At 30.0% G+C, this 561,894-nt stretch overlaps 9 protein-coding genes and 3 non-coding genes across 21 annotated transcripts; 7 read left to right on the top strand and 5 right to left on the bottom strand.

Annotated features, from left to right (window-relative positions):
- The first annotated feature begins 11,968 nt into the window (after nt 1-11,968).
- Nucleotides 11,969-20,822, top strand: Ip259 (NSA2 ribosome biogenesis factor-like IP259). Its single transcript, XM_075370724.1, has 2 exons — nt 11,969-12,128; nt 20,016-20,822. The coding sequence occupies exon 2, from the start codon at nt 20,017-20,019 to the stop codon at nt 20,794-20,796; it is 780 nt and encodes a 259-aa protein (XP_075226839.1). The 5' UTR covers nt 11,969-12,128; nt 20,016; the 3' UTR covers nt 20,797-20,822.
- Nucleotides 20,823-31,627: 10,805 nt separating this feature from the next.
- On the bottom strand, nt 31,628-81,808 carry Rga (CCR4-NOT transcription complex subunit regena). The gene is made up of 7 exons (XM_075371760.1): nt 81,652-81,808; nt 62,342-62,612; nt 54,869-55,098; nt 43,356-43,643; nt 42,945-43,206; nt 38,242-38,349; nt 31,628-32,652 (listed from the first exon to the last, which is right to left on the bottom strand). Exons 2-7 carry the CDS (start codon nt 62,593-62,595, stop codon nt 32,427-32,429), a joined length of 1,368 nt encoding a protein of 455 aa, XP_075227875.1. The 5' UTR covers nt 62,596-62,612; nt 81,652-81,808; the 3' UTR covers nt 31,628-32,426.
- Nucleotides 81,809-81,906: 98 nt separating this feature from the next.
- Vha26 (V-type proton ATPase subunit Vha26) lies at nt 81,907-97,212 on the top strand. Its single transcript, XM_075371762.1, has 4 exons — nt 81,907-82,062; nt 85,078-85,253; nt 89,436-89,604; nt 94,574-97,212. The coding sequence occupies exons 1-4, from the start codon at nt 82,030-82,032 to the stop codon at nt 94,874-94,876; spliced, it is 681 nt and encodes a 226-aa protein (XP_075227877.1). The 5' UTR covers nt 81,907-82,029; the 3' UTR covers nt 94,877-97,212.
- Nucleotides 97,213-111,732: 14,520 nt separating this feature from the next.
- Nucleotides 111,733-111,805, bottom strand: TRNAK-CUU (transfer RNA lysine (anticodon CUU)). The gene has a single exon. It is a non-coding gene; the product is annotated as a tRNA-Lys (tRNA).
- Nucleotides 111,806-112,556: 751 nt separating this feature from the next.
- On the top strand, nt 112,557-112,628 carry TRNAW-CCA (transfer RNA tryptophan (anticodon CCA)). The gene has a single exon. It is a non-coding gene; the product is annotated as a tRNA-Trp (tRNA).
- Nucleotides 112,629-112,783: 155 nt separating this feature from the next.
- TRNAT-AGU (transfer RNA threonine (anticodon AGU)) lies at nt 112,784-112,857 on the top strand. The gene has a single exon. It is a non-coding gene; the product is annotated as a tRNA-Thr (tRNA).
- A 52,369-nt stretch (nt 112,858-165,226) lies between these two features.
- On the bottom strand, nt 165,227-335,542 carry LOC142327516 (single-minded homolog 1-like). Of its 2 annotated transcripts, none has more exons than XM_075370643.1 (11): nt 335,492-335,542; nt 220,627-220,803; nt 214,868-214,953; nt 209,744-209,833; nt 206,614-206,728; nt 194,502-194,587; nt 178,614-178,816; nt 176,182-176,288; nt 174,518-174,665; nt 169,086-169,278; nt 165,227-165,745 (listed from the first exon to the last, which is right to left on the bottom strand). In XM_075370643.1, the coding sequence occupies exons 2-11, from the start codon at nt 220,799-220,801 to the stop codon at nt 165,434-165,436; spliced, it is 1,515 nt and encodes a 504-aa protein (XP_075226758.1). In that variant the 5' UTR covers nt 220,802-220,803; nt 335,492-335,542; the 3' UTR covers nt 165,227-165,433. The 2 variants fall into 2 exon arrangements, with proteins under 2 accessions (XP_075226758.1, XP_075226757.1); XM_075370642.1 differs by lacking the exon at nt 335,492-335,542 and adding an exon at nt 335,214-335,372.
- A 7,360-nt stretch (nt 335,543-342,902) lies between these two features.
- LOC142327917 (transmembrane protein 267) lies at nt 342,903-370,474 on the bottom strand. 5 transcript variants are annotated; one of them, XM_075371288.1, is made up of 4 exons: nt 369,965-370,459; nt 350,798-350,901; nt 345,557-345,709; nt 342,903-343,423 (listed from the first exon to the last, which is right to left on the bottom strand). In XM_075371288.1, exons 1-4 carry the CDS (start codon nt 370,256-370,258, stop codon nt 343,351-343,353), a joined length of 624 nt encoding a protein of 207 aa, XP_075227403.1. In that variant the 5' UTR covers nt 370,259-370,459; the 3' UTR covers nt 342,903-343,350. The 5 variants fall into 5 exon arrangements, 4 of the variants coding, with proteins under 4 accessions (XP_075227403.1, XP_075227405.1, XP_075227404.1 ...); XM_075371290.1 differs by lacking the exon at nt 369,965-370,459 and adding an exon at nt 365,614-365,752; XM_075371289.1 differs by lacking the exon at nt 369,965-370,459 and adding an exon at nt 356,482-356,726.
- A 14,121-nt stretch (nt 370,475-384,595) lies between these two features.
- BckdhA (Branched chain keto acid dehydrogenase E1 subunit alpha) lies at nt 384,596-426,974 on the bottom strand. The gene is made up of 10 exons (XM_075371565.1): nt 426,705-426,974; nt 422,508-422,675; nt 417,351-417,546; nt 410,842-411,003; nt 406,594-406,738; nt 405,434-405,637; nt 405,120-405,291; nt 398,454-398,548; nt 390,852-390,999; nt 384,596-386,159 (listed from the first exon to the last, which is right to left on the bottom strand). Exons 1-9 carry the CDS (start codon nt 426,780-426,782, stop codon nt 390,918-390,920), a joined length of 1,302 nt encoding a protein of 433 aa, XP_075227680.1. The 5' UTR covers nt 426,783-426,974; the 3' UTR covers nt 384,596-386,159; nt 390,852-390,917.
- Nucleotides 426,975-427,022: 48 nt separating this feature from the next.
- LOC142328079 (uncharacterized) lies at nt 427,023-490,968 on the top strand. Of its 5 annotated transcripts, XM_075371562.1 has the most exons (10): nt 427,023-427,276; nt 430,463-430,593; nt 434,009-434,117; nt 451,897-452,715; nt 460,176-460,747; nt 467,033-467,238; nt 467,937-468,091; nt 475,414-475,581; nt 480,720-481,247; nt 488,797-490,968. In XM_075371562.1, the coding sequence occupies exons 4-10, from the start codon at nt 451,908-451,910 to the stop codon at nt 489,090-489,092; spliced, it is 2,733 nt and encodes a 910-aa protein (XP_075227677.1). In that variant the 5' UTR covers nt 427,023-427,276; nt 430,463-430,593; nt 434,009-434,117; nt 451,897-451,907; the 3' UTR covers nt 489,093-490,968. The 5 variants fall into 5 exon arrangements, with proteins under 5 accessions (XP_075227677.1, XP_075227676.1, XP_075227678.1 ...); XM_075371561.1 differs by lacking the exon at nt 430,463-430,593; XM_075371563.1 differs by lacking the exon at nt 434,009-434,117.
- Nucleotides 490,969-502,486: 11,518 nt separating this feature from the next.
- LOC142327675 (protein-lysine N-methyltransferase SMYD4-like) lies at nt 502,487-516,378 on the top strand. The gene is made up of 6 exons (XM_075370913.1): nt 502,487-503,264; nt 504,069-504,375; nt 508,373-508,494; nt 512,096-512,830; nt 515,591-515,754; nt 516,092-516,378. The coding sequence occupies exons 1-6, from the start codon at nt 502,773-502,775 to the stop codon at nt 516,318-516,320; spliced, it is 2,049 nt and encodes a 682-aa protein (XP_075227028.1). The 5' UTR covers nt 502,487-502,772; the 3' UTR covers nt 516,321-516,378.
- A 7,340-nt stretch (nt 516,379-523,718) lies between these two features.
- Cdc37 (cell division cycle protein 37) lies at nt 523,719-544,841 on the top strand. Its single transcript, XM_075370186.1, has 7 exons — nt 523,719-523,878; nt 526,133-526,266; nt 529,900-530,053; nt 531,695-531,970; nt 535,528-535,643; nt 540,759-540,948; nt 544,077-544,841. Exons 1-7 carry the CDS (start codon nt 523,846-523,848, stop codon nt 544,314-544,316), a joined length of 1,143 nt encoding a protein of 380 aa, XP_075226301.1. The 5' UTR covers nt 523,719-523,845; the 3' UTR covers nt 544,317-544,841.
- Nucleotides 544,842-561,894: the final 17,053 nt, after the last annotated feature.

Raw genomic sequence — 561,894 nt, 5'->3', positions numbered from 1 at the left:
AAAAGTAATGAGATTGGTAACACTGCGAGCGATCTGGCAACGCTGTCTACCGATTTGTGCTAGACCGGTTTGTTCATCCCTTCCACATGCTCAGTACGAGTTTCAACTCCGTTCAGCCAACACATTATTTTTGACAGCGCCATCAGTGAAGTTGTGTTTTTGTTGTGTGTTACGAAAATGGAGCATCGGAAATTAGATCAACGTTGTGCAATCAAGTTTTGTGTTAAACTTGGGGAATCCGCGAGTGTGACCTTTGAAGAGTTGAAAAAGGCCTATGGGGAACATTGCTTATCAAGAGCACAGGTTTTCCGCTGGCACAAATCATTTTTGGAAGGCCGAGAACACTTTGAAGATCAATCTCGCTCAGGGAGACCTTCAGCTTCAAAATCTACGTAAACGTTGAGCGTATGAGGGTTCTTGTGAGATCAGACCATCGTTTAACAATAAGGATGATGAGTGAACAATTAAATTTAAACACTTTCATCGTATATCAAATTTAGACAGATGATTTGGACATGCAAAAGGTTTGTGCGAAATTGGTGCCGAAAAACCTCACAACGGAACAGAAGGACAATCGAAGAAACGTGTTTGTTGATCTTTTTTGAGGATTGACAATGACCAAGAATTCTTCAATCGTGTGATCACAGGTGATAAATCCTGGATATTTGAGTACGATCCTGAATCAAAGCGGCAAAGCGAAAAGTGCCACTCTCCGTCATCCCCTCGACCGAAAAAATGTCGAATGAGCAAATCAAAACCATGTTGATTTGTTTTTTTGACAGTAGGGATATCGTGCATAAAGAATTTGTTCCTCCAGGACAAACTGTCAACCAAGTGTTTTACAAAGGTGTCCTTGAAAGGCTCAGGAAAAGAGTGATTCGTGTGAGACCAGACATTGCAGACAAGTGGATGCTTCATCATGACAATGCCCCGTGTCGCTCGGCCATTTTCATCACGGAATTTTTGACCTCAAAAGACATTCCTACGGTTCCTCAACCCCCCTATTCACCTGATCTGAGTCCTTGTGACTTTTCCCTTTTCCCGAAATTTAAACATATCTTAAAAGGACGTCATTTTGGAAGTCTGGAGAACATTCAAAAGACTGTGACCGACCAGTTAAAAGCCCTACCAGTTGAAGCCTTCCAGCGCTGCTACCAAGAGTGGGAACAACGACTCTGCCTGTGTATAGCTGCCCAAGGAAACTACTTTGAAGGGGATAATAGCGTTGTTTGAAAAAAATAAAAACTTTGGTAAGTAAAACGTCAGTCTCATTACTTTTCTCACACACCTCGGATATCAGTATCGGGTAATTAATTTATGTATGTTTCTGATTGACTCATCTTTGTTTTGAAACAAAGCTCTACACTGATGAATTATAAGTAAAATAAACAATTTTCAAATAATAAGTAACATAAACAAAACACCTCATGCCAAATACTACTTCCGCTACCACATATCCACAGATGATATTACTTTCAACCTGATTTTCTTGAAGATCTTTAAGAGAATGGCTAAATAAATACCCATTAATATGCTTCTTCATAACTGTATTACATTTGTGTCTGACAGACACATGAAGCGAAGAAGTGGAGCAAAGAGGATAAGGATTAAGGATATATATATATTTCTTTTTGGATTACAGACAATAAGCAACTTTCTAGGAAATTAGTAGCCCAACAACCTACCGGACAAACCACACATACAAAATGTGATATTCTTCTACAGATACACTCTTATTCTCCTTATCCAACACTCCAAACATATAAATAGCAGTTCCAACCAACAGAAATCATTAGTAAACAGCATGATCAATGAGCAAGTCATAGACTGTCTAATACACACAGGTTGCAAACACGACAAAATACAGAGTGATTGTATATATTGTAGCAATCTGGATCAACAGTGCACAGGTTGGATCTAATAGTTGGATCAACTATTAGACAAAAGGGATTACAAAAAGGACTTCGTTGAAAACTTCTGGAATCACCTCATTTATATGAGGAGTATGAAGATGGACTCTACAATACATACAAAGAAGAACTACAAGAACAGGAACGACAGCTCGCTGAATAAACATGTAATCTTCAACAGATTAATAAAACAGATGGAAAAACTGACAAACTTCATGATGGCATGGACATGGCTGAATCAAATAACGACAATAACGATCAAATATGGTATGACCATCTACACTGCATCGAGAGATTACACGACACTACTGACCCTGCAAAAGAATGAGATAACGCTAACAAACAACCAACTAAAAGACATAAAGGAGGTGATTGCTAACACTCACCCTCACAAATTTGCTCTGGATCCACTACAGAATCTGGATTCCACTTTCCAACTCCTGGTGTGAGGGAGTGGAAGGCTTATATACTTGGTCTTAATGAATACAACCAATCATATTATATGACAGATGATTTGGTCAAGTACATCAATGATTACAGACCAAAACTACAAACCACAGATAACATGGGTCCAATTGGGCCACAACACATTATCAATACCATTGCTACCTTCATACATTATTGCTGGCTGAAAATACCTTACTACATTGCTGCTGACATGGAATTCAAGAAAGGTAAATAATTAAATCATTGGGCAGATCAGTTGCATATCAAACCAGAAATACAAGATTCCACTCGAATAAAATCAGTCTTTATTAATAATCTTAGAAACTGGCTTCTATACAAAGATATTACCACAAAACTAAAATTTTACACATATACATAAATACTACCAACTCCAAAGACCTTAAAAATCTAATTTGATAATGCAGCAAATTACAAAAACTGACACTAAATGAATAAATTTAACACAGATAAAATGTATTATTCGGTCACATCCTAATGTGATGATGATCATATTCGTACGGCCACTGTCAAAAAGAATGCGACTTTTACGCAACTGACAAAAGAGCTACATATTAGCCTCTTCTCTAACTGCATTTTTTTGAATTTAGAAACAGATTAATTATTTATTTTTCAATTGTTTTAAAATTTTAATTACATTTCATCCTATTCATCAGTGGATATAGTTAATGTTGTAAGTTCATCATTTACAGAAATGTTTATTGTGATTTTCCTAGTACGATTATTGCTGTTAACAGGTTATTCCAGAATAATATTGTTAATTTCTCTAAAACTGAATATATATATATATATTTCTCTAAACTATATACAATATATTTTTCATATCTGACATACACTTTAGTAAATTTACCTCAAGAGTATTCCTCAATGCACATTTATTTACATTAAAAATGTATGATGTCATATAACTTAAACCCAGTGATAAATACAACTTACTAATTATATAGTTTAATAAAATTTCACAAAAATTTGGTCTTAGCTGTCTGCTTGTAATGTTAAGAAGAGATTAAATGCCATACCCTCATTATCTCAATCCAAATCACTTTAAAAAGACAATAAATAATATTATTCAAAAAAAAGAGTAATTCAGTTAAGTACTTCTATTATGTTTTGCGACAAAATCAGTCAAGTTACTGTCAGTAGTTTTTGGTGTTCAGGCAGCAGTGCTGTCTGGCACCATGTGATGTTAAATATTAGTTTTTCCTTCCTTTCAATATAATTTGTTTGTATTTTATTAAACTCTGCGATGGAGCTGAGTGGGAGTAGGAGGTCTGTCCTCCTCTCCCTGGTAAACAAGACCGGAGTCCATAGTTGCAATAAATTAAGGGTTTAATTATCAAGTTAAGTTTCACTAAGAGAACTAGGTATAAATTCAGTTGTTGCAAACAACATTTCTTGTGGTATGTTATTTACTGAAATTGCCTTCAATATTATGAGACATTTACTTGCTATTTGCTATAATTTAAAATGTAGAATTAGGCACAGGGTTCGTGCTTCTGTGAACTCTGTTAGCTAGTTCAGAAGACAACGAAGTAGTACAGTCTGAAAGAAGCTTACAGCGATGGCGAAGGCTGAGTCAAAATTCACTGATGTAAATGTCTTCGAGACATTTACATTAGTGGCATCCCAACAAGATGTGGCTAATTACTGTGAGATGTAATCAGTTAGAGGGTCAAAAGACGACCTCCATTAAAGCCCATCAGGCAGTCTCATCTCGTCTAGTCTAGTCTCGATCTATCATTTGAATACTCATACAATAGACATGTGCATGCTTTAAATTATATATATTTTTCAACAATGTAATATAAATTAAATCATGACAATAGTACCATCATATACAATTGTTAATTAAAATCAGTATTTGTTTATCTACAGTCCACTTAACATAAACAAAACATAATTTTTATATATTTCAGTTTTGTTGTTATGAGTAAGTAAAAACTATGTAATAAATTCCAAATATCCGGCCTGGAGGACCAAATTATGTTTTGTTTATGTTAAATTGACTGTAAATAAGCAAATACTGATTTAAATTAACAATTGTGTATTAGCGTGTTCATGATTTAATTTAATTTGTATTACATTGTTTAAAAATATATAATTTAATGTATGTACATGTCTACTGTATGATGGTAGATCAAGACAAGACTGGCAGATTCTAGTGCTGAGCTGGCATATATAGTGTAGATGGAGCTGAGTGAATCACCAGGAGCTGTGTAAATTGTCAGGAGCTGTGTCTCAACATACTGCCCGCCATAATTTAACACATCTTACAATAATATAATAAGATTGAATCCAACAAGCTTGGCGAGTAGGCCGTATCGTATGGTTGCGTGTTATGCACTAACAATTAATGAATAAAAAGACATGTCTTTTAATAAAATACAAACAAATTATGTTGAATGGAAGGAAAAACTAATATTTAACATCACATGGTGTCAGACAGCAGTGCTGCCTGAACATACCATCCACCAGAAATTGGTATGATTTCTTAAAGTTCAAATACAGGAAACTAAATTTAAAAAATAACAAACAAGAATAATTAATAAATTAAACAATAATAAAAAATGTCTCAGTCATTGGTGAGTAATGGACATATCTAAGTTGCAGATCTTTTACAAGTCCCTGTTGGTGTTCAGATTGTAACTATTCGAATGAGGTTGTCTGGTCCAGGACGTATATCATCAATAATGTCTAGTTTCCACTGCAGTGGTAGCATGTTATTCTCTTTTAATAAAACTAGAGTTCTAGTTTGAAACGATGGATCCTTAGCTTTCCATTTGAAATGTTGTTGAAGTTGATATAGGTAATCGGAAGACCATTGGTGCCAAGTGGTCTGAATACTTCGCTGAACTAGCTGCCACCTGTTAAGCCTGTTTAAAGGTACACCAGTTACATTAAGATTAGGTAAAGAAGTAAGAGGACTATCAAGAAGTGTACTGGTTAAAGGTTGGGAATCAGAGGAATTTGAAGATAATGTACAAAGGGGCCAAGTATCAAGACAAGCTTCTACTTGGGTTAATATAGTAATGAGCTCCTCAAAGATTCTTTTTCCTGTTTAGCCTCCGGTAACTACCGTTTAGATAATTCTTCAGAGGATGAATGAGGATAATATGTATGAGTGTAAATGAAGTGTAGTCTTGTACATTCTCAGTTCGACCATTCCTGAGATGTATGGTTAATTGAAAACCCAACCACGAAAGAACACCAGTATCCACGATCTAGTATTCAAATCCGTGTAAAAATAACTGGCTTTACTAGGACTTGAATGCTGTAACTCTCGACTTCCAAATCAGCTGATTTGTGAAGACGCGTTAACCACTACACCAACCCGGTGGGTTCCTCAAAGGTTAAAGCTAAATTTCCTACCACACATCTTAAATGATATTTCATTGACTAAACTATAGCTTCCCATAAGCCTCTGAAATGTGATGAATTTGGCGGAATAAAGTGCCATTGAATCCCCTTTTTGGATGAAAAGTTTGCCATTTTTCTTCTTATGTTCTCATTATTTAAAAATTTATATATTAAGTAAAGTGAATTATTGGCTCTGATGAAATTCATCCCATTATCACTGTATATGCTAAAACACAGTCTCTTCTTGAGACAAATCTTCTTAATGCAGCTATAAATGCATCGGTTAATAGGTCGTTGACTAATTCTAAATGTATAACATTGGTAGACAGGCAAACAAATAATGCAACATAACATTTTATCCTAATGTTTGAGTGCCACCCACCTTGATGTGATAACAAAGGTCCTGCATAGTCTATTCTGCAGTTAGTGAATGGCTTGTAATAAAATTTTGGTGTGGTATTTTGGCAGTTGTCCCATTAATTGCTGTGATTCCCTTACCTTGAATCGAAAACATGTAGAACATTTGTGTAGAATTGATCTGATTATGCTTTTACCATTGATTATCCATACTAAACAATTCCATAAACTTTTTGATTCGCATGGTGGAATCCTTAAGTGTACCCCTTCGATGATTTTTTTGTTTAATTTGAAGCATGTCTGTTGCACATTCACCTTCACTTGCTCCCTCATCCATATCAGACATTTTGCATAATTATAAAAATAAAAGAGTTAATTAAGATTAGATTTTCAAAAGGACACATTTCAAAGAACAAAGCTGAAGGACATAACATGAGTGAAAAAAATACTATCTAAGTTATAATATTAGACTTGAATTATGAAATGATAATCTGTGCGTAGGATACTAGTCAATAACTGGGTAATTAAGGCCAAAATATTGAAAGAGATAAACAGGTATTAACAATATAAGTATTATTACTTTAGATAGGCACTAGTTTACCACTTTGGAATCGAAGATGTCAAGCAATAATGAAGAAACATATTTTACTTACGAATTGCAGTCAGCATACAGCCAATTAATTGTTAGCGTACAAATTAAACACACATTTCTGTTCAGTTGTTATGAATAAGTAGAATGATATACATTTGATTGCTTCTGACACCATGATGCTTAAACAATGTTACATTACATTTACAAATATAAATTTAGTTGATTTCACTTTCATTATGTAATAAGTTCCAAATATCCAGCCTGGAGAACAAAATTATGTTTCGTTTATGTTAAGTGGACTGTAAATAAACAAAACAAAATTTGGTTCTCCAGGCCAGATGTTTGGAATTTATTACATAGTGAAATCAACTAAATTTATATCTGGGAGTGTAATGTAACATTGTTTAAGCATCTTAGCGTCAGAAGTAATCAAATGTATACGATTCTACTTACTCATAACTCAATCCAAATCCCCTTAAAAAGACAATAATATTCTTTAAAAAAAAGTGATTCAGTTAAATACTTACTTCCATTATGTTTTGCAATAAAACCAGTCAAGTACTGTGGTGTTATTTATGGTAAAATAACATTACATTAGATAGTTAGGTGCACCAAACACATTCAAGAATTTTCATCTGTGGGATACTCATCAGTTTATGATACTTTAAAGACTATTCATGAGCTGCACTGGGACTTCAAACAAATCAGTGGTCTATAAAGGTCTGTCTAACTTCAGTCTACCTTAATTATGGCTTCTGCCTCATTGCGAATGAACTTACACTTTGCCTTGCAAGCTTGATGCCATTTGATAATTGTTGCAAGAATAGATTGGTGATTGTTTTGTACTATACATGTGATGGAGCTATAAAATAAATTAATTCTAATTTTTGTTTTACAGTATAGACAATTTTTGTTAGAAAAAGATTAATCTCTTTTCTTGCATTTTCAACTTACCTCGTTAATTATGGTATAAGGCATTATGAAAAACATGATTGATATTTAGAAACTACTGCCATCTCACCAACTACTTGCTGCTAATCACCAATCATGCAGCTATAATTCAGGTAGGAATATAACAACAAAATGCAGTTAGTAAAAACAAATGTTTGACAGATATTTTTCTTTTTATGGAATATCTTAAATGTAAAGATTATTTTAATCTTTACAAATAAAGATATTTATTTATTCATTATAGCAATATTTATTTATTCGTTGTTTATCATATAGGTTTACAAACAATTACCAGTGACATTGAATTGTTAAAAATGAAAAACTTACAAGTAGTCATATTATATAGTTATAAATAATAAATTTTGAAAAGCATTTGCAATCTAAATTGCAATAAGGCAAGGTAAAAAGATAAAACTTTATCAAAGTTGAGCTGTTATACCAAAGGCTATGATTGTTCATTTCAGATTTTTTTTAATAGAAATATCTACTTCATAACAAATAGCAATAATTGTAGATGATGAACAACTGGTAAATCCTTCCAATTTTGTCTCTCTTAAATTCTTCACAACACTGAAGTTAAGTAACACAATAATTTATTGGTAAGTGCCTGTATCATAAATGAAACAAATACCTATTCTATAAAAGTTCATTAGATAACATGCCACCTCCTAACCCTTAATAGTAACACTACTATCATCAACCTACCACTGTGTGCAGAACCCTGTATTTCCCTTCTAGCAGTATCAAACCTAACATATGTAACATCAAAGTTAATTCTCCAGCCAAGACAGTCACATGTTTTGAAACCAAAGAACAAGATTAAGTAGTATTCACTAACTAGTAAATTACAAATCAAATGTAGTACATAATCAGTGTGCCTAACCTAAGAAGATGTGATGCAACCATCCACCATTCATCAAAGGCAAACAATTTATTATTTTATACCATAAACATGTTATTAACCATTCTGCAGACTCCTCCCAATAAGCTGAGCTATGTGATAGGATTTATTGTTTCTTCACTTACTACACTAACTATAAATACGATAGCTAGTGAATATCTCTTAACTCTTTATTAGTTTGACTATCCATTCACCACCTAATCTGCCAGTAACTTTCAGTATTATCATCCAGTAACTTGAATGTTTTCTTTAAACATTTATTTTCAAATGAACAGCCTCTTTCTACCTGTTAGTGACTTCAGCCAGGTTTAAAAGCTTTATAACATCATAACTTTATTATAACTGTTACAAATTTTCAACTCTAGTTTGCCAGACAAATATTTACTCTACATTATTATTTCTTGAACCCTGAAGACCCTGTTACTAAACATTGTTTTCACTCAAACATCAGGTGTCACATCATTGGCATGAGATAATATAACATTTATATTTAATGCTGCACTTTGCCAAATTCCTCTTCCTCTACCTCAAAAAAGGCACCATGACAAAGGTAACATTACTTCTCGCAATAACCACATATTTGGTTTTATTATTATTATTTACAATTAAGCTACAACCCTTCCATCTCCTCCGCCACTTACATATTTCTTACAAAACACTTTTACTTCAGCATAAGGCAGTTACTTTTATATGGATTTGAATACTAGATCATGGTTACTGGTGTTTTTGGTGGTTGGGATTCAATTAACCATCACAGAAATGGCCAACCTTAGATGGTACACTTCATTTATACTCATGCATATCATTCTCATTCGTCCTCTAAAGTAATCCACATTGGGACAAGTCATTGAACAGTGCAGTTTATTAGCCTTTTGTAATGTATGGATACGTTGTATTTAATGGTTATAAGTATTTCTGACACCAGTCACAAAAATCATGAAACAATTCCAAAGAATAAAATTATACTCATGCAAGGCTTACTAAGGAAAGTGAGAAGTAGTTTTCTGTTGTCTTCGATGTTGTAAATTAACATCCTGGGCATGGGAAAGAAAGTGTAGTATCCTATTCAGATACATTTCATGTGCAAAGTCACTGTCCTCTTTCCTTACCTTTCATATCTTCTTCTTTGGAGGTTAATATGGAATTACAATCCATTGCCCTAACTGCATTTGTGGCTCTGTGCTCTAGAAGCCAGTTGTTCTTTGTTGGGGCTCAGTGGGAGGTGTCTAGTCTATAGTACAATTATGGAATTTGTGTCATATCTAAAGAGAGACCCGAAAGTCTGATTTGTGTCATATCTAAAGAGAGACCCCAAAGTCTGTTTCCATTAAAAGAAATAAAAATGAATTGTTCATTATGTATTTTTTTTTTTGCATAAAGCTTACTTTAAACTATATCAATGTATGCTTCTCCATTGTCCATGTGCTGCTTTATTAGTTTCCAATGTAATGGACAGTCTCTTCCATGTTGAAGAATAAACATTTAAAAAATAGTTTCTAATGCATTTTTCAGCTCAATATTTCTTAGTCACAAATGGGAGATTTTTTCTTCGACTATGCCCAAAGCAAATTGTCACAGAATTTTAAGTCTGGGTTCTAGTTGTTCACTAAACTTCAAAGCTTCTGACAATCCACCACCCTTCAAAATGTTCTTTTAAAAAGTTCCTTGATTTTTTTAATTGAGATCACAATGAACCGGAGCTCCAGCTCACTGTAAAATGGTAGTTAAATCTATACCAATCTATTAAAGCTGAGGAATAAAATAGTTTTCAAGTGTGTTAAGAAATGAAATGCTATTAAACTTCCTTCTGAAAAGTATGGTCCTATCAGATGCATTTCAGGTAATCTGTATGTTATATCAAGGTAAGTGATCACTCTATAGAGATTGCAAGAAAGCCAAGTTAGGGGTTAAGATGATACAGTGGTTGAATGATAGGATACAGATGAGCATGTTTCTAAAATTTCAATCATTACTATATCAGTAGCTAACGCATTTTAAATATTGGTATCTAAAATTATATTTGTTCTTTCAACTGGTACAGTGTCTGAATTACTTAGAATTTGTAAAAAATATAATTTTAAGTAGTCAAATTACTCATACACATTTTAACTAAATATTTGGTTCATTCAAGCGCATGCAAAAATTTGATTGATAGTTGTGCTGCTATGTGTACGTTTCAACAGCAATAGCGTTTGGTAGGGGGTAATATATTCGTTATGGTGAGTAACATGTTGGTTAGGTACTTGAAAATGTTAACTGCCTTATATTATAGTTCGTTCCACGTTGTTCACTTAATTTATTTTTATTTCCTTTCATGTCAGTTCAACAACAAAAGCTTTAGCACGTTTAGTATTAATGTAATCTAGAATGCATACATCAACCCACCGGGTTGGTCTAGTGGTGAACGAGTCTTCCCAAATCGCTTATTTCGAAGTCGAAAGTTCCAACGTTCAAATCCTAGCAAAGGCAGTTACTTGTATACGGATTTGAATACTAGATCGTGGACACCGGTGTTCTTCGGTTGTTGGGTTTCAATTAACCACACATCTCAGAAATGGTCGACCTGAGCCTGTACAAAACTACAACTTCACTTACAATCATAGATATCATCCTCTGAAATAATTCCTGACAGTGATTCCCGGAAGCTAAAAATAGGATCCAAATATCGAGTAATAAATAATATTAAGTATAACTTCCACAAGAGGATGTAACGATTGAAAAACGTTGACGTCTAGAAATGGTACTTAATTGCTGTTATTCATAATTAGGCGTTGATCTAGATTACAAAATTTCATTAGTTTATAATCCATTCCTCAACGTAACCTTTGTTACCATAAATATATCTTTTTGAATAAAAAGATATATTTATTGGTAATCTGTTGGTGTATTTAACAACAAATTATATAGATCACGTCAGGAATGTGTAAAATTAATTATGAAATTAAAAAAAATAGACGTGGCTAAACTTCATATAACTATTTAAAATAAAAACTCATAAATAATGCTAAAATAAATACATGAATACACTAAATAAAAAAAAATACTAAATAATACAATATATGCAATACAAAAAAAAAATAAATAAAGGGTAGTAATATTTGATAAGCTGAATATATGTTCATCATTACGACCATTGTAGTAAAAACAACTGTTGAAGAACACATTCTTCGATCTTTGTAAAATATTTTTATTCGGTTAATTAATTAATAGAGGATTAAGAAATATGTTTTTTTTACGATTGATGTAAATGTAGTATAATCGATACAAGTTTAAATATTTCAAAAATTTTAGCACGTACATCTGTCCTATTAATTTACACGTTATTTGAAAGGAACAGATTAATTTTTATTAAATTATTAATTTACAGGGAAGTTGTATCATACTTCTGGTGCTGGCCGTTAATTACTCGCACAAGTTACAAAAATCAAAGGATCAAGTAACACGTGCTGTTATACTCAGTGGTTATACTACTCGTGGAGCCGTTGTTCTAAAGCAAGAACAAGATCGGATTTTTTAAATTCATTCTTAGTTCAGCGAGGTTTACAGTGGAAGGTTAAATTTCACCTGTAATCATTTAAGGTTGTGTATTCATCAGGTATGTTACTTACTAATTCATATTGAAATTTTATTTATAATATAAAGTATTATGTTCTTCTTTGCAACTTTATATTGAGATTAAAGTATTTTATTATAAATAAATTGTTTTATAAGTCTGTTAGGAATGGGTTGGCACATTTATCAGTTGCATTACGAAATAAACCTCGCTGAGAGTTTTGTTTTAATTAACTAACTAATTTCAAGTTCCTTCCCTGGAACATTACATTTATTAATATTTCCTACCTCAAAATTTCTATTCTAGATTTTTTGTATTTATTTGAGGTTATGTTTTATTCATATTCCTCTCTTTCGTTTATGTTATTAATTTTTTGACTGTTTTTAGTGTTGTTTCTACTATTGTACATGAATATGATTAACTGCTCAGAAAAATTGAAGTAGAATTATCTTGCCACCGATTGATAAAGATGCTGTTTTTTAATGTTGTAATTGCATAATGCTGATATATATTTCATTTACAAACTAGCAGTAAGTTTTCATCAGTTAAATTAATGGAATAAAAGTAAATGCCTAAATAGAAAAAATGTACATGCATAATTACCAGTTTATAGTTCCAGTGTTTGAGTTATAATGCTCAAAAGACACTGTTTATAATGCTTGAAAAGATGTACTAGCTGGAAATAGAAGCAATATTTTATTTCAGAAACTACATGTAACATAGTTAATCTTTTTAATATGAAACCATTGATACATTAAACTTTGATATGTTTCCAATTAAAGAGGAACAAGTTTTGTATAGTTGGGAATTTAAAACCATAAATTAGTTTGTTCTAGAATTAAGGTATTTTAAAAACTATAATAATTTTAAAAGTAGCATAAATTTCAACAAATACAGTAAGTAAACTACTATTAAATTATCTATTACATAATCACAATTTTCAGCCAAAGTTTTTTTTTTGTGTTTATGATTAATTTACTTCATACTTTAAGTAAGAAGTATACATTTGGACAGCAGTAATCTTAAGAAATAAGTTTTACACTAAATGTATTTCACACTATTTCTTAGACGAACAAAAATAACTTGCATAGCAAGTTTATAGATTTATAGTTACTTGAGATTGTATTGTTAGTAATCTCAAAAATGAACCATTTTCATTGGCTGTGTGTATTGTTGCTTGGTAGGTGAAACCTATTAAAAAAAATTTTATAGAAACAAAAACAATTAACAATGTTAATAACTAATAGTACAATATACATGTTTTGAAGTGTGATTTTATGGGACTGTAAACATTTTAAATATGTTTTTTACTTCTAACTTCTTAAGAAATAAATTTGTAAATATATAATATGTAAATATATATTATGTAAATAATTTGGCTTGTAAATTCATTTTTTTTGTCACATTGTTAAATTTGCTCTTATTCTGAACATCATGTAGCAGGTATTGCTGAGTATAATTAATTCATATCTTAATACTATTTTTAATTTATTTAAAACAATGCATACAAACATACAATAAACATTAAAAAAATTTTGAAAAAATTAAAAATTAGGAAAAAAGATATTAAATAAGAAAATCAAATTATTTTTTTTAAACACAATTTCCATCTTACATTGATTAAACATTATTAAATTTAATAATTCCCTTATTCCATACAACTTTTCATCTTACATGTTTCATTAGACTCCCAACTAAGATTGTTGTAAAGTGAATGGTGATCCTTTTCTTACTTATACTGATGAACTCTGAACTGGTGAACTCAAATAAAACCTTTTAATATTTTGTGTTGTCTTAAGGTTAGGTTTTTGTTGTGGATTATATTCCATTCATCTTTAAAATTATCTTTGTAATATGCATTACTATCTGAGTTCCTTTAGTTTGAACATGTCATAAACAGTTAAGTCATCTGATTTTCTTCTTTGTCTGATCGATATAAAGTAAGATTTTGCCCATCATATTAATTAAAGTACTTATGATCAACTATATTTACAGTGTACAGATTTTGCTGTATTGTTGATTTAATGGGTTTATGTGTGGGTGATGGTCATATACAATCGTGCATTGTAATCAGGTGATACATTGATTGGAAGCTTGAAAAAAAGTTCAAAAATACTTTCAACACTGTCTGCTACCATCATCATGTGTCCTTTCAGTAAAAACAATTGTTCACTGTAACAGAATGACTTTATAGAAAGATCACATAAGGCACTTGCCAAGGATTTATCCTGTTTTGATTCATCTGATGTCAAAACAAAATTTAAAATTATTGTTTAATATAATCTACTACACATGGGATGACTTTGTTGCACAATACACTGCCATTACCTTCATTCCACACATGCAAATTTTAATATTTTTTTAAGTTTTATATATTGTAAAGTTGTGGACTTGTAATTTTTGTTATAATACATTGATGGACAGATCATAATACTTTGCAGATATATTGTAGAGCTAATCCCTGTAGACCCAAGTTTTAAATTTTCCCAAATATTGCATTGATCTTTTTCTGGTAAAAGTAGCTATCGTTTCCTTTTATAAAAAACTTTTAAACATTTTTTCATGGTTTGTTTTTTTTTCTCTTCCACTATTCTCAGAAGACTCTAAGCATATGCATTACTGATAGAAAAATAAATTCACTTCATAGCCCCTTGATTATTTTCGCAGTAGTAAGTTGTCACTATTTGTATACTATTCAGCCTTTCTTTCAGAATGTTTTCAGATAAACTATTTTTACTGTTCATAAGAGGAATATTAATTGGGTTTTTTGTACCATAACCTTTATTTTCTTTACTTTCCTTTGGAACTTGAGACATCTTAACCCAACACTTAAATGAATTTTCTCTCAAATTTAATCAGTTCAGGAGAAATCTTTGACAAACTGCTTTTTAACCATTACTTTTATCCAGAAAAGTATTGTGACCTTCTTTTATTACAGATAGTTTTGTATTCTGGTTTGTTTCATCTTCAACAGTCTCTAGTTCATATTTTCTTTGCCTTTAATTCTAAATGTGGCACAAGTCCCTTAATATTTGTAGTGACAAAAAAAAATTAATAAATAAAAAAATTTAAAGCTTTCTTGATTTTTATTAAGAATCTGACAATATAAAAATTCCCTTCACTTTTTTTGCTTCAACATTGCAATTGTATCTCATTTAAATTCTTATTGCCTCTTTAGAAATGGTGTGATTGATAACTGAGATTGTTCCACTTATAAAGAAGTAAATATGCACTAATGCAAAAATTATCTGTGGATAATTTTGATGTCCAGATGGAAAAAGTTTTTGAACAAATTAATTTAAAAGAATTAATGAAAGTATAAATAGAAATTTGAGTGAGAAATAATGTGGCAGTCAGTCAACTTAATCTATGCCACATGAAAGGATGTAAAGATATGGTAACAAACTAATCTGATTTATCAATGAGAAGGTTATGATTTAATGAAAAAGAGGCCATATAGGAGAGTCTGGCAGAAGTAGGTTGGAAGAGGAGTATATAAATTGCAAGAGATATGCTGGATTCAGAAACAGAGGAAATACTGACTAATTTGATGTGAAGAATGAATTGAAACAAGAAAATGTTTTCTCTTCCATATTAATTAATACATTAATGAAAATAGTTAATCAGAGATTGGATGAAGACATTGAACAGTGATTTTATTAGATGTTATGGTTATATAGGGAATCAATGAAAATTGAGGAGTGGGACAAGAGTTGAAAATGCATGGGTTAAAGATTAGTAAAAACAGACATTCTGTTAGTGGCAAGGAAAAGAAACTGGAGAGGTATGTGTTGAAGAGAAGATTGCTAAATGTTGCTGACAATTTTAAGTGTTTGGGTTCTAGTCTGAAAGCAGATGGAGAATAGAAAGTGAGATAACCACCTGATTGCAGAAAGGAGGAGACTTCTACAAAACTATTAAACAGTTGGTTTGGGATAGAAATGTACCATGGAAGGTGAAGTTAATCTATAAATTATATTATGACCCTACAATTACATTTTTATATGAAATATAGATAGTGACAGAAAAGGATTGGGAGTTGTCTATAGTCAGGGGAAATGAAATTTGTAAGAGACATAATGGGAATAACAAGAAGAGAAAAAATAAGTAATTGGTTTTTTGCCTGTCAGTCTCCCAGTTTGTTCTGAATGTAGAATGTTTTTATTATTCTTACATTTTGTAACTTTGATTTAAAATCAGGCCTTGTCTTAAAATTACTCTCATGATATTGCCTGTGTTAAATGAGTTTTTTCTTCCTGCGAAAAATATTGTAATGAAGAAGAATTTTGAGGGCAAAAGTGGTTGTAAATCAAACTTAGAGTATTAATCAATTTTTTTGTGTAGGACAAATTTTTTTTTTAAATTGTAGAGTTATATTAAAAATTAATCAGGGTTATTTCTAAATATTTTCTGAAAATTTGAACAAAGATCTGCCTCTTTGTTAGTAGGGATTACCATTTTTCTTCTCTTAATTTATAAATTTCATATTTTTTTCATGTCTCAATTCACTTTCCTAATTTTTTACTGGGAAAAATAGCAAAGAGTTAGACAAATTTTAATGAAATAAGTCTTAGGAATATTCTTTTCTCTTACGTGTGGTACAATGATCCAAAAAAAATTATAGACCGAAAATAATGTATGATAATCACAGTCTCTGTTTTTTCCTTCCTCCGGGCACCACCGTTCAGAGGGTAAGATGAATGACAAGTAGTGTGAAAATGACATGCCTGACCGGGATTCGAATCCAGGAACTCTGGATGAAAGGCCGAGATGCTAGTGCCATAGAGGCCGGCTCTGTACAGTATCTAACTTATGTTAAGTTACATTAATAATTGCCGGTAATTCAAATGTTCATTAAATACATTTTATTCACTTAAGTGTTATGTCTCCTTATTAACTTTATTACATTTACTTTTATATTATTTCATATTAATTGAGGTTAGTTAAGTTTAAAATTATATTAATATTACATAATTTAGAAGTTTGTGTAGCTATACATGTTTATATGTATAGATTAGTAACGAAAGTAAAAATGAATAATGCATTTAAGTTAAATAGAATAATATGTAACATCAGCTGGTTTAATAAGATAACATAACATGACAGTTGTTTATTTACATTAACTAAATGAAAAAAAAATGAATCTTAATATATATTGTCTGTCAAAAAAAAAGTTTTTTTTAATAATAATTAAATTATTTTACAATAAGTTACATAAATTTTATAATAGTTGACAATATGAAAATAAATTATACAAATAATATAACCTAATATAATATCTTAAGGTATAAAAAACATAGTTTAATCAGGTATATAATTGAACACATAAAACATTTATTTTGCATTTAATATCAATTATTTATACAATTATACAATGAATAATAATCATAAATTAATAATGATAATGTAATATAATAATAACAATACTGATAATGCTCATAGTCAAATCAACTTGGTTATCAAGTACGGTTTTATGAGTAAATCATAAAACCGATTTAATCCTAAATCGTATAGATTTAGGATTTCTTTAAAATAATATATGCTGTTCGTGGGGATACTTCGTACTGAGAAGGTGTATCCAATGGCCAGAATTATCGTGATGCAAATTGTGTAAATAATAATCTTGTATAATTGATGACTTATTGCACATATTTTACCATAACTTAGGTACTACACCGAGGCTGTGATTATTTTTTATTTTTTCCACCCCAAAAAAGAAACATTATAGAAAAATAATAAAACGAATTGTATATTTTTTCTCTTATCTTGGAATATCATTTTTTTATTAGTTTCTTAAACAATTTATTTACTTATTTATTTTGTGAGATACAATTTTATACCTATATTTTAACAAGAAAGTTTTAAATGGTATAAGTTTAGATTGAACAAAAATGTGAATAACTGAACATGCATTATATATTATATTTAAAAAAAAAATTATTTCTTTTAGCTTAATGAGACAATATTGTTCATTATATTATATTAATATACTTTAGGTATAAAAAAAATATAATTATTAACATTTAGATGTGGGCTTACATCAATATTCATAATACAACATATATATTTTTATTTTTACTGCATAGTAATTTACAGAGTCGTGATTTAAAGAGATCACCCACAAACCAATCCTAGGATTGACAACAAAAGAAGATTTTATCAGAATGATGTGTAAATTCCTGTCAAATTAAAAAAAAGATAAACAGTTATGTATTAATTTCCTGGTTATATGAGTGCATGCAGCTGTAATTAAAGGAAAGTATGGTGATCCATATAAAAAGACCCTTCCATTAATTTGGAAATGTCAATGGTTAACACCCTAAGGAGTTTATTAAAACTAAAAAAAAAAACACCTACATTTTCTAGATAGATGTCTGCATGTATGAATGTCTGTGCTTTTCACTAAATAGATTGAATGAACCTGTTCTTTTTTTCAAAGTTGAGTTAGTAGGCATCACTACATATGAGAGCAATTATCATGTTAAAATTTTCTGAGGAAGTGGGAGAAATTTTGCACATTTTATTTTTGACTTTTAGTTTGGTGACTAGACAAATACCTTGCAAAAGATACCTTAATTATTCTTTTGTTTATTTTTAATTTATTACATTATTTTAAGTAATTTTTTACAAAATAAATTTTGGATTTATTTTGTTTAAATAACAGTTCAGTGAAAACATTTGTGATGAAAAATCTTGAAATCATCCAAAAATAAGTTTTCAAGATACAGCTTCAATTTCTCATTGATGAAAAAATTGTAGCAAATTCAATTTCCAGTTTGTTTACTACTTTATTCCAAAGTTGTATGCATCTTTTAAAATGTTGTAATACATTTTCTGTCCTACAATTTGAAAATTATGTACAGTAAATGTCGCTATCAATCTCAGACTTAAGCAAACAACACATTAAATCATTAAAATAATTTAAAGTTATCAGATATGATATTGATTTTATGGTGATTTCTCCATTTTTCAATTTAAATGTTCAAGTTCTGATGATGAAGTAAGTCGATTATTTTTTAATAAAATTAAATGGCAGCAAGATCTAGTGGTGAGCTCTCTGGATAATATTACTGAAATGAGAGTAAAGTATTTAGGGAAACATCTTGCACAAGTTTCAAGTCTATCATTACAGTTACAACTCCAAAGTTTTTTCACCCTCTTAAATTATATTTAAAAATAACATTTCAACAAAAATCACAGACTGGCTATTTGGAATTTTGAAACTTCAATATAGTGAGGTACTAATATAGTACTATATATGGTACTATAGTGAGCTATACTTGCCTAAGGTATAGTGGGGTGCATGGGTGTTTGTGTTTTCATACTATACCCTTTAGTAATTGAATATCTTATGATGAATCTGTTGCCCAGTATCAATATTTTGATTGCTGATATCACCTTTAACATAAAATTAGAGAAGCTGGCCTCCTCCTGTCATAAAGTTTTGTTTGTGGTTGTCTTAATTTGAGTGTTCTAATTTTGTTAAAGATTTAAACATTGCAAATATCTTACATGATTATTATTTTCTGTGAGTGTGGTTCAATCCATGCAGTATACAGATAATATTAGGTGCTAATAATACAAAAGCCTACATAAATTTTTAACTTAGAAGTGAACAACCAATTTTTGTGTATTTTGCCACTTGACGGAAATCTTACAGATATAGATTTTTAAATTAATTCTTGAGATCTAAATATGTTCCTTTACGTAAAATTATATCTGTGCGTTTCAAATTATTTAAATGCAAATAAAAAATCTGAACTTGTGGCACACATTGTTTACTTATCAGTTCTACCTATGTTAAAAAAAAATTGGTCTAAAATCAATTGTCATTAAGATGATTAAGTAAGTATATAATCATTCAGAAACATACCTATATTTTTTGTTTGGAATAAATTTTATTATTTTCCTACTTTTGGTTTGTTACAGAATGCCACAGAACGAATATATTGAGCGGCACCAAAAGCTGTATGGTCGCCGATTAGATTATGAAGAGCGTAAAAGAAAAAGAGAGGCTCGTGAGCCTCATAAACGAGCAGAAATGGCCAAAAAATTGAGAGGTCTTAAAGCTAAAATATTCAACAAGCAAAGACGTTTAGAAAAAGTTCAAATGAAAAAGAAAATCAAAGCACATGAAGAGAAACAAGTTAAAAAAACACATGAAGAAGCAAAAGAAGGCGCATTACCTGTTTACCTCTTGGACAGAAATGTACAGTCTAGAGCTAAAGTACTTTCAAATATGATTAAACAGAAAAGAAAAGAAAAGGCAGGTAAATGGGATGTACCAATACCCAAAGTAAGAGCGCAAGCTGATGCAGAAGTGTTTAAAGTAGTTCGTAGTGGCAAAACTAAACGAAAAGCTTGGAAAAGAATGGTGACAAAAGTTTGTTATGTCGGTGAAGGATTTACACGTAAACCACCAAAATTTGAAAGATTTATTCGTCCAATGGCACTTAGATTTAATAAAGCACATGTCACGCATCCTGAATTAAAAGCAACATTTTATCTCCCAATTATTGGTGTAAAAAAGAATCCTAGTTCCGCAATGTATACACAGCTCGGTGTTATTACAAAAGGTACAGTTATTGAAGTTAACATCAGTGAGCTGGGTTTGGTAACACAAGCCGGTAAAGTTGTATGGGGAAAGTATGCGCAGGTTACAAATAATCCTGAAAATGATGGCTGTATCAATGCTGTATTACTTGTTTAATAAATGTATGTTTTCAGAGTAATAAAGTGCAAGTTTTTTATTTAACATTTAATTTTAAAATACAGTCTATTTTACATTCCTTATTAATCTTCCTTTTACAATATTCGATCAGATTTAGGTTTAATAATATTCTCTGTATTTATACCAGTTCCAAAGTATTAGGTATCTAAGTGAGTAAGATCAAAAAGGCTGTAGTCATTGGTTCGATCCACCTCTTGATTTATTGTTGTGGAAATATATCGTTTATGAAATCACAAATACAGTTTGCATAGTGTGGAGAAGTACTGTTCTGTTGTTAAAAGTTAACATCAACATCTTCTGTTTGAGAGTACACAAACGGTTCGTTTTGTCCAAATAATTATGAAATGTATGATATTGCATAGAAAAAAGTGGTTGATTATTTGGTGCTGTCTAACCAGATAATTTTTTAAAAATTAAACATGTATCACAAAAAATGGCTTGTTACTGAAAATTATTCAGTAGAAAAGATTTTGTTGTTAATCTCTTGAGAATATTGTTAGCAAATTTATACTTTCCTAGGTTTTTGCTTGGATTTAACTTCTGTCCAATAATCCTGTAATAAATAAAATATGTTACACTGGTAATATTCTGTTTGTTAAATCCGAAGCTACCCACCGGTTTGGTCTAGTGGTCTTCGGGAATCAGCTGATTTGGAATCGAGAGTTCCAGCGTTAAAGTCCTAGTAAAGGCAATTTACTTTTATACAGATTTGAATACTAGATCGTGGATTCCGGTGTTCTTTGGTGGTTGGATTTCAAATAACCATACATCTCATTAATGGTCGATCTGAGACTGTACAAGACTTGCACTCGTATATATCATGCTCCGAATTAATACCTGACTAATTCCCGGAGGCTAAACAGGAAAAGGAAATTAAATCGTCAGCTAATAAAACATGAAATGACATCTAACTTATATTTTTTGTATAACATTAGTTCACACTTTTTTACATTAACGTAACAAATAAAGATAAAATGAATAACTAAAATGTTAACAGTTTAATTAGGTTTCTCGTAATCTATGTATTTAATTATAATAAAGAACAATGATGTTTTTGGCGGTCGTGTTTTTAATCTTTATAACGTGTGTATATTATATAATATTTTATTTATATATATATTTTGTTTAATTTAAACACGTGTGTGTGTGTGTATATATTATATAGCCTATGATACTCCCGGTAATGTAAGGATTCCAAAGCGGGGTCATACATCTAAATCGGTAAAACTACTATGATGGAACAAACATACGAGTATCAAATCAGAATAAGAAAATAAAGAATGATAACCACATTAAATTTTCAGTACCGCAAATTACTGTTAACATTCATTGCCCTCACAGATTACTTCTAGAACTACCTAATCAGAATTTAAAAATAAACCAATAACACACATTCACTTTTCAGTACTGCAGATTACTGTAACATTCATTGCCCTAAGTGATTATTTCCGTAACTACCTAATCAGAAAAGGAAAATAAATCAATGACAACACACATTCACTTTTCACTACCGCAAATTACTCTTTGTCACCTGCTGGTATGATCGGAGCATGCTCCGATCACACCAGAGTACTGAAGAGGAGTTATGTTTATTATCACTGGTTTATTTTAGATAGTTACGGCAGTTATCTGTGAGGGCGATGAATGTTAGAGTAATCTGCGGTACAGAAGAGTGAATGTGTGTTTCATGGGTTTATTCTATAAACCCATATTCTATTCTGATTAGGTAGTTACGGATGTTATCCTTGAAAGCGGAAAACTGTAAGAATAATCTTCGATACTGAAAAGTGAATGTGTGTTAATGGTTTGTTTTCCTATTCTGATTAGATTGTTACGGAAGTAATCTATGAGGGCGGTGAATAAAAGATTTGCAGAAAAGTTAATGTGAAACCACAAAAAGTAGTTTCTGAACAGTGAATGTGTGTTGTTATTGGTTTATTTTCCTATTCTGATTAGATAGTTGCGGGTGTAATCCTTGAGCGCGGCGAATGTTAAGAGTAATCTGCAGTAATGAGAAGTGAATGTGCTATGTCATTGGTATATTTTTCTCTTCTGAATAGATAGTTACGGAGTAATCTGTGAGGGCTATGAATGTTAACAGTAATCTGCGGTACTGAAAAAAGATAGAATGTTGTCATTGGTTTATTTTAATATTATGTTTTGGTCTTTATCTATTCTTCAATCATCTTATTACAAAGTTAAGTGGATTTTCATTAATAAAACGTTTTAATGTAATTTTAAATATATTCTTTGTTAGTTTACTTTATTATTTTACAGATGTCACAAGACGTGTTCATTTCTGATGAGCAATTAAGGGATACTGTTGAAGCCGTCCTCCTCGATACTGATTTCTCCAACAAATTGGAATCTACTCCAGATTTTCAAAATCAACAACCATCAGCACTAACTAGTTATCAGCCTCGATGTCTACCCTCTTATAGAAGACTAGTTTTTGAATCTGATAATAGTGAGGATAGCGACGATGATGACATCAATTACTACAGTATCCTCGGGGGTAGCTTTTCGTTCAATTAGGACAGTGATGGCTGAAACTAATAGTATTTTGGAATCCAGTAGCAATAATGATCCCCATTGGGCTGAAGATGGATGGAATCAGTTGTTAAACACTACGACAGAACAAGAATTAGCAAATGCATCATCTCTGGCAGAAGAAACAGTACCTCTCCTGGAAAATGAAGCTTCTGTAGAGAGCACCATTAGAATGAAATTTAGTGTTAAGAGCACCGTTAATAATTCGGAAACTATTTTAAAAATAGTTTCTACATTTATTTTCAACTAAAGTTTAAGTTAAGATTTTTTATTTTTATTTTGCAGTTGGAGGATTATTATAATAATTACGCATCTGCTGCACATGCATTTAATACTAATGTAAATAAAATAAAGAATGTAACAATGAAGTTAACTTGTTTTCAATGAAGGTAAACAAAACCAAGATGTTTTTTGTTATTTTGAAAGATAATGTTGTCTCCTCGTTTTTAGGATATTCATTTACAGCGAAACGCAATTCAGTTTTGAATCTAATAGTAAGAGCAGGTTATAAAAATGAAGTAAAAGAAAGACCAGCTTAGAGTGAATTTAACGCGTTGAATTTTTTGTAAGATTAACTGTGGAAAATTTATTACATATACTTGTGGACATCCGATTTGTATTTCATGTAAAAAAAAATTGTTCCACCAATTAGATATTCGGTATGCGGGGACACAATTTTATTATTTAATAATTTTTTTTTTAAAGGAATATGTGTTTTATTGTACCATTTTTATGGTAGAATAAAACAGCATGGTTGTGGAATATCAAATGATCTATATAAAATTTATCCTCGTGTAAAAATAAATGAGCGAATAGCTTTTATGCTAAAAAATGAAGAAACAGGAATAGAAATTGATGAAGATGAAAGGTTCATTGATCTTCGATGAAGACATTAATAGAAGAATCCTATGTAAAATTTGTCTTATCGAAGATGCCTGCCTAATGTTTATGCCGTCTGGTCATAACTCATGTAAGAAATGTGCTGAAAACTTATTTACGGATGAACTAAGTAGAAAAGGTAATCGGTGTCCTTTCTGTAGGGAGCAAGTTATATTAACAAATAGAATTCACGAATAAATGAAAATTTAATTCGAATAGTTACTGAATGCGATTAGTATATCTTGATAGTATTTACTCATATATAAATATTTAATTTACTGTTATAGGTTGTTTGAGATCAATGTCAGAAACAGAATTACAATTAAGCAGCAGATTGCAAACATTTAAGCAGGAATTGGAAAAATATGAGTTTGACTTAAAACTTGAGATTAGTAAGCGACTCGACAATATTAATCTGAAAAATTTTTATCCCGTTTGCGGCGCTAAGCTAAAGGTCGGACGCACTTCCCATCAAACTAAATAAGGGCGGATTAATTCGCTGTGAAGGTGGAGGATACATATTATGTTAGGGTGAGTGGACCATATCATCTGAAACTAATTTATTACATTGTGCAATTAATCATAAAATATCCAATCAAACATGTAAAATAGCCGATAAATTATATAATTGGAAATTTTTTGAAGAGAGTATAGTCTATGAAGAATTAGCAGATTCGTTCTATAACTGGAATAGACATCTTCCAAAAGAGGAATCGATAGTGAAAACAGGTTTTTATTTTATAGGTGTATTAGATAGTGTTGCATGTCCTGATTGTTATGTACAGATTTTTGAGTGGGAAGAGGATGAAATTTCGTTGGGCGAGCATAAACGATTATCTCCAAATTGTCCATTAGTGAATGAGCGATTACACGGTAAAAGGTGGGTAAGGGGTGTGATTTATTGAGTTGTATATAAAGTAATATGTGAATATATACTCTTCTTAAACTTATACATTTCATTTTACTGCTTCATGTCTTGTCGTACGGTGGGTGAAGTTCACTAGATGTCACTGTTCGGAGTCGGATCTTCTTCCGCCGAAGAAGAAATGAATACGTCGTCTTCAGAAGAACAACTTGTGACATCGTCAAATGGTGAACTCACTACCTGCAATGAAGAGGACCTGATTAGTTACATTAAGGATGTAAGAATCGTTTCACTCATCATCTAATCACCATTCTTAAGAAGAAATTTCCAAGATTAAAATTAATGATGTTAAACAGGAGAACATACTTTGGCGTTGGGAAAACGGCGTAGTAGAGAACACAATTTCATATAATGAATTGTGTTCTGAATTAATCGAATGGCAGTTTTATTTAGTTTTATATCTTTAAATAAAAATATATGTATAACCTAAATAATATGATTGTTAGAAATAAAATATTGTATTAGAATTCATTTCTTTTTTTTATTTTCTACCTTTCACTTCTTTTATATTTATATCATATACAAAATGCTTAATATGCTAGTTCACATTCTAAAATGAGTGTGAAACGAGGTATTGCAAAAGAGCTTCACAAACAAGCTCGTAGAAACTATCTAACAAGATCTATTGAGCTGAAGGGATTTAGTTGATTTGTACCAAGCTGATCTGGTAGAGATGATACAATATTCTAGGATAAATAGAGGGTGTAAATATATTCTCACACATATAAATTGTTTTTCTAAATTTGCTTTTGCTTTCCTATTAAAGAGGGAAAAAGCTGATGATGTAAAAGTCCTTGACCTATATTTCAAAAATACAAAATGAAAAATTTTCAAACATGATGGTAGTGAGTGGTTTAACTCAAATATGAAAGCAGTACTTTTTAAGTTTGATATCAATCATTATTCAACATGTTCTGATAAAAAAGATTAAATTGTTGAGCGGTTCAATAGAATCCTCAACTCTAACATGTAGCGTAAATTTGCTGAGAAAAAGTTTTACCGATGAGTAACTATATTAGATGAATTGGTCAACAATTATAACAGGGTGCACAGGTCTAGGTTTTAAACCGAAATATTTTTATATAAAAACGAACACGAAGTGTTGCTAAATATACCAAAAAACGCCTGCAGCATACGGTTGTGAATAAATTTGATGTACGTGATCAGATAAAAATAAGTAACTATAAAAAGACATTTACGAAAGGATATCTTCCGAACGACGAATTTCTCCTTACCATCTTTAAGAATATGGTAAGGAGAAAGTATTACAGGGAAGTTTTTATACTGAAGAAATTAGTAAAACTAAGAATGGTAATGCGTACTTGGTGGAAAAATTATTAAAGAAAAGCATTAAAAAACTGCTCGTCCATTGGTTGGGATTTGATAAGAAGAGCATTCATGGATAGAAAAGAAAAACCTTTCAAAATAAATTACACTTAAAATATGTTCAGCAGTAGAGATGAATGTCGAAGAACAACATCGGAAGTTAACGGTAATTAATTTTGACCGTTTAATAGGAAATGTAGTCGAATTCAATTCGAAAAAGACGAAGAGCGATTACAAAAAAAATGTAATCTGCAGTAATGAGAAGTGAATGTGCTTTGTCATTGGTATATTTTTCTCTTCTGAATAGATAGTTACGGAATTTTTTATTTATTGCTGGAATTAATCACAGAAAAAATATATTTTAAAGTGCGTAATTATTCTATATGTTACATTTAAGGTCTCTTCCGAACAATATCAGATGTTTGGTTGCAGGTCCTTCAAATTCTGTTAAGTCTAATACGGTTTTCAACCTTTTGTTTGACCCTAGTGGGTTGAGGTTCAGTAATATATGTGTTTTCTAAATCTTTGTATCAACCTAAATATTTATTCTGAAAACGTTTTCTAGCCTGTTGAAGGAATAGGCTATTATTACAGCGATAATGATGTTATTGTAGCACCTGAAGAAACAGGGCCAAGTTCGGTAATGATATTTGATGAATGTGAAAAGCAAAATAACATAAAATATTTTATTATGGGACGGTACAATAACATCGATGTATTTTATGTGTCAGACCTATAGCAAAATCCCTAAAAAATTGGTCCGTGACGATGCGAATTTTCATATGGTCTTTCGATAGGACGATAGAAACCTAAGACATATATCACGATCATGTAACACCTCATGACATTTGAAAAGTTTAAAGGAATATGAAACGGTGCTTGGAACCGAGCAAAAAATGGATTTTTAATAACTGATTAGGAAAGAGATATCTATAAAGGACGGTACAGATTTAATTTCGATACCTTTATCGGAAAGTCAGAAAAAAGCTTGAAAAACCAAAAAAGTTTGCAAGCTGGCGTGCAGGCTTTCCAAAGCGTACTTAAATCGAATCTGATGGTAAGTGCTTTCAGTAAAAGGTCGAATGAATGCCTTGGAGGATCACGAGTGAATCATCACTGAGATTGAAGAGATTCGCAGAAGTATTAAAAGAAAACATACAGAATTGATAGAAGAAGGATAGAATCACCTGAAGCCGCAACAAGACTTCAAACCTCTGATAAAGAGGTTACTGAACCTCTGATTAAGCTCGCCGAACAGATCGGTTCTGAAGAGGGTGAGACAAAGCGTTTGAAAAATGAAATATACCTAAAGGTTCGTCCGCCACTCAAGGAGTCTGCTGAAGAGTTGAGGGAAAAAGATGAACGGGAATATCGCGAATTCGAAAAGACTCGACATGAGAGCGCTATTTTCGATCAACTAACAAAAGAAGTTAGAATGAAGTATGGTAAACGTTCTTTCACAGACGACGGTTCGCAGAGCATGTGCTAGTTTGGTGAGGTCGGACAAGGAGATAAACGACCGTTTAGCGAATTTCACCGGAAGATGGATACTTCTGGCTTGCCCGCTCCCCTAGAATTGGTCCACCACCCGATGATGAGATGAGATGAGTGGTGTAAGACATCGACATAACTCTAAGAGGCTTATTCCTCATGCGGCTCGTCATCAGGGTGAAAATGTTGAAGACTGAGCTGCGAACAAGAGACAAACACGAAGAGTCTTTCGAGTCTGAACCAACCATCAAACGGTTGCTAAATACACCCGACGGAAAGATGAGAGCGAGCAGTGGTCTTCGGGAAAGGTTGGTGTAAGAGTTCATGCTTGACGCCATCAGGAACACAGAAAACATGGATAGCATTTACTTTGATGGAAACAACCTAAGAATCGGCGATTAGTATTCGAATTAAAAATATGCACAGCACATATGTTTTTAATAAAAAAAAATATTTATATAACTATTTAAACGAGACAATTAAATGAATGCAAATAATTTATTAAGTTTAAAACATGTTCATTTAAACAGATGTCAGTTTAACCATATAAATTGTATGCATAAAGAGAAAACATTAATCTCGTCCAGCGACGATGGGTGACCTACATACTGTCCTTATTCATTCATGTAACATTACTGCATAATTCTATCAACATTAAACTATTAGGGCTATAAACAAATCCATTTACTCCTTTATTAATATTAATTTTATTTACTAATGTGATAAACTAGACTTAAAAACTAAAATGTTAATTTTACAACTTAGATAATTATTTAATATATATTACAAGTGCATATAATTTTTTTATTTATTGCTGGAATTAAACACAGAAAAAATATATTTTAAAGTGAGTAATTATTCTATATGTTACATTTAATGTATTTTATTTCCAAATTGTATAATTTCATACATAATTCATTATTTGTGGAATTACACAGATATATGTTTATAATAATTTAATAATTATTTATTGAAAATGTTTCACTTACCAGTAATAATAAAGATTATGAAAATTAAAGATAGTGAATATAAAATAGTAGAGTAACACAGTATAGACTGGCACAGTAAGTATGCAATTTGAACGTGTGAAAATTTGGCGGGGTTTATACAACCGTTAGCCTTGTCATTGAGATAAATTTGAAATAAGCTAGTAAATAAGTATGACGCAAATGAATTATAACCAGATAACTTTCAATTTTGTAAACAAGGTTAAATCAAACTGAGCAAGTATATGTGAAACACAACACGAGGAATTTTTTAAACATCGATGCGTGTGTACCTTTCTTTTTTATTTCTTAACTTTTTTTATTATATTTTTTAATTCTTATTTTATTATTGTTTTTTATGACGTCAGAGGGGAAGGAGTGACATCGGAGGGGAAAGGAATGAAATCAAAGAATAGAGAAGTAACATCTCGGGGGAGGAGTGACATCGTAAAGGGAGAGTGAGGTCAGAGGAGGTAGGACTGACATTACAAAGGGAAAGAGTGACTTCAGAAGGGGGAGAAATGAAGTCAGAAGAAGGCTTATGACGTCATTGATAACGCATGTCCTAGAACCGGCATTTTTCACACTACTAGTTTATTTTCCGAATCTGATTAGATAGTTACAGATGTGATGGGGTGAATGTTAAGAGTAATTTGCAGTACTGAAAAGTGACTGTGTGTTGTCAATCTTTCTTCTTCTATTACTGTTAACATTCATTGCTTTCAGATTACTTCCATAACTATCTTTGTTTAACTATATTTAGGTTTTTGGTGCTCTAAAGGCTGCAGAGGGTATTTTGTTTAGAATAGTGGCCTAGGTGGCTAGGGACCTGTTTGACTGCTTTTCTGACTTTAGCAACTGTGCCCGGTTGTTGTTTGGTATGTTTGTGTGTGTATTTTTATGTAATTTTGGTTACTTATGTATGGTAGATGAAAAGTGCGATGTTGTAAAAAAATTTCTGAAGGTGTGATATATAAATATACTTTAAGCTTAATTTATAAATTTTATTGGTTATCAGTTTTTTAATTTTGGATGACTTTGAAAGATATATTTTGTTAGCTGATGGATTTTAACACTGACGGAAATGTCTTTTGTGAAATTTGTGTTCTGTTGTTAATCAGGTTTGGAAATATCATATAGGCGCGTTAAATGTTTCCCGTCCTTTATATATATAAAACTACCTCCATTCTTCAGTCAACAATATTTAGCAGGAAACTAAAAATCATGGTGGTCTTCTCAGGGCTACATACCATTTTATGTTGTATATTCCACAAGCTTGAGTTGCCCGGAATTTTACCTTGTTCTACAAGACTCTTTTGACCAGAAGCCTCCTTCAAAGTGTAATCAGCATAAGTGAGATGATACACTCTCCACTGGGAAACCTCTAGCGCATGAGAGAATCAAACTTCACAACGCACACTGCTTTGGGGACACCCTTTGGATGGCATCTTATTTACCTCAGTGCCATCATCATTAACATACCAGTTACAAAAGTAACTTTGTAGCACCCTGATATCATCATGCATACATGCCTGCCATTGTAACTGACACAAGGCAGAGGGCCACCACAAGTTATTAAATGCCCCGGACCTGTCAATCACTCTGAATTGCATCCTCTGTACCTTTCCCTGGTTGAAAACCACACAGGTCCTCCTTCAAGACATTTTGCGAGACCAACCTTCCATTAATTCGCAAACACAGTACTTTCTCCAAACACCTTACTACAAGCACTGACAGAAGTGTCAACCTGTACAGCAACTCATAGTAGTATATCCTTGTCACCACCTTTAAAAATTCTTAATCACACCACTTTTCCAACAAACTGGAAAATAGCCAGCAAAATGTATTCTGTTCAGAACCTTCCTTATTGCACCTGCGCTTACGCCTAACGAGCAAACAAGGAGGAAAGCTAGCTATTGACGTTGGGTTAACCTTTCCAGGGGCAGGAACAAGTTCCAATCAGCTCATCCCTAAACAGATGTTTTGAAGTCATTATTTATTTTTGAATGTATGAGAGGATGGGATGTCAAGATAACTCCTAGGCCAAAGGGTTTAAATAGTGCCACAGATCAGAAAATTATGAAAGTGATAACAGAATATTAATGATGATTTCTTGTGCAGGAACATTACATTAAAAATTGCTAATATTGAAGAATTTAACCAGAAGTTAAGTGGAATAAGTAATCCTTAATTTTAATGATAAACTGATTTGTGTTCTTCATGTTTTCAAGTGTTAATTATGACCTAACTTTCCATACATCTGGCTAGTTACAGAAGATGCAGTATAGTTAACACTTACTCAAGAAACATACTCATTAGGTAAGTTTCTTGTTAATGGTTTTAAAAAATTCCAAAATATGACTGTCACTCTGCAGCTATTGCACATAAAAAAGGTTGACTTGTGGATAAAACCAGAAGTACAAAGGTAATGAGAATAAACTGCCAAAGTATTTGTTCATATCCATTAAACTAATTTCTACAAGCATCAAATTTATGTGAAATAATGAATGATTGATTGACAACGATTGTTCAACTGCATGTTGCAACCAGCAGGTTTGTGAAAGAAAACTGGGCCATAAAAATCCAAGCCCACTTATACAAAAAAAAAAAAAAATAATAATGAGAATAACCTAAGGAAAATAAATAAAATATATCAACTTACAAGTGCTTTATTTTATAATATTTTTAATTTTCTTTTTTTTTAATTTAATTAACTTAAAATAACAACATACTCTAAAAAAAATACAATACAATACAATAATAATAGAATATTAATTAGTCTTATTACAAATGATGGATCGGCTCACAGCAGTATTCAATACAATTTTAAATTTGAAAATAATTATAATAATAATACATTTATGCATAAGTAATTATATTACCAACATTATTATTACACAGTAAAATTTTAACAACTTTTAAATTCAATTTTCTGCAAAAGGGAGAACACAGTTTGTTTTTTGTTGAAAACAACAAAAAGGAATGAAATACTGTTTGCTCAATGTAAAAAAAACAAAGATATCTACATCAGCACAATTATTATACTAACCAACAATTTTGTATTAACTAAAAAAGATTTTTTTACAGATATTTTTGCTTTTTATTACACTGACTTACCTATCCAATGATTGATTTATTAAAAAAAAATATATATAATTTAAATAATAGAAATAAAATGAAGTAGGAAAAAGAGAACAAAAATTATCTTAAACGACAACAAAAAACCTGAGAAGAACATGTGAACCGGTTACAGAACCAAAACTGTTACAGTCCTGATCATTACAATAATAATAGTAACAATAGTCATCAAAATTATCATTACTATCAGCAACAGCAGTAGTAGACACATCAGTGGATGAAGACAACCTATTTAGCATCACCATCATTATATTTATATCACCACAATCAACATCATATTTTTTGTAGCAGCAGTCATCGTTATAGTCGGTATGTCATACTGGTTGCAGCGGTAGGTAAGACGACTGCGGCAGGATAGGTCGGTTTTCTAATTTACTGTAATCGAGATGAAATTCTTTCGGAACTTTTCTCCAATTCTGTGCATCAAAGAAATAATATGTACCTCTTTCATACGTGGAAGTCTTTTCAACTACACCCAAACCGGGCGCCTGAGTAATCCAAACTTTCTCTTCCATATGATACCGCCACTCTCTAGTGTACCTGATTAAAAGAAAAATAATACTACAAGTTAATTATTTATATACAAAATATAAAAATATACGATTAAAAAAAGTAAATTAATTTAATAAAATAAAATTATATAGCTTATTAAATTTTACACATATTCTGTACGAAGGCTACTTATAAATTAACCTCTGGTCAGGCATTACAAACAAACTGGTTTCCATGCATTTGAATGCATGCACAGTAAACATCAATAGCGCTTGAATTGGGTAGGGCTGTGTTGAGAAGTAGTATACATATGTAATTTTTATAAATAGTAAATTTTTTCAATTCTGTTTATTTTTGTTAGTCGACCAGAGGTTAATTTATAAATAGTTCTCGTAAAATTATATATATGAAGGAAACATTAAAAAAATACTTTTACAGAGAAAAATTCTTACCAGAGGCAAAAATAATGTAAACTGTGATATTATTTGTTTTAACAGAGCACATTCATTTTAATATTTAGAAAATCTTACTACATCTTTTTTAATGCAAAAAATAAAACGTTTTCTTATTGGTCAAGGAAAAGGGACCTTATTCCTTGTAATGTATTAGCCAACAACCTCTGGCAGAGCGGTAAAGATTTCATCTTTCACTGGGAGGTTGTACAATTGAATAAAAGTTCACCAGTAGCTATACCAGTACGCTGACACATGGAAAATAATCCAGCTATAAAAATCGCACCCAATCTCTCACGTAATCTCCCAAAATGAATACAAATGTAAAAATGGCAATATTTTCTTACTCTTGAAAATATTATTTATTTATTTGAATAGAAGACTGCTATGTCTTAACAAAAAGACCAACAGAAGGTTAAAAAAAAATTATTTTGTTGGTCTTTATAAATTTTTAAGCTAGCTACAGTACATCATAGGTGGTAGTTCCTTAAATGTTCCAGTGATTACTCTTATCACAGAAACAGTATACTCTCCTTTTTTAATGGAGAAAAGTTTTGGAATTTATTTTATGCTATTAAAAATTAATTTTTTTTTAGGATAATGATCAAGTAAAAAGTGGTTTTTACCAATCAAGAGAATAAAATACAGGTCTATAGTTACACTTACATATCTATTACAGAAAAATAATTATGTAATATGTGTGGTTACCATAAAGTAAATCTGAACATGTAATTTTATTCAATGAATTTTATGTATACCAAGCATGAGCATATATGATGTAAGTAAAAATGTGTATCTTTTTCACACAAATGCATTTTTTTATCATAAGAATTAATAAATATCTGCATTAAAAGGTTATCTGAACTTTAAAATAGAATTTAAAAGAATTAAGCATTATTTTAATTACTATTTTTTATTTTAAAAATTAAGCAATAAATAGAATGGTTGACGTCTTAAACTTACATGTTTTAAGTACATGTCTTAAATTAATCTGAAATAAACTGACATAAAAGCCAACTTAACAAAAATTAATTTAAAGGACTTGTTCCAATATAAAGAATAATTCACAAAAAATGTAACAAACTTTCAGGACATATCCCACCAGTGAAAATAAACAGGAAAGTTCATATAAATATAGGTTCGAAAACACTTTTTAGCGAGTGTTGGCTGGCGAAAGATTTTATCATAATTTTTTGAATCATTAGTATATGAACAGAAGAAGAAGAGTTAGTTATTTGAATTCTCAGTATGATACAACTAACACAAAAAAGCTCTGTTGAAATACAGAAAGCCACCAAAAAAAAATATTGTTTGTCAAGCAGTGTTGGATCCAATATGGCAGAGAACATTTTCAGCAGTTTAATTGTTTGCAAGTGGTTTTATTGTTTTTATCTTTGTAATTGTTTCTTTTTCTGAAGTATTTAATTGTTTTGTTTTATAATATTGGAAATCTTTCGTTTAATACGTAGTTAAAAATCTGCCATGCGTTGATATGTTCTCTATAAGTTTTTTTTATAACTTCTGTGTTTATTACCCTTTTAACAACGTTATTTTACACTGAACATGAAATAGTGTCTTTTTCTACCCTCATTTTTGTATTTTACCATAGATTTCACAAAAATGCAGTTTTTTATTTTTCAGGTCAGATTTCATATATAAAACCACTAAATTTATACCTTAACTTGGGTTCCAAGAATTATAGTCTAGTTTAATTTTACCAAAAGTGCAGAAATCAAAATGAAATCTTTTTTTTTGTTTTCAATCATTTGACTGGTCTGATGCAGCTCTCCATGATTTCCTATCTAGTGCCAGTTGTTTCATTTTGGTATACATCCTATATCCCTAACAATTTGTTTTACATATTCCAAATGTACCTGCCTGCACAATTTTTACGATCTTCATGTTCCTCCAATATTACAATGACTACGCCAGGATGCCTTACTGTGTGGCCTATGAGTCTGTCTCTTCTTTTAACTATATTTTTTCAAATGCTTCTTTCTTCATCAACTTGCTGCAACACCTCTTTATTTGTCACGTTATCCACCCATCTGATTTTTAACATTATCCTATAGCACCACATTTCAAAAGCTTCTAATCTTTTCTTCTCAGGTACTCTGATCGTCCAAGTTTCACTTTCATATAAAGCTACAATCCAAACATCTATTTTCAAAAATATTTTCCTGATGTTTAAATTAATTTTTGATGTGAGCAAATTATATTTCTGACTGAAAGCTCATTTTACCTGTGCTATTCGGCATTTTATATCCCTCCTGCTTTGCCCAACTTTAGTAATTCTACTTCCCAAATAATAAAATTCTTCTACCTGTATAATCTTTTCTCTTCCTATTTTTATATGTCCATCTACATTATTTCTATTACACTTCATTCATTTTGTTCTTGTTTATTTTCATGCGGTAGTTCTTGTGTATGACTTCATCCATGCCATTCATTGTTTCCTCTAAATCTTTTTTACTCTCAGCTAGAATTACTATATCATCAGGAAATCATAGCATCTTTAACTTTTTACTTGTACTGTTACTCCGGATCTAAATTGTACTTTACATCATTAACTGTTTGTTCTACATATATTAAAAAGTAACAGGGATAGGAAATACCCTCTTGTTGGACTCCCTTTTTTATTACAGCATCTTTCTTATGTTCTTCAATTATTACTGTTGCTGTTTGGTCCCGGTAAATGTTAGCAATTGTTCTTCTATCTCTGTACTTGAACCCTAATTTTTTTAAAATGTTTTATTCCAGTTTATGTTATCGAATGCCTTTTCTAGATCTGTAAATGCAAGTATGTTGGTTTGTTTTTCTTTAATCTTCGTTCTACTATTAATCTGAGTGCTAAAATTGCTTCCCTTGTCCCTATACTTTTCCTGAAACCAAATTGGTCTTCTCCTACTAATACTTCTTCCACTCTCCTCTCAATTCTTCTGTACAGGATTCTAGTTAATATTTTTGATGCATGAGTAGTTGTTAAGCTTATTGTTCTAAATTCTTCACATTTACCTGCTCCTACTTTCTTTGGTATCATGATAATAAAACTCTTTTTGAACTCTGATGGAACTTCCCCTTTTTCGTAATGTTACACACCAGTTTGTATAATTTATCTATCACTTCCTCACCCGCATTGCACAGTAATTCTACAGGTATCCCATCTATCCCAGGAGCCTTTTGGCTATTCAAATCTTTTAATGCTCTCTTAAATTCAGACTTCAGTATTCTATTTCCCTTTTCATCCTCTTTGACTTCCTCTTCTTCCTCTATAACTCCAGTTTCTAATTCATTTCCTCTGTATGACTCTTCAATATATTCCACCCACCTATTGACCTTTTCTTTTGTATTATAAATCAGTGTTCCATCTTTGTTTAACATATTATTAGATTTAATTTATGTATGATAAAATTCTCCTTAACTTTCCTGTATGCTCAGTCTATTTTACCAATGATCATTTTTCTTTCCATTCCTGAACACTTTTCTTTTATCCACTCTGCTTTTACTAATCTGCACTTCCTGTTTATAGCATTTCTTAATTGTCAATAGTTTCTTTTATCTTCTTCATCACTAGCGTTCTTATACTTTCTATGTTCATCCATCAGCTGCAATATATTCACTGACATCCAAGGTTTCAACCCGTTCTCTTTGTTTCGCCTAAGTTCGCTTCTGCTGATTTAAGAATTTTCTTTTTACCATTCTCCCATTCTTCTTCTTTATTTTCTACCTTTCTTTTTTACTCAGATCTCTTGTGATGTCCTCCTCAAAAATCTTTTTTTACCTCCTCTTCCTCAAGCTTTTCTAAATTCCACCAATTCATCTGACATCTTTTCTTCAGGTTTTTAAACCCCAATCTACTTTTCATTATCACTAAATTATGGTCGCTATCAATGTTTTCTCCAGGAAAAGCTTTGCAGTCGATGAGTTGATTTCTAAATCTGTTTTAACCATGATATAATCTATCTGATACCTTGCATGCGTACATTCCATGTGTACATTCTTCTATTATGATTTTTAAACTGGGTGTTGGCAATTACTAAATTATACTTTGTGCAAAACTCAATAAGTCGGTCCCCTCTTTCATTTCTTTTGCCAGCCCATATTCAGCCACAATATTTCCTTCCTTGCCTTTTCTAATGTCTGCATTTCACTCTCCAACTATTATTAAATTTTCATCCTCTTTTATATGTTTTGATCAATTTCTTCATATACACACTCTACTTCATCATCATCATCATGAGCACTTGTAGGTATATAGACGTTAACAATTGCTATCAGCTTAGGTTTTGATTTTATTCATATTATAATGATTCTATCAGTATGCATTTTGAAATACTCTATTCTCTTCCATATTTTCTTGTTCATTATGAAACCTACTCCTGCCTGCCCTTTGTTTGATGCTGAGTTAATTATTCTAAAATCACCTGACAAAAACTCATTTTCCTCTTTCTACCAAACCTCGCTAACTCCTACTACATCTACATTTAACCTATCCATTTCCCTCTTTAAATTTTCTAACCTACCAACCCTTTTTAGACTTCTAACATTCCACGCTCCAACTCGTAGAATGTTATTTTCTAATTTTCTGGTGATCCCTTCCTTAGTAGTCCCAACCCAGAGATCTGAACAGGGGAATAGTAAAATATACTGGAGGTAAATTTTACCAAGGAAGGTGCCTCCATCTTTGTTACATGAAAGTGCAGAGAGCTACATTTTCTTGGAAAGAAAAAACAGCTTAGTTTTCCATTGCTTTCAGCTACACAGTACTCAGAAGACCAAGTAATGTTGGTATGGCCATTTAAGTCCTCCTGACCTAAGCCCTTGACAACTACTGAAAGAGCTGCTTCCTTCTTTCAGGAATCATCCCTTACTCTGGCTCTTTAACAGATACGTCTCTGATATGGTTGCACCTTCGGTCCAGCTACTCTGAGATTGAGTGACACTGCTTATTTCACTCACTGTTTAGATAAATAGTCTGTTTTATAGACTTGTCTCTATTCAATAAAACAGGTAAGTAAATGTTTTCATTTGAAAAGTAAACTGTATATGACAATGTAATTACTGCATATTAACAATAAACTAATTTCTGAACAATATGAACTAATGTTCTTGAAACACTAATAATATTAAAAACAACAGAACTAGTAAATTAGTTTCCACACTACACACACAAAATATTACTTACAGTTCGTTAGCTGCAGCCAACTGCAGAATATCACCAACATTCGTGTAAAACATATAAAAGAGTACATCATCCTTATAACGACATAACTTTATTTGTGCCAGTTTATCCCTGTAATATAACATACAATACAAAATATAAATATAAGTGACAAAAAATGAAATACAATTCTGACATTTTTTATTTTACACAGTTAATACAATTCATACAACACCATTTGTATGGGTAATAATTGTAACAATGGAGCAAATAGTTATTCCTGTCTAACAATATTGCTGATAATTTATATTATTATATTGACATGCTAAACATAAACTTTAATAAGGAAGATGAAATGACTGGTGAAAAAATGCTAGATCTTTGCCAAGAACCAAACTTAAAACTAACTGATCTAGAAATCATCATATGAAACAGAGAGTTTTACTCATATATGAATATAAAGCCCAATTTTTTCAAAATTATAGTCTTTTATCTAATAATATAAACATTTGATAGAAAACTACTCTCTAGCAATTCATGATAAAGTCCATTGATTCAGTGCTATTAATGCTTTGTATAAGAGATGAAAGCATAAAGGAGGTAGGCATTGTACTTGCTTTCAAACTGAATGTACATTTCTTTCAACAAAAATACACTATTTCATGTTGTTTTGACTGTTAATTAAAAATGTTACTAAGTTAATTTGTTACTAGCTGTTAACCAAATACTAATGGTTATTTAAACTTATAGATAACATAATAATTGCAAAATACAGCATTAAACAACTACATCAAAATTTGACTGAGATGAAATACAACCGCATAAAACTGATATTAAACCTTTTTTATTTGAACAAAATGGCATTTTATTTTTTTAAATCGGTTAAAAAATAGCCGAGTTACAGCAGTTATGTCTTCCACTTTACATTCAATTCGATTAAATATTAATTGTTTTTATTTATCGATAATGCTAATAATGTAAATTAGTATCAAATTAAGTAATAATTTTCTCACAAAAAAATTTAACATTACATAATAAAAAAATGTATATTAATTTTACACAGCGACTATTACTGCTGATCATGTTAACAAAATAAAAATGAAGCTTCTTTCAACAGGAATGGTGTTCAAAACTATCACAACCAGCAAAACTGGAGCAACGAGAATCCTCATGGTACCTTCAAAAGTAGCCATCAACAAAGATCTTTCCTGAACATACAGACAGGTATTTTTTAATCACTATCTTTTGTGTTTTGTCATGCTACCAAATCATTTAAATGGAGAAAATTATCTTGCTTTTTTGCAGAAAATCTTCTACATTTTTTGGAACCTCTATAATTAGGAGGAAATATGTAGTTTCACCATGATGGAGATCCAGCACATTTCAATCAATTGGTATCAGATTTTCTGGATGGAAATTTCCATGAAAAAATGGATAGTCCATGGAGGGCTAGTGCCCTGGCCTGCCCAATCACCTGACTTAAACCCTCTTGACTTCTACCTGTGAAGCAATTTGAAACATAATGTTTATTCAACTCCAATACTCAACATTGAGGATCTTCAACAGAGGGTCAAAAATGAATTTCAAGAAAAATACTCCCGGAATTTTTGAATGGTTAAGACAATCTCTCAGAAAAAGACTGGAGACTTGTGTAATCACTAATGGTGGACCCTTTGAACATTCTTATAACTTTTAACAACTGTTAACTGTTTATTAAAAAAAAATATATACCTAATGTTCTAATTAACGTAAGATTATCAAAGGTAGTTTTATTTTTTTAATTATTAGGTCTATTATTGTGAGAAAATTATTATTTAATTTGATACTAATTTACAATATTAGAATTAACAACAAATGAAAACAATATTTAATCGAATTCAATGTAAAGAGGAGGACATGAAAACAGACACAAAATTACAACATCAATTTTTTCTATCATAACTCACAGCTATTTGTTAACAGATTTTAAAAAATACAATGTAATTTTGTTCAAAATAAAAGGCTTAATACTTTAGCAAGATAGATTTTAATAAAACGTATATTTATGGAGATATAACAGATTGATAAATAAAAATGGCCGTCATTTTGTAATTTGCTAAGGTATTTAAGTCCTGATGTTTTGCTAATTTTAAAACTTTGTTACAAAGACACTTACCAAATAAATGTTAATATGACTCCTCTATCTGAACTTGAAATATTAATTTTTATATAAAAATAACAAAATGGGGAACAGGGGGAGAACGAAGGAGAAATTGCCACCTAAGGATATTTTTTGTTTAGTTTACAAGTAGAATTCAAAGAAGTATTGCCAGCCCACAATTTTAGAAACACTCTGTATAAATGTTCAATGTGTACATTGTTTGTAACACTACAGATATCAACATGGTAGTCAAATTCATCCCAAGCATAGGAAAGCATATGCCAATCGACAGTAGCAACAGCATTTCTGATGCATTGTTTTAACTTGCTGATTATCAACAGGAAGGGGCAGCATAAAACCTTCTCTTTTACATGACCTCATAAAAAGTAGTCGCAAGACGTTTAGTCTGGATTATGTGGTGGCCAACACTTAAACACTATGTTTTCCTCAATTGCACGGCCAATTCATCATCTAGGAAGGTGTTCATCCAAATAATCTCTGACCTGTAAGTGCCAGTTAAGCAGAGCTCCATACAAAAACAAATTTGTTTTTGTATAAGAAAACCTTCCTTGAGTTGAGGCATTAGCCATTCACTTAACATGTATAGATAAATTACTCTGGTTACTGTCATTTCATGAAAAAAGAATGGTCCGTACACCCTATCATGATATACACACACCACAAAACATTTTCACTTTAGGCATTAGGGGAATCACATATATGTTGTAAACTTTCTCTTGAGTTTTCTGTACCCCATATTCTTACATTATGTCTATTAACTGTTCCAGTAACATGTAACATAGATTAATCATTGAAAATTATGCGATGAAAACAGCCATCATCACTTTCAACACATTCCAGCCACTCCACATAAAAATGTTTACTTAAGACTTTATCGTCAACATTTAAACTTTGTACTAACAGTAATTTATAAGGTGTCATTTTCAAATGTTTCCGCAGAATTTTTCACACAGTTGGTTGAAGAATTTCCATTTCAAAACTTGCTGATCAAGTCAATTTGCTTGGGCTATGTTGACACAAATCACAAACACGATCAATTTATTCTCAAACAGGATGTCTTTCAGCGCTTTTCTTTTTAAACAGACACTGTTTTTTTAAACTGTTTATTCCAGTCATATATTGATTTTCTTGTTGGTGGTAATTTAATATATTTTGTTCTGAAACGTCGCTGCACAATACTAACCGAGTTTGTTTTGGCTAATCCGAACACACAAAAAGCTTTCTCTACTGCAGTAGCAGTACCAGTCTTCCCAGACTGGTAAACACGACACATCAATCAGTGACATTAGCAGCAGAGCAGATGTAGCAAGATAAACTTTAAAAAGTTTTCTGAATACCATATCATTTACTGTATTCATATACACAAAGTTTAATTTTTTGTAAACTGTCAAAAGTGAATATTTAATTTGTAATCATCCTGCAATTCAAACTACGGAAATAGTGGCTATTATCACAGACTGACATCTTGATGGTTTGAAAAGTAAAGCAAAAGCAAACATGACTGCAGAATCCAATTTTACATTTTTGTGAAGGCAGCTGGTTTTTTTTTTAATAAGTTGAGTTATTTAAAAAAAAAAAATAAATAAATGTATTTCTGAAATCTATACATAAAATAGGTTATGTATTAAATAACCCAAAATTGAATTACATTCTAATTGAAATATTAAAATATCATAGAAATATTAAATTTTTCAAAAATGTGTCAATCAGAATGTATGTGTGGATTGATAATAATATTATATCATACGCAGCATTGTTGTTAATGGTATTTCTTTGGTAATGACTAATCTACCATTAGTTATTTGTAACTAAATAACAAAACCAAACAGTATCCTATTTAAAGAGTGTACACACCAAAAATTATTCTAGTTCAGTGAACTATTATTGGTCTAAACACATTTCAGGTAATTAGCATTTTATCCTTACTCCCAGAGTCCCATATGAAGAAGACTCACTTTAACACTTTGCCTAGAACCTTAACTAGGTTCTTATTAAAATGTTTTTATCATAATTTTTCATACCAATTATTAATGCACACTTTATTTGAATTTCAAAATGAAAATCATCTTTATATGACAAAATAAAATGAATCTACTAAGATAAATTGTAGATGTAATATAAATCACATGTGACAATCACTCTAAAGAGTAAAAAATCATAAATACAAGAAAAGAATACAATATGTATAGAAAAATATAAAAATAATCGCAATTGAAAAAAAAATGAAATTCAATCAAATTTTTAAAATATATCAACACACACAAAATCACAGCCTCTAGCAGTAGAAATGACAGTAATGATACCCAACCAATGCCCAAATATTTAAATCTTATATATACTCAAAGCAAAGGTATTAACATTAAATATAAACTAAATAATATGAGATTCAAAACAGAAAATTCTAATTTAATTAGAAAATAATACTGCAACCAAAAATTGTTTAATAACTGTATAATTAAAAAAAAATTATGTAGCTTTAATGAAAAGTGTTATTTAACTACTGTGCTGCAAGGTATTCATACAAAATTAAATAACGTAATTTGATAAGATATAAAAAGCAGATTACCTGATTCCATGGTTAATGAGATATTCAGGAGGTACATGGTAGTCAATATCTTGAGGTCTACATGGCATCTCAGCCCACGGCCCACCGAACGTCGGATATAAATTATCTGGCGAATTTAAATTGAGACCAAGTGCAGTTAAATCCTGCCCTAACGCCAAAGATACAAGATTTGGATCAGTCTCTGCCGCTCTAATGAAAGTCAGTAGTCCAACCATACCGAATTGATCTTTAACCATACTAGCTGGTATATTTGTCACCTTACCTGTAAAACGCAACAAAAACTTATTTTACAAAAAAAGAATATTATGAATATTTCATCTGTAAATATTCATTACAAACATTAAAGAAAAATGTTTAAAAACTACTTTAATTTTTCTATTGAACATAAATTAATCATGAATTTGTACTAACCATCAGGAGACGTTTGTATTCCTCTTTTACTGCTCTGAATTTTACTGTCATTGTTCATAACAACCCTGTTAGATGGTGCTACTGTCCCTCCTGTTCCGTCTTGGGTCTGGTTCTGCTGTGGTACATCACCAGTGGTTGATTTATCGGCACCACTACTGCTACCTGCCGATGTTAAGTTATTGGCAGGCGATGGGCCATCGGTGTTCGTCGTGCCAGGTAAAGCGGGAAAATCTTCACTGCTCATCGTGAACTCACTCGATTCTGATGTAGGTTGTTTAACCATTCCAACTGCAAAGAACAATATCAATATAAAATGGTAACAATCAAAACTGATCAAAATATAAAGGAGAAAGTGACTTAAATATAAACTGATTTATCAACAAACAAGTAGCATTCTGATTATCAAAAAAATCCTAAAATGAAACCTTACATTTAACTGCACAGCAATTTGGGAAATACTAACTTCTTTCATAGTTGAAAATATTTGTAACAGTTCCAGTTTTAAGAATAGTAGCAGTTTCAGACTACCAAACATTACTGCTACTACTTTACATGTAATCCACAATAAAATGAAACATAATTATAATAAAAAACACAATAAAGAAATAAAAAATAATTAATGCCTAGACATACTATTAACATTTTAACACTATTAATTACTTGATTTTGTCTTTCACTATTTGTTATTCAATTCTAATTATCAATATATCTAGGATGAAAACCTGTGGTGTAATAACAAAAATGTGCATTATCCCTTTATTTACATCATTTCACTTCATGTTGTTTAATGAAACAAACAACATTATATTAATATGCAAAAATCAATGATCATTTGCCAATAAAATTCAATGTACTTTGCTATAACAATATTTTTACTGACGTCAGTTTACCTAAATACGAGGTGCACAGTAAAGTAAAGAGACTGATTTTTTGAGTAAAATGTGAAAACCTTGCAGCTTTCATAGACACTCCATCTTTGACCTTGAACTTCCTGCCATTAAGAGTCCAAGTGACACATCCATATAACCTCAATCTTGAGTAGTGTGTAATAAGTGAACATGTGTTTTGGTCTCTCGTCACGAAAATAGAATTACAAAATATTGCACAACGTTATTTCATTTCTTTTTGCTTTAACTCTAAGAGAATGTGACGACAATCTACAATAAGCTTCAGAAGGCTTTTGGAAATGAAGTTATATCAAGAATTTAAGTTTTTTGTTGGCATAAAATGTTATATGAAGGCAGAAAGAATGTTGAAGACAAAGACCGAAGTGGACAACCATAAACCTCATGGAAAATGTCAACACGACCAGGGTTCATTAAATCATATGATCTGATTGAAGATTATCTGTGGAAATGATTGTAGAAGTGAATATCAACTGGGAAACTGTTCACCAAATAATAACAGAAAATTTGGGCATGTAAAAGATTTGTGTGAAAATGGTCCTGAAAAACCTCATGAGCAACAGCGAGTTGCACGAGAAAATGTGACAGCTGATCTGTTGGAACAAGTACAAATCAACCCAGAGTTACTGAACCGTGTTATCACTGGTGATAAGAGTTGGTTCTTCCATTATGATTCAGAAACAAAATATCAAAGTTTGCAACGGTGTTGTCGAAGTCAAAAGTGAACTGCATGTTTGTGTGCTTTATATTCCAAAGGCATTCTTCATAAAGAATGGTTGCCTCTTGGACAAACAATCAATATTTCTACATTCTGACACCCCCATCGGGGAAGACACCCTCCATGTGGCAGTTTTGGTTGCCACACCACCTCCTCCAACACAAAAACACTAACAAAACATAACAATAAATAATGTAACTTAACAGTAACATAAAACAAAATTAATGAAAACCACACAGGAACAAAAACAGCAACAGTTTAGCAAACCATAAAAACAGTAAAACCAAAGATAAACACAAAGAAAGAAAGTCCAAAAGGAACATCACACACTTTCAGCAATCCTTTCTTTCAACAAATATGTGATAAAACTTTCTACAATCATCCATTCAGCCTGGCTTTTCCAATTAACAAGGAGATCAAATGTCAACCTGATAATATCAAGCCGACAAATGGTCTCCATGTGCATTAAGTCATACCTCTCTCTTTTTTCTGTTTAGCCTCCAGAACCACTGTAAGGTATTCCTTCAGAGGATGATATGTATGAATGTAAATAAAGTGTAGTCTTGTACAGTTTCAGGTTGACCATTCCTGAGATGGATGGTTAACTGAAACCGACCAAAGAATAGCGATATCTGTGATCTAGTATTCAAATCCATATAAAAGTAGCTGCCTTTAGCAGGATTTGAACCTTAGAACTCTCAACTTCAAAATCAGCTGATTTACATACCAGAGTCCACCAGGCTGAATTTCTGTAGTCTGTCCCGAAAAGCACCATGCCCTGAAAGAAATTGCATCACATACTTGTTCGAGTGTGCCAAAAGGTGTCCTGCAAATCAAAAACATTAGGGAAAAGACCATGCTTATAACACCCACACTCTGTATGATCCCATCTGGTCTGCCACAGGGCGACACCATGCCATTATATCTCCTTTAGTTTCTTCAAACTCAATTTACCTGACTTCTTAGCGACATAACACTGTCTCAGATGCAATCAAGTCGTCGTGATCGGTTTCACACCTGCGATCACCAAGATCGCCTCCTGTGAAGTTATACTACCACCTTTTTCCGTTAGCAATATAAGGAGTTGATTTCATAACAAAATATCCCGATACCTTTAAAATTTTAGCCTATCTGCCCAAACAGGCACCATATAATTGCCTTGCATATAACTTTAAGAAACTCATAGTCTTAAAATTAAGACCCAAATCAGGACTGTTCACATGTCAAATTCCAAAGAAGGCATTACAGGTCTTCTTCCCTGTGACAAGTTGAAGGTGCTTCTTAAACTGCAATTACTCATCAAGAAAAACCCTGAGGTACTTTTGAACCTGAACATATCTAATATGTTGGCCTGACATTGATATGTGGACTAGCCACCTCACAGCCAAATGGCCTTTGAGGAGCATCATCGCGATCTTCTCTGGGCTAAATATCAACTTATGTTGATGACCCCACATCCTGCATGTTTTAGTGGTTTGAAATTCAACCTCCCTCAACCAGCAGGAGTCCATCGTCAACATAAGCCATGATGCAACACCCGCTTGGCAACCTAAGCCGCAGAAGTGAATCAAACTCCACCAACCAAAATAAAGGACCCAACACACTGCCCTGTGAACAACTTTTGGACAGTGTCTTCCCCAATAATGGCTGCCCTCGCGGAGCAGCACAACCCAGTGAAAGAAGTAACTGCATAACCTGCAACTCACAGTGCAATCTCTCTTCTGTAATTGGTATATAGCAGGCCGCCAGAAGTTATCAAATACCCAGAAAAATTCAAAGGACATATTCCTCCTGACTAGAGGTTACCACACCCATCACATGAAATATGGCGTCCTCAGTACCCTTTCTATGATGAAATCCATAGTGATTATCCATTAGTAAACTACGCGAGGTCAACCCCTCATTTATGTAAAAGTAAGAACCTTTTAAAAGACCTTACCAATAATAACTGGCAGTAACGTCAAGGGCATATATGACAAATTAACAGCAGGATCCTTGTCCCCATCTTTAAACAATAATTTCACAATCCCCTTCTTCCAACACACTGAGAAGTATCCTAAAAATTAGAATTTATTAAAAACCTATGTGATAATTCTATAATTCTCACACTTACCCCTACTGAGCGAACAAGGGGCTCTGCTGTTATCCCAATGAAGCCAGGCGCCTTACATCTACCTAGACTACAGATAGCTTGATGCATCTCGACCGTGAAACTGTGAAACTGAGCAACCTCAAGCCTCACTCACTGATGGTATGCAGTCTCACCTACTTCAGTATCAGTAGGCAGTAAATCGTCAAGTAGTCTGTGCAAAATTTCAGATATGTTTGAAATTACACTGAGTGGGGTTGAGACAGTGGACAGAAGAATTTTCTTTCTTTGTTTGTGTCCCAAGGCCCTATACTACTACCCAGGGATCCTTATCTCCTGTTCAAGCACAAAGCAATGCCAGGAATCCCTCTTCGCTGTCCGAACTTTGTGAAAATATTGCGATCTATGATTTCTATATTTGCCAACAAGGACCACCTGCTCTGTTCCAGATCATTCTCATACTGAGATCCTCTCCATGAACAGACAGCCTGTTTCAAAACAATCAATTCTCTGCTCCACCATGTAGTGAGCCTCTCACAACCAGAACTACAAGGAACTGAACATTCAGCAGTATCAATGAATGCCACTGACAAACCTTCTTCCAGGTCTTCCAAATCCAGAACATCCAGACTCCAATCCAAAACACGAAGTTTGGCTGAAAGAAATTCAATAAATTTTTTCCAGTTTGCATGCCTGTGCAGAAAACGATCCTGCTGAACTGGGACGTTACATCGGTAGTGCTCACTCAAATCACCAGCAATCTCATACACAATCAATCAATGATGCCTTAGCTATTGTCAATCACCTTCCAGTTACAAACATTGGCAGTGATAAAGCTACTAATGGTAATATCGATGTTCAATCAACAAAAAAGCTGATGCCCATCTACCATACCTCTATATGTGGGCAACTCACCATGTACATTATATACCTGCAGACCATGTTGGGCTAAAAAGCCCTCAATTAATTCACTGATATCATAGATGAAGTCGTTACGCCACAAAAGTGACTTAGTGTTCACATCCACACCAATAAGGATTGGACTGGTACCATAGAAATGTAGGATTTAATCCCACACCTCAAGTTGACGATCAGCAGGATCTCTATATTGAAAATATGATCTTGCAACATACAGATGCAAGTTCTGAACATCTACACAGACAACATGATGATAGTTAGAGGGCTGTCGAAGAGCCAGTCAAGTTCCCTTCTGCACAGTAAACCAAACGTGCTATCAGAACCAAAATAAAATCTTTTCCAACGAGAAAAACCTGGCAGAGTTCACCAGACACAACATACAGATGCTGAAACAAGACATCCAACCCCCTACGTATGGCAATCTCGCCAAATTCAAGCTGTAAAATGTATGCACCCTGTGCAATTTTGCCCAATTTTAACCATCTAATGATATTGAATTGCAATACATTGTGACAGCTCTATGACAACAATCACAATCCTTACTACTTATTACACAGAATGCTTATGGTCCTTCCAAAGATATCTGCAATTAACACAAGTTGGGCTCTCTGACTTCTTTGGACACTCCTCTTGTTTGTGTCCCTTATCCCCTCAGTGGCACACTACCACCATATATTTACACAGTTTAGCTGTATCCAAACTGGCAACACTTAACACAACGTTCAACATCTACATGTTCTTTGACCTGACATGAAGGAAAGTCAATAAACAACCTGCCCTGATATGAAGCCTTTAAATAGTTCAGGACTCACCTTGAAGACATTGTGGTAACGCTCTGCCTCACGCCCAATTGACAATCAACCTTGAAGGGCACTTCAGCCAACTTAGTATTCTGCTCCCATACAAGTGTCATTAACACCTTCTCAGAAAGACATTGACAAACATCATGAACAATAACCTTAGGACCACTCATCTCTCATGTTGGTTTTACTGCCCTTGAGGGAGTCAGAAATGACTTAATTGTCTCTTTGTCCTTGGCAACAATAACTAGCCCCTTATTCGTCTCACGTATATTTTGAATTCTCAGGCTCAACCTCTTTGTCAAATCACTGCCTGAAATTCGTCCTTCATTTGCTTGCTAGATTTCGCCGATACCCCTTTCTTTAAATTAACGAAAACAGCCTCAGGCTACTTTCAAGACAGACTGGCCTCCCATTTCTCCTTCAATACCTGAGAATAAGGCTTACATTAAGGCACCACAATTGGAACAGAGACCTTTTTCTTTTCAATCACCTCACGCACTTCTGGAGGGCTCTTATCCAATTTATCATACCCTTCCACGATGGCAGAAATAACCGACTTGAATTCTCTCATTCTGAGGGTAACCTTTTCGCATACCTTTGCTGAACTACTCCTGGGACTCTCTAAGAACTGTATAAGTGTTTCATATTGCTCATTAAATTCCCTCACAAGCGGAACAGAATTCCCCACAGGCCCTGTCACTTGAACAAAATCCTGCACTAAATCCTTAACCTGGGTAGAGATACCAGATACTCCCAGCCCTTAGCTTATCATCTCCTGATGAGGAGGAATATTCAAGCAGCACTTCAGCTATTACTTCACCAGGAGCGCATTTTGCCCACCTGGACTTACCCTTTTTACTCCCTTTATCAGACACACTCAATATTAATAAAAACAAAGACTATTAGATTAATTTAAAGTTGTTCATTGTCAACAAGTCCAATAAATCAGATGGCAATATAAACAAAGGAAAGAACAATCAGATGAATGGAAGATGGCCACTGTCAAACACAACAGTCAATCACAAAGAATCAATGTGGCTGTTACCAATGTAAACAAAATCACAAGTGATTAATTACCAAATTTATTTGAATTATATTAAATTCAAACAAACTGCTAAAACAAAAAGAAAACCACCCAACTATCTTACAGTTCAGATAACCTAAAGACTATCCAAACAACAGAAATTTGAAATAATCAATTATAAACAAAATAATGACTAAACAAGCAATTACATTACTAATAAGCAAAGAACAAAATTCTTCATCACAATAATACCCCCATCATTTTATGCAACATTACCTATACAGCAATTTTTAATTCAAAACGCATTTTGGTACTACCACAGCCACCTTATTCACTAGATACTGCCCCGATTGACTTTTTTTATACCCAAGTCAAACTGGTGGTCAAGGGACACCATTTTCAAAGAACAGATGTCCAAAATGCTGTGACAAGGCTCTCAGACAACATTCCAAAAGAAAAATACCAGAAATGTTACCAGCAGTGGCAGAAGTATTGCATTTTGTGCAAGCAGAAGAGAACCACTTTAAAGGAGGCTACACTACAGCTGACTAAAAACATAAGTAAAAATTTTTACCACATCAGTCTCATTACTTAATTGTTGCAACTCATATATTGTTCCAAGATTTGATAGGGTTATGAAACAGAGATTCACAACTACCAAAGATGTAAAAGAGATGTAACTCTAAATGTAAAAGAGAATAATATATAATAATGTGTTAGAGGTAATGGATGGTTACATGTTAACACTGATTAACCTTTGATCATCATGGATTCGAAGAGCTCTTTGTATAAATTTTCTTATAATGGTTATTTTCTTTTAAGCTTGCTATTTTGATATGTCTGTTGCTGAATTTATTTGTAAGAATAACTTTTGTTTACATAGCATAGTTGGTAATGTTTGCATACAGTATCAATAATACACAGAAAGGGTGATAAATTGGTGTGTGAATTTAAATATATAAAGGAAAATTTGGGGAAAAAATTCATACCAGCGTTAATTTACATTAAAAAGAAGGGTAATTATTTCTAAGAGAAAAATAAAATGATTATTTTTTAAGATTAGTGGGTTTTCAAAGAAAACAGTTTCTGATTTATATATCAAGAAAATATTAAAGTTCTTTATATATTATAATTTGACTATTGTATTTTTCTAGCATTTGAAAGAAATTTTTTTTGGCCTTCATCCACTTCTATGATTATCTGATTTTCTTGGTCACAATATTTTTTGTTTAATATAAAAAAAATTAATACAGTACAGAAATATTACAAGTAGAAACACAAATAAAAATCTCAGCAAGAGGGATATATATATATATACATTAATAATTCCACAATAGGAAATGTTACCATTGCTATACCGAATGAAAAATTTGCCAATTTTTACTTAATAACGTCAACTCTGAGTAGATATTTTCAGCTAAGAGATTTTATAATATATCTTTTATGAATTAATGTTATACTCATACCCTACTCTACAGAATGTAAGATATTGGAAGTTATATACTTCCATAAAAGAAACAAATTATGAGATAATTAAAAACTATGATAGCATTCTTAATCCAGCAACCTACTGTCTGTATGAAATGAAGTAATTCAAATAATGGAAATATGTAAGAGTTTACCCACTAAAACATGTCAAATATTGTTTAGTAATTTACACTTGAAATAAAAGAAAGAAACTGGGCACTACTCCTCACTGATTTAACTTAGTACACCACTCAGGTGCACTGAATATAGCAGCATTATTTTCAACCTGCCTACATTAAATATATATAATAAATATCTATATAGTTTATTACATTTCTACACTATGAAAGACAGATTTCTTAACAAGTATTAGATAAACTTAACTGCATAAGTGAATGACAATTCAAATCCTCAAACTGGCCATACATTTACACCAAAGTAATAATTCATCAGTAAAAAAAAAAAAACAAATTTTATTTTTAAGTCATGTCATAAATGGTAAATTAAAAAAAAAACTAAAAAAATTTGAAAATAATTATTAAATAAATTTTATTTATTTTTAAGTTGCAGGTCTTAGAATAGAATTAGCTATTGGATGCTCTTCAAATTATCCTTTGTTGAGTATTTAAATACACATCTATTACATACATGTTGGCATAATAGGTTATGATGAATCTGAATTGTCATTTGAGAATGTATGAGATATAGTGAAAAAACAAGTACATCATGGAAAGCAGCCGTCAGTTTTGCATTTTATTATGATAGTTTTCTGTATTCAATATGACATACTGGTCGATGGGAGTGTCACACTTTTGCTACGCAAAGGTTTGTAGAGTGTAAAAGTGTAATGCAACTATTGGGTTGTTTTGATTACATTTTCAGGTTGTTAGCATGGTTCTATCCCTTCAAGGAATACCATATTAAAATAGGTTAAACATTTTGATGCTATTGGGTGTATTACTAATCAATTTGTTGGCATTAAGTGCATTTAACTACTCCAGAAACAGTGAAGTGACTGAGAACAGCAGTGGTAATGAGTCCAACTGCACTGCCCTGCAACAGTAATGTTTTGAAATCTTTTGGCAAGTCCTTCCTATTTATCGCACATTGACTTTTAACTGTAATCATCCAAAATTCTGATCATGTAATTATTAAAATCAAAGTATATCCTCATTATATAGTTTTGTAACATAATGTAGACATTTAAAATTATGATCAAACAGTTATGAAATGGCTTATTATGTCTGATGAAATTTAGTTTCAGGATACATGGATACATCAAGTCATTATAATAATGATAGGAAATCCGAACAGGTGTTTGTGAAACCGTTTTGTAGCAATAAGATAACAATAGTTAGATATGGAGTGTTAGATTTTAGCATTATAAGGACACTTTTTTGAGTAGAACAATTGAACTTTTGACAGTAAACAGGAACTTTTTACCACAAGATTTTATATAGGACGGAAGAATGGCACAAACAACTTGGGATTCAATGGAGATAGTGGAACAGCTTTTCCAGGGCCTGCAATTAATTACAAGATTTGAACACATCAATTTCCCAGTGAGGTCTTTGAACCTAACAGCACCATAATTATTTTTGAAAATAGTTAAAGTCAAAAGTTAATGCTACCAATCTACGAAATGTCCAGCAGCTAGAGGAATGGGTTACTGGTGAGGAAATAAGCATTAACTTACTAGAGCACATCATGGATTTGTGTTTGTTGCTTCAATAGCCATTTAGTTAATGTCATTATCAAAAAAGTGAAACTAAACAATTTTTAACATCACTTTTTTTTCAATGTAATCTAATGTCACATTAAATATGTTTAAAAATTGTCACATTCTACTGAGGCAACTATATAAACACTACTAATGTTGTATTAATATTCATGTCAAAATAAAAAAACATTTTGAGAACAAAATCCATTAAATTGCGTGTAGAAATATAAAACTTAAAAAGAAAAAACTGATTTCAAAATCAGAGCCCTCATAATCATTTTCCAAAAAAAATTTCATAATGAGAATGTATATTTGAAACTTAAATAAATTTGAAAATTAAAATATTTTAAATAGTTATAAACATGAACTATACCACAAACTAACCTAGCAGAAACTTCACTTGCACTGAATTTTTTTGCAAAGGGTACAGGAGAAAACAGATAAAAACTATTTTGATGTATATAAAATATACAAATAGTTTATAAAAATATTGTACAAACAAGTACCACGATATTCATAAAAAATTATTAAAATTATAATACTATAATGTAAAATGACAAATCTGAATTAACAAAGATGCCAATTGAAATAAAAAACATCCACCATTGTAAAATTTAGAATTGCTGATTTGAGTCTAAATAAAAGAGGATTGTACTTAAAAGGTAAATATAATAAATTTCTGATTGTTTTAAGCTAACACAGAATTAATAAAACAATTCAAATCTAAGACAACCGAAAAGAAAAATGTAACATTATAAGCAAAAATTATCAAGAAAGCTAGATATCAAGAAACAGTAACTACACAAAATTAGTTAAAATCAAACAATTTCATAAAAAAAAAATTATCTCATAGATGATTAGTGTACATTAATGATGTGAGAGCGTAAGGTAATGGTAGTGTATAAAATTTCACAAAAACTTCTTAGAAATTTAATAATACATCTATAAGTTTCATATAACTTGGCTAGTTATTTTGCTGTTTACTATATCAAAAAGAAAAAAATAATTACATCATTAGAATTTTTAAGCATTTCTGCATGTTTATTTAAAACATTATTTGCATGCTGTTAGCCATATTCTTTTTATTGGCATGAAAACAGAAAAACACGGTTTTTCTGGTGACTTTTGGAAATGTAAAATTCGGTTAGCTACAAAAAAAATAAAGGACAGCAATAAAAATTTTATATTCTAATATGCAGTTCATCTAACCCTTATTTACCACTCTGCCAAGTATCAGTTTGATTAAACAATTTTTAAAATGCCTGTACTTTTTTGCAAAAGAAGAGCATTTCAAGGTTTGACGAGCATTTTGAGATAGATTTGGTATCACTGAAATTGTCTAAACAATAGGGATTCAACTGTAATAGTTGAAATTGAAATAAAATAATGGAGATGAGTGATTACTGGTTGCTAACAATTTTTGTGACATCTTTGTAAGAATTTTATATTAGCACTGTCATTTTGGGTGGTGTAGAACATATATTTTTAATCTTATTTATTTAATTTAAATTTTGATTTGATGTGAATTAAAAAAAAATTACACTAAATCAATTTATTGTCATGTGGTTTAAACACTAAGATTTAATGTCCAACCCACAATAGTTACATCATCAAAAATTAACATAATAAATGTGTTATAATAAAAATATGAAGAACTAGTGAAAACTAATAGCAATTTTAAAACAACGCAAAAAAACCAACAAAGAAAACTAAATTTTACAATGATGATGCGAATAAAACATAACCGTAATAACAAATAATATAAAGGATATACACAATGCATTTGGTTATTAGCATTAATTAAATGAGATGTATAAAAAATATATATATTTATTAGTTATACATCCATTAATTAATTAATTGAATTACCATAAGGCTGTTTTCCAGGCATTGTGCTTGGTTGAGGCATTGCATCACCCTGACCTCTATTGGTAAGCGATGGGAACTCGGAAAGGTCAAGAAGTGGCGGTGTACTCGTATCACCGCCCCCACCACCACCAAACACAGAATGGAAATTACTCATCGCACCTTGCGAATTGCCATACGTCCGGCTCGGCGGCATTCCGAATGTACCCATGTTACCCATGGGATTTGAACTCCTGAAATATTAACAATGAAAATTAACAAAATATAAACATTTGTCTATTCTCATTAAAGAGAACTTAATAAATCAAATCCATAAAAACAAAAATTTAATTTCTCTCCACAAATTTCTCTTTGTGAAATTTTTTAATTTGATAAAGAACTACAGTTTATTTTACCTAAGTATTCAATTTGTAATTTGTTAGATGCAAGCAGATACTACAATTTTTATAAAACTCCAAGTATAAATTCCAACTTCAAATGAAATGCTACATCAAAGTAAAATTTCAAGTAAAAACCTTCTTAAGAGGTCCCACCCCTTTCTAGAGATTTTATTCCTTAGTGGGGATAAAATTTTCTAAAGTAAATTAAGAAAAAAATCCATAAAATTTCAAATAATCATTGAGAATAAGTTTGACATATCCTACACGACAATCTGCGGCTACCTAATAGCACTAATATGTACTACCTAATAGCACTAGACAGGTATCCTTAGGCAAGTTATAATATAGTGGTCAGTTCCTTTTCACCTTAAAACCATATACTGTTTGGTGAAAACTTAGAAATAAATGTAAACTACAAAATTATATTTGTCATTAAAGGAAAGTTTTTCTTTGAAGGGTTTATAACATCATTTCATGAACCACTTAATGGAAAAAGAGTATAGTATGGTTTATTGTATCTATTGTAATAGAGAGGTGTAATTTATTTGTTGAAACCTGCAAAAATTATGGAAAATTATCTATAAAAAAAAGTAATCCATTTTTGCTTCTTTTCTCAGTAGTTAATTTCAATATTCTACAGCTTTGTTGTAATTCTATATATATATATATATAAATAAATGTTTGTTTGTCCCGTATGCATTCCTATACCATTCATTCCATTGCGATGAAACTTTGGTGAGTTGTTGTGCCCATGCCTGTGAAGGTTTCTGAATTAGTTTGGACCCACTAGATGGTGCTGGGGTTGAGATATTTAGAAAAATTGTATTTATGGACCGATTTGGCTCATATTCAGAATATATATTAGTTAGGTGAGAAGAATTTTTGCAAAAACTATACCCGCTAGGGGGCGACAGTGTCAAAATATTTATGAAACAAACAAACAAACAAATATACAAACAGACTTTCTTCTTCTATATATATAAAAGGCAATGTTCATATGGATGTCCGCTATGGACAAAAAACTATTGAACCGATTTGCACATGGGGAAAAAGGGAAAAAATAAAAAGGAAAATAGGGAAAACTGGAAATGGGAAAGGCAGAAAAGGGGAAAGGGAAAAGTGAAAAGGAAAATGGAAAGAGAAAAAGGAAGAAAGGAAAAAGGGAAACAGAGGAAAAGAAAAGGGAAAATAGGGTTGAAATGGAAAATATAGAAAAGGGAAAAAGGAAAGAGGGATAAGTGAAAGGTTAAATTTTGTGAAGTTCTGTACTGTTCACTTTTTAATGTTTCATCAATCTTTCAGTTGTGTTCTTTAAATCTACATACATACTCAAATCTAGCAATAGTGAAGCATTGCCGGGGCTGCTAGTATTATATAAAAAGATTAACATTTAAAATATATATTTAACAGCTTTATCTGTCATTTAAGTTTTTTCTCAGTTGATTCCTATACGACTAATTTAAAGCAAAAATTACCGCATTTTTTTTATAATTACACTTTTTTTCATAATTTTAAGGAAAAAATTTTCATATTTTTAAAAATCTTTTTTAAGAGAAATGATTTTAATTATGTAGATGGGAAGGTACAAACTCAGCTATGCCTACAGTTACTTCATGATGAGTAAAAATACTTTATGGACTTCATACTTGTCCAACCATATTTATTATCTACATTTTCTTGAAGGACTGTGAAACAACTTTATTCTTCACTAACAGACAGCAAAATTCCCATCTGTTTTAATTTAAATCTTTTTTTACATGTTGAAATTATGAAACTGTCCAAATGCCATAATTTTGTTATTAAAAATTATGGTTCAGTAGGGAAAAAATTATCTTTACTATCAAAAAAGAAAACTAAAAAAAAAAAAAAAAAACAACTTTTAATAACATATAAGGATTTTGTTCTTAAACATTAATTAAATCTTCATTTTTTTACACAATACCTTAATGAAGTTATACGATGTAGAAATTGTACGTTAGGAAAACTGTTAAAAAATTGATTACTTTTTATAAACAATTTTCTATTAAATCTTATAGGTTTCTTTAAATAAAGTACAACTTAAATAATACAGAAACGAGTAAACATAGTGTAAAATTTAATTTTTTAATCTAATGGTTTTTAAGAAATAAATTATCAAAGACAAAATTTTTAATTTGATGTGTACCATATGTATTAATAAATTTTGAGTCAGTTAATATGTTTCAAGGCCAAACAAACTTTTAAATAATATGTTCATGGAAAATGTGAATCAGGCTCTGATTTAGAACGAATTCTTTATTACCTATTTCAGATTATTCAGTTTAACAAAAAAATTGACTTGTCATCTTTTAATGATGTTTATTTTTTATTTTTCTCAATTCTGAACAGGGATTACCTAATGTGGATAAAATGGTTACACAAGACTTGCTTGCTGAATTTCATAACGGTTTTAATTTTAGAAGTAATAAATTAATTCACCTATAAATACTTAAATGACACATATTTATTAATCTTATTATTTGAATTAACAGGTAATTTTCAATTTAAAAAATATAAAATAAACATTATGCAACGCAAGGGACCTAGTATAATAAGGATAATATAAAAAATTGTTTAATTCTTTATTACATTATCTAGACATACATGTAATATTTGAAATAAAAAACAGTTTTTTTAATTGGGCATCACTATTCAAATATTCACTTTGAAGAAAGGTTGCAATTTTGTAATATCATAATGCAGATTAAATATTTTTAGATTTAGTACACAAATGAAGAAGATTAAAAAAAAATTTTAATCACTGACTGAAATCAGTAATCCTCAATCCTTCCTCAACTAAGAGTAAATCAAATCCTCTCATAAATGGATAACTCCAAAGAGCAGTGAAATTCAGTGGAATAGAATGATATTCTATTTATTATATAATCAGAATTATTAATTATTTTTCAATTTTTATATTTATGTTGGTATGACTAATTTTATTTTAATCATGGGAATAATTTTCTCACAAACTGTTATAATTGCACTTGAATAATTGCTGAATAATAACTGTACATTCATGTTTCATTGCCTTTAGTGTTCCAAAAAAAAAAATTAGTAATTGTTAGATTGATTTAAAATCTACTATCTAATAATAAAGTATTTTTCTTTACTGATCAGCAACTGTAGGATAAATTCTGCTGTAATGTTATGCATATTCAGTTTTTGATGATGAAAGGAGAAATAAAATGATTACATAGTGCAAAATAGCAAAGGAAAATTAGTTGATGCAGAATTGCAATGAAGTAGAGAAAAATAACTCAGGAAAAGTAAACGTAGCATACAGAAAAATAAGAGAAAACTTAGGAGAAATAAAAGCTAAAATGTGTTACTACCAGTCGTATGGTAGAAACCTACTGATAAGGAGATAAGAATGACAAATAGGTGGCAAAAATATATAGAACTAATCAGAGAAAAAATTATTAGACAAGTTACGAAGAAAGAAAATGAAATTCACGTTAAATGAGACTATTTTAAAATTATAATTTGATTAAGAGTTCTTAGGACTAAATAGAATTAAGGCAGAAGGAAAGTTGATATTTCATTTATTTTATTTTTTAGCAGAAGTAGGACTGAATAGATTTACACATTAGTATGTAAGATTTATGAGACCGGAGAATATCCATATTTTATAGAAAATTGTTACCATATCAAAGAAAGAAGGAACAGATGTGTGAGAATAATGCACAGTGTGAGAACAATCAGTCTATCACCTTATGCATTAAAAATAATTAATAAGATAGTTAATAGGCTAGTTAATATATATATATATATATATATATATATATATATACATATATATATAGTTAATAGGATAGTTAATAAGAAAGGTTATTAGATGAAGTATAATTTAGTTTCAGATAAGAGAGAAACCATTCTCATCCTCCATCTAATTTTAAAAGACTGGCTTAAAAAGACTATGCCCACCTTTATGGGATCTATAGACCTGGAGAAGGAATTTGGTAAAAATAAGGCATGACCTAAAAAGTTTAAATGCTCTACCATTTAAACTTTTAAATAATATCAGGCTGAAGAAAGTACACTTACACAATATATACAAAAATCAGATGACTGATAAGAGTAAAAGATGACCTAAGGTAAACTCTAATTCAGAAAGGACTGGGGCAACGATATAGTTTGTCCCTATTACTTTTTAACTTGTGAATAAAAGCGATATAGGAATAAAGACAAATTTAAGTGGAGTAACTATTGAATGCAAAAGGATAAATATACTGAGATTTCCAGGTGAAGGTGTTCTTTTACGACAGACAAAAAATGAGTTAGAAGAGATTTCGAACATCATGGATTAATTGACAGGGTAGAAATTCACTTTGAAAACAAAAAAGGGTAAAAGAAAGGTGCTGTGAATGATGTGTAACAGAAAGGAGGATAATGAGGAATTAAATATTACAATAGAGACAGGGATCATAGAATACCATAAGTTGAAGAGAATTCTATTATCTAAGTTGTAAGCCAAAGGATGATGAAGCACGGAAGAGCACGATAAAAGCAAACCAGTAGAAATAATAAAAAAAAAAATTGATGGTAACTGTTACAGCTACTGACTAAGGAACAAAATTAAAAATATTCTGTTATTTATATGGAGTGATGAAAACTTTTGTAATACATCATGAGACATAGATGAATGGTTATGATATAGAAACTAGTGCAAATTATATAAGTGGGAAAAATCTTTGAACAAAAAATGCTTGAAAAAATTGCTCTAACATTAAGGTCATGTTAATATTCTTTTCTGAATGAAAGATTTTTCATTTATCAATAAATTCATCCTGTGAGGTCAAAATGCAGTAAAAAATTTGGACAGTGAGGCAGAGTTTGAGAAAGGCAGTGAAAAAGTTTGAGAAAATAGTGAGAAAGAAGCTGAGACATTAACTAATAATTAGTGGACGATGCACCATGAAAATTCACCCACATATATATCATCATTCCTAGTCAATGAGTTTTTGAAAATTGCAAATTGAGACTGTTGTTCCTGAGCCTCCTTTCTCTCCCAACTTGGGCCCTGCAGACCATTTCTGGTTCAGAAAACTTTCATGGTTTTGTAGCATGACGCCTTCTTGGTTTCAGAAGTAAATCATACACATAAAAATATATATAATCATTAATTATAAAAACCATAATATATTTGTAGAAATAAATTCAATCATATATATATATGTATTCAATCATATATATGTAGAACAATATATATGGTAAATAATTTTAGCACTTCTAGTTCTGGTGTACTGAATTCTTCATTAAGAAAATCAATAGTTCTGACACAGTTTAGTTATAGTTTTAAGATTATATTACAAAAATAAATGCATACTTTTTTCTATAAAAAAGAAGTAACATTCATGAAACATCTTTCATATAATGCAAGAAAAATTATTAATAAAAAATTCAGTATTAAGTATTTTAAAAAAATACAATATCTCGCCAGGGAAAATTCCATAAGGTGGAGGAAAATCAAAAACAGTTTACGGCTGCAAGAAAAAAATTTGAGGAAAATCAATACAGTTTTCTAAATTTGATAAAAAGTTAGTTATAATTTTATTACAATTTGTTATGGTTTTATTTTATTAGAATATTTGGTGACAATTTATTTGTGTTGTAACCACAGAACTGTGCAGAAAAACCTATAGAATAAAAGAACTCTGCAGAAATGTAGAAAGTCCATTGAAATTAGCTTTAGAATCTTCTCCCAATTTAATTTTACTATACAAAAAATATATTAGCATAAAAACATTACACCAATATGTCATAAAAAAACCCATTATAAACTTTAAAATGCAGTTAATGCTGTTCAAGCTCCTAAAAGATTTGAAATACTTCATCATACAATAGTTAATAAAAATAAAATTAATTGTAATTATGTTACGGAAAAATAAAAAAAAAAGAGTTGCAATGTTTTATGTGAATGCAGAAAGAAAATGTCTTACATGATTTTAAAGCAGAAAACTTTCCTGAAGTTGACATAAAGGTGCAATTGTTTCAGAACATGATAAGGATGGGATTGACTTCAGTCTTACTGAGGACTGGGAAAAGTCTGTAAGGCATTGACAACTGTGGAATTTTGAAAAAAAAATTGATTTCCTTTAGAGTTTGAGACCAAACAAGAGAAGAGACAAAATATTTCTTGAGGGTAAAACTGATTTATATATATATTGGATAAATAATAAAAACCAAAATTTAATGTTATATCGGCTTTCAATTTAATTTGTCCTTTGATGAAAACATTAGAATTAATGTTTAAACAAAAGAATTAATTATTAAGTTTTATGCAGCGCAGCGTATCGTATCAAATAATTTGGATGTCACTGAAGACTTCATTATAATATTGGAATTGACTAGTTCAAATTCAAACAATGGGGATGGAGATGAGATGAATCTGAAGACAATTAAAAATGATGGAAAAATTTTCGTAACAGATTTTCAAATTTTTAATTAGTAAATAATAACTAATCTTAATGACAAAATATACTCATATTTATTGTATGTGTTTTGTACGTGAATATATTTTTTAATAAAATTTAAAATAAGATATTAATTTTTTTAGATACCTAACTAATGCAGCACTCACATTACAAAATAATATTCACATTATGATAAATACATTTAACTAATAATAGTTTTTTTGTCAGATCTTATCACCCATTACATTTGATTTTATTATTTATTTTCATTTTAATATTAAAAAATAGCAATTTTGTAAAAATCATGAGTATATACAAATTTTTAAAAGGCTGTAATCAGTAAAAAAAAAAATGTATAGTGGAACATACAGATGAGCAAGATTAGACAATAGGTTCATTCAATTCATAATAAACACACATAAGAAGAGTGTTGGGTCAACTAATTTTTTTGATTAGAGAATATGTATAGTGGAATTGTAAACCCTCTAAAGTTTTCTTTTTAAATACCTTTTTTCAACTTTCCCTACTCTAATAACCACTTTTTTTTTTAATTAAATGCAACTACTAAGATATACTATTCGACAACAAATGGAAAAAAGAATGACTCATCACAGCAATACAAACTAAAAAAAAAAAACAATTATAATAGAAATACTGATTACCAATCTTGTACAACAGATCCGAGACCAGGAACAGGCCTCCGCTCAGAGAACGCCCTCTGCGTGAACAACCCTCTATTACCGCTACCCATAGGTGCCAAATTTCTATTTGGTGAAAGCTGCTGTGGTGTTGATCCAGGAAACATTCCTGAAGTTGGAGTAACATGACCGGATAATGAATTTGAACTGAAACCTCCTCTTGTCAAGCCCTGATTTGCTATGCTACGAGGTGGTTGCTGGAAGTTAAGATTGGCCATAGCCAATTATATCATGACTGTAATAAATAAAAGTAATAAATAGATAAACAGTCTATAACAGCAATAATAATCAAATACACATAATATTTTGGAAAACATCGCTATAATAGTTTTCTTACATATTTACAACTGATAAGATCTTTCACAAATGTTCAACGGAAAGATTATCTTCATTATCTTTTCTTCATTAATTGTTTGTTTAAATTAGATAATGACCAGATTTACATTTCTGTTTCTACTTAATATAAAGTTTTAAATAATAATATAGCAATTAAACATACAGAATCAACAAACAATATAATTTTTAATTTGATACCAGAGGAAATAATCAATCATTTTAATCTTAGAACCAGCAAGGCAACAGCACCTTTATCATTTTTAAAAAAACCCTATTTTTTATTTTAAGTTTATACACATCTTAAAATATCAGGTCAATCCATATGAGTTCATATCAACGAACTCACACCCATATGAGTTCAAATAAACAAACAGTTAAAAAACATTCATCCATGGTCACCTTCAAAAAAAATGCTTACATTTTACACAAATGTTATCACAATTTTTTAACTCAACTGTTTCTCATTATACAATTATTTAAAGTGTAGATAAAATTAATATATATTTTTCACAATAATCAATCAATCTTAATTAAAACTTCCAGTATTACCAATTAAAAGTATGAAGATTACAGGGAAAAGACCCCTGAAAATTCAAGGATTATCATATGTTAACAAAATGTTTTTTATTTATTCTGCTGCTTTTATTGAGGGGAAAAAAGGGTTTGTACCAACTAAATTCTCTTTATGGGCAACAGGAATAATCTACTAAATATTTTCCCTAACAATCCTTAAGTTGCATTGTCTCTAAATATAGCATTTATAGCTTTTTCTCATTGCTTCCTAGAAAAATACTGATTTTTTTTTATCAACAATTACAGATAAATTTCTTCTGTAGTGCTAATTTTTTTTCTACAAATATAAAATATTTACTAATCAGTCATGGTAAAACTTTTGGAATTTGTAATATTGAAGATGTTTGCTTTTCGTAATTATTTTACACATCCTATTAGTACCTTTATCTTTTAGAATTTATCACTATATTTTATTATTCTTCTTCAAGTGGCATCTCCTTTCAGGAGGTTTGCAATCATCATCGCTATTTTGACCTTTGAGTAGACAGCTCAGTGGTCGTTGTGCCGAACCATTCCCTCAGATTGCGCAACCATGAAATTCTGCGCCTCCCAACATTACATCTGCCCACTATCTTCCTCTGCATGATCAACTGGAGCAACTCGACTTCTCTCCCCTCGTTATGTGACCTAGATACTGTAATTTCCCTGCTTGTACTGTAGACGTAATCTTAAGTTGTTTATTCATACTCTCTAGTACCTTGATGTTTGACACCTTATCCTTCAAAGATACCCTTAGCATGCGTCTATAACACCACATTTCAAAGGCCACTAACTTTTTCATGTGTAGTTTTTTCAATGTCCATGCCTCCATTCCATACAGTAGCACAGAAAACACATAACATTTTACCATTCTAGCCCGCAGATATAATCTGACCTGCCGATCACACAAGAAAGTACACATTTTGAGGAACACGCTTCTAGCCATTTCTATCCAGGTTTTAATTTCCAGTGTTTGGTCCATGTTGTAGGTTATTGTCAAGTTGTGGTCAAAGTACCACAATATTTGTACTTTGTTGTTTTTTTTTTTTCAATTATCTCAGTGTCATTGTCTCTGGGCCTGTCACTTGTAATCCAGTTATCACCATGTAATTTGTCTTCTTGAAGTTGATTCTAAGGCCATACTGTATACTAACATCTTTAATCTTTTGAACTGCTCTCTGATCACTCAAAGTCTCCGTTATGATGACAGTGTCATCCACATACCTCAAATTACTAACTGGCTGACCACTGACTACAACTTCAGCTTCATCTTCATTTAGAACCTCCTTGAATATCGCTTTGTAATGCAGATTAAATAGCATGGGGGACAAAATGCATCCTTGCCTTACTCCTTTGTATTTGTATTTCCTCTGTAACGTCATTACCTGCTTGAATGGTAGCTGTTTGATACCAGTATAACGTTTCAATAATCTGTATATTTCGTGAGTCGATATTCCGCTGTCTAAGTAAGCTTATTAGATTATCATGGTGAAATTTATCAACCAACAGTAAGAAGTGGATGATGAAATATTCATTTAGCTACATAATTTGACCAAAAAAAAAATATAAAAAATTCTACTTCATTCCGCAATCTTATGTGATAAAATTTCAATTTTTTTTTATAAATCAGAAAGAAAACCTACAGAAAATTTGCAATAGTTTCAAAGAACTTTAATAAGAATCATTCCTTTACATTACATGAAGAAGGTCAGGGATACCAAATTGCAGTTCAAATTCATCATTTATACCGTAAAAATACTGTTATTCAAAACCGTTTCATTACTTTGTAAGATAATATCTGATAATTTGAAACACGACCTATGATTTACAAAACTAAGAAAATTGTTACTGCATTCCTAAAAGAAAATCTTTTTATCAAGGAAATTCACTACCTTACAGATGATTGTGTTCCACAACATAAGAACTAATTCAAATTTCTCTACTTGTATTTTCACGAGAAAAACGGTCATTTGATCATTTAAATACTGTAAGCTAAGATAAATCACATTATGATGGGGTTTAGGGGGAGAGAGTTAAGGTGACTAGTTCATAAGGAGATTTTTTAAAAACCATCAGTATTAAGAAGATAACAGTAACTGATTTTTTTTTAAATAGTTTTGAACTAAATTTACAATCACTTTGGTACAAGAAAGATGCACAACTTTAAACTTATAAAATTATTCCAAACTAAATAGATGAAAAGTATCAATGTTGATGACAAGATTGATCTAATAAAAAATTAAAGAATTAAAGTATGTTATACTAGCGTATCACGTCGCGACTTCGCCCAAAATATAGATACAGCTTCACTCGCAATGATTTTTAATTTAAACAATTTAATATAAACAAAAAATATATAACAACCCCAAATCTAGCATCCCCATTGCGGCTTCGCCCGTGCTCTATGGTTACTTGCGCTTCCCGTCACGATCAGAGGGTCACGGCTCGCTTCGCTCACCCATCCCGTTTCCCTTTCCTTCTCCCTTTCCCCCTTCCTCTTTTATTTGTTCTCTTTTTTCTTTTTTCAATTTTCCCCCTCTTCCCTTTTACCTTTTTCGATTTTTCCCTTTCTCCCTTCTTTCCCGGTTTTTGATGCATCTCAGTTAGGTTCATTTTGCCGCTAAGCAGAAATCATGTTAAAATTCTTTGTTATACCTAATTTAAAAACAAAGCCTTTTCCGGGCACATGTTTATTATGAACCTTTTTCATTATTTTAAACACAGAAATACAGCTGTAAAATTTAACGGCATTCTTCTGGAACACTAACCCACTCATTCTGTCGCTCTGCGCGCGCACACAATGTATTAATATTACTTATTTGACAGATGCAATGAATTACTTCATTTCCATGCTTTACCATGCTTTTAATCTCAACCAATTTTTTTGCATCTGATATCTTCAATTATTTGCTTTACATATTCTGATTTTTTAATTTCATTTTAATTTAATTTAATATTATTTTATTTAATTTTAATTAAATTTATTTAATCCCCTTGCTCTTCCTCCATTTCCCTTTCACCCTTCGTCTTTCCTCTTTTCCCTTTCTATTTCCTTTTACCCGTTTCCCCTTTTTCTTTTTCCATTTTCCCCTTCTTCCCTTTGATCTCTTCCGATTTTCCCTTTCTCCCTTCTTTCCCGCGCGTAAATCGGCCCAGTAGTTTTTTAGTCTATAGTGGACACACATATCGGAAACATTGCAATGGAATCGTAAAATATGTAGTACAGCGTATGTTGCTTTTACGTCCAACAGATGTTAACGAGAAATTTAGTTTTTTATCGATTTGAACACCTTAAAATCAAAATTTCGCAAAAACCTTTCTAGTGCACGCCTACTTAAAGATACGAAGGTACCCTGAAAAGTTCAAGTCTACCTATAATAGTTTTAGTTGTATGTTGATTATGAGTCGGTGAATCAGTCAGAACATTCTCTTTTATAGATATCTAAATACGTGCTTGTCACAAAATGCTTTCATGAAATTTTAAAATGGCAACTGAAATGAACAAAGATGTTACTACCAAGTTTCACCTTAATGAGCAAGCACAATTATCTTCCTGGTAAAGAGAAGAAAAATTTTGCCTTGAAACAACTCTACATATGCTTGCTAATTTTGATACTCCTAAAGATACAATGAAAGAATGTAGCATTACCCAAAGGAATGCCACAAAAGACATCATAGCAAATAAGTATACAGGTGTATTATGAAGTTCTCCTGGGACTTTCATAACATATCTTAGTCGTGAAAATAATGAAAAACGTTTATATAAACATGTGTCCTAAAACGCTTCATTTGCGAATTACAGCTAGTAAATAGATTTTGTTCAGATTTCAGTTACCCTGGAAAAATGAGGTCATACTGAAATTTCTAGCATGTAATCAAGGGGAAAATTTAGTGATTTCTTATGGATTTTACCTGAAAAATAAAATAAAACAAGGGTCCAGACTGTATTTGCAGTAGTTTTTAAGAAATCTGGGGGAAAAAAAAAATTAAAACAGTAGTTTTTAAGAAATCTGGGGGTAAAAAACACTGTTTTTTATGGTTGACACAATAACTTTGTTAAATCGGTAATAAACACATAAAACTTTTAAACAAAACTTATAGAGAATTTAATTCTGAACGAAATGGTGTTAAGATAAAGTGAATAAACACAAAAAGGTTAGAAAAATTTGAATTTTATTTATAAAGTACGAGTACGTACATTACTACATTTGTCAGAAAAATACTTATTCAATATAAACAAAAAACAGATTCTTTTTTTGAGAAGTGAACAATTAACAAAAAACCAAAATTTACAGTTAAAAAAAACAAAAAAAACTGTAAATTACACAAAACTTACAAAATTAAAATGAATAAATAAAAAATTACTTAAATAATAACTTTTACTTTCCCATATAGCGCTATAGCACACTACATAGCTTTAGAAGGGAAAATATTGTAATCAGTCCAATCTGGCATATGCGATTTTCACCGGATTTTGACGTTTTGACAACTAAGGAACCCAAAAAACCGAATAGAAATTTTGTGTGTGTGTGTTCGGTCTTGCACTCATTATAACTCCAGAACTACTGGGGCAATTTTGACCAAACTTGATCAGATTCCTTCTATATATGGAGCACTGATGCCATTAAATTTTCAACTGAAAAGGTGGAAGGAGTAAGGCTGTACTGCAGGTCACCCTCAGTATCTCGAGATTTCGCCTAATTAAGGTTTTATTTTTCTTACGCACATTTGTTAACAATTAAAAAGTAATATTTGCGAAAAAGATTTTTGCAAAATCGCACCCCCACCGCAAAAAATTATCTAAATAAACTGGCAGCCAAATGAATGTACCGCCTCAATAGTGGTACCCCCTCTCACCATAAGAAGCGCTAGTGTAATACTGATGTACAGCTGTTATAGTCGTTTGCTATGTTGTGACATCACAGGTGAGCGGCATTAAATAAATGAATAATATTTAAAGGGTAAAAAAGTATATAAGTAGTCGCTAGTACCGCCACACCCGCGCGAATGAAATATGGTATGCGCACGCGCTTTAGTTAGAATCATTGAATAAAATAAACAATTAAAATTATAAATATTTTTAATTAAGTCGTGTTAAGCCGTGCATCAGAAAAGAGGTGCGTGACGGGAAGACTGTGTTGTCAGCTTTTTTTTTTATTAATGACAGAAGTAGAATAAATTGGCAAAATTATTATTTCAAAGTTGGCAATAAAATATTAACAGTTGATCAACAATGCACAATATTGTATTAGTGTTTAAAAATCAATCATTGTATAAGGTACATTAATTAAATTGGTACTGTGAACTGTGCTGTCATTAGCGAAGGTTTTCTGCAAATTGTAGTTCGAACGTGATCGGTTTGCCACTGAAGTAATGCCGAACTTATTTACAATAGAGGAATACGCTGATATGATTTTCATCTTGGGTGTGCGTATTGGTAATACTACAACTGCTGCTGTAGAATATGAAATACATTTTTCGAATCCCAGGATCTCAGATCCCAAAACAATTAGCGCGACGTTTTGCAATCTTCGACAAATAGGTTCACTATCTAGTATTCGTACCAGCTACGAACGATCTCTGCATCACGACGCTGTTATTGATAAAATTATTCTCAATGCAGTTCAGCGCAGTCCAGGCGCCAGTACACGTCTTTCCATGCGGATAGAAGTTTCGCATTTCACGGTTTAGAGGACACTTAAAATACAGATTTTATCCTACCATAAACGGTCAGTTCAACATCTACATCCAAGGGAAAGTTCGCTTCGCTCGGAGTTCTGCAACTGGTAGAATACAGATCGACAACTCTATAAAAGTATGTTTTGTTTACCGACGAGGCAAATTTCACTCGAGATGACATCAACAAATTATGCAATGATCATGCACGAACAGAAGTAAATCCTCATTAAACGGCGGAAGGTAATTTTTAACACCGATTTAGTTCAACATTTGGTTAGTTTTATACGAATTTGAATACTAGATCGTGGATACCGATGTTGTTTGGTGGTTGGGCTTCAATTAATCACACATCTCAGGAATGATCAACCTGAGACTGCACAAGACTACACTTCATTTGCATTCATACATATCATTCTCTAAAGTAATGCCTTACGGTGATTCCAGAGACTAAACAGAAAAAGAAGAAAGCTCAGTGTGTGGTGCGGTCTTCTTCACAATCAGTTGTTTGGACCATTCATATTACCTGGCCGAAATATTAAATGTTGAGGTCTACTTGCACTTTCTTCAAGAATTAACGCAACTGCTTGAAGATGTTCCTCTAGCACTGACAGCAAAGTATACTTGCTATTGTATCGTTTGCTATCACTTACATCATCAGTCCCCTGAGAAACGGATCGGTCGTGGAGGTCCACATTCCTGGCCACAAAGATCGCCTAATCTAACACCTTTAGAGTTTTGCGTCTGGGGATGGACGAAAAATATTGCAGACAAAACAAAAATATATTCTCAAGGAATTAATTGTCCGCATTATGAATGCGGCTAAGCAACTTGAGGACAGCCCTGAAGAACTAAAAAGAGCAACAAAAAAGCATTACAGAAGGATGCCAAAAAATGTGTTGAAAATGGCGGGCTCATTTTTTGAACATTTATTATAAACTGGTACGTACAATGCAATGTAAACTGGTGGTACTTTGTTGTCTAGTGTACTATTTCTAAATAAAATTCGAATTCTTCTAATCTTTCTTTGTTTTATTCAATTTATCTTGCATAATTTTGTTCAGAATTAAATTATCTATAAGTTTTGTTTAAGAGTTTTACGTGTTTATTACCCACTTAACAAAGAGTTATTGTATGTCAACCATAAAAAATAGGGGTTTTTACCCAATTTATTGGGTTACACCTCAGATTTCTAAAAACTATTGCAGATAAGATCTGGGATCTATTTTATTCGACTTTTCAGGTCAAAAACCATAAGATATCACTAAATCTGCCCCTTAATTAACGTACTAAAAATTTCAGTATAAACTCATTTCACCGGGAAAACTGAAATCTGGGTGAAATCTTTTACAAGCGTTAGCTCACAAACGAAGCATTTTATGACGTATGTTTATATGAACGTTTCCCATTATTTTCACGAGTAGAATGGGTTATGAAGTATCCCGGGAGAACTTCGTGATACACACTGTGTAATGGAATTTATGTGATAAATTTTTTTTTATGAAGTTGACGAAGTTAATATACGCAGAATTAAATTCAAATATATCGATTTTTCCCAACACGCAAGGTTTCCGAGAGAAGGCATTTATAATTTCAAACATTTTAATACTTTCTGCATTCTTAACTACACAATATTCAAACATTTCACTCACCTAGAAAGTAAGAAATGACGATTTTCTGCTATATTTCGCCTGTGGAGCATCCACCTCTCTTGATGGTACAACAATAATCGGCCAACACATTAGGATTCCATTTACTTTTATACCTCTTTTCCATAGCTGAAATCTCCTGATGAAAGTGTTCCCCGTGTTCATCGCTCACTGCGCCAAGATTTTCCGGGATGAAATTTAGGTGCGAGTGCAGGAAGTGTACTTTTAAGGACATATTACAACCCAAATTTTTATAAGATCGTTGACAATATTACGGTAATTTTCCGCCTTTCGATTTCCCAAAATACTCTGAATAACATTTTTGAATGCTTGCCAAGCTGCTTCTTCAGTGGATTCAATAATTCCTCAAACTTTTCATCATGCATTAGTGATTGATTGTATTTGTGGACCCAAAAATAGTCCTTTAATTTTTGCATCACTAATTTTAGGAAACTCTTGTTTTAAGTACATGAAACGAAGAGTATTGTCCATAGTCTTGATGATTCTTCATTAATCCTAGTCTGATATGTATCGGAGGTATATACATATTTTTAGGATTACACCATTGTGTAATCCAATGACCCATTGGTCATGTTTCACATTTTTCTGTTCAGGAATGAATGATTCGCGTATAGGCCATTCTTTTCTAATGAAATGGTTTTTTCTGTCCCTACTATCCCACTCACACAAAAGTTTGTTTAACCAAGATGCAGACCGTGAATAAGTGCAATTACCTTCAAATCACCACAAACATTCCATCCATACACTGCATATTGAAGCTTTTCCAAAATAAATTTAATGTTTTCATATTTTTCTTTCATACTAGCAGAGTGAGCCACAGGTAATGATGGGAATTTATTGCCATTATGCAGAAGCACAGTTTTTACACTAACTTTAGAGGAATCAATGAACAAGCGCCATTCTGTTGGATATGTTCATTACAATGTAACTTCATAAGAGAAGAAATGTCATTACAAAACACTAAGCCATTTTCTTCAAAAAATACTCTTTAAATTCAGAATGACGATTACGTAATTACATATCTTTGTATTCTTTTGAAGAAGTTCCATCCTTTTAGCCGGGAAGCAAGCATTTCAGACTGTTTTTTTGGATAACTTTAAATCTCGTATGAGATCGTTAAGATTTTCTTGAGTCAGTAAATAAGGCTCATATCTCAGATGAGTTGCTTTGTTCAAAATCAGTATCACCAGAATCTGTTTCTTTTTCTTCCTTATTTTCATCAGCTCTTTTCATCTTTTGTCACATGTTCTGGAGGCTTTGGTATGGGCAATTCACGTTTTGATTTTGACGTAATCCCTTTAATGTTTGTTAAGCAAAAATGACAGTCAGAAGAGTGATCTTTGGGTTTCCTCCAAATCATAGAGATAGCAAATGGCATGTGGCGTGTGCCATTTTTCCATTCAATGAGAAGACTAGAACACGATAAAAGAACAGATATATGGGGCCCAGACCCTTGTTTGGTCCCCGATTTTACACCCATAATAAAGTTCATAACACTTTTTTATTAATGAAGTAAGGTTTCGCCTTTGGGACTTGAGCGTCACTTCACAAATATAACAAAATTTGTTAGGGTAATTTAAACAAACTCTGGGTATTTTATAACTAACGACTAATTAAAATAAATAAAGTTGTAAATATGTAATACAAAATTATTCAGACACATAAAGCACTCACAATAACGTGTTTGCTGTTTCACTACTATCTCACAACTGGCATCATTCTGATGAATGTGTGCTACACTAGATAACGTTTGTATATGTCTATACGCGTCTGAACCTGCACAACAGTAGCAACGCTACCCTTTAAGTTAGCTCATTTGATTCCATCATATTTACAATGCTCTAAGAGCTTTTACTTGACAATGGACAAATGGACGAAAAAACTTTTTTTAAATATTTAAAAAAATTAAAATTACAAAACAAAAACTGTGGGTGATGGAGAAATTCCGAATGCATATTGAAAAACAGGATAAAAAACTGCATCACAAGTACACCTATTGGTACTCGTGAGACAAAAATCATGTTGATCAGTGTTATCTATACATTAATGTTTTTACAAGATTTATTTTCTTAACATATAGTCTTGTTTTAAAAAATTATAAAACGATTAACACAGTTATAATATTATGTTTTAAGTTAAAATATAAACGTGTAAAATTATTAACTTATAAAAAAAATTTATTTTATATTTTAATAGATGATTATCATTTTTTTTAAAAAACATAATAACGCACGTTTGTCATTTGATGAACATTTTATTGGGACCAAATAGCACAGCCCATACAAGTATTACATTTTTTAGTATAAGTTTCCCCCCCCCCCCTGTGCACAAACCTATATTAAAAACAAAAAAAAACTCCAAAAACTAAATGACTAAATTAAGACTAGGTTTTGGATTGTCAGTGACCTAATATAATTTTATACTTAAGTAACGAAAACAAATATTATTACAGACCCTCCAGGAGAGATTTTTCTACAATTGTAAATAGAGGTCAACATGTTTCTGTGTTAAATACCTATATACTTGCAAATGATATTTTCTTTGAGAAGATCCACTGAAAAGACAATTCAGTTGGTACGGGGGCGTATCAAATAAAAAAGAGACTTTATTAAAGGTTTTATTTGGTGTAATCAAACAGCCATGCATACGTTATTTTTCAAAGTAATCTCCTTCCTACTTTGGAAATGCATTTTTCCCAGCGGATTGGGAAGTTTTTTATTCTGGCATCGTAAAATGAAGAGGATTGTGTCAAGAGCAAATTATGCACAAAGGCCACCACCAACGCATCGTCTTGGAATCGTTGTCCTCCTGTGCTTCTTTAAGCGGCCCAAAGATATGAAAATCGCAGGGCGATAGACAGTATGGTCAAGTGGAGTTCATCACATTTCCTCTAATTTTCTGCACGTTAACTGCAGTACGGGACCTGCAGGAGCTGCAGTACGGGACCGAGCATTGTCGTGAAGGAGAATACCATCTGGAATCGGTTGGTCACATCTTTTGAAACGATAAGCAGCAACTTTTACCTCATTCAAAAGCTTACAATAATAAGCAGTATTGTGCGAAGCTCATGGAAGAAGCCTCGCTGGTCGAAAAAAACAGTTTCAAGCACCTTGCCAGCTGACAGCCGAGTCTTGACTTTCACAGCTGCCTCCCCCTTCCACCGACACTCCATGCTAGCTCGTTTGGATTCGGGTGTGTAATGATACATCCAAGTTTCGTAGCCGGTAACGATTCGATTCAAAAATGCATTCTCTTCTTCAGCAAACCGTGCTGAATGCAGAACTAGTGTTCTGCTGTCAAAAGGTAACGGACCCGCACACACTTTACGGAATCCTAGGTATTTTGTCATGATTGTTTGACAGCTTCCATTGCTTATTCCAAGCTGTGATGTAATTTCGGAAACTATCAAACGTCGATGGCCTTCAATAAGGTTACGAATCGTGCGAATGTACTCCCCTCTATAATGCTGGTCCAAGGACGGCGATTATTTTCCTCATTTTAAATCCGCTGACATCCTTCCTTGAATTCCTTATGGCCAGGCAAACACACGAGCCCTTGAAAGTGTTTCATCCCCGAACTGCTAGTCGATCTTTGCAGAATTTGCACTGGTCTTACGCCTTCATAAGCTGGAAAATTTAATGATAATGCGCTCCGCAGAGGAAGGATGCGACTGTTGCTCTGACATCGCAAGCGCTAGCCAAACTGGTCTGAACCGAACACCACCTGGTCTCCTCACTCCTAACATCCCCACCAATGCACTCTAGAAACGGCCGCCCGCTACCTTCAAACTTACGCGCTCACAATGAAAAGTTTCCATTATATCTGATCCTTCTTTCTTTTTCTGTTTAGCCTCCGGAACCACCGTAAGGTATTACTTCAGAGAATGATATGTATTAATGTAAATGAATTGTGGTCTTGTACAGTCTAAGGTCGACCATTCCTGAGATATGTGGTTAATTGAAACCCAACCACCACATAACACCGATATACACTATCTACTATTCAAATCCGTTTAAAAGTAACTGCCTTTACTAGGATTTGAACCTTAGAACTCTCAACTTCGATATCAGCTGATTTGCGATGATGAATTAACCCCGCTGGGTGGGCTATTATATTTGATCCACCCTCGTACAAACCCTGTTTGTAATAAAAACAGCAGAATTAATTATACAAATTCTTTTTGTTTACTTATGATAATCCTTGAGCTTTCAGGTGTTTATTTTCCTGAAATTCTTATACTTTTAAATCCTAATATTAAAAATCTTTTTTAAAAAATATTAATTCATTATTATGAAAGACACATTTTTTCTTAAGAAAGACAGTGCAAATGAGCTAGTCCTACGTAGACCTTGGAAAATGAAAAAAATAAAATAAACCAACTTTTAACTAAACTTTAAACCGGTATGAGAACAAGGCAAGTGAGAGAAAAAACTTGGTATGAAAAAACATAATCTTTACCTAAGCTTTAAATACCTGTAATATAAAAAACGAATGAGTTAGTGAAAATAGTTCAGAGTAGTTATGTTATCTATGTGAAAGAATTAAACATTTGAATGAACCAAGGTTCATCAAAATCTGAAATGCTGGATGTCATAGCTTGGATGAGCTAATGTAGAATGACCTAACCAGAAAACTTATAAGTTGATTATTATTATTATATATTGCTGCTTAACTTATTTATTTTGAAGTAGCAGACATTAGAAAACAATAAGACAATTGTTTTTATAAATTCTTAAATAAACCACCCTTGTTATTTGTGTAATATTTGAATAAAAATACATTTTATAAAAATTACTATTAATACTGCTTACTTCAAAATATAAAAAAACAAAACAGGTTTATGAAGAAATAATTAGTAAAATTATATTTTTTTAAAACTTGTTTAAAAAAGCCACAATGTAATCTTTTTTTTATTTAAAAAAACCTTAAATATGGCAACAATCTTCTAAATGTTGAGTTATATTTAAAAACTAAATATGTTTAAGGAATAAAAATACTTTTAAAAAACCTTCAAACACAAAATAATACAACAAAACATAACCAAGAAGAAACTGCTCTCGGATAATCCATTCAAGATAAATAAAATCTAATAAAACTACTACATTAACAAGAAGTGCTGCTACATAAGAAAAATCTCTAAAATAGTAATATTAAAATTCTGACTAGAGATACTTTCAGCTGAACAAGGAACACAGTTGCAAAACAACAACTATCAATCCAAGAGTTAATTGTAGGAGTGAGCAAAGCAAGTAAAAAAAGTCTATGGAAAATTACAATCGGCTCATAATAGCTTAAAGACTTGATAAAATTTATATAAATTTCAGGTTATCTAACAACATGATAATGCTGATGTATTTACTATAATGTAAATATTTTATGTATCTACTAAAACAGATAATTTAGCGGTAAAGTATGAATAAGTAACGACAAATAGATATATGGTACACGTACAAAGTAGGATAATATGACACTATTATCCAGATCAAATGTGAAATTAATAAAAGGAAAATTAATTTAAGGACATTGTTTAATATGTTTCCATGCAAAAAACAAATGTACAAAGTATTATATTTTTTATTTTTATGTAAAACTTACTGATCTATATGACCGACATATTAATCTGGGATTTTTTTTTAAAATAAAAATTATTAAGATTCCTAATCTAATTAAAAAGACATTAATTGATTTTTGGTATTTATACATATACCAATCACGTAAAAATCCATAATCTCTTAAAATAAAAGGTAAATTATATTATTCATTATAACAAATTTATAGAAAGTTAATTTTCTTAGTGGATAAGTTTTATTTACACTGACAATTTACACAGTGTTCAACTTTATCAATTTTAACATTACAATTTACACTAAATAAGTTACACTACTTTTGTTAGGCACAATATAATATATTTTTTAAGCTGTATATAAAAAAAAAGTTATTCTATATGCTTAAATCCAATTAAATATTTAATTGTATATATACATAATTTCACTATATTATATATATATATATATTTATACAAACACACAAAAAAAATCCCTACCCTTTTATTATTGGTAATATATCATTACTAGTTTCTTAAAAAAATGTGTGTACAATATAGAAAAAAATATATATCAATTATATTATTTAATAATTACTTTATTAAAAGTTATCATCAGTATACACATTATGCCTAAATAAGAGTTTCAGAGCATATTTATTAAACAATAACTACACATTTTCCACGGTTTGCCAATACAGTAACTATGATGTACGGGGAAAATACAAGTGTATTATAAGATATAATACACTGTTATTACTATTCAATTTAAGTGAAAAACATAATAAAGACGCGTTCCACATAAATGATATTTTCCAGCATTTAAATGGTACTTTCAATAATTTTAGTAATAATGTTGTCTTTAAATACCCTCCCTCCACCATTAGAGATTCATGAAAGAAGGTGATCCTGAAGTGCTAGATGGAGGAGTCAGTGCTAGATGGAAAATGTTGGCCTATAAAAATATTCAATTTATTTTTCAATTACCATACACAGTACATGTAAAATTTAAAGGTAAAATATTGGTAATGACAACCCATACTATAATAAATTAGTTCTTAAGATTTAAAAGGCTGAACCTCCTAACACAAATTGAACGTAGTCAGAAAAAAAATTCAGATTCAAAGAAATTATAAATATTACAAATGTACCAAAGGACTGTATGAGGTCTGTTCAGAAAATAACCAAACATTTTTAATTACGAGCCAACGAAGATATTCAGTGAGATGTGGTTGGCAGCATTGTGTTTCACATGTTCTTGGCTTGTTGATATCTCGTTTAGTTTTCGTGTTATTTGAGTGCAACGTGTTTGTGAGTAGTGATTTTTTAATGTGCAATTTTTTGAAGATCGAACATTTCTCTCAGTGTTGTAAACCCGGCTATCATCTCCTGTTATGATCCTTTACGTGTATGTTTCATCATCATCGGCTTGTTCAGGAAGTTACTGACAAACATCCACTATATGTTCTTTCTGTTGTTCGGTCATCAAACAAGAAACAATTTTGCTAAGACTCGATGCACGTTCAATTTTTTAGTCTAAATGTCACGGTATGATCTGATTGAGATACTAACCCTCTTATCTGCAAGTTATCTGACAGTCAATCGTTTATTTTCCGAAAGTGGGTGTAATCAGTTGAAGTGAAAGGCCTTCCTGGTCGAGGATCTTCTTCAATTGACTGACGACTACTTTTAAATCAAGAAAACCATTCATAACATTGCATACAACCCAGGGCATCATCTTCATAAGCTTGTTTCAAAAGGTGAAATGTTTCTGTGAAAGTTTTCCCCAGTTTCATGTAAAATTTTATGTTGTATTGCTCCCGAAAATCATACATTACAAAAATTGTTACTAACACTTAAACACATTGCACTCAAATAACATACAAAAACTAAATGAAATATCAACAATCCAAGAATATGTAGATACAGAGGAGGTTATGTGGAACACAATTCTACCAACAGCAAGTAACTTTGATTTGCAAATGCAAATCAGAGCAGTACGTTAAAACTACAGTATAATGATCTATGGTCTGCAAGAATGCTACAATTTTATAAATTCCTATAATATAGCACATAAGAAATATAAATTAAGCAGTGAGCTCTGCAATCAGTTTTTGTTCCAGTACAACACTCTCTCTTTCAAGTCGCAATATACAGCACTCAACTTTGATGCCTCACAAATTCAAATCAAACATACACCGGGCATCACTACTATTTACTACCTAATCTTATATGTACGTAAAGAAAGCAACTCACAAACTTTGTATTTAGTTAATCATTTTGGTAAAACATATTCTTATTTATAAATACATATTCCATTTTTTTTTCACCCACAGCTACAACAATAATCCTACAGGCCAAAAATCATTCAAATCTGGGTTGAAGCAGTTACTCCAGCAGAATAGTATTAAATTATTGCTACTTTTTACTCATTATTCCCCCAACACTGCTTCACTAAACAAGCAACCAGGCATATTGTTAATCCCTTATCTTAATTTTTTAGGTTAGGTATTTGGTCACATAATTAGAGACCACCATTCTCAATAACACAAGAAAAATCTCTAAACATAGACAATAAAAGTTATTAAAATTGACAGATTGAAAAATTTAGTGAAAAGATTTGGAGTAATAAACAAGTTACAATATTTAAAATAAACAAAAGGCAAAACAGTTAATCGACCTAAATAATTTTTTATAAGTAAAAGAGCTAAATAGTGTATAAAGTAATGAAAGTAATAACATAAGCTAAAATGAAATATTATTTTTTAACTACATAAATGAGCTGATGGAAGCCTATTGGGTAATTATAAACAATTATGGATTTAGTTCCAATGTTTATCATATTAAGATGTTACTAAAAATAGTGTATATTTTATAGAATGACTAGTTAGTTGAGTCAAAAATATGAAAAATGCATTATTTTTCTTCAAAAGTTGTCTTTGGAAACATCATTAACCTGGATTTGAGGGTCAGTGTCAAGAGCTTCTAGTCGTTTTTCACTGTTGAATATGTGATTTATATTTAGATGCATCCTGATAAAGATGAATATGACATGTACATGTTACACGTTACTGTTATCTTAACACAGTTCCACATACCTCTCGCCATGTTCTTTCAATGGTTTGTATATATGCCCCTGAATCAGGATGGATAAAGTTTATGTAATGATTGACCAATAAATTAATATATATTTCATGCTGTAAACAACTGTAAGATTTCTAAGTCACTAATTATTGTTGTGCCAGGCAAAATATATTTCTTAATAATGTTTAGTAATGTTTTACTACCACAAGGGGCACTGGAAGAAAAAACACTTTTGTTGTCATACTCAATCCCACCAAAAATCTAATTACTGTCAATTCTCCCATGGTTGTATTGGTGGTGGCCAATTTTAGATTCATCAATTTCTACAATTTTTTGAGCACCACGTATGAAATCTGATATCTTCTAAATTACTTCCATGCACATTTAACATAAGTAAGAGCTTCAGTCTACACAGGTTTGCAGAGTGATGTTTATTTCATTACAAATAAAACCTTATCTTGGAGGCTTAATTTAAAACCAAAAAGCTGCAAATTGGCAAATTTGTTTTGTTAGATTGCGATTTTCAAACGAAATGTTTATTATAATTAACCTTTTTTGATATTGTTTGGACAATTTTTGCTTATGACTAACAAATGTTAGAATATATTTTACACAACAAAAAAGACCAATATCTTCATTAACGATCATTTGATTTTCACAGTTGGAACATTCTTTGGGACAGAGCAAAACATTGTGGTCATACAAAAAAACTTCTTAAAGTATCACCATTTTCTGATATTACTAAAAATTCACAACCAGCACATAAAAACATTAATACATGGTGCCAATTATATGCTGTAACTAATGATTCTGTGTATTGAAATTCATCTTTGATAGCAAACATAACCTAACATTCGCTTCGCTCACTAAATTTGCCTAGTTAACCTTAACTATTAAATTGGCTGATTGTTAGACCATTGTTTATGTTTCCAACCTTCAATATTTGTTTCTATCTTGTACTTATAATCCTCTAATTAACATGTAGAGCAATGTCCATAATTGTATACAATAACTAAATATACCAAAATGCATTAATTACCTCAAAATTGTACAAAAACAGAAAAGTACAATTTTATAATAATTTATCATGAATTCTAAACAAAAAAACTTCTTGCCCATAAAATTAATACAGTGGACAAAACCAGATATCAAATTTACATTATTATCAAAACAGATATCATTTTTTGATTATATAAATGTATGAATACCTTCAAAATAGGTCAAAGTCATTAGACAATTTAATATTAAGGGTTTTTAGTAAATTTAATCCAAGAAAAGTGTCATTAAGATACTAACACAAAATTCCACTGTTTTTAACTACTCATATCTAAACAGAAAAACAAATTTCAATAAATGTAATTAGTAAAAAAAAAAGAAAAATTATAATAAAGTATGTTAACTGATATAAAAAAATTAATTCAAAACTTTTTTGTCTTGTGAAAGTTTTTTAATATAACATGTTGTGAGTACTTCGAAGATATTTAAAATGCAATCATTATATCAAACTACATCACTAAAAATCACAATAATAGCAATTAATAGTTATCATTAATCAAACTGATAAAAACTAGGTAAAATTTAAAATACATGAACTGATTGTTTACATCCCCTTGTCTCATGGCACAAACATGAAGTTAGGTTAGGTTTAACTTTACACCAAATGAAATTATGAAATAAAGAGAATGATAACATTTACAAAGTTACGGGAGAGGATATATTATGTTTTTCATTGGTAATGGCTTTTACAATAAATTTTCATGAAATGAAAGAAAATATAATGAGGCCAAAATAATTGAATGTGAATAATACTTAATCTAGTGTACATAGTATCAAAGCAGAAAGACTATCTAGGTAAAATATAATCATAAAATTTTCCGGTATATTTATTCTTAACCACAAATGTTTACCATAAAATCAAATGTTTGATAATCATCAAAAGTCCAGTAAACATTAGGAAGTGTCATTCTCGGAACAACACATTTAATAATTCACATCGAGATACGAATTTAAAGAAAGCAAGTTTTTTTAACTGACAGCAACATTCTAATAAATATCAAATTACTAAGAACTTTATAAAACAACTTCACCATTTATAAATAACAATCTGAAAACTGGCCTAGCCTTGAATTGTTTACCAGAAGTGCTTAAACATACAAAACGGTCATAGTAATACTCTTCGATTAAATAAATAAACGAGTGGAATTGTACTATCCTAAAAAGACCAGTAATTTTCCAGAAACTGTCGTTTCTATCAACCTAGATTAGGCTATGATTTCCAGCTCCAGTCGAAGAGTGGAAGTAGCAATAGTAAGCACTTTTAGAAATTTACAAAACACATCGGAACAAAATTAAAAAGACAGTATTTTAACATTTTAAAAGTTTTAAAGTAAAATATGTCTAACAAATACACTTACAGAGGTATTCCAATGAAATATTATGTTTTAAGTCTTCTTAAACAACAATAAACTGAGAAATCTGCCATATTTAACTTCAGCCTATTCACTTTTCTGTTATATCAAGTCAGTGTCTGAAAGAATTAAACACAAATAAATAATCTGGATACCTTCACACTAAAAATTAATAAAATTACTATAATTTATTTTTTAACGTACATAATGATATTTTAAAAATAATTAATACGGGTCACGTTATTTAATACGTGGTATCACTAGTGTATTACTAAGATCATATGATCGGTGTCCAGAGATTCATACGGTGTGTGCAGGGTCGTTGAGAAATTCTTATTCTCTTGTTTTACAGTTTTCGAAAAAGTATATTAAAACACACAAAAAATGGCTCTAAGCGATGCCGATGTTCAAAAACAAGTAAGTAATATAGATTCTGTAAAGAATGCTACAATTTTAATATGTTTGAAGTGAAACGGCTCGTCCAAACTTTTGGGCGTATCTGGACTAGAAGAAAGTGTTTCATCTAGATTCAGTTTTTTAATTTTATATTCTGTAATATTCTTCAGAGAATTTGATGATATAAGAAGTGAGCCCCAAGTATTGTTAACGAATATATGTTTATTAATCAGCCTAGTAATAATTATTTCTGGATAAAACAGAGAACTACTTTTGAGTCAGATGATTTTAGATCAGTTCTCTTGATTTAATTTAGAGTATGGTAATTTTTTTCATAAAATTCTTATTAGTAAAAAAATGAACCCCTATTCAGTTTGTTTAAAGTGATAATAAACTTTGTGTTCATGATTATCAGAATTTAAGCAGCTAAGATAATAAACTTATTGATTGATAATGTATTTTTATTATATTAATTCAGTTCCTTTTATACTTGGAAGAATAGTGCTCACTATAATTTTACACTGGATCTGTGTGCCATTGGTTTATATTATATCGTTGGCAATTTGCTAGGTAACGTGCGTACTATTTACAGCATGAAAGTTGCTATTGGTTTGTAAAGTGCTGTAGCATTTTTTTTTACGTCCAATGTGTTAAGTTTGAAATAAATCTTAGCTGCTAATAGTCATTGTGATGTGGGTGTGGTTAAACATTCTGTAAGAGGTCAGGTGTTCATATACTTTTTGATGAATTATTTTAATAAAAAAATGTATCATTAACTGTCTACCCAAAAACTCCTACTAGAACTTCTGTACTAGTAAATAATTTCTCGTAATGGTATTTATATTAATGTAGTTCAATACTCTACGATGCACTTGTGAAAAATATATTTGTAAGTTTGAAAAATTTACAAGTATACTTATTTCTGAAGTGCTAAGGGAAAGTTTTTTTCTAAATAATAGAAACAGTAGAGGAGTAAGAACTGTTTAATCAGTCCATACTGTTACTATATAGTGTAAGGTCACAACATACTACCGTATTAAGGTTGTGTTTTATGTATTGAAGATAGACTGTTATATTATCTATTCAGCTATTGTGCAAAAGTCACAATTTTCTTTTATTACTCTGCTAGATTGTACCTCTAGCATTTTGTCAAATTTTAATGTTTCTGTTACTTAAAGCAAAGTTGTAATACCAGCCTTTATCATATATCTGACCCAAAATTTTGATGAAGATAGTTCCCATTACTTTAACACATTTATTCTTAAATGTGCTTATTTTATAGGTAGAAAAGAAGTCATGTTGCCAACAGTAGTTTTATATGTGAATGTATCTGTGTCGTAAAGAACAAGTTGTATTATATATAAATAATTCATCACAAGCATGAAGCTTGTGCCTTGGTAATATGAGATAGAAATTTTGTAGAATATGATAAATCATTTATCCGACCCAGGACCTCCAGCTGAAAGGCTGAGATGCTACCACTCAGATCACAGAGATAGGCGTATTTGATAATACTAATTACCTTAGAAGCTGCATTAGAAAATATTGAGATTTTTCTGTTAGATATTAATATGATGAAGGATACAGTCTTGTCTTAAACATTTTAATTTGTTAATGCTTCCTATTACCTTTTCTGGATTTATTTTGTATTTCATGGCCTGTAACATGTAGATTGATATTAATGGCTCAATATTTATTCGTCTTGCCTCTTATTCTCAGTTATTCATGTAAGCTTACCCTAATATTTTTGTATAAACCTACCCCATTATTAAAAGAATTATTTTCCTAGCCCTCAGTGGTGTTCAATGGTAATTCTTTAGTACAGAAGAAATTTCTGGTACTTACGTATTAACGTAAGCAGCTACAGCTTTATTTAAAAACAAAGTAGTCAATCGGATTTCGGTGGAAAATGAACAGTCTCTTTATTAATTTTAATAAATGGTTATTTATATTTATTTATTTTATAAATATAATTTAACCAAACTTAACCTACGCTCGCTTCGCTCGCTAACATTGACTAATTAACACTGTAATTTTTTGAGTATTTATTTAATAAATTCAGTAATTATTGCAATTATTTATTATTTAAATAATCAAAGCACTCCTGTTAATTAGTCAAGGTTAGCGAGCGTAGGTTAAGTTTGGTTAACTTGTATTTATAAAATAAATAAATATAAATAGCCATTTATTAAAATTAATAAAGAGACTGTTTTGAATCTATGTTAAACTCCTCTATATCGTTCCATTTTTCACCGAAATCCGATTGACTACTTTGTTTTTAAATAAAGCTGTAGCTGCGGTGGCATTAATACGTAAGTACCAAATTTCTTTGTTTTTGTCATTGACAACCATCAGTAAATAAAACTAAGGCAACTAATTCTCAGCAAGTTTGTCTATTGTGAGAAAAGAAGAGCATAGAGCTTTTTTTCATTTTAATACACGTAAATAATTTTGTTAATGTTGTTTGTGAGAAAAATATTTGCTGTATTATTTTATTTGTAATTTAATAGGATAATTTATATGCCTCAAGTCTTTTTGCCCATTTTAAATTCTCTTTTGTTTTTTTTCCTAAAATTAACTAAGGCTCATCTCAAAATAATATATTGTGTTATTAAAATGTAATATTATTTTACATATAAATATTTTTAGATGAAATTGCTGAGATACAAGGATCACTAGTTTAGATAAAGTTTTTCTATTTGTAATGACGTTTCGTGTACACTCAGTAGCAGCTTGGTAAATGAATTAAATGTATCTCTTGAAGATGCCACCTGTATGTAGATTTGGCATGTTGATATGCTACAATATGTTTAGCTTTGTAAAGAAAGCAATGTGAATACAGTTTATTTCAGACCTTCCCTATGGTTACTTATGTCTCTTATCCATTTGCCAACAACCATTATGGTTGATATGTGATAAATATACTTATTTCTTACAAATGGAGATACATTTGTAGGAAATTAATGAAATATCTGGTAATTAAAAATTAAGTGTTATTTTTCTAATATGTTATATTATTTTTTAATTGTCATTTAGATTAAACATATGATGGCCTTCATAGAACAAGAGGCTAATGAAAAAGCTGAAGAAATAGATGCAAAAGCTGAAGAAGAATTTAACATTGAAAAGGGGCGTCTTGTACAGCATCAGAGATTGAAAATCATGGAATTCTTTGAAAGAAAAGAAAAACAAGTTGAATTGCAAAAGAAAATGTAATTTTGAATTCTATTATTTCTAAAAAAAAAAAAAAATTAAAATTTATTATCAAAACTTGTAGAAAATTTAATTCTGAGAAAATTGATATAAAATAGCCCAATAAAAAACAAAATACAAGTTCAAGAAATCTGATTTTATTACTAACTTAACGTGTAAAAATTTTAAATGTTGTTAACTACAGAAAATGAAGTTAACATACATTGATACAGTGTTAAAAAAATAAAAATTTAATTAATACATTTAATAAAGTTTACAGTAAATTTTAGAAAATCTGCTCTTCTACTTCAATACATTTGACTGGATGTTTCTGGTGGATTTCTAGCATTACTGTGCAATTCTGCACAAATTTCCTTAATTTGTACAGTGGCATCTATAATACAAGGAACCAACTCTTCTCACATATGAACTTTTCTCTTTTACACGATATTTTTCATCCAACTCCAGATGTAAAAATCTAATATTATTAGATAAGGTGATCTTGGTGGCCAGGAGTGTGGTCCGCCATGACCAGTTGCTCTGGAAATTGCTCATTTAAATATGCCAATGCTGCACTTGAGAAATGAGAGGTGCACTATCGTGCTTAAAATACATGCAGCCCTGTCTTGATGCTAAGGGACATCTAATAGCAGCAGCAATTTTTCCTTAAAGAATTCCAAGTAAATGTCAGAATTTAGATGTCCTGGGAGAATGAGTGGTCCAGTTAGCTGATCGTAAACTAGACCACACTACACATTGACGTTAAATTGATGTATGTTCTACCGTCATATATGGATTGACTTCTGCCCAAGTGTGGTTGCTGCAAAGTTTATTGATGCCTTCTCAAATAAACTGAGCCTCATCAGTAAGTAAAATGAAACTGTGCAATCAGCGGTTCATATTCAACCAGTTGCAATATTGCAATCGATGAGGGACCTCTTGGTTGAAGGTTTTGTACTCTTGATTATGGTAAGGGTGTATAGCTTGTTACGAAGTGCCCTGCACACTATTGACTTGAAAAATCTGAACTGCTGCATAAGGTGTCGTGTATTAACACCCAGAATGTGTTGAGCAGCCTCTATAATGGTTTTATTAATGTCTGCATCATAATGGGTAGAACGTATAAGTGAATGATCTAATGCTGGGAAGTGTACCCGTTTCTTCGTAGCATATGGAATGTTCCATTACATATGCTATGTAGGTAATGTTTTAGGATTTAGAACTCTTGGTTAGGAAACTTTTTTTTGATATTCCGCAGCATTTCCATTTCCATCATACACTCCCAAGATAAATAACATGTTGGCATCTTCTGCAATCGTAAATAAATACTGCAGTATGGCACTAATTAAAACTAACACACACTTAATTAAACTACACTGTACTGGCAACAATTTACAGTAGTAATACAGAACACACAATATACTGATAACACGACATAAAATGCATTGTTGGCCAATTGATTTCTGTTACCAACTTATGAAATCCTAATTTCTCAAATGTTCAATTTGACGTGATTTCGAGAAAGATACATAAACTTTATTGTCGGAGTAATGTTAGTACTGGTTTTATAATTTTATCTTTAATGTAGCACTATTTTTTGTATTGTTGCACTTTGCAGAAAAGCAAAATGCTTTGTACATGTAATCTCTTCGTTTTCGTACGGTAAGTGTTAATAATAAAATCAGAGCTTTTGAACATGTATTTATTTTTTATTGGGCTATTTTACATCAGTTTTCTCAAAATTAAATTCACTACTAGCTTTGGTTATAGTTTTTATGGTTATGGTTTAGTTATAGTTTTATGGTTATGCATTTAACAAAGTTTTTTTATTACAAATTAAACTGTTTTTTAACAACAAATTTTTCTGTTTTATGTCCGATATTATGAAAAGTACTAGATAAATGGTTCTGAAACCTGTTTTTTTATTCAATTTGTCAGGTCAATAAACCATAATAAACCATTAAGTTTACTCCTTAATTTGGGTTCCTAAAATTTCAGTATGGTTTTATTTCACTCTTTGCCTAGGAATAGCAGTGAAATCTTTTGTTAGCTGTAACTCACTAACAGAGCATTTTTGGACCCATGTTTATATGAGCTTTTTTCATTATTTTCGCTAGTAGAATGAGCTCAGAAAGCCTTGGTACTCTATGTAAATCACCCATATACATTTTTCTATTCACTCATTTTATGATATTTTTAAAAAAATAATACCTTTATCTTGAAATATTAATTTAAAGGTGCTTGCTTTCTTTTATGATGTAAACTACATTTTTTTTCATAATTCTGTTTTCTTATTATTTAATTTTTATGATCTTTTTCTACATGCTCCACGTTCATCCCACTTATGTTTTAATATCTATCGCCTTATTGTCCAGTCATTCTAATTACTACTGTCTCGAGTACATCATATTTTCTCTTCTTATTAGATAATATTTTTACGTCTTTAGGGATTCTTTAAATCAATATTATCTTTTTAAGGTAATTTCTTTCTCTTTTTATTTTTCTTTCTTTCTATAAAATGAATGAATTTTATTATCAGCCTCTGATATAATTACCTCCATAAAGGATGATGTGACATGGTCCCAACTTCTTGTTAGGAAGTTTTTGGTCTTTATCACTTCATCTAGTTAGTTGCATTTAATAAGTTGCCTCTGCATCTTTGGGGCAAAGGAGAAAAATATTCCAACTTATAAAATCTGTAATAAATACGGAGATATTAGTTGATTTTTTGATTATATGTATATTTTTTTTATGCGAGTGGCTTTTTTTACAAAAAGAGTATATTATTGCCAAACATGTTGACTCTTTCCCAGCTTGTTTTATTGTCTGATCTCAGATTAAGTTTTATTTAAAATAGCTTCCTTTTTTTATAACCTCTAATCCAGGAAGGACTTTTCCTGTCTGACCAAAGTTTGAAGATGCAATATGCTAGTTCTTCATATGCCCTGTAGTGTATACTTTTTAAAGAGCATCTCAGATGAATGAAGTAGTATAATGAATATTAAAATGTAATATTTTTATGATTGGTTGTTAATTTAATTATTGTTTTGCAGTAAAATAAGAAAAACTATTTTGTAATTTTCTCAGGTCACATGAGTGCTTGAATTTTTTGTCAATTCATCATTAATAGTTTTTAGTCGCAGATGTGAATTAATAATTATGTTGATGGTTGACATATTTTTTATATTAGTATAATTCAATTAGAACAACTCAATAAATGGAAAACGCAATGGTAATTATATAGAAAGATGATGATGTGCATTCAAAAGTCAGTAATCTTGGCATATGTTGTTATAGTCATCGTGTTATCAATAAACAAGAAAAAAGTGTCGCTTTACTATAATTTTTAAATTTTACCATCTTTTGTTATAATAATAATAATGAATTGTTTTTACTTTTTCTTCATGTAAGAGAAAGGAATAAGAGTCAATTATAACACAGTCATTAATATTCACATAACTATTCTAATAGAAATGATTCAGATATATCATCAAAAAGTCTATGCTTTTCACCCGATTTACATTCTGTGTAAATTAAAAATACCATCACCAAAAGTTATGTAATTCAGTAATGTAGTAGTGTAATATACATTATTTTCTAACTAAGTGATTGGTTATTATATACAATTATTGACTCAATCCATCAATTAACCAATTTAATATTTATGGTTAATTAGATGAGGATGGCAAAGAAAGCGAGTGTTAGGTCGTGTTTGCTGTTATCATATGAAATTCAGAAACTGGTTTAATTTCATTCTTTTAATAGTGTTAGACTTTCATTACTGTAATTAATTGACACAAATTGCAGTGAAGTATATTTAAGAATGAATAATAAACATTCATTATGGATTATACAAAAAATAAAGATTGTAAACAAGATATTGATACAAACTCAAAACATTACCGTCGCCACTTCATGAATATATAATTTATATAATTTTTTTTATTTTTCATTTTAAAATCTTTATAAGTCAAAAGCTACAATAAAACAACACTTTTTGTATATTTACAATCAGTGCAGCGAAAACAACACATGCCAAGATTATTGACCTTTGAATGTGCGTCATCTTTAAAATAATTAACTAGTAATTGGATGCATGAACTGATTTTTGTGTATGAAGTACAAAGTATCAGAGGTAACTGTTGTTTAGAATTGTAACTATTACTGTTTATTATGATAATCATTTCTCTTTTAAATTTCAGTCAGTCATCAAACATGTTAAACCAAGCTCGCTTAAAAGCACTTAAGGTTCGTGAAGATCATGTCAAGACTGTGTTAGAAGATGCACGAAGAAGATTAGGTGAAGTAACACGTGACCCAACTAAATATAAAAAAGTCCTCCAAGCACTTATTGTTCAAGGATTGTTGCAGGTAATTTTTAATAATAGATTATTTCTTTAATGTTAAATCTATAATTTTCTGTTACTTGAGTAACACTTGGCATTTGGATCTTAATATTAAACTTAATTTAAAAAAATAACTTCAGTATATTAGTGTTAATTTAACTTATTTGCAGTATGTGTGTTTATTATAATTTTTCCAAACAGTAAGGGTTGTGGCTATTGAAAAGTATCCTTTTTGAATAATCTTTTAATAAGGTTTACACAAATATTGTGATTTCTAGTTCATATTTTTATATTCATATTTTTAATTCATGCCATGATCAATAAAAAACATATTTTTAAACGTAAACTAAATAAAGAGATAAAACTGAATACAAGATGAAGTGGCAGATAAAGCTGTGAAATCCTGTCTATAAATTTTGATAAAAAAATTAACCAATAGCTTTGATGACCTCATGTGATGTTTTAGTAGATTCCCAGGGTGCTACAAAATTTTGTAATCGTGATTTAGAGTAGTAAAAAAGTAAGTTTATTTTGTATTGAGTCATTACATGCAAGTTACCAGCAATATTAGCATCATAAGGGAAAAAATTTATCCAGGATGCCAATGGAAGGTGTTTCATGCTTTCTTAAGAGATTAATGGTATTATTGACATGTAAAAAAGGAATTAGTTTACTTTCAAAACATTCACCACTCCATGATCTATCCTCTTTCTTTTTACCTCATTTTCTTTGCTATGAACAAATAACTATTTCACTGTAATCTAATTGTTTAGAAATTGTCTAATTATTATTTATTATCAAGTGCTGAACAAAGAAAATGCTCATACCCTATCATTTTGGTAGTTGAATCTGTGAATTGTCCACACAAAGAATTCTTGGATTGAAGATACTACAATAACAACTTTGCTGCAATATCAAAGTCAATCAGAAAGTCAAATCCAAGGCTCAAGATACAACACTGATTTTTAGGTTTCATCTTGCTAAATGTTATCATTTGCTACTAATGTTATCCTTTTTCCATTTCTGGAAATTTTCATTCTTAGACAGATTGTTTCAGTGATGTTTATTAGTGCTACTTTCAAATTTTTATTTTGCTCTCCTAGCTTTCCATACATCCTTCACTGAGTTCTGTTTTGTAGTTTTCATAACTCTTTTTAAATATCCAGTTACCCATCAAAAGCTTCTGAACCTTTCAGCAAAATATTTGTAGTCATTGAATATTGTTTAATAGCTTGTATTTAATCAGCAAAGCATTGGTTCTCACCTTTATTCAATACTCTTCCTATGGTTTAAGAGTTAAAAAGAATCCTACACTCCAGAATAATTTCATGTATAATGCACATCCAACGCTCTTCTCCAAATTTCTAGATAAAATTTATTTACATCTGTAAGTCTAAAAATATTAAAAATGCCTTGCAGTATTTTGTTTATCAACATAAACCTACTTTTAAATCTTAAAACAGGGATGGTGTAAATTCATCCTTCAGGTTTTATTTGAATGCATATGCTCTTTTACCAAGGATGGTAATCAGTTAGATTAGTTTTTTCCAATATTTTATAATGTGCATGTATATATAAGGGGCAGTAGATATTTAATTTACACTGAAATGTAATGGTAAAATAAGATAAGTATAAAGCAACAAGTGCTCCCATCTCCCTACTACTAACATTCCAAAACTTGATCCACTCCTCATTTTCTGTCAGTTGCCATTGCTATAGAGTCGACTATACCTGCTATGTCAGTGCATCTAAAACATTTTAACAACAGAAAAAGCGAATGCATATGATTTTTCGTCGTTGTCTGAAGCCCTTTATAGTGATGAAAAAGTTGATTGAAATTACTGTAAGTGGTGGGCATAAAAATTTCAAGCATCCTGAAGTTGGTAAAGCAAATACTGAGGATGAACCTTGCAGGGATCAACCAATTTCTGTAACTGATGAAAATCACCATTAGGAGGTGGGTGAATTGATTTAAAATGATTGTTGGATCACATAATGTATTACTGCCACTTAGGTAGGTAGGTCAAAAGAATAAGTAGGACACATAATTAAAAAACTGGGCTATTGCAAAATCTGTTAACAGTGGGTGCCATGCAAACACAGAAAAGAACAAGCAACAATTAAGAAAATGTTGTGAACAACTTCTGAAATATTATCATGAATACGGAGATGACTTCCTTTTCAGTATTTGATGGGAGACTTAAAGTGAATCATTACAATCCAGAAGAAAAATGGTCAAGCGTAATAAATCAATTATTTAAAACACAAAAAAGGATTAAAGAAAATAAAAATAAACTTTAACATAGACAATCTATCTAAATAATCGGTACTGTGGTTCACCATAATCAAAAAAGGTCAAAACACAACCCTCTATAAAAAAAATTCTCTTGAAAATGTTCTACGGATTACACTTGTACGTGATAACTACTTGGAAGCTGAGTTGACTGTAAATGCTATGCGATTTGTAGAGATGTTAAAACACCTTAGATTTGTGTGTCATGTTCAACAATACATGCGGTTAATAATTAATGGCTGAGCATAATAAAACTCAGCCACACACATGTTTCGTGCAACCATCAAGATTCATGTTAAGTTTAAATTAGAATTTATTACACACCTTCCGTACCCATCAGATTTGGTGCCAATTTTCACTTCTTTTTGCAATTAAAGGGATGGTATTCATCTAACCACAGATGAGGAACTGAAGTGCAGTTCATGTATGCAGTGAGGTCATGGATCAACGAAGACTGCCACATTCTTCATTGACAGAATGAGAAAATCACCATTGGGAGAATGTGTAGCTGATAAAATAGTGACTACATGAAAAGATAAATCTTTGTAATAAATTTTTTTTAAATTTGATGCCGTATTTGTTTCATTTGAGTATCTCATCTGTGATTTATTAGCGAATGTGCGTTACATTTCAGCAATCCCTTGTAATTTCAAAATTCTTGTTTTGATCAGCACAGAATAAAAAAATTTATTGTATGTGAAGATTAAAATATTAACCAAAGTTATGGTTATAATACAATAAGTATGATAAGTTAATTGATTTCTCACTGTACAGTCAATGGTCATCATTTGAGTGTACTTCTCTTATAAATTATTTTATTTATTTATATAATTTAAAGTGTAGTGTAAAGTATTCAAATAATAAAATTAACTTCAGTTTTATACTCATAAATAAATGAAATTGTGAAATAAAATGAATATAGGTATTGCATTATTATTTATGTTGGTACAATGATTTCTTAAAGAATTAAGTTACCTTAATTAGTTGCATTATGTAATAGAAATACGATTATATTGCATTTACCTTTGTATTTATTTATATGCATGAAGAATTCTGGTTGGTATTACCACATGCACCTCATTTATTGGCTGTGTCAGATGTCCTTCTTTGCCTTCCTTTTCCTGTCTGTACCTGATGGCTGAAATAAGAATATATGAATAAAATTAATAAGTTGTCTTCCTTTTTAAATATTAATGTTATTATCAATTGTAAGTACTATGTTATTTTTAACGATTTTATTTGATTTTTGTTTTATTTTAAGATTTCTGTTTATATATTAATGTGTATATATATTCCACTATAATAGTAAAATACAAGCATTTTGACTTAGCCTATTATGAGTGTTAATATCAGAAAACTGACCCTTTTGCATGTATGTGTGTCTAATTGTTTGATATTGTAATTACACTAAGAATTTCATGCAATAAATAACACTGTTTTCTCATTAAATCACACAATAATGAAAAGTGTTTTTAACTATAAAGTAATTATTAAAATGATAGCACGTTTCTAAATTTTGAGACGAGTATGATTTTATTCCAAGCAGCATTATTCTTTAGGCAAGATCTATATTTAAAAAATGAATTTAATTAATCAAAGTGTAAGATTAAACAATATTATTTTTTACTTCATTAAATTTTACACAAAATCCACTACATTTCTTCATTGACGTTAAAACCTTGTTATCAGGAATAGAATAGCTTGTATTGAAATATCATTTCCAATATGAATAGCAACTTAATTTCGTTATACTGTAATGGATTACAGTGCCATCAACCATGCGTTTTGCCTAAATTGGGTATAAAGCCAAAGTAATTAATGTAATTTTTATTTTAAGTATTTTGTTTTTATTTGCAATGTGGCAATGTTATATTAATATTTTATTTTTATATGTATTTTAAATAAGGAACAAATATAGACTGATTTGAAAATAGATGGACTTTTTTTTTATTATTGAAAATTCAGTTTCTTTACTTAGATCAGCTGATTACTGATCCAGAGGAATTTCTTTTGTTGCAATAATTAGTTGACAGTAAATTTAAGGAGTATTACGTAAAAAATAAATTATGGCAAAAAAATAAAATTATTAAACATGAGTGAATTGAAAAACTAAACTGAAATCAGTTGACTGTAAACAGACAGTAGTTGTATGTTAGTGCAGTTTAGACTGTAATCACATTCTACCAAAGTTTGATGTACTCGTTAAATGCATGAAAATATGTACACTAATCACAAATACTGAAACTAACATACTTTTGTGATAAAGTTATAAACCATCAACTTAATCAATTCTGAGAGGGCCAAATTAAGATATACTATGATTTTTTAGTAATAAGTTTAATTATCAAAAAATTTTCTTGGTTCCAGAATTGACTGTATGAAATTTTTTTAGACTGGGCCTTAACATGCAATCAAGTGATGGAATATAGATTTTGTTGTTAGATTTAACAAGGTACACGTGTTAATTTAAAATTCTGAAGAAATATAATTTTTAATGAGGAAGAAATTTAGAAGGAAATTGTAAATGTTTTTATTTTGTGTACAATTTTAGGTAAACAGTCATGTTTTGGCCATGAAAGTTTTCTTTCAGTGCAGATTGATTAATTTTATGTGATTATATACTACATTTACATTGAGATGTGATGAATATTTTCTGTTTATTAATATTAATAATATTATGTCTGATTTTTTTTTAATGCAGATTCTTGAACCTCATGTTACATTAAAAGCAAAAGAAGTTGATTATAGCCTCGTTGAAAGTGTTATACCTGCATGTGTTGAACAATATAAACAAATGTCTGGCAAGGATGTCAATATTAAAGTAGATAGCGAGTCATTTTTGCCAGTGGATACAACAGGAGGTGTTGAACTTTCAACTCAAAGGGGAAAGATTAAAATCATTAACACTCTTGAAAATCGTCTTGATTTAATCGCACAAAAACTTATACCGCAGATAAGAGTTTCACTTTTTGGGCGTAATGCTAACCGTAAATTTACAGATTAAAATATCTGTAGGTATTATATTGTTTTATTTGTTTCTTGTATCAGATTTTACTGCCTGTTATCTCCGTAGCACTGCCCCTCTTTCACCCAAACTGTTAGAAAATGAAAAGTATAGTAGATGTAAGAGGGTCATATTCTCCATGTAATCCCACTGTCTTTTTCTCTAAATACATTCCAAAATTGGCATTACTGTTTTTTCTTTTGTTTTTACCCCTTCCTTTCTGCTAGTTGATAGTTCTAATGTTATAGTATTTTTAAAATGTTTTATTTCTGTACAAACATATCTTCTAATGTATGTTATAAATTTATTTTTTCTTTTTATTGTGTTTGATTTTCTTTGAAAAAATAGAAGTTTGTTCATATAATTATTAATTTTGTCATTGTATATGACAATCTTACTTTATCCCCTTACTTTCATGTTATCAATTATAGTAAAACCTTGTTTACTTAGGTAAAAATTTATAAGTTTTTTTTTAATAATCTGGTCAAGACTATAAATAAAAAAAATGCATTGAATTATGATACGTTATTTGTTCACCACTTTTTTTTTGTAAGCTCTTTGCAATCTTTTTTTATGTGAGATTTGATATTGTTGAAATTGAAAAATATATCCACTTAATTAAAAAATAATAATCCAACCAATTCTTTTTTAAATATATTCATAGACACATAATCAGCAAGTTATGTTACTAGTATCCTATTATGTAATTATTTGTAAGATTGACATAATTTCATTTAATTATTTTTTTATTGATCATATTAATGGTCCTGGTAAGTTACTAATATATATAAAATGTTTATTACTACTGTAAAAGGAAAACAATTTTTTTAAAACATAGTATCAGTATTTCAATATTTCAGTATCATCAATATTTCCACCTTTTATCGATAAAATTGATAATTTTAAGTATCCATTCCAATCAAATAGAAAAATAAAGATATATTAATATATCTTAATTTTTAAAATTGTTAGGTGATTTATTTATCTATTATACTTATTATTACAAAATTGCACTTAATGTTGCCATTCTATTTTTTTTTTTTTTTTTAAGGAGAGGTAATTCATTTTTCTTTTTAATGTTTGAAAAATTCCAAGTCTTATAAAATTCAGATCCAGAGTGGTAATAATAATAAACAATAAAGTCATAAAATTGAAATGGAAATATTAATTGTACCAATGTTTGTTATGTTTTCATTATTGCATTGATAAAAAGTAAATAATAAAAATGATACTGATCATATAAATTATTAGCACAAACACCCACCCTCAAAGTAAAGTTCAGACACCTGCTTTTTCTGAGGAAATTAACACTATTATTTTGGTTTATGTATGTATAATTTCATTTTTTAAATAGTTTTATCAGTTATTAAAAAATAAAAGATTTACTAAATGTACCATACATTGCCAGTAGATTGTTATTTTTTCAACTATTTTCATTTATGTGGATTGTTTGTTAGGATAACTGAATTCAATAGAATTCTTTGTTTTAATACTGGTAAATTTCACATTATGTAATTTTAAGGAAAATTTTTGTTTTATCATTTCTTGTTTAAATCATTTACATTTATCAAACTGGATGTAAAAAAAAAATCTGAATGAAGAGGCTTGTACTGTAATTTATAATTGTGTACATAAAAATAAAGGCTTATTTCATTCTTTGATGAAGGTTTGAGAAAATTGGCTAATGTACCCATTGAAGATTTTAAAAAAGTGTCCAATTTATTCAGTTTGCTTATTTTTTACTAAGCAGACTAATTTTTAAAATAATATTCACATTGTTGATTACCACATATTACATGTTATGAATGATTAAGTAAATGTGTGCTTTTTATTGGGGTTTTCTCTACATTTACTGTAAAGTATTATTAATTATTTATATGTACTGGTTTTAATTATTATTATAATTATAACAAATATTACTTTTTTTTTTAACTGAATGTGTAGATTTAAGTTCATTACTTTTAGATTCTATTTTGCTTATTCTTTGATTTCTTTTTTAAGCAGGCTCAGTAATACTTGGTGTTGGAATTTTGCGATAATTAGTATAATATATAAAAATATTTATTTATTTTTTTTTAGAGTTTTTCTTTTTTTTCTGTTGTATTTATAATCTGTGAACTTAAAAGGAGACAATGGAACATTAAAAAGGATATTCTTTGTTATTTCATAAAATATATTGTAGTCAGGTTTATTTTTAAATTTTAAAATAATTGTATTGTATAAAATATACTGTATACAAATACTTGTTCTATTGTAAATACATTATTTAATATTGTATTATAAGTATACAAGTTTAATTAGTAGATTAAATAAATATATTAATATTTTGCTGTTAACTGGTTGTTTTATTTTTATTTATATGTTTTATCTTTTCCTTGAACTTAAGGATGGTTGAAGTTTTAGAATGTGTTTTAACACATGAAAATACTAAACTTTTCTCTCGCTACGTACTAAGTGACTGATTGTCTTTTAAAAAAACTTCTAATGTTGTCTGCATTATAACTCATGGAAATTATTGTCTTTTTTGTTACATAAACTAAAGTTATGAAATGGACAGTATTGTGATAAGTACAATTGATGAAATTTTCTTAAGATTAGCTAGCAAAATGGTGGTGTAGGTTTCAGTCGGAGCACCTAAATGATTTTTTTTACTTCATCTTGTACTAAACCTACAAGCTCAACTACACATCTTTAAAGCATAAGCACAATCAACACCAGTAAAATAGAAGACTTAAAGACTGATTTTTTAATCGACTGCAATTTATACAGTCGTCAGTTTTGAAATGAATCCTGTAAATTATTCGTACAGTAAGAAAACTAATAATTTTGCCTATAGAGTTGGCTGTAAGTTAAAAAGATCTCTTCAAGGTGGATGTGAAAAGATTACTGGATTTGAAACTTGTGAATTATAAATTGGATAAGAAATCTGTTTCACTGTTAAGTTAATCCCTTAAACTGGTTGAAGAAGTTAACTTAAACTGGTACGTATGAAGTTATTATTCCCTTGACCAGAAAGTCAATCCTCAAATTACTCTCGACCGATTTTAATGAACTAAATCCAATTATTGAGGAATGAAACATCTAAAAATATTTAATAACATTCACAGATCAAGAAAGAATTAAACTGGCTGAAAGTGTTATGTTTATTCAATGTTCATTTTTCTAGCTGAAAACCAAATTCCATGACTTTTCTTCAAGTTTAAGAAATTCATCATGAATATGGTGATATCAAACTGAAGTATGATATAGGCTTCTCTATTTCTAGGGCTTGAAATTTAGACTTTATTTTCATACAGTCTTGATTTTTCTGTAACAACTACCAAGCGGATTTGTTATGATTATGGTCAACTTTTGTTTCTTTTAGAAAGATTCAATCTACATGAAATAGATTTTCTATAAAAAAGAAAAGAAGTGTTTCTCCTTTATGACTGTTCTGTTACATGATGACTGTTTTATTTCAGATTAAAATATTTTTAAAAGATTTGCCTATTTTATAGCCAAGATAAGGGAATAAATCTATATTAGTTATTGGAAACTATTTACTTGCAAATTGGGGTTCTAATGAGTTTGTTATCAAAGCAATTTGTAGTTTTTCTTTTAAATGTATGTAATCTTAGATGCTTATACCATATATGGAAAACACTTGATTTAATTATTAGCAGTTTAAATACAATTAATATTTTTGCAAAAGAGATCCATTAAGTTAATAATCATCCTGCTATTATTTGAGAATTATAGTTTTAAACAAAATTACTATAATAGAAATTTATTGTTAAATAGGTTATTATTATCTACCTTTACTAATGTCTAGATTTATATAACATTTTTGAAATAAAGTAGCAATCATTTTTATTAAAAATTCTGGAATATATATATTTTATCCAAAATGTTCTAAAATTATTCAATTTATTATAGTAAAACGATAACACATTCAGTTAAAAAAATGCAGATAAAAGCTGAGAAGAGGTACAAGGATTTGACTTGACCTAATTTATACTGAATGCAATTTTATACATAAGCTTTTCACAGATATTTTAAAGGTTTACCTCGGTTATAATACTGTACCTATGATTGAAATTGTTTTATATCTTCTTTTCTGCTGATTATTGCATCCAATTATGGATGCATTAATGAAACATTCTGCTGATCCAGTCTTGATCCTTTTTTTATATATTTATGAACAGTGAAATCTATGTTTCATAATTACCATGATTTCTTGCTTTTGGAAGACTACTCAAATTTTTATTTTCTTTAAAAATGGTAACCCGTGATTAGCTGTGATGTTCATCATGAAGCAGTAAAAACATTTTAACCTTTACAGATCATGTAGCCTTGGAACTGGTTATGTACGGCGTCAGTTTTAAAATGCTGTTACAAAATCATTTTATATGGCATCTAAGTCGGTTATTTTTTTTTATATTCACAAAGAAATCAGTTTTATTACACATTTGAACAACGTTTATACGATGTAAAATGTTTTATTTAGACTAGAAAGATTATGACCATTTTTTCTCAGAAGTGTGACTTGTGTGTATTATAATTGCTATGAGGATTACGGATTTATTTATTATTTACAAAAATAGCTTATCTTACTAGCAACATATAGATGTATTGAAACACATAATAAATTATGATATACGGCACACAAAAAAAAAGAAGGAATTTGTGGTCATAAATACGTCACTTTTACTTGAGGTCTATAATATGAGGATATAATATCTTTTCAGACAAATGATATTGGTAAACATGTAGCACATATCGATTCGTAATGAATAACAGTATACAGTAAAAATTGTTTTTTGTCAATCTGAGTAGCCTTTTGAGTGGTCGGGATTTTTATAAAATGTAGTTTTCTGAATCTACTTTCACTTATACTAACATATGTTACTAATCTGTGATTTATGACATGGGTTTTTCATTATATTTTGCGCAATTTTCAACCGATTTGCTTGAAAGTATTGTTTTTAAAATCAGCAAACTATGTTTCATAAACAAAGCAAAAAAAAAAAATTTTGCTAATAAAAAACGCGGTAGAAATGCGCAAAAAAAATTCTGCAATTAAATTATTGTAATTTTTGTACTGTGTCAATTTTTTTTTTGTTACAGGCACAAAAAATATCCAATCGTAACAGTTTTTTTTTCTCATAATCTGTTAAATCTCTTTAATATATGTAATTTTTTGAAATTTTTTTCACAAGAGGGTAGCATAAGACTATGAAGGGAGGCAATCAGATACCAACATATTTTCGCGGAGCGCTAATCAACTGCGGATCATTGTGATGGGAAAAGGTTAAAAACCATTTCATATAAGAGGATTCTTTTTGTTTTTAAGGGTGGAAAACATTTTCATGTTATCATTGCCCAAACACAGTGTATTTGACACCTAGTTTTTTTTTTTTTAAATCTAAGTGTTAAAAATAAATTAACAATAAAAACCATTAAAATCTATCTTAAAATGAAAAAACCTATGGCATATGCTAAAGATAATAAAATTATCATCTGCTTTATGGCAAATGGCATAAATAAATAGTTGAAGCAAAGTAATTTAAATATTTGAATATAAACAGACGGCCATGAGCAATGGTAAAACATAAGATAATTTTGTTTCATTATCCCCTAGAATATTTTGCATGTTAACCTCTAGTTTAAATTTGTGACAATATCGCATAACAAGATACAATCCTTAAGGTTGTGTGTACTGTTAGTTGGCAGTCACAGCAAGCACAAAGGGGTGCATCTGTTTGTGTCATCAGATATCCATGAGTGAGCCTAGTCTGCCCTATTCACAAATAGCAGATAATAACCTCCCCTTGATGGTTACTTCTGCATGAGGAGCTTCATGCAGTGTTCTTAATTGGGCGAAGTTTATGCTCTTCAGGAAACAGAGATCATTAGAAGCAACACAACTGGTAAAAGGAGGCTGAAAACAAGCCTCTTTTGCCGCACTGTCTGCTTGCTCATTGCCTGAAATTTCTATATGGCTGTGGAGCCAGCAGAAGCTCACTGATGTAATACATCTAGTCATTTTAAAATTACACACTGAATCTCACAAACAGGATGTGTGGAGTATATGTCACTAATTGCCTGTAAGGTACTCATGGAATCTGAGCAAATAAGAATATATCAAAAATTTGGGTTAACCAAATGTAAGATCTTATTGATGGCATACAATTCTGCAACAAAATGCTGGTGATGCTGGGAAGGTCAAACATGTATGTTCCATTGTCAACCACAACCAACTGAATTAATGTTCCTAGAGCTGTCCATGTAAACTGTAATATCAGGATTATTATAATAGTAAAAAATTCATTTTGCAAGATAATCGAATTTGTGTTCTTATACTGACAAAAGATCAAAGTAGTAATTAACAAGAGAAGGCTGCTAAGGAGGGTAATAACATGAAGCAAAATTTTTTTTTTTGTGAGGCCAAAAGATTTTCTTCACCAAGTTGAGCACTTTACAAGTTTGTTCACTATTTCTAATCTGTGAATTTTTCTTAAGACCTTAAAATTTTAGAGGGGTTTTCAGGCTGATAGTTTATACATACTTTTCTGAAGCTTTTAACGAAGTTAATCACCAAGTTTTATTAAATAATTTGAATCGGTTTGATTTATTTAATAATCTTGGTTGTTTATTTCATTGTTATTAAATTAACAGTTTATTAAAAAAGATCTTCGGAAGCTTTAATTCATTCAGGTGCACACAAGCATTAAATCTCTGAACTTTTTATTTTATTTATTAATGATGGACATGAAACATTAAGAAACTCTTAGATAATAAAATGTTTTTCTTTCTTGCCTTTGAGCTAATTATAAACTCCTGCCTCAGTGGAGTATATTAGCATTGTTGTTAGACTTTTACTAAAAGTTAGGAAAACCCTTAAGTTTGTCATATATTCAATCTATTTTGTATTTGTTGTTTCTATCAAATTTTATGTTTGTAAATTTCACTTTAAATATGTTGATAGCTTAGTTTATGTGTTAAATGTAAAAAGAAGTATATCTGTTTGTCCTGTTTCTATGAGGTGATTTTTAAAGGTTGATTTTGTGAGTATATGTCCAGAATGCTGAATGTAGCATTTAGTGTATTCAGTGCAGTTTGATATATATATATATATATATATATATATATTCCTGGGTTGCGTTGTTTATTGTACGGGTTTTGTTTGATCTTGTATATTTTGTTTATTGTTGTGAAAGCAAAACAGCAATCTTCTTTCCTCAATATGAGGTGTAATTGTAAAGTTTTAAGACTGAGCATGTAATTTCAAAATGGCAGTATTTACAGGCTGCTGTGATGGATCTCCCCTTCTATTGAACGCACTGACTCTGATGCTTCCACTTTTAGAAGCATTTCTGAATTTTTTTTTCTAAAGGTGTTAAGAACCTTTTCCGTGTTTACCTGGATGTCTTATGTAAGTCAAATTGGTTCCCTTTCAATGAAAATTTTCATTTACGCAAAAGGCAGCAGGGGATAGGGCATTGTGAAAGCACAGAAATTTTGAATTTAGCCAAAAATGTTGTAATCAAGAATGCACAATGAGCCAGTACATTTTTTGTAGTAGAGGACCTAATTCTTGCCTCGCCAGAGGTGCCTGATTTTCTTCCACATATTTTCATGCAAATGCAGAAGGGCACTTTTATAGTATACCTGGTTGACTGTCTACTCCTTAGGGGCAAATTCATAATGCACAACACCCATATAATCGAAGAAAACACATGTTTATTTTCACATTCAACCAACTTTGTCAAGATTTTTTAGTCGTGGCAAAATTGGACCCTTCCACTGTGATGATTGTGCCTTTGTTTCTGGGTCATACCCATAAACCCATGATTTGTTGCCTGTAATTACCTTATTTAACAAATCTGGGTCAATTTTGTCCTGATTAATCAGCTCTTAGGACTTCCAAGTTTGTGTTGTTTCTGCTGGTCTGACAACAATTTCTGAATGAATTTCACGAACACTCAACACATGTTCAAATCTTCATTAAAATTGACAACAACATAAAAACTTAAATTCAGTTCAACAGCAATCTCCCTAATTATAAATCTGTAGTCAGTACACATAAAATCACAAACTTTCACGATTTTTTTGTTGGTTTTTAAAGTGGAAAGCCAGTCAGACTGGGAGTCATCCTCGACTCATTTGCAACCACCTTTGAATCCATTGAACTAGATAAAAACATTTGATCAATTCAGATATTTATTTCACCCCTGAGAGCTGCTTTTAAGAGTTTATAAGTGTCCGAAGCTGATTTCCTGATTTTAAAATAAAATTTAACACAAACTCATTCCATATTGCAAAATCAGTAATCCATTGAAAATACGTCTTCATTAACTGGTATATTACTTTTTACTGCACAAAGATATCATGGTGATCTTTTCAGAATGTTTCAAAGACAAAAGATTCCCCTTTCATACCCACAGGCATCCACCCCCTCCTTTTGAGCAGTGGTGGCTCCTGTCTTAAAATTTTCCAATCACATCTCATACGTTTGTAATTTGAATGACTGTTAGATGTATATATATTCTCTATCATTAAGTGTGGTTTTGTTCCATATTTTATATAGTTCATTAATGAGAGTAGGTATTTATTAAACTGTACCAAATATTTTATTGTATTAAGTTGTTCTATATAGTTTTTTGGTTGACAAAGAAGTGTGCACAGCTGATACAGATTGTTAAAAAGTTAGATATTTTACCTGTCTGGAGGGATACATGTTTTGTGGATAAGTGTGTCAACAGTAGTGCCTTATATGAAGGTTTCATCTAATTAGCATGCGGTGGAGACAAAGTTAAACAATTTTTTGTGTTCAGAACTAAGGATAAAATGTAAATTAAGGTGATATTTGTTGATGGATGTGAAAGGTGTGACATTATCTTCTGTTAAGAAGAAAAAAAATTGTTAATTTGTAAGTGACAATTTAATACTGTCATGATGTTCAATGTATTATCTGAAATATTGTATGTGTATGTGTGTGTGTTGAATGTGTAATTTATTGAGAACCTAAGAATATACACAACACACACATTCACTAGTTTTTGGTTTTAAATCCTTATTTCAACTTCAATGCAAGAAAAATAAATATAAATTGATGATAAATTAGATACCTAGAAATTCAGTTACTCATGTGTTTAATATGGCCAGTACTGCAGCTGGCTACTTTTTTTAATATCATTCATCACTTGACACATATCCTCACTAGAGACTTTAACAGTATTTTCAGTTCCATTACTGATTATGGCTTTTTCAGGATCTTTTCCTTAAGAAATCCTCAAAGAAAATTATTTCAGTGAACTATTATGGGCCAGTTCTATCTATGTAGATAGAACTGGCCCATAATATTAAATCATTTTCCACATGGAAAATGATAAAACTAAATGATTAGTTTGTTAAAATTTGATGCAGAAAGTCCAACATAATGTTTGCCCTATATGATTTGATTTCATCACATTTTGGGTTTATAACAGAGTGAACCTCTAGCAAGAAGCTGAAGCAGAAAAAATTGTGAAACATACTTAAAATTGACTGTTTAAAAACATTGGTCTTTTTAGTCCATGATTTGAGATGCCAACTCATAGCTAATTCTTAGTGCATATTGCAACTTCTCATGAAGCATAAATGAATTTTGTAAAAACCAAAATTCACATTTTATTATATTAACTGAATTATCAGATGAAGATAATTCAGTTAATGAACAGAAATGAAGATGTCCTTCATTTCTGTTCAATGAAACCTCTTTATTTGTAGCTTATTCAGCATATGCCATTCTATGATGTTTGTTTTAAACTATAAATTTAGACAAACTATTTTAAATGGGTAAAAATTCAAATTGTTCTTCAAAATTGTTCACCAAGGTCATCTTTTATTTCTTTTTCCTGTTTAGCCTCTGAGAATTACCGTCAGGTATTACTTAAGAGGATAAATGAGGATGACATGTATGAGTAGTCTTGCTATATATAAATGAAGTGTAGTCTTGTACAGCCTCAGTTCGACCATTCCTGAGATGTGTGGTTAATTGAAACCCAACCACCAAAGAATACCGATATCTACGATGTAGTATTCAAATCTGTATGAAAGTAACTGCGTTAACTAGGATTTGAATGCTGGAACTCTCAACTTCCAAATCAGCTGATTTGGGCAGATGCGTTCACCACTAGACCAACCTGGTGGGTTTCACCCAGGTCATCTTTCTTTTGTTTTCCTGTTTAGCTCCGGTAATTACCTTTCAGATAATACTTCACCAGTAGAACAACTCGGTGGGTTTCACCCAGGTCATCTGGATACCTTTAATTTTACTGCAGCTGATTATGATTCCTTTTCAAATCTAAACTTAAACTTTTCATTTCATGGAAAGAATAATGGTATTCAATTGTTTGTTTTGTTGTTTTTTTTTCATTTGGATAACTGGTATGTACACAGAAATAGCACAACACTAACATGCTTCAGGAAAGTACTAACTAATCTCCATGATCTATGACTACTTTTGCTTGGTAATAGCGCTTTGTTCATTACATTATCGACTATTTAATATTAAAACATATACTGGATCATATCATGCACCACCTGTATATACAATTTTTTTATCTGAGAGTACAAGTGCTATTTTTCAAGGCTGATAATTAAAATTAGCTTTGGGCTACCCATTTATACACCTAAATATCACTTTGCAGGGACTAAGTTTGGCAAAATATCAGATTTTTTTTACATCAGTTTAATCATTACTTCCTTCATGTTAATTGTGACTAAAGGTTTTAAAAATTTAAATCCCTATACCCTGAAGTCAGACTTAATTTAGTATCCTATTTTATACGAAATAATGACCTTCATTTAAGGTAATCCTTTTCCCAAAGTCCAAAACAAAGTATTGAATTCACTTAGGTATCATCCTTGCTGCAGATAAAATGAAATAGTTAAATGGAGTCTCAAAGTGTCTCATGAACAACAACTGGTAAGTTTTAAAAGCTCCAAAAACAAAAAGGTACAGTTCGCTGACACCTGCTCCTCAAGTACGTATCTCTATAGGCCTGCTAACATTTTTCTGGGTATCTATCACTTGTTTGGCTTCCTTTCACTAATGATTCATTTCTAGCTTTAGACCAGCAAAAGTTTCTGTTTTGAAATAGCATTATTTTTGCATTTCAGAAATGCCAAGATAGCTGAAATGCAGGGAGCATGTATTTATCACCAAAAACAGTACTAACTAAATTTCTACTGTAATTCAATTCTGTAAACACAAGGATGAGTCACATCTGCTTATACGAAGTGCTACCCAAAAGTTCGGGGAATTTTACCATAAAAATAAAATAGCTTACCATAACTTATAATTTCCACTGTCTCCTTCAAAGTAATCCCCTTGGGCATTGATACAGTGATCCCAGCATTTTTCCCATGATTCCATGCATCCCTGGAAGTCTGCAGGTGTAAGTGTTCGAAGCACGTTCTGTGTTTCTTCCTGAATCTCCTCAATTGTGTTAAAACGACGGCCTTTCAATTGAAATTTTATTTTCGAAAAGAGAAAAAAGTCGCACGGGGCAAGGTGTCACCGTCTTTTTGGAAGCCAAGAAATTCCGAACGGCTAGCGATGTGTGCGCGGGCGCGTTGTCATGGTGCAGAACCCAGCTGTTGTTACCCCACAGATCTGAACGTTTGCGCCTAATGCATTCACGTAACCGCTTCAAAACTTCACAATCGAATATTCCATTGACAGTTTGACCAAGAGAAACAAATTCCTTATGGATAATGCCTTTGATGTCGAAAAAATCAATCATCATGAAGTTCACGTTGCTGCAAACTTGGCGTGCTTTTTTTGGCCGTGGTGTACTTGGTGACTTCCACTGCGACGACTGCTGCTTAGTTTCAGGGTCATACCCGTACACCAATGTCTCATCACCGGTTATGATGTTGGAGATGAAGTTAGAGTCATCTCTTGCTGAATTTTTCAATTCACTACAGACAGCTACGCGATTTTGTTTCTGGCCGCTGTTCAACAGTCTCGGTACGAATTTTGCATCAATGCGTCTCATGTTCAAATTGTCCTACAAGATGCGCTGCACGGACCCATATGACAATTTGTACGATTGCACAAACATCATGGATTGTTGTCTACGATCTGCAACAATAACCTCTCGCACTTTCGCGATGTTTTCCGGTGTTGCGCTTGTTGATAGTCTTCCTGAATGTTCATCGTCATCGACTGTCGTTCGTCCATCTTTGAATCGTTTGTACCACAAAAAAGTTTTACTTTTACTCATAGCATTGTCACTAATTGCTTCCCCAAGCATGCGATGGGTTTCTGCACCAGTTTTTTTAAGCGTGAAGCAACATTTGATGCAGGTTCTTTGCTATTTAAAATCTGCCATTTAGAACTTCGCCGAAGCAGTAAAACACAACCGCATGAAAGTCAACAATGCAGCCTCTCACCGTCACAGCTGTTGGAACACTGATTCACAAAGAGTACTGTTAGCCACATCTAGCAGCAGCAGGTCGTACCAGCAATGGTTCGCGCGCGAAATTCAAATTCCCCGAACTTTTGGGTAGCACCTCGTAAATTGTATTCGATTACTAATGAATTTACTTTTAAAAAAAATTTTACAGGCAGATAAAAATTTTTTCAGTGGTATTATTTTTGATATCAAAAAAATTATGAAACACATTTTGTCATTAAAAACTTATTTTGAGATATATCACCCCCTCATCAGCAAATATATACAATTTTTAAACAGATTTTGTTATATTTAAATCAAAGACCTCAAAACAATCAATAATTAAAAAAAATTTCTGTGTTCATTATCTGACTGAGATTTTCCTTTTATTACATACTATAAAAGTCAGGAAGGCAATGTAAGAGTGGCGTTTTTATTGATTAAAAAAAGTCTGTTTAGATACTGGAGTAAAATATTTTTTTTAGAAGAGTTAAATTTTCTCACTAAAGATAACATTAATTAAATTATCGTAGTATTTTAATAGGAGTAAAATCTGTTTTTTACCTGTTTTTTGAATGGTATTGTAATAACAAAAAATATGTTGCTGCAACATTTAATAATTTCATTATGCGTTTTAAATAATAGTTTAATACATTTTTGGATCTTTTCTAATATGGCTTTGAAACATGTTTAATGTACTGAACATAAAAAAAAATTCTATTAAACTTTTCAAGTGATGATAACATCACTTGAAAAGTTTCTTAATTTATTAATATTCAACATTTGGAATCCCACTTATTCATTAGTTAAACTTAAACTTTATTCCCTCCTCTATGAATCATGAGACCTTGCCGTTGGTGAGGGGGCTTGAGTGCTCAGGGATACAGAGTAGCTGGACCGAAGGTGCAACCATATCGGAGAGGTATCTGTTGAGAGCCAGACTAGGGAATGATTCCTGAAAGAGGGCAGCAGCTCTTTCAGTAGTTGTTAGGGGCGTAAGTCACAATGACTTAAACGGCCATATCAACATCACTCAGTCCTCTGAGTACTGCGCAGCTGAAAGCAATGGAAAACTACAGCTGTTTTTTTTTTCCAAGAAAATGTGGCTCTGCATTTTCAAAAGTAATAATGGAGGCGCCTTCCTTGGTAAAATATTCCGGAGGTAAAATAGTCCCCCGTTCGGATCTCCGGGTGGGGACTACTAAGGAAGGGGTCACCAGAAAAGTAAAAAATAACATTCTACGAGTCGGAGCGTGGAATGTTAGAAGCTTAAAAATGGTTGGTAGGCTAGAGAATTTAAAAAGGGAAATGGATAGGGTAAACGTGGATATAGTAGGAATTAGTGAGGTTCGGTGGGAAGAGGAAGGCGACTTTTGGTCGGGTGACTTTAGAGTAATTAACTCAGCGTCAAATAATGGGCAGGCAGGAGTAGGTTTCGTGATGAACAAGAAAATAGGGAGGAGAGTGGAGTATTTCAAGACGCATAGCGATAGAGTCATTGTAATAAGGATAAATTCAAAACCTAAACCGACAACGATTGTTAACGTCTATATGCCTACAAGCGCCCATGATGATGATGAGGTAGAATGTGTATACGAAGAGATTGATGAAGCAATTAAACACGTAAAAGGAGATGAAAATTTAATAATAGTTGGAGATTGGAATGCAAGCATTGGAAAAGGCAAGGAAGGAAATATAGTGGGTGAATACGGGCTGGGCAAAAGGAATGAAAGAGGGGACCGACTTATAGAGTTTTGCGCGAAGTATAATTTAGTAATTGCCAACACCCAATTTAAAAATCATAATAGAAGAATATACACTTGGAAAAAGCCAGGCGATACTGCAAGGTATCAGATAGATTATATCATGGTTAAGCAAAGATTTAGAAATCAACTCGTGGACTGCAAAACTTACCCTGGAGCAGACATTGATAGCGACCATAATTTGGTGATAATGAAATGTAGATTGGGGTTTAAAAACCTGAAGAAAAGGTGTCAGATGAATCGGTGGAATTTAGAGAAGCTTGAGGAAGAGGAGGTAAAGAAGATTTTTGAGGAGGACATCGCAAGAGGTCTGAGTAAAAAAGATAAGATAGAAAATGTAGAAGAAGAATGGGAGAATATTAAAAAGGAAATTCTTAAATCAGCAGAAGCAAACTTAGGCGGAATAAAGAGAACTGGTAGAAAACCTTGGGTTTCAGACGATATATTGCAGCTGATGGATGAACGTAGAAAATATAAGAATGCTAGTGATGAAGAAAGTAAAAGGAACTATCGGCAATTAAGAAATGCTATAAACAGGAAGTGTAAACTGGCGAAAGAAGAGTGGATTAAAGAAAAGTGTTCAGAAGTGGAAAGAGAAATGAACATTGGTAAAATAGACGGAGCATACAGGAAAGTTAAGGAAAATTTTGGGGTACATAAATTAAAATGTAATAATGTGTTAAACAAAGATGGTACACCTATATATAATACGAAAGGTAAAGTCGATAGATGGGTGGAATATATTGAAGAGTTATACGGAGGAAATGAATTAGAAAATGGTTTTATAGAGGAAGAAGAGGAAGTTGAGGAGGATGAAATGGGAGAAACAATACTGAGATCTGAATTTAAGAGAGCATTAAAAGATTTAAATGGAGGAAAGGCTCCTGGAATAGACGGAATACCTGTAGAATTACTGCGCAGTGCAGGGGAGGAGGCGATTGATAGATTATACAAACTGGTATGTAATATTTATGAAAAAGGGGAATTTCCGTCAGACTTCAAAAAAAGTGTTATAGTAATGATACCAAAGAAATCAGGGGCAGATAAATGTGAAGAATACAGAACAATTAGTTTAACTAGTCATGCATCAAAAATCTTAACTAGAATTCTATACAGAAGAATTGAGAGGAGAGTGGAGGAAGTGTTAGGAGAAGACCAATTTGGTTTCAGGAAAAGTATAGGGACAAGGGAAGCAATCTTATGCCTCAGATTAATAGTAGAAGGAAGATTAAAGAAAAACAAACCAACATACTTGGCGTTTATAGACCTAGAAAAGGCATTCGATAACGTAGACTGGAATAAAATGTTCAGCATTTTAAAAAAATTAGGGTTCAAATACAGAGATAGAAGAACAATTGCTAACATGTACAGGAACCAAACAGCAACAGTAGCAATTGAAGAACATAAGAAAGAAGCCATAATAAGAAAGGGAGTCCGACAAGGATGTTCTCTATCTCCGTTACTTTTTAATCTTTACATGGAACTAGCAGTTAATGATGTTAAAGAACAATTTAGATTCGGAGTAACAGTACAAGGTGAAAAGATAAAGATGCTACGATTTGCTGATGATATAGTAATTCTAACCGAGAGTAAAAAGGATTTAGAAGAAACAATGAACGGCATAGATGAAGTCCTACGCAAGAACTATCGCGTGAAAATAAACAAGAACAAAACAAAAGTAATGAAATGTAGTAGAAAAACAAAGATGGACCACTGAATGTGAAAATAGGAGGAGAAAAGATTATGGAGGTAGAAGAATTTTGTTACTTGGGAAGTAGAATTACTAAAGATGGACGAAGCAGGAGCGATATAAAATGCCGAATAGCACAAGCTAAACGAGCCTTCAGTAAGAAATATAATTTGTTTACGTCAAAAATTAATTTAAATGTCAGGAAAAGATTTTTGAAAATATATGTTTGGAGTGTCGCTTTATATGGAAGTGAAACTTGGACAATCGGAGTATCTGAGAAGAAAAGATTAGAAGCTTTTGAAATGTGGTGCTATATGAGAATGTTAAAAATCAGATGGGTGGATAAAGTGACAAATGAAGAGGTATTGCGACAAATAGATGAAGAAAGAGAAGCATTTGGAAAAATATAGTTAAAAGAAGAGACAGACTTATAGGCCACATACTAAGGCATCCTGGAATAGTCGCTTTAATACTGGAAGGACAGGTAGAAGGAAAAAATTGTGTAGGCAGGCCACGTTTGGAATATGTAAAACAAATTGTTAGGGATGTAGGATGTAGAGGGTATACTGAAATGAAACGACTAGCACTAGATAGGGAATCTTGGAGAGCTGCATCAAACCAGTCAAATGACTGAAGACAAAAAAAAAAAAAAAAAAAACCTTTATTCTATGTACTTAAATTTTTGCACTTAAATATTGTTCTGAATTTTATTCAAGTGAACAAAAAACTACCAACTTTTCTTGTTTATACATTTATGTGTTTTGTATATAAATTGTGTTATTGTTTATAGTGCAAGTCACATTTCAAATATTTTATATTTTCAAAAATTTGTTAGCTAGTCATTCACACTAATATAATTAAATGCTAATAATATTGGATAATCATAACAAAAAAAAAAACGATATTTTATCAAACAAATTGATTAAAGCATTAAATAGAAAATATATAATTATATTTTCTAAACCATTAAAAAAAATCCGCCCAACGTGGGGCTCGAACCCACGACCCTGAGATTAAGAGTCTCATGCTCTACCGACTGAGCTAGCCGGGCGACGGCTGTGTCACCTAAAATATTTATATAAAAATTAAAAAAACCATACAAGTATTATCACGAATATCATGATTGAATTATTAATCTAAAATCCTAATCACTCGTTAAGAATTATTTTTTTAAGTAGAATTTAGAATTATTAGATTATTTATTACAGTAATTCTAAATGAAATAGCTAACCTAATGTGTCGAACACTGCGAACTCTTGAATTTTATTGATAAAAAAATTACAATTTTGTAAAATTTTACTTTGGAAAAAAATACTTAAAATTTGACGTAACTAATTTTACGTGTAAGAAATCCAGATATTAAGAAATATATATATATATATATTATATTACGTAAGTGTTACCTAACTGAACATCTATGTGTACTTGACTTCGACTTGTCCACACACAGCACTAAAACCGAAAATATATAATCTAATCAAGACTTAATTACATTTTTATTTAAAGTCAGGCGATTAAATGGTTTTCTCTATTCCTAAAATGTTTTACTTTCCATGGCAGATTAGGAAGAAAATAATTATCCCGTAGAGAATGAGCATTTTTTCAAATTATTACTAAGGCGTAGGTAGAATGAATGAAATACGGAAAATATTCTAAAGGCGATAACTAACAAACCAATGAAAAAGCGGTAACATTATGTTACGTTTACATAATCAACGATTTAATCAATAAAGTTTATTGTGCGACTAAGTATACGAAAATTGTTATACTTATATACAGAAATTTTTCGTCATCTTGAACAAGACCTCGTGGCGCAACGGTAGCGCGTCTGACTCCAGATCAGAAGGTTGCGTGTTCAAATCACGTCGGGGTCAATTTTTTTTCACCGTCAATAATTTTTGGAAGAAAATTCTAGTAACTTTTTTCTTTAATAAAATTATTTTAGTCAATCAAATTCTAATTCATTTTAATTTTCAAGACATTTAAGCGGTAAACTTATGTAGAGAAATTTTCGACGCCCACAGGCATCGGCGCCGTGGCTTAGTTGGTTAAAGCGCCTGTCTAGTAAACAGGAGATCGAGGGTTCGAGTCCCTCCGGTGCCTCATGGCCGTTTGTTTTTATGCAGCAAATTTTTATGATGCAATATTAAAGAAAAAAACTTAATAGTATTACTTTTTTAGCTGTTGTTAGGTATTGTGATTACATGGTTATTTTAAATATGTCAGCCCAACTTAAATTTTCATTAATAGTTACGGTCAGTCAAAATACCTACTTTTATGATAATTACCATCACAAGATGGGTTTAATGTAGTTTAAAAAAAACTCAACTTTATATTTTAATTAATTAAATTTATGTACTACAGAATCAAATCGAACTCAATATAGAAAAGTTATTAGGAAATATCAAGGTGAATTTAGGAAGTCCTGATCTTGTACGAGCAAATTCTTTCTGTTAAACTTCTTAACCACAAAGCACCAGAAAGACCTAAAACTATGTATTAGTGTTTATTGACTTTAAATGCAAACTTTGCTAACTTCAGTAATATTTTTTCCTTATTTCAAAAGAAAGAAATAAGTTTTATTTTATATATAGTAAATTCGTATCACATATATGTATATATATATATACATGCAAGTAATTAAATTATACTATATAAGTTAATATGCTACTGAAATTATGAAATTCAGTAGAACTGGTCTAACTATTGTTTTTTGCAGTTTTCCCATACTACAAAAACATTTGAATTATATATGCAGAAGTACATAAGGTGATCATCATTCACTCACTCTATATCAGTTTTAACTTAGACAATATCATTTAAGTTAAAAATACCTAATGTTTGATAAGCATTGTTATTCTGGATCTCATTTCTTTGTACTATTCATAAGGCGAATCTCATAAATCTCAATTCCAAATCTTAAAATCATCTTCTGTGTTCGGTATTGTAGTTATTGTAGTTTATTTTATATTCTTCTGGATTGATATGTTCACCTTGTACATTATTATGTTTTATTATGTCATGTTTTTGTGTTTTATTTATTTTTTTTGTTTTACAAATGATCTTGTGTTTTGTTTGTTGTTTTAAAGGTAAAATGGGCTTCATTGAAAATTATGTATTTTCTCCTATTAGATATGTTATTAATTTTTTCTTCATTTTATGTATGTATTGTTTTTAAATGTTGATAAGTTACTATAATTTGTGTTCAGTAATTTATTATGTTGAATTGTTTGTTGCAGTTATCAGATGATAAGAATCTATGTAACAGCCAATGTAAAAATAACACTACCATAACTATAAATATTATCAACTAATAATTAAACAGATTTTAATAGCTGTGTTGTGGATTTAATTTTTTTGACAGGATTCTGTTAATGCAATACCCTAGAAATCATTGGATAAATACTGGATAAGACCAACAGTTTAACAGTTATTAGGCTTGTGGTCTGTTTTCGAGGCAGGATTATTTTAAAACAAAGTAAAAATATTAGAAATTAATTCTCATATGGCTAAATTTGCTTTAGATATAAAATGTGTCACTTTCTTAAAAACTGAACTAATATTGTCTTGTAAGACAATATTAGTTCATTCTTATTCTTTTTCATATAATGCTTAAATTCCACCTTAATAACCTAGAAAATATATTAAATTCCTTAAAAAAATTGTAATATATATATTTAAATTCTGTTAAATAAACAGAATTTATTTATCCTATTAAAGAATATTGAGATAAGACATATCTTATCTTAATTTTTCATGAAAGTTCTCAGATCTTGCAAAAGTAGATGGTTTATTTAATAGAATTTAAGAGCACAGAGGAATAATACGAATCATAAAAAGAATATATATATGAAAACTACCATTTATTTTTCATTTTTTTAATTTTTTGTTGGTAACTTGATTATATATGAAGCAATAATCCATTTTAAAAAAGCCATTTACAAAATGAATATCAGGTGCAACCTATGATTTCTATTTTTTATAATTTTGGGTTTGAATCCCAGCTAGGCTTGGAATTTCATAATATAATTTCATATTACAGAAATTGTTTCTTATTGTCATCCTTAATACAATAAACTTAAGTTTTTTAAGCATAATTTTTGTGCAGATTGGATGAAGTATTTTAGATGTAGTTGAGGGTATTTTACTATTGTAGATGCCAGAGTGAAGCAAAATACATACATGTGATTGATCGAAGGCAACATTGTCTTGCATCAGATAATGGTTCTTTCCTCTCTTCATCCTATATTCTCATAGTATACCTGTTCACCAACACCAGCACATACCCAAAACCAACTATGCTTACAAAACTTAAACTTCCTGTACCTGACATGGTAACGGCAATTATACTTATTTTTAGTGTAGTACACAAAGTAACTTAAAGAATCAAATAGATAAGTAATCAAATATATATATATCTACTTCATTTTTTGACTTATCTTTATTTTTTACTTGAATCTATGGAAAGCTAGATTAATAAATTAGTATATACTCTACCATTTCTTTTACATGTTGTAAATAACTTATTTTCTCACCTTGTGCTGTGTAAGCACAAAAAATATATCTGTAGATAATTACATAATTCTTTTTATAACAATTTTTTTTAGAAAATTCATTAGTAATTATAGCATGTATTGACAGTTATTCTGCCAATAAATTGACAGAATAGTACGGCCTGGCTTTCATTCACAAGGCTATGGGTTAAAATCCTGCCTAGAATTGATATTTTTTCACGTATAAAAAAATTTGTGTCATCCTTTGTAATTAAAGAATAAAAATAAATTAATTTAAAAAAATAAAGCGTTTATTAGGAATGGTCCTGTAGCCTCTAAAAACATACATAAATTACTAATAGTTAGCATTTGATAAATGAATGTAAATTAATTAATTATTTAATATAAGTAATATTTGGATTTATTACAGTTCAACTACAACATTTTCTAATGTTTCTACCCCTGATCATGAAACACAAACGTTGAACTATTTAGGATAAGTGTCCATATCAAATAATAACTATAATAAAATACACACAGCTATTAAGTATGTAGTAGATTTTAATGGATCCAAATGAATGTATTTATAAATTCAGTTATATTAAATTCAGTTCATCAAGGATATGAGCATTGTTCTTGTAAACACAGATTTTTCAATGTTTCTCATTAAATGAAAATTTGTAGATGTAAGATTTTTTTTATAGATGTAGATTTAAGAATCTCAGTAGTCAGATATGCTTTGAAAGGAGCCTATCACTAAAAATTTCATACAGTAAATTTAGGGAAATATTGGCAGTGTGTGCCAATGAATGAATAAATGATTTCATTGTAGTAAAGTTCTGAGTTTACTGTGTTCTGGAAAACTGAATGATTATCAACTTATGTGATAAGTACTAAATTCCAATTTTTTTGTCATATTAAGACGCATAGTTTCATTTGGAACACCCATTATAATCTAATTTTGATTTGATTTAAAAAAAAAAAAAAGATTACAAGGTCACATAATTTATTTACTGGTACTTATTTATTCTCAAAGTAACAATAGAGTAATGCCTAATTATAATTACTTTGTGACAGATAAATTTTGTAGCATATAAGAATTTTAATCCTGACTAGATTCAAACTAAGAACCTTCTGAATGAGTTGTGATGCTACCATACCTCTGTGGAGGTCGAAAACAATAATAACAAAGCACTCTTCAATGCAATGAACGTACTAACCCAGGATTAAACTGCAGTGACAGCAAAAAATCTACAAATCACACACACACATATATTATATATATATATATATATATATATATATATATATTCACTTGCATTAAAAAGAAAAGATATTAGAACTGCAGACATCAGAATCAATATTTACAAATCATTTCATATAAATTACATTCAATTAATGAAGATATAAACTTCATACATTTAAGTGATGAAGGCTCCATAAACAATTCAAATTGGGCAGTCAACATCAACAACAAAACAATACACCACTTATTTGGTTTTGGCAAATACCTCCCGAAAAACTTTCTAAGAGCACACTTAATTATTACAAAAGTGGGTACTAAATAATAATAATAATAAATTACACTTATGTAAGACTGGAGATATTGTAAGCAAATTGTTTTTGATTGTAGGTTTAAATACTTTTATGTCATCTCTATGTCACAGAAAAAGCATGCAGTATACTAACCTCCTACAAAATTCCTATTATCGCAGCTCAAAAGAATTTGCAGGAAAAGTGGACTAAAAGAACTCTTATTACAGTAATTTGTTGCTGAACTGATACAATGTAATATGTGATTTCATTACAGTATTACACATACAACATTTATTGTGTACATAAAAATAAAATATTCATATATTAAACACAGTATTCCTCAGGAATAGTTTTGGAATTTTCAATAATAATTTACTTTTATACAGAGTTTTACAAATTCCCTGAAACCTAATTTTAATGCTAAAAATTAGTTTGAGATGTTAACATGGAAATTACGCTTTCAAGTACATTAAGACATACGAAAGTATCTACAAACGGAGTAGGTGAGCTGTTAGTAACTGCAGCGATCTGGTAGCTAGACAACAAATGCAAAGATTCCACTAAAAACAGTACTTTTGTAATTTATATAGTTTTTAAAATGATGTTACAAATTTTTTTAAAAATTTACTAACTCTTTCATGCCTTTCAAACGTTATAACTTAGTTAATTATATATTTACAGTTCGTTAGAAATAAGAGAAATTTTAAAAATAATTTGGCGGGATTATCTTTTTTCCAGAATGTATAAGAAAATGATTCAAATGATTGTTTTAACGAAAACCGTTGAATTAAAAAGAATATTCAAAACTACATAAAACATAATTTTCTCTACTTCTTTTACAAGAAAATCTATTATACTGTTTTGTTTATTATTAATATTATTATTTTTTTTTAGATGTTTATTTTCTTTCCATCTGTTTGCTTTGTTGATTCCGGGTTGGACATTCATTCACTTTTCGGTTCAATTTTGTCGTACAAAACGTTTTCTAAAAGAGAATGAGAACACTCTCCTTTCCAAGAGTGAGACGAGATTCCTGATTAAATTTCAGAAATAAATATTTGTAGCGTTTATATTTTAAAACATTTTTTTCATAATTATCAGTACAATTGGACTGCCTCTAATGTCAAGGTCTCGGCACCCAGCGTGAAAATTTTCATCTGACCCTGGAGGTATCAGACCTTACCCACAAAGTTAATAATAGGGAAGAAGTAATCAAGAATTAGGAAAAGACGTGGGTGGTGATAAAGGACGGTTTGGGAACCATCTTACTCAGGATCCAAAATAGTACCAGATGATAGATTATTGTAAGATGATCGAATTTATACTGTTTTCGCAATACACTCACAAAGTAAACATGATAATTTCTTAGTTGTTCTTAAAGGGGTTATTTCGAATTTTACGCCGTCTAATTTATACAAAATTCTTTATTTCGATTTTAACTTATCATTTTATAATGCATGAAAAACAAATTAAATGCTATTTCATAGACAACTGTAACTGTCGACTGAAGAAAATGGATCAACCGGATTTAACGTAGCATGGGCAAGGAAAACCTACAAGTTTAATCGAAACTAGTAGTTTAAACGAAAAAGTTTAATAAAATTGGATAATAGATTTTCCGGTGAAAAATAAGTAAGAGAGGAAATTATGTTTCATTTAATTCTTCATTTTCTCTTTAATTACACTACCTTCATTAAAACAATTATTTGAATAATTTTCTTTTACGTATATACTGTGGAAAAGAATATTATAAAATTATAACTTCCTAGATTTTTTTTACATCTCTTATTTTTTTATAACTAACAATAAATTTATATTTAATTAAGTAATAATTTGTGAAAGTCATTAAGGCCTTTTAGTAAATTAAAAAAGAAAAATCTGAAGCATTTTCTTTTTATGATGTAAATTACAAAGTACTATCTTTAGTTAATTCTTAAAATGTTTAGTTTAGCCACCAGATCGCTGAAGTAACTAATCTTATCAAAATTCCATTTCATTTACAGTATAATCATCTATAAGATATAGTTTTGATGTTGATAAATAACCAAATTCTCATTTAAATATTGTTATTAAAATTAGGTTTAAGGGAATATAAAATTAAATATAAAGTTTTAATATAAAACTAAATTTGAAGTGAAAATTCCAAAAACAATGAAATCGTTCCTTCAGTTCAGTAACATTTCACCCAATTTTTTTTTTTTTTGTTAAAGCAACGGGAATTTTGTTAAATGTCTATATTTTTAGCATGCTCTTCTCGTCATAGTAAAGATTATGACAAAAGTATTTAATCAATAATCAAGATTAATTTACTTACCTGAATAATTTTTTTTTTTTTGTTAACCTCCGAGTCCGCAGTTAAGCAATTTTTTCCCGCACAGGAAGAGATGAATGCTTTGTAGCGTGTGTGAAAAATGCCATGCCTGACCGGGATTCAAACCCAGAACCTCCGGGTGAAAGACCGAGACGCTACCACTCGCGCCACGGAGGCCATCTACCTGAATAATTAAGCACCGTTTAGCTGTACATATTAATTACGTATATCAACACAACTGATGCCATAACTTACATTAAAGTTGTTTAAATTTTATTATTTTTAAATACGTAGAATGTTATCGGGAAGGGAATAAATTTAACATTTTTTCAGAGTATAATATTTTTTTTATAAATAAATCTTTTGCTCAAATAATAAAAAATAGTAAGATTTATATTAGAAATATTGTAATATTATTTTTATGATACCTTAAGTCAACTTACGTTAACATAAGACTGAATTTTTAATACTAAAATTTACAGCATATTGTTTAAACATGTTTAATAACTAAATGTAAGTAAAACATTAGTTATTTTACAGCTAATGTACTTGTAGGTTTTAAGGATTTTTTCAAGATTGTCAATACAATTGGATTGACTCTAATATCAAGGTCTCGGCACTCTCAGTGCGAATAAAATGAATCCTCAGCCCTGACCCTGGGGATATCAGGCCCCAAAATAGTACTGGATGAGAGATTATCGAATTTATGAAGATTTTGCAAACCACTCGCAAGTAAACATGATAGTTTCTTAGTTGTACTTAAAGGAGTAATTTCGAATTTTATCGAAATTTTTTTATCTAATTCATATAAAAATTCTTTATTTTGCTTTTAAGTTATCATTTTACAAAATATTAAATATTTAATTAATTATTGTGGTTTTTAAAATTACTTTTCTTGGTTAAATAAATATGAAACATGTACGGTCGCAAGTATAATAATAATTTTTAGCTTTAAAGAGAAAGAAGGGTTAAATTTTAAACTCTATTCAAATGTCGAGAAATTCAACACCATCGTTTCCGCGTATTTTTTTTTTTTAATTTCCCTTTTCTAGATATATACATGTTTCGGCACGTTGGTTTTCAATTTATTTTGTTTTTATATGAAAAAAATTGATATTTCTCTATCAGAACAAATATTCAGTAATTTCGTTAGAGTTAACTGTACTCAATACCAGACTCAAGGAAATTATTTATTATTATTCCTGGTACAGTTAAACATATCTTCATTTTTTCCTTCCCTCAGAAACAAAAGAATCTTAAGAATGAGAGTATCATTGGAGAATGGTTGGTGGATGAACAATGAATGGGAGAGTGGTAGGTGCCCCTTAAAAGTTTGGAGTGGGGTCGATAATTGGTACCAAATCGTTGAACAAACATATCAGATCTCTTGCCGGGTGAAAAAAACAGATGCTGGAGTGTGCCGTTACTATGACTACCGGCCGCAAGTGTTACAATCTGACGGTTTTGTATGTATGCGTGTGCGCGCGGGTTTGCAACTACACTCTTCCTTCGTGTAATAATAATAATAATAATAATAATAATAATAATAATAATAATAATAATAATACCTTCAGTCATACTATACAGCATTTACAGTTCGCACTATCATCTGAATGTATCTTTCCTGGTATAATCTAATTACCATTGCATTGACTTTTCGGTCAGACTTTGACTCAGTTAGACTTTGCAGTCTAACAAACAACCTCGCCATTCTTCAATTATTAGTCATCAGTTAAATTAAAATACTAATTTTGAGATTATGTCAATATCTTATAAATGCGTATAGATTATTAATAATTTCTTAAAATAATATATTTCCTTACGAGGAACATATGTATTGGGCTATTCGAATTTACCCTGTAATCACTTCGGCCTTGGCTGGACTTCTTATACATCTACTGGATAGGAAAAAATCCAGCCATTCCCGAATATAGATCTTTAACAAACTAAATAAATACAATACATGCTGTAATTTTAAAGGTATTTCAATTTTTTCCGATGAACCTTTGCCCATAACCTACTGATAATTACCAGGTAAGAAAGGGTTACCCCACCGGGTTGGTCTAGTGGTGAACGCGTCTTCCCAAATCAGCTGATTTGGAAGTCGAGGGTTCCATCGTTCTAGCATTACTAGACAGTAATGTCCATTATTTTAGGCTCGTTGCATAATTTATTATTTTGAGCAAAGGTAGTTTTTTATCTCACTTCTCGGTCCTTGTGTAAGTAAATCTTCTTCTTCTTAGGACCTACCCCTTCCAAAATACCGTTAACCCTTTCCTACTTTCCTACTTTTCTTTCTTTTTCCTGTTTAGCCTCCGGTAACTATCGTTCAGATAATACTTCAGAGGATGATATGTATGAATGTAAATGAAGTATAGTCCTGTATAGTTCCAGGTCGACCATTCCTGAGATGTGTGGTTAATTGAAACCCAACCACCAAAGAACACCGGTATCCACGATTCACTATTCAAATCCGTATAAAAGTAACTGCCTTTACTAGGATTTGATCCTTAGAATACTCGACTTCGAAATTTGTTTTCCAACTACTAAATCAGATTAAAATGAAATTAAAAAAACAGCCGATACATTAAACAATACCCGCTTCTGATTGGCCAGTGGTTGAAAAGAGTAGACTTTCGATCGATTGAATACCTGTACCATAATGTAAATCTGTTTCATAATGACCTTTTTATGATACAGATTTCAGCCGTGTAATTCAAACATTTAGTACAACCGCAGAAAAGAGTGCTTTAAGGTCCATTTGTAAGAAATGGATGATCCAAATAAACACAATACTTTAGGAACCCAAAGTCCGTCTGGAGATCAAAATACCTTTACTCAGAATCGGAACAGAACAATACTGATCAATGATTTTGAATTAAGCAGCTTAAATATATACCTCAAAAAATACGATAGATTTTCAAAATGGTTAGCACCTAATTTACAATACACTCAGGCTTTTTTAAGAAAAACTCTCCTCTATTTCTAGAATTACGGGTATGTGTAAAAAATTTAACACCTTCTGGTATTAATGATTAAGTTGATTCGATTTCAATACCTGTTAGTTTTCAACTAAATATTCTTATATGTAAAGTATTGAATACGTAAATTCCATCACTGAATTCTCGATGTTCTTTCAAGAAACGTCGTATCTTAACTTATAGGATCAAGGCATTATTTTTCTTTTTTGAGCATTGCTGTAAACATGTACTTACTTCATTTCGTCTTGGTACCACTTCATTTACTTGAATCGGAAAAAAATTATCAAAATAGCAGATACACAAACAGAATAGTTTCACCTAGGATAAGGAGTAAGACAAGGACGCTGTTTATTTACAACTTCATTTAATAATATAAAATAATATATATATATATATATATATATTTAATAATATAATATATCGTGTTTAAGATATAATATCGTTAAAGACGATGATAAAGAAGGATTCGGAGCGTTAGAAGGGAAAATAAATTGTATAAAGTTATCAATTACGTGATATTTATAGGAGACAAATTACAATACATTCAATAGATTATTTTAAAATTTGAAGACATGCAAGGATATGGAATAAAAATGGATTTTAAGAATTCCAAAATAATGAATATTGGCGTTAATAAAACAAAAAATTTCTAAATAATGATAAAATATTAAAAAAAAAAAAAACTGTAGATGATTTTAAATAAAATAGGAACTTTTTTTAACCTCCGGGACTGCTTCAGAGGATGAATGATTTGTAGCGTGTATGAAAATGTCATGCCTGACCGGGATTCAAAGCCGGGACCTCCGGATGAAAGGCCGAAACGCTACCACTCGCCCCACGGAGGCCGGTGAAAAAAAAAATAGGAACTCAAAAGTTTACCTGGCATTACAAGATCATTGAGATGGACATGGTGTAATGGAACTGCCTTATGGTAAATAACCTTGCGATTATTCATTAATAATAAATCTATAAAAATTTCAGCATTATCCGGTTGCATAATAAATTAAAAAAATATTTAAATATTTCTGTCTTATATGAATATGATTTTTTTTCGAATAAATAAATACTTTCTTGGCTTGTGCTACAATTTCCATTTTCTCAATTATTTTAGTATACGGAGTGTCCCGGGAAATTGTTGGCTAAACTTAAAAGACTGATTTAGGACATCAAAATAAAATAAGTTTATGTGGACAAATGCTTATCTCGCTTCATTTTCTTTCTGTCCATCATTTTATGTTTACTCAATAAAAATTTATATCTTATAAACGGATTGAGATATTTTAATGAAATCTGCTATATATGTACTCGACACCTTCTAAAAAATAAATAAGTTTGAATATTCTAACTTTAAAAATTTCAAAATGGTGGCCATTAAAATTTTTTAATTATTAACGCCTTCATAAATTCATATGAATATTTATCGAATTATGTTTTTTTTTATATATTAATTTATTTTCTGTGAAAAAAAACGACGCCTCATTTATGTAAATTCATTTATAAATAGCAGAGTTATGACTGGAGTTGTATGATAAAGGGAGCTCGTTTTGAGATTCCTCGAGATAAAAAATAAATATAAAATTTAATAAATATAATACTCTTATACAAAAAGACAATTTTTTGTCCTTCCAATTCTGTCCTTTCGACACATGGAATCGATGGCTCTCGGTTCGAGCTCTCGTGCTCGAAGGCACATCGGTTCGAATCCAACTTCATATACATACATATTTTTTAAACTTTTTTTTTAATTTTAATTTAAATATATTGAATTATTAATAACGATTAACCGCTGATTGTAAAACAAATTTACAATAAATAATAATTCAATAATATAAAAAAAATATGAAAAAAAACCAGAAATTATTAGTAAAATAAAATTTTAAGTACTTTTCATTTTTAATTAAAGATTTTTTACAGAGGTTAATAATTATTTGTTAATCAATATATTTAAATTACAAAAAAGTTAAAAAAAAACATGTATATGAAGTCGAACTCTAACTGATGTGTCCATGGTTACGGGTCCGACTCGTTCTCACTTACACCACGTAACAACTTGAGCAACGTGAAACAAAATTAATATATAAACTAATATAGAATGCTGATACGGACACCACCAAACAATGTGATGTCCACTAACAATGCAATTGTGTAATTGTCTATTTTATTAAAGAATTGGAGGATCGTATCTCACTTTCAAATGAAATAAGGTTAAATGTAATGCAGCAAAAAATGCGTATGTAATTAAAAGGTGTATAAGAAGTCATCTGGTGTCCACACCAGATTTTTTTAATTTAATTTTTAAATTAGTTTTTTTTGAGTATTGCCTATATTCTTAATTTGTAAGGGGACAAAACCAAAAAGTTGCAGACGATCCTGCATGAAAATTGTTATTCCGAAAATTGCATAATTATTCTCAAGCTGATAAGCATCTAATATTAGGTTTATCAAGAAAAATAAAACTTGAAGTGGTTTTCTGTTGTATTCTTTATTGAACTTAAACATTCGGTTGCAAATCGGCCGGCCAGACCTACCAAAATACAGATGTTTAGCCTTGCAAATGGCACCTTAATTCCCTTCACTACGCGGACTGGCTATAGAATGAGCTTCATTACTCTCAAAGAGGGCAGGCTAAAGAACAATGAAGAACGAAAAAGGACCCATTGCTACGGATTGAACCCGGCTCAGCCGAAAAATCCGGTCGAGGCGTAATGGATGAAGACAGCGCGAGTGAAGAAAAGCTTCCTAAATTTGTTTCATCAACCGACAATCCTCCTTTCTTAACTCTTATAATTTTGGTCACTTTTGTCAAAGTTCTGCGATTAGTAGGGAGAAACATAAATCTCCTGCTATCCTTGCATTCCGTTCCGTTCCTCTGAAAGAAAGCAACTCTAACTCGTGTCTCTTGTGTCTTAGTTGTTTTATGTACGTCATAGTTATAAAAAAGACTGGAACAGCAAGTGTAAAACAACAAATTAATTTGAGAAATAATTCCAGATGTTTTTAATTAAGGTTTTTGGTATTACTTAATACCAAATTATTACGTAATACCGGTTACTTGGTATTACTTTAAGATATACTTTAATAAAGTATAATTAAGTATTTTACATTATAATAATTTATAATTTTATCACTAGGGGAAAGGTGAGATAATATGCTCTATGCAAATATCGAGAAAGTTCAAAAACATAATTGGCAGCATTTTTTCCCCTTTAATTAATACATTTGTTCAATTTATTAATAATTCATCTTTTTCATCTTTATTTTATAACCAAATCATCCATCGTAAAAAAATATTTTAAATAAAAATAAATAAATTACAGTTTTATTTTTTCTAATCCTTTAAGCAAGCTTATTATATAAGTCGGTCATTACATTCCATTTATTTTTTTTTATAATTTATTTTTTCTGAAAGACAAGGGGGGGAATGAGTTTAGCGAGTCGGTTTCAGTATTTCTTTTTTTTGAAGAGGAAAACAATTTTCAAGGCTGTTAAGAGGACATCCGTTTCGATTTGCCATTTGACACCTGTGTGCTGTGCAATATGAAGGAACACAGCTTCTAAAAGAACTGAACACTACTTCTAAGCCATGGTTGAAGGTGGGGGGTTAACGCTACCACCATAACCCATCACATTCGACTCTCTCTCGCTCACTCACTCACTCTTTCTCTCTCTCTCTCTCTCTCTCTCTCAGTATATATTTTTTAAATTTTATTGGCCTGGTTCATTGTTCACTTGCGTGTGTGTGTGCGCGCGCGCGCGCACACACACAGAAATTTACGTATGTATGCTCATATAATACTCGTGTATATAAAGTTTAAAAATTGTTAAAGTTTATGTGTTATTATTTTTACTTTGTTGAATTTTATCAATCAGCCTATAATAAATATAAAAAAACCAATAAATTAGAATTACAATAGGTTATATAGAAAAATTTCTCGCTTACTACTTTACTTTTATTACGATTATTATCTACATAAAATAAAGAAAACCTGAATAAATAAACAGAGGAAAGCAAAAGCTGAAACGAAATATAAATGCCGATTTCCATGGCGAAGTGGTAATGTCTCAGCCTTTCATCCGTAAGTCCCAGGTTCGAATCCCGGTCAGGTACGGCATTTTTCATACGCTGTAAATTTCTAGATCCATATTTCCATGTACAAGCTTCTTTGTAAGTTTCTGTGGTAAATTATTTCATAAATAAATTTAAAAAATCTAACAACTAAAGAAGAATTTTTTAGAAGAAACAATTATTATGTTGTAACATAGAGTTACATATAAAGAAGTATCTTGTGAAATGTTGTTTCACTGTACATTTATGTGAATGTGAAAACCCCACGGACAATAAGAAAAAGGGAGCAAAAAGGAAGGTTGTAGATATTAGAACTTTTGGCATAGAGGAATTTGGAAACAACAGTGAATTCCAGTGGTTCCAGAATTATAACCAAATAAAATTTTAATTAATGAAATATTTGGATCTTAGGGGAAGGCATCTCGGTTCGAATCAGACTTCATCTCCTTTTTTTTAACTTTTTTTTTTAATTTAAATATATTGATTTGTTAATTATTAACCTCTCATTGTAAAACAAATTTACGATGAATAATAATTATTCATTAATAATAAAAAAAAAAAAATATTAGAAGTTTATAATGAAATAAAATTTTGTGTACTATATTCATTTTTAAAAAAATGTGTAGTTTAATAGGCGTACAAGGAAGTCATGTTGTTTAACATGTTGTGAAGTTGTTTAACAGCTGATTTTCGAATTCGAAAGTTCTGAGCTTCAAATCTTAGTAAAAGTTAATTGCTTTTATACGGATTTGAATACTAAACAATGTACTTTGGTAGTTGGGGTTCAATTAATCACGCGTATCAGGAATGGCCGGCTTGAGTCTGTAAAAGAGTACAGGTCACACGTACATCCTCATCTTATTGGGCAATTGTGTTGGTTGGGGGGGGGGGGGGGTATTGCTCATTAGTTGAACAGATTGCAACGTACATAGTAGGAAAATAAAAATTAATACAATGTACGGCAAATATAATTAAACTGATATTATGTACCCCATTACCGTAATTTGTAATATTAATTATAACAGTAGTAGATATTTAAGCGGAAGATTACGTAATTGCAGTTGTTATTCTCAAGGGGTAAGGTTGACAATTGGTACGATATTCTGTACAAGAATCCTATTTCCCCGGCACTAAAGTGTGGTTCTCCGATTCCCTTCCTTGCGGACTTAAATAGGCTACAACTTTTGTTCTTGTTAAACTTCCTCATCGTCGAAAAATTTTAATGATCTCGGATCCCCAGTCTCAACTACTTCTACCTTCCTACTGTCAATCATTCACTTTCAACCCTCTTCTATCACAATCGCAGGAACGGGAGCGCGCCCACACATATTTTTTTGCAATCATTCATTGTTATCTGTGATTTTTATCTTACATTTTTTTTTCTTTATATTGTGTAAAATTATAGTCCAAGAAAATTCGTTATTTTTGGAAAAAATAGTTCTAACTATTAGAACTAAAACTATCTTTAATCGTACTCTAGGCTAGTCACTAGGAATTAACAGTGTGTGGTAAATAGAGTGAACTGCAATAGCAATGCGTTCTCTTGATTACCAATTTTTCTTAAGTAAATAATAATAGTAATAATTTAAATTTAATTTAACTAACCTTTGAATTATTTATTTATTTATACAGCAACAACAGACTGATGCTCAATAACAGTTATGAATGTTAATGAATTTTGTAGCATTTGAAAAACGCCATGTCTGATCGGAACTTGAACCCAAGTTGTCTGGATTAAATACAAAAATCTCCGCAAAGTAGAAATCAACTAATATTATTACTCAGGAAATATTTTATCTTATTTTTAAGGAACAAATCTTTACCTATTTTTTTCCGATAAATTTTGTTTAAATAACTACAAATAAAAAAAATCTTACTTTAAATAAATAAATAAATTAATATTCTGTTAACGTCAATGGAAAACCCGGAAAAGGGTTGCATAACATTCCCGTGCCCTCAACAGATTTTTATTTCAAATTTGTCATAAGGTTTGTAAATAAATAAATATTCAATATTTAGAGTACAACTGTCCAAATAAAGTTAAAAAAATACAAGAAAAAGATCAAAATAATCAGTAAAAAAATTTGGGTTCAATTGATCCCCGATCAAACCGATGTGTTTACCTTAAAGATTATGCAGCATTAAAAGTATAAGAGAGAAGAAGATAAAGATTATTAGTAAAGAATCATCATCAACCTTCATCATCTAAAACTACTGCATTTATAAAAATTGTACTATAATTAGAGTATATTGTAAAAAAAACCTAATATAACATTTATAATAATACTCAACTTGAAAAAGAGATAAATATCAGAGATCACAAAAACTCAAAATTTTTTTACCGAATTTTCGAAGAAAAGTATATTACTAAAGAAAGTATATTACTTTCAGCCGTATGGTGGGAGTGGGGGTTGCAGAAGGATTTTCTTTTGAGGAATCAGGTGCATGAAAATACCATTTACTACAAATTGGGTTTCCATATATATGTATATCTGTGTGTAAACCAATGTATAAAATACTGTGGCTCAAAAATTCCAAAACTACTGGATCAATTAAAGTAAAATTTAGATATACTCTAGTAGTGTATCTGAATGTGCATGTGAAAATTTGATGAAGACTGGTTGAGCCGTTCTTGAATTACCCCCAAATTTTTAAATCGAAAAAAGTTGAGGTTATTATAGTGTATTTTTCATATTTGTTTACGCAGTAAACACAATAAGGAGTAAGTTGAAACCTGCTTTTTTTATAATTTTTTTTTATTGTAGTGCTTTTTTAACGTGTAAATATTTTTTATGGATTAAAGGTATTTTTCCTTTTTTTGTGAAATTTGAAAGAATGAGTTGATACTTTTCCAAAAGGAAATAAAATAACGAAAAATCGGTCTTCTTGCGTAGAACTACTAAAGAATTTCTAAAATTCTCAAGTCGGTTCCATGGAACCCGTTTTTTTTTAAAAGTTTCCATGTCGTCTAAATTGATTTTTAATCTTGAAAATTAAATTTAAAAAAAATTTATATTTTTATATCTTTATCCTGAAAGTTACAGTATTCTACCTGGATCGGTTTTAAATTTGAGGGGGTTTCCATACTTTTGATTTACTAATACAAATGGCGAAAACTACCTCAACTCTTTTTTGATTTAGTTGAAAAATTTAATACTATCAGTGCTCCCTCCATATCAATTATTTTTTCGAAGGATTTATGTTAACCAGTCCGGAGATATTAATCAAAATACAGAAAAATAGAGGTACATATTCCAGAAATTTCGGATAACTTTTTATGTTTTCTTTTTTGGACTGAGGAGGACATTTGTAAAAAAAACCCCATACCCTAAGTTTTGACCGAACGTTATACTTTCTCTTTATAGCTATGATGTTGCAGCAGCGTAATAGCGTAAAAAGTAAAAGTAAAATAAAAAAGATTGAATCCGTCTAGGTAGAATTTAAAAACTGTATTTATTTAGACATAACATGAATGATTTGTAACAATGAATAGGTGAACAATGTATTCAGAGAAATCTATATTTTCAAGAAAATATAGTAAAATTTAATGACGGTATTTCTTGACATTAAAGGTGAATATATTGCACGAATGACTGGTAATAACTTGAGGTCTAATCTTTATATATTGTTATTGTATGTAGAAGTATGAAAGCTAGTATCTTTCATATTGTTGTCTGTAATCTGTGACCGTACTTACAATGAGCCTATATGAACGAGTGATGTGTTATGCTGAATGAACAACAACTGTTCTCTCTAAGTAATAAGTCATCATACTATTACTTGTTTTAGTATGACTTCTTAGAACTTGTCATTTATTTAAAATATAATACTCTACTTTTGTCGTATAAAAATATAAATTTATATTTCGCTTAAAAATTGTTTTTTAGTTTAAAAAAACAGAGACATAAGTTATTTAACAATAAATAATTTATTAAGTCATTTTTTTTGTGCTGAAAATCCGTTTAATTAATTAATTTTATTTTTTTTATTCGAAGTAATCCAGATGTTACAGTGCATACAAATAGATAAATCGTTAATTTAGTAGGTAAAAATATATGAAATAATGTAATTGGTTAACAGGGCATGATGAAAATCTTTTTAATGAATCTGATGACAAAAAAAATCGAAAGCGCTAATAATATTTATTTATTTTGTTTAATTTTACTTGTCAGCTGTACATCTGGTTTTGCTTAATTTTTTTCAAAAGTATAGATTTACATATCAGATTATCATTATATAATCGATAGCGTTTCTTACAGCCGCGACCCTACTGTCCTAACAGAAAAAGCGAATCTTAGCGATTACGTTTGGTTGCGGTTAGCGGTAAGAAAAATTTTAGGAAGGTAGGTCAAAACTGTAATGTTAAATTAATTTTTGAGGATATAGTATTATGTTTTCATTTACAAGCTCTTTCTTTCGTCATTCGTAATTAGAGCCTTGATAGTAAATAGATTGGTAGAATGTTATTTTTCGTCAGATGATATAAGTGGGTAAATACACTGTTGGGAATGTCTCTTGAGGCATTTGCATCGGTAGCTTCCTGATAGAGGCCATTTTGATAACTGAAATACATATTCAGGAGTTGAGGTCTTGAAAATGACTTCCGGTAAAGCCATCAGGACTAGGAACGGAGGGGATGGTGTGGCGCCCGGAATTGTCGTCTCAAGGCGGAAGTCTTCCCCTACGGGGTCAGGATGTTCTAACAGAATAAATGTATTTTTATCCAATTTCGGAAATTAGGTGTTATATTTGACAATCTGTTTTATAAACATGTTTGTCTGTATGTATATTAACATTTAATATCCAAAACAACCGGAGGCCAGTGTAAGACATGGCATTTAATCCGGAAATACCGGGTTCGAATCCCGTTTAGGGATTCCAAAAATCTCCATTTCATATTCTCATTCACAAACTTTCAGCCTATTTGGTGAATTAATTATCCCGCCAAAAAAAATAGTTTGATAACAGTAAAAAACCAACTAATATCAAGAAAATTTAATTGGGCATTAACCTGTTATTTGGGTAAATAAATAAACGTTTAAAGTGGGGTATCAAATCAAAGAGTTTGAAGAGAATATTCAAAAAGCACCATAATAATATAAGCAGAATGATTTTAAATTTTCAAAAAAGTTCATTTATTTAAAATAGTTGAAATACGTTTGAAGATTATTAAATAAATTACTGATGTACAAAATTAAACTTTTTTAATGTTTCTCTGCAATGTTGTTTTTTGCGTAGATTACAGATTTATAGATAGAATCTCTTTCTATGGCTCTCATTTTAATAGAAGTGATAGATTACAGGTCTATACAACTTAATAAAACTATATTATGTGATGTCATATTATTTAAATATTTGCATTAACGGCAAATGAAGTGTTAATATGGCATTTGCCTTAACTTCATTTGTAACAGTTTTCCAACATAAAAATTTCTTGGTAGAATCGTTCATTGTGTTCCTCACCTACTGCTCCAACTGTTTGGTGGGAAGAAAACCGGATTTCTTCCCACCAACATTCATATTCGGATATGAATGCAGGAAATGGACTTTTAGTTACATATTAACAACCCATAGCTCTGTTTGAATTTATCAGATTATCTACAATATTCTGGAAATTTTATGATTTATGGACACCCGTAAAATTTTAACAAGTATCTTAAAGTCACAAAAATGTTTTTGAAAAAGTCTTAAAGTTGAATTTTACACCGAACAAAACAGAGTTTAAACATTTCATCTCTGTTCGGTTCCCTTGTTTGTGGGCCAAAAAAATCCTTTCTATAATTTTTGCTTCACTTTTGGGAGTTTCTGGCTTATGTACAAGAATCCTTGACTGTTCTTCATAGCTTTTGCAAAATCTTTTATTAATCCAGAAAGAGAAGTAAAAATATTTTTTTTGATTTAACTACAGGCTCATGAATAATTTATTTTTTTACTAGGAGTTAAGTCCTCACATTTCTTCAAGTGTTTTACTAGATAATACTGATTTCTAGCCCGGCTGTCAAATTCGCAAATAAAACAACAGTATTTTTTATACCGTAACTGCACGCCTAAAAAGAGAGATATTACTTTAAAATTTCCACACATCTTTCAAGTATAGTTTATAATTTACTTTTTCCATAACAATTTTTATAGCGATGATGCTAAGAAACATGTAAATGTTTCTTTCATATTAATTCCATAATCATTGGTACAGAAAGATATTTATTAGCGTTGTAAAGTAGAACCGTTTCTAAGCTCATTAATATTTATAAATTAAGTAATCTTCTTCCGCAAAGATAGTCCTTGAATTTTGTGTTTCAGGTAGATTTCATAAGAAAGCTACGTATTGTAATGGGTACCACGAATCGAATACAAACAGAACTGTTTGTATTCCGTTTCAACTGTTTGTTTCGGGAGCATATATCCATCATCCGACCCATATGCAAAATCATTTTGTGACCACGTTGACATGCATGAGGGTTGTGTACATACCGTGTTTCTGTACGAAGACAATAATATCGTTTCCTTTTATGATTTAAAACTCATTGTCGTACCTTGTTTCTGTTTTATAAACATTATAAACTCTGAAATGAGAACATTAGTTGGTATTTTTTACGTTTAAAAGAAACAAACATAATCACGACAAAAGAAATTAATGAAAATTGATCTCTTGACACTTTAACGAAAAAGATATAAAGTTTTTCTAACGGTTTTTGAGTGGTACCATTTTTTCCAGTTTATTTAAGACTCAAAATTAACAAAATTTTCCGGTAAACGGATCAACATAAACCCCAGTTTTATCAGAAAATGATAAAGATTTTGTTGTAATTCAACCTTTATTCAATTAATAATTAAAAATTAGTATTTTTGAATTTTTATTTGTAAAAAAAAATCTGGAAATCATTTAATATAAACAGTCAACTTTCTAAGAAAGATAAAATATGTAAAGAATTTTTTTTTCTAAAACAAAACTGATTGTAAGCAAAATGAGATCTTGTTTCTGTTAGTTTAGTATTGTGTAGGCAATAGAATTATTATTTTTTCTTAGAAAACAATAATAATAAGAAATATAAAACACAGTAGTAGTAAAACATTGGTTATAATGAACAGCATAATTTGTATCCTTCAACGTAATGTAAAATACTCCTCCGCAAAATCTGTAGTGTATCATGTATAATACGTTATTATACATTTTACTGTAATATAAAACAAGAAAGACATTCCTTTATGTGCATCAATATACTAAGTCAGCGTTAAAATTTATATGAAAAATTAAACCAACATTTAATTGACAACTAATTAAATCTATATGAAAAATTAATTGAATTATCAGATGACATTTCTCCGTTTAATAGTTGGAATTATAAACAATAAAGGATTTTCTTGTCGAAATTAAAAAAAAATTTTATATAAGATATTTTTTGTATTTAATTTACTATAATTATAATTCATACATATTTCTGTTTTATATATTTTCAAAATGATAAATTACAAAAAAAAATGTTAGGCATAGAAGTGGGCAAACCCCGTTCAAAATTAAAAAAAAAACCCTTTCGGCACGCCGGAAGGCGGAGGTAGATTTCACCGGTGCTAAGTAGAAGATAAAAAAGATTTCCACCTTAAAGTTAAGAAAAACTTCGAATTTACTCAATACAACAATGGTAGCAGTGAAAAAAAGTTTCACATGTTTAGCATACGACAAGCCCCATCTTCTTACAATTCCAGTAACATTTTGTGTCATCCCTTGCCGTAAGGGTTGGTCATATCAAAAATTTTTTCAGACAAAAGTTTTAGGTAACGTTTGAAGGACTAGCGACCACTTCAAACCGATTCGATACTTTGCCTACTAAGGGAGGTATGATTTTTTTTTGTCTTCAAAACCCCCACTTTTTCTACTCGCTGGGGCAATGGTTGGTGATATCAAAAACTTTACCTTATCCAAAAAATAGTAGGAATATTGATATTTTACTTAATAAGAAAGTTAAAGAGATTTTTTTTTCGAAACCCCCCCCCCCATTTCCATCCTCATGGTCCTATTTTGCCCATTAATGAACTAGATCGAGATTTTTGTCGTCATATTTTATTATCAATTTGAAAGTGATTGGTGCCAAATTACGTTAGTTATCGTACCCCACAAGAAAGTTAAATATATATATATAAACTTTTAACTCACGGTGCTCTTGGGGTCTGGGGGATGTGAAACGCGAAGGTAGGGCAGAATTTTCCGAAAGTCGAATCATGGAAAAATTAAAATAGGTAGCGTTTTTATGAAATTTACCAAAAAAAACCTCATTTCTCTTGATATTCTCTCTCTCTTGTAGATCTGTCTGATGAAGGTTTCAATTGGATGCTCTCCATTTCTCTCGGTTATGAGCATCATCCTTCATTTCTCTATCTTCTCTTGGGATAGTGCTCCCCCGGAGATCCGATTGTGGGCATATTACTCCGGAAAATTCCTTGTCAGGAACTCCCATACGTAGATCATAATCCAATGGAACTAGGGATACCACAAAGATCTTTAATTCGGTAGTTTCCCCTTGCCTTCCGCATCCTATGCTATTGAACTTTTGATTTCATCTGCCTTAAGGAATGGTTTCCCTTTCAAAGAGCAAGAGGGTACCCTTTTTTTTTCTTTTTTTTTCTCTCAGCTCCCCTGGGCCGGACCGACTTGTTGGTATTACGCCGCCCAGGGGAGTGTCTTTAAACTCAAATAGGCCTCCCCACCTACCGGCTATATACCGGCAAGGCAGGTCGGCCTACCGGTTAGCTCTTTTTGAGAGTTCTTTATCAATATTGGCCCCTTGGGGACCCAAAAGGGCAATACTAATACACCACGCCAGACTCAGTTCGCCGCGACGCGGTTCCGGGTCCCTTCAGTATTCAGTGTGCTCTTGCCTGACTGTTACCCGTGGAGTCCTTGGTGGCTCATCAGTGCCAACACACCGCAGCATGCTGGACCTCACCAGCAAGGCTGTCCACCCAGTCCTATTCTAGCCAACACCTTGTCTTCTCTCATCGGAGTATTTCTGTAGAACAACTTGTCTAACAAAACTAGCAAAATTATTCCAGTTTGACTCGCTTCTTAGCATGTAGTCTATTGTTGTCTCTGGAGTTATACCTGTGAGTGCCTTACTATGTCTAAGTGTGTCCCACCTATTGCACTCAAAAAAGGTGTGCTCAGCATCATCTATCTCGTTGCAGTAGTTGCAAATTGGCTCTTCTCTCTTGCCTATTTTGTGCAGGTAGTTATTGAAGGAACCATGTCCTGTAAAAAACTGCGATAGGTGATGATCAACCTCACCAAATCTTCTCGACAACCATGGCTTGATGTTGGGGATGAGGGTTCTCGTCCATCGACCCACAGCTTCCTGCGACCATCTTTCCTGCCAGATATTATAAACGGCATCCCTGACCTCTTGTTCTGGCTTGCCTTGTGCCCTCTCCACCCTCTTTTTTGCGATTAGGTCAATAGGAGGTGTACCCGATAACACGCACAGGGTGGCATAGGACACTGTCCTGTATGCGGACAAAACACCTAGGAGCACACACCTGTGCGTCCTCGCCAGTCTCTCTTTGTTGCGCCTGATGGCGATAGAGCGCCACCAGGCCGGAACGGCATACATAAGCGAAGACACGACGGTGGTCGCCAGTAAACGGCGCTTTGAGGCCCGAGGGGCATTCTGCGATGACATAATGATGTTTAGACTTTTTATCATCCTTTCTGCCTTGTTGCATACATTGACTATGTGCTCGGTGTATCTACCGTTTTCCTGGAGGATAACTCCTAAGTACTTGATGTTATTCGCTTCTTCTATAGCATGACCGTTGATGGAAATATTGAACGGTTCTAGCACTCTTCTACCCGTAAAGGCAATACCCCGGCATTTTTCCGTAGACAGTTGCAGACCCCTGGATCTCAACCACTCCTGTATAGTGTCGATGGCCGCATACACCCTCTCCCGCACCTCCCGCATACACCCTCTCCCGCAGAGGGTACCCTGCCTTCTACCACTCCAACACTCTTCATAGACGCTGTTGGCATTTGTAGAAGAGCATTTGTTGGCCCTTGACATTATCCCTTGAAAATTTCGCAAACGTTCGTCCAGAGGTAGTAAAAAATAACTTGAAACAAAAATGTTAAATTTTCTAAATATTTATTTACTTAGAGATTTAAATTTAACCATTTACTCGATGATAAAGTTAAAAGTTATAAAATATAAATAATGAAAATGCAACTTAACAGTAACTATAAAATGTTAAATCTATTCAAGCGCTTTTAGACCTTCGTCCGTCATCAGGAATAGTTTTAACTTTAAATTAAAAAAATTCATTGCCATTATATTTTGGTTATTATTCAGGTTAAATTTTAGCATCATGGCACCGTTGGTATTATATATATAAAATACAAATAATGAAAATTCAACTTATCAGCAATTATAAAATGTAAAATTTATTCAAGCGCTTTCGGATCTTCGCCCATCATCAGAAATAGTTTTAACTTTAAATTAAAGAACTTCATTGTTATTGGTATATATCAACAGTGTCATGTTGCTAAAATTTAACCTAAATTATAACCAAAATATAATAGCAAAGAAATTATTTAATTTAAAGTTAAAACTACTCCTGATGATGGACGAAGGTCCGAGAGCGCTTGAATAGATTTAACATTTTATAATTGTTGGTATTTTTATTATTTGTATTTTATATATGAAATACCAACAAGTTGTCATGTTGCTAAAAGTTATTAACACCCTTTTTTATTTTCTAATCAAGAAGAAAAATAATGAACATCCCCAACTAATTAGGACCAATCTGTGTGCAATGAATTGTTTCATAACAGAAAATGATAAATTAATTTATTCCTTTACACTGCCAGTATCAGTCTTTCTTACAGATGTGACTTTTTTTTCTATTTTGAAATACAAAAGGCACTAATCAGAATTACTTTCTTTGAGAGTAATGATGTTCATTACACGGATATTCCCTGTGGTGATCAGAGTAAAAATAAAACTTGTATAGGGTTGAACATATTCATATCGACGGGTTTGCCGTATAGATGTGCAACACCATATTCAACTCGGTGAAAAACTTAACAAGTAAAACCAGTTTACTACTCATCTTTCTTGGTAACCATGTAATATGGGATAGTTGTATTTTGAGAATATTTATGCCAATTTAAGGAGTATTCTATATTTGAGGTCAGATTACTCACAACGTTTTTAATTATGATAGTTAACATACATACGTACAGTAGCCGCCACGTAACGGCGAGCTTGGATGATCAGTCCGCATATCACTGTTATACTATTGTTCTTTGAAACATTGGCAAACAACAATTAGTCATCTCTTATAGCATAAACACGATGCAACTGTTTTTACGAAGTAATATATTTTTGTGTGTTTACAGTATTGAGAAAGTGACATCATACCTCAAACACAATACAATTATTTCTATTTTATTTTATTTTTAATTTTACACTGAGTAATAATTGTCATCACTCCAAGCTCGCCGTTACTTGGCGGCTACTTTACATACCTGAACTTAAGTAGTTATTTATTAAATAAGTTAGTTATAAATTTAGTACAATTAATTTCTATAATGCGGTAAATCGTTTTAAAATGATATAAGTATGGTTAAAATAAATCTCAAAATAAAAAGGGATAGTTAAAAATACCTCAGATCATAATGTATTATGTATTTGAATTTAAAAGTTTTTTAATCATCACTTTATAAACTGGTTTGATGCTACTATCCATTTCTTTCTGTTCTGTATTATCTTTTAAACTCATTGTGTTATATAGATTTTCACAGAACTAAATTCTTTACTAATATTGTTGTAAAATTTTTTTTATTTATTGGCAGTGTTGTGTTACTAACCCAACACTACCAATAAAACACAACACTGCAGTGTTTAGAGGGTCTAAAAGACGACTTCCAGTAATGCCTATCAGGGCTTGGGACGGAAAGGATGGTGTGACAACCGAGATCGTCACAAGTCGGCTGTTTTCCCCTACGAGAGTCAGGATGACAATTTAACAAAGTTATTATAAGTCAAACCTGAAAAATTGTGTTTTTGTGACACAATATTTTTTGTTTTGCAATAATTTCTTAAGTATGTCTAAAGACAATACTGGAACTTGTTTTATTCAATATTCAGATCAAAATCCATACAAAACCATTCAATTTACCTCTTAATTTAAGTTAAAAAACATTAAGCATAGCCAAATTTTACCCTTGGATAAGAAAACAGGGTGAAATCTTTTGCAAGTTAAACTACAAAACGGAACATTTCCAGAACCAGACTACCCTACTAAAGGGTATTTGTATGAATGTCTGTCTGCGTGTGCCTCCCCCTTAGCTTAGAACATGTTTACGTGATCGAACATACTGCCCGTCAAAGAATCATACGATTTTTTCTTAGATGTTTATCAACAATAAATAACAACAGTAATAATAATTATAAAATAAGTTAATAAATTCTACTACCGTAATTCATTCATTCAATATCGTAGGAGATCTTAAAACACAACTATTTTCTATACAAATAAATCGATATTGAAAATACTATCGATTATTCATTGAGAATCGTATATATCTTCTTTTTTTTGCCTTATAGTTACAATTAACATACATATAGGGAAAACGCAAAACACGTTGGTCAAATCAAATCTTAAACAATAAAGGTAAAAATTAGAAGAATTTTGAATCCTACTTATCCTCCTTAGCGATTTATTGATTTTGAAGCCAACTTCTCTTTTATTATTGTGTCAAAAAAGGTTAGTTTCGTATTACAATATAATTTGTGTCGTAAATTGAATAAATAAATAATAAATTAATTAATTTAATTTATATTTAAGCTTCCAGCTCTCGTATTGAGTGAATTTGCATATGCATCTTGATGAAAATATTGAGTGTTCATCTTTAAAAGATGTCTTTTTTCGCTTTTCCTTGAACAATTTTCATCATTCAAAAAAAAATTTTTACACAAGAGTCAATCAATTTTGGACACATAATAATCCCAATCCGAGACGCCGCCCGCTAGGGCGATCCGTCCTGCAGCTAGTATTTATATAAAAATATTTTCTTTGTTTCTATTGGTAGAACATTCGAAATTCTTTGTGTTTCTTTGTGTAATAATTCCTATTTTTGTATTTTCAACAATTTTCACCTTCTTCGTATCCTTTTACAAAGTTAAAATTCCTGGAATACCCATCACAAACTAGTTCGTCGCAAACCAATTTTGGTATAAATTTTGTGTCTCATATTCATGTTAAGACCTCTTCTTTTCGAATTTTATCAAACCACCAAATTTTCAATCTTTTTATGTACCACATATTTTTATGATTAATCTTTCTGCATATTCATGACTATGTTTACAATTATAGCAATAGATATTGCGATAAATAGATTATAGATTGTGTGGAAACGTAGAATAAAAATTAAAACATACGTAAGTGTAATTCAAATCCAGGTTCTTCCGGATGGAAGACAGACTATTACTTAGGACAAAAAGGTTTTTTTTTTATTAAAAGGTATTTAAAATTTAATGGGCTTTAATTTTTATCTAAATTTTTTGGATTTAAAATACATTCTGAGCGATTATGAAGAAAAACAATATTTCAACTAGGAAACGTTGGAGTTGCTTAAATAATTTTAAGTTATCGCATGGTTTAGATTTCTATCAATTTATTAATGATTAACAAACGTAATACTTAATTCTATAAATAGAATTTTAATTCCGTGTTAACCCCTAAGTCATTAATATCCCACACGCATGTATAATTATTGTTTTCATAAAAAAATGTTTAAATTTGTGAGTCATGACCCTTTTTGAATTTTGATGGTTTTTATCCCACGGTAAAAAGTCATGTTTTCTAATTTTTTTTCTCTCAATTTAGTTAGTGAGCTCTATTTATCACGTCTCTAAACAACAACAATTGATAAAACAAATAAAATGCTGGGGGATCATACATTTGTCTATCATTTACATAGATAGAGTGTGGGATAACAGAAAACAATACAATAATGCACACATACACACATTTACATTATCTGTACTGAATACAAAAGAGTTTAAGGAAGGGAGTTTTTTAACTGATCACGTCTATTAAATTTAGACATTATATATTGATGATGACAAATAATAACGAAAGACACGCACGTAGTTTCCTTATTTTAAAATCATCCCCCGTCACTAGTTTGGTGGTAAAAGTAGTCGTACGTGCATAAAAAAGCAAAAACCGTCTGTAATACGCATTGTATTTTATTGAACTGCCTTGCATTGTATTAATATAATGAGCGAAATGATGCGTGTGTCTGCCGTCAATCAGTAGTAGTGAACTAGTGCGCTGCGTTCAATTATACATCACCACCCGCTGTGGATCGCAGGATCAAGGGGAATAGGGCACAAGCCGTTCGGTGTCAGTCCAGTAATTGCATCCTAAATGCAACTAACTGGACAAGTAGGAGAAATATAAATTTGAGAGGAAGGACACACCAATAAGAGGGGGTACAAATGAATATTTCCATCCCCCTTATCCTAAAATGTTCTAGTCCACTCACCAACTCATCAAAATAATCAAATGCCTTTACTTTTTCAAAGTAATTTATTTTAATTATTTGTTATCCATTACTCCATACCAAACGGTAGGATAATAATAATAACGCGTAATATTTTTTTTAATCCTAAATTTTCAATGCCAAGAATGAATAATTCTGGGAATTTTGGTATGGATCATTCTCCTTTGGTTATTAATTTTACTAATAAATAGTTGTGTAATAAACTTGTAATAAAACTAAAATAAACTTAATTAAACTTAAATAAACTTAAACTAAAGTTGTAATAAACTGTTTTTCCAACAGTACTAATGTAACTCTTCCGCTGAGAAAAAATGAACTATTTACATTGTTTCTACTTAATAGGAGATAAAACAAGTATTGAGTCTCTGTTATAACGTAATTACTTTTCTTTCAGCAGTACTAATCATTTTAAATAGTTTTTTTTTTTAATATCGTTTCATCCCGTTCGTTATAATGGCTACTTTTAATATTTCCCCAAGATATTCTAATTTAAATAACTATTACTTAAAAAAATGTAAAATAACCATTCTTCAGTTAAACGACTATTATTTAAGAAACATCAATTATCATCGATGATCCTTAAACTGGGTAAGCAGAATGAAAAAGATTATAAAGTTGTAAGAATAATAGGAATTTTTTTCTATAATTATTTTTCACTTAAAACAAGTAAGTAAATTCCAAAGCAATCAAAAAAGAGCATGTAACTATTTTCTTTTTTATCAGCTTTTCGAAGAAAAGTACGATATTACTTTAGGTTGCGAAGATGGGATTGGGAATTTGGTAAGATTGGTTGAGTCCTGAGTTACGCTCAATTTAAGTTCAGTTAAAAGTTTACTCAATTGTAAGTAACAGACAATATAACCTCAATTTGAGGTATTACTTTTGGTCTTATGATGAGACTGGAAGGTGAAAATGAATTTTCTTTACGTTTTGAGGTATGATTACGAATTAAATAAAAAAAGAAACAAAAAAAAATACTAAAAAAGCGATAAAATAACAAAAGATTCCTAATTCTTCCTTTAATTTCCTATTCCTTTAATTCCTATTAATTCCTTTAATTTTTATTCTATATTTCCACGCATAATCTATAATCTATTTAACGCAATATCTATTTCTATAATTATAACCATAATCATGATTATGCAGAGAAATTAATCATAAAAATATGTGGTATTATAAAAAGATGTTGAAAATTTGGTGGTTTGATAAAATAAAATTCGAAAAGAAGAGGTCTTGAACATGAATAGGATAGAAACGTAATTTATACCAAAATCGGTTTGCGACATAGTTTGGTGATAGGTATTCCAGGAAATTATGTTTTTTACCAAGAAAAACAACTGAGATAAAACCCCCAACAAAAACCCCAAAAAATTGGCTTTGTTTTATTTAATTTATTTTTTATGTTTTTTTGTTTTTTTTTTTGTTCACTGAGGAACCTTAAGTGAAAATTATTAAAAAAATATTTTTTGAGAAAACCGTTTCAAATATTATTGCTTTTAATTGTTGTTCCCCTAAAGGATTATATTAAATTCATCTATAACGAATTTTTTTGAAAATCTTTTCTAGAAGAATTTCAACAAACTTCTTAAAAGATTGTGGAAGGGCCCTCTGTTTAAAATTTCTAATGCATCCTCAGTAAGTAGATATACATAAAAATATTATATTTTTTATTAAGAGGGGACGAAATACTGATAAATATTTCAGATTACTGGACTCGGCAATACATCGCTATTACTAAATTTGAGTACGAATTAAATAAATTTAAAATGATCCTGTAGCCTGTGATATACGTATTTCCTTCATTTCGTTGTGCTGTTTCTTCTTCTGTATTCTCAATAAATTTTTTTGGTATAAAATTTTGTGGACGAAAAAGATTTGTGTATAAAATTTTAAAAACAACATTCACGTATAAAATTTCTTGGCTCGATAATCTCCAAATCTACTTGATCAATTATATTGAAATTTACATATGCTGTGGTGGAGTATCTGAAGTTGTGCATGTAAAAATTTGAAGAAGATTGGTTGTCATCCTTCAGTTATACTCAATTTAATATCGAAAACAGACAATATAACCTCAATTTGAGATTATTATGAATTCTTATCGGTGTATTTTTCATACGCGATTATGCTGTGAGTCACAACGGTGAGTGAGTTTAAAGTTAATGCTTGTGTGTAGGGCAGGCGTGGCCAACAGTTTTAGCCTCCGGGCCGAATTGGAAAGAAAACTTTTTCCACGGGCCGAACGAAATATTAAAATTAAAAAATGTTAAATAAAAAAACGATTCATATAAGTAAACAAAATTTTATTATGGAGTTTGTTGTACTTTTATTTAGATTTATTAAAGAAAATATAAGTTCAGCTGAAGACTACTAAATATTTCTTGGCAAGTTTTTTTTTAAATTTCCGTATTTTCCATTATTCAATTGTTTATAAAAAAAAAAGTAATAATGAAAAATTTTTCGCGGGCTGCATAAATTCATTACGAGGGCCGGATTCGGTCCACGGGCCATATGTTGGCCATACCTGGTGTAGAGTCTACTCGTTATTTTTAATTATTTCATCAAATTACGGTTATAATAACAATCTTTCCATAAACTGAAAATATTTTTTATATTAAGTAAAAAAATTACCTCTTTTTTAATTTTCTCATTTAAGTTTTGTTTTGTATATTTATTGCGCAAAATTTATACAAATAATATTATAAAATAAAATAACGAAAAGCCGGCCTTCTTGCGCAGAACTGCGCAATTTTTTTTCCGTTTTGGAAAGAAATTTCAGTAATGATTGTTAACAGAAAAGATATTAGTGAATAAAATACTATAAATCGTTTACCGTTTCCATGAAGCGAGTTATTGTACTTAAAACTCATCAGAAAGGATATACATGATTATTATTAATTGTTAATTATATTAAAATAAATTAACTATGTAATAACTGTAAACATTTATTTTGTTTAAAGTGGTCAACGATTTTATTTAATCTTTTAATCCAAAGTGGAGTTAAATAAGGCAATATTGGTATTTTAAAAGAAGTTAGCTCATAAAGTTAAAAGGTTATTTATTATTATTTTATCCTATTAAAAAATTTAAATAATTTTTTTTATTAATTGAATATTTCCCAGTTGTCTTAAGACATTCATTGTTATTCAAATATTATATACTTGTTTTAATACCAATTTCTCTTTTAACCTGTTTTCTAATTCCTTTTGTTTTTAATTTTAGTGTTAAAAATCTAGGAAGTGCTACACATATTTTTTTAATAAGGAAGATGAGATGGACAAAAAATGATAGGTGAAAAAATCGTACACCTTATAAATCTTATAACTCAAGATTTGTATTCTAACCATTACATCAATTCATTTCTGATTAATTTATACTCGCTATAACATTACGTTTTTATACATTGTTTTTAATCTAAAGTATTTTTTTTTTTCATCACACCCTCTCATTTTATATCAGTCACCATTGATATGGAATCAAGTATGTCAACGTGTCTAAAATTACATTTAGAGACTGAATTTTTATTAGCGGAAAAAGTGAACGCTAGTCAATTTAACGTCGTCTAAAAGCCATATGGTGATGAAACTCTTAATCAAAGTACTGTGAATAGGTGGGAAATAAAATTCCGTACATCAAAAGCTGTTAAACCAGTGTTTCTCAACATGTGGGGCGTGGTAACACTATATGGGGAGCGCGAGCATATCGAAAAGAAAATATTATTAAAAAAATTTAATAATTTACTGAAAGGAAAGCAAAATAAAACAACCCATTCTGACATATTAAATAATAAAATACACATTTAGACTGATATAATACACTTATAAATAAGTTTTATCAATACTGCACAATGTATTTAATAATTAATTTATCAATACTAAATTAAAAACAAGTAGTTTAATAATTATCAGTGACTCGCTTGTTCCTGTCTTGCAGAGCAAAGTTTTTCGAAGGAATTTTTAATATTAGAAATAGACACTGAGTTCTTTTTCTATATTTAGTTGTGATCTATATTTTGTCTTCAAAGCAGCCGGTGGCTGCTTTGAAGACTATTTTATATGAAAATCCGATTTCGCAAAGGTAGGATGTTGAAAATGGTATTAGTATACGAAATTCTCGTGTTTTCAGTACAGAAAACTCATCATTCATCACTGCTTAAAATTCAAAGAGTGATTTATTACTAAATTGTCGTTTGATTTCGAAGCCTATGAAGATTTATTTTTCGGCAGTTGAGAGCCCTTTGGAAGTATTTTGAAATTGTCCCTAACCCACTCGTGTCGCTACAAAGTTGTCGTCAGCAATAAAATACTTTTTAAATTGCCGGCTTGGCTAAATGGTTTTCATTAGTTACAAAAACAAAAAACAACTTTCACATGTTCTTCAGTCTTGTAAGTTTTAACACATTCATTCACATTTGGAAACATTTCTAAGTTTTTTCTTTAAATTTCTGCTCCACAATTCCAGTTTTCTACAAAAGCATTAAGTTTGTCACTCGTATCCAACATATGTGTATTTGCTCTTAATGTGAGTCAACATGTTAACATATGTGAGTTGAAGATTCAAGTTGTTTAATTTCTAGAATATGTTGACCAATCAGCTCAATTCTATCACAAATAAACCACCTCGAAACTTCTCCGCTTCGGATCGGTTTTCCTCTGCTAGAAAAATGGCGATTTCATCTCTTAATTCATAAACACGTTGCAAAAATTTCTCACATGAAATCATCTTGCCTCGTAATAAAATAGTAACGCTGAATGTATTTGTCCCGTGTACAATGTCTTTACAAAGTGCAGGCAGAAAAGATTCTTGATTTTAGGGGCCTCTTTTTTATTTAATTTACTGCAGTTAGAACCGTAGTTGGCAAAATATTCAGACCAGGACTCATTTCTCTGGAAGTCAGAGTTTCTCTGTGGATCGTGCAGTTTGCCCGAACACACTGTGGAGATGTTTGTTTCACAAGTGCTTGTATACTTTGAATCTTCCAAACATTGAATGAGCACCATCGGTGCATATTCCGATGCAATTTTTCCACTCGTTTATAAAATAATTTAAGATAGAAAATACTGCGAGTAGTGTTGCTTTGAGTTCTATTGCTTTGCAGAGAGGTAGTTCTTCTACTGCTGACATACCATCACAAAATCGAACATAGGTAGTGAATGAGCATATTCATTGCTATCTGTAGCCTCATCAAGCTGAATTGAAAGCAATCTCTCATGCAACTTCCCGAAAAGCTGATGCTGTACATCTTCAGCTATATCACCAATTCGACGGGCAACAGTATCAATTGTTAAAGGTATACTGGTAAAATATTGCTAGTGGTTGTTTGGCAAAATTATCTCTAAACATAGATTTTACAGTATCAATTGCAGCTGGCATAATAAGCTCTTCACAAATGGTGTGAGGCTTTTTACATCTGGCTTTTTTATATGAAACTTTGTAAAAGGCAAGTAAAGCTTTTTCATTCACAGGCAAAGTTTTTTTTAAAAATATGATTTTTACTTTTCATATGATTTTAATTTTCATTTGAAGAATTCTCGGGGTTTGTTAACGTAATCGCTATGATGCGTTTCTAAATGTCGTTTAAGTCTATTAGCTTTTACGCTGTCTGCTGCCAAACGTTTTGAGTAAATGACACACAGCGGCCTTTCTTCTTCATTTACTTCAGTGCTGATAAACCCAAAATATAAATATTCTTGAGAACATTTTCTCGATTTAATTTTTGGAACAACGTTCGTGCGTGCACTTGTTAGTACTTCACTCTCGTCTAACGCTCGCTTTCGTCCACTTAAAAATTTACCCATGATTCTGAATAAATTTACTGCCGTAAATACTTAATACCGTGAATTGCAATTAACACGCAAATTACAACATTCATATTCACGATAGATTTGATAGCGATAGAAGGATCGACTATACTGAGACTGGCTGGAATTAAACGAGGTGCAGTATTTATACACGTTTGCTCAGACGTTCCAGAATGTTCGAAACAAATCAGAACTTTTCGCAAAGTCGTGAGATTGTCCAATATGGTGGAGGTAAGACAGAGAGCAAAAGAGAGGCATCGATTCTGGTTTTGTCTAAGCAGCGAATCGATGTTGCCAAATATCAATAAATTCCTGGTAATTTGTAAGGTTTAAGTTAATAGTGTAGCTGATAATTAGTGTAGCTTTAGTGTCAAAATACTCGAGATACATTATTATTGTACACATTGTAATTGTATGAGAGGCGAAGCCAGATGAAAATTATGATTGAAAATTGGGTCGCAAATACTGAAGAGTTGAGAAACGCTGCGTTAAACGAATATTGAGGATGAACCTCGCAATGGTTGACCGCTTTCTGTGACTGAGAAGTACCAAAAGGAGGTGGATGAATCGGTTAAAAAATTGCCGTTGAATCACATAACGCATCGCTACCAAGACAGGCATATCGAAAATACGAGTATGACACATTATTACACAACCGGGCTTCCCTAAAATCTGTTCGAGGTGGGAGTCACGTGTATAGCTGAAATTTGGACCTATTCCACACCTATACTCACCAGATTTGGCGCCCTGAAATTTTCACTTCTTTTCGCAATTAAAAAGGGATATTAAAGACCTTCATTTCATCACAAATGATGAACTAAGTGATGCAGTATGGTCGTGGATCAAGGAAAGACCGCCAGAATTCTTCATTGGTGAGATGAGAATAACGAATTTGCTACTATCTGTGAGCAATGTTAATATAAAAATTTATTATCTTCACTACTATTTACGTATCAATAAATTTTTAATTTAAAGATTACTACTTAATGTTCTTTATGAGAAGACTTCCTCATAATGTAGGGAACGTTTCGTAATACTTTGTAACTTTATATATATATATATATATATACATACTTTTTTTAAATCTATATTTACAATAGTATTTTCAAAGTAATTTTTTCAATGAAAGAGGATTTTTTCAATTCAAGAGACATTTTTATATCTGTGTTCGCTTAAACCGGATGTCTGCGGATTATAAAATATATACACAGTTGCAGTATAATCTAGTAAAGCAGCAATTTTATTTTTTGTCGTAGAAATATAGATGAACTATGCAACAATTGTACAAAATGACAATTACGAACAACTGATTTGATCACACACATTTAAAAGATGTTTTTACCTTCTTTTACCATTCAAATACATCTAATACAGATGTTAACATAAAAATATAATACTATCAGCAAAAAAAACCTTTTCCTTGACTTTATCTAATACATAAATGACAAAGTTTGTGGCGATTCTATCTGTACGTTTGCAACAGCATCACGCGGGAACCAACCAACCATTGCTTTCAAATTTTTGTAATTACGATTTTTACAAATAATATTTATAATAAATTTCAGATTAATAAATCATTTATCTAAATAAAAATTACTTAAGTAACCTCAAAGTCCTGTTCATGGACACATTCGGTTTGATTTAAATTACTTTAATCACTTGATTTCACGTAATGCTTCGTACAAAGGCCATCTGAGAACTAATTTATTCTTGCCGGTTCCAGCTATTGATTTTTTTTTTACTAATCTCTGTAAAACGTAATAATGGGTAAATTGTAATCTACTGATAAAAGTCCTTCAAGATAATCTAACCTTTTGACATCATAGATCAATATATAGATAAATACCTTTATCAAAAGGATTGAGCCTTCTTGATATTGAATACAATGGGATGGATCTATTTTTTCTTGGAATCAAGCATAATTGTTCTTTGCTTCTACAAATTGATAAATTATATAAAATTACAAATAAATAATCGTTATTTTGTTTAAAGAAGGTTCCTCAATCATTAAAGTACAATCCATTCTCCTCTATTTCATGCCGTTCTTAAAAAAAATTTGAAGTCGACAACACATGACTACCTTGTACGCCTATTAAATTACATTTACACATTTTTTTTTTTAATGAAAAATACATAAAAATTATTTTTTTATATTCTTCTAATATTTTCTTCTTTCTTTTGTCTTTAAATATTATTCATCGTATTTTTTTTCTTTACAATGACATGTTAATAATTAATAAATCAATATATTTAAATTAAGAAAAAAGTTTAAAAAAACGACATAAAATCTGATTTGAACCGATGTGCCTTCCCCTAAGATCCAAATAATTCATTAATTAAAATTTTATTTGGCTATAACTTTGAACCAATGAAAATGAGTACCACTTATATGTCATTGAAAAGCTCTCTATGAGGGTTTATTACTGCTGTTAAGAAAAAGTCCAAAAAAATTTGAATTTTGAGCATTTTTTGTTCGGTCGATTGCAATTAAAAGGTGAGGTGCACAACTAGATGTTACAACAGTTCTAAATCAAAAATGTCAACATCCTATGCTAATCGTTTTTTAGTTATGCGAGAACATAAGTACGTGCAGACGTCACACCGAAACTAGTCAAAATGGATTCAAGGATGGTCAGAATAGATATTTCGTTGAAATCTGGAATCCGAAATTTTTCGTCATCACAATACTTCCTTTACCTCGTTCAAGGAAGTAAAAACAAACCGTAAGGGATGACAGTCGTATATTCTGGAAATAATTAGATTCATATTATCAATTAAGTCAAAGCTTCATCATTAATACATTAATATAATTACACTTTATAGGAAAGCCAAGATGTACCTAATCCCCCGTACACTTAATCCCTGTGTTTACATACGGCAAATGTTAATAACAATTTCAAATGTTTTGAACGTGTATTTGTTTTTGTATTGGACTATTTAACACCAATTTTTTCAGTATTAAATTCTTTACACGGTTGAATAATAAATGTTATGCGTTTATTAATTCATTTAAATTTTATATTCCAAACGTAAAAAAAAAATGTTTTTTCAGAAAAACTTTTCTGTTTTACGCCGGATATTATGAAAACAACTGGAGATATGGTTCTGGAACCTATTTTATTCAATTTTTCAGGTCAAAAACCATAAAAAACCATCAAGTTTACCCCTTTGAGTCCCTAGAATTTCAGTACGGTTTAATTTCACTCTACCCAGGAATCAGGGTGAAATTTTTCGCTGGCCATAACTCGCTAACGGAGCATTTCCAAACCCTGTTTATATGAATTTTTTCTAGTTGAATGAGCTCAGAAAGCGCCAGTAACACTAAGTGAATCATTTTAAAATTTTATTCCAAAAGAGTTTGACTTTCTTGAGACGAGTAATAACCGTGGAATGTTATTTGTTGATAATTAGCCTCGGCGCATAATGTTTTTCCCAACGAATATTATGTATATAAAATAAAAAAAATGTAAATATTTATAAAATCTTCTAAAGAACGCTGGTTACGCTTACTAAACAACGTTAATACTCTGTGCGAACTGTTAAGATTATAAGGTACGATTTATTTTCATACAACGTAGGCTAATTGGAGAACTGAAATATCAAAACGAACTATTTATTACTAATTTAATAACTTCTCAAAAGGAATACAGATTATAAAATTAAATATTCGTTAAAAAAGTAAAAAGTAAAAGTTAAAAATATAATTTTTTTTTAGTTTACTTTTTTCTTGTTTAATTTAAATCCATTAAAAAATGTATTACTTGTTTTTCTTTAATTCACAATGTTTTTTTTTCATGTTTGTCCTCAAATCTTGCATCCTTAATTTAACATACTTCCTGACATTGCCGATTGGTGAAATTTTGCGCAGTTACTAAGGTTGGGTGTCAATACAATATTCCATCATTACATTTGCTAACATCCCCCGTCCGGTGGTAAATTAAGGGTGTAGGTGTAAAAAATTACAAAATCTGCAAAACGGCTATGCGAGATTTTTGGGGTCGCACATGACAAATCGATAGCCGTTTGATATAAAAAAAAAATGACAAAAACTTGGTACGAGAGTATTTAATCACTCATCTGTATATATATACGATTTTTTTGGCGGACAGTATGTTGAGACACAGCTCCTGACGATTCACTTGGCTCCGTATGATAATAGTTTTTAACGTATGATGTATTTGTTCATGCAGTGTATGATTTGATTAAAGTATGAATAAAAAGTATAAAGCAAGTTTTTAAAAATTTTTTTAAACTTTTGTAATATTATTTTTACTTCTGAAACTATCTGAAGTCTAATAAGAAACAGAAAAAAATTATATTTTTTTAACTGTTATTTCTAATTAAATTGCTTAGAGGTATTATCTAAGAATTGAACAATTTTAGTAGGATTCAAAAGTTATGTAATGGTATAAAGTAGTTTTCTTTTTTTTTAATTTTATTTTCAAGAATGAAGTGCTAACTTCAGTAGTAGTGGGGGTATATATGCCAGCCGAAGAGCAATAATATTACAAGCAAGCATCCAGTGTGTGTGTGTGTGTGTGTGTGTGTGTGTGTTATGACGCACGTGCAAGCTCGCTGCCGTCAAGTCGACGTCTGTCTAAAGAAACAGAGAGAGCACAGCAGCTATTTAAACTTCCTATTCTCTTTCCGTGTATGGTGATACTCATATAAACGTTCCTTTTGTGTTGTACTTGGTCCATTATGATTTATGTATTTTTTTCTAGAACAAAAAAAATTATACTAAACAAAACTTCGTTCAAGATTTTATGACGGAATTTCAGAAGCTCTACTGACCACTGTAGACATATTTTAATGGCTAAATTAGTTTTTAATCAAAATAGCTTGTAGAATGTTTTTTTATGAAATATATATTTTTTTTAATTTTCGCTTTCTCAATTACTCTAAAAAGGAATTTTTGTTTCTTTTCTGTTAATGTCATTTGAGCTGTTTGATGAATTCTCTATTATTCTATTCTTTAACTAATTATATTCATCAAATCTTTAATTCTCAATTATCTTTTTAATTTATTACATTACATTCAAAATTTGTTCTTTGTAGTTTTTACCTTAAATATTTCTTTCTACAATAGTAGCATGTAATATCAAAATAATTCTATAACATTTCCTTTCAAACCGTGAATTCTTTGTCACTGTGGTCGGTTTTAAATAAACATTTAACACTTTATTCGCTGACACAAAAACTTTTATGATATATGTATATATATATGCTATTAAAACGCCCTACCCGAAAATTCAATTGCAAGAATATTTTACTCAAACCAATGTCCTAATATTTTGTTAAAAAATGTAGCCACTAAGGAGAAATTATAGTAAATAAAGTTGTTTTCTTTAAATTAATTAAATTTACTTTAATTTGTAAATAATAGAAAAATAATATACACTAAGCTTAAGTTTCAATTTTTCAGGCCATAAAACTATTGCCGTCAAAACAAATAATTTTGTTTGAATAATTACAGATTAGGCTTCGTTTTAATCTGAATTTTTAATTGTTACAGTAAAGAAAAAAGCTTACAACAAAGCTTTAATTCTTTCTTGGCATTGGATATTTATTCTTATAAACAATTATTAATTATTAATGCTTATTATTTTTTTTTCTAAAGAAAAATAATTATACATGAAAATAAATCTAAAAAGGTTTTTTTTAATTTAAAAATCGATATTTTTTTTACTTTCATTAACTCCCCCACTAATATTGCCCCAAAGTATTGTTTTTTTTTTTTTTACTTGGATTACTACTATATTTTTTCCCCCCTTCCTGGAACTTCTCATGGAGAGCATTAAATCTGGTAAAGGGGAGTGTCACGCTGTCAGGCATCGAAATGCGGAGTCTCCACTACCTCATTGCGCAGAGGCGACTCTCACGTGCTCGGGAGGCCCCCTAAGCGCTCAGCCGCGGATCTATCCACCCCGGCACACTCCATCTCATTTCCTGGTCGGACTCTTCATAAATATGTAGCTTATCCACCACCTTTTTAACATAGATCTCAAAGCATTATGCTTTGTGTGTCCTGTGGACGGAACATATCTTCCAAGCCTAACATATTTAACATCTCCCTGCGTTCTTCATCAAAGCGCGGGCAAGAGAAATGCTCGTGGTCAGGAGTCTCTTCCTCATCGCAGTCAGGACAGCGATCCGTGTGGTACAGGCCGTATTTATATAGATACGCCCTGAAATCGCCATCACCCGCCAGGAATTGTGTTACTGTATCCCAGTGAGTCATGGGTCCTCCTACACCAACTCCTGATGTCGCTTATAATGCGATGGGTCCACCGACCTTTAGTGGTTCGGTCCCACAGTTCCTGCCAAGTCTCCAGCAATTCTTCTGCTATCTGGGATGTTATGCGCTTTTTGTGTCTTAATGGCAGGGGCCTCTGCTTCCACAGCTTCTTCTTCTGCAAAATAACCAGATTTATCGGCATTGCACTCGCCAGGACTTCAGCTGCCTCCTTAGAGACTTATACGCTGGGGCAATTTTGGAGAAAATTAAAAAAAAGAAACTGTAAGCATGAACGCATGTTCATGCTTAATATAAAGCATGAACGCATGAACTTAATATAAAGTGGGGTTATGTTTTGTAAAGTTTTGAGAATTGACTTCAAAAAACCGCAATTATATTCAATAATAGACGTTTTTGAAAAATAAAATTATATACTTTTGTTCAAAAAATTATACAAATCTACTGGGTATGTATTATGCAACAATTTTCTTAACCCTGTCTCACAATGAGGTACATTATTACAAACATTAAGTAAAAAAAAAAAAAAAAAACATATCTTGTAAGGAAAATGATGTAGTTGTAAAAACTTGTAAATAATAGCTCCAAGAAAATAGGTGTTTGGGATTTTTACAGTTTTATATATACAGTGTTTCTAAAGTAGTGGGCTGGCTATACTTTTTCGGATTCTACTTGTAAAACTAAACAAAAAAAATCCTTAGGAAAAACGGCAATTTCTCCTTCGTTCTCCCCTGTCCGCCATTTCGTTATTTTGATGTAAAAATTTATATCTCAAGTTTGGATAGACGAATCACATTAATATTTGGTAAGTGTCTTGATAATAAACTTTTAAAATTAGTAGAAGATCAGGACTTACATACCTTCGAAAATTTACAAAATGGCGGCCATGTTTATTTTTCAATCTTTTATATTTTCATAAATATTAGTTTTATCAAAATTTGTTATTTTACAAAATATTAAGCCTTCTATTTTGAAAAAAATTACATTTTTTTTTTAAATCAGTTAACCGAGTTATGGTATAAAATTGATGTTATAATTTTGTGTCTGTTTTCATGTCCTCCACTTTACGTTCAATTGTTTTTATTTGTTGTTAATTCTAGTATTGCAAATTAGTATCAAATTAAGTAATTTCTCACAATAAGATTTAATATTAAATAATTTAATACTAATTTACAATACTAGAATTAACAATAAATAAAAACAATTAAATCGAATTGAACGTAAAGTGAAGAACATGAAAACAGACACAAAATTATTATAACATCAATTTTCTACCATAACTCGTCTATTTTAAGCCGATTTAAAAAAAAAAAATGTAATTTTGTTCAAAATAAAAGGCTTAATATTTTAGCCAATAACATTTATTTTGATTAAACTAATATTTATGGAGATATATGGAGGATTGAAAAATAAACATGGCCGCCATTTTGTAATTTGCGAAGGTATTTAAGTCCTGATTTTTTGATAATTTTAAAACTTTATTACCAAGACGCTTACCAAATAATAATGTGATTACTTTATCCGAACTTGAGATATAAATTTTTGTGTAAAAATAACAAAATGGCTGACACGAAGAAGAAATTGCCATTTTTCCTAAGGATATTTTTTGTTTAGTTTTACGAGTGGAGTCCGAAAAAGTATAGCCAGTTCTCCATTTTAGAAATATTCTGTATATATACATATATATGAGAAAGAAAAAAACATTATGATAAATTACAACTTAGCCCACCTTCCTATACTTTTAAATCCTCCTCTAACGATAGGTATTTTATATGGAGATATTGTATGAATACGCGTACTATTCTAAAATAATGGATGATCTCATGATTCGTTCTTAGATAAATAATGCTAATAATAATAGTAAAATACAAAGAGAAAAATAGGAAATTGGAAAATTAAAAGTTAACTGATATAAAAATAATTTTTTTCTTTTTTTTATAATATAAGTACTGAAAATTATACATATATAATAATTTTTATATACATTAAAAAGAATTTATTTTTACATAATATATATGTCACCATCATATTTCAATAATACCTGTTTATTTTTATGGATAATAATAATAATATATACAATTGATTAAAATTTATTGTTTTTTTTACTTAATATTAAGAAATATAATTAAATTACATCTGGCCATTATTGGAAGACAGACACCATATGAAATTTATACAATAATATATTATGCAAAATAGCTTAATTTTTTTATATATATAACACTTTCTTTTATAATATAAATATATTTTAACTTTAGCCTAAAAGATAATAAACTATGGTATACAAATACATAATTTTTACATATATATATATATTTAAAAGTAGGATTTTATTAATAAATTCGTAGAATGATAAATCTTATTTATTTATTTATAAAAATTATTACATCATCGATAAATTAAATTTGTGATATTATTTTTTATAAATATATATTTTATAAGTTGTGAGATTAAACATTAAAACTATCTGATATACAGAAGCAATGTTCTTAACTCATTAAGCAGCATACATGATATTTTCAGCATATATACTGAGCAATCATTGGTTAATCAGGTTTTATTTTTCCAGATCTATAAAGCTTAATAACGATAGTCTACATTAAAAGTCGAATGAAAAATAAAAACGAACCTTTTTTTAAAAAAAATACATTTATCTTACGCTAACTGGAATCTAAGCCTACGCAAAATCGAAAAAACTATAAAAAGTTATATTAACTGCCTAGTAATAAATTATCGTTTATTTTTATTGTCGTGACTTGGACATTTTTGAGCGTACGGTTTTAAGTTAATTTCAGTTGATTGAAAAATATTGTTTAAAAATGACCGATGAACCATTTAAAAATAAAATGCTCAAACCAGATGAAGTATATTAAAATTATTTTAGAGCATATTTAAAAAAACAAATCAGAGGTCTGATTTGTGATTTTTTATTCCAGAGGACTGGAAGAGTGCGATGGCAAAGGAAGCGATTAGGAAAATGCTATTTATGAAGTGTCTTGTTGTATTTAGAAGTGAAAGATGAATGATGAGAAAGAGGAAGAAACATGGGTTGAAGCTTTTAAGATGTGTATATGGAGAAAAATAGTGAAAATGAAATGGACGGATAAAGTGAAGAATAAGGAAGTAAAGAGAACAAAATTAAAGAAGAAATATGGGGGAAATATACAAAAGAAAAGAAATCAGTTAGAACATGTGGTTACAGAATGGAATCTTGACAACTGCATTGGAATGTTCAGTAGAGAGAAAAGAAAACTAGGAAGAAGGATGAAGTTAATAAATGAGGTGAAGACAGGTGGAGTGATAAGGAACCTACCGTCAGGCAAAATATTAGATGAGGATTGTAATGAAAAGGGTGAAGTTTTTGTTTTTCTTCAATACTCTGAGAAAAAAAAACGTTTATAGGTTAATAGAAAATTAATCGGTGTTTAAAATAAGACCAATTTCAGTTTTTGACAATTATAATAAAGTTAACTATTAAACTTCAAACTCATCGGCAAAGATACGTAAATGGAAATAGACAATACTATAATTGTCGTACTTTGACTTATCGAGTTCTTCCCTCGACTCATTATTAATTATATAGAATTTATTACTAGGCTAAAGCTTTTATAATAAATTAATGTTTTTTTTATTGAAACTGTTGGCAATATTTTCATTATTATTAATTTCATTAATTGAATCTCCAATTTTAATCGTGTAAGAAGTAAAAAAAAAAATACAAAGCAACGATATAATCTATAAAAATCACTGGTATTTATATTACGATTAAAAATTGTTGATCCTATTTGGTAATAGTAGTAAATATATCACCATATCTGAACATCACTTAAAAATTTCGATTATTTTAACAATTAGGCTATTAATAAAAAAAAATAAAAGTAAAAAGTCACTTAGACTCGAATTAGTACTAAAAGGATATTTTCATAATAAAATGAATGTGTGTAAATGAAGGGGTTGACTCAATAAAAAAAAAAACTAAATAATAATATAGATATAATTTTGAATTCTAGTTAATGTTACATAGAGGATTTAAAAATGTAGGATTTTATTTTCTATAAACGTAATAATGAGTACTTACTATAAAACACTGAGAGGACGCTAACCTTTTACAAAAAAAAAATCTATTACTCATTTCAATTATTAAACAATCAACAGTAATTATAATGGAAATTGTAAAAATAAATATAATAAATAAAATGCCGGCTTCCGTGGCAAGAGTGGTAACGTCTCGGCCTTTTATCCGGAGATCCTGGGTTTGAATCTCGGTCAGGCATGACATTTTCATTCGCTAAAAAATTCCATTTCCATTTCCCACGCTCAAGCTTTAAGCTTATGTGGCGATATCAACAAGAAAAAACACTCTAAGAAAGGAATATAACAAAAAAAAAACAAAAAAACTGTAAACTGTATTTATAAAATGAAATTCGTTACTTTGTTACTTTTATGTAGTAATTATACTGAAATAATGTTCTTATGTAGAATCCATGTTTAAAACCTTATTTTAAACATCTTTTCGGTTTCCGATTTTTTACGATTCTTTAACAATCGAAATGAGCATTTACTTTTTAAATTTTTATTTATAAACAGGTCTTTTAAATATCTTTGAGAAATAATTAGTAGAAATGTAACAGATAAATTAATGATTGAGATACAAATAAGAAAACTGAACTTTTACGAAAAAAATATCTTCTACATATATAGAAATGAATTTGTTTGTTTGTTTATCCCGTGTGCGGTTCTATACCATTCATCCGATTGCGATGAAACTTTGGCGAATTGTGCGCACGACCGCGTAGGTTTCTAAATTAGTTTGGACCCGCTAGGTAGCGCTGAGGTTATCATTAAATGTCCAATTTTTGGAAAAAATGGACCCGCTGGATGGCGTTGGAGTTAAGATATTTCGAAAAGTTGTATTTTTCGAATACAATTTCTCGTATTCAGCATATGTGTTATTTAAATGGAAAGAAATAACTCTGCATAAAATGGACCCGCTAAATGGCGCTGGGATTGAGATATTTAAGAAAATTTCTTTTATGGTCCAATTTGGCTCATATTCAGTATATTACTTACGTGAAAAGAAATATTTTTGCGATAAATGGACCCGGTAGGGGTCCGTCAACCCCCGCTGGGGGTTGACGTATTTAGAAAAAATTATATTTGTAGACGGATTTGGCTCATATTTAGAATATTTATTAGTAACATGAAAAGAAAAAGTTTTGCAAAAACTATACCCGCTAGAAGCCGCCGGTGTCGAGATATTTACGAAACAAACAAACATCTTCTATATATATTTGGCCTTCTATATATATATATATATATATATATATATATATATAGAAGGCTCGTCGAGAAGACTCGTCTATGTGTCCGCTATAGACTAAAAAACTGCCAGACCGATTTACGCGCGGGTTTTTGCAAAATGGTCCGCGTTGTCCGGAGAAGGTTTAAAGCTATTTAAATTCTCGATCTGGCCATTAGAAAGTATTTTGAACTGACTACTGTATTTAGAGAGTGGTTTGAATTAAATCCGATTCCGATTGTAATGCCGTTGTTTTGCCAATTGGATTTATTTACTTTCTGACTGTAATAAAGTGAAAGGATTCATTTTTTGAAGTTCCTAATGTTCATTTTTTTAATGTTTTATCAAACTTTAAATTGTGTTCATTTAATCTATGTATATATATCTCAAATCAAGCAATAGAGAACCATTGCCGGGTCTACTAGTTTACAATTAAGAGAACTTTTTTTATAAATTCAAAATTAAGGCATTATAGAACAGTTGTAACACCAGTAATCTTGTACGCCATGAAAATTACAAATATAACAAATAGAAAATCTACTCAAGAAAGAAAGAAAGAATTTTAAGAAGGATTTATGGTCCAAGAAGGGCACAGAGCACAGACTGATATCAAATTAAGAAATAAATACACGACAAAATTAAAGATCTGAAAGTAACAATAAGAAAACGACTACTAAAATTCTATGGTCACATAGTCAGAATGAACCGATCAAAGCCAAACAGATTTTCAATAAACTCTGGAATTATAAAGGTCAAGATGGCTATATTAAACAGATGAAAGAAGAGCTCAAAAAGTTCAACATGTCTAGATCGTAAAAGATTCAGAAAAAAGAATCTTGAATTAAAAATTCCTGAAAAATTTTTGAATTAATAATTCCTGAAAAGAAAAAACTCACAAAAGAGAATGGACTGAAATAAGAAGAACTAACCAGACCGACAAAATGAAAAACATCTGGAAGAAAAAGTAAGAAACTAATGTAATGATATTTGCGTGGTCCTTGTAGGTACATCCGCGAAGAAAAAAATACAGCTGTTTTGCGTTCCTTGGTTATTTTTACTTTGTTTTAATAACTAATAAATTAGTATAGCTCTTTCTTGCAACTATCCAAAAAAATATTTTTATATACATATATAAAAAAAATTGAATCAAGTAGATTAACCATTAAAAACGAGCACTCTAGTAAAATAATATTATACATGTATAACGAAAACAATAGAAATTATTTATATTATAATTGATATGTGGTGTCCTTAATTAAAAATTAAAAAAACATACAATGTGATTTGATATTTCATGAAGTTGATATTGATTTTATTAATATGGTAACTAAATTGAAAACGTTATCTTTTAGAAATAAAAGTTAATGATTGACATGTATCTACAGTATTTGTGTTATAAAAAATGTTTAAACTTTATAAGATCTTTAAATTTTTTAAATCTTTTTAAATCGTTAAATTTATACGTATATTTATAACAATATCTCCTATACGAACCAAAGTTCTTGCTACTCAAAGAATTTAAATGAATATCGTTAGGCTATTTTATGCTTATTTTATGCTTAGAAAATAATTAAAAAACCTTTTTTTTATACTAAGTTAATAAACAACATTTTCCTCATACTTTAGCTTTAATATTTGCTTACTAAAACTTTTCTTAGCGTAACCAAAGTTCCATTATTAATATACTAATATCAAACTTCAAAGAGTATATTATACGTTCTGTAAAATTTCATTTTAATAATATAGATTAAAAATAATAATAGAATAAAATTTAAAATATTTTAACAACCAATAAATTATTAAGCGACATATTACTATTATTATTAGGTGAAAACAAATAATTCGATATCCTAAGTTTTGGAATGTTTTAATAACATAACTAATTAATTATAATAATAAATAATATCTAGAACTAAAAGGCCAGGAAATTCTAATACTAAACTAAATAATTGCCTCTAAATAATAATAATAATAATACAAATAAATAATGGAATATGTAATAAATAATATGTAAATAAATAACATACATTTTACAAAATTATAGTTTATAATAATACGAGTAATGATTAATAAATGATATGCCATAGATAATTTCAGTTGGGATTTTTTTTTAATTATATGATTACGTCTGGAAAAGTATTAAATTTTAAAAAATACATTTTTTAAAGTTATTAGATTATCTTTAAATAAAACAATTTCTATAGAACTCGATCAATTTTTTTTTTTTTTTTTGTAACTGATAATCGCAAAAATTCTTAATAATGAAAAATAAACTATTAAAATTAATTTTTGCTGATCTCCATGGTGGAGTGATAACATTTTTATTTATCGTTCGGAAGTTCTGGATTCAAGTCCTGGTCAAGCAAAGTAATTTTTTTATATACTACAAAAAATAGGATTCAGCTGCAATAGGATTCCAGCCAAATTAAACGATTTTTATTCAGTCTATCAACAGTAGATTTACATTATTCTTTTTTTAATAAACAAAAAAACAATAAAATAAATCAAGCGTTAAAGTAAAAATTTATATCAATATTGTTTTGCAAAACGAAAAATAAATTATTGGATATAATTATAATTTTTCATTAAAAAAAAACTTATGCAATTATTTTGTGAAAAAATAAAATGACCATTCTCATTGTCAATTATTTAAATGCTACAATATATTTTCAAAAATGTAAGAACTTTTTCCTTCAAACACAAAAAATATCTCCAAACTACGTAGATATAATTTTTAACAAAAAATGAAACTACGGTATTTATTTTTAACCTGTTTGAAATTTGTTAAGAAATATTAAAAATTGTGTTAGATTAACTATTTTTATTTCCTTCATTTTTTCCCCGTCCCCCACAGCTGGACCCGTACTTAAGCATAAACACAGCTCCGGGGAGTGCCATCGCCTTAAACCATCCGGGCAAGAACTCTGGGCCCGGCTATGCCATCCCCAAGATCCCACCCAAGCAGCCGGGACTCGGTCTTTTCGTGCCATACCTCTAGTAAGGAGATCCCCTCACCGGGACTATAATCTTACAATTCCTCAAGCGAGAAGAGAAAGGGATTTCCCCGCCGGGACTCCGGACAATTTCCTATTTGGGCACTTAAAATTACCATTCATTTTATTTCAAACGATACCTTTAATTTAGAAATTATTTATGAAAAAGATCTCTTAAAAAAATAAATTCTAATAATAATTATACATTTTTAAAGAAATTTATAAATTTTATTATTTGTTTAATTCTTCGTTAAATATACTTCTTAGCTCCTTCTAATTTAAGCATTATATACTATAACCAATACTGGAATGCTGTATAAGGCTATTCATAAAAGACTGTCAAAATCTTCTACATTAAAGAAAATCCTTTTGAAATTAAGGATTAAAATTATTATATTTTTTAAATTCCTTATTTTTAAAATATAGGATTTAAAAATAATAATTTTTCTTTCGAATAAAATTAAAGTTTTAAGACCCTTCATTATATTTAAACACAAAAAAGAAACGGAATTGAAAGCCGCACAATGTTAGGAATATTACGAAAATTTAAAAAATTAAGGATACCTAGATTAGAAAATTAGAATCAATACGGAGAATGAGAAATGTGGGTCGTCTGTATTTAAGACGGAAAATGGAAGGATGAAAGAACTGGTGTGGTAGAAGAGCATTGCATTAAAATATTTAACGGACGAGAATAAAAAGGGATTACTTAGGAAAGGTCTTTACCAGAAGTGATCCTAGTTTCAAACTGCATATAATTTAATTAAGAAGTAGATTATAATTTATATTATAAATGATCCTACCCTACTGAAAGGCATTTTTATGTGTGGCTGCGTGTGCGTTTCCCTTAGCTTAGCACTGGAATGTACCGATCATTAGCGGAAAGTCCCGATTTGTTAGTCCATATCTCGTGGTGGTTAGGTGTATACTTTTTATATTATTATATATCGATATATATGCGAAATTTATATTAATAATATATTTTTTATTTATATGATTTGAACCTCATAATAATGATTTTAAATTACGAATCGTTCGAAATCTCTCTGGCCAGCCTACGGTATCAAAATCGTTTGGATCGGCACCCAAATTATATGGCAGTCAATTTATTGGGTAACACAATCAGTGATTTTTCAAGATTGATGAAAAACAATATTCTTGATTTGATTTATCGTTTCAATTAGGTGACTTTACAGTCCGGCCTTACGGGGTGCTCTTCTATTTCATTTCTTTTATTTCGTTTTTATTATTAAGTCACAAACAATTGACGTTACAATAAATAAAAAATTATGTATTTTTTCCTTCATAAAACAATAAACTATAACCAAAAAGTAGGCACCGGAATGTACCGATCTTTACCGGAAAATCCCGATTCGTTAGTATCAATTTTTACAGTTAAATTTCTTTATATCAATTTTCATCATTCAAAAAAAAATTTTTTACACCAGTGGTAATCAATTCTGGACACCGAATAATCCCGTTCCGAGACGCCGCCCCCCCGGAGGGCCTGGCTGAGCAGCTAGTATATATATATTCTAATATTCATTTGTTTATTTACTGGAGAAAAAATTACGTTGTTTAATATAATTATTATATTTGTAAATGCAAAACCATTAATTTTGAAATTGTTAATATATGAAATAAAAATTTATTATTATGATTTTTGAGTTCACAATTAATTTTTTTAACAAGATCATACTTTTTTATATTAATAATGAAAAAGTGACATGGCAAAACAGGACAAATAAAATGATTAAATCCCAAAAATTAACTTGGTCAACATATAACAAAAAATGCCTTTCTGCTAAAACAAAACTTAAACATTATAAAACTGTAGTTCAGCCAGAAGTCACCTACGGAAGCGAGACCCCTTTCAAAATCACTCAGAAAAACCGAATTGATAAAATTCTGAAAATAGAGAGGAGAATTGTCAGAACGTGTATCAATAAAAAACACCAAAAAGAAGGCCAATGGTGGATTGTGCCAAATGAGGTGTATCGAGAAATAGACCCTGTTACTGATACTATGCGGAAAAAAGAATCTCTTTCTTTGGTCATCTCATAAGGACACCGGAAACAAGACTGTCAAAAAATATCATTGAAAAGCTCTGGTTCCAAAAGCTAGAAGTAGGATGGATCAAAGAAATTAGAGAAGATATGAAAGAATTGGGAATTTCCCTGACTGACCTACAGAATAAAACTAGAAAAATTACAAAGCTAAAAGACAAAAGCATTAGATTTAAAAAAAAGACAGACAAACGACAAAATACAACGAATAGGGTGTTTACTGATGGAGAAAAGAAAGCAAGATCTGAACGGATGAAGAAATGCTGGGCAGCTCGGAAGAGTAAAATAACACGCTTTTCTCAGAAAAGATCCAACTAAAATTGACTTAAGTGGTCCCATGTTGGCCGTAAAAGCATAATAATAATAATAATAATGATAAAATATAATTTTTTAAACATAATACGAATTTGGAAAATTCATGACTAACTTAAACGTAAAAATTTAATATGCGTTAAAACATCAAAATTATAAAATAAAAAACGACTTGAAAAATGAAGCTTTAATAAGTCGGTATTAACAAAAAACCTTTTTATAACTATTTATTATGTGATTACATCTACGTAAAAATGGCGTAAATATTTAATTTCAATCGTTTCTAGCTAAATAATTTTTTGTATTCACAGCCTCTAATACAATAGACACTCCAGTATTAATTTAAAAATAAAATTTATTTACTAGATATTTAAATTAACACTGTGCTACTTCTATCTGTTTGATTTACTGGTAAACTCGTCATAAATCAGCTAATTTCAAAATCATGAGTTCTAATGTTCAAATCCTTAATAAAGTTAGTCTCTTATACGAATTTTGATACTAGATCGTGAATATCGGTGTTCTTTGGTGGTTGGATATCAATTAACTACACGTCTCAGGAACGGTCGGTTTGAGACAGTTCAAGTCTACACTTTAACCAGTACCTTCACACAGATGAGTCACTGATGAATTTAATTGTTGATGCGACTATAAATAAAAATAATAAAAAAAAGAAAATTTATTTACTGTTTTTTTTTTTTTTTTTTTTTTTTTTTTTTACTACAGCAATGTTTTTCGTAAGAATAAAGGCTCTTTTCTTAATTTTTATTTTTTTTAATAAATAACAAATGTTTTCAAAATTACTAAAAACATTAAATTTTTAATTTTATTTGCTTAAAAAAAATTTAAGATTTAAAAAAGTTATTATTAAAATGCATTTTTTTATCCTATCGAATACTATTACTCAGCTAGACTATGGTATGAACTTACTTGTCAGGACTTTTATTTCATATGTTTTCATATCTATGAAAAATTTATTTTATAAAATAAAATTCGCTTAAGGTTAAAAATATATTTAAAACGTTTTTATAAATTATAATTTCCGCTTACCAACAATTTTTAGTAGTAAATATGTTCTAGCGCTTTCGGAAAATATTATTTCCATCTTCAGGAACATATGTTAATTAAATATATATTATTAAACTTCACATGTTACGCTGAGTTAAATTAAAATAAGATTTATATAAAACATAACAATTGATCGTCAAGTATGTAAAATCAAGTCATACGTATATGCATTTTGTCTTTAAAGGAGTCTCAACTGAACAGTTGAGACTGTCTCAAATGTTATCTCAGCTGCTGCAACAGTTGAGCCTCCATTAATGTCAAAACGCATATATACACGTATGATTTGATTTTACTTACTTGATGATCAATTGTTATGTTTTATATAAATTTTATTTTATTTTATTTTAATCTAACTCGGTTTAATATATGAAGTGATAATATATATTTAATTAACATACGTTCCTGAAGATGGAAATAATACTTTCCGAAAGCGCTAGAACGTAATTACTATTAATAATTGTTGGTAAGCGGAAATTATAATTTATAAAATCTTTTTATATATTATATATATTCCAAAGGGTCATGCTAAATTAATTAAAAAATATATTACAGATATATAGGTAAAAAAATGTATTTTTTTATATTTATTTATTCGTACAGGGTGTAACCTATACAAGACTATCTTAAAGAAAATAAATATTTTATTACAAACCAAGATTGAACATCTTTTCTTTTCTTTTTTTTTTAATTCTGTATATTATATATACAAAAAAAAAGTAACTGGGCGTATATTAATTTATTTCTTAAATTACTAACGAAGGTTAGTTAATGCTAAGACGCTTAATTAAAGCTAACTAACATTATCTTCAAAAGAAACGAAAAAAAGGAGTAATAAAAATGTTGAGGGGAAGAGTTGAAAATTATATTACCACCACGGTAAATTTAAATATTTTGAGTCCATTTTCGTGAATTTTGTAATAACTTTAACCGTTTAATACTAGTGAACGTACTCGTTAACATATTGTTGTGTATCCACAATTACGCTTGTATAACCAGGTGTAGGTTCACTGGTAAATGTTGGATTTCCACCGGTAAATGAACACGATGTGGATAATAACGCTTGATGATGATTTTCACTTTCAGATGACGAACAACTAGATGATGAAGAAAACGGTCTTACAGCGTTAGCAGCTGCAGCCGCTGACGATGGTTCTTGATACGGGTAAAATATATCTGGATATGGATAATCTTCTGAATAACTCGGTACAAATTGTTGCGGTACTACTCCACCACTTAAAGAAACTAAATCCTGAAATTAAAATAAATTATAAATATTAGTATAAATAAAAAAAATCTAGATATGGACACAATATAACTTCCTTGTACGCCTGTTAAATTACATATACACATTTTTTTCTGTACTTCATTAAAACTTTTTTCATTTGGAAGTGAGATACGATCCTCCAATTCTTCAATAAAGTTACACAGTTACATAATTGTACTGTGGTAGACACCACATTGCATCACTTTTTTTTGTGGTGTCCGTATCAGCATTTTATATTAGTTTATAAATTAATTTTTTCACGTCGCTCAAGTAGTTATTTGGTGTAAGTGAGAACGTGTCTGATCCGTAACCATGGCCATATCGGTTCGAATCCGATTCATATGTATACATTTTTTTTTCTTTTTTAGTTTAATTATATTGATTTGTTAATAATTATTAACCTTTGTAAAAATTTTTGAATTAAAATGAAAAGTACATAAAATTTATTTCACTAATAACTTCTGATTTTTTTTTGTTGAATTATTATTTACAGTTAATCAGAGGTTATTAATAAATCAATATATTTAAATTAAAAAAAAAGGTTAAACAAAATGTATATGAAGTCGGATTTGAAACTATGTGCCTTCCCCTTGCAAGATCTAAATATTTCATTAATTAAAGTTTTATTTGGCTATAATTCTGAAACCAATGAAAATAAGTACTAATTATTACATCGTTGAAAAGCTCTCAATTAGGGCTTATTACTGTTAATAAAAAGTCCAAAATCAATTTTTTTTTTTTGGATTTTGAGCTTTTCTGGACACTTTGGTTCAGTCGATTGCAAACAAAAGGGGAGGTGCAAGGGTAGATGTTACAACAGTCCTAAATCCAAAATTTCAACATACAGACGTCACGCCGAAAGCAGATAAAAGGTGATTTAGAGGCCAACACCGAACACACACGAACATTTCCGGAAAATTTCCATCCGCTTTTTTTGATTCCTTAGATATCAAAACGTCATGATCCGATGAAAACAGCATATGCCCAAATTGGGGCCGATTACAATAAATTAGACCGATTACTTTCCCTTCTAGAGCCATAGCTCAGCTATAGCCTAGACGGGAAAGTAAAAAATCATTCCATCGTAATTCTCATAAAATATTTTAATAACTTAGACCCAGATTAAAATTTTCAGTAACAAGTAGAGTGGTTACTAACAAAGGAATTAAAACCGGTTGTAAGGAACACATAAAATAATTTAAATACAAAGTTATGGATACGTATCAATTTAATCAAAACAAAGGTCAATCTGACTTTCCTTTTTATACGTTTCATATTACATATTAACATGTTCGATGAAAGTTTGATGTGATGTGATTTCGTCAGCACTAAAAAAAGATATACTCCATCAAATGCAATTCTTATTACGTTCCTTTTTCAGGTCAGTATCATACTTAATCGACTGTTTTTTACTTGCTTTTCTTTAACTCACAATGTTTTTTTTTTTCACGTTTATCCTCAAATCTGGCAACATTCTTAATTTAATATACTTCCTGACATTGCCGAATGATAAAATTTTGTACATTTACCAAAGTCGGGTGATTATACATCCCTCGTACGGGGATAAATTAAGGGTGCGAATGTAATCATTTAACATCCTGACAATTGTTTATTGATGAAATTTTGAATAGTTACTAAGGTTGGGTGACAATACTCCACCATTACTTTTGCAAAGATACCCCCCGTACGGGGGGTAAACTTGTAAAATGTATATAAGCGACAAAAAAAAACTTTTTTAATTTAAAATTGTGTTTGAATAATCAAAAACTTCACTATTTCGTTACTTTGTATAACACATTTTTGATAGAAAGATTGTTTGATACTTTAAAAATATCAGAAATTTCAATATAATATGATGTATTTTGAAATCTAACTTAACCTACCAATTAAATTCTTGCAATGTATTATAATAATTTTATTAAAGTATGACTAAAAAGATAAAACAATTTTTTTAAATTTTCAATATTTTTTGTAATATTTATTTATGAATGTACTATGTTTAATATAAAGTGTGGTTATTTATACTTAAAGAGTAACAATATCCACCTTTACCAAATCAGACAACGGAACTGTTTTCATATAATACAATAATTCGGCTTAAGAGAAAGGGCCTTTGTTATGCATCTATTTTCATTTTTAATAAATTGCAGAACCATCTGAAAAAAATTTCCCACCAATTTTCTTAAAGTATAATTAAAAATGTTCTTTTAATGTTCTTATATTAGTCTTTTGATGATTTTTAAGTAATAATAATAAAAAAAATCTTATGTGGACACCACATACATTACTTCCTTGTACGCCAATAACATTACTTATACACATTTTTTTTAAAATGAAAAGTACATAAAATTTTATTTCATTAATAACGTCCGATATTTTTTCTTTTTTTTGTTATTGTTATTATTGAATTATTATTTATCGCAATTTTTTTTACAATCACAGGTTAATAATTACTAATAAATCAATATACTTAAATTAAAAAAAAAAGAGATGAAGTCTGATTTTAATCGATGTGACTCCCTTGTAAAATCCAAATATTTCATTAATTAAAATTTTATTTGGCTACAACTCTGGAACCAATGAAAATAAGTATCAATTATAATATATCGTTAAAAAGCTCTCAATGAGGGCTTATTATTGCAGTTAATCAAAATTTTTTGAATTTTGGGCTTTTTTGGACACTTTTGGTCCTGTCATTGCAATCAAAAGAGTAGATGCACAAATAGATGTTACAACATTCCTAAATTCAATATTTCAACATCCTACGGTTAAATCGTTTTATGCGAGATAACATACGTACGTAAATAGTTACAGACGTCACGCTTAAACTAGTCAAATGGATTCAGGAATGGTCAAAATGGATATTTGTTGAAATCTGAAAACCGAAATTTTTCGCGATCACAATACTTCGTACAAGGAAGTAAAAAACACGATTTATCTATACCCGTTACGCGTACGTAAATATGTGCTCAAAAGATTTTTAAATAGTGAATTATTTTGTTGTATTTTTTTAAATTTATTTAATGTATTTACTTTTTTTTACCTTATTTCATGTATTTATATTTAAATAATTAATATGATCTTTAAACACATTTATATTTTCTCTTATAATTTTGTGTTAATATTTATAATTCATCGTATATTGACTTATTTATAAAATATATTTTTATGTACCGTTCAGAACAAAGGTTTATTTATTTATTTAATCATTGATACGTATAACGGAATTGAGAAATCCAATGTTTCAGTTCCTTCATTAAAAATTAAAAAAAAATCACCTGAAAGAAAAACAAAAATGTAAATACCAAATGTATTGTTTACTTACCGTTGAACTATTATATTCAGGATAAAAAGCACCATTTGAATCACTGTAATCGTCTTCAATTCTTTGGTATTTCGGTGCCGATTGTCTGATTCGTTGATGTTTACTTTCAACACCTCCGCTACCCGAAACGTTGTTATCACTACCATCTGATCCACCGCACGTAGTTAGTACCAATTCCTTTGCTTCGTGTTCACTGAAATTAGTTAATTTAAAACAACTGACTTTAAATTCGTACATTTTTTAATAATACAGTATTAAAAATAACTCATTATTAATTTATACAAATTTAAAAAAAATGAAAATCGTCGACCTTACCAGCAAATTAAGTGTGATTCGAAATCTTTTGATTTATTTCAAAGCCATCACCAGGAGTTAAAAATTAAAATAATGTCAAAGGTTAAAATACTTAGACAGTCATGATTGTTTGCATTCTAACAGTATACTTTCTTTGTTTCTTTTTCATGTTTAGCCTCCGGTAATTACCATTCAGATAATACTTCAGAGAATGAATGAGGATGATATGTATGAGTGTAAATGAAGTGTACTCTTGTAAAGTCTCAGTTCGACCATTTCTGAGATGTGTGGTATGAGAAAATGTACATGAGAAAGAATGACTTTCTCATTTCATTTTCCGGCTGTCCACCATGTTTTTTTTCAATAAAGATTTCAATAATCATTACAAAAGATAACATTTATTTATTTTACCGTTATTATTATTCATAAATTTTAATTAATGAATGAAGTGAAAACAAGTAAAAAAATGTTCAAAACTGTATTGTTTTTCCGTATGCATACTGTACATCCTTTCCTTTTTCTCCTGTTTACCTTCCGGAAATCATGTCAGGTATTATTTCAGAATAAGGATAATAAGTATGACTGTAAGTGAAGTGTAATCTTATACAATCAATTAACCACAATTGTGGTTAATTGAAACCCAACTACCAAAGAACACCGGTATCCACGATCTAGTATTCAAATCCGTATAAAAAGGATTTACTAGAATTTGAACCTTAGAACTCTAGACTTCGAAATCAATTTAAACCTAGCCTATTTTTACGAAATGTAACTCTATTTTATTAAGCATTTTCTTGATTGGTGATTAATTCTCTACAAATCTTGGAGCTTGTGCATGGTAATATGGAATTAAATTTTATTAGCTTATGAAAAATGTCATGCCTGACCGGATGAAAAATTGAGATGTAACGCCCACATCTGTGGCGGAGTGATATATATTTTGAAATACCTTTATTATAATACTATTAATATACTACTTACTATCCTCCTTACGTAATTATGCCACAAAATCAGGAGGATTTTATGCTATATTACCCAACCCCTTTTTGGTTAACCTATAAAAATTTCCAATATGTTTTACTTGTTTAAACATAATAAAAACTACTACGGAGGAAGGCTGATTGAATTGATCTCTATAAGATCAAATCTGGATAACTGGAAAATTGAAAAAGGCCTATCATACGTGCTGGACATATTAAACTAATGTTTAATGGGTATTACACTTAATAAAAAGAGGATAGTGTAAAAGAATAAATATATTCCAGTAATATTAAAAGATACTCAGATCATAGGTACAATGTAATAGGACTTGAACGCTGGAACTGTCGACTTCGAAATCAGCTGATTTGCAAAGACGCGTTCACCACTAGCAACCCGGTGGGTATACTGTACATCTGCTTTAACAATTTCTGTCGTATTTTGGCTGTTTCTCAACCGATTTTAACGAATAACATATTATTTTATTTACAATAAAATTGTTAACATTTTACCTGAAAAAGTATAATTCAATAAAAATAATGTTTACAAAGCTATTAACGATTAAAAAATTTAAATGGACATCATTTTGAAAATTGTTAAATTAAAATTTTCAAATCTCTTTAGTTTATGAAAGATTATTGTATATATATACTGAACTTCACTAAAATAAATCCATCCATTCCTAAGAAAAAAATTACAAAAAAAAGAAAATGGCGGACATGAAAGAGAAGTAAGGTAAAAAACATTTGTATGCATAAACCTTTTGTTTTATTTTATTTCAATGTCCTGAATCAGACTCTCAAATTCGACAAACACATCCCAGAAGAGCATGTGTAATAATTCTTAGAAAATGTAATTCTGATGGGAACTTTTGCTGTTTTTATATACATTATAGTTTTTGTATTTGTGTTTTTTTTTTTAAATAATTTAAGATTATTGTATTACGAATACATAAATTGTATTAGACATAAATATAAACATGATTTATAAGAAATTTATAAAAATGAGCATTTTTGAATCCTTTAAATCTGCAATTAAGAAGAGTATTTACTCGGAAAGGAACGCTGATTGGACGAAATGGATTTATTGTTTGATTCTATTGTTGTTGTTACCAATTGATAATCCTGTCTGCCAACTGAATCAATCCCTATTCTTCTTATCTTATGAATATGAATTTCAGGTGTTTATCTTTTAACGGACCCGAGATATTTATCTATCTCTTGAAAGAGTTAGTCAAAGAATGAAAGAATAATGACAGAATAGAAAACAAAATGCAAAGTAAAGTTGTTTTATAATGCAGCCCATAAATGATCTAAACGAAACTAAAAAAAAATTTTGCGCAGTTCTTCGCAAGAGGACAGACTTTTTACTATTTTATTTTCTTTTGTCACGCTCAAATACATACCCATTCATCATGACCCTGAAAGTAGGGAACGCTACCAGAATACGTCAAAAAATATCGTTAACAATAGTTAACGAAGATAAAGATACGTCAACATTCCAACTTGCAGCATCATAACGAACCACACTTCTAACTTACACCGCTATAACTTTTTAGGCCTTAAATTGAGCGTAACTCAAGAACGACTCAACCAATCTTTATCAAATTTTAATATGCCCAACTTCAGATACAATACAACAGCAAACCTAAATTTTAATGAAAATTGTCTGGTATTGTTGGAGATTTCGAGCCATAAAATTTTATACATAGGCTTTTGAATAAAATTTTATTATATATATATTTATTATTATTATATATATATATATATATATATATATATATAAATTTTAAAGAAATCTAAAATTTTATCTGTAAATAAATAATGGGTTTCATACCATTAGACTATTATGAAAAAAAATTATATTTTAATATTTTTTAAATAAAAAAAAGCAACTAAATTAAATTCCTCAAAAATGATTCATATTTGAAATAGCGCCTCGGCCTTTAATTTGGAGGTCCCGGGTTCGAATCCCAGTCAGCATACCTGTGTATACTACACCTGTAGTATAAACCACATTGACGTGAATGGTATTTTCGTACTCCTCATACTTCAAAACACAAATAAAATCCATTTTCAACCCCCATTCCCACCATGCGACTGAGAGTAATACCGTACTTTCTTTGAAAAGTAGATAAAATGAATATAACAGATATCACCAAAAATTAGCATACTTTTTTATGATTAAGGGAGAACCATGAATATATAGAAGATAATATTGATTTATATGACTTATGTAATTTATGTGAATTAAATTAACAAAAAAATATATAGCAAATTAAAATGTTTATAATATAAAAAAAATTAAATTAATTAACAAATTCAATCTAAAAATAATAATAAAATAAATAAATTTACAAAATCAAAAGAAATAAAAAATTATAATTTTTATATCCCAATAAATTACAATATTAATACGTGTAAACATGTATACAAAAAATGAAAAAAGGAATTTAATAAAAAAAAAAAAAATTAATAAAAAAATCTAATTATAATAAAGAAAGAGTTTATGAAATAGAATGCGGAGAACAACATTGCAAAATTTTTAGTTCAGAAGAAACAAAAAGCATAACCGTAATAAACAAAACTAGAAGGGAAAATAAACACAAATTTAAGAGTATTTTTAAAGTGAAAATATTAGAAATAGATAACAAAGTTAAAATCCCTTACTCTCGAGATAATATACACAATAAATAACAGTAACAAAAATATAATTAATGAACAATCAAAATTAAACATATATCGATTAGGGAAATAATACAATTAAAAAGGAAATAAATATTAAAAAAATTTCTTTCGACACCCCGGAAAGTGGAGATAGATTTCACCGGTTCTAAGTAAGGGATAAAAAAGATTTCCACCTTAAAGTTAAGAAGAACTTCAAATTTACTCAATACGACAATGGTTGCAGTTGAAAAACAATTTCACATGTTTAGCATACGACAAGCCCCATCTTCTTACAATTCCAGCAACATTTTGTTCATCCCTTTCGGTAAAGTTTAGTCATATCAAAAATTGTTACAGACAAAAGTTTTAGGTAATGTTTAGAGGACTAACGATCACTTTAAATAAATTCGATAATGTGCCTATTAAGGGAGGTATGATTTTTTTTGTCTTCAAAACCCCATTTTTTTCACCCCTGGGCTAATGGTTGGTGATATCAAAAAACTTTACTTAGATAACTTTCAGGCCCTTATCAAAAGAATAGTAGGAACTTTAAAGAAATTCGATATTTTACTTAATAGGAAAATTATAGCGATAGTTTGTTTTTTCGAAAAAGCCCTCCCATTTCCTCCCTCATGGTCCGATTTAGCTCGTTAACGAACTCGACCAAGATTTTATTTTTTGTATCAATTTTAATTTGATTGGCACAAAATTAAGGCAGTTATCGTGTCCACAAAAAAGTGAAATATATAAATGTATAAATGTCTGGAGAATGTGAAACGCGAAGATATATCGAAATTTCCGGAAGTCGAATCATGGTACCCATTACAATAAGTAGCTTTCTTATGAAATCTACTTAAAAGAAATAAATATTAAAAAACACGACTGAAAAAAAATATTGCTCTTTAATATCGGATAATTATTAATATATGATAATTAAAGAGTGCGCGGGTGACAATTTTGTACACAGTATAATTTTCTTTTCAAATTTTATGTAGTCTATGGCATTTCCGGTTATGTAAGGATTCCAACGCGGGGTCATACATCTAAATCGGCTCAGTCGTTGAGCTGCTAAAGTGAAACAAACATGCATACATACACCTTAAATACATTACACTCCTTTGTGGGCAGTATTGTAATTATACCATTATTCAAATTTAGATTTTAAAATATCTATTTAAAATGATAGTACAAAAAAAATCCTTATACTCTCTGCCACAGATTGTAATACCAGGAGAATAGTTCATTTTATATCAGTGTCTGAGATGGTAAAGATATCATTTTAATCTGGATATCTATAAAAACGTTCTGATAAAAAATTATTATCTATAAAAAATTTATATATCTGTATATATGTTAGATTATAAATTATATCGATTCTATTTATTTCGTACGTCAAATTAAATATTTTTCATGGAAAAGATTTAATTTTAATTTTATAAGGAATAATAAGTTCACAGTTAAGTTAGGTGAAAGCGTACTTTACTGTTAACCAACCTCAGTACATAATTTACGCTGACTATACAATGCGGTCTAGACGATCTGCTATTGTGAACAATTGTAGCGTAACTTTGCATCCAAACCCATCCACCGTCTTTGGCAAGAAATCTAAAGTACTTCGTCGTAACTTGACCTTTGCATAATACTGTAAAAAAAAACATATTATTTAAAATTTTATAATACAAAAAAACCATAAAAATTATATTTTAATTTTAAATTATAGATTCATGGTATTCTATATAAATATTTTTTAGAACATTAATTAATATAGTTAACTTGATTTAAATTTTTAATTTATTTTAATGGTTTTAATTGAGCTCATGTAAGAAAAGGATCTCAATTCGATGCATATTTTTTAAATGTTTTTACTTTCCCGGTTTTTAAAAAATTAAAAATCAATTAAGACCGTTTTAAAGATTAAAATTAAACTAATATTACTATTTACTACTCTGATTTTAGAAAATTAAAAATTAGAAAAACTAGAAACAGTTCATTTTTAAATATCCGTGTGAAAAAAGTTTTACACAAGTTATGTATAATCAATACCACCTTCCTATTTCCTTTTTAGCCCCGGGAATTACTGTTAGGTATAATTTGAGAGGATGAACGAGAATGATATGTATGAATGTACAGTCTCAGGTCATGAACGAGGATGATATGTATGAATGTACAAGTCTTGTACAGTCTCAGGTCAACCATTTTTGAGATGTGTTGTTAATTGAAACCCAACCACCAACGAACACCGGTATCCACGATCTAGTATTCAAATCCGTATAAAAATAACTAACTGCCTTTACTAGGATTTGAACGCTCGAACTCTCGACTTTCAAATCAGCTGATTTGCAAAGACGCGTTCACCACTAGACCAACTCGGTGGGTTAATCAACATCACCTAACAAATTATTGAATATTTATAAATAAATACATAATTAGATATTTCACGCCAGTTCAGGTGATTTATTATAACTTTTAAAAATTATTGATTGAAAATTGTCTTATGAAAAACACTTCACAGTGGCTGCTTGTAATAGATGTTACATGTATCATTACAATATTTTTTCCTTTCCTCAGCAATTATTTAAAAGATTTTTAAAAAAACCTTCATCATTTCCGTTTTAGTAATATTTATTTTAATTAATATACACATTTTCTTATTCAGCTTATCAAAATCCAGTATATATTTATTTTTTTACTTTTAAAATGAAATATATCCAAATAAAATAACTTTTAATTGAAAAACGGCCAGCAACTGGAAAATAATTGGCTAAAGAATATCAAGCCGGTCGAACGAAGATAATGATAAAATAACTTATTTTTAGATTTATTTTATAATAATAACTTTTAGATTTATGATAAATAAAAAAGTAACAAAACTAGGATACTTTTTAAAGATTTTCTCTAGTTTTTGAAGAAAATCTCCGTTAATGGATTTTAACTGCTTCCATTTTCAAACTGATCAGAAAGTATATAAGATCACTAATATAACTTGATAAATAAGCAAAAATTCTTTTTTTCAGACCCCTCACTGTTTCTTTTTGAGTTTTGAGTTTTCAGTTTTGAGTAAAATATACAGGGAAGATTGCGTAGCAATTAAAAATAAAAAATATTAAATATAATTCGCTCAATTTAAAAAACATTTATATATTTAATGACTTACTTACATGTGTGATGTGAAAATCTCATGTGCATTATATCGCATCCATGAATATAATGATACAATGTCTTTTCTATCAGATCTTGAGGTTCATATCCGGTCAGTTGCGATACCCTACGCATTTATATAGACATAGAATTATTACTATTACAAAACATACATTGTAGACTATTAGTAATTTACATATATTTTTCAAAAATAACATTTAATCTTTTAAACAGCTATTTAATTTTTTAAATAACAGTTGATAAAAAAATTATTCCACAGTACAGTAATATTTTTGTAAATGGCTGCGGTTTTTAAATTTTAAACGGACATAAAACAATAAATATAAATAAAATTCTCTTGTAAAAGTTACAAAATTATTTCTTTACACATTATAGAACTTAATTATTTTATTAAATATATAAGATAACGCTCAAGAATAAAGTAAAATTCTAGAATTAAATAATATCATCAGTAATAATTAAGGATTAATACATTTTCTTTAATAGAAATTGTAAATATTATTAAAAAAAAATTACGGCTGCCTATATGAACAGTTAAATCGAAAAGCAAGTTTATTATGCTTTTTTTTGTCTTCAGTCATTTGACTGGTTTGATGCAGCTCTCGAAGACTCCCTATCTAGTGCCAGTCGTTTAATTTCGGTATATCCCCTATATCCTACATCCCTAACAATTTGTTTTAGATATTCCGAACGTTGCTTGCCTGCTCAATTTTTCCCATTTACATGTGTCTCCAATATCAAAGCGATTATTCCAGGATGCATTAATATGTGGCCTATAAATCTCTCTCTTCTTTTAACTATATCTTTCCAAATGCTTCTTTCTTCATCAATTTGTCGCAACACCTCTTTATTTGTCACTTTATCCAGCCGTCTGATTTTTAACATTCTCCTGTAGCACCGCATTTAAAAGGCTTCTAATCTTTTCTTCTCAGGTACTCCGATCGTACAAATTTAACTTTCGTATAAAGTTACGATCCAAACACATTCTTTCAAAAATGTTTTCCTGACGTTTAAATTAATTTTTGACGTAAGAAAATTTTCTGACTGAAAGCTCGTTTTGCTTGTCCCATTCGGCATTTTATATCGCTTTTGCTTCGTCCATCGTTAGTAATTCTACTTCCCAAATAATAGAATTCTTCTACCTCCGTAATCTTTTCTCTTCCTATTTTTACATTCAGTGGTCTATCTACATTATTTCTACTACATTTCATTATTTTGCTTAGAGTAGTCTTAAATGTTAGATTCTCTAATTCAATTGGCCGACTTTATCAAACAGGGCGTTTCGGCCAGTCTTATCGTAGACAGTTTATATATAAGATCGTAAGACGATATAGTAAGCAAAATAAAACTACTTTCTATTTGGCATATTCATACTTTATTACATTATAACTTTAATTATAAAAATACAGGTAAATTATTTTTTTATTGTTTCATGTTTTCTTCTCTTTTCTATATTTTATTTCTGTATTTATTTTTTACTTGTTTTCTATAAATGATTACAAAATATATATATATATATATATATATACATTTTATAATGTAAATCAACCACCATCCATTATCACTGATTTACTGGTACCAGGCAAAAAAAGAGCAAATGAAATAGACTATCAAAAGTACGAGGGAAAAAACCTCACACCCTTTAGTAAACAATCCCCCTGAACACCAGAGAGTTTATTGAATCCTAAAAGTACTCAAGAGGGCGTAAACACCCCTTCTATTTTTTTTATCGTAGTTGTTTTATGATTCATTGTTTACATCAGGAAATTAAATTACATTTAGAATAACCGAACAATGATGGGAAATGCACATATGTATACTTGCTATATACTTTCTTTTAAAAAATAAACATTACATAATATTTTTATTGAGTAATTAACGATTAACGAAAAAAATTATAATAATAAAAATGGATAAAAAAAATTTGATTGATCATGCCTTTAATATGTGACCAGTTCCGGATCATAGGTAAATTAAATAACGTCGATTGAAATTTACATGAAAAAGTTGGTCGCTTTCTACATCAAACTATACGTGTATACATTTATATCCACGTCTTATTTACATATTGGATAAGCTTATAAATTTTCATGAAATTAAACATCCCTATACTACTGTCGAAATCAATTTAAAATAAAAAGGTTATCATACAAAAATATTATTTTAAATTTTAAACCTTGGCTGGTTCTCAGCTTGGTCTTCATCTTTCAAGCTGAAAAGCTTAGTTTGTAACTAAGTTATCTCTCTTCAAGGAATTATTGTTAATTAATTCACCACAGAAGCTTTTGAAGCTTGTAAATGGAAATGGAATTAAAGAATTAAAAATCCCACGCTTATGGAGGATTCGAACCTAGGATGAAAAGCCGAGAAGCCACGAGGATAAAAAAATTATTCATAAAATAAATTATTATACAAAAGAAAAAATACTTACCTAGCATCCAAAAATATAAGTTTTAAATCTAAGCTGGCTCTGAACATAAACATATTGCAATGAAGTTTTATTTCAGTTATGGCACTGGGCGGCAAAGAATGGCCGACGGCAACTAATCCGACATTTTGATAACAAGAATCGTACGGTGTATTAGGATCCAAAGCAAACTGTTTCACCTTTAAGTAACCCGAACAATGTATTACCTGAAATAAAAATATATTAAATAAAGTTTATTATTTTTTTTAAGAGCTTTATCTTTATATAATACACATAATAATGTTTGTGTGTTGTGTGTTAATCTACGCTAATATATTAATATTCGCGTAAAATTGAAGAACTGTTGAATGAGGATGATATGCATGAGTGTAAGTGAAGTGTAGTCTTGTACAGTCTCAGGTCGACAATTTCTGAGACGCACACTTCTCAGAAATTGGTGTTTGGTGTTTGGGTTTCAATGAGCACACCAAAGAACCTCGGTATCCACGATCTAGTATTCAAATCCGCATAAAAGTAACTGCTTTTACTAGTACTTGAACGCTGGAACTCTTGACTTCGAAATCAGCTGATTTGCGAGGACGCGGTCACCACTCGACCAACCCGGGTGGGTTAGAATATTAATTTATCACTGTTTTCATGAAACTTTACGGATAATTTTAAGTGTAGATATAAATTCAAAAAAATTGCAATAAAATTGTAAACCGTAAGGTAAGAGATTCGTAGATACCATCTCTTCCTATCAAAAGACAAAAATCTCTGTAATATAAATAAAAATATTTTTAATAAAATGATATTGATATCAAAAAAGGTAATTCCCTCATAACTAATTTACACATGTTAATTTAATTTATTAAACAACGAATAATCATAAGAATTGTATTATTTCTGCAAATGTGATATATATTACATATAAATGAAATCGGGCCGGTAAGAGTTTTATTTAACATGTACTTTTTTTAATCAAAATTCTAAATTAGTAACAGATTTTGATATTAGAAATGTAGTGTCTTACCTTTGTAAATTTTAAACTGAATCTTCAGTTCTTTAATTTATATGAGCATTTACTATTAAAACAAGATGTAGTATATTTTCTTTTAAATTTTATTATTTCAGGTACATTATCAAGCTTTTCTTCGAGATCATTCGTAAATTCAAAGGCGTCGTTAAGTACTGCTACCTAGCAGCGCGATTCGTAAATGTACCTTTTACAGGAATAAGTACTGCAACCTAGCGGTAATTTACTTTTTTTTACCGGCTCTTCGAAGGAAAGTATTGTATTACTTTCAGTCACACGGTGTGGTTGCGAGTTGAAATAGAATTTTCTTTACTTTTTGAGGTATGAGTAGTACAAAAATACAATTCGCTTACAATATAATTACTTTATATATATATATATATATATATATATTTCCTACCAACATTTATATACAGCGTGTCCCACAAACATGTGCACGCTTCTGATTTAGTATTACTCGCACATTCACCCACCAATTCTATTGAAACTTTACAGACCTTTTAACTAAGTTTTCTGTGAAAATTTCAATCTAGCATTTATAGAAACAAAAACATAAATTTCAGATAAACCATATTTTATATCCATTACAAAATAATTAGTAAAAATGATTAAAAACAGATGATGTGTTGTCGAACTGCTTTTCACATTGAATAAGACAAATAATTAGTCATAACCATGACTAATTATCTAAATGTTTTTATTTATACTAGATCTAATTATCGTCTCATTTTAATCACTTTATCAGATATCTTGTAATGAATAAAAAATTCGATTTACCTGAGATTGATGTTTTTGTTTCGATAAATCTTAGAATATTGAAATTTTCACAAAACACTTCGTTAAAAGATCTAGAATCAGTGGGGGGAATGGGCGAGTGATACTAAATCAAAAGCGTATACCTCTTCGTGGGACACACTTTATATATATATATATATATATATATATATATAGGTTATAAAATTTGGGTCTTGAAATTCTCCTAAACTACATGATCAATTTCAATGAAAATTACATATGCTGTAGTATTGTAACTGAAGTTGCTCGTATAAAAGTTTAATAAAGATTGGTTGAGTCGTTCTTCAGTTACGCACAATTTAAGGTCGAAAACAGACAACTTAACCTCAATTTGAGGTTAGGTTGACTTTGTATTTTTGTATTTTTCATGCGCGCTTATGCAGTAAATGATAATGGTGAGGGAGTTGAAATCTGTTATTTATATATAGGAACTACTCATTAATTTAACGTGCGTAGTGTGTTGTACTCTGAAAATCAGTTCGTTTCTTACTACGAAATGGAGTCTTAGAAACAAAACGTCGGTGTTCTTGTGTAAATTAAGTTTTTAATTTACCCGCTAAGAATGTGTAATAAAGCAGACATTTAAGCAATGAAAATTAAAGCAAAATGATTTATTAGTTCTATAAAACATTTAGAAAAAAGTTTTTGAAATTTCTTACTTGGAGGTTCCTTTCTCCATTTTCCGAGAAGAAACTTTTATAATTTACAAGCAATTTTAATAAAAGATTACGAATACGAAAAACAGTAATTAAAAAAATAAAATTTGAAAAACGTTTAGTACCTTTCTTTTTAATTTTGAATAGGGTTTCCTTTCAAAAAAAAAATTTAATACCCGAAGAAATTTGAGCAACCTTGCCGTAAATTAATTTTTCGTTTTGTTACTCCCACGCTTTATAATGAAAATTAAAATTATCGTTTACTCTTTGAATACCCTTTTTATTTACCATTTATTTGTTTGGGAAGTAATATACGTAAATTATAATTTTTTTATGATCAGGATGAATTAAATTAAAGACGATAGTATATTTTATCAAATAATTAATAAGTGATATATCCACCTTCCCAGCAAATAAGTTAAGTCCTCGAGATCTCTCGGTTTTTTCAAACCATCATCAGGAGTTAAAATATTGTAATTAAGTCAAAGGTTTAAATAATTAAGTTAAAAGTTAAAATACGTATACAGAAATTACTGTTTACTTGTTAACAATATGCTAAAGAGAATATAAAGATACTCTAGTGGATTGAAATGTAATTAAAAGGAAAACCATGTTAAATATGGTTACTGTTAACATGAAAACAGTCATGACTGTATACGTATTTTAACTTTTGACTTAATTATAATAATTTAACTCCTGATGATGGTTTGAAAAACCCGAACGCTCTCGATATTACATAATATTTTATTAAAATATACTAGCGGAACCATTTTCAACAAATTTAGTTTATCTTATATTTGTGTTTTTATTGTTTGTTTGTTTATTTAATTTACGGTACAGTATTTCACGATGCTAACTGAAATAAATTAATATTTAATGTTCACAAATTTACACTATTCATTTGTATAAATAACCGAACAGTTTACACATGATAATTAAAGTAAAACAATCTACCAACTGTTTAAAAAACTAATATACATCTCACAAAAGCACATAAAATTATAACAAAATATTACCAAGTATAATTTATTGTAATAATTTTATTGTTCAATAGCTAGTTTTATGCAATTCTCCATTCTTTTCTGTTCTTTGCTATTCAAATATACTTATTACATCTTTAATTATTTACCTAGGTATTTGACCTCTTTTCTCCCTTAACATTTTTTTAACTTTTTAAATTTCTTTCATTTCAATATCTGTTTGAAAAAAATTGACAGGGGAAAGTCATATTAATACTTCAATCATCAACCGCCCACCCACTTTAACACAACAATTTTCAATTGCAATTCCTCATTATAATAATTAAAAGATACAAGAGTCTATTTTAAGATTATTTTAATTTGTTAATGGCTCGTTAAACCATACAATAGTTTCTGTTCAAAGTTTCGGTCGGGTACTAAAGTTAAGCAGTAACTTAGTGGTTGGGTTTAATGTTTTAAGACGACTATTACCAAAGTTATAAAAAAATGTAATTATACTAAACAAAAATCCATCTTCTCTGCATAAAATTTATAAAGTAATACTAATAAACTTTTCTTTTTTTTACTTTTATACAGGTATTGTAAGAAAAGGATTTCACAGTTTTTAACAGATAATTTTCCTTTTTTAAACTTGGATTTTCAAATTCTTACATAAATATTAAAAATTAAAAAACACAGCTGCCAAAAAAAACAAAACATTGCTAATAAACATGGCTCTTTAATGTAGGATAATTAAAGAGCGTGCGGATGACAATTTTGTATATCGTATTTTTATATAATATAATTAGGTAGATCTCATAAGAAAGCTACTTATTGTAATGGGTACCATGATTCGATTTCCGGAAAATTTCAACATATTTTCGTGTTTCACATCCCCCTGACCCCAAAACTACCGTTAGTTCAAAAGCTTATATATATACTTCACTTTATTGTGGACAGGATAACTGCCATAATTATATGTCAATCACTTTCAAATTGATACATAAAATATAGCAACCAAAAATCTTGGTCGAGTTTGTTAATGGGCAAAATCGGACCATCGGGGTGGAAATGGGAGGGCTTTATCGAAAAAACAAAATATCGCTATATCTTTCTTATTAAGTAAAATATCGAATTCGTTTAAAGTTTCTACAATTCTTTGGATAAAAACCTAAACTTACTAAAGTTAAGTTTTTGATATCACCAACCACTGGCTCAGGTGATGGAAAAATGGGTTTTCGAAGACAAAAAAATCATACCTCACTTAATAGGTTCATTATCGAATCGGTTTAAAGTGGCTCTCTAAAGATGGTCCTCTAAATGTGGTCGTTAGTCCTTTAAATATTACCTGAAACATTTGTCTGAAACGGTTTTTGATATGACAAACCCTTACGGCAAGGGATGACCAAAATATTGCTGGAATTATAAGAAGAAGGTTTGTCGTATGCTAAACATGTGAAATGTTTTTTCATATGCAACTATTGTCATAATGAGTAGATTTAAGTTTTTCTTAACTGTAAGGAGGAAATCTTTTTATCCCTTACTTATCACCGGTGAAATCTATCTCCGCCTTCCGGCGTCTCAAGAGGGATTTTTTTTTCAAATCGATTAAATTTATTTAAAGATATATATATATTATTATTATTATTAATTATGCTGTTATAATAATAACAGCGTATTTACTAGCCGTACAAGGGCTAAGGTTTGCATACAAAAGAAATACTTTCTATAATCTGGTTGTACGGTCATTCTATTTTTCCAAAATTCAAAATTCAAAATCTCCGGAACGGTACGACCGATCTTAAAAACTCAAATATCGTATTTAATAGCAGTACAAGGGTTAATGTTATAATTATGAAATAGAAATATGAAGTCGAAATGTTGTTAAAATGAAGTTAAATTACCGTAAAAACAAATAGTAAACATTTTTTAATTACAGTATTTTTTCGTAATACGCAGTTAATGTGAGGCACGAAAAAATGATTCGTGTCTTGAAAAAATTTTCGACTATAAAAAAAAACGTTCATCTTACTGTACCTCATGGTTTGTGTGGAAAAGTTACAATTATTTTGTAAAATTTTAGTGGATTTTATAACTAAAGTTAATTAAGGGTATGTATTTTTACACGATTACGATAAATAAATCAGTTTTCGTAAACTGAATCTCCTTTTACACCCGAAAGAGCAGAGTGAAACGATACCTGGCTGTGAAGCCCGGCGAAACCGGGTGAGCAGGTAATGTTAAACTACAAAGGGTGACGAGGTAAAGAGTTTATTAAAAAATTAGAAAAAGGAACTTCTATTTTTACGTAGAAATGACGTCAACTAATAAAAAATAGTAATAAATAAATACAAATGAACAAAAAAAGTTTAAATTTTAACTTAACTTTTTCAACTATAAATAATTTACAATAAATATTTTTCTACGAATGTAGAAAAATTTACTTATTTTTTACTAAATACATGGATTTAGAATTTAAAAAAAAAAATTGTTTGCTTCTCCATTGCTAGATTCTTTCCAGATGATTTAAGCGGAAGTTTTTTTTTGGAACGACTACCTAGAAGATAAAATTCTTTTACTATTACTACTATTATTATTTTGTTTTGATTAATAATGTATTATTAAACAACTATAATATAAGATTAAAAATTATATTATCCATAATACTACATTCCATTGATTCTTATTTCACAGATTAGTAATGATTTATTTACTCGTGTGTCTCTACATTCCTTCTATTTTCTTTATACATACGCCAAGTTTCTCGCCATTTAATTTTTATGAGAGCAGCACTTTTTACTTCCTTGTACGAAGTAAAGGAAGTATTGTGATCGCGAAAAATTTGGATTTGAAATCCAATTTTTTTTTTTTTTTAATTGCAGTAATAAGCCCTCATTGAGAGCATTTCAACAATATATCATAAATGGTACTTTTTTCATTGGTTCCAGAGTAATAGCCAAATAAAATTCTTATTTGGCACATTGGTTAGAATCAAACTTTTTTTAAATTTGAATATATTGATTTATTAATAATTATTAACCTGTGATTGTAAAAAAAGGTTTTACAATAAATAATAATTCAATAACGATAAAAAAATTTAAAAAATCATAAGTTATTAGTGAAATAAAATTTTATATACTTTTAAAAATGTGTATCTGTAATTTAATAGGAGTTCAAGGAAGTCATATCTATCCACATCAGATTTGGTGAAACATCTGATTATTTAATAATTTAACTTATTTAGCTAATTTAATTTAACTTTTTTTAATTTAAATATATTGATTTATTAATAGTTAATAACTTATGATCGTAAAAAAAATTTACATTACATAATAATTCAATAATAACAATAGAAAAAATGTATATTAAAAAATATCATTAGTTATTAATGAAATAAACTTTTATGTACATTTCATTTTAATAAATTGTGTATAATAAGTAATTTAATAGGCGTCCATGGAAGTCATGTGGTGTCCACATCAAAATTTTTCAAAAGAGAAGTGATTTTATTTATAACCTTACCTATTTTTTTAAAAAAAGTAATAAAAGTAACATTTTTTGAATAATAATTATAACAATAATTTATTTATTTCATTGATTTTGGGACAATAGAACAGTAAAAATACCTCGGTATATTGCCGTAATATAGAAAAGCTTAATGAATTCATTAATAAATGTAATAATTTTTTACGTAGTTCTACTGAATACTTAGTACATAAATTTCATACACAAAACTCTCATTAACTACCTTTTAAAAAAATTTATGTCGATCTATAAAAGGTTTACTTTATTCGAATACTGTCCTACATTTGCATATCTCAATGGGTGCAACATTTTTTTTCTACTTAGCCTCCGGAATCACCGTAAAGTATTAGTTCATAGGATGATATGTATGAATGTAAATGAAGTGTACTCTTGGACAGTCTCAGGTTGACCATTCCTGAAATGTTAGTTAATTGAAACCCAACCACCAAAGAACATCGGTATCCACGATCTAGTATTCAAATCCGTATAAAACCTTTACTAGAATTTAAACCTTAGAACTCTCGACTTCTAAATCAGCTGATTTGCGATGACGAGTTTACCACTAGACCAACCCGGTGGGTAAGTAGAGCAATTAGAAATTTTTGAACCACTATTAAGCGGAAATTTCTTATGTCTTGGAACTCGCATTAAAAGATTAAATTATGGGTTGTGGCCGTGATAGCCGTTATCCTAGTTAGAATGGAGGTAACTGTAGAAAGGCACAAATATTTTCATTCAGTAATATATTGAAAATCAGTAAATTTTGATCGCAAACATGAGAAAAAATTCCTATGAACGCTTTCAATATCATTGCTTGTACATGACCGGTTGCTGATCGATATGACAGTAACATATTCAAAATACAGCGAACTAGGGCTTCATATTAGTTCGCTGTGTTATAAATTTTTTTTTGGGGAGAGAGAGGTGGAAATGCAATTTACGCATGGAGTTTCGGGCTCCCACGGGCGGTTTGATCTTACCAAACCGCCGCCAGCAGACTACCGGCTAAAGCCACCCGTTTTCTACCAGGAACCGTTTTAATCGTTACTTCGGGTCGAGATGTCCTATTTTAACAGAATTCGGCCACCTAGTTTCCTGTTGGTTCAGGACGATCCAGGTCGCTCTTGTTAGCCCTTAGGATGCCCCCGACGAATCGCACCTCACCCTCCCGGCTCCTCAAATCCCGGACCGTCACTGCAACCACATCGTGGAGGCTCAGCGCTTCGAGAGATCTTCCGTCAATCGAGCACATGTGAAAAAAATATGTTCGACATCGTCCTATATGTAGGGATGATGTATGACAGTCGGGGAATGACGCTTTCCCTATGGCATAGAGCTAAGCGCGGAAGTACTTGCGACCCGTTAAAAGCTGGGTCACATAGTACTCCACCTCTCCAAGCTGCAACTCTTTCCATGGTGTGAACAAAGGGATTAACCTTACGGTCCATCGTACTCTGGTTTCGCGGTCAGGGCTCTTACCAGGCGAGAAACTTGCGGGTCTCTTCCACCGTGATGGTGTCCCGAACTTCGCCTGCTTGCCGTGTCCTTAGGCCACCTGATGCTTCCTTGCCAAAAGAGTAATGTATGACACCGGCGACCACCTGAACAGCAGTCTCGGAAACTGTCCGGATGCGGAAGCAACTCGTAAGGTAACTGTGCGGTGCATCTGCGCGAGCCACTTCTGGTTTCTCTTAAATCTTAGCGTCTGAGTCCATATTCGTTGTATTATAATAATAATTCTGACTTCAAAAGAAAAATAACTCGCTTATAAATAAAACATAATATCCTGCTTTTTTCAATTCTTAAATAAAATTAAAAACGTTTGAAGTCTGTACAAACTTAATGATTAGTAAATTGGTAGATGATAAATTTTAAATTTAACGCTGACATAATAAAGTTGCAATTTAAGTGATTGAAAAATAAAATGTTTTTGATCCTTAATACATTGTTTTCTCGATTTTTTTATTAGATTAATTTTTTATTTTATAACTACAAAATTAAAAATAGCTTTATAAAGCACAAGTAAAACCGTCAGTAAGCCGTATTTAACAATCTATTTACCGATTTAAAAATTATGAATGGAAAAGAAAGTGTGAAGATATCATTTATAAAATATTTCACGAGGTGGGAGAAAAATAAAGGTGTAACTGAATGAGCATATGGGCAAGGTGTACACACAATGAGTGACATACGTAGTAAATAGGTGAGAGAACGGAAGGCTAGTGAGTTGTAAGTTTGAGAGTAATAAATAATAAATCAATGAATGAGTTTTTGACACGGCCAGTTTATCTGCTAATAATACAACGGGTGGAGAAAGGCGAGTATATATGCACGTATGTAAGTTAATAACATCTAAAAATTGTGCTTAGGCACGTACAAACTACATAAAAATATATACTCTCTCCCCTTCCTTTGTACGCGTAGGAGTCTTTATGTATCACATACACACCTTTTGGTCCCGGTAGGCGTGTGAAAATAAAGTATAATAGTATTAACTACTCGCCCGTACGTACGGTTACGGTAAAACAGAAATATGCGGGTAGGTCAGGAAGATACAGGAATGTCTTTAAAATATTTCACGTACAAGGGACGAACGAAGGATAAAACGAACAAAGTATAAAATGCACTTCTGAAAAGCGTACGGAAGTTCATTATGAAATAATGGTGAATACAGGAGATAGGTGGAAATGTGAAAAAATAAACCGAAAGGTGAGAAAGCATTTTTTCGTCTACAGAACGAGAGGGGATATCGTTCATAGAGTAATAAATAAATTGTGTAAAGAAGAGCTGTATAATGTATGCGTAGACACACGCATACCGATATATAACACGAAAAGAAATCAAAATATGACACGTACGAAAGTGAACATGCAAACGCACACGCGTGCACAAACAATTCATACGTAAAGAATGATCGATGATGTTATCGATACTATAAAAGAAAATAAACAAAGAAAGAAAAAACTATAAAAGAAAAAGTGGTAAATAGATGAAGGTTAGTAAAAGATAAAAATGGCGGTCATATCACCTTTTGCCCCCTCCTCATAGAGAACAACACCAATACAATCCCAATACAAATAATAGTGGCTTATAACATCTGGATAATTTATTCAACATCATGCTTTGTCCACTTTTATTATTGTAGACAATACGAGTAGGTCTTACCTATGATACAATCGAGATGGATCCAAGAAACAAAATTTATAACCGTTATTCAAGAAATACGAGCGTCGCGAGCGAATAGTTTTACATATTAACAACTAATTTCTCGATGTAACTGGCTAAAATAAGGAAATACTACTAAATTAGAACAAAATATTATTGGTTTATTATTGATTAGGATCACCGTAAAAATTATATAACCTACTATTTTGTTTTATATAAAATAATTTTAATTTTATATTGATTTTAAACTTTAAAGTGGTAGATGTTAGAATCATGAAATCAAATCAAAAATATTTAGGAGAAAAATTAATTGCTTTGGACGTTAATAAACGACCGGATATGTATTAACGATCCGGAAAAGATTTAACCGATTAAGTGAGAATTATTGTTTCAATTCAGATACGATTAAATTTGTCTTTATTTCATATTGTAAATGTTTTTCACCGATAACATAGTTTAAAAGTTAATCATTTTATGTTAAAATAAAAAATGTGATGTGGACGTCACTTGACTTCCTAGTATGGGTTTTAAATTACATATACACACTTAACGTTGCACTTCATTTCAATTTATTTCATTTGAAAGTGAGATACGATCCCTCCAATTCTATAAAAAAGTGAACAGTTGCACAATTGCATTGCGGTGGACACCACATTGAATCACGTTGTTTGGTGTGTCCGTATCAGCATTTTATATATTAATTTTGTTTCACGTGGCTGAAGTAGTTATGTGGTGTAAGTGAAAACGTGTCGGACCCGTAATCATGGAACCATCGGTTCGAGTTTGACTTCACACACATGTATTTCTTTTAACTTTTTTTTAAATTTATATATATTGATTTATTAATAATTATTAACCTCTGTAAAAGTTTTTGAATTAAAATGAAAAGTACATAAAATTTTATTTCACAAAACTTCTGATCTTTTCAACTGTTATTATTGAATTATTTATTGTCGAAATCTTTTTACAATCAGAGATTAATAATTATTAATAAATTAAAATATTTAAATAAAAAAAAACAAAGGTTAAAAAACATATATGTGTCTGAAGTCGGATTCGAACTGATGTGCCTTCCCCTTGTAAGATCCAGATATTTTATTAATTTAAATTTTATTTAGCAATAACTCTAGAACCAATGAAAATAAATACCACTTTTGATATATCGATGAAAAGCTCTCAATGAGGGCTAATTAATTACTGCAGTTAAGAAAATATCCAAAATCGAATTTTTTTGGAATTTGGGCTTTTTTGAACACTTTTGGTCCAGTCGATTGCAATCAAAAGAAGAGGTGCACAACTAGATGTTATAGCAATCCTAAATCCAAAATTTCAACATTCTGCTAATCGTTTTTGAGTTATGCGCAATACAAACGTACGCGCAGACGTCACGCCGAAACTAATCGAAATGGATTCAGGAAGGTCAAAATGGATATTTTCGTTGAAATTTGAAAACCGAAATTTTTCGCGATCACAATACTTCCTTTACTTCGTACAAGGAAGCAAAAATAGAATGTTTTTTTATTTAATTTAATTCTTTAGTTGTATACTTCCACAATGAAATGTTCTACTTAATTATCTAGGAAGAAAATTAATATTAACATGATGATAGTAAAGTTAATTAATTTTATTTTGAGGGAAAACCCTCAGTAGCTAGAGTTGCGTAATTTTTCTGACTTTGACGAGAAACTCATTGCCATATTTTTATTTTATAATTATTGCGTATTTTGTGACGCTGCTCTTATCGAGCGTTAACAATGGTTTCCCTTGATCAATCCATGCAAATTTTGGGAGAAATTCTTTGTTTATCCATGGAGTACCGTAGTTACATATTCTTAACGTGATCTGTATATTATTGTGCACGATCTGAATAAAAGATTTATTTATTAGAATGGAAAATTTATGAGGTTGGAGAAAAACCTTCAATTTTAATATTTTATATTCGTATAACACACTCACACACACAATTTTTTTTGAATTAAAAATTGGAAGCATTTCTATGGTAAAATTTGTACCAATTAAGCTCATCAAGAAATTGATTGAATTTAAGATGTATGTTGATTCATGTCTTGTTTATACGTATCTCGTAATATTTTAAGTACATTACATACATATAATGTCTTTTTTTTCTTGAGATGACGGGTATTGACTGATTTGGCCATTCTCCCCTATTAGAATACATATTTGTAGCGTATGAAAAAGGCTGTGCCTGATCGGGTTTCAAACCCACGACTTCCGGAAGAAAGACTGAGACGTTACCAATCCGCCACGGAGATCGGCATAAATATTATTAGATAGGTAAAGAATATTCTGTAAATATGTAATTCAAATTTTATATGATAAAAGAGGCTTTTTTTGTTATGAAAGAGCGGACGTCAACAGCTAGTCCGGTCGAAATTGGAAAGAAGTCACGCTTGACCGGGATTCGAACCCAGGATCTCCGCACGAAATGCTGAGACGCTACCTACTCATCCATGAAGGTCGGCAAAAAAACGTAATTGATATAATTAAATCTTTAATAATTTAATACCACCGAAAAATGGTATTATTACTCATAATATTAATTGGAAAACTGTAAACGGAACTGTTTTTCCAAAGGGAACGGACGTGAAAAAGAAATTTTTTAATTAGGGCGTTTCTTAACCTATAAAATAATGTCATTAGATAAACTCTTTAAAAATTGTATTTGGATTTAATAGTAACTTCTAATGTTCATACTGAGAGTAAGGAAAAAATTTTAAATGCTTTAAAAATTATTTCTAATCTTATTATAAACATTTTATTTTAAATATCTTTTCAAAATTAAAAACATTTTTTTTTAAATTTAAATAGAAACTCTTTAAAATATTATAAATAACAAAATGAAATCACTAATGGTTCATACGCGTCCAAACTGTGAGCAAAGATACGTAATTAGGCAGTTAGTACACTGAAAAACGTTTTTCATAATTCACATAATGTAAAATAAGTAGGATTTTACGATGTGATAAAGAGTAATTTTTTTTATTTCTTCAGCTTTTTGAAGAAATAACATAGTTTAACTAAAGATGATTGTGAAATAAAATTAGACTACCCTTTGTTTTTGTTTACCGTTATTATAAATAAAGATATATAACTATATATTTATCATTTCAAGACAAAACATGGCTAATTTTTTCAAGTTCATAACGGAAGGGATTCAACCGATAAAAAATAATAAGAATAAAAATGATAATGTTAAATAAAAAAAAAACAACATTGAATATTACGTTATATTAGATTTCTATTGAAGTTACATTAATTTACATACAGATCTAACATTTTTACAATAAAAAAAAATAGTTATCCTGTACCGTATATCTTTGTTATTTCTTTTCCAGGAAGAGATTAGCCTCTTTCAGTTCTCCATCATATAAGTATATTTACTTCATATTGTATTATATTACGAACAAAGGATGTCTTTTTGCAGTGGTGCATTCGATTGCGACTTTTAACGGTAAAGTTTTTATTATTTTATTTTATATTAAGTTGTCGTTTTGTTCTTCGGGTGAATAAACTCTACAAACCAAGCTAACTTTCTTGAAGAAATATTACTATTATTAAATGCTGTTTACCGTATTATACTTTTCTTGCATTTAAATTTTTCTCGCAAATCATTCCTTTTATATTACCTCTCTACATTAACATTGCGTTGGTAAACGCATGATATTTTTACGTTTTATTTTACTATTATAATACTGTGTAATAAATTCATATACTAACTAGCAATAAGTATTTAACAACGGGCTAATTAACAATAATAATTGAAGTAATTTTATAATTCAAAATTTTTTAATTAAATGGTAATCAATTTGTAATATAAAGCGTAATTAATTATGTAAAACGCCATAAGTAATTATGTAATTAAGTTTAATTATGAAATAATAAAAAATAACGACCCTACATACAAGCATCAAATTTCAACTCGCTCATCATTGTAACACTGCAAAAACGGGTATGAAAAAAACACCAACACAGGATGTAAAATAAAAAAATCTAATCTTAAATACAACATAACCTCAATTTCAGGTTATGTTATCAGTTGTCGACCTTAAATTGAGCGTAACTGAAGAACGACTTAACCAATTTTCATAAAATTTTTACATTCACAATTTTAGTACACTACTACAGTATATCTAAATTTCAATGAATTAATTAAGTAGTTTAAGGAAATTTTTGAGTCAATAAATTTTATACATGAATGGTTTTTTTGTAATCCTAAATTAAAACGTAAAGATAATTCATTTTCACTCACTATGCGACTGAAAGATATCTCAAATCGAGGTGGTTATATTGTCTATTGTCCACTTTAAATTGACCGTAACTCAGGAAAGAATCAACCAATCTTCATCAAATTTTCACATGCACAACAACAGCATATATAAATTTAAATGAAATTAATATAGTAGTTTTTAAGATTTTCGAGCCACAAATGTTATACATAGGTTTATATATATATATAAATAGCAAACAACGAACAGAACTGATGGCAGGACTAAATTATCACTTGAATAGATACCACTAGATGTTAAAACGGCCACGAAAAATACCAAAGACTAGTTGGATTGATCGTCTTATTAAATACACTGGACCGAACTGGCAGAACATCTCACTAGACGGTATTAGTTAGAAACGTTCTGAATAGGTCTTCATCCTCCAATGAGATCGAAAACTGAAGAAATGATGGTCATGATGACACATATAAGGAAATTACATTTTAAATGAATGGTATTTTCGTTCTCCTCATATCTCAGAATGTAAAAATTTCAATTTCACCCCCTAATTCCACCGTGCGATCGAAAGTAATACCATACTTTTCTTCCAAAAGTTTGTAAAAAAATTAATGAACTATACTAGCCGGGTTACATCTTTATCGATGAGTTTGAAGTTTTATAACTCTGCTCATAGAAATGATAATCGAAAGTGATGTTTTTTTTATTTTCTAATCGTTTGTTTGTTAATCTAATCCAATTTAGTTCTATAACTGAAATTTATCTTTAAAATAAAATAAAAAAAAGTTACTCTATTTGATTATTACTATAAACTTTATCGAACTTACACCAATATGAGATGCGCAAATAAATTCTAATAATATGCCTTAACAATTGCCAAACAAGCAATTTTTTTCTTATTGTTTTCACCCAATCTGTATTTAGGCTATTTTATGCTCACATTTTTTCCATTTTTCGACAACAAAATAATAAGTACTATTTCAATTTAGAATGATTGTTTTGTACTACAAAATTATATTTATAACAAAATATAAAACAATATATAAATATATTACAATATTTACAACAAAATTATATTTATAAATATAAAAATCATTAAATGAACTGGTACTAGGGCACCATATTGCTAAAAAATTAGATTATTGTCTAGTAGGTGTAATTAATATTGTGGATTATTTTTTCGTAAGACATATTAGGGGCCAGATAATTCTTGCGAAGATATAGTACTTATGTGAAATATTTAACTATATTTTTATTTCATTATTTTGATGTAAATTAGTTTTATTTAAAAAAAGAGAGTGATATATAGACAGTGTAGGTTAATTTTAGGTAAACATCTGGTTTTTCAGAGACATAAAATAGCCTTTTTAATTTTTTTGATTACAATATATTGTATAAGTAAATACGTGTAAATGTATAAATGTGTATTTAAATTAGTATGAATTTTGCTGTGTATTGGTAAATGTGTGTTTAGCAAATATAATTTGAATTTTTAACGATAGTAATTATTTCATATTATCATTTCGTACCTTATAACCTGCTGTAGTTAATCCAGCGTTTCTCTTCGCAAGTACACACTTCATTCGTAGAAAAAACGCTCTTTCCACTTCAAATTCTAAAAAAAAAAAAAACAAAAACAAATAAAAGAATAAAATACTCCATTAAATTTGGTAAAATGTTTAAATTTGGTGAAATCTACCTCCGCCTTACGGCGTGCCGAAAGGGATATTTAATTTATAATGCCTTACTTTTCATTAACCAAAAGCAACGATTTCTATGATTATTTTTTATTTTACACTAGTTGTATTTAATTTAAAATACAAGTTACGAAGAACGGTAACCCTACTGTTGATAAAGTTTACATTTTTTCTTCATAAAACATATTCATTATTCAACATTGTATTTTAATGAAGTATACAATACTTATTTTTATCTTACTGCTTACTTAGAAATTAAAAAAAAGCTGATAATGAAGTTATAATACTTTCCTGGCATTGGTTATTTATTCTTATAAAGTGAAAAATAACGATATATATAACTCTTTGGTTTATGAAAATAAACCAAAGAGTTATATATACGAATCCCTAGAAAATTTCATCAAAATCGGTTTATCCAATCAAATGTTATTAAGATTCAGACGCATGTACGTGTGTTGAACTGTTTCTAAATAAAATTTGAATTTTTCTAACTTTTTTTTGTTTTATTCAAATTACCTTACACCAAATTGTTAAGAATTAAATTATTTACATGTTTTGTTTAAAAGTTGTACGTGTTTAAAACCATTTAACAAAGTTATTTTACGTCAAACATAAAAAAACAGGATTTTTTACTCCAATTTATTGGTTTTCACCCCAGATTTCTCAAAAATTACAGTAAAAACAGTTCTGGGTTCTATTTTATTCGATTTTTCAGGTCAAAAACCATAAGAAATGACTAAATCTGTCTCTTAAAAATTTCTTTATGACCTCATTTCACCAGGGTAGGCTGAAATCCAAGCGAAATCCTATCCTATTAAAGGGTATTTGTATTTGTTTGTTTGTGTGGGCGTTCTCCTTAACTGAGAATATTGTTACATGATCGAACATACTGCCCGTCAAAACACCATATGATTTTTTTTTTCTTAAATGTTTATAAACAGTAAGTAAGAAGAAGTAACACCAACAAATAAGAGCAAAAAAAGAACATGCTTACATGATTAAACATACTGCCCGTCAAAAAATCATAAGATTTTTTCTTAGATGTTTATAAACAATAAATAAAAACAGTAATAATAATTATAAAATAAATTTTACTACCGTTATTCATTCATTCAATATCGTAGCAGATCTTAAAACACAACTATTATCGATACAAATAAATCGATACTGAAAATACTATCGATTATCCATTTAGAATCGTATATATGATCTTTTACTTCCTTGTACGAAGTAAAGGAAGTATTGTATTAGCGAAAAATTTCAGTTTCCATATTTCATCAGAAATATCCATTTTAACAAGTTACGGCGAAACGTACGTACGTATGTACGTATCTCGCATAACTCAAAAACGATTAGCTGTAGGAAGTAATGAAATTTTGGATTTAAGACTGTTGTAACATTATATTGTGATTATTGGATAATTTCTCCAACCTGGTTATTGTTAATATCAATATTCCTGCTATTTTGAGTTATTTCCAAGTGAAAAACTTGCAAACTTTTGGGGGAGGGTAGAAACGAAAAAACACCTAGTTTTTTATGAACAGATAGAGAGTAAAAACAACAGAGAATTATAAAGAGTGATGTGTATGTAAAACAGATGTCTTATCTAAAACTGACAATGTCTTACGTAGTATATATATATATATATATATATATAATATTGAGATAAAAATATTAGTTCTGAACAGAGAAGAATAGCGTTAAACACGAAACTAAATCATAAAAACTAAAATATATTTACCTTTTCTATCAGCTAAACGCAATTTTTATTATATACTGAAACTAATAATATAAATGAACCTTAGGGTAAATTGTATGGCCCTAACGGACGTACAGTGTCCTACAATTGGCCATTTGAATATAATATATTATTGTGTGTGTGTGTGTGTATGTATATATATATATATATATATATATATACATATAATAAAATGATAACTAGAGTCGTCCCTGTCCGCGCATCACGCAAAAACTATTGGATAGACTTTAATAAAATTTTGCGGATTCATACCTTTGACCTTAGAAGCTTGGTCAATCTCTCTAGTTAGAATTATCACGATACTCCTAATAGGGGTTAAGATATTAAAGACATTCATTAAAAAAAGAATAATGTTTTAGTTGATTATATTTCTGTTATCATGGTAAAAGAAAAAGATCTCTGAGTTCAGATCTATAAACTTTTAAATATTTTATTATAAAATTATTATTATCATCGAAATTAGATTAATTAAAACATCTAGCGAACTTTTACGGCTTTTCATTGTTTGCTTTGATTAACAATGGGTTATCATAAGTTAAAAAAATATGCCTTCTAGAAAGAGAAGTAACTTTAATTGTTATTCAAAGTACGTTTAAAGAATCAGAGTATCTCGGTCCTCTGAAACAGCTGAAAAGCGTGATTCTCGATTAGCTTTTGACTAAACTCTCATTTCTTAATTTAGCGGCTCTCACCCATTCATTTCATCTGTACCGATATCTTCTGTGTTGTCACTGTTTAATGACAGATTCATCGGATAATAATATGTATCATATTGACCAATTATAAACCTTTGATTTGAATTTCGGCAATTCTGCTTCATAATAATTCTGTTTTATTCTTAAGGCGATTTTGAAGGATTGATTTCAATATTAGACCGTTAGTTCAAAAAATTATTTTTCAGTAATTTTTGTTACTATATTTACTTGAATAATTTTGCAACCAGACTGTTTATTTTTGCTCAAATCAGCTCAATAGGGACGAATTTATGGTGATGCGATGGCCATCTCAATCGATAAAATATAACTGGAATTTTATCACATTTTCATGAAATAGAATTCTTTCATAATAGGGCTTATTTAATCGTATTAATTTGTATTTTTAACATATGAAAACCGAAAATTATTGCTTTACATTTCTTGTTTTCTGCGATTTAAACTTGGCGCCTTGTATATCATATCCAGCTTTATGAATAATAAAAACTGAACAAGGTCTAAAATGTAGTATTAATATTATTTCAAGCAATATTTCATAATTCTCAATATATTTTTCTCAGTCATTCCAGCAGTCTCCTTGAAACTCCTGTTTTAAAAATTAAAAGTATATTTGTAATCTCTCCTGCAACATTTCACTATGAAAACGGATTTTTCTGTAGCCATTAACAGTCTCAGTCTAACTTTACGTTAAGTAATAATGCATAATACTGTCCCGTTATTATTTTGCCGTTTTGAAGATAATCGGTAAACAAGATTCCGTTACTATCCCAAAAACAGTCCCCATGACCTTCCCGGCCGATGAAACCGTCTTCGCCTTTTTCGGAGCACGTTCACCCTTTTCAGTCCACTATTTTGACTGCTGTTTCGTCTCAGGAATGTAGTGGTGAATCCACGTTTCATCTGCAGTTATGAATCGACGCAAAAAATCTGAATCGTTTGGTTTAAACTGCTCCAGCAGGGCCTTGGAAATGTTCATTCGAATGCGTTTTTGGTCCAAAGTAAGCAACCGCGGCACCCAACACGCGGATAGCTTACAGATATCCAATTCTTTGGTTAATGTATGAAAAACACGTTCTTTCGATATTCCCATAGCCTTTGCTATCTATCTCTCTAACCTTAATTAGTCGGTCGTCCAGTACCATTTGGTGAACTTTTTCGATGATATCGGTGGTGGTTGCAGATTTTGGCCGTCCCAAATGCTCAGTATCAACCAAGCTTGTATGACCACGTTTAATCTCACCTGCCCTCTTTTCATGGTGGTAAATGATGGGACAGGTCCAAAACTCGGTTTTAATTTGCGTAGGCGTATTGCCTTTCAAATACAAGTATTTAATCACAGCATGATATTGGATATTTTCCATTTTCTCAAAAACGCTCACTTACTCAAATGATTATCAAACTACAACTGGGCGTCCAAAATGGCTGAAATTTTAGTAAGTGAAGTTTAGTGAGTGACTTTCAACGCATGCTCGATTAGATTCCCTAACTTTTGTTGACGAGTGCTGCAACTTCATGTTGAGGCTCAAAACTTTTCAGACAACTCTCGTACTCTTTTAAGTACGTCAACTAAATGTACCGCTCGTTTGAAAAAATTATTGGTTTTCTCCGTTCCGTTAATTTTCTTATGTTTTAAATAATTTATTCATTTGAAACGGACACAGTGTTTTTCTTTCAATTTTTTTTTTTTTGTTTTCTTTTAATCTATTTTATTATTTATCTAAATCCTTCAGAATTTTTCATAAAGTTTGAAAGGTGTAATTTATCTGCATATCTGTTTGTTTTGTTTTTAAAACCACTGATAACTTTTTTAATGTCAGCAGAACTTAATGTAAAATATATGAAATTTGTACGCAGTATTTCTTAACGCAATCTTTTGAAAGTAATCTATGTTAGCTTTTTTACTTCATTTACTAGTTTTTTCTCGATTTTCCAAATGTATTGAAATTTTAATTTTCTCTCAGTTTTTTTGATTTTGTTAAAACTTTGCACACCGTATAGGTAGATAAATAAGTGGATAAAATGTTGAATTTCTATCTTCACCGGTTTTTATTTTATAGATATTTAAATTTAATATTCTAAAGAAACATTTAAAAACATTCCTTATTCTCTTTCCAATATAGTAGAAATTCAAGGTAAAATAAACGTCACTTTAATGTTAGTTTAGTCCTGAAATAATTTAGATTTTAATCATATTCGTACTTTTTGTTTAGATATTGTTTTTTGGAAAGAAATGATTGTTTAAACATATTCCTCGTCTTTAATTGCGCTTTATAATAATACATAATCATAAAGTAGGTGTACCAACACTACATATTTTAGAAATAATAATTTATGATCTCTAGGGGAAGAGATAATAGGGTTTAACAATCTTGAATATCTTGTAGGATCCTGAAGAGCTACTTCCGATTAGATGTTCTGGAGGAGTCGTTAAACCTCTTGATGTTCTCTCTGTATCCGGTAATTTGGAGCAGCTTCTCATGTGATCAATTGTTTAAACTAAGTATTATATCTACAAAGGTTGTATAGGTACCGTTTTTTCCAAATGATTTTATTGCTATTATTTTTTTATTAGATTAAAACAATTCTACTTTTTAGGCACAATGTTAAATACACGAAAAATGCGTTATTTTTTTATATCATAAACAATTGAACTTTTTTTTAATGGAAAGAAGTAGTTTTCTTCGTTCAATTTATATTACATTTAATAAATACAGTTCCACAACGAAACTTTGAATTAATAAGTAAAAATTAAAATTCAATTCATAACGAAAATGTTGAATTAACTTCTATACAAAATTATTAGTTTTGTGTCAAGGAGTTTCAACAGAAAATTATTTTACATTGTTATATAAATATTTAGCTCTAATAATTTGTTTTATGGTAATAAAAACCTGTTAACCAGTTCTACGTGTAGCTACACGTAGAAATATATTTTACTATCACCAGTCAAGTGAATCCGGAAATTTCTGCAGATTATTTTAATAATTTTTAAAAAATTGCTTACATATATTTAAAAATACATGAAAAAAATTAAGTTTTAAATGTGTTAAAAATTAAAATACACGACTGCGAAAAAACTAAAAAAAAATATGATACCCGGCCAGTGCAGATGATTCCACGACAGTGTAATTTAAAAGTGCGGAGCCCCTAATTTTCGGACCATTGCCTTTACATACGTGAAAGCTTTATGCCAATATAACTTTGTTAAAATGCCCATGTTATATATATATATATATATTTATATAGTCTATGACACTTCTGGTAACGTAGGGATTCCAACAGGGTTATACACAGTGGCGGCTCGTAGATAAAATTAGTGGGGGTGCTACTGCAGAAAAGTTTTTCTGGGCCTTTTCAACGTCATGGTTAAAGTTTTCTGTAAAATAAAAGAACCGAAAAAAATTAATCAAATAGAATAGCTGAAAGCAGGATAATAATATAATTCTAGACTTTATTACATTAAAAAAAATGGTACACGATTGTTAAGCACATTGTACTTATAAACCATATTCCGTATAAAAACCATATTCGAATAAATAATAAAATGTCAATAAAAATAATATTTTTTAATATCTTAATTAAATGTCCGTTTAAAAACAATGTAGTCCAACGGGGCTTAATTTATAACTCTTGTACACAGAAACAAATACATAATTAGTTTTTATTAATTACCTTCTCTTTCGCACTTCAAGTGTGTTTTTGGACAGATTTGGCAATCAAAAAGACCTTGCTTTCCGCCATCTTCTGATCACTACTGAAAAAACAACTAAACCGCTTTCATATTCCTTCCACCGACTGAACTAAAAAAGGGAACGAACAAGGAACGTTCAATACACACTAACTATCTTCCACTAGTACGCCAGGGTTGGCACTGCTGGAGAGACAGTGCTCTCTCTCCCTCGCAGCTTTCTTTGTTCGCATGCACACAACAGCCAAACACCATGTCGCTGGAACTGTGAAGCGTATAACTAAATACAAAGATTTTTGTATTTTTTTCATAAACTGGGGGATGGCTACTGACATTAAGCTTAAGGATTATATATTGTACAAGTATAAAGAAAGAATTAAAGAAAAAAGGACTCATTATATTAAATGTTATCGATAATATTTAGTGGAAATAGGGGGTGCTGCAGTTCCACAGTGCCTAAACGCGAGCCCCACTGATCACACATCTAAATCGGTTTAGCCGTTGAACTGCTACGGTGTAACAAATATACATACTGTACATACATGCATCCTTAATGAATTACACTCTTTTTTGTGCAGTCGTGTAAAATTCACATGAAATTTTTTTTAGAAATTTTTTTTTTTCTTTTTAAGGATATTTAGGCAATTTTCTTAATAATTATTGGAAAAAAATCACTTTCTTTAGGCTAAAACCGGAAAAAACTCATATTAATACAATATTTAAAAATATGTTTCGATAAGATTTTTTTTTCTTTTCGTTCCGACCACTGCGGATCACGTTTTGACTTCTTTTTCTTTTCCCAAAAGATTTTCATTCTTTTGCTCTGTTTTTGTCGCATTTCTTCTGTACATCGATGCAGGTTTACACCCTTTTTTTCTTTCTGTCTGAAAACTTATTTTCTATAATCGCTTTTCTAAATTTATCTGTCTACACAGATCCTTAGAAATGTTTAATGTTTTTAGATTTTTCTATTTCTTTAAACCAGTTGATCTTTGTAGCTCTGTTTATGTAGAAATTAAATATTTGTTTTATCAATCTTTGGTTGTTCTTTGGTTCATAGATATTAATAAAACTGTAATCTTCTTTTCCGGATTAAGTTCCCTATTTCTTCTATATTTTGTAATTTCTTTTTCACTTTTCAATTTATAAATTCTATCTTCATATTTTAATTCGTAAATTTTTCTAAAAATTTTCTATAAGATTTTATTTGACTGGAAAAAAAATTGAAGTCTAAAAATAATCAGATTAGATTGCAAATAAAGTGAATCTTCGTAGATTATTGATGATATAATGTGATATTCTATGTTTAGTCAGCGGGTTCAGACATTTGGGTAGTTTTGAAAGAAAGATATAGTCGTAAGTATTTAAATTTTAAATAGAATTAGTTACGGTATATTTTGCTTTATTTAAACAATACGTAGAATAACTATTTGATTAAAATTGTTCGAAAACTTATTTATGTTAGCGTCTATAATAATAATAATAACAAAAAATTCCATCCTCTTTGTCCTCCTACCAAATTCCTTCCATCGTACACTAATAACAATGATAATGCATAAGACTACGATCCAAAGCCCTGGCAACTGTGAAACGAAGGGGAATCTCCCATCATCGTAAACAGTATTGACAATAATTTCAGTATTCCAATTCAGAAAACATCAGGTTGTATTGTTTGCATCATAACATCATATTTGCTTGTTAAACGCAATCAAGCCATTACACTGATACATTTATTTACAAATAAAATTAAAAACACAAAATTTATTATTTTATTTTTATAAATAAAATAATACCACGACAAAATATTATTTCATCATACAAATCACTTTGTAGAAATTAATGTTTATAGTTATGTCGTTATATTTTAATAAAATATAAATGATATTCTCCCCAGTTGTACAGAGCTTGGCTATGACAATGCCTTAAGGAGTTGTCCGTAAACTTCCTTTTCACTGTATCAGAATGCCCGTAGTTATTTAATAATTGTTATTATTATTTTGCATAACACCTCACACTTTATTTGATGAAATCAAATTTGTATCCATAATTTTGTATCCCAGTGTATTAAAAAAAAAATAATAATAATTAGCATGTAGTGAATACATTTTTACATAAAATAATAATAATAATTGATTATATCTAAAGAATTAATGACATATATGTTCAGACTGTTACGCATGTTATTAGAAATTTATTTAAGGACTTTAAAATTTAAAGGTCTTTTTATCAGTTCACACTTGGCTTCTGTCGGCTGCACTCGGCTCCGTTCAGTTCACACACCTCCTTTCGGATGCCCTCGGCTCCTGACGATTCAGCGGCTCCGTACACATTATATAAGCCGACTCCGCACTACATTCAGTCAGTCTTCGCAGTAAGGAAGCTACAGGAACAGGTGGACGAGTTTGAGAAGTGGTGGATCAAGGTGAACGGAGATAAATCCATAGTCGTGATCTTTGCCCCTCCCAGAAAACGGAAAAGAGCCGCTCGGCTGGAAATCTGTGGTGATCTTATTGAATACAAAAAATCGGCAAAGTATTTGGGAGTGACTATCGATGACCGGCTGACACAACACATTCTTAGTGTGACCAACACGGCTAAGAAAGCTTGAGGCGCGCTCCACCCGCTACTGAACCGACACAGCCCAACACCGAATCTAATAAAGAATTCTTTCTTTTAGGATATATGTACTATCGATCATATACGCCTTCCCGGCCTGGGGAGGACTGGCGAGTTCATACCTCCTGAAGAAGCTGGAAGTCGTCCAGAACATCGCCCTGAGGACGATATTCGGAGCCCCGTAGTTCATCAGGATCTCAGCCCTGCGCAGAAATGCTAGAACGCAAACAGTTTCCGAAGTGAGACTGGAGCAGGCGAGGTGGTTCTTCAATTCAACAGCTTCGTCCGAATTCCAGTACATCCGAGACATATGCTGGGAGGAACCGTAGCCACAAGAGGTCAGGAAATGACCTCACACAGTCTTGGACGAGCCACCATGAGGCAACAGCCAACCAGATGAAGTACAAAACTCCCAAGGACAGCAACAGAATAGCGTGTTTGACCAAACCCCCCAAAACACAACGCGGTCCATGTAATATGTGCCGATCACCAACAAATATCTTCAGAAAATCTCACTTAATAGAGAAAAACATCACACCAAATTATTTACCTGCCATCCCAACCCCATTTTCCCACAGACTGAGCTAGCCCTGGGACGCAACGCCCTACAGTTGCCCAACCAAAACACATTTTCTTTAATAATAAACAAATGTAATGAAGTACAGGCCCCAAAATCTCCTCCGGCACCCTCCTTAAACAAATCTCCTATCTCTAGAGAGGACCACCCCTTAAACAAAGAATTTCAGCCCATTCTGGGCGGAAAGGGAGAGCCTCACGGAAGATAAGCTCAATAGCGCATCGTTCCGACGGGTCCCTACCGTTAAAAATCTTCATTGCATCGGAACGCAGTCCAAATTTTTCCAAATGAATTAACGCCACTTTCTATTTATAAACCGTCAGCTCATTGGAATCATCCAGCAGCACAAATAACGTAAGTCCATATACTACGATTAGTAGGAGGGTATTGCACCCTCCGACATCTTTGCGTTCCGTTTCATTCAGTCAGTCTTCTACCAGCCTTCTTCTATTAATCTTCATTGACTCAACTTACAAAATATATATTGTTAAACAATGTATCATTTATGGAATCATTAGAAGCATATATATACACTTATACATAATCTTGTATTATCCATTAAAATATTAAAGGATCATATCTAATTACGAAGTGGTAAATGTCTATATTTGTTTATTATTTGAACCAGCGGTAAATATATAGAGCAATTACCCTAACCAAGGTACTACACCAAGGAGGATATTATCTGGATAATATAAACTAATAAAGAGTTGAGTTATAAAATGTAAATAACGTCTCTTTTCTATAGAATGCAGAATTGTTTAAAATTACTAAATAGAATAAACTGTTGTAAGATTGTTTTTCGAATATAATGCTTACTTTAATCAGATAACTTGATAAAATTTAAAAGAAAACCATAGAAAACATTCTTCAAACAGATAGGGGAAAAATCAACTCAAAATTTAATAAAATAAACTCTAACATAGAACTGTATTAAAATATTTAAAAAAATTATCTTACACTTCTTTTTACTACTTTTTGAACCGAACATAAAATTAGAAAAAAATATAAAATAACCCTTATTTTGGTGTCGACTAACGAAATTCGAAATTTAAAGAACTGAAAAAGTATTGCTATTATTTATTTTTTATGGTGTTAATTCTGTTTTATTATTATTATTGACAGCGAATTGGTCTACTGGGGACCGCACAACAATTTCTTTTTCATATTTCTCTTCTTTTCTAAGGCTGTTCTGCCTTCTGTCTTTTTTTCCAGACGTTTGGCTGTCAGTTTTTTTTTCTTAGCCTCCTGAAATTCTTTCAATTCACTTTTTACTTCCCTCTATTTAAAGTACAACAACTTTGTTGGCAGCTTTTTTAATAAAGATATTATTTACAGCTATGTTTATGAAATTAATTTCACATTAACAAAGCTATTTCTATGTTTTTTCTTTTTTCAAAAACTTACCTTATTCGATATTGATTATTTCAAAAGTAATATTACCCGACATTAAATTTTAAAATTGGCCTTATCCAAATTTAAATTGATTGTAAAAGTAGAATAATAAATAATTAATTTAAATTATTTGGTATAATGAATTTCTGATTTAATAATTCTTTTAATCACTAATAACTAAAGGGAATTTTGTCATAATTTTTTTCTTTAGATAACTGAAAAATTATACTTAGAGCGAATAAAGTACTTTTAGAATTATAGGACTCAATTATTTAGTTTTACAAGTTTGGCATGAAAATTATTATAATTTTTTAAATTAATTTTAGGAGAAAATTTTTAAAGGGATTTTATTGGGGGGGATATCTAAAGATTAAAAAATTGATAATTTATTTTTAGATATTGAAAAAAACATTCAGGAAATCAAGTATTTCACCTAATCAAATCTATTTCGGTATAGGACTTAACAAAATTAATTGTAAAATAGCTGCAAAAAAATATTTTCTCATTATTTTGAGAAAGAGGTATTAAAAAATCGATAACGTAACGTTATTAAGGTAGAACGTTTATTCTGATTTATATTAGTAGACTACGTATTTAAAAATTAAATTAATATTACAAGAAATTTTCAAAATTTTTAAAACCTTGCTTTATACTTTTTAGTCATACTTAATCAAATTATTATCATATATTACATGAGTTTAATTAGTAGATTAATTTGGATTTCAAAAGATAACAGCATATATTGAAATTTGTAGTACATTTATAAAATATATGTATTGTTTCATTCCCTTAATTTACCTCCGTACGCGGGGATGTCTGCAAAAGTAATGGTGGAATATTATATTGTCACCCGGCCTTTGTAACTGCAAAATTTCATCAATCGGCAATGTCAGGAAGCATGTTAAATTCTTACACCCGTACCCTTAATTTCCACCCTTAATTTACCCCGATACGAGGGAATGTTTGCAAAAGTAATGGTGGAATATTTATTGTATTGTCACCCGACCTTAGTAACTGTGCAAAATTTCATCAATCGGCAATGTCAGGAAGTATGTTAAATTGAGGATGCAAGATTTGAGGACAAACATGAAAAAAAAAACATTGTGAGTTAAATAAAAGCAAATAAAAACTAATTTTTTTCTCTATTTTATAATATTTACTTAAACATAATTAATTTATATTAATTCAATAAATACCATGTACAAGTTGATTATGTGGCAATAATGGTTGATGTAAAGTCAATACGGAAGTCATTTCTTCATGATCAGCGGGATGTATATATTCGAACATGCTATTACCAGTTAATTCAACCTATATTAAAAAAATATATATACACAAAGCAAAATTAATTATTTAAATTAACTCTTTTATATATATCATAATATTTAAATTATTCTTATCATTACAAATAATATTATAAATTATAATTATAATGATAATATTAATATGAGTTCATATTTAAAAATACAATTTAAACGTGACTTGAATATAAATATTTCTTTCCATATGTTGTGGATTTATTATCAATTGCCTCTGCAACTGATTAATAGTAAATTTTTTTATTATAATTCTAATTTAAACGATTTAAATAAAAATAATGATATTACTCATCAGAAAATGTATTTTACATGCTGTTTTTTATATAATTTTTCTGCGTATGTTGCAATCTGTTCAACTAGTGAACAATAAGCAACGCCCCTCACGGCCCAATGCGATGTTATGTAAATAATGGATGTTATGTAAATAAGGTGTAATCTTGTAAGAAGACTCAGGCAGACCATTCCTAAGATGTAAGGTTAATTGAACCCAAACCAGTAAAGTACACCAGTATCCACTGCCTAGTATTCAAATCCATATAGAAGCAACTAACTTTTACTAGGATTTGAATCTCAGAACCTTCGAAAATCAGCTGTTAACTGATTCCCGACGACGAGTTAACCAGTAGGTGGGCTATATGCTATATGTTCAACAACCATATATTTACAGTCGGTTCCTTAAGTGGAACCATAAGTAAGTCGTTTGACAAGAAGCACATGATAAGGGGTTCTTCAGGAACTCCCATAATAAGTAAACCATATTAATAGTTACCAGCAATCTTAAAGTCCATTAGAAAAAATATTTCTGCCAACATTCATAGTCCACAAAAACAAAACATTAATAAATCAAAAAATAAAAATAATTTCATTAGATTTGGTGTTGTCATTTATCAAACTTTCATGCAGTAGCCCCTAAGTCACGCACATGGAGACGTTTCAACCTTCGGACGTCCCTGCTGTTAACAAGCAGATTGATTACTAAGTGGTTAACGTGATTTTCAAGTCGCTGGTACTAACACTGCGCTGTCTTACAACCTTACACGAACCGTCGGAAACTCTAGACATTCGTGAATTTCATCAATCCGTGTAAACTATACTGCCTCTGCAATTGGTCTCGTTACTTTGTTTTGGAAGCGTTGTATGATATCTATGTTACTATTACTTGCTGTTCTCCGCAACTCCACACCATTGGATTGGTCTTAGGATAACCTTGTAAATCAGAACTTTATTCGGTTTCTTCGTAGCAGCCGATGCAGTTCTCTATATTTCACGTTTAGTTGTTTTCTTTTCATCCTCAGGTGATACTTCCAGGTCAAACACCGATCTAGGTGAAGTCCTAGGTACCGCACACTCTCTGCTCATGGGATAGAGACACTATCCAAGTACACACTGGGACAGTCATCCTTTCGCATGGCGAATATGACGTGCTTTGATTTATCCTGATTAACTTAAATCTTCCAATTTTTCTGCTATGCGCAGACAAGGTCTAATGCCATTTGCAGCTCCCGCGAGGCTAGGCCAGGGTCTTTGTTAACGGCAAGGATAGCAGTGTCATCGGTGTATGCTATATAATTTTTATAATAAATAGATATTTAATTTATGTTTATTTTTATGACTTTACAAAACAGTCGTAGGTGAATATTATAATCTACGGGGGGAAGAAATAAATTATAATATGATTTTAACTGTCTTTTAGTAACACATCATTAATAATGTTTGTTATCATTTTGTTTAACAGTATAGAATATTTTAAAAACATCCCTAACCAAAGTTTAAACCCATGAAATTTTACTATTAAAATATTTTTATTATTTTTTTTTTTTTTTTGTATATAAGATGCAAGATTTCGAAAATATACAAATGTACATCTTTTTATAATCTTTAACAAGTTTTGATTTTTTTATACAATTTATCCTGTAATCTTCAGTGAAATTAATTTAATTAAGAGAAAATTTATAATATAAAAAATACAATAGGTGGAATCGTTCCTGGGAATTTGAGTACATGATTTTTTTTAATAATATTTCAGGTATTAGATTTAAGGAGGAATAAGACCTGTGATCCTAACATAGTATAATCCTAAAATTTCTGATTTTATTAGCCAAAATCTACACATCCTTAGCTAGATCAAAATGAAATCTTTATGTAGGACAGATGTTATTTCAAAATTACACTATTGGGGCATTTTATATTAGAGAAAATCACTCACTTTATATTATAAATATACCCATTTTTGTCTTTTCTCGAAAAGTATCCGTAGTTTTTAAATGATTTTTGAATATTCCATGAAAAGTAAAAAACAAAACTGATCCTTCATTAGCAAAATTTTGATTGAGAAGCCTGTAAAGTTACCTTGAATGTGTGAGAAAAAGGAAATATGGTACGTATCATGAAAAAGGAATTGCATTTTAAGAATTATGTCTTAATTGATTAATTTTTTTTATGTGTAAAGGCGACAACACAAATAATATCACTTCTTTACTCATCTCCATATATTTCTCATCTTTTCGGCGTGGCTTCGTTATTTGCTCATCTGTAATTTTCTTCCTACCCTTCTTTTTCTGCCACAAGAACTTTTAAATTGTGTAAATTATTCTCCGGAAATTACCTCTAACGTAACAGTTTTCTTCTTTTAAGCATACCCTATGGAGGTTCTCCTCCATCTATTTTCAGATAATTTGATTTGCATTTCATGTTCCACAGCTTTCAAAAATCTGTTTATTTAATTTCTTTTAGTCCATCCTGATCATACATCCCAAAAAATTTAATATTTTTTTCCTTATCGTTGTTTCTATATCTTAGATACCAGTTTGTATCCTTCTTTTCTTACATGATAAGGCAGTATGGGGCGCTACAGGTAATTCAGGCATTCGCCCTCTAACAGTTACTAGATGAATGATAAATGAATTATATACAATGAAAAATGCCATGTCTATGTGGGATTCAAATCCGGGACCTCCAGATTTATATATATACTACACATAAATGCTATAGATGTATTAAGAATTACCTGTGATAATCCTAAATGTACAGAAGCTGTTTCTGATATGTACATTATCTTGCCATCAGGTGCTACCACAAATATGAAACCGTCCAACGTCTAAAAAAAAAAAAACAAATTAATAGACAGCCGAACATTAAATAATTGTTTTCTTAATGTTGTAATAAAGATACACTAATTCATATTTAATCAAATAAATTGAAAAGGAACAATCTAACTCTTCCAAAGCACTTCAAAAGTAGCTTTGGCTTTATAAATAGTAATAACGCACGTTAAAAACATCTGACTGAAAACTATAAGAGAATTTAAATATATATATATATTTTTTTTTTCTTTATACGATTATAACGCGTAATAACAACATTCTGTAATGGGACAGAAATGTTTCAAAAAATGTTTCAGAAATGATAATATTTACATTCTAATTTCTTTAGGAACTTTTATAAACTTCAGCCTCCTACCAAAACTTGTTCTTGTTTTGTGTACTTAAACACCATTATAATTATATGGGTTTATAAAAATGTATAGTATACATCAGTTTATACCAACTGCAGAAATAAAATTCTCTCCAATTAAAGAATATTTGAGGATTTAAATCTGTACGTAGGAAAAAATGATTTTTAAACAATTATGTGTATTATAACCTGAATCCTTCTGTTATTACGCTTTTTTTTCTTTTTGAAATTTCTTCTTCTTCTAGATTTAAAAAATTTTTTTTGATTAATTCTTAATTTTGTAAGTCTGGAATTTCTATTCCTGCTTTGTATTTTTTTTTATTTTTGAATACAATACAAGTTAAATACAATATACGCTTTTAGTTTCTTTTTCTAGATAAAAGAGGAGGATTTTCATGAGATTTTATTATCATTCGTCATAAAATGTAACCTATGAAAAGCAATATCAATTTTCATCTAACATTTCTGTCGTTTCTTTAACTTTCTGGTATAGAATTTTGTGGAGTCGGAGTTTACATATGTATTAAATATGTCGTACTTTATAGGATCAAATGTTTTCTTTATAAATTTATTTCCTTCTTTTTATCAGTAATCTACGTGATGATTATAAAACATTTTTTTTAATATATAATAATAAAATGCCTTAATTAAATAATAAAATACAATACAGAGATAGCAAAAAGAGAATTAAACTGCCTAACTACCTGTACACAGTACCCGTCTGGGTCGAGTTTGTATTAAACATTGTAAACTAACAATAAAATTATACAATAACAATACTCCAAAACTGTAAAAAAAATCTGATGTGGACACCAAATGACTTCTTTGTATACCTATTAAATTACTTACAGGCATATATTTTTTTTAATGAAAAGTACATTAAGTAATAATAATAAATAAAGTAATAAAGTAATAATAATGTATAAAGTAATAATAATAAAGTAATAATGTATAAAGTAATGTATAATAACTGTATAAAGTTCACTAATAACTGCTGATTTTTTCTTTTTTTTTTTTATTGTTATTATTGAATTATTATTTATTTTATTTTTTTTACACTCAGATTTTAATAATTATTAATAAATTAATATATTTAAATTATAAAAAAAAATGTTAAAAAAAGGAGATAAAATCTGATTCGAACCGATGTGCCTTTCCCTTGAAAGAGCCAAATATTTCAATAATTAAAATTTCATTTGGCTAAAACTCTGGAGTCAATGAAAATAAGTACCACTTATGGTATATCGTTGAAAAACTCACAATGACTTATTACTGCAGTTAAGAAAAAGTCCAAAATTCAATTTTTTTTGGATTTTGCGCATTTTTGGACACTTTCAGTTCAGTCGATTGAAATCAAAAGGTGCACTACTAGATGTTACAACAACCGTAAATCCAAAATTTCAACAACCTACGGCTAATCGTTTTTGAGTTATGCGAGATACATACGTATGTACAGACATCACATCGAAACTAGTCAAAATGGATTCAGGGATAGCCAAATGGATAGTTCCGTTTTAATCTGAAAACCGAGATTTTTGGCGATTACAATACTTCCTTTACTTCGGACAAGGGAGTAAAAAAGTTTTTTTTGAGTTTTTATCGCAAACAGTTGCATTTCATTAAATATCTTCTAAAATTACTCGTTATCCGAATTTTTTCATCCAATTATAAATCATAGAATCGAGATTCTTAAGATAATTCGAGTAAAATATTTTTTCAAATTTTTAATAATATATTTTTTTTACTACTATTTTATTCCTAGTGAAAAACTTTTCAACTCTTCAACTAGTGAAAAGTAAGCAATTCCTCTTGGTGCAATGAGATGAGGATAATATTGTACGACATGTAAATGAGGTGTAGTCTTGTACAAACTCAGGCCGAACATTCCTGAGATGTGTGGTTAATTGATCTCCAACCACCAAAGTACACCAGTATTCCCTGTATAGTATTCAAATCCGTATAAAGCAATTAATTTTTACTAGGATTTGAACCACGGTACCTTTGACTTCGAAAATCAGCTGTTAAACAACTGATTTGCGACGACGAGTTTATCACTAGACCAGAGCAGTGGACTAATACTTTTTTTAATGGACACAATTAAATATCTATAATCTGTTCCCTTGGAACAATGAATGAATGTATGTCTACAATTGACTTGAAGGAAAGAAAGCCCTACGGCAATTAATTCCTCTTTATTCCGTTTTATTCTGGCTGGCACACTGTAAAAACAGCTACCGAAAAGTAATACAATAAAAATCGATTTTTGGAAAAAATTCCATGCCTAACCGAGACTCAAACTTTAAACCCTCCGGATGAAAGATAAAGACGCTACCACTCCGCCACCGTAGACGACTTAAATTACAGTAATAAATTCCCTATTAAAAAATAATCTAATTTAAATATCAATTATAGTTTTATAATCTACAGAAAGCCTTTTACAAATAAATAATGAAATTCTAGAAAAATTATATAGAATGAAAGGTGAATGCCCTTTATCGTTTTATAAGAATTGTATGTTTGCGATTAACAATTCCATTGATTTAATTGTGCGTAACAAACGATTTTATTATTGCAAACAATTTCATTTTTATAACCGACAATAAATGATGTAGTCGTAACACAATTATCCCTACCACCAACATCAGCAGCATATAAACAACAGTAATCGATTAATATATGGTGTTAGTCTATAAGGTAAACGATAATTATTAACAGTCCAGTTAAATAGCAATTGAGAAAAAATTACGGGTAACGTCTAGAGCATTCAACTATTTACGTGTAAGTATTTTTGTTGAATTTCACGGTAATTTTTAAAATATAATTTTTTATCTTACTTGGAAGAAAACTTCGATTGTAATTTCAACATAAAAAAATCATTCTAAGGAAAGATGTTAAAATCTTTACTTGTTTGAATTTTATTACGTGAAATCTCTTACTAAAAGGTAATAAATAAGCGATTAATTCAGAAAAATACTGTTATCAGCAAAGTGATATTAATTACATCCTTTGTTGTTACTTTATTTATTTACTTCATTCAAACTAGATTTTTAAATATATATTAAAAAAAAAAAAATATTTAAAATTCTATTAACTGTAATATTTAACCGACCTCAAAATAATTTATATTTCTTTATTTGTTTAATGAATTATTTAACTACAGAAGCTTACAGAAAATCTAGTACGTGGGAATATGGAAATGGAATTTTATAGCTTATTAAAAATGCCATGCCTGACTAGGATTTGAATCCGGGACACCCGGATGAAAGTCGGAGACGCTACCACTCCTCTACGGAGGTCGAGAAAAAAAATCTTGATTAAACTTCTTTTGTTCTTAATTTTTCTGAATGTGTACTTTGCAATCTGTTCAATTAGTGAACAGTAAGCAATCTCCCACAGCCCAATGAGAATAGGATGATATATCTATATATATATATATATAAATGAGGTGTAATCTTGAACGGACATGCCAGTCATTAGTGAGACGTATGGTTAATTGAACCTTAACCACCGAAGTAAAACCCACCGGTTTGGTCTTTTGGTGAACGCGTCTTCGCAAATTAGCTGATTTCGAAGTCGAGAGTTCCAAACTTCAAATCCTAGTAATGGATTTGAACACTAGATCGTGAATACCGGTGTTCTTTGATGGTTGGGTTTCATTTAACCACACATTGCAGAAATGGTCGACCTGAAACTGTACAAGACTACACATCACTTACACTCATACATATCATCCTCTTAAGTAATAACTGACAGTGATTCCCGGAGGCTAAACAGAAGGAAAATACCACCGAAGTACACCGGTATCCACTGCCTAGTATTCAAATCCGTATAAAAAACACTAATCTTTACTAGAATTTGAACTATAGAATCTTCGACTTCGAAAATCAATTATTAAACGAGATATGCGACGACGAGTTAACCAGTAGACCAGCCCGGCAAGCTAATTTGATTTTATTAATATTTTTTATTTAATAAAAATTAAGTTCATCTTGCAGTCCTATTATAACTTTTCATTTGAAAAACTAACTCAGAAGATTTTTTTTTTTAAAGAAAATATTGCAAAGTTATTATAAAGTTGATTTTAAGTTTTTATTTTTATTTTTTATCATTGTTCAGTATTGTATTATTAAATACTATAACATGTCTTCATTTTGTTATTTTAAAGTATTTTTGCTTCAAAATTTAATTATATCTATTTCCCCCATTTCAAGAGGTTTACCTTACATTTGGGGGGTAAACAAATCCCTTCTGTTTGTTTCATCTATTTTTTTTTTTGCGTTTCCAATGATTTCTTTTCATATTGTTTTTTTTTCTTTTTGTACACTCAGACATATTATGTTAAATAAAAGTTTTTTTTAAATTAAATAACTTTTTTAAAAGTAATACAACCGCTAAATAAAAAAAATGTGAAAACTTTTTAAAATAAAATAAAAACTAATTAAAGCTATAAAATTTAAAAATTATTTTTTTAATATTTATTTTAAAGTAGGCTTAAATTAATGTTTAGTAAGTAATTGATAATTGTTTGTTTATAATTTGGCGAACTTTTCAAAAATTCGAAATTTAAAGAATTAAATTAAAATTTAAAAACAATCGACTAATCCTCTTTTTTAGTTTAATTTTCCTTAAATTTCTTTTATATTATTTACATATATATATATATACTGATAAGTCTTACCTGTAATAATAAAGATCCAAGTTCTTTTATATAAGCTTCCCGGGAGTGTGGTGGTGGCGGTGCAGCACCCCATGCATCTCCAAGACCTGAAAAATATTTAATTAAGAATAAAGACGCCTTGATAGTTTTTTTAATATTACTAATTTTAAAATTAAATACTTCAATTTGAATCATGAAATTACAATTTTTTTACTACAGGTCAGATTTACCTACGTACCACAGTCACCAAAAATATATTATAATTTAGCTAACATAAGAAAACACCTACGTTTGAATTTCATAATTCTATTTATAAACAACCGATGTAGAAAGAAACGTTATGTATTGTTCATCAAAGTTTAGAAAACTCAATTGATGCGCAAGGTGGGGAAGGATTGCTTAACCGGCGACTATGCTATTACGGTACACTACCCCCTACACCATACTATTAACTGAACTAACACTACTTCAAACATATCAGGAAGAACTATAATAAACACGTATGTGTTTATCTAAACTCTGTCAAGTAATGTGAATTTGAAATGATATATGTAGAGTGTCCCACGAATAAACGGGATAAACGTTCAGGACATGTTCTACTGGTAAAAATAATAAGAAAGGTCCATATAAACATAGATCTGGAAACCCTTTGTTTTCGAGTTACGGCTAGGGCAAAATTTCGTCCGGATTTTAATAAAAATAAGCCATACTGTAATTTTTGGAACCCAAATTAAGAATTAAATTTGCTGGTTTCTTATCTAATTTAAGCTGGAAAATAGGATAAAACAGGTCCCAGAACTGTAATTCCAGTAGTTTTTAATATATCCGATGTAAAAGACATAATTCGGTGTCGAAAAATAAGTTTTTGTTTAGGTTTATAGTACAATAACTTTGTTAAATGACTAACAAATGCGGAAGATTTAGTAAAAAACCTCTAGAGAATTTAATTCTGAGAAAATTAATATAAATACAGCCAATAAAAACTTTTAAAAATCGGTTTTTTATTGAAGCATAGCAGAGATAATAATATATATTGATAAACTTATTAATATATATTAATAATATATAATATTGACAAACAGAAATAATTACGTCGAAAACTAAAATGAAATGTATGTTGCTTTAGAAATATTTAAAAACATTTTATCGCATAGTTTGGCAACACTAACGCTGGTCAACAATGAAAAAAATCGTGTACGTCGTTTGAATCTGTTATCATAAATTGTCATATAGATAAAAGAAGTGTAATTTTATCGAATAGTAGCATAAAAATGCCGTTTCAATTTTCTATTGATGAATATGCCGATACAATTTTTGTTTGTGGATTTGGTAATGAAAGTTCTGAACCTGCTCCATGTAAATATCAGAATAGACTTCCTGAAAGGCGGATTCCAAATATGAAAACCTTTTTTTCAATAAAATTAAATAAAGTTGGGATTCTTAAGAAATTCAAGGCGTGTTTGACATTTATTTACTTTCTCCATAGGTATTACTTATTGCTTTGCATATCCTGTTTTTCCTTATCTCCAGAAATATGCCATGGGATAATCCCTGAGTAAAAAATCCAACTGGTAACAAATCAACAATCCATCGAATTTTAATATTTATTTATTAATTAGTCATTCACAATAGACCAAACTAGGTCCAGTTACATAAAAATTATAATGTATAAATTATAATTGGATTACACCGTCATCAGACTTAAAATGTTCAAGATTACACCTCATTTACATGTCATTCATATCATTCTCATATCTTAGGCCGTAGGGGGGGTTGTTTATTTTTCACTGGTTAAATAGATTGCAATGTACATATTAGAAAAAAAATATCCACTAGATAGCACTATCACTAGCACTCAAATTCTCTTCTGCTAGTGATCCCTAATTTAAATGTATTACAATTATCTATTCTAGTTTGTAAATCAATTGATATGTAAACTTTAGATTGTTATATTAATGTATTACTACTAGTATTATTGTATTATTTTGAGCGAATAAATATTGATTGATTCATTCACTCATTCAAAACGTAGGTTCTATTGCCTAGAAGTTTGCAGCAATACTTTTTTATATTGATTTGAATGGTTCATTACCACTCTATAATGGTATAGAATCACCGTGGAATATTCTGTATCGTTCTTAAAAAAAATTTGATGTGGACCTCACATGACTTCCTTGTACACCTATTGAATTACATATATACATTTTTTTAAATGAAAAGTACATAAAATTTTATTTCATTAGTAAGTTTGATTTTTTTATTGTTATTACTGAATTATTATTTATTGTAAAACGCTTTTTACAATCACAAGTTAATAATTATTAATAAATCACTATAATTAAAATAAAAAAACAAAATTTAAAAAAAATGAAATGAAGTCGAATTCGAACCGGGGAAGTTCCTTCCCCTTGTAAGATCAAAATATTCCATTAATTAAGATTTTATTTGGCTATAACTCTAGAACCAATCAAAATAAGTACAACTTATGATATTTCGTTTAAAGCTCTCAATGAGACATTACTGCAGTTAGAAAAAGTCCAAAATCCAATTTTTTTAGATTTTGGGCTTTGCAAGTTGATTGCAATCAAAAGGAAAGGTGCACAACTAGATATTACAACAGTCCTAGATCCAAAATTTGAACATCCTGCTGCTAATCGTTTTTGAGTTGTGCGAGATACATACGTACGTATAGACGTCACGCCGAAACTAGTCAAAATGGATTCAGGGATGACCAAAATGGATATTTCCGTTGAAATCTGAAAACCAAAATTTTTCGCGATGGCAGTTCTTCCTTTATTTCTAACAAGGAAGTAAAAAAGGTCCACCAAAATTGGTGCAATTGATAAAAAATTATACCCGGGTAAAAAAAAATATACCGGTTGAATTAGAAACCTCCCGCATTTTGAATTCGGTTAACATATCCATTAAATCAAGTAAAAAAGAATAACTATCAACACTGCAATATTCCCTGAATGGCTGAAGAAGGGAGAAAAAAAAAAATATATATATATATAAAACAAATTATATAGACTAGAAAGAATAATTTATAACAAAAAATTTATAGGATTTTTAATAAGAGAAAGGTAATTGATAATTAATTATTTTTATAAAAGAAAAAGATATAAAAAAAGGTAATGAAGAAAAGTTATTTCATTTTTTTTATGGGAACAATTTTATTTTATCAAAGAAAATTCTACGATTTTTTAAATATTATAACAATAAAAATAACCCGATTTTTTTCAAATAAAGATACAATAATCAGATTAATCATTAGAAAAGAAATACTTTTATTGTTACATTTGTTATTGTATGAATGAGCTTTATTTACTTTTACTTTATTGTTAGATGCCTTTATACTAAAATATATCGAAAGGAATGGGTGGTATATGCGAGTGTGTTTCTATGTGTGATAAATACACACAAAGTAACATGAAATATGAGCCGACAAATGAAGTAGAAACATGTGTCTGATTTTGTTACGACAAGACCGGGACATTTATAAAAAAAAAGAAGTGGCAGGTCCTTCTCACTGTCTTTTTTTGTAGTAGGCCGTGACCGCTCTCTTATGACGACGGTGATAGTTTTGAAAAGTGATTTTTCTTCCGATAAACGTGGTTTGTTTGGTCGAGATTAAGGGTCGCTTTGAATCTTTTACTGTGGGTCGTTCTGAGAGTCTGATGGTAAGTTCGGCTGCTGTTGGATCGTAGGGGTGACCGTTTCTAGATAACAAGAGGGGTCGGACCTGATGCATTGTGTTCTCCTCAAATAAATTCAATGAGTGGTGTTAAGAGAGTGTGTGGCGGCTAAATGATGCTAATCCAATATAGTAGTCGTTTGACACACACACACATTTACAATAGCTGTGAAGCTCGGGGCAAGAGGGTGAGTTAAATAAACAAGTCCATTATTGTAGTAGACAGTGTCCCGGACCATTGTCACACGATTCATTTGTTCCACTATAATCTAGATTCATTTCTTTCCTCCTTTAGTACTCGTTGTGTAAAAATCTTTTCTTTTTTTTTAAATACTACTCATTTTATTTTTTTCTTAAATTTTTATTATTTTATATCTATTAGTTAATTCGTATAATTTAAAATTGAATTTATTAAATTAATAGCCGGTCAGGGCTCGTTTCACTCATCCATCCCGTCTAGCCAGACTCCCGCTGTGTTCGTATCCTTATTTTGGGGGAGGGGAGGGCGCACAACGTCGTTTTTAACTTTTGGAATTTAAATTATTTTATTTTATCATAATATTTAAATCATTATTTCACTTCTCCTCCTAAATTTCTTTAGAATTTATTTTATTTTAAAACTGAAATTCTTTTCTAGTCAATGAATATTCATTTTGGTGTTTCTTGTAATTTATTTTTAATTTAATCTGAAAGAATAATTTGATCAATGAACATTTGTAGTTCTGTGAATATACATGGCTCATTTTATACTGAATTTTATAAATTGTGGTTTATAATGAAATTGAATTAATAAAATTAAAATAGAGTAAAAAGGGGAACTGTCGATTGTAATTGATTACTAAACCTTTAGGCAAAAATCAATCAAACTATTATAATATAAAAAATATTTCCAAGAATACCGGACATCAGTGAAAGATGGCATTCGAAGAGAAACTTCCTCTACATACCCATGAAATATTTGTATCGTTCCATTTATTTTATCTGTTCGAAGGAAACGATAAACAATATGTTTATAAAAAAATAACTTAAGATTTATTGTTTATAAAAAATATTAGAAAAGATTTAAGATTTATTATTCATGCAAACATTTGTGCGCTGAGAAAGATACGATACTTTATAGTAATAGAAAAATGGATTCAAAAGACAAAAGTTAACCTTAAAAATAAAATATAACATGAAAGATTGAAGTATCTAACGCGTAACCACTGACAGACTCGAATTTATGTATGATGTGTGTGATATCAAGAGATCAATCACGTGTATAATTAGCGGTACCGATGGTTTGGCAACGGAAACTTTCCCTCTCCACTTCACTTCTTCTGCCCGTTTGTCTGACATAGATAGAAGGCATAATTTTGAAACGAAGAATTTTATAAAAATTGGATACACGTCATTACGCCTAATAGTGGCATAGCTATTAGGTTGTAATGAAAGTTCATGAAAATGGAAAAACTTCTTTGGCTTTCCTGCGTCACAAACATGCAATAGACGAAGTTATAACAGGTCGAGCTACCAACTCCTTTCATCAATTAACAAGTAAATCTTGCTAATTATATAATATATTTTTAAGAAATTAAGCTCTACAACGAAGTTAATCGATTAAAATAAAAATTTATTAAAATACTAAACGAAATTATCGATCGTAATTGATCGAGGAAGGTTTAGAACGTAAAAATAATCTAATTATAAATGAAATATAGAAACAACTGGTAACAGGGAATCGAACATCAATGATTAATAACTGTCGAAAAATGTATATATTTACAAATTAGTTTATAAAAACATCCGCCTGCCAGTGGTTATAGAAAAGAATTACCAACCGGCGCTTTTCTCAACTGCTGAACTCATTACCATTTGAAACGGAAAATGCAATTAAAATCTGTTACATATCCATTTTTTCATATAACATGAAGCATCATTATTTTCATAAAATTTCTTAAAAATAGGAAAAAAAATTTAACTATGATTGCGTTATAAACACATTAAGTAAAAGAATTGCTTAAAGATCGAATAAAAGCAAGAGAAAGCTTTATTCGATCAATAAATAAAGTGATATTAACATAAAATTAAAATAAAAAATTATTACCATCAGGAAATACGTGTCTCATTTTTAGGTAGCTAGTTGTCAGTCTAATAATTGATGCCTTATCAAGTTGAGAAGTGATAGCCGAAGGCAGCGGTAAAAGTTTGGCCAATTCCAAAAATTCCGCATTTTCTTTTTCCCGGCGACTTCGTGCCGCGTTTTTGCTCTTTTCTTTCATACCTATAAAAAACAAGATTAAAGATAATAAATTAAAAATTTATTAAAAAAAAAAACAATTTTAATATTTTATTTTGATTTGTTTATACAGGTGTTCAAAAAGTGACGTAACCTTACGGGAAAATAACTATTGTAACCTTAAGTTACAATAGTTATTGAAAGTAGCCTCTATTATGCGATTCACATAATTCAGTACGACATTGTATGCTCTTAGAAACATGTTGTAACGTTTGTTAAGGAATTGCAGCGACATATCGTTCAATTTCTCTCTGCAATTCGAGAATGGTATGAGCATTAGTTCATCCTAAAATTATCTCCACAAGAAAATATCAGGAAAGGATAAATCAGGAGACCTAGGAGGGAACAACCCCGTCGAAATCACTTATCCATGAAAACACTGATCTAAGAAAGTCATATTGTTGTTGGCTGTATAAGCTGTAACACTGTCCTGCAGAAACCACATATAATCTAGCCGATCTGCAGGTATAGTGTTTACAAATGGTTGTACCATCTGCTTGTAGCGCTCACTATTCACTCTTGGAACTTGTCGTAAAGCCGCTTGGAGAACTTGTTTGATGCATCCACATCATAATTTTCTGTAAAAGCATTTCTGTAATTTTCTGGGTCTGGGTGTAATTGGCACATCTAATGTATTGGGCGACAATAAATATTCTCTGCTGTATTGTGTAACAACCCATTTTTCTTCAATTTTCCTCAATTAAACCAGCAAAAAAAGAAGGAAACATTCATCCATATGACTGCGTTTACTTTTTGAACATTGTAGAAAGATTGTTTAAAACGAAAACAAATACATACAAATGCTGATTGTCACATAACTACAATTGAAGAGTATATTGATGGCATCACTAAAATAAGACATTTAAAAAATTATATTTTTCATGTACTGAACTTTAAATTATATTATATTATATTTAATTATAATATAATTATATTTATCTTTGCGGCATTATTTTATAAAATAGATGGAATCAATTACTATCGGTTAAAGAAAATGACTCTCCGGAAATCTTGTATTTTTAAACTTATGAGATCCATGAATATAAAAATTATAAAATATTTGTTATAAAGTATTTTTTACGAGCGTGTGTGTCAGTTTCTTCCCCGAAACTAGGGTCCCACTAGTCAAATTTCTGTTAAACTGAAAGGCATTAGCATCTAAAGGCCTTCAGAGGTCAGTCTGAAGGAAAATGGAATCGAGAAAAGGACGCAAAATCTTGTTAATCTTCCAAGGAATAACCCGAGTAAAATACTTTTCAAATATACAAAGCATCTAATCGCAATCCTAAACTCTGTCCATCTAAAAATCGAACTAAAAATAAATATATATTAATACTCATTAAAAAAAAAATAAATACCCTCCAGGTAAATAGAAAGACCCAACAGCAAGGGATTGATGTCCAAGCTTTAAAATAAACACACCGGATTGGTCTAGTGGTAAACACGTCTTCGCAAATCAGCTGATTTCGAAGTCGACAGGTCCAACGTTCAAGTCTTAGTAAAGGCAGTTAGTTAATTTTATACGAATTTGAATATTAGATCACGGATACCGGTGTTCTTTGGTGGTTGGGTTTCAGTTAACCGCACATCTCAGGAATGGTCGAACTGAGACTGTACAAGACTACACTTCACTTACACTCATACATATCATTCTCATTCATTCTCTGAAGTAATACCTGACGGTGATTCCCAGAGAGTAAACATGGAAAAAAAGACTCTGCAATAAAAAGGGAAATAGAATAACCCCTGACATCCAACCGCTACGTTACCCCCTATTTTTCCTTTTACGTATATCAGAAGTAGTATAAAATTATAAAATATTACTCTGAAATTTGTTTTTTAACTTATGTATAAGGGAGATAATTCTGTTAAATATTTGAAATTAACAGACGAAGGGAGGAGAAGTATAGGAAATAGTCTTATATTACGAAGAACCCTTTACTACATAAGAATTTTACAGTTACATTTTTTCCTTATCAAACAAATCATAAATTAAAAAACTCGTACAACTTTCCAGATTTAGTTCCAGAAAGTTAAATAACTCCACCTACGTTATTGACAGACTATAAAGTATATAAACATGTAAGCAATAATTATGAAAAAACATTTCTATTTTTACTTCCTTGTACGAAGTAAAGGAAGTAAAGTAAGGAACGAAGTAAAGGAAGTGATCACACAAAAATTCGTGTGATCACGAAAATTCGGTTTTTTGATTTCAACAGAAATATCCATTTTGACCATCCCTGAATCCATTTTAACTAGTTTCGGTATGATGTCTGTGCATACGTACGTATGTATCTCGCATAACTCAAAAACGATTAGCTGTAGAATGTTGAAATTTTGGATTTAGGACTTTTGTAATATCTAGTTGCACGCCTCCTCCCCTTTTCAATGCAATCGACTGAACCAAATTTCCAAAAAAGCCAAAAATCCAAAGCGATTTGGATTTTGGACTTTTTCTTAACTGCGGTAATAGCCCTCATTGAGAGCTTTTCAATAATATACCATAAGTAGGACTTATTTTCATTGGTTCCAGAGTTATAGCAAAATGAAATTTAATTAATTAAATATTTGGATCTTACAAGGGGATGGCACATCGGTTCGAATCAGATTTCATCCCCTTTTTTTAAGTTTTTTCTTATTTAAATATATTTATTTATTAATAATTATTAACCTCTGATTGTAAAAAAAGTTTTACGATAAATAATAATCCAATAATAACAACAAATAAAATAATATATGAAAAAATATCAGAAGCTATCAATGAAATAAAATTTTATGTACTTTTCATTTTAAAAAAATGTGTATATATAATTTAATAGGCGTACAAGGAAGTCATGGTGTCCACATCAGATTTTTTGAGTAAAATTTTGAGATACGGGACTCATAATGACCTATCTTTACATCCCCTCGATTAATTGTAACATAAAAATTAAACGGAATCAATGATCCTCATTTAAAACTCGCCGAACAAATTTAAATTAAAACCGTATTCATTAAAATAAGATACAATTATTACCTCCATTTTAAGAACATTCTGGATTCAAATAATTACTTTATAAATATAGAATTACAGAATTATTCGTTGTTAAATTTTTTTTATTTTAGCATATTCTTATGTATCTTCCTTTACCAATTACAACAGCAATTCTTGATTACAAAGCGACGAAGAAAGTGGTAGAAATTACGATACAATCTTTCATAATTCAACGTGTACATAAGCTTGAACGACCTCTTTAAAAGTATAATTTTAAAGCAATGCGTCAGTACTTTCTGTATCGACCAAGATAATCATATACTATAGAAGCCATTAAGAAATATGAAATTATTGAGTCTGAAGATTTCTCGCAAAACGATAACTGATGAAAAAGAGCAAAAATAGTACGCTTCCTATTTTCCACATATAAATGAAATTGCACAAAGTTACATACTAATCTATTAGAATAATTTAATTAATACAAGAATTTGACTGAATCTACACGCAATAATAACTTCGTTTTTTTGTCTCTACACCTTAATGAGGATTTGAATAAGACCAAAAGCCATGAGAAAGTATCTTAGCTATCTAAGGAGCATTAATTACGTGAAAAATGTACCTAAATTTCAAGTAAAATTTTGAAATACGAAATACATAAATTTATATCTTTCTACCCCCTCTATAACAGTTGTGATCAAAATGAAATGCCATCAATGGAATTTTTTGTACAAAAATTATCGTATCAAATTTCATCCAAATCTGTCCATTCAGTCTAATAAAAACAAGACCAACAAACAAACATTTGTACCTACGTTCATTTAGATATAAATTCTTCTGGAAATTTTTAATGGTAAAATTGTATTTTTTGGTTATAAAAGGTCATGAAATATCAAGATCGTACAAATCTGACCCGACTAGCATTCATTCTCAGTACGAGTATACTGGATAACTAAATAGCTGGAATTGTAAAAATTAAAAATTGTAGAAAATTAACAATGAATTTTTTTAAAGGTGCATAAAACTCTCATCTGTATAAATATTAGTTTTATCGACTTCTATAACATTTTTTAGACTTTAGATTTCAATAAAAAAAGATAATATTCTAAAAACGATTTGATGGTACCTTTATTTTAATTTTTAAAGCTAATTAAAACATTTTTCTACAAGCTGCTACTTCTTTTCTATTCCCCTTGGTACTTTTGCAAAGATGTCTATCTCTTCAAAACATTTTTTTTTTTATATGATAAATAACAAATAATAATATAATCAAATATAAAACTGCAGAGACAATAAATTAAATTAAATATCAGTCATTGACATTAACAAATTATTCTCCTATTATAGCTTGCTATAGTCTGGCAAATGAAACAATACACTTGAACATCTGTTTGTTTGTCTCTTGTGCGTTCCTATACCATTCATTCGATTGCGATGAAACTTTAGTAAGTTGTTATGCTCATGCCCGCGAAATTTCCTGAGTTAGTTTAGACCTACTAGGTGGCGCTGGGGTCGAGATATTTAGAAAAATTGTATTTATGGTCTAATTTGGCTGATATCCAGTACAAATATTATTTAGGTAAAATGAAAGTTTTTTGCAAAAATTATACCCTCTAGAAGGCGCCGGTGTCGAGATATTTACGAAACAAACAAATATACAAACAGACTTTCTTCTTCTATCTACATATATAAAAGACAATGTTCGTATGTGTGTTCGCTATAGACTAAAAAACTATTGAACCAATTTACGGGCGGGTTTTTTCAAAATGGTTCGCGCTGTCCGGAGAAGGTATTTAAATCCTCGATCTGACCAGTAGAAAGAATGCTAGGGGTATTTTGAACCGACTACTGTGTTTACAGAGTAGTTTCAATTAAATCCGGTAGGTATGTTGTTTTGCCAATTGGATTTACTTATATTCTGATTTTTATAAAGTGAAAGGTTAAATTTTATGAAGTTCCATAATGATTTGTAAGTTTCTTAATGTTCAGTATTAATTGTGATGATTTTGCAGCCTCTTTTTGTTAAAATGTTATTTTCCACCGACTACTGTGTTTAGAGATTGGTTTGAATTAAATCCGATAGGTAGTGCTATTGTTTTGCCAATTGGATTTACATATATTCTGATTTTTATAAAGTGAAAGGTAAAATTTTATGAAGTTCCGTAATGTTCATTTTTTAATGTTTTTTTCAGACTTTCAATTGTGTTCATTTAATCTATATATATATATATATACCCAGAAATAGCAAACATTGCTGGGTCTGTTAGTAGCCTATAATAATGTCTCATTAAACCGTCATTAAAGAAAAATTAAATATGTACCAAACCAAACATATTCTGATGGGTTTTCAGTAGTACACTGCAATTTACGTACATATGAACCGAACTTGAGTCTCTACCGCGTAGGATCAATTCTTGGAATTATACAAAAGTTTTTTTACCGTTTCCATTTTCTACAGAAAATGAACCTTCCTTTAAGCCTTATTTATTAAACTTCTATAGTAAAGCTGTTTTTTTTTCTCCGCGGATAGGCCATAAAGGACCATGCAAATATCATTTCATGTAGTTTAATTTTTTTCTTCTAGAAATATTTCATTCTTTCGAACTGTGTTGAGTTTTTCTTGTCACCTTTAATTCAAACATTTTTTTTTTTTTGTTTTAGACAGTCATTCTTCTTTAATGTCGAACATTTTGAGCTCTTCTTTCATCTGTTTAACATAGCCACACTGACTTTTATAATTCCAAAGTTTATGCTTAATAAAGTTTTTTATTAATATGGAAAAATAATTTCGATGCTGTTAAAAAGAATACTGAGGTAGCAAATTTTTTTTAAACGCCCAACATTTTCAAAATATTGGACGAAAAAACTGAAACTTGGACGAAAAAACCCACTTTTACAAAAATGTTTTGTTGAAGTTTAAAAATAGAAAATATACGAAAAAATGGCCCCTCAATTGTTTTTCCTGAGTTTTCATCAAGAATGTAAACGTCGTGTATATTATTGCTTGAATAAATCCTTTGTAAACTAATATATCATACCAAATGTAGGGTTTGGTACAAATCGGGTTATTTTTATTTAAGATCGTTTATTGAGAAATTATTACAGTCTAAGCACAGGCGCATTCTTTTATTTATCAGACTATAGTAAACATTTAATTATTATTTTGATATCAAACATATTTAAATATATTTTAAATATAAATTATACATGTTGAATAATTTAAATTAACTTTATTACTTCCCAAAAACCGTTTTAATTTTCATATTTTACTTATTTAATTTTTTTTATTTAATTGTGTGAGTTTTCCTTTTTTATTTTGTAAAGGCAGTTCCTCGACAAGAAATAAAATTTTTCAGATAAATTAGGGGAAAATTTATATATTACAAAAGCAACAAAATATATTGTCTAAATAGAAAATATTATTTTCTGTTATTTTGTTATTCACCAATCCTTAATGGACTGGATTATTAAATCAGACGACTGGCCTGATGTTATACTGATATTTGATATTCAGAGTAATTTCAATTGAATTTTTTTTTCTGAATTTTATAAAAAATAAAAATACTTAAGAGTACTTTTTCAATAAAAATGTTAAGTACTTCTTTTATACTCGAGATGAGACGTTTTACATTACCTGATTAACCGCTTGTCTTTGTATGAAGACAGCTAACATTACATAGAACTCTGGGTATATAATGGTCAACTTTACCTTCAAAAGTTAAAATCCTTATAAGATATTATTACATTTAAAATAAAATCGTAAAACAGAACCTAATGATGACGTGCCATATCAATAAAAAGTAATTCGTCTTCATATTCAGTTAATATTACTTATGCAGCCTCTCTCTATATATATATATATATATATATATATATATATATATATATATATATATAAAAGAACATGTCGCAAATGTATCATAATCAACGTCCAGCATAAAGTAGTGAAAATAGATTAATGAAAATTTGTATACACGTTTTTCTTATGGTGTAGGCACATTAAGAAAGGATTTATGAAAATTCCGAGTTTAAAGGATCAAAATGTAGTAACAATTAAATTTATAATTTGTTTTTATTTCTCGGTAATGATGTAATCAACTTGATTTTTGGTTTGTAATTTTCATGTGAATATCTAAAACTAATTTCTAGATTTTTCGAAATTTTACTTAAAAACGGATGAAGAAAGGTAAAAATATTCTGAATAACGATGTAAATTTTCCCTAAGTCAGACTGTACTAAGCGAGATATTCACCGGATTTGGGCTTTCAAATACTCTTCATATAAATAACTAAAACAGATAATTTAAATATACCCGAAAATGGAGAAATTATCGGGTTTTATTTAATTTCGATTTTTTAAGGGGATGTGACTGTGTGTTGAGGGCCGCGCGGCGGCTCAATTAACCCAACTACCACCGTCCCTGTTACTCAGTATGCGACTCGATTGGTTGCACCAGTCTCCGGTTACTTGACTAAAAAGCGTAAAATAAAAATAACTGACCACGACGGGAAATTGCACGTACAGCGTGGGCGAAGCCGTGATGAGGATGGTAGTATATATACTATATATATTAGTAATATTTTCCATACTTTCGAAGGTATCATGCGAATAAAGAACATATATTGTCTTAAGTGAATTCATTCTATAAAATTATATCTTTAAAATGTATATCCTAATGCACTCAAAAAAAATTATTATTATTTATTATTACTAATAGGTAAATAATACTCACAGTCAAAAATTCAAAGGCAAGTTACACAGAGGTTATTATATAAGCTTATTAGTTGTGTGTATGTAAATGTCAGTGTGCGCTGAATGTTCAGTCGGTTGAATTGGTTTATTGTGTTAAAAAAAAAAGAAAAGAAAAAGAAAGGTGAAGGAAGGAGGTGCTAGAAGGGCACAAGAGCAATTAGAATTGTAAATAAGTTAGGAGACAAAGAAAAGAAGAATGAGTGTAGCTGAGCTGCGATGTGGTATAAAGTAGAAGGGGAAAGGGTTTGACTTCTCTTGAACCGAGAGTGACTGAGAGATGAACAACGAACGCTTAATACTAGTTTTGAGGCCAAAAAAAGTGTTGGTAGTAGGAGGGGAAAAGGAAGAAATCGTTGAATATTTATATACATGGGTGCAAGCCACGATGCTCTTCTATACGCAGTAACACGCAACCAAAAGGCCTGGTTGCACTCTTACTCCCATTTTGTATTCATTAAATTTTCACTTTTATACAAGATACTATTACGATAACATGGATGTTCACTGCCAGCCGCCATATTTAAAAAAATGCTCTGCTATTAATAAATCATGTAATAATTATTTATAGTTTATAATGACTAAAAAATAAATTATTTATTCTGATCGGAAAACAATAATACAATATATAGATCACGTCAATATAAGATAAATTATAAGTACGAGTATGATAAATTAGATGATAAAAAAATTGATTTGATTAAAATCGATATTAATAATTGAAATACAAATACATTAAATAATTTTAACTAATAAAAAAAAATTACTATAAATATTTCACAACTCAGAAAGCGCTAAAGAAAATTATTTGACCTTTCTGTGCATGCTGAACAGAATGAAGATAGGTAAATTAGGTTTTTATTTTTAAATTAATATAATTTAAAAATTCATCGACAGAATAACATCTAAATAAATATAAAAGAATATGTCGTGAACGATTCATAATCAACGCCCTGCAAAAACTATTGAAAATAAATTGATGAAAATTTGAATACACGTTATTATGGTGAATAAGCACATTTAGAAAGGATGTTTCCCGAATTTAAAGGATTAAAATGGAGTAACAAGGAAGTTTATTATTTTTTTTAATTTCTCGATAGTAAATAACAACTTGATATCTGGTGTGTGTAATCTTCATGTAAATATCTAAAACAGAATTTCTAGATTTTTGTAATTCCCAGTTTAAAGGGTTAAAATAGATTTAAAATTTTTTTGAAACCTGACTATTTTTACTTCCTTGTACGAAGTAAAGTATTGCGATCGCGAAAAATTTCGGTTTTCAGATTTAAATCCATTTTCAGGATTCAAATTCCATATTCAGGAATGTTCAATATGGGAATATCCATTTTGAACATTCCTGAATATATTCTGATTAGTTTCGGCGTGACGTCTGTTCATATGTATGTATCTCATATAACTCAAAAACGATTAGCCGAAGGATGTTGAAATTTTGGATTTAAGGTTGTTGTAATATCTAGTTGTGCATCTCCCATTTTGATTTCAATCGACTGAACCAAAAGTGTCCAAAAGATTCCAAAATCAAAAAAATCTGAATTTTTGACTTTTTCTTAACTGCAGTAATAAGCCGTCATTGTGAGCTTTTCCACAATATACCATAAGTGGTACTCATTTTCATTGGCTCCAGAGTTATAGCCAAATGAATTTTTAATTAATAGAATATTTGGATGTTACAAGGAGAAGGCACGTCGGTTCGAATCCGACTTTATCTCCTTTTTTTAACTTTTTTTTTAATTTAAATATATTGATTTATTAATAATTATTAACCACTGATTGTAAAAAGAAGATTACGATAAATAATAATTCAATAATAACAATAAAAAAGAAAAAAATCAGAAGTTATTAAAAATAAAATTTTATGTACTTTTCATTTAAAAAAAAAAAGTGTATATTAATTTAATAGGCGATAGGCGTAGTAGGAAGTTATGTGGTGTCCACATCACATTTTTATTTTAAGATTGTAAACGCTTTCATAAAAAAAAATAATAAATAAATAAAATAATTATATTTTGACAGTTCCTAATTTATTGTACATTTATTTATTTTCAAACAATGACACTGTGAACAAGAAAATGTCTATTTAGAAAATATTTTTAAAATATTTATTTTTATAAATAAATCATATTTTGTAATCAGTATACCGTATTTATTCGTATAATAGTATTTTTTAACACTAAGGAAAATAAAAAAAAAAAATTAAAAAAACGAAATCAATATTTTAACTTTTATATTATAGCCCAGCAAGTGGTTAACTCCTCGTCGCAAATCAGTTGTTTAACAACCGATTTTCGAAGTTGAAAGTTCTGAGGTTCAAATCATAATAAAAGATAATAATTCTTTTTATACGATTTTAATACTAGACAGTGAATACCGGTGTATATTGGTGGTTGGGGTTTTGTTAACCACACATCTCAGGAATGGTCGAACTGAGACTGTACAAGACTACACTTCACTTACACTCATACATATCATCCTCATTCATCCTCTGAAGTAATACAGTACGACCCAAGCCAAGAAGGGGATGATAGTTAAGTAATAAAAGTGTATAAAATAATCAATTTTTTCCAGCACGAATTGTTCGTTTTTTTATTTTCAACTAGAACATGTAACGCTAAGGAAGATATCCTAGAAGATAAGATAAAACTAATCAAAAGAAAGAAAATAATAATTCGCATGGTAAAGTTTATATTAAATTTTTACTTATATATGCACGAAAATTGATTGTAATACAAACAATATATAATTTCAATATTATTTCATTTCAGCATAAAATAACACATTAACAATGGACGTAAATATTTTTTTTTTTATAAATAACGATTTAAATTACATTGATGCATTCAGAATAAATCGTTGGTAATAAATCAACTCATGATCACTGATTAAATCACATTACTTGTATCAACTTCTCATTCAACTCGTTGCTATCACTTGATTCGCACTGTATCGCATTCGCTTTGCCACTTCCAAACACTTTTTGTAATGTTTACAAACTAAATTTTCTAGCTTTTATACTATGCTTTAATCACTCTTTCGCAAAAAATGAATGAAAAACATTGTCTTCTTGATTTTACCTTAAAAATTTATTCTATATAGATTTTCTTCCACATAATTTACATGAGATTCACTTAATTTGATTTTAAACGGTCTAAATATAAACGAGTCAAATTGATGAAATTTTGACATTATTTCTACCCTAGGTAAGATTCTTTGATTATATTTCAGTTCTAGCCAATTTTCTTTTATAGTTTTTAATTTAATGACATTCAAAATGTTCATAAAACAATCAAATATAGTTTTTAACTTTTTGTACTTATATAACCGTTTCCTGACGCATTTTATCAAATCCTGAAACAAATTGCTTCTCTATTACTATTTATCCTACATAAGTTCTGTAATTCTATCCGGCAAACTACGCATATAAATTGAATCTTATTTCTTTAAATATAAAATCCGACATTTCATTTTACAACATATACATAACAATAGATTTTTTTAATTTTATCTTATCCATCTAAAAATTTTGAAAATTTAATATCCGTAAATTTCATGGAATAATAACTACTTTTTAAAAATGAGGTTGGGAAAAATTGTTACTGGATTACTCAAGAAATTCTATATTATCAGTCATCAAACTGGAATACAAAAAAATCCCTTTCGGCACGCCAGAAGGCGGAGACAGATTTCACCGGTGCTAAGTTGGAGATAAAAAAGATTTCCACCTTAAAGTTAAGAAAATATTCAAATTTACTGAATACGACAACGGTTGCATGTGAAAAAAGTTTCACATGTTTAGCATACGACAAACCCCATCTTCTTACAATTCCAGCAACATTTTGGTCATCCCTTGCCGTATGGGTTGGTCACATCAAAACTTTTTTCCGACAATTTTTTACAGGACTAACGATCACTTTAACCGATTCGATACTGTTTAAGGGAGGTATGATTTTTTTTTTGTCTTCGAAACCCAATCTTTTCCACCCCCTGGGCCAATGGTTGGTGATACCAAAAAACTTTATTTAGATAAGCTTTTAGGCCCTTATCCAAAGAATAGTAGGAACTTTAAAAGAATTCGATATTTTACTTAATAAGAAAGTTATAGTGATATTTTCTTTTTTCGAAAAATCTCCCATCTCCACCCCCATGGTCCGATTTTGGCAGTTAATGAACTTGACCGAGATTTTGGGACGAATTATTTTTAGGGAACAATTTGAAAGTGATTGGCGCAAAATTACGGCAGTTATCGTATTCACAAGAAAGTGAAATATATATATATATATATATTAAATTTTCGAGCTGAAGTTGGTTTTGGGGTCTAGGGGATGCGAAACGCGAACATACGTCGAAATTTTCCGGAAGTCTAATCATTGTTCCCGTTACAACAGGTAGCTTTCTTATGAAATCTATCTAAAACAGTCACAAAATTATGGTAGTAGTAAAATACAATAAACCCAAAATTATGTGTCACTTGGTCAATTTGTAACTAATTCTACTTTTTTTGTTGAAAAATTACCAGCAATAAACAACAATCCGTTAATATAAAAAGGAAATTGTACATTATTTCAAATAATTTAAATAAATACGATTTGATCCTCAAGTTACTACCATCAGCTGTTATATAAGGTGCCCCAAAACTAACACAGGATTTAAATTTACATAATGAACCTTTTTTTTCTCCATAATATCGCCACATAAGCTTGAAGCTTGTGCATTGGATATGGAAATAAAATTTTACAGTGTATGAAAAATTCCATGCCTGACCGGAATTCGAACCCGGGACCGCCGGATGAAAGGCCGAGACGCTATCACTCCGCCACGGAGATCGGCTGTGCATGAATCTATGCACATATTTATGAAAAGTGACATACTTTGAAAGAGTGAACATTACGATAAATATGGAAGATAATATCGGGCAAATGGTCACGTCTCGTATGACAGTAGCGTAATCTTTTGGCAAAGTTTTCAAACACATTTTCGCAAAAACGTGACTCAATTGTTTCGATAACACATCGGATCTCTTCTTTAGGTTCAGGATAATAAATACTTGGTATGCGTTTGCTGTAAACCTTGGACTTTACAAATCCCCAGAGATAAAAATAATACGGTGTAAAATCGTATAACCTTGGTGGCCAATTGTGATCACCGTTGCTCAAAATCAGCCGCCCCTGAAATCTCTGCTGAAACAACTCAATGGTTTCGCGCGCCGCATGACATGTGCGCTATGCCGCTGGATGATAATGTCATCAACATAATAGACCATGGCTTCTCCAATTGACGCCACAAAAATACCGGTATCATCTCGCAACAATGTACACCGTTGACAGTTTCAGCAAAACACTCTCCATATGTGTAATAAGTTTTTATTACATTTATGCGTTCCTGCATCGTGTATTTATCCATCACAACTAGCTTGGTACTAAGGCGGAATGTGATTACTACATGTGCTTCAGAGAGCGTTGCTGAAACAACGGGGGAAAAAAGCGCGCAATTTAAATCCTGCTTTAATTTTGAGACACTCTTTATAAAGCTTAGAAAAAGTTGAAAAGATTTATTAGGGATATAAAAACGATTATTTTTTCTTCTGTCTCATAAATATCATTTATCATTGGATAATTCATACACTTACACGTCAATTCATAAAACAATTGATGTTAAATAACATTACAGGTTACGTATAAATTGATCAAAGGCCGTTCACTTTTTAAACATGAGAATATAAATAAGAAAATTAACATCAAAAGGTTTTTTTTTTAAAAAAATCACCAAGATATTTTATACTTTATAACATTTAACATGTTTTAATAAAAATATTTTGATAGGATACAAAATACGCGAGAAAAATAATTTTCCAATAGAAAAAGAGCAAAACACCGGCTCTCTCAAGCAATTAAATTTGTTGTATGAGGAACGATCAGAAAGTAAGTTACACCCTCTCTATGAAACAGACATATTTATACACAATTTTGTTTTGTTGAACAAAAAACTACATATTTTTATCTATTTTTTTATATGATCACCAAGTTTTTCTAAACACTTTTCATACCTTGCGACAAGTTTTTCAATTCCATTCTCATAGAAAATTTCATCCAATTTCCTTCAACCATTTAAGGACCGCTTCCTTCAGTTCATCATTCAGGACCAAACAGGTGGTAGTCGCAAGGTGCTAGGTCAGGGCTGTCAGGCTGATGAGACCACACTTCCCAATTGAATCTTTGCAGTAACTCCTTTGTCACATGAGCTGAATGAGGAGTAGCGTTGTCGTGAAGAAAAACGATCACATCATTCAATCTTCCGGGTCTTTAAAAGCTTTACGCAATTTTTAAAAGTCTCAAGTATATTCAGCATTGATTATTGCTCCTCGGGGTATAAATTCACTGTAAACAACTCGCTCATAACCTTTCGAACATGTGGAGATATTTTCGCTTTTTTTTGGCTGCGGCGAATTTTTGTGTCTCGAGTCATATGATGCTCGTTTAGTCTTAGGAGTGGTAATGAAGTATCCAGCTCTCATCCCCAGTGATGATTTGTTTCATAAACTGTGGACCAGTCCTGAAATAAATTTGAAGAAAATAAAGAGCAGACGCAAAACGTTGATGTTTGTAGTTGTCGATCAATGTGGCACCCATCATGCACACATCTTACGGTAACGAAACTGATCGTGAATAATCACTAACACACTACAATAACTGATGTTAAATTAATTCAGCAATGTTCAAAACGGATATTTCCATTAAAATCTGAAAACCGAAATGTTTCGCGATCACAATACTTCCTTTACTTCGTACAAGGAAGTAAAAACTCAAATAAAATTAATATTTTAAATCTTTATTTTAAAATTTTAAAAATTACTCCACTATCGCCAGATAACTATGATTTTATTATTTATTTCATTTTATTATTGACTGCTTCACACAATTCTTAAACATGCCTGTTATTACTTTTTTTTTATTATAAATAATTAAAAAATATTTACTCGTCACTCACCTTATATTAATCCTTGATATTATCTTTGCCAATGAGTTTGAAATTCGCTTAATAAAATAGGTAAAAAATTACGATGGTCTTATTTTACTTCTAAATCACTTTATTTCTAATTTATATTTATAAAATTTTATTGAAACGACTACTGATTATAAATAAAAAAACAATGGTGTTCAAAAAATGAAATTCATCTTTAAAAAAATTAAGAATTTTTTTTATGATGCCTACTTATAAATAAACCACTCGTTTTAACCTTCTATTAATACGAGGTAAACTGTCTTATAATTTTTTTTGTTCAATAGAAAAGAATTTGTAATTTGTAATTAATAAAATGCATGTTTAGAAATATTTTTAGTATACATTTGGTACGTACTTGTGTTCAGAAGTATGATGATTAATTAGGAAACTTTTCTTTGATTTTTTCCTTCAGGTTTTTTTATATATCAGTAATGAAATAAAATTTGATAAAAGTGATTAAAGGATTAAATTAAAATTTGATTTTTTAAAATTTTTATTATACAAAATTATTATATAAATTTTTAAATTTATTAAAAAAACCCTCTTTTAGATGAAGCGAATTTATTAAGATTCAAATTCATGGGTAAACATAAAACATAATTAACTTTCATTTCCAGAAATAACTGTACTAAAATAGATCTACTTATGATAAAAAAAAATGATAAAATTACCTAAATAGTAACTGTTTGTCGTAAAGGTGTGTGTGGAAGTGTCCCTACGTCCGTTAAATATTCTTAATACTGTTAGAAATATTGAAAAAGTCATATTTACGGTATGCAGCTGGGCAAGTGTACACATGTATGACACCTGTTGTTTAAATAGTGAATGGTACAAGGGAAGTATTTTGTGTTATATGAATGTGAGTGTGTGTGTGTGTGTGTGTGTATATATATATATATGTTTTTGTTAAGAAGCAACACATGTTGTTTTGCGTGTATAATAATACAGTGATATAAAGTCTCTGTGGTGATAGGTGATTGACGTATATTTTGCAGGTAAATTGACAGAAAATATAGGTAGCATATATGGTCCTGGGTTTTAGAAGGTGAATCCAACAAGAATTCTCTAGTTCAGGTTCACGTCTACTATAAATATATATATTTCCTCAATAAAATTTGACCTACCCGATTCAGAAATCACACTTAGTTGTCAACAATAAATCCGTAGAAAGAAAGAATTTCGAAAAAATAAAAAAAAACTGTGGGAAAATTATATTTTGACTGTTATAAAATTTCATACTTATACAGGTAATATTTTGAATAACCTCTACACACGTGCGACGAAAACGAAAAGGTACTACGGGCAATTTTGGCCATCCGCTGTCGGAGACAGATTGCCGCCAGTGACCGGTCACAAATTACTTGGGATTAGCTTTGACAACTCTTCTCCCTCCCATCGGCAATAGTGTTCTCCCCCCCCCCCTTCTATAAATTATAAATCTAGAAAAGTCAAAAAAGGTAGTTAGAATTAACAAATAATACTAACAAAAATTGTGATATTCTATTAGAGTATTGCTCAATTATTTTTTGGAATATATTTATTTCACGCATTCGTTAAGACATTTTCAGTAAAGTAAATCCAACAGGTATTTGAATAAATTATAACAGTATGTTAGATATTTGTACAGTTATGTCAGACATAAATTCTGTAATTTATTTTAATTATTGCGCAATTATGAATGTAAAATTGTGCAACAATAAAATAATAATTTTATTCGTATATTTTTTTTAATTTTAGTCAGGAAATTTTTTAAAAATTTAAGAATTTTACCAAATTTTCCCGGAATTTAAATATAGTTAAAAATTTAATTATAACCAATTCTTAACATTGAATGATAAATTAAAAATTATCTTTAAGATTATTTATTTAAAATTTTATCTTTCGAATTGGCCAACTATGAGCCAGAAGAAATTTATGGACCACGAGACTTCCCTCTTTCTTCTTCTTCTGTTATTGTTCATTTTTCTTTAAAAATTCCTTTATTATCTCAATTTTATTTCTTCTTCTTTTTTTTATCCAGGTGGCAAAACTGAGTAGAATGATGACAGTCTTCATGACAATTTCTTTTGGATTTTTTTTGAATCTATGGAATTTTTTCTTATCATGCCGGAAGAAGTAAAGTATGGTATCAATAAAAAAAATGGGGTTTAGGTTTTTTTTTAATTCTCAACGTTTTATGACCCAGGGATTCCAAAAAACAAAAAACTAGGGGATGGTGTTCATTCGTACATTACCTCTATACACATGAATGTAAGTACGTGTGTTGGCGTGTTAAAGCTTAATAGTTTTTGATTGTGTAAACTGATTTTGAAGGAATTTCGTACAGAAACTCGTGTATGGAGCAATTTATTGGTTAAACTTTGGGATCAATATCTCCAGGAGGTGGGATAGAAAGTTTGTTGGGGTCAATTTTTTCAAAATTTTATTAAAATGTTAAGCTCAGCACATGTGTGCATGCTTATTTTACTATTTAAAAAGTGCCCCAAAATTACCCCCTTACCCAAAAACTATATTTTTATTTATTTCATTTTTTTTTTAACCGAGGTTTTTTATGCCTTTCTAAGCTTAGTAGTAGTGCAAGTGGTCCCAAAAAAAAAATACTTGGCGGTCAATATTGGGTATGGAAAGAGCCGATCATAATTTAAAAATATGGAATTTTTGAAAGCGTTATTTAAATTTATAATATTAAAAATTTAAATAATAAACGTTTACTAATAATATTACTACAGAATTTCGTAATAATTCTCCTCAGACACCAAAAACGGAATCTAAGGGAACTTTTTATTGGTTGTACATTTTTCAGTGGCATTTTTTAAATTTTTTCTATTTAACATAGTAAATGTAGAAAAACCAAAAACAAATCTTGGATATGATTTTGGAGGTAGGAGAGCAGAAAAAAATAAAAATACAGATTTTTGGAATTTTTAAAACTTTTTTTGATTTATTTAAACAGATTCTATTTAAAATATTTATGAAAATTCTCTAATTATCATAAATAATCCCACACATCAAAAAGTTTTTTCGTGTATAATTATTTTTCCATTTTATAATAATAAATAAATAATGGCACGAAAGTATTACAACTTTTCTGTCAGCATTTTTATTTAAGTTCATCTACCCAGTATTTGCTCGATTTTTATTTTCATTTCCTCCAGATCATGTTTAACCTCAATCAATGTTGGTGCGGTCTTTTATTATTGAATTTGTAATTTTTTTTCCGGATTCATTTTCTTTAAGAATCCGAGTAAACAAATTTTCCTCCTTTTTCTTATTATATCTCGATAATTTCTCCTTTGTTGATTTTCTTTTGGCCTTTTCCTTTGGAAGTCCTTTTCCATCTGTTTCAGGTAATTTTATTTGCATTTCATATTCCACGGTTTGTTAAAGATTTGTTTATTTAATCTGTTTGGGTCCCAAAAAATTTAACATTTTTTTCCTCATCGCTGTTTCTAGGTCTTCTTGATTTTGATAGATCTCCTTTCAGTTTTACATCCTTCCTCTGTTGTCTTTGGAGCATTCCTTTGTAAGCTTCTTTCAATCTTGAACAATGTTTCAAGGTCGGTTAGGTATAACGATTCAATGCCATATAAGATTACTGGTCTTACAACAGTTGTATAATATCTTAATTTCACGATCTGGGAGAGATTCTTCTCATTGTATAGATAGATACCTTTGGTGATAAATCTAAGCTTCCCCAGTTTCAATATTCTATTTTTCAACTGACGCTTAATCTATTCCTGTTCTGCTTATAATCTCTCTTAGATACTTAAAGCGGTTTGTGACATTTATCTTTCAATAATTAGTCCCTATTGTCTTTTGTATGACTGATTTGATGATCATCATATTTCCGTCTTGGTAAAAGATACAGTAGACCTTCGATTCAACTAAAAGAGCCAGATCTTCAACAAAGACTAGGCATCTTACTTTGACGTTTCGGATTTTGGATTCGATCTATCCATATTAATCATTTGCCAAAAGGTTTTCGTTATTTTATCTAAACCAAGTATAATGGGATTATGCTTTTTCAAAAAAAACAAACAAAAAACAAATATAGTGACTAATACTCCTCTTGATCATATCATAAATAGTTACCAATTTTCTAAAATTCCAAGAAATGTTATAACAATATAAATTAATATTCTTTGTACATACAGTTAGTTAATCGTTAAAATTTATTCGCGAAAGCTTATTATTACTAATATAGATCAATGAGTAATACAGGAATTATTAATATTAAAGAAGATAAAAAAAATATGTATACACAAATGGTAACACCGGCTGAATCAGCGACTGTATAGACCTTCTCTTATAGCGAGTGCATAGTACACCCAATTCGTAGAACAGCTGACTTAGCATTATACATATTACAATAATAATAATAATAATATCACTTGTTATCAACTGAAAAAAAGAAAACACGTGTTATTGTAAAAGACAGATAAATATTATTATTAATACGTGAAGATTTTATAAACAATAATTATACAAACAATATTTTATGCTGCGTTGTCCTAGGTAGTATTCATATGGTAATTGTATATGTAACGTTTACGTGCCTTAACAGTAACAAACATATGGTGTGGCGGTTATTATATGTATTTATATTATAATAACAACATTTAAACAAATTTTCATATTGCATTCAGTTCTATTATTAAGTATTAAAAATAAAGATAATGATAAAAAATATATTAGCGGTGAATAATGATGATAATGTATCTGTGACGCCATTAATACTAATTACATTTAATAAAGGTACGACAAAGATTGGACTGCATTAAACAGATAACTGTGGATTTAAAATATAGAAAATACGATAAGGTTAAATTTAATTACACAACAAAATAAATAGAGATTTATATGATAATAATCAGATGAATGAATAATTAAAAAAAAAAATTTGGTAAAGTAGTTGTCAAGATATCCCGATCTATTTAAACCCACCCTTTTACCAACTGTAAAATTATGAAGATAATGGAATAGAATGGAAAAAAGAAAAGGGTAAATAATATGCTGTATTTATTATTTTAGGTAGATTTCATAAGAAAGTTACCTATTGTAATGGGTACCATGATTCGACTTCCGGAAAATTTAGACATATCTTCGCGTTTTACATCCCCCAGTCCCCTAAACCATCGACAGCTCAAAAGTTATATATATATATATAGAATTTCATTTTCTTGTGGACACGATAACTGCCGTAATTTTGCGCCAATCACCTTCAAATTGTTCCTTAAAAATAACTCGTCCCAAAATCTCGGTCGAGTTCGTTAACGGCCAAAATCGGTCCACGTGGGTGGAAGTGGTGGAGGGGGCATTTAAAAAAAAAGCTATAACTTTCTTACTAAGTAAGATATCGAATTCGTGTAAAGGTCCTAATATTTTTTGGATAAGGACTTAAAACTTATCTAAGTAAAATTTTTTTTATATCACCAACCATTGGCGAAGGGGGTGGAAAAATATGGGTTTTGAAGACAAAAAAAAATCATACCTCCCTTAATAGATACAGTATCGAATCGGTTTAAAGCGGTCGTTAGTCCTCTAAACATTACAGGGATGGAAGTGGGGGGCATTTTCAAAACAAAAGCTATAACTTTCTTACTAAGTAAGATATCGAATTCGTGTCAAGTTCCTACTATTTTTTTTGGATAAGGACCTAAAACTTATCTAAATAAAATTTTTTTTATATCACCAACCATTGGCGAAGGGGGTGGAAAAATATGGGTTTTGAAGACAAAAAAAAATCATACCTCCCTTAATAGATACAGTATCGAATCGGTTTAAAGCGGTCGTTAGTCCTCTAAACATTACAGGGATGGAAGTGGGGGGCATTTTCAAAACAAAAGCTATAACTTTCTTACTAAGTAAGATATCGAATTCGTGTCAAGTTCCTACTATTTTTTTGGATAAGGACCTAAAACTTATCTAAATAAAGTTATTTTTATATCACCAACCATTGGTAGCAGGGGGTGGAAAAAATGGGGTTTTGAAGACAAAAGAAAAATCATACCTCCCTTAATAGGTACAGTATCGAATCGGTTTAAAGCGGTCGTTAGTCCTCTAAACATTACATAAAAGGTTTGTCTGTAACAATTTTTGATATGACCAACTCTTACGGTAAGGATGACCAAAACAAAAAAAAACAAAAAACAACCAAATATTGCTATAACTTTCTTATTAAGTAAAATATCAGATTCGATTAAAATTCCTTACTATTCTTTGAATAAGGACCTAAAACTTATCTAGGTAATTTTTTTTTGTATCACCAACCATTGGCCCAGGGTTTTGAAAAAATAGGTTGTCGTAGACAAAAAGAATCATACTTCCCTTAATAGGCACAGTATCGAGTCGGTTTAAAGTAGTTGTTATTCCTGTAAACATTACCTATAACTTATGTCTAAAACAGTTTTTTATATGACCAACCCTTACGGCAAGGGATGACCGAAATATTGCTGGAATTGTAAGAAGATGGGGCTTGTCGTATGCTAAACATGTGAAAAAAGTTTCACATTCAACCATTGTCGTATGAGTAAATTTGAAGTTTTTCTTAACTTTAAGGTGGAAATCTTTTTTATCCCCTAATTAGCACCAGTGAAATCTATCTTCACCTTCCAGCGTGACGAAAGGGATTTTTTTTTACAATTTCTAAATTATAATATCCAACTGTAATTTCAAAACAAACATACAAAAAATAAAAAAAGTGATTTAAGCTATTACCACGGTCGAAATTGTAATTATGGGGTTCAAAGGAGACATCCCACTCACTTATCTGGCATTCTCAAAATATTGCCTCGTATAAACTTGTAAAGAATGAAATTTTGTTTTTTTTTAATTTAGCCCCCTCTCAGTACCTCAGACCGACGACAGGTATGCAACCCCTCTCATTACCAAGCTACTTGTATTAGATATATTTCTACTTTATAGCTTGTTTTAACTTTCTAGTTTATAGCCAAGGGTAAGTATAGTAGTTATTTTTTTTTAAATATTTTCATTAAAACTAATAATTTTCAAAAGTTCCATGTTAAGATTAAAACTTAAATCCACTTCCTGATAGAAATTATGAATTAAAAGAGGCTATTTAATTCAAATTTGTTTTTATAAAAATTTGGTGACAGTGCCTCATATATGTAGCTTAAAATATCTTATATCATGATTATATGTTTACCCCTTCCATAAATATTAATAAAATAAACATTAAAGCGCGCGCATACACACAGAATTGTGTATTAGTTTTTTTTTTTAGACTTTTGTATTTAAAAGACCTCAAAATGACGAGAAACATTAAAAAATCACAATTTCCTAAATTCTGACCCTTTACGATACTTTTTCTATATAATATTATTTTATACGAACGTAACGTAAGGAATACTAGAATTACGAGTACATATAATTTTAAAAAACCCATTAGCGCTGAAATACGCAAGAACGACTTTTCGTTTCTAATGATCTCACTATTTCGCAATCATAAACGTACTGATTTTCAGAGTACAACGTACTACATACGTTCGATTAACGAGTAGACCCTACACACAAGCATCAAGTTTCAACTCAATTATCACTGTGACTCGCTGAATAAGCGCGTATGAAAAATATATTACTATATATAACCCATACAAACTCAAATTGAAATTATGTTGTCTGTTATCGGTCTTAAATAGAGGATAGCTCACGAACGATTCAACCAATCTTTATCAAATTTTCTCATGTACAAGATGGGAGACGGAAAGGCCGTTTGATCGGCACATCTCGACCTAACAGGTTATGAGAGTCATTATGAGCTCAGAAGAGGGTTGGAGAAAATGTTCGAGATGGTTTCACAAGGTACTCAAGAATAAGCTTGAGGAAGAACCTTGAGCATAGAGCGGTGCTTGGTCTGGAAGTGGGGGTGGAAGGCCAGCTTCCGGGGTAGGCGGCGAAGGTCCAAGAAGATCGCCGTCGCTGGGTGGGGACGCTGGAAATCCTCACAGAAGGGGAGCACAAGAACTGCCCGCTGGCACGCGCGGAGGCGATGGCATACCTTATATTAGGGTTCTTTCCATCACCGCGTTGTGAGAGGGGGAGGGTTTTTAATAGGTCTCAGCTTCGGCAGGAAACCACACACACCCAGTAGTACGGGTTGCTGGGTGTCTCGTTGCAGATTTTCCCTCCTCCAACGTAAAACAAAAAAAAAGATACGCTATGTAGAATATCTAAATTTCAATGAAATTGATCTAATAGTTTTGAGAATTTTCGAGCCAAAAATGTTATACATAGGACTATATATATATTAATCTTAGAATCAATCTTCCTGAAACAATGAAAAAACTAGCTATTCATAAGATACTAGCATATAATAGATACTATGCATATAAATCTATACTAGCATAGATACTATGCATATAAAACTACAAAAATTGAAAATACTTTTTTAGTAATTAATTCTGGGCTGTTGCTCTCAAAATTATCACAATTCACAACTTACCGGATAAATTAAAATGTTCTGATAAAGGATCAAATGTTTAATGAAATCAGAATAATAAAATTGTTCAAAATATGCTTTGCCCCAACACAACAAAGTCCAGAAATTTCATCAATCTATTTTTTATCATTGCAATGGTTACATATTTTAAGCAAGTTTGGGATTTTGATTATTTTTTAAAATTCAGATAATCAATTTCAGGGTGGTAATCTATACCTAATTTGGGATCTTCCGTATTTATCAAAGGTCTAACTAGATTTAAGCTGAGCATATACGTTGTTCTTCAACTCTGTTTAAAACGTTTTGGCGTAGATTCACGTTGGCTATGTTCGTTCTAGTAGCCCTAGAGGTTCTTCTTCCTATTTGTGAATTCGCCGATCTAGGCATTGTGAAATATTAATACCAAATTGAAAGTCAATGCCAATTATATGTCTTCAGGATATAAAATCTACAGATTAATACTTTGGTCGCGTGAGAATAAGTTCTTGCGAATCGCCGCCAGGTTAGATAATAACATTAAATGTAGTAAAACAAGTAATTTTCTGAAGAAGTCAATATCGATATCGAAATTCCTCAAACAATTAAAACTTTAAAAAAATATAAATAGTTGTAATTTTCTTTAATTTTATTATCATATTAATCTGTTTTTACGCATATTATGATTAATATGACCTTTTATAGAAATTGATTAAATCACATAATATCTGTCTGAAGAAGTCGAAATTGACAAATATATAATCGATCGATATAGACAATGACATTAAGTTTAGTTAAAGAAGTTTTAGAGTAATTAATGTACGTTTTGTTTTTATTTATGTAGTAGTGAGATAGATAAGGTTCAAGTGTTATAAATATTCAGCGGTCCAAAGAAAGCTACAGTTAAAACTTCGTAATGATTGGTTTTCGCGGTTATCGGAAACAAACGAAAAGAGACGACATCTGTTTATATAGCAGTGAAGTAAAACCAAGCAAATACTATCCCAAGCGCACACATACATTCACAAACGCGCACAAAGAACTTTTTAAACAAAGTTTTATTACTTTTTTTACCTGAACACCTAAAAACGAAACATTTCTATTAAATAAAATAAATCTCCATTTTTTTCGTAATTATTATGTTAAATCATACGTTGGTAAAATAAAGGCCAACATATAACCAAACATACGGAATTGCGCCTTTTTTTTGGAATCAGGATGACTCAAAACGCCAAGAATAAAACTATATATAAAATCCTCGTTTTTTTTTTACATAAAACTAAATTTTGAGGTTACATTTCTAGAAATTTAGTTTTATTTCATTATATATATTATTTTTCCCTTTATTTATAAATTAAATAAAATATGCTACGTCAATTCGTGTCGGCCAAATTTATCTCGTCTTTGTTTAAACGATAATTAGACAAGAATGGTAAAAATAAAATATTATAAAAATTTGATTGATGAACAAGTTACCTCAAACTTTGTTTATATTTTTCGTTTAAAACTTTGATAAGTCTTAGCGTGAAATCTTATTTGTTTCTTAACATAAAATATATAATCAGATAATCGGTAACTTACTGCCCCTCACTTTTATTGAAATTTTATTTCAATATCTAAATTAGCGAATACTTCTTAGAGGAAAGCAATTAGCCAAGACGCATAACTTCTGCCTTAATATTCCTTATCAGAGCTGTCTAAAATTTGTGTTAAGTAGTAGATAGAATTAACATTTAATCAGCTTTCGGTTTTGTTAGAAAAACCTATAGGACTATACTTGTATATTTCTTTCGCAAAAAGTATATTATAATAGGTTTATAAAACGATGGATAAAAAACTAGTAACGGAACATAAAATAAAAATTTATTTTTAAAACGATTATAAGCTTTTAGTATAAACGTAGATAGTTTCATATTATTTGCTTAATACTGTTGCATAAAATTTAACATAAATTATGCTAATTGTGTAACATATACGTTAGTTTAGATTGATTTAACAATATGCGCATTAGATTTACATTTATAATTAAAAATACAGTATGAAAAACAAAACACATGTGTCATTATTCTCTTGTGATATTTTAAAATAAATATGCAAACTGTGCTTGAAGTATAACAGAATTTTACACCAATACTGCATGAAAATCAATTTAAAGTAATTTTTTTTTTCAAAACATTTTTATATTAGAAAAAACAAAAACTTTTTTATAATTGGTCGATACGTATAAGTATATAAATGTTCATCTTTTTATTCAGTAAAAAACACTAGATGTACAGTATTTTACTTATAAATTGCATAGCATTTTTTTAAAAACTTGTACAGCAAAATATTCATAATGTTAGGTAAACCGCTCATAGTACTAAACTCATTGAGCCTAATAAAAACTGGGCTTTTGGTGCAATTGATAAAATAATTATTAAAGTTTTCTTAAATACACATAAAGTTATATATATTCAAATACATATTAAAGTTTATTCATAATATAAAATACAGAAATAATTAATTAATACTCAACTAGTTCAATTCTTTTTCTTTTCCGAACATAACAATTCTTTTACGAAATGTTTAGCATTTATACTGAGCGTTTCGGATATTTTACCAGAGTTTAGAAATATTATGGAACATTCAGTATTTTACTGAAAATTTTTCGAGTTTACCGATTATTTAGTTTTATATTGATTATTAGGTAGATTTCATAAGAAAGCTACCTATTGTAATGATTCCATGATTCGACTTATAAGTTATATATATATATATTTCTTGTAAACACTATAACTGCCGTAATTTTGCGCCAATCACTTTCAAATTTTTCCTTAAAAATAACTCGTCCCAAAATCTCGGTCGAGTTCGTTAACAGCCAAAATCAAACCATGAGGATGGAAATAGGGGGCTTTTTCGAAAAAAAACAAATTTCCCTATAACTTTCTTATTAAGCAAAATATCGAATTCGTTTAAAGATCCTACTATTTTTTACATAAGGGCCTAAAACATATCTAAGTAAAGTTCTTTGATATCACCAACTACTGGCCCAGGGATTGAAAATATGGGGGTTTGAAGACAAAAAAAACGCATACTTCCCTTTATAAGCACAGTATCGAATCGGTTTAAAGTGGTCATTGGTCCTCTAAACATCTTCTAAAAGTTTTGTCTGAAACTATTTTTGATATGACCAACCCTTTATGGCAAGGGATGATAGAAATATTGCTGGAATTGTAAGATGGGGCTTGTCGTCGTATGCTAAGCATGTGAAACTTTTTTTCACATTCAAACATTGTCGTATTGAGTAAATTTGAAGTTTTTCTTAACTTTAAGGTGGAAATCTTTTTTTATTTCCTACTTAGCACTAGTGAAATCTACTTCCGCCTTCCGGCGTACCGAAAGGATTTTTTTTTTATCCTGGGTGTCTAGAATTTTACTGAGTAATTAAATAAAATATTATGAATTTGAACTTCTCGTTTATTTAAAATACAGGGCATTTAAAAAAAGAATTAACTGAAAAAAGACTATCTACAACATAAAAGATATACTTTTTAGTTAGTTCTTTAAATTTCGTTTCTATATACCAGTAACAGTTTTAAAAAGTTTGTCATCTTATTAGCATCGATTTCTGAAAATTTATATTTAAATAAAACGCACTAAATATTTTTTTTTTTTTTTTTTTTTTTACTTAACATTACGTCTTTTAATTCAGTTAATTTTTCCTTCAATTTATGTTATTCTGCTTATACTTTACTGGTTATGGCTTGCTTCGCTCGTCCTTCCCGTTTTCGTTATCCTCATGGTTGTGAGAAAATACTGATAAATAATAATTAAAGCCTGAAAAGCTCTCTTTCCTTCATAAAAGCCCGTTTTTCTCATAAAATGAACATAAAAGCCCGTTTCTGACATAAAAGTCTTGAACGTAGTCAAACCGCCGTAGTCGAACGTATCCCTTTTGGTTCCCCTTTCAGAGTGCTGAAAATCGGAACATAATAATCGGGAATGTTATAAGCATAATCTACTATTTTTAAGTCTGAAAACGAAATCAAAAACGGTATTAGATCGTCGTTCAAGAGGAAAGATTCACAACTTCAATCCCAAGGGGACTAGAGCCCTTGATCTGTGGCTTAAAATCTTTCCTGGGGTAATACAAATTTATCCTGAAAATTTGAAATCTATCGGTCAGTTAATTCTTGCGTGATGCTGTTGCAAACAGATAAGCAGAACCCGCCACTAACGTTCGCATTTACACATATTAACCATTTTCTTTTATGTATTTTAGATTTTAATTTAATATAACTCGTGTACGTTTAATTAAAAAGACATGTTTTTATGAATGAAACATTCATTCTTAAAGATTGCAAAAAGAAAAACCCTGCGTCATGAAATAAATAAAAAAGGAATATAAAGAAATGACAGTAACTATAGCCAATCTTGAGCTGATTGCCCAGAATTCGGGAGAAAAGTATGCATATACATTCTGTATACGAACCTTTATTTATATATATATATAAACCTTTATATATATATATATATAAACCTTTATATATATATATATATAAACCTTTATATATATATATATATATATATATATATATATATATATATATACTCTGAGTCCAAAAGTGTCAAAAACGAGAGAAAAGTTCTGTATGCTTGGAGTGTGTGTATGTGTGTATATCTCTGAAACCTAAAATCATAAAACATGTTACGGTGATTGATGTAAATGGTGCATTTATGATAGTTTAATATGAAAATCAGACAAGTTAGTGGGGTAATTTCGTTTTACCCCATTACAGCTACCTCTTAAAAGATTTATAATCTCTCCCCCTAATATTATCACTCAGAAAAATAAATAAATAAAGCCATAGGGAATAACCCTTTTAAAACTAATTCCTATTATCTCGACCCAGAAGCAATTTGATAATAAATTTTCTAGAACACTTTTAAATGCTATTAGCAGAAGCGTAAAAAAATAATAAAAAACATTCCCTCACGTTTTCATAAAAATAAAATAAATTAATCAAGATGTTCAGAATTAAAAATTTTTCGATATTTTAAAGTAGAAATACATATTCAGTGGGTTTAATAGCTGAAGATGGTACAACTTCCTTATTGTGTTCCAAGATGGAAGAGTATTTTTTTAAAATTTACTTATTAAAAAAAAAAATCATTCAGATGTATTCTTTTTTAAATTATTTTTCATTAGCTAAAAAATGTATTAAATAATTACAAAAAAATAAAATAAAAGTCAAAAGTTTAAAAATAATATTAAATTTTATTACTAAGAACAGACTTAAATTTTATTTCTTTGATAATACTGGAAAAGCGCAACAAGACGGCTGACAGCTTTACATCTTGATGACTAAAAATTCTCAGTTTGTAGTATTTCGAAAAAAGTATATTATCGCAGATTTTTTTGAAGAAAAGTACGGTATTACATTCGGTCGCATGGTGAAAATAAATGTTGTTTATGTTTTGAAGTATAAATAGTATGCAAATACCAGTCACTTAAATGGGATTCCCTTTTATATATATATATATGTACATATATACACACAGGTGATCAACTCAAGATAACTTTTACTGGAATCTCAGAAACTATAAATAAGTTTTATGAGAAAAATAAATTGAGAAACCTTCCCTACATTAAAAATACAGTATTACCATTTTTGAAATCGTCCATTTCCAAATACGGCAACTAACTTTATTTCAAATTGAAACGTCATGGTTTTATTGCATTTTTGAGTAGAAAATAGTATTTTAAGACATTTTTATTCTTTGGTATTTTTCTCTAAACCGAGTCATTAAGGAGCTAACCCACCAAGCGGTCTAGCGGTGAACTCGTCATCGCAAATCAGCTGATTTCGAAGTCGACAGTTCTTAAGTTCAAATCCTAGTAAAGGTAGTTTACTTTTATACGGATTTGAATACTAAATCGTGGATATCGGTGTTCTTTGGTGGTTGGGTTCAATTAACCACACATCTCAGGAATAGCCGACCTGAGAATGTAGAAGACTACACTTCATTTACATTCATACATATTATTTTACTTCGTACAAGGAAATAAAAACAACTGGTAATTATTATTTAATATTAAAATTGTATTTATTATTTTTGTAAGTTTACAATTGTCAGCCCGTACCTCTCTGTAACGGCTACGTTTAAAGTAAAATATCCAAGAATAAGAATTTCGTCAAATAATATTTTCTACCACAAAATGCAGTAATAAAAAACTGAGGTTTCCAATTGAAATAATGAAGGTGCCGTCATATTTAAAAATGGGCGATGATTTCAAAAATGGTAATACCGTATTTTTAATTTAGGGAAAATCTAGGGTTTCCCATTTTAAGTTTCTCATAAAAATTATACCTTCTGAGATCCCAATGTGGCCATTTCGAGTTGATAATCCTCAAAATATTCATGAATAACGTTTTGTGGCTCGAAAATCTCCAAAACTACTAGATCAATTTTATTGAAATTTATATATACTGTAGCAGTATATCTGAAGTTGTGCATGTGAAAATTTAATGAGAATTGGTTGAGTTGTTCTTGAGTTACGCTCAATTTACGGTCGAAAAAATTTGAGCGTGACAAGTTAGAAGGGTGTCGTTATGATGCTGCAAGTTGGAACGTTAACGTTTCTTTAATCTGCTGTATTTACTGTTAGCAATATCAAACCAAATTAAAAAAATATTAATTTATTAAAATCAAATTAAATTAATTAACGAAAATTCGATCTTCTTGCGTAGAACTGGGTAAATATTTTTTTTAACTTTAAGCTGTAGATTATGTGCGTTACTAAAATGAATTCCGATAACAGCTGATTCATAGTTTTACTTAACGTGAGTACAGATTACAGACCCTAATAACTTATGTTTGTTGATTGGTCAGTAAAAAGTTAGTTTCCGTTTATTATTTTTATTACTACTGGTACTGCCGCTATTACAATTATTCTACTTCCCTCCATCGTCAATGTAATCCTAGTATATTACTGAGGTCGATAAGGTCTGATCTTACTTTATTGTTGGTATTCACTAAATTTATTAATGCAAATAATATATTATCTATAATATTTAATTCTGATAATAAAAACACACAACACAACCTGTTGTTTTTACATATTTGTATTATTTTTATTTTGACCTGCTCTAAGGCCAGATAACGAAAATATGCATGCTAGACTACTAACAATAATTTTCAAAAATATAGTTTTTTTATCAGTTGTTATTTACATTTTTAGAAGATTTTAAATTTTTAAAAGTTTAAAAAAATTAAAAACAACTATTAACCTTTAATTTGACCTTGACTTCAAAAAATTTTAATTAAAATATATTGAAGGAATATTTATTTTTATTTTTTAATGCGCTTTTATCTTTTTATGGTTTTTATAATTTTATTTTTATTAAAATACGGTTAGACCAGGTGTGGCCAATAGTTTTTGCATCCGGGGGCGAATTGGAAAGAAAACTTTTTCATGGGCCGAACGAAATATTAAAATTAAAGGATGTTAAATACAAAAAGGATTCATTTAAGTAAACAAAATTTTATTATGAAATTTGTTTTACTTTATTTAGATTCATTAAAGAAAAAGTTTGTTTACAAATATAATTTGAGCTGAAGATTACAAATATTTTTTGGCAAGTGTTTTAAACTTCCGTATTTTCCATTATTTAACTGCTTATAAAAAAAAATCTAATGTTGAAAACTTTTTCGCGGGCCGTTTGCTGGCCATGCCTGGGTTAGACCTTCAAAGAAACGAGTGGAATAAAGTTGGGAACCTACATAAATCTAAAAAAAGAAAAAGAAAATAAATTTTCATTACATTCAACGACAGCAATATGCAAGAAAAAAAGTACAAAAAATCGTGGACTATCATTTAAATTACAGTTTTCTCTAAAAAGATTTAAAAACCGGTCTTTCTTTAAAAGTGGATCCAGTGTTATTTTTATATTTTTGGAAACTATAACTGTGAACAATAAGTAATTGTTATAAGCGATCATGCGGCTGTGATATGACTCGATAGTTTTAAATCATCCTAACTAACTCCCTGACGAGGAGATTCATTGCAGATTATTCTAAATTTTAACGAAATTTATTTTATATGCACAGAATGTCTCACATAGAAACGAAAAAAAATTCTGGGCATATTCTATAAATAAAAATAAAGAGAAAGATTCATATAAATATAGGTTCAGAAACGATTCGCTTTCTAGTATTTAGCTTACAAAAAAAATTCCTGGTGGTTGCTGTTCTAAGGGTAAAATGAAGCCACACTGAAATTCTTGGATCTTAAATTAAAAAATGATGAATTTTGACCTAAAAATTGAATTAAACAGGTCACAGAAATGTATTTCTATTATTTTTTTTAAAAACCTTTGTAAAACAAAAAATTTAGTGTCGGAAAACAATATTTTTATGTTTGACTTACAATAACTTCGTTAAATTACTAGTAAAATTTAATTCTGGAAAAAAATTTATGTAAATAATATCAATTGAACATGAAAAAATTTGAGTTTTATTAAAAACAAAACAGACCGAAACGTGACAAAAAAAAATTGTATTATTATAATTTTAAATCAAAACAAGAATAATTTCATTGTTGAAAAATGTCTACATACAAAATCAGTTAGTTTTTAAGTTTTAGTTTTAAATTTTTACTATTATAGCCTTTGATTTAAAATAGAGAAGACTTCCCAAGTTTCAGATTAAAGATCTACGATATTCAGTGATCCTAACGGGAAGTGAGAGAGGAAATGCCGTTTAACCAACAACTACAAAAAAATTGGGTCCATATTAAAATTATTTTCAAAATGAATCCAAAAAGCAAGAAATTAGGTTCTTAATAAAGATAAGAAATATAATACAGAGAAACAATATAAAGATTTTATTTGAACATTTATCATTGATTTTTAGCATTTTTTTTTTAATTTTCGTTAAAATTCTTTTTCTTAAGTTATAAGTAAGTTAATGGCTAAACTTAAACGGGACCTTCAGAGAATCTTTCTGAAAAAAACAAAAAATGGAATTGAAAACTTCCTCTTTTCTTTTAATCTGTTAATAAGAAATAAAACTGTTTTTTTTTTAAATAATAAATGTGTAAGATTATAATTCATAGGGAAATAAGTTGGAATGCTTGTGTAAAGTAAGATGTATTATAAAAAGAGGTTTACTAAAAAAAAATCTATTGGCGATTAATATTAGTGAATATCCCAAGTATTTCGATAAAATTTAAAATTAAGCCCTTAACCACTTGGTAAAATGTAAAACTTTTATCGTTAATCTTACAAATTACATTTTTCTTCTTACAAAAAATAATAATTAAAAATAACTCTAGTAAGACCAGTAATCTTTTATGACAGAAATATTACGCCTAACTGATCTCGAAAAATCGCTCGAGATCTCAAGAAGCTTACTAAGGAAAATCCATTGTGCAAAGTTAATAGAGGAAGGATATAAACTGAAATCTAACAAGATCTACCAAAATCAAGAAACAACGGTAAGAAAAGAAAAGGTTAAATTTCTCGAGGCATATGATCAAAATGGACCAGAAGAGATTAAATAAACAAATCTTTGACAAGCTATGGAATGTGAAATGCAAATCAAATTATCTAAAACAAATGGAAGAGAACTGTAATTGACAAAAACAACAGTTCTCTTCTTAGTTTTTAGGAATCCTCAGAGGTTTTAAGAATTATGAAGAACCCAAGAACAATAAAAGTACTTAGGAATTCTTTGTATTGTTATATAAATCACCGACCATTTACATAAAAAAATGATTATTTAAGATTTATGAACTAAATTATTTTTATTTCTAGATATTTTTCAGCATCGAGGTGATCTTGTTTTTGTTTAAACATTTTTCTATTACGTTTCGATTTGTTTTGTTTTTAATAAAAATCAAATTTTTTCACGTTTAGTTGATATACTTTAAATAATTTTTTTTCAAAATTAAATTCTTTACAAATTTGTTGAATTTTTTTCTTTTTCCTATCAATTTAACGAATTTATTACACATTAAACCTAAAATTGTGTTTTCGACACCATGTCCAGTTGCCTGGGCAATGGATTGGTCGGCGTGTCCCAGTGAAATGGTTACCAAGATCACCCGACCTAATAATACCTGTGGACTTTTATTTGTGAGAACATTTGAAGCAACTTGTGTACACAGAGAAGATTCATGATGTTCACCATCTGCAACAAAGAATTACACTGTACTACACGAAAATCGCACCAGAAGTGCTTCTGCGAGTGTCTGTTAACTAGATTAAGCGATTGGAGTCATGGATTCAACAAAACGGTCGATATATTGAACACATAATGTAGCCCTCCAGTGTCAATTTTGGATGACAGTAACTCCTACACCGTGACAGTTATGTGAAATCTAATTGCAGAAATGAATTCCTGGTAAAATTTCAATCTGTTTTGATACGTCACATAACCCCCTTCCCGTTTAAATAAATGGACGGTGATTCAAAATAGCGGCTATTGTTGTGTTATGCCCCAAAGTTGGGCCGTCATACCTAATTTACGTTGGTCTATCCAAATGTTTCATTTTCTTAATGCGGCTGTCCTGCGACTTTTGGACCACTCTGTATATGAAAAAAGTTACCTAAGATTTCTTTTTTGGATTGGGAGTAATTTATGATGAAGTTTTATCAAAAAATTATATGTTTAAATAAACAAAAAAAGGTTTTAAAAATTAAAAAATCGATGTTTCTTTTCGGCTCCTTAATCTCAAAAATCACCTTCCAAGAAAACCTTTTGATTTTTCTACGTTTACTTTGTTTGGTAAAAAAAAAAATCCACTGAAAAAAGTACAACCAATAAAAGGTTATCTAAGATTTCTTTTTTTTGGGGAGGGGGATGAATTATGATGAAATTTTATTGATATAATTTTATTTAATTATATTAAAAGTTTAAATAAACCAACAAAAATATAAAAAAATCGATATTTTTAACTTTGATCGGGTCTCCCACCTCCAATATTTCCCCTAAAGTAATTTTTTTTTTGTCACTTGCACTGTTAGTATGCTTACAAAGACAAAAAAAAAATCTGTTAAAACATATGTAATAAATAAAAAAATCGTTTTTCAATTTTTAGGAAAGGGAGAAATTTTGGGTAAATTTGTTTTTAATATTAAAATAAGCATGCAGAAACATACTGAGCTTAATATAAATTGGGTTTATGTTTGCAGAATTTTGAAAAAATTTACTCCAAAAAACTATCTACCCCATCCTCTGGAGATATTCATCCCAAAATTTTACCAACAAATTGCCTCATATTCACGAGTTAACATTCGACGTCTGACGCAATCGATTGATCACTTCTCGATAGTGTATCTAAACGCATTTCCGCTGATTTTCTTCGACGTCCTATATATTGGTAGTTAAAAAAGGAATTCACTATAACAATATAGAGACTAAACGGCAGCCCGAACAGTGGGTGGTAGTAAGTGAAATTACGCCAAAGAAAGCGAAAACAGTTCCATCTGCAATAAAATCCATAGCTATAATTTTTTGGGGATTTTCGTGATGTGATCCTCATAGATTGCCAGGAAAAAGGAAGGACTATCACCAGAAAGTATTACGCTTCATTACTGAACCGACTGAAGGTTGCTATTCAGCCTAAACGTCCGTATCTGACCAAAAATAAAGTGTTCTTTTACCATAATAATACGCTTGCATACACGTATCGGATTATCGCGCTGCAAAACCCCATTGCATAAGCTACAAAGTGCTTCCACATTCGCCAAATATGCTGACAGATTTATCTCTCAACTGTTATTTCCTCTTCTCAAACCTAAAGAAATGGCTTTCTGGACGAAGATTCACTTATAATGATGAGGTAAAAAGCCGAGATAATCGCTTGATTTGCAGAGTTGGATAAATCGCATTACACTGAGGCAATTAAGAATTAGGAAAGTCGTTGTAAATGTATCTGAATTGCATTGTGATTACATGAAAAATAAAAGTTTCTGAAAAAGTTTGTTTTCTTTGTCAGGCCGAGAACGTTCCGAATGGTTCTTGTATTATTATCGAACTGTATTTCTAACGACATTATTTTCTAATAGGCGAAAAACGCCAAGCACAAGTAGAATTTTATTACCACCAATCCCCCTCTTTCGAATTTTTACGAAAATTAATGAAATCATTCTTCCTTAATACACGATTATACCAATTTTATAATTTTAGATTAACCACTCTATGGGTTTTTTTTTCAACTATTATATATACAAAAAAAATCTAGGAATTAGTTTTTATTTTAATATTATATAAACATATTTCACGGCCGGTAAAATAAAAAATTATCTACGAAAGAAATGAAAAATTGGATTGTGTCTCGTTGAGTGACGTTTGACATTTAACTGATAAACTGGAATTGTTTGCAGCAGTCAATCAAATCACAGACGACTTTTACAGCCTCAGACAAATTCCTTACCGCTTCAGGCAGGTGCGCCTCCCATCAACCGTGAACCAACTATATACGACAGAACTGTAGGGAGGGATATAAGATCAACGTAGCATGAGATTAACAACTGAGCCCATAATATGTTTTTATTTTGCGTGGAGGTATATTATAAGAACAAGAAGTAACAGAAGAGGTCACGGATATACTACTGCAACCTAATTTCTTTCTCTCTTTATCCCCACCATCAACATTTTCCCCTCTTCTTCCTAACCAACCTATTATACTTTTTTCACCGTTTGTTTTGTTTGTATATTTTAGTATAAGTCGACTCAAAACATAATTGTCTTTAACCTAAGAAATAAAACCATTTCATTTTCCAATATAATTCATGCACGACTCACGTTTCATTAACTGTATTTAACTCTTTTTAGTTTCTACTTTTAAAAAAACTTTATTGACTTACATTGTTCTGAGTAAAATAATTGTACTCTATATGTATACCTACAACAGGGTGAGTGGGAGGTTATACGTTATAATATGTAATAACTTATATACAATATAAAAGAAATTGGTTGATGACGTGTTTTAAAATACAATATTTTCTTTTATTTCTCCATTCCTTTCTCATAAAGCAAATAAAGGTTAATTATACAATTAACCAACCTTATATATTTTTCAAAATATCAATGCTGAATTTCTTAAAAATAGTTCATATTATTAAAATATATATTTCATTGTTTTTTAGAATGCTATCTGAATTTTTTCATACATTTTTAAACTAGCAGACCCGGCAATACTTCGCTATTGCTAGATTTGAGTATATATATATATATTAAATGAACACAATTGAAAGTTTAATAAAACATTAACAAAATGAACATTACGAGATTTCACAAAATTTAACCTTTCCCTTTTTCCCATTTTCATTTTTAACATATTCCCTTCCGATTCTCTCATTCCCTCTTTCATTTCCCCCACTTTCACCTTTTCCTTTCATTCCCACGTTTCTCTTCCCTTATTTCCCTTTCGCCTTCCTCTTTCCCCTCTCCCCGTTTTTTCCTTTCCCCTTTCCATTTACTTTTCCCCTTCTTTCCTTTTTACCTTATTATTTATGTTCTATTTTACCTTATTTTTTATGTATTATTTTTTCCTATTATTTATGTTCCCTTTTACCTTTTCTATTTTGCTTTTTTCCGATTTTTCCCTTTCTCCCTTTTCCCCGCGCGTAAATCGGTCCAATAGTTTTTTAGTATATAGCGCCCACACATATCCGAAACACTGAAATGAAATCGTAAAATATTTGGTATAGCGTGTGTTGCTTTTACGTTCAACAGACAGCGCTGTTTTTCAAATAAGTATGTTTTTACTTGTCACAGGTGTGACAGCTTAGGTATATAAATAGTAGGTATATAAAAAAACGAGCGTATTCGAATGCAACGTTGTGTCAAATTTCAAAGCAATCGGTAAAGATCTTTCGGAAATTTAAGATTTTGAACAAACGAACATTTACATTTTTATTTATATAAATAACTACAAAAGGTACGAAAACAAGCAACTAGTAAATAATATTAGTGAAATTTTCCAACTTAAGAAATAATCTTAATTTATCTGTTCTCCACTAATAAACTTGAAATTATTATAATTTTTATCACTTATGGCACTTTTTCTTATTCACTTTTAACTTTCTTTTTATTTAAACAAAAATAATTTAAGAAAAACTTTATAATGATATTTCAGTTTAAATTAGTTAAAATGAATGTAATTCTGAGTTGAATTGTTCAGAATTAAATGTATCAAAATTAAATAACAGTATTTTCGAAAATTTTAATAAAAAATGAATTTTTTAAATAATTTCCAATGTAACTGCTTTATTTATTTGATCGAACTTGAAAAATACTTTCATTCTTTACAAACGTATATACATATATAAATATATTAGTCGTTTGGGGCTCTGTCCCTGGACCCCAGGCCCAGGCGAACCCCGAAAGTCGGCCCCGGGACCTACCCTAGGGCCTAAGACCTAGCTTCGTTCGCCATTTCCGCAGAGCTTGTTTCAGTTACCTTTCCCGTCTAGCCAGATCCCTACAGTGTTCGTTACCCTCACAGTTGTGAGAATACTACTGATAAATAACAATTAGGCTTTACAGAAACCTGAAAAAAAAACTAAATCACAAAAGACAAATGGTAGTAACTACAACTAAAATACACAAACCTTTGACGACGAAAATAACTTATTTATGTTGCCATGATGACAGAAATATAACAATGAAGTAAAGTGATTAACTTTTTTACTTTAATGAATATCTTTAATTCATAAATTCACCCCAAAGGGGGCTAGGGCCTCGATCTATGGTTTAAAACCTTCCCTGGAATAACACGAATTTATTCTGCAAATCTGAAAGCAACCGTACGTTTGGTTCTCGTGAGATGCGAGAAAGAGCAAACATAAAGATAAAATTTCAGCTTCATATATAAGTTAAATATAAATATATAATTCAAGTACTTTCAAGCCTATACACTGAAATTGTTTTTTTTTTTAAGAATAGTTTTTTGCTACCATTAATTTTTTGGTAAGGTTTAAAGACTTGTTCCACCTTAATTTAATATGATTAATATATAGAAAGCTTTTTTAATTTTAAGTTACAGGTTGGAAGGTTTTTCTGGAAAACCTTCCTAGAAATCCTAAAAATGTTCATAGTGTCAATTACTCCACAACACCCTGAAAGTATAAAAGTGAATGCTAAGCAGATTATGATTGATTTACAGAAAAAATAATTTAGAAATTATATATTGATAAGTTACAACAATTTAAAGAGGAAAATTTATTAAAATACAAATTTTTATAAGTAGTTTTTATTTATAGTTTTCAAATTAAATTTAAGAAAATAAAATAATAATAAAAAATAACATAAAAAAATAATAAAATAAAATAATAAAATTTTAAAAATAACATTAAAAAAATAATAAACATTTAAAATAATAAATTTAAATATAATAAAATTTATAAAAACATTTAATAAAATTAAAAATATAAATAAAATAATAAAACATGTTAAAAACGTGTAATAAAAAATTATTATTTTTTAGATTCCTTTTTATGTTTTGTTATTTAAGATGAATTGAACCAAATTAAGGATTTAGTTAATTAAGGTTTAAATTAGTATATCAATAAACAACATGAATTTTTTTTAATTTTGCCTGACCTTAAAAGTGAAATTTTAAGGAATTACAATTACTTTTAAATATTTTAGGTTTTTATATGTAGAAAAGTTTACTTTATTTTACTTTAAGACATGGATAGACCTTTCAAGCAGCTACTTTTATTGAGAAACATCGTTTTATTAATAATAATTAAACAAGGAATGCAGAGAATCAATATGAAATTACTAACAATAAACGAAGCTAAGGTTCTCTAAAATTCAGGACTAATTAATTTTACACTTTATAATTTTCAACAAATTTTCTTAAAGTTTCACGCGAAAATAATTCATTAAAATATATTACAGTAATTATTAATAATAATAATATCAAAGCAAATTATTGGAAAATATCTTGAAATCTTCTATGTATTGAAATATACCTCTGGGACCACCGTTAGAGGTATTTACTTCAGAGGATGAGATGAATGACAATTTTTGTAGCGTGTGAAAATGCCATGTCTGACCGGGATTCGAACCCAGAACCTCCGGATGAAAGGCCGAGACGCTACAACTCGCACCATGGAGGCCGGTATTGAAATATTTTGATTAAATAAATATATACATTAAGCGTAAGAGAAGTTTCTATTAGACCATTACAGTCACTTCCTTTATAAAGCATAAAGTTGTCAAAATTGGCCTATTTAATAAAGAGTAAAGATTATGTGTTCAATATACACAAACACACACACACACATTCTAATTGATAACACTGCCTTTTTTCTAATCGAATAAAAATCTTCGATAAACAATCGTTTATCATTATATTAGTGTGTTATAGATTAAATAATATGCCCTATTAAAATTTTCGTAATATCTAACCCCCTATGAGAAATAGTAAACCCCTTATATATCCCCTCCCCCCAATCTTCTCATTTTTAAAAATAAATCAGTAGAAGTTATTTTCCAAATACATAAACTACCATAAAAAAATTACTTATTGTAAGTAAAATCGTTGCAGCACCAAAAAGGCAGTACATATAAACACGCACGCGCGCGCGCGCGGACATAAACACACGCACAAAGAATTTTTAAAAAACCTTATTTTTAGAGTAAAGTGCCTCAAAATGATTAAAACGATAAAAATCCAAACTACTGATTTTTTATACTATGTACCTCCATTTTTTTTTTCTTTTGACCATTTTTCATTGCTTATCGTCCGGACTTATAAAGGTATCACAGCTCTAAAGGAATAACTAAACGAGTGGATACAAACACACAACGGTATAAAGAACTCACGGATAGCGACCTTAATATAAATTCGTTCTAATCACTGAAATTATCACTATTTTTCTTTTGTAAGAATCGATTTTCTATAAAGTTCTGTTTTTTGTTTTTTTTTTTTTTGTTTCTCCAACCAGTTTTTCAGGTACTGCCGGTCTGGGTGTGTGTGTGTATCTGTATATATACACACACACACACACACACACACACACACACACACACACATCCAGAGAAACATTAAACATAAAAGATGGTTTTTATTATTGTGACCTTTTTTTGTTTTATTTGCATTTTGGTCATATTTCTGCTCTTTTTTGTTCTTTACTGCTAGAATTTCATTCAACTGGGAGTGTGTGTATAGGCAAATAAAATTACCGCTACTGGCTTGCCAGGCTTGACGTAGTGCAATTTAAGTGTAAATATACCGGTAAACATATAATCAGGAACAGAGTCAGGTCGACCACTCCTTGAGACATGTGGTTAATTGAAACCCAACTACCAAAGAACACCGGTATCTACAGACTAGCATTCAAATCCATATAACAGAAAGTGTCTTTACAAGGACTCGAACCTTATAACTCTTGACTTCGAAAATCAATTGACTTTGCGGCGATGAGTTTACCCGCCAGATTAAACCGGAAGATTAAACTTTTGCTTTTAATAATCAAAATATTATATGACTTTTCTCGAAAAATAAGAATCCCACATTTATTCACTTTCATTGTGGAAAATTTGAATAGAAAGCAGTTATACCTGGACAAGTCAACGTCAGGAAAATTACTATATTCCACGCTATTTTCCAAGAAACAAAGAATTACAGATAAATAAAAAAACGATTTTGTCGCTCGAAAATCTTCAGAACTATTACATCAATTTCATTGAAATTTAGATATGCTGAAATAGTACATCTGAAGTAGTGTATGTGAAAATTTAATGAATATTGGTCGGGTCGGGTCTATTAGCAATATTGATCGATCAAAATGTTTTTTTTTTTTTTGTAAAATTTTACATTAGAATAAGTTGACACTTTTTAATAAAATAACGAAAAGTCGGTCTGAAAAATTTCGAACTGATTTTACGTATCCTCTAAGCGTGACGTAATAATTTACGAAAAAGAAAAATCAATTGGATGCCAAATTCTATATTAGGATAAATAATTAATTTTTAAACGAAAGCTATGAAAATCGGGTAAGATTGTTTCGACTGCCAACATATCATTTTTTATCTACGTTTAAGTTATAAGGAAATATATTTTATTCAGGTATAAAGGTTATGTGACATCGCACGTGTAGACAGAGTCAAGCCGATTGTAGACTGGGGCTATAATATTTTACCCTATAGCAAACCGAATCGGGAACTGATACTTAGTTTTACTGGAAATCGTCGGCAACATATTATTCTAAAAGTTATATAGATATATTGTATTTGATGTTGTTACCTGCCGCTTTTTGCATTATATATATATATATATATATATATATATATGTGCGACTAATATGTGCAGTAATATTATTATATATTATCTTATATACGTCAGTTTAAAGTTATAAATATTATTTTGAAAATTTTACGCCAAACAAATTTATAAATGAAATTCGTAAAGCATCAACATCAAAACAAAACGAGTTAAAACGTCCATTACGTTCTTTTATTTTAGCTATCCTATACTCGGGTGATAATTTAGCCACTTTTAAATAGGCCTTTAGATAAAAACTCATTTATCTGGATTTCTGTTTTAACAATTTTCCTTTTTCAAATAAGACATTTTTTTAACCTCTTGTTTTGTCTGTTTAGCATAGAAATATATTTTGTCAGTGTATTAGGAATTCATAATTTTCTTTTTTTTATTTCATAATAATATTAAATTTCATAAATTTCTGAATTAGATAATATATCTAAAATAAATAATTCTTTGTCAAACCATCTATATAAAACAAATTTAGTTTACTATTTTTTTTTTTTAATATGGAGTTAACTTCTACCGTTAAGATTTCAGTTTCATCTTTTTTTTACATGCGCGGTTGTCATGTTGTGCAGTTTTATAACTTTTTAAAAGACAAGAACAACCTTGTAGAGAATTATATCCTTAATTGTTTTTTGTTCAAAATAAAACTGAAAAAAAAATCCTTAAAAATGTAGTTTTTTCTTTTCTGTTTCATAACACTACATCGTTACAATCTTCAAATAGGATTTTCGTTTTAATAAGATAAAAAGTAGTCAATAAAGATACTTTAATTTTCCTTCAGATTTTTTAACATAAATTTGTAGAGATAATAGAAAATTTATCGATAAAAATATCAAATTCTCAAATTTTAAATCTATTATAAATCGGATAATTAAGTTTCAAAGACATATTCGAAGATGTAATACAATGAATTTGGTATTTGTAAGTGATTTGATACGAATCGTTCATGAAAATGATCATATTCAAGAATAAAAAGCTTCAAAAAGGTACAAATGAGGCGTGAAGTAATATCTCATTTTCTTCATTGAGCTGAATATATCGTTAGATATTAGAATGAAATTCCAGTGATATTCACCCGAACAAGCGACATCTTCAATCTGTTCACCACAAGCTCTTTTTGTATAATGAAAAATATTACTTTTAGAGAATGCAAAACGGTTTCGGTGTATTTCTGCTCTTTTGCATAGCTGTGGAAGAGTTGGAAAGATCCTATACAGCAGTAAAATAATGTAACCATTTTAGCGAAAAACAATTCACTATTTCAACTTATAATAATCTTTTTTTGCCCTCTTCACACTTCTTACAGCTAACCACATTCTCCACAGGGGCCTACAGGGAGGGACTGAGAAGAGACAGGTCGAAGGGGAATAAGAGGAACAACATTAAGAACTTTCATATGCCATTGCCACAATAAAATATACATACAAATAATACTAATAATATAATACAAATGTATAATATTATGTACTTATTTATAATAAATACAAATTGATAATCATCCAGCAGAATAAGGCGAGAAAAATAAAAATAAAATTCCATAAAACAATATACTACAAAGTCTATAAAATCACAGCAATATAATTATAATTAGACAATTAAGAGCAGAAAGGACAATAAAATAACAGTAAATAGTTTATAATAAACAAATAATATGAATCAGACAGGTAACTCAGTCGCTAATATTGATAATTATCAGACGAGTTATTCTGTTGTATTTTCTCTCAAACAAATCGATTTAATCATTATATCTATTTGCTAAAGGTTTGTGGCAGGAAAACTTCTTATACAAAGTGAGCAACATAAAACCGAACCCGTAACATAACCGCTGCAGAATCGGTAGATTATGTTGGAATGAAATGTTATGAATAATACGGATAAATTAAATAATAAAAGCATAAAACGTAATTTAAATGTTGCAATTATTTACCTTATTGTTACAATAGATGTTTAAAATGACCACCCTGGGCTTCGATTCACTTTTGTGCTCGACTGATCATATTGAGAGTCGTCTGACGCAAAACGTTGTTGTCAATTACGTTGATTTCTCATTGAATGTTCACCTTCAGTTTATCAATATTGTGGGATTTAGATGCATAAACTTTCTCCTTTAAGTAGCCTCAAAGAAAAAAATCGCAAGTAGACAACTCCGGGAAACGTGGAGGCCACCGTCCTCTGCTGACAACTCGTTCATTTGTGAAAGCTGCATAAATGCGATTCAGTGAAACGTTTGATGTGTGACACGTTGCTCCGTCTTGTTGGAAGAAGCTGGATTTTTTTTCATTATCAGTTAATTGCGCATAGAATTTTTCGAAAATTGTGAGGTAAATTTGTGTATTGTCCGGTCAAAAATATTGGTTCCACTATACGATTACCAGAAACGGCACACCAAATACCAATTTTCTCATCGCGAAGTGGACGCTCGGATATCTCGTGAGGATTCCTTGCCATCCAATACCTGGTGTTCTGTAAATTAACATGGCCGAATAAATGAAACCATGCTTCATCTAACACAAAAGACTCGATATCGGGTTTATCTGTCCACCAACAATTGTTACGAGAAGTCAGTTGTAATAATCAAGTCGTTTCGATTTGTCTGTTTCCTTCAGTTGTTGCACAGTTGTAACGCGGTAATGTTTCAATTTTAATTCATACAGAATATTACGAAAAGACGTGTATCTAACACCAGATTGTTTGGATAACTTGCGTAGTAATTTTTTTTGGACTGGCAGTAATTCTCCTTTCAATATAGGCAATGGCCTATAAAGTCCTAACGAAAGGTTGCCTATTTCGTTTTACATTTGAAACCGAACCTGTTTTACGCCATTTTTTATCTAAATTGTGTACCGGTTCTGCCAGTTCATTTTAAGACCTGATATTCTTTTCCTCATTTCGTCTGTAACCTCCACTGTGCGTCTTTGGGTCTTTTCTGGGTTTTGACTTGCCACGTAAGACGTGGTCAACGCTAAACAGAATACAAGCTCAGCATGATGGTAGGTGCGCCTATTTCCTGTATAAATGGGGTAAAACACCGACGCCCCGTTGTGGTGAAAATCAAACTGTTAAACACATCACAGAAGTTTGCCCTAGGACAGTTTATGAAGGGATTCCTAAAGATTTCCTGATGGCAACTCCAGAATCAGTAGCATATATTAATTTGTTAAATCTTTTTTTGTAATTTTGTTTTGTAATTTTTGACTGTAATTGGTGTTGTGTTTTGGTGCAATACGCTGAATGAATAAATCTGTGTGCTTTGAGAATGTTGTTTATCTTTGTCCTGTCCTCGAACCTCAGTCCAATTTCTACGAGATCCTTCTTAATTTCTTTGATGTATTTTTCACTACTTTTCTTTTCCAAATTCCTGAGAACTATTTGTTTCAGAATTCGGCTTTCAGGCATTCTTAAGATGTGGAAAAAATGGGAAATCCTTCTATTCTTCGCCGCGCTAATAATGGGGTCGATTTGTACACAGGTTTCATTAGTGGGAATTCGGCAGACCCCATTCTGCAGGTAATTTTTGTTTAACCAGGTTCTGATGATCCTGCGTTCTGTTTTAATTAGTCGGTCGGTTTTAGCTTCATTTTTAATTTGAAAAATAATTTCACAAGCGTACGGTCCCTCTGGTAAAACAATTGTCTTGAATTGGCAAATTTTGGAGTGTATTGAAAGGCATTTTTTATTGTAGATCTGCCGAGTTAAACCTTTTGTGTTTATTATTATTATAATTAAATAAAAATTAAAACCTATACACGTTTTATAATTTTTTTAGGAAATTTCTTTTGGGATTTTGTACAGGAGGGTGAAATTCCTTCCCGATGGAAATATTGTTTTATATTCTTTTCGTTGAGGTACATCTTTTTAGTAAAAATGTACATCGAAATTTGTGGGGAAAAGATTGAAATAATTTAATACAAAGTTTTTTTTTGTTAAAATTAATGAATATTTGACAAATATATTAATGTGAAATATAACAAATATAAATTAGTGGTTCACATTCAAGCACCTGCTGAAAAAAAGTTGATCTACTAATAAACAGAATTGTTTTTTTGTTCTAGTTACGGATCTTTTGGTTTTTAAAAAATATAATTTTGTAAATATGAAGGAGAAAGTGATATGCTCTGCCTCATCAAATTTTTCAGCGCTCCCGCACGCGCATATATCCATAAATACCACAGCTGCAAAATTATGTGGATGTAGGGTTAGAAATCGCATGCCTCATGACAACAATAATAATAATAAAAATAATACTATTGTAATAATATTACTAATACCGTGAATAACGTGGCATACCATCACAACAAATTTTCCACACTTATAAATGCTAAATTGTTATAACCGTTCATTCATGGTTTTCCTCGAATTATTATTTATATATAAATTTTTATTATGATATTTTTTTTTTTAAATACAAGAAAAAAATAATAATATTCGTATTGTTTATTTCACCTGCGTTGCACTGCGTCGTCCCATCGCATAATAAGCCAATTTGTCACGACCCGTACCGCCAGTGAACAAAGGGGCCGACTAAACTACATATATACACATCTATCTTACAGTCAAGCTAGAAGTCTACACTCTTTTCTCTTACAAATTAAAAGAAAAAGAATCTCATAAATTCCTTATTATTGTACTACTTTAGAGGAAGTTCATACTCGTATAAACGTCAGAATCACATTACTGTTGACATATAAATTAATTCAAAGTCTGTATACACACGCACGTACACAGACGTGTATATATATATATATATATATTTAGCTTGAACTGAATAATCTAGCCTTATGATGTCTTAAAACTTAAAAACAAAACTTAAAAAAACCAACCCATTATTTCAGTTTGGTTTTATAATTTTTTTACACTTTCAACAAGAACATATTAAACTTTAATTAAACATAAAGTATAAAAGAAGCTGTGTAGTGAAAGCACCCATATCTTCCATCTCAAAGTTTCTAAATTTGACCGCTATTTTTTTTTTCAGTCAACTAAAATCTCTTATAAAAAAGAATGACTGTATCTACAGGTCACCTGTAGTTATATAAATAATTTAGAAAATTTTAAATACAGTGAGTTCCGGTTAATAAGACCACGATTATTCGGAGCAGCTGTTTAATTGAGGCAATTTTGAAAAAACAGAAACAAATTGTTATTATTCATGTAAAATTTATGCCCAAAATACCGCTTATAAGGCCCAATAATTCGTTTTTTCTTTATTTTACACGTAAAGTAACATAATTTTATTAGTAATGCAAGTCGTTTAACTGTTGTTTAAACACTACAGGGAGGGAGGTAACTTTTCCTTAATCACTTGGAGAAACATTTTGTACGTACTGATCTGCGCAGTACGTAATTACTTTCAAGTTGATTGGGAGTGATGACGAAATAATCAAAAAATTACTTAAAAACAGGACGAAGTTGAAGAACCTGAAGTTCATGACGAACCTAAAATTAAATGCGTATCTACAGAAGTTTCAAAAACCCACAGAGTTGATCTAATGGTGAACGCGTCTTCGCAAATTCAGCTGATTCCGAAGTCGAGAGTTATACTGTTCAAATCCTAGTGAAGGCAGTTATTTTTATATGGATTTGAATACTAGATCGTGGATAGCGGTGTTCTTTGGTGGTTGGATTTCAATTAACCACACATTTCAGAAATGGTCGACCTGAGACTGTACAAGCTAACTTCAATTACATTCATATATATCATCCTCTGAAATAATAACTTACGATGATCCCGGAGGCTAAACAGGAAAAAAAAGAAGAAGCAAATAAATTCATTGACGGAATTCAGCAATATTTTATGCGTGAAAATAGTGAAAGATTCCGCTAGAAGAACTACGAGTCTGTACCAAATTTGTAGAATCCCAGCTAATAAAAGAAAGATGATAAAAATTCAAGAAATTTAACCAAGCAAGAGACATTAAAGTATTTATTTTTCTATTTTTCTTACCGTAAAAGGCAGTCATTATTTTGATTAGTACCTCTAATTTCTTTATCAAATTTTACTTTCTATTAATGATGTCATATTACAAAAACAATTTAATAATTAGCCCACGGGTTGGTCTAGTGGTAAACTCCTTGTGTTAAATCAGCTGATTTTGAAACCGAAGTTCTCAGGTTCAAATCCTAATAAAGATAAGATAACTTTTATTCGGATTTGAATACTAGATCTTGGATACGATGTTCTTTGGGGGTTGAGTTTCAATTAGCCACACGTCTCAAGAGTAGTCGACCAGAGTTTGTTCAAGACTACAAATTTACCGTTACCGTTACATTACACTAATAAGTCGCTAATGACTAATTATTAATGCGACTATAAATAAAAGTACTTAAAAAAGTATTTAAAAAATATATATATATAATAATTTTGTCATATAAAAATATCCTTTATGTAACTTTAATGCTTTAATATAAATAAAATTCCCAATAAAAAGTTGTTACGTGGTGTTTAATAATTATAATATACTGCACTGTGTTTGTATGTATCTTATTTTTCGTTAATATCACTTAAATGGCCACCCGTTTAATAGGACCACATGTTCCCGGTCCTGAAGTGGTCCAATTATCCGGAATTGAAAATAAATAACGCTCTATAGAATCAAATTAAAGTTTATATGCCTTCCTTCCAAACAATTCTGGATTCAAATCCCAATTACGAATAGAATGTCATACGTTTTAAAATTTTTTCTTATCAAATTAAAAAAAATAGAGGGAAAATGGAAATTAAGGTAAAGCTTGTAGTTATTACACGTAATAAATAATTTTAAAAATTTAGGTTGTACTTTGTACTTATTTTCTTTCAGGGCTTCATTTCTCCTTTCCTCCAAAAATTTTTTTCTGAAGATTTCTCTTATTAGAAATAAGTAAGATGGTTAAAATTATTTAGATGTATTATTGGTAAATCTCATTTCGACTGTAGATTTGTTTCTTTTTCTATGAAGAATAATTTTTAATCAAATAAATCGACTTTTTTTGGAAGGAAGAGAGGAAAAACACGGGTTTTTCATTGCCTGCACGAACAAATTTCGATAATTTTTTTTACTAACTTTTCGAAAAAAGTATGGTATTACTTTTCATTGTGTGAGTGGGGAGTGAAAATGAATTTTCTTTACGTTTGTAGTACGAAGAGTAGGAAAATACCATTCACTTAAAATGGTTTTATATATATATATATATATATATATACTAGCCCGTCTAGCCAGAACCTGGACCGTCGGGGTTCAGGTCAGTCCAAGCGAATCCCGTAGCCAACTCAGGGCTCCTCGGGGCCTCCAGGAGCCCAGGGGCATCCAGTTTATTATAGCTGATGGTGATGAATGGTCTAGCCTCCCACGGGGTGCTCGCATACCCCACCACTCTAGCCTTACAAACAGTCCCCAAGGGAAGCCCATTATTGTAAAAACAGAATTTTTTTAAATTTGTTCAACAATATCTTATTTAACAGTAAATTTAATTCTATTATTTTTGTAATATTACTCATTCGATTGACTCCAATCATTCAGTTCATATATATATATATATATACATTAGAGATAATTCGAGATGAAGTATACCTAAAAACCTTCTCACGTATGCCAAGAAACATGGGTAAAAATTTGGTTGCGATTGATCGAGTAGTTTTTTGTTTATCCCAAGTAAATAAGAACCCTCTTCCACTTTATGTAATAGTATATATATAGGTCTATGTATAAAGCACTCGATGTATAATGGTATGTGACTCGAAAATCTCCAAAACTACCCGATCAATTTCATTGAAATTTAGATATGCTGTAGTAATATATCTGAAGTTCTGCTTTTGAAAATTTGATGAAGTTTGGTTGAGTCGTTCTTGAGTTACGCTCAATTAAGATCGAAAAAATTTTGAGTTTATGTTTGTGTAATGGTGAATTTTTTAACTCGTTATTAATGAAATAAAATTTTGTGTACTTTTCATTTAAAAAAATGTGTATATGTATTTTAATTGGCGTACAAGGAAGTCACATGGTGTCCACATCAGATTTTTTTTTTGTTTTTATACCGTTTAATAAAAAAATATCTATATTTAAAGAACTGAAAAAGTATATTTTTTTTTTACTTTTTATTTCGTTTTTTAAAAACATCTTTTATTTATAAATGAAATAAAAAACTTTCATATTTGTTTATCATTCATATATTATCCAGAATTCTATAAACAACTGATGACGTAATAAAAGAAATATTAAACTGGAAGGGAAAAAATTATAACCACTGATTTTTTTTCTCTACTGGCTCTATACAGCAGGCAACTGCTCATATAAGGTTTATTTATAAAATCCACAAGATTTTTTTTTTTTATAGATTGGTGTAATAATTTACGTTTATTTTTAACTAAGGCAACAAATATATTCGTTCACAAATCGAAAAATATGTTGTTTTACTTTTCAGATATTTTTAAAATTCGTATTTATGATTTTAGATTTTTTTAATTTTATAACAAGAACAGAAATAACATTAAAACTCAGTATATATGTGACCTCTAGGGTGATACTTTAACTCTTTATTATTTTATTTTTGTTTAGCTGTTTTTTAACTAAATGATTATAAAAATGGTTCTTTTTTTAACTACTAAAAAATACGACGGGTTGTGAAATTGCAACATAAAAAATTATAGTGTTTGTTTTGTTTTTAAGATAGCAATTTGAATAAGAAAATAAGCAAAAAAAAATATTATTTTAAGCTAAGGATAACAGTTAATAAAATAATTTAACGACGAAATTTTTTTGCAGCTTCAAAAATATTGTTTTACTCTCAATAAATAGCTTATAAATAAATATGTATTTCATTTACCCGCCTTCATATGTTACATAATTTGTACATTTCAATACTTTAGTCCTCCTACAGTGTGTAAAGTTAAATATCTATCTATATACTAATGTTTTTTTTTTAAATATACCCTGTACTGCTTCGCAACTGGATATAATTATAAATTCAGTTTAGTAATTTATATTATCCAACATAATACTGATAATTATAAACACAGTGCCGTTAATTTAATGACAACATAAACCGGTATTTATGTACGTATAAACATAAAGGCAGTTTTGATTTACCAGATGATATAAGATGCTATAAGATACACGAAGCCAAGACAATATTAGAGAATTTTTGTCAGTTACAGAATTTGTAAATTTCAAAATATACAGGCTTAAAAACTTCCTTAACCATTGGGATATATGACAGAGTAATGATTTATAAGCATGGAAATAATTCTAGGGTAGTTTGAAACCAGTACAAAATTACGCGTTTGTTCTGCTTTTACTGATTTACAAAATTTCTTAACTATTTGACATGTATTACATAATAATGATTTATTTATAATCTATAACTGGTATCCTACCTAGGTATGGATATTTCCTCGAGGTAAAAAATTCTAGGGATGGGATAGATTTACCTGAAGAAATTAAGTTTCAGCTTGTTCAGAGAAAAATGTTTTAATATCTAGAGGAAAATCAATTTCTTTCAACATACATTTGGAACTAATCAACGTAAAGTTTTTCATCAGTAAGTACCTCCAATCGACTTAATGGCCCGAATTAATCGAATTACAGGGTAGAGATATCGTAAGGACTGGAAACTCAGGAGGCTAAGCATAGGCTGATAACTAGGTGGAAAGAAAGGTGGAGAGAGGTAGGCCCTGCTAGCAGGACAAAACAGCTAATCCCTGACCTTGAGAGTTGGATCAATAGGAAACACGGGGAGGTGGACTTCTTTTTGTCGCAGTACTTTACGGGCACGGTCATTTTAATTATTACCTTCACAGAGTTAGGAGAAGACAAACGCCGGCCTGTATGTACTGCGGCATTGAGGACGATGCAGACCACACCTTCAAGGAATGCATCAGATGGATACAAAATAGACGGGACACAAATTTATCAGCGATGAGACCTGAGGAGATTACGAGTAACATGCTACATAGTGAGGACAATTGGAACAGAATTGAAGGAACTATCAGGAATATCTTAACAGTAAAAAACGAAGACGAGAGGAAACTGGGCTTCTGAGTGAATAGATTAGGGTAGGATTAGCCCTTGTGATGAGGGCTGGCATGCTTAGGTGTGTCAGTTCCAAGGATCCAATGGGGACTCCGAGGGAGAATAGACTTGTCTTTTACAAGTGTAAAAGACCCATCGATGCGTCACGACTTTCCAAGGTATGACGTAGCGATACAGAAGGGCAAATTAGAATCAAAAGACCTGACCGGTGGGCCGATCTGCCTTGCCGGACATACAGCCGGTAGGTGGGGAGGCCCATTAGAGTATAACAGGCACTCACCTGGGTGGCGTAATACCAACCAGTCGGACCGGCCCAGGGGAGCAGAGTCAAAAAAAAAAAAAAAAAAAAAGATAGTTGAATTAAACCCATCGGGTTGTTCTAGTGGTGAACGCGTCTTCCCAAATCAGCTGATTTGGAAGTCGAGAGTTCCAGCGTTCAGTTCTAGTAAAGGCAGTTACTTTTATACTGATTTGAATACTAGATCGTGCCGGTGTTCTTTATGTTTCAATTAACCACACATCTCAAGAATGGTCGAACTGAGACTGTACAAGACTAAACTTCATTTATATTCACACATATCATCCTCATTCATCCTCTGAAGTAATTTCTGAACGGTAATTCCCGGAGGTTAAACAGGAAAAGAAAGAAGAAGATACTTGAATTAACCAATCCTGATCTACTGATGAATTGTGGATAAAATAGGTATCCATTTTTTGGAAGAGCTCTTAAAAGCTTCTTTGAGTAAGTTTTTTTATCTTATTTCGCAATTTTTTTTTCGTTGATTGTCCCTTTTTTCATTATCAATTCCTTACCCTTTTACTTGAAACAAAATTTTTTGTTTTTTTTTTTTTTTTTTTTTTATTTAAGGGTCTCAAGCTGTCATTGAAAAGTGCAAAATGTAAGGGAGTAGTAAATAATTTTTTTTCTATTAGAATTGTTTATTTATATATATAATTACAAGTATACGTTTGGTATCGTAAGAATACGTCTGTAATGTAATTGCCTAACTCAACTGATATTAGACCTAAATCGCTTGACGACAGATGTTTATTTTTTACTTGACACCTACAGGGGATGAATAAAAAATGTTTACGACTGTTCTGTAAGTTGTAGTAATAATGACAATAATTTTCAGCTATTTCTCGCCGCTAGAAAGATGCGTAACTTATTAGTTTACAATTTAATTACTTAATATACAAAGTTACTACTTTGTATAATACACCCTCTAATGTTGATCATAAAATTTAAGACTGTTGATCACTAAAGTAGGTGATGCAATGTATGGGGTAGCTTTGATTTATGTTTTCGTTTAAAGTTGAGCCGATCCGCTTTTGGGGGGTTGTAATATTATTTATTTGGTGACTACAGATGTGTGTGTGTGTGTGTGTGTGTGTTGTTTAAGGAAAGCAGCGGGTGACATGTCATTTCCGACATGGCAACTAATCTGAAGAAAAATTACAGAACAGATGTAGGCTATAGGCTACCAAAGGTTTACTACCCCTAAACCGGAATGAAAGGCAATAATAGTTATTAGCAATTCCCATTCTATACTTTTAGTTAAAGATCGCACTCCCCCTATGTATGGATGAATTCTTGAAGATTGTACGACAGTTTTAAGTCCCCACTCACTAAATATAATAAAATATGTTGTCAACAAGATAAAATGTATCTATAAAGTTAAGAAAAAAGAATTCTTGTGATGTAATTTCAGTAATTTATATAATGTAATTACGCTTTAAGTAAACCAAAAGAATTATCAATTTCTATTAATACCAACAAGGAAACCGCTGATAAAAAATAAGCGCGTAAAATGGACCATAAATATGAATTTCACAAATTTCTCCACAAGTTAATATGTTTCAAAGGTATTTTTGTTAAAAATTTTGAGAAATTATTGTGTTTTTTCCGTGATGTGATGAAAATTAATCTATCTACAATTAATTTTAAACTAACATTTTTTAAGAATTAATTATAAAAATTAATCTGTATTTGTCGGATGGTATAATTAACTTTTAATAAATTTATTACAGTTTTATTTTTCACGTTTAAAATAATAATTTTTTCGTATATTTGTAAAACTTTAATTAAAAAATAATTATATCATTTTATGTATTTTCTACCTATAAATATATATATATATATTTTTATTTTTTTTGAAAATCGAAATACTTTATGAACATATTACATTTTTTTATCAATTCTTAAACTGTGTTTTGGTGTTTATTTAATTTATATATATATATATATATATATATATGTGTGAAGAATATTTGTATGTCCGTTTGTTTTTTACACAGATCTACAATTTTATTCCGGTCATGATGAGATTTTACCCACTAACATTTGCAAACAAGAGGAACATTGTTATCTACATTTTACTTTGAAATAACTACCCCACCCACCTTTCAGTGTAGCTTCTAATAAAACCCAAATTTTCGATTAAGTTTCAAAAATATATAAAGAAAATAAAGTCGTTACTGTAGAAAATACAAATATGCCTTTTGAATACAAACTATTGCAGTTTCCCATCCGGCTTGCATTCGCTATGATTATCAACAACGCATAGGGGCACCTTGACCCCCCCCCCCCCAAGAGGAACACACCCTCCATGTGGCAGTTTCAGTCACCACGCCATCCCCTCCGTACCTAGCCCTTATGGGCTTTACCGGAGGTCATCTTCAGAACCCCCTATTAAAGGCATCTCTCAGCCTTGTTCTCGCCTCAGTCAGGATGCCAACGATGCGAATACCGCACGTGATATTCCGATGGGTATACTACTAGGAAATGAACTCATTAAAACAAAACACATCTATGTCGTGTCTTTAACAAGACTGAGTGACATGAAAGAACCGAAATTAAAAACGGAACTACCTACTCGATAGGTCAGAAGTTGAGTTCATCACTCAACCATAACGTAACACAAAACAAGAAATAAAAATAAAACTAAATAAATAAAACACTACAAAAACATCAAACCTATAACACAAGAACAACAAAACCAAAACAGAGAAAAGACCAGGCGAAACTCTAAATTCACTCGGGAATCTGTTCTCTTGCCAGGTACCCGATGAAAATTTCAACGATTACCCATTCAGCCCGGATTTTCCAATTCTCATGGAGCTCTAATGTCGACCCGACAAATAGCCGTGAGCAAAAGTTCGTATTTCGCGCATTCGTAAATTACATAGTATGCTTCATCTAGTTTTTCATAATCTAGAAACACACTTGAATCCACCAGGCCAAATCGCTGGAGTCTGTCTCGGAAGGCGCCATGACCAGAAAGGAATTGCGTCACATACTTGTTAGGGTGAACCAAAAGCGCACTCAGCAAACAAACAACGTCTGGGAAGAGATCATGCGTATAACGCCCATCTTCTACCTCATCCCATCTGACCTGCCATAAAGCATCGCCATGCCGTTCTATCTCGCGAATTTTTTCTTAAGTCAATTCACCTTTCTTTCTTTTTCCTGTTTAGCCTCCGGTAATTACCTTTCAGATAATACTTCAGAGGATGAATGAGGATGATATGTGTCAATGTAAATGAAGTGTAGTCTTGTACAGTCTCGGTTCGACCATTCCTGAGATGTGTGGTTAATTGAAACCCAACCACCAAAGAACACCGGTATCCACGATCTAGTATTCAAATCCGTGTAAAAATAACTGACTTTATTAGGACTTGAACGCTGGAACTCTCGACTTCCAAATCAGCTGATTTGGGAAGACCCGTTCACCACTACACCAACCCAGTGAGTTGAAGTCAATTCACCTGATTTCTTAGAAACATAACGCTGCAGCTTTTCTGACGCAATTAAATTTATCGGTTTCACGCCTGCAATCACCAAGATTGCCTCCCGTGAAATAGTACGGTAACCTCCAGTTACCATTAATAATATAAAGTATTGAAATCTTAATAATATATCCCGATGGCTTTTGAGTTTTAGCCTATCCGCCCAAGCAGACGCCGCATATAGCTTAATTGCCTCGCTCACGCCCTTATACAGAATACTCATAGTCTTAAAATTAAGACCCCAATCAGGCTTGACCACTCGTCGAATACCAAAGAAAACACGACAAGCATAGGGGTAATCACTTTATGTGGCAGGAATTAACTTGGTAAGTCCATGTTTTTTCAGTCGGCCAATTAATGTAGCTTGCTCAAAAATTGGCACGTCAAATAATTTGTCTGTACTCCGGACGGAGAAACGAAAAACGTAGCGTACCGTAAAGCTTTACAAGTAAAAGCTTTAAGATAAATAAACTATTGTCGATATGCCATTTTCTCCTTTTCCTCTTATATACATCCAAAAAATAAAAATATTTAAATGAAGCATCCATACTTTTATCTGCGCAAAGCCCGGGTAACGCCGAATAATCGAGATAGTTAGTTAATAAAATTAACCAAACAAAATATAATATTGACTTCAAGATTATCGGGAAAGCTACAAAAAAAATTAAAAAAATACTTTTCTAAATTTTCTTTAAACGTAAAATTATAAAAATGAATTTAATAGTGTCAGGAAAAATACACATTTTTAGCCTTCTTTAAATTTACAATTTTAAAAATAAGTGCAAAATTAAGGGTTAGGAAAATTGCTAACTCTTTGATCACTAAGTTTTTAAATTTTAATTGCGCTTACCGAGACGAGTTTTTTAAATTAAAAATTTATTAAATTTGTTATGTTTTAAAAATTTTAAACTATTTAATGGTAAAGATCGTAGAAAAAAATCTACTTTTCACATAAATTTGTGTTTATAACTATTTAGTTGCATAAGCTCAATATTACTGATGCATTCAATCACCTTCAAAATTAACACACAGCGTCTGAATCATTAAAACAGATTAATTATTTATAATATATTCCTGTATTTCATCATCAGAAAGATCTAAAATGACGTCATTATAAAGATTTAAAAGTAGCAAAAACCTAAAAACAAAGCGCATATAAAAATCGCTCGATATAGTTAACGACGCAGACAGGATAACCTTCGATACTTCATTTGTTTTATTTTTAATAATTATAAGGTTTAAAACTATTACGTTAATATGTAGAAAAAAGAACAGGAATAATATATTAAAAAATCTATAATCAAAGAGTATCGTGTGTAAAACTAAAGATAACATCGTAAAATATTCGAGCATATCCATCATTTGATGCCGACTTCTAAAAGTTTGCATTTTATAAGTTAACGCATTTAAACTTCTAAAAGCTAAAATTAATTACAAAAAAGAATTATCTTTTTTGTTTGAACATTATTATATCCAAGTCAAGATGACTTGTCAGGTTCGTTTAAAATAATATGATGAAATAATCTATTAATTAGCATAATTCTATTACAATTAAAGATAAAATTATAAATTAAAAAAAAAAAAACAATAAAATAGACAAAATTTGTTTGTAATAATATAATAAAATAAAACCTATCAAATAAATTCTATCAGATATCAGCAATAAAATTAAACATATCAGCCAACGTAGGAAAATAGTAAATATACTTATCTTTTAGCTCATTATAAAATATCTTAAAAAATGATATTATTGTCATTACAAAATATCTTATTAATAAACATCTTATAATAAAATATCTTATTATTAAAACATTTATCTTTTTTAACAAACATTGTTAATATTTATTTATACAATTGTAAAAGAGATGTTTAATAGTCAAAATTATTACTTTGTATTCATTATTTTTATTTATTTTTTTTTTTTTATTATGTTGGTATCATGGTAGCATGAAATAAAATATATTTTTATTGTTTAAAAATCTGTTATTGCAAAGTCCTTTCTCCGTATTTATTAATTGTCATTGAAGGTAATAATAATACTTACAATTTTTTTATGTACATTTTGGTGGTGTTGAGTTTATAATAATTTTCAACTGTTATAAAAACATTTTTTTTAATTTTTATAATCTTTGTTTATTTTATTCTAATTTATGGAAAAGAGAACTTTAGAAAAAAACCAGTGTCCGTTAATAAATGATTAATCTGTACACATAGGAAGCTCATATAAAAACCAAGAAAACTATGATTTAATTTTCTTGAATTTTCGCATTAAGGAAGAAGATATTTGGAAAATCATAATATAAGAAATTTGTTATATCATTATAAATTAAATATTATCTAATTAAGATTTATTTTTTATAATTATAAAAAAATTACATGTGTATATTTTTCACTTCAGGGGCATAGAAGCTCCTGTGCTTCTATGCCCCTGGCACAGGAGCTTATGATTCTTGTCTGGTTAATTTTCATGAGTGACTAGCGAGTTGGTCATCTACAAACTTCATGGTTACTTCATTCTAATGCTTGTACAAAAAAGGACATTGCAATAAGACTTGATATGCGTACATAAAAATAAACGGACTCTAAAAGACACCAAAGAAGGTTTTTGATCACTAAACCTATTTGTTACATTTCCAGATGTTATAGTATAAAATTTATTGTATTCAATAAAAAAACAAACCTAACTTTTTTAATTTATTAATGTTTCAATTCTCCCAAGTCAAAAAATATATAATCACAGTTAAAAAAAAAGCTGGCTATACAGTTGCAGGAATTTCCCCCCGCGCGGCTTTTTTCTGATACACGGCTTACACACATATACTGCTTACACACATATACTGATCATTAAATCTATTTGTTACATTTCCAGATGTTAGTATGCAATTTATTGTATTCAATAAAAAAACAAGCCTAACTTTTTTAATCTATTAATTTTTCATTTAAGTCAAAAAATATATAATCACAGTTAAAAAAAAAAAAGCTGACTTCACAGTTGCAGGACTTTCCCCTCGCGCGACTTCTTTGTGATGAACGGCTTACACTCACAACTTAATTAAAAATATTTATCATTTTATTTGAATATAATATTTTTTGATTATTTTATTCAATGATTCTAACTATAGCGCACGCGCATACCGTAATTTATTCGTGAGGTGTAGCGGTACTAATGGCCACTTCAAATATTTTTTTGCACTTTAAATATTATTCATTTATTTAATTCTACCGCTTACCTATGACGTTACAACATAGAAAATGACTACAAAAACTATACGTCAGTGCTATACTAGTGCTCCTTGTGGTGAGAGTGGGTACTAATGACACACTATACCCACTTTTTCACTAGTTTATTTAATGCATTTTTGGGGTGGGGGTGCGATTTTTCAAACTTTTTATTTGGAAATATTATTTTTTAGTTGTTAACAAATGCGCCTAAGAAATATAAGATCTTAATTAGTCTAAATCTCGATATAAGGGTGACTTTGCTTTACAGCCTCACCCCTTTGACGTTTGAAGTTTTATTTTATTAATTTATTGGCATCAATGTCCCATATATAGAAGTATTCTAAATAAGTTTAATGAAAATCGGTCCAGCAGTTCTGGAGATTTAAAATGATTTAGAGGCCAACACCGAACACACACACACGTACATACGAACATCCGGAAAATTTCCATCCGATTCTTTAGGTATCAAAACGTAAAGATCCGGTGAAACCCGCATACGCTCAAACTAGACCATTACAACACTTTCGCCCTTCTAAAGATACAGCTCTGCTATAGCGCTAGGCGGGAAAGTAATATTGCACAGATGCTTGTAAAATGTGTGTGTGTGTGTGTGTGTGTGTGTGTTGCTTTTAATTCGCTTTATATCACGGAAGCGAGATTTACCTAAAATCATATTACTTTTATAGTAGATTTTATGTATCTAAACACATATACATGATAATAAGTACTGACCGTATTAAAGTTTTTTTTTTTTTTTTTTTTTTTATAATAATAACCTTGATTTGGAAGACAGTTGAGGTGTTGTCTCTAAGGTTAAACTTAAAGAAATTTTTTAACCAGAGTTTTTAGCTTCTTAAAAACTGATATCTTTTTTACAAAGGAATATTGGATATAATAAAACCAAAACTTTTTTTGTGAAATAAAAAAAGTTTATAAAAGCAATTTTTTTAACCTTTTTTTTTTTTATTTACTGCTATATTTAATTTATTTGAAAAAGTTTTATTATTATTTGTCTATGAATGAGGTTTTACAATTTTATCATAGATTTAGAATTCAATAAACCTTAATTTTAAAAAACAGATTTCTATAATTTTTTTTCTATTTAATTTCGATTTAAAGCTGTTTTATAATTTTTTTTTTCTTTAAATCAAATGTTATATAATTTGGTTTATAAAATTACGATATTTCAGCCTTTATCAGAAGAATAAACATTATAATTTTAAAAGTTAATATTTTATGAAAATGTTCCATATTGTTGTAAGATTATTTTAACTATGTTTTATAGTACGTTAACACAAAATTGAGTGAATGCTAACTATTATAACGTTTTAGTTTTAACAGATAATTTATTTTTATTATTATTTATTTGGATTTCAGATGATGAAATAAATTATTAAAAAAATTCTTAGTCGTAAATCTATATGAGAGATTCATAATCAACGCCCAACAAAAACTACTGAAGATAAATTGATGAAAATTTGACGTTCTTCTTACAGTGTAAGTGCATGTTAAGAAAGGATTTTTGAAATCACAATAATCACAATTTAAAGGGTTGTAATCGAGAAACATTGAAATTTTCTATTTTTTAATTTCTCAATAACAAAAGAAGATATCATCTTGATTTTTGTGATGTAATTTTCATGTAAATATCTAAAAACTAATTTCTAGATTTTTTGAAGTTCTAAGTTTAAAATGGATTTTTGAAATTTTTTTTGAAACCCGGCTATTTTTTTAATTTCTCAGTAAAAAATGAACATATCAACTTCATTCATTGTGTGTATAATCTTCATGATTTTTATAGATTTTCGGAATTCGACCTTGAAAGTTAAAAACTTTGAACAATGATTGCAGTTATTTCAGTGATATGATTATTCAATAATTTCCCCATTTCCCAATATGCTAAGATATTCAGTAGATCTGAGCTTGAGAATACTCTTCAGATAAATATCTAAAGCAATTTTCGGTATTTTTTTTTTAATTTCGATTTTTTAAAGGATGCGACAGTGTATGGCGAGGAGTCTCAACCACACAATCACTGCCACTACTGTATGCGACTGGCTGCACTTCTCTCTTTTTCTGTTTAGCCTCCGGAACCACTGTAAAGTATTACTTCATAGGATGAACGAGGATGATATTTATGAATGTAAATGAAGTGTAGTCTTGTACAGTCTCAGTTCGACCGTTCCTAAGATGTGTGGTTAATTGAAACCCAACCACTAAAGAACACCGGCATCCACAATCTAGTATTCAAATCTGTATCCTCCGGTTATCTGACTAAAAAACATTAAAAAAATTGACCGCATCGAGGATCCTAGTTAATTATAAAATTAAAAAAAATCGAATGTGGACACCATAAGACTTCCTTATACGGTTATTGAATTACATATACACATTTTTTGCTGCACTTCTTTTAAACTTATATCATTTGAAAGTGAGATACGATAATCCAATTCTTTAATGAGGTGGACAGTTACACAATTGCATTGTGGTGGACACCACCACCGTAACCATGCACACAGCAGTTCAAATCCGACTTCATATACATATATATATTTTTTAATTTAAATATATTGATTAATATATATATATATATATATATATATATATATATATTAATAAATATTAACCTCAGTAAAAATTTTTGAATTAAAATAAAAAGTACATAAAATTTTATTTCACTAATAACTTCTGATTTTTTTCTTTTTTATTGTTATTATTGAATTATTATTCATTGTAAATATTTTTTTTACAATCAGTGGTTAATAATTATTAATAAATAAATATATTTAAATTTAAAAAAAAAGGAGTTAAAAAAATATTTGTATATGAAGTCGGATTCGAACTTATGTACCTTTCCCTTCTAAGACCAAATATTTCATTAATTAAAATTTCATTTGGCTATAACTCTGGACCCAATGAAAATTAGTATAACTTATGATATATCGTTGAAAGGTTCAACGATATAAGCCCTCAATGATGGCTTATAACTGCAGATAAGAAAAAACCCAAAATCCACATGTTTTGGATTTTGGGCTTTTTTGGACACTTTTGGTCAAGTTGATTGCAATAAAAAGGGGAGCCGCACAACTAGATGTTACAACAGTCCTAAATACAAAATTTCAACATTCTACGGCTAATCGTTTTTTAGTTATGCGAGATACATACGTTCGTACGTAGAGACTTCACGCCGAAACTAGTTAAAATGAATTCAGAGATAGTCAAAATGAGTATTTCCGTTAAAATCTGTAAACCGACATTTTTCGCTAACACAATACTTCCTTTACTTCGTACGAAGATGTAATAATTAAGACAATAATAATTTTTAACTAAGGGAAATCAGAATTTGTTTAATGCATACATACTCCGGAAAATTTTGGGAATATTGTTCATCGTTACTGAAACCATTTGATAATATATTTTTAAAATTAAATTCTGTATGACACTATGAAAAACGCTTTCGATGTTAATAGACGACAGAGGACAGAGTAATTAACTGTTTTCGGCTGGATAACTATAACGTATTTCTATTTTATTGTAATAGATTTTTTGGACAATATTTTTCCTTTTTATTACCTGTAATTTTGCCCAGCAAAAATATTTTTTATCAAGATACCCGAAAATTTATTTCGTGTCTAGTTTTCAAAAAGAAACAATCTAATAATTTTATTTATTAAAGGAAATAATCCCTACTTCCTTTGTAATAAATCCAACGTACGCATCCGACATACGTCAGTAAAGTTCATTTGAATGTAGGCCACCTCTATATAAATATTATATAAACCCTTAACTAGGCATATGTTAGGAGTTAATCCTCAATGGCGTTCAGATTTATAAACTTAAAAATAAATTCTCCTGGTTTCATCTAAGCAACCTAACATTTACACATATGCGCGCGCACGCACACCGTCTGTTTTTGTTCCTCGGTTATATTGATTCGCTCATGCGCGTACAAATGACTGTAGGCAAGAGGATTATGTAAGGGGCTTCCGTTGCCACCCACCCTGCTGTTATGCAGACCGCCTTGTCAGCTACTGTGAGAAAAAGAGGGTGGTCCATCGAGTGGGTGGTAACAACCCCCGTCCGTCCCCTTTTAACTGGCTGCTGTGGAGGATTTATTTCAAGGGCCTCTTTAAACTCCGTAAAGACATCGGATATAGTACCCGTTGTAATTTGAAAGTGGATTATTTTGCTATGAAAATAGAGTATACATATTTTTCAGCATTATTAATTCTATACGATTATTTTCAAGAAACGATATTGAATATCCTCTCGTATTTAAAAAGATATGAAATGAAAACGTATATAAAGTAGTAACTTGAAATGGAGGTCACCGAAAATGTCTGAAAAATAAAGACTAATACCCAAATATTCAATAAGTTTAGGTATTTATGAATCTGTAGTAAAAACAGAATTATGTTTTTAGTAACCAAATATAATTATTATAAGACGAGAAAATGGATAAAATTATTATTTTAATCATTTACGTCGTACATCTTTCGTGTAATAACACAATACTTTGGTTTATGAGAGAATATTTATTGTACTTTCGTTGTTTGCAGTAAATTACCGAATTATTTAAAAGATCTTCCAACCAGTTTGTTTAAAATAAAATTAAAATATTTATTTACAGAACAGTACTACTCGATGAGATTTTTATTACTACTTAATTAAAATACTCCAAACTCCTACATATCCGTTTTATGTCCATATAAGCTAATTACTTGCTAGAAATAACTTTCATTATCTCTTTCTGAACTGTGATTTATTTTTTAGTAATATAATAATAATGTATTCACATATTTACTTTAATATTATTCCATTTATTTATATTTTAAAATATTAATTTAACGACTTTATATTTTTATTTATAATAAATTATATATTTTTTTATCAAGATAGGTTGCCAAAAATCAAATAAAACAGAGGAAATATACTAGAATTTATTTAATTTGGATGAATGAAGGAAGGCCGTGATAAATATTTGATCAGAATAGTATCGCAAAATACATAATTAATTTTAAAATAGAAAACAGAAATGATTAAAAGCCATATTAATAATTTAAAATGTAAATACATAAAATAATATTAAAGTAAATATGTAAAGATGTTACTTTATATAATAACTACAAAATAATTAATAAACAAATGTTAATGAAAATTATTTAAACACAGATTTATGCACCCGTATATATTAAAGGAAGGTGCAAAGAAATTGAGTATTTTTACTTAGTATTATTCATTAATATATATACAGTTGTTGTTTCAGTAAATATATATATATATATAAAGTTGTTGTTTCAGTAAAAAAAAAATTATATTAAATAAATTGGTGGGAAATTTTTTTAAAACTGTTTTGGTAATTAAATAAAAACGGCAACAAACGCATAATGAGATACTTTCTTAAAAATCGATGTATTGTGTTGAGTTTTAAAAAAAAGTCTTGTTTGTTTTGATATAGGGAAAATGAATGTTTTTTAAAAATAAAATTGGTAAATTAACTCTGCTGATCTCCATGATGGAATGATAGCGTTTCGGCCTTTCATCCGAATATCCCGGGTTCGAATCCCGGTCAGGCATTGCATTTTTCATGCGCTACATATTTTCATTTTCATATTCTGTCGCACAAGTTTCTTTGGTGAACTAATTCATATCTCAAAAAGTGTGATGTGAACATCATATGACTTCCTTGTACGCCTATTAAATTACATATACACATTTTTTGCTGAACTGATATCATTTGAAATTGAGTTACGATTCTCCAGTTCTTTAATAAAGTGGACAGTTACACAATTGCTGAAATATTAGTTTTTATTAACATCAAATATTAATACAATTATTAATTCAACAATCTTACATGAAATATTAGAATAGAGTAAAAGTCCCTTTGTTACTCGTAATATTAGATCAGTATTATTCGTATAAATATAGTATATCAGTATTATTCAGTATAACACAAAAAAATAATCTCAAAAAAATGACAAGATAAATATGAAGGGAAAGAAAATGTTAAGAACAAGGAAAGAATAAAAAAGATTAAGAGAAGATGATAAATATAGAGGAAGATAATGTTAAAACCAAAGAAAGAATAAAATGGTTAAGAGAAGATGATAAATATAAAGAGAAAGAAAATGTTAAAACCAAAGAAGGAATAAAAAGGTTAAGAGAAGATGATATATAACGAGGAAGAAAAGTTAAGAACAACGTAAAAATAAAAAGATTAAGAGAGGATGATGAATATAGAAAGAAAATTTTAAAACTAGAGAACGTATATAAAAATTAACACCAGAAGAATTAAATCAAACCAAAGAGCGATTAAATGGTTGGCAATAAAAAACAAATAAACGAAATGGTGATCGACTCCGACTTAGGGAGAATATTGTCCGATAATAAATAACAGAGCAGTAATGAGCTACAAGATAAGATTTTTTTGCAATTTATTAAAGCTCGGACATGTATGCCTCAGTTTGTTGTTCTTGTGAGGGTCTATTTGTCAGTCACTCTGCAGCTAACTTTAATGTAGATAATATTAAACAGAAATTAAACTAGAAAATATAAAAATAAAACGATTCTAAATTACAATTTTCAGTTAATATTAAATAATCAGATTTTTCACCAAATATATTACATGTACACATATGTAATAATGCCTATTAAATTACAAATACGCATTTTTAGAAGTACATCAAATTTTATTCCACTAGTAACTTCTGATTTTTTTCAATTTTTTTTCTTATTGTTATTATTGAATTATTATCTACTGTAAACTCATTAAAAAACAATCACGGGTTAACAATTATTAATAAACCAATATATTTAAATTAAAAAAAAGTTAAAAAAATAAATTTAAAAAAATAAAAGGAGATGAAGTCTGATTCGAACTGATTTACGTTCCCTTGTAAGATCCAAATATATCATTAATTAAAATCTTATTTGGATATAACTATTCTAGAACCCATGAAAATAAGTACCACTTATGATATATCGTTGAAAAGTTCTCAATCAGGGCTTACTACTGCAGTTAACAAAAAGTCCAGAATCCAAACTTTCAACATCCTACGGCTAATCGTTTTTTTAGTTATGCGAGTTACGTACGTACAGAAGTCACGCTGAAACTAGTCAAAATGGATTCAGGGATGATCAAAATGGATATTTCCGTTGAAATCTGAAAACCGAAATTTTTCGCGATCATAATACCTTCTTTACGTCGTATAAGGAAGTAAAAATATAGAAATATCGATATATATGAATCATATTTTTTGGCCACTAAATAATAATCCCATTTTTACAACTTCAAAACTTGTTCTGAATTTTTGAAGGACCCCTACCAATTATATTGTACTTTAGATATGAATATACGCCGGTATAATAAATATTTATTATTTATGACAAGGTTTTATTAAGAATCTTTATATTTTTACTTTCCCGTCTAGTTATCGCTACAGAAGAGTTATAGCTCTACAAGAGAAGGTGTTATAATTGGTACGATTTTTGGGCATATGCGGTTTTCACCGGATCTTGACTTTCTGACGCCTAAGGAAACCTAAAAACCAGATGGAAATTTTCCGGATATTAATGTTTATATGTAAGTGTGTTCGGTGTTGACTTCTAAGTCACCTTATATATTCATAACTACTGAACCGACTTTCACCAAACTTGGTCAGATTACTTTTATATAGGAGGCATTGATGCCATTAAATTTTAAATTAAAAAGTCAAGGGAGTGAGGCTGTAGAGCAAGGTCACCCTCAGTATCTCGAGGTTTCGCCTAATTAAAGTCATATTTTTCTTATACATATTTCTTAACAAATAAAAAATAACAATATCTGAAAAAAAACTTTTTGCAAAATAGCACCTCCACCCCAAAAAATGCTGTTGTAGTCGTCTGCTATGTTGTGACGTCACAGGTGAGCGGTAGAATTAAATAAATGGGTAATATTTAAATTGTAAAAAATTAACTCGGTCTGGCTGGGTCTCCAACTCGATCGCCCGGTTGACTGGGTACCTGGTGTGTTAAGCCTGGCGGCTGCACCAGTCTGCCGACCGTACACACGAAATTTGGTCTATGTAAGTTGTGAAATTACATTAGTTTAGTCAGTGCCGACCGACCGCCGCCACTAGTACCGCCACAACCGCGTAAATTAAATACGGTATGCGCGCGCGCTTTAGTTAGAATCATTGAATTAAATAAACGACAAAACTATTAAATTAAAAAAAATGTTAAATATTTTAAATTGTGTATGTTGTGTGTATAGCGTGCATCAGAAACAGCTGATGTTCAAACAGTTGTCAATTTTTTTGTTAAGCAAAACAGTTCGATTTGATTTTGTAGTAAACGTAATTATTGTTTCACAAGAATTTGTGTGTATGCACGCGTGCGCGTGTGTATGATCTGTATCCGGTATTATAACACTTGATATTTTGCTCAACTTCTTCCGGTACTGAATCTCTTATGAAGGTCAAAATATAGGGGACGTTAACAGATTATGCGGGTCCCTCTTATTTATGCATAGCTACACTATTTAATACGAAATCTAGCGGTGTAATCCTACACCGAGCGTAAAAAAAAAAAAAAAAAAAAAACATTCTATATCTGATAATATAGTTTTTCTAATATGTTCTCACACTCGTAATAAAGGTTATTTAGAGTAGACAAATCCTAAGGGTACAGGGAACTTAGGAGTGTAACAACAAAACTTCTTTTATTTTTAGTAGCAATAAAAGATGTGATTTACAAACGAATAAAACTCGATAACTTTCAAAAGTTAATCTTAAATCAATCTTAATGAATATAAAAGGTTAAAACAATCAGAAACCTTTAATGAACACTTTTATAAATACATTAAGCAACGTTTTTCCATTAAAGCGTTTAAAACAAACAATAACATAATTAAAAAAATAAATAAATCATTTAAAAAAATAATTCAGTAATAAAACGATCATGCATTCATTACCCTCTTAACTTTTTTCCAATTCCGACGTCTTTACTTTTCTCCCTATAAATATAGTATTTAACACTTTATATGTTACAATTTTGTTTCTTCGGGTTACTTTTTTTGATATTAGTTCACAACAAGCGTAAATCTAATTATAGTTTACTAGTTGATTTTTCTCCAGTTCAGATAATAGCTCTCGTTAAATGAACGCCAAAGATAAAATTACAATTACAACACAATAATGAAAATACAGCAAAAATAAACAAAATAAAGAAAAGTCGGTCCTCTTGCGCAGAACCGAGCAAGAATTTGTTCTTATATATTCTATTTTGTTAATGTTTGATATCTTTTGTACAATTATTTATGTGTTTTTGTTCAATCTTTATTATTATTCGAAAATGTCCAAGCTTCCATCTTCTACAGTTGCGCCAATGCATATTATATTTTGCAAAACGGAGATGAAGTACTTGATTATTATCTCTACTTATATTGATCTGTTCAAGAACCATATGACATATCTTAAATCTTTATTACAATTTAAACAATGTGTTTTGTAGTTAGAGCTTGTGAAAAATCTCCTCCTGTTTTCTACTCTAAATGTAAAACGGTCATACTGAAATTCTGGAAACAAATTAAGCGTAAATTAATGATGCCATACGATTTGGTCGACTTGTTGGGCGTAGGTCTGAATTTCTATGTTGCGTAAAACATAATTTTCATTGATATGAGTGTAGCACTGATTTGACTTACAACTCGTTCGTTTTCTAAGGCATTCACAGTTATGAACGGTGTTGTCAAATTTATACGAGACGCGGGGTCCGTGGTTTCGGTTAGTTAGTTTGAGGGAATCATGTTAAGTTGGATGTGAAGATGTCCGTTTAAGGTCTACGTGAAGGCAAAAATTTGATTTTTATTTTACTGATGCAAATGTCTGTCGAGGCATTTACATCGGTGGCATACCAACCGAGGCCTGACTGATGACTGTGAGATGTAATCAATTAGAGGGTTAAATACGACCTCCGGTAAATCCCCTCATGGCTCGGAACGGAGGGGATGGTGTGGCGACCGGTAACGTCACAAGGTCTTTCTCTACGGGGTTGGGAAGATGGCATACGGTTTATGATCTGGAATAATCATTAAAAACAAAAGATAAATATTTGATAATTAAAAAACACGACTGTCAAAACAAACATAAAATAATTACTAATTAGGATAATTAGGATTACTAATTAGGATAACCTTGCGGGTGACAATTTTGTATATACTACGTACAATTTTTTTTTTCAAATTTTTATATATATAATATTAATCCGGCCAACCTAAGTACAGAATTATTAAAATAAAATTAAATAGGATGACACCTACCTTATTCCATAATTCAAGCAACAGCGCTTTCGGGAGTCCCTCGCATTATCAGTTGCTCTATATAATTTTTCAAATCAATCGTGCCAAATTACACATTAAAATTGAAATTCAAAATCCTAAGCTATAGATATGATCTAAAATTTAAAATTGTTAAAAAATCCTTTTACAAATTAAAATCAAAATAGAAATAAAACTAAAAATTTTCAATTCAAAAACGTAAAATTTAAATTTAAATTAAAATTAAAAATTGCATTTATATAAAAAATATGAAGTCATTTAATAAAATTAAATTAAAAATCAAAATTAAAATCAATAATAAAAACAAAATAGAAATCTACGTGGACTAGCTAGCCAATATATGCAATTTTTAATTTTAATTTAAATTTAAATTTTACGTTTTTGAATTTGAACATTTTTAGTTTTATTTCTATTTTGATTTTAATTTGTGAAAGGATCTTTTAACAATTTGAAATTTTAGATCATATCTATAGTATAGGGTTTTTAATTTCAATTTTAATGTGTAATTTGGTACGAAATATTTGAAAAATTATATAGAGCAACTGATGATGCGAGGGACTCCCGAAAGTGCTGTTGCTTGAATTATGGAATAAGGTAGGTGTCATCCTGCTTAATTATTATTTTAATAATTCTATACTTAGGTTGATCGGATTAATATAATTTGTATAGTGCAGAGGAATACGATTCTCGAAAGAATCGATTCTATAAAAACAATTCATGTATATAATTATTTACGAGTATATAGCCTATGACACTCCCGGTAACGTAAGGATTCCAAGATAGGATCACACATCGAAATCAGTTCAACCGTTTAGCTGCTACGTTGGAACAAACAAAAACATGCATACATACACCCTGAATACTTTATACACTCCTTTTTGGGCAGTTTTGGAATTGTTTTTTTTTTAAAGGTTAATAGACGATCATTTATTTTTTATTATAGTCGCATCAACAATTATATAAAATATAATTTTATATATATAACAATATAACTGTACAGATAAATGTGTGTTCTTGTTCTTGAACTAACTCAGGCGATTATTCCTGAGATGTGTAGTTAATTGAAACCCAACCACAAAACAACACCGGTATCAACGATTTGATATTCAAATACGTATTTTATTTATTTTTTACTTTTTATTATTATTGAAATGATTCATATTATGTTTTAAGACAGTAATACAGTATTTTTCTGCTACTTTTGTTCTATTTTGTTTTAAATAAAATTCAAATCTATTAAATTCTGCTTCATGTTCAGTTGAAATTACACAGATTTTCTCAAAAGTCGGCCTCTGTGGCGCGAGTGGTAGCGTCTCGGCCTTTCATCCGGAGGTCTCGGGTTCGAATCCCGATCAGGCAAGGCATTTTGATACACCCTACAAATCATTCATCTCATCCTGTGAAGCAATACCTAACGGTGGTCCCGAAGTTAAAAAAAAAGAAAAAGATTTTCTCAGAAGTAAATTCTCTACAAATTTTATTAAAAGATTTTATTTCTGTACCGGAAATTTATCTAAATTATTGTAAATCAAACCTAAAAATACTAATTTTGTGTTTTTATAATAATTTTCTCAAAAATTACTAGAAATACAATTCTGGGAACTAATTAATTTTTCGAATAAAAGATTTCGGATCATATTTATATTAACTTGTAGGATATATCCTTTCTTTCCATTACTTAGTGAGACATATATATATATATATATATATATATATATATATATACACATGTATATAAAAGTACAAAAAACAAAGTCTTTATTCTGAAAGTAAAATTTTATGAAAAAACTGTGCAATAATCACAATAAGTCATCCAGAACAGTTTAACTCTCACTAAAATTGTTAACGTAGCCTAAAACTTAATCTTAAGCACATCAGTTCTTCTGTAATATTAATCATCCAGCTGTTAAAACATATCAATAAACACGTATTATTACAGCTAAGGTTCCATAAATAATAAAGAAATGCATTAAGAAAATCCATTAAGTGATTGTCGGTGACCATTTATCATAAATATACGAGTAATTTCCATTTGTTTAACAGTAAATAGTGTTCTGATAAGAGAAATAAAATACCGTTTACATTAAGATCTACTCATGTAATACAACTAAGATAGGTTATGGATTTATCTATTTGTTTTGTAATACCGTCTTTTAGTTATAAGTACCAGAGCATTTATTTTTACTGCCACTGCTGATATACCACATAACAAGCTAAAGTACCAGTAAAAACATTATTTCTTCCGGAGTTTTGTACTCCTTGAAGTTCTGACTTCTTTTGAACAAAAAAATAAAATTCTTGCGCAGTTCTGTGGAAGAATATCGACCTTTCGTTATTTTATTTTGAATAATATTTTTTGTATAATTTTTTGCGCAAGAAATATACAAAATATAAATTACAAAAGAAAACTGAAAGCGGTATAATTTTTTTTTTTTTTTTTTAAATTTAATATTAAAATATATTCTCTGTTTATAAGAAAATTAAATTATTACAACCGTAATTTGATAAAATAATTAAAAATAACGAGTAGACCCTACACACAAGCATCAAATCAAACTCATTCACCACCACAACTCAATGCATAAACGCATATGATCTAATACACAACTTAACATAAATCAATGTAACCTCAATTTAAGGTTATGTTGTCAGTAGTGGATCTTAAATTGAGCGTACCTCAGGAACGACTCAATCAATCTTCATTAAATTTTCATATGTACTACTACAGCATATTTAAATTTTAATTAAATTGAACTATTAGTTTTGTAGATTTTTGACTCACAGATTTTATACTTAGGCCTATATACAAGTATCACAGGGAGATGATAAAAACGGAGATTTGATCAAATCACTAAGGTAAATGATCAATTCACGGACGATGTTAAAATTATATACAAGTCAGGATACAATGAAGCTGTCTACTGGCCACCTAAATAGGTTTTATATATATGTATCAAATTTGTATATTTAGCGAGTGTAGGTTATGTTTGGTTAGGTTATATTGATATAGTGCGCGATACGTCATTACATGGAATCAACATAATCTAATCAAAGGTAACCTAAGCTCTATTCGCTCGCTAACTTTGTCTAATTAACGTTAAATATATTAACGTTAACCTCATCTGATTAACGAGGTTCTTTATCATACCGCTTGTTCAAAATCATTTACTTTCTTTAGGGAAATCACCCACAGATTTGTAATTTTAACATCTCCCTTAGGGATTTGATCAAATCTCCGTTTTCATAATTTCCCTGCGATATATACACGTACTCTTCATACTCCAAAACGAAAAGAAAATTCAACTTCACCCCCAATCCTAGCGTGCGACTGAAAAGTACTTTTCTTCGAAAGGTCGGTAAAAAGATAATCTTTTGTATGGATGTTTTATATATATATATATATATATATATGTGTGTGTGTGTGTGTGTGTGTGTGTGTGTGTGTGTGTGTGTTTCACGCGTAAAAGTGTGGATTATAATTTAGTTCATATCTCAAAAACATTTTTAACTAGCCTCAAAATATATTATTTAAAAAGATACATTTTTTTTTTAATCCGATAAAGATCTAAAATAAAAAAGGGTGCTGTACGAAAAAATAACTCCTTTTTATTTTTTTATTTTTTTTAATCATTAGTTTGATTAGTTTAATGCTAATTTATCTGGTTCTTTCGTTTTAAATTTTTAAACATTAAATATTTATTACATCCTTTATCCTTAATTATCTACTTTATACAAATTAATTGCCCTTTATTTATTCCTTAATATATTATTTTATTTATCAATCACGGAGATGGTAAAGACATTTCTCTTTATTTTAATTTTCCAAATATGTTTTTATTATAATATTTACATTTTAATATATTGTGACGAAGAAGTGATCTGTGAAAAAGCGATTAACAAAGAGAGAATAACAAAACAAAGCTGGCAAAGTATTGCATAACTTTCCCCCTACGCCGGTCAAGTCGTGATTACCAAAATTAGATTTAACCATCAAAATGTTCAAATTTCGAATAATTTTTTATTTTATTTTAGAAGCTTTCTTACTATGTTGGGAAACTTTAGGAAAAATTTATTCCTAACGAATTGATCCCTAACAAAAAAAAAAAATAATTTAAAAAAGAATTGTTTTAAAATATTGAAAAAGTATAACTTTTATAAAAGTAACAAAAAACTGCTTTTCATTTTGGGTTCAGAACATAACGTAGGTGCCAAAATTATTTTAATTTTAATAGCCCTGTAAGCGATGAAGAAAAATGCAAACAATTTTTTTTTTTAATTATAAAAATTAAAAGAGTTAAAAGAACCAAAAAAATAAAACAGAATATATGTTTTTTAGAAGTGAGGAATAAATATGAAGAAAGATTTTTCTAAAACTATTCATATACATACATTAAGCTAAACATATTTTCTTCAGTAAAACTTTTTTTACATCTAATACCCCTTCAATAAAGGCTAAAATAAGAAAAAATCTTCAAAGAAACATTTTTGCATTTCAGGTCCCGGATATATAATTTAAAAAAAAAAAACGGTGGCAGTATATGCGTCAGAAGGGCGGATTTCGGGTTCTAGTTTACCTTAAAAACGTAACCCATTTACCCAGTTTTTTCGGCTCTAACTCCGGTTCCTGTGAACCGATTCTCTTGAAAATCAGTAGGGCTCTAATTCCAGTAGGTTTATATTATCACCAAGTTTCATCAAAATCAGTTAAGATTTTCATCCGGTAGAGCGGACGAAACCCCTATTTTTGGCGTTTTACATGGGATATCTTAGAAACTAAGAGAGATACAGTTCTAGGACATATTTTTTTCGATTTCCCTGCTCAATAACCATAAGAAAAAATTTAATTTGCTCCTTAATTGACCTTCCCAGAATTTCAGAAAGCCTTAATTTACCCGGAGGATCTGAAACTCGGACGAAATCTTTCACCCTGTACAAGTCACTAACGAAGCGTTTTCGGACCTATGTTTATTTGAACTTTTTTCTTATTTTTAGCCTCTAGAATGAGTTGTCAAAGTATTGCCTTATCCTCCTGAATCACTCTGTATATGTATATATATACAGAGTCTATAAGCATGACCAGTGGGTATAGCGATTTCCAAATTCTTTGCAAAAAAAAAATCTGGGCATTTCTTGATAGCTCTATATATGAAGAATAAACTTTTAAAATATTTAAATAGAAGGGAGATAGAGCAAAAGAACAAAAAACATATATATTTCAATTTTTGGAGGTGGGAGTTGATTTTTGAAAAACAAATTTGGATTATTTATCTATGCATCGTAGGCTTTAATAACGTTTTCTCTAAAATGCCGCAGAAGAAAATCGAAATCGCCTTCCACTGTCCATCCACTGTAATTTTACAGTCTAAATAACCAAAGTCTACAACTTCCGGTTCATTATATTTCCTTATCTTAATATTTAATCATATTCAATTACATTTTTTTACTCTTATTTATTTATAATTTTAGTTTATAATTTATCAAACATTTTTAATATCATTAGAAATAAATAATTACGGGAATTTTTCTTTAAACAAGGTATCTTTTTACTTCCTTGCACGAAGTAAAGGAAGTACTGTGATCTCGAAAAATTTCGGTTTTCAGATATCAACGGAAATATCCATTTTGACCATCCCTGAATCCATTTTATTAGTTTCGACATGATGTCTGTATGTACGTACGTACTTATGTATCTCGCATAACTGAAAAACGATTAGCCGTAGGATGTTGAAATTTTTGATTTAGGATTGTTGTAACAACTAGTTGTGCATCTCTCTTTTGATTGCAATCTACTGAACCTAAAGAAAGCCCAAAATCAAAAAAAAAAACTTGGATTTTGGACTTTTTCTTAACTGCAGTAATAAGCTCTTATTGAGAGCTTTTCAATAACATTAAGTGGTACTTATTTTATTTGTTCCAGAGTTATAGCCAAATGAAATTTTAATTAATGAAATATTTAGATCTTACAAGAGGAAGACTTTTTTTTAAAAATTTAATTATACTTATTTATTATTAATTATTAACCTCTGATTGTAAAAAAAATTTACGATAAATAATAATAATTCAATAACAAAAAAAGAAATATGAAAAATTATCAGAAGTTATTAATGAGATAAAATTTTATGCACTTTCCATTTAAAAAAAAAAAAAATGTGTATGTAATTTAATAGACGTACAAGGAATTCATGTGGTACTCACATCAGATTTGTTTGATAAAACCTTATATCTAGAAAGAGAATTAAAAGTTGTATGTTGTAATAAATTTAAGAAAGAGTTAACAAAGAAAAAAATTCTAGACTTGAAAAAGAAAAGAAATTAATAAAGAAAAATTTTCGGAAAGGAGGGTTTTTTACGAAGAAGAAATTCCAAAACAGAAAGAAAAAAATTAGTAATAATAGAATTTAAAAAAAAGACCAAAGAGATATAAGAGGGACGCTAAAAAACGTCTTAAATGAGGTTCATAGTTGACCGAAAAGAAAAAAGCATTATAAATGTAATATTTATGTTTTATTATATTTTTAATGTTCAAACCTATCTATTAACACATTTTTAAATCACTTTTTTTAAATAAGTCATTATTAATTAGGTATTTCACTAGCTGGTACCTAAAGTAGAAGTTTTATTTCATCTAAAAATTAATATCCTATTACCGATCAAAACTCCTTTGGCATGAACGACCCACTCATTGGAAAATCCAACGAACAGCTCCGAAGAAAACGTGAATTAAGCAAATAATAATAATAATCTTTTTATTGCGTAAAAAACAATACAAAATTGCATCACAACCGTCAACAATGAATATTTAGAAAATGTGGTTAAAAGTCTACAGAAATGATTAAAATTTTTAAAATATAAAGTCCTTTCTATCCGTTTAGGCGCCTATTCAAACATACAAGCGTATCATTCATTCATACACATCTTTTGACATCAGGCACTATTTTTATAAATTTTTTTTTTATTAATTATCCTAGCGGCCATGCATGAACTCGTCAACAGAGTAGAACGCCTTAGACACCAAAAGGCGTCTTAGTCGAGATTTAAGCCGACTCAGAATGAAAATGTGTTTGAAATCCTCTGGGAGTCTATTAATTAATCTGATATCAACTTGCGACGGCAAACGTTCGAAAGCCACTGTTCTGTGCTGTTGGGCACGCAAGTTGTCCCTAGTTGATGATATAAAAAACCGCAGGCAGGGTAAATCTTAATGAGGCCAGGACAACGACCGTGGATCGCCATGCATGCTAGCATGTGTTAATGAAATCAGACAACCATTGGTACCCACAGCAGAGTACGGGCTTAGGAGTCGACTCAATCCAAACGCCAGCTAGGGATCAAAAGAAAGAAGAAAGAATATCCTATTATGATTCCTTTATAAGGAAATATTTTAATTAAATCTCATGCGTTAATATAAAATTTACTTAATGTTATCAGAGGAAAACTAATAAATGTGAAATCAGATACCATATCTTTTCTGTTAGGGTGCAGATTGGAAATTAAAAATGATGCAGTTTAAAACTTTTATACCTGGTTTCACGCACGAATTTTACGTTCCACTATAACAATCTCAGTCACATCGTAGCTGTTTATCAATCGATATGAATAAATAAGATGTCATTTTATAACAAAATAAAAGGCTTAAAAATTTATACAATAAAAGATTATTCAATAAAACTGATATTTATTGAGCTACTAAAGATTAATAAATTTAATAGCCGCTACTTTGTATTCTTTAAAAATAGAATTTTTAAACTTGTTTATTTTGAAGAAGATATTGTTGGATAATAACAGATTTTATTAAAATATTTCAATCCGTTCTGTAAGTATAGAATTTTATTCAAAAAAACATAAAACTTAGAACAGAGGAAAATAAAGCGAGATATGGCATGATATATTTACATATTATTATGATCATGTTGATGCCCTGGATCAGTCTTTAAAGTTCGACCAACACCTCCCATATTCACACGAGTACATACATACATACGTGGGTATAGTACACAAACATACATAAGTACGTACATAAATTTTCCGGAAATTTATGTATTTTTTTTAGGATTTTTGGGCTGTGAAATGTTGACAATCGTAAAAAATCCGAAATCAAATATTTTTACCGATCTATTATTACTTTCCTTTTATAGATACAGCTGCTTTATAGCAGATATTAGAGCTAGAACCGTCATAGAAAAAAAGATATAATACTTTCTAACTTATAACTGTTTCAAATTAACGATTTTTTTAGGGTATATTAGCATGAAGCAATCGACCTCAATCCTGATTCGCTTGAATAGTTTGTTTCATGTCATTATAAAATAATATCGAATTATTTCTTTAAAATTTTGTAGGCTAATTTATTTACCAATCTATATATATACAGAATATATCACGCAGTTCTGCCGAGACTGTCATAACCTATTCTACTCGTGAAAATAATGGAAAACGTTCATATAAAAATATGTAATAAAATGCTACGTTTGCGAGTTACGGCTAGTGAAAGATTTCGCTCAGATTTCAGCTACCCCGGTGAAATGAGATCGTACCGAAACTTTTAGGACGTTAATTAAGGGTCAGAATTAGAGAATGCTTATAGTTTTTGTCATGAAAAACCTAATAAAGTAGGTTCCAGAACCGTATATGCAGTAGTTATTGAGAGATCTGAGATGAAAACCAATAAATTAGGGTTAAAAAACCCTGTTTTTTATGTTAGATGTAATAACCTATTAAATGGCTATAAACGCAAAAAAAAATTTAATTAAAACTTGTAGGGAATTTAATTTTAAACAGAATTGTATATGATAAATAAAACAAAAGAAAGAAGAATTCGAATTTTATTTAGAAACAGTACACTAGACCAGAGGTCGGCAACCTTTTGAGTCAGTAGAGTCAAAAATTACAATTTACAAAATTTCAAAGTTTTTAAAGAGCCACAAATTTTTTTCGAAAATAGGTTTATTTAATAACAATTTATAGGTACTTACACTTATAATTATTATTTTAACTCTAATTTTTAAATAATAAAAGCTATAAAATAGATAAATAATAAAATAGATAATTTATTAAATGTATATTTTAATAAAAACACTTTCGCGGTAATATCCAACAGTAGTACTTTGTTTCTTTTTTGACAATTCTTATTGACTTCAAAAAAAGTAGTTAGGTATCTTATTTGGGAAAAAGTATGTATCATATGTATTTTTAAAATATAATACTTATTATGTTACCTATCTTTACTTCGGTTTTTTTTAAAAATTAGTATATATATGTACATACATAACTTTGATAAGATAATTCGCTTCTAACTCTTTTACTTGAAACAACTATACGTCACAGCCAAAGCACTGGTGAAGATGCAAAATTGTCTTGCGTCGAAAGCGAATTAAAACCTACATAGAAACATCCGACGACGGCGTCATTCGAGAGCTTCTGACGGACTGACGACAGTGACGACGCGTGTCACGGGGGAGGGGTGCGGTGAAAAGCGAGTACAAGTGGCAAAGCGATAGAATCGGTGCCTAATCCTCGTTAATCGATTCAGAACGATTTTTAAATGTTTTTTTTTTTTTTTTTTATAAAATAAATAATATTTGCGTATGGAACTAAAGAGCCGCAGTTTCACATCCAAAGAGCCGCAGGTTGCCGACCCCTGCACTAGACTAAAGTGCATTGTACGTACCAGTTACAATAAATATTTAACAATCAGCCGCCATTTTCAACACATTTCATAGCACGCTTCTGTACTTCTTTTGTTGCTCTTTTTAGTTTTTCAGGACTGTTCTTAAATTGCTCAACCATATCCATAATGCGGACAATTAATTTCTCAATAGTATATATTTTTATTTTGTATATACGTTTTACCTATCCGTAGACGCAAAATAAAGGTATTAGATCAGACAATCTTGGTGGCATCTTTGGTGACAATCTTGGTGGAAAATTATGATTTGAGTGGGTGGAAATGGCAAACAGAAGTGGGGAGGCGCGCCATCATGCTGGATGTAAACTTTGCGTCTCAACGCTAAAGGAACGTCTTCAAGCATCTGCGACCATTTTTCTTGAAGAAAGTGCAAGTAGACCTCAGAATTTAAACGGGCAGGTATTATGAACAGTCCAAATATCTGATTGTGAAAAAGACCGCATTGACGCCAAATCGGTGTTGAAAATTGCTTTCCACCGTTCATGAGGATTTACTTCTGTCAATGTATGCTCATTGAGTAGGTTGTTGACGCTATTTCGAGTGAAATTTGCCTCGTCGGGAAAAAAACATACTTGTAAAGTTTTCAATTTGTATTCCACCACTTGCAGAATTCGAAGCGGAGCGGGCCGTCTCCTGGGTGTAGATGTTGAACTGGATGTTTATGATAAAACCTGTTTTGTTTAAAGTTCTCCATACTATTGAAAGCAAAACTGCAATCCGCTTAGAAAGATCGTATACTGGCGCCTGGATTGTGCTGAACATTTGTAGCCGGTACGAATGCTAAGTAATGAACCTGTTTGCCGAAGATTGCTAATTGTTTTGGGTTCTGAAATCCTGCTATTCAGAAAACATATTTAACATCTACTGTAGCGTTACCATTACACACACCCAACACCCAAAATGAATACCATATCACCGTATTCCTCTGTTGTAAATAAATACAGCATTACTTCAATGACAAACCGATCACGTTCAAACTAAAATTCAAAAAAACGTTTCTCTAACGACAGCACAGTTCACAGTAACCGAAATATTTAACGTACCTAACAGAATTATTTAAACAGTAATAATACAACATTGTGCATTGTTGGTCAGCTGTTGTTATTTTTTTGCCAACTTTGAAATAATAATTTTTCAAATAATTTATTGGACTTCTGTCATTAAAAAAAATTTAAGTAATTTTTTAAATAATTATTTTTATTTTATAATTGTATAAATTCTAATTTTTTTAACAGTAAATTTTGTTTTTACAAATTTTACACTTCACCAAAAAAGAATTTGGTTTTTATTTACATTAAATAAGTACTTTTCTGACAAATGTAGTAATGTACTTTTTGTAACTAAAATTCGAATTTTTCTAACTTTCTTTATTTTATTCAACTTATACCATTTCGTTAAGAATTAAATTCTCTGCAAGTTTTGTTTAAAGGTTTTATGTGTTTATTACCCAAACGTTAAAAAACAGGGGTTTTTTAACCCTGTTTTTAAATAAACTGGGGATTTTTACCCCAACTTATTGGTTTTCACCCTAGATCTCTCAATAATTACTGTTCTGTTCTGTTTAATTAAGGTTCTGGGATCTACTTTATTAAATTTTCAGGTCAAAAACCATAAGAAATTACTAATTGTGACCCTTAATTAACGTCCTAAAAATTTTAGTACAACCTCTTTTCACCGGGGGAACTGCAATCCAGGCGAAATTTTTCGCTAGCCGTAACTCAAGTGTTATTACAAAGTGTTTTCGGATATATGTTTGTATGAACTTTTTTTTTATTTCAAGTTCTACGAGGTCTGTAAATAAAGTAATGAGACTATTTTTTTTTAGCAGCCAAAGTGGCAATACTGTAAAGTTACTAGTAAACATATGTTTATATGAACAGCTGATTTATATTAGGTATTAATATTTTTATTCTATTGTTGCCAAGTGAGACGTAAACAAACTTTTCGTGAAACGAGTTTTTGTTGTGCATTACAAAAATGATACTAATTATGAGCAACGTTGTGCAATCAAATTTTGTGTTAAACTCGGTGAGAATGCTACTGAAACCTTTTCAAATTGAAAAGGGCATATGGAGATGACGCTCTATCACCAGTTCAAGTTTTTAGGTGGTTTAAAGAATTTTCAGATGGCCGGGAATCAGTTGCGGACGATCCATGCTCTGGAAGACCGTTAACGTCAAAAGTGACGACAATGTTGAGCAAATCAAAGATTTTTGGAGTTTTTTTCTATAGGACAGATTGTAAATCAATATGTTTACCGAGAAATTCTTGAAAGACTACGGAAAATAATTGTTCGCGTGAGACCAGCGATCAAAGACAACTGGATGGTACATCAAGACAATGCACCTTATCACACTGCAATCTCAGTTAATGAGTTTTTGGAAAAGAAAAATATTCCTTTAGTTTCTCAAGCACCTTATTCACCTGACTTGAGGCCCTGCGACTTTTTCCTGTTCCCGACTTTAAAAAGCACTTCAAAGGACACCATTTTGGAACAGTAGAAAACAAAAAAAGATGTAACCGACCATCTGAAGGATATTCCGGTTTCTGAATTCCAACACTGCTATGAAGAGTTGGAAAACCGTTTGAAGCGTTGCGTGGCTTCCCAAGGGAATTATTTCGAAGGCGATAAGAGTTCGTGTATAATTGGATTGTAAATAAAAATGTTTTCTGGACCAGTCTCATTACTTTATTTACAGATCTCGTAGAATCAGTTTCCAAATTATTCCCCTTTCCTTCTGAATCACTCTGTACATTAAAATTAATTCACTAATTACTATCTTTTTAATTGGTAAAATACATCTACGTTTATTTATTTATTTTTTATTTCATTTTATTACTGTTCAATCTACTATACTGGCTTTGTTTAGTTTAATACTTGTATTTGTTAAATTAATTTTATATACTCGTATACATACAATTAAACAGAATTAAAATTCTATTTGCCTTAATTGAACAATGCTGAATCGTTTGAAATTTGATAAAATTTCAGCGAAACGACCCAACTTCAAGATAAAGAAAAAAATAAATGAACAATATGCAATCTATTTAACGTACCTTTATTTATTTGTTTGTTTATTTATTTATTACTTGGTATTATTGAATAATGCTTACTTAGTTAAAACAATTACAATTATTATTGTGGTAGTAATTTAACGCATATTATGAAGGCCAATCATTACAGCCTTGACCTCGGACAATTTAAATACACTTAGCCCACACCGTAAACATACAATAAAATATTATAGCTAACATAAAATAGTAGTAGCACAACAATAATATTAATAATTATTATAATTATAATAGGACCTATGTAATTACAACTTTTTTTGGAAATTATAAAGCTTTTTATTACAATCATTATATTTCGTAAAAACCCATTTATTATATGTGAATATATTTAAGGCGATCAAATTAAACTTCTGTACCGATTTTAATTATACGTTTTGGAAGAATTATTTATGTAACAAAACTGACAACCAAAGTTGTAATACTTTCCTGGCATTTATTATTTATTCTTGTATAAAATAGTAATTCATGATAAAGGTCACCTAAGATTAGTTTTAGTGTGAGGTATAATTTATAATGAAATTTTATTGAAAATTATGTTTAAATAAATAAAAAAAAAAAAATTTAATTGGTATTTTTTCTGTTCCTCCACCTCTAAAATTACCTTTCAAGAAATATGTTTGATTTTTTTACGTTTACTAATATTAAATGTTAGAAACTAAAAAACACTGAAATTGTAAAATCAATAAAAGTTTATTTAATGTTTGCAAACTTTTGAGAAAACTGACCCCCAAAAAATCCACCCCCTGGAATTATTGATTCCAAAATTTAACCTCATTTAATTGCCTCAATTTAATTTGCCTTAATTTAATTGCCTCATTTACACGAGTTTCTGTAAGAAATTTCATCAAAATCAGTCTACCCAGTTAAAAGGAATGTTTGTTTGTTTGTTTGTTTGTTTGTTTGTTTGTTTGTTTGTTTGTTTGTTTGTTTGTTTGTTTGTTTGTTTGTTTGTTTGTTTGTTTGTTTGTTTGTTTGTTTGTTTGTTTGTTTGTTTGTTTGTTTGTTTGTTTGTTTGTTTGTTTGTTTGTTTGTTTGTTTGTTTGTTTGTTTGTTTGTTTGTTTGTTTGTTTGTTTGTTTGTTTGTTTGTTTGGATCGTATGCGTTCCAAAACCATTCATCCGTTTGCGATGAAAGTTTGATGAGTTATTATGCGCACGCCCGCGAAGGTTTATGAATTATTTTGGATCCGTTAGGTGGCGAGATATTTCGAAAAATTGTATTTATGGTCCGATTTAGTTCGTATTTGTCTAAAACGACAAAATATTGGTCGATATACAATTAATCATATGTAACCATATAGGGCGGGCGAAGCCGTGACGGTGATGCTAGTATGTGTGTATATATATATATATATATATATATATATATATATACAAAAAACAACATAACCATCAAACAATACAGTAAGAGAAATTGTTTTTTTTAATTTAATTAGCACATATGTTGATGAATTATTTGAATTTTCAAAAAGTTATTATATATATATTTTATTTTAATTAAAAATCTATTTGTGAAAATCTTCAGCTAAGAATATTAAATCTCTTCCTCAATGAAATATTTTACAACGTGATCGTAGTAAAAAATTGAATTTGGTAGTTTGAATGGTTTAAATGATTTGAAACAAAATTGACCCTTTCGACTGGGATTGCCTAAAACGACAATAATTATATTCATTTATTTTATCCTTAATTTTAAAAACTTTCTTAGATGTACACGTTTTATGACATTTTGGGGGAACTGTGTTTATTTATAATATTAGTATTTTATTTATTATTATTTTTTCATTTATTTATTTCATTTTACTTTCTTGGTTATGGCTCCATTACTACTGTATAGCAGCTATCTATAATGAGGAAGTACATAGATCAGTCCACATTCTTGATGTCTGTTTTTTTTGCGAATATCTACGTTTTTGACTCTCTGAGTCCAAAAAATGTAAAAAAATCTCCGAAAGATATACGTTTATTGACCTGTATTTTGGTTAATACCTCCGGTCTGGGTCAACAAAAACTTTCTTCGAAAATGGCTCAAAGAATATCTATTTATATTTGAGATTGATGGCATTCAATTTTGGGAAAATTTAATAAAAGGAAAGAGTATTTTTCGTCATTTTGAATATTTTACTTTTTGTATGTTGTAGAAAATTGAACTTCAGTACAATGAAAGTATATAATAAATTATCTACAATTCCAAAGTTTTATGTCGACCGTATTTATGGAAGACCGGATTATGGAAGGATATTCAACATATTTTCTAAACAATTTTTACCTCATATCATGAAAACCCTTGCATAAAAAAAATTTTAAAGATGGTACAAATATTTGGATAATCTGAGTTTCAGGCTGATTTTCGACAGCATCAAACAAGGAGACAACACAGTTGTATTATATAATTTAAAACAATTAAAATATATATTTCATATTTCCCTCTCGTCATTAACTATAGTGTTCTAGGAGGTGATGGCCAGTCTTAAGGGAAAATAAACAAAAAACTTCATGTCTTAAAAAAATCATAAACAAAACACAAAAGCATGTCATATAACAAAAAAAAAGGTTTCTACGTTTAATACTGTTTACATTTCTTAGTTTCATTCTTTTATATGTTGTTGACGCGTTTCGGAACCGCTCCATTGTCAAAACTTATTGTACTATAAATTGAGTACAATATGTTTTGACGATGAGTGGCTTCGAAATGCGTCAACAAGAGATGAAATAATGAAACTAAGAAATGTAAACTGTATTAAACACAGAAACTATAGTGATCTTAACAGAAAAGATAATAGTAATTATTATCTTAACAATAACAAAAAACAAAAGCCCTATCTTTCTTTTCCGTCTGTTCGCTATTTTACGTTTTTTAATTCCCTGTACGAAGTAAAAGAAGTATTGTAATCGCGAAAAATTACGGTTTTCAGATTTCAAAAGAAATATCCATTTTGACCATCCCTGAATCCAATTTGACTAGTTTCGGTATGACGTCTGTACGTACGTATGTATCTCGCATAACTCAAAAACGATTACCGGTAGAATGTTGAAATTTTGTATTTAGGACTATTGTAACAACAAATTGTGCACCTCCCATTTTAATTGTAATCGCCAAAAATATATATATAGCCAAACCTCTAAATAAGGCGGGGTTTCGATTTTGAAACTTTTGGATTTTGGACTTATTCTTAACTGCAGTAATAAGCCCTCATTGAGAGCTTTTCAACGATATATCATAAGGTTGTACTTATTTTCATCGGTTATTTGAGTTATAATCAAATAAAACTTTAATTAATGAGATATTTGGATCTTACAAGGGGAAGGCACTTCAAGGGGAATCCGACTTCACATACATATAATTTATTTTTTAGTTTTTTTTTAAATTTAAATATATTGATTTATTAATAATTATTAACTTCTGATTGTAAAAAAAATGTTTAATAATAAATAATAATTCAATAATAACAAAAAAAGAAAAAATTAGAAGTTATTAGCGAAATAAAATTTTATGTACTTTTCATTGTAATTCAAAAATTTTTACAATCAGAGGTTAATAATTATTAATAAACCAATATATTTAAATTAAAGAAAAATGTTTAAAAAAATATAACTATTTGAAGTCGGATTTGAACTTATGTGTGCATGGTTACGGATCCAACACGTTCTCCATTACACCACATATCTACTTGAGCGACGTGAAACAAAATAAATATAAAAAAACTAATATATAAAATGCTAAGGAAATTTTTTAGGGCCATTTTTCTCGCGTATAATTGAATATCACGTGTTAGTATTTTGTGATGAAAACACATAATCAATGTACTATTCACACATGCAATATGGTTCCCCGGCCGGCGTGGTGCGAGTGGTAGTGTCTCGCCCTTTCATCCGGAGGTCCCGAGTTCGAATTCCAGCCAGGCATGGCATTTTTACACCCTAAAAATCATTCATCTCATCCTCTGAAGCAATACTTAACGGTGGCCCCGGAAGTAAAAAAAAAGAATTGCTCTGCCGAAGCCCGTGCCTTCCCCTTGTTAGCTACAGTAATATGGATCTTAGGTGCCTTATACTGATTTAACTTTTTATAGAAAAAGGTCATTGCCGTAATTTTCCTTCATAATTAGAAATAATTTGCTTACGGAAAACATGTTTTTTAAAGATTAACCATGATATTAGTATATTAGAACAATTTTATTTCCAAAGCCTGTCTTACGTTTTACACGTTCTCAAAATCGATTAGCTGAAAATATTGAAATTTTGTATTAAGGATTGTTGTAACTTCTAATTGTGTGCCCCCTTTTTGACTGCAATCGACTGGGCAATCGACATTTAGAATAACAGAATGTTAGTTGGTAATAACAATGTATATTATATCTGATCATTTAATATTAATTGAAAATTACAATTTAGAATCGTATTATTTTTTGATTATCTTAGTACGTAATTTAATAGGCGTACAAGAAGTCATGTGGTGTCCACATCAAATTATTTTAAAAAAATGTATGTTAAAATCAGATTGGAGTATTTTAATGAAATATAGTATATATATATATATATATATATATATATATATATATATATATATATATATAACCAACATCTACAAAATAAATAAGTTGAACATTTTGGAAATTAAAAAATGACCGATATTAAAACTTTTTAATTATTAATAATTCCTTAAATATTAGTTATATTAAATTATATTTTGTTATATAAAATGATAAAAATTTTATTACAAACATTATAAATTTTATTATATTCAAATCGGTTGACAAAAATTCGGGATATGGCTTAAATTACTTAAATGGATCACAAAAAGTATGGGTGAAATTCGTAAAAAATCGTCAAACTGCAAAATTTCCAGTTTGAATCCTTATTGACAAGCGGGTAATGGCAATTAAGCAGTTTTAGCAATAATACTCTAAATACAATATAACCTTGATGATAAAAATGACATTTGGTCAAGATGGATCAAATACAGAACCGAAAATATTTCACTAAGAATTTTGATTTTTTTCTCAATTTAGCATAATTATTCAACATAATTTTTAATCTAAAAACATCATTTAATCGAGGGAACAAATCGGACCCAAATAATTTTTCTAAACGTTTTGATCTTTTACGGAATTCTATTCTAAATATTACATAATTAAGTTATTAATACTTAAACACCGTACGGAATATTTGAAATAAAAATGGGTCAACAGCAAAGCCGGAAATTTTATGTAACTTTTTGTCAGATTTTTATATATATATACATATAATTCTGTTAATGGTATACTAATGATTATTGTTTAAGAATCAAAATTTAATCTACTTTTAGATTTTAAGTAACATTTTTGAGTGTTTTCTAATTTATTTTATATTATTCTTTATACGGGGAAAAATATTACTATTAATTTTCAGTTATTTAGTTATAATTTCGAATGGCTTAAATTATCGATAATCTATTTAATCTCTAAATAATTGGGACTGGGAATTAAATAGTGACATCATGATGTACATGTATAACTATATCTATATATATAAAAATGTTAAGTTCGTTTGTGTACGGCTTCAAAAACTCAAAATAATGTTCTGCACCGATTGAGCTCAAATTTTAGCACGATATATAACCCGCATCAAAGATTGTTATCATCTATTTTTAATAATTCTATCTATCTATTTTTAATTTGTACTTTTTCAATTTGGAAATGTAAACAAAGGAAAACCAATCAGATCAATGCAAGATGGCCGCTGTCAAACACAACGACCAAATTTCTTTGAATTATATTTAACAGCTAAATCATCTGTATTTTATTAAAATAAAAAACACGATAAAAAATTTTTTAGCACGATATATAACCCGCATCAAAGATTGTTTTCATCTATTTTTAATAAATATATCTATCTATTTTTAATTTGTACAGTTTTTTAATAAATAAGAGGCTAATAAATCAGATGGAAATGTAAACAAAGGAAAACCAATCAGATCAATGCAAGATGGCCGCTGTCAAACACAACGACCAATCACAAAGAGCCCGTATGGCCGTTGCCAATGTAAACAAAATCACAACTGATTAAGTAACAAATTTCTTTGAATTATATTTAACAGCTAAAACATCTGTATTTTATTAAAAAAAAAAAAAAAAAAAAAAAAAAAAAAAACACCAAAACAAAAAGAAAAGCCACCAAGAACGACGACTTAGAGTAAATAAATTAAAACACCCAACTTTCTTATAGCCCAGATAGACTTAAAGACTATGCAAACAAAAAAAGTCGAAATAACCAAATACACAGAAAATAATATTCCTACATAATGACCAAAAAATCCTTTGTTAGGTTATTTTTTTACATATATGTGACAACAAAAATTTTTTGGTCATTTAGCGTTCTTTGCTATGTAAAAGCAAAGAACAAAATTCACAAGTAGTAACACTGAAACCACACAACTAAGTATTCGTTTTTTTTTTGTTTTTTCTAACCTCCGAAACCACCGTTATGCATTGCTTCAGATGATGATATGAATGATTTATAGCGTATGAAAATGCCATGCCTTACCGGGATTCGAACTCGGAACCACCGGGTTAAAGTCCGAGACGTTACCACTCGCGCCACGGAGGTCGGCAAACATATTCGTTAGGAGCCGAATAAAAACACGACTTATCAATATGGCGTTGTGTGTCAAACCAATTTTATACGGACTATAATTATTTTTAATACGCGAAATCCTTTGCAATGATTGAACATTAACTTAACCCTCTTCAAAAATTATTCCTTTTGAACTAAGCCACATTTTGATATCATTGTTTTTCTATAACACGTCTGGAATTCTTTTCGTTTAATGATAAGAAGCGTTGTCGAAGACAATAACCGAATTCTCTTCCAAAGGACATAATATACCGCTAAACTATTTCTAAATAATTCAAATTCTTGTAATTTTTTTACGAATGGCGTTTTTATCAAAATCTCACCTTTTTCTCAATTGACCTGCGGGGTTTTGTTTTCTTTGGAGACCGTAATTCATTAGTAGATTCATACTCGAGAATCACGTTGTACACTGAAGCAGCACAACTTCTACTTACGTTAGCAGTTTATTAACATCTGAAATCAACGCCGTTTGATTATTCTGTAATTTGTAAGCATTACTCTGCTTTTGTAAGCATTTACAATGATGTGTTTTTTCGCACGACTTAAGGGCTTTTTTTCGCAACCCACAAATCTTTATATATAAAAATGTTAAGTTCGTTTGTGTACGCTTCAAAAACTCAAAATGTTCTGCACCGATTGAGCTCAAATTTTAGCATGATATATAACCCGCATCAAAGATTGTTTTTATCAGCTGGTTTGGGAAGACGCGTTCTCCACTAGATCAACCCGGTGGGATATACAAATATAATTGAAATGAATTTAAATAACTTGCTAAAAAGATTTAGGTTGATGATGATTATTAGAATCGCTAAATTATAGAGGATTCTGTTCCCCTTTACCTAATTGTTCCAGTTGCATTAATTTAAAATAATTTTACAGATAGGAATAAACGAAATCAAATTTAAATAAATTTCCTGGAAGAATTTTTTTTTTGAAATTGAAGAATTTCGAATTATGTCTTCGATCTCTATTCTGTTAGATATTTACTTTCATTTTTTTTTTTAATTTTATTTACTTTTATTTCGTTTGGAGTTTAACGGGGGATTCCTTTATGAGAATACATACGTAAATTGATATATAAAGAAACATTGCCTAATTTTGTTCCACCCGTACTAGATAATTTTTTCCCAACATTTAATCTTACTACTTTTTTTAAGTCCACAAAGCTACAATAAGATTTATATATTTAACAAATTAGGTTAACGAGCGAATTTGTTAAACAAAGATAATTTAATAGTAAAAGATATTTCATTACGCTGAATCGTCAACATAATTAAATGAAATTAATTATTTAAATAAGCTATTTTATTCATTTAACATGGTTTTACTTCTGTTTATTTCTACTCATATAACTTAAGAAATAAAATCTAGCCTATGAAAAAAAAACACTTTTCTAATTGTGAAAGAAATATATAGATTTCAAGAGATTTTAATGGTTTGTGGAATCCATTTGTACAATTATTTTACCACCTAGCAGATTAAACCAGTAGATCAATTTCATTAATATTTCAAGAACGTTAAAACGTTAACTGTCTTTTTATATATTATTGTTTTTAAGTTCCTTAACTAAAAGAGGTTTTGGTAGACATTAAAAAACATTATTCTAATGAAAAACTAGTGACTAAGTTTTTAACAAATCTAGTTATCAATTATTAAAATTAGTAATTATTAAAATAAAATAAATATTTTCAAAGATTGACATTTATTTATTTACATTCTAGCAGGTCATGGGGCTCTCTGGACCCCCACTGCGTTCGTTATCCTCATTGTTGAGAGAATAATAGTGATAAATAACAATTAAAGTATACAGACTTCAAAATACCTGAAAAAGTAACTAAATTACAAAGGTAAAATACTGTAGTAACTAAAATAAACAGACTTTCGATGAGAAAAAATTCATAACTTCTTCCCCGAAGAGGGTTAGGATCTCGATTTATAGCTTAAAAGCTTACCTGGAATAACACAAATGAATTCTGAAATTTTGAAAGCAAACGGTCGGTTAGTTTTTGGATGATTCTGTTGCAAATGGACCGACAGAACCCGTCACAAACTTTCGCATTTATATTTTAAATAAAGGAGAATATTCAGTAATTATTATCAATAATTTTTTTCAATAAAAACAATTATTTCAGAACCTATATATTTTTTTTCCTTGTACGAAGTACAAGTATTGTAATCGCAAAAAATGTCGGTTTCAAATTTCAACGGAAATATCCATTTTGACCATTCCTGAATCCATTTTGACTAGTTACGGCATGTTGTCTGCATGTACATATGTATCCCGCATAACTCAAAAACGATTACACGCAGAATGTTGAAATTTTGGATTTAGAACTGTTGTAACATCTAGCTGTGCACCTCCCTTTTTGATTACAATCGACTAGACCAAAAGTGTCCCAAAGAAGCCCAAAATCAAAAAAAAACAATTGGATTTTGGACTTTTTTTTAAACAGCAGTAATAAGCTCTCATTGAGAGCTTTTCAACGACATATCATAAGTGAATACTTATTTTCATTGGTTCCAGAGTTATAGCCCAATAAAATTTTAATTAATGAAATATTTGGATCTTACAAGAGGAAGGCACATCGACAAGAATCCGACTTCATTTCTTTTTCTTTTTTTAACTTTTATTTTATCTAAATATATTGATTTTTAATAATTATTAACCTGTGATTGTAAAAAATTTCAGTCCCTTTCACACCCTCCGAGCAGAAAAACCGGAACACTGCTCGTTTTCCTCCTTGGTGCAAACTGCTAGGGGAGCGGATATGTTTACACTGTAATAACCGGAAGGTAAATGACACGATCGGCCTGAATTTTCGCACAAGTGACCGCACTCGCACCAACTCTAAGCACGCATGAACAGAAGGCAATATGATATCTTTGAAGGTATGAAAATGTACATAGCGAAAATGTACATAATTTCTGACTTTCCCTCGTATTTTATCCTGCATTAGATATATAAGGAGTCCTGAGAGATTTTGGCTAAATCTAAGGACCTGATTCAGGGCATCAAAGTAAATAAAAAAAATTCATGAAGAAAACTAGACCACCGGGTTGGTCTAGTGGTTAACTCGACGTCGTGAATCAGCTGTTTTTACAGCTGATTTTCAAAGTCGAAGGTTCTGAGGTTAGAATCCTAGTAAAATCTAGTTGAATTTATACAGATTTGAATACTAGACAGTGGATACCGGTACTTTAGTGGTTGGGGTTCAATTAACTCACGTCTCAGGAATAGTCGGCCTCAGTTTGTACAAGACTACACGTCATTTACATGTCATACACATCATCCTTATCTCGTTGGACCGGCGAGATGTTGCTTATTGTTCACTAACTGACCAGATTGCAAGTACACATTAGAAAAAAATAAAACAGTAAAAAATTTAGACAAATCCGCTGTTTCCCTTTCCCCCAGCGAGTGCTTTGGTAGGTGTCGGCCACACTTAAGGGACTGATTCACAACATCTAAATAAACAAATAACTTGAATAAATATGCTACCTTGTTTTATATTCCCTCTCTTGCGATTTTGTGTTTTTCCATAAAAATTTGTAACTGAAGCCGATTGAGATATTTCTAAAAAAATTTGGTATATATGGACCCAACAACATCCTCTACAAAATAAACAGCTTTGAAAATTACAAAATGGCGACCACAGAAACTCTTTAATCATTAATAACTCCGAAAATATTATTTTTATCGAATAGTATTTTATTAAATAAATTATTGAGCCTTTTATTGTGAACAAAATGAAATTCATTTATTCAAATCGATTGATGTACAGCCAGTGGCGGCTTGCGTATAGGCACTGTGGAACTGCAGCAACCCCTATTTCTACTTGATATTATTGATAACATTTGGTGTAATGAGTCCTTTTTTCTTTAATTCTTTCATTATACTTGTACAATATATAATCCTTAAGCTTAATGTCAGTAGACATCTCCCAGTTTATGAAAAAGATACAAAAATCTTCGTATGGAAGAGTTCCAGCGGCGTGGTGTTTGGCTATTGTGCGCATGCGCAAATGGGAAGCTGCACGCGAGGGAGAGAGATATAGAGAACTGTCGCTCCCGCAGTGCCGACCCTGGTGTGCTAGTGGACGGTAGTTTTTTTTACTCCGCGTGTGTATGGAACGTTCCTTGTTCGTTTCCTTTTCCAGTTTAATCGGTGGAAGGAATATGAAAGCGGTTTAATTGTTTCTTCAGTAGTGATCAGAATATGGCGGAAAACAAGGGCTCTGACTGCCAAATCTGACCAAAAAACGCTGGAAGGGCGAAAGAGAAGGTAATTAGTAAAACTTAATTGTGTATTTGTTTCTGTGTACATAGAAATTTAAATTAAGTACCTCTGGACGATAGTGTTTTTAAGCGGATATTTTATAAAGTTATTGTCTAATAATACTTTTTTTTTGTGTTTAACCTCCGGGTCCACCGTTAAGTATTGTTTCAGATGAATGATTTGTAGCGTGTGTGAAAATGCCATGCCTGACCGGGATTCGAACCCGGGACCTCCGGATGAAAGGCCGATACGCTACCACTAGCGCCACGGAGGCCGGCTATCTAATAATACTAAAAAATACTATATGTGTTGACATTTTATTATTTATTCGCGTAAACCGTATACCATATTCTTGAATGTGATAAAGTGTAGAATTAGATTTTTAATTAGAATTAAAAAACCGAAAAAATTCATTTTTTCGGTTCTTTTATTTTACAGAAAACTTTACCATGGGCTTGAAAAGACCCAGAAAAAACTTTGTGGGGTTCTAGAGCTGCTACTGTGATGAGCTATGATATTGTATATCAATATATCACTGTAAAACCTGAAAATTTAACTCAAAAACTACACACGTGAAAACTGACATAAAATTGTCAGATCTATTATTTCCAGTCTATACTGTTATGTTAGATCCCATAACTATAACAGTTGTTGGCAACGTGACACAATTCACGAATCTTCCCCCTCCAAAAAAATGATCATAATCATTCTAAAGAATAAAAAGATCTTATGCCAATCTTACTAAAAAAATTATAAGTAAAGTGGTTTTCTATAGCTTTCTTCAGTGAACTGAATATACCCTTATATAGTGGTTTATCAAAACCCAACGGGTGAAGTGCATTCTATTTATTCAATCCTATAAGTGACAATTTTTTTCTGCTCATCACAGGGACTGCTGTATAGTGAAGTTCATTAGAAATACTCTAATTCTAATTTTAATTTTCTGAAGTAATTAGAAAAACTTTAACACCGCTCATATTTATTACGCAAATTATATCCCAAAGAGAAAAAAATCAAACATAGTATAAAGCAAAAGATTAATATTGATCCTTCTTTTGTGAAAAGTTATAAAAAAAAAGTTTTAAATTAGGGTTGTTTTTTTTACCTGCTTTTAATTTTTGTTTTATTATTCCCTTTTGTTTATGCGTGTGAAACAAATACAAATAACTTTAATCACATAATGAATAATTATAGATGACTACTTGAGTTGTTAATCACTTCCGGAAAAAATGGTACAACCATACTAAAGAATTTAGTGCCAGGTTTATTTGAAGAACTACGGATTGAAGTATTTATCTTTTTTTACCTTTACTGAACCTAATATACTAATGTAAAATAGCATAGCAAACCCACCGAAACGTAGGTAATATTTAGCATTATAAACAACGTCTTCGTTGTTTTTCCAGCTGGCAGTTTATTTCTCTTTTCAAAACAATTCTGATATGTGTCTCTTGTAGATTACATCAAATAATTTATATGTATCACACTCATAAAAATCATTGGGATAGAAAGTAACACGGCAAATAATGTACTTCATTCTATGTACAAAAGTTTTTTTTTTGCAAGATTTACTCAATTTGAGTAAAATTTTCTTGAAATAGTAATACCCCATTAATTAAATTCTTCCCATTCACTCAATATATGAATTTGAAGAGACGTAACGTAATATTTATAGGTGAGCTAACATAATTTATAGGTCCCTCCAGAAGATATAGAAGTAATCTTTACGAATAGAATCTAATACTAGAAAAAGTAAACAGTGAAGTAACTTCCCGTTGTCTTCTTCACCGTACGTTTATTTATCCGGAATGAAAAATCCTACCAAAGTGTGGATAATATTCAACCCTAAAAAATAATAATTTTAATCTATTCATTACTCTGAATATTTATCATCATTACTCTGAAAGAAAGCAATGCTGATCTAGGACATTTTGTACATCAGATGCTTAAAATCTATCAAAGCCATAAGAAAGACTAGATGTATTGTGTAAAGCAAAAAATTAATATATCCTTTTCTGTTGTGAGTTACATATATATTTCAACGGAGTGAACACCCTCTCTTCATACGATTAAAAATAATAATAATAGTAATTCCACGAAATACATATGCGTCCCGCAAAAATTTAATCTTTTCATTTCAAATCACACCCTAAGATATAAAGTTAATTAGATCTTGACACATACATGGCTCCAAACGTAGAAAATTTTGATGTATTATTATAATTTTTTTTTTCGATTTTTTGAAGAAACGTAGGTAAAAAATAAAAAGTTGCATTTTGGTAGTTGGGGGAGATGAAAATAAATTTTCTTTAAGTTTTGAAGTATGAGGAGTACGGACATACCACTTACTTGAAACCGGATTTCCTTATACATTAATGTATATTTATATATATATAGGCCTATATATAACATTTGTGGTTCAAAAATCTCCAAACTTTCTGATTCGTTCAATTGATTTCATTAAAATTTAGACATGTAATAGTGTATCTGAAGTTGTGTATGTGAAAATTTGATGAAGATTGATTGAGTTGTTCTTGAATTACGCTCAATTTAAAATCGAAAATATTTGAGCGGGGCAAGAAAGAAGCGCGGTTCGTTATGATTATATGATTTTGTTATTTTGATTTTTTTTTAAATATTAAAATAAAATAAAATTAACGAAAAATCGATCTTCTGGCGCTGTTTAGCGGAAGAGTTTTTTTTATTCTACAGATCTAAAAATTTTGAGAGACTACAGAAGTTTTATCATTTGAGATTTTTTATGAATTTAATTGTACCTTAAGATAAAGTATTTTAAGGTTACTAATTCTCTGAATTTGTCTTCTTTTTTCTTTTTTTTTTTAACAAAATAAAAAGAAGTTAGTTCTAGATCTGATTTCAAAATTTATATTTCTTTTTGATAAGATCGTAAAATATTCGGGTTTTTCTGTTTTTCTCCACCATTAATAAAATATACATTTTTCTTAATTTTAAAAAATAAAGTAAAGTTGTATAAATAAATTAATGGGATGACTGTATTATTATTTTCCCCCTATTTAACCTCCGAGACCACTGTTAAGTATTGCTTCAGAGGACGAGATGAACGATTTGTGGCGTGTGTGAAAATGCTATGCCTGACCAGGATTCGAACCCGGGACCTCCGGATGTAAAGCCGAGACGCTACCATTATTATTATTACACCTATATTATGCGAATTTGTGTAGTTTTTCTGCGTATGTGTGCATTAATTTGATTTAAAGGTTAATTAAATTTCATTATATTATTTTTAATAATTGTTTTTATTTGTATTGTAGAACGATGTTAAGAATAGGGGTTTTTCTATGAAAAATGAAAACAATGGTTGTAATTAAAAATATTTTAAACGGGCTTGACCGTCTAGTTGAACATCTTTCCTTTTTCATTCTAAAACTCGTAAACTTAACCTTAACGTGATAAATATTAATAGGATAATTTTTTCACTATTTTTCACAAATTTCCCGTAAAAAATTACATCTTTTATTATAAACAGTATAGGTTTAACATTTGACAGGGAAAAACAAAAAAAAATTCATATTTATTACTAGTTGGATTTAAATCTTTAACAAAATATAAGTCCCGTAAAAATTCAGAAACATTACTACGAGTTTTTTTTCTTTTATTTAAATAAGCAATGAATGTTCGAAATATAAAAATTAAGTTACACTTAATATTACAGTCACGTACATTACATACATACATAAAAAAAAATGGTTACTTACAAGGTCTTGCGACGTTAAGAAAATTATTTTCTTTAATTGTAAAATTTTTTGTATTGTTATTATTCTCATCTTCATTTTGTTCCTGAATTTGTTGCGATGAAGGTGGAACCACTGCTACAGCGACTGTCGGTAAATTCGAAGAAGAAGAAGATGATGATAAATCAATGTGTTCAATAATGGAATCATTATAATTGTTATTATTATTGTTACTATTGTCACATGTATCTACTTGTAAATTTAACATCTTTTAAAATGTTTTTTATTATTATTATTATTATTATAAAAGTATCGGTAAATTAAACTAAAAATTACACCTTAACCCCACCGAATACTATAGGGTTATGAAAAGATAAAAAAAAATCATTAATCATGAATGGCAACAGTCTGTAACTAAGTTATTGTACCGTAAATGTGTACAGTATCTGTAACCGTATTCGTAATAAAAGGGAAACAGTCATACAGGCACTATATAGCTAATATTTAGACCATATAAGGATTTAACATTAACACTAACTAACCTCTACATAATCACACTAAAACAATGCGTGTAAATGTATGTAGCCTGTATGTCACTCGAACAAGACCTTGTTAGTCACAAAACAATAATTTGTTTGATGAAAACTGTTATGATTATTAAATTGTCATTGATAATTTATTTTCTTTTATTTATCATTTTCATATTGTTCTCGGTAAACAATGATAAACGTTATGATATTTTTTACTGAAAATATAAACAAAAATTTCTATTATTAAGTGGCGATTCTTTTTATTAAAACTATTATCATTAAACTAGCGGTTTCGTGATTAGTATATCATAAAAAAGATTTTCATTAAATTTTCTTTTTAATTTTTTTGCGCAGTTCCGTGCAAGAATACCGAATTTTTCTGATTTTATTTTGTATAAATTTTGCGCAAGATATACAAAACCCTAAATTAAAAAGAAAACTAAAATAAGCTTAATCTTTTTTTTAAATTTAACATTAAATTATATTTTCCGTTTATAAGAAATTTAAATTCATATAACCGTAGTTTGATGAAATAATTAAAAGTAACGAGTAGACCCCAGACACAAACATCAAATTTGAACTCGTTCACCACAGTAACTGCATATTATAAGCGCGTATGAAAAATACACCAACATAAAGTCAACATAACCTTTAATTGAGGTTGTATTGATGGTTGGCTTATACCGACAAAATGACTTCAATTTATGTTATCTGTTGTCGACTTTATATATTATCGAATTGTAGAGTACAACGCACTACATATTTTCGATTAACCAGAAGAGCCTACACAAAAGCATCAAGTTTCAACTCACTAGCCATTGCATAGACGGCTGAAAAATACACCACTACACAGTCAACATAACCTCAAAACGATTTTCGACGTTAAATGGAGCGTAATTGAAGAAAGACTCAACCAGTTTTTTTCACATGCACAACTTCAGATAAATTACTACAGCATATCTAGATTTCAATGAAATTTATCGAATAGTTTTGGAGATTTTTAAGCCAAAGTAATTTATACATGAATAGTATTTTGGAGATTATTGAGCCTCAAAATTTTGAATTCGAATGGTATTTACATACTCCTAATACCTCAAAATGTAAAGAAAATTCATTTTCATCCCCAATCCTACAATTCGATTGAAAAAATACCTTAAAGTTAGGTTTTTTTTGTCTGTTGTCGACCTTAAATTGAGCGCAACTCAGGAACGACTCAATCAATCTTCATCAAAGTTTCATAGGCATAAATTCAGATACACTACTCAGCATATCTAAATTTCAATAAAATTGATCTAGTAGTCTTGGAGATTTTTAAGCCGCAAATTTATAAATACGCCTATTTATATGTATATACGAATATAACGAAATTACATTATAAGTGAATGGTATTTTCGTACTACCTCAAAACGTAAAGAAAATTCATATTCACTGCTCAAAAACACCTTGTGATCGAAAGTATTACCGAACTTTTCTTCGAAAAGTCGGTAAAAAATAATACATTTAATAATTTTTATTCCGACATTAAACATTCCCCAAGTCCATAAATACGAAATGTGGAAAACTCAAAAAAGTCAATAGATTTAAATATCTGGAATAAACAATCCAAATTAACGATTTAAATAAAGAAGCCGATCAAACAAGAACGAGAAAAATTGAATTTATCTATCGACTAATAAAAGACATTTACAACAAAATAAATATCACAATAAAAACTAACATCAGGCTACACAATACGGTAATCAACCAGAAGCGATGTACATATCAGAAAAATTTTCAATTCGAAATAAAGTGAAATAAATAAAATAGAAAAAAAGAAAGAAAAACTTTTTAAAGAAATCAATAAGTGTAAGTGAAAAACGAATACAAAATTAAAATTTTTAGAAACATAATGAAATTGCGAAAATGTCAGATTCCACCAGTGAAAGAATAGTCAAATTATTCGGCCCCCATATGAGAATGAATGATAATAAAAGACTCACAAAACTAATGTTCAACCACACTTATAACAAAAAGAACAGAAATCAATGGACTTCAATGGTTCAAAAACATTTAAAAGAAATGAAAATATCAGAAAAAAATAGTACAAGATGGGAACAAAGTATCCGAAAACTGTTACAAGATTTCAAAAGTTTCTAAGAGAAGAAGAAAAAAAACAAGAACGTCTGGTCAGCAGAGATAGGCAAAAACAAAACGAAAAAATTAAGAACTATTTGAAGATCAGTAAAGAAATCGCTCCAGCCTCCGTGGCGCGAGTGGTAGCGTGTCGGCCTTTCATCCGGAGATGTAGGATTCGAATCCCGGTCAGGCATGGCATTTTCACACGCTACAAAAATTGTCATTCATCTCATCCTCTGAAGTAATACCTAACGGTGGTCTGGGATGTTAAAAAAAAAGTAAAGAAATCGCAGAAAAAATATTAATTCAAAATGTTGCTTCATGTGGTCCTCAGTCGGCAAAACTTAGAAATCAATTTTAATTCAACTGCCAACTAAATCGTAATAGCATAATCACGCTCCCATAACCCGGTGGACGATAATATTTATTGTTTAATGTTTTAAAATTTGGTAATAATACTGCTGAACTTTTCAGGAATTTGTATACAATATAATATTTAATCCTTACCAAATAATAAACTGAGCTTTTATTATTATTATTATTATTATTATTATTATTATTATTACCATCTTATTTATTTATTTATTAGAAGAGAAATAATAAACAAGAAGAATGTTAGAAATTAACAAACAAAAAATTTGTTTATGAAAAAGTTCTCATTACAGACGATCTTTTACATTATACTTTTATTACCACTGCTACTAAATTTATTATTATTATAAAAGAAAACCATAACATTTCTGATGATGCAGTTATCTAGCCTGAAACTAGCCGTAGGAAGTGCATTCATTTAATGTAGTTTACTAGTATCTATAATTTTCTTTTTTTTTCAAATTCGTATAAATATAATTTTATTCACAAGATACAACGAAAATTTTAATACTTAATAAAGATTCAATTTTGTTTTATTTACTAATGGGTGGTTAGTAAAATAGACATTTTAAATATATATAAACATTAATTTTATACTAAAAAAAGTACTTCAACTAAAAATGTATAGTTTTTTTAAAACTATTAAGATCTGAACACTATATCCTGAAAGTAGCCATCATTTTGATTCATACATTCTCAAATCGAATTTTTATATATTCCATTATGTAACGTTAACAAATCTACAGTAACTACATTATTAACTTTATAGACGAAATTTTTGTTTGAATATTAAATTTCATTGACTCTTCATTGAATACTATACTCTTTAAATGACCCCACACGATAAAATAGCAAGCAATGAAATCCAGGAATCTCTTAGCCAAAAAGATATTACAGTTTCTTGAAATAAAGTGACATTTTTCCGTTTAACTTCCGGGACCACCGTAACATATTGCTTCAGAGAATGAAATGAATGATTTGTAGCTGTGTGAAAATGCCATGCCTGTCCGAGATTCGAACCCGGGACCTCCGGATGAAAGGGCTAGGAGATATTCATCAGTCGTCCCTCTGATTAAAACCACGTGTTTGGATAGATTTCAGCTTTCTTTCTAGATGAAGAGGTCGGATTTCCTGGGATTTCTCCCGCCACCTCCCCATTCGATCGCCCTAAAACACGAGACCGAATGTCCGTGGCTCGAAGAACTACTTTACCTTGAAAAGTTTGTGCGACCTAGTTCCTAATAGATCCTGGAACTATTCTACACCTGGATCCTGGAACGGTCTATTACACCGGTTGCTTGGGTGTCTAGCCGTTCACACGTCATATATTTTCTAAATGGTTAGGCGCACCCCGTCTTAAAATAAAATATATGAAATAAATTTATATCCGTCTTTTTATAAAAAAATACATGAGTCGTAAATTAAAAATTTATTTCGTCAACTAATTTAATCAGGACAACAATTCGCTGCCGCGCCTTGGTTGCTGTATACCAGCAAGGACCTGTCCATCCTTTATAACTGCTTGAAATTATAGATCGATGGTCGATCATTACTCAAGGGTAGCTTCTTCTAGCAATTAGGTTAGAGTCCTACCTTAAGCAAACTATTGATGCCGATTGAACAATGCAACTGCATCAAGGAACTCCCACACGGTCCGACAGTGCGGTTCACGCCACACTGACTCGCCGCTTATGAGTGGCCAATTTTCCCCTTGACCTCTAAGTTCCAGGGTAGCCCGAGCTCTGCCCCCCTCCCCAAGAGCGGGGCAGTCGTACATCATATGTACATTCGACTGGACTTCCCCGCAGACACACAGTTTATCAGTTGCAAGGCAGAACCTGAACAGATATTGTTTTAAATTTACGTGGTTGGTGAGAGTTCATCTACTCGATGAAGAAATAAAATATCTTTAATCACATCGATTTAATGACGGTTTCCTCATTTTCCTCGAACAAATATGGATGATTATTCTAAGAATTGTTATTGCACACCATAAATGATTTTAGACTGTACAATATATCTTGTTGCATTTCATTAGAGTTGTTTATTTTCTGATACCGAAAGTTTTGTTTACTTTCATAATAAAAAATGTTATTTATCTTACTCATCAGTATATTGTGAATACCTTCGTTAAAATTGATAAATTCCATGATTTAATGCCTAAATGAATTTTATATAGAAAATGTATACATTGCTACGAAGAATTTGTTCAACGCTGTGGTTCGACAAGCCAAGTAAAATTGAATGACGAAGGATCATACATACATTCCATTGTTTACCAAGAGATTTTTCGTTCAACGCTAATTCAGTTTCTTAAAAATTCTGTACGAAGGGTTTATTAGTATTAACTGAAAACATAGTATCATTCCGATTGATACTGAAGTAGCGTCGAATCAACAGTTATGCAGACATAAACTATCGATATTTTTGTAGAAGATTTTAATAGTAAATGTATACTATTCACTCATTTAACGCGCTATCGTAACTAAATGAAATAGAAAGAAAACTTTGTTTTTACCGAATACTATAAAAAAAATCTATATTTATAGTTGTCTTTTTCAATGGTTCACCCATTATAACTATTAAAACCATTCCTGTCGTGGTTGACATATTTTTGTATGTATCGTCGGTAATCATTGCCGCTAAGGGTCATCATCAAACAAACAACGTTCTAAAGGTATTTTAATTGGTCCAAATTGGGCATATGCGGTTTTCATCGAATCTTGACGTTTTGACACCTAAAAAACCCCAAAAAAACTCAAAAATCTAAGAAATTTTCCACATGTTAATGTTCGTATGTACGTGTATGTGTTCGAAGGTGGCCTCTAAATCACCTTATATCTCCAGAAATATTCGACCGATTTTGAACAAACTTGATCATATTACTTATATATATGGGGCATTAATGTCATTAAATTTTCAACTTAAAAGGTCAAGGATATGAATCTACAGAGCAAGGTCACCCTCAGTATCTCGAGATTTCGTGTAATTAAAATCATATTTTTTTGGCACATTTGTTAACAGTTAAGAAATTAACAATATTTTTTAAAAAAATCTTTGATAAATCGCACTCCAACCCCGAAAAATGCTATTGCAGTCGTCTGCTACGTTGTGGCGTCACATATGATCTGTAGAATTAAATAAATGAATAATATTTAAAGTGTAAAATAGTAACTGGCTAGGTCTCAAACTTGATCTTCCGGTTGACTCGGTATCTGGTGCGTTAAGCCTCGCGGCTACACCAGTCTGCCAACCTTACAAGCGAAATTTGTTCTATCTTAGTTGTGAAATTAGTTTAGTTAGTGCCGATCGTCACCACTAGTACTACCACACCCTAGCTCACCGGGTTGATCTAGTGATGAACGCTTCTTCCCAAATCAGCTGATTTTGGAAGTCGAGAGTTCCAACGTTCAACTCCTAGAAAAGGCAGTTACTTTTATACGGATTTAAATACTATATAGTATATACCGGTGTTCTTTGGAGGTTGGATTTCAATTAACCGCAAATCTCAGGAATGGTCGAACTGAGACTGTACAAGACTACACTTCATTTACACTCATATATATCATCCTTTGAAGTAAAACCTGAACGTAATTCCCGGAGGTTAAACAAGGAAAAGAAAGAAAAGTATCGCCACATCCACGCGAATTAAATAAGGCATGCGCGCGCGCTTTAATTAGAATCATTGAATTAAATAAATGAAAAAATATTATATTTAAATAAAATGATAAATATTTTAAATTAAGTTGTGCGTGCATGTGTGTGTAAGCCGTACATCAGAAACAACTCATAGTTGCAAGACAACTACGTTGTCAGATTTTTTCAATAGCAATTTGAGTTATTTTTCAAAAGAATTTTTTGTGGTTTAATTTAAACTACCTACTCGGATTAATCTAGTCGTAAATTTTAATTTATTTAATAAATCCCGTACTGAACAATCAGGAAACAATGATTTTACCCTAATGTAACAATTTCTCATAAACAAGGATATATTCATTTGTTGGTTTGCATAGAATGCCTCATTATGATTACGATGCGCATAAACTATCTAAGGTATAAGAAGCATTAAAGTTGTATTCCTTGTAAGTAATGATATTCATTACCACAACCAATAAGAGTGGTGAACAAAAATATGCATTTACAAGGGCTGCATATCATCAGCATTATGATGAGTCTGACACTTAACTCGGTGAAAAAGTAATAAAAAGCCACATCCCTTTTTCTAGTAAGTCCTGCATACCATGTTTTTTATTCTTAAAAATGACTGTACCGGTTTATTAATGATTTACATCTCACATTAGGTAGCCTATAACATTTTTATAATTAGTATTTTTATATTTCAAAATATTTTTGTAAAAGTAAACTTCATTATTCCATTTTAAATTATTAACCCAAAGATTTTTTACATTATTTATTAAAAATGGCAGAAAAGAACACAATAAATCCCTTTTTTATAGATCGAACTACCACATTGGTTCACCGGGCCAGCACAATGCGAAAATAGTTCTATTGATTTTTTTTTTTTAATACTTAATTCACCATATAAGCTTTAAAGCTAATAAGAATATGAAACGAACATTTTGTAGCGTTTGAAAAACGCCATGCCTGACCGGGATTCGAGCCCGGAACCTCCGGATGAAAGGCCGAGATTCTACCACTTCACCACAGAGATCGGCGATTGATTTAACAGAAGCGATTTTATTTTTAAATGTTATAATCATAATGATTTTAGGTGACTTGATATAAATTATAATTGACTCCTACAATCAATGTAGTATTATTAAGTACGATGATCATTCCATACTTGTTAAACATGGCTTATTAAGAAAAATTAAGAGTTATGTGAGTAAAGTGATATTCCGTTGTTTTTTTTTCATTAAATCGAATTTAAATTAATCCCATTGATGTCCTTGTTACTGAGAGCCGATTACGTTATGATTTTAAGAAGGTAGGCCCCAAGTTACCTCTGGGCGCATAAAAGAAATGCGACGACTAAGGTTTCCATTTATGGCAGATCAGGTGGATTGAATCACCCGGTGGCCGTTACACGCATGGAATTTTTCCTGATTGAGAAGTGCGCAGGTAGTTAGGTAGATTCCCCAAATCGGCATATTACATAGTTTCTTTCTGGACATGATGTCCAGAAAGAAAAAGATGATTTCGAGATAGGTTGGCCAGATTTGGTTTGATTAATTCAGGATTGTGTCCGGAGTGCAGGGCCATTGATGATGTTTGCCATGACTTATATGTCTCCCCGGGATACGAAGCTGAACGTTCCAAAGTAGCTAGAAAGCTTGACAGGATCAATTCTGGTTTTAATCTACAACAAGTTAATTCGAAAACCGAAAGGGAATGGAACATAGTTGCTGACTTATATTCTTAGCCCTGCGGAGGATGGCTGAGGGGGACTAGTGCTGTTATAGATGTATAGATAGAATAGCAACCCGGGTGGCTAAGGGCCCGCTTGAATGCTTACTTCGCCAAGGTAGGCGTTTTGATATCGAGCCCCGGTTAGCTAAGATATTCGCTGTTAGGATAAGAATGGATTTGTGGAGAATTCTGATGTAGCTGCGATCTGGGAGGATGGATGTAAGCATCACCTCGCTCTCGAAAGCGGGCCAGAGCAGAAAGAAATAAGGTATATTTTCATTACAAGTTTATTAAATTTGTGAATTTATTTCTTGATTTTTATGTAAATCAAGAGGACTTTGATTAAACTGAATTTTAGGATAAAACTGTCGTTGTTGCGATGAACACTTCTTTTGTTGGTATGAGGATAGTATTTTTGGTATTTAAAGATTCAATCAAGTAATGATCTGAGTGCATAGCTTAATTAAAATTAGATGTAGGAAGAGTTTTTGTGAAAGCCTTTGGTGTTACAGGAAGGCGCGGGGATCACGCCTTTGCGAATCGATTAATTTGATAGTTGAGGAGTTGAGGGTTGTAAGTTATGGTAGGTGGTCGTGGTTGGAAGAGGTCATACGAAGGCGATAAGAGGTTGTGTAAATACACTGAAATGTCTGCCGAGGCAATTACATAGGTGGTATCCTGACAGAGGCCAAACTGATGACTATTAGGTTATCAAAATTAGAGGGTCTAAAAGACTACCTCCGGTAAAGCCCATAAGACTAGGAACGAAGGGGGTTGTATCGCAACAGAGATCGACACAAGGCAGTTGTCTTCCCGTACGGAGGTCAGAATATCCAGCTCATCAAAACGGAAGTACAAGTGACATCTTCACTATATTTAAAAAAAAAACTGGATGTCCAATACTGTTAAAGAAAGTAAATTTATTAGTGTGTTTATATTTTACATACACACGTCACGATCATAATAAATATAGGGTGAGAAGAGCTTTAATACGTTAACTAATAAATTAATGTATTTTTTCCGGAATAAAATAATTTGTTATGCGAATTTAGGAGATGATTAATGGAACACGCATGGAAATATCAGGATTTTAATTTTCTAAATATTAAATACATAAAAACTTTATTGAAATTGGTTCTTAGCCTAATAATAAAAAACAAAGATTACATCAGAAATGAGTAGGTGTGAAATTCCATAGATAAAATTGTAACTACTTTTTCATGGATGGATCAAAGCAAATATGTATGCATAAAAATAATAAATTTTGTGCATATAAATAATAATGATGAAGCAAATATGTAAAGATATTGAATAAATAAAATCTGTACAAAAGTAAACAACTTAAAATATAATAATTGAAGTTATTTGAACAAATATTTTTTGTACATATTAAATAAAGATGTTAAATTAAATATCAACTTTTTTTTTCTTTTTTTTAAATTAGTATTAATTAAATAATCATCAGCACATTAATACAGACTCAAAAATTTTTATTTAATTTTAAATAAACTGGTATGAATATGTAAAAATTTTTTAAATTGATTTATATGGGTAACTTTTTTAGCAAAGGTAGCGTATTTGTAAATAAAACTGTCGCAGTAAGCGCATAAGAAGGCGGATTTCCGGTTTTAGCTAAGAAAAAAAAAAGATCCACTGCTGTAATGATTTTTGAAAATATATTGCTTTCGGTGCTTTTTTTTTTATTTCATATTATGTTATTATTATATGTTATTTTATAATACTGCGAGATACTGTGTATCGTTCCAATAAACATATTTGTGTATTTGTGGTTTTTTTCTTCCTCCTTTTCACATATTTATTGAATAGTAACTACATCAGTTGCTTAACAACCCACTTCGATACTGTTACCCATATTTTGTGTGGTTTTGGAGCCTTGCCCACAAAAAAGAAAAGGTTCAAATTCAGCCAAAACGATTAAAACTTCAAAACTGATTCTTTGGCCACCAGCCTCTGTTCTTCATACAGATCACATTTTGGATTATTGTAAAACTAAATTATTATAGCGAAACTAACTTTTTTTTATGTAACTGCAACTGCGTTTTCTTTTTTTAATTAAATTTAATATCGTCAATATTCGAAGATAAATTAAATATATATATAATTATATTTATTAAGGTTATGTTTTTCAAATTATCTCTTTTCAGAGCTGCTCTTACATTACAAATTTTCTTTATCGCAATTTTATTTCTACTAGGCAGGTTTGCCAGGCGTCCCGATTTCAGCGGGAATGTCCCGATTTAGTATTTGTATTCCCGCGTTCCGATAAGCAGTCTATAATTCCCAATTTGTAAAGAAAATGTTAAAATCGAACTAAATAGACGTTATTAAATACGACTGTAGTTTTTGAATCCTTAGTAAAAATGGAAGTACGAGAATTACGAAACTGTGCGACGTATTTACAAAGTTTCTGGATTTCCTTGCACGTAACACTTAGTAACATATAAATCAATTAATTTGTGACGATCATTAAATAAATATAACTCACTGAATTTGAAAGTCTAGAAAAATATCGTAAATTAATTCGATATTTATATCGACGAACACATTTTATTCAAAGAAACACAAAGCTAGATCTTATTTATAGAGATGGAGAAGAACGATATCTTGACTTACAAATAACGGGTAAAATTTTTTAAAAAGTAATGAAAATTCAAATAATTTATATAAAATAACATCCTGCATTTTTTTTTATTCCGCACTCAAATGCAACAACAGAAAGAATTTTTAGTTTACTGAATACTGCTTAACGGAAAGAACGGAATCGTTTCTTGCTGAATAACTTGGAGGCTGAATTAATGGTAAAAGAAATTTTTAAGATATCATGAAAGGAATTTCGCGAATTTTTAAAAAACTGTAATTTGAAGATGCATAAAATATTTTGAAAATGTAGCAGAAATGAAAAATATTAAAAAGATTTGTATGGTATTTTTTATGATTTTTGATATATATTTTTTTTAATTTTATAGAAACTTACAAATTTAATTAAATAGTACAATAAAACATTTTTTTTTTATTAAATCCGGATAAGCTTTTTTGAAAATCTGACAACCCTGCTGTTAGGATTACATCGTTCTACCAAGTTTCATCAAAATCGGTTAAAAATTGCGCCTCGTAGAACGAAAAAACTGAAAATATACCCAAAAACCCCGTTTTTTTGTTCTAACTGTGGTTTCTGTAAATCGATTCGCTCGAAATTCAATAGGGCTCTATTCCCAATAGCTTTACATAACCCCACCAAATTTCGTCAAAATCGATTGAGATTTGCGTCCTGTAGAGCGGGCGAAAACTTTTTATACATACATGCATATTTAAACATTGCAGTATCGTGTTAAGGAGACCCCAAAACGTAAAGAAAAGTTGGTCCCCTCTTCTACACGACATCCTCTTAGAAAATTAGACTAATTATTAACGGATTTCTACAAATTCTTTGATAATCAGTTAATAATAATCTGACAATCTATTTTTGCATCTTTAAAACTTGTTCTGTTTATTTGAAGAAGCATCGTAAGGTAACAATAATAATATGAAGGGAAATAATGAACACGAGTATTTAGTAAGGATGTCAAGCCTAGAGTTTTATTAAACGAAACAAAACAGTTTGATTTAATTATAGAAGAAATCAATTAGATGGAGCTCTAACAAGAATTTTATCATTTGACAAAGCCACCAAAAATGTAGTTGTTCCACTAAATTTCCAACCAAATGTGGTGGTTTCTATAGATAACAGAAATATTAATATTTTTATTATTACGAAAACAATATATCCAAGTAACTAGAAATTTTAGGTCTACTTTAGTAGTATAATGTAACGAACGGGTTTTATCCATATTCAAAATTAGATAATTACAACTTATGAAGTGAATATTTTTTTAATATTTAATACAGAATCTGCTAGTAAACATCTTTCATACCCTACTACTCAAAACAATGATCTGAAACGTTCTATACCCTGAAAAAATCGTTCTACTTTTAAAGAGATTGTAAGATTTTTTTTTTGTCTTCAGTCATTTGACTGGTTTGATATAGCTGTCCAACATTCCCTATCTAGTTCTAGTCGTTTCATTTCGGTATTCCCCCTACATCCTACATCCCTAACAATTTGTTTTACATATTACAAACGTTGCCTGCCTGCACAATTTTTCCCTTCTATCTGTCCCTCCAATATTAAAGTGACTATTCCAGGATGTTTTAATATGTAGCCTATAAGTCTGTCTCTCTTCTTTTAACAATATTTTTCCAAATGCTTCTTTCTTCATCAATTTGCCACACCCCCCACCCAATTTGCCTTCATTTGTCACTTTATCCACCTATCTGATTTTTAACATTCTCGTACACCACTACATTTCAAAAGCTTCTAAGATATAATATTGTTATAATTGATGGATACAATAAAATATTTAATGTACTTGAACTTATTAGCATTTTTTTTCTTAAAAAAAAAAAAGGTTTAAAACAAAACAAAATGATTTTTGTTATAAATGAAATTGCTGTAGTATAATTAATCCATGATTTATTTATTTAATCATCAAAGAAATCACATCTAAAGAAATTCGCAAAATTCGCAATATAGACAACATTCATTATTGTTAATTTAAAATATCAATCCGATTAACAATGATATGAATACTTGTTAATTTCTTTTCTAACCTCCCGGATTTCCTCCCTCTACATTAGTACACCCAAATTGATAAATATTCATAGAAAAACAAAATAAGAATTTCAGATCTAATTAATAAAAATTTAGGTTAGACTTGTACTTTACTATAAATAATAATTGTTTAATCTTACATTTATCATTACGAATTAATAACTGGATAAAAGTTAAATTCTAGGAATCATTAAGATTATGTAAAATATAAGAAAAAACACAAAAATTAAAAATATGTTTATAAATTTCATAAAATTAAGAAACAAAACGAAAAAAGCTGGCATATTATTGATCGGGTAACCTTGTACAGCCTTGCACCGCTACCTTGCACAGCTTTCTCATTATCATTAAATTTTTTATTCGAGATTCTTTTTGATACCATTTTTAAACAGTAAAAACAGGAAAAGTATTAAAACACTTATTAAATATATTTGTTTTTTTATATATTAAATACTCACACCTAATATCGTGATCACTAAATACTTCATTTTCATTGACATTTTATACTGCTATTTTTTTTTTACAATTGCATTTTAAAACTGAAATTGTAAAAATTCTATAAAGTTGTGAAAAATGAATATAGTAAAATTGTAAAACGATTTCTACAAGTTTGTAAAATAAAATAGCCTTAAAAAGTCATTATATATTTTTGCACAATTTTGACCTATTTTTAATAAAACTATTATTCATCAAAATTCGTTATAATGAATTTTATTAAGTATGATATTAATAAATAGATTATTTATATAACTGTTTTCACTTACCAATAATCTTTAATAGTAATGTTCGAGGGCTTTCGGATTATTAATTCATCCTCAAGAACGATGATGTGTTATACATTTGAAAATTTCGTTTGATAAATTAACAAACGAAATTTGAAAATGATGTATTATTCAAATAGATATGAAACAATAATTTTGATCTTAGGTTGGTAGTACTGCTTCATACTAATAAACATAACAATTGAAACCATCATACTGAGACATGACGGAAAACGTTAACTTTATTTTACCTTTTGTCGATCAATTGTTATATTTATATAAAGTTCAATTTAGTATACTTAATGATATGTGAAGTAAATAATTATAATGTATATCACATCATCGTTCCTGAGACGGATTAATAATCCGAAAGCGCTCGAATGTTACTATTAAAGATTGTTGGTAAGTGGAAATTATCATATAAATAAAATTCGTTTTATATAAATGTTGATATCGTTTAAAATTTTCGTCTCAAATTTAAAAAAATTTGAGAGACTTTTTTTAAAAAAGGTTTTTTTTTAAATTAAGTTTCTTTTCCGAAATCCGATAGCCATTCTTTTTCAATTTTTTTCTTCCAAATCAATGGGTATTTGGAGAGAAATTAGAAATATAATCTATCCAAAATTAAACTACGCTCGCTAACCTATTTTGTTATTTCTACTCGTCGATTTTATTCAAATATGGATCTTCCAAATGTACCTGAGAGAGGTTCAATAAATCATTATTGCTTATAATTATAATTCTAAATATAACCTAACCAAACTTAATCTACGCTCGGTTCGCTTGCTAACCTTGACTAGTGAGCATAAGGTAAGTTTGATTAGATCATTCTTATAATTTCTCTGCAAATATCCACCGATTTGGAAGCAAAAAAGAAAAAAAAAAGTCGTACCGCTTACTGAAAAATGTCCTTTTTTTAATTACCGTCATTAAGGAACACTAAATTCTTTGTCTGTACCTTACAAATAACAATAGATAATTTCAACTAAAAAAAAGACATTAGAATATAATTTTTTTTTTCTGTTTTAGCCTCCGGAATCGCTGTAAAGTATTACTTCAAAGGGTGATATGTATGAATGAAAATGAAGCGTACTCTTATACGGTCTCACCTCCACCGTTCCTGAGATGTGTGGTTAACTGAAACCCATAAAGACCGGTATCTACGATCTAGTATTCAAATCCGTATAAAAGTAACTGCCTTTACTAGAACTTAAAGCTTAGAACTCTCGACTTCGAAATCAGCTGATTTATACTAAATATAATTATTTAGTATTAATCAACCGTTTACAGCCATTTAATGACCAATGTGTAAAAAAAAAATTCAATAAAAATTATTTATTTATTCTTTCGCTAGATGGTCAACAGATTTATTAAAAGTGGGTTACAATATGAGGTGTTTCTGTAATCGGGAATTTTACCTCTGGACGAATAGCGTTGTACCAAAATAAAGAATAACTGTTCGTTATCATTTTTGTCTATACCCCTGTAACTATCTAACAGATGAATTAATTAAAATGGTGTTATTATTAGACGATTTCCGCTTTCCTGATATTAAAATATTTTAATTATTATAATTTTTTTTTTGAAAGTGCCGTGCGTCCCGCTTGTATAAGTTACTGCATTTTCTTTATACTCAAATCCGGTCCCATGGTATCGCTCCCTCCACATGCAAATACATTTAATATCTATGATTAAACTATTCTCTATTTATTGTTAATAGTTATTTTATCGAATAGTATGGCAATAATTTTTTATTGAACATGACTTTTTAAAATATCTACGCACCGTTACAGTTTTAAATTTATATAACCCTTCTTTTTAATTTCTAAACATCATTTATTACTTATAACTTTCCTTAAAAAATTATTTCATAATAACATTAAAAAAATTGAAGATGATCTTTGTTTTGTATTTTTTTCTGATAATTTATACAATTTAATTTCATAATAAAAAAAAATTAACTAAAGAAAAATTAGAAAAAGTATCTGTTTTAAAACTTAATTTACGCGCGTTTCACAGATTTACACATAAATCTGTGAAACGCGTATATTTAAAATCTGTATTACAGGGAAACGACCGAGAGAAAATGTTATTACTACTTAAAAAAAAAAGAAATACAACTAGATTTTTGTAATAGTTGACCGTAAACACATACGATAAAATAATGAAGTTTTCATTGTTTTTAGACAATTTAGACGTTTTTGGAGCAGAGGTTTTTTTATAAATTTCTGACGATTTTCCAAGTAGTATCTTATTAATTTAGAAATGTTTATTTTATAAAAATTTTAAAAACTAAGAAAATAAGTATAAATAATAATTAAAAACTATTATTACTACGCATCGCCCGCAATATTACAAAATATTTAGTCATTTATCTATTTACAATTTCATATACAAATTATAATAGGTGTTTTTTTAATTATTAAATACATTAATCTTCTTCTCAACTCATCAAAAAACTTGACTAGTTTTTTTTTAATTTTTAAAGATGTTGACTTTTTAAAACTGCTATTTTTTGAAAAAGTATATTTTTGGTACTTTCTGGATTTTTGTAAAAATTCGAATAATGAAATGAAATTGGATAATTTAAGAGAGAAAAAAAGTTGGGAAATATATAAGTTTACGCTCTGTTTTTATCGTTATTATGAAACGAGATATTAAGTTTCATCGTCATAAAACAGTGCAATTGGTATATTTAAATCACAACTTTAAAAAAATTACTAACTGATTCATGTTAATTTTAATTATTATTTACGATAATTTTTAATACGAAACTATTAAAGTCTCTCTCTTATTACGTTATTAGATTTATCTGTTATTTACTCATGATTTTAAAATAATAGATTTATGTAAAACAATTATAAAAAAATATTAAGGTAAAAAAATAGTAAAATTAGAAATACATAATAAATAAATCACCATTAACTTAAGGAAGCACAAAAGTAATTGGTTGATTACTGTAATTTATTAATATAAAAGTAATTTATTATTTATTTAATATTAAAAAGAAAACTTATAATAGTTTAGTGTTTTGGAAACAAAATAAGGAAAACTCATTGCTTGTAATAAAAAGTTTAAACAATGTGTAAACTGAACTGTATATTTAATTATCATATCAGAAAAAATTATAATAAAATTAAGTATATCAAACGACCTATTTGGGTAAAGAAGTAGTATCATAGAATGAAAATGGCAATGAACAAATTAAAATAATAAATATTAATTTAAGTAGTAATTCTGAAAGAAAAAAGGACATAAAGAATTGAAAATATTATTTTTATTGCACTTGTTAACAAACAAAAATAATCGTTTGGACTTTAAAAAAAAAAATAGAAAACAAAACTAAACATTTACGAAATAATCCAGATTTTAAAGGGATCCATTAAAATAAAATTTTACATTATTTATAGTAATAGTATATAAATATATTTTTTTAGAATTTTTAAAAATTATTTAACGATACGTCTTAAATTATCACAATTATTCAGTAATTCAAATTTTTTCAGCATTACAGTATTAAGTAATTGTTCATTTAACTTATTTTATAGTACATATTAAGAAATATAATAGATCGTGTATATTCATTAAAGATAAAATTGTATTATCAACATCGTTTGTTGCTCTTTTCATTTTATTTTGATAATAGAATTTGTATTAATTATTTACAGAAAAAATGTAACCTTATATATATGTGAAAAGTTTTAAACAACATAAATCTAAAAAAGAGCCTTTTCTAAATGGTTAATTCTTTTATTTAATTAACAAAAATGTCATACGGAAAAATTACCGATGTAAATTCATTACTGATAACTATAAAAATGAATACGCAAAAATTAAGGGTCAATTTTTATTGTAATTATGAAAGTATATATATATATTTTTTTTTAATAAACAAATTCATCATTATTGATGTGTAATATGTTATAAAACTGCATATGTTCAACTCAATTTTTGTTTTAATATTTTCAATTTCTTTAAAATTGTTTATTAATAATAAATAGTTTAAATCATAATATATAATAAAATAATCTATAAAAGAAAAACAAGAAAAAGGTAAATCGTTCATAGGCCTTAATTTTATCACACAGTTCCATTGAGATACCATCAAAATGAGTCATTCATACATTGTTAACATGCTTATAATATTAAAGTGAACCGTTTACTTCACGTAGACAAAATTTATTTAAACTCATTGTAGTTAAATATCTTCTACCGCAAATTACTTTTCACATTTTTCCTACTTTAAAATAACGATCGATTTCAGTAACTTGATAAAACTTAAAACAAATTTTAATATACCTAGCTTGTTAAAGGGATTATTCGTAATACTTTAAAAACATTTATAATATAATTTAACGTGAATTTTAGAAAAAGTAAGTTAGTAATAATAAAGTTTATTTTTATTTTGTTGCTGATTTTCAGGTACGTTATTCTTACCTCTTGTTAAAAGTATTTCTCCGGCTTCGAAATATGTGAAAAAGAACGAAAGGGTAGATCATGATTTCCATCTAATAAGAGGGTTGCGCCCACGGTGTACGCGAAATAGGGCTTTAACTATCAAACGACACGCTAAGACAACGAGATCGAAGAGAGTGCGTGTGCTTCTATGTAACAGAGGGAGAAAGAGAGAGCGTTAAGTGCGAGAGAGAAACACGTCGGGTTACGTTTGACTTAATAATAAACATATGATGGAAAACGTGTTGCCGCAAACTTACCTATTTAAAAGATCCTCAGTTGACGACGTGACGGGGCTTACAATGTGCCCGCCGATATTACCGCTTAAATCCGGCCGAACAGCCAGCAAGCATGCACGCCCGCCCACCCCGCTCTATTGGTTAGATTTCCACCAATCGAGAGATCGGAATGGCCGCTAATTTATCGCACCTGCGCAGACAGACAAGGATGCACGTGTAGGGTGGCCTCGAGACCCGTATCGAGGTGCCTTCACCCTCAACAAAGCACCGACCGCGTTGTCACATCTCAATGAACGCATGAGCTTACTGGCTATGAGCTTCCATTTTTATTTTATCTTTTACTACCTGAATGTTTACATTATGAAATAAAAATAAAATAAAAAAAAGATTAAATATAAAAGATTTAATATAGAAGAAAGAAAACAAGTTATAAACATACGCTAATAAAGATAAATTTATAAAAATCTGAATTACTATCCAGAAAGAAATCCTACATAATTTTTTTTTAAAGATGTTACATAAAAAAGCTTTTTCAGATTTCTTTTGCTTCAATTTTTATTTCATGAAATCTCTGAAACGTAGTCGAAGCATCCATTACAGATTTAAAGATGATATTTTTGATATATTTCAACAAATTTAATAGAAATTCTTTTTTTTGTGCCATAAAAAAACTTTTTCGTCAAATAATTTGTCCTCAGTCATGCCTGGTAAATGTATTAAAATAAGTTATAACACTACACTTGTAACTTCAATTATCAGTTAAGTACTGCTTCGTTGAAATGAAATTCTATCGTTAATGTGAAATATCCAAATAGAATTACTTTATTTAAATATTTTCTTTTTGTTTAACTAGTTTAAAATTTAAACTTCATTTGAAAAAACCTGTTAATCTGTTAAAAAACAATTATTATTTTTTTTTAATCAACGACTCAAAAAATATTTTTTACGGAAAATGAGCCTTTTAATTTAAACACGGTTGTACTTTTTTTAACCTCCAGGACCACCGGTTAGGTATTGCTTTAGAGGTTCAGATGAAACGACAATTTTATAGCGTGTGAAAATGCAATACCTGACTGGGATTCGCACCCTGGACCTAAATAAGACACTACCACTACCTCCAAGCGGTCGGCGAATTAAACCTTACTGCTCACCCAATAGCGGAGTAAAAAGTTTCATATAAAAATCCTCATGATCATTATAAGTATCATTCAGATCAGTTCAACAGTTCGGAAGTTTTAAGCCAACATTGGTATTGTAAGATCATGTGATGGATATTCTGATTTAAACCTATTGCATAATAATTTGTAAAAAAATAAAATAAAAATAGACCATAATGGTTGGTCCAAGATTTGAAATCTAAAAATGGATTTCTTAACTTGTTATCCAAAAATATATATTTTTTTATATCAAATTATAATAGGCTTAATAAACTATATAGAAAACGAATTTTAAAATGTATATATAACATTAACTTCAGCTAAAGAAAGCAACAGCACGATTTTACCTTTTATAAGTGCATGTACGTAATATTTTCGTTTTTGGATTTGATTACGTCATTTTAATTTTCTGTCATCATACCTCTAGAGCTATGCTGCAAGTAAAGTATGGTAATTGGTCAAAAAAAGGAGTATGGATTTTTCATTTTCCGACATTCATGACCCAGGAACCCCAAAAATAGTGAGGGGTAATGTTGGAACGTACGTATGTACCATACAACACACGTACATGCGTAAGCTGGTGCGTTTGAAGCTTAATAACTATTGATTGAATAAACCGATATAGGTGAAATTTTGTACTGAGATTTGTGTATATGGGACAATTTATTGGGGTCAATATTTCCAGGAAGAAGGGTAAATAGATTTTTGGGTCAATTTCTTAAAATTTTGGAAATATAACCCCAATTTATATTAAGCTCAATACATGCATGCATGCTTATCTTACCCTTTTAAATAAAGTTTGCCCCCAAATTTTTTTCTTCCCCAGAAATTGAAAAAAGCCATTTTTTTATTTATTGCATATTTTTTAATAATTTTGTATGTCTTCTAGAAATAGTAATAATGCAAGTGGCCCAAAAAATACGTTGGAGACAATATTGAGGTGGGGGATTCGGTCAAAGTTTAAAAATATCTACTTTTTAAAATGTTTAAACATTTTTCATGTATCATTATTATTCCTCTATATAAGAATGAATGATCAATATCAGAAAAGTATTAGAGCTTTTTATTTTGAAAGTTTTGTCATACATTCTATTGCTTTTATGGTACTAACAAACTATAATAACAGACTACGTAAAATGGATTTTATAAAGTATAATTCAAATGCTTTAATTCAACCACAGTTAATAAATACTTAATATTTCAGATTATCAGCATTCAACTTATCTAATTACGAAAATTTGTACTAATATTATCGTTAAAAGAGAAATTGCTTAAAATTTACAGGTAATATGGTACTTATTAAAAAATAAAGAGGATATATTTAAATTACAATATTGATTTGGTTCATTAAAAAAATAATCGATTACTTTATTCAGTCCAAAATTTCTTATTACTGCAAGACTACTAAACAATAGTTCAAAGTGCAGGAGATAGTAGCGCCAGTATCATGATCTTAATTAACAATCTCACTACTATATACAAACATATTTTTCGTTTGTTCCCGATAACCGCGAAAACTACAGAACCAATCATTGCGAAATTTTAACTGTAGTTTTTTTACGTCCCCAAAATGTAATTACCACAGTTAAAATCTCACTACTATATACTCATAAATCATAAATTAAAAAAAAAGAAATTTACAAATAACCTAGAACTTCTTTTACTAAATTTAACATCATCGTCTACATCGATTGTGATTTTCTGTCAATATCGAAAAAAAATTTAGTTTCATTATAAAATTAAAGGGAATGATGACTACTTACAAATTTAACAAAATTTAGATGGCTTGAGAAATATTGAATTTCGATATCGGTATCGACTTCTGAAAGTTACTATGTATTTTACTAAAGTTAATGTCATTGTCGAATCTGGCGGCGATCCGCGAAAACTCATTCTCACCCCAGTAAATACTACATTTACTTTTTTTTAACCTCTGGGACCAACGTTAGATGGTCCCAGAGGTAAAAATTTTCATTCATCTCATCCTCTGAAGTTTGAATGAAAATTTTTGTAGCGTGTGAAAATGCCATGCCTGACCGGGATTCGAACCCGGGACCTTGAGATGAAAGACCGAGACGCTACCACTGGCGCCACGGAGGGCGGCTCACTTAAGAGCTATTTTGTTGTAAACGTACCGCGTGACGCTGTAATAGACTTTCTCGAAAGTTACGCTTATAAATTATACGTTTGATGTTTCACGTTTGTTTTATGATGCGATTTATGTTTGATGTTTTCACTTCGTGCCGACTGAATCGAGTTATTTACAAATTAATTACATGGCAGCTATATTTAAAGTTGACAAAATACTCAATAAAGTATTATATAAATACTGGTGAGGACTAACAAATTAACTCACTAGTACATTATGCACTAACACAATCGCATACACTGCAGTAAAATCTCACTACTATAAACAGCAGTTAGGATAGCTCTTAACACTAAACACAGAATAGTAGTACACCGTAGATTTTTATATCCTGAACTAAGAAGTTCCAAGACATTCACATAATTGGCATACATTCGACTTTCAATTCGTATTAGTATTTTCATAACGCTTAGGTCGGCGAGATCACAGATAGAAAGAACTTCTAGAGCTATTAAGATTTATGATCGTGGACAAAGTTAATCTACGACAGAGCTTTCTCAAAAACCTGAAGAGCCACGTACATACGCTCGGCGCAAAATCAAGTTCAACTTTTGAGAAATAAATTAGGTCTGAAATCAGCTTCTGATTATTACCTTGAAATCGACATCTGAATTTGAATGATATTCAAACAGGTACGATGATTAACAGGTACGAAAATATGTAACCATTGTAATACTAAAAATAGAATAATGAAACTCCTCGATTTTGCTGTGCCGGAGACAAAGTAGTTCTTAAACAACTTCAATATCCTACTGAATTCATTAAAAATTTGATTTTGGGAACATATCTTTCATCTGCACTTTACTAATAAGTAATGTTATTCTTTATTAGTTTTATCATACTAATAAAATTTCTATAAATACCCTTCCAAATATAGCACATTAAAATTCTACCATTTATATTCATTTTTTTTTTATTTCAAAAATATAATTTAAATAAATCTACTTTTACAGAAGTTACTATACCAAAGTTCATGATTACACTAACTCCTGTAAAAAACCCAAATAGAGACAAACTTAAATATAGTCTATAACAAATACATATCTGAATTACTTTTTAACGTTGTAATATATATATTTTTTGATTCAGAGAACTTTCAAAACGTCAAAAATGTAAAATTTCGGCGAAGGTTTTTCACAGAACGCGTTTGAAGTATGTTAAACAGTAATTTGAAACAGTCGGGAAAATGTTCTTGGTGATATTTACATTCGCTTTAGTAGTATACTTTAGTTGTAATAGAGCAACCGACTGCTATAACTAGAGTATGGTGCCGATTATCCGAACATCAAACTACCTGGCCTGATTACATGCGCACTAGAAAATATTAAAAAATTAATACGCTATTTAAAATATTATTCAAATAAAGCTTTACTACAACAGGAAATGATGTTTTATTTTACTACATTTTTTAATTAACTTTTTTTAATTCGTATATCACAAAACTTAAGTAAATTTAGATCTGTGTTAAAATAATTATAAAATTAATTTCTGAAAAGACTTAAGTTAAGCATTAACCATGACCTGCATCATCACGAAAAAACTCATGGATATCGCATAGTCTATCGCAACTGATTGAAGCAACAAAAAGAATCTGATTCTACACAGTTTCTTTGTTTAAAAATATTACGTGTTCTTACAGCTCATAATCGAGAATGAATATTAAACAAAGTATACAAAATAATTTTTTTTTAAGAAGAAAAATTGTTTTGGAACATATTTTGAATATTGACTATTATTAAACTTTAATTTATTCAACACAGTGTAATTTGTTACAAAATCTTTGCTTTCCGCCATCTCTTGATCACTACTCAAAAAAAAACAACTAAACCACTTTCATATTTCTTCCGTTGACTAAACTAGAAAAGAGAACGAACAAGTAACATTCCATACACAAACGCAGTAAAAAAAACTATCCTCCACCAGCATGCCAGCTCGGCACTGCAGGAGAGACAGTGCTCTCTCCCTCGCAGCTTTCTATGGTAGCATGCGCACAACGCCACGCTGAAAGTGTGAAGTGCCATACAAGATTTTTGTATTTTTTTCATGAACTGGGGGATGGCTACTGACATTGAACTTAAGGATCATACATTGTACAAGTATAAAGAAAAAAGGACTCATTATATTAAATGTTATCGATAATATCAACTGGAAGTATGGGGTGTGCTGCAGTTCCACAGGGTCTTATAAGTATTGACTTTAAAAAAAAAAAAATATATATATATATATTTTTTTTTTTTAAAAGTCCTCATTTTCTGATATTAACACTTCCACTGGTGCGTTACAGTCTAACTATTTGTGTTGCTTAGCAGTGCTATGTTCTGAAGAAATGTAAAAACTAATTTAGGCTCCAACCATACAAATCCTACACGTCCAATATCGCACCAAAGCGACAGTAGATTTTCTCTTTTTCTATAACCTATGTAGGACCTGTACCGCATAGAAGGAAAGTACATCGCCTCATCATAAATGCTTATACAACTCATATGTAACCAGTACCACAAAAAGTGTGTTAAGGCGAGTGGAGTCCTACGCCAAAAGTAAACCTATGTAAAAATAAAACCGGCACCAGGATATCAGAGTACATAATCCGAACACAAATATTTTTTTTTTTTTTATTTTTCACTTTTTTCTGATGATTTTTCAAGTGGTTGAAATTTTTAATAGGTTTAAGGATGTTATAAACAATTTATTAGAATAAATTGATGTTTTGTTAATTTGATTTTTCTTTTTTTTTTAAATCTTTATTGTTTGTTTTTATAAAATGTTTAATTCTTTAAGAATTACAGTCTGGCTTAACTTTAACAAAGGAACAGAAATTTTTTACCAGCCATAACTTACTATCGAAGCATCTTCGAACCTATGTTTATATGAACTTTTTTTTTTATTTTCACCAGTAAAACAAGTCCTGAAAGTTTGTTACATTCCCTGTATTTAAACGATGAATTATAGAAATTATTCAGCGATTTGTAAAAAAATAACTTTTTTTTTACTTTGTGCAGTGTGTATTGATATAACTCCAAAGAAACATCTAAAAATTTATTTTTTTGTAAAGAATATCACTCTTGACAAAAAAAAAAAATCGCTTTGATGTTTGATGATATCTTGAGGATTGTAAATGCTGGTTTATAATTAACTAAATAACTGGTTCCACTTTTTTTACCTCAAAATAAGTATGTTTAAACAAAGTTACAACTAGACTACCTGTTTTGAACTTAAGTCGAGCGTTAACAAACAACCAATGGAACAAACGTCGATGTGATACATGATCAATACAGATTGTTATAGTTAGATAGAACAATAGAAATGTTTAAAAATTAAAAAAAAAAAAAAATCAAGTGATACAATTGGCCAGGCAACTCTCCTTGCATTCATATCAATTATAAATACGACAATCAATTTCATTAAACTTTCTGAAAGAAATTAATATATGGATTAAAGTCAAGCTAATTTTTATCATAAAACCTACATAAAGGTAATACCTTTTTAGGGACCCTAGGTGAAACCAGATGTATATTTATAAGTGAAGGAACAAGAGAGATTATTAACTTCCCAACTCAAACAAAATAATGAAGCGCTACATTTTAATTAAATACATTAATTATTTATGTGATCACTGGAAAAAAAATCGTAAAACAACAGGCATAAAAAATTAAAACAAACAATACATAAAAGCAGAAGTTAAGTTAAGGAGCTGAATAGAGCAAAAAATTAATTAAAAAAACACAACACACAATTAATAAAAGAAATAATCAGAATATAAATATAAAAAATAAGCATATGGCATGTATAACATAAACTAAAAGGTGGGTATCTGGCTTCCATCCAAACAGACAAAGAACATAGCAAAATGTACTAAAGATTTGAAAAATTATCTTAGCTTTAAAAAAAAAAAATTTAATTTAAATCTCAGTCACATCATCATCACCTATAAAATTATCATGATAACCTGAAACTCCATTAGTGCTACGTTAACATATGTATCAAAAAAATATAACATATTTATTATAATATATTATATATTCCTAAATGATCAGAAAAATAAGTATATTGTGGATATTAAGAAAAGAGATGTGTAAAATCATAACACAATATACTGAATAGAAATAGAATAATAAAAATAAACAATTAGTTAGATAAATTTTTAAAATTATATCAGTTTATTAGAATCACATATAATAAATAATTTGTTCATAATTACATTGTCATTCAAATGATTAAGTCTACCAATTAGTAAAACAATTTTAAAAAAAAATTATTTAATAGTTAAAATCATTGAAATATATATTTACTTCTTAAAAAAATATACTTTTAAAAATGTTTAAATATGTTGTTTCACCCGAAATTTTTATACAATAATAATAATACTTATTAAAATAAAAATTAAAATAATATATTAAAAATAATAATAAATCGCATTAACAAATTTTTTTATGAAATAAAAGAGAGAAAACGAGAGCTGAAATACATGATGTCATAAATTTTGTTCGACTGAATACATAATATATTATAAAGCACATAAAATAAAAGGTATCTTTTAATGTAAGTAGTGATAAAATTAAAATAAGCATTTAATCGGTTCAAGACATTGTTGACATTTGTCTTGATGTCATTGGATCTCCTCTACCTTCAACACGAGCCACTAAACCAGAGCTGAAACATACAATAAATAATGGTGAAACATATACTGCAGTATATAAATATAACATATAGATACATTAATTAAATTTCTTCTTCGTTTTCCTACTTCTTGTTGTAAGCTCCTGTAAACTGGAGTAATAACTACAGATGAACGCTGGCTATAACTGTGTCATCTTCATTACTACTACAAATTAAAAGGTTGGATAAATAATAACTGCTGATTGAAAACAGATTAAAGAAATTAATACACAAATATTTAGTTGATTTATGTTACCAACCTACTGGGCAAGCTGATAATATAATTATACAAAAATATTTTTAATTTTTAGTATACTGTTTAATATTTTTATAGTTTTCACACATGTAATTGCACCTATCAAGTAGAATGACATTTTTTATTTATTTTTGGCACAAAGAGCTTTTGGACTTATTACTTTCTATTTGTTCCACATAAAAAAAAAACAGATCTGACAATTTTTTCTTTGATATTTCTAACAGATTTTAATATCAGCCGACTTTATTTTAAATCAATAATATTTAAATATTAACAATTGATTTAACTTCATTTTTTTTAGCGTAATAAATAATTTCATAATAAATTCAAAAACTTTTTTTACAGATTCTGTGATTTTTTATGTTGTACAAGAAATCTAGTTTGTGTCAGGAAACAGTACAATACAGTAAACTAAGAGGGATGGCTGAAATTTCGCTCGTAACTTTGCAAATGGAAAGAGACAGTTGAATCAGCATAAAAGTCAATTTTACCGGCTGTAAAGATTTATATTTATTTTTTCACATAGTTAATATGTGCATCTACATATTTTCCTAACAGTAAATCAGTTTTCTCTTTCTCTCAGTGAAGAATACTGGTGGTCTTTCTTTGTACTACGATCTCACCTTGTCCTTCAGTTCATTATTCATGATCAAATAGATATACTTCAAATCCGTCTTTAATTGCGGAAAGAAGTGAAAATCCAGGCTACAAATATTGGTTGGTATGAAGGGTATGGAATAATTTTCAATTTCAACTTCCCAAGAGCCTCGGCAGTTGCATGCTTGTGTGGCCAAGCATTATCGTGTTGCAGAATTGTAGGCTCTATGGATTGTCAAACATGACACATGTCTCCTAAGGTGTTTTAAAACCTTTCTATATATAATGCAGAATTTACAATCAACCTAGTTTTGTAGTCGGTTATGTACACACATTTGGAAACACAGAACAATATCAAGAGCATTTTTTGCAGAGGGTTGTGTTTTTAATTATCTGATTGCGGCAATCCATAGTGCCAGTATCTATTTTCTGCCATTTCTTTTCTGGCAGCTGTCAGAATGTAATGACACCAACAGTGAATGTCACTAGCATTCACTTTTTCTGCCATTAAAAATTTAACTACAGAGATGTAATGAACTTTGTTCATGACACAGTAGATGAACTCAAACAGCTTCTGATAGAAAATGAGAAGATATGGGTCAATGAGTTCTGGAATGTTAGTATTAGGAGAATAAAACAACAAGGCAATAATTGTCACACTAACATTTTTTCATTGCAGTGTGCCTTGCCTACATCAATTTCTCCAAAGATAGGGTTGTAGAGATTTAGATTGAAACCCAATGGAGACATACTAAGATTATTGGAAGATGTTTTACTTACTGTGCCCCGTATTTGCATACTTTAGTCAGGTGTCCAACCCACAGAACTGTTGCTTATTGGGCAATTATATAAAAACCCAAACTGAGACTGAGACCCTTCTATACATAACCAAGATATAATGTTAACAAAAAAATCCAAATTGCTATTTCTTTATTATTAGAAATAAGCAAGAGATAATATAAAAAAATCCTTCTGAAAAATATGATCACATATATCAATCAGCAAAATGAGAGTAAAATGATGTAATGTGTTTTCTTTGCGAATTATTTTTTAACAATATGGGTGAGATTATTTTACTTTTTTACTTATATAATTTAGTAGCCTATACTAAAGTTATAAAAGAGTGTGTAGCACTTGCAGCCACGCTTTCTCTTTGTATCTACAAGAAAAGCTCTTTAAAACAGATAAAATTTCCCAATTATAATTAGACTTTTGGATAACAAATTTAAATTAATTTATGTTTGAATAAACAAAGTTTAACTATATATACCAACCTGAAACCTGGATACCTTCTAAAACCTCTTCTACCTAAATCTTCATCAGGCACAATATCCACCCTTGACGTAGTGTTTGTGTTAGTACTATTGGTGGTATTTGATGGATACCTATATTTCTTTTCCTTTGTAACTTTTAATTGATTTCTATATCTGTAATTAAAAATAATATTTTTTTATTAAACAGATCAAATAAATATGTTTATTATTATTATAAATGAAAGAGGTTAAGTTGAAGAAACACAAAAAAGATGTTAATTTATATTTAAATACAAAGTAGGAATCCATTTACATCACATTGCTCTTTATTCTATGCTCCATCACTACTAAATTACTTTCTTAAAATCCAGTAAAAATAAGAATAATTAAACTTCCCTAGAAATAACATAAAACTTATAAATCAGATTGAAATAAATAATTTTGTAACTTAAAACATTTATATCATGAATATAATTCACTTCATAAATAAAAGTCATTTTTATTTTATAAATAAAAGACTTGTACATCAGGAATGACAACTATTTATGCTACATACTAGATAATGGCATATCATCTATTAATTAAATAAAATAGTAAAGGTTGGCTACACTTTAAAAACTTATATTTGTGAAATTCAGTTTGTAAGTTATGATAACTATAAATAATCATAATAAAATGTACAATGCAATATCTAATAAAGTAAGACAAACAGCCTGAATGAACAGGCAATAAGAAAATAGCTACATTGGTCTGAACATGTGGTGAGAATGGAGGAGGTGAAATGTTGGAGGTCAGAGGTGAGGTAAGAAGAGAAGTCTGCAGGTGGAATGGGGATGGTATGTAGGTGAAGTAACTAGAAAAAAGGTGGGGAAAGGATTGAGATTGAAATGATTGTGTGTGTGTGTGTGTGTGTGTGTGTGCGTGTGCGTGTGCGTGCGTGCGCGCGCGCGTGTGTGTGTGTGTGTGTGTGTGTACCCACATTTTTTTGTTCATAAATACTACATATTCATAATTTGGATTTCTCTTTATAATAATTTGTGGTTAAAGTATGGTACTACATTAATTGGACTTTTTACTTTCCCATCTAGATACCGCTATAGCTTTAGAAGGGAAATTATTATAATCAGTCCAATTTGAGCATATGCAGTTTTCACTGGATTTTGACACCTAAGGAACCCAAAAACAGGATGGCACAAATTTTCCCAATGTTAATGTTTGTATGTAAATGTGTGTGTTCAGTGTTAGCCTATAAATCATCTTATATTTCCAGAACTACTGGGCCGATTTTGACCAAACTTTGTCAGATTACTTCTACATAAGGGACATTGATGCCATTAGATTTTCAACTTAAAAGGTCAAGAAGATGAGGCTGTAAAACCAGGTGGCCCTCAGTATCTCGAGATTTTGCCTTATATTTTTTTTGGCAGATTTGGCAATTAAAAAATAACAATTTTTGCAAAATCACACCTCCACCCAAAAAAATGCTCCTGTAGCCGTCTGCTCTGTTGTGATGTTATAGGTAAGTGGTAGAATTAAATAAATTAATAATATTTAGTGTAAAAAAGTAACTCAATCTGGATGGGTCTCAGACTTGATCGCCCGGTTGACTTGGTACCTGGTGTGTTAAACCTCACAGCTACACCAGCCTGCTGACCATACAACTGAAATTTGTTCTATTTCATAACTAAAATTGTGAAATTACATTATTTTAATTAGTACTGGCCATTGCTGCTAGTACCACCATACCTATGTGAATTAAATATTGTTAAATATGGTATGTGCGTGTGCTTTAGTTAGAATCATGGAATTAAACAAAAAAATATTATATTTAAGTAAATTTATAAATATTTTAAATTAAGCTGTGTGTATATGATGCACAGCATCATGAACAGCTGTGCATCAGAAACAACCTACATTTGTAGGAAATGTCCTACGATTGTGTTATCACCTTTTTTTTTATTAGATTATATAAATCTATTAGAATAATTTATGTTATTATTAGTATGTAACATTCTCATTATTAAAAAACTAAAGTTTATATTTTATAAATAAAATATAATGCAGGATATCACCCATATATAGTTCTGATCTTACTACTTCATACTATCATTTGTTTGGTCCACTCAAATTTGCATTAAAGGGGCTATGAATCACTCCAAAAAGTGAAAGAAGTGGTGCATCCATGGCTGTCATCAAGCAAAAATATTTTTTCTGAGGTTGTATAGAAAGCTGTGCAATGATGGAAGAAGTCCATTTAAAATCAGGACTATGTTTCATATACAATGTTATTATACACTTCCTTTTTATTTTTACTGAAATAAAGTTACAACTGTGTTATGGGTAATTATTGTCTCACCCTCACAATATGTGTAAAATGTAAAATTAGACTGTACATTAAAACAGAAAAAGCCTCAATACAAAAAAAACCTACAACAGACTTCCAAATATATCAAAAGGACAGTAATATCTTGATGCAGTATTGTGCCCCAGAGACACCTTTATGGTTACAAAAATTTTCATGGAACAGATAATAAATATTTTAATTGCAAAGATAAGATTGTGTACAAGGTGATATGCAAAAACAAAAATAATAAACAGAGTACTCTCATTTTCCCAAAATGAGAATAAAAATTATCTGAAACTTATCCAGTGGAGTGCCAAAGAAAAGTGCATGAAGAAAATGATTTACAGAAAATATGTATATTCAATTATTAATAAATATGGTTTGAAAACTAATCTTACAACCAACAAAGAAATATTCAATTCTCATAATCAACAAATTCATTAATATTATATGAATAATATTGAGAGAATAAATACCAGTTTGGATAAATAAACTATTATATAGACTAATATAAAGATAATAATATAATTTAAATCCATAGTCTATTTTCAGCTGCAGAATCCATCCAATCAGTTAGAAATAATAGGGGGTTCTCTTTTCATAACAAAAATTATTTATTACACTTTTGGTAATGTTGGATAGAGAAAACAAATAAAAGAAATTAAATTTTATATTATGACAAATTGAAGGTTTGAAATTTTACTTTTTTAATATCTGTGTATATCAGCTTGGAATTTTTTCTTCTTCTCTTCATATGAATTCAGTGTTTTCTCTAAATTCCAGGAAACAGAAATAATTATCAAAAAATGATGTGGTTTCAATAGCTTGGATCAAGGCATTACAGACATTTTGAGGAATTATGCTGGTAGCACCAAAATCCTCCACTTGAAAAGTTTGTGCAACAGCCATTTTAACCACTACATCAGTCTCTGTAAAAGTGGTTTGTTTTAAAAAATTTACTTAACCTTGTCATTTGTATGTCTTTTTGACGTACAAAAACAGGTAGATTCCACTTTAAAAGATTCTTCCTCTTTGTTTTTAGCAGTAAAAAAATGAGTTGTTGAATTTAAACGTAGTTTTACATCCATTCAAGATGATGAACACTCAGAACATCCAGAAATCACTATGACCAACAAAATGGTCACAAAAATCAAATGCCATATTATATGATCACCAACTGAAGATTGCAAACATCTCAACAGACCTGGCCCATTACATTTTACATGATGTTTTTTGGTATGACAAAGCTTTCCACTCCACAAGTGTCACGTTTGGTTAATAGTTAATCAAAATTGCATTCATCTGAACATTTCAAAGGTACAACATGGTGAACAATACCATGTTGATAATTAGACTTATTTAAATTATGTTCCACTGAGTTCCCTTGATGTTTTATAATAGATGAAACATGGATTCACCAATACATGATAGAGACCAAATAGTGGGTGGCAGTGCAGTTCCATCTACAGGGAAAGTCATACAGCAGAAGTTCTAAAAGAAAAGATTTTTTAGGATTCTTATGGTGTGATGTTCATAGACTACCTGGAAAAAACAAACCATCACTGACAGGTATTATGTTTCATTACAACTGAAGGGTCTATTCAGGCTAAACATCTGCATCTGGTCAAAAATAAAGAGCTCTTTCACCATGTTATGTGCCTGCACACAGATCTTTGGATGTTGCTGTCAAACTCCATGACCTATGCTTCAACGTACTTGAAACATGCAACGTCCATCAAACATGCTGGATTCATTCATACTCACTGGATTTGGTTCCCAGCAATTACTTTCTCATCCCGAACTTAAAGAATGGCTCACTGAACAAAGATTCACTTCAAATGATGAAGTCAAAGCTGAGACAGTTGCTTATTTTACAGAACTGGAGGAACAGCATTATATTAAAAAGTTGAAAAGTTGTTAGTTTAAATGTATCAAACTGCAAGATGACTATTTTGAAAAATAAAAAAAATTTCTGAAAAATCTAGCATTTTCTTTGTCAGACCAGAAATTTCCAAACAACCCTTGTAAAAGATGTAAGATTTATAATTATTATTTTATATTTCAGAATCTTCTACATAAATTTTCAACTCAATGTTGCCTGTCAAAATATACTTAAATGATTCAGATTGGCAATTCAAAGAGAACAGAATATGTTTGTGTAATATTAATGAGGCTGATACATTTTAATTTTGTTTGTCTTTCTTTCAGGCAGTTTATTATCAGCATTAACAAAACTGCAATATGATAATAAAAGTACAGCTAACCATAAATCTGTAATCTATACAACAAATCTCTTGTAATTGCAGATAATCCATAGTAGTTGAAATCCCAAATAATTTATATTGACACAGTAATTTCCACAGTTATTACGATAATATATTATCATAATTACATTGCAATTTCAAAATTAATTTACATATATATTAAATTTTGAAACACGATTAATTCTTTGATATTTATACCCTTCAATTTTCATGGCAGACACTGCAGAAATCCCATTAACTCAACAGTACTTTTCCTTAGAAGACCCACAGAAAACTGGTGGTGATCAAATGGTCTATAGGAAGGCTGATTAAAAAAAGGCAAATATTATGTTCTCCTGATATTTCAAAGTAAAATTAAATACCTACTACATTAGTACAAAAAAATTAAAAGGACACATATATTTTATGATAAAATGATTGTATTCAAACTACTTTAACTTTGTAACCAAGAGGGTTAGAGAGATGAGTAAAAAAAGAAATTAATTAATTGCAATTGCTGTTAAAAAACAGCAATTGTAATTATTATTTTAACAGCTGGTAAGTTTAAAAATTTTAGGGTGCTAGAAAATTTTTAATTCTCAATGTGGGCAGTGAGCAAAAATGTTTGAGAATCAATGCTCTACACCAATAACAATAACATCCGATAAAACTGACCTCTCTACAAGCCCAAACAGAATAATATCCAGAATAAGTAAAATTATCATTCCAAAAAATCCAACAGCCATTGCAATATACAATTGTATTTGTAGTTCATCCACCTGAAAAAAAAATTCATTAAATACATAACAATTACAACTACAAGCTGGAAAAATTGGATTACAGATATCTTAAGAGAAAACCAAGTTTCTCACACACATAAAGGAGGCAACCAAAATGATCCCAACCAAAAATGACAAAATTTCAAGGGTCCAACAGTTTAAATGTCTAAGGGAATGGATCTTCAATAATCTGAATGAAGAAAACGAAATTAAAAACAAGAATCGAAAAGATGAATCTAGCATTCCATCTATCTAAGAATACCTATAATAAGAAATCATCATCTTGGAATGTAAAGAAAAGACATTGCTAAGCAATGACCCTTTCAGAAGCTTTATATGCATCAGAAACTCTCAACTATAATAGAACAGAGTTAGCTGAAAGCTTGTACAAGATAGGAGGAAAAATTGCTAGAAAGATAAATGGCCCAAAACTAAATGAGAACTTTGAAGCAAGAAATAGAACAAATGAAGAAATACTTTGCAGAATAGAAAGGATTTCAAACACAATTAAAAAATGATGTTTACAGTTTTATAGGCACATTTTCAGAATGGACAAAGGTAAACTGACAAAATAAATTTTTGATAAAAAGAATAAACTAAAAACCAATTCTGTATTAGTGAAAGAAGTTAAAAAGAAATTGCAGAATTAAACAATACAGATTAAATGATTAAGCATACATTCTTCTAGTAAACACATTCAAAATTATAAAGGTTTTCCAGAAAAAACCAGAAGAGTTGATAGAAGGTAGTCTGAAGAATGTAAACAACTAGTCACAGAAAATGAAAGAATACTGGGCCAAACATAAAACTGAAACATCCAAAAGTAAGAAATTAAAAAACTGACAATTCTATGTTGATTACTGTAGCCTCTTACGGGCTTACTACAAAAAATTATATAAAAAAAAAAACAGATGTAACCACATAACTTCCTTGTACGCCTATTAAATTACATATACATATTTTTTTAAATTAAAAGTACATAAAATTTTATTTCACTGATAACTTTTGATTTTGATTTTATTATTGAATTATATTTTTACAATATTATTATATTATGTTATTATATTTTTTTACAATCAGATCTTACTAACTATTAATAAATCAAAATATTTAAATGGGAAAAAAAAGTTAAAAAAAAATAAGGAAATAAAGTCAGACTCGAACCAATGTGCCTTCCTCTTGTAAGAACCAAATATATCATTAATTAAAATTTTATTTGGCTGTAACTCTGGAACCAATGAATATAAGTACTACTTATGATATATCATTGAGAATCTCTCAATGAGGACTTATTACTGCAGTTAAGAAAAAGTCCAAAATCCAGATTTTGTTTTGATTTTGGGCTTTTTTGGACACTTTTGGTCCAGTCGATTGCAATCAAAAGGGGAGGTGCACAACTAGATGTTACAACAGTTCTAAATCCAAAATGTCAACATTCTACGGCTAATCATTTTTGAGTTATGCAAGCTACAAATGTACATATAGACATCAAACTGAAACTAGTCAAAATTAATTCAGGGATGGTAAAAATGGATATTTCCGTTGAAATCTGAAAATTTTTCACTCTTCAATTTCTCTAGTCAATTGTATGAAGTACAAGGAAGTATTGTGATTACAATACTATATCCTTGTACAAAGTACAAGGAAGTGTTTATTACTTCCTTGTATGAAGTATAAGAAAGTAATAAACAGAATGCTTGCCGTTGAATTATCAGAGGATAAAAATTGTTCATAATACATATGTAAAATTTTTTTTTAAATACAATACAATTAAATTAATATGATCATTATTCACAATTATGATTAACAATATTTTTAAGTAGATACTTAAAACAGAAAAATGAATCTCATTTTATTAATTTATTGCTTTATATTATATTTCTAGTCATTCTTATTTCTGTGAAGTAAGTAAAGGACCTGAAGTATGAAGAGGCACTAGTCAGAATTGCCTTCTCTGAAAGTACTGATATTTACTAAACAGCCAATTCTGTGGTGAACAGTGTAGATATCACTTGTAAGATTGAATATCTCCCACATTTTGGCAGGTTTGAGATTTTACAATACATATGGCTTAATGTAAAAGGCAACAGGAAACTACTCTTTCCCTAGTAAGCCTGGCATGGGATATTTGTTGTCTCGAGGCTGTTAGTTTTGAGCGTGACTTGTGACTCATGTCAGGTACCTTTTTTTTCTTTTTCCTGTTTAGCCTCCGGTAACTACAGTTTAGATAATACTTCAGAGGATGAATGAGGATGATATGTATGAGTGTGAATGAAGTGTAGTCTTGTACATTCTCAGTTCGACCACCTGAGAGGTGTGGTTAATTAAAACCCAACCACCAAAGAACATCGGTATCCACGATCTAGTATTAAGTCCGTAAAAATAGCTGGCTTTACTAGGACTTGAATGCTGGAACTCTCGACTTCCAAATCAGCTGATTTGGGAAGACGTGTTCACCACTAGACCATCCTGGTGGGTATGTCAGGTACCTAAAATCATTATGATTAAAGCACCTAATACGAATATAAAAATTAAAAATATTTTAATGTTATAAAATCAATATTCAAAGCACATTTATTAATTTAATGTGCATCAAAGTGACATAGTTAGCTCCTCTCTTGTGTAAGAGGTTGGTGGTTCAAGGCCCCACCAAACCACTTATATTAAAACCAGCTGATCAAAATGTTAGAATTCTAACCATTAAACTAACTAGCCAGCCTGCTTTTTGAGTTGTCAACAATTTCAGTTTTCAGTTTAAATAAAATGGCATCTACAATCTGCATTTTCTTTTCTTCTTCAAGTGTCATTTGTACAACTGAGACAAAACATTAAATAACAGTTATAGTCACAGTCATAGTCAAATTATGAAAGCACAAAGAAGCACGACAACCAAACACAATACCTTCCGATTGAAACAGTCAGGTATAAAGAATATCTACTTTGGTTCAGTCACAATTTCAGGATATGAATCTTTTAAGTTAGGTGAATTTTGTAAAAAAAAATGCATAAAAAACTATAAGAGGTAACAAAAATTAAAATTTATGTGTCAGATACTTCAGGTGATAATATTAAAAAACCATTAATACAGAATAAAAAAATTCCATAAAACTTTTCATATGAATAATTACGAAAGATAAAAAAATAAATATATCAATGTGATTAGATATACTACACTTGTATTAGTCAATGTCTTGATAACAAAAAAACCAATGTAACAAAAAAAAAGGTAAAATTTATTTTAAAAAATTAAGCTGTTGTGAATAACCCTTCTTTAATGTTATACAGAAGTAGTATGAACTAAATAATTAGGATATTAAATTTCTCAAAATTCCAAACAGTTATTAAACCAAATTAAACAACCAACAACAGTAATTTGTGAACATATTTTATAAGTGAGAACTGTTATCAAAGTGTGACATATTTTATACAGTTATCTATTTTAATGTCTCACTGAAATAGTTTCTTCATACAACCTGTTATTTTTTTCATGACTTTTTTCTTTTTATAACTACTTTTTTTATAGAAGTCAGAAGAATTTTTATGGCTGTATGCCCTTCCTGTGAATGACAACCTATGAGAGAGAACAAAGAGAAATTTATAGCATGTGAAAAATGTCACAAAGGACCCAGTCTTAAAAAACCTTCTAGATAAAACAAGGGAAAATCTTTATCACATAAATATTTACATACAATATTTTAAACAAATACAAATATAAAAAATACTTTTTCATTATTACATTGAAATAGTTAAATATGTTTATATATATAAAAGAAAAAAAAACATTTATAAATCTTCTTTAACAGGAAATTAGGGTAAAGCCCAGAAATAAAAAGTATAACACTAAACATAATATTTACAATAAATTCAACAAAACACATATTGGATAGGCGCAACACAAAATAAATACCAAATTTCCTCAACTGAAAAGCATACCCCATTAAGAAAGTTTTAACAGTCTTTTAAATTAAAACAAATTTTTCTTGGCTTAAGTAATTGGTGCTGTGCCATACAACAGATTTCCACACGACATTAACTTTCCGTGTTCATGTATCTATATCTATATCATTTATTTCAGCTTCTCTACTTAATCCCTTCCTCTTTTTCCTTCAACCATTCTATATAAGTTCCCTCAGCACAGACAGTATCTCTTCAACAAATTTCCAATCCAACTTCATTTTTTACTCCATATTGTTTCCAATATCTTTTTTATTTCATGCATTCTCTTTAGTATTTTATCATCATTTACTTTGTCTGCTAAGCTTACTTTTTCCATCATTTTTCAATCTAGTTCAAATGCTTTAAATTTCTTTGTAATTAGGAAGCATTTAAAATCAAGAATTACAATCCTTGACCAAAGATAAAATATTTGTCCTTAAATAGGACTAAACTTGAACTCAATCCATTTTCCTTAATCAAAAATTGTATAATTTTACTCACTTTTTATTTGTATAATTACAGCATAGGCAATTACTTAACATAATTTTCAATTACTTAACATATTTTTCCATAATTAAAAAAAAATATACAATTTCTAGTAATTTTTTTATAGCAGAAATACTAGCCCACTTCTTCTGGCTACACCCTTCTGAATGCTAACATATATTTATATTGGCATTCCAACAAGCATCTATAAATATAGTTTTTTTTTAAATAAAGTCAAATCTGGGAATGATACATTGGAAATTTAGGCATAAATGTTCAAATTTTAACTACTCTCATATACACCAAACATTTGAAACATTAACATCTATAATAAACGTTTTAAGAAAACTTTATACAACTGCTAATTTATGTACAGAAAAAAAAAGACTGTACGTAACTGATGAAAAACACCAAAGTACTCAATGATAACTAACTTGTTCATATCACATACTGCATTTCTAGATATAATCACATTCTGTATATCATATAACACTATAATGTAAAGTAAATTTAAAAAAAAATTAATAAAAACATATGTAAGTGCTTTTATAGACCATATCTTATATACCCTTATTCATTACTTATATTTACAGAATGAACATTTATAAACTTATAAAATAGTAGTAAATGTTTATGATACCAAAACAAAATATTTTTTTATTTCTTTCTAAGTATAAATGTAATATCTATGTATTTTATATTTACAATGTTAGGTGGTCAAACCAAACGGTTTTAGACAATCTTGTATAAAATGGAGCTACTGCTGAATTATTTTCAAGACTGGAATAGGGAATTCTCATGAAAACAAGCATATCTTGCCAAGTTTACAGATAAAGTGAGGAGTGGAATGGTTTCATAAAACCAAAACAAACCTTATTGATATGTAAGGTATATCCCTAAAATAAACATCTTGACTCTGTTTACCAAAATAACTGTTAATATATATTCTTTCTTGTCCAAAATTAATACTCCAATTATTTTATTCTACATTTTCCAACTTTTTTTATGGTTTAATTATAGTGTGTAAAGCATCTAAATATAACAGGCAGCAGTCTTCAACAATTCACTAATCAAACTAAACATGGAGATATAATGCAGCATAAATACAACATACATAGACTGGATAGTAACACTAATTAATAAAAGTAATCATTTTACCTTTTCACTTAGATCGTCATTAGACATGATTGACAAAATATATAAATTACAACCAAAACCAATTAATCAACTTTTATAATAATAAAGAAAGATTAAATGAAACTTAACAAACAATCTGTATATTTAAATAGATTATTAATAGATTAAAAATTAACAACACCTAATACAGTTTTCTGACTGAAAAGAGCTTAAAATAATAAATTATGAAATAATAATTGAAAGAATTCAAAAGATGAGAATGAAGTCACAAATGATACAATATTATAATCTCAAGTACCATACAGTACTGTTTATGATAAAAATGCACTTATAGATAAAATTCTAAAATTCTGTTTATAACAATATCAAAAAATATGTTATCACAATAAAATTTTTTTTTTCTTTTTCCATTATACATTTGTGTTTTATAAAAAAACTGAACCAAATAAGCAAATTATCATGATTTATTATTGTTCCCATATCACAAAATAACAACCAGATTGAATTAAGCACTTTATGCCATGACAGTTTAAGTTTTCCTGAGAGTTAAGTAAAAATAAAAAAATTATAGTCTAGTTAAAATTTAAGAAAAAAAATTAAAAATCTAATATAGTGACAATTTTTATTTTTAATTATATGTGACTATAAGAATCAGCATTAAGAAAAATTATTCTACCAACTAAGTTGAAGTAGTCTATATGTAATACACCGTTTTAGAAGAAAAGGAGTATACTAATTTGTTGCATTACATTGTACATTCTACCTCTCTTACAGTTGTGACATTCTTAAAGAACCTGAGATACAGGGGTCACCAATCAGTGAGATTTACTTTCTCACCATTAAACAAATATTTCCACTAGTGAACAGAGTGAAAGTGTAACTTATAGGACTGAATATTACATTTCATTGGGGTTAACATGCTGATACACAATAGTATTTATTATGCTCACTGGAAAAGGCAATAGAAAAACCACTTCATTCATCACTTTTCTTTATAAGCCTGGCATCAGATGTTTCTTTTATTTCATGAAAATGATTATTTCAATTTTTTGAAGGGAATTGCAATTTATATAACACACTTCCTACAACCATTACAGTGATTGCAGTTAACATACACAAGAAACATTAATTCTTTGAAATAAAATTTACATTATTAATGGAACATATATATATATATATATAAAACTTCTTTTGCGTATTTTAAAATATTGGCTGTTTAAAATGTATACTGTGGAAGTTTATTGTGTTGTGATAAGATTTTTAATTTCTGCAGGTGTAAAACCAGTCAACTTTTAAATTTTGAATAAATAAAAAACCTAAAAATATTATCCAGAAACAACTTTTAACACAACCAAGTTGAAGAGCATGAAAATTAAAAATCTAATGTATTAATCATTATGTTATTAACACACTATTAATGCTACTATAAAAAAAAAAAAATTAATGCGTAATATTGATCATTTCAGTGACAGTCTGTATCAAGTAATTTATTTCAATTAATTCACATAATATACTTTTATTTCTCTTTAGAACATAATGATCCATTATAAAAGACAAAAATTAATACAATAATCACAGAATTACAAAAAAATACTAAAATAATAAAAACTGTTCTTGCAATGTAATCTTTATCTTATAATCATCTCTAGAGATTCTACTACATTTACTTGGATAAAATGAAATATATATGTCACACTACAAATTTAACACAAATGATTAAATTAACAGTAAAATGTAATATTCTACATATTACTTAATGGTTTATTTACATAATAAATGTCAAAACCAATTGCAAACAATACACATTCATTAATATTTCATTTCTTGTTTTCCAGTTTCTATTAATGTTATTACATTTATTAAATTTTTGTCATCCAAACTGACAACTCTCAAAATAGATAAAGCCTGTTTTGTGATCGTTAACTTTAGTTAGTGTTGTTGATTGAGATACTTTGAAACGGTATGCTTATAAACATTCTCTCCTTTAAATCTGTTACTTTTTGGGGATATTCATGGGTAGAGCATTAAGTTATTATTATTATTATTATTATTATGTAGAAAAATATTTTAAATGTAATGAGAAAAACACTACTGAAATTCTTTTAGGTAAATTATTATAAGAGGATCATATAATAATTAAAAAGAAAAATGGCAATAACAGAAAATCTATTGGTACTTACGTATTAACGCCACCGCAGCTACAGCTTTATTTAGAAACAAAGTAGTCAATCGGATTTCAATGGAAAATGAACAGTCTCTTTATTAATTATAATAAATGGTTATTTATATTTATTTATTTTAAAAATATAATTTAACCAAACTTAATCCTAGACTAATTAACACCGTAATTTCTTGAGCATTTATTTAATAAATTCAGTAATTATTGCAATTATTTATTATTTTAATAGTCTCCTGTTAATTAGTCAAGGTTAGCGAGCGAAGCGAGCGCAGGTTAAGTTTGGTTAAATTAATTTTTTTTTTTGTCTTCAGTCATTTGACTGGTTTGATGCAGCTCTCCAAGATTCCCTATCTAGTGCTAGTCATTTCATTTCAGTATACCCTCTACATCCTACAACCCTAACAATTTGTTTTACATATTCCAAACGTGGCCTGCCTATACAATTTTTTCCTTCTACCTGTCCTTCCAATATTAAAGCGACTATTCCAGGATGCCTTAGTATGTGGCCTATAAGTCTGTCTCTTCTTTTAACTATATTTTTCCAAATGCTTCTTTCTTCATTTGTCACTTTATCCACCCATCTGATTTTTAACATTCTCCTATAGCACCACATTTCAAAAGCTTCTAATCTTTTCTTCTCAGATACTCCGATTGTCCAAGTTTCACTTCCATATAAAGCGACACTCCAAACATATACTTTCAAAAATCTTTTCCTGACATTTAAATTAATTTTTGATGTAAACAAATTATATTTCTTACTGAAGGCTCGTTTCGCTTGTGCTATTCGGCATTTTATATCGCTCCTGCTTTTTCCATCTTTAGTAATTCTACTTCCCAAATAACAAAATTCTTCTACCTCCATAATCTTTTCTCCTGCTATTTTCACATTTAGTAGTCCATCTTTGTTATTTCTACTACATTTCATTACTTTTGTTTTGTTCTTGTTTATTTTCATGGGATAGTTCATGCGTAGGACTTCATCTATGCCGTTCATTGTTTCTTCTAAATCCTTTTTACTCTCGGCTAGAATTACTATATCATCAGCAAATCGTAGCATCTTTATCTTTTTACCTTGTACTGTTACTCCGAATCTAAATTGTTCTTTAACATCATTAACTGCTAGTTCTATGTAAAGATTAAAAAGTAACGGAGATAGGGAACATCCTTGTCGGACTCCCTTTCTTATTACGGCTTCTTTCTTGTTCTTCAATTATTACTGTTGCTGTTTGGTTCCTGTACATGTTAGCAATTGTTCTTCTATCTCTGTATTTGAACCCTAATTTTTTTTAAATGCTGAACATTTTATTCCAGTCTACGTTATCAAATGCCTTCTAGGTCTATAAACGCCAAGTATGTTGGTTTGTTTTTCTTTAATCTTCCTTCTACTATTAATCTGAGGCCTAAAATTGCTTCCCTTGTCCCTATACTTTTCCTGAAACCAAATTGGTCTTCTCCTAACACTTCTTCCACTCTCCTCTCAATTCTTCTGTATAGAATTCTAGTTAAGATTTTTGATGCATGACTAGTTAAACTAATTGTTCTGTATTCTTCACATTTATCTGCCCCTGCTTACTTTGGTATCATGACTATAACACTTTTTTTGAAGTCTGACGGAAATTCCCCTTTTTCATAAATATTACACACCAGTTTGTATAATCTATCAATCGCTTCCTCACCTGCACTGCGCAGTAATTCTACAGGTATTCCGTCTATTCCAGGAGCCTTTCTGCCATTTAAATCTTTTAATGCTCTCTTAAATTCAGATCTCAGTATTGTTTCTCCCATTTCATCCTCATCAACTTCCTCCTATAAATTATATTTATAAAATAAATAAATTTATAACCATTTATTAAAATTAATAAAGAGACTGTTTTGAATCTATGTTAAACTCTATATCGGCCCATTTTCCACTGAAATCCGATTGACTACTTTGTTTTTAAATAAACCTGTAGCTGCGATGGCGTTAATACGTAATTACCAATCTATTTAATAGAATAAACTAAAACTACCTGTTGTTCAAGTTGAAAACCCTGGATAAGGAAGATATCAGCTGTTCGAAAAAAATTTCCATGTCATTATAACCTCTTTTGTTTATTTTAAAACATTGGCTCTGCTTGAAATGTGTAACGTGTAAAAGAATAGCCTAATGTTATAACATGTTTATTATTTAAAGGTGTATACCCAGTCAAAATTCACTCGAGGATGTTAAAACTGTAAGGTAAAAAATGTATTAACTGCGAAAATTTTTATAAGTGGATTGAACAGTTTAAAACGTAGAACTAGTGTTACTTATTTTTATCTGAGAGGAAGTTTTGACTGCAAAATTGCATTAAATATCTTATTTGCAAGGTCAGATAAAAAAATATTTGGGAAATTGCTGAAATTTGAAGTGCGAGTATTTGCCACTTTCCATTCCATTGCCTATAAGCTGAATTACTGCAAAATCTATTCAAGATGGGTTCTGAGGTAATCGAGCCAAAATCACAGACACATTTGTACAGAACTTAAAAAATGGTTTTTAGCAGATGGTAATGCTTTTTAAAATGCATAACTTGTGATAAAAGCTTGAATTCATCATTTTGGGCCGAAATCCAAATATCATAATATGGAATGGAAATATCGAAATTCACTCACCAGGAGAAAATTCATCAACCAGTAAATAATGTTAACAGTGGTTTGGATCTAAAAAGGGTCAATCGTGATTAATTGAAAGAACAACATAATGAACAGTGAGCACTATTCTGACATGCTAGTAAATAAAGCAAAACCAGTAATAAATAGGAAATATCCAAGTTCTCTCTTAAATGATGTAACTCTTCTACATGATAATCATACAGGAAGCTATTCAAAAGTTATGTTGGGAAGTGTTGCCACATCCATCTTACAGTCCCAATTTTGCACCATTAATTTTCTTTTTGTTTGGTTCTCAAGGAGTATTTACATGGACCAGGATTAAAAATCAGCAGGTCAAAAATACAATACAAAAATGGCTCAGACAAGGTGAACAAATGTTTATACTGAAATAAAGAGTAGGTCACAAAGAGATGAGAGAAACGCCTAAATTATACTGAAAAATAAGGAAGTGCAATAAATTAAAAGTAAAGGATATATTGAAAAGTAGGATTAGGATTAGTTTTATTGTCATTTAAAAAAATTATTATTTTTCTAGAGTTATTTGTCTCTTTAATAACTGAATGACTGGTAAAATTTCAAAAATCATCCAAAGGGGAACCACCAACCTTCTATTGATAATAAAATGTTTTCTTCTTGCAGTTTTACTGCTTAAATTAATTTTAATTAAACATTAAAAAAGAAAATAATTTTAAATTTTCATAAAATTTTATTTACATTTTTCAATAAATTTAAAAAATGATCTAATAATTGTAATTCTGTTCATAGTACAGCACATACATAGCATACAACACCCCATCACAATTACATTAACACATCCATAAAGTGTAAATACAGTATGGGAGGGAAGTCCCTTCACAATGTAATAAATCCAGCTTAATCAGGTTCTACTGCTGCCAATTCTCACCGCTGATATTGCTCACTGCTGCTGATAACGGTGGTGGGGACTATACTGTCCGGTGTGTCCATTTCTGGTGGGATGACTTTAGTCCAAGTTGAATGTGGAACAAAGTGGATATGAGTGTGTACACAGTCAAAGAGCATTTGTTAGCTTGTGAATGGGTCGGCAAATGTCCACACATAGATAAAACATTGGAGAATATTATAAATGACTTCTTTGTGCATTTTGGGAAATCATCACCATCACAGCAAACGTTACTACATGGGAGAAGAAAGCTTTTGCAACAGGAAGTGTTTCTGATGTGCCATGCAGTGGAAGGCAGAGCACTCAAGCTGAGACGTTTGCTGCTGTGAAAGCAATGAATCAACGACCACAAATGAAATCAACATGTAAACATTATGCAGAGTTAAGCATTCCAAGATCAACAATGGAGACCATATACAGAAGAATTTGAAAGTTAAATGTTTTCTTCCAGCCACTGTTAATCAGTCGACTGACCTTGATGCTTGTCAGTTAATGCTTGAATGCTTACAAGAGGAAACAATAAAAAGAACATCATGCTCTCAAACAGGTATATGATTTATTGAAACTCTCATAATCGAAACGTTTTCTTCTGGGTGAAAGACAATCCTCACATTTTTGAGGAAATCGAACATCATCCACCTAACATTATGATTTGGACTAGAATGATAGCTGAACATCTCCTTGGTCCTAATTTTTTTGATGGTGCAATTAATCAACACAGTTATCTGTGAATGATTGACAACTGGTTGCTTCCAGAATTAATGGCAAAAGGTATCACTGACATCATTATGTTTCAGCAAGATACTGCTCTAGCGCATTTTGTTTTGAATGTCTGCAGATGCCTCAATGAAATTTTTCCGAATCGCTGGATTCAACATGAGTCAGAAGAGTTATCAGCTCCATTGCCTTGGCCAGCAAGAAGCTGTAACCTCACCACACCTGACAATTCTCTGGAATTCTGTAAAAGAAGAGATCTGAAAATGTAGATACGTCAACAACAAGCAGCTCCAAGATGCTGTTTGGTCAGCATTTGAAATGATCACCCCTGATAAACTATTGCGGTTGAACAACCAGACATGGAGAAGCATTCAACTGTGCTTTGAATATTTTTTTTTTTTTAGGGGTGAAAAACGCCTGCACATTATCATCGCCCGGAATTTTTTTAATAAAAAATAAAAGAAAATAAAGCTAATCTAAAAGATGAATAAAACTTACAACTAATATCACAGATAAAATCTAAAATAAAATCAAAAGTGACAAAGTCCGAGACGGATGTAATGGGCCCGTTTTCGGATATCAAAAAGACTAAAAAGAAAACTAAACACCATAAAAGATCTAACATAAAACTAAAACTTGGTTAAAAACAAAAATTAAAAAAGTGAAATAAAACTTAAAACTAATATCAAAGACGGAGACTTTAAAACATAAAAGTTAAAATAATAAAAAAGGAAACTATATAAAATTTAACAAATTCCGATAGGGAGTGTAAAAGGCTCCCTACTTGGATAACAAAATCAAAAACACAGAACCAAAAAAATTAAAATTAAAAAAAAATAAAAATAAAAAAGCAAACTTATTAAAAACTCTTCCAGAATAACAAATATACACGACAATATTACATTTTTTGTATTAACCCAGTACTACGCAAAAATAGAAACATCCGGTTTAAAATTTCATTATCATTGTAAAAGACACCATGGATGTTTCTGGGTAGATTAAATTTACAACACAATGCCGTATAACATATGCAATCTATGAGTATGTGGCGCACAGTCATGCGGCAGTTGCATCGTGCGCATAGGGGTGCGTGTGCTCCTGACATCAGGTACTCATGTGTGACCCTCATATGTCCTATCCGCAATCGACAGAGGACTACTTCCTCACGCCGAGTTTTTCTGCATGAGGAGTCCCATGGCAACACAGAATCTTTAATCTGCCGGAGTTTATTATCAACAGTAGCCATCCAGTCACCTTTCCACCATGTTCCCAGTGATTGTTTTACACAATTAATAAAATCAGAAGTAGCAACTTGGGTGGTGAAAGGTGGCTGAGTACATGCTTCTTTGGCAGCGGAATCTGCATGTTCATTACCTGCGACTCCCTGTGTGGCTAGGGACCCAGCAAAAATTTACTTCTGTGTTGTGATTATTCAATTCAGAAATTGCATTGTAAATTTCAATGACAATAGGATGTTTGGAATAAAAGTTTTTTAAGGCTTGGAGAGCACTACATGAGTCACTGCAAATAAGAGTGTTTCTATATTTAGGGTTAATGATATTTAGAGCCTTATTTATAGCGTATAGTTCAGCAGTAAACACACTCGTAAACCCAGGTAGATTAAACATATAACTTCTTTCATTGACAACAAACACGCAACCAACGGTAGTTTTGTTTCGATGCATCAGTGTATACCACCACGTCTGGGTTCATCTTGGAGAGAACACACTGAAAAATTTGCTGGAAGACAGTAGGTAGTGTTGATTGTTTATTGTATGTCATAAGATCAAAATTAAAATTTATAAGATTTATTCTCCACGGATGAGACAAGCATGGATACGATGGAAAGAATGACAATGTGTCAACATTTATATGCTGCAGCAGTCGGGTATGAACACCTGCAGGTGTAGTACAACGTGGACGGTCCTCATATTTTTCTTAATTGGGATTTCTAAGGACTGAGTCAAAAGCCGGGTGATTTGGCTGTCCTTTGAGATGAGCAAAATAAGATAATAAAAGCTGGTCTTGCCTATCCCAAAGTGATGGTTCACCACAATCTCCAAGTAAGCTTGCGACAGGGCTTGACTTAACAACGCACCTGTGACAAGCCAAAGGATAGCATGATGTACACCATCCAGCATTTTAAGCACGGTTTGAAGAGTTGAAGAGTAGGCGACACAATCATAATCTTAACAGGAAGGAACAAAGAAATAGTAAAAGCATATACATGACCGATTGGCTCCCCAATTGGTGTTATCGCATCATATCGCTTTGGACTCGCTTTGAACATGATGGAACACACACAAATGTTTTAGATCCATAGAAGGTAAGCCGCACATATCCTAATAATTTCATAACTAGTGTAAAGGAACTTCCTGCCCATTCCATAAAATATCCATTTATTCCAAAATAAGAAGAAGAAGTAAAAATTTCTAATAGTGAAATTCTTTTATTCCAATAATGGTCACAGAACATTCTCAAATGTCAAATAAATATTTTATTCAGATCAGTATATAATTATATATTATACAGATCATACAGGATTACCACTAAAAGTTGATTAAAAGTAAGAATTGCCTCATCATTTGCCTGAAATGAATAGATAAAAAGATAAGTGAATTAAAACCATAAAATATACATAATACAACACCTAAAGTAAACATATTTATTGATTTTACAATATATATATATATATACTTACCTCTTACGTTATACAATGTCAATACCACATACATCTGACGCAGGACTTGGAGAAATATAATTTTTAGCCTCGTATCCAAAACTTGACAATAAAAATCTTAAGCAATAAACATTAGTATATGGTAAAAATAGAATTAAACATATGTATGAAAAGCTAGAGAGCGGTGGTGTTGAACCAAATGGATAAAACCAAAGGCCTCTTCTGTTGGCATCTCTAATATGATGCGACATGAATGCAGTCCATAATAACCAACCATATCTTAGTATTTTATTTGACTTAAATATGTAATTTATTAGTGTACTGAATATAAGTAATAACACTGGTATTGAACTACAATGTAAAAATGGTCTCACTTCAGCAAGATGCATAGCATGCTGTAACAAAAATCAAATCAATTTATATAACACAAAAACAAAGTAATAATAATAAAAATATTAATCCATAGTAATTAGATACGGGACAAAAACGAAGACAAATTATTTTATTCTTTACTGTTTCATGAAATAGAAAAAAAAAAAAAATATATATATATATATATATATATTAGCACAGATAACCGATTAAGATAAAACTTAATACATCAGAAGTTAAATAATTTTGTTTAGATATAAAACAACCTCTTAATTCACATATAAGTGAACTGAACAGGAATATAAGTCTGAACAGGCAGACTGCCTATTCTATAAAGAAGAGGAAGAAGACATTAAACAGTGACTTAAAGATGAAAATATTAAAAGGAAACATGCAAAAGCAGTTGTAATATTTAATTGCTACTGTTCTAGTTAAATCACCCTCAACTGAAGTTTATAACAGAAAAAAATTATATATCAAATTTTTATGGAGAAAATAACTAAAGTTGCTTAGGACAGTAAGAAACATAAGTTGCTTACTGCACACAAGAAAAAAATAGAAGTAAGGCCATTTTCCAGTGATATTTTTGTCAGAAACTTCAATAAATGGTGAAGAACTGTACCTACAAGTAATTTTGCTACAACTCAATACAATAAACCCCAGATGAAAGTATTATGGATCAATTTGTGCAATCAGTACATGATTGTAAAATAATGCAACTTCAAATACTCATAATAGTGTTTGGGAACACCAAAAAATTCCTAGTTATAAACTAAAAGCCATGTTAATTTATGTAGGGAGATCTTCAAATGCAAACTATTTATTTTACGCAAAGGAACATATTTATTTCTGTATAGTTTTTGGATAATCAAACAATACACAGCTTTAACTTGTATAACTTCACTAGCTACAGTCATCATAACTAAACTTGGAAGCAGTATACCTAATAACGAATCACATTAAATAGTTATGCAAGTGAAATAAAAAAAAAAAAATGGAAATGTTACCATAATAACTGAACTAAACTAATAACAAAAAAGTCAATGGTCCCTAATTATTTCCTTACTCAATATTTATTTTTACTAAAAGTATAAAATTTCAAAAACAAAAACCTGGGAAAACTATGATCTACACAAAGGTAGAGAGAATATGATTTTTATATCAATACAGACCATAAGGACTCATTATTTATCACTTTTAGAAGGTGTTTACGTGGCAGTGCCACTTGAACTCATAACAACGCCCTCTGAACTTACAACGAAACTCCTGGAAAATAAGCAAGAAAAGGATGGAACTTAAAGTAGGGATTACATTATCCTTTAAGTTGTTAAGAAACAAGTGAAAAGAACAACTCTCCTTTCAAAGTGACACTGTGACTACCAGAAGCAATACATGATAAGAAATATCAGCTTAATTTATTATAAATTATTATTATAATAATTGTATTATAATTATTTACACCCCACCATTCCGCTAACTAAGTAGTGAGCTCAAACCCCAGCAGCATTTTCCACATGTTACAAAATTCATTTCTAACCATAAAAAAGAGAAGAAAATTTAACTTTAGTATCAAAGGTGAAAATATTAAAAATATTTTCAAAACAGTTAATACAAAAATCAAAGGCAATGGAAAGAGGAAGCAATTAATAGGTATGAAAAGTCTGAACTTAAAGAATTAAAGAAGAGATTAGCCAAATGGAAGTGTTTTGTATGTTTTGGGTATCGTCTGTGGAACTGAAGAATGAACTATGAGGAAGTGGAAGGGACTGAATTGAGGCTTTTGAGATGTAGATATAGAGAAGGATAAAGAAAGTAAGATGGAAAGTAAGAAATGAACAGGATTAAAAAAGAAAGAACACCTACGAAAAAAGCACACAAAGCGAAAGAGAACTCTCTAGGATTTGTTGCCAAAGGAAGAGAAATCTTGACACTGCACTGAAAGGGTCAGTAGTAGAAGAAAGGAAGCAAGGAAGAAGAGGAAAAAGAAAAATGAAGTTAATAGATGAGGTGAAGATTCGGAACTACAAGGGTATGAAGAAAAAGGCTTGGGAAAGAAATGGATGGAGACAATGGTGATGTAAAGGACCAGCTGCCAGGCAGAATACCACATGAAGAAGATATAAAAATCTGTAATGTCATAAAATTAAAATGGATAAATAAATAATGTTAATCATTTTCATTAATTTTTTCTTATTTCATCTAAATATCATTCCTTACAAAAATAATTCTCAGTTATATTGTTTAAGTGTTAAATAGTTACTGGTTATAGATATTCTGATAAACTTTTATGCAATATTTCTATAAAATATAGCACAATTACAATTAATTTAGTTCAGAGATGTGCAAAACTTAATTTTAAACAATTTTTTAAATATGAAGGAGAGTTTTAATCCTAAGTTTAACATTCTTTTAATTGACTAATTACATTTCTTTTATTTAATTATAGGGTCTAATTTAGTATGTAAATAAAATCTTTTATAAGTTATAAATTGGTAAGTTGGTAAAAATCTGAGTTTGTAGGGAAAAGCTAAAGTAAATTTTTCATGTACTGAATAAAATAGAAAATGAGAAAGTAAAATAGAAAGTTAATTCATCATTCTATACTTTTTTCTAACATAAGTTTAATTTTGTGACTACTAACTGAATTCAACGTCTATAACAATTTGATAAATATAGGAATATGCAAATATAACTGCAGAACTCAATCCTTTTTTGGTAATTCTGAGTAAATATTTGATCAACTTCAATTTTGTTCATACTTTAATGTACCATTTGGATATGCTTAGGTTCAGAAAAACACATGATCTAAAAGCAGGTCTGGACAGTGTGTGACCCTGTGCAAGGTCAAAGTACATGCTGCATAGACTAGTTAATAAGCTATCAGTTTCATAAGTTATCAAGACTTGTTTAAATGTTAATCCATTCTGTGGAGGGAGAGGTTAAGGTTATAATTAAGGTTGGACTTTTGCGAAGAAAGGGATAACAAGATATAGTAATACTTAACACCATCTCGTAGGACACTTGGCCAAATTTATGTTTAAATGGAAATATAATCACTATAGACAAGAGACTACACCAAATGTTCTGTGTTATTAGTCATGTATACGATGGATAATCATCATTTTCAAAAGAGCACCAAACTAATCTTCAACAAACTAATCTTCGTCAGATGACTGACTCTATTTAGGTTAGTTGATCGTTTATTCCTCTTTCCACAAAACTGTAACCTTAATTCTAACCACAACCAAAACCTCTCTCCAGAGAACAGATTAGCATCTGAACAAGTCACCATAACTCATTAAACTGATTGCTAATTGACTACAGTACTGATAATGCGACATGGACTTTCATCTTCCATGAGTAAACCAGTGTCCAAACTTGCTTTTCAACATTTCAGTGTTGTTTTCTTAATCCTAAACATATCAACTATGGTATTATAAAGTATGAAAAAGGAGAAGGTGATCAAGTAATTGCTCAGAATTACCCAAACTCTTTTTTGAACTTTACCCATAAAGTTTATTCTATGATAAAAATATGAAAATTTTCTAAAATCTGTCAGCAACTACCATGAGATATACGGAAAACCCTACATACTGAAAGTAAATACTCTTAATATAACAATTTATTAATTTTTTCACTGAAATCATAAACAAAATTTATGTTAATATTATCTCCAATGAATACAAATTCTGTAGACCTGAAATACATCCCAGCTGTCAGAAATTCAGTAAGTATTCAGGACACGTCATTTTCACTAATAACGAGATCTGTTTAATGTAGTAACTTAATACAAGAAAAATAAAGTTCCATCTGTTATTCGGTGGAAATGTCAAAAAACAAGTACGGGGAATTTCACTTAACCATGGCATTAAAATAGCAAAACGTCTAATATTTACTAATCAGAAACCTGGGTTTCTCTATCCCAAAACATATTTCTTCACAAAGTATTATTTACCTATTTCATAAACCACAAATATATTAATCCAATTTTAATACTTACTTTAAGTCTAAATGATTTCGCTTTAATGAAGTGGTCAATATCAATTAGTGACGCAAAAATACCGCAACAAAATATTTCATATTTGCTGTAACGATTTCTTATGTGTAACGTCACAATAAACCAGGAAAGAAGACCGATTATGCCGTGTGTGGTACTATCAATAATACCTCGTATTAGATCCCTAACAAATTTTTTTAATAAATAATCTCCTATAATGGCGGTTAAAATCGTTCCGATTATAAGAGTTAAATCAAACACTCCGATACACTTCGCCAAACTGATCACATAAAACATGTAGAGAGGTTAAAAACAAATTCACTGTAACAATTACTACAAAACACCAATTTAAAAATACATTAAATACCGATAATTTTAATTAATGTACACTGAATTTTTATTTAAAATCCCAAATTGGCAACATTTTTACAGTAATGAGAAAAATATGGAATATTAAAAAATAAAATAAAATTTACGTTTAATCATACTTTGTAAAAGAACTTATCAAGTCTTATCATGGTTGCCACACTGAATAGCAAAACTTTCCAACAATATTTTAATTGATGATAAATATATTTACTGTACTGTTTTAAATCAAATTTATTTCCATATTTTTAACTCTGTACCTCTTTACTGCCAAGAGTTAATTTTATAAATTGTAGTTTTAGATATTTAAATCTAATTTACCGAATTCTTCAATTTTTAAATTCAATCAATAATTTTGAAGTTCTTTGCTACTAAAATAAAGAAGAAATTAAACGCAATTATTTCTCGCCAGTGAAAAACTATATATATAGTTTAATTACATCTGGGGTAAAAATAACATTATATAACTTATTTCCAGTAAACACTAATATTTACAAAAGGTGGTACACTTTTTTGTGGTCACTGTAACATGTTTTAATCTTCCCTAAGCAAACTGGTACATTACATATAGAATACATCCAAACAGTTTATACTTGATTGTCCTTTGCACATCTCCTGGTACATCTTACTGGCTGATGGGTGGCATTTTTGTATGTTTAACAGAACATACGGTTTTTTATTTTTAATTTGTACTGATGGACAAGATCTATTTTCTTTATCTCTTTTTCCTATTAATGTCGAGCTTTCCATAACTACAACAACACCAGTTGTCATCAAACTTATTAAAATTTCCCTTCTTTAGTTTTCGTTAGATTTTTGTCTAGATTGATGTTTTTGCAAAAAGAATGCATCATTTTCTACACTAGCATTTATTAGATACCAAAAGCATTAAAAAACCACATAGATCAGAAGAGCAACACTGCATGTTGCTCTTCTGATCTATTTTTTTAATTTTATTTAGTTTCTTTTAATTAACCAAATTTACTGATACAGTTCATATTTTGATTATAATCAATTACTATTGCTGGACAATTAATAATAACTTGAATTCCATCTTTCAGCTTCCGCTCCATTTCTTTTATCTTCTGAATTATGGTAATTTGAAAGCAAATTCACTGCACTACTTTCCTTCCATTTTACCATGGCCAACCCATTAAAGCTGGTAGCCCAGTCATCGTCTATTTCATGGACTTCTCACTTCTCAATACTGGAAGATTCTTGCAGTTTGGGTTGAGTGTACATCATAAATACCATTGATTTATAAACTGTTAAAAACTACTTCCCATTAAATCTCTAAAAGTAAATAGTAATATGTACAGTTAAGAAACTAAATTTTAAGTATGTTCAAATCTCAGTTTTAGCAAAATATAGTGAAAATAAAAACTTCCCAATGTCCCAAATAGACATTCTTATAACATCCTGCAGTAATGTACATTAAACATTATGCTGCACAACAAAGATAAGTTTTTATGGCTCAGTGTATGCTACAGTTTTTAGAATCATACAATTTCATGTTGAAAGCTTGCTGTACTATCGTTTACCTTAAAATTCAATTAATTTTACTGCTAGATATTAAACTTGGTAACAATATTGTGGATAAAGCATAAATTGAACTAGCCTTCTAAACCAAAATCAATTCAGAGAGACTTGTCCATAAAACAATAACTAGCTTACATCAGCTGAAAGTATAAACAGGTTAAATAAATACATATAGTAATCAAATACATAGGTGAACTGCAATAATTGTCAAAATATCAAATTAAGATAATAGCTTTTACCTATTACAACCTATTTTATTTACAACCTGTTATTACAACCTGTTCTTCCTTTTTTCCCCCAGTTATTATTTTGACTCGGAAAGTGAAATAGTTAGTTTTCTATCTTTAAAACAAATTTTCTTATATTAATTAAAAAGTGAAATTAAAAAAAAAATTCTTGACTGAATTAACTTTATGTTTATTTTTTTTGGTTTATACCTAAAGAAATAGAAAACTGCTAAACCTTGTCTCACATGAAACCAAGCAGCAAACCAAAACGTAACAGTATGATGATCCTAATTTAATTTAATTTAGTAGAATCCATCTGAGAAAACACTTCTCTTTATTTGTAATGTAAAAATTGAAATAAAAGTAACTTTTAGTACAAAAATTACAAAACTGTGATTAACTCTCCATCACGTAAACTAACATGAATGGACCCATTGTATTGGAGAGATACTATAAGATTTTATTTGTTCAAAAGCATAAGCAAAACTCAGCTTAACCCACCAAAGTACAGAATTAATAAGAGCTCTTGCTTATTTTATTTATTTATTTTTTCATTTTTCTCTCTTCTTTACATATCAATAGCGCTTTCGAGGGAATTCCTGATCAGTTGATTAAAATTATAATTAAAAACAAATTACACACTAAAACATTGAAAAGATTAATTTTTTTTTAATTTTTATTATTAAGCATGTTTGTGCCCAGCCATTAAATACAACACTACACTAATATAATATAAAATTTACTTAATCTTAACAAAAGTGCTGCTATCTATAACTTGGATAAGAGTATCATTATCAAATTCTGTCTGCATATTCATCAAGCTGAACTTCTGTCCATATATATATATATATATATATATATATATATATATATATATGATATTTTTTTTAAATGTCCAATTTTTTATTATTATTATTATCATTTTCTTTTGTAATTTAAATTATTTCCAAATTAGTTTCTAAGTCAGTAATAGAATGTTTATTTACTATTAGATGGTCGGAAACATTAGAAAACCCAGATTTATTGTTTATATAATATTTATAATGTTCTGTAACTTTAAATGATCAATTATTTTTCCCAACATAAATTTCATCACAATCATTATATTTTATTTTATAAATGTATGTATGTATGCATTTTCTAATGTTGCATTATATCTTCAATAATATTTTTACGTAAACTGTCTGTTTGCTTCCCATGCTTTTTTCGTCTTTAATTACATGTTGAATGAAATTTCCTAAGCATTTGCATCTACTTTATTGACACCTTCTATCAATAAATTTTTTACATCGTTTAACTTATATGTTGTGTTATTACTACCAATGTAGCCTTTAACTTGTGTCCATATCAATTAAGGTTAAATTGCAACGTTATGAAGACACAACACAACACAATTTTTTAATTTTTCTAATACATTTACTTTTAAATGAATATATTTTTGTTTAACTGATTTTCCTAATTTTATAAGTTCTACTTTTAACATGTGTTCGGTGTAACGATTTTCTTCGATTTTAACCATTCGGCATTAATTTCCGATATTCGGGTTGAAAAGTTTGGAATTTTTTCAGTTTTCTGGCAATGGTACGACGATCCATTACTTTGACGTATCCTTCTGCAACAATGTTGATAATTTTTTAAGCCACTGCATAGAATTGTAACCATTCATTTCATCATGATATTTCTGGAAATATTTGGATTTAAATACCCTTAAACAATCGTTCAAAAACCAATTTTCACTTCCTATGTGTTACTATTAATCGTTTAACTTTTCCAGCAAGGGTTTTTATCCCAGCTGATAAAACTTTCATGAAAAAGTGTTTTACGTTCTTTATTTCTTTATTCACTCATACCTTTTCCCGTACATGTCTCGCATTAATCCAAGTTTCATCTAGATAAATTGTTTAATTCGCTTCACGAAATCGCTTAATTTCTTTTAAATATTCCCTACGCCATGAAATAATATCTTCGAGTTCAATCAATAAATTGTTTTTTTTCTGGACATGAAACGAAAATTCATCGATTATAAAACAAGATGTATACTTCTAGAAAACTTCGGCAGTTCAGAATCGGTATTCAAGGCATTTAATATTTTGCTCAAGTTAGGAAGCTCGTTATTAAAATAAAACAAATCAACTTTTTTCTGATATGAGTTTTAGTAAAATCATTTAACTGAATAATGGTGTGAAGCATTACAAATGATGTTATTATTAAACATAAATAACAAAGGCTCAACCAAATTTTTAATTGCTTAAATCATCATGTTCATCATCGGCATGCCACTGCGCCAAATTAAGTAATAATGGAACTTGTATGTGGTAATGACAGAATGACTCACTTAAACTATTGAGATATTATTCATACATACTGAATTCATATTTATTTTTGCTGCGCGGTTTCATCAGACAAGGTTTAGTACATACTTGATGCAAGATGTGTATTAGAAAACCTGGCTTTATCCAATGATTACATCAGCACCGGGCGAGGCATTTTGTAAGCTACATCTACAAAATAGCCCCTCAGTAGGTTCATGGCTTACACTATGCCCAGGAAACTACACAATTATGAAGGACGAGATAACTCATAAATCGTCATCTCGTTCTTAGTATGAATCTGACGGAACCCAGAAAAACCCCAAACATGAGTCAAATTTAAAAGCCTATACCACTGGTCTAGATTATATATCCAGTTAGATTTTAGTAGTATGAAGCCCAGATTAGACGCACCAACCGTTAAAATTTCACTTTTTGTGCAATTGTAAGATATAACAGCAACAATGTTTTTTTTAAATTTGCAAACATCCATTTTTTTTTAGGAGTGGCAACATATTACCACAAATTCTGGTAATATCCTGAGGATATCGCTAGTGATCATTTGGCATCATTGCTTGAGTTGTATGAAATGTCTACAAGAGTGTGAGTTGGTGTGCCGCCTATACGATTAACTCATTGGCAAGTTGATTTGGTAGTGAGTAGGGTTGCGGAGAGGTTGAATTGTCTACAGTGATGTTTCAAGAAATCATCAAATATGAGATGACTAAATTCGTATTTACGATATAAGCGAGTTTATTGGTGGACCCCGAGAGTTGCACAACTGCAATCTAGTAAGAGGCATATGCAGCGGCTACGCCGGGACGTTAATGCGGAGTCTGATGCGGCCACACAGGAATACAGGGAGCATGGGCAGATGCTCAATTATGAGATTAAGTAGACCAAACGTAAAAAGTGGCTAGAATTGTGCAGTGATGTTGACACGGATCCTCGGGATAGGGCCTACTACCAAATAGTTATGAAAAGGGCTGGCATGCTTAGGTGTGTTTGTTCTGATGATTGACTGGGAACTCCAGGGGATCCTAGGTTGGGGAAATAAATAAAAAAGGCCGAGTTCCTGCCACTGGGTGGATCTCTGGGGGTGACATAGTCAAGCCCAGCTCCCTCCTCCCATCCTTTTCATAACCTCCCATCCAAACCTTTTCCAGTGTTGTCAAAGAAGAAAGCGATGGCCGAGACTGATAAACTTTTTCCATGTGTTAAGTGGAGATTTGAGTAACTCATTGTGCTGGAATCAGGAATACACCTTAGAAGAATTGGTTATTGCCATAAACATGCTGGTGAATGATAAAAGTCCTGGTTTGTATGGAATTCCGGCGAGAATCTTCAAGGACTTATTTCTCAAGGTACCATGATTTTTACTTGATGTATATAACAAGAAGTTGGAGGGTGAGACTTTACCGTTCTGTTGGAAGAAGGGGTGGTTGGTCTTCCTTCTTAAGGGAGAGGCTAATGATATGATCGATGGGTATCACTCACTACATATGCTTAACAACCTGGGCAAGGTTGCAGAGAGATTGCTGGTGACTAGGATCATGGATGAACTCTATGAAAAAGGAGGTATACATGTGGATCAGTATGGTTTTGTACCTGGTATGTCGACTATACAGGCAGTTTCTTGTGGGGTTAACTGAGCTAAAGAAGTTAGGAAGGGCACACGAAGAACAAGAGGCATTCCAGTTCTTGTGTTGCTGGACATCAAGAATGCATTTGGGTCCTTGCCTTGGCATGTAATAATGGGGGCACTGATTCGTAGAGGTATTAGTACTTATTTGACTAAGCTAAATGGAAAATATCTTAATGTGAGGTGGATTGTGGCGGATACTTTTGAAGGCAGATTCAGTTTTCAGATGTTTGGGGATCTTGCAAGGTTCCGTGCTAGACCCCCTACTCTCTGGGATGCAGTTTTTGATGAGGCATTGGGTATACAGTTGCCAGAGCATATGAATACAACTGTGTATGCCAGTTATTTGGTGGTTATTATGATAGCAGGCAGGACAGAGCAAGAGATACAGCAGAGGGGTAACACAGCATTAGCCTTGATGGTTGGCTGGTTGGAGGACCATGGCATGGAACTGGCTCCTAAAAAGTGCCAGTATGTTACACTGACTGGGCGGAGGAGGATTGATCCTATCATGTTATTAGTTAGGAGTCACCGAATTTGACATAGCACTAAGGTTAAGTACTTGGGAGTGATGATTGATAAGGCACTGTGTTTCAGTGATCATATATTAGAATGTTGTCAAAGGGCAGAGAGAACACTCATGCTTTGAAATGTTTCATGACATCACAGGTGGTGTCCAGGGCTCCTACAAGGTGAGCCATTATGTTGGTGATCACGTGTCAATAACATTGTATGCCACACCGGTTTGGAAAGAGGTAGTTAATGTGTGGTGGAATAGAATCGGATTAAAGAGCATACACCGTAAAGCTCTATTTGGTGTCGCTGTGTTTAGTAGTTTCTTATGACGTGGTATGTGTTTTAGTAGGGGTACCCCCTATAGATCTATTAATAAAGGAACAAGCTGTCAAATATGAAAATCAAGATAGCTCAGAGGTCAGGTCTGTGACGCTAGATATCTGGCAGGATAGGTGGAGATCTGGTGTAATGGGAGCTTGGACTAGAAAATTGATTCCTGACCTGAGAGCATAGTACTATAGAAAACATGGTGATGTTTCCTTTGGCCTGATGCAGATTTTGTCAGGCCATGGGAATTTTGCCCCTCATGTACGTATTGTACAGAGCATGATTCGGTATCACATACCATTTTTGAATGTACAGAATGGGATGTGCCCCACAGGAGAGCTGGACTGACGGACTTAGAACTGGAAGATTTAATACCATGCATGTTAGTCTCACCGACTAACTGGGGCAAAGCGGAGAGTTTTGCAACAGAAGTACAAGAAACCAAGGACTCTGAGGACAGAAGGAGAAGGTAGTAGAGTAGGGATGGGTGGATAGCCTCAGTTGCGAGGGCTAGCATGCTTAGGTGTGTTGGTTCTGATGAATGACTGGGAACTCCAGGGGATCCTAGGTTGCGGAAATAAATAAAAAAGGCTGAGTCCCTGCCACTGGGTGGATGTCCGGGGGCGACATAGTCAAGCCTGGCTCCCTCCTCCCTGGTGGTAAGAGTCAGACGATACTTAAGTGAACAGACTGAGACCCAGTCCCTGTGGAGAGGCCCAGGAACGACATAGTCGTCCCAGTTACCCCTCTTCAGGGACTTGAGGCAGGCAAAAAGAAAAGATCCAACCGGGGGGACTGACCTGCCATACCAGATTTCAGATTTACAGCTAGTAGGTGGGGAGACCCCTTTAGAGTATAAGGACACTTTCCTGGGATGAGTTTTGCTTAACTGCATGTCCGGTACAGAGGAGTAGGGGAAAAAATCTGATAAGGCTATAAAACTATTCCCAATCTCACCTAACCTTTCCACCCTGATCATATTTACGTAAAAATTCTTATCAATAAGTCAGAATATTAAAATAATTAATAGTATTCATATCTGTAATAGTCTGGACTGTATTAATATGTAACCTTCTGATAATGATAGAAAAATGTTCCCAGACTGATAACACGTTATTTACAGAAATGCAATAAAAAAAATTCCAAATCAATAGATTATAAAGTTCAAAATGGAAAAATTAAACTTACATTAGTGATGGGGTTTATTAAATTTAGACCTTTTACAATTATATTATTTCTCTTGATATTATCAGTGAAATTCTCTCAAAAATAAAAAAAAAACACATAAGTAAACATTTTCATGAAATCCAGCATTGTTCTCTGCATATCTCCCAATTACTACATAGAATTAAAGAAAAAATTAATGAAATCAATCCTGCTGATTCATGAATTACCACACTAAAATTTCATAATTGTAAGGTAACACTTTCAATACCTTCTGTTTACAAGCTATGTACTGGTAAATTAATGAACTTTTGCAATTTTCAACTAATTATTATAAAATATCTTAGTATTGATAGCTGAATACTGCAACTTTATAAGGGGAATTTATTACATTTGATTTTTAAGATAGTTAAGTAGGTTTGGTCTATTTTTGCTAATGTACTAATTCAATCTGTTTTTTTGTTTTTTAATAAAATGTCTTATTTATAAATTTAAGTGTAGGCTTTACCATTTATTTGTCACAAAATATTTAAAATAAGCAGACAAATTGTTGTTCTTCAAAAATAAATACTGCAAAAGGTATGCAACAGAAATATACATATTAATTAATTCAACAAATGCCTAAAACAGAAGGTATCCATGTTACATACAAGCAAATAGAAACATTCATATTCCATTGTAATTTCTAAAATTTCCATCAGACAGCAGAATGTACTAAAAACGATACCAATACTTGAATTTCAAAAAACCCAGATTGAATATAGCTCAACACTTAACTTAGTTTTTTTTTATTCAGATCACAAAACAAATTTAAAAATTCAGAAGGTGGTAATTTTCTGACCAATAAATTGACGTAATCTGTTGTGTACTACTACAAGAAAGTAAAATGTGACATATAATTCAAAGAAAACTTCCAGGAAATAATGCAACCACCATTCAGTACACAGAATATCAGTTAAGATATACTTTTAGAAAACAATAAGATTTTTTTAATCAGAAACCAAACCAAATTTATATTTGAAGTATTTTCAATTGTTTATGAAATCTTCCTGATTTTTTATCATCTGTATCAATAGTCAAAGAAAATAAAATTGTATACTATGATTCAAAAAAGACATGAAACTTGATTCAATAATTAATTTTTACATTTATACTCAAAATATTTTCAAATTTCAAAATTATTTTTCAACTCTGGAACATTTTTATGTACTCCAAGATCACTGTTTAAATCGCCTTTATCAGTTTAAATTCTGGATTGTACACTCAACATAAGCTGGTAGCTGCTGAGTGATTCATGGCTTCTTTTAGTACAATGAGTCTTATTCACATCACTAGAGAAAAAATCCATTGGCATGTGAAAACTGCACTGGCATCATTGTGCTGAAAGTAAACTTCATCTGTTTTTCACAGATGTAACAAGTCCTATAATCACATAATTTTGAAGCACAAAAAAAAATCATTTCTAGTTAGTGTATCTGAAAGAAAATATAGTCTGAGTAAGTTGTGAGACAATATTATACCCTAAACAATGTTGCTCCAAACTACCTGATTTTTTAGGGCATTAGCATGTAGACTTATGACTTGACTTTCCATCCAATTAAAGCTGGCTATATCGGACCAGACAGTTTAAGAGTGTAAGTTCAGATCGTTGTTTGTACTGGTCCAACAAAAATCTGCAAAAAAAATTGTTCATTTCTGTAAATTTAAGGCATTTTGTGGTGTAAATATGGAATGTATTCACCTTAAATTTAAGTTTATGGAAAATGTTTTGAAACTACTTTCTTGAGACACCTTGTTACTACAAAATTAATCTAGTTGACATTTGAGGACTTAAAGGAACAGCTAAAAAACACATTTCATTCTCTTCTATCCAAACTGTTCTTACGTGTCTATACCTTGAATATTCATTACAGGCAATGTTCTTGAATTTTATAATTTTAATACATACACTACTTGATAGGGCAATGGATTTTGAATTAAATGTCCTCTTCACTCTTAGTAATTACAATAGCACTACATTTAAATAAAGTGAATAATTGTTCTTATTCGATTAACATTTTGGGATAAAGTTGACATTCCAAAGGTTTAAACACAGTTCATCAGAACTAATTACAATGCAACTGAAAAAAATGAAATAAGGCCAATCTGTTATATCACAAAACTGTTTTTTTCATAATATCACTTGACAAACAAAAATTATTGTTAAATTGAACCATTTTATCTATTTATTTTAACAAATTCAACTGCCTTATTCTCCTCCTCTTTGTTTTATGATTTTTGAGCCACCTGTATGCATAATCATATAAGTCTTATATTCAATTGAAATAAATATGATAGTTACTTTCATTTAGACAGCATAAAAAAAGTGAACAGTTGAATTATATATTTGTTTCTACTTTTCTACTTCACATGAAATTTGTTTAATACTATGATTTTATTAAAACTACTTCATTACATTCCAATAAATAAAATAAATTTAATCTCCTTAAAACACCAAAAAATTTGATGCTAACTTAAAGAAGGCTAAATTTAAAGAACTGAAAAAGTATTACTTTTGTTCTAGTTTTTTAAAATTATTTTTATATTTTTTTCAATACTTAGTTTTATTTATATGGGTAAGTTTACAAAAGAATCTAGAAATGCAAATCCAAAGGTAAGAAAACTACATCTTGATAAACAGAAACAACAAAAAAGATTTTACTACAAATGTGAGTGAAGAGGCTCTATGTTATGTTTTTTTTTTTTACCATAGTTTTTCTATTTTCTTGAATTTAACAGGAAAATACCTTTTTTAATCATATCACAGATTTCATTAAACTTCACCAGTTAGAGTCCGTAAATGGTGAAGTCAATGAACTACATTTACAGTTCTAAACATGACCTAACCTAAAAGTGAAATGAAAATGGGTGAAAAAAATAAGCATGAAAACATTATATTTCAGTTCAATTAGATTTATAATAAAGAATACTTTCAAAAATACCTCAAATTTTGTTAGACAATGTTTTTTTTTCATTTGATGAACCACGAGACTCAAATATGTCATCATTTTTTTTCTTCATTATTTTAAGGTGACTTTACGAATTGCACCGCTAGATAGCAGTACTTGATACTACAGCTTGTTTTAATAATAAATGCTCTTATGTAAATTAAAGTACTTAAGATGAAACAATTTTTTTAAATTCCTATAACTGCTTTAAAAACAAATAAATGTATTAGTTTACAAGAGAATATACTAGTTTTATTAAAAAAGGAATAAATAAAACAGAAGTAAATTCGATTGGTAAAATCAAATTTAATGATAAAAATCGAGGGTTACACTTACAAAGTAATAAGTGCAATATTACATCACAGATTTTCGATTCGTGAATTCACTGTACTAGTTTATTAAAAAAGGAAAAATATGGTATGAAGTGAATATGACTATCAAAAAAAAAAAAATAGGCTGCGAAATACAAAAAATGTACATTTGTTTCTTCTAGAAAGGCAATAAATTTTAATAATAAATCCATAAGATAACAATAAAAAATTCATAGAAAAAAATAAAAGAATAATCTACCAAAATGCAGTGACATCCAAAAAAATTACAATGAAATTATAAACCGTATGGTAAGTCTTGCAAATATCATTTCTTCTGTTAAAAAAACAAAAATTTCTGTAATACAAATAAAATTTTTTTTAACAAAATGATACTGATATCAAAAAAGGTAAGAAACTACATTTCTATTATCAAAATCTGTTATTAATTTAGAGTTTTGTTTAATAAAAAATACATGTAGTAGATAATAAACAATGTTTAAGCATTCATATAATAAACAAAAAATAGAACAATTTGTTATAAAACTCTTACCAGTCCAATTTCATTTATTAAACAACGAATAACACAGCACATTTTCAGAAATAATAAAATTCTTATGATTATTCATTGTTTAATAAATGAAACTGGGCCAGTAAGAGTTTCGTAACAAATTTTTTGCTTATTATATGAAACACTAAACATTTTTTATTATCTATTATTGTATATCTATTATCTACTACATGTATTTAACATGCATTTTTTATTAAACAAAATTCTAAATTAGTAACAGATTTTGATAATAGAAATGTAGAGTCTTACCTTTTTTTTTTATATCAGTATCATTTTGTTAAAAAAAGTTTTATTTATATTACAGAAATTTTTGTTTTTTGAGCACAAGAAATGATATTTGTGAGACTCTTACCATACAGTTTACAATTTCATTGTAATTCTTTTGGATCAGCTTATATACATCATTATAACACTGTAACAATTTAACAATTAATGATGATGACATCATTATTCCTGTCTTAGCATTTTTGATTTAAGATGATTTATGACATACGTATATATGTTTATGAATATATACTGTATTTTAGTGGTTTATATTTCATATAATGTTAAATATGTATATATTTCTTATATCTTTTATATTAATTTAAATTCTATTAATATAAAAGATTTAATTAAATATTTCAATCTTGACTGAGAATACAGAAACCAGCAAAAGTACTTTCATGGTAAAATAAAGGTAAGTATGTCTTATATCAATATTCTGTACTACATGGTTTACAATAATAGAATTTAAATATAACTTAACAGATTAGAGGAACAATATGAATTTTAAAAAGAACAATTATATACAAGTATATCACAAAGTTCTCCCGGGACTTTCATAACCTACTCTACTCATGAAAATAATGGAAAAAGTCCATATAAACATTATATGTTTATAAGCGTAACTCGCTTCGTTAGCGAGTTACGGCTAGTGAAAGATTTTGCTTGCATTTCAGCAAACATTATACTAAAGTGCATTATATGTACCTATTAATAACAATGTTCAAAAATGAGCCTGCCATTTTCAACACGTTTCTTGGCATGCTTCTGTAGCTATTCTTAGTTCTTCAGGGCTGTTCTTAAGTTGCTTGGTTGCATCCATAATGCAGACAATTAATTCCTCACGGGAATATATTTTTGTTTTGAATCCCCAGATGCAAAAATCTAAAGTTGTTAGATCAGATGATCTTGGTGGCCAGGAATGTGGACCTCCACAATTGATCAGGGAAATGATGATTTAAGTGAGTAGAAATGGCACAAGAGAAGTGGGGAGGCATGCCATCATACTGGAAGTATACTTTTGTGTTTCCAAACTATCGAATCCTAAACTCCGATCTACTTGGAAAGACAAGCTCATTATTGATGCACAGATCATTCGTAACTGGAATGAAACTGTTCCCGAAGATTGTGAAAAGTTGTGCTAATTATTTTGGGATCTAGAATCCTGTGATTCAGAAAACGTATTTCATATTTTACTGCAGCAACAGCAGAATATGAAATTTTCTACTGTAACATTATCATTAACCCCCATCCAAAATAAATACCATATCAATGATCTCTGCTGTTGTAAGTAGATTGCTTCAATGGCCAACCGATCACATTCAAACTAAAATTCACAGAAAACCTTTACTAATGACAGCAAAGTTGTCAGTGCTCGATATATTTAATGTACCTTACAGAATAATTTAGCACTAATACAGTATTGCTGATCAGGTGTTGTAATTTATTGCCAACTTTGAATAATAATTTTTAAATAGTTCATTGTCATTAATAAAAAAAAATACTAATTTTTATTCCCAGTTTTAAAAAAATTTTTAACATCACCAAAAAAGAATTTGGTTTTTGTTTACATTAAATAGCTAAGTGAGACAGAGATCTGGGATCACTTTTATTAAATTTATTAGATCAAAAACCATACGGAAGCATCAAATTTACCCCTCGATTTATATCCCAACAATTAATACAGTTTAATTTCACAGAGGGAGTAGAAAGCAAGGCTAAATATTTCACTAGTTGAAACATGCTAACAAACTGTTTTCTGACCTTTGTTAAATGTTTTTCTCTTATTTTTAGCAGTAGAATCATCTCCCACGAGATTGCCTTGCAATATGTAATCACTCTGTATATATATATATATATATATATAAAAATTTGTTACTGTCACATTATAATGACATGATTCCAGTTTGAAAAGTTCCAAAATTATTTTAACTGCATATATAATTCATGACTGAATATGACTTTTAAAATAAACAAAAAACACATAGTATAATACAGATATAAAATAGATAAATAAAAATCGGTAATTATCATATTATTTAAATACTACTTTTGTAATTGTTTTCTTAAAGTTGTGCAAAATGTTAGGGTGTGTTTATTAGCAGTTCTACAGTAGTTTTATTTTTTTATAAAACACCCATGACAGTAATTCTGAAAATAAATAAAATCTGGAAGTGCGGAGAATAAAATATTTCCTTAAAGATTTGTATTATCCTTTTTAATCTAGCATATCACTAGCAATCTTTATAATTCTTCACTGAATAAAATATAACTGAAAAAAATTGACATTTTATTATAACTTCTTGCAATAAAAGTGATATGAAAGTAATACTTAATAGTTAAAAAAATTACTATGAGCAACTTTGACTAAATATCTATTAAAATAATGTCAATTGTACAAAGTTTGATAAGACAATAATAATATTACTTTTGTAATAAAATCTTTCATTTATTTAAACAAAAAACAAAGCCACATAAATATTTCTTACTAGTAAATATTACCAATAAATATATAAAAATTACATTTAACATATATATATATTTTTAATAATCCCTATTTTATCCAGATTTTAGTTAAAAAAAAAATAAGAAAAAACCACAATATACAAGGTAATTCATTTTAATATTACTTATCAAGTTATAGAAAGTTCAATTGATGCACAGGAAAGAGATGGATTACCAACAGTGACTGGCTTCTTGGTACCCATGACATCTCTTATTCTGTATTATTATTATTATTATTATTATTATTAACAATGGCAATTCATTATTAACAATGGCTTCAAGTAGAACTATTTGTATCTGTGAGTTTACACTTTCAAAACAGTAAACTTGGACTGTCTATCTCATTTCTAATTTTTTTTATAAATACAATAATACACATTTTTTGAATCATTTCATAAAAGAAAATTTTTACTTTCTTGATTATATTTCATGGGGTACCCCTTTGTCTGAATAAGGGGATGGCTTTTTTTTCTTTTAACTCATAACACACTACCAGCATCTTTTTTTATTAATTCATATAATTTATAAAATAAAAATTACAATTTCTATATTTTTTCTTCTTAAATATTTACATTATAAAAAATGTATTCCTTTATCTGTAGTTGATTATTTAAGTCAAAAAGCAAACCTAGTAATGGATCTTTAATTTTTTTTTAAATTGAGCTTGTTTTTTCCTGCTATTTTATAGGCTTCATACATAAATGCTATTAAACTATAAACAATAATGATTATTGAACAAATAGTAGGCTATAAATCTACAAATTACACTTTTCTGATACTAATAAAAATATAAAAAAATTTTAAATGAGTAATTATCTATTTAATGAGTATTTGTTTATTTGTTATAGCAAATAATTGTTCAAAAATGTTTAATTTTGACCTTAAGTGACCAGGGTGTGAGATCTATAGTGTACTTTATTAAAAAAGATAAAATAGATGGAATTATATATGGAAAAACACCAGACCATTACCACAAGTAAAATCCAAGACCAGTTGATAAACTGATTCATAATTTCTGTACAATTAATGGTTATCAGAGAATTTTATATTTTAACAGAAAAAAAGTATAAAATAGATTGTCTATTGTGTTACAATCTGCAATCTTTGCCCCAAATTATGATAATTTTTTATTTAAATAAGCAGTCTTTTTTATATGAATTGGTTTTACAAGGCACTCTAACAATATAAACTGCATAAAACAAGGATTATTTTACATTAAAATAATATAGATGCCATATTAGAGTATTTTTATTATTTAAATACACTTTTTCACACACATACACACACACACCTGGCAAAAAAAATTACAAATATAGCCCCTGAACAAAATGGTAACACTGTAGTCATACATAATATATTATTATCTAAATATACATAAATATTCACAATAATGAATTATAGATGCAATAAAAAAATTCTTAAATATATCTTCTTATTAAAAATAGTGATGAATCACACCAGCGCTGCTGACTCCTACAAAATGAAAAATATTATTTAATAAAAATGATGGGAAAGTTTAACATAAATCTATAAATTAGCGGCTTTAAAAGAAGTGACCAAATCCTGGCTGCTAATATAATATTCGTTGCTGTCAGATCACCAAACATAAGTAATGTCAAGTAAAATGTGACTGTATATCTACATCATGAATTTGCATCCTATGAAAATAGTAAATCAAGAATAATATCAACAATAAAAACTCACCAAAGCTCTTTTACAAAAGTCTAGAAAAACTAGGGAAAAATTATTACAAAGACATGTAACTAAAAAGAAAAGAGGCAGAGAAATAGTGTTAAATATAACAATCTAACAACTGCAGTCAGAGTTATCTTTCAATGTAAACGAAAACAATTTTTTTTATAAAATAAAAAAATTTAATGTCAGAATGTCATCAGATATTTCCAGGATATTTTTCATAACTATGAAGCAGTTTCTTGTACAAAAATGCTGCAGATGGCACTATCAATAATGACACCATTCAAGTAATTAGAAAAGTTTAATTAATGTTCAGGTCAAATGGCATATTTTATCTACTCTATTTACAAATAATACAGCAGTTAATGCAGTATATGTTGACAAATTACAGATAGATGATGGGTTGAGTTGGTTAGTTTTCATGATATATGTAACTTGCTTGTTGTGGTCTTTAAAATTATAACTTTTTAGATGTAACCAGTTTCAATCAGATATTTCTAAAGATTGATGATGTTTGCAGTACTTGCAAAAGGTGTTAGCAACTTAAGGGTGAGTGTGGGTTCAGTTTGTCTAATGCAGTATTTAATATATTCATCACAATTTAATTTATTGAATCGAGTTTATGAAAATATAGTAATAATATATTATAATTAACATATTAATAATATCTTATAAGTTAATGTACAAGGGTCATTCAATAATTGAACAGACAATTAGCTGTACAGCAAAAATGGTTTATTAAATAAATACAATTTTACTTTTTCATGTAATCCCTACCACCAACTTCTCTACACTTGTCCCACCTTTTTAAGAGTCTTCTTATCCCTCAGTGAAGAATTCTTTACCTAGATCTCGAAGCCAGTTTTATATGTTTTTCTTTATCTCTTAGTTGTTGAACTTGATATCACGCAATTTCTTTCATCGAACCAAACAGATAAAAATCCGAAGGGGCAAGGTCAAGGTTGTAAGGAGGATGAGGTAGGAGCTCCCAAACCACTTTGCCAATAGTCTCCAGCGTCAGTTGTGCTGTATGAGATCAAGCATTGTCTTGAAGAAGCACGCCTTTCTTCTGTCATCCTGGACATTTACTCTACATTGTGGGCTTGACTTTGTTCTTGTATAGGCTGCTGATAGTGCATTGCTCCTCCAAATAATCACAGAAAATTCGACCATGGGCACTCAAAAAAAAGGTTAACATGACCTTACCAGCTGATGGTTGCATTTTGATTTTCGTACGAACAGGCAATTCAGGGTGTTTCCACTGCATGCTTTGATGCTTAGAATCCAGTTCAAAATGATGTATCCAAATTTCATCACAGGTTAAAATCCTGTCCAAAAATGCTTCACCTTGTTTATTGAAATGATTTTTGAGTTTGGTGCAAATGTGAAATCTCTCGGCTTTGTGATGAACAATAAGCTCTCTGGGAACCCACCTTGCACTAGTCTTATGATAATTCAGTTTGTTTTAAATGATGGAATGAGTTGCGCCAACACTTACTTTACATTTTTCAGCAATTTATTCAACTGTAAGTCATCGGTCTTCTTGGAAGGTGAATGAATATGAGAATTTAATGATAAGGTCATCAGTGTTACCAGATACCTGGAGTGGTGCTCATCAGTCATGCTTTTGCGGCCACTTTTAAACTTTTTCAACCACGCATAAAAACTCGCATGGTTCATTCAACTACTGCTGTATTGTTTCTTCATTTGAGAGAATATTTCTGATGGTTGTATATTTTACGAAAGTAAAAATCGGATCACAGAACATTGTTCTTCAAAAGTATTTTATTTGAGCAAACATGCCATTGTAACTAAGACTTTAGCGGTTATGTTTATACAGATATTAATCAAACAGCTGACTAACACTATTCACAAGGTTGCCAACTAACACTTACTAAAGTTTCAATTGCCTCCATTAAACATTTCTTTCACTAAAAATGTTTGCCTGTTTAATTATTGAATGAACCTCATATTATATATCTTGTGTATTTTGTTAGTAGTCTTGTAAGCAACATAGTAACCTTCTTTTTAAAAAAAATCTGTTGATCTATGGATATTATTTTTAAATATTACTGTAATTACAACAATGATAGATGTACGATAGCTGTATGATAGCCTTTGCAGAATGTCCTTTGATCGATTCTTATTTTGTCCATTCCTATTCCCTCCTCATTAAGTTGTTACACAACTCACATCTAAATCTAAAATCTAATAGTATCATCGCTCGAAAACAAGTAACATAAAATGTTACTTTAATTCTTGAATAGTTTATTATAAAAACATTACTGCTGTTAACTTTACTTTTCCTTTTCTATCTCCCTTTGCTTAATCCAATTATATCCACTCTGTTTCTTTTTATCTAGTTTTAAATTTTCTAACTTACCTGACTGTATAATAAGTGTCTTAATATTTCATGGATCTACTCATATCTTCTTTCCATCTTTTGATGATTCCATTCTTGCCGCAATTTCACAATTTGCTTCCCCAGAAATCCCAAATGTGAAGTAATTTTAGGTCCAGACCATTTAACAGAAGAAGCCTGAGTCTTGATGCTAAATATTGCAGAATAATTAAGCAGTGGTAATCCACTGCCTTCTGCCAATATATCAACTGCTTCTAGCAAGAGGAACAGTTAATAGTTATTAGCAGCTGCTCTTAACATCAAGAATAAACATTGTTCTAAAGCTACCTTTGACACTGCAAACAAACATTTCTGTAGAGTATTTCTATGTTTTACTTCTAACCTTCGAACTGTTCAGCCAGGAAGTTCCTATCTCCCAGGGTAGTAGATAAGTTTCCGCCAGCTTACAAGGATAGATAGTCAGCTTACAATGTAATTTATCGATGCCCTTTTGCAAGGTGGTAGGAAAGGAGGTGACTACTTTATTTAAATCCAAAATGACAGCTTCCAATATGGCTCCATTTTAAAATGGAGTTTAAGTTTTTTAAGTAGATTATTTGTATAATAACAGCAGCCATTATTATTATTATTATTATTTGTATAGCAACAGCAGCCAAGCGGCAAATGTCCAAGTCTCATAATCGAGAGGTCTTGGATTCGAGTCTCTGCGTCATTTCTTTTTTCTTTTTTTCTTATATGTATACAAGAACCACAGATGATGATTTTTTTTATTTCAAAGCAGCCAACTAGAGACCATGCCAGATTATTATGCCATGCCAATTATTATATAATTTCTTTTTTTTCTTCTTCTTTTCCATATTTCCATCATTTTCTTAGAGTGCACCCATTTTTTTTCTTCTGTCCATTTTATTACAAAATTTTTTTAATGTTATATATAATAACAACATACGAATCTGAAAAAAGTATGAAATTCATGTCTGTCAGCTGTTATTTTATTTGAATGTAACAATCAGTAACCAAATACACAAATCTTGCTTGATAAAACTTGAAAAAATTAAAAAATGACAGTTATAATAAAAAATGTTTGTACTTTGTTTAGTTTTTTAAATTATTTTTTATAATAATTGTTCTACGGATTGTAACTTACTGAAAATTAAAACAAATTTATTTATTTTAATGAACAAATTAAAGTAAATCTATTTATTTTAATTTTTTCAGGTTTTATAAAACAAAATCTGTTTTTTGACACTTATTAACCCCTCATTCCCCATGTGACCACTACTATTTTCAATGTTCAAAAAGTTTTTTTTTTTGTTGAGATTAATGAGTATATACAAATAAAATAAAAAATAGCAAACTTGAGATTCATATATCTGTTTCCAGATTCTTATTCATATATAAATAAAATAATAATCAGCAAACATGAAATTCATAAATTTTTTCCAGATTCTTATAAATATTAACATAATAAAAAATCATCTGCATTAATGTAAAAGATTATAAAATAAAAATATTTTTAAGAAAAAATAAACTTTAAAAACTGAACAAAAACACTAACCCAATGCCTCTTGATTAAGAGAATGGAACACTTGCCAGTGTTCCATTCAGTTGATGCCACTGGTGTGGCTCTAAACAAACAAATAAGCTGCTTGAACAACTTAAAAAAATTTTAATGCATCTTTAAATGTTAACTCCAAAATGGGGCCAAGGTGGACGCTGTCATTTTGGATTTAAAGTAGTAACCTCATTTCTTCATCACCCTTCAATCACCCTGCAAAAGAGCATCAATAAATTCTGCTGTAAGCTGACTATCTGCTCATGTGGTCTTATGATCAACAATGCATTAAAGCTCTACAAACAACACACCGAGTTATTTGTACTCCTTAACTGGGAAGAATTTGCATAATGGCACTAAAAAGGTTACGTAAAACAATTTATAATTGAATAATTATATATACTAAACACACTATGATAATTAAGTTGCATCAAACTGGCACAGATCAGAAACGTATTCTCTATATCAAGTTAAATTAATGGAATAAAAAAAAATATTTCATTATACATACTTTTTTATACAAAATAGTAATCAAAAAAAAGAGAATAATTACCTATATAATAAAACCATGTCTTAGGTAAAATATTGAATTGTTTTATTTTGTATTATCTGCCGTTTTTCAAGAAGATTTTTTAAAGTTTTTCAATGGATAATGTTCCTCATTTTGCAAAACATGATTTTCCATGTACTTCAATTGTTTTCTGCAAAAAAAGAAAGAAAGATAAATAAATATTAACTTCAATAATTCAATTACTCTTCTCTTTAATATTTTTTCAGTAAAGTGAAATAAAAACTTAATGAAAACTCAGTACTTTAAAACATTCTGACAATAATATTACTATTTGCATATAAGTTTTTGAATAAAAAATATAACTTTTCAGCCAGAGAAGAAATTACATGTAAATTTAAAAATGATTTTCATACAAGAAAGATTTTATTATTAGTTTTCTATAACATCATAGATATGTAAAAAAATTGTAAAACTAATTTTATTATATGACTAAGACTTCAGATGGAATAAAAATAATTAAAAGATTCTTGAGATGCCCGTTACAATGATATTAATAAAATTAAACATAATTTTATTTCCATCCAGTTTTGATCATAATATTATTATTTTCTGCATCATATGTAATAAATTGGATCATAAGAGGAAAAAAATTTACTTGATAGATACCTCAGCTACTATAGGCTTTCTTTGCAGCTCCTAGACAAAGTTATCACTCCACCAATCTCCTCAAAAAACACTGTATATTTTTATACAAGGTCAGTGCAGTAACTTTTCGATTCCTATAGATTGTAACAGGAAACAAGGATTTATAAAAAAGAAAATGGGAATTTAGCTAGGAGGTTCAATCAACTGTCAGAGGGACGATGCGCCTCTCAAGAGATTATACTTATTTACAATTTTAACAACAAATAATCATTTTCAGACACTAACTTAACCTTTTTGAAGCCATCTCAAAAAGGTTAAAAACCAAAAGACAGTTTATCTTCATCTTCAAACTGTCCATAAAAATAATTATTAGTAATATATAAAATATATCAGCAATTAGTAATTGCCAATATCCGTGACGAAGTGATAGTATCTCAGCCTTTCATCCGGAGATCCTGGGCTTGAATCCCAGTCAGGCTTGGCATTTTTCTTACGCTATAAAATTCTATTTCCATAACCCACGCACAAGCTTCAAGCTTATGCGGTGATATCATTAAGAAAAAAAAAATTAAAATAAAATAAAAAACTAAATTCAAAAAAAACAAGAGAATGCTCAATAATTGTTTACAAAAATTTTACTTAAAATCTTAAATTGAATGAAATGGTTATAGAATATCATCAGTAAATACACGTAAGAAAAAAAAAACAAAGAAAAAATAACAAAATTAATAAATATCAATTGACAAATAAAGTATTCATAAAACATAAAATGAACACTTTTAATATGTAATTAGAATAACAATAAAAAACATAAACAACTCTTAGCTTTAGACAATCACAGGCAAAAGTATAAATTTAGCTTAAAAACATAAACCACTGAAACTTCCAACTTAGATTACCCACCACAAGTAATCCATTCCTATTTCTTTCTTTTCTGTTTAGCCTCCAGAACCACTGTAAAGTATTACTTCAGAGGTTGATATGTATGAATGTAAATGAAATATAGTTTTTACAGTCTCAGGTCAACCATTCCTTGGTCGAACTGAGACTGTACAAGACTACACTTCATTTACACTCATACACATCATCCTCATTCATCCAGAGGCTAAACAGAAAAAAGAAGAAAAGGTCATCCATTCCTGAGATGTGCGGTTAATTGAAACCCTACCACCAATTTAATCCATGCCTATTGCAAAGCTTGAATAGGCAAAAATTTATCTCAAGAAACAGAGTCGGCAAGAATCTTAACCATTCAGACAGATATCCTCTCCTATGAACAAAATTTTAAGAGATGGGATAACTGCTTAATGTTCTTATGATTAAAAACTTCCACAAAAAGCTGCTTCTTAAATGTTTTTACTGCATTTAAAAATTTTGTATAGATTATTTTTTGTTTGCAATCAATGATTTATCTAGTAAACTCAAATAAGTTTAAAATTTTACATGGCTTTTGTATTTGGATCCAAAATTGCTGTTCAAAAATGAAGTTTAAGCATCATTACTGATAAAGTAATTCTTCTAACTCCTACACAAATACATTTTTTAAACACTAGTTTTAATAAACTAATTTTGTACTTAATTTCCAGACAATATTGGGCTACATACAATTTCTCTAGCCTTTTTTATTTATTATGAGCCAAATGCTCCTTTATTCCAGTATCAATCAATCTTACTTTTAGATTGTATATACCCTTCTTAACTGCACTTATTGTAGTAAATAATTTACAATTTTGTACAAATTACAAATCAATTTATATGCTCTTTCAACAGCTTCAATATTTTCAAGGACAGAGACCAATTTCCTAAATATCCTCCTGTTAAGATTATAGTTATGATTTTTTTAAAAATATTTTTTATCTTTTCATTATATGGAGAGCAACAATTTTTATGCAATCCTGCTTTTTTAATCTTCTAAGATAAGGTTTTTTTGCTGCATTTCTAAATTTTTTGTTGATTCTATTCTACTTCTTATAAATGATTTCTCTAGTAAGGCCAGCGAATATAAATTATTATTAACAAAATTAATTCTTCTAGAATAAACTTCCACATCAAGTGCCACTCTGTTTATTCTGTAAATCATCACATTAAAACTGCCATCGTATATTATGTAGGATGGAAAGAATTAATGCTTTATCAATGGGTGTAATTTTCCTGTATACAGCACAAATAATTTTACTATTTTTACTAATTAATTACTGATCCAAGAAACTTTATGTTTTATCAAAATTTTCAATGTGAGAATTTTTAAGAACAGAAAAAATATCATTTGTACATCTCAACCATCTTGCAGGAAATATTGAAATCTCTTGCCTTTTATTTTTAGGTTATTTCAATAACAATTTAGCATAGTTTTTTACTTATATATGCAACTAAAACAAATAAAACTCTAGAAAAAAAATCCACCAACTAGATGATAAACATTAAGAAAACATGAAATAAAATAAACCACAATTAAACACGAAGAGTATCTTATTGAAGGTATCTCAAAAGCATAATAATTTTCAGATATCATGTTCATTCCAAAATATTAATATTAAAACTAATTTCAAATCAATTAAATTTCCAATTGCACCAACCAAAAATCACTAAAATAAATTAAATTCATGATAATGTTTAGCTAAAATATTGTTAGAAGCAACAGAAGACTACTGTTTAGATTTATAGGCTGCTGAAATTGTTAGTGCAAAAATCAATCATAAAATCAATATAAAATTAATTTCTATTTGCTCTGCATTATTTCCCATTCCATTCCCTTAATTTTCATCTTCTACAATATATATATATATATATATATATATATATATATATATATATATATATATACGCCTACCATTAGTTATGAGAAGATAGCATTTATTAGAACACATAAATATGATTATAAAGATTACAGTTCATGAAAATTAGAACAATTTGCAAAATTATACAAACTAGTAAAGTTTTTCACAAGTATTTTACTGAAAACTATATTTTATTATACAAATTGTAAATTAATTTACTATATTCTAATAATTATTTTTTTACATTCTAAAGTAACGATCCAAACATAAGCCAAGAGAATCTGGACAGTGGGAATATGTAAAATTGGTTTCAATGCGTTTGACTTGCTAATAAAAATGTTTTCACTATTTTCGATTCCCCCATTATCTTCTTTAGGGAGGTATACAGGCTGATGATTTTCTGTTAATTTTGGCTGCTTTATAAGTGCCACGTCAAGGTCTGGCAACAAATTTCAGCAAATTTTTATCTGAAAATAATGCAGATCTATTTTATTGCTGCTAAATTTATTGAAAAGTGGTTATTTACTAGCATTATTTGAAATATGAATACAGCCAACTTTTTATACAATCTGTCTTTTATGAGAGGAGGGATAAGAAGATAACCAGGCTGTCTATTGACAAAAGGTGCCGATAGACAGGTTCAAATCCTGTAAATTGTCTACCCTGTCTATCAACACCTTTCATGTGCTTATTGTATCATACGGGTTTTTTTATTTCCACACCTCTTTTGTTTTTAACAGTAACCTCCTTTACTCCAAACTCCGTCAAAATGGATAGGGCATCTCGCTTGTCTCTCCACTTTGCGTCACACTCCTTCAAGTTTAAATCATGTCACTATTTCCCCCTTTTTAAGACCATTCCATGGTAGTCAACTAAAACACAATTTAAAGCCATATTTGTCTTTTGTTTTATATGTACTGTTTAAAAATTAAACAATCTCTCCATACAAACCATTGATTCATCATAGGAAAGGTTTTTATCATGGTAAAAATTTTAAGCATTTTTGAATCTTTTAAGCATTATAGCATCTTTTAAGCATTTTAAGCATTAAAAAAGTCAATCAAAACGTGAATTTTTTAAGGCAGTCATTTTTATTATGTTCATCTTTATTAGAAAAAAAATGTCTATTTTCTTAAAATAATTAAAATCTATCTCTATTTAAAAAATGTTTAAAACTATAATATAAAAAGATAATCAGTATGCCAATAGTCATTTATGTGATTAATCTGTATGATGCCCATCATGTATAAAATTCCCCAAAAAAATTTTATTTCCTCTAATGTTACACCTTTCAACCATATTATTGTACGATGATCCTGGTCCATTGGCCTAACAGCTCCGTAATGTTTTTATTGCTTTCATTAGCAATAAAAGGCTTATGTCAAATAGAAAACGAAAATCTAACGGTGTCACAACAGGCAATTCTATTTTTAGACCAGGTACCTCTCAACAGAATCTGGTGTTGAACATTCATTCCATTGTGAGCATTGAAGTTTGACGTCATTGTGATTAACATTGTTAATCAGGTGGGAAGATACCAAGGAAGCCAATTTCTTCGTATCCAGGTCTGGCAAATACTGCTGGTTACCTCTTTGTCAACCTCTTCCTCTGACAAGTCCGAACAACAGTCATGTCAAAATTGTCTTTAAAATTCCAGCAATCACACCCAGCAGTACACACCAGTTCTTCATCAGATTCAATTTTGTCTAGTTTTCTTTTGTGCGAGCTGCTGGTTCCAGAAGTGGAAGACTGCGATTCCATTCTGAAACAAATAAAAATCAAAAAACTAAAGTAAAAAAATGCAATATTAATATTACAAAATTATAAGCATTGTTAGCAAGCTAATAAGATCGTGTTCCTTTTTTAATTTAATTTTTGAATTTTAAAAGATCTCAAATGTAAAAAAAGTTTAACCAATTAAAATATAATTATACATATTTCTTGCATATGAAATTAAAATTTAAATATAATAAACATAAAAAATGAAGGCAAATTGAATTATTCTTCACAAAATTTTCTTCAAGATTAAATAAAAAGTTGAAGTTATGAATTGTGTCAAAAAAAAATCACAACAAAAAAAATTTCATAAAACTATAACAAAACTATGATTGTGTAATTTTATAAGAAAACTAGGCTTTTTTTATACTTTACTAAGATAAAATTCCAATACTAAAAAATTAATTTTTTTAGTTCTGTTTTTTCTGACTTTTTAAAAAAATAAAGAATATTTTCTAAATAATTTTTGTTACTAATAAGTTAATTTTAAGCATCACAAAAACAAATAGAATTAAAAAAAATTGTACTAACCTGATTTTCTATAAAACAATCTCCAAGAAGTTGTAAAAAACAATCTATGTTGAACTAAGCTGTACGAGTGTAAAATAACAAAAAAGTATAAATGAACTACACAACCAAACTGGAGAATCATTTCAACAAGCTAATCCACAATAATGAAAACCCTTATCAGTTGCTGACAAAAAGTAGGAGAGGATAAAAGAATGTCTTACCCTTGATGCATAGTTGGTGTCTCATGCACAGAGAAATTCCTCATTTATGATGCTGCCATGGTGTCATTAGCAGTTAACGTGTTAAATAATTTCTGTATAGTTTCTCCATTCATCAATCATAATGTAACTTAATTGAAATATTACACTTGTAATAATCTTTAAAGTAAAACAGTTTTCCCTTGTAGTAATTATGAGTATTTGTATGTAAGATTGTGTATGTTGCTTATCACACATAATGTTAAATGAAATTAATGTTACATCAAACAGGATTTGCCACGTGAAAATCAAGTTTTCCTCATAATCAAATGTAAATTACTGCACCCAAAATACACAAATTACCATAATTTTATCAGTACAACCTCATAAAAAGGAACAAGGTTTCATCTATATGAAAATAATTTTATCTTTTCTCAACATAATCCTACTGCAAAACTATAATATTAAAAACATTCAACAAAAACATCAAAGGTAAACTTCATTAAACTTGAATATGTTTTAGGGAAGCTATATGAGACCATGTGTCTTAGGATACTTTAAAAAAACCACTTCTTTGACCATACAATTTTAAATAAGTTATTCCATGATATCTCCTAAAAGTAAGTTATCATGTTTTTTCCTGTTCTGTAGCTTTAGATTTAGCAGACCAAGGAACTTATATAGGAAATTATACATTTTTAAAGTGTGTCCAATGAAGTGGTATATACTTTTGATTTATTATCACTCACCCATTCCCCCACTGACTGTATTGAAACTTTACAAACTTTTTACAAAGGTTCTAAAAATGTTCTGTGAAAATTTCAACCTTCTAGGAGTTATAAGAACAAAATGGCGGCTTTAAAATAAAAACATCCATTTCAGATAAACCACAGTTTTTATTCATTACAAAATAGCTGGTAAAAATGATTAAAGACAGATGATAGTCTTTAACTCACTGTATATATAAAGAGAGTGTATTGGTATATAGTAAATATTACTTTAAAAACAGGACTGTACATGCAGATTATTGCAATTTTAAAGTTACTACAAAGACTCTCTCTCTTGAAAGCCTATATGGTCTTCTTCTATTAATAACTACCAATCCACAATTGTCGCAATAACTCCACAATTCTTTCCTAAGGATTTATATTAGAATCCTAGAAGCTGTACCTTTTTTACCATCCAATGTGAAAATAAGAGATTTTTTTGTGTATTATTATTTTTTATTTTATTTTAACAGATTCTACATCATTACTATCAAAATTGTAATGATGAATCATAATGAAAATAAATAAAATAAAATAAGATAATGAAAATCTTACCATAAAAAAGACACTCAAAATAAGCATATCTAGAATACTATATATGTTGTTATATGATTCATTAGAAAATGTTGTGGTTGAGCAATAATAATTAAATCTAAACTTATAAATTAAAGTATTACTACTTAAAAGAAATAAAATATTATTTTTTAATAAATTAAATTATTAATAAATGAGTCAAGATTAAAAATTAATAATAATTTTTTTTTCAATTTCACTAGTTCAAAAAATTCATAACTGTATTTTTTAAACTATTTTCTTAATAATTACACAATTTGTGAAGTGCCAAACAACATTTTGTGAATTATTTATTAAATAAATCTGGTTTTAGATGAAAAAACTTCCACGTCTATATCAGAAATTGAGCCTAAAAAATCAGCAGGTTATTATATTTAACTGCCATATTAATGTACTTACAACAAATGATCTGGCATTTCACTATACACATCACTGAACATTTCTTGCCATTCTGGTTTTAGTTTCTTTTCAGCCACAGCAAATGAATGTAAAACCTAATGGAAAAAAAACTAATAATAAAATAAAATAAGAGTAACAAAGCTTCCATGAGTTATTATATTAACAACCTTCATTTCTTATCAATTGATTATTAGTGTTCATAGTTAAAAAAAAAGTTCCATGTTTTATCATATCAATTTTCTTCTATTTTTTTAAAATTAATAATAATTAACTTTTTTATAAAAGTAAATGATTGTTAATGATAAAAATTATTACAGACATCAGTTACTGAACCCAGAATTACAGTAAAATAGCCTACAATACTAACCACTAAATCAGTGGGTTGCATTAATATATAAAAACAGAATCTATTTCAAATCAAACTTCAAAATCAACAAGTTTCATTTTAATCTGTAAAAGATTGTTTTAAAGGAGGATGTAAGTTTACACTTTAGAAACTGGCTCCATCTAAAGTTGATATTATAACAGTGACTTAAATCTAAGCCCTTCCCACAAAAAAAAAATCATAAAGTTGAAGACAATACAGTATTTTTTTAATATAATTATTAATTATTATATGAAAAATTAAAATTGATTTCAATTATTAATATTATTCGAACAAATGTGGATAATTTTTAAAAACATTTTCGAATTACCTTTTAAATAACTAGTTAGAATGTTTGAATCAAGTAATTTAATTTAACTGCGTGTATGTTTGGTGCCATAAATAGATACAGGTGACCTGACATGAAAAACAGTCATTTATGAAAATTACATACCCATTGCTAAGAATGAGTAGCATGTGCCAAGATTATCAGGGAAAGTCAGGAGTATAGTGGTTTCTTTTGCTCCTTTCTTCAGTGAGCCTAATATAATATATTATTATTCAATATCAGCATCCTAAGCTCTTAAAAATGTAGATGATATTCAATCCTGCAACACCAATCTGTTCACCACAGAGACAAGTAATGCAATGAAAATCATCATTTTCAAAGAAAACAATTCTGATTATTGTCATCTATGCAGCATGTATTCCAGCCATTGCAAAAAATAGGATAGAGTTTAAAATAAAAAACCAAGATAATTAAACTCTCTGTAAGAAGACAAATAATCTCATATATCATCTCCACTCAGAAAGAGAAATTTGGTAAGCAAGCACATTAATTATAACCATAATTTTTCTTATACTCCAAAATAAGGTAAAGTATTAAATTCAATTAGGAACAACATTTAGTGCACAACATTTTTTTTTTTTATTTCATGTTTGATTAGTTCTTGGAAGGCAAGGAGAAAGATTTATGATTTGGGTGTAACATTTGATTATCTTCTATCCCTCATATCAAAGATATTTTGTAAAAATCTTTCTTAGATTTTTAATATGAATAAGAATCATAAGGAGATTAACATCGACTAATTGCATTAAATTATTTTTGATGAGTTAATTAGAACTAAGCTTGAATACAAGTTTTAATTTTTAATCTACAATGTACAAAGAAAAACCATTTATTTGAAAAGATTAAAAAAAAGGGGAAAGTATTGCATGACTTTCCTGGCTATGCCGATCAAGTCATGATTACCAAAGTAAGATTAAAGCATCAAAATTCCCAAATTTTGAATAATGGTTTTTTTTATTTATTTTAGGGGCTTCCTTACTCTTACAGAAAATTTAACAAAAAATTATATAAGAAGTGACTCCTAACAAAAAAAAAATTTAATAAATTGTTTAGAAATATTCAACAAAAATAAAGTTACAACTTTTATGAAAGTAATGAAAAAAGTTGCTTCTAATTTTGGATCCAGAATATAACATAGGTGTCAAAGGTACTTTAATTTTAATAGCCCTTTAAGTTATGAAAAAAAAATACAGAAAAATCGTTTTAATAATAAAAATTAAATGAGTCAAAAAACTAAGATATATTTTTTAGAGGAATGCATTTTAAGAAAACTCTTTCTAAAAATATTCGTATAGGTTAAGCTTATTAATAAACTTTATTAATAAAGTTTTCTTTAACTCTAGCATGCTCTTCAATAGAGACTAAAATAAGAAAAAGAAATTTTTCTGCATTTTTAGTAAGGGAGTCAGAGTTTTAGTAGGGAGAAATAAAAAAAAAATTAGACATTTTTTGATAGCTTTATAAATGAAGTCCTCCTCTATGAATCATGAGACCTTGCCGTTGGTGAGGGGGCTTGAGTGTTCAGGGATACAGAGTAGCTGGACCGAAGGTGCAACCATATTGGAGAGGTATCTGTTGAGAGCCAGACTAAGGAATGATTCCTGAAAGAGGGCAGCAGCTCTTTCAGTAGTTGTTAGGGGCGTGAGTCACAATGACTTAAACGGCCGTATCAACATCACTCAGTCCTCTGAGTACTGCGCAGCTGAAAGCAATGGAAAACTACAGCTGCTTTTTTTCCAAGAAAATGTGGCTCTCTGCATTTTCACATAGCAATAATGGAGGCGCCTTCCTTGGTAAAATATTCCGGAGGTAAAATAGTCCCCCGTTCGGATCTCCGGGTGGGGACTACTAAGGAAGGGGTCACCAGAAAATTAAAAAATAACATTCTACGAGTCGGAGCGTGGAATGTTAGAAGCTTAAAAAAGGTTGGTAGGCTAGAAAATTTAAAAAGGGAAATGGATAGGGTGAATGTGGATATAGTAGGAATTAGTGAGGTTCAGTGGGAAGAGGAAGGCGACTTTTGGTCAGGTGATTTTAGAGTAATTAACTCAGCGTCAAATAATGGGCAGGCAGGAGTAGGTTTCGTGATGAACAAGAAGATAGGGAGGAGAGTGGAGTATTTCAAAATGCATAGCGATAGAATCATTGTAATAAGGATAAAATCAAAACCTAAACCGACAACGATTGTTAACGTTTATATGCCTACAAGCGCCCATGATGATGATGAGGTAGAGTGTGTATACGAAGAGATTGATGAAGCAATTAAACACGTAAAAGGAGATGAAAATTTAATAATAGTTGGAGATTGGAATGCAAGCATTGGAAAAGGCAAGGAAGGAAATATAGTGGGGGAATACGGGCTGGGCAAAAGGAATGAAAGAGGGGACCGACTTATAGAGTTTTGCACGAAGTATAATTTAGTAATTGCCAACACCCAATTTAAAAATCATAATAGAAGAATATACACTTGGAAAAAGCCAGGCGATACTGCAAGGTATCAGATAGATTATATCATGGTTAAGCAAAGATTTAGAAATCAACTCGTTGACTGCAAAACTTACCCTGGAGCAGACATTGATAGCGACCATATTTTGGTGATAATGAAATGTAGATTGGGGTTTAAAAACCTGAAGAAAAGTTGTCAGATGAATCGGTGGAATTTAGAGAAGCTTGAGGAAGAGGGGGTAAAGAAGATTTTTGAGGAGGACATCGCAAGAGGTCTGAGAAAAAAAGATAAGGTAGAAAATGTAGAAGAAGAGTGGGAGAATGTTAAAAAGGAAATTCTTAAATCAGCAGAAGCAAACTTAGGCGGAATAAAGAGAACTGGTAGAAAACCTTGGGTTTCAGACGATATATTGCAGCTGATGGATGAACGTAGAAAATATAAGAATGCTAGTGATGAAGAAAGTAAAAGGAACTATCGGCAATTAAGAAATGCTATAAATAGGAAGTGCAAACTGGCGAAAGAAAAGTGGATTAAAGAAAAGTGTTCAGAAGTGGAAAGAGAAATGAACATTGGTAAAATAGACGGAGCATACAGGAAAGTTAAGGAAAATTTTGGGGTACATAAATTAAAATCTAATAATGTGTTAAACAAAGATGGTACACCAATATATAATACGAAAGGTAAAGTCGATAGATGGGTGGAATATATTGAAGAGTTATACGGAGGAAATGAATTAGAAAATGGTTTTATAGAGGAAGAAGAGGAAGTTGAGGAGGATGAAATGGGAGAAACAATACTGAGATCTGAATTTAAGAGAGCATTAAAAGATTTAAATGGCAGAAAGGCTCCTGGAATAGACGGAATACCTGTAGAATTACTGCGCAGTGCAGGTGAGGAAGCGATTGATAGATTATACAAACTGGTGTGTAATATTTATGAAAAAGGGGAATTTCCATCAGACTTCAAAAAAAGTGTTATAGTTATGATACCAAAGAAAGCAGGGGCAGATAAATGTGAAGAATATAGAACAATTAGTTTAACTAGTCATGCATCAAAAATCTTAACTAGAATTTTATACAGAAGAATTGAGAGGAGAGTGGAAGAAGTGTTAGGAGAAGACCAATTTGGTTTCAGAAAAAGTATAGGGACAAGGGAAGCAATTTTAGGCCTCAGATTAATAGTAGAAGGAAGATTAAAGAAAAACAAACCAACATACTTGGCGTTTATAGACCTAGAAAAGGCTTTAGATAACGTAGATTGGAATATAATGTTCAGCGTTTTAAAAAAATTAGGGTTCAAATACAGAGATAGAAGAACAATTGCTAACATGTACAGGAACCAAACAGCAACAATAACAATTGAAGAACATAAGAAAGAAGCCCTAATAAGAAAGGGAGTCCGACAAGGATGTTCCCTATCTCCGTTACTTTTTAATCTTTACACGGAACTAGCAGTTAATGATGTGAAAGAACAATTTAGATTCGGAGTAACAGTACAAGGTGAAAAGATAAAGATGTTACGATTTGCTGATGATATAGTAATTCTAGCCGAGAGTAAAAAGGATTTAGAAGAAACAATGAACGGCATAGATGAAGTCCTACGCAAGAACTATCGCATGAAAATAAACAAGAACAAAACAAAAGTAATGAAATGTAGTAGAAATAACAAAGATGGACCACTGAATGTGAAAATAGGAGGAGAAAAGATTATGGAGGTAGAAGAATTTTGTTATTTGGGAAGTAAAATTACTAAAGATGGACGAAGCAGGAGCGATATAAAATGCCGAATAGCACAAGCTAAACGAGCCTTCAGTAAGAAATATAATTTGTTTACATCAAAAATGAATTTAAATGTCAGGAAAAGATTTTTGAAAGTGTATGTTTGGAGTGTCGCTTTATATGGAAGTGAAACTTGGACAATCGGAGTATCTGAGAAGAAAAGGTTAGAAGCTTTTGAAATTTGGTGCTATAGGAGAATGTTAAAAATCAGATGGGTGGATAAAGTGACAAATGAAGAGGTATTGCGGCAAATAGATGAAGAAAGAAGCATTTGGAAAAATATAGTTAAAAGAAGAGACAGACTTATAGGCCACATACTAAGGCATCCTGGAATAGTCGCTTTAATATTGGAAGGACAGGTAGAAGGGAAAAATTGTGTAGGCAGGCCACGTTTGGAGTATGTAAAACAAATTGTTGGGGATGTAGGATGTAGAGGGTATACTGAAATGAAACGACTAGCACTAGATAGGGAATCTTGGAGAGCTGCATCAAACCAGTCAAATGACTGAAGACAAAAAAAAAAAAAATAAATGAAGTATAAACTTTCAAAAACGTTTTGAAAAATATTTAACCAAAGGGAGATAGAGTGAAAGAACATAAAAGTGTATTTTTTTTATTTTAATTTTAAAAAGTCAGGGAAGATTTCTTTTTTGGATTATTTATATAAACAAATACATTGTAGATAATAAATTTTCTTTAATAAAGTTTTCTCTAAAATGTCTCTTAAGAAAACCAAAGTTGGATTTTTCGCAATATCCCCAATCCCTTATGAATTTAAAAAAAAAGATTATGATCAAAGTCCCATACACAGAAATATTTGAGCAAAATTTGAAGATTGGTTGGTCAATCATGAGTACAGCAATGGGACATACATATGTTTGTTGGTCTAGATGAACCAAAACAACATTTATTTTTGGACTCTAAAAATGCAATGATTTGGAAAAAACCGATATCCCACTTTTGACATGATCATCATACTTTTCCTTTAAAGAGTTGTAATAAGTTGTAATAGTAATAAGACTTGTAATAGTTGTGTAATGTTGTATTCGTCATGAAAGTAAAAGATTCCTTGACTAATATATTACAAACCTTTTTATAAGCCCATGTATTTAATATTGTATGCACTTGGTTAGGTTAATTTGAATTAATTTCAGATATTACAAAGTTTATGATAATGCTTTTTGATGTATTTGCAGATTTGTCAGTGGTCAACTGAATGATCATGTATTGCAGAAATAAATCACTTTTGCTGTACTTTTCTATAATACCAGATCTTGTTCTCTGCTACAGTACCCAAAGAGTAAGACAGTATACGAAGAAAACTCCTCCTTGTTTGCTAATTAGTTTATTTTTTCAATGGATAGCTGACAAGCTGGATTTTTCTTTGATTTGAATTCACTTAGGAATTCTATTTTATTTGTGGCTCTTTCCTGGATGTAGTACGCGCAAGTAAGTGAATCATGAATTCCAATTTCTGTTATTTTTTTTTTTAAATAATGAAATTTACATTGCAATTAAAGGGATAGTAATCATATTTTTTATTTATAATGTTTTTGAATTATTTAATATTTTGATTTTGAAATTATTTAATTATTTGTATATACTGTACTTATTATTATTTGACTAGGTCGGTCTGATATTTAGAACTTTGCTCTGTTGCATTATATATGAAATAAAATTAAATAAATAATAGACATGTAAGTAAATTCAAGTGAAATAAATATCTGACTTGTTTTTTAGCATCAGCCAACCACTCGTTGTCTTGTTCATCACTCCACCAGCCTTTATTAGACATATATAACCTTAAACGTTTGAGTGGATTATTATATTCTTGCCACTGTTTAACATCTTCTGATGACCTGTATGCTGAACTATCATCAGAAGTACTATGATGTCCAACCCTAGAAAACAAAAAAAAAACACAATTTTTTATGAATCATGTGGTTACTAAACATGAACTTCTAAACATTGATTTAGATGTTAGGTGAAAAATAATAAAGATAATCTTTTAAAATAAATAAAATTTACAGGTGGTTTTTTTACCTGTAAGTCATTGCTTCTATTAAGACAGGTTTATTGTATTGAACACAATAATTTCTGGCATTTGATGTAGCATTGTAAACAGCTAAAACATCATTACCATCGACTCGGACTGCTGCCATACCATAACCACCAGCACGACCAGCTATACCATCTCCACTATACTGGTCTTCAATAGGTGTTGATATTGCGTAGCCATTGTTTCTACTGGAAATATAGAATAAACACAAATGTCAACAATAATAATAAGTAAATAAATAAATAAAATCCTATTATGACTACAATAATTTATTTCTTAGTACAACAAAAGAAAGAAACTTAAGAGGCAAATAATTTTTTTGTATAAGTTTATAGTACATTTTATTTTATTATGAAATCATTTTTATATGACAGCAAAAAGTCCAAAAGACTACAAAATTTAAACATATAGTTTTTCTAAAATTATTGTACTACAAGCAATCTTCAAATAATAGGAACTTCTTTAAGTTTTTTATTAACAGAATTTTAAACTTTACCATGTTTACCTCATCAAATTCCACTAGGACCCTCCTGTGGGAAGCTGAATAAATATTCTTTTGTTTAGATCAATATTTCCATATGCCATTACACCAGGATTGGATAAGAATGCTGCTAAGGAATATTAAAGCCTATTTTCATACAGTTGGCTCTTTTGATGTTGGTCAGGGGCATCAAGTTAAATAATTTATTATTTGATTATAACAGAAATAATCTAACTAATTACTGTTCCCTTCTATTATGTTTAAAATCTTTGTGAATTTGAACAAAAAGGGTACATACCAGCTAAATACCACTTGTGTAATGGAGATTTGTCTTCTATCATGATTATTCTTTATTACACACTCCTTTCTTCTTATCTGGTAAATACTGCAAGAATCACTGCAGCTAATAGGCTTACCAAAAGAGTCCATTCTCTATCCAGTTTACATAGTAAAACTTAGTTTTCCAACTTCAACTCCTAAATCCTTATACACATATAGATATTAGCACACAACTGTGCAATAATGGCCATACACATTTTTAAAGGCATGTTTTTCTTACCATAAAAAATATATGGAAACTTTAATTAATGTGGAAATATAAGGTTCACATTCGCCACAAAATTCTATTTATAAGTAGAAAAAGCAAAGTTATAATCTAATTACCAAAAGAATATTACAGGGCAATTAAGTGTTGAAGCAAAATTAAATGCAGCATGTGCATCTCCTTCACTGGCAGCACCTTCCCCAAAATATACAACGACACACCTGCCACTATTATTCAATTTATATGCATAAGCTGATCCCACAGCTGAAAACATAAAATACATTAAAATTAAACCACAAAAATTAATATAATGCAAATAAATTATTTTATTATAATTAATATAATAAAACTATAACAAAACAGCACAAAATACAATGCATGAAAAATACGTTTTAATTCATTACAGCATTCTTGAATGGAACATTATAAAATATAACATTTTAAATAATCTAGCAGTTCATTAAAATCATTTAATAAATGAGTATTTAATAGCTGTGAGCTATGAACATGCAAACTAAAGGGAATAAAAAAACATTCACATGACTTTTATACAAGGCATATTCATAAAGTAAGGGCCGTTTGGTCATTAAAAAAAATTAACTCTGTGAGAAAAGGTTTGTACTTACAGTTTTAGTTTACTATACAACTACTTTACTTTTCCACATAATTACCATTCAGTTCTAAGCACTTTTTGTAACGCTGCACCAGTTCCTTTAACCTCTCTGCATAGAGGTTTGCCGCCTGAAAACTAAACCAGTTAACAGCAGCAGTCTTGAGTTCCTCGTTGTTTTTAAACTGTTGTCCACCAAAGCCACTTTTTTAAAATGCAAGAAGAGGAAGCAGTTGCTACGTGCAAGGTCGGGACTATATGGAGGGTGGTCAAAAAGTTCCCAATGAAAATCTTGAATCTTCTTGGTTAAGGCAGCGGTGTGAGGACGTGCATTGTTGTGAAGGAAGATTACGACAGACGAAAGTTTCCTGCATCGTTGATTTTGGATCACACATCTCAGTTTGGTGAGTGTTTCGCAGTACACACCCACCTTGCACAAAGTTTGTGATATCCAAGCTTTTCTGTGACAATCGTTTAAATAGAGGTGCATCCAATATGCGGAAATTCATCAGCCAGAGCACTAATTATCAACTGCCGATCACATCACAGTTTTCGGTTCACTTGTTCATCAGTCTGAACACTGGGCCTGCTACACTGCTCTTTGTCATGCACATTTGTGTGGCAATTTTTAAAGTCTCAATAACATTGTCTAACCTTTCCTACACTCATTAGTGTAGGTCCATACACTAGACACAACTCCCGATGAATTTCAGCAGCTGAAGATTCTTTTGCACACAAAAATCAAATCTCAGCACATATTTCATAACTGGTGGGAGAAACAATTGTCACAGACATTGCGATCTGCATTCACTGGCAGGCAAACGAGTACTGAATCAAAACAACTGCAGTGGCTTTGTAAATAGCCAATAGATGGCCCTGCACATGTGAAACTGTGTTCAGACCCGCTAAGATTTAAATATAAGCAGACAGCCCTTACTTTATGAATATGCCTTATGAATATAAGAGTCCAGCAAGAAATCAGCAAATTTACAGCAAGTATTTATTTATTTATTTACCTATTCACCAACAGGCTGATGCTCTGTAACAGCTATTAGTAAATGAAAATTAATTTTGTACATGTGAAATATGTCATGCCTGATTGGGATTTGAACCCAGTTCCTCTAAAAGCAGTCATTATCACTCTGCCACGGAGATCAGCAACAAACAGAAAATTTCTACATTATAATAGGTCAAAATATCTATGAAGTGAAACAGCAGTAAAGGCTGAAGATTAATGAAAAAGAAAAGTATTTATTTAGTGTATAGCACCAAGACATGACACAAATTACAGTCAAAAATTACAAACATACTTCTAACAAATTAGTGTAAGCTACTGATTCTGGAGTTGCCATCAGGAAATCTTCAGGAGTCCCTTCATAAACTGTCCTAGGGCAAACTTCTGTGATGTGCTTAACTGTTTGATTTTCACCACATTCGCAAAGGAGCGTCGATGCTTTACCCCATTTATACAGGACTGTATACCATGCTGAGTTCATATTCTGTTTAACGTTGACCATGTCTTATGTGGCAAGCCAAAACCCGGCAGCTTTTGAGTAATACACGGAATTTGTTTATTCTGCTTTTTAGTCCATTCTTCACACCAGGCATTAGTCAGGTTGAATTCTTCCTTTGTGGCAGCAATTGCTGCTTTGATAGATGGCTTTGGACAGGTGGCGCCATCTTCGGAAGTATCTTCCTAGTTTCTCCAGGTCGAGCCATCAGGACCTCCTCCGACTCTTCAAATGATCTACATTTTGTTGTTAGCACCCAGTCATTGGCGTAGCTATACTTTTTATAGCTTGTCTGCAATATAGAGGCTGAAAAGGAGAGGCGCAAGTACTGACTCTTGTGGCAGGCCATACTTGAGTTTCCTTTTTGAGTTCTTTTTTAAGTTCCCATTTTGTTTGTCTTTTTCTAAAGTAATAAGAATAGAAGAGAAGAATACGCTAGCAAACACAGTTGGGCAAGAAGAGAGCAGGTAAACATATAAAGACTAGACCAGGTTGGTCTAGTGGTGAACACGTCTTCCCAAATCAGCTGATTTGGAAGTCGAGTGTTCTAGCATTCAAGTCCTAGTAAAGTCAGTTATTTTTACACGGATTTGAATACTAGATCGTGGATGCCAGTATTCTTTGGTGGTTGGGTTTTAATTAACCACACATCTCAGGAATGGTTGAACTGAGACTGTACAAGACTACATTTCATTTACACTCATACATATCATCCTCTAAAGTATTATCTGAATGGTAGTTACCGGAGGCTAAACAAGAAAAAGAAAGAAGGTAAACATATATAAATACCTAAAGACAGAAATAAACAAAATCTGAAGCAGTGAAAATGAGGTAAAGACCAAAAGATGAGTAAAGTATTTTCTTTATAATTTTTTATTGTAAAAATGTGCAATACCGAAAATAGTGAAAACAGATAAATTATGAATTTAATATGTGAATATAGAGAAATCAGTTGAGAATCAAATGAACAGACTAAGCAATAACAAAGAAGTATTAATAAAGGTGGAAAAGGAATAAAGTGCACGGATAACAATGAAACAAGTAAAAACTGGATCTAAAATATTAATTAGGAAATAGCTGTATAAAGAGAAAGTTTTGAAAAGAAGTAACAGAAGAGGGAGGAGGAAATGGAAGATAATAGTGAATTAAAGAAAAGAGGGTACAATGGATTGATAAAGGTCACAAAAGCTAAAGGAAAGATCACGAGGAAGGGATTGCAAAATGCAGAAACCAACTAATGAAGTTATTAGTATGTGCTTGAGATCCATTTCTCACAGTCTGTTACAGTGCAACCATAGTCCGTTTAAAAACAATTTTTCATCCTAGAATTTAAAATATAACTTTAATTGGAGAATCTAGACTGAGAGAAGTTAATTTATAATATTAAACATAAAAGAAATCTAAAAATTCTGATGTGGACAACACATGAATTCCTTGTATGCCAATTAAATTACATAAACACATTTTTTTTAAATGAAAGTACATAACATTTTATTTATTTTATTTTTTATTTTTATTTATTGTTATTATTAGATTTTATTTATTATAAAAACCTTTTTACAATCACAGGTTAATAATTATTAATAAATCAATATAATATAGTTATATAAATAATAATTATATTAATAAATCAATATAATTAAAATAAAAAAAAGTTAAAGAAAAAAGGAGATAAAGTTGGATTCGAACGGATGTGCCTTCCCCTTGTAAGATCCAAATATTTCATTAATCACAATTTTATCTGGCTATTACTCTGGAACCAATGAAAATAAGTACCACTTATGATACATCGTTGAAGAGATCTCAATGAGGGCTTATTACTGTAGTTAAGAAAAACTTTTTTTGGACACTTTTGGTTCAGTTGACTTTAATCAAAAGAGGAGGTGCAAACATCGATGTGACAAGAGTCCTAAATACAAAATTTCAACATCCTACAGTTAGTCGTTTTTGAGTTATGCAAGATACACACGTACATACAGATGTCATAGCGAAATGGATTCAGGGATGGTCAAAATGGATATATCCGTTGAAATCTGAAATTTTTCATCATCACAATACTTCCTTTACTTTGTTCAAGGAAGTAAAAACACAGTAAATAAGTAAAAACACTCCAATTAAAAACAATGTATTAGATTAAGATAAGACAGCTTTTCTTAAGCAGAAATGAATGTAATAATAAAAATAAAATACAGTAATTAGCTCTTAATTTTGTTTTAATTCAGCAATAACAGAAATTAAAATTATACCTTGAGGAAGCTGTGTAGTTAGTGGTGATGATATAGTAACAAAATTAAGTTGTTTATTACCATAATGGACAGGCATCTGTTTACCCATACCAGTATCATCACAGTTACTATAACATTGATCCATTAATTGTTCAAGAGAACTGCCACGCCACAACAACACTCCTACATAAAACACATGATTAAATTATTAATCAAACATATATCAAGGTAAAATGGAGTAAATTACTAAATTTTATAAAGAGGGACCCCCACCTATTTATATACTTTTCTTTAACTCACCTTTGTTCCATGCTTCCATGGTTTCGGTATATTTTAATATTAACTTTTTTTTCATAGAGAATACAAGAGTTATTTATATTCAATATAAATAGATTCTATAACAGTTTACTTTTTTCTTTTCTTTTTCGTCTGTAATCTAACCCCCCCAACACATTGTCACATTTGCAATTATGCATAAACTCAGCTCAGGTAGTTTGAGGCGGAGGCACCCCTCCGCCTCAAACTACCTTGGTAGCATGCTAGATCCCACCCAGATAGCCAGGATGCAATTTTGTGTTACATGCCATGCCTCTAGCGGGGGAACATCCCTGCCAGGACTCTGGTCTTGATGACTAGCCTCTAATGGAGAACCCTTGGAGGAATCCCCCACCAGGACGACAGTCTTGTATTCTCCCCCAAAGGTGTCTGCAAGGGAGTCACCTGGGATGCCAGAGCCTCCGACCCCTCCCAGACGGGGCCATCCCCTACAGACACCACGGCTTCGTTGTGCGAACTCCAGCAGATTCATGACATGAACGAAGTCACCTTACATCCATGGCCTCCAGGTGCATGTCCATGCAATTTGCATGTGAGACACCAAGGCTCCTGCAGACAGTCTTTTTGTAAGTAGTCAGGCTTGCCACAGGTAAAGCAGTGGCTGCTGCAATCTGGTTCAAGACATAATTTGGTCCTGTGGCCTGGCTTCCAACACCGAAAACATAAGTCATCAAAGGTGCGCCACATCACTCGGCAAGCCACCCACTAGCCATTCATATTCACCCATTGTACAGAAGCTTGTCTGCCAAGATGGGAAGCATTGCCAAAGTAACCACTTGTGTCGCCCCAAAAGCCAGCCACATGCATAGTATATCTAGTGAGACTGACCTCACTGTAACCATACAAAGCTCCTTCCTTTGAATACTAGATCGTGGATCGGTATCCATCAATCCACAAAGAACACCACCGGTGAGTTCTTTGGTAGTTGGGTTTCAATTAACCACACATCTAAGGAACGGTCAACCTGAGAATGTACAAGACTACACTTCATTTACATTCATCCTCTGAAGCAAATACCTTACGATCATTCCAGAGGCTAAACAGAAAAAGAAAGGTATCTTATGATACATTATAACAGTTTATTAAATTATACTAAAAACTTTGTAATTAAATAATATGTAAGATTTAAATGTAATTTAATTAAATAAAGCTTCAAAAACATGTTTTTAAAAATAAAACCAAACCCCCCCGGTGACAATCGACGTTTTATACCACCATAACGTATTTGTTTATACAATACCTATACATTTTAATTTATACATTCACAAGAGCAGTGTCATGGAGCACAGTTTTAGTGCAATTTGATTAATTAGTTGGTACAAGTATATAATAGAAATTCAATCATAAAAAATTTGTTTTTTTAAAACATGCTTTTCTATATCTAAACGTCATACTAAAGAGTGAAAAATAATATTGCAAAAGTGAAGGACTACTGAAAAATTAAGTTTAGCATACAAAATAATTCAGTGCAATTCCAGGAAAAAGATGATCCAAACAATGAATTACCCAGTAAACATCGTAAATAGAAGATAATATTTTTTTCAACAAAATAATATTTATTACGTTTTCTATTTTCACAAAATCACAATGAAAAGCATGGTGCGTGCTTTCATATTCAATATCTATAAATTCTTAAAATGTGACAAAGGTTTTGATGCAAATTGGAAATGACATCTTTAATATACAACACCTAGTAAATCTCTTTTGATGAACTAAAGTTAAGGTACAAAATAGAACTAAGGTTGCACTCCATTAAGCTTATTTTTTTTTTTTTTTTATAATTCATTCATATTTTAAATGTACCGTTTGCATAAAACATAATGTTCAAATTAGAGCTTATAAAAACCAGAATTTCCCAAAACACAATTAATCAATCATAAATTAATAATAATTATCTTACTTCTATTTGAAATACACATTTTTCTTAACTGAAATGCAACTATTTGTACAATATTGTTAGGGCTGCTATTTATGAATGACAGGAAGTTTTAATTTGGTATATATTCTTTTCTGAAACTTTAGTTAAAAAATTCTAATTTAAACTTAGATACATTCTTTTATTAGACAGACTATATTTTTTTTATATAAAAAGTTCATACACCTTTCTTGGTACAATTTTATTTCAGAAGTGTTTAGCACATCTCATAATTTATAAAATAATAGAAACATGTTTTATAATATAATTATATTATATAATTTTTCGTAATCCTCTCATATATTTCCAAGTTTCATAAAGACGTTTTGTTCTGGAAACTAAAAACCATAATAAATTGGTGATTACTTGGTAATATTAACGGAGTTTCAAAACGGATGCAACCCCTTTGTGACACATAAGTTACCCTGCTGGAACCAACATTCTCATTCGTGTAAATCTAATATGGCAATAAACTGTTTGATAAAGTTGTGATAAACTACACCATCTACAGATCTGTCAAAAAATAAAGGCCTATTACATAGATGAGGCCAGGAGATCGCACACCAAACATCAATTTTACATGCATGTAATGGTCGTTCATTAAACGCATGAGGATCTTCAGCCATATTCGGCAATTTTAACTGTTAATGTAGCCATCCAAGTGAAACCATGTCTCATTGCTGAACAAAACACGATCCAAAATTTCAATACCATTATCATCAACAAGAGAACGAAACCAACAACAACAATGTAAATGTTTTCCGTCGTCTACTTCTTTCAGTTCTTGAATGACACCAATGCAATAAGCATGCAATTGTAATTTTCTAGTAGCTCTGAATGTTGAACAGTGAAAGCCCAGCCTGTGAATATAACTTTCTGAGCGATTTTCTGGGTAAGCGAGTGAAATGTTCTTTCACACCCTCCAAAACTTCTACTGTTAACAGTAATGGTCAACCTGTGCTTTTCCGATCATCTACACTCCCAGTCTCACAAAATGTATTAATCAAACATGATATTGTCAACTTAGTAGGAACTGAAGAATTGGGAAATTTTATCCAAAACTCATATTTCACTCATTCATAAAATTTATATGCGCAATAAGTCTCAATAATGACTTAACTTTGTTGTTTTACAAGAACAAACATGTTCTTGTAAAACAACAAAGTTAACACAATAGAGACGAATTTATACTGGTATAGCACTAGTGCATAGAAGGGACGTTTCAACTCTTACAAGCTGCTAACCTTGAGTACAATGCTGCCAACTGACATGTAGGGGGAATTAAAATTTACCTATGCGTGACTTCTATCTTATTAATCTTAGGGTTGCGTCCTTTTTGAAATACCCATTATTATCTATGTTACAGGCACCTTCTCTATTACAGCTAAGAGTATCTTAGTATATAGATAAACTATGACAAATTTTTAAGATTCAGGTTAATAATAAGCAAATGTTGACTGCTAACTAATTATTACTGACATTGTAGAAATTTCCACAATAATGCAATAGTGTTGCCTTTAATATAAAGATATGTACAAAGCCTGAATACTACCTTGTTTGGAAACTAGTGAACCTGTCTTTAGAAAAGAAGTGGTAGTCTCTTTATTACCTTCTATCCCATAATGAAGATTTTACTCAAAAAAAATTCCTTATTGGACAGTGGTAAATTAGCAAACATATACTTCCATTTTCTTAAATGCATGTTTATTTCTTCAATGATAAGATATATCACACTATTGTATAGTTTGATATAAGTGTTATTGCCTTTGGTTTCAGAGAGTAACAGCTTTATGAAATAGAGTATTACACGTTTTAAATTTTCTAGTGCACTTTATATTTTACATAAATTTCCATCAAAATCTGTCGAGTTATCTCCACCATGAAAATAGAATGAGAAAAAACTGTCCTCATGCTGCAACCATTCTCCAAAGTTAGACAAGGACCATCAGCGTAGTATGCAGTCAGTTATAATCATCAAAGTACCAGTCGAGTATTTTTAAAGTTAAGACAGTTCAGGCCTTTAACCTGGTAGAGAACTTGCTGTTAATATGGAAAGATTCAAAGGGAGGTTTGATTTTCTAACAATGGATTTTATTTTACTAAATATAATTAACAGAGACTGTAGTACTTTAACTTTCCCATAAGTAGAGTTTATCCTCGGATGTTTCTCACTGCTGGTATTCTGTAGAATTGTATGTTTGGAAATCAACTTTTCACACTGCATAATTTCATTACTTGTTTAAGAAGAGAAATATAATTGGTAGAAGAGCATACATGGCTTTTGTATAAAAAGTAGTAAATTTAAACTATTACAAATGTTAAGAAATAAAAATGTAAACTTAACCATGTAATCATTCTTTGCTCTTTGTGTTGGTCGGTAATCATTTTCAGTACCCACCCTGCATACAATCTGTGATATCCAAGTTTTTCTGTGACAATCGTGTAGATAGAGATGCGTTCAGCATGCGGAAATTCATCAGCTAGAGCACTAATTGTCAATCACCAATCACAATGCAGTCGTCAGTTCACTTGTTCAATGATTTCGTCGTTCCAAATACTGGGCCTGCCACTCCACTCTTTGTCATGCACACTTGTGTAGTCACTTTTAAAGTCTCGATACCATTTTCTAACCTTTCCTTCACTCATTACTGTAGGTCCATACATTAAGCACAACTCCCGATGAATTTCAGCAGCTGAAGATCCTTTTGAACACAAAAATTCAATACAATGTGTAATTCACAACAGGTGGGAGAAACAATTGTCACAAACATTGCAATCTGCATTCACCGGCAGGCAAACAACTACAATGGCTTTGTAAATAGTCAATAGATGGCCCTGAATGTGTGAAACAGTGTTCAGACCTGCTAATATTTAAATATAATCCAATTATAATTACTTTATGAACTTGCCTTTATTACTAATGCCTTGTAATACGTTTCTAATAACTCTATTTCATTAAATTTAACTTTTACTACAAATGTTATTTACATAGTTTGATATGGGTAAAATCTAATGTAATAATATATTATTATTGTGATTGACATATTTATGATTATTAATTTGAAAATGCAACATATAAACAAGTAGTGCCAAAAACAAATTTACGAATATAAATACAATAGTGTAGAAAATAAGTAAGCATAATAAACCAACAAACTGGGACAATATTACATATAAATAAGAGGGAGAAAATAAAAGATATTTAAAATTAAGTTCAATAACAGAATAGCAGAAACCTTAATAAGAAGGTTTACAATGTAACTTATAAAAGCAACAACCGTATTATAAAACATTTAAAGTCTACTAACTGTAAAAATTACAAGTAAATATTTGTATTATTTAAAAAAATGTCAATTATGTAGAAATCAATACAACTGAGCAAGCAAGCTTATAAAAAAACACACCATAAAATTCTACAAAAAAAAAAGACATTAATGAATGCTTAAGCAAGAAATAGAGACATGATATTTTATTTACTTAACAGCAAACAGATAATAAATCTTGTCATATTGGCTATAGTAATAATCACAAATACTGAAAAGTATAATTTTCAATTATATGGCAGAAACATTCAACAAAGTGGTACAGCTAATTATTTAATTGTAATTGTTTGAAACAGATGTAATTTTAAAAAGTCACTGAGTTTTAAGATTATTTTTAAAAACTGTGATGGAGAAACCTCCAAAACACATAATTCATTGAAAATAATAGAACACATAAATAACATAAGAATACTTTCCCTATATTTTACTGCTGTGGGTTCATTAAATTGAATATTATTAAATAAAAAAGAAATATTAAAATCAATGTCCTACTTATGATATATTAATAATGTGCTTTCCATCAAGACATTATACAACAATATGGCAATCATCTAATGACCTTTTTGCTTTAAAAAAAAGCATTTATTTTTCTTCCCTTAAAATCTTATAAAATTGGTACAAACCATTACCAAATTATTAACTATACACAAATAGAAAATACATTTATTATTCTGGAAAAGGCCATAGTTAAGAACAATTTTAGAAATTGACAATGTTTTCTATTTCATGTGATTTTAAGAGAAAATTGATCAGTATCAGTATCAAAACAGTGAAATAATTATCATTATTTCTGTTATCATATTATACTGCTTTGTGAGAATAAGTAGTTTAAATACATAAATAGTACATATACATATATGTATGTGTGTGTGTAAAATAAAACAATGTCAGAAACGTTACTAAATGATTTTCATTTTTTATGGATTTTTCAATAATACCACAATAAAAAGGCACACCTGTTTCTCTATACTGTCCATAAATTAAATCATCATGGCGTAGTGCGGCAGCAGAACCAATATGTGTTGCTTCTTCACCATAACTAGTCATATAAAATGATATCCGACCTTGTCTTTGTGACTCATACAATATACGATCCATAGTATTTAATAATGTCATACACTTGTACATGTTAGTGACAACATTTTCACCCAACTGAAATAAATGTTTTCATTGAAATTTATATAACAAATGTTTTTTGAGAAATTGTAGGAGAAAATAAGGAAATAGGATATTGAATGATTACAAATATATATATATATATATATATATATAAAATGAATATTACCAAGAAAATAATATGATAGATAGGACATAACGCAAGTTTGAACCTAGGAAGCCGGAAAGAATTAATTTTGGAATGAAGAATACAAAGAGAAAATAAAATAGATAAAAAGTAAATCAGAAAAAAAATTGATACTAACAAAATTATTAATTCTGTTAACATAAACCTATTACAAAATGCACATAAATAAATATAATCATGAAAATGTATAAAATTAAGCCATTTCATTGTAACATGATATTCTCCAATTTATAATGCTATTTTATTACTTGCTTTATTTTAACTCAAAATATCTTTTTTTCAATTTTTTTTCATGTTTTTCCTCAAATCTTGCATCCTTAATTTAACATACTTCCTGACATTGCCTACTGATGAAATTTTGCACAATTACTAAGGTCGAGTGACAATGCAATATTCAACCATTATTTTTGCAAACATCTCCCTGTACAGGGGTAAATTAAGGGTGAAAATTAAGAGTGCAGGTGTAAATCTTTTGAAATCAAGATTAATCTACTAATTAAAATCATGCAATGTATGATACTAATTTGACTAATAAGTATGACTAAAAAGTATAAAGCAAGTTTTTAAAAAATTTTGTAATATTATTTTATGTCTCCCTCATAGTGTTGGCTGTAGTAAAAAGCCTCTTCCTAATAGTTAAATAATGACGATGTGGTATATAAAATCAAACTCTTTAATATCGTATCGGTAATGTGTATGCATGATCATCAGTCACCTCAAGGCATCTCTGCCCTACTAGATGCTACAAAAAGTAGCAGTTTGAACACACTGAAGGTGATACAGACATAGCAACTGATTATGAAGAATATTCCACATGCTACAGTGGCCTTGAATACCTTTATGATGCACAATCCTTCTGTATGTTAATCCTGAATGCACTCTAATTTTGTCCAAAACCCAATTTTTCATAGTCAGGTGTGGAGAAAGACCTTTTGTATATCACTCATTTGAAAATTTATATACAGATTTGCCATATCTCACAGAAAAGTATAAAATATCAAACTTTACAAAAATAATTTTGTAAAAATATTCAAAACACTAATATTCAACTGAGGTTTTAATTTTACTATTTCCAAGAAATTTATAAAATAACTGATGAAATATTATTGATTAACTGGAGAAGATAACATCACCAGTTTAATGGCATTTGAGCAACATCAACTATTTAATGGTACTGATAAATATTATCATATTATGAAGGTGTAAAAACTGGTAATTTTGAGCACAGTCACATTAGCTTTAAATTTTTCATTATTGAAAACATGATTGCCTTGAAATCCCATATGAGTCACATAGTTTAGTAACAGACAACATGAAAAAATCTAATTGTTCCCAACTGCTAATATACATTAATATTTTATATTTAATTGCACAAAATATTGAAATAAAATATTAATATAGTACTATCTTAAGAAAGTAATATAACTGATTTTTATGGCTGTACGATATGAGATCCCAAATGGGATTTCACGAGCATAGTTTTTCTTATTGTATTAACTTTATGCAATACAAATTTAATATATGATACAAACAGGATATAAATTCCAGATGTTAGTATCTATTTTGTTAATTACACTAAGTCACATAGTTTCTACAATTTACCCATGGCTATGAGATTTATTTTTATTTATGTTTGCTCTAGATTCTTGCTAAATGAAGTATGTAATTGTTCAATTTTTTACAAATACATAAAGTTCTTGCATTAAATCACAGTAAACTGTATTAACTGATAATTATTTACAGAATGTTTTAAATATAATTTTTTTATAAAATTAAGATACTGTATATCACAAATATAGAAGAAAATTAAAATATGTGAAAACTATAAAATGTATTCAGATAAGCTATGTAACAATAATTACTATGAACTAATTAATAAAACTGAAAGAAAAATTTCAATCTTTTAATTTATTTTCTATAAAAAACGATTTTCACAATAGAAGACTGAACATACTGAGCACTTCGTATGAACTTATGAAATGTTCTTGAGCATACTTCCTTCCAAATGTGGTGGAAGAAAATGCAATAAAACGACTCATTTTAACTTATAACTCTTTCAGCTTCTTGTAGATAAATAATAAAAACTCAAATATAAGTATTAAATCCTGATTATATAGTTCATAAAAATTATAAAATTATTAACTACATTAAAAATTTAATAACAGGATGGTAACTAAATTAATTTCTAAGTTACAATGTGGAGAACTTGTTTACAAAAAAACATCAAAATGAGATGCCATGCAGTCTCCATGTCCCACAAATTAAATGCATGTGAGATTCTAAATGGGATCTGACCTGATGACCATATGTTGATATATGAGACCCCAATTGGGATCTCAAAGGTAGTTAAAAATGACTCAATCAGCAAAACAGTCAAAACTATTTGAAGTTCTATTTGAAAAAATAAGGTGATATAAACCTTTGTAATAAACAAGGTGATTTGAAATAAACCTTTAAAATTTTAGCAACAATTACTTCCTAATGTTATTAGTTGTTATATATCTGGAATGAAAAATTAAAAAATGACAATCATTTGAAATTTATGAAAATAAGATTTCAAAAATGTTTATTTCATAGAGAATATTAGTTTACAAAGCTAACCACAGTTTTAGTAAAATAGCTCAATCCTGTTGCTGATAGAATTTCTGGGACTTTCATAATCTACTCTACACGTGAAAATAATAGAAAACATTAGATAATTAAATATTAGAAAAACATACGTCCTAAAATGGTCCATTTGCGGATTATGGCTAGTGAAAGATTTCACTTGGATTTTAGCTATCCCATTGAAAAGAGGTAGTATTGAAATTTTTAGAATGTTAATTAAGGGACAGGATTGGTGATTTCTTATGATTTTTGATCTGAAAAATTAAATAAAATAGGTTCCAGAACAATATATGCAGTAGTTTTTGAGAAATATGAGGTGAAAACTAATAAATTGGGATAAAAACCCCCATTTTTAGGTTTTACAACTTTGTAAAATGGACAATAAACATATAAAACTTGTAGAAAACTTAATTCTGAACATAATGGTATAAAATAAATTGTTTAAAACCAAGAAAAATTTGTACTTTATTTAGAGATTACATTACTAAATTTGTCAGAAAAAACTTATTTAATAAAAACAAAAACTAAATTCTTTATTGGTGATGTGAAAAATTTATAAAATCAAAACCTACTACTAAAAATTGCTGTTAAAAGATTTTTAAAAACTGGCAATTACACAACAATTGTAAAATAAAAATTATTTGGATAATAATTTTTTTATTAATGGCAGAAATACAATATATTATATGAAAATCTGTCCAACATGATGCTGTTATTGATGTAATTATTATCGATGCAGTTCAGCTCAGTCCAGGCGTCAGTACACATCTTCCTAAATGGAGTGAAATTTTGCATTTGATGGTTTAGAAGACACTTAAACAAAACAAGTTTTACCTTTTCATAAACAGCCAGTTCAACATCTACACTCAGGAGACGGTCCACTTTGCTTGTAGTTCTGTAACTGGTGGAATATAAATCAACAACTCTACAAGTATGTTTTGTTTACCAATGAGGCAAATTTCACTCAAGATGACATCAACTTATGCAATGAACATACATAAGCAGAAGTAAATCCTCATGAAACGGTGGAAGGCAATTTTCAATACCGATTTAGCATCAATGTATGGTGCAATCTTCTTCACAATCAGCTGTTTGGACTGCTCATATTACCTGACTATTTAAATGCTGAGGTCTACTTGCATTTTCTTCAAAAAGAATTGCCGCAGCTACTTGAAGATGATTTTCTAGTGCTGAGACACAAAGTATACTTCCAGCACAAGCCTGCCTCCCCACTTCTCTTGTACCATTTCCACTCACTTAAATCATCATTTTCCTGAGAAATGGATCAGTCATGGGGGTCCATATTCCTGGCCACCAAGATCGCCTGATCTAACCACTTTAGAATTTTATATCTGGGGATGAATGAAAAATACTGTATATTAAAACTCAAATACACTTTCATAATGAGCTGGTATATACAATGTACTTTGGTCTAGTATACAGTTTCCAAATAAAATTTGAATTTTTCTAACTTTTATTTAATTAGTGTTCCTGTTATTATTAAATTGTATTCTTTTGTCCGAGTTAATTTTACTGTTCCTGTTAGCATTGTTATTACGTTTATTGACAGAATTAGAGGTCAATTTTTCTAACTTTCATTCATTCTATTCAACCTGTCTACACCATTTTGTTCGGAATTAAATTCTCTAAAAGTTTTGTTTAAAAGTTTTACATGTTTATACCCACTTAACATTATTAATGTGTATCAAACATAAAAAACAGGGGTGTTATAATTTATTGGTTTTCACCGCATATTTCTCAAAAACTACTACAGATACAGTTTTGGGAGCTATTTTATTCAATTTTTCAGGTCAAAACCCATAATAAATCACTAATTCTGCCCTTTACTTAACATCCTAAGAATTTCAGTACAACCGCACTTCAGCTACCGAGATAGCTGAAATCCAATTGAAATCTTTCACTAACCATAACCCATTTTATATGAACCATTAGTTCATTTTATATGAACGTTTTCCATTATTTTCACGCGTAGAATAGGTTATGTAAATTCTGGGAGAACTTCATGATACACCTGTATAAAAAATTGAGTAACCATAAATTACTTGAATCAATATTAAGCTTAAGTACATATGCTTATGTACTTAAAACAATAAAAAAGTAAAATCATTATAGAATTAATATCGATATTTCATACGAATACAAAACAATAGTATTTAACCCACAAACCATAAAATAATAATACCTGAGGTTCTTGAGATTTTCTCAAAACTCTTCCCATTAAATCCATAACCCTATAAGAAGGTATTGGACTGCTATCTTTGGGCACTACAAATTCCAGTTCTTCTATCCATCTTCCACCTTTCTCTTCAAAAATTTCAGTAGCACTACCATTACGTAAAGTACTATAAACCTAATCAACAACAAAACACTCATCAATAAATTAATTACCAGCCATTATTAACATAAACATTCTTACTCAACATCATTAACTTAGTTTTATGTACAGTTCAGTATCTGTTTATATAATTACAGTCAATATACGAAAAGGTGCATTGTCAAACTATTACATTTACTCATCAGTACAACTTCACAGATAATGTAATAACATTTTACTACCACAGACATTTATCTTTTAACAAATTACCAAAGAATTTGTAGAAATCGCTACGGCACCGAGTCAGATTTTCTAAGGAAAGTTGGTTATGAGGGGGGACCAACTTTTCTTTACATTTGGAGACTTCTGAACACAATTCTGCAATGTTTATATTTATAAGATTTTTTCATCAGCTCTACTGGACATAAATCTTAATTGATTTTGACAAAACTTGGTAGGGTGATGTAAACCTATTAGGAATAGAACCTACAGATTTTCAAGCCAATTGGTTCACATCTACTGGCATTAGAGCTAAAAAGTGGGTTTTTTGAGAAATTAAAAAGTTTTTTTTGGTCATACTGAATGTAATTTTTAATAATTCAAAACGTGATGAAATTAATGAAACCTGGTAGGACGATTAAAGCTAGTAGAAATAGAACACTATTGATTTTCAGACGAATTGATTCACAGCAGTTAGAGGAAAAAACTGGGTTTTAGGATGTTGTAACTTGAAGAGTGATATGTTAGAAAGCCCAAATTAAATTTTTACAAGCATCCCTAGGTGTGAGCTGATTTTGCAATGATTTAAACTCAAAATATCATGTTTGAATGCTCACAAAAACAGACTTTTGCCAGATGTGAGCTAGTTTCACTACAGTACTTTAATTTTGCAATAATCTAAAAACGTGATATGGGAAAGGAGGAAGAAAATAAAACACAAATATAAAAGTATAATGCATTTATTGAAACAATACACAGTAGCTTGCAGTATTATAAAGAACAAATGATACTAATGTCAGTTGAAATACTAAAACACTGAAAGCAATATTATTTTCAAAAATCATTACAGTAGTGCACCATCCTTTCTTTCTTAACTAAAACTGGAAATCCACCCTTCTGAAACAAAATTGATTTTTACAGCAACTAAGATGACAAATAAAAATTTATGTCTTAATATAAAATACATATTTATGCTTCCATCATATAACAGTCTGAAATGAGAAGGTTTATAAACAATAAATGTTACATAATATGAAGTTAAAATTTTCTTATACAGACAAATATTTCATGTGTATTATATTTAGATAAGTGTAATCACTGCTTATTAAAATAAATTTATTTACTGGTAACTAATGCTTATATTTCAAATACTGAGAACTAATCACTAGATATTTTTTAAATTATAACTACAAATATAGTTTATTTTATAACTATGAAATAGTGGATTTACACTGTTTAAAATATAATTAAATACAAATTGTTAAATATAAAAATTACTTTATTTTGCTTTGATATTGTCGCGTGTTTGCGGTTCGACTAAGATAATGAGATACATGTAAAAATTTCTTACAATTTATTACTCTTCAATAATTTAAACAAAATAACAATCCCAATTAAATATAAAATTGATTTAATAATAAATAAATTATAAATACCCAAAATACAATTATGATTTACAATGCAATTTATAATAACTAATAGAAACTAATATTTAGTCAACAATAAGATAACAATCAATAAATCTCTACAATTCACTTTTACTATTTACAAAAGAACTAACCCTACATTTTATGAGTGAAGAGAATACATAGAATTGTTACTTTCACTCTCTTCACACACAACTCACCAAACAGCTTCTTGTTTTCAATCAATGTCCAAAATCGAATACTCATCCATGACTCACGCGTCCCTCATTAGTTACAAACACTTACTGTGATCACTTTTATCACAAACACACTTAACTCTGTCACTCCACTGGTCCCCCTCAGTATTTATACCTCCTAACCTGCAGTAGCAGTACCTGAGCAGAGTAATAATTGTTTAAGAGTAATAATTTTGATTATGCTTTTCTATAAGTCCTTTTCAAGAAAGAATCCCTTTGTCATTCCTTCTAGATTCTTTTTAATTAATTTTCTCTTTCTTTCTTCTATCAGGAAGATTCTCTACCAGTTTAAATATTATGATTAAGAAAAATTACAGATATAATATTACCCTAAAATGTTTACATAATGTATTAACTTCTTTTCTTAATATGTGATTTCACATGAATATAAAGAGATCATTTCAAAATGACTAAACATCTCTCTTTTGAAGGACTTTTCAGAGCTAATTATCAGTATTTTAGCCATTAAAGTTTAAGCAAGCAATCTTATTAATTGCACAATTTTAAAATGGTTAATCTATATTATGTTTGTTTGATTAATATATTGTTTTTATTAAATTCATAAATTTCATATAATTCAAGTACACTGAGATCTGGATTTTATGTGTTGTGTATAAAATTTGCAAGTCGTGGTTAGTGTCTTCATGGGTCTTATTTCCATGAAATGAATGGAAAAAATTTAATATTTTGTTATTTCTTGAATGTATTCCTTGTATCAGTGGGTGATATCATTCACTCCTTTTCAATAAACTGAACTCTTTTTCAAATATTTATCCAATCCTTCAAATAAAAAATTAAATCCCCAACGCTAACCATGTATGACCAAAATAAAAACAATTCAATAATATTATTATAAATAGAAATAAAAAATAACTGTAGCATAGCACTTCACTGAGAAGTTAAAGTGTCTTGGAACAGTATGAAATTGAAAATGGGACAAAATGATATATTAGCAATCTAGTTAACATAATTATCACTTATGTTAAATTTCACACTAACTTCAGAAATTTATGTTAAATTAAAAACGTTGGAAATTTATGTTAAAATTTTAAAAACTTCGTAACTATTAGTTCCACAGTTTTTAAACTTCGGAACCAATGTTTTGAGTTTCAATTTTAAATAGATACAACATTAAGTTGTGACAGAGCACTCCTTGCTTTTCTCTTGAATTAAAATGTCATCACAAAAAATTTTAAATTTATTTCTACCTTTGTTCATACCCACTATAAAAAAAATCAAAATAAAGTTGGTTTAAATATATCATGTTCTGAAAAGTTAATTTATGATTTTATTTTAAATATCGAGTTGATAACATAATGCCCAACTTCCACAAACTAACATCAACCTAATAATCTTACTTCCATTAACATCACTTTCCTTAATGTGATGAGTCAAACACATCAGTGAAACCCAACATCCAATAGATTAACACCAGTTTTCAGATTATTCAAAAACTTTTCTGATGCGAGGATTATTTTCTGAAATTAAACTAGGATAATTATTTAAAAGAATTATTTTTAAAATTTTGGTTTTGTGAAACAAGAGCAATGTATATAGTATTTATTTTCTCTAATATTTTGAAAATTTCATAACCCAGATTGCTGGAAATTTCCAAGATTATTGGGATCATTCTTACTAAAATTTTAAATATGTAATTTTCAAAAAATGGGGAACTGGATTTCATATTTATATTTTGGTTTTTTAAATATTAATTGCTTCTTTATGAATATTTAAACTTTAAGAAATGGAATATTCAAATTACGGAGAAAAAACTAAATGACAGCATTTTTTCAAATTGTAACTTCAATCTCAGGAGTATTTAAGTAGTAAAATAAAAATGACAATAATCTACTTCAAAGTAAAGTTTTAAATATAGTAGCAGATCATTGTTATAATGGTGAATGCATTTATTGTGATGCAATTAACAGACGATCAACAAACTTATTTTAACATCATAATCTTATCTAAAATTACACAAATTAATCGACACATTTTGTCATCTTATAACAAAAAATTAATTGAAAAGATTCTCCAATATTCCAATACAGAAATAAAATAATACTTTAAAAAGTAAGAAATTAAAACTTCTGCTTCAAATGTAATACTTCAATGTCATTGGCAAAAGTCAAAAGTAATTAACTTGCATAACATAACCTAACTGATAAACAGTAATAAAACTATACCTTTGCTTTACTAATGGGCGAAGCGAAGTTTTTTGATGATGCTATTGTACTTCTAATAATGTTGACAACCGAGTTCATGGCGATCCTGACAATGGAATGAAACCCAACTTAATGGACTATAAGGGAAGTTTTAGATCAACTTAATAATATGAAATATTTGATAATTAACGCGTTTTAATTAGTACAATGACGAAAGATATCGATTCGTTTTTACGATTTCGATGCAGTTAATCAACACAGAAATCGACGGACGCGGGAATATTTGACGTCATGCAGGAAGTGAATTTGAAAGAGCACAGCACTAATGCCTCATGGGAACTTTGGAGTGGACGCCATCTCGAGTCGACATGAAAGCATAGCAAAGCAGTGAGTGACATTATGGCGGACCGGGATATATAGTTTTAATTATCTGCAATCGAACAGAAGTCATATACAGTGTATCAGTTTTGACAATTGGTCATTTATTGTTTTTTATCGCCTAGTTTAAACTCATACAGTTAGTTAATTGTTTAGATGCAGTGATACATTATAGCAAAACTGGCCGAAAGATATATGGACGATTCATATTGGCTGTAAGCATAGTAGCGTAAACAACTATTATTATTGTTAGACCGACTTCTCGGTCATTTTATTGATAGTTATTTGTTATTAGCGTGTAGCTGTTAATAACTTAATATTTTTATGGTTTATTTTATTATTACAAGATTGCTTTAAAGTTTTCGCGGTTTTGTTTGCCTCTCTACTTTCTGTTTAGCCTAAGATGTTGGGAAAGACCTTGAATTAGACATAAAAGTGTTGTTGATGTTGTAATTACTACAAATATACTACTTGCACACCGCCTTTTATCCATTAACGCATTAATTATTCAGTTTTTAGTTTGTAATTAATTCGGGATATTCTTGGTGGAATAATAATGTTAAATCTGCACCTCCCTTCCCCTTTCCTATACGTTGTTATAAAAGTTGTTTTTGAGGTGGGCATTGTGTGTATAACATAATTGTTTATTACATCCAAACGTGTTGTTATTTTTATGTTACAGTATTGCATAGTACATTGTAATACACTTAAAGTACTCGAATTGCTAAATTTAGTACTATTTTACCACAAATAATTTTAACTGTTGCATAGGTTAGGAATAATTACTTCCCTATCTGTATTTGTGGAGTTGATAAGTTCATTTATTTTATTTACCAAGTTCATTTTTATTTATTTGGGATATTTAATCAGTGTAAATCATCTGATCAATTAGTTTATTAAAGTACAGTTGCTTTTCCTAATCTAAATTTAGCTTAGTAACCAACCAGTATGTAGGAAACATTAAACAGGTAACTCCTTGGTTGATATAATTTATTACATACGAAATCTAGTTGAAAATGTGTAAATAGTAACAATTTTATTTTTTTTAATATAGGTAAACTAGAAAAGTGCTAGTTGCTGTGATATATTTTCTGAAATTGGATTGCTTGATATGTTTATAGCAAACTGTACTAAATATATGTTATTCGTAATCTAATTAAAATATTAGTTGGTTACTATTGAGCTTCGATAAAAGTTGTCATGTTCCAAAGTATCTAGAATTCCATTTTGATTATTGAAAAATCAAGCAAACAATTCAGACTTATTTATTGATAATATTAGGTTTATTGCATTGTAGGATTTTTTTTAGTAATGTATCAATTTTCTCATGTTCTCACTCTATCTAAATCTGGTAAAATTACAGTTAAACTAATTTCCAGAGGCTTCGTGAACTATATTACTGTAAATTCAGATGTAATTATTTTTATTTGCAATATATCTTGTGCTATATATAATGAAAAGAGTGTTGTGAATTGACTTTTTTTTACAAAATTTGCCAATCACCTTTGCCTGCTAGAGAAATAAGGAATAACTAATTGAATTATAGCAGCATTGCAATGTGTGCTTTTGAAATAAAATTTTAATAGAAAATTCTAATTTTATTTAGGTAAAATACTGTATTTTATATTGTATGATATTGTTAATTTTGTTCTGTTTGTCAGATATGTTTAAATGCACATTTTAAAATGCTGTATGCTGATATTTTAGTTACAGTTATTGTTCATATTGGGTGCTGTTTATTGCTCGAACATCTTTTTTGCTGAGAAAGATTTTTGAGGTGCCGTCATGTATTTTCCCATGTTTCAGAATTTTACAACTATGTATTGTCAAATGTACATACTTTTTTATATAATTCTACATGAAACATCCATATTACTTGTTCTATTAACTGAACTTGTTTTTGTTGTAATTATTTGAGTTGTTAGTGAAATCATTGATTGATAGAAATTTTCTTTCCCCAAATATTTTTTAAGATAAGTAGGCTTTTATAATTATTTTACTTTAACCAAGTTGGCCTCTGTTACAGTTTAGATATAAACTTGCTGCCTGGAATAATAGAACCTGTGCCCTTGTACCACAAGGAAACTTTAGAAAAAGAAAAACTCCAAAAAAATAGGTGTAACATTAGAGCAGACTAATTTTTGGTAATGTTTCACAAGACAATTAGAAAAAATACTTCTATAAAATACCAAGTAACTTCATAATATGATTCAAATGCAGCTTCCAAAATATCAGTTTCAGATGGCTAATAAATCAGTGAAATGAGCTTCTCATTTTTCTAAGTAGTCCAATTGTTTTGTAACTTCTCTCATCAGTTCTACATAATTTACTGATATATTATCATTTTTCCAAAATTGATAAGTACAAATTGCTCATTGCAGTGGAACAATTTTATCTTCATTTAATATACAAATTATTACATAATCATTTCTCATATCAGTCCATTCTTAATATCATTCTCTGTACATTGTCGCTAATGACTAATTGTTGATGCAACTAGAAATAAAAATAAAATGAATAATCTTGTTCCGTCCTTCCTACTTGTTTAGTTTTTGGTTGATAGATATGTCTAGGATTTTACATATTTTATTTGTGGCTTTATTTTTTTAAAATATTTTACACTTTAATTCTATGTAGCTTAACGTACATAGAATATTTTATGAACTATTGCATGCCACTTATTTTACCACATGACATTAGCTATTGTTTCCTCTTTTTAGAATTTATATATGTTATGTAATTAAGCTCTGCATGCAGGTTTCAGGAATTTGGCTAAGAAAAATTAACAGAAACTTTTAACCCTGCTGTTCTGTTTGGGTTAATATGACCCAAAAGAATTTTTGTCCTGACATTTCTTTTCTGCTGAAGATTTTACTTAAAAATTTTATTTTGAAGAATTTACCTGTATGATTGTTTTTAATGTTATTTATTATTATTGTTGTTATTATCCTAATTTTTTTGTTTTGTATTAAGTACTCTTCAGGTGAATATGACCTGATGGATATTTTATATTGTAATATATAGTTGTACACATTGTGGATGAGGTGGGTTGTGTTGATGTGATGTGTTTTGGTTGAGGTGGGTTGGGGGTATATGGTAGTTTGTGTACAGAATATTATCCATTTGTTTGGAAATTTGACTTGTCTGAACTTGCCTTTATCTCATCATCATCATTAATCATTAAACACTATTTAAATGAAAGAAATGATTCATAAATAAAAACAATAAGAAAACCATTATGTAACTGAATATGTTTACAAATTTTACTTTTCTTATAATTATGCAAGTCTCAACTTAATCTTTGTCAGTCTTGACATTGTCACTTGCACAATAACAGGTACGGTACTATAAATGTAGCTACAAACAATTCAGTGTTAATCTGATTTCATTTTTTTATATAGTACAATATGAATATGGCAAATCAGATAGAACAGAGCAAAGTTCAAGAAAACAGCAGTTTCCTACAGTGTTGGAGATTGAAAATCATAATGCCAAGAGTGATAGTGATGACTGATGAGGTTAGTGGAGCAAGGTAAAGAAATTTTGCAACATGCACTAGTATACTTTATAAGAATTGAGAGATTCAGTGGAAGGTGAAGCCTTCACAACATGTGTAGCAATCTGTCCACACTGTCAAAAATGTACCTGGTATCACAAAATATGCATCATCTTTTAACATACAGGGTGGTGCATGAAATGACCAATATTTGTTTTGGCAATAATTGTTTAGATTAATAATTATTAATGGGTCCATTTGAAGTGAACCCAAGGGTGGTTGTTTGATTAATTTAAAAGAAATTGAAACTTGCCCACTTGTTTCCTACATGTCTCAGGACCTTAAAACTATTTTTTTATTTAAGCAATTTACCTTTGGCAGCCATTTTTATTACAGTTTGCACACCTATTTTTGTGATTGTAAGGGTTTACAGAAAAAATCATAACTAAAAACCTACTGGTCCTGGAAGGATGAAACAAAAAGCAATTCATGTTTTCTCAAGATAAAAGATTGGTCCAGTGGTTTATTTACCTACCTCATTTCTTTCTATGAGAAAATTACCAATAAAGTTGAACATGAATAACGGTGAAATTTTACTTTTGGCAATTTTTTTCAAGATGCAGGGATGGCATACATAGTTTGAATTATTTTTTTAGTAGTTTTACCATAAATAATATTAATGGTAAATAATTCTTATAATTAATGGTATAATTCTTATGAATTTTTGAAAACTAATGATTTAAAAAGAAATCAAATTTTGGCTTCAAATAACTCTGATGGGGCATATACTATAGTTCAAACATGTCTATTTCAACTATAGTAATAAGTATAAAATTTTAAATTACCAAGAAGATAAGAAACCCCATTGTAGCACTTATTTAGTGAATCAAAATGGTATCTGTTTTAACAGATTTTTCGTGATTTTTGAGAGGTTATAACTTCTATTAGTGCAATACACAAGAAACCTTTTTATTTGCCATAAATATTTACAAAAACACTAAGTTGTACAAATTTGAGATTTTTATTACTACCCCCATTAGAATTATTTGAAGCCAAAATTAAATTTTTTTTTTAAACATTTTCAAAAATTGATAAAAATTAAGTATATCACCATTAATATTATTTATGATAAAACTACTAACATACATCTACATATAAAAAAATAATTCAAATTGTGTCGCCATCCCTGCATCTTGAAAAAAATTATCAAAAGTGAAAGGTCACTTACATATTGTAGGTTAGTTTTTCATGTTCAACTTCATTGGTAATTTTCTCATACAAAGAAAAGAGATAGGTAAATAAACCACTGGACCAATCATTTATCTTGAGAAAACATGAATAAACTGCTTTTTGTTTCATCCTTGCAGGACCAATAAATATTTTGTTGATTTTTTCTGTAAACCCTTACAATCACAAAAATAGGTGTGCACACTGTAATAAAAATGGCCGCCGAAGGTAAACTGCTTAAATAAAAAAATAGTTTTAAGGTCCTGAGACAAGTAGGAAACAAGTGGGTAAGTTTCAATTTCTTTTAAATTGGTCAAGCAACCAGGTTATGTTTTTTGGGGCACTTCAAATGGATTGACCATAATGTGTTTTATGTTGGCAGAAGTGACAGTAGTTCATGAATATTAGTTTTTTCTCTTTCTGATTGCGCTGTTTGTGTATTATTCCAAAATGGCTGACAAAGGAATACTTACTGTTGAATAGCTTGTAAAGGCTGTTGTTTTTAATGAAAAAAAAGTGGTGCTTACATAAAGACGGTTTCGTGCACCTTTTCAAACTCAGCGGTTGCCCTCATTTAAAACAATATGTAGGCTTTACAAAAAATTTAACAGTGATGATTCAGTATTTGAGAGTAAGTGCAAACAGAGAAGAATTAGGTAACAGGAGTTGTGGGATTTGACTTATGACCCCAGAATGCTACAGTAGATAATTATTTTACTTCTTAGGGCAGCTTCTTGAAAATGTAGAATAAGTATGCTTGATACTGCAAGAAAAAATATGAAAAAATTGCCGATGCAAATGACAAATAAGGATGTTCACAGCTCATCTTTAATTTTTTCTAATAATACAGCACTAGTGACCTATAGTCCATAAAAGAACAAAAGTGTTGTACCTATGAATACTTTACATACTCTAGTAGAGGTAAGCTGACTGACAAAAAACCACCAATCATTTTAGATTATAATGCTATTATACCTACAGGTGCTGTAGGTATGCTTGACCAACTCGTATCCATATGCACTTGCAAACGCAAAACTTATTAGTGGTCATTGATAAATATTTTACTATATGCCTGACATATTTACATATAATTCATATGTTCTTTGTTTATAAGCACAAACTAGAATAAAAATTATAAAAGAATATTTAATTTAACTAAAAAAAGATTTTATTTACAAGAATTGCAAAATTCACTTATTACCCATATATAAAATCAAGAAAATACATGCCTAGAATATTGAATTTGCTAAACATTCTAAAATTAGCACATGGCCAATATAAAATTTTGTCTCTCCCAGGAAAGCTTCTCACAGAGAAGTTACAGGGACAAAATGCACATCATAATTTTAACCAGATAATTGTTATTTTTATACACGGTACAAATAATTTCATAAAAAAATATTGTATTGGTTATATTGACCTGAACAGTATGTTAACACAGAATGAGAACAGAACAGCAGGGTTAAAAAGAGGAATCCCTACTGTATTTTAAATAGGTAATGAACATTACAATTATGTGTTAAATAGATTTTAAATTATCATTTACTGAAAACATTGAATTATAATGAAGAAATTTTTCAGGAAAACCTTTTTGAAATATGGGTAGCAAATAATGTTTTTATGTACATTGAAATATATTGCTCATAAAATTTCATAAATCTTGGTTGATGCACAGACAGGAATGAATTGTTGGACCAGTGACTGGCTTCTTACTACCACATACAATGTCATGTCATGGTACACAATCATCCCCACTCTTAGCAGTGCCAACACTATTTCAGACATTCCTTAGAATGACAGTGCATTTATTTGTTTATGCCTTCTAAAGTCTGATTAATAATAAAAGAATTGTTAACAGAAATTAATATTAACATTATCCATGTTTATTTGAAAATAGTAAATAATCATTTTATAATGCTGAGGGCCAGTTTCAAAACTAGAAAGTTCGTAATTTTCTCACCATTTGTTACAACCATTTAACTTAACAAAATTGTCATGTTTGTTGGTGGGAAAAAGATTTAAATAATTAAGATACTGTTCATGAATAAACAGGTTAGGATAAAAGTTTAAATAATTAATATACTGTTTATGAATAAACAGACACTTTTCTCTCCACATCATCACATTCTAATTTAGCTACAAAATATCCCAAATGAAGCTTTTTTTTTGTTTCTTGAAAGGTCTTTGTATCAATTATTAAATGTTGTATTACTTTTCTTTTCAGGGCACTAGTTGTCTTCATGTGTTATTTGCCCTTCAGTTCCCAGTATGTGTCATTCGTTCTCCCTATCATGATATCTCATTGCTTTAAATTAATCTTCTCTTTGGAATTTGTGAGTATCCTCTTCCCCCCTTAAAATATAATGTATATTGTGTAGAGTAGCAAATTGAATAAAATGCTTGTATTATAACTCCTAGCTTTGATTCAAACTATGTTGTTAGAGGTAGAGTTTCTATCTTTACAGATTTATGACTCAGCATGTAACGCTTTGATAGCTTCATAATTTTTATATCTTATCTAAATTAAAAATAAAGCATGTTTTAACATCTGTCTAAAATGAAATTTTCATATGTGTTAGATACATATATAAAACAAATAAAAAATTAATTAATTTGAACATGCTGAAAAATACAGATGTTTATAAATGCAGTGCATCAGGAGGCGTTGATTAAACTGAAGGGACTGATTTATGACATCAAAATAAACAAAAAGGATCATGTGGGCAAATGTCTGATAATGCTACATTTTTCTTACATCCACCAATTTTTTTTTTTTTAAATTTTATTTATATATATATAAAAATAAAAATTTGTTTTAACGTTTTATTAGATAATATTTTATCCTTTTATTGTAAAGTGACATATTATTTGTTGATAAACAGCTGAGATGCGGCTGAAAGTATTAAAGTGGATCACAAAAGTGATGCAGTCTGACAATTTTATGCCTTTTTTCATTAAGCAATAATAAAAATTATTAAAATATTTGTAATTCAATCTATGAAGGATATATATACATGTACACAAACAAGGGTTGTCTGAAAAGATTTGTGCCTCAACATGAAGATGGCAGCACTCATCAACAAAAGTTAGGGATTGTATTCGCACATGTGTTGAAAGGTACTCACTAAAATTTGAGCCATCTTGGACACTCAGTTGTTGTTTGATATTTGTTTAAGTCATTGTGAGTGTTTTTGGAAAAAATTGAATATCATGCTGTGATAAAATACTTGCATTTGAAAGACAGTATACCTAAGCAAATAAAAACTGAGTTGGACCCTGTTTACACGAACTCCGTCCCATCATTTTCCGTGAAAAGATGGGTAGTTGAATTTAAACATGGTCGTACCAGTTTGGTTGATGATAGCATTCCGAACAGCCAAAAACTGCAATCACCACTAATATCATCAAAAACGTTCAGCAAATGTTGCTGGATGACTGACGAATTAAGGTTAGATAGATAGAGGCTATGGGCATATCAAAAGAATGTATTTGTCATATATTAACTGAAGAATTGGATATGTGTAAGGTATTCACATGTTGGATGCCATGTTTGCTCAATTTGGACCAAAAACGTATTCGAATAAATATTTCCAAGGCCCTGCAGTTTAAGCAAAACGAGTCACATTTTTTGCATCGATTCATAACTGTAGATTATATGATGATCCACCACTACAATCTTGAGACGAAACAAGTCAGAACTGGACTGTAAAGGGTGAACCTGCTCCAAAAAAGGCGAAGATGGTTCCATCTACCAGGAAGGTGGTGCAACTGGTTTTTTGGATAGTAATGGAATATTGTTTATCGAGTATCTTCAGAAAGGTAAAATAATAATGGGACAGTATTAAGCATCATTACTTGACAAGCTGAAGGCAGAAATTGCAAAAAAATGACCACATTTGAAGAAGAAGAAAGTGCTTTTCTATTAGGACAATGTGCCTGCTCACGCTTGGCAGTCACCACGGCTAAAATTCACAAATTGCACTTTGAATTGATTGACCACTTAACCGTTTTTACCAGATCTAGCCCAAAAAACTTTTTTGTGTTTTCTAACCTTAAAGTTTCTCTTGGAGGAAAGAGATTTTCATCAGATGAGGAGGTTATCACATGCATAAACGTCTATTTTTCAGAGAAAGACGCCAGCTACTACTTGGAAGGGTTAAAGAGATTAGAGCATCACTGGAAAAAGTGTATTGACATGAAAGGAGACTGTTGAAAAGTAAAACTATATTTGACAGAAAAGATACATCTTTCTACGTTAGGCTCAAAATATTCAGACAAAGACAATACTCATGTGTTTTTTTGTTTGTTAGAAATTACAATGTTAATAAAAAATAAGTAATTTCATTTGCAGCATCAGTCAATATCACACAAAAGGTTAAAACTGAAAAATATTAAAAAAACATTCAAAACTGTTCTCATAAATTTATTTAAAATCTAAAATAAGATGGCTGTTTTGATTACTAAATAATAATCATCTCTAGATGCTGAGGAAATGATACTTACAAAAAAAAAAATTAAAAAGGAAGAGAAAAAATTAATTGCCAAATAAACAGTATAAAGCATAGGCAGTCTGATTAAAAAGTTGAGTGGTTTAGATGTTTTTAAGTTAAAGTTATCATTTTGATTGAGATCACCTAAAACACCAAAAATTTGTAATTTTTACTTACAAATGTATTGTATTTTTTATTTTTACCTAAAAATATAGTTGAATAGTACTCATTTTATGATGTTCTGGCTCTTGATTTGGCTATAATCAAAAAATATATATATATATATATATATATATTTGTTGTAACTGATTTATTCTCTTATACATGTCATTTCCTCAGGCTACTGATGATTGTTTACAATCAAAATGATCGTCTATTTTTAGTTGGTAAATATTTTTTTTTAATGATTGTTAATGTTTTTTTTTTGTTTAATAAACTATTTCAGTAACCATTTAACATTGCTCATTTTTTTGTATTTAAACACAATTTAGATATGCAAAATGGAGATTTCATTTATTAGGTATGGAATAATATTGATGTAATTTAATTTGATTGATTATTGAAATAGTGATTGATATATTTATCAACTGAGTAATTTTACAAGAAACAGTTGTTTTGCATCTTAACAGTGTTTAGTCTTTTTTGATGACAAAAAATAAATAAGTTAAAAATTGTATTTATTTTACATTTCTGATTTTCGTTTATAAGCAATAAATAAGTGCTAATGACATATCTGCTCATTAGCTTTCCTTTTACTTTCCCATCTAGCACTCTAGCTGTAAAGGGGAAAATATTATAATCAGTCAGGTTTTGATAACAGATGGTTTTATACCGGATCTTTGACGTTTTGACAATTAAGGAACCCAAAAAATTGAATGGAAATTTTTCAGATGTTCATATATACATATGTGTATTTGGTGTCTCATTCCTTACATCTCCAGAACTACTGGACCAATTTTGGCCAAACTTAGTCAGATTACCTCTATATATGGGGCATTGATGCCATTAAATTTTCAATTTAAAAGGTCAAAGGGGTGAGGCTGTAGAGCAAGGTCACCCACAGTATGTCAAGATTTCACCTAATTAAAGTCTTATATTTCTTAGGCACATTTGTTAACAATTAAAAAATAACGGCAAAAAAAAGTTTTTAAAATCACACCTCCACCCCCAAAAAAAAATGCTCCAAATTAATGGCTAAGTGGATATGATGTGTCAATACTACCTTACCTACCCCCTGTAACTACAGGGATTGCTAGTGTAATGAAATACAGTGAGCATGCACACTTTTGTGAGAATCATTAAATTAAATAAACAAAAGATATTATATTTAAATAAAATTATAAATTGAGTGTGTAAGCCGTGACTGGAAAGTTCTACAACTCTGTTGTCAGCTTTTTTTCATACCGTTTCTTTTCAAAATAGATTATAAATACATTACAAAATATCATTTCTTTTAATTTGTTGATGGAGAAGCAATGTTAAAACTAATGCTATAAATATATAATATAGCCACCCTGTGTTGGTTTGGAATTTCTTAGACTGCTGATAAAACTGCATTCATGGGTATTTAACTTTGGAGACCTACAGGAACCACTTTGTTAAATGTGGCCTCATCTATTAGAACAGTGGTTTCCAAACTTTTATGCGTCGTGGCACTCTTTTTCAATTAAAATTTTTCCATCGTGTCCTACACTAAGTAAAAGTACAATTACTTGTAAGTAAGAGATAAAAATAAATAAAACTGTGTACCTTCATTATTTAATTTTTTTTTTTTTTACTTTATTAATATTAAAGTAATAATTAATGTGATGGATGAGCCTGCAAATCATGGAATTAAATGACACAGCCAACCTCATTTCCTTTTCCACATTGATTTTTGCCGTATACTTGCTTTTTATTACAGCGACCGCTGAAAACCCAGTTTCACACAAATATTACGTTGAAAATTGAATTAAAATTGAGCCTTATCATTTAGAAGGGGTTATTTATCTTTTATTGAGATCCAAAATTCTGTCAATTCCATGCTGCCAGATTTTGCTTTCAAACTGTTGACGCAAGATAACTATAAGATTCTCTTCTTCCGCAAAAGTATATTTAAACAAAACAATAGTGTTAAATGGATCTTGAATCCATGCAAACCTACCAAAATTTTCATTTTGTAAGTATTTCTCAAACCATATAATTAGCTGTGATAAGTACCCTTCAAACATGGTTTTTATATCCTAAGAAAGATAAAGTTCATTTGATAACAAAAATTGCTGCAATATTCAAAAAAAAAATCTTTGCCAGCATCTTCATTCAATTTTCTTCTCCATAGTTTGAGTTTTTTTTATAAAAACATATATTTTTTTCTGTTGACTTTAAAAGGTACATGTTTCTTCTCTGTATAGAGAGATTAAGGGAATTCATCTTTTTTAAAATTTTGCATAAATATGCCAGTTTTATTAAAAAAATCGGCATCACCAAAATCTTCGGCATCTTTATATCCTTCCTTTTTAAGAAAAATAAAAATTTCTTGCCCAGTTCAAAGGTACGTGATAAAACATTACCATGAGAGAGCCATCATGCACTGCTTATTAAGTACCGCAAAAACAAGTGTTCAGCTTCCATATCCTCAAACAGTTTTTTTTAAAGTGGACAAGATTTTATAAAATTACCACATTCTAATACTCGATTCAGTGCAGGATTCAGATGCTTTGACGCAAGTACTTCTTTAAGAATAATGCAATTGGTCCACAGTGCATTTGGTGATTTAAAATTATTATCCGTACCCTTATCTAGCTCCAATTCAAATTTCACTCCTTTAATTTTTCAATTAATTGATCATTGATATCCTCTGCCATATGATGTATTATGCGACTAATTGTGTTGTTAGACAAAGGCACTTTTAAAAGCAGCTTTCCAGCAGACTCGCCAACCATGATATTCACCATATCTACAACAGCCGATAGAATAAGTTCTGTGGTTGTATGAGGCTTGCATTTTGCGATTCTGTAAGCTACCTTGTAAGATGCCAAAAAAGCGTTGTGTGATTTTGATGCAGTCTTAAAAAATGTATTTTTTTCTTGTTTCAGTTCTTTTAACTTCCTGGCAAAAAAAAATCAAGGTTTGCCAACCATGCTGTGGTGATTAGCATCTAAATGGAGCTTCAATTTACTTGGAAGCTTACACTTCACTGCCAAAACTTTCATATACAATACACATTGTAGTCTCTTTTCACCATTAATTTCTGTTGATGTAAAGACCAAACTGTAAATAACTGTCATCATATTTACAATATTTTCATTTCTTCACAGTCGTGCCACTAGTTAGAGACATACTTTCTTCATCTGCTGTATTATGTTCATTATTGTTCAAAAATCAGTTCATCATTAAAGATACAAGAGCAAAAAATCACAAAACTATTTATCAAAGACAACAAACAAGAAGTAATATAACTAACTATATTACATGAACTAATTTATATCATTGTTTATGTATATGAAGCACTGAGTTTAATTTCAGTAGACTTAGATTATAAACCGACTGACTGAATCGAGCCGACAACACTTGCTTATATGCTTTCCACAAGATCTTCCAGAACAGTCCAAATCTGTTGCAAAGGATCTACACTCCTCGATGTGTCTAGTGCAATCGAGAAGGTGCAGCATTGCCAGCTCACATTCACCAGAATATTCTGCGCCAGCAACTTTACTTTTATATAGGGTCAAGTAAAAACCAACCACACAAAAAAATCTAGATATTTTTAGTTTCTCACTTTGTTTTTTGTTTAGTTAGGCCATATGTCTTGCCTCAATTAATTATGAAGCGTTTATAATATTTCATGGCGCTCCTGTGAAGAGGCTGCTGCTCCCCAGGGCGCCGCTGTGCACAGTTTGGGAATCACTGTATTAGAGCATTTTTTCTTATCGCATACCTTTCCATTTCTAGATGCTATTCCATGATATCTTATAGTTGTTAAACCACAATAACTGCTCTGTTAATTTATTTATCTTTTCATATTTTTATTTACTTACGCTGTATTTACACCATTTTCCTTGATCCTTCCAGGGAAATGCTGCAGTAAAGGTCTTTTATTTTCTATAAGGTAGCACATTTATCCATTCCTGATTTTTATTTTAATTATGTATTAATCAAAATAAAATATTTACTTCTCAGGATTATACACAATCCCATTATAAACTTTTTTACAATGTACATTGGAGTTTTTTTTTATAAATAACTGCCTTAATTTCCTTACAAAGTTGTGTAGTTAAAGATCAGGATATCAATTTAACTTGTAAATTTATAAATGACTTCTATATTTTTAATCTGTATATAAAATTAAAAGTAAAAGATGATGATAATAATAATTTTTATTTTATAAAATTATAAAGATTATATTTCGGTAATTAAATACAAAACTGATACTTAAAATATGCTTTTCCTTTCTTACATTATGTTATAATTTAGTGCAGGTGTATGTAGATTGGCAATAGAAAATTGCAATTAGTGGAAATGTTTTCTGATATTGGAAATCCAGGTCTTTTAAACAAGCCATTGTACTATATTTTAATAATTAATTCAATAACAAATTGTGACTATTAAAACTTTAATTTTCCATATAGTGTCGTGTGTAAGCTGGTTTGATTTGATCAAATAAGTAATTGTGTACATACAGGTGTAGCAGCCAATCTTGTTGCTTGGTGCCACTGCAGCAACAGCTGCTCTTCAAATTATTCTGCTATCCTTTTAGCATAACATTTACTTCATTACCTAACAACGAATGAGCCTCTTTGTAAGATTTAATGTTAGCACTGGATTGCAAACACAATTTTTTGAAATTTATTTACCTCGATGTACAGCTTATATTTTGAACATTATTACACTTTTAAATTTAATATAAGTTATATCAATTTTAATGGCTGAAAATTTTTTAATTAATATCGATCATTTTTTTTGCAAGAAAATAAGTTTGTATGCATTATCAAAATTGTAAATGTGTCAAAAATTGTAGAAGTGCTTATGTGAGAAATAAAAGACCTATACATAAAATGGTATGACATGGTAATGTAATGAAAATAATAATATAATAATAATAATGTCATTACATAAAATGTAATGACATGGTATTGCCTTCATTGATTGTAGGTATTCCATTTTATTTTCTTAGAAATATTCAAAGATTAATATAAGATGATGATTAAGTGTACTGAATAATATAATCTGAAATTGCATTAGAAATTATTTTTAAATGTTAAAACAAAATAAAACTATTTTAATTAAAGTGTGAATGGCATCCACTTTACAAGAAATATTAGAATTTCTGAAGTTACCATCATCAGAATTATCGTAATAATCACCGTTACTTTCTCTGTCTTCTTGTAAAGAAATAATAAATGATTAAGTAGTATTGTTAATAGTGTGTTCTTGTCGCATATATTCAGCTTCTGTTTCCGTAACTGTATTACTTTTTACACTTTCCAATCTTTTTTTCATTCATGTCTGCTACTTTATTTACACACATAGCCTTTGAACATCTTTCGTATCAAAAGTTATGTTCTGACTTGCTACGTATCTCCTTTACTTTCTGACCAAACCATCTCTATAGGCTTTAAATTTACGTGGAATGGAGGTAGTGAGAACATCATGTCCTTTTTTTTTTTTGTAAAAGCTCATCAAACACATAGACAATGATGTTTTTCCCTGTTTCTTTTTAACAATTCATACAGCTGTTGTTTCAGCATCAAGGAAGAATGAGGAACAGAATGCTTCTGCAACCATTTCATATCTGTTTCTTGAATTGGGAATTGGTGATTTTTCTAAAACGTCATTGTGGTAGGATAGGTTGTTAGAAGTTACACAGGATTATCAGGAAAGTTTGAAATTAATATATCCTCTGTCCATTTTAAGTAATTTTCCACTTTCATTTGACCTCTGAAATCGCAACTTTTTAAATTTGCTTGTCAAGTTATTAAGATATTTGATATAAAACCTATTTCTTCTCTGGCCCATAACGCTGACAGAATTTGCACAAATGCTTTAGACAACTAGTTAATTGGATTATACTCAAGCATTCAAGCTTATGGGTAATATATAAATATATTTATATATTATATATGGGTAATATAAAAATTTATTTTTACATTGGTCTGACCATATTTGAAAACTATGAGCATATAAGCAAACAATATAGCAATATTGTTTCTTGATAAGATTCTAAGTAAGGCGACTCATTTCTTTAGTTATAATATTTGGCTTGTCCGTATTTATTTTTATGATAAATAAAGTCATAATAGGTTATAAATTATATTTATGCGTGTCAGAGAGTTATAATGTTAAGTCAGTTTATCATTCAGCGACTGTCTGCTGACATAATTATAATTCTTATTTAGAATAGACCCACATTCTTATAACAATTAAAGTTTATATAAATAAAACACTAAAGTACTATTTATAAAACAGTAAAAATTTATGTATAAATGTTAAAAATAAGGGATCAAAAATTAGAGCAGCATGTTAATGTATAATTTTGCGTGAAAATGACTAACCGCTATTGAAACATTGGAGCTGTTGAAAGTGGCAGGTGATGTGAATGCTGTAAAAAGCCATGTTTGGGGTATTCCATTTTAATTTAACAAATGATAAGTGCATCACTATTTTTGATTTTGATGATATTTGGTATATGATAACTACCCACCTTGTAATGGCCAAAAAATATTTTTCTATATTTAAAAAAAAAATTTCTTGAGTAGACTATTTTCTAATTTGCTAACAGGTAAAAACAGTCATTTTGTTACTTTTTCCATGAGCTGTAGCATTCTTATTTTACATCATACAGAGGGTCAAAAAGGGCTTTTTGGAAAGAGTAAAGATGGAACTTCATCTTGGTATACTCAAAATTTAATTTGTTGTAACCAAATCTTGTAGTTGAATGAAGTTACGTTTACAAATTGTTTTTTCAAATTTTGGGCCCAAAATAAATAATGAAGGGCTTAGGGTAAAAGGCCTGTTTTTTTACCTTTTAACACTTAGGTACTTGTAGTACTTTTAAAAAAATTGGACTGTTAGCTTTGATAAAAATGACTGCCAAATCATAAGATTTTGAAAATGTCTCATTTTTGGGGTCCAGAAATCACATGTGGGACAGATTGTAAAAATCTGAAATGTTTACTGCATTAAATAATTTTTTTGTATTTAAAAATTTTAATAAAATTTATGTTGTTACTCAAAGGGGTTGATGAGTAACGAAGCCAACAAAACCGCTAAAACCATAACCGCTTCTAACCATAAACAACATATCCAAAAATACTAATTATGTATTTTTTCCCAGATTATAAAAGTTACAGTTAAACTTGTCATAATGTATAAATTGATAATTAATAGATAGTCAATTGCAAAATGATATATTCAATTACAGAATAATAAATAATAATTGCAAAATGATATATTCAATTACAGAATAATAAATAGTAATTACAAAATGATAACAGTTCAAATACATTAACAAGTGATCAATTCACTTTTACCTTATTTTACTCCTGCTAATGGAAGTTACAAATAAATCTTGCTCTTTTTGATAACAAACTTAACTAACATAATTTAGTGCTCCTGCCATTTTTTTATTGAGTAGAACTGGTAAGTCCTCATTCATCATTGGTGTAAAGTTGTGTCCTCTTCCACTAGTTGATAGAAAAACCTCTGAAGACATGAGAATCTTTAAAATATTTTCCAGTTGAACCCATGTATGATTATACCTCAATGATTTTTTAAAGACTTTCAGAATACATTTCTGACTTGGAACATAATTGTGAAAGGTTCTTGTTTCTGGAACTGTTGTGATTACCTGTTAACGAGAACTGATGTATTCTTCAGTCTCTTGAACATCTTTATTAGAGCAGAAAATAAATTTTATATATTTTATATTGTCTTTGCAATGATTGTACATTTCAGAAGGTGTAACAAATGATTGCTGACTGTCCTTTGAAGGCTTGCTTTAGTCACAGTCCTTTTTACAGTTCAACCAATACCATCACATGGTCCTTTTCCATGATATGAGGCAAAAAAAATGCCATTCAGCTGTTATTTCAAAATTTTCTTGATAGCTCAAATTTATGAATTTTTTTATACTGGGCTGAAGAACCATCAAAAAAATTTAAAAAAATAATTTAATTTGCGGTAACTGTGTTTTTAGTTCATTTATAACTTGTTTTTGGAAGCATAAAAACAATGTAGTACTCGCTAATCACACAGTAGCTTTGACTTTGTGATTTTCCTTCTTTTTTAAAATATATGAGAAATGGATGTATTGTGGCAAAAGTTTCTGACTAGTGATAAAATTGGACTTCATGCTGTCACAAAAGGAAAATTTTAAGAGAAGTCTCCCATTATAATACATTCACCCTCCAACAAGTTTTTCTTTTTAATGTTGAGGAAATTAATTTGTTTCTTTGCAACAAAATGATGTTTTTTTAGATTATTTTTAATTTTCAGTAAGTTTATCTAAGTACTCTTGAAATGGAAGAATTACAGTAGGTAGTTCACAACAGTCAACAGAAACCCACTGTTTGAAGATCACTCTTAGTAATCTGAGCACTGGACATTTTTCACACAGTGACAGCATGCACGTTTCAATTTCTGTATCGCATACCATGGTTGAAAGGAGATTTTATAATCAAATTTTATTTTTAGAGCAGATAACATAAGCTTTACATTTTGGTATGTCAAGCCTGACATACCAAACACCTGACAAACCTGACCCACCGCCAGAACACAAAATTTAGATCTAATCAGCAAATTTTTAAAAAACCAAATTTTAAATTATGTTTTTCTTTGAAGGCTGTGTACAATACTTTTAAGTTATATAAGATAAGCCTTTTTTGAATATTAATTTTCTTGCCTGGCATTAAGCTGTGCTCATCAATTATGTGAATGTTTCTTTTTGCCAATTTGTGACAAAATTCCACTTGTTTCAACTAATTTTTTGGGTTGACAGGCTAAATACTGACTAATGCTAAACTCATTTTGAATGCTTCAGCTGCTTGGTTAATTTACTGATAACTAATTCGGCTATTTTTGTAACTTTATTTTTTTAAATTGGTTCCTGCACTGCTCGAAAATTTTTGAACTTGTAACAGGGGAAATCTCAAATGCTGAACAAGCTTTATTTAGAGTTTACTATAATACATTGAGGTTCAAATATATCTTGACATTCCAGTTCGCCTTTTGTACCATCTTGTGGTTTTTTAATTTTGTTTAAGCATTTTTACATAGTGCTCTGCCTGGAATTAATTTTAAATTTAGATTGCTTGTTGAAAGAGATTTTTTAACCGGTTTAGTGTGACAGCTAAATGGGTCAGAGCAACTTTTCTCATTAGTATGAAAAGTATAGATATTTTTTGTTTCAGTACATCCACTTAATGATATCAATGTCATTTGCTGTTCAGTAAACTCTAAAATATCATGCAATACTGAAGATCTATTGTAAGTCAATTTATGACATACCATTTCAGTGTGAATGCCAGTTGAACAATCCATAATCTTTTTTTTATAAAATTCAAGGGTTCTTACAATAACAGTACAAGTAGTATGTAAATTATAAAACTACCAATTGCACCTCACTTTGTCTTATTCCAGTTTCTCTGCAGCTAAAATAAAAAATATCACATAAAAGAGAAGTTCACTGTTAAATAAAATTATTTTATAAACAAGTGTATGTTACCTAACCACAGTATTAACAATACAACATGTCACATTGAAATCAGAAACAATAATTGAGCTGTCTACAATGTTGTTTACATTTAGGATTACATAAACGTTTATGTACATACATGTCTGTTCATTTTCATGTTTAAACATGAGTTTGTGTATGTGAGGCATACAAGGTAACAAACTATCTAGAATATAAGCTATCTCATTATAGACATATCAGAATATTTTGTGTAGTAGTCCTACATTATTATCTGAAAAAATACATGCTGTGAATTTTTTTTGGATGCATTATTCACGGTTAGAAGGAACAATGTTTTTAGCGAGGTTTCGATGGCTTCATTACTGGTTAACCCCTTAGAGTAAAAAAATAGATTTTATATGGTTTTAAAGTACATAACATATATGTTTACTGCTGTTAACATTTCAGATATTTGCCACCTGTCCCACATGTGGTTTTTGGACCCCAAAAATAAGACATTTTCAAAATTTATGATTTGGCAGTCACTTTTAATGAAGGTAATAGTCTAATTTTTTTTTTTTAAGTACTACTATTACCTAAGAATTAAAAGGTAAAAAACAGCCTTTTACCCTATGTCCTTCATTATTTATTTTTGGCCCAAAATTTGAAAAAACAATTTGTAAATGTAACTTTAGTAACATTACAAGATTTGTACAAAATGAATTTTGATTATACTAAGATGAAGTTCCAGCTTTACTCTTTTCAAAAAGCCCTTTTTGATCTTTGTATGATGTAAAATAAGAATGCTACAGCTCGTGAAAAATGGCTGGCTGTCTTTACCTGTTGGAAAGTTAGAAAATACTAGGGGTGTCCAGAAAGTAACTTGCGTTTTGAAATAGAAAACCAACCAAATAAAAAAAAAGAAATGTTATAAGCATTTGAAACGGACAATCTTAAACCATTCTTCTACATAGTTCCCATTTAAATTGAGGCACTTATAACGATGCACAAGCTTTTCAATTCCTTTCTTTGTAGAAATCCGCCTCCTTAGATTTTTGCACCCATCTTGCACAAAACTTGTTATAACTAAGCTTCCTTGATACAATTTCATGCAGTAAACTTTGCGAAATTTTGGGGAAATGAAGCAAGAGTTTCATAATCATAATGTGGCAATTTTCATTGTCAGTTCATCAGTCACAAGGTTAGGCCGACCACTGCGGTCCTCATCATGAACATTGGTACAGGCATTTTCAAACTGAATGCACCACTGCCTTACTTCACCTTCACTCATTATTCCATCTCCGTACAGCTCACAAAATTGCCGATGAATTTCAATTGGTTTGAGGTTTATTGCCAGTAAAAACCTAATTACTGAACACAACTCACTGTATTTTCTGTTAAAGCGCACATTTCAATAATTCACAACAAACAAAGTAGAAAAATCACAGTCCACATGCTATGTCAGGTTGATATGTACTTAGTGTAGAAATGTTTTAACGCCAAGATGGCATCTCTAACCCCACCACCCTCATAGTCTATTACCTAAGAAAAAAATTATAATATATAAAAAAATATTTTTTGGCTACTACAAGGTGGGTACTTATATACCAGATATCATCAAAATCAAAAATAATGATGCAATAAAGTTTTGGAAAATTTGTTGAATTAAAATGGAATACCCCATGTCTGAATGGTTTAAAAAATTTTTAAATGGGCAAGAAGCAGTCAAACACCAAAATGATGTAGTTTGAAGATTAAAAGATTTGGTTTAGCCTGGCTGGATAAATATGTAATTAATGGCCATTGAAAAGATGTAAATATTCTGTTTCGAGGAGAAAACCTGATTTGTGACCTGATAAGTAAATTATCCATCCTTACCATGTAGCTAGAAAGAACAAGAGTGTAAATCTGATAAACAAGCAGAATAACTTAATTTTATAATTTTTGCTAGCTTGCTTTAATTTATTTTTTGCTAGAAACTATCACAGGTGCAAAAATTCTCAGTGCATAATGGTTGTACCATATAGGCTCTTTGAGAATGGTTGAACCATTATGCCCTATTAGTGAGAGTTTCTAGCCAAAAATAAATTGATTATTATCAAATTAAGTTATTCTGTTTATTTACCAGATTTAAGCTTTTGTGCCTTCGAGCTGCTTCCGAACATAAAACTACGCTAAAAGGACAGGAGATTTCTGGTATTTGATATACTCCAGTTTAATATGATAATGAAACTCATATATTCTGACAAAAGAGTTCCAGACCTGTTAACAGAAACGAGAACACCTTTAAACCAGTATGTCCAGTATAATTGCAATTGTTTATCAATGTAAGGTTGTTCAACTACTCAAGGAGAATGTATCAGTAGTGACATCCACTACTGTACAATTCAGAGTTTGTTTTTAACAGATTCATACCAGTAATTAATTGTCCTATCACCACTTGTAAGGTTTTCAGTTTGTTCATGGATAAGTAAATAGATTAATTTTATTATGTGTTAAAATCCATATTGGATTTTAAATTGGATTTAAAATATATCCATATTGGATTTTAACACATGCAAATATTGCATGTGTTAAAATCTTGCAATATTGGTTAGTCTTTTTCACTGGTCTTTTAAAATAGTCTTAGGTTGATTTTTTTTCACTATTCATTTGAGCAACAGTGAAAAGTTATATACATTATTCCATAAAATTGCTTTGTATCATGAATGTAATTTTTTATGCCTGTTAAGCTGTTTAGGCACCTTAATAGAGTGTGATATGTATTATTTTAACAATAAACGATAATTTGTCTAATGCATTACTAGGTTATCACTGCTTTCTTATTTAACTCTGTAAACTTGTTTCTGTTAAAAGTAAATATACATGAACTTTAAAAGATTTTGAACATTAATTTAGTTATAAATAGGATTATAGAAATAGTTAATGTAAAAAAAAAACAGGTGTTTGTTCTCATTTAATGTTACAGCGCAGTTGTAGAATATATTAGGGACATATGTAAAAAGCAGAAAAAGACACAAAATAAGATCTGGTAAGTGAATGACATTTGAATCTGTGAAATTTGATGGTTCACAAGAATTGTTCCATAAGCAACCAGGTTGTCGTAATGCAATTGTCACTGATGTAATACTGGTTATTTTTGATCAAGTATGTCTCAACCAATGCCACAAAACGTAAAACTAATACTTCTTTATTGATTGGCCTGATGAAATGTAATTTTATGATTTGTGATATCCGAGCTTTTCTGTGATAATTTTATAGATAGAGGTGCATTCAACATGCAGAAATTCATCACCCAGACCACTAATCATCAATCGCCAATCACATTACAGTTTTCAGTTCACTTGTTCATTGTTTTCGTCAATCTGAACACTGGGCCAGCCACTCTGCTCATCATCATGCACATTTGTGCGGCCATTTTTAAAGTCTCGACATCATTGTTTTCACTGATTACTGTAGGTCCATACACTAGGCACAACTCCCAGTGAATTTCAGCAGCTGAAGATCCTTTTGAGCACAAAAATCGAATCACAGTGCACACTTCATAACTGGCAGGAGAAATGATTGCTGCAGACATTGTGATCTGCATTCACCAGCAGGCAAACAACTACTGAATCAAAACAATAACTGCATTGGCTTCATAAATAACCGATAGATGGGCCTGCATGCGTGAAATTGACCTGCTAATATTTAAATATAAGCCAACGGCCCTTACTTTATGAATATGTCTCATAATTTATCAAATTGCTGATGCCATATAATAAGAACGATGTTCTTTTACAGCTTGATTGTAAGTTGTAAATACAAGATAATATTGGCTTGAGGTTAAAACTGCAAATTACAAAAAAGAAAGCTTCTATTTAAACAACTATAAATATTAAAATCATTTTCAATGCCCTTAAAACATATAAATTGAGACCTGACAAAACTATGTTTGTTGCTTTTTGCACAAACCCCAAAGTGGGAGTTGAAGTTCAATTTTGTAGAAAAAAATCTTTTTTTAAATTACTCTTGAATACAATAAAAAAAAAGGGAAACAAGAAAAATGTTAAAAAATAAATGACTTAAGTTGAAAATTTAATGGCATCAATGCCTCGTATATAGAAGTAATCCAATGAAGTTTGTACAAATTGGAGATGAAAGATAATTTAGAGGCAAACACTGAACACACATATGAACATTAACATCCAGTAAATTTCCATCTGGTTTTTTTTGGTTCCTTAGGTGTCAAAACACATCAAGATCTGGTGAAAACGGGGCATATGCCCAAATATGCGACTATATTTTCTGTCAAATATTGACAGATAACAATATTTTGATCATTAGGCTTTCTTAGCCAACATTAGCAATGTTACCAAATCAAAATACAGGGTGTCCCATATAAAACGCAACCCAACCTTATATTGGTATGTATTGAAATAATAAAAAGGCATGTGTAAATGTAATTTTTATTATTACCATCCATTAACTTACATTTAGAGTAATTTTGTTGGAAGTGGCCCCATCTTCTTGAATACAAGCTTCAATTCTTTTTACAGCGTTTCTTGCAACTTTTTTCAAAGTTTGTGGCTGGATATTTAATACCGCTTGTTCAATATTGACTTTCAAGTGTTCGTGGTTTGTTGCTGTAGGCTTTTTCTTTGAGGTAACCCCATAGAAAAAAATCCGCCGCAGTCAAATCTGGAGATCTTTGTGGCCACAAGCCTCGACCGATAGCACGATTACCAAAGAATTCCTCAACGAAATCAGAAGTTGAATCTGCGTAGTGCGATCTCGCACCGTCATGTTGTAGCCAGCAGTGTCCGTCTTCCTCTTCCAAGAGTGCAATGAACTGAAATAAAATATCCTGATATCGTTCTGCATTAATGGTGTACTCAAAAAAAATAGGACCTATTATTTTCTTCCGCGATATCGCGCACCACACGCCCAACTTCTGCGGGTGTAATTGTTTTACGTGATAAACATGGGGATTTTCAGCGCCCCAAATTCTACTGTTTTGGCTGTTTACGTAGCTATCCAAATGAAACCGCGCTTCGTCTGTGAAAAATAACGAATCCATAACATTAATTCCCTCATGCAGAAATCGACGGAACCATTGACAATATTATAGCCGTTTTTCTTTGTCGGGCTCAAGAAGTTGATGAACCGTTTGAATTCAATAAGGTCGTAATTGTAATTGATCGCCCGATGAACAGTTGATTTAGATAAATTAATTTCAGCAGACAAACGTCTGATGATTTATTTGGCGAGGCGAGTAATCGGTCTTTGATTTCAGTGACTGTATCTGTATTCAACACTGACGCAGATCTTTTGTGTTCCTTGTTATTAACAGAACCAGTCTCTCAAAATTTTGCAACCAACCTTAGATAGATACTGATGTTTTGTTAGGAGCTGGTTTATCTGGGTACTTATGGCGAAACAAATCTTGCACTGCAACCACTGATTTCGTACTGAAGTACGACTCAACAATGAAAACACGTTCATCTAGCGAAAACACAATCTTGTCTCTAGCAATACAGAGAACTTTATGATTACATTGTTGTTACTATCGGTAGTGTTCTACTGCGTCGCCGCGATGTTCAGATGTTGGACGAGTCCATTTCAGTAACGAGTAAAGGAGTAAGCTTGACTTTTGAAACTTCATGGATGAGTGATTGATGGGTTGCGTTTTATATGGGACATCCTGTAGATAACAACATTATGTGCTGTACTCTGTATAGTCCATAGTAGTGATTGATCGAATATGCCCCTAAATTTCTATTTTATTATTTCAAATACAAGTTTCATATTTGTAGGTATTTTAATATAGGTTTTTGAGGTGATGATTCACAAAATTGATAAATTATCAAATGACAATTTACAAAATTTCAGCAACAGTAAAATTTGACTTAAAGCTTAATCCTCGCCGATACTTTTTAAGTATAAAATAGATTCTACTCATTATTCTAATTAGAATGTAACTTTTTGTTTTAGGTTAGAGTGCGATGAGTACAATGAGTGCATCTCCAGTGAAACCAGTGATGCCACCACCACCTCCGGGTGTTCCCACTGCAAAAGTTATACCACCAACACCTTCTAATACAGCTCCAACAGCACTGCAGAACCCAGTGCCTGCCAGCCCACCCAAGAATTTATCAACCACGTCTACAATTGCTTCATCAACACTGCCTGCTCAGAATAATAGTCCGTCGAAGCCGCAACAGAATATGAACCATACAGCATCTGCTGCTATGCCATTAAGTCTAATAACTACCGAACATAAAACGGTGCCACCACCATCCGTACAAGCCATACCAGCTACCGCTCAGCCTTTGATGATGAATCGTACACAAGAAAAACAACAGCAACAAAGCTCCAATACTCTTAACCTCAAACCAACTTCTAATGGTGTCGAGGGGCAACCAAACGTGACATCAGCTGTTCCGCTGACTATAACACCAATCGTCCAAAGTAATGCCCCAGCCTCGTCCTCACCATCTGTTGCACCTCAGATTCAGATCACTTCTTCATCTACTCCTGGTCAGATTCCAGCTGCTGCTCTTCCTAATCTTTCTACACCTTCTGTCACATTCACTCCTGTGGGAAATGTGTCTTCATCAGAAGTCAATATTCAAACTGCACAAAAGCAACAACAGGAAACCTCCACAACAAATAGGGAACAGATACAGCCGACCGTGACATCAACAGTAACTGCATTGCCATTTACAGTCACTCCTGTTTCAGCACCAGTGCCAGCTTCTACACCTAATAGTTCTGTCACACTGACCAGTGCTCCTGCGCAACAGCAGACAGGTTTGAAATATTGTTGCCATTATAAATTTAGTGGTTTATGTTTGTAATTTTGTTGATTGTTAAAATAGTTTTTCTTTTGATGAGTTAATTCTTCAGTAATCTGTAGTTATATTCTTTAGGTTTATTTTTTATTCAGGCCGATTTATGAAATCTGCCAACAGATTTAAGAATAGGCATATAGAATTATAAATTTAATTACTAAATTCTAGTTTTAAAAAACTTACATAAGACAATTATTTGAACAAGTGATTATTATTACTGATCAGCTGTGATGGCTGTTGATCTTTGACAACCTTGATGGATCTTGGCTCAAATAAATTTAAAAATATAATTACTTTGAATTCCATGTTTTGCCTTCTAAGTCATTGTGAGTTATTGTATCTAAACTTTCTGGGATTCTCTTACTGGATTCGTTATCATTAACCCATATCAGCCTCCAAACAATATCCAAAAATAATAACTTTTTGTAGTAGTTTATTCATGAAAGCCCTTTTAGATTTTCATTATAAATTCATTTTCTACTAGTGAGAAAAATTGTTTAACTGCAAAATAGAGGACTGTAATTTTTCATTTTCTGGAATGCTTTTTAAAAAATCTGATGTGGAAAACACATGATTTCCTTGTACGCCAATTACATTTACACTTTTTTTTTTTTTTAATGAAAAGTAATAAAATTTTTTTAGATTATTATTCATCATAACATTTTTTTTTACAATGAAAGGTTAATAATTTATTAATAAATCTATATAGTTAAGTTAAAAAAAAATTTTTTTTAAAGACATGAAGTCTGATTTGAACCAATGTTCCTTCCCGTAATATCCAAGTATTTTGTTAAAGTTTTATTTGGATATAACACTGGAACCTATGAAAATAAGTACCACTTATGATATGTCACTGAAAAGCTCTCAATGAGGGCTTATTATTTCAGTAAAGAAAAAAATAAATCCATTTTTTTTTTTTTTTTTTTTTTTTTTTTTTGATACTTTCGGTTCGGTCAATTGCAATCAAAATGGGAGGTACACAAATAGATGTTACAACAGTCCTAAATCCAAAATTTCAACATCCTATGGCTAATCATTTTTGAGTTATGTGAGATATATACGTACATACAAGCATCATGCCAAAAGTAGTCAAAATGCATATTTCCATCCAAACATAATATTTCCAAATCTGGAAACAAAATTTTTCGCAATCACCAATACTTCTTTTCCTTCATACAAGGAAGTAAAAAGTATAAACGTTATTTGTAGTCTGCACACTCTACTCCCTTTGGTGAATAGAATAAATGTATTACTTGTAAGGCTGAATGTAACTTTCATTTCAGTGGGCTTTGCATTTTAATATGAAACTGTCCATTTGGCTGTACGAATACTAATGCCTATCATATAACCCAAACATACTAACTTTGTTTCTAATAAAATTATACATCCTCATTCAGTTAATGCCAACACAGTCTCAAAATTATACTTAAAATTGTACAGTGATCTACAAAACAAAGCAACCTTTTTTCTTGCAATATTCCACATGGTTTTTATAGTCATTGTAAAAATGCTATGACTGCAAAAATAAATATGATAATTTAAGCGCATGACCTAACCTGGTTGGTAACTTTTAAAATAATAATTTTGTTTTATAATCAAGTTTTTATACATCTGATCTTATCCTTTCAAACTTATAAGCTCATTCAGCCTGCAATCAAAAAGATTATTTCTTTGATAAATTTATATCCAGTTAACAAATTTTTTTAACAGATTCCATTCCTCCTCACTTTCTCTCTGATCATACCTCATTTAGTACACATAAATTACAATTTTCATGCACACTTTCTAACAACCTTTTTACTTTGTATGAAGTAAAGGAAGTATTGTGATCGTAAAAATTTCAGATTTCAATGGAAATATCCATTTTCACCATCCCTGAATCCATTTTGAGTAGTTACAGCTTGACGTATGTATGTATGTACATGTCTCGCATAACTCAAAAATGGTTAGTCGTAGGATGTTGAACTTTAGGATTTAGGACTGTTGTAACATCTAGTTGTGACCTCCGCTTTTAATTGCAATCAATTGAACCCAAAAAAAGCCAAAAATCACAATAAAAATGGATTTTGGACTTTTTCTTATCTGTAATAATAAACCCTCATTGAGAGAGCTTTTCAATGATATCATAAGTAGTACTTATTTTCATTGGTTCCAGACTTATAGCCAAATAAATTTTAATTAATGAAATATTTGGATCTTACAAGGGAAGGCACATTCGGTTCGATTTAACTTCATCTTCTTTTTTTTTAAATTTAAATATATTGGTTTATTAATAATTATTAACTCATGATATTAAAAAAAGATTTTACAATAAATAATAATTATTCAATAATAACAATAAAAATAAGAAGTTATTAGTGAAATAAAATTTTATGTATTTTTAAAAATGTGTATATGTAATTTAATAGGCATTATTACTTATGTGTAAATATAATAGATTTGGTGAAACACCTGATTATTTAATATTAATTGAAGATTATAAGTTAGAATCGTATTGTTTTTGGATTTTCTAGTTTAATTTTATCTACATTAAATTTAACTGCAGAGTGACTAAAAAATAAACCTTCACAAGAACAATATATACACTGAGGCATACATGCCCGATCTTTAATAAATTACAAAAAATTCTTATCTTTTAGTTCACTATTCCTCTGATATTGTTGGACAACATTATTCTCCCTTAATCAGAGTTTATCATCATTTTGGTTATTTATTTTTTTTTTTTGTTACCAATCATTAATCACTCTTTGGTTTGATATAATTCTTCTTATCTTAATTTGTGTACACGTTTTCTAGTTTTAAAATTTTCTCTCTTTATATTCATCATCCTCTGTTAATGTTTTTATTATTTCCTTGGTTTTAACGTTTCTTTCTGTTTATATTTATCATCTTCTCTTAATTCTTTTTTATTCTTCCCTTGATCTTAACATTTCTTCCTCTTTATAATCTTCTTGTCGTTTTTTTTTTAGATGTTTCTTCATGTTTTCTTTTTCTTGTATGATTATTTCCTTTTCATTTTTTATTATTCACCAAATCCAATAATGAAAACTGAATATTTTACACCATAAGGTCAAAATTAACATTTGTAACCAGTATACAGAACTTCACTAAATGGAATAGTTTTAATTATTATTAACAACTTTTATTTATATGACACACAGAAATCTGAAACTTTTGTAATGAGCAACTTACGAAGATAAGAATAATGCTGATCTAGTAATATGAATAATAAAGGGACTAGTACTCTATCCTAATATTTCATTGAAGATTGTTGATTTAATAATTGTATAAATATTTTATGTTTATAAAAAGTAATATTTCAGCAATTGTGTAACTGTCCACTTTATTAAAGAATTGAACGATCGTATCTCACTTTCAAATGAGATAAGTTTAAATGAAGTGCAATTAAAAATGTGTATATGTAATTTAATATACATACAAGGAAGTCATGTGGAGCCCACATCAGATTTTTTCTTTAATATTTAGAAAATTATGTGTTATTTCTTACTATTTTAGCATTAAGTGAGTTGATAATTTTTTAGCAATTATGCCCAATTATGCCATTGAAGTAACCAAATCCAGCAATAAATTTCTTTGTTTCTTAATAGATAATCATACAAATAATTAATATGGTCCTACAGCCCTATTGGCACTACTTGGGTTAGTGGAGTTCAATTAATGACAGTCGTGGGAATGATCAGGTAAATGCAACTGAAGCAAGTCCTCAACTTTAATAAGAGATTTTTTAATCTCGTTAAAAGATTCCATTATTTAGTCATGTGCCAAGATAAACTTGTGAATACATATTTTTTCACAATTTTATTTCTGTTCTCTTGAGTGTTACCTGCTGTTATCCAGTTTAAAAAATATTCATTTCAATATGTATTTTAGGTTTTATTGTCCTTCAAAAATGTTTGAATAGGAAAAAATATAATTTATTTTATAATTGTATATTTTATCTCTTGCTTGTTAAGTTTTATGCCAGTACTAATTTGAAATTATTTCTATTTAACAACTATCAAAAGACTTCTTAGGTACTATTCTGTTATGTGTCAAGAGTAGGCACTAATTACTCTAGTAGTAATATGTTAAAGTTATTAATTAATTTAATTTTATTAATATTTAATGCACGTCCTTGTCCATACTATGCGCGATCATACATGACTGTATATAGCTATATATGTCATTGAGATACAGTCTATTATTTCTAAAATGAGACTCGGCATAACACACAGTTTCCGTTGGATCCCCAGCCACATCGGAATTTCTGGCAATGAGCGCACTGATTGTGCATCGAAAGATGCTTTGTTGGAGGCTCCTTTCATTAATCACGTTGTTTCTAAAGATCTTGTTTGTTTTCTGAAGGGGTGATTTTTGATGAGTGGCAGAGTGAACTGCATGCTACCATCAATAATAAACTTTGTCTAGTTAAGGACAGTGTCTTACTGTCACGTGTTCTGTGACAGTGTTCACGTGTGAACACGTGTTCTGTGAGGTTCTATCCAGTGACAGATGAAAAGAAGTTATTTGCCGTTTGTGAATAGGGCATACTAGACTTAACTGATGGAAATCTCATGACTCAGACAGATTGTCCCTATTTGTGTTCATTGTGACTGCCAACTATCAGTACACCACACACTTGTGGACTGTGTTTATTATGCAACATTGCATTGGAAATTTAAAATTAAGACTAATATCAGAAATATTTTAGGAAACAATACAACTACGTTATCCAAAGTCTTACGATTTCTTAAGGCCATGCGTCTGTATTCAAATATTTGATTATTTTTATAACGTATTTTATCCAGTTTTGTTGTTTTAAGTTAATTTTCAATATTGTTTTTATTGGGTTTTATTTTGTTATTAGTATATGGAATAAGCATTTTATATCAGTTTAATTTTTAATTGTTTATATTACTTCATGATGGTAATATTGGTTCCAGGCTGATAACAACACTGTTGTGCACCTAGGAAAAAACTTTTTTTTATATTGCTAATGGTTGTGATATTTGTTAATTCTTAATAAGCAGCAATGCCATGGAGATTTTATTTTAATTCAAAATAAAATATTGAAAAGTTAAAAATTTAAATTATGTTTCTTGATTAAAAATTAATTTGTTATAGATCTTCTTGCATACATTTCATTAATTATATGCAATGTAGTTTAAATTAATTATATTTAAATATCTGGTTCTAATCTCAATCAGGTAGACATTTTTCATAGACGACAAAATACCATTTCCGTATCCCACACACAAGCTTCAAGCTTATGTGGTGATATGTAGCTGATTATTAAACATCATCTAGTCTTGTTTTTTGCTTTCCATCATGCATCAGGAATTTTGTGCATCTAGTTGGAAGGTGTTACAAATGAAAATGATGTTTTGTTTTTCCAGGAACATGACATTCCTACACACAATCCACCTAGATATTAATTGGTGCACAGGATTGGTGGACGTGCTCTAAGAAAAAGTGGGCAAAATTTAAACAGTTACTCCAAACCAAATTTCTAACTAGTTCTAAATTACCATTTTGGTAAATAGTATTAATGCTTCGGCAAAGGGCCTAGCATCAGTCAAGTTTTGTGAACATTAGAAATCAGCCACAACATGTTTGTAGACTGGAGTAACTATATGCATGAGGTTTGTGCTCATGGTGCAAGGGTCATTAAAATATAAAACCGAATTTGTTTATATTGCTGTATTGATGTTAGATAAAATTACAAATAAATTACCTAATTTCTCTACACAGTTTCCTTTTGCAGAAATACATTTTCACAACTGGATAGGTAGTTTCCTGATCCGCCCATCAAAAAATTAAGATGGCTGTCGCAACAACCAATTACGCATATAATGTTCGACTGCGGCATCATCTTTGAATCCTTCCCCTCCTAAAGCTTCTTTCAACAAACCAAACATGTGAAAATTACACATTGACAAGTCTGAACTGTGCAGTAGTGTAAGAGGTGTCAATGAATTTTAGCTAGTTAATCACGAGTCTGAGCTGCTTTATGCAGTTGTGCGTTGTCATGGAGAAGAAAGACGTTGTGAATCTGTTACTGGTATTGTTTGTTGTGATAAGCAGCCCTGACATCATCTAGCAACTGGCAGTCGTGTGCCGGATTTACTGTCCTTCGTTCATGCAGGAAATCAATCAATCAGTAAACCTTTTGCATCCTAAAAGACAGTTGCTTGAACTTTCATCTACTCCATGCTTTCTGAGGTGTAATGGTAGACCCATGTTTTGTCGTAAGTCACAATACAATCTAAAAATTCCTCTCCTTCCTCAAAGTGATTTAGAAGCCACAAAAAATATCCAGAAAGACATCTGTCTTTTTGGGCATTTCTTTGTGCCTCAGTAAGAAGACATGAAACCCACCTTGCCAGCACTTTGCTGTATCCAAGAATGTTAACAACATTGTATACACACTCCCAACACTTCTGTCCCTCTCCGATTATAGTTTCAGTGGTATCACCTTCCACAAGGTCATGAACGATCTGAATGTTTTCATCATTCACACTGGTCTGCAGGTGACATTCGTGACTTCCATTCTTCAATTTATCATTGCCACGTCAAAAGTTTTGGCCAGTCAACAAGAGTATGTTACTGCAACAAAAACAATGTTAGCCGTATGATGCCATAGTGCCTCAACAGTGGGGGTTTGTTGGTTTCTGCTGAGAAAGTAGTGATTGGTCTTTAGGTCATGGTGCCAAACAGAAGTGCGCAAACTTTAATGCCTTTAATAAAAAAATTACATAAAAGCAGGAACAAATTTATTCGGACAAATGATGTGCATATCAAGGAATCGTTAACCTGTCAGAAAACTATGTCTACAAACAGTAAATCATTCCAAAAAATTTTAGACCATAAATGAGAGCCCATAACTAAGTATAGAGCTATACAGTGAAATTAGCGAAACACTGTGACAAAATGTGGTGTGGACAAATAGAGAAATGATAGATTCGTATCATGCAAGGTTCATGATTTAATGTCATCGTTCATGGAAATTACAGTTTATTTCAGTTTACATTGCCCCTTTCTGCCCTGAATAAAACTAGTAAAATTTTAAAATAATTAAAAGAAGGGTTCACCCAAAAAAACTATCATTTTATATACCTTAATACACAAATGATAGTTAGCAAAAAAAAATGTTTAAGTTAATTAAAGAAATTAATTTAATTCACAAAATTTTCAATTACACTATTCTGTGGGCCATGATTTAATTTAAGGTAAACCAGTTGAAAGCTGACTGTGTTTTTTGACACAATGGAAGAGTAGCACTTCTTGTTAATTTCAAGTTATCCATTTTATATGGCTTTGACATTTTTTTCCGAGACTTGGAAAAAATATAGAAACAAACATTTTTAAGATGAATTAATGTAATTAAATATGTTAGTTGATTTTATTTATATTTTTTAGGAACGGGATCTGTGCCAGTAAAGTCGGACAGTGTTTCTAATTCTTCTTCAACCACTTCTCGTGGTAAACCGGAACAAGTAAATGTTGAAACATCAAGTGGTGTTAAAGGGCAGGTCCCATTATCTACCACAGTATCTCCACAATCTCAGACTACACATGTACAACCTTTAACATCGCAGCCAACAACTGTTTCTCCTGTTTCAATTACTGCTAATGTAACAAATACCATTTCGACGACACTAAAAACAAGCGATTCTGGGAAATGTGGTGAATCAACAAATGCAGCATCAGCTGATAACTCTGGTGCTGATAAAACAAGTTCCATTTCAGTTGTTGCTTCTGGTGATGGTGGTTCTAAGCAAGCTGTAGTTCAGCAGCAATCAGAATCAGCTGATAGTAAGACAAATGTAACCTCTGTGGACCAAAATGCCAAAACAAGGGGTGAACAACAAACACAGCTGCAGACATCTGCTTCCTCCACACCTACTGCTTCAGTTTCAACTCCATCAAAACCAGAAATTAAAGTCGCAACAATACCAAGATCTAGTAGCAAAAGGAAACGTGAAACCAAGGTGAGATTAATAAAAATCTTATAGGTGATTAAGTATAATTTTTTATTTTAATTTAATTAAATCAAGAAATTTGTTCGAACTTTGCCAGTAAGAGTCCACAGAAAACTGGACGGCATGGCAAAGTCAACGAATTATTACAATTCTAAACATGACCTAACCTAAAAGTGAAATGAAAATGGGGAAAAGATTAAAAAATAAGCATGAAAACATTATATTTCAGTTCAATTAGATTTGTAATAAAGAATACTTTAAATAAATACCTCAAATTATCTTAGACGACATTTTTTCTTCCATTTGATGAACCATGGGACTCGAATATGTCACTTTTTTCTCAAAAGGGTTGGTTGACGAAACGTGCCGCTAGGTAGCAGTACTTGATAATACTCTTTTTTTCTTTTTTTGTTAAAGAGGTGGGGATGCCTAAAGCAGTGTTGGGCTTGCTAACAGGTGCTGCAAGATGTTATTAATATGTGTATGTAAACCTGTGCAATACCGACTAAACCACCACCCTTCCTGGAACCGCTAACGAAGCATTCCTTTTGGAAGGGGGGGTTACATGTCCACTCACAACTCATAGTCATAGTGCAATCACATCATAATAGGAAAATCAACAGAAACACATCAGTTACAGCAAACAAGATACATCACCATTCATCATGATACAGAAAACCATATTATGAAACTACATACTACAAACTAGATATAAAGAAAAAAGTCACACAATATATACAAATACAAGAGAAGAAAAACTCAAGAAAACAAGTCTCACAACAATATAAACAGAAAAATCATTTAAAAAAATGCCTGAAAAGAGGCATTCATTAATATTACATGATCAGTGCAGCAACACAACATTAAAAAGGCATATATTGGACAGTAGGAAAAAATATATACTACACACTACAATAAGGCCCCAAGATCAGAAATCAAAAGCAAAATACTCAAATATACATGTAAAAAAAAATTGCATCATAATATCAGTACAGCAAACTTACATCATAAACTAAACAGGGACATATACATACCCCTTATACCTACTACCTGCAGACACCATCAGATACGGGAGCAAAGCGGCCTCTTCACGTCAAGGCAACCCCCTAGTTGCTCACTCGCGAACCTGTCCGCCCCCACACTCTCCAACACTGCCTATTGTTTCGTGACTCCTCCTATGCTTGAAGGTCTCTCATCATGATTTTCACATACGCAGTGATTGCCTTCCAGTTTTCTTTCTTTTCTATCATTATGTCCATCAGCTCCTCAGGCTGAAACATCACTTCCCTGCTTAGTATGTCAAGTAGCTCTGTCCTAGGTCCTTCATATCTCAGACAGTGGAAGAACACATGGTATGGCGTTTCCTCCTCCTTGCATATCAGGTAATTCTGTTAATCATCGAGACCGTACTTATGAAGGAATGCTCTATATCCCCCATGGCCCGCTATAAACTGAGTAAAGCTGTAATCCAGCGAGTCATGAGCTCCCCTTGCCAGCGCCTTACATCACTCACCAGGTGGTGTGTCCATTTGCCTTTTGTGCTGCCATCCCACCGTTCTTGCCACTTGTTCTCTATCAGTGTGCGTGTCCATTTATTGTCTGCGGGAGAGAGGGACCCAAGCTCACGTAATCTTATCCATATTTCGATAACCAGATCTGTTAGAAGGATTCCCACAAGTACTTCTATCGCATCCTTCAACACGGTCCTGTATGCTGCCGTGATTCTTAGGCAACACCTCCTGTGTAAGGACTTCATCATGCCTTTGTACTTTTGGCACTTCGTTACTCCCCCCCATACCTCTGCTCCATAGAATAGCGTTGAATAAACTACGCTTAGAAGTAGTTTCCTCCTTTGCTGCCTCGGGCCATGGCAGTTCAGGAGAAGGGCAGCAACTAACTTCCTTGTTCTTTCAATTTTTTCACAAGCCTCCTTTACGTGTGTGCCGAAATGAAGCTGGGTGTCTATCCATACGTGTAGGTACTTAACCACCGGTCATGACGCTATTCTTTGTCCTTCCAGTGGCATCACTATGGTGAGTCTTCGTTTGGCCTTTGTGATCACGATGGCTTCTGTCTTTTCAGGTGCCATCTGCAGCTCAACAAAGTGCTGCAGATGACCTGATACTTGATAGTACTAGGTAGTGTACAAAAACTGATTGATAATGTACTTGAAATAATAAAATTTAAAACAAAATATACTACAGCTTGTTTTTACAAGAGCTAATAAAACAAAAAACATGAACAGTAGGAAAATGTTGCAAATGTATATAAAAATTTATTACATAAAACAGAAATAAATTTGATTGGTAAAATTTTTAATCTATAATTTGAACTAATTGATGGAGAAATAAAAAAAAGTTCATTTAATATAAAAACTGTGTCCACAGATATGATAAAAATCGAGGATTAGACTTACAAAGTAATAAGTGCAATATTACATCTTGGATCTTCGATTCGTGATGCTCATTATAATAGTTTTATTAAAAAAGGAAAAATATGGTATGAAGTGAATGATATGACTATCAACAACAAAATTGCCAAGAAATTTAAAAAATGTATATTTATGTGTTCTAGAAAGGCAATCAATTTTAATAATAAATCCATAAGATAACAATCAGTAATTCATAAAAGAATAATCTAACAAAACGCAGTGATAACAAAAAAAAATTACAATAAAGTTTTAAATCACATGGTAAGTGTCTCGCAGATGTAATTTCTTCTGCTCAAAAATTTAACAATAATAGTGATGTCAAACAAGGTTAAGAGAAGACTACATTTCTATTATCAAAATCTGTTATTAATTTAGAATTTTGTTTTTTAAAAAATTGCACGTTAAATGTAGACAGTAGATATATAAAATAGATAATAAAAAGTGTTTAAGCATTTCATATAACAAGCAAAAAATATAAAAATTTGTTACAAAACTCCTACTAGCCCAATTTCATTTATTAAACATACTCATATAATTAGCAAGGGGTAGTATTAAGTCATCACAGTTTTGGTTAAATTTGACAATTATAAATTTTCTGTCACTAATTTATCATCTATTAGCATAAGAGTTTTGTAACAGATTTTTCTATTTTTTGCTTATTGCATGGAATGCTTAAACATTTTTTATTATCTATTGTCTGTTACATATTTAACATGTTTTTTTTTTAACAAAATTCTAAATTAATAACAGATTTTGAAAATAAAAATGTAGTCTCTTTAACCTTTTTTGATATCAATATCATTTTATTAAATTTTTAAGAAGAAGAAATGATATCTGCGATACTCTTACCGTGTGGTTTACAATTTCATTGTAATTTTTTTTGGAAATTTATTACATCCAAATGAAACTCCCTGTATTTACTCTAGACTCATTAGTGTTGTACTTTCATGATTACATGTACAGAAACGGTGTGTATTATAATAAGTGTACCATGCCCTTCACTCTAATAGTGCAGTTGTCTTTTTTAATATAGAAATCAGCCTACCTTTACTCAGTAGGGATTTAGCCATTAGGCTTGTGGTATTAATATTTGAAATCCAAGGGCTGCCACTCCCCACACACAAGAGATCACATCTAGGATGCACTGGTTTTATTATAGTTTATTAGTGATTAATGATTTTGCATTGAGCAGCATAAAAATATTCTACCACAGAATTGTTTTTCTCACTTAATATTAAAGAACCACATAAAAATGAGCCCAGGATTTCTATACAATTGAATTATAAATGTTAAATCTCTTCTTCACTAATGATAATGAATGTGTGTAATGTTTGTTAAAATATTAGTTTATTCAGAAATGTAGATCTGCTTATTTGCAACTTAAATTTTTATAAAAGTTGGAGATAACTATACAAATGGAAACTACAATATTAACATTGGAATTGATATTTTGGAACAAGTTAAACGTAAATGTGGCTTGTATCAGCATCAATTGTTTCACTAGAAAGAAGCTGTGACAGGAGTCATATTTATGTACTCTTAACGGTTTCTATGAAGTTTGTCCACAGCATTAATGAAATAATTTGTCCTGGGTTTGAGACTAAGCCTTTTTTTTCTAACTTCCAGTTTGTCTGCATATGCTGTCATTAATCAGATTTAATTTATTGTCTTTAAAATTTTAAAATACTCTTTATTTTTTAATATTAAGAGAAAATCTTATTTATTTTTTACTCTTTATTTTTTAATATTAAGAGAAAATCTTATTTATTTTCATGTAAGTGGTAGTTGCTGATTTTAATTTATCACTCATATTCTGTTGAAGAAACTTTGTCATCCCTATTCATAATTCTTAGATATTTTGAAGGGTAAAGTATCGAATGTTAGAAGGTGCTGTGATAGATTATTGACTTTGTAAAAGTAATGCATTGCTAGCTTATGAGGAAGAAAATTGTCAGCTTCTTGATAAACATATAATCTGGGAATCCATGGAACAAAAAAAAAAGTTTGAAAATTCAGGAATAGTTTTAATAATATTTTTTTTACTTTTTCTTTTCATTTGAAAGTTAAATATTAATGTAAAGTTAAGTATATTTTAATTTCTTTGTTTTTCATGTCATATATGTAAATGTAATAAATAATTTTTGCAGTATTCAAAATTGCCAGTTGAACTCCCATGTGTGACATGCTACCTAAACCTCATTTGTGTATTCCTATCCTATTTACATCCTGGATTTGTCAGTAAATGTTCTCTGGTAGTATGAGTAAGGTAAGTATTAAATTAACAAAATGTATTTGTTTTATATTTTGTCTTCCATTGTCCTAAATATACTGCTCTAAAATATAGTTAATAACAGATTGTTAGACTGCACAATATAATTATATGCTGTCTAAATATATCACAGTTTTTTTTTTTTTTTCAATAACGATTGCTGGGGTTTGATAATCTCTAATCAGAATTTTATCAAGCTGCTTATATTACAGTATTTTATCAGGCTGCTTTTAATTTTTGAGGGATGATTTAAACTTCTCTAGGTAATCTTGCATAAAAAAAAATGTTAAGTCTAAGAAGACATATTCGTAAAATAAATTCAATGTTTTTTTTTAATTTCATGTATTAAAGTAGGTACAAAAATGTTTTGAATAACATTCCCTTCCTTATTCGTTGAGAGAAAATGCCAGTGATAGTAATTAGCAGTTTATATAAGTTTGCTTTTACTGGCCACTTGTAGTAGTTGGACCAATTAATGTTTGACACGAACTGATATGATGCTACAAATTTAAGAGAAAAATCGATTGACTTAGGAATAATTAATTTTGGTTTTAATCAAAAAAATTTGAAATGCATAAAAGTTTTAGGTAGGTCTTGTAGAAATTGTCTCATTTCTTTCATAGTACTTATTTTATTTGGCTTTTTTTATGTTTATTGCTATATGAATTATTAGATTTTAATTAAATACATCATCTGTTTTTTCATGTTCTTTTTTTACATAATTTATTATTTTTTTTAGCTTCTAATCTGTTTTCCAGTATCTTCTAATGTCATGCTATCAATTAATCCGTTTCTGGTGCTATTCCTTATTCTCAATAATCCATATATTTTAACTGGATTCATTTACTTGTTTGTGATTATCCTTAGATTATGATTATATCTTTACATCTTTGCAATTCACTGTAGTCGTATATTTTAGTTTTCACTTGGTACCAGATAGCACATCAATAGAGTGACTTTGAATAATGAGTCAACTGGAGCTGGGTAAACATATCAAGGTAAATAGGATTGACCTAGACCAGCTGTTTCTGTATAGTAAATAAATTCCACTTGGGGGAGATTGGTATGCTAAATTTTATTTTATATTCTGTACTGTCATTGCGCTAGACATCTCCAGATAGAACTGTTAATAAATGTGTGTTCAAGCTTAGTATGCGATTTAAAAATAAAAATGCTAAACATTCTTTTTAATGAAAAATGTTAATTGAAAATTGTAGAAATGACTGCTGTTGAACTCTGTTTTTTAGTTCTTTATTTCAGATACCTAGTTCATCTTTATAATCACTTCTATTAATTTTATCCTGTATTTGGTGAATCAGTTTCTGTTTACAGTTAATATAGAAGAGTCTGTTAAGGCTTGGACTTTTTCACAGACTACAAGATTCATTTCTCTGTAAAGCAACTGTAAATGAATGCTGTGTTAGTTAAAGAATAAATAAATTTAATGTAAGCTTATATAAATAAATATACACATCTTGTTGACTTAACCAGCTTAGATAAGTAGTAGTAAAGGAACTATTTTGAAAGAGGTAAGGTTAGTAGTCCTTTAATGTCATTTGAGTGTCATTGGGTAATACTTCTTATATGTTTTCAGCAGTCACCAGTAGTACAAGCATCATCGGCATCAACACCAGGAGCAGAGTCGTCAAAGAATGAAAGTTTAGATGATAGAAAGTCCAAGAGGGTACGATTACCGACTCAGCCTTATCAGAGCCCTCTGCCTGAGTTCTCCATTATTGCTAAAATGAACAAAACAACTCCAAGCAAGGCCAATGATGATAAACTTATTGTTTTCTATAAGTAAGTATTGAATTTGTATTAATCTGTTAAATTTGTATTATCATTTTTAGTAAGATAGTAAGAAGCCATTATCTTTTCTATTAATTATGATAAGGTATTCTACCTAAATGCAGGTTCTTGGTACCAGTAAATTTGAAAACTGATTGTCCTATTCCCAATATTTCTTTAGTGTGTGTTTTTTCTTTTCAATCAATCTTCCTATATTTTCTTTATTGTACTTTACCAGCTTTCATTCCTTATTCATATTTTATTTACTTCCAATACTGTTCATAGCACAGTTTAATTTATACTGTTCCACTTTTTTTATTATCTGTTACCATGACTGAATTCGTTTAACAGTAGTCTAAAAATTATATCAAGCTATTTCCTGTTTGTTACAAGCACCAGTAATATGTTCAATAATTTTTTTTTTAAATGCAGTGTTAATTTGTTCTTATTGTTTGGTATTTAATCTACCTACTATGAATGTCTAACAAATCTGTTGGATGACTGTGTTAAAGGAAATCTTTTTAGAATGTTAAGCAGCACATTTAATTCTCATTAAACTTAAAAATAAATTCTCTTTACTTTGAAATTTAACTCATAAGGGGTTGATTGGAAGTGATGTAAAATTATGAAAAATTAATCTTAGGCTTGTTGATATTTTTAAAAAAATTAATGTATTCTGATTTATTATCTCTTAATATTTTGGTTTTCAGAAATGAATTTCTTGCAGTTCGTAATGCTGAGGGTGGGTTTTACATTTGTCAGGCAATGCAAAACATTTACAAGAGTAGCCCTCGCATACGTATTAGATGGCTTTCACAGGAGGCAACCAGTGAAGTGTATTCACCTGATTTTTATGATACAACTGGTAATTCAATTAATTTATGAGTTAATGATTTATATATTAATCTAACATTTATATAAGTATAATACTACTTTATTGCTTTAGTTTTATTATGCTCATTTGGTTTATGGTTGTTCAACTTGGACATAAAAAAATTGTTTTAATGATATTAAACACGTTTTATGTTGAAGGTTAACATAATTAAATTAAATTAATTGAAGGTTGTATAATTAAAATTTTAAACGCATTGGAGTTTAATTTTTGTCTGGCCTAAGTTTGTTTTTTTTTTTAGTATGATATTCTGGTTTAGAGAATTGCTCAGTGAGTATGATTTAAAGTGATTTTTTATGATTGTGCATTTCTGAGGTCTCGCAAAATAGACCTTCACTAAATGATTATTTCTGATCATTTTTATCCTGTCAGGGAGTCTTACTCTTTAAGACTGAGGGGTTGGCGTCCCTACAGCTGTAGCCTCTGCAACTTTTCTTCTCATTACAAACTGAGCTACTGAATCTTTTACACCCAGTGAACCCAGTTGTATGAAGTCCTGGCTCCACTGTGAGCGTGCTCTGCTGGAGTGGTCTTCTACATCATTGGTACTCGTGGGAGCCATATATCAGTTCCAATTAAAAATCCTTTGGTGCGTGTTGGTCCGCTTGAAAAGACTAACAAACAGTAGTTAAAAGAGACTTTGATCGGCTAAGACTTAGTCACCCAAAGATTTGTCTAGTGTTAGGAAAAAAACTACAGAGGGGGGTTAAATTTTTATGTACAAATTTTCTTGTATTGAGGTGCAATGAGAAAAGTAACTTCTGTTAAGAAGCTTAAAGGTGTTGCCCTATTGATTGAAGTATAAAGTGAAGAGCAATGTCAAAAACTTCTAATCCTAAGAATATAAGAAAGGACGCAGTGATGGTGGAGCCTCAATAATACTAAATTTCAGTAAGGCAGTAATCTTTTGCCGTGACTTGACTGACATTGAGGTAATTGAAATATCAGAAGAGCTAGTACCACAGTCAGTAATGATGTCTCTGCAAAGAATTGTGAGGGTGGAGAATGGTGTTGACGTGTCAACATTTTCACTTATTCTAACTTTTTCTGTTCCAACTGTTAAGTGAATCAGAATTGTCTGTATGTGATCATATATACCAAACCCAAATCACTGCTTTCAGTGTCAGTATTGTTCATAACAAAGATGGTTGCAAGAAGGAACAAGTTTGTGCATGTCGCAGCTATACAGGACATGATGACAGCACATGTGCTGAAATAGAAAAATGTGTTATTTGTAAAGGTTCACACTACAAGGTGTCTTTTCAGGATACATACACTCTATAAAAATGCCCCCTTTATAAGGAAGAAAAGGCTATATTAAAATTCTACAGAACAAAATGTCCTTTTCTCTGGCTCATCAGGAATACAGAAAATCCTTTAACATGAGCAAACCTGTACAACTGGTTTTAGTTTTGTCCAGGCTCTCTCTAACAATATATATATAAAGAGAATCGTGCAAAGAACTAATTAAAAAAAAAAAACAGTCCCTCATAGCTGCTATTGCAGCGTTGAGTACTGACAAGAAGGTAATTTCTGCTACAAAGATGGTTTACCTAAGCATTACACACCATCCTATAAAGTTCCTGCTGTACTGATTATGCAGCAAAATACCAAGATACCTGGTAGTTATCTATATCATCGCTTGGTATGATATCTCCATCCTCCCAGACTTACAAGTCCCCTTCACTATTTCAAGATTTCTACGAGGATATGGGTGGTGGATGAAGTAACCAAAGAAGCAAAGCACCCCTAAAGATCATAAAATCAAAAATGAAAAACCAGATAATATTTGATAAATAATCTGCACGCTGAGTTTATATATACACATACTACACACCTGTGCAGTCTCAGTGATGATAGTTATGCCATTTAAAATGAGTATTTGCAATTTTTATATTCCGCCATATTCCAATGTCATTGAGGATGATTTGCCCAATCTGTTTTCACAGATTCCTGTGCCCTGCTTAATAATTGGCAATTTCAATGCCTATCACTGTTCATGAGGTTCACCATCATGTTCTTCTCGAGGTACTATAATTGATTGACTGAAGCAGATCTTAAATCTCTGCTTATTGAAATATGGGTTGTACACATTTATGTGATCTTTGGTACATTTTCATACATCTATCTATTCTTATCTTCAGCATTCTTACTTCCATATCGTACCTTGCGCGTGTCCAGAAACTTCTTTGGAAGTGATCCCAGACCAGTTGCTATCTCAGTCAGAAATAGTGGTTTGCCCTCAGTCTTCCATGCAGATGGGTGGTTGAGAAAGCAGATTGGAAAAGATACAAAAATTCATTTGATGAATATGTCAGGAGTGGTAGCACAATCGATCAACTTTCCATGCTTGCATACCTGATACTTGATAGGAAAAATGAATTTATCCCCTCTAACATCTGGAAAACCAAAGCAGTGTTGTTTGTTCCTTGGTGTTATCAGTGATCATCAAATGATCTGCTCCTGTGTAGCTCGCATTAAAATCCAACCAAATCATTGTACCCTTGATGCGTTGCTCTCCCACCAGCATGTTAATAGATATGAGAAATGACCAAGAGCAACTGCTCTGTTAGTCATAGCTCACCTATTCTTATCTCTAAATATATAATTACCTCCTGTTACTCAACATCATTACCATACTCTTCCCTTGGCAACCGTCTTTCATGAATTATTGATTTAGTCTTGGCCAATATCAAAAAAAGGATACTAATCTGAATCTTGCGAGAATTTTTTTAATATTATAAATGGTGTGAATCCTGATACTACAATTTATACAGGTACTCTAGACACAATAATTCTATACCTGTCTATACTTACTGTGACTGCCAACTAACAGTACACCACCCATCCTTGTGGATTGTGCCTTTTATGCGGCATTGTGTTGAAAGTTTAAATTTGGTGGCTAACATCTAATCTTAGGCAACAATGTATCGATGTTATCGAATGTCTTATGATATCTTAAGGCCGTGTATCTGGATTCAAAGATTTGATTGATATAATTTTTACAAAGTGTGATCAAAAAATACGGTGAATGAATTTTTATAGCGGCAACTGCCGACGTTATATTCATATACTGTAATTTGTCCAATAGCGTGATCAACTGAGACAGGCAGGGACAAGTTGTAACACGTTCGAGCTTGCCAGTCAACTGCCAGAACCACTAGAGTGAGGTTGTGTTTATCGTGTCTGTCGCGCAACATGGATTTTGAACAACGCATTAACATTAATTTTGTTTTAAGTTGCAAAAGAGTGCCAAAGAAGCTCACGAAATGTTGGAATCTGTGTATGGCGATAATGTGGTAACTTTGAAGACTGTGTACAAGTGGTATGACCGATTTAAAAACAGAAATGAGTCTGTTGAAGATAAGCAGCGTGCGGGACGTCCAGTAACCTCAAAAACAGTTGAAAATGTGCAAAAAGTGGAAACAATGGTGTGTTCAAACAGGCGAATGACTATTCGAGAGCTATCGGAAGACCTTAACATTTTATAAGGGTGTACTGCAACGTTTGCGAAACGACGTACGAAGAAAGCGACCAGAAAAATGGACCAATGGCTTCCTTCTTCACCACGACAACGCGCCGTGTCACACCTCACTTCTCATTCGTGAGTTTTCGGCCAAAAAAAGTGTTCCTATCTGTCCACATCCGCCATACTCACTGGATTTAGCACCATGTGACTTTTGGCTCTGCCCAAAAATTAAAACTGTGCTTAAAGGAAAAAGTTTTGACGCCATTGCTGACATTGAGAGGGCCACAACCGAGCAGCTGAAAGCCCTTCTGAAAGATGCCTCCAGTCATGGAGTCAACGTTGGGATAAGTGCATTGCTAGCCAAGGACAGTACTTTGAAGGAGACTAAATCGAATTCTGTGTAACTTATTACTTTTTTTAATAAAAAATTATTCACCGTATTTTTGATCATACCTCGTATCTTCTCTTTATATCATTTGGCATATGCCAGATGGTAATTTTATTCTTTTAAGTTACATTTTACATGACTGCTCCAAAAGAGTGTTTTAGGGTGTATGTTTTTGTTCTATCGTAGCAGCTCAACGGCCGAACCGATTTAGATGTTCGACCCCATTTTGAAATCCTTATGTTTCAGGGAGTGTCACGTAGGGTGTATATATGTATGTTTAATTGTAACTAAAAGCCCACAAAAAATCGTATGTACAATCTAAATCCATAATAAATAGTATTTTCAGTATCAATTTTTTTGTATCTAAAATAGTTGTGTTTTAAGATGGCTGCGGTATTTAATGAATGAATTATGGTAGTAAAATTTATTAATTTATTTTATAGTTATTATTTATTGCTTATAAACATTTAAGAATCAATCATAAGATTTTTTGACGGGCACAATGTTCAGTCATGTAAGCATGTTCTTTCTTCTTGTTCTTATTTCTTGGTATTGCTTCTTACTTATTGTTTATAAACATTTAAGAGAAAAAAATCATATGATTTTTTTATGGACAGTATGTTCAGTCATGTAAGCATGTTCTTTATTCTTGCTTTTATTTTTCTTGTATTGCTTCATCTTACTTATGTATTACTAGCCGGTCAGGGCTCTCTTCGCTTGCCCATCTGTCTAGCCAGGGGATTCTGCTCTCTGGACCCTCAATGCGTTTGTATCCTCATATTTGTGATAATATTAAATATTTTACAAAAATATTAGTGTGTAGAGAATATCTTTCTGAACATTTTGATGTTTTTATATTTAAAATAGGCCCAAGAGTTTCTAGATATAGAATTTAATAGAAATATAATGTTTAATGCTAGTAGCCATATTGATAGTAGGGAGTTGGTTGTGTGTATTCATGTGAGGTTATATTAGTTGTTAGTCCAGCTGTTGCTATTGGCACTGAGCAAACCACCACTTAATGCACCAGCCAGATGCACACCGACTCTCCTAAATAAAGATCCTTTTTTTAGTACTAAATATTAACTAATAATCCCTTTCTTTTATTAATAAATATATAATCTACGCTTAGAGATTAAATTAAATTAATTTGTAAATTATATGACAACGGACTGCTTCTGGCGGGAGAGAGCCATGTGCAGCTGCCGTCACACCAGCATAGATCTGCTCTGCACCACAATTTTATTGAGGGTGTATGTCCTACTGTAGCAGCTTAGTGGCCGAACCAGTTTATATATGTGACCTCCACATTGGAATCCTTATATTTCCAGGAGTATCCTAGACTATAAATATGTATATATATATATGCATGTATATTTATAAAAATGTATGTAGTAGTGAAGATTTACCAGTTGTAACAGAAAATTTAATGTATTTAATTAGTTAACTATGAGCTTCTATCACTGTGTTAACTGGATTTGAATTTAATGATTCAAACAATTGGAATGAATAAAATTACAAAAATAATAGAATTAAATTTACGTTAAATAAAATAATATTAAACAAATTTAAAAAATTTTAATTTTTTTAAATTAAAAAGCCCCATGGCTTTTCATGGGGACTGTGTGTGAGGTTCGAGTGGTGACATGGTGCAAGCAACTCGTGCAAGGCTAGACCAGTCATGACTATCAACTGGTAACAAATGGGGTATCCCTGGGCATTAACTTGGGAGGCGTTGATGGTGCTCTTATAATATCTTTGCAAACAATTGTCCAATTTTCAAAATTCAAACAGGATATTTGTTAGTAGGTTAAAGGCTAATTTTTGCGTGCATCAGATACACTTTTTTCTAACAAACCATGATTATTCAGAAATGCTGTTATCGCAACCAATCTTCCGATTTTCAAAATTCAAACAGGGTATTTACACTAGTTAATTCAAAATCACAGTGGAAGCAAATCAGAAGAAAATCAGTGCTTATTTTCAGCAGTCGTGTTTGTTAATATTTATCTCTTGTTAATGTTGCTTTCATTGTGGTTTTATTTTGCTTTAAACGTACATCATAGGCTTTATTCATCTAAGCTGTGATTTTATATTACTGTTGTTTAATTTTTGAACTAATTTTTCATAGTTACTTTTTTAATATTTGTTTGCTACATAAATATTGTGTCCAGGCACCGATAACGGCACTTCATTGTGCGCCCAGAAAAAAATTTGTTTTTGTTATTTTGCTAACGGATGTGATATTTCTAAAGTGCTTAATAAGCATTGTTCTGGAAATTTTTTTTTAATTAAAATAAAAATTTTTTTTAAATTTAAATGTTTGTTTTTGATTAAAAACTTATTTATCAAGGATTTTCTTGCATATATTTCATTATATGTATGCAATATAGTTTTAATTAGATGTATTTAAATCCTGGTTTCAAATCCCAGTCAGGCATGGCATTTTTCATATGCTTCAAAGTTCCATTTTCATATCCCACGCACAAGCTTCAAGTTCATATGGTGATTGTAAGCCCCCCAAAAAATAAATATACTTGAATTGAAATAGAGTACATTCCTCTTGGATTAATCCATACACAGAGAGAGATCTTTATTTTCGTTTCCACCCTTCTCTTTTATTATGTATGATGCCTCTTCCTTAGATATGTATAGAGAAAATTTATAAGTACATTATGGCTGTAAAATAACTTCTTTATATATCTTATCGTAGTATCGAGGCCTTCATTTCCTTTCCAGGATTTGCACACAAAAAAACCAGCTGGTAATGACTGAAGTACCACTTCTCAGAAAAGTATGTATTTAAATGTGATTATTCCTATGCTTACATTCTCATGATCTCTAGTAATCAGTCATCTGTACATTTAAGACCATCCCCAGATGATGATAACACGCAGCATTTTTTGCCCTCAAAAAAAAAAATTTAAGACCACCTAATTATATTTGATTTCCCTTAAAATCCATCTATTTTGAAAATAAAAACTGAGCTAAAAATTGTTAATATTAAAATAAAGCATTTTTGTACTAAAACAACTTATCTTGTCTGACTTCTATATATAATTTCTACTTAACATGGAAACATTTTTCATAGTAATCCACGTGCTTCAAAATTTCATCCTGAAGGTCTTCAAAAATAGTTTTTGCATTAAGGATAAATAAATAATTTTAATAATATCCATACATCATTAGGTTTTAATATGTACTGCTATGAAAAAAAGTAATTTGAGATAATTGAGTTTGTGTATCTAATAAAAAATATGAGTAAGATTTGAAGAGTATTATATTTAAGCAAAAATGGTTTAACTACTGGAAAAAAGTATCCATTAGTAATGAAGAACCAACCTATTTAGTTAATGTAGATGAAATGGACTGGAAGAGGGTGTTTTTTCTTTCTATCCCTAATGCTTTTGTTAGACTAACTTTTTTCTTTTTTCTCAGATTTTGATTGTATATTAACCAATTTAAATTTGGAAAGAGTTGAGAAGGAGAAATTCAGGTTACCTCCTGTTGAATTGCATCGTACAGAAAGTATACTGAAAAGAGCATTGGATGTTGAAAAAGGAGTTTCCGAGAAGCCATCAGTCACTGAAGAACACCCAGATGGATGTAAGTATTGATTTTTTATTTTTAGTTGTTTTAACATTATGATGTATAAAGTGTTATTTCTTTGTTGTAGCATTAAAGTTTATAAATATGTATATATATATTTTTTTAATTTACAAAGCTGATAAACAATTACTGATCTATATATGAAGGAGTCAACATTTTATTCAATTGTTGATTATTGATTCTATTTTCTCTTTTATATCTGGTACTTTATTATTTTTTTGTAGTTCATTAAAATTTTAACATTATTAGCTTTTCCCACATAAATCTTCATTTCTTCACAGCGTGGTTGATATTACCAATCATATTATGAACGAAGGTTCTATCACAGGTTTGGGTTACACGTTGAATAACTAGAATTCTCATTATGTTGCTTATAAAATTTATTTTATAGTCTGTTACATGATAAAAAATTCTGTGTTCAACTCCTACATTGTTATTCTATAAGATACAATCTGCTTCCATCCATCAGTAGTTGTATTCTTATGTAATTTATTTCAATTATATTTGCTGTTATTAATTTATATTTATAAAACTAAAAAACCTGGTTACTGTTTTGTTTCTTTCACCTAAACTAAACTTTCCAATTGTTTTCTGTATCTTGATGTATCATTCTAGCTCACCCCCATCGTTACTTAATTCTCATTACTTGGTAATATCATATGTTTTTTTTTCTTCTGTTTGTTTTGTTGGCATATAAACCTGCTCTATCACTAGTTTGGGTTACACTGAATAACTAGTACAATAACTCTCACTATATTGCTTGTTATAACATACCCTTTGTCTTGTATTCTTACATCAACATTTCTATTAACTGTTTTTATGTTTATAATTCTATAACTAAATATGCTGCAGGTTTTCTGTTATCTGAACTTTACCTGAACTTAAGCTGTCAATTTATTTTTATTTTAAATTGTTTAATTTATTAGTCATGTTAAAAGTTCTGATATTGCACTCTTTACCTAAGAACATCATAGTTTTTACAATTTTCTGATAAGTTTCTCTAGTAGTACCAGTTTGGAGATTCCAAGTTATAAGATATTTATCTGCAAAGTATTTTAAAGGATATATAAAAAGAAATAAATAAATATACATTTCTTTGAAAATTATAATTATTGTTTTACGTGGTTTTTATTGCTTAGTATTCAAGGACTAGCCTTTCAAGTTATTTATGCTCTATCTACCCATAATCTTATCCAGCTCAGATCGCCAGTGTGTTACTTGCCTTTGGATATTGGAAGTTGACAGTTGTGGGCTGGCAGATCAGTTAATTTTTAACATTATTGGCTCCTTGGATACTATTTTAAATGTACTCTACACAACCAGAGAACATAGATGTTTATGAACCATGGGACTCTATGTAACCACAAATGGAATAGTTCAATTTTTTTTTGTTCGATGATCTCACCACATAAGCTTTTGGATGGAAGATGGAAATGGAATTGGGATTTTGTAGCATATAAAAAATGCCATGCCTGGCCAGGATTCAAACCTGGGATCTCCGGATAAAAGGCCAAACTGCTACCACTCCACCATGAATATTGGCAATAAAAACGCAGTTGAAAATTTCCTTGCTGCAGTTTGTTTAATTTTGTAATTACACCAGCATTTTCACTTCACAATCCATTTATGGGTTAATATTGTAATGAATTTATTTAATTACCATCCCATCTAGAAGAAGCAGGACTAAATAAGCTTTATGTATTCGTATGCCATATTTATGAGACTTTTAAGATTTCAAAAAAAAGTAATTGTTTACCACGCCAAAGAGAGTCAGAACAAATAAATAAAAGAACCATCCATCATGGTTTAATGTCATCTCAAAAATATTTGCTAGCAGATACAGACAACTAGAACATTTTAGCAGAAGGTGTTTAGATGAAAGCTAGTTCTATTTCAGAAAAAGGATGGATGTAGAGAATTCTAGCCTTCAGATTGACTTTAAAAGGCAAGCTGAAGAAGAAAAGTCACTTACTTGGCATTTATAGACCTGAAGAAAACATTTGATGCTGTAGAGTAAAATAAAATATTTATAAGTTATGAAAATTTGGACTTAAATCGTGAGAGATTAGATTTATAATTAATCATCTTATAGAAGAGTTATATAGGTGGGTTGTAAGGGTAGCAAATGAAGAAAATAGTAAGACAAAGTTTGTAGTCTATGCCTCTTCCTTTTCAGTTTATTTATAAATACATTTTTCTTTCAATAACTGAAAAGAAAAATTTGAAACTAGAATAAACATCCTAAAAAAAATCTCACGATTTAATTTACATAACTTGGCTGGCTTATTTAAGAAAGCTTTTTTCTATTCTATCATTTTAAGCTGTATTTGTACATTTACAATAAAATAATTCAAAAATGTTCACTAGAGCCAACTTCAGTTATTTCTTCGGTACATTAAAAAAAAAAACATGTATCATAGTAAATTTTAATTTAAAAAAAAAAATTAAATAAAAACAAATTATTTAAAAAAGTAATTAAAAAAAAAATTATTTAATGTGAAATTACTTGTTTGATTATATTTATATATTTTTATTGTAATTTTTTAAGTCAAGATGCCAACAAAACAACCAAAAATTTTAATATTAGCGTATTAGCATCACAATTTTGAAAAATATGTTTTTGAGTTTGGAGGCTCATGCGTCAGGGGCGTTTTTTAATGATCAAAATATTCATTAAAATTGATTTTAAATAAATTAAAATAAAATTAGAAAAAGTTTTTTTTTAATTTGGGAGGTTTCCCATCTGGGGTAGGGTATTAATTTATTTTAGCGACTTAATTTTTTTTTTTTAGAAGTAAAGTTTATCAAAAAATAAGATTTTTACATTTTAAATGTAAAAAAGGGTAACTTTTAAAATAAATTTAAATAGATTTAAAAAATCTTTTTTCCACAGAACATTAGAGTGGGATGGACAAAAAAATTTTTGTAGTTTGAAGACTTATTGAAAAAAATAGATTGAAAAACTCCCATTAACTCCTCTTCTGAAGCAAGATATAGCTAAAAAAAAAGAAAAATGTATAAAGTCATTTTTAGAGAGGAGGGGATGAATGTTTAAATAAAAGTTTTTGGTAATTTGTGATTTTTATAAAAAAAAACTTTTGTAAGAAAATCTTTTTTACAAAATTACCCCAACCCAGTAAAGATTGGAAATTTTATTTCAGCCTAAACACCCCCTCCCCCTTTTTCCAATTTTTGCAAATATGTAATGTATTCTCCCCCTCCTGACGATAGTACTGTCTATCAAGTTGAAGAATATCGATCAAGGGAGTCCAAAGTATAAACTTTTTATTTTTTGTTTTTAAGACACAAAACTTACAATATTTTTAGATTTTCTTTTTTTTGACTGTTTTTACTTTCCTGTTAGCTGTAGCACCACCATATATTTTTAGCCAGGGAAAGTAATAAAGATGTTAAGATTCATTGTTAACATTTTTTTAGCAGAAAACAAAAGTTAGTTATTCTAATAACTAATTTTTGTTATTAGAATAATTTATTCTAATAAATCCATGTCAATCAGCTTAGAAGCTGATTGACATGGATTTATCGCTAGAAAAGTTATATTATAATCAAATACGAGTTGAGAATAATTTCTTGTTATTCTTCCTTTTGAAGGCTAAGATTAAGATTGAGGAACAATATACCAGAAGTGGGAGAATATTATGTATTTCTTTTCCTGGAAATAGAATTACAAGGATAGATGAAGTAATGCAGAAAATAAGAGGAAGTTAGCGCAAGCAAGAGAGCTTTCTTCTCAAGAGAGTTTGCGCAAGCAAAAAAGTGGTTTGCTAATGTTATTTATAGATTTAAGAATTACAAATTCTTGAATATGGAATGGTTGTATAAGGAATGGTATTCTTGAGTTTTGGAATGTAACAGGTTATAGTAAGTATTGAAGCATGGAAAAAAGGAAAAGTATAGAAACTTGTAAAATCTGGTTTAAAGGAAGATCTTGAAAATTGATGGGTCAATAAAATATAAAACTTAGTTCTTAAGATAAATAGAAAAGCAAAGAAATTTGTAAAATAATGTAAAGATAAGAACAAAATTAAGAAAGCATCATACAAGTCAGAAGACTGGCAATTTGAAAAAAAATTTAGTTTAATGCTATTCACAATGTAGTCTACAACATGTAAAGTAAAAGTAAGCATTTGTAGCAAAGTATGTTGATTTTTAGCGCTTATGATTGTTTAAAGTTACTGACTAGCATTTGCAATATTTTAAAATCTAACTTATAATATAGATACTCACCACATCATTTACGTAATATTGTGAAAATATATGTTTAGAATCTTAAAACAATATTTTTTCATAGAGTTAACAACCCCCCTTTTTAAGTTTAGAATATTTGGTTAACATACATGTTTTTTACTCTGTTTTAATAATTCATAAGTTGTCTTGTTCTATAATTAAGTTGATCTTCTGACCTGATTTTGCATTCTGCATTAAATTATTCAGTTTTGTTGTACAGTTTACATTCCTTTTCACTGTAAACCAAATAAAAGTTTATATGTAATTTATTTTTTTATTTTTAATATCCATGCATTCATTAATGTATATATTTATGGATTCATCTTGTAAACCAGCAAAATGATCAGTAAATGCAAGTTTAATAGAGGATGGCATCCTATCATTTGTACATCAAACAAAAAAAAAAATACTTCGATTCAATTTTAATTTTATCTATATTGTTGCTGTAAACTTCAAGGATGTTTAAAAGCTTTCTCACCAACAAGCTCCCTTCCCTGACGAAGATATAAAATTTGGAATTTTGGTGAACATAACATAATTAAAAGGACATTGCTTAAATTGTGGTAGAAGACTAGATGGCAAATGAAAGAAAACATCTTATAGAGCATTACTTACATACTATATTTCATAACTTCTTAAAGGAAAGTAAAGTAAGTTTCTGTTATGCCAAGTTATTGTATTTGCATATTAGTATGCAAATGCATACCATTTTTCAAAGGCAAACCATGCTTGACTAGATATTCATTAAATGTTTGACTTAGAAAATTTTGTAGAAAATTAAATATATTATATTTTAGATTCGTGAATATGTATTTTAAGTTAATCTGTAATTCAAGTAGTAGTAATTGTAATAAACCATTTTTGATCTTAATTTATTTATTTTTCAGTGGATCTGTCATTATTTAGAGATGAATCACAATTGAAGAAATCAGCTTCTAAAAAAGCAGCCTCAACATCTCCAGCAGTGAAAAAAAGTGTTAAGAAATCTTCAAGGTCATCCAGAAGCTCATCTGAGCAGCAATCACAAGATGAAAACACATCGTCAAATGATGAAAAGAAGAAAAAGAAAGAGACAACAATAGGAGCTAAAACAAGCAAAAAGAAGAAGAAACAATCTGTGAGGAAAAAATCTGCTTCTGGGACAGTCAGTAAGAAAACTTCTGCGATCAAAACAGCACTGACAAGCACCAAATCTGTCCAAGCTAAAAAAAAGAAAAAGAAAGCAGCCACTACCACTTCTATGGCGGCGTCTGAGTCTGCATCTGCACGATCAACCTCTAAAAGAAAGAGATCTACGTCAGTGCCACCACCAATACAGTCTGGTACTCCCAGTGTGGCTAACAGTGCTGCCAAACGTGCAAGAAAGTTAGAAACAGCACCATCACAAACTGAAGAAAAATCTTCAAAAACTAGGAGTAAGTATTTTATCACATAAGTATGTTTTATGACATGTAGTATTAATTATTAATGGTAGTAAATGATTTATCATTATTGACCTGAAATAATAGATTTCCTTTTTATATTCAACACTTGGTTCATTATCTTAATGGTAATGCATTGTGTATTTATACAATTTAAGAACATTAAAATCTGCATGCGATGAGTCTGGCCAATTATTTTCATGTTGCAGAATTATCTTTGTGGAAACACGTGTATCTTAAAATGTTTATATATCACACAAAATTTGCAGTGGCATCCAGTTAGTCAGCCATGTATACACATGTTTGGAATCCCAAAACGTTGTTTTAAACTTTTTGATTATAGTAAACTATAGAGTTAGTGTTCCATGCTCTCCCACTTTTCTTGTGCATTATAATGATGCACTTGAATTTCATCTCATTTCAACAGTAACATTTCAGAAATTGTTTGCAATATTCCATTTTTTTGTAGTTTATCTCAGTTGTAGAAAACTGTATCCTTATTTTTTCAGTATGCCTACCTGAGTGACAACACATTATGTGATGTGACATTGTCATTTTGAATCAATTCATCCTTTTGGTGTTTCTCATCAGTCACAGAAACCAATGGACTGCTACAAGGTTAATCCTCAATATTCATTTAACCAGCTTTTGATGTGCAAAATTCCATCACCCACTATACACAGTACTTCAATCAACAATTTTATCTTCATAAACTGCTTTTTAGACGATGAAGAATAGATTTGTTGGCATAAAAGGCGATTGATGAGGCGACATCCATGGAGACGGACAAAAAATAAGAGGGTGGGATTAATGAGTTTTTAAATGTTATTAGTTTGGGGAGTGAAACTATAAGATGCCTTTAACTTTTCTTCCTATCTATCATTTGACAACTCATTACCTGAATATTTAAAACATTGCTTCATGTTGTTATAGTTTTCCTCTTTGTTCTCTCAATATCACTCATTTAATAATAACATTTTGCTACGTATTTTTTTGTAATTAATGTTAGTAGACTTAAATATAAATAGATTTATCTAATTGTTATTGTTCACTAGTAATTAATTGTTATTTTGTATATTTTATTGTATGTAGAATTTTATTATATGTAAAATTCATTGTTGTAGTTTCTGAGTACTGATCTTACAGTAGAATTTTTGAATAATTTTGTAGTTTACATTGTTTACAGTGATGATATTTTATTTTATTGTTAAAAGGGAATTTTTAGATCCACCTATTGCACTGAAAATATAATATCACCACATTGATGTCCTAGCTATTATATTGTTTATTTCAGTATAATTATTATGTATAACTTTTACAGTATATCTTTCTTGCAATCAAAAAAATGAAAACAACCTGATAACTCATAAAGTCGGGAACAAGAAATATTTGCAGGTACTCAAGTCAGGAGAATAAGGTGGTTGAGGAACTACAGGAATGTTTTTCTTTGCCAAAAACTCAGTACTTGAGAATGTAGTGTGACAAGGTGCATTGTCATGATGCACCACCATGATGGCTAGTCTCACACGGCAACTCTTTTCCAGTCTTTCAAGAATCTCTCAGTAATCACATTGATTTACAGTCTGTCCTGTAGGCAAAAACTCCTTATGGACAATGCCATTACTAGTGAAGAAATAAATTAGAATGGTTTTGATTTTTGATTTGCTCTTTTTTTGGGATGTGGTGAGTTTGAAGTGTACTACTCCTTGCTCTGGCGTTTTGTTTCTGGGTTGTACTCAAATATCTAAAATTTATTACCAGTAATAACATTTTTTAGAAAATCAGGATCAGTTTCAATTCATCCTAGAAGATCACGGCATGATTCTATCCTGTTGTTTTTCTGTTCAACAGTGAGGTTTTTTGGGACCAATTTTGACAAACTTTTTCATCTTCAATTCGTTTGTCAAAATTTGATGGACTGTGGTGTGGTTCAAATTCAGTTGATCTGCAATCATTCTGACAGTTAATTACTGGTCATACCGTATCAAGTCTCTGATTGGCTCAACATTGTCGTCACTTTTTGATATTAACGTCTTCCAGAGCGTGAATCATCTACAACTGATTCCCGGCCATCTGAAAGTACTTTACAGAACTGCTGTTAACCCAATAATGGGGATTTGAAAAGCTATTCTTTTGCCGCCTGTAAAATATGAACCAATCGTTCTATTCATAAGCTGCTATTATCGTTAGAACAGATTTCAATCTTTAACGTTATATAGTTTGTATCTTACATTGTAAAGGGAAATTTTGTTATAGAAATTTGAAGTTGCATCACTGCGGCCAGCGCAGGAAGCCGGTCGTGTGAATATGCTTTGAAAAATATCTCCCACTGCAACCTCGTACGTTAGCTTTGTATTCAGTTTGAATCGTTCGTTTTCGTAGAGCGTAGTGACATCGGGATCATTCGGTTAGTGCTATTTCTAACAGAGTTGGTCAAATTACAAGTGGGAGGGGGATTTTTTGGTCAACGTTTACGCAAACTCTTGTGTAGGCTTAACCTTTTGTCCAAGAAGCTTGTACCGTTACTCAATGTATAAAACAAAGATAGGAGAATGAGAATAAATTGTCACTTTATATCACTCCAGCAGGGTGGGGCTGAATTCCATCATTTTTGCATTGTTGCCAAGCGACCCCACGCGTCCCGGTCTGGCTATTCACGTTAGTTTTCATTTTATCTTACTCAAATTTGGACCAAATTATTTTTTTTTTTTTAATCTGCGAAATGTGCTTTATAAAACTGTATATAAAAAACTTTTTCCGATAAAAAGATTTTTACTCTAGAAAGGGTTAAACGAAGAAAGCCACGTATTTCCGATTTTTTTTATGCTTGTCGGATTTTCAGCTGTAACATACGTAAAAAAAATCACACAGACATACGGTTCAGCTTTTTCGAATCTAAGAATCTTTTTCTATAACCTGTATTTTTTTCTATTTTTTCCGACTATAAATGAATGAGTAGTGACAAATTACAATTTTTTGCACACGTAATTAGTAACTTGCGAGAGAAGACTCGCGACCCATGCGGATTTAGAAAGGTTAAACCACCTAAAAACTCAAGGCTTGTGACAAAGCGTCATCTCTATATACCCTTTTTAGTTATAAAAAAGTTTCAGTAGCATTCTCAAAGAGTTTAACAAAAAAGTTGTTTCACAAAAATTTGTTCACATCTCACGTGGCAATAGTAGACAAAAAATATTAATACCTAATATAAATCAGCTGTGTATATAACCAATGTTTACTAGTAACTTTATAGTGTTGTCATTTTGGCTGCCAAAAAAACTAGTCTCATTACTTTAATTATAGACCTCGTGTGTGTATGTACGTATATATATATATAAAACATGTAGTGTATTCGTAAAATAGTGGTAATGTTTCAGTGATATTTTGAAAACAAAGTTTGTCAGTGGCATGAATATACCTTAAAATGAAGAGAAACTGTCAAAACTTTTTCAATACTTAACAAGTTTAGTACCATGCAAGCATGTTACAAGGTCAGCAGCAACATTAGCTTGTGTTACCTTGATTATAGTGTAGAGGAAGGTTCAATATGTCTTGGGCTTCCTAAGTTTGAGTCAGTTAAACTGCTTGCTTGTGAATACCATTGTATTCAATGAATAACCATAATGTGAAAATAAAATTTGTCAGTATGACAAACAACTTAAGTGAATTGCCTACTGAAGCAATCATGTCCAGGACAATCATCAGTGTTTTATGATACCATTGAAACTGTGTGAACAAGTTATTTGTTCAACCTGAAAAAATTAGTACAGAGGTATTCTGTAGAATTAGACTCTGCAAAAACAACTGTTCACATCTTTAAAAGAAAAATTACTTTGCTTTGTTGGTTAAAAATTGATACTGTATTCCTTTCTGCTTATCCAATAATGGAGTTATTTGGAAAAATCTATGTTGAAAGTTTTGCTTATTGTCCAAAAAATTGAATGCTAAAAGAATTGTTCACATGGCCTAGTGGTTCTTGGATTTTAAATAAACATTGTTAAGTACTTAACAAACTTTTTAATTTTTATTTGAAGACTACAGAGAGTTAGTCTCACAAGACAAGCCAGATTGTTGAACGACATCATTAACTTATGAATGGCTTAAGTAATTTGAAATAGCTCAGTCCAGTTCATCTTATTAATTAGAAAAGGAGTGAGTGTTATTTCTGGAGTTTTTCAAACATTATGAAAACAGGTTATGTGTAACTTAATTACATTTTGATAGAGCTTATCTTTTCTCATCCAATATTATCTCAACATATTGCTACGCATGGTTCTTTAGATTTATATCACACCTATTTTGAGCAGCATCAGTCATATATTTTAAAAACAAAAAATATGTTGATGTATTGAAGAGTATAAATTACATCAAGGTTGTACTATAATGTGTTAACAGTTGTAAAAATATATAATTTCTATTTGTGTTAGAGGTAGATGATTTTTTTGTCTTGTCATAAAACATGCTGAATTTCATTTTATGTTATTATTAAGTGTATAACTAGTTTTTGTTTCCGTATTTCAATTTCATTATTTTATTTACTGATTGGTTTTTTTTTGTACATCTTTGTTTTTGTTTTATGTCATTTTGTGTCTTTTATGATCAGTATATGAATGGGATAGCTATTTTGTAACTTCTGTTTTGTTCTTTGCTAGTAATTAAATAAAATTTTAATTGTAATTAACTTACTATTAATTGATTGATTAAATTATCCATCATTAAATAATTTGTTTTTAGGCAGTTACAGAAGTAAATTTATCGAAGAAAAGAATTTTATTCTAACCCTGGAAGCAGCAGAAGTAATGTCCTGTAATTACATGCTTTTTCCAAAGTTCTGAGAAGAATAATTGTAACTAGCTTTGGTTGTTTTTGGATATAAGCATAAGTAAATGTAATACTAATACCTGTGAGAATTACAAAAGCTAAAATATAAAAAACTTTAGAAAATTGCATTACTTTATAGAACAAGTATTTGAGGTTACTTGTTGAGTACTAGCCATTTAATTAAAGATTTTTATTACCAATTGCCAGTTGTTTTCATTGAATTTCAGTTTATTAAAAATTGTTAATTGCAGTTAAAAAGTATGATTTTTGTATAATTAAGTCTTGAAACTTATTTAGTTAAATTTATTTATTACTTACACATTAGCTGTAGGTTTATATTTCCACATAAAAAATACACTAACAGAGTATTTTATCCAGGGTTTGATAAAATGTACTTTCGTGATTTCATCAATGTCACTTACATCAAATTTTTCAGATTCCTTTTCATGTCTTTATGTAATTCAACAAGAATAGCATCAGTAACCTCATTTATTGTTCACAAAGAAAATAAAATATCTCTAATTTGCTACTTGAAAGCTTTCTTCTTAACATGTTTGTTCAAGTACGCTATCTAGCAACATTTACATTCACTAAAGTTTTTTCCCACCTCCTGCAGCCAGATCCGCAACGAAGCATAAATTGAGCTCTGGGGGGGTGCCATCGCCTCAAGCTACCTCAGTAGAAACAAAGTCCCACCCAGGTAGCTGGAAAATGGTCTTTATCTGCATGCCATGCCTCTAATGAGGGAACCCCTCACCAGTACTCCGGTCTTTACTCTCTGCCTCTAATGAAGGATCCTCCACTGGGATTACAGTCTTACATTCCCTCCCTGAAGGTGCTGTGAAGGAGTCCCCCATCAGTCATTGATAATGCGATGCCGGAGCCTCTCACCCTTCCTGTATGGGGCTGTCCCCCCATGCACGCAGGTACAGCCAATAGGCACAGGTGAAGTCTTACATCTCCCCAGGTCCATGCTCACACAACCTGCAGGAAAGACACCGAGCCTTCTGCATGTGACCAGCCTCGCCACAGGTAAAGCAGTGGCCACTAGTCCCAGTACAAAAATTGCCTCTACGGCTTCCAGCAGCGGAAACAAAAATCGTCAACTGAGCGCCTCATGTCTCTGCAAGCCACCCATCCAATATGGACATATCTGTCGGCCAGTAATTTGTCTGCCAAGATGAGTGGCACAGCCACAGTGACCACTTCCATCTCACCATAAGCTGGTCACATGGACAGAATATCCATCAACACTGACTCCCCCGTAACGTTTCAAAGTTCTATCATGAACTCATCCTGAGTAGTTAGAACATCCACATCCTTGACAAGAATGTGAACCCTCCCTGTCAGGGACATAGTGAAGCCCTTGACCTTCATGGAAATGTTACTAATTCGTTCAGCTGCACCACTATCAGCCAGATATGAAGGTCCTTCACTTTAAACACCACTGTTGGTCAGCCCCTGCTGCCAAGTCTAGCATTCAAGCAGAACACGTGTCTTCTTTGATGCCAGCAGTGTCCTCCACCAAAACTGAGGATTGGAAAACATCCTCAGGACAGCCTCCATCAGTGGACGAATCTCCACTCCAGATCAGGATGCAGACCAGTCCATTCCCACATCTGGGGTCTGCAAAGCTACATCCTTAATTATAAAGTATGTTTGAGTACTCTAATCCACCTTTCTGGCTGGTTAGAGTGCCTTTCCTGAGACTCCACATCAGTGTTATCAAGAACATCCCGAAATATATCTATCGTGTGACTGATGCCATCCATATTATGAGAATACTTTAATTTCCAATTTTATGGTCGTACTACGGTCAACGAGATAACCCAACTCTTTAACGTAACATAAAAGAATTGCTGTGTTATTTGCCTGGCATTTCACCTGCCTCTTAAGATCCATACCAGCACCAACTCTTTGCTGCTCCTCCATTTAAAGAGATCACTGGGAGATAAGGAATGCCAACTACTATCTTTGGATTTCTTCTCTACATCCGCAGGGGGGGGGGGGGGAGACGTAATCTCCATTTCCCAGATATCTTTGTGAGTCCCTGCCCCACCATCATTGGACCTTACTGGAACAGGCTGGAAATCCTTTTCAAGGCCTCTACTTCCTGCAATATCCACTGCAGCTAAAGCCAGTAAATCAGAGTAACTCAATAAAAAATGAGTTTTGATTATATGACAGTTGTTGCTTCCATGGTCTTCTCTTAGCATAGGATTCTATATGTCATACTTGTTTCATGTTTTATAAAAAGCATGAAGAACATACGGTGGCTCTTAATTTTGCCATAATTAGTCTATTTTTGCAGTTAAATATTTTAATAATGACAATAAGAAAGAAATGCTAGCCATTTTTTTATGTTTTTAACATTCTAATCCTTTTTTTATAGTATAAATAGGCCTAAAAAATCCATTTGTTTTTATTGTATAATTTGCATAGATATTTCCAGGCTAGAGAACCCTATTGTCAGAAATCATATGGTTTTGTCTTCTTCATTAATTGTAAAAATAATTTATTTAATCTTTCATAGATATGTTGACATAATTAAGTAAAGATTAACTTAATGGGGTTTTTTGTAGACTAATTTTGTGTTATTTACATTTTACTTGTTTAATAATTAGGGTTTAAAGTCGGAAGCTTTCTTTAATCGCTGTCCTTTTCCTGCACTGTTAAAACAGCAGATATATAAGTGTATGATAGTCTTATCAAAAATTTACAGGTACAGCTGTAACAGCACCAGCAGCTAGTAAAAGCCGAAATACTGGTGGTGCCTCCGGAAACAACAGCAATAGTACTGGCACCAGCAGTGCTGATACGGTGACAACCACCTCCATCCCTACTACTGCTGCTACTAGTACTACTAATACCACCACTGCTGCCACCGCCTCGATCAGAAATAGCAGTAGTAATGCGTCGAGCAATAGTAATAGCAGTAACAGCACTTCTACTGCCGTTGGCAAAGATAACAACAACAGAGAACAACGACGAGCTTCTAAGAGTCGTGCTAATAAATAAATTTAATTAAATAATTGATAAATAAATAATAAGGAAATGATCATCAGCGGAGCCACATTTAGACAATCTCAAGATTGTGCTGCAATGCTGGTGATATAAGTAGTTCTGGTAGTGTATATATATAAAATTAAAAAAAAGGAAAGAAATTTATATATAATATTATAAAAGTGTTTGTTTTATCAAATTGTACTCTTAATTATTATAAATTACTACTATTACAAGCAAGACAAAAAATATTGAATACATAATTATAATACACATAAACACGCATTTACATATATATATATTTATTATATATGTGTATGTATAAATATATATTTCTAGATGATTATAATGGTAATAAATAGATAATGAATATCAAAGTTTTAAATAAAATAAATTTAATAAATAAAAAAAAAAGATTTAAAATGGTGTGTTTTGTCTATCTATTGGTATGCATACTTTCCAGTTTTTATTAATGATCATTTTAATTTTACACTGACAGCATAACATTTATATATAGCATTGTGGTATGTATGTGTATGTTTGAGTGTGTACTAAAATTATGTGTGAAAAATACTTTGGATATGTTGTCTAATATTCCTGTTGTTTGTATGACTTGGCTGATACAGTGCACAGCAAAAGTATTTGCAGTCTTATCCAATCGATCTTTAATTTTTTTGTAGCCTTGGCACTTATTATATACAGTCTAATGCCTATAATTATTTATTTTGTTTATACTTTAGTTGACAGTGATTGTGATTTATTAAACTTAAATCAGATGTGACATGCATAAATCCTTTTTTTAATTGATTGTTAATAGTTTTTCTTCTTCTTGAAATAGAAGACTTTATGTTGTGTGACTTCCAGTTAAATGAAGAAAAAGAAAATTAATATTTCTAATGTGATAAGTTTGTCATTAGTAGGATGTATGCCACTGTGCTGGTATCATATCAGGCTCTACATTTGACCATTAAATTTTAAGTAGCATCTTTTAATAAAAACATATTTACCCAAAAAAAATTTGTCCCCTGTAAGCTCTAAATAACCCATACTTCATTTTCCTTAGGCTCTACATTTGACCATTAAATTTTAAGTAGCATCTTTTAATAAAAACATTTTTACCCAAAAAAAAATTTTTCCCCTGTAAGCTCTGAATAACCCATACTTCATTTTCCTTAGGCATGAGCATCTTCAATAGTTTTGGGTATTTTTTGTAACAAGTAAATGTATTAATGTAATATTACTTACGTGAGAGTAAATGAACGACCATGTTTATTTTAAACATTAAACAATACTATAATAATTAGATAGTTAATCATTTACTAATGATATCCTCACCTTGGAAGCAAATGAAATCAGTATTTATTATTATCTATTGTCTTCCTTCTGTTAAAAATGTTATATTTTATGTATTTTATATTCATATCGTGCATGTTATATTTCTTTTCCTGTGATTTTAGTTTTTGTAAACTAAGTATTTTTATCTTGCGTGTAATTTTTCTGATTTTGGAAAACCTATAAACATTTGGCTTTTTATAGATTCCTAAAATTGATTTTTTGGTACATTTTGTGGGAGAGGGAATTCAGTCTTTGTTTTTTTTTTACAATCTACCCATTCTCTTTATGATGTCTTAAAAGACCATAAATAAGATAATAATGGGCGATTGGTGTCTATTAAGTAGTAAAATGTAGGTGTTATCAAACTAAAAAAGAATATTAGTATTAGGTTGATTACAGTTATTTTTGCTGTACTTTAAATTAAATGCTAAGTAAGAAATATTTACATTTATTTACTTAAGTAGTCAATAATGGTGTGTGCAAAATAGTAACACCATGTGACTGTTTTTGGTTACTCTTATGACTTACTATAAGGTATTTTTTTTTTTTTTTTTTTTTTTTTTTTTTTTTTTTTAAAGAAAATAAATCGGTTTCTACGTATGGTAAATTCTTTCTGCTCTACTTTACAGCTACTTTAATTTTTTGTAAAATTATTTTATTTGTAGTTGTAATTTTTGACAAATAACATTAGAATTGTTTCATCCATTTCAGTTACAATCATTGCTACTTTTTCTTGCTTTCAACAGTATTTATATTATCAATATCAAAATAAAAATTTATTTAAAAATTGTGTTACCACAAAAAGGATAGGAAGCCTCAATATTTTTAACGGAGGTAGGGCAACCACTAAAATTAACATTTTACTGGAAAATTGTTATATTTGCTTTCTTTTTTATATTCTCAGTTTTTAACAAAGACTTGTATATTTCTTTATTTGATTTGCTATAAAGTAATATGTTGATAAAAATTTTGCTTTTATATATCAATATTACTATCTCATCAGAATTATTTTATTAAAAAATACTATTATTTTATAAAAATTGTTAGTATTGGGTTTAAACTAGTTCACTCAAGCAACTGTTTTTTACTATAATAATGGGCAGAATTGAGTTAAAGTAAATGTCTGTCTTCATTTTATAGAGATACACATTATTGAATCAAAAAATTAAAATGAAAAATTGTAGGGTTCAGTTGTATACTGTGTTCCTGCCCACAGGGATCCATAACATCAGCTACTTGTTAAAATTCATTGTCAAACGTGTACTTGATGCTCCATATAAGTATTAAGAGATTATTCCTTTTTCTGTTTTGTTTTAAAAAGATGTTTTATTTTTAAATTAAGAGATTTAAGTTCACTTAATATGCCTACAAATAATTTATCATAAAAGATTAAGCATTTATAAACATATTTTTGCATGATGTTTATAAATTAAAGAATTCGTAGTTCAAATTATGTGGGTTTTTTTCATTAAGAATCCTTTGCAAACTACAAAAATTTTAATCTGGTAAAATTTTATTTGGGTAAATTCATAGACATTGCTGTGATATAATTTGTACTGCACTATATTGATACCAAATCTTAAAAAAGTCTTTAATTTAAAAAAAATTATATTTGGTTATTTCTTAACAATTATTAATTACTTCATGTTTGGAGTGTGAGAAAAATATTTATATATTGAAAATGTTATGGTATACATGGCATATGGTTCTGTGAGTACCACTAGTGTTCCATATAGATAATCAATATAAAACCAATTGCTATTTTTTAGTGTGACAAAAAATGTAGTTGTTAAGTCCTGCTGTAATCAATTGAAGAATCACAGCTAGCATGTTATCAAGACCAGTCTTCTCTTCGAGATATCTGAATAAAATTGAGTTTGTTTAATCATTTCAAAGAAAGGTTTTTTAAACAGCTATTTTGTTCAGTCTTTTTAGAAGTCACACTTTTATTTATAAAATGAAACTAGATGAACCATTACATCACTTTTTATGTTGTGGTCTTTGGCCACTAGATTCAAAGAGAATGTTGTTAGTTCATTGTTACGTGTTTATTTAGAAAAATTGCTACCAATCTTGTGCTTTATGTAACATATAGGAACCATTTGTTTTCAGCCATTGTCATTCTTAATATTACGTGACATTCTTTTATTTTTATAACCCTGTCTTATGAAATGTTTATAAAATTTACATTTAAAATAATTATCAATTTGCTTGATGTATTTATTTAACAACACAGCCATTCATTCATCTAGTCTTGATGATTTTCTGCAAGAGGTGAATTTTTTTTAGTATTTCATCTTAAAGAAATTTATTCTGTAACAATGGGGTAAATAATTAAATTAAAATATATTTATTCACTTCAATTTTAGATTGTTGTGTTGTTAAAAAATAATAAAAAAAAGTAAAACTAAGACAGAGGTATATCAAATGATGAAATTGTATAAAATATAGAGTTTTATGTAATAATATCATAACAATCGCTGATCAATTAACTGCACGAGATATTATGTAAAGCTTAATTCTAAACTGTAACCATAACAACCAAATTTTTCAATGGTAGGAAACAATTTATCTGGTTATTAGGTGAAATATATCCCTTTTCACGCTGTGAATATTAACATAATTATTAGCTAGCTGTCCATGGATATGCTTAAGATAGAATCTGGGGGATTTTATCTAACTACAAACAAAATGTATAAAATTATATCTATGTACTAAAGTAAATGAAATAATAAATATTTTTGTTACATTTTTTCAAATATTTACCATTATTAAAAACATTATTTTTTTCTTAAAATGTTTTCAAAGAATAGTTTTTCCTCAATGATTAATGTCTATGCCTGGCCAGGAATTTTTTCCAAATTATTTCAGATGGAAGTTTAAAATGTTTGTTTAAGTATATAAATTTTAAAAAAAAATTCAGGATATTCGTGTCTTCTGTTATACTTTGTATTGATATTAATAAAATTAATATTATCTAATTTAGTGAAAGAGTACTCTTTGAAAGTATTGTGATTAAAAAAAAAATATTTTCTTTAATATTAGGCAATGTGTAATAATTAAGGTGTATAAGATATTTATTAATATGTTGATTGGGAATTTGTAATTCTTTTAAGAATAAATTGAAATTATATAATTGCACTTGAAATAATCTGATTTTAATGAAGTAAATAAACAATAATTGTAGAAAAAATAAGTAAATGCTATTTAAAAGTGATACTAATTATTAATAAATTCGTACAACGATCATTTTATACTTAAACAGAATAAAAATTGAAAATTATGAATAAATTTGCATCACTGGAACGACAACAGCCATACACAACCTGGAACTGATTTAATTAGCATTCTTCTGCATTGATGATGAAGGATCTGATTATAAAATAATGAATTTGTGAAACTAAGTTATTTATTATGTTGATTGTTTTGATGTAATTTATTTTATATGTCTTTTTAAAAATCTACTTTTTATAAATAAAGTTGTTATATTATAAATGGAAGAGTGAAGTTTTAATTGTAATTGAATATATATATATTGCTATATCATAATGCATACCCTGCCCTTATCCATCTTTGTTATTTTTTTTTTTGTTTTATTTTTTAAATTGTTTCTTTATATTAAGATATATAAAAAAAAAAAATTATAAATATAAATTAAATTTGATATTATGTATGAATTCAATGTTAAATATTATTAAATAAAAAAAAATTGTGTTGCATAAAATGATTATAAATATATTTTGTTCTTGTTAGGAAAAAGTAATTATTACTTAATAACATTATTATACAACCAATTTTAGTTTTAGAACCTTCTATAAGATATTAAGATTATTTTTTTTAGGTTTATTATTATTGTAGTACATTAATTATTATTTTAACATTGCATTATTACTTCTTATATATAATATTATAGTGTTATATATATATTTTTTAAATAATATTTATTATTTTATTGAAAACTACATTTCTGTTTCATAGCTCTTGCCTACAAGGTCTGTTTGATTTTTGTTCATTCATTCTCATCTTATTGTACGTTACATAGTTTCTTCCTTTTTCATTAATGTTTAATACATATATTTTTTTCTAAATTTTGTTACAATTATAAAAAAAAAGTGTTTTTAAGAATTAAAAACGTATAATTATGCTATAAGATTTGTTGGTTTCTTTTCTTTTTTCTCTTTAATTTATTTTTTTTATATTGTATTATATTATCTGTGAGAATCTTTTTATATTTGCAAAATTTTATTTTTTATTATAAATTATATAATATTTAATAATTATATATATAATAATAATAATATATATTTATATTTTATTTTACATTTTATATTTATAAATGGAAAGTATTAAATTTTTTTATTATATTTATAATTTTTATGTTAAAATTTTGAATTTGATGGAAACTTTTAACGGGTTTTTAAAAATGGTTTATCAAAGAGCTTTCTTCAATTTTTTGTGGTTTTTTTTTTCATTTTTATATATGAATAAAAAAATGAATAGGATTTTTATAATTTCATGAAGTTTTGATTAGTTTTTAAGACTTTTTCATACTTCATTGTTTCACAAAACAGCCTTCATTACTTTATTTAGGACCACATTACTTATTGGTTTATTATACATAACAATTAATACTAACAATTCTTACATGTAAAACAATCAGAAAACAAAATTGTTACCAAATTCTGTAATATGTTTAGAAAAATATTCGTATTTAAAGTAAAGGAACGTTTCATGATTTTAGGAATTTTTTAACAAAATAGTTATGTTACTTAGTTATTTTTATTTTTTTTTAAATTTATCATTACTTGTGTAGTTAACCATAAATTGTTGAGAAACTGGTACAAGAATTAAATTTATACCAAACTTTAAATATTGATTAAAACGATTTTTAAGGAAGGTTAATTGATAGCTCAAACAACTTTTTTATCCGATAAAGATTGTGCACATCAGTAAAATTTTCCTACTGTACCCTTACACATTAAACTAGGATAACTTTTTTTTTCATGTTGAAATTCATATTGCTCTTGTTGAGTCTTATTACTGTTACTGAGATGCACAGATACATTTTAACCAGATTCTGTACAAATCAACATTATTTGTCTACAAATATAATATGAGTTTTCGATTTATTTTTCTCGCCTAATCATTTTGAATTCATTAACATAATAACAATTAAAAATAGACCTAAAATATATCCTTGAGGAATGCACCCACCTCTACTTATTATATTTGTTAATAGCAACGTTTTGGGAATAGGAAAGTAAGAGCCAATTAAGTTCAGCCATGTAACCCATAGAATGGAAGCACTGCAGCCTTTATTTAATTCATTCAAAGAATTTTAGAATATTTCATTAAAACTGTATATAGTTGTACCGAGTAATAATTTAGTAATTGCAACATTAATTTTCAACTGAAAACCTATTATTAGACAACTGTTAGTAGAATTTAACCTGTGGATTTAAATTTAAAACATGATGAAAAGAAGAATTTTCAACTTATTTTTATCGGCCACTAATAATGGTTTTTTTTTTTTTTTTTTTTTTTTTTTTTTTTTTTTTTTTTTTTTTTTTTTTTTTTTTTTAACCTCCGAGTCCACAGTTAAGCATTACTTCAGAAGATGAGATGAATGATTTGTAGCGTGTGTGAAAATGCCATACCTGACTGGGATTCGAACCCGGGACCTCTGGGTGGAAGGCCGAGACGCTACTACTCGCACCACACAGAGGCCGGCTGATGATAATGTTTATTGTCAAGAAAAAAATTATCAACTCTGCAGAATTGAACTAAATTACCAAAATCATAAGAATTTTTTCCTTTATTACATCTCTTAATATGCAGGTATAACATGTAACAAAAATACCTGTTAATAAACATAAATTGATTCTAATTGTTTTTACTAAAATTTTCAAATATTCAAAACTTGAATTGTTTTTATCTTGTACAAATTAAGAAAAAGCACAAGAATTATTCAATACTTTACATATGAATTTACAAAATCCTATTCATCTTTTTTGATGATTTGTATATATTATTAAATTTAGTTTTTAAGTTTATTCAGTTTATTTTGAAGTTACAAAAGGTACATTGAGTTTTATTTTATTGAAATTTGCATTGCTGGAATCCTTTAATTAACTTTCTTTCTGTATTTTTTATATTATGTTAGTTAATAATTTAATAGATTTTTATAACCTAATGATTATGCCATTTAATGTAATAGTAAAAGTATTGTAAAATACTATTCACTTACAAATATTACATTAAATACAACAAACAAAAAAAACTTTGAATAAATTCTTGTTTGAATTAAATGAAAAACTCACCATCTTATTTTTATTATTATATATGAGTAATTATAGTTGTTATTATTAGAAATAAAATTGAAAAGTTTTATTATAATTGAAGAAATTATTATGTATAAATTTATTACATGGACTTGGGTGCATATTCTGGATAAATCCTGACGTTTGTTAATGGATTTAATATTTTTTTTTAAATTTGAGTAATTTTAATGTGCTGAAAGATGAAATAACCATAATGTTTTAACATATTTATATTAACATTTTTTATAAACTGCCATTAAGTGATAAAATAATAAAAATTTGTTACTTGTACTATATGTATGTATGGATGTCTATTGACATTACTAAAATTTGTTTATGTGTTGTTTTTTATGATGTTTTAAAATATATTAAAAATGCCTCTAGAAAGTAATAACTGATTAATGTTCAACTTTGTGCAATTAGTGAATTATTCACCTATAGACAGTTCATTAAGATCACTTGCTGGGTTTGTTATATGTAATTTTCTTGCTTTTTATGTAATCATAATATTTCTGTCAGTATAATAACCGATTATTTCTCTTTACCTGGGTTTTATTTAATATTCTAGTTCTTTTTATTAAAATTGTAAGTCACCACTTTGGGTTTTTTTTGTTTCTTTATAGTTGACCTCTCTTCTAGTAATCTGATGTTTAGTAAACTGTCAGTCCATATAGGATATTATGTATAGTTGTGATTGTAAAGTGTATTTTGATAAGGTTGGCTTGCTGGTATGCAACATTATACTTGCCCCAGTAAAGAAGACAGTGGATACACTATTTGGACCTTGAATATAGACCAGTTGATTAAGTGAGCATAACGCACCAACAGGTATTACTTTCTGAGCAACTTTCATAAATAAAAAGAAATATATATATATAAGTTAACAATAATTTTAAAAGGTAATTATTTGCATTACGTACTAGAGAGAAAGTATTGAATATGTTAAAAATATGAATTGTATTTTGAGACCATGAATTTAATTATAATGTATATACACAATAATTATTATGATTATTAAAAATTTAAGGATTTTATTTAGAATATTCACCCTGAAATGTGTGTTTGTGAGTGTGAAAGTATGAAAAAGAATAATTATAATTACTATTAATAAAAGTTAATTATGTGAGAGTATGCGTGGATGTGTTGTTGATTGTATCATATGTTATTATTGATTTAATAATTAATTTTTTAATTGACCGATTGATCGGTTGAAATTATTCTGATCTGATCGTTCTCCATCTCACATCCATCATCGGTGTACCTTAATTAATTAATATGATACGATTTGTATGTAGCAAGTACAAAGGGTGCAATTAAAGTGGAACATGATATGTTGGATTATTTCTCTTCGTTTTTTTTTTAAGACCCTACAACTTGTTTTTACTTCCTTTAATACTAGTTTTATCTACCTATTTGTGGTAGTATAAACTGTAAGTTTATCTTTAATAATTTTGTCCAAAAAATGTGAAAATTATTTTATTTTTTTTTAATTTTGTATGAGGTGTACAGTTTGTTTGCCTTATAATTTTAACCTATATTCATGATGTTTGTGTATAAATTGAGGATTGTTCCTACTAAACTTGGAAAGAAGTTTGATTTAAAAACAAACAAAAATTTTAAACTTTAAATTAATCAAACGTTTTAACTGTTTCAACCTATTGACTTAAATTTTTGATTTTATCCTTTTCAAAAACAAATATTACCAGGATGTTAACATGTCATAATATGGGTAAGGAATAATTTTCTTTCTTGTTTATATTCTTGAAATAATGTATAGATTTTAACAATCTGCTGACGTGTCCTGTTGAGGAAGTTTGCTGGCTTCATTGTTCTACCATATTTGATTTATTTTGAAGTGAAGTTATATAAAACATCAACTCTTAGATTTATAAATCTTTAGAAATTAAATATAATAAAATAAGATCAAGATAAATTTGGAAATAGAGGTTAGAATAAGAAAAAACCTGAAAACATTCATGACATTACAGTATCACTGCAATAAGAACTATTTTCTGGAAGTAATTATTGTTTTATCAGAATTTCATTCATTCGGTGCAGAATTATTTGAAATGTCTGTTTGTAGATATTATTTGACCAGATGTGAATAAACATTTAACTTATTAGAATAACTGTAAATATTATTTCATCAGAAAACTAAAGAAAAGATTTAATGAGATATGCTGTTTAGTGTAAGAGAATTATCTAAGAACTATTTAAAAACTAAGGTAATACAGCTCTAACATCTGTTCATGTTAGATGAGAAAGGCAAAGTTGCTAGCCAGTCTGTTATAGCTTTGATTTGGTAAGTTATAACCTCCAGACAAATCCTGTGAAGTTAAATGATTTGTTTCCAGTGTGATTTTTATAGACCAATATATTTAGCTACTGCATGGCAATTTGTTTTTTCCTTTAAGTTTACATTCTTCTTACTATAAATGTATTATACCAATGAGAATATTGTTAGGAATTTATGCATTAGTTATTAATTTCATGTGCTTTTGAAGATGATTGTGCTGGCTAATATAATATTAGTTTTATCAAGGATATTGCTCTCGAATCAGCAACTGCCTGAATCTATTGATCAGAAACAAATTTAAAATTCCACTTTGTACTGGCCATAATTACAGTTATCTGATAAGAATGAACAAACACAATTAGTAAATTTTGATATAAAGATTTCTTTACCACCTATGTTTACCTTAATTTATGTGATTTTATTTTGGAAGGAAAACTTAAAACCTTACTTAGGCTAGTTTAATGTTTAAGTAAGCCCAAAATATTTTCAGTACTAACCGTTATCAGGCCACCATGTACAATCGTACAACGTACCTCACATGTTGATTTCAATACCGATTTAATAACTAAAAGTAAGATTTTATTTAGATAAAAATCTAAATTTTTTTAATGCCAATTAACTGGTAGAGGTTAAATTTTAAACTTCAAATCCCTAAAAAGTTTAGTCCTTTGTAATTTTATGATAATTCTGAAGTATAAACAATGATTCATACACCTCTTATTCCAGCTTGCTAAATTTATTCTATTATTCCTCATTCAAGGAAAATGAATATATTATTTAAAATTTAATAATATGGACTAAATTTTTGTAATAAGCAAATCTTGTCTCTTATAGCTTTGTAGATATATAGGCAGTTGGATCCTTCTGTAGAAAAAGTGTATTTTTAGCTTGATACATTTTTAGATCACGAGTCCTGTTCTGTTAATTAGAACCAATAAATTATAAATTAACATTATGATATGATCTCTAATGAGGTTTTGAACAAGGTCCACCTGCACAGATACCTAAATTTCTATGCCATTCTGACATACCTGATAATTTTATTTTTTTAAACACAACATGTAGCAGAATACTCAATCTCTGCCACCATCCTGCCTACCTTATCACCTTTCATACTATTTAGCCATTGTTCCTCCAGGATCTGCTGCCTACTGCCCTATTACTTTGAAATGAAATTTTTTTCATGCCTCTATTTCAGCCTCAACTTATGTATAATAATCATAAAAATCTGTGGCCGGGATTTTCAGAGTTAAGTACAATTTTATAATGGATTCAACACCCCCCTCATTATTTTCTCCTACGAATCAACATTTTATTATACTAATCATTTTTGAGTGCCAAACATAAATTTCAGAAATATTATAATGGTATGAAAATATAATAGGTATATAATATGGTTTTTTGTGCTCAAAATAAGTCAGCATCACAAATTTCAAAGTGGCACATCTATCAAGTATCACATACTTAACAGATTTTTGATTTATTGGTTATGACCAGGCTTTTAAGGTACCAGGTAAGTCCATGGGCAGAGCCCCATTCAAAACCATATGGACAAATTCTTCATGATTCCAATTGACATCCAGCTAAAACCATCACAGTATCCTGGAGAAAAAGACGAATAGTGAAAAAACCTACCCACAGAGCAAAAATGAGAAACAAATTCACCTACTATTTCTTAAGAGAACAATGAATCCATGGTAGGAGTATCAATAGTAACCATTGGGTTATGTTGCAAAAAAATCACGTTTTTTAGATTCTTGAGAACATGCAATCTTCCCTAAGAAAACCCTCACGTAACTGTTCATAGTATTGTATAACACAAAGAATCTGTAAAATGGGTAATGGAACTTAAAACAAGCCAATATTAAATCTTTTACTAACTGAATAAATATAATAGCTGATACTAGAAATTGATCTGCCCCAATTGTGATGGGATCATACCTTTCTTTCTTTTTGCTCTTTAGCCTCCGGTAACTACCGTTTAGATAATTCTTCAGAGGATGATATGTATGAGTGTAAATGAAGTGTAGTCTTGTACATAATCAGTTCGACCATTACTGAGATGTGTGGTTAATTGAAACCCAACCACCAAAGAACACCGGTATCCACGATCTAGTATTCAAATCCGTGTAAAAATAACTGGCTTAACTAGGACTTGAACGCTGTAACTCTCGACTTCCAAATCAGCTGATTTGGGAAGACGCGTTAACCACAACCACCCGGTGGGTGCTGGGATCATACCTAAGGAAAGCAAGAGGAGTTTGTAGGAGCATTAGTTTGTTTTTTTAAATGAAATCTTAAAATGATTTTAGTGAAACTGTTAACATTTTTTAATTTCTTATAAATTAATATTCATGTAGATTATTCTGTGAACATTCAAGGAAAGTTTTGCTCGTACTACTTAATGCCTGAATGAGGTTATGGCTGCTTATTGCTTTTTTTTTTGTTTAACCTCTGGAACCACTATTCGGTATTGCTTTAAAGAATGATTTGTAGTGTGTGTGTGAAAAATCCATTCCTGACTAGGACCCCTGGATGAAAGGCCAAAACGCTGGCAGCTGCTTGTTGCTGTTAATATTTTTATTATTAGTTACATTATATTAGTGTTGGAATATGTGACTTTTAAGTTTGTGATTCAGTTACAAAGATCTGAATTACACAGCACAAAGGTTTAAAAAATATATATTTATAATGAAAAAAGATTTTTTGAACCAAGGCATACTTGAATGCGATTTCCTTAAGTGCTTTTAACAAATAATTTGTAATAAATTAAAATTGTCCACAAAAGAAAGTTATAATCTATATCTCGATAATAGTACATGCTTCATTGTCTTAAAATTATTGTTAATGAATACAGTAATTTAATGGACTGATAATTTTTCTTTACTTTATAACTGACATCAAACATCCTTAACATATATTTTAATAAGAAAAATGAGATGTATGAAATAAATGCCAACCCAATCAAAGGAAAAAGGCTGCAAAAAAGTGAATTGGGTAAATAAATACGTTAAATTAATTCGGAATAATCACGAGGGAGTGATAAAATATATTCCAAATTTGAACACTAATATTCATTTACAATCTAACAATTTTCGAATCCCTGTCACGCATGGCATTTTCACTCGCTACAAGATTGTCATTTCATCTCATCCTCTGAAGCAATACCTAACAGTGATGCTGGAGGCTAAGAAAAAGTATAATAGAACAGGAATAAAATTCGGTGATCCTATAAGGATTCAGTGTTACTGTTGAACTTCATAAGTCAGAGAGAAGACTAATTATAAATTTATCAGGAAATCTCTTGCTTTACGAAAGATAAATTAATATCAAATTATTTATCCGCTTCGCATTTATAAATTATACGACAGTTTCTGTCATCAAGTACTACACACACAGAAACATTAACACTTTCTACTTTTACTCAAAATAATCGGGTCAAAAAGGAGTTCTGACCAAGAATCAGGTCCATGCTCAGCGTGTAATATGATCTAACCTATATGTTGTTAAATATAGAAAAATCTATATGCATGTTTTTAAGTTATATTTGTGTTTTATGATGATGTCTTGTTAACAGCGCACTTGTGCAGTGATTTAGGAAATAACTGTTTTTATTATGCATTATTGTGAATAGTTATAATTATATCGTAATATTACTTAAGTTAGTAAAATACAATTGGTTATTGCAACTTTCAAATATGAATTTAGCTGTACTTTCAAGTAGTATTTAATTTAAATAATCTTATGGATCCATTTAGTAAAATATTTGAAAGGCTCACAGATAAATTAAAAAAAGAATTCCTTCTCGAAGACACTTCTCATTATTTTGCGACATTAAAGAGCGATTGCGAAAGATTTAAATTTTGTTTGACACTTTTAGAAAATGCAAAACTTTTACCTCCTTTGCAAGTAAATGATAAAAAAAATTGTTTTCAATCACAAAAGTATAGAAACGAAGGAAACTGCTTGTTCCTTAAAAAGAACGATATTACTGCATTGGAATGTTATTCTATGAGTATTGCATTTGCGCCGACTTATAGCGAAGAACTCGCTCTTGCGTACGCTAATCGGTCTGCCGTCTCATTTTCATTGAACCAGTTTGAAGATAGTATTGTAGATATTGACAGAGCTCTATCAAAAAATTATCCAGACCATTTGAAGTACAAACTTTATGAACGTAAAGGAAAGTGTTTACTTAACTTGGGGAGAGTAAAGTGTGCCAAAGACAACTATAGAGTAAGTAAGCTTCAGCCATTTTTTTTTAAATTTAATATTTATTGTATTAACTGATGCTGTACCATTGTAGTAGACTGATTTATTTGTTGTAAAGTTTATTAATTTTAACTCTTGCTGGTAAATATCGTGTTAATAAATTTGATTTACATTTGAAGTCTGGTAGGTTTGCCTACGATTCAGTTGCAGAAATGTCAAAACCAGAAATGTCAAGAATTATAATTCCATTTAGTTGTCTTTGAAATTGAAATCTCTTTGCTATTCTGGTCAGCTTATTTTTATACTTAAGTTGTTATGTATCTGTCGTATAAACACTCATTTTTGTCAGCATCACTTCTGAACACAGTGGACATTAAAGTTGGTGGTATGTGTACTGATACTGTCCCAAATTAATACCAGTCACATTATTGTTTGATGTGTTCTATATTTAAACATTAAAAAATATCAAATTACCATATTCAACCATATCCTCATAGGACTTAATAAAAACACTTAAAAAAATCACTGTAAAAACACCATCACCCTTCAAAATCACTGATAAGGGAACTGAATAATAGCAATAAAATTATATTTTAGACTCCTATTTTCACATATGTAGAAAGTAAATCATTTTATTTTATTTCTTTTTTAATTTTTAACCATATTTTATCTTGCATATCACTGAATTCATCATGGATTTGGCTAAATTAATAATGTTTATTAGCTAGAAATATTTTTATTTGGTGTCAACTGTTAACTTACACTGGTAAGGTAGCAGATTATTTATGTTGTAAATATCATTTATGTTTTTTGTTGTGACTGTTACAGAATGCATTAAATTTAATTAATAAATCTAAATTAAAAGAAGATAGAATTAATAATTTTGTAACTGCATTAAATAAAGAATTAAACTGTTTATCAGAAAATGGTTCAGATTGCACCGATGTTGAAGAAGCAAGTTTAAATGTAGAAAATAATAATTTATTAACTAAACAGGGATGTACTAATGATGATAGTGTACCATGTCTATCTTATGCACAGAATAGTGAAGTTCCAGCTGGTTGTGATGCTATTAAAATTACATATAATGAAACGATGGGAAGGCATATTGTAGCTGTTAAGGACATTAATCCTGGTAGGAGGTTCTTTCACTTAAATATTTTACTTATTATAATAATAGAAATTTACAAAATAATGCAGTGTGTGCGCGTGTGCATGTGCATGTATGGTGTGTGTCTACATACACATGCAGAAGTATATCATTTACATGCAGATTTATATAAAAGTGTATTTTTTAGTTTTTAAAAAAATATCTTTCTTAGTATTGTGATGGCTCTAATTTTTGTGAATGTGCCCAGTTTTCCAAATTACTGGAGTACGTAAAGTACTTAAAAGGATTGGTAAAGTTATATTGCTTGTTACGGAAAATATTCAACCTCTCCAAAATAAGTTTCTTTAAACAATATTATAAATTTTTTCATGAAAAACACCCAGTATGTACTGAGAGACAATGATTGTTTTGAGAGTGTTTTGAAGTTAAGTAGAGACTGCATACATACATTTCAGATATAATGTTATTAGACATTATATGTTACTTAAAATTGAGATAAAGATAAATATTTTATGTTGGGCCTCCATGGAACTTATACTTGAAATCAAGGGATGTTATACATTGTAATAGACTTATTGCAGTTTATACATTTAAATAAATGTTATCCACTTAAAACTAACTTGCACACAATTGCATATGTAGAATCAGTCTGTTTATTTTATTTGTGTTATCGTACATTTCAAGCTGTGCATTTAAATCATTCTGTACATTTTTCATTTTTTTATTACAAATAGGCACATTCCTGTGGTTCACTTGGGTCCTCCAAAAAAGGGTTGTATCTCTTCTATATCATAGAAGTATAAAAAATAGGTTTTCAAAGATAATTACATTACAGTACTAAAACAATTTTATATATATGAAAGTTAATTTATAATTTAAAAAAATTAACCAATACTGTATTATTTAGATTAAATTATTAAAACAATTTAATTCGCTGTTCATCATAGTATTATAATAATAAACATCATTATTTTCAGATAAAGCAACTTTTGTTTATTCATTTTTTTTATATCAACCATGAGTCTGAAAACTGAGTGTAGGTGAGTAAAAAACGTTAAACATAAATCTAATCACTTGAACCTACACTATCCTTAACTAATTGATGAGAAAAAAAATTCTTCAATATAGTAACAATAATTTTCAGTTTAAAGCTGCTATAGTTCTTTAATAAAAAAATTGTTCTATCACCATATGAACCAATGTTATATGGAGATTTCTCCATGAGTTTTGATTCTACTGTCTTTTGTATACATTAATGTTGTTTTATATACATTAAATAATGTTGTTCTACAGACTTCCACCAATGTACTTGTTCCATTGCTCGTGTTATAATTATGGGTGTCTAAATTTGTCTTAAAATCTGCCTGACAGATTTACTTTGTAAATATTGCCATTCCTTCTTAAATTATTAATTCCTTCTTAAAAATTGACACAATAGATCAAGAGAAGATCATAATAGTTCTTTAAAAAAGATAGTAAGTATATCTTTAAGAGATTGCCTACAAATTTCCTTATCCCTACCACAGATCAATGGTTTTCTTTTGTAGTAGCAAACCTCTTTTTAAATTTTGTTTAGCTAAACAAAATTGTATACTAAAAAAATTGTAATACTAAAAAAAGTATTGACATTGAATGTGGTATTTTAGTCTATTAATCAATTCATGAATATCTGCTTATATAAATTTTATCTTCTCTAAGCATATGTATTAATCTTGTGGAGCAAAAATGTTTTTTTTTTATAAATATACTCTACATAACCAATTCATTTGGATCAATTATTACATCTAAGAACTTTACTAGTTGTGATTATCATATATCATGACTATATTATTTCCTTTTTGCTGTATTTATTTTTAAAGAAAATAAATCTAATAAATTGGATTTATTTTCATGAACTATTAAATTATTCTGAATGAAATGTTGATACAATGTTTTATTATATATATATATACAGGTTTATTAGTAGGAGCCCTAACCAATGATGTTATTACCCTCTTCACATTCATTTTCTCTCTTTATGTTATTCAAGGGGTATAAGTAATATTTCCATTGATTTTTGATTTTTAAAGTAGTGAAACAAATTTATTTCACATACATTACTTTTTTAAATAATTATTTTTTGTTGTACAATCTTTATTCAAGACTTTGAATCATAATCAAAAAATTTAGGCAGACCAAAAAATAGGATTTATTGGGTGAGCCTGATGAAATCAGATAGTCTTTTCAGACCAACTTTGTTACAAACTTCTCTGAAACTACCAGACAAAATGTTTTGAAATTTTGAATTCAGAGCGTACACTCAATACTGGTACTTCTAGGTATATTGGTTACAGTTTTATATATATTGACCTTTTTTTTAATTAATTTAAATCTAATACTTTTCAAATAAATCAGTTTTATCCATACAATTTGATTTGAAAATAAGTTATTTGGTGTTTTTAAAATTGTTGATTATAAACTATTTTATCAAATTTCAAATAAAGTTTCTACATTGATTTTTATATCAGAAATAGTAACATTGTATAGGTTATGGTGTTAGAAAACAAACTTTTGGAATATTTTCAGATTAGTTTTAAAGTAATAGTTTGTGTTGTAGTAATATACATGAGGAAAGATAGATTAAAATAAAGTACAATTTAAACATTTATTTAAATAAAATTCCAAAACCTGTTGGAATTTGTGTTCTAAGTAGGAACAATAATTTATATAATTTTAGGTTCTGCTATCGAAATCAAAGATTACAACTTACATATACCACTTTTCAATTTTGTATCTTATGAAAAATATGTAGAACCAACTCCTATATATTATTATCAAGGTCTCTGATAATTATGTGCCTATTGTACCTGTAGTGATACTTTTAAAAAAATTAAATTTCTTGTTCTTAAAAACAATTCTCATTAATAATGGCATATCCAGTAGTCTCACAGATCCCAAGGAATAACTTTAGAAAAGATGATTATGAATATTGGATATAATGGAGTTTAAAATTGGCCTTATGTCATACATTTAAGGGTTAAGACATTAGAAGGGCTGCTGTTGAAATCATCATTCAGTTTTGAAAGGTTATTGAAAGTTAATAAAAGTTCTGCAGTGGTTAAACATTGAGATGAGTTTACATCTACTGAATAATGCTAACCAAATTTGAGTAATTTTATAACTTATAAAAAAATTCACACATGAAGCCAATTTGAAAATCATTACATATTTGTGATATACATATATTCTTCAAAAGTTTATTGTCAATATTGTTAAGTTAATATAAACGTTGATAAACTTATTGTTAATAAGTTATCATTTATAAATTATATTTATTAAAATTTAAAACTCTATGATCATTTCAATTCAAATTGAATACATAGATAGCAGATGGATTATAATCATTGGTTCGCTCTGCTTGTTTGTGTTATTAGGCAATGCCAATTTTTACTAAACCTATTGGTTAGAATTATTTCTTTATATGATGGAGTATATTCTTACTTTAAAATGAGATTTTTTATTATTTTTCAAATTGTTGTCCTTTCTTGCCTTGAACCTTCCTTCTTTTAATTCCCTTTTGGAATAGTATTAGTTAATTTATATATTGTTCTTCAGTTTATATCTTTAGCTGGCTAATGTCAGCAATAAAATCAATAGTTAATAGTATATATTTTTGAGTGAGAAATGAGCTGACAAATTTGTTCATAATCGTATCTGAAAATACTGTAATGCAAGCAGGGTTGCGTATAGCAGCTGGCACAGTTGCTTTGGAACAAGTTAAATCAGTATGATGATGCTTAAACACTAATTTTGTATATAATGCTTTGGAAAAATGTGTCAAACAAATTTTTCTTTTTTTTACTTTTTTCACTAACATTTTACTTAATGAGACTCAGAATCACACCCAAAACCTTTTTTATAATAAAAAAATAATTTTATTAATTTTAATTATAAAAATTTATTTGTTTAAATTATTTTATATTGTGTTTTTTTATATTATTGGCTATTGTTCTTCGTTTTTAAATATTCTTTTATTATGTAGGTGATGTGTTAGTTGTTGAACAACCATATACTTCTGTACTGTTACCATCTGCTTATAATTTATATTGTTTTAATTGTTTGAGGAGAAGTCATACACTGATACCTTGTCTTGAATGTACAAAGGTAAGAGTTTTTCACTGTTCTGCTACAGATGTTCTCATTTTTTCTGGTTAATTGTTAACTTACTTATTTAAATTACTGTAAACAAAACACTATCCAGCAGAAGTCAATTTTTTTGTTGTGATTTCAGACATAAAATTAAATATCTATCATAGTCAGGAAGATTGAAATTATGTTAAGATTTATTTAATAATTTACTTAATATAGATTTAATACACTTGAACATATCTAACTACTTCATAAAAGTAAATGGATGGTAGAAAAAGTATTTTAAAATCCCTGAAGAGCAATCAATAGAAACATGCATTATCAACACTTCCAATAATCCTTATACTTGTTTTTTTTTTTTTTTTGTAATTAGAACAATTTAACCTTTTGTACAGAATGACCCCGTTGAATAATTAAAAAAAAAAATTAGGAGTGAATGAAAGCAAAGTAGATTGAGATAAGTGAAACTGTATCCAGAATTAGCTTCAGCTTAATGAATAGGTAATATATAGCAAATCATGCTTCCTTATTTCAGATGTATGTGTATATATTTTCCAATTTCATATTGTGTCTATACCCAAAAGTTTAACCTCTTCTTTATGATCTCAATCCATCTCTCACCTCAAGTCTTCTCCATTAACATTTCTTCTTATATTCCATGTCCATGTCTTCTCAATAACATGTTCATGTTCATTTTTCTTTTAGAAAATGAACAAAATTAGTTTATTGGCTGAAAACCACTGTTTTACATTTTTTGAATGAATTGCTATATTAGAGTTTAAACCTACAGTATTTTGATTTGAAATGAATTTGAGACATTTTCAGCTTATACATAAAATGGATTTAACCAGATATGGGAAATTAGGGAGCTCATGTATAAAGTTAAACAAAAGTAAAAGCCTAAAGCAAGTTTTGGAAAATACAATGCAATATGTATGTTTTGGCAATCAGAAGATTCAATATATCCATTTTGTGAGTCTTTGGTTATGATTTCTCAAGTAAGATTTCAACAGATGTACGAGGCTCGGCTGATAAATTTTGCATACTAGTATGCTACATGAAGATAAAAGGTACTTTCAAGTTGGGTGTGGCAGCACATGATAGCTAAAATTCCACTTTACAAACCTGCAGTAATATGTTGAAATTTGTTTACTGGTTTGTTTTCAGTAGCAGTTAAAATGGAGTCGAGTACAGCCAATATGTCAACATGGTTATAATAGTACGTAGTGATCAAATTTCTAATAGCAGAAAATGTGAGTCCTATGAATATTCTTCATCGTTTAAAAGCGGTTTATGTTAGTGAAACTGTTGACAGGAGTACTGTGAATAGATGGGTGTTGAAATTTCATGAATGTGAAGCTGGTAAAGCGACAATTGAAGACGCACCTTGCAGTGGACGACCATTTTCCGTGACTGATGAGAAACATTGAAAGGAGGTGGATGATTTGCTTCAAAATGACTGGCGAATCGCCCAGGAATTCATCACTATTCAGACATATCTAAAGAATGAGTGGGTCATATTATCAAGCAACTGGGTTACTGTAAAATCTGTGCACGATGGATGCCATGTAAACTCTCTGATGGCTCTGCAAGCTGAAGTTTGAGCCTATTCCGATTCCACCATACTCACTAGATTTGGCTCCGTGTAACTTCCACTTTTTCCCTCATCTCAAGAGGGATCTCAAAGGTAATAATTACACCACTGACAATGAGGTGAAGGAAGCTGTGGCCACTTGGATCCAAGAAAGACTGCCAGAATTTTTCAGTGATTGAATGCAAAAACTTGTCATACGTTGGGAAAAGTGTATCAGTGTAAACAGGGATTATATTGAAAAATAAATACTGCATTTTGTAGCTAAGATATTGATTGTACTTTTATTTCATTCCAATATCTCTTTTCATTCCCATCCTACGCATATATATGCAAAATTTATCAGCTGAGCCTCATATAAAAGGTTCTGTAATTCCATTGTGATCCAATTTAGAGATAATGTAGAATGTTCAGTAGTTTACTACTTTGTTAGATAGGGATAGTCTGTTTCATGATCAAATGTGCCATCAGTTGCTTGGTCTGTTTATATCATTTTGTCTTTTTATCATGTTATTTTGAATATAATTTAAAAATATACATATATTCCTTTAATTCTTTAAAATGGTTTTTAATATAATTTTAAAAATATCAGAAAATAGTAAATTAAATTTCAAGATTTTTATAATAATTTAAGTGTGATTTTTTTTTTTTATTCTCGAAGTAACAGCAATATTTCAATTCAACCTTTAAATCGTGGAGTTATAATATTTCTTCAAAAAAAAAAAGATAAAAACTATTACAGTTAAAACTTATTAAATGTAAACTATTAAACTTAAAACTAAGGTAAAACTTATTACACAAAAAAATATAAGTCTCTTATAAGCCTCTCATTTGGAAATGAGAGGCTTATCTGTTCAAAATAAAGATTATTAAAACAGATGCTTTTGATTCCATGAGGCATCATTGAAAGTAGATTTATAAACCTTAATCTTAATGTTTATTAACCTTAATCTTATAATGTTATTTTGTGGGCAGATTGATGGTTCTTGTGGATAGTACATTAAACCAATTGGATCTGTTATCAGGCACAATTCTTTTTTATTGTGGCTCAAGATAGCTACCATCATTGCTGAAGGTTGAATAATTTACCTTTATCACCCAATTTAGGCATTGTAAGGCAATGTTAACATAATTAAATCATGGAAGAACAGTGATGTATAAAAGCTCTCTTGAGTCACTTTCAAACCAGTTAGATATTTGAAAACATAAGAGATATAATTATTGATTTTATAATGGAAAACCTCATTTTATGCATTTATTGTTTGAAAATTGGTAAATAAATACCTTGGCTTGTGGTTTAGGAGAAGGGACCATTGAGTGATCTTCAAAATCTGTTATTTTTACAAGTATCATCATCTTTGGGATTTATTTAATAATGAAAGATTTTGCTTTAAAGTAATGATTTGTATCATTTAAAAGAAATAATAGAACTTTAATGAGATATTTATATTGAACTGTGTAATTCAATTTGTCAGTAGTAGTGAAAGTGCATAAAAAATGTTTAACCATATTCTTTCAGAACAAGATGGTTGTGCACTATTGTAAAGTTTCAGGGAGTAGTGATTATGTGTAAGTGTAGTGATGCCTGAAAATTGAAGCGTATGACGTTAGGATAAAATACATATTGCTGAAGTCATGTTCAATAAACCAGTTTTCATAGGTTACCAAAGTTAATGCCTAATGCAGTCTCATTGTTTGCTGTTGGCATTTATTAGTGACTAATGAAAATATAAAATATATTGAATATATATATTTTTTTTAAATGTACAGTTAGTTTTCTTCTTCAGTTTCTTTCAGACCATAAAAGTAAAAATGATATTGCTCTAGCTCTATTAATTGTTAGATGGTAGTGCAAAGACTTAAGGGTTGTTTTGCTTAAAAAATTTCTAATATTGAATTTTTAATTCTGTTCTATGAACAGAAATTGTTTGATAATTTTCATTAAATATTATTTGAGTTTTAGTTTGTATAATATCTTAACCTGTAATTATGGTTTTTGTTTTAATTATGTTTTTTTTTTTTTAGGTATTATTTTGTAGTATCGAATGCAGAGATAGTTGTCTGGCAGCTAGTCATGTTGTAGAATGCCCAATACTTCCTCATTTAATCAGTCTTGGTTGTAGTAAATTAGAATTATTAGCTTTACGAATATTATTAGTAGCATCAGAAAATAATAATTTAAATTCATTAAGAGATTATATAAATAATATTGATGAACCTTATTGCCATGGCAGCTGTGACCGATTAAATGGATTTGATGATAATCACCAGTACTGTTCCAATGATTATCGAACTATTCATCATTTAGCTACTAACTCAAATTTAAGGACAATTGCCGATCTATTTAGGCGATCTTGTTTCGCATGCTGTATTGTACATTGTGTCGATCAATTGACTGATTATTTTAAAAGTAATTTTAATAATATCACTGATAATAATGATGTTAATATCACTAGTGATAATTTTAAAGAATATTTTGAAAATAAATGTTTTGCTGGTGGTCTTTTATTAAGATATTTACAAAGTATGCCGTGTAATGCACATGAAGTTTCAGAGATGTGTGTATTTAAACCTAGATCTGTTGATAAGGGTAGTAATACAGATGATAATTTTATTTATGACAACAAAGAAATAGGTGGTGCTGCTTATCCAGTATTAAGTCTTATAAATCATTCTTGTGATCCTAATGTTGTAAGACATAGTCACAATGGTGATACAGTTGTATTAACAGCTATTCAACAAATAGCCAAAGGTGAACAGGTAGGTATTCATTATTTATTAAAAGTTACAATAAGCGAAATGTATGTTAACATTTAAAAAAAAAAATTGGTACTTACGTATTAACACCACCGCAGCTTTATTTAAAAACAAAGTAGTCAATCGGATTTCGATGGAAAATGAGCCGATATAGAGTTTAACATAGATTCAAAACAGTCTCTTTATTAATTTTAATAAATGGTTATTTATTTATTTTATAAATATATAACCAAACTTAAACTACCGCTTCGCTCGCTAACCTTAACTAATTAACAGGAGTGTTTTGATTATTTAAACAATAAATAATTGCAATAATTACTGAATTTATTAAATAAATACTCACAAAATTATGGTGATAATTAGTCAAGGTTAGTGAGCGTAGGTTAAGTTTGGTTAAATTATATTTATAAAATAAATAAATATAAATATCCCATTTATTAAAATGAATAAAGAGACTGTTCATTTTCCACTGAAATCCGATTGACTACTTTGTTTTTAAATAAAGCTGTAACTGCGGTGGCGTTAATACGCAAGTACCAAAAAATTATACTAAATATTAAATAAATAAATTGGACAATCGCAGAACTATTTTTTGCACTTCTGCATGTAAAATAACCGCCAGATGTACTGTTTGTTTATTTTATATTTATATTTGTAAAATAATTAATTTTTAATGCTGAATTTTTATATATAGATAAGCAAATTGTATGCTAGAAGAGATATTTTTGTAAGAATAAATTTTATCTTGTACTGCTTTTATTTGGTTATTTTTAAAAAATAATCTTTCAAAACCTTTGCTTCTGAAGATACTACTATGATGTACAATGGAATCTTGGACTGCAATACACTGTGTTTTTGCTTGGAAAACCTTTTACAAAAAAGACAGCTTTGCAATCACATAGTGTACATTTCAAACTTAAGTACATAAACAAACTTAACATGCTCTTCACATCTATTCATGTTCTCAACACGTTTGGTTCAAAATTTTCAAGTTACTAGCTGTATATTAAATAAGCAAAGGTTAAAATGTGATTGTAGTGATAGTAATAGAGGTAATAACAGAGTCCATACTGCTTTGTGCTTAACCACTCTGTCACCTCTGTTTTAAATCACAATTTGGTAGTTTTATATTAAGATTTATATTTCAGTCTCTTCCAGATTCAGTTACCAATCCACTATACAGACAAGATTATGTATAGCTTTACCCAACCACTAATATTATGGTTCTAGCATTGTTGTATTTTTTTTTTTATAATCAACTTAGTTTACAGATATCTCTTCAAATATGTTTCAATGAGATGTTTTTATAATGAGTGCTTTTTTTTGTTGATTATTTTGTTATTTGCTTTTTAAAGTATATATTATTCTTCTTGTTTCTAGTTTATCATGTTAAGGAAGAAATATTATAAATGTTTCTCTCTCCATACAATTTACTTTCACATTCATTGACACTGTTAATTGTGTTAGGTTAACAGTGTAAATCACTCGTCATTCATCATTTAACTCAGTTTAATTTTGTTCTCTTGTTCCTCTGTTTTATACTAATCTTTTAACATTAATGTAAGTAAGTATTACATAAAAGTTTCTGTAATCTGTTTACATATTCCAATATTTAACTTGTAGAGTTTTCACCCACTACAAGGGCAAACAGAAAAGAAAAGTTTTATTTAAAAAAAAACATTTTTATAACTTTCACATTATTCTTGTTTATCTACTTCAAAATACTTTGTATACTTTTAGTGTAATATATTCCTAGTATTTATTCAATGTTGGTAAACTTCCAGAAATTTTACCTGTCTAAAAGAGTGTAAGTCCTGTCATATATTTTCTTTGATTTATTCAATAATTTAAAATGGCAGCCGTTAAATGATATTTTTAGTTTTCTAGTAAGCAGAAATCTGCAGAAGATATTTTGGAGAATAAAAGAAATGAGGAACAGTAATTTTAGCATATTTTATCAAAAACTCATTGGAGCAATGAAGCACTCATGAATTGTTATTCAGTGCCTTTAATTACTTCATTGTCATTGTTTTTCTAATAAATTGTATGTTATTGTTTAAAAATTCTTTGTTGTCCATAGATCTAGTGGGAAAAGAATTTTAATGAACAGCAGCAATGTAAACAACCAATATAACATTGATCTTTCAGTGATATCATGCTTTTTATGTTTGAAAGTGATGATTTCCCAGCTTTGCAATGATTGTCCTTTGGTTTCCATGCTAAAACTGTACAGCGATAATAAATTTTTAAAAAAGGGTTTTCTCTCCTCATTTCGCTAATTCAAAAGTTCCCGTCAGGCAGAAATAAAAATTATTTTTTCTAGTTGGCAGCTATGACAGAATTTTTGCTGTAATTGACACTTATTCAGAGTATTGAATAAACATCTTCACTTATAGTAACATGCAGTTTTTTTCAATAACATTATTATTAGTCCGTGTTTTCATAACTGTTCAGAATTTATTGTTTTGATTGTCATTTTGAGCCTAGTTTGAAAAATATGCATGGTACTTAAAATATACTCAAAAATGTTAAATCTCAGTGAATATACAAATTTATTAAAAATGTTATAGTAAAATCATTAAAAACAAGTATTCTGCATGTTAAAGAATAAAAATGTGTTTTGTATAATAAGAGATAATATTGACAAACACATGCAAAATTAAATCACATTTTATACCAAGTAATGACAAAAAAAAGTGAATGGGTTAATTTCTTTTATTTTAAACTCTTAATTTCTCATTTGTTGTTTTTTTTTTTATATAGATATTAGACAACTATGGTTATCATCATGCTGTTCATGATTTGCATACTCGTCAGAACCACTTATTTTCACAATATCATTTTTTATGTAACTGTATCGCATGTGTTGAAGACTGGCCTAGATATCACCTTTTACCAGATAAAAATATTATTTACATACTTCCCCAGTAAGTATTTTTTATTTCAGATCTGTAATTTTTAAATTACATCATTATTGTAATAATTATATAGTGATTTCAAAATGTTGCTAATCTTTACCATTAAATTATTAAAAATCACATAATTAGTAGGTTATGTATTAGTATTAAAATTACATTAATTAAAAAATAGAAAGTTTCATATGACTGTATGTATAATTTTCATAATTTGACAATAATGAAGTAACATTGTAACTGTTTTTGGCTTCCTTGATTGTATTTTGTGTGTTTTGATAAAAATACATCATATAAATATTTCACTGTAGAGGTTTTTCAATCAGTTAATTATATTATTTTTATTTTTCAGTATGCAGAAAGAAGTTGAGTTATCATCTAAAGAATTTAGAACATTATTAAAGAAAGTGTTAAGTGGTGACTTCAGTGGTGATAGTGTTCTTAAAAAATTATTAAAACATTTATCTTTGTTACAAATTGCTGTTAAACGTCCTTGGAAAGAATACAGTGAATGTCAGGAGGCTATTAAACAAGCATTAAGTATGCAAGCAAATCATTATGTGCAGAATTCACATGAATAATTATGCAGAATATAATATATTTTAAGTATTTATGTAATTACTTATTAAAAAGTTTACATAAAAAAGTTTTTTAAATTTGATTTCTTTCCTATTCTACTAGTTACCTTCTTCATTCAAGTTCTTTTCAAGATGTATACAAATTTAAATACCTAAAAAGAACGACACAAGTTAACTTAGTTTCACTTTTCATCATGCTAAATCTGATAACAATCATTACTTGTAGCGAGTGATTTGTGTCTATATTGTATTCAATTAGCTTACAGAATGAAGAATGAACAAACATTGCATTTATGTGACTGAGTTCATCATGATTCTGCTGAGTCACTTCCTCTATATCAGTACTGATTCACAACACAACCACAACTGTATACAACACTATAATAATTTCTCATATATTAGTCTTCGTATAATTAGTCATAGTAGTCAAGTAATCAAACATTTATTTAATATTATGTCTTCTCAGTTCTATTAAAATTCTTGATTTTTTCACATGATCACCCTTTTGCTCTCATGTTCAATTTTTGTGTTTCTGTTACTTATTTATTTACTCTAATGTTATTTAAAGTTAGTACAATGGAATTTTTTTAAGTTTACTGGAATGTGAGTATAGTGTATTCTTAGATTTGGGTCTGTACGACGAGTTATACCATTATTTTGACACCATGTCTGATACTGATTCAGCTGATAATAGTGCATGATTATTGATATCCCCTCTGAAAAAAGGCTGCAATAAAAGCCCTTAAGTTGTACGGAAAAACACATTATTTTAAATGCTTACAAAAGCAAATTACAATAATCCAACAGTGTTGATTTCAGATGTTGTTAATAAAACTGCTAACAAAGTGGAAGTTGTACTACTTCAGTATACATTGTGATTCACAAGTATAAATATACTAATGAATTATGGTGTCATAAGAAAACAAAATCCCACAGGTCAAGAAAAAGTTGACAATTTGTACAAGAATTTTGTTTTTGAAATGAACTGCCTATAATAGGCAAAGTGTTGCAGGTTGTAAATGTTGATAACGATCTACCAGATTTCTGAAAAAACAACTTTTTATAAGTTGTTAAATAGTGTGAATTTTAACAGGCCAGGGAAGTGCTTTAATTGACAGGGATGACATTATATCAGTGATATAATGTCATTAACACATTACCTTACTGAAATAAAGAAAAGATGGCTGTAAAATATATTATATGATGAAACTTGGGTCAATGAAGGCCACACGAAAAGTTTAATTTGGAAAGATAAAGCTATGAATTCTTCAAAAGAAGCCTTTCTTTGTGCTTATCAACCAGTAATAAGGCTCCATTGAGTAAAGGTAGGTGTCCCATAATTATGCATATCAGTAGGGAGGAGACTATCATTACAAGATGAACTTAGAGAAATGATGAAGAGAATTCCAGTTCTGTCTTGGCAAAAAAATGTATCAAAAGGAGTGATTTTTGAAGAAGATGAACTTAAGTTCTAATTATTGAAAATGGTTTTGTATATTAAAAGTAATTTTAATGTGTTTAAAATTGAAGAGTTAACAAGATCCAGTGGTAAAACCGTGCTTTGATTACCTCCCTGTTTGTGAACTTAACCCAGTTGAGTTTGGAAACAAATCAAAAGTTACATAGGATCAGAAAATACTACTTTTAAAATATCTAATGTTAAAAGTCTATGGATAAAAGCCAATGATAAAATGGACCAGCAGGAATGGAAAAACTGTATATAACAGGTAACAGATACTGTTAAATCAAATTATTAGGAATTGGATTATAATTTAAAACAAAATTGAGTCTCCCATTGTATCTCTTAATACTGATATCACTATGGATTTCTCACAATCAGATGAAAACTGAATTGAATTTATTATTTGTTTATTATCATAAAAATTTAATCTAAAATATTAGTGAACTTTTACTTCTAATGAACAATTTCATAACGCTTAAAAAACTAAAGTGAACTACGTAAAAATAAACAATTTTAATGAATAAAATACTCATGGATTATCAGATGTGTCAAACAAGGTAAGAAATATTTATTGATCATTTAATGTCTTAATTTATTTAAATTTAAAATATATATATATATAATTTTTGTAAAATGGTTATTGATCATTAACTTCTCGTAAATTCTTTTATAAGCGTCAGGATTTACAGGAGATGTTTTTGAATTGGCCATCTGAAGACTTGTATGCGCAACCTGTTTACTTGAACTCCATAAGCTAACTGAATTAGGTATAGAAGTACTGAAGCTCATTTGCTTTTACATTTTATCTATGAAATACATTTCACGCTCTTTGTAATTAGATTTCATATAAATAATGATGGGTCAAGGGAGATTACCTAGGGAATCTTCAGTTCTAGTTCATGTGGGGTGTAATGTGTTGATGCTGTCTGCAGCATCGGTAAAATAAGAAGTTAATGATTAAGAAATCACTATCAACCTTTCCACTCCAACTTTGACGAATAACATAAACATTAAATTACCTCCAGTTTTTACTGTTACTCAATGTTATTATCCACCTTGGTGGCCTTCTCTTGGGAAGTATTACTTTGGTCTTTGTCAATATCAGAAAAAGGGCATGAATCCATTTATTGTGCAATAAAAGCTGTGACTTACCATGCTAGTAGGAAAGAAACATGATAACTTTAAATTTAAATTAGAAAAGCTTCAATATGTAGTGTATGAATGAAATATTTGTGGTGATTTAATTGCATTTATTCTTGGTTACACAAAGTACCATTGTTTGTTGTGTGAATGGGATAGTAGGAACAGAAGTAACCATTTCATTAGAAAAGAATGGCCTAAATGCAAATCACTCATGTTAAACAGAAAAATGTGAAACATTGTGTAACCCTAAAAATGTGTATATCTACCTCTGTTAGATATCAAACTAAGATTAATGAGACAGTTTTTTGGGAAATTGAAAGGCGGAAAATTGCAGTGATATTGTTAACGATGTTATAAAAATTTGGGTTGTAATATGTTCTTAAAAGTACACTTCCTGCACTCGCACCTAGATTTCTTTTCAGAAAATTTTGGCGCAGTGAGCGATGAGCACGGGGACCACTTTCATCAGGAGATTTCAACTATGGAAAAGAGGTATCAAGGCAAATGGAATCATAATGTGCTGGCCGGTTATTGTTGGACCATCAAGAGGAATGTTCCACAGGCGAAATAAAGCAGAAAATTGTAATTACTTGCTTTCTAGGCGAGTCAAATGTTTGAATATTTTGTGGTTAAGATTGCAGAAAGTATTAAAATGTTTGAAATTATAAATACCTGTCTCACGGAAACCTACCGTGATGGGGAAAACCTATATCATATTTGAATTCAGGAGAAAAAATACAATCAGAAGCACACATTTTCTTCCCGAGACAAAAAAAATATTTTTTATTCTCCAGTGTAAATTAATCGTAAGTGAATTTTGTAAAGTAAAAGTGTTACAGGGAAATGGAAAAGAAGTATATCACTTAGTTTAAGTGAGAATACCCCTATATAGTACTATATATACCTATTTAGTTTTTTTTTTTTTTTTTTTGTCTTCAGTCATTTGACTGGTTTGATGCAGCTCTCCAAGATTCCCTATCTAGTGCTAGTCGTTTCATTTCAGTATACCCTCTACATCCTACATCCCCAACAATTTGTTTTACATACTCCAAACGTAGCCTGCCTACACAATTTTTCCCTTCTACCTGTCCTTCCAATATTAAAGCGACTATTCCAGGATGCCTTAGTATGTGGCCTATAAGTCTGTCTCTTCTTTTAACTATATTTTTCCAAATGCTTCTTTCTTCATCTATTTGCCGCAATACCTCTTCATTTGTCACTTTATCCACCCATCTGATTTTTAACATTCTCCTATAGCACCACATTTCAAAAGCTTCTAATCTTTTCTTCTCAGATACTCCGATTGTCCAAGTTTCACTTCCATATAAAGCGACACTCCAAACATACACTTTCAAAAATCTTTTCCTGAGATTTAAATTAATTTTTGATGTAAACAAATTATATTTCTTACTGAAGGCTCGTTTAGCTTGTGCTATTCGGCATTTTATATCGCTCCTGCTTCGTCCATCTTTAGTAATTTTACTTCCCAAATAACAAAATTCTTCTACCTCCATAATCTTTTCTCCTCCTATTTTCACATTCAGTGGTCCATCTTTGTTATTTCTACTAATTTCATTACTTTTGTTTTGTTCTTGTTTATTTTCATGCAATAGTTCTTGCGTAGGACTTCATCTATGCCGTTCGTTGTTTCTTCTAAATCCTTTTTACTCTCGGCTAGAATTACTATATCATCAGCAAATCGTAGCATCTTTATCTTTTCACCTTGTACTGTTACTCCGAATCTAAATTGTTCTTTAACATCATTAACTGCTAGTTCCATGTAAAGATTAAAAAGTAACGGAGATAGGGAACATCCTTGTCGGACTCCCTTTCTTATTAGGGCTTCTTTCTTATGTTCTTCAATTGTTATTGTTGCTGTTTGGTTCCTGTACATGTTAGCAATTGTTCTTCTATCTCTGTATTTGAACCCTAATTTTTTTAAAATGCTGAACATTTTATTCCAATCTACGTTATCGAAAGCCTTTTCTAGGTCTATAAACGCCAAGTATGTTGGTTTGTTTTTCTTTAATCTGAGGCCTAAAATTGCTTCCCTTGTCCCTATACTTTTCCTGAAACCAAATTGGTCTTCTCCTGACACTTCTTCCACTCTCCTCTCAATTCTTCTGTATAAAATTCTAGTTAAGATTTTTGATGCATGCCTAGTTAAGCTAATTGTTCTATATTCTTCACATTTATCTGCCCCTGCTTTCTTTGGTATCATAACTATAACACTTTTTTTGAAGTCTGATGGAAATTCCCCTTTTTCATAAATATTACACACCAGTTTGTATAATCTATCAATCGCTTCCTCGCCTGCACTGCGCAGTAATTCTACAGGTATTCCGTCTATTCCAGGTGCCTTTCTGCCATTTAAAACTTTTAATGCTGTCTTAAATTCAGTATTGTTTCTCCCATTTCATCCTCCTCAACTTCCTCTTCTTCCTCTATAACACCATTTTCTAATTCATTTCCTCCGTATAAATCTTCAATATATTCCACCCATCTATCGACTTTACCTTTCGTATTATATATTGGTGTACCATCTTTGTTTAACACATTATTAGATTTTAATTTATGTACCCCAAAATTTTCCTTAACTTTCCTGTATGCTCCGTCTATTTTACCAATGTTCATTTCTCTTTCCACTTCTGAACACTTTTCTTTAATCCACTCTTCTTTCGCCAGTTTGCACTTCCTATTTATAGCATTTCTTAATTGCCGATAGTTCCTTTTACTTTCTTCATCATTAGCATTCTTATATTTTCTACGTTCATCCATCAGCTGCAATATATCGTCTGAAACCCAAGGTTTTCTACCAGTTCTCTTTATTCCGCCTAAATTTGCTTCTGCTGATTTAAGAATTTCCTTTTTAACATTCTCCCATTCTTCTTCTACATTTTCTACCTTATCTTTTTTACTCAGACCTCTTGCGATGTCCTCCTCAAAAATCTTCTTTACCTCCTCTTCCTCAAGCTTCTCTAAATTCCACCGATTCATCTGACAACTTTTCTTCAGGTTTTTAAACCCCAATCTACATTTCATTATCACCAATATAAGTCGGTCCCTTCTTTCATTCCTTTTGCCCAGCCCGTATTCACCCACTATATTTCCTTCCTTGCCTTTTCCAATGCTTGCATTCCAATCTCCAACTATTATTAAATTTTCATCTCCTTTTACGTGTTTAATTGCTTCATCAATCTCTTCGTATACACACTCTACCTCATCATCATCATGGGCGCTTGTAGGCATATAAACGTTAACAATCGTTGTCGGTTTAGGTTTTGATTTTATCCTTATTACAATGATTCTATCGCTATGCGTTTTGAAATACTCCACTCTCCTCCCTATCTTCTTGTTCATCACGAAACCTACTCCTGCCTGCCCATTATTTGACGCTGAGTTAATTACTCTAAAATCACCTGACCAAAAGTCGCCTTCCTCTTCCCACCGAACCTCACTAATTCCTACTATATCCACATTCACCCTATCCATTTCCCTTTTTAAATTTTCTAGCCTACCAACCTTTTTTAAGCTTCTAACATTCCACGCTCCGACTCGTAGAATGTTATTTTTTAATTTTCTGGTGACCCCTTCCTTAGTAGTCCCCACCCGGAGATCCGAACGGGGGACTATTTTACCTCCGGAATATTTTACCAAGGAAGGCGCCTCCATTGTTGCTATGTGAAAATGCAGAGAGCCACATTTTCTTGGAAAAAAAGCAGCTGTAGTTTTCCATTGCTTTCAGCTGCGCAGTACTCAGAGGACTGAGTGATGTTGATACGGCCGTTTAAGTCATTGTGACTCACGCCCCTAACAACTACTGAAAGAGCTGCTGCCCTCTTTCAGGAATCATTCCTTAGTCTGGCTCTCAACAGATACCTCTCCGATATGGTTGCACCTTCGGTCCAGCCACTCTGTATCCCTGAGCACTCAAGCCCCCTCACCAACGGCAAGGTCTCATGATTCATAGAGGAGGACTTATTTAGTACAAAGTAAAAACTGCTACTGATTTTTAAATATTTTCTGAACTATATTGTTTTATTCAATCTGAAATAAAATGACGACTCTAATGCAGCGATCCAACTTTTCTGTATCGGTCAATTAAAATAAACTTATCTATCGGGTGTGATCAAAAATTACATTTTTTATGGGGTGCTAATTTTGAATAAATTAAGTTACGTTCGTTCGAGTTATTATACTAACGAAACTGTTACTACCTTTATATACACCCTATGTTACATATACATTTCACTCGTCAACTGGACTGTACCTCATCGAATTCTTAATAAAGAGCTGTTTCCATCTAAACCAGAATTAGAGTATAGCGGAAATATTCTGGAACAGCATTTGTTTTAAGAATTACGTCGGCATAACGTCATAACTGATCATTTTGTCCTAATTTAAAAAGTATTTAGTGACAAACTGTATAAGAGCCACTTAATCGGAAAAAATAAAACAAAATGAAGACAAAGGATAATATTGTGGCGCAAAATATACCATTTACGATCATAAGCACAACTCTCGTCTCAAATTTCAGAATGAAATTTCTCGCCTTGGTACTCTTTGTATCAGATGTGCGTAATCGTTTTTAAAGAATCAAAATTAAATATTTTTTTAAAGTAAAATTTCTTTTTCTCAATTGTTTTTAGCTAATTTTAAGAAAATCGGTTTGTCATTTGTTCAACAGCTTAATAAATTTTGTATATTACATTTTTTTACTAGTTCTTATGATAATATTATATTTATTTTTTAATAATATTTATCATAATCTTTAAAATAAAATTTAATTAAAACCAACTTTTTATATATCACATACTTGTGTTAATTTATCGAATGTTCTAGTATTCGCTATTAGCCTAACTTCGATTGAGTGGTATGAACTGAAGTCTAATTTCTAACGTCTGGTTCGCGTTTACTTAAAAAATGGTCGACTACAGTAAATGGAAGGATATAGAGGTACTGCTTTCGTGCTCAACTTTTAATGCTTAAGAACTTTTTTAAATGTTATTTTTGTATTTAATAATTTGAATGGTGTAGCTAGTTTTCAGTTTGTTTGCTGTTGAGGTTAGGTGTTCGCATTGTCGTAGTTTTTATATTTGAAATATTTATTAGATTCTTTCTTTCGCGTATTTTATTTTAGAAATAAATCATATATTAAAAATGCATTGAAATGCAGCAATAGCTTTTTTATTAACTTACTTTTCGGTGCGAATTGTATTGTTCAATGAATCAAGACAACACATACTCAAATAAGACTGCATGGATCTCCTACATTTTTTCAATTGTATATGAGTTAAGTGCTGGAGGATGGTTTAGAAGGTTTTATTTTTATGAGAATTATGTTTAACATAGATATCTTGCAATTTGTGGATGATTAAATTGTGATACCATATGATAAGATCTTTTTCCTTATGACCTTAAACATAGTTTATAATAAATATAAAAATAATTCTTAGTTTTTTAAATTGTTGATTTGTATTAGGTAATCGTAGTTTCCAAAAGTTTAAAATTCTGAAATATCTTGCCAAATAATTATGCATTGCAAATGTATTCAAAGTGCTACAAAAATTACTCTGGTACGAGTTCAAAATTGTCCTATGTGTTTCGTAAGTGCACTTCTTTTTCATTTTGTAGATGCCATATGAAGACTATATCCTGAATGTGAGTATTAATACCTCAAAATTAAGAATTATTGATAGTATAATGTTCATACTATGCATGTTTATCAACCACTGGTAAATTGGAATTTCATCATACTATTGCCATAAACTTGATATAATTGTGATCCCAGCCCAGATCTTATGATCCAATTTTGTACTGTTTTTATAATCAAAGCCTTTGTTCCACAGTGAATTCCACACCCACCAAGAACTGTTGTGAGAGTTATCTGTTATGTGAGTTTGTAAACTGCAAAGGAAGCTTGTTGTTATGTAACTTATACCATGCTAATAACTTTATATTGTAATATTTATAAAATAATAACTACATAATTTTATGTCAAAAATCATTCTTGATATTAAGTAGTATTCGTTGTGAAAATTTCATAACATTTTAGAGCTGTTGCATTGTACAAATCATATTAATGTATAAACTGTTATTAATATTGTTTTGGAGATGATTTAACACATTCTGTGCTTAGAATTAATTTCAACCTTCCCCTGATTGTTACATGCCACCTATCCAAGTGGAGTCTTTTCATTATAATTCTTCACAAAAGATCTTTAGGTTTAAACTTGACTATATATTTTTTTTTTCAACAGAAAGTTGGATTTTTAGTTTTAAAATGTAACTAATGTAGACCTTAAAAACACAAAGAAATAATACATACCATACAACAATTTTATAAATTTACTGATGTCTTTTGAGTTTACAAGAATTAATTTAAATTTTAGATTATGTTGTTTAAAAGTTAGTAGTATCAATTTTAAGTAGTGTAATTGTCTCAGAACCATGTTAAGTGACTGCAGCCTTGTACCTCATAGAAGTTACTGTAGTAGCATATTTTCACTTACGTATGAAATCATTTTTGTTATATTGATTGCTGGACATAATTTTGCAGCATATATATATATATTTTATATATATATAACACACACACACACACATACAGACACAAGATTATATGTTTACTGTTGGTTACCTTAATTAATTTAGAATGGGAGTATAATTAAGTTAAGAATGAGATTAGATATACTTAAGACCAAATTAAGTTAGGTTGAGTTTATGGTGTTGTGGGATTTGGTAAATGTTTAATTTACATTATTTACGAAGTAGATAACTTGGTTTAAATGAAGTTTAATTAGGTTTAGGTTAAAGTTAAGGTTAGGTTGGTTTATAAGTAATTTATAAATTTTACAGGAGCTTTTGTCCTTCACCTGATGGAGTCAAAATTGAAGACTTAAGTTCAACTTAACCTTAAGCAAATCTAATCTTATTTTTAATTAAATTTAACTGAAATCAAATTACTTAGTTATCAAAATAATATACATTACATGTGTATAGTGAAAAATAACAAAATTTTGGATGTGAACACTGTGTAACATATGAGGGACGTAACTTGAGTGAAGCTGTTTCCGCCAAATAATTTCATTTGTAATGCAAAATTAGATCCTAAATAAGGTATATTCTAAATCTCAACAAACTCAAGAGGTGAGTAATCATGTATAATTACTAAAAGTTATGTTTCTTATAATTATTATTTTTTTTGTAGATATCTGATGATGAAGATGAAACTCATCCAAACATCGATACTCCATCATTATTTAGGTGGCGTCACCAGGCACGGATTGAAAGAATGGAAGAACAGCGCAAAGAAAAAGAAGAATTTGAAAAAACCAAAGAAAAGTAAGTTGACAAAAGAGAATGGTTTGTTTATTTTATTGATGTTATATATTTTTGTTTGAAAAATTTATTTTGAACTAAATAAATGTTAATCTACTTATATGATAATTCTTTTTTTTAGCATGATTACTATAATTTTGTAAAATTCACAGTGTTGACTGTAGTTATCAAGATTATCTTCTCATTTTAGGATTGATAAAAATATAACTATTCAAAATGCTTTGTTACAAAAACGTAATGTGGTGTGGAACCTCTTCTAGCTACTCCATAAAGTGCCTTTTTTTGTGTATCCACACTTGTATAGGATTCTTTTAGATTAATGTTGATAATTCTTCTTTTTTTTTTATACAGTGTTTTGAAACACCAGATTAAATATGAATCACTGTTGAACATGATTCTGTTCACAAAACGAATTTGTCTTTAATATTTTTATCCCATATTTATTCTCTTCAAAAATTCACACCCTCATTATCTGTTTCACTGAATCAGATTATTTACTTACTGGTACTTCATTGTTAGAAAGATTCTAAAACAGTGCCACAGTAAAAAAAAAAATGTATATTAAACAAATGCTAGGTTGAAGAAGATGACAGCTTGGATAAGTTAATGTATCTTGTGTTATTTCTTTTTAATTGCTGTAAAGTTTAAAATTGTTACTTGCATCTGTTGATGATCACATATTCAAGTATACCAAACAACAGCTTTGCAAAATTCTAAATGTGTGACTTACTGTCTGAAGTGCTAACATTGTGTATAAATGTCTAACTACATGAATCGACAAATGTATAAAAATTTAATCAAAGTCATCTGAACTTCTTGTCAGATTCTATGAAGAAAATTTAAGGAATAATTATTTTTTAATAAGTTTGTAAAGATTACTTGCAAGTGCTAATAGTATTTTATATAATAAAGAAATAGAGCTAAATCAAATTTATAACAACTCTTACATTTGTATAATCCCTATGAGATTAGTAAAAGCATATATTTATTCTGTAGTGAAGAAGAGGAACTGTATACTTTTAGAAAAGCATTGTAAACTTCCTATAGTTAATGGCCAGCAGTTGATAATTGTTGATATGAGTGAATTTATTGATGTATTTTTTTATATGCTTACAAAATATTTAATATTTTGTAAGAGTGTAGGGTGTGAACAAAGAAAGCATCAATTCAGATTTTCTTTGTAATGATGAAGCATGCTTTGTTATATAGCTTGGATTACTTACAAAAGTAATAAACTTGTTGTAAACTTGGCTCACTAATATATTACTTTTATAAGTAATCCACCTATACGATTTTATTTAACTTTGACAAAATCACAGGGACTGTTTTATGGAGTTGGCTTTGAAGTTTTTAAAAATAGTGGCTATGCAATAATGCAATTATAACAATAGCAGTTTTGTGTTTGACTCAGGTTGGTTCAATTCTTCTTAAAAATTCTAAAAGTTAGAAGCATAATATGTCATTTTCATTTTACTGAATGTTCCTGCTAAACTCTACTGTAGTATTTTTCTGATTAAAATATACCTTTTTTTCTCAAATTTGTGTAAATATGGATCTTGATATGACTAAAGTTTCAGCCAATCAGAAGTGTTTTGTATTTTTTAATTACAAAATTAAAACTATGAATTTAAGTGAAGCAATTTATAGGGTAAAATTTATGTAATGAATTTTAAAAAATTGGTAAGCAATTTTATGTTAACCAAATATCTCATTTTATGAGATATAAATTATATCTCACATTGAATATTTTTTTGTTAAATTATTTGAAATATTATAAAAAATAATACAAAACTCTAACTTCATTTTTTTGTGAAAAAAATGCAGGAAAATTAAAAAAAAATCTTCTATAAATTTGTGAAGGATTTAATTTTGAAGTAATTTGCATTAAAAAAATTAACGATATATATCCCACGTAAATTTTAAGACACATCGGACTACATACAAAATTAATAAACATGATAAAACTGATCCTCACAACACCAAGTTGGTAAAATTCAAGGTGAGCTCTCCAAACCATTTGTGATGAAAAGAGGACTGCGCCGATCGGCTTTCACTGCTATTATTCAACTGTGTTCTAGAATTGGTAATAAGGGAATGGCTCAAAAAATGCCCCCCAAAAGTAAAAATAGGCCAAAAAAACAAAACAAATTGTCTTTGTTTTGCCAACGACTTGGCACTGCAAACAACATCGATGAAGCTAAAACACAGATATTAGAACTTCAAAACATTGCAAATAAAATTGGCTTCAAAATATCATTCAAAAAGATTGAAATTATGTCCCAAAAACCAACACTATTAAAAGAAGTAAACATATAAGGCAATAAAATTAAAAAGTAGTTACCCAATTTAAATACCTCAAAGAAATAACAACAAACAACCTAAACAAATAAACCTTGATTCAGATAAGAAGAAACAAATTAGCTAAAGTTCATATAAACATTTTTCATGTAATCATAGGAATTTACTTGATTGACTTGACATAGGATACATGAAGTTTTAACACAAAAAAAGCTTGTTTGGTTAGAAAAAATGTTTGCAGTTAGGTTAAATTTTTAACACTGATTATCAGTAATCGGTTAACTTTATTGAAAGAATATTATTGCTGTTTCTGTTTCTGAACTATATATTTTTATGAAAAAGTTTATTTGCCAGTATTGCTGTTGTAGAAATACTGTATACTTTGAAAGTAATTAACAAGAAATATGCAATCATTATCAGCATTATAAGGGTGAAAATAATCTTCCTTCAATCTCACTGTGATTGCTTGTTTGTGTGATGCACACGCACACATGCACGCATACTACTCAGAGTTCAATGTCAAAACCATATGGTTATGGGATGTAATGTGTAAATACATTATTCCTTTCTTTTACAGATTACATTTATTTTTGAATTTTATTGATTGCAGTTGCACCATTATTAATAATTTAATGATATTATGAATTCTTTTTGTGATTTACACTTATAAATAAATGAATTCTGGTTAACTGTTTAGTGTTTAAAATTTTAAGTTTAAATATAGGTCAAATAAACTTTTATGTTAAAAATTTCCCTTTTTTTTTGTATAATTTGTTTTTGCAAAATACAAATTTATACTTTACGATAAAAAAATTAATTACTTAAAAATTTTGTATAACATATTATTTAATAATTCCGTCTTGCATCTATACCAAAAGTGATTCAATTTAAAATTATAAAATTGGATCTTATAGTCTTGATGAAAAGAGGAGATGAATAAGAAAAATAGATATATCTTTTTTAAATATTTAGAGAATTTCTAATTTTTGGATAATACTTTTGTGCATTCTTATGCAAATTATTATGTCTCCATGTAGAGATGGAAATAATAATAAATTTAGTAACTTTGCAGGTATTTTTTCATTATCTTAATGTTTTCAACAGCAACAATTAAGTTGCCTAAAGCCATTACCTTTCTCATCATGTAAAACAAAAATGTTGGAAAACATGTGTTTTGATTACTTTGATTTTTATTAAGATGTTATAAAGGTACCTCAAAATAATGTGATCATTTAAATTTAAAAAAATAAAAATAAATGGTTTTAATAAAATAAAATTAGTACGAAATCTAATGAATGAAGTTGGTTGTGATTAAATAAATGAGTTTGGCTGCTTTAGAAACAGGAAGAAGTTGGAAGCAACCCAGAAGTTGATATTAGAAGCTGAGAAACAGGGAGGAGATGTCTGTGAACTACGAAAGTCATTAGCAGATTTGGAGTTAGAAGCTACAAATCTGAAAAAGAAAGAAGACAATTTGAAACTAAAAGAAAAGGTAACAAAAATGATTAATTGTATTTTTATTATATCTACTATTTATTTTCTTTTGTTTAAAACATTAGTTTTAATTTTTGTTGTTACTGCTTGTATATAATAGTTAGCAAGGAAGGAAGGTAATCTTGCCTAATTAAGATAGCAGGTATTCTGTTATAAATACAAAGCGAATCCTTTTTTGCTAAAAAGTCTACTCAGTTTGAAATTAAATGTGGGTTGTGGTAATTGTAAATTAAATTACATTTACTGTAATGGCAGGTTTGGATTGCTTGTATAAGTGTAATAGCTATTCATTATAAACAAATTGCTTGAAGATACAAATGTAGAGTTACAGGTTCTTGGATACATATTAAAGTTACTTTACAAGTAGTAGTTTTAACTAATTTAAAATATTTTATAAAAATAAATAAAATTAACAACTTGCTTTATCAGAATGTTTAAATGCAATATTTTATTTATTGATTTTTACTGACAATTTTTTTATCAAAAAAATGTAAAATTATTGTTAATTAAACATTTAACAATGTCTTATATAATTATTTTCTGCTTATTTGAAAGTGTACCTGACAACCTCACACCATTTCATAGATAGCTCATATTGATAATCAGACATCTCAATCCTATTAATGTTGGTTGATTACTGTATTTAATTAAAAAAATTTTTTTTAAGATTTACGTATAATTTGCTTAAGATAATTTATGTCTAACGTATGTATAATTGTTTTCAGTATAGGTTAATGTTATGGTGAATAATCTGTAAAATTAACTTTAAAAATAAAATAATTATATAAAGATTATTCATATTATATTATTATTATTTTTAATTCTTAATTGACTTCACATTTAAATGTATGTAATTATTTTATTTAATTGACTTCATGGTTTATATATATGATAGTAATTTTAATTTTAATATTTTAATCTTTTAATTTAAAAAAAAAAAATTGTTTGATATGTAATTTTATATAATGTATTATATTTATATAATGTATTTATATAATGTATTATAATTTTATATAATGTATTTTATATAATGTATTATATATAATTTTATAATTTTTATAACAACTGATGATGCGGGATCCCATGAAAATACTATTGGAATAAAGAAAAGAAAAATAAGGTGTGTCATTTCATTTACTTTGTAATTAACATAATAACCCAAGTACAACTTGGGTTATTCAAGATGGTTTTTGACTATAAAAAATACAATCTTTTATATACATATATAAAACTTTTTTAAAATCAAATAATTCATCAACATATTGACCACTGCGCTAATTAAATTAAAAAAAAACTACAACTTAATCACCAAACATTAAAAGAAAAACCTAATAACAGTAGTCAACTTTCACGGGATCTTGCATCATCAGTTGGTACATAATTGTATAATTACATCAACAAAAAATAAAAACTTAAAAATTTAGAGAACATAAACTCTTAACAACCATAACATTTGTAACAACTACACTGTCATTACTGGAATTCATTCATTTAGTTTTTTTTTTAGGGTTTTCTGTTACTGTGTTTGATGGTTAAGTTATTGTTTTTTGAAAATATGTACTATTGATAATTTTGTTGTAAAGATTAAGGTTACATAATTGCTATTAACAGAACAATTGCTATTTATAATTGCTTCCAGATAACACCATGGAATGTTGATACTATCAGTAAACCAGGGTTTACAAAGACTGTTGTGAACAAGAGAACTCAAAGGAAGGAAGAGAATTTAACTGATGAAGAAAGGGAGAGAAGAATGAAAGAATTTATAAAAGAAAATGAAAAATTTTTAAAGAAGTATGGAATGTTAAGAAAATATGAAGATAGCAAACGTTTCTTGCAAGAAAACCCACAGCTTGTATGTGAAGATACAGCTAATTACCTTGTTATATGGTGTATTAATTTGGAAATGGAAGAGGTATGATATATCTATAATTTTTTTTTTTGTACTTCATCTTTGTGTGTATTTATATTAGTATTTAGAAATACTAATTTTAGGTTTGAATGTTTTATAAGTCTACTTATGATGATATTTTTTTAAATATAAGGACTTTTAAGAAATTTAAAAAACAGGGAATTTATTTTCCAGGGATTTTAATTTTATCAGATATAAATGTATTTTCATTCTTTATTACCATACACAGTATATACATTATTGATATGTTGTGTAAAAAAGGGGGGGGGGTTATGTTGTGTCATAGGAGCAATCGATATGCTCTCAGATAAGGGATGTGATGACTTGGATTTTTCCATGATTACAAAACAATGCATTCATGCATTGCTTTGAAGCAACTCATCTTCGTAAGGCAGCTTTACCTGCTTTTTGTATTGTTACAGTTTTACTAAAGGCAGTAGCATTTATAGTGTTAAAAGGCAACAATTCAAAAATTATTTTTGTTGTAATGCTACAATTGCTGTTAGGAATTAAATGTGGTAAAAGAAGAGAGAAAAGTCAGTCTTGCTATAAATTAAAACAATATTAAAATTAAGGTATATCTTCAGGAATCGCCAGAGCCATGCAAATTTATTGTTCGAGATTAAAAAACATAAAGAATTTACAAAATCAGGGCATAAATGTAATAGAAAAATCTGATGTGGACACCACATTACTCCCTTGTATGCCTGTTAAATTACATATACATATTTTTTTTAAATGAAAAGTACATAAAATTTTTATATTTTTCAAATTTAAAAAAATTTTTATTATTGAATTATTATTGTAAAAGTTTTTTTACAATCGGAGGTTAATAATTATTAATAAATCAATGTATTTAAATTTAAAAAAAAGTTAAAAAAAGGAGATGAAGTCTGATTTGAAGCAATGTTCCTTCCCCTTGTAAGATCCAAATATTTCATTAGTTAAAATTTTGTTTGGCTATAATTCTGGAACCAATGGAAATAAGTATCACTTACGATATATCATTGAAATACTCTCAATGAGGGCTTATTACTGCAGTTAAGAAAAAGACCAAATCCAAATTTGGATTTTGGGCTTTCTTGGACACTTTTGGTTCAGTCGATTACAGTCAAAAAGGGAGGTGCACAGCTAGATGTTACAGCAGTCCTAAATCCAAAATTTCGACATCCTATGGCTAATAGTTTTCGAGTTATGAGAGATACATATGTACATACAGACATGCTGAAACTAGTCAAAATTGATTCAGGGATAGTCAAAATGGATATTTCTGTTGAAATCTGAAAACCAAAATTTTTTGTAATCACAATACTTACATCCTTTACTTCATTCAAGGAAGTAAAAATAAAATTAATTTGCTTTTATTTTTGAGATGAAAAATATGCTTGTTTATAATTGTCATTACATGTTTGTATGGGGCATTTCATTCAGAAAATAATCTTAAACTTTTTGAATGGAAGATGTTAAAAAAGGTTTTTTATCAAATTTGAAAAGGGGTGAATTTAGTTCAAAAAAAGAAACTGGAAGATTTAATAATGGGAGAAAATATTGAAAGACTGGCATAAAGAATGTGGATGGAAATGTTATTAAAGAAGTAAAAATATTTAACAAAGATAAGAGGTGGTGTATGTGAGATTTAAATAATGGGAATAAGGACTGAAGAGTTTTGGTTGAATTTTGGCTTGAAGATAATGCATCTTGGTGGAAGATCATCAAGAGCTGTAGTGTCAAATAAAAAGAATTTAAGATAGTTTCCTTAAATTTATTCTTTATTCAGAATGAGCTATTTTGGTATGCTGTTGTTTTTATTCTAGAGTAGTGTAGGATGCTATTACCATCAATATTTAGAACAATGAACTTTGCTTTTAGCATTAAATGATTATTATAGCTGTGCATTATTATTAAAGCTAGTATTGTATTTTGTACTATCTTCCCTACATTGCAGTGGTAATCATATTATTTATCAAAAGTAATTGCTAAATTAACTAAGATACTAATTTTCAATAGTCCTTGTGATTTGTGGAAGGCATAAGCTAAGTGATGAAATTGTAAATCACTGTCCCACTTTCACATTGCAAATACTGTCCGATGACTGGTAACTCACACTTTATGCTTAACGTAAAATGGATTGTCTGCTCTATTCTGTAATCACTTTTTATCATTTTTGGTGTTGTCATCTAAATTTCATAAATCTGATAATGAAAAATATCAAATCCAGCTTTTATGATTGCTTATTTTCTGACTTTTGAATCCATTCATTGGATGAAAGTCCATTTATTAGTCAGCCGGTCATTTGATTTATAATAGTTCTGTACATTATATTTGATTTGTTATATAGAAAGGGCACTAGGAAAGTTTTGCATTAAAGTGGAATGGATCATTACCGGTGGTTTTAAGTTAGCGCTTGTTTAGACAGGACTCACATATACTGTAGCTGCTTTAATCATTGTCAATTTTATTTGCTTTTTAGCTATTGTTATAAAAAAAGGTAGTGATATTGTTGTGGTGAAAAACTGATTACTGGGCAAATTTGTGCTACAGTTTCGTACATGGTTAAGTGTTGATCAGAGGAAATGATTCCTGTGCTTTGAGAGGTTTGTCCTCATTTTACAACAATATTTAAGTGGTACTGAGAATTTAAAAGAAATTTTGGCCTCAAGAATGCTCCAAGGTCAGGTTGACTGTCTTTGTCTGTGACTGAGGGAAACATTGCTGCAAGACAAAAAATGCTTGAGCCAGATAGGCGTATGACCTGTTACCAAGCAGAGCTGTCCTTGGACATAATGCATCAGCAGTTTGTGCTATTCTGCGAGATCACCTTCAAGTTAGAAAGCTTTGTACCATTTGGGTGCTTCATAACTTGACTGATGATCAGATGACATGTTGTATTTCATGGTGTTATGAAATGCTAAAGATGTTTGAAAGTGTTAGGAGAAAAGACTTCCATGGCTGTTCAAAAATCCAGATCAGTGAGAATTTGGTGGCTGAATTTTTTAATCTGAGGGAGTTTTAGAGCGAGTTGTGTTGGAAATCCAGAAGACAGTTGTAAGGTAGTGATATACCAAAGAATGCCTGCCTAGTTGAAGCTGTAAAGAAGCTGCTGTCAAACTCAAGGATGGACACATGGTTTCTTTACCATGATCCAAAGTTTGCTCCTAGTATTTGGCCAGAAATGGAATAAAACTGTTAAGAGCACCCTCCCTACAACCTGATTCTGCTCCATGTGACTCTGTGCTGTTCCCCCAGGTGCAGAACAGACTGCTGAAAGGTAGGTATTTTACCAGCGATATGACCATCTGAGTTTGGAATGATGAGTATGCCCAGATCTCTAATGAAATATGGCAGGGTTGTATTGAAGCTGTTTTCAAAGGATGAAGGATATGGAAATTATTTTGAAAAATTATAAAAAATAAAATCATAATTGCAAAACTTTCCTGGTGCCTTTTGTATGTTATTTAATATGTGTGAAGTATTGTAAATCCATGAATCCATAATAGTCTGTGTGTTTGGTTTGTTTATATTTTTTAGGAAGATTAATTTTTTTGTTTGTTCAATTGCAGAAAAAAGAATTATCACATCATGTTGCCCATCAGTGTATTTGTATGCAGTACATATTGGAGTTATCCAAACAGTTGGATGTTGATCCTAGAGCTTGTGTTGGTTCATTTTTTTCTAAGTAAGGATCTGTTATTCTTATCAGATTATTTTTTAGTTTAACTTACAAGTCGCTGTTTGTTATTTTCTTATCAGGTAAAGAATATTAGCTGTAAAACTTTTGGATGTTGTATAACTTATATTTGTAAATAAGTTTGTAAATGTTGTTTATAGCAAAGTTTTTGAATATTATCAGTCGCCGCTGTTCTGTGATCATTAACATTTCTAAATATCAAAAGCATGTAGTTAATCCAATGAATAATATATATATATATATATATATATATATATATATATATATATATATACACAGGGCATTTCATAATGTTCTTAGGAGTTACAAAAATTCAGTACAAAAAAGTATTTCACTTACCTAAATGAAAGTTGTAAGAGGTGATGCAGGGACTCAAACAGTTTTTGTTAAAATCTATAAATTTTCAATATGTGCTCTGGTGACACAGCATACATCAACACAAAAGTGTTGATGTGTGTTCTTGCCAAACTCGTTATTTTCGATAGAGTTGATTGCATTGATTATTCGATCCTTTAGCTCAGTGATATCGTGTGGCAATGGTGGGATAAACACGTTATCTTTCATGTAACCCTAGAGAAAGAAATCACATGGCATGAGGTCTGGTGATCTTGGTGGCCACAGCATAATGTGTTGGTCTTCTTCAGACACATGTCCTATCCAGCGCCGAGGTAATGTTGTGTTAAGGTACTGTTGAACCTCGTTATGAAAATGGGCAGGACAACCATCTTGATGGAAAATGAAGTCATTGAGTAGCTGAGATATAAGCCATAATTGTAACATATCCAGGTATATCATACTGGCGGCTACTGTCATTAACATAAAAAAGAACGGCCCATACACTGCCTCACGAGAGATTGTACAAAAAACTTTTACTTTTGGAGAATCCTGAATGTGTTCCAGCGTGTGGGTTGTGGGTTTTCAGTTCCTCAAACTCGCACGTTATGATGGTTTACTTTGCCGCTAATATGGAAAGTAGCTTCATCGCCGAAATTTATCTTGTTTAGAAAATCTTCATCTAACAACAGCTTTTCCTGTAACTGTAAACAAAAATCGAGTCTACGTGTTTTATCTCCAGAAAGACGCTTGATTAATTGAAGATGGTACGGTTTGCATATTAAATGTTTACGGAGAACTCTCCACACAGTTGTTTTCGGAATTCCTAATTCTCTGCCTGCAGCCGCAGTTGATTTTGACGGGCTGCGAATGAAACTTGAACGCACACGTTCGACATTGACTTCTGAGGTTGATGGACAACCAGTTGATTTTCACTTGCACAAGCAACCAGTTTCACTGAATTGTTTATACCATGCACAAATTGAATTGTCACTTGGTGGCTCCTTATGAAATTTCAACCAAAACGCACGTTGCACAGAAATTACTGACTTTAAGTGAAATTCTAACACACAAAACAACTTCTTACTTCCCATGGCAGCCATTTTCTCTACTGTCGATGCCTAGAGAGCAAATGGTTTACTAACTGCCTAGTATATGTGAGAAAAACTATTTGAAGTACTCTTTCTTACAGTACTTGTTTTATTCTTATGAGTGAAATAGTTTTTTGTTAATGAATTTTTGAAATTCCGAAGAACATTATGAAACACCCTGTGTGTGTGTGTATATATATATATATATATATTGACCGTGTGGGAGTTCTTTGATGCCGTTGCTTTGTTCAACCGGCATCAATAGTTTAAGCAATATAAGACTCCTACCGCTTGCTGTAGGAATATTAATATATATATATATAGGCAGATGACATATGTTGAGTCATTTGTCTCTGTACATGTCATCTGTATTTTATAAAATAAATTTTCTCATTTGACAAGAAGAAATGATGCCATTCAGCATGCTGAAGTTTTTTGTAAGCTTTGTATATGTATATATTTTTTAATATTTCCCAATTTGAAAGATTTTTTTTACCTAATAATATAAAATAAATACAATTTACATATTTGTTGTTTTTGTATTTTTAAATTTCTTTTTATGTCAATATAGTATTTTTTTTTTAAATCTTAAATCAAAAATTTAAAGTGATAAAGATCCCAAATATATGTTTTGTAGTTATTTTGAGAAGGCAGGAATATCAGCTCATAACATTGTTTTGAGTTGGGTGACTGGAAGAGGGGAAATAAGAATGAAAGGGATTAGTTTTGTTCCTCTTCCTAAAGGCCTGCCTTAGTTACGTGTAGGTTGCTTTTTGGAATCAAAGTATTATTCTACTTCTATTTGATCTCATGCTATTACAAGAGTCAGTCATTGAGTAATGAATTAGTAATGGCAACCTTAGTTGGTAGTTGCATCTCCTAACAGTAACCAAACATCTTTTCTACTATACAATAGAATACACTTCAAATTATTCATGCTCTATTCTCTATACTATTAGTTATAATGTAAATTTCTGAAAATTACAGTGAGGGAAAAAAGAAGATATACATTGGATAACGTGCGTCAATGCTATTCTTTGTTATAAATGACTAGTTTAGAATTTAGCGAGCAATTACTCTTTGCAAGTTCTTATCCCTGAAGGTTAATCCTTTTGAAATTAAGTCTTAGAAAGCATCTTGGAAATGACTGTTACTAAAATTCAAAACTTTGTATTATAAATTGAATCTGTCTGGGCTCCTTTATTTAAAAAAAAATTATAGTTAAAATTTTCAGGTACAGCTGTGACATTAATAAGTAATGCAAAGTTTGAACTTTTTTCTTCAGAAATTTTACCGATTGTGAAAATTACTCTATATAAACGGTTTTCCAGTATGAGCTACTAGATTTAAAAAAAAAATAAAACTAATTTAAAAAACTTTGAAATCTTTTAATTAAAACAGTATAGCAAGTTATAATTATGTATGAAAAAATGTCAAGCAAATAAAAATGGTCATTAAAAGCCATTTTTATTGAAATCCATCCTTTTATTGAAATTTTCAATTACATCTGAACATAATTATTGTTGTTTACTGTCACATTGAATCCCATCTTTGAATTTATAGACATTTTATGGCTTGTTAGTGTATATTTTAGTATTCATATAACCCCCAAAGAAAATAATCTGATGTCAGGTTGCATGATCTTGAAGGCCAGTTGGCACATGTAAGAATTGTACATCTAACTTAATACTTAAATCTTTTTGCCTATTTGACATGCACTGTTTTGTGGAAACCTCATGTTATCCGTATGCATATCTATCAGTTTTTCTACAAGAAGTTGTTTATCATTGTGCAATAGTGTTTCCCATCTTTTAGCATAAAAACTTAAGACATTTTCACCTTAAAAAAAAAAAAATTGTCCCAATTATACCTAAAGCCCTTAATTGATCAGACACATTGAAGAACTGATTGCTCATAAATTCATTTTGGATTTTTAGTATTCTGGATGGAAAAATTCTGTTTATTCTTTTATCAATTAAAACGAAAATGGATTTCATCACTGAAAATGATTTTCTTGCAAAAAAATGACTGATTTCAAGCAGCCATTAACAACTCTACAATACTGTCTGTGGTCTGCTGGCTGTAATTTTGTTTTAAATGAATCTTAAACATGTGTAAAGCTTTATGTTTTTGTATTGGTTTGCTTGGCATTTCTCCTGCCACCATCCCATTCGGTCGCCCTAAAGCATAAGACTGAATGTCTATGCCATAAATGGCTACTGACCTTGAAACAGTTTAGCGGCCAGTGTCCTAAATAGCTCCTAGAGAGCTTAACTAATGACGTGAGTGAACTAACAGTGGTGCCATACACCACCGGCTTACGTGTCCCAATTGCCCTCTTGTCGTATATTTACTAAAATGGGTAGGCGCACCCTGTTGGCTACTAAAAATATATGACATCCTTAAATCAAAATTTACTTTTTCTAGACAGCAGTTCACTGCCACTCCTAGGTCGCTGAATGCCAGCAAGTACCAAGTAACTGTCCACCATATTAAAGCTCTTGGAGCATTAATTGGCTGGTGGTCAGCCATATATATCTCTAGGTTAGCTTCACACACTAGTGTGGTAGGAGTCTTTTCCCTTAGGTACTCTACTGATGTCAGTTGAACATAGCACAAAAAAAAAAAAAAATTGTCAAATTCCACATGATTTTGACAATGTGGCTCTCGCCACATTGAGTCGCTGCTTGTGAGTGGCCAATTTTCCCCTTCACCTTTAAGTTCCTGGGTGGCAGCTCGGTCTCTGACCTTCCCCCAAGAGCAGGGCAATCAAATATCAGGTGTTCATTTGACTGGACCTCCCCGCAGATGCACAGCTCATTAGCTGCCAGGTGGAACCAAAACAGATATTGGTTTAAATTAACATGGTTAGTGAGCACCTGGGCATCAGTTGTGCTTAAAAATGAGCTCGAGGCATACCATCCTCCCAGATTTTGTATAAACTTATACAAGGAACTTTCACCACTAAATCGATTGGGAGAGCCTTTCCCAATATGGTGGTGGTAGCCTCGTAGGAGCTTTATGTTTACTGATCCTTTCTAAAAATTTGCTATGTAGTAATATTGTAATGTCTAATTGCTGTAAATGGCATGGCCATTATTGGATCTTTAGCAGTATTTTAATGAATCATTTACAGCTGAATGAGCATGTTCAGGCATTGGTTTTTTTCAGATCCAGTTTTTTTCAGATTGGTGTGTTGTACTGTAAACTGTTTTTTATATTGAATGATTATGCAGAGTTTGTGAATATGTTTTTCACAGAATGCAGATTTCTATTAGTATTTTAATATGCGTAAGTTTGTTATATTGCTTCGTGATTAAAATTTTGATGGACAACTGATGATGTGAAACAACAAATAACAGTTATGTTAACTAAGACACATAATTAACAAATTCAGTAAATTTTTACTAGTGGATGACTAGTACTGATAATTAGTACTGAAGAAAATTCATAAAAGTATTAGAGATAATTTTAAAGGTTTTCACTAACTTGTTAAATTGAAGATGTATACTCAAAAGGTAAGAAAAATATTTGAAGACAAAAATTTTACCCATATAAGGAGAGTTATAAAACTATTTCGGTAGTAAGCAAGTTTTTTCAGGTTATTTAAATCAATTTTTATTTTAATGTAATTCCTTTTTACCCTGTTTAATGCTTGTTTTATAATTTGTTTGATTAGAATACAAATTGCTGAACCTGAATATAAAACTTCATTTGATGATGAGTTAAACAGTTTTAAGGAGAGAGTTAGCAAACGTGCTCAAGAAAAACTTGAACAGGCTGTTAAAGAGGTTGAAGAAGAGGAAAGAAAGGCGAGGTTAGGGCCAGGTGGACTTGATCCACTTGAGGTTTTAGAATCTCTGCCTGATGTAAGTTATCAAAATTTTTATTGTGGTAAGCTTAGATAAAGTAATATTAGAATATTTTTATAATAGGTATTGCTCTTCTTATTTCACCTTGTATAATGATAATGGTTTGTAAGTTTAATATTTTTAAATGTTTGCTACAAGTTTTCTATCTTTTTATTAATAATTTTATTAATTTTTTTCACAAAACTAATATGTCGAGGGTTGTAATAAATCAGGAAAAAATTGTTTAATGATTGAAATCTCCAAAAAAAGGGAATATGTCGATTTGTGTGATCTTTTCTGTCAAGAACTTTTGTAGCTCATGTAATTTTTGTATTTTCAATTATGTTGAAAAAATAGAATTTTTTATATCAGTGTTTTTTTAAGCAGTGTTAACTGATATAAAAAAAAATAATGAACTGCACTTGAAAATGTTTGTTAAATGAACATTAAAATTGAATAGTATTATTAGGGTTAGGTTGTTTAAGAAAAAAATTGTGATTACTCTTTTTATAAAATTATGTTTTTAATTCATTTATAGAACAGATCAGATAGTAAGCTTAAAAATTTAGTCAAAGACAAAATAATGAAAATAAATACAGAACTGTCAGAAATGGAAAACTGGTAGATTATTGTTTAAGAGGAATACATTTTTTGAAATGTTGATAATTATTAATTAATAGGATAAATGAAAGAGAGGTGGAGAAGGGGATGGAAATGAGAGAGGGTGGAAAATAGGAAGTGGGAGAGCATGACTATATTTTAAAATGATCTTAGTGTTTAAAGGAAAATTAGTGTAAAATATGTAACAAATTACCCATGTATTATTTATATAAATGTTAAAATATTAAAAATAAATTACTTAAAAAAAACATGTAAGTCTCAAAGATGTAGTGAAATTTTTCAAAAATACAAAATTCCATAGATAAAAAAACCTAAAAGGAGAAATTAAAAAGTGATTATTGTACAGTGAATTTGTACAGTCTTAGTAAGAACCAAAAATAGTAAACAAGAACCCAATAACTTAACTATCCCCAACATTTGAACTAAAAGTGATATTGTATCATAGGGATTCCTGTTATCCTGCAGAGGTTGGAATAGCATCATTTAGATTAAGCACAAATGGTATTAATTTATCTATACATAATTATAATTTACTTTTTTTAAATGGAATTTATGATATCAAGTGGAATGGTTAGTTACGAATAAATGACAGACTCAGTAAAAGTATGTTTTTTTTTGCAATTTGGGGATCTATAGAAACTGAATTGTTGAATATGACTTCAACTGTTTGCATTTGTCATTACTTCACATCCTTCATTTTTCAGTATGTTACTTTCTGAGATTTCTACAAGTTATAGAACATGAGGTTGTAAGAATTGTTGTTATAGGATTTTATTTGAAACTAACCAGAACTATTTTAAAATATTGAGGAATTTTATACTCTTTTCAAAACTTTTTTGATATCCTTGTGTAAATGGTACTGTTATTGATGCAATCATTCCAGCTGAAGTTATTGCTGCCAGTAGGTTTTTTTTTTTTTTAATTGTGAGGATATGTATCTAGAATTTGATAAAAAATATATGATGCACTAGATTAGCCTCATATTTTTCCATTTAGTATACTATACTCTATGTATCTATTACTAGCAAGTGTGACAAATGATAATTCTTACTCTAATTTGGGGTGATGTGTACTTTATTGTGTTCATTAACAGTCTGGAATGTGAATTGATTGAGGGAGATAAGATAGAGAGTTTGAATATACGTTAACAATAAATTATTATTTTCTCACTTCTCAGTAGTGAGAAAAGTACCAAAGGTTACTACAAATAAGTTTTAAAAAATATTAAAAATATTTTCAAATTTTACCTTGATAGATGGAAAAAGTAGAATAAAAATAATAGGTCTTAAGGAGAATGGAAGAAAAATTTTTTCTGTAAAATATCATTATAAGATGGAAATTATTATTATTAAGGCATGTATTCAGGAATTTGTGTTTTAAATTATACTTTGTGAGGGGGGGGAACGTTATGAATGAATGAGTAGGATTGAGAAAGGAAGAAAACTTTAAACTTGTCTTAAAAGAATTATAATACTAACTATAAAAAAGATTCTTGTATGTGGGAATATGGAAATGGAATTTTATAGTGTATGAAAAATGCTTTTAGCAACTTTAAATTTTGGTTGCATTTCTTGTTTTTTTTAGGTCATGATACCCTTTGGATATTCATGTTTTATCTCCAGTAATGATTTTTTTTTTAAAGTTTCCATTCTTTTTAGCCCAGTTCATAAGCTCTTGACTCACATAAACTCAATTCTGTTTTCTCTCATTAATCAAAAGGCAAGACACAAACTGGCTGCAGTACATGTCAATTATGTGTAATAAATTCATGCACACAGTTCAAAAACTGTGTGCATGAAATTCACTTCTTTCTTTAATGATGGGTGGAATGGATTCCTTAACTTGCCACAATTTCTTCATCAGTCTTGGATGTTAGCAGTCGACCTGAATGAGAGTCATTATAAGTTGAAATTTGGTCATCTTTGAAACATTTATACCACTCGTACTTTTAGTCCAGCTTATATCCTCTTTCCTATATGCTGTTTGTAATATTTCAGATGTGTTTGTAAAGTATTTTCTCAGTTTAAAACAAAATTTCACATTAGTTTGTTGTTTATGAAAATCTGTTTTGAATGCAATAAAAAATGTAAGGCACGTGTAACACTTTGTGGGATAACAGATGTAGCATGATTACTAAACAAAAGGTTATGTTATGGATTTCACTGGAATTCATCCAGTGTTATGGCTTGGTTGCAACATATTACACATTTCATTAGTAGTGTTATCTGTGGCAGAATTTAAACATTTTATGGACAAACCTTATATGTATGCATGTGCGGTGTTTGTGTTGTGTGTTAGTGTACATTTGGCGTGGTGATTTCTATGTACGGGACATTGATGTTAAAATGAGCAGTTAGGATCTCTACTTATTAATTGGTCCTAATAAAACTTTTTCTCGTTCTGAGCCCTTTAAAATATTTGCCATAGTAGTTCAGCAGTATCGTTGACAAATGTTTTTTGTTAAGTATATTAGTATGTGGTTTGTATAAATTGTGTTTTATAATTTATTATTATTATTATTTCAGGCATTGAAGAAGTGCTTTGAAACACAAGATACTGGTCTGTTGCAAGAGACCATAGCAAAGATGCCTCATGAGGAAGCAGTTTACCACATGAAACGGTGTGTAGATTCAGGGTTATGGATACCAGATGCCAAAAAAAAGCAGAAGGAAGAAGGAGAAATGAGTCATGGTGGTGATGATATTGCTGGCGAGGAGATTTATTCAGCAGTCAATGATAGTGATACTGTTGTTGAAACGCCATAATGTATTTTTGGAAATGTTGATTAACAGATTGTGACAGTAACAAAATACATATATTTTTATGTATTGTACATTTCATTACAGTAATGTTGAACAAACTATTTCTAATCCTGCTGTTGAACATTCTGATTTTAATAATTATATACTCTCTGATATTAATTTGTTTAAAAATTAATTACAGACATTTATTGTTTCATTGTATAAATACATATAATGTATACATGCTTCTATTTGCAATTACAATGAGTGTATGTATGTTAACATGATTGTGAGAAAGAGAGAGAAAAAAGAGAATAAGTGTATTAAACTTTGCTACTCTAATTATTTTCAAAATGTATTATAGTTACTAAATTAACATTATAATTCTGTTAAATTAGTAACAGATACTTATGAAGGAAGTACTGTTTACATTAGTTTTACATTATATAAAACAAATAATAATATATGTTATGATAGATAAATTATAAATTTTAAGTTTCGTATATTTTTAAATAGTGTAATAAATAAATAAATTATTCTTTATCTCTATTCAGTTGCTTGTTTAACATCTTGAATTATCAGTTTTATGTGATTGTGTGATATATATATATATATATGTGTGTATGTATGTATGTATATATGGTATATATATTCAACTAGTTTTCCAGCTGCTGCCGGGTGTGTGTGTGTACAGGCAAATGCAATTATTGCTACTGGCTTGCTAGGTTGTGATGTAACTGCAATGTAATTATAATTATCCCAGTAAATATGCAGCCTGGAATAGACTAAGGTCGACCACTACTGAGATGTAAAGGCACCTAGTAAAGGCAGTTACTTTTGTACGGATATGAATACTAGATCAGGGATAGCGGTTCTTTTACTACTAACGGTAAGAACGGTATGGTTAACTACCACTAACAGTATGGTGGTTGGGTTTCAATTAACCGCTCATCTTAGGAATGGTTGACTTGAGACTGTACAAGACTACACTTCATTTACATTCATATATTTCATAAATATTATTTATACAAATCATCTCACATCATTCATACATAAGAGGGTAGTCTGAAAAGTTTTGAGCCTCAACATTAAGATAGTAACACTCATCAACAAAAGTTTGGGGATGTATTTGTGTATGCGTTGAAAGGTGCTTACTAAAATTTCAGCCATTTTGAATGCTTAGTTATTGATTGATGATCGTTCGAGTAAATCATTACGAGTGTTTTTGTGAAAATGGAAAAAATTGAATATCGTGCCGTGATTAAATACTTCAATATGCCTATGCAAATTAAAACCGAGTTGGACGCTATTTAGAGGGATTCTGTCCCATCATTTGCTACTGTGAAAAGATGGACAGGTGAAATTAAACATGGTCGTACCAGCTTGGTTGATACTGAGCGTTCGGGACAGCCAAAAACTGCAAGCACCACCAATATCAAAAAGTTAACCAAGTGGTACTGAACGACTGGATGAATTAAGGTTAGAGAGATGACCGAGGCTATGGGCACATTGAAAGAACATGTTTATCATATATTAACTGAAGAATTGGATATGTGTAAGCTCTTCGCGCATTGGGTGCTGTGTTTGCTCACTTTGGACCAAAAATGCATTTGAATGAACATTTCAAGGCCCTGCTGGAGCAGTTTAAGCGAAATGAGTTAGATTTTTTGCATCGATTCATAACAGTAGATTAAATGTGGATCCACCACTACACTCCTGAGATGAAACTACAGTCAAAACAGTTGATTGCAAAGAGTGAACCTGCTCTGAAAAAGGTAAAGATGGTTCATCGACCGGGAAGGTGATAACTGTTTTTTTTGGGATAGTATCAGAATTCTGTTTATCGATTATCTGAAAAAAGGTAAAACAATAACGGGACAGTATTACGCATCACTACTTGACAAGCTGAAGACAGAAATTGGAAAAAACTATCACATTTGAAGAAGAAAGCGCTTTTCCATCAGGACAATGTGCCTGCTCACACTTCGATGATCACTATGGCTAAAATTCATGAATTGCACTTTGAATTGGTTGACCACTCACTTTAATCACCAGATCTGGCTCCAAGCAACTTTTTCCTGTTTCCTAACCTGTTTCGCTTGGAGGAAAGAAATTTTCATTAAACAAGGAGGTTTTTGCATATGTAAATACCTATTTTGCAGAGTAAAACACCAGCTACTATTTGGAAGGGTAAAGAGATTAGAGCATGGCGTGAAAAAGTGTATTGACTTGAAAGGAGACTTTGTTGAAAAATAAAACTATATTTGACATCAAAAATACATCTGTCTATGTTAGGCTCAAAACTTTTCAGACAACCATTGTGTCATGAGAATGAAATGGATTACCTGAAGTAATACCTTATGGTGGTTCCAAAGGCTAAACAGAAAAAGAAAGAAGAAAGGTCAACCATTCTTGAGATATGTTGCTAATTGAACCCTAACCACCAAAGAACACCTATATATTCATTGTCTAGTATTCAAATCCAGTAAGTAACTTATCCTTACTAGGATTTGAACCTCAGAACCTTCATGTTTAAAAATTAGCTGTTAAGCATGTATGATTTTATAACTAGACAAACCGGTGAGTAATGATTTTAAGTGAAATTTTCTGCATTCCTTTTCATGATGTTTGGCAGTGATGTCGTTTAAAATTTGACATACTGAATAAATAAGATAAAACAATTTTTAAAATATCTATTTTAAAATGTTTTCTTTTATTTTTGCAACCCTCCTCACTCAAATATACAAAATATTTTCAAACAGAACAGTCAAATAAACACCCACCATAAAAAAATAAAAATATCTTTGAGCTGAAAACATTTTGAAGGTAGGTTTTTCTAAGAATGTTTTATTACACAATTTAGTTGTGTGGTCTTTAAAAAGTTTGAATTTCAAAATTCCAAGTTGTTATAGTATTTTATAATGAAAGTGAATAATTTAACAGGCTTTAAAGGGAAAATAAATGTAATAATTAATAATAAAAAACATAAAATGGTAAACTTGTATTGGTAAAAATATGGATTTCTGATTATTAATGTATCACCACTTAAGGGAAGAAAAGTGAAGGTTAAAGGTAGGGGGATGATCAAAAGGAGGGACTGCTTATGGTCAGATAAGTTTGCCATGTATGTACTCCTTGGCAGATGTTAAAAATAATGGCATATGTGTAAAATTAAGTAAATAGATGAACCATGTAAATTGACTAATGTAACTGTTGGCTGTTGAGAAACATTTTCAGTTGTCAGTCTTAATTTTAAATAATAATTGTAAACTGCATTTAATAATTTTATTTTGGATTGTTAATTTTAACTGTAATTCATTCTGCCCTTCTAGTTTTTTAATAATAGACTTACAAGTATGCAATATGTCAGCATCTAAATCTGATTTCAACCACTTTGTTATGGCAATTAACCAACATTATTTTCAGCACTTGTTCTTTGGCATTTATATTTGCTGTTTGAAAATTATATTCATTGCATTTGCTCCTAATGTTTTGTCATTAGTAGTTCATTACTTTCAGAAGAAATCATTAATTGCAATCTGTGATGAATAATTAAACATAATAGTTTCTAAATATGAAATTTTAATTTATTATTTTATAAAATTGAAAATTACTCGTGCAATTATTAGAAAAGCCGTTATACTGCAGTTGAATAAAATTTAATCAATTTCTGTGTATGAGTTTATTACTTTGGTCTTTCATTCCAAACTGTTTCAAATTACATCAGAGAATAAAGGAATGGATAGTCCTTTTTGCATCATAAATTATCAACAGATTTGAATTTCTTGTACATTGAATACAAGTTAATTAATGACAAAACACTGATTGCTTCGTTAAACATTAATATCTCTCTAACTAAATAAATTAAGGCAATTATAATAATTATAACCTATCTGTACTGTTTACTGTATAGATACAGTACAGTACATGTACAATTCTGTATGTGTGTACGGTTGTTTTCTCCTCACAAAGTATCATAAACTGTAGTTAATTTCCAAATGTGGTTTGAAAAATAAAACATGGTGGAAATTAGCTTTTTATAAATTAATTTTTTAATCCACAATTAATTTTTTAATCCACAACTGTTTTATTTTATGTTGAAAATGATTATAAGAATTATTACTTAAGAATAGTGGAACTTAGCCGATTTAAATCCCATAGAAACTAAAGATTTGAATTAAAATTTCAATTTAGTTATTTCAGTTTTACTTCTAACAGCAGTGTCTTATCAAAATAGCCATATTTATCTCTATTGTGCCATATTCAAGCTGCTATAAGATGAGAAATCCATCTCAATGTCTTGAAAATTGCAGCTCTGGGATTTTCCCTACTACTTTTTTCAAATATATTGATTAAAAATTAGTTATGCATATACATTCCTGATCAATTTTGCACCTCTTTGATCAATCAAATTTAAAAGCGATCCGTTTTCATTCATTTCTTCTTGATCTTGTTCATTACTTTTTCTCTCTATCTACTTTGTCCTTGCAAATTTCCTCCAGATGAACATTTACATTGCATCAAGCCTTTTCCTTTCTGTTTTTCTGTATGTCAATGTCTTGCATCCATATGTTGACACATTCCACACAAATTAGTTATTTTGTGTCCATATGTTTTAAAATATTTGAAAATTTTAAATCAATGTTATTGAAATTAAATAGCGCTGGAAGAAATATTTTATTTATTAAAATTAACTTTTAAGTACTGTGCAGTAAAAAGGTTTAAAAAGTTACTACTGTAAATTAATAAGAATAATGACCATGTTATCTTTGACTGTTTAAGTTTTTAGTGTTCTCTTTGATCTGAAATTGTGTGTTACTTAACATTTCAGTGTTTGTAATGCTTCACACAGGAATTTTCTTGTCATCTTTGTCGTCTCATTCATTAGATTACATTCAGGTATTTTATTTTATTAACAATATTTTCTTTACTTGACCTACTAATAATAATTTAATGATCATGCAGCGAAATAAAGAAAATTATATTGTAACTTGTTTATGACAATTTTTTTTACATTTATGTCTTGTTGCATTTCCTTTACACATTTCATTATTTTCTGTATGTTAGTATGTCAGGATGTTGGTATTATTAAAAGAGTTAGCAATTGTTTCATTTCTATTATCCTTGCGTATTTTTAAAATGATGCTTTTGCTGTCTAACGAATAATGCAATAGTATCCATTATCTATTGTTCTGCATATTTAAATGAAAATATAGAATTTTATCTTATGGAATATGAAATCATAATGAAAACTAAATTGTGTTTTATCATAAATAAAATATATTGGATATTAGTAATTTATAAAAATAAAATATCCATTGAACAAAGTGATTACACTTAAAAATTATTAAAAATTATAAACAACTGACTTTCAAATTACACAAAAATAGAGCTTCTTAGATGGATCTAATTAACTATGCTTTTTTTAAGTGAAGTTTTGTTAACTTCTCTGAAGATCTAATAATTAGTTCCAAAAGGTTTAATTTCCATGTAATTTTAAAGAGAGTCTTATAATTTTTAATAATTTCAAAATATTTAAATTAACAGTATAATATCTTTAAGAGTTAATTTCAAAGAAAAGTTAGAAAATTTGATTAATTATTATTTAATATAGGGAATTTGTAAATATGAATAATTTCTTATAATTAATTGAAGTTTTATTACATGCATTTATAAATTTTAATCCACATTTTTATTAAATAAGAATTGTTTATTGGTAATGAAAAATGAAGAAAGATGTGATGCCATGTATATAGATAATAGTGAATGACAAGAGAAGTAAGATTTCTTTTATTATAAATTATTTAGTGAGAGAAAGTTTACTATGTGATATGAAGTGTATGCAGCCAAGAAACAACTTATGATTCCATCATTCTGTTTGTTACATTCTAAATGAAAATTCTAATCTTTTGATTAAACTATTTTAGAATTTAAAAAAATGTAACTAAAATACTGTTTCAATTTATTCTTAAATTAGGTTGTATAAAGACTAAAGGCTAAGAAACAGGAAAATTTTTTAATATAATATCTAAATGAGTCTTTTAAGTGGGTTAAGTGGCTCCTGTATATATGTGAATTGACATATTGACATTCAGTTGAATGTTAAATTTGAATTGCTATTTATTTACCAACAGATTCTTTATTTACATTCAAAGAATGTAAGTTAACCTATAACGTAGCTTTTAACAATTTTCACTTACGACAAGGTTGTTTAAACAGTTAACAAAAATTAATAGTAAAAGTAATAAAGAACTTTTATTACTCCAATTGCATGTACTTTTGATAAGACTGTTTAGAGAAAGATATCAGCTGTTTACTAGTTAGATTTGTCTATCTGTGCAAGTCATCAAAATCATTTTGATATTTCAACACAGAAATATTACCAGTAAGATTTTAGGCTCAGCAGGTACCTTTGGCTTTTATGATTAACTATTCATATCCATGTTTTATTTTAAGGCTAAATAATTTTTATTTTGATAAAAGTTATCAATAATATAATATATTGTGTTGTATAATGTCATTATGATATATATATATATATTTATGTTCTAAATAAAAAAAATCCAATGTGGACACCACAAGACTTCCTTGTAGGCCTATTAATAAATTACATATACACATTATTTCACTAATAACTAATGATTTTTTTTCATATTTTTTTTATTGTTATTATTTAATAATTTTATTTTAATACTTTTTTATAATCATGGGTTAATAATTATTAATAAATCAAGACATTTAAATTAAAAAAAACAAAAGGAGATGACGTCTGATTCGAACCGATGTGTCTTCCCTTGTAAGATCTAAATATTTCATTAATTAAAATTTTATTTGTCTATAACTGTGGAACCAATGAAAATAAGTACCACTTATGATATATCGTTGAAAAGTTCTCAAGGAGGGCTTATTACTGCAGTTAAGAAAAAGTCCAAAATCTGAATTTTTTGGATTTTGGGCTTTTTTGGACACTTTTGGTTCAATTGATTTTAATCAAAAGGGGAGGTACACAAATAGCTATTACAACAGTCCTAAATTCAAAGTTTATTTTCACATAACTCAAAACATTTATTTCACATAACTCAAAGATCATTTTTGAGTTATGTGAGGTACATATATACATACAGACATCATGCTGAAGCTAGTCAAAATGGATTTAGGGATGATAAAAATGGATATTTCTGTTGAAATCTGAAATTTTTCACGATCACATATTTCCTTTACTTCGTTCAAGGAAGTAATAAAAAAAGTTTGTATTGATGTTGATGATCTTTCTTGCAAATGCTAGAGTTTAAAATCAAATTTTTACATCAGTAATAAAGCTGAAAGTTGTCCTTATAATGTTCTTGTCAAAATAAAAAATTATTATTTAATCCAGTAAAAAGTTATTCAAGTTTGAACAAATTCAGTCTTTCGTTTAATATTTTTGTATAATATGATAAAGAAAGTAAAGTTGTTATATTTCAGACATCAAACTCTGACCCACAGGGTTGGTCTAGTGGTGAACGTGTCTTTCCAAATCAGCTGATTTGGAAGTCGAGAGTTCCAGCGTTCAAATCCTAGTAAAGCCAGTTATTTTTATACGGACTTGAATACTAGATCGTGGATACAGGTCTTCTTTGGTGGTTGGGTTTCAATTAACCACACATCTCAGAAATGGTCGAACTGAGAATGTACAAGACTACACATCATTTATACTCATACATATCATCCTCATTCATCCTCTGAAGTATTATCTAAACGGTAGTTACCGGAGGCTAAACAGGAAAAGAAAGAAGACATCAAACTCTAGCACGAACCGCAGAATTTTTAGCTATTTGTGATAAACATAAATATTCTGTTTCGTTAAGTAACATTAAAATTAGTTAAAAGAATTTAGAATAATCTTATATTGGAGTACAGTGTAAAGCGGTAAACTGCTTCTCTTACAGTCTCATGGTTCTCCAACACTTGACATTGTACGAAGTGGCATCGCAAAATAAGATTGAGTGGTATTTACTCACTGGCACTTCCACTTGCCAATTAAAGTACAGCAATTCAGTCACCATATCTGCCTGAGGAACAGATGAATAAATTCTCCTCCGTTCACAGAGTAAAAATACACTTCACCTCTGTTACTTTTGATCAGGGACTCACCATCGGCTTGGGACACAATTATTTGACTAGCTGACTTTGCAAGGCGAAGCCATTAAGCTGATAAGTAACCAGCCGTAGACTCTTAATCTAGATTGGGATTACCTGTTATGAGGCGTGTTACCCAGATCTGTATAGCACCTGCAGAGGCTGACATCCATTAAATTAGATTAAACATGACATGACCTGAGCAAAATAGAGTTCACTTTTGTTTTGAAAGTCCAGTCTTCCCGGCTACCTGGATCGATAAAGGCAATTGTTACTATCAAAAGAAAAATACCTCAATCAGCTGATTCGGTGAACATTTTTTTGTTTTCCACATTAGTGAAGGCTAACAGCCACACATGTTACCAGAAACTCTGGTCAGTTTTCATATATGAGTTTACAACTGAGACGTGCAGTTCCTGAATTTATTCCCCTGCAGGAAACAAAATTTAAGATTGGCCCAGTGATACAATGTAACGTTCAATAAGGTTATCAACATTACATTCTTACAATGATTTTTTTTTTATTAGACTTTTTATTTTAAAATTATGTCGGCGTATAAAAAAAAAAATAGCAATTTGTCTAGTAATAAATTAAAAAATTACAAGTGGGTATACTGTTTTATTTAATCTACAGTAGGCTATTATGTGAAAGTAATTGAAGGCTCATTGTTGTTAGTAGTGTGCTATTATTTTTGAATGATATAATGAACGATAAACAGAGAGAGAAAATAAAGTGAATTGAGATGGGTTCATAATAAAAACAAAAAACAAGTCAAGTGGTACAAAAACAATGAGAAAGCGAATCGTCATCATCGGTCAAGTGAGTAGACAGGATAGGGGAAGGAAAGGAGTTCAACAGTACTAAAGTATGCTTATGTGGTGGTGATGTATATATAAATGCTGTGAATAACAAGTAAAGTTGTATGAATGGGTGAGTGTTAAGGGTTGAGTAAGGGCTTAGGGCATATTGTTTTGTTTGTATTATAATAAAAACAATAATAGTAGTAATAAAAAAAGGATCATCAAGTACTGACCGAAGACAACCACTGAGAGGGAACGGGGAAAGAGATGAGATATGAGAAAAGGAGACCAGTATACTATATTGTTATAGTGGACTGGAGGGGATGAGACGTCGAGTGTATTTTTTCGCCGCAGGGTGTTACTCGGTTTGTCTCTATTTTTTTTTTTTTTTTGTAGAATTTGAAAATCAGACGAGGTTGAGCGTGGGAGTGAGGGAACAGTGATAAAGTGAGACAGTTAGAGAGTGAAACGGAAAGGGCGTGAAGTGTTATTGTGTTCGCCTTGCGGCATAAAGCGCAGTCAATTTTCCCTCCCTCATGAATATTGTAAACGAACGTTCTCGGATTTGTAAGCCGGTCGCATGGAGTGAACTTTTCATTGTCGTATTATTTTGCTTAATTGCAGTATTATAGTTGTCTTCAACGTAAATCTGGTCTCCTATTAGTAGTTATACTCTCACCCTCTCCCTGAGTCGCACAGGTCTCCCGTTGTTCTCGTTATAATGTTATTCTGAGTGTTGTGTTGGCTGTTTAGTTATTCATGAACCTTACTTGCTCTCTTGATGCTTCCAGCAAATTCCTCCCAATTTGGACCACGATCTCTCTCTCTCTCTTTCTCATCCTCCCTCTGTATCTCTCTTTATTTCCATTCGTAATCAACGATTTATCATGTAAAATGATGTCTTATGGAAATTTATATAAATGGAAAACTGAAACTGAATGTTGACTGCTAGTACCGTTTCACGTTGCTCGTTATATGCCCTCTGATTAGAAATTCACCCTTACCATTATTCTTCTGTTTTTATACTGATATACGTTCGTTAATATTCTATTATCCTTCTTTCTTATCCGAAAACATTTTGTTTATTTGTAACCGTAGTTCTAACATTTTTTATAAATTCTTTCAATTCTTTTCTTCTTAGAATTTTTATTCATTCCTTAATAAGGGGAAGGGAAAGTTGTAAAAAAAGACAGCAGAGATTAAGAAGATAATATTTTTTTATTTTATTTTAAAATATTTTTTTTTAAATAAAATTTTAATCTATTGAACATAAAAATAAGCTCGATTTTAAAAAAATTAAATTTTTTGAAAACTTTTTTTATTTTTGCGCCTACTTATTTACAATCTCAAGATTATTTTTATTTTTGTACAATTGACCCTGAAATTTCATCTTTCTTTGATATTAAGTACTGTCCTCTTCGGACAATAGACGAAAGACAACTGATTAACTGGTAATTAAATACAAAAACATAACGGATGATTTAAAAAAAAGAAGTTTAATTGTATTTACATTTACAAAAAATTAAATAAATAAAAATAAGCTCAAGCTTTTTGATCTAGAATAATATTTTTCCCCGAGTCTGAGTGAGGGGTACGTAAAGAGTCGGCTGTCCCAAAAAGTACAAAATTTTAAATTTTACTGCACGGAAACTGTAAGAGTTAGTATTGTAGTATATGTACCGTTAAATAGATGATAGATGTCGCTTTCTAACAATTTATAAACTGGTTAGGTCGAATGTATGAGTACTGAGGGAAAGATGCGGCGGAAATGGTTATTTTTAGCTACTTAGGCGTGGCGCCTATGTATGGGGGTCAAGACCGAGTAAATCAGTGTGATTTGAGATATCGAAGCGAACATTACCTCGTTTTGTAGTTTAAAGAAAACGTTATCTGTGGACAGAAATATCATTTTTCTACCAGTTAAATTATAAAAGATACGAGACGTATTTTCAGAGAGTAATAGTAAAAATTTCATATATTATCAGGAAATTCAGAACAAAACATCATTGGAACGGCGGAATTCATCAGGGTGCACCGTGAGTGCAATGGTTCACAAAAGGATATCGAAAGCCTAATTAAAACGAGAGTTTAGAGCTCTCGACTTTACAATCGCATCTATCGACCAGCGGAACTAGCAAAGTCACCCTAAGTGTAATAAACAGTATAGATGTATAATCTTTCAATGGCTTTTATTCACTTGACGGCTTCAGGCGTAATTCTACGTTTAAAAGCTTGCAGCGTAGTACAGCTATGCTCCCGTGTTTTTTTTTTTTTTTTTTACTAAGAATATCTAGGATTGATGATCCAAATCGATAAGAAAAATTTATTACAAGCTGATAATCTTTTACATACCGTGTCTCACGAAGACGTATACATTTTTGATTTATTTTTTTCGCCCATTCCCCTACCGATTCTATTGAAACTTTACAGATATTTTAATGAAGGTGCTAAAAATGTTCTATGGAAATTTTAACTTTCTAGGCTTTATAGAAACAAAATGGTGGCTTTTAAACAAAAACATAAATTTCAGATAAACCACATTTTTATTCATTACATTAAAAACAGATAATGTATTGTTAAACAGCTGTTAAAATTAAATAAATCAAGTTAAATTATTAGTCATAACCATGAATAATTATCTAATTGTTTTTAAATATTCTATTTCTAATTATAATCTGTTTTTAATCATTTTTACTTGCTACTTTTTAATGATTAAAAAATGTGGTTTATCTGAAATTCATATTATTTGAAAGCCACCATTTTGTTTCTATAAATCATAGAAGGTTAGAATTTTCACAGAACATTTTTAGAACCTTCGTTAAAAGGTTTATAAAGTTTCAATAGAATCGGTGGAGAATGGGCGAATGATACTAAATCAAAAACGTATACCTGTTCGTGGGACACATTTTAAATAGAACTTAATATTCTTTAGGGATATCATCTAATTAAAATTTACAAAGAATTTTTAAAGTATAAAAAGAAAATCATTAACTGTACCGTAGGAATAAAGAAATATGAAATCTATAACCAATCTTTAAAGAACTAACATTAATTGTGGTTTCATAATTATTATTTTTTTTTGTCTTCAGTCATTTGACTGGTTTGATGCAGCTCTCCAAGATTCCCTATCTAGTGCTAGTCGTTTCATTTCGGTATACCCCCTACATCCTACATCCCTAACAATTTGTTTTACATATTCCAAACGTTGCCTGCCTACACAATTTTTTCCTTTTACCTGTCCCTCCAATATTAAAGCGACAATTCCAGGATGCCTTAATATGTGGCCTATAAGTCTGTCTCTTCTTTTAGCTATATTTTTCCAAATGCTTCTTTCTTATTTGCCGCAACACCTCTTCATTTGTCACTTTATCCACCCTTCTGATTTTGAACATTCTCCAATAGCACCACATTTCTAAAGCTTCTAATCTTTTCTTCTCAGGTACTTCGATCGTCCAAGTTTCACTTCCATATAAAGCGACACTCCAAACATATACTTTCAAAAATCTTTTCCCGATATTTAAATTAATTTTTGATGTAAACAAATTATATTTCTGACTGAAGGCTCGTTTCGACTGTGCTATTGGGCATTTTATATCGCTTCTGCTTCGTCCAACTTTAGCAATTCTACTTCCCAAATAACAAAATTCTTCTACCTCCATAATCTTTTCTTCTCCTATTTCCACATTCAGTGGTCCATCTTTGTTATTTCTACTACATTTCATTACTTTCGTTTTGTTTTTGTTTATTTTCATGCAGTAGTTCTTGCTTAGGACTTCACCCATGCCATTCATTGTTTCTACTAAATCCTTTTTACTCTCAGCTAGAATTACTATATCATCAGCAAATCGTAGGATCTTTATCTTTTCACCTTGTACTGTTACTCCAAATCTAAATTGTTCTTTAATTATTTATTTACGAAGCGATAATTGTAGTCAGATATTTAAAGGTATTTGCATACTTATAATCACAAAACAAGAAATGTAGCTTTACAAAATGAAATTATTTCGATTAAACCATCGTATTTAGAACCTAAATTCACGAAATATTACCTAATGATATTGGTACTTGTTATAAAAAAATATTAAAGATGACAACAAAGTTGTTATACTTTCCTGGCAATGGTTTATTCTTACGTATATAGTGGAAAAATAATTATGCGCGTAAAAAAATTCTAAGATTTCTCTGTGGGAGTGGGGATAATTTATGATGACGTTTTATTGTAAAATTATCATGTTTAAATAAACCAAAAAATATTGTTAAAAAAAATCGGTATTTTTATTATTTTTTTTACTTCCCCACCACCGAACTCACCTTCCAAGAATTTTTTTTTCTACGTTTACTATGTTAAATGAAAGAAACTAAAAAAATTCCACTGAAAAATGTACAACCAATAAAAAGTTACCTAAGATTTCTTTTGTGTGGCCGGGGGAAGGAGAATTACGATAAAATTCTATCGTTAATAAAAATTTGTTATTTAAACTTTTAATAATATTAAACGTTTAATAAATAAAAAATAGTTTTGAAAAATAAAAAAAAACCGATATTTTTAAACTTTGATCGGTTCCTCCACCCCCGGTGTTGTCCCCAAAGTATTGTTTTTTATCGCTTGCACTACTACTACGTCTGATTTTTTTTTACCTCGAGTTAGGTACTGCTTCAGAGGATAAGATGAATGACAATTTTTGAAGCGCGTGAAAATGCCATGTCTGACCGGGATTCGAACCCGGCACCCCCGGATAAAAGGCCGAGATGCTACCACTCGCGCCACGGAGGCTGGCAAATAAAAGAAACAGAAGTTAAAAATTTACGCTGAGAGTAATGATATGCAACAATTCCCAACAGTTAGAATGTTTATTTTATTTATAGGGTTAAGTATCATCTGTAATTTCTGTAGGCTTGGGATATTGATATGCTTCAACATACGTATTTGGTTTACAAAAGAATCGACTTTTGTTAGCATCAGTATTTAACGTTTCATTTTTCCCAGTAAGACGCAAGTGGAATATTTATGGTATTCTCGAGAAAGACTACGCAATTTTTAAAACTGACAAGTGGAATACAAAAGACAATATTTAAAACATATATAACTTAAAATAACTTAATAAGCCCTTCCGCTTGCATCAAATTTCCCCTCCATGAGTGCACGCACGCACATAACACACAAAACTGTTCTTATAAATCATGATATATACTTGAATAGGTTTTTATTTATTTTAGAGTTTGTAATAGTAACGTCAGTTGTTAGTTAATGAACCGCGGCTCACTTCAGTTTATTCATAATAAACCGCCTCCCTTCCATTATGTGATACTATATTTTCACCCTCTGTATCTCCACTTTTCCACTTAAATCTTTTGGACTTCCTCATTTTTATTTTTATTTTACAGTATTATTCTCTGATTATATTATATTATACCAAGCCATGCCACATTATTAACCGACCGATTTTTCCCTTCAGTCAGATATTATTTAAAACATAAAAGCTAACTGATATGACCCTACATAGTGATCTGCTTGTACTATATATATATATATATATATATTTGCAGACTATCCTTTCCAGTGCTATTCAAAATCCATTAAAATTATTAATTACAAGCCAAATTAAGCGCTTTGTTCTGATTGGTCCCGTGTTTTATTTAATATTCAGACGTAAAATCTCACACAAAATAAAAATTTAAAAAAAAATCGTAAAAAGTTATTTCAAATTTTATTTATTTCAATTCTTTTTCGCGCTTTACTCTTATAAAATTAAATTGTGAAAATTAAAAAAAAAAACTGTCCTTATAAGGTGGACGGAGGAAGGAACTCCTGTGTGAAATGTCAAAAAAATTCAATCAAAGTTTTTTTATACAATTCTATTTTATTTAATTTTAGTCGAGTTAAACAATTTACATATGTTTGAGCGTGTAAAATAAAAACTTATTCATGTCCAAAACCCAAAAGGGGTTAATTTCTTTTGTTCTAATATTATTTATTACTTCCTTGTACGAAGTAAAAGAAGTATTTTGTGATCGCCAAAATTTCGGTTTTCAGGCTTCAACAGAAATATCCATTTACACCATGTCCGAATCCATTGACTAGTTTTGGGGTGAGGTCTGTATGTACGTACACGTATGTATCTCGCATAACTCAAAAACGATTAGCCGTAGGTTGTTGAAACTTGAATTTAGGACTGTTATAACATCTTGCTGTGCACTTCCCCTTTTGATTGCAATTGAATTGACCAAAAATGTCCAAAAAAAATTGGACTGTTGACTTTTTCTTAACTGCAGTAATAAGCCCTCATTGAGAGCTGTATCATAAGTGTTACATTTTTCATTGGTTCCAGAGTTATAGCCAAATAAAATTTCAATTAATGAAATATTTGGATGTTAGGGGAAGGCACATCGGTTCGAATTCGATTTCATTTATTTTTTGTTTTAACTTTTTTTTTTAATTTAAATATATCGATTTATTAATAATTATTAACCTCTGATTGCAAAAATGGTTTACGTTAAATTGCGAATAAAAAAAAAAAAAATGAAGAAATCAGAAGTTATTAGTAAAATAAAATTTTATGTACCTTTAAAAATGTATATATGTAATTTAATAGGCGTACAAAGAAGTCATGTGGTGTCCACATCAAATTTTTTATAAACTGAATCCTTTATAAAAGGTGAGTAAATTTGTTAATGGGTAAGTTTATTTCTTGCCACTAGACGTCAGTGATGAGGCACTGGGACTCTCTCATCCCTTCGCGAAAAAGACCGAAACCGGGTGTGAGTGTCCTGCACAGGTTGCTCTCACTAGAGGCATTGACATCAAGACCGAGTCCCGGCTTCTGGTGTGGGGCCAGGAACGACAGTCGGGCTTGGATACCCCGCCCTAGGGGTTAGAGGCAGGCAATAAAAAGATCTAACAGGCGGGCTGACCTGTCAGACTAGGCTTATGACCGGCGGACGGAGAGGCCTGTTTGAGTAGGCAACCTCCCGGACTGTGCTTTGCTTTGTTGTGAAAAAGGTTATTTTTTAGGTAGGTTTAAGATTTCATGATATTTTTATATATATTGGAAAATTTTTATTTTATCTAATTTATGTGAGAGGTGTGTTCTGAAAGCGCGGACAATCTGAGTTAGAGATTTCTGTGGTTTATTAGGTTTTTAAGCGAACTTTATACTCTTTCACTTGGGATCCAAATGATTAAGCTCATTTACAGTTAAAATTACCGATGATAAATTTTATTAACAAAAATTTACATTTAAAGAAAAATCTTAATTCTTTTGGACCTTTTTCGGTAAGCGGGTACCATCTTTTTCTATTTTTCTTCCAAAGCAGTGGGTATTTGCAGAGAAATTATAAATATAATCTAATCAAACTTAACCTATGTTCGCTAATCAAGCTAATCTAGCTCGTTAATCAAGAGTAGTGAGCGAAGGATTATATTTATAATTATAAGCAATAATGCTTATATTGGATCTCTGTCAGGTACATTTAGAAGATCCATGTTTGTATAAAATATTGACGAGTAGAAATAAAAAAATACAGAAGACTCAAATACTTGTATTTGAGAACTACCAATATTTACAACCTGCTACATTTAGTGAAAAATATGGTTATTTACAGTATATGAAGCGATAACTTGTTCGTTGAAATATTATATATGAAACCTATAGCGTGTGAAAAATATCACATCTCTGGCTTGATTCGAAATAAAAAACTTCTTGATAAAAGAAAGAGTGACGTTATTACATATTCATAGAGATCTAATGCTTGTTCAAAGCTTTGCTAAAATATTCGAAATCGGATCTGGAAGTTCCCGTAATAAGTGTCTTCCAAAATTAATTAAATGGAAAACTTTTACTTGTAACGAAAAATTAAGTGTCGGTGATGTAGATTCCTTTTTGTGATATCATTTTTTATTATTAAATAATAATTATACACATCTTTATGTTAATTCTGATATTTGAAGTTTTGTTTACCTGAAATGTTTTGAAAAATATGTGAAATTAACTAACCTAAAAATTTGCTTTAAAATTATCTGATAAAAAGGTAAGGTAAATGTTGGGTGTGTGTGTGTGTAATCTATTTTCCGGATTCCAGTGTATTTTAGCTCTTTTAGACGTTAAGTCAATAAATAATTCTATTTAAGTCATTTGTTTGTGCTTTTTTTCTGACTTTTATCAAATCGCAGGTTTTTTAAAACAATAATATTTTTCCAATTCTTCAAATTTTAAGCATTTTGAAGTCGGCGCCGAATTAAGAATTATGAACTTTCGATTTTTTAATTTAATCTTTTGAAAAATTTTATGAAATAAATAAAATTAACTCAGAAAATTCGATTTTCAAAAAAATTTACTAAAAAGTAAAAAAAACATCAGCTTTTGTTTAATTTGAATTTTTCATCTTTTGTTTATAGTCGGATCAACGATAACAGTCATTAGCGACTTAAATATAACTAAATGATCATAAATAATTAAAAAATAAAACTAAACATCGGATAACAAACTAGAACATGAATAACAAACAGTAATAAATACTGGAACATTACAATTAGACTATTTTCACTGTGCACCCAGTATTAAGTAAGGGATCTCACGTAATAAAAACCGCTAAATTAAGTTCTTCATCTCACTATCGCAGAGAGACCGCAACAGTATTTTGATGTATTTCTTCCGATTGAGTAAAGCCTTCAAATCTGAACCCAG

Source organism: Lycorma delicatula, chromosome 7 (genome assembly GCF_047948215.1).
Source record: "Lycorma delicatula isolate Av1 chromosome 7, ASM4794821v1, whole genome shotgun sequence".
Lineage (NCBI taxonomy): Eukaryota > Metazoa > Arthropoda > Insecta > Hemiptera > Fulgoridae > Lycorma > Lycorma delicatula.
The sequence above is the reverse complement of the archived record's forward strand: the minus strand, read 5'-3'. Positions and strand labels throughout refer to the sequence as shown.

Coding starts and splice junctions, on each gene's coding strand:
- Vha26 (XM_075371762.1), top strand. CDS start 82,030: ATGGCTCTAAGCGATGCCGATGTTCAAAAACAA. Junction 82,063..85,077: donor ATGCCGATGTTCAAAAACAA/GTAAGTAATATA, acceptor ATTGTCATTTAG/ATTAAACATATGATGGCCTT. Junction 85,254..89,435: donor GTTGAATTGCAAAAGAAAAT/GTAATTTTGAAT, acceptor TTTAAATTTCAG/TCAGTCATCAAACATGTTAA.
- Cdc37 (XM_075370186.1), top strand. CDS start 523,846: ATGGTCGACTACAGTAAATGGAAGGATATAGAG. Junction 523,879..526,132: donor GTAAATGGAAGGATATAGAG/GTACTGCTTTCG, acceptor TTTTTTTTGTAG/ATATCTGATGATGAAGATGA. Junction 530,054..531,694: donor ATTTGAAACTAAAAGAAAAG/GTAACAAAAATG, acceptor AATTGCTTCCAG/ATAACACCATGGAATGTTGA.
- LOC142328079 (XM_075371560.1), top strand. CDS start 451,908: ATGAGTACAATGAGTGCATCTCCAGTGAAACCAGTGATGCCACCACCA. Junction 452,716..460,175: donor TCCTGCGCAACAGCAGACAG/GTTTGAAATATT, acceptor TATATTTTTTAG/GAACGGGATCTGTGCCAGTA. Junction 467,239..467,936: donor AAACTTATTGTTTTCTATAA/GTAAGTATTGAA, acceptor TTTGGTTTTCAG/AAATGAATTTCTTGCAGTTC.
- LOC142327516 (XM_075370643.1), bottom strand. CDS start 220,801: ATGAAAGAAAAGAGCAAAAACGCGGCACGAAGTCGCCGGGAAAAAGAA. Junction 178,817..194,501: donor TAACTACAGCAGGTTATAAG/GTACGAAATGAT, acceptor TTTTTATTTCAG/GTAATACATTGTTCGGGTTA. Junction 174,666..176,181: donor GAGATTTTCACATCACACAT/GTAAGTAAGTCA, acceptor TTTTTTTTACAG/TATTATGCAAAGGTCAAGTT.
- LOC142327675 (XM_075370913.1), top strand. CDS start 502,773: ATGGATCCATTTAGTAAAATATTTGAAAGGCTCACAGATAAATTAAAA. Junction 508,495..512,095: donor CTTGTCTTGAATGTACAAAG/GTAAGAGTTTTT, acceptor TTTTTTTTTTAG/GTATTATTTTGTAGTATCGA. Junction 515,755..516,091: donor ATTATTTACATACTTCCCCA/GTAAGTATTTTT, acceptor TTTATTTTTCAG/TATGCAGAAAGAAGTTGAGT.
- Rga (XM_075371760.1), bottom strand. CDS start 62,595: ATGGCCAATCTTAACTTCCAGCAACCACCTCGTAGCATAGCAAATCAG. Junction 55,099..62,341: donor GGATCTGTTGTACAAGATTG/GTAATCAGTATT, acceptor TTAATATTTCAG/GAGTTCAAATCCCATGGGTA. Junction 43,644..54,868: donor GCCTGGAAAACAGCCTTATG/GTAATTCAATTA, acceptor TGTTCTTTGCAG/TTGGAATGGTTAAACAACCT.
- LOC142327917 (XM_075371287.1), bottom strand. CDS start 370,258: ATGTTTTATGTGATCAGTTTGGCGAAGTGTATCGGAGTGTTTGATTTA. Junction 365,988..369,964: donor CGAAATCATTTAGACTTAAA/GTAAGTATTAAA, acceptor TTTTTGTTACAG/CATGCTATGCATCTTGCTGA.
- BckdhA (XM_075371565.1), bottom strand. CDS start 426,782: ATGAACTCGGTTGTCAACATTATTAGAAGTACAATAGCATCATCAAAA. Junction 422,676..426,704: donor CGCCCATTAGTAAAGCAAAG/GTATAGTTTTAT, acceptor GTTGTTGATTAG/GTTTATAGTACTTTACGTAA. Junction 405,292..405,433: donor ATAGAAGCAATGACTTACAG/GTAAAAAAACCA, acceptor TTTGTTTTCTAG/GGTTGGACATCATAGTACTT.
- Ip259 (XM_075370724.1), top strand. CDS start 20,017: ATGCCACAGAACGAATATATTGAGCGGCACCAAAAGCTGTATGGTCGC.